We start from the raw sequence: 576,716 nt of genomic DNA on the forward strand, positions 1-576,716 counted from the left end.
TCATGAACTGCATAAAAGGCCAAAAAGATATGACACCAAAAGATGAGTCCCCCAGGTCTGAAGGTATTCAATACGTTACTTGGGAAGAGCAGAGGAGAATTACCAATAGACCCAGAATGAATGAAGCAGCTAGGCCAAAGCAGATACAACGCTCAGTTTTGGATGTGTCTGGTAATGAAAGTAAAATCTGATGCTACAAAGAACAGTATTGTATAGGATCCTAGAATGTTAGGTCCATGAATCAAGGAAAATTGGATGTGGTCAAGCAGGAGATGGTAAAAATAAACACTGACATCTTAGGAATCAATGGACGGGAACGGGCAAATTTAATTCAGAAAACCATTATATCTACTACTGTGGGCAAGAATCCCATAGAGGAAATGGACTGGGCCTCATAATCAACAAGAGTCCAAAATACAGTACTTGGGTACAACCTCAAAAATGACAGAATGATCTCAGTTGGTCTCCAAGGAAGGACATTTAAGATCACAGAATCCAAGTGTATGCCCCTACCACCAATGCTGAAGAAGGTGAAGTTGATCAGTTCTCTGAAGACATAAAAGATCTCCTAGAACACCTAAAAAAGGTGTTCTATTCATTATCAGGGATTTACATTTTATAAATACACTTGAGGAGACATGCACACAATTACATAAAATAAATTAGAGCTATTGGTTCTGAATCTTTGATGTCTTTGAAAGTGTTTATCAATTGAGTTGAGTGACTTCACTTTCACTTTCATGCATTGGAGAAGGAAATGGCAACCCACTCCAGTGTTCTTGCCTGGAGAATCCCAAGGACGCAGGATCCTGGTGGGCTGCCATCTATGGGGTCGCACAGAGTTGGACACGACTGCAGTGACTTAGCAGCAGCAGATTTCAGAAACTTAACTAATCAAACATTAATATGATTCTTGTAAACTTTTTTGTTGAAAATACAAAGAAATGATAAAGGAGAGTATGTCCATTGCATGAAGTCTGGAGTATGATGGAAACTTACAAGAGCAAGCCTTAACTCTTTACAATCTCCATTTGAAAAGCTAGGATCTTTAATAAACAAAGGTGACCATGTTCATTTTCCAAAGCAACTACAAGCAAAGGAAAACTAAGATTGGAGTTTCCAGATTTACCATAATGGTTTATGCACATTTCTCAGCTAATCACACCAAACTCTTACTAAAGATAAACTATACAAGCTTCATAGCAGAGGAATCTTGCAGAAAGCACCAGAACCAGTGAACCTCAGGTGTAATGGGACAAATGATAATCACAGGACTGAAAGACTCAAGACACATAATCACTGATGTAGTATTCTGGGTGGAAATACATAAGAAAACCATAATCTGAAACTACCATGGAAAAAATGTCATTTAATGCAAATTTCAATCCACATATACTTCCCATATTCTCTGACTTGAATACTGTATTTAAATAGTCTTTCTTATCAATATACAGATCAAATCCCTCCTAATTACTTTTCTTCCCCAGAACTTTGATTTAAATGGACCACTAATACCATCCCAATTAAAACTGTTTTCTTAACCCTGTTGTGATAAGTTGATGTTACATTCAGGTGTAGAGTAATCATTCCACTTTCCCCTTCACTAGCATCTCAACATCTGAAATTATCACATAGGGAATTTTGGATATTAATGCCTTCTCGTGTTGCTCTTTCACAAAAGGGACAATTTTAATAACTGAAGGTCATTAATTCATGCTGAGAGTCTTCCACGCTTTGTGGGGAGCCTGGATGCAGACAATGAGCAAAGACTCTGGAACACTGGGGAGAAGTAAAGAGCTGACTTTGACTATCTACGGGGAGAAGTAAAGAGCTGACTTTGACTATCTACAAAGAAAAAAAAAAGAAGTGGAAAACAGCCTCACTAGACAGGAACATTAGAAGTAGAAAATGAAAGGCTTACAGGTTCTCAATCCATGACATTTCAGGAGGAAAAGCAGACAGAGCCTCTGACCCAGGACAGAACATTTACCCGAGAAGCTGCCGTTTTCTCCTTTTCTTCCCGCTCTGCGTTGTTTTCTCATCGATGTCATGCTGAGAACCACATTAGTATCTTGAGAATGACTTCAATGGCATCTGCACAGCTTCTGCATCTGTTCCCACCGCACCCACAGGCAAAAGAACGCAGAAATGCCGACTTTTTGAAAAAAGAGAGATTCAGGAACAATGAGCTCCTGCATGGAGCTCATTTCTGGAGGTTTTTTTCTCACAGAAAAAACTGTGAGGTTTTTCTTTCCTGTCTGCACGTGCTCTCCCCTCACACAGATGCCCCCAGACTCTGCTACAGCGTAGAGTAAGGGGGCTACACCGCACTGCCCATCTCATCCCATGTAGAGCAGCCACCAATGCCTCCGCAGACGGAAAAGGATTGAAGACTGGAAGCAATGCTCACCCATGTACCCCATAGCCCTTGTGCTTAAACTGAGCCTAACTTAGAATCACCTGGTGTTGAAACAATGCAGATGTTCCCACCACGATCAATACACACTGGGAAGGGCACAGGTGTTATTGCTAAACCCTCATCATGGAATACTAATGGGAAACTGTGTGGGAACCACACAGCAAACATTTCTTCCAAAGTTTTAAAGTGCACACAAATTTGGGGGGAATGAGGGCCCCAGTCTAACTATGATTCTCCTGTGGAGTTCATGAAATGGCATATTTAACAAGTTTTTTGTTGGTGCTGATGTGACTCCCTCAGACCTGTATTCAGTAGCACTGAGCTAGAGCTATCAGGCATAGCACACCTGAGACCACTGAGTAGCATGAAGTTTCAGGCTAAGAACTTCCAGAAGTGCAGGTTCCCTGAGCCTGATTCCTAGGGGCTGAGCCCCTCCTGGAATAAGTGTGGCCTTGCTGGTGCCTGGAAGGGATGCTCCCAGGTTGGTGGAAATCACATGATGGGTTTAGGGTATGTGAGGGGTTGCCTGTAGAAATCTATTCAAAGGCACTCTTAGTCCTTACATCCTTTAGCCCCCTGTCCTCTCAGGGCCCACTTGACCCAAAGGACTACTGGGGAGTGAGGCATGACTACTTGTCCTCAGGTGAGCTGAGATTCCATAACCCCAAAGATCCAGAGCATGAGTTGTTTGCATCACAGATTTATTTGAAGATAAACCAAAGGCATTAATGGGGAATTAACATTTTGTGCTGGGAATGGTCAGAAGTCTTTGAAAATGATGCCATGAATGAATATTTGATGATTCACAAAGGAAATTGTGATCTATGTTAATAAAGCACATTACAGCTGAACCAACAGGTCAGAACTTTTTGTTTATTGTGTGTCTATGTGTTTGTGTTATAAATTGTGGTGCCACAGTTTGTTCTCCCCACCCCGCTTAAGTATTTATACGTCCTCACATCTTTAACATGCATTCTTAAGGTAAAAATTGAGAAAAGCATATCCACTTTTTCAAATATTCTTTGAGAATCTAGTGTCTTTTATATTTTTATTTCAATTTTTAATGAAATTTTAAAGGTTACTTTCCATTTACAATTATCATAAAATATTGGCTATTTTCCTCATGTTGTACAATATATCCTTGAGCCTATATGACACCCAATGGTTTGTGCCTCCCACTCCCCAGCCCCTATCTTGCCTCTCCCACCTCCCCACTGGTAACCACTCATGTGTTCCCTGTGTCTGTCAGTTTGTTTCTTTTTTGTCATATTCACTCATTTCTTATATTTTTTAGAGTCCACATATAAGTGATATCATACAGTATTTGCCTTTCAATGTGTGACATTTCATTTTGCATAATGCCTTCCAAATATATCCATGTTGGTGCAAATGGCAAATTTGCAAACGGTAGTATATATGCATTGTATATATGTACTACATCTTCCTTATCCGTTTATCGGTTATGGACATTTAGGTTGCTCCTGTATTTTGACAACTGTAAACAATGTTGCTATGAACATTAGGGTGCATGTATCTTTTTGAATCTTTTAGTATATTCCAATAAGTGTTTCATGCTCCACATACTAGTGTATTTAAAATTTTAAGTGATTTTTAAAAACAGCCTTTTTTTTTTTTTTTTTGCTGAGAAGCTTGTGGGATTTTAGTTCCCCACAACCAGGGATTGAACCCAGGTCATGGCAGTGAAAGCACCGAATCCTAACCACTGGACTGCCAGGGAACTCCCAGACAGATTAGACTTTAAAATAAGGACGGTTAAAAGAGAAAAAGAAGGTCAATACACCATGATCAAGGGAGTAATCTAAGAAGAACTAACAAACTTAAGTATTTATGCACCCAGCAAGGAGCACCTAAATACATAAACAAATATAACTGACTTAAAGGGAGACATTGACAGTAACAGTAAAAGCAAGGAAATTTAAAACCCCACTTAAGACAATGGACAGGTCATCCAGACAGAAAATCAATAAGGAAACACTGATCTTAAATGACACATTAAACCAGATGGATACATATATAAATATATATATACACATACATAGCACATCCATCCAAAAGTAACAGAATACACTTCCTTTTCAGGGGCATACAGAACTTTCTCCAGAATAGGTCACATGCAGGGCCTCAAAACGACAATCAGCGAATTTAAAATTGAAATTACATAAAGCATTTTTTTTCCAAACACAATGCTATGAAATGCACAACGCAAGAAAATAACTGCAAAAAACACAAAAGCGTGGAAGTTAAAAAATATGCTACTAAACAGCCAATGGATCACTGAAGAAATCAAAGAGGAAATAAAAAAAAAAACCTAGAAACAAATGAAAACAAAAAAACAGTCCAAATCTATGGGACACAGCAAAAGCGATTCTAAAAGCAAAGTTTACAGTAATATCTTCCCGACCCAGGGATTGAACCTGCACTGCCTGCATCTCCTGCATTACAGGCAGATTCTTTATCCACTGAGCCACCTGGAAGCCCAGGCTCATAGAAAACAAGAAATATTTTAAATGTACAACCAAAGCTTACACCCAAAGGAATGAGAAGTCATTGGAATGAGAGGAGGAAAAAAGGACAAAGAGAATGAGGATATGAATGATCAAAGGTTTGGAAGCAATAGAAGGAGAGGAAGGCTGGGTTGAGACGTCTGGAATCCAGGGGCTAGAGGGCCCATGAGGATGGACATCCAAAATGCACAGGATGGAAGTGAGAAGTGGAAGACCAATAAAGTCTAGAAGGGGAAGGATTAGTTCTGGAGATATCCAGAGGTCACAGGGGCAGGGATATTGAGGTCACAAAGAGCAATAGAGAAGGATGGAGTACAGGGATGGAGGAGGGGTGACTCTAGATGCAGCGGGTGGACTGAGGGTCACTAATTTTTCCTCCTACTCACTAATTCCATGACTTGCATTCAAATCATAAGCTAATTGTCAATAGTTTCTGATTTGAAACTTTGAGGTAATAACCTCACTTACATAAAATACTTGTGATGACCCCTTCAACTGAACACACAGTAAAGGTTTAGAGAAACAAACGAGTAAACAATGACACAATCATTCTTCTCTCCTTCAGGGCCACTGGGTGCAAGGTGTGATCGTGGAAACCACTGGACTGAAATGGATTCTGCCTAGCACCTGAATAGTCCTAAAGTAGATTCTCCCAGGGAAGCTGCAAATAAGAACCTATGCCTCATGACACCCTGATTTCTGACCTTGTAAGACCCTAACCAGAAAGCCTGGCCAAGGCCACTGGCTTTCTAACTTATGAACTGTAGAATGTTTTTTAAACTGCTAAATGTGAGGTCATACATTATGGCAGTGACAAAAAAAAACCAAAACACTATGAAGTATAGGAACAAATTTGATTATAAAATATGAGATTTTAAAATATTTAAACAATAAATCCAAGTAAAGGGAATTCCTTGCTGGTTAAGTGGTTAGGACTCTGCTGTCTCAATGCCAAGGGCCTGAGTTTGATTTCTGATCAGGTAACTAAGATCCAGCAAGCTGCACGAGCAAAAGAGAAAGTATAATATCTAACCTATGGTGTTTCCAATGTTGAAGTAATTAAACAGAGAGACCATTAGGCTGAGGTGACTCTCTTTCTTAAGCAAACAAAACTTAATGCAGAGTCAAGACATTTTAAATCTGAGAAGATAAATTAAAAATAACCAATCACACACAGCCAACTAGGTTTTCCAAGACCAAGGTGACTGGTTAAGATACAGTCAAATATTATCCTTGCTTTGATTTGGTGTCTTTTCTACAAAAACCTTTCCCTAGTTCCTGTGGATAAAGCACTCATAAACATCTTTGCTTTGAGGCTGTTAGAAAGGAATACAGGTAGGCTCAAATTAGCTCTTTAAAATTTTAATATGCATAAATTAATATTTTAACACACAGTGCCATATTTCATTTTGAACACTCGCCTCATCTAGTCCCTCAAGACCCCATTCAGCTGCAGCTTCTCCCCACATCTCCCTGCCCCTGTTCACTCATGCCAACAATACACCAGCATAGCTATATCCTCAGTTGACCAGACATCACCCTTGATGGTAACACCAATACTGCCCACACTATCAGAGTCTCCCACCACCTGCTGAGCAATGCACGGAGAAATTCTAGAACACACAAGCCCCTCCCAGGGCCCAAACATCCAGTCATATGCTCCTCCCTTCACCATCCTGGCACTCAAGATCACCAGTCTTGAATCCCATTTTAATGAAGCCCACACACCTGAATTCACAGTTCAAGCAAGTTGGTACCACAATCTGTAGCACAGACCAGTTTTCCTTCTCACCTGTGTTATTATTCCTAGGGGTTTTGACAATTTCTCCATTTTTTTGCCTTTTCTTTAGCCCAGAGCTTCACAGAGGCACACACAAGGATTGCAGGTGAAATTCATGAGGACTTGAATCTAGTACCACTAACAATGCATACAGTGCATACCACTAACAATGCATATGAACCTAACAGAAGCAGAGGATATTAAGAAGAGGTGGCAAGAATACACAGAAGAACTGTACAAAAAAGATCTTCACGACCCAGATAATCATGATGGTGTGATCACCAACCTAGAGTCAGACATCCTGGAATATGAAGTCAAGTGGGCCTTAGGAAGCATCCCTATGAACAAAGCTAGTGGAGGTGATGGAATTCCAGCTGAGCTATTTCAAATCCTAAAAGATGATGCTGTGAAAGTGCTGCATGCAATATGCCAGCAAATTTGGAAAACTCAGCAGTGGCCACAGGACAGGAAAAGGTCAGTTTCATTCCAATCCCAAAGAAAGGCAATGCCAAAGAATGCTCAAACTACCACACAATTGCGCTCATCTCACACATTAGTAAAGTAATGCTCAAAATTCTCCAAGCCAGGCTTCAGCAATACATGAACCATGAATTTCCAGATGTTCAAGCTGGATTTCAAAAAGGCAGAAGAACCAGAGATCAAATTGCCAACATCTGCTGGATCATGGAAAAAGCAAAAGAATTCCAGAAAAACATCTATTTCTATTTTATTGACTATGCCGAAGCCTTTGACTGTGTGGATCACAGTAAACTGTGGAAAATTCTGAAAGAGATGGGAATACCAGACCACCTGACCTGCCTCTTGAGACACTTATATGCAGGTCAGGAAGCAACAGTTAGCACTGGACATGTGCCGGGGTCCTGCCCCGGCTGATCCAGGGTATTCGAAGCGGGGACGGCGTCAGCGAGGGCCAGGATACAATAGCTTCAATTAGATATTAATTAAAGATATAAAGAGTAATAGAATAAGGATAGCTCAGTAGGAAAATTCAGTGGAGAAAAGAGGCTGAGTAGCTTGGTTTACGCGGGAGACCAATAAAACTTCAAGACAAGAAGTTTGCACCACTTACGTAGGCCGCAGGTGTCCTTCCGTTCTCCCGAAGGAGAGGAGACACTGAGGCCTCCCCGGTCGGATCTTAGAAGCCCAGGCATAATTAGTAAGCATGGTGGGTTCCGCGCTCCAGATGGAGACTCAACCAGAGTGAGAGAGAGAGCGACATGGGGAGACCAGTATTTCGAGAAACTGATCCCAATTCTTTATTTTCCAGAGTCTGTTTTTATACACTGAGATGTTATACAAAAGTCACGTGGGGACAGCAGTCCTGACTTTTATCAAAGTCAGGTGCTTCACACAAATGTATACAGAGGTCTTAGGGGTGTTACATCATCTTCTGGCCAGGGGGGGCCTGCTGACAATTTATGACCCTCTCCTTGTGACAACGGTCAGTCAACCAGGTCACTTATTTCTCCAGGGGTGATTATTCTTAAAACAGACACCACCCAAATAAAGTTACATTCCTATAGGGTGACGGTGTAGTGGGTTTTAGTTAAGGAAAGAATTTACTTAGCCTAAGGTCTAACGTGATTAATATCAAAGGTTAATACTTATTTCTTCTATATATTCATTAATGTGTGTAAGGGCAGGGGATGTGGAGACTTAGCAACAAACATTGGCTCAACAAATGAAAAACCCTTCACCAATACAATTTCTAATCAGCCCATTATACTTATACTAATAGTTTTCTAACTTTTCTAAGGAACCTGTTTTTAGAAGGTTTAAAGCATCTCGTGCCTCTCACGGTTGGGAGGCTGTGAGCAATCACATGTGGCCAGACAAGCCTGTCAGGCAGGCTAGAGAAACTTCAGAGGAGTTTGTAGGTTAAAACACTCTTATCACGCCCAGGAATTATTATTAACTGGAGCTCTAGGTTAACTCCTTCTCTGAAAGAGGTGGTGGGGGACAGACCCCCGTAAAGTCAGAGATGTAGGTGAGAGCACAAAGTAGTAAAGTAGGCAGGCTCTGGTTATGGGGGTAGATGCTCGAGGAGTTCCAGGGGGACTCCTGAGGCTCGATCCCGCCTTTGCGTATGTCGAGCCTCCTTCCTCATGACCTTTGCCATGGGCAGAGTACCTCACTCTGGCCCCCAACAGACATGGAACAACAGACTGGTTCCAAATAGGAAAAGGAGTACGTCAAGGCTGTATATTGTCACCCTGCTTATTTAACTTCTATGCAGAGTACATCATGAGAAACACTGGGCTGGAAGAAGCACAAGCTGGAATCAAGATTGCCAGGAGAAATATCAGTAACCTCAGATATGCAGATGACACCACCCTTACAGTAGAAAGTGAAGAAGAACTAAAGAGCCTCTTGATGAAAGTGAAAGAGGAGAGTGAAAAAGTTGGCTTAATGCTCAACATTCAGAAAACTAAGATCATGGCATCCAGTCCCATCACTTCATGGCAAATAGATGGGGAAACAGTGAAAACAGTAGCTGACTTTATTTTTGGGGGCTCCAAAATCACTGCAGATGGTGACTGCAGCCATGAAATTCAAAGACGCTTACTCCTTGGAAGGAAAGTTATGACCAACCTAGAGAGCATATTAAAAAGCAGAGACATTACTTTGTCATTAAAGGTCCATCTAGTCAATGCTATGGTTTTTCCAGTAGTCATGTATGGATGCGAGAGTTGGACTGTGAAGAAAGCTGAGTGCCAAAGAATTGATGCTTTTGAACTGTGGTGTTGGAGAAGACTCTTGAGAGTCCCTTGGACTGCAAGGAGATCCAACCAGTCCATCCTAAATGAGATCAGTCCTGGGTGTTCATTGGAAGGACTGACGTTGAAGCTGGAACTCCAATACTTTGACCACCTGATGCGAAGGGCTGACTCATCTGAAAAGACCCTGATGCTGGGAAAAATTGAGGGCAGGAGGAGAAGAGGGCAACAGAGGATGAGATGGTTGGATGGCATCACCGACTCAATGGACATGAGTTTAGGTAAACTCCAGGAGTTGGTGATGGACAGGGAGGCCTGGCGTGCTGCGAGTCAGGGGGTCCCAAAGAGTCGGACACGACTAAGTGACTGAACTGAACAAGGCATACAAGCCAAGAACAGACTGGAATCAGGGACTAGCCATCCAGAATCACCCTGAATAACATAAATTCATAAGGCACTGGGCAATCTCACCTCTCACGCAGTCCATCAGATGCCACAGATTCCTGTTTCATACTTCAGGGTTAACATTGCAGGCACAGCTCTGCTGCTCTAGAATTTCCACCCAGAATATAGTCCCTCTTATAAAATCAGACTTGCAGAGTCTAACTGGAAATGTCAATTCAGATTATTTTTAAAATGACCACTTACACAACCAAAAAAGAAGTCTTACCACGGGTCTACTCCCATTTCTTGGTCATTGTTCTCAGAGTAGCTCAGAGACCAGAGTTCCTGCAAACGCTGCCACTGTTGTGAATGGATCTGGCATTCACAATTTCTGATGCTCTGACTCAGGAAAAGGAGAGCAAAGGATATGAAGTTTATGGGTGGATTTTATCTTTACCATTGGTGATAAGCAAAGAGAAGAGACAAAGATAATCTCTATTCCCAGGAAGGTAAGCCAGACATCTAAATCCCCCTGGGAAAGATAAACATAAAAACACCCAATTCCCAACATAGAATACCCAGCAGATTAGGACAATCAACTCTGAGGATCTTAGCACAGTGTCCTGCATGCAGTGATCCTCACCTACCTGTGAGCCTCAAGAAACATTCCTTTCATGAATGATTAAATGTTTCCCCATAATGGTTTTGCTCAGACCTCACTGTTTTCTCTAGTCCCCACTCAATTCAAAAGTGATGAGCCAAGAATATCATCTTTTCAGAAGTTGTTAGTGATCTTCACTGGGAACAAGCAGTATTTGTGTTCAGATAGGATGGTTGTTTGTAAGGCACTCAGACACTGTTCTTGATTTCCCTAGATTAATGCTGGCAGGAAATGAGGTCTGGGGGAAGCAACTTCAGTGGCTGCTCCAAGTGTAAATTAAGACCTTCATTCCAGACTTGGAGAGTCACAACACCTGAGTGCGAGACCCCCTATCAGTTTTTAATGGGATTCATAAGTGATTTATACAGACATGAAATTCTGGTGAGCAAGGTTCACCAAAGTCACTTTCAGCCTTGACTGCCCATTGGGAACATTTGTGTATTTTTTAGAACTATCATACCCTGTGTCCCTCCCCTACATACTCTGTCAGTTAGTCTTTGGCAGGGCCCAGGATCAGTGATATCTTAACAAAGTGGCCCAGGGTATCCTATTGTGAGGCCAGGGTTCCCAGGCTTCCCAGGTTCATTTCTGGACCTAATACAGGGTCTCTTCCATAGGGAAGCCTGCTTTACATAGACTTGAATGGGGAACAGTCTGTCTCACGTTCTAGTGTTGTAATAGAATGTAAGTGCCTCGAGGAGACAAACGCCTCCAAAGATAAGGGAGGAGAAACCTAACATAAACTTCATAAAAGAACTTTGTATATACACGGAGTTTTTCAGGCCCCCAAAAGCAATAGAAAAAGAGTCAGAACATGCAGGCCCACATGAGCCATGGGGAAGCCTTTGGCTCTCATTCTGATGGCCATAGATGATCGCTGGAGCAAAAGGAGAATTCCCCTTAGATAACTTAGGAGCGTGATATGAGTGGAGCAGGAAATGTGCCTCTGTGGACAGCAACAGACATAACTCTAGGCTTCTTAATTTTATTTCCACTGAATCAGAACTTCCCTAACATTTTATATCCTAGCCCTCCTTCACCTTTAGACATCACCCCTGTGCTATCTGCTTTATTCATTCCCACCTATCTTGGTGAATGACTGTTGTCTCCCTTTCTTCACCTCCAAGGGCTCTTTTCTTTGCCTAAAAAAAAGTGACTGGGTTCAGCTTAGAAAGAGCAAAATCTGCTTATTAAAAACAAAAAGGAACATGTTACTTAACCTAGGGATTCAACACTAGCTTTCCAGTTGAGGAATCTGGCAGAACCCTTGAATCAGGTGAACACAATTAACATTAGCTGTAATGGGACAGATCGATCTCTGCTGACCAATGTGCACATCATCATTGCTGGGATAGTTTTGCAAAAAAAAAAAAGCCAACCAAAAAATATTCATCTAATCATGAGAACAGGGTTAAACATATTTAAACCACGTATAACTATCATGTCCTGTAGTCTTGTGTATTTTAAACAGGAAGTCTTTCCTTGATGCGATTGGGAGCTCTCTCTCTTTTTCAGAACTTTGGGTTATTCTATCCATATAGCAATCAGCTCTCAGAGAAGGCAATGGCAACCCACTCCAGTACTCTTGCCTGGAAAATCCCATGGACAGAGGAGCCTGGTGGGCTGCTGTCTATGGGGTCGCACAGAGTCGGACACGACTGAAGCAGCTTAGCAGCAGCAGCAGCAATCAGCTCTATTGGTTCATTTTCATTATCCTTGTCTATGTAGACTGATACTGCACCCAGACAGGACCTAAATATTGCATATTCTCCTTCTTCATTGCTATCCCAGGACCCAACCTCACATTCAGTGGGAATCTTGTGTTATCAACATATCCCAAAATCAATAAGACAAAAAGGGAACATTTTCAACATTTGCACATCAGTAATTCACGGTGGGAATTCTTTATGCTGTAAAGCAGTGGTCCTCAACCTTTTTGGTACAAGGGACCAGTTTCATGGGAAAATTTTTCCATGGACCAAGTCGGAGGGGAATGGTTTTGGGATAATTCAAGCATATTACTTTTATTATGCACTTTATTATTATTACATTAGCTCCACCTCAGATCATCAGGTATTAGATCCTGGAGGTTGGGGACCCCTGCTGAAAAGGAAGCCTGGTTGGAGAAATTGGACAGAAAGCAATGGGATATAAAAGAGGAATATCCTAAAGATCTAACTTTGGCTACCATTAGGAGAAAAGCAAAAGCATTAAAAACAAATGTGTTAGGGAGGCCCACCAGAGGTATAGAAGTAAAAGTGAGTAAGTTCTAAACACATGGGATTTCAGCAAGAAAAAAGGACACAGCCGCTGATCCAGATCACAAATTTTACCTGAGAACCTGCCATTTCTTCCTCTTCCTCCTCCATTTCTAGGTTTCTTTCTCAGGTGATAGTATGAAGGGAAATCACACCTGTACATCTTTGAAGGCATCAGCACAGAACTTTCACCTGCTACCTGCACGCTCAGGGGCAGGAGGCCCTTAAAATGCAGAAAGTCCACACTCCCCTATCCTTTGTCGCCTGACAGATTCAGAAAAAAATAAGCTCCCACCTGGAGGCCAAAACATGATATTCTCCTTTTCCGTTTTCATATACCCTTCTATCTCCCGGTTAGCCGCTAACGCAGAGACAGCAATGGGGCATGTGGTTTGCATTGACCTGACCCACCCACACAGACTCTATTACCTTTCCTCAAACCAAAAGCTGGACTCAAGTCTCATACCACAAAAATATCTGCCAGCCCTCTTGCATAACCCTGTATTCACTTTGGAATTGCCAAAAGAATGTAATTAAAACAAATTTATTTGTAATCTCTATAAATTATGTTGTTTACCTGCAACTATGTTACACTTGAATCCAATCCAATACTGTGTGTCAACTATACTTCATTTTTCAAAAATGCACCCTTCCAGACCAACAGAATCTGTAAAGGAGGTCACAGGTGATAGCAGTCATTAAAACTTGCCATGCCATCTTTATTGTAAGCCTTGAGTGAAAAGCATCTTGCCTCTCAAACTTTAATAGGCATACAAAGCATTCCAGTACCCAAGGAAGAAACCATGAGTCTGCAGGTTGGAATGGGGCCCACAAATTGGCATCTTTATCAAGTTTCTTCCTGTGTCTATACTGCTCCCCAGACCCTTTTTTTTTTTTTTTTTTTTGCAGCACTAGAGAAAGAAGGCACACCTCAGCTCAGCCCCTTACACCTTATCTCAAAACAACTACTTTGGTTCCACTAAAGACCACCATTGAGGTCTTGAAGAATCACATGTTTGGCTGGCACTTTAAAGTTTACAGAAGGCTAATAAAGGCTGTAACATCTGAGTAAGTCTCTTTGGAAAACAACATACTGGAGAAGACTCTTGAGAGTCCCTTGGACTGCAAGGAGCTCAAACCAATCCATCCTAAAGAAAATCAACCCCAAATATTCATTGGAAGGACTGATGCTGAAACTGAAGCTCCAACACTTTGGTCATCTGATGCGAAGACCCGACTTGTTGGAAAAGACCCTGATGCTGGGAAAGATTGAAGGCAGGAGGAGCAGGGGACAACAGAGGATGAGATGGTTGGATGGCATCACTGAATCAATGGACACATGAATTTGAGCAAGTTCCGGGAGTTGGTGATGGACAGGGAAGCCTGGTGTGCTGCAATCCATGGGGTTGCAAAGAATCAGACACAACTGAGTGACGGAACAATAGTATAATATATTATATTACAATGTTATAATTCTATTATTTATATAATATTCTATGTATTAAATTACATTATATATAATTGTATAATTTAATATTGTAATGTAATATATATTAATATAATATAGTCATTAGTGCAATGACTACTTACATCTACTATGTGATTACAAGTGTTTACAAGTAGGTTACAGTGCATTGTTTTGAAACTTCACAGCTGTTATTGAAGTTAATCTTCACAATGCCCTGGGATTTGGGCACTAGGGGTTTCATAATAACCAAGAGGGTGTAGATACCGGGACTCACCTTTCTCTTCTTCTGTTTCTCTGTCATTGATTTTTTTTTTTTTTTTTACTGTTTGTATACAAGAGAAGCTACCCATAGACAGCTGGACGAATATGGAAAGTAAAAGACTATCTTAGAAGTTCAGAGAGTTGTTTCTAAAAGTTAATTGCTTTGTGTTTACTTTTACTTTTTCTAATAGGGTACATAAAGATTTGGTGCTTCCCAGGTGGCTCGGTCGGTAAAGAATCTATCTGCCTGCAATGCAGGAGACCCGAGTTCGATCCCTGAGTGGGGAAGATACCCTGGAAAAGGGAATGGCAACCCACTCCAGTATTCTTGCCTGGGAAATCTTATGGATAGAGGGGCCTGACAGGCGGCAGTCCACAGGATCACAAAGAGTCAGACGTGACTTAGCGAGTAAACAACAACATAAAGATTTAAGTTTATAAGTAAAAGTCAACTAGTTTCCCTAACTGGATGTATTTTTTTAAACTCCCATAAGCTATACAGGGTAATTTTTATTTCTCTCCATTGTCACTAAAATTTAATGTTATCAGTTTTTGTTTTACTTTTTATTTAAGCATCTAGAAATTTGAGGTGCCATCCTATTATGGTTTCCCTGGTGTCTAGCATAAATAAATAAATGTGATGTATAAGAATAAATCGGAGAAGGCAATGGCACCCCACTCCAGTACTCTTGCCTGGAAAATCCCATGGATGGAGGAGCCTGGTGGGCTGCAGTCCATGGGGCCGCAAAGAGTCATACACGACTGAGCGACTTCACTTTCACTTTTCACTTTCATGCATTGGAGAAGGAAATGGCAACTCACTCAAGTGTTCTTGCCTGGAGAATCCCAGGGACGGGGGAGCCTGGTGGGCTGCTGTCTACGGGGTCGCACAGAGTCGGACACGACTGAAGTGACTTAGCATAGCACAGCAAGAATAAATATTCTTCAGCCTTAAAAAAAAAAAAAGGAGGAGTGGGAAGTGAGAGGAAGGTTCAAGAGAAAGGGAACATATGTTTACTTATGATTGATGCATGTTGATGTATGGCAAAAATCAACAATATTGTAAAGCAATCGTCCTTCAAGTAAAAATAAATAATTTTTTTAAAAAAAGAAAAAACAAAACAACAAAAAAGGACATTATTCCATTTGGGACAATATGAGTGAACTGGAAAGGCATACTAACTGGAAAAAGTCAACACCAAAAGGAAAATAGTATATTATCTCAATTATGTGTGAAAAGTGAAAGTGCAATTCACTCAATTGTGTCCAGCTTTTTGTGACCCCAGGGAATTCCCCAGGCTAGATTACTAGAGTGGGTAGCCTTAATCTTTCTCCAGGGGATCTTCCCAACCCGAGGATTGAACCCAGGTCTCCTGCATTGCAGGTGGATTCTTTACCAGCTGAGTCACCAGGGAAGCCCAAGAATACTGGAGTGGGTAGCCCATCCCTTCTCCAGGGGATCGTCCTGACCCAGGAATCAAACCTGGGTCTCCTGCATTGCAGGCAGATTCTTTACCAGCTGAGCTACCAGGGAAGCTCACACAATTATGTGTGAAATCTACTAAAGACCAACTCCCAAAACACAAGAAAGTATTCATAGATAGGAACTTGCCTGGGAAATGGGAGATGCTGGACACAAGTTACAAAAATTAGGTTATGCAGAATGAATGAACTCTGGAGATTTAAGTACAACCTGCTGAAACAGTAAATTATACAAGTATTGTATTTGAGTGTTGCTACAATCCACCAGGCAGGGGTGTGGGGACAGGAGGAAGAGGCTCAGATGGAAAAGGAAGAAGGAAGTTTGGGGAGAACTCTCCAGAGAAAGAAAGGGCAAAGAGAAGCACAGCCCGCCTGCCTAAATACCAAGGCTTTTACAAGCTCCACATTCACAAATCCCAGCCCGTTTGTTTTTCAGACACCAACACTCACTTAGGCAAGCCAGAGTCAAGCCAGGTATTTGTGGGTCCCGAATCCTGCCTCTAGAGAAACAAAGGACATCAGTCCGCAGTCCGCCAGCCTCTCAGGCAACTGGGCAACCCAATTACGTAGGAAGTGTCCCCATCACATGCCGAAGGCAGATTTCTGCCCGCTCTGTGAGGCGAGGCAATTTGAGCCAGAGTTAGTGGCTCAGGATAACCAACCCTCCTCTTTGGGCCCTTCCTTGGGTTTTGGCAACCCCATCTCAGAGCCTGGAGGTGTTAACAGGGAGCCTCAGGTAAGCTCCGCCAGTGCTCTGCTGCCCTCTAGCGGCTTCCGGCTCTAACGTCAACTCTCATCCCTTCCTCCACCCTCCCTCCCTTTCCCCAGCCTGGCAGCTGCGCTGGTCCATCCTCAATACACCTTGAGTTTTTTTGTTTTTGTTTTTTTTTAATTCAGGAATATTGGACTTGACCAAAGCCCACTTGACAAAGACTATATCTAATCATAGACAGAAAAAGTAAATGACAAGAGGGAAAATGTTCTTTTATGGTGGTTAAAGAGATGAAAGTGTTAGTCCTTCAGTTGTGTCAACTCTTAGTGACCCCATGGACTGTATCCGCCAGGCTCCTCCGTCCAGTGGGATTCTCCAGGCAAGAATAATAGAGTGTTTAGCCATTCCCTTTTCCAGGAGATCTTCCTGACCCAGGGATAGAACCCAGGTCTCCTGCATTACAGGCAGATGTTTTACCATCTGAGCCACCAGCTCATCTCTTGAACATGGGCTGAGTATAATTACTCCTAGGGTTAGTTCTACCCTCACTTTGGTGGCAAGGCACCTGTCTACGTCTTCACACTTTCTTAATGTGTCAAAAAGAAAGATTTATAATAGGATAGGTTTGCATTTGAATTCCAGCTTTCCCTCTTCTGGCTGTTGTGATCTTCAAGGAGTTCTCCTCTTAAGCATTGTTTTTGCAAAATGGAGATAATAAAATCCACTTTGCATAACTTTTAGAGGAAGATCCCCTGAAGGAGGGCTTGGCAACCCACTCCAGTATTCTTGCCTGGAGAATTCCATGGACAGAGGCGCCTGGAGGGCTATAGCCCAGAGTGTTGCAGAGTCAGTCACAACTTAGCGTATGCACATTATTTTTAGGCTCCTCCCATGACCTCTTTAAGTCATCTTATGAAGGCTTTACAACTGTTCATATCCTTACCCAAGTACGTGGGAAGATTGCATTTTCCCCTCCCCTAAAGGTACTTCGGGGCTTCCCAGGTGGCTCAGTGGAAAGAATACACCTGTTAATGCAGAAGACATGGGTTTGACCCCAGGATCAGGAAGATCCCCTAGAGAAGGAATGGCAACCCACTCCAGAGGGGCTTGGTGGGCTACAGTCCATGGGGTCAAAAAAGAGTCTGACACAACTTAGCAACTAAACAACAACCATGTTACTCTACATGTTAGCAATCACAGATCCTGTTTATTCTACTATCTAAACTTAAAACAACAACAACAACAACAACCATTTTCCTTTCAATTCCCAGTGGACCTCCTAGTCAACCAGTGTCATCTGCACCCCTGTGACATTGTACCAGGTGGTCTCCTTATACAAACTCGGCCCTTCCCGGATTCTATTTTCTGCAGCATAGCCGTAATTCCCCCACTTGGAACCATTCCCCGTTGCCCTTCCAGCCTTAACATCACGCAGGACCCCGGGCTAATCTCAGTCTGCTCTCCTCTCTCTCTCACCCTCATGTTCTCTGCTGCAGCCCCTCTGACTTTTATTTCCTTCATAATATAGTACTTCTTTTGTGTCCCTTCTTCCCACTAGCTCTTTGGTGGCAGGACACATATGTGATTTACTCTCATGTGCTCAGGGCCTAGAACAGCACTTGGAATAGAGCAAGTTGCTGATGAATGGAAGCTCCTATGTCCAGGACCTCTTACTAGGTAAAGAGATGAACACACACTTAGCACAGAAGAATTATCATCTTACCAGACAGAAACCCAGAAAGAAAATGATGATGGTTTTAAGAAGCTCACTGCATCTTACATGTATTTTTATGTTGCTGTTTTTAAAAGGCCTTGCAGTTTACAAGATTTAAAGAATATTGGTAATATTGCAAGTATAGTACCAGGATTCTATCATTTCAATTATCACTTTGATGATTCCACCCATAAAGACTTACTAAATGTTTATTTTTTGAAGCTCAATCAATTGTAGAGTTATCTGGTGGAATACTTATATTTCAAATAAGTATTTTAGAGAAATTATTGATAATGAGACCAATAGAGGTTTTTTGGAAACTAAATGAAGAAAGGGTTAAGGTATACTCTTAGCACAATATCATGAACTTCTGCACACTGCTAGGCCCTATTGTATTAATAAGAATTTAAGATTCATCAGTAAACAAAATTAATTTAAAAATTTCTCTGATATGTGGAAGTTTATAGTCTTTGAGGAAGGTTGGAGAGGGAGGAAGACAATAGAAAAATGAAAATAACAAGCAAGTACAATTATATACTATGTATGAGCTACGGGTATAGACAAGGTAAGGGACAGAATGAGTTGAAAGTTTAAATAAGATAGACTTGGCAGACCTCAGTGAGAATGTGCCATTTGAATCAAGACTAAATGGAGGTGAGAGAGTTAGCCTTGAGACCATCTAGGCAATGCAAAGGCTTTAAAGCATGCTGCTGCTGCTAAGTCACTTCAGTCGTGTCTGACTTTGTGCGACCACATAGACGGCAACCTACCAGGCTCCCCCATCCCTGGGATTCTCCAGGCAAGAACACTGGAGTGGGTTGCCATTTCCTTCTCCAATGCATGAAAGTGAAAAGTGAAAGTGAAGTCTCTCAGTCGTGTCTAACCCTCAGCGACCCCATGGACTGCAGCCCACCAGGCTCCTCTGTCCATGGGATTTTCCAGGCAAGAGTACTGGAGTGGGGTGCCATTGCCTTCTCGGAGCACCTGGCATATTCAAAGCACAGGTAGGTCAGTGTGGTAGAGTAAACATCCAAAGTAATTTTTTTAAACAATCCAAAGTAATTTTTTTAAACAAGTCTGTGCAATATGTTTTAAGGTGTTTTTATTGTCTTTTTGTTTGTTTTTTGTAAACCCCACCTCAAAGATGATCCCCTTAGAAAGACCTTATGTTACTTGGAACCTACAGGAAATTGAATGGTGTTGCACTGAATCAACTCTGCATGCTTTATAAGGAGTTTTCTTAGAACAAATGATGCCTCTACTAGCACTAGAGTTGAGCATCTCAGAGCCACTTCGTCTGTAAAGCAGACTTGGCTATTCCCTATCTTTGCTCCAGTCCTATAGTTGTGTGTCTATTTCCCAGATAGACAGCAAGCTCCTTGACAGCAAGGACACATTTCTTTCTTCTCTAGGTCCCCAGTGCCCAGCACAGGGCCTTGTTCTGGTCCTGCTGCTGCTGCTGCTAAGTCACTTCAGTCATGTTCGACTGTGCGACCCCGTAGATGGCAGCCCACCAGGCCTTGGTCCCTGGGATTCTCCAGGAAAGAACACTGGAGTGGGTTGCCATTTCCTTCTCCAATGCATGAAAGTGAAAAGTGAAAGTGAAGTTGCTCAGTCATGTCCAACTCTTAGCGACCCCATGGACAGCAGCCTACCAGGCTCCTCCATCCATGGGATTTCCAGGCAAGAGTACTGGAGTGGAGTGCCATTGCCTTCTCCGCTTGTTCTGGTGATGATGGTTGAATTGATATTATCTTTGGACACTACCTGGAAGTCATTTCTATCTCCTGGACAAAAGTTCCTGTGTGCATATATGTCACCTGCTAGCAATCTTGTTAAAATGAAGATTCTGATTTAGGTCTTGAGCTGGATTGAGGTCCTGCATTTCTAACAGGCTCCCAGACAGTGCTAATGATGCAGGTGAGGTGGAGGGGTGGAGGGGTGAGGGGGTAGGGACCACACGGAGTAGGAAGATTGTAACTGACCATTGCCCTCAGGGCACTCACAATCCCTACAACATACTTGCCTCCCTAACTGGGCTCCATTGGGCAGATGCCTCGCATGTTTTCTCTTTGTTCCTGCCATAGTGCCCAATATCGTGACCAGCTTATGTCCTTGCTTTTTTGATTTTGAGTGAACAGACTATGATTTGACTACAAAAGATAAATAAAATTTTAAAGCTTACTAACAGCATCATGGTGTAAACCAGAGCACTCTGAACTGGGAGTGCAGGAGCAGAAGGAATACCTCATCCTGCATTTATTTAAAAAGCAATGAAAACAAAGCTCAAAGATGGCTTATGGGCAAAAGATGACCTATTGAGTTCTGGGAGATCCATTCAAACTCTCCCTCACTATTAGTGGTTAAAGTCACAAATTTAAGAGGTTTTGGGGTCAAGGAGGGAATTTAAATATGAGAACCATTCCCCCACCCTCTTGTGAAACAGGAGAGTTAGGTGTGGTCTCTGAAGACCTAGGGAGTGAATGTCCTAAGTCTTCTCTCCAACCTTTATCTCAGTCTGTTCCTCTCTCTCCTCTTTTCACTCAGTGTCCATTTATTTCTGTATCCAGTTAAACAAATGAGCACATGTATACTCTGGGCTAAGACTGTTCCAGGCAGCAGAGTTGCCAGAATGCCTAAGATCCCTGTACCCCTTTGGTTTTCAGGTTTTGCGAGACATTCGGTTCTAACTCCCTATCCTGAACTGGCTTAAGTCTTTGTCTCCTTTTCCCTGCCATGAGTGATATTATGGCTGAATCATGCCCTGTAAAAAGATATATTGGGAATTCCCTGGCAGTCCAGTGGTTAGGACTCTGCACTGTCACTGTTGAGGCTGCGGGTTCAGTCCTTGGTGTGGGAACTAAGACCTACAAATCGTGCAGCAGGACCCAGTAATTAATTAATTAATTTGGAAAGATATATTGAAGTCCTACTCCCTGGTACCTGTGAATAAGAACTTATTTGTAAATTGTCAATTGTGGATGTAATGAAATTAAAATGAGGTCATTAGAACAGGTCCAAATCTGATTAGTATCTTTAGAAGAAGAGACAAAGACATGGGAGAATGCCCAAGGGGAGGCCTGGGCACCCACCTGTGGTTCTTAGTTGTGTATATGCATTGTGTGCACAAAGTTGCACACAATGTGTCCACAGTTGTGTATACACATTGGGTACCCAAAGTTTCTTTGTGGACACTGCATATACACTGTTGTATATATGATTGTGTACCCAAAGTACCTCTGTGGGCACATATTACATATACAATTGTTATTATGTACACAGGAACTTTGTGTACCCATATTCTATATACGGTTGCATACATACTCGCTGTCCCTGTTGCGGGGGAGGTGCTGGCACTGATTCAATCAGTGTCTTGGGTAACATGACTCCTATTGTTAAATCAGTCCCCATAAATCAGGTGATTCCCAGTAATTCAATCAGCCCCTTTTATCACAAGGGGTACAGCCAGGGAGGGGTACCATACTCCTTAGAGACATGTGTGTCCATTGTGTGCGAGCATACATTTGTGCTCAGTCAACTGAGAGTGTGTTGCAGACATCTTACCTCTTTACCTCTTTAAAAAAAATGTTAAGGCATTCTCTTGTGGTTGTGTCGGACTAAGTTGTGCCTGACCCTTGCGACCCCATGGACTATATATAGCCTGCCATGCTCCCCTGTCCACGGAATTTTCCAGGCCAGAATACGGGAGTGGGCTGCCATTCCCTTCTCCAGGGGAATCTTCCTGACCCAGGGATCAAACCAATGTCTTCTGAATTGAAAGCAGATTCTTTACCAACCGAGCCACCAGGCTTTCTCTTATATGACTACAATTCAATGATCAAATCAAGAAATTGACACCATTCTATCATCTAAACTACAATGGAACAGCAATTACAATAATGACTGGGCTGCCGTGGTGATTTAGGGAGAATGACAACGCCTATTTGGGATGAGGGACTGATCCCCCACCCTGGGGGACTGGCTAGCTTAAGAACTCTAATTGTCAACCTCTTCCCTGATGCAGCAACAGAGGAAAAAGAAGGTGGCAGCAGACTATGAAGCATCTGCTAGAAAACCAAACACACCCCACACCACTAGGTGCTTAACTGTAAAGCATTTAATGAAAAACTGATTGAACTTAATTTCAAGAGTCTTCAATTTGGGAGTATCAGAAACACATTCTCTGGGGTTTTTAGTAAAAATGTGTTGTCATTGGTGAATATGATACATCCTTGCTGGATTTTAACTTTCAGTCACAATACATTGTGTATTGTCTCTGGAAAGGATAATGCAAGTACATGATGACAGGATAAGACGATTTTTTAAAATTCTCTTATCCCCAAACCCCAACATTTCTTCACAGCTTTATTGAGAATTATTTATACACCATTAACTTCAGTCATTTAAAGTGTATGACTCAATGGTTTTTAGTGAATTTACAGAATTGTGCAAGTATCACTATAATTTTAGAACAAGTTCATTACCCCAAAAGGAAACCTCGTACCTGTTAGCAGTCTTTTCCCAGCCTAACCCTGCTGCTGCTGCTGCTGCTGCGTCGCTTCAGTCGTGTCCGACTCTGTGCGACCCCGTAGACAGCAGCCCACCAGGCTTCCCCATCCCTGGGATTCTCCAGGCAAGAACACTGGAGTGGGTTGCCATTTCCTTCTCCAATGCATGAAAGTGAAAAGTGAAAGTGAAGTTGCTCAGTCGTGTCCGACCCTCAGTGACCCCATGGACTGCAGCCTTCCAGGCTTCTCCATCCATGGGATTTTCCAGGCAAGAGTACTGGAGTGAGATGCCATTGCCTTATCCGAACCTGACCCTAGACAACCATTAATCTACTTTCTGTCTTATGGATTTGCCTATTCTGCACATTTTATATAAATGGAACTATACTATTTGTGGGTTTTGTGACTGGTTTCTTTCACTTATCCCAATACTTTTAAGTTCATCGATGTTGTAGCACAATGTCCAACCTTGTGATTTTTGGATGCCATCTGCATGTCCCACGTAGTATACATCATTTACTGATTTTCATCCCCCTCTCTTCACATAAAATACCAAATCCATTCTTTTATTTCTATCTCACTGTCTTCTTTGTAACTTCTAATGAATATACCAGTGTCGAATCTCATGGCATCCCCCTGCAATGGTAAATTCCACTTCTACATTTCAGACAATCCCACCAGTTCCTGTAATCCACTCACACCATCATTAAAAATGAAGCTGCTTACAAAAGCTGAGCCAATAACAACAATCACTTTATTACTCAACCCTTCCCTCCTACAACCAAATGAAGGTTTTATTCTCAGGAAACAGTGACGCCACCTCAAGGACTGACTAGCCACACCAGTGACATCCTCATCTGGGCTTCTCCCAGGAGAGATGGTAGTCACTGCCTTGTTCCTCAACTAAGGGCCATTATGACAAATCCAAAAAAGAAAAAGAAAAATGCTGTCTTTCTTGTGCTTATTTATAAACAAATGGGTCTTTTATTTTTTGGTGGGTTTTTTTTTTAGGGAAAATTTTAAATATATTCAAAAGCAGAGAGAGACTGTTATAATGCAGTCCCATTGCCTAGTTTCAGTGATGATCAACCCCTGACTAATCTTGTTCCATCTGACCTTCATCTCCAGTCCACACCTCGTTTACCTGAGGCTTCTCCCTAAAACTCTTTCCAAATATTTACTTGGACACTCCTCTCCTGTTGTCCTATAGAGCTGGTTATTTTAACTTTATTTGCAGTAGACGTTTGGGGAGCACAGAGCACATTACTCTGTGTCCAGCACTGGGTCCTGAGGACACAAAGATGAATAGGACATTGTCTGGGCGGTTTACACACCAGGAACATGAAACACAAATATTCCATTTGATTATAATAGGAGGCTGGGGGATGGGCAAAGTTGGTTCCTGACACAGCTTCACACGGGCGACAGTGGGGTTTGTAAATAAAATCATTACTAGCAATCACATGCCAGAGTGGGGGTAACATTTCCAATAAAGTTGCTGGCATGGAAGTGCTTACATGGTATTATTTTTAAAAGGTTGCTGCTGCTGCTGCTGCTAAATCGCTTCAGTCGTGTCCGACTCTGCGCGACCCCATAGACAGCAGCCCACTAGGCTCCTCTGTCCCTGGGATTCTCCAGGCAAGAATACTGAAGTGGGTTGCCATTTCCTTCTCCAATGCATGAAAATGAAAAGTGAAAGTGAAGTCACTCAGTCGTGCCCGACTCTTAGCGACCCCATGGACTTCAGCCTACCAGGCTCCTCCGTCCATGGGATTTTCCAGGTAAGAGTACTGGAGTGGGGTGCCATTGCCTTCTCCGTTTAAAAGGTTAGAGGGGGTTAAATGAGCTGCTACAATAAGGTGGGAGTTGGTTAAAATGTGAAAGCAGAGCCATTTCTCTCATTGATCAGGCATATTGGGCACGATTTACAGCCTGGAAAATCACTGGACAGTAAAGCCACTGTGATAGCCCCCTGGTGTTCCACATTGTCCCGATCCCCCACTGAAGCCTCAAGATGTGGAGCCTGAGATCAGCTGGAACGTGCAAAGAGAAAGGGTTGGGGAAAAGCAAATATAAATTAGGAGACCCAGGTCTCCTGCCATCTGAGCCACCAGGGAAGCCCAAACAGAACCACCTGGAGATGCCGGGGATCGAACCCGGGGCCTCATACATGCGAAGCATGCGCTCTACCACTGAGCTACATCCCCTGGTAATATAAATTGACATCTCCACAAATGAGTACCAACTTCACAGGTATGAGTCTAAGTTAAAATGTATATAAAATAGAAATACATATATAACCAACCATAAATGGGAAGAACCTGGGGTGTCTGTGGAAAACCATGAAGAAACTTCACTTGCCCAGGGGCTAATACAAGCCACCTGGTCCAGGGCCGCTGTGTCAAGGAGAGCTGTTTGGAGAGGCAAATTCCAGGCGTCAGAACTGAATCATCATTTCCTGAACAAATTGTCTCCACAGTGAATGATATGGATCTTCCCCTACTTAGTTACTCATAAAGCACTAAGATGTGCTCATGCCTGCAGGTCACTCGGAGGGCCAGAGCTTTATCAGCCGGCAGGAACCAGGAGGCTCCCACTTTCTGTACATTTTGAATGAGCAAGAGGCAGGCAGATGAAGAAAAAGGTCTTGGGTGAGGGCATAAATATAAGCCAAAGCATTGAGGCATGAAGCAACATGACCTAGTCATGAAGTATTTTAGCATCAGTGGAGGTTGAGGGCCAGACAAGAGGAGTGGAAAGAAGAGGCAGGTGAGAAAGGCAGGGCCAGGTCTTCCCTTGTCTTGTCAAAGAATAGGGGCTCGGGTGAAGGATTAGAAACAAAGGAACTTACACAATCAGACTTGTATATTGGATTGAGCTCTGTGGAAGGTGAACTAGAGCAGAGCATCCAGGTGGGAATGTGTTGTACAGTGTAAGGCTGAAGGGAGGCGTCCCTCAGCCAGTTCAGAACAGTAACAGGGTTGTTAGGGGCTGAATTGTGCCCCCCTCCCAAATTTCTTAGGTTGAAGTCCTGACCCTCAGGATCTTAGAATGTGATTGCATATGGAAATGGGTCTTTCAGGAGGTAATTAAGTTAAAATGAGGTCATTAGGGTGGCCCCTAATCATCTTTGGGCTTCCCAGGTGCCTGCAACGCAGGAGACACAGGTTTGATCCCTGGGTCGGGAAGATCCCCTGGAGGAGGGCCTGGCATTCCAGTATTCTTGCCTGGAGAATCCCATGGCCAGAGGAGCCTGGCAGGCTACAGTCCATAGAGTCACAAAGAGTCTGACATGGCTGAAGTCACTTACTTAGCACACACACATTCACTAATCCAATATACCTGATGTCCTTAAAAGAAGAGATTAGGACACAAACAGACAGAGGGAAGACCAAGTGGAGAAACAGAAAGAAGATAGTGGGCCACAAGCCAAGGAGAAGAAACTAACCCTGCTGACACATTGATCTCAGACATCTAGCCTCTAGAACTGTGAGAAATAGATTTCTGGTGTCTAAGCCAAGCAGTCTGTGGAACTTTGCTATGGCAACTCTAGGACAGTAATACAAAGGGGTAATAAGAGGTGGACGATGGTCAGAAAACTCAGCAAGACTTGTTGATGACAAGTGGAGACAGAGAAGGAAGAGGCTAGAAGACCTGCTAGATTTCTCATATGATGAGACTTGTGGGGACAGTTCAGTTCAGTCGCTCAGTCGTGTCTGACTCTTTGCAACCCCATGGACTGCATCACGCCAGGCTTCCCTGTCCATCACCAACTCCTGGAACCTACTCAAGCTCATGTCCATCACGTCGGTGATGCCATCCAACCATCTCATCCTCCTCTTTCATCCCCTTTAGTGGGGACAAGGGCACTCAAATGTAGCAGAGATCCTGAAGAAGGAGCCATTCAGGCTGAGTTACATCTGAGAGCCCATGAGTGGAAAATGCACAGTTGAACATTGAATATTGAGTCAGAAACATTTCACAGAGTGGGAACCATGATTCTTGACCCATTTCTGAGACTGATATCTTGTGTGCTCTCGGAGCTTGTTTCTCAACCTTTAAAGAAAAAAAAAAATAAAGAAAAGATGGGATAGTAATGCTTTCCCTTCTACCTCGAAAAGTTGTTGAGTTCAAATTAAAGGAACATCAAAGGATGACTTAGAAACTTTACTGAGTTCACTTAGTAAAGTTTACTGAGTTTCCTAAGAGCAATTTGCCTCAAAATGACAAAGTGTTTTGTAGGCATGAATTATTTATCAAATCCTGGATCTGGTGGTAAACTGTCCAGATCCTTCGTTTTGCTCTGTTTATCACCAAAGGCTATAACCACATGATGGCAATTTGTGTTTCTAAAAACTTAATCATACTGATATATAATGCTATCTAGTGATAAGGGCTGATGTAACAATTACATGCATTTCTGCAAGATTTTAATAATAGAAGTATTATAAATCAGAAATAAGTTGTTTCATTTGAAACGTTTAGTGAGTCAGAAAGAAATCAGAGAAGTAATGAGCTATAACTTCTTAGATGTTATTGCTTTGATTGTTAAAATCATGAGCTAATGGTTTTGGCATCAATATCATGTGATATTATCACAAAAGCATAGATTGTAATAATCGTAATCAAAGCAAACAATGGTGTGAAATAATTTTTAAACTATTTGAGGCTAAGAACCTAAACACTAAAAATGAAGTGGTATGACTATTTTTCACCATTAGAGGGAAGCAATCCACTGCAATAAATAAATTTCACTCGAGCTTCCCGGGTGCCTCAGATGGTAAAGAATCTGCCTGCAATTCTGGAGACCTGGGTTCGATCCCTGGGTTGGGAAGATCCCCTGAAGGAGGAAATGGCAACCCACTCTAATATTTTTGCCCGGAGAATTCCATAGACAGGGGAGCATGGGGGGCTACAGTCCATGGGGTCGCAAAGAGTTGGACGCTACTGAGTGACTAACATACTTGGGGTGTTACTGCTGATTGGGCAGGGAGCCTTAAATGATTCTTCTAACATAGATTCTAACATGCTAGATTACAATTTCAAATTCCAATCAAAGAAGGAAAGCCCTTTTTATGTTTTATATAACGTTGTTGGCTATAAAGATAATATGCATCATTCCTCCAGAGGCTGTTGCAGAACCCCAAAGAACAGAAACTGGTAGAATTTCAGAGGTCTTCCATCTTACCAGAAATCTATAAAGTAATAGGTGTGAAAGTTTTCTTTTCTAGCCCTCTGGGAGAACAGACAGTCCTAAAAATAAAAATACTTGGTTAACTGATAACTCACTAAGTATGAAATAGTATATAAGTAGGGCAACCCTCATAAGTAACTCCATTAAATTTTTTAATCCATAAAAAATTCAGTCTTTTTAAAAATTATAATTGTACTAATACATGGCAAGAAAATTTGGAAAACATAAAACTATGGGAAAGAAGATGATTAACTATTACATTATTGATCTTTTTATTTATTTTCTTAAATGGTTACTTTCCTAAGTGACTATATTTAATTAAGACAGTACCTTAAATCTTTTTTAGAGTAAGGAAAAGAGGATAATTAATGGATGGATAAGTTAGGTATATAGATGGACAAGAAACCATCTCAATAGTTTCCAAAGCTGGCTGATAGTCAAAATCACCACATCAAAATTTATTGATGGAGAAAGAGAAGAAGAAGATGGATTCCTGAGTGTGTGTATGTGTGTGTCTGTGTGTGTGCACACATGTGCACGTTTGTTCTTAGTTTCCTAGCTGATAGTTTAGAATCAACTTGTGGAGCCCACAGAAAACATAGTGTCTAAATGGTAAAGAACTTTAATCCAAATTGCGGAAACCAAATTGGAATTAAACTGCTTTTCAAAAAAATCATTTTGCAATTGGGAAAATTGTGAATGGTATACAGTTGACACATTGACAACTTTAATAATACACTTAGGTCTGTGATATTTTATTAGAGAAAAAAGTTTATTTGAAACTACTTAACTACTGGGAACAATTTGTCTCTGGAAGTATATAAAGATGAACAGGCTGTTGAACAAAGAAATGAGAGTTCTTATTCACTAAAGACCCTCACAATAAAAACAAACAAAAAAATGCACCTCACAGCATTTCTCAGGCCTGTCACTTATATTACAAAGGAAGATTATTCTCCAAGGAGATAAAATTGAAACTTTAAAAACATTTTTTTTAAAGAGCAATGAATCAAAGAATTGGCTCTTTGAAAAGACTGACAAAACTGACAAATCTTTAGCCAGACTCACTGAGGAAAGAGAAGGGCCACTATGATATTGTCTGTCAATTATAATTGTTTTAAAAAATGGACAATAAAGAAAAGCAACTACTGTGGGATTCAGACACCACTGAGCCATTGAAGATTTAAAAGATGTTTAAAGGTAGTTATGGTTGTTATCAACAGTTCAGGAGATGTATGGGGGCAGACAGGCCAGAATTCCAAATTTATTCTCCCAGAGAAAGAACTATCTGGTTGGAGAGATTCATAGTTGAGACCTGGATTAAGTATGAAAGGGAGAGGATCTTTATCATTCACAAGCAGGCGACACAGCATTCACGTCAGGAACTTCTGAGAACAAAGTCCAATACTGCGTTGCCAGTATGGAGTCTTCACCTGCCTCTACCAGTAGCAAAGGTCAGATATATCCAGGGACCAGAGAGTCTAGAAAAGTCTTTCTGGAGGCCAAAAAGAAATCAGGGCTTCTTAAACAAGCAATGCTGTTATCAATGTTATCCATGGACCAGCATCATCAGCATCACTAAGAACATGTTAGAAACGCAGAATTTGGGGTCTCACCCAAGAACCATTGAATCACATACTGCATTTTAAGTTTACGTTCCCAGCCCCAGTAATTCTATGTATTTGAAGTTAGGTCTTCTAGAGCCCCTAACCCATAGTTAGACGAGTGAGTGGTGAATGAACGGAAAAAAGCATTACCAAGGTGAAGTGAAGTGAGTCTTTCAGTCGTGTCCGACTCTTTGCAACCCCATGGACTATACAGTCCATGGAATTCTCCAGGACAGAATACTGGAGTGGGTAGCCTTTCCCTTCTCCAGGGGATCTTCCCAACCCAGGATCGAATCCAGGTCTCCCTCATTGCAGGCAGATTCTTTACTAACTGAGGTATCAGGGAAGCCCACGACCAAGACAGACTTGTTAACTAGTAAGTTTAGAAGGACCTTCAGCCTGGGGCTTCAGATGTAAGCACAGAGATATCTGAATCTATAGATTTATCAAACATTGCCAAAAGATAAGAGTACTCAGATCTTAAATAGTGCTTGAGTTATAGAAACAGTTATATTTTTATTCTTTGTTTGAATTGATAACGATTAAATAAATCTTTTTTTTTTTTAGTAACTCACTTCTCAGAGAAAAAGGTAAAATACTCACTCAGCTCCAAGAAAATCATGACTACAAGTGCAGGACTCACAGTGTTCTGGGCATTCCTCCACCCTCTTCACACATCCTTTCTTCCTTGAATTTATTTATTTATTTTTAAATTTTATTTTATTTTTAAACTTTACATAATTGTATTAGTTTTGCCAAATATCAAAATGAATCCGCCACAGGTATACATGTGTTCCCCATCCTGAACCCTCCTCCCTCCTCCCTCCCCATACCATCCCTCTGGGTCGTCCCAGTGCACCAGCCCCAAGCATCCAGTATTGTGCATCGAACCTGGACTGGCATCTCGTTTCATACATGATATTTTACATGTTTCAATGCCATTCTCCCAGATCTTCCCACCCTCTCCCTCTCCCACAGAGTCCATAAGACTGTTCTATACTGCTGTCTCGTACACAGGATTATTGTTACCCTCTTTCTAAATTCCATATATATGCGTTAGTATACTGTATTGGTGTTTTTCCTTCTGGCTTACTTCACTCTGTATAATAGGCTCCAGTTTCATCCACCTCATTAGAACTGATTCAAATGTATTCTTTTTAATGGCTGAGTAATACTCCATTGTGTATATGTACCACAGCTTTCTTATCCATTCATCTGCTGATGGACATCTAGGTTGCTTCCATGTCCTGGCTATTATAAACAGTGCTGCGATGAACATTGGGGTACACGTGTCTCTTTCCCTTCTGGTTTCCTCAGTGTGTATGCCCAGCAGTGGGATTGCTGGATCATAGGGCAGTTCTATTTCCAGTTTTTTAAGGAATCTCCACACTGTTCTCCATAGTGGCTGTACTAGTTTGCATTCCCACCAACAGTGTAAGAGGGTTCCCTTTTCTCCACACCCTCTACAGCATTTATTATTTGTAGACTTTTGCATTGCAGCCATTCTGACTGGTGTGAAATGGTACCTCATAGTGGTTTTGATTTGCATTTCTCTGATAATGAGTGATGTTGAGCATCTTTTCATGTGTTTGTTAGCCATCTGTATGTCTTCTTTGGAGAAATGTCTATTTAGTTCTTTGGCCCATTTTTTGATTGGATCATTTATTTTTCTGGAGTTGAGCTGTAGGAGCTGCTTGTATATTTTTGAGATTAGTTGTTTGTCAGTTGCTTCATTTGCTATTATTTTCTCCCATTCTGAAGGCTGTCTTTTCACCTTGCTAATAGTTTCCTTTGATGTGCAGAAGCTTTTAAGGTTAATTAGGTCCCATTTGTTTATTTTTGCTTTTATTTCCAATATTCTGGGAGGTGGGTCACAGAGGATCCTGCTGTGATGTATGTCAGAGAGTGTTTTGGGCCATAAATCTAGCCTTGGTAAATTCAAAAAAATAGAAATCATTCCAAGCATCTTTTCTGACCACAATGCAATAAGATTAGATCTCAATTACAGGAGAAAAACTATTAAAAATTCCAACATATGGAGGCTGAACAACACGCTGCTGAATAACCAACAAATCACAGAAGAAATCAAAAAAGAAATCAAAATTTGCATAGAAACAAATGAAAATGAAAACACAACAACCCAAAACCTGTGGGACACGGTAAAAGCAGTCCTAAGGGGAAAGTTCATAGCAATACAGGCACACCTCAAGAAACAAGAAAAAAGTCAAATAAATAACCTAACTCTACACCTAAAGCAACTAGAAAAGGAAGAAATGAAGAACCCCAGGGTTAGTAGAAGGAAAGAAGTCTTAAAAATTAGAGCAGAAATAAATGCAAAAGAAACAAAACAGACCATAGCAAAAATCAACAAAACCAAAAGCTGGTTCTTTGAAAGGATAAATAAAATTGACAAACCATTAGCCAGACTCATCAGGAAACAAAGGGAGAAAAATCAAATCAATAAAATTAGAAACGAAAATGGAGAGATCACAACAGACAACACAGAAATACAAAGGATCATAAGAGACTACTATCAACAATTATATGCCAATAAAATGGACAACGTGGAAGAAATGGACAAATTCTTAGAAAAGTACAACTTTCCAAAACTCGACCAGGAAGAAATAGAAAATCTTAACAGACCCATCACAAGCACGGAAATTGAAACTGTAATCAAAAATCTTCCAACAAACAAAAGCCCCGTCCAGATGGCTTCACAGCTGAATTCTACCAAAAATTTAGAGAAGAGCTAACACCTATCCTGCTCAAACTCTTCCAGAAAATTGCAGAGGAAGGTAAACTTCCAAACTCATTCTATGAGGCCACCATCACCCTAATACCAAAACCTGACAAAGATCCCACAAAAAAAGAAAATTACAGGCCAATATCACTGATGAACATAGATGCAAAAATCCTTAACAAAATTCTAGCAATCAGAATCCAACAACACATTAAAAAGATCATACACCATGACCAAGTGGGCTTTATCCCAGGGATGCAAGGATTCTTCAATATCTGCAAATTAATCAATGTAATACACCACATTAACAAATTGAAAAATAAAAGCCATATGATCATCTCAATAGATGCAGAGAAAGCCTTTGACAAAATTCAACATCCATTTATGATATGAACTCTCCAGAAAGCAGGAATAGAAGGAATATACCTCAACATAATAAAAGCTATATATGACAAACCCACAGCAAACATTATCCTCAATGGTGAAAAATTGAAAGCATTTCCTCTAAAGTCAGGAACAAGACAAGGGTGCCCACTTTCACCATTACTATTCAACATAGTTTTGGAAGTTTTGGCCACAGCAATCAGAGCAGAAAAAGAAATAAAAGGAATCCAAATTGGAAAAGAAGAAGTAAAACTCTCACTATTTGCAGATGACATGATCCTCTACATAGAAAACCCTAAAGACTCCACCAGAAAATTACTAGAACTAATCAATGACTATAGTAAAGTTGCAGGATATAAAATCAACACACAGAAATCCCTTGCATTCCTATACACTAATAATGAGAAAACAGAAAGAGAAATTAAGGAAACAATTCCATTCACCATTGCAATGGAAAGAATAAAATACTTAGGAATATATCTACCCAAAGAAACTAAAGACCTATACATAGAAAACTATAAAACACTGATGAAAGAAATCAAAGAGGACACTAATAGATGGAGAAATATACCATGTTCATGGATTGGAAGAATCAATATAGTGAAAATGAGTATACTACCCAAAGCAATTTATAGATTCAATGCAATCCCTATCAAGCTACCAACAGTATTCTTCACAGAGCTAGAACAAATAATTTCACAATTTGTATGGAAATACAAAAAACCTCGAATAGCCAAAGCAATCTTGAGAAAGAAGAATGGAACTGGAGGAATCAACCTACCTGACTTCAGGCTCTACTACAAAGCCACAATTATCAAGACAGTATGGTACTGGCACAAAGACAGAAATATAGATCAATGGAACAAAATAGAAAGCCCAGAGATAAATCCACGCACATATGGACACCTTATCTTTGACAAAGGAGGCAAGAATATACAATGGATTAAAGACAATCTCTTTAACAAGTGGTGCTGGGAAATCTGGTCAACCACTTGTAAAAGAATGAAACTAGAACACTTTCTAACACCATACACAAGAATAAACTCAAAATGGATTAAAGATCTAAACGTAAGACCAGAAACTATAAAAGTCCTAGAGGAGAACATAGGCAAAACACTCTTCCTTGAATTTAATCCTTACCTGGATTCAACCAGCCTCCATTTTCATAACTTGTATTTTGCTGTATCCTACTCAAGCTGTTGGGTGTTAATTTTCTAATTTTAGAACCAGATTCTATGGGACTCAGTGAAATACATTTTGATAGTTCTCAAATTTTAGACTCACTTAGAAAGCTTTTTTTAGAAACGTAAACTTTTGATATTCCCAGAGGCTCTGAATCTGAGGGTCTGGGATGGGACTTGGAAATCTATGTTTTTAACAAGTACCCCAGGTGAATTTTCCAAACATGAACCACAATCACACTTTGAGAATGGTGGGCCTGGTTGTTAATGAATATTTCATATTCATACTGGGACAGACTGGGGCCTGGGACCCTTTGCTGCAATGCTTGCACCTGGACAAATCTCTCCTCCAGCAACAAAATACAAAGAAACTATAAGGACTAAAATAATTGTGTGCCTAAACAGTTGGGGCAAATTATGGACAGAAAGATACAAATGACCAAAACACCCAACCACCACTTCTGAAGAGCCAGGAGCAAAATCAGGGTACTGTACATGCTCCCTGCACACAACATCACCTAAGGGGTGGCAAACCACTTAAGCCATCCCTCTGGCCCAACTCCTGGACATATGCCTATTCTCACCCCATATAAAGAACAAGCTGGCCCCCACCATGGCGCCCAGGGAATGAGCATGTCCCTTTTTCCTTCTTTTTGCTCCCTCCTGGGGCAGCAGGGCCTCCCATAAAACCTTGACTGAATTTCTTTTCTGGCCTCTAGTCAATTTCTTTAAGTGAAAGTGTTACTCAGTCTTATGTAACTCTGTGTGACCCCATGGACTATAGCCCGCCAGGCTCCTCTGTCCATGGCATTCTATTGATTGAGGAAGGCCAAGAACCCTGGTCAGTATCGAGACCATCCTCCAAGGAGTGATGATGGGTTAATTAGAACAGTTCCAGAGATGTGCTGGCTTTATAAGCCCTTCTGATGCCAATGAAACCCAGATGAGCTAGGGCACAACTTTGAGAAAATTGCCTAGTGAATCAGAGCCAACAAAGATGTTTCTCTGGCAGGAGGTGTCTTGAGATTTACTCCCTACCACCCAGAGAGTAGAACAGTGACTCACAGTACCATCCATTTGGAAATGATAAAATTGAAGAAAGCATTTTATTTAAGACAGAGAAACATCGATACAAATGTAAACTCTTAACATGGAAAGGTTAGGCCTGAAATGTAAGAGATTTTATATTTTCCAGTAATTATGTATGAATTTGTAAGCAAACTGTCCTAATACTGGTAGAAGCAGTGAGTTGCACAATTATGCAGTTAATGCTGTGATTTTATTTAAGGATGTTATAAAGCTGTCACAGTTATTAGGTGAAGGAGAACACAACCAAGATCATTGCAGGTGCTTGGTGGTTAAGCCAGAATGCCTCCCACTTACTGTGGAAGGGCTGGGTGACATTCAATGGCATTACACCTCACTTGCGTGCACATGCACACATACACTGCTGCTGTGTAATAAGAAATGTGATGGCTCAGCATGTCAGGTACATCAATGACACTCACTCTAATAATGAAAGCACATTAAATTCTAAATTCTCTGCACCTTTATTTGAAAACACAGAGGACACATGATAATCGTTAACTTCAGCTGGGCTCTTTTAATGTGCAAAACTTTTCTCAAAGTGCTTTATCTATATTGATTAATTTAACTCTCAAAACAACTGTAGATGGGTATACTCTTACTCCCATTTAGTGAGGAAATGGAAGGCAGAAAAGCATTGAATGACATGTGTGAAGTCACACCAGGAAGTAGTTACAGGCAGTCTGGTTCTAGAGTCGTTTTCATTTTGCACTGTCTACAATTGGTTTATAAAACAGTATTTATCTAGATACAAATTCTTTGCTGATTACATCCATCAGTTCAGTTCAGTTCAGTTCAGTCGCTCAGTCGTGTCCGATTCTTTGCGACCCCATGAATTGCAGCATGCCAGGCCTCCCTGTCCATCACCAACTCCCGGAGTTCACTCAAACTCACATCCATTGAGTCAGTGATGCCATCCAGCCATCTCATCCTCTGTCATCCCCTTCTCCTCCTGCCCCCAATCCCTCCCAGCATCAGAGTCTTTTCCAATGAGTCAACTCTTCACATGAGGTGGCCAAAGTACTGGAGTTTCAGCTTTAGCAATCAGTCCTTCCAAAGAAATCCGAGGGCTGATCTCCTTCAGAATGGACTGGTTGGATCTCCTTGCAATCCAAGGGACTCTCAAGAGTCTTCTCCAACACCACAGTTCAAAAGCATCAATTCTTCGGCACTCAGCTTTCTTCACAGTCCAATTCTCACATCCACACATGACCACTGGAAAAACCATAGCCTTGACTAGACGGACCTTTGTTGGCAAAGTAATGTCTCTGCTTTTCAATTTGCTATCTAGGTTGGTCATAACTTTTCTTCCAAGGAGTAAGCATCTTTTAATTTCATGGCTGCAGTTACCATCTGCAGTGATTTTGGAGCCCAGAAAAATAAAGTCTGACACTGTTTCCACTGTTTCCCCATCTATTTCCCATGAAGTGATGGGACCAGATGCCATGATCTTCGTTTTCTGAATGTTGAGCTTTAAGCCAACTTTTTCACTCTCCTCTTTCATTTTCATCAAGAGGCTTTTTAGTTCCTCTTCACTTTCTGCCATAAGGGTGGTATCATCTGCATATCTGAGGTTATTGATATTTCTCCCAGCAATCTTGATTCCAGCTTGTGCTTCTTACAGCCCAGCGTTTCTCATGATGTACTCTGCATAGAAGTTAAATAAGCAGGGTGACAATATACAGCCTTGACGTACTCCTTTTCCTGTTTGGAACCAGCCTTTTCCTATGCTATGGTTTCCCTTTTCATTCTCTCAATGTTCTTTTGTTGAACAGGATTTCTTAATTTTACTGTAATTGAATTCATCAACCATTTCCTTTATTGTTAGAGCTCTTTGTACTCTAAGGATAATCTTTGCCTACCATCAAATTCATGAAATAGTCTCCTATGTTATCTCCTACAAGTTCTATTGTTTTACCTTTCAAATTTACTTAGAAAAGATTTTTGTGTTTGACATAAGGTATATGTCAAAACTTTTTCCCATACAGATATCCAGTTTATTAAAATCAAGACTTTGTTTATTAAAAAGACTATACTGTCTCCATTGTTTCACAGTTTTACTTTTATAATAAATCAAGTGCTCATCTAAGAATGTTAACTCATTTTAAAATATCAGTTTGGCATAATTAGTGCATAAGCTAAATTATACTGGAATACTGTTTACATGTTAGAAGACTTTACTAAAACTCTGATCATGATATTCTGATCCCACAAATATTTAAATTTGGATGTATCCCTTTAATAGAGAGGGTGAAACTCCGTGTATTGTGTGGGATACATGCAATGTCCCATCGTAGCTATATTCTATTCCAGACTTTTCCAAATTGGTATGAAGAGAGTTGTTCTTTGGGGGTCGGGGTGGACAAAATGAGAGGAGGGTTTAGAAATATATGTGGAAAGAAAATCCTTTACCACATAAATTCATCTGTTCACGCCACAGAGTGTGACTGGTCTCTTTTCTACCCTAGGATTTTTCTAAACGTTCAATGTGCTAATAACTAGGGTGTGACACATTAGTAAGCATTTCCCAAACTTGTGTGACCACAAAGCCCTTTGATGTCAAAGCACTTCACTCTCAGCCCAGCCTTCATTCACTGTTTAGCCAAGAGAAGAGAAATCATTAAGTTCCAGCCATCAAACCCATAAAGCCACCTGCATCCGACCTCATGCCTTCTTCAGGTAACTAGGTCACACCCTCCAGTGGAAGGAGCATCTCTTTACCTTGCTCCATTTTCACTTGCTTCCTCTGGACTCGGCTCTGTCCTCTGCATCCTTCCCCTTCCTGGTGGCTGGTTCCTCCCAGAGAAAACCTAAACAGACTTTACACTGCCCCACCCTTTAAAAAAAGACCATGAGGAATTTAAAACAGTACAGCTTCTCTGGAAAATAGCTTGACATTTCTTAAAATACAAAATATACATGTATCATTGTTGTTGTTAATCACTAAGTCGTGTCTCTTTGTGACTCCATGGACTACAGCACATCAGGCATCCTGTCCCTCACTATCTCCCAGAATTTGCTCAGCCTCATGTCCACTGAGTCAATGATGCCATCCAACTATTTCATCCCCCTTCTCCTCCTGTCCTCAATCTTTCCCAGCATCAGGGTCTTTTCCAATGAGTTGGCTCATCCCTTCAGGTGGCCAAAGTATTGGAACTTCAGCTTCAGCATTAGTCCTTCCAATGAATATTCAGGGTTGATTTCCTTTAGGATTGGCTGGTTTGATCTTGCAGTCCACAGGACTTCCAAGAGTCTTCTCCAGCACAACAATTCAAAAGCATCAATTCTTTGGCACTCAGCCTTCTTTATGGTCCAACTCTCACACTCATACACGACTGCTAGAAAAACCATAGTTTTGACTATATGGACCTTTGTTAACAAAGTGATGTCTCTGCTTTTTAACATACTGTCTAGGTTTGTCATAGCTTTTCTTTCAAAGAGAAAGCATCTTTTAATTTCATGTATCATATACTGTGTCATATAACCCAGCAATCATATTCCTGGGGATTTATTCCAGAGAAATGAAACTTATGTTCACATAAAAACCCATACAGAAAAGTTCATAGCAGTTTTATTTGGAACAGACAAAAACTGGAAACAATGAAAATATCCTTCAACAGGTGAATGGCTGAAAACTCCCATGGTACATCCATACCATGGAGTACTTACTATTCAGTAACAAAAAGGAATGAACTATTGGTAAGCAAACTGTGGATGAATCTCAATAGAATAGGATAAGCAAGAGAAAACAATCTTAAAAAGTCAAGTATTAATACTACATGATTTCATTTATATAATGTTCTAGAAATGAAAAAATTTCACAGATGGAGAACAAAGTCATGCTTGTTAAGAACTAGGGATGTGGGAAGGGTGGCACGAGGGATATCTTTGTGGTTCAGAAATAGTTTTGTATCCTGAGTGCAGTAGTGGTTACACAAATATGCATGTGATAAAAGTAGCATAGACTTATATGCACAATATACCAATGTCATCTCCCTTGTTTTGATATTGTACTATAGTTACCTAGCTGGAGAAGTAAAACCATTGGTGAAACTGGGTGAAGGGGTAAATGGAACCTCTCTGTACTTTCCTTCCAATCTTCCATGAATCAATATTTTTTTCAAAAGAAAAAAATCAGTGTAAACAAATAAAAAACATATGAGCTTCCCTAAACCCCATGTTCCCCTTCAAGTTCAACAATATCTTTCTCCACTTCTTTACAGACAGATTTATTGAAGATATTTTCTTTAACTTATATTCTCCATATCTACCTTTTTTTGCACCATTACTTGATTCACTAATTTATTCATCAAATATTTAAGTGTGTATTATGTTGTATGTACTGTTCTAAGTTCTTGGGACATGTGAATGAACAAAATCTCTTCCCTCATCTAGCTTATGTTTGAGGGAAGGTGGGGGAGACAGACACTAAATAAAGTGAGTAAAACCGTACGTTCAATCGTGATAAATGTTAGAAGAAAAACAAAGTTGGGAAGAGGGATAGTGCTTGAGTGGAAATAAATGTAATTTAAATAGAGTGTTGAGTAAGGCCTCAAAAAAGGCAACATTTGAGCAAAGACCTGAAGGAAGCAAGGGAGTGAGTTTGGAAGAAGTCTGGGAGCATCATTTCTGGAAAAGCAAACAACTAATGCAAAGGCTATCCTGAACAGCAAGAGTGATCCTGGATTTATCAAGAAAGAGCAAGGAGGTGAGTCTGATAGAGTAGAGAAAGTTGAAGGAGATGAGGCCCAGGAGAAAACTGGCTGGAAGTGGAGAGACCAACCACTTGTCCAACACTGTCGTCTGTAAGGTAAGAGATTGTGAAGACCTTGGTGAGTTTTGAACAGTCTGCTATGATCTAACCTACACTTTCACAGCAACTGCTGAGGATGGAAGAATTGTGAAACTGCTCTGGCCAGGGTAAATATCACCTCCACTTTGCATGATCCACTGGGCTCTTCTCAGTCCTTATTCTTACTGAGTGACCTTTTAGCAGCATTTGACCTGCTGACCACTCTCATCATCTAATCAGTATCTTTATCTCCTTCCTCTCAGGCTACTCCTTCTCGGTCTCTTTTCCTTTACCTGTCTCATAAGCACTGGATTTTTCTCAGGATTGTATATGTGGACTGAGGAGTAATAAATTATTCAGTCTGTGATACAGTTACATTGAGAACCATCCTCTTAATTCTTAATTGACAGAGCAACCATAAGACCACATTACACAGAAATGAAGAGACTATAATCTGAAGTCTTAAATAATATCTCAATAGATCTTTACATATTATATTCATCCTCCTCCACATAAATGCATATTCTCCAACTGAGCAGAAAACTGGATTTTCCCCACTGCTGGGCATATATCCAGAGAAAAACATGATCCGAAAGGATATGTGCACACTAATGTTCATCGCAGCATTGTTTACAGCAGCCAAGACATGAAGCAACCTAAATCTCCATGGACAGAGGAATGGCTAAAGAAGATGTGGTGGTAAATATATACAATGGAATATTACTCAACCATTAAAAAGAATGAAATAATGCCATTTGTAGCAACATGGATAGACCTAGAGAGTGTTATATTGAGTGAAATAAGTCAGACAGAGGAGGAGAAATAATCCTATGACATCCCTTATATGTGGAATCTAAAAGGAAATGATACAGATGAACTCACTTGTAAAAACAGAAAAATACTCACAGACTTTGAGAACTACATTATGATTGCTGGGGGGAAGGGATAGTTGGGGAGTTTGGGATGGACATATACACACTGCTATATTTAAAATGGATAATCAACAAGGACCTATTGTACAGCACATGGAACTTTGCTCAATGTTATGTGCCAGCCTGGATGGGAACAGGGTTTGGGGGAGAATGGATTCATGTATATGTATGGCTGAGTCCCTTCACTGTTTACCTGAAATTATCACAACATTGTTAATCGACTATATCCCAATACAAGATAAAAAGTTAAAAGAAGAAAACTGGATTTTCTCTTTAAAGGGGTTGAGTCAGAGATGCTCCAGATTTGGGGGTCACAAGTCCAACTGGGGGAAGGAGGCACCTAAATAAAAATAAATGCAGTCAAAATCTGTGAATTGAATTATATTTGTCAAGACATTCCTCCTTCTGACTTGCTTCCAAAAAACTAGCAGTCAGGCTATTGAAGGACAGACAATGCAATTGCATTGATTTCAACAGCATTAACAAGTATATAAGCTCTCAGCCCTAACTGCTTCTTTGGGTCTTCATTTTTCTTGTGAAGGCTTCCATCACATGTAAAAATTGAAGAATCCTTTTTGGGAAGAAAAGATCCAAGAGGAAAAGCTTATAGATTTTGACATTTGGGGATGTCACAATGAGATGCTACCTAATCACCCTAAAGTGATGGCTGCAAATTGCCAAGGTCTTTTCATGAAGTTGCATTTAGACTTTCAGTTCAGTTCAGTTCAGTTCAGTCGCTCAGTCATGTTCGACTCTTTGCGACCCCATGAATCACAGCACGCCAGGCCTCCCTGTCCATCACCAACTCCCGGAGTTCACCCAGACTCACATCCATCGAGTCAGTGATGCCATCCAGTATTCTGTTTCAAATATTATTAGACAGCCAAAGATCACCATGCTCTTGAGGAAGTGCACCAACATTAAAGTCAAAGACCAAAACAAAGAAGAAATAGGAACTCAGAGGAAATAGAGACAATTCAGAGAGCAGAAGCAAACGATTGAACCCAGGTCTCCCACATTGCAGGCAGATTCTTTACCAGCTGAGCCACATGGAAGCTGAAGAATACTGGAGTGAGTAGTCTATCCCTTCTCCAGGGAATTTTCCTAACTCAGGAATTGAACCAGGGTCTACTGCATTGTAGGCAGATTCTTTACCAACTGAGCTATCAGGGAAGCCCTCAGATAAAGTGTAGTTAATGTTTAAAGAAAATATTAGTAAATACTGCAAGAGTGAGAAACGATAGAGCTCTTGAATATTTAAAACCAAATATTAAAATATTTGAGAGAAGAAATTCATAGAACAAAAAGACAAGGAGATGGGAAATAAGATCAGTGTTAAAAATCTATATTAAGCATAGATTCAGCCTCTCTGCTCATAAAAGATTCTTAATATGTAGTAGCTATTATCATCTTATTCAGAAAATAACTTTGTCAGTGACCTTTCCCTGTGAGATTCCTTCCAACTTAAATGTGTCTTATAGGATTATTAAAACATAAGTTTCACATATATGATTTTAGGGCACTTAACTTAGATTTGTACATGACAATGAATTTACTCAACACATATAATACACAATGCAATTGCATTGATTTCAACAACATAAACAAACATATAAGCTCTCAGCCCTAACTACTTCTTTGGGTCTTCATTTTTCTTGTGAAGGCTCCATCACATGTAAATAACGACAAAATAAAATTTGTATGCTTTCCTCCTGTTAGTCATGTCAGCTTGTTTTAGGTCTGGCCAGAGACCCTAAGGGCTTCCCTTGTGGTGTAGTGGTAAAGAATCCGCCTGCCTTGCAGAGTATGTGGGTTCAATCCCTGGTCTAGGAAGATCCTCTAAACAAGGAAATGGCAACCCACTCCAATATTCTTGCCTGAAGAAACCCATGGAGACTGGCGTGCCACAGTCCATTGGGTCCCGAAGAGTTGGACATGACTTAGTGACCGAACAACAGAACATAGATCCTAAAAAAATAGAGGAAAAAATTTATCTTCTCTATAGTGTTAAAGAGCATAGACCAAGGGAACCTGATCTAAGTAGAGGCATCAAGAAAGACTGTCTTTTGGGACTTGGCTAATGGTCCAGTGGTTAGGACTCCATGCTTCCACTGCAGGGGGCATGGATTCCATTCCTGGTCAGGGAACTAAGATCTTATATGCCTCATTGCAAAAAAAAAGTCTTCTCGAGAAATGCAAGTCTGAACTGGGATCTGAGGGATAGCAATTACTATGTGGGCAGATGTTATGTAAACAATGTCCAGGCTCCCTTTCTTTGTTAGTTTTAGAACTCGGATCTTATCCTAGGTAGCAGCCCTTCTTATAGATAGGCACGGCCACTGGAATTAAGCAAAAGTTGTTGAGTGGAGCTTCCCAAGCATTCTTTAAAAGGAATGACTCAGCTGGAAGTGGGTGGTTTGCCCTTTGTCTTTACCCTTCCTCTTAACTGGAAGGGAGAGGTGATAGCTTACATTTCAGCAGCAGATGACCCCGAGGATGAAAACTCTGCACTATATGTTGGAAAACGCAATCTCAGATATGCAGTTTTTCCAAGCTTCACCAGGTAAGAATGAGCCATGCTCTTACAACACTTCCCTAGAGAGACAAAGATTCCACATGGGTGTGCTGAACTTATTACCATATGTGGAAATATTTTTCTGTCTCAGGCTCAGCATGTGCTCCTTTGTTTTGCTGAAGCATGTGTAACAATGGTCCTCGGACATGTTTCCTGCTTTCAGTACTTCAGACTCCACTCTGGAAGGGAGGTGCTGAATGACTGTTACTCATGAATGTTGAGATGGTGAATCTCTTCTTGCCTCTCCCTAAACACTTCCTATGTATTCCTCTGTCTAGGGTTCAATGGCAGCCCACTCCAGTACTCTTGCCTGGAAAATCCCATGGACGGAGGAGCCTGGTGGGCAGCAGTCCATGGAGTCGATAAGAGTCCGACATGACTGAGAGACTTCACTTTCACTTTTCACTTTCATGCATTGGAGAAGGAAATGGCAACTCACTCCAGTGTTCTTGCCTGGAGAATCCCAGGGATGGTGAAGCCTGGTAGGCTGCCGTCTATGGGGTCGCAGAGTCGGACACGACTGAAGCGACTTAGCAGCAGCAGGGTTCTTGCACCTCCTGACGTATAGTGTCTTCCACAGGCTCTGTCCTTTCTCTCTGCTTGTTTCCCTCTGTAATGGCTTCTTTAGGGAAACCTCCAGACTCCTGCTGTGGGAGTCTGAATTGTCATCTCAAGATCCCACTGGACTTTCTTTCATCTACTTTCTTCTCCCGTGTCCCCTTGTTACTTGACAGTCAGCATTTATAATTAAACTCCCCATCACTTTCACAGCCTCTTTCTTCCTAAGCAAGTGGGAAGTGTGAGGGCCCCAAACAGGCTAGTGGTGTATATTCTGCCACTTTCACAAGCTGTATCTAGCTGATTCTGTGATCCATTTCCAAATGGCTTCTGGCAAGTTCCATCAAAAATTCATGACTCTGGCCAATTTACCTGCTGTTAAAAGATAATTTTCAAAAATAGTTAAAATCGTGACTTATACAGATATAAAAAATGAATACATGTTAAAGATTTTAATTTATGGAGGAAACAATTGGTATAACTGGTTCAAGTGAAAATTCTGAGGACAGACACATTTACAGATCAGGAATATTGAAATGAATGTGCAAATGGAGACAAGACTGGTTTCCACACCACCCCTCCCCCAACACCCCCCCCCCCGCCCCCGCAACTTCTACTAGACAAGACATAATCTCCATATCTACCGACAAGGCGCATATTGCAATGCATAACAATTCACAGAGCTGTGAAAAAACTTTGCAGAATCTTAATCAGATAATCCACAGGAATCTTCTTAAATCTCAATAGACAGTACATAGTTTTTCACCAAAGCACAATTTCCACACTGCTTGGTCTTTCTCCACTCTTGACTCTAATCTCTATCAACTGTATTAATTCATAACTTCCCCTTGCTCCAGCTTCTACAAAGAACATTGAGTCCATGTTGACTCCCACATCAATAATAAACTCTTTTAGCCTTTCAAGAGCCTCTTTAATCCAGCATCACTCTCTTTTATAATCTTTTATTCTAGACAACCTTGACTCGGATAAAGGAATGGCTCCCCACTCCAGTACTTTTGCCTGGAAAATCCCATGGACGGAGAAGCCTGGTAGGCTGCAATCCATGGGGTTGCTAAGAGTCGGACACGACTGAGCGACTTCACTTTCACTTTTCACTTTCATGCATTGGAGAAGGAAATGGCAACCCACTCCAGTGTTCTTGCCTGGAGAATCCCAGGCACTGGGGAGCCTGGTGGGCTGCAGTCTATGGGGTCGCACGGTCGGACACGACTGACACAACTTAGCAGCAGCAGCAGGCAAGCTTGATCCCTACACTCTAAGCCAAGCCAATGACCTCCCACACATTCCTTCATATCCTAATGTCCTCCTCAATCATCTATATCCTTCTCATTCTACTGGCTCCTTTCAAGCACTTTCTGTTTTTGCATTTATTATTTGAAGGCCATAAATGGGACTTGTTCTGTTCTTTAATAAACAATGCTGCACGCAGTAGACCTTGATCACACATTCACTCAAATATTTTATAAACACCTTATATATGTGGCGACCACAGTCTGAATTCTAGATCTAGGCACTTGAAGTTCACAGATGAAAGCCATGGCTCCCAAGATGCCTAGGGGAAACAGACAAGGAGAATACAGGTGATCAATACTCTGAGACAGGCTGTTTTGGAAGCAAAGGGAGAGCACATAACCCAAGTGTGGAACATCAGAGAAGGTTTCCTGGAAGTCATGGCACCAAACCAAAGTCTTGGTCAAGCAAAGGACAGAAGGAAGTATATGTGCTTATAAACTGTATGGAAAAAGTGTCTATTTGTATCTCTTTACAGTCATGATATATTTTGCCTCTACTAGGTAATAGTCTTTCAGGCTAGGGACTCTTACATTCTGTTGTACCCCATGGTTTCTAAAAGAAAAACATGTAAACACCTTGTGAACTTAGGGTTTAATGGATGACTAAATCTTGCGTCCCAAAGTGGCCAATAATACTGTTCAGTAACGACAAAAATTACTTGAGGCCTGTGACATTTGTTCTCCCTCATTCTATCAGGCATGTGAAAATGCAAACAGTTCGGTAAGAACCAAGCAAAGAGGAAAGTAAGTGAGGCCATGCCAGGAAACAAATCCTCTCTGGTAGGAACAGCAAACAAAATGAAGAGGACAAAATTTGCTGAAAGGGGATAGACACAAATGTAACTTACGGCTCTGCAGCAACCTCTGAAGCTCACAGAGCCCTCCTCTCCACTCACACAGAAGGCTGCTACTGCTGCTAAGTCACTTCAGTCGTGTCCGACTCTGTGTGACCCCATAGACATCAGCCCACCAGGCTCCCCAGTCCCTGGGATTCTCCAGGCAAGAACACTAGAGTGGGTTGCCATTTCCTTCTCCAATGCATGAAAGTGAAAAGTGAAAGTGAAGTCACTTCAGTCGTGTCTGACTCTTAGCGACCCCATGGACTGCAGCCCACCAGGCTCCTCCGTCCATGGGATTTTCCAGGCAAGAGTATTGGAGTGGGGTGCCATTGTCTTTAGGAGCAGGTTTTAGCAAATTTCTGGCTGTGGAAACTGCAGCTTAAGTTCACTGGAACAAGAAAACAGCTATAAGGTGAATACAAAATGTCTCTTTTAAATGAACATAGGTGAATTTTGCTGAGTTTACCGAGTTTGTGATGCAACTCTTTATCTAAAGGAAGTGAAAGTCAAAGGGAACCTACTATGCCCAACTTGTCCAACCTTTTCAAAAATAGACAGTCAAATCTCTGTTGTGTCCGGCCCTTGTACAGTGAAATAGACATTCTCTCCGTCCCGGCACTGAGGCCAGGACTTTAATCACTTCTAGTTCGTGGACCTCGCCCACCTTGTGCCAGAGGTAAAAGGATCCAGCTAAAATTGGGTTCAGACACTGGTGTTAACAGTAAGGATATTTTTTGTATCCCTCTTTGAGCTTCGTCGTGTTCTCCTAGTTCCATTCAACCATATTTTACTCATACAATTAAAAATGTAAGACTTCTTTTTAAAAAATATGTATTAAAATACTGAGCGCTTTTCGCAAAGCTTCTTTTTTCAAAAAACAATATTTGGGCTAACTGCCTACAATGTTGAACCCTTGGACCAGATGGAAGTTCAGAAAAAAGTTCAAAAAAAGCAAAATTATAAAAATTACTCAGTAGGAAGGCCCTCACTACGCAGTTTCAATTCTGTTTTAAAGCTACGTGCAACCTTTCTCCTCGGTGCCCCGCCTCCACCCCGCGCCCCTTGGTGTACAGCACAACCGCGACTCCGCCCCTCTCTTGCGCGCTCCCCCAAGAGCCCCGCCTCTTCGCCTCAGTCCGAAAGGGCAGGACCCTAAGCGCCTGCTACCGTCTCGCTTCTATCTCAGCACCACCCAGTCGACCCGGCCCGCCCCGCCCCTTGGACGCACGCGTACTCGTCCGCTAGCGCGTTGGCCCTCACCCGACAACCCCGCCCACTGACGCCCTCCCGCCGCGCCCCTGGCGTACGCACGCCACGCCCCTTGGCACCTGCCCCACCCCTAGGCGCGCGCAGGCCGTCCCCCAAAGCCGGGCTTCTAGGAGCGCGCCCGCCTTCCCGTCGCCACGTGCTCGGTGGAGGGCGGTACGGGGGGCCGAGCCGAAAAGATGTTCTTGCTGCCTCTTCCGGCTGCCGCGCGAGTCGCCGTCCGACATCTGAGCGTGAAGCGTTTGTGGGCACCCGGTCCAGCCGCTGCAGACATGACGAAGGTGAGAGGCAGCGGCTCGCCCCGGGGCCGCCGCGAGAGTCGTGCCCACGGGCGACGGGGACTTGGGGGCGGGGCGAGGCCGCGGTGTCCCGGGCTTCTGAGCCAAGTCGCAGACATCGACTAAAGAGAAAATACCTTGCTTTTGCCGAGCTCGGCTTTGGCAGCCGGCTGCGCGAGGCTGCAGACCCCCCAGTATTCTACTAGGCTAGTGCGGGGGATGCGCTCTTCCTTCTTTTGCTTGAAAGTGCTAGGATCCGAACTCTGAGCACGAGAGATTGATAGCCATAGATAGATAGCTACCGTTACCTGAGCTCCAACTCTGTACCGTGCCCTTATTTTGCGATTTTGTTCAGTCCTCCCAGTAACTCGCGGAATGACGGCGCCAGGATTGTTCCCACCTCAGCTAGGAGGATGCCCAAGTATTGGTGAGGTGAAATGCCCTAGAGTCAGATAGTCACTGGCCTCGGGTTCCATACCAGGACCTCTCTCCTCTGCTGAAGGTGAAGATCAGGAAAACACAGGTCCTCCGGGAGTAAACTACGTGGAAGGGTTTCTAGAGAAAAATAACATTTCTCTAGGGAAAAGGGCTTTGCAGGGAGATCTGTCTGTTCGTGAGATTAAGAGAAGTGTCCTGCAGAAGAAACCCCATTGTGAAGGTCACTAAAATTTGGTCGTAGGGGGATCTGGAAAGGGGAAACGGCTCCGTGGGAGGAGCACACGCGTGGGAGTCAGGCTTGAGAGCCAGCAGGACTGTCCCTGGCTAGAAGTATTCTGGATGGGGCTTGAGTTCAGGGTGGCTGAGGGACCAGAGGTCTGTCCCCAGTTCTTTTCAGTACTATGGAAATACATCCTGCTCAGGTAACCTGTGTGTTCTGTCTGATCAGTTCCCTACTTGGTTCCCTGGAACCCCAGGCAGTTGGCAGCCTTAGGAAAGTTAGAACCTGGGAAGGTTACCAACACAGAGGAAGCCTTTTTTTTTTTTTTTTAAATAAGACAAGACATGATTTTGTCTAAGTACCAGTGTGATTTTGTAGAAAGCACAGAGGACAGTGAGGGAAGGCATCTGGATTCTTGGCCAGTTCTGTTGCCCCCAGGCTAGTGTATCAGACCAGATTTCGGTTTCCTTATCTGTCAAGTGGGAAGACTACATGTTCTTTCCACCTTACAAAGGTGCCCTAAGTCAGAGCACATTTTTAAAGTCATAAATTGCTGTGCAGAGGTAGACAGTGATTCCTAGGTTTAGTTCCTTGTTTCAGGTGTTTGGAGTCTGGGGCTCAAGGAGATGAAGGATAAGCCACTAAGTGCTGAGAGAATGTTGTATGTCCCTGACCCTCCCAGTGAAGGTGCATCCTTTTCCTCTCTTCCAGCCTATGAGTTGGCCAGAGAACTTGTTAGTATCAGCAAGTGCAGCCCTTGGCTTTATCGAGATAGTATCCCAGAATATTGCACATTTTTGCATTTGAAGGTTGTAAAGGAGGGAAAACTTACTTCTACTCACCTAGATTCTAGGGCTGAGACTAAGAATGAAATGGACCTAAAACAGATTATATTAACAAGAGAAAGGCATACAAGTTTTACTTCATATTTTTATGTGTCCAGTCTTCAAAAGGGAGAAGACCGGAAGAAGCCTATAGGCCCCAAAGCTTATATACCTTTATAAACAGAGAATGAGAAATTGTGGGAATGTGATTAGGCAAAGGAGCCTAGGGGCAGTCAGTTGAGAGACAGGGACTAGGAAATATGTGGGGGAAACTAAGGGAGGATGAGGGTTATTTTAGTAGGTTTTTTGTACAGGTCCCTTTTGGTATTGACTCCCAAATCTTATCATCAGTCCCTGATGATAAGAATGTTCTCTTGCTGGTACAAGGCAAGAAACTTTCTCATGGGAAATTTTATGACCAGCTTTTGGATGGAAAGGGGGAGAGATCAGAGAGCTGTTTCTGCAGAAAGTGAAGGAAAAGCCCTCTGTGTTGTGAAAGCTCTTGAGAGGGACCATTAAGACCAGGACAGGTAGTAATTTGGCTCTTGTGTTAGCAGGAGTTTGAAACACATAGGCAGGATATGAGTGTAGTTGACTGCTCAGCACCTGCTGCTTTTTTGGCCTTGTTCTTTTGTCCTTGAGGGGGACATGGTTTGGTTGAAATGATTAGCTTTTTCTGGAGTTTGGGATCCCTTGAGTCCCTGTCTGGGATCTACTCTACTCGTGTACACCTTTTTTCTCTTTTTCTCAGGGCCTTGTTTTAGGAATCTATAGCAAAGAAAAAGAAGAAGATGAGCCTCAGTTTACAAGTGCAGGAGAGAATTTTAATAAATTGGTGTCTGGAAAGCTGAGAGAAATTTTGAACATGTACGTATTCATCTTTGGATTTCAATTTTTTTAATGCCTGAAAGTGAAAGAGAATGTCTTTTGTGTTCTGGTGGAGGAAAATGCACAGAAATACACTGGCCAGGATATTCTTGGTGAAAGTGAAAGTAAGTGTCTGTTGATTGTATATTGGTACTTTGTGGTTCACAGTTCTGGGAAATCAGGCTACTTCAACCCAATCACCAGGGTATTGTGAGAGGCTGACCCAGAAGGATCTGGAAAGTACCAGATTTCCTCAGCCTACCCTCCTGGCTTCAGTTCTTTTCTCCCCACCCCACCTCCCACCTGCTTCCTTCCAATGTCTCTACCTCTTTAACTCCTCTTCACTTGGGGGGAATAGCCTGTTCTGGGCTAGATCAGATAGCCTCAGGAGGCTGCATCATAAGCTTTGAATTTCAAGGGCTTCTCAGATGTTAAAGGACACGTGAATCGCTTGGGGGTGTAGTTAGAATGCACATTCCAGTTCTGTAAATCTGGTGTGGGCCTGAGATTCTAACTACTCTTGGATTAGTCAGGGAATGGGGAAGGTAGGAAAAGGTTTGCATTTCAACTCCTTCTCAGCTATGGGCCGCAATTTAACAGAAACAGTTGTCAACGTAGGCCACTGCAACTGCATATTATTTGAATTAGAGATAACCTATTAGTATCTGATAGATGTAGCCTAATAATTAGAATAATTGTCTAACTATTGGATGACAGAATTTGCATCCCCTGTCAATTACCAATCCTTTACCCTTCGACAGCTCCCTGAAGTGCTTTGATTAATTCATTAATCCAAAAGCTAACCTGTTGGAGTACAGAACAGCCTGGCCTTCCTGACTGCATGGTACCAGTGCATCCAGTTCTCAGGCTATAATTGTGTATTGCCAGCTGCTTTGTTTGGAAATTGCCTGGTATCCCATCTGTAGATAAATCACAAAAATCCTCCAAGCTAAACACAGTGCAGTCAAGTCAGCCACTTAGGTTGGTGTCTTACATCTTTTATTAGATTTAAGATTGAGGTCAGCCTCCATCCAGTGCTCAGTCTTCTCTGCATTACCCACCCATGGCACTGCTTTCTATCATTGTTTTAAAATAAGGGCATTTAATCTGGAAGTTTTTGAGCTAGAATTACTGCATCTGAGAAATCTGAGAGATTTCTGAGAGAGTTCTGCTTTTGATAACATAAGTAGCAAATTTGCAGAAGCATCAGACCACTGTAATAATACAGTTGGTTTATGTCACTTCACAAGGGGACAGAGCAAACTATATTTTTTAACACAGCTATTTTTTGTTTCAGATCTGGACCACCCCTGAAGGCAGGCAAAACCCGAACCTTTTATGGTCTACATGAGGTATGAGATGAAGATAAGGTTTATTTGGCAGACCCTCAGTGAACACCTATATGTGCCTAGTACTTTGGCTGTACCATTATACAGAAAATTGTGTGTTGGATTATGAATGAGTTTTATCTCAGTATTAAGCCACAAGCATTGGTTAAATTGTCAAGAGGCAAACTGCTGTCGAAAAGTACTGCATCTCATATTCCTCAGTCTGTAGGCTTTCTTGGTTCAGTAGCCCTGTCTTACAGAAGCAGACATTTGCAGGATCGTCGTCACTCAGCCTTTCCAACACACAGTTATAAAACTTTACCAAGATGTCAGGGCTTAAAAAAATTAAAACAACCAAATTTCTTGGGGAGTTTTGTCCTGTGCGGAGGTTAAGGTGGTTGTGTGAAAGGTCATATACCATTTCATGCTAGAAATGGATGCTTTAAAGATCAAAGTGGCTGACTTTGTATTTTTTGAAACAGGACTTCCCTAGCGTGGTGGTGGTTGGCCTTGGCAAAAAGACGGCTGGAATTGATGAACAGGAGAACTGGCATGAAGGCAAAGAAAACATCAGAGCTGCTGTTGCAGGTTCTTTAACTTTTAAAGTTTACTCTTGTTAAAGATTCCTAAGGGTCACTCTGTAAGATTATCAATCTCAGCTCTTTTTGTCCTCTTACCATCATTATCCTTCCCACATTCATACAAATAACTCTCAACAAATACTCAGTTTTCCTTAGCCAGTATGCTTGGCCTTACTTTAGATATAGAAGGTTAGGTTATGGAATTTCATTTTTATATTTCTTTAGCTTGTGTCTAGGGTTTCAGTACCATTTGTTCCCTCTTGCAGTGTTGGCCTTAGAACTCTTTTTTAGCCAGAAAGTCCTGGTGGGTAGATTGTTTTTTTCTTTTTTTGTAATGTATCCGTGGTGTTGCCCCACTTTTAAATCACATGGAGTCGTAACTATTTACACATCAGAGAAAATGGCTGCAAAGTACAAAGTGCTTATTTATGACTAGTTACAGAGGTGTGTGCCTGTCCCAGTTTGCCACATGGACAGTTTGAAGAGTTGGAGTAGGTGCCTTTGGGTCCTGTCAGGGCTGAGTGGCAGGATGAGGCCTTCATCGAGGAGACTGTGGTTAAAGAAGCTTAGAACACCATCGCTGAGGCAGGAATCATTAGCTGGATTGTGCTGTGACCCCACGTATATCATATGTGCTTGTTAAATTTACTTTCAAAGTTCATGTTGGGTGATTATTTCATAACTTTTATTTGGGGCATTTTGCTGACTCGGTCTTAATAAACGCTGTGTTAATAATGGACTTTGCTCAGTTCCTTGGATATAATTGCAGTGTCATCACTGCTTTCTCATTTTTAATACGGCAAGCTTCTAGTGACTGGGACGCTTCCTCAGAGAACCCTAGTGTTTCAGAAGTGGTATTAGTAATAGCGTTCACTTCCTTGTGAGTGAGACCAGTCATTTAATCCATCATTCTTTCCTCCCACTACCACGTGAGGTGAAGTGAAAGTGAAGTCGCTCCGTCGTGTCCGACTCTTTGCGACCCCATGGCCTGTAGCCTACCAGGCTCCTCTGTCCATGGGATTTTCCAGGCAATAGTCCTGGAGTGGATTGCCATTTCCTTCTCCAGGGGATCTTCCCAACCCAGGGATCGAACCTGGGTCTCCCGCATTGTAGACAGGCGCTTTACCGTCTGAGCCACCAGGGTAGACCAATCATTTAATCCATCATTCTTTCCCCCCACTACCATGTGAGGTAGACCAATCATTTATCCATCATTCTGTCCTCCCACTACTATGTGAGGTGTGTGCATGTCCTCACTGTATGGAAAGGGAAGAAGTGAAAGCTCAGAAAGATCAGTGTCAGGGCCGGGATTTGAACCCCAATCTTGATGTTTTCTCAGGACCCCACCCTAAGTCTCTGCCTTCTGCCCTCTGAGGGTCCCTGACTGACTCTGGTTTTCTGGTTCCTCTGCCCTGTGAAGCGGGGTGCAGACAGATTCAGGATCTGGAGATCCCGTCGGTGGAGGTGGACCCCTGCGGAGATGCCCAGGCGGCTGCGGAAGGAGCGGTGCTCGGGCTCTATGAGTATGATGACCTGAAGGAGAAAAGGAAGGTGGTGGTGTCAGCCAAGCTCCATGGAAGGTGATGGCACGAAACGAGGACCAGGTCCATTCCCTGGGTGCTGATGGCATGGCCTCCTGGACATGAGCTGCCTGCCTTTCAGCGGCCGGCACTGCCTCGTGGCTTGTCTGTGGCTCTCTCATGGCCCTAGTCAGTTTAGGAGTATGATGACTCTGCCTCTTTTCTGCTCCTGGCTGCTCCTGTGTGTGTTTCCCTCCGACTCTCTAGATCCCTTCTCCATGCTTGCTGGTTCCTAGGAAACTATTCCTGGTTGGCCTCCTGAGGAGGGATAGAACAAGACGACAGAAGGGTCCCAGAAGGTTTTAATGCAGATCATTTCCATCTACCTAGCACCTGTGGGCTCTGTGCTAAAGGCCAGAAATAAGCAGATGCCGGGATCCGGTCCCTGCCCTCCTAGTCTAGTGGGAGACTCAGCTTTGGGCACATTTTTTGAGCACCACTTATACTCCAGCCCTGTTCTGGGTTCAGGAGCAGACAGTGTGAGACCCTCAGGAGACGTGGCGGGGGACAACCGGGGTCTTGTTGGCACCTGTGATATAGTGAGTGAAAATGAGGGCCCTGCGACCCGTCAGCCTGGCTTTGAAGCCAGCTCTCACTTTCTGGTTGGGTGACCAAAATGAAGTGACAGAAATCATTTTCCTCTTTGGTTGAGTAGAGTTGTGAATCAGATCTCATGTGACTTTTATGATCAAAAGGCAAAACCCATCAAGTGTGTGGCACATGGTGAACTCTGTAAGCAATGAGTGTTGTTTTGTCCATCCCCACACCACGTGTGTTAATTCTTGTGGTGCACAAGAATAGCCAGGGTCCTGGAAAGTTGGCCCACGTCCTTTGTTTTGTGAAGCCAACCCTGATTTCCAGCAGGTCGGAGTTCAGGGTCCCAAGCCAGGCAGGGAGAAGGCAGGAAGCTGGCAATTCTCTGGCAGGACTGACCAGGGGGAGCTCATTCTGCAGTCCCTCAGGCCATTCTGTGAACACATCTGCTGTCAGATTGGGGAGCAGATTTAGGGCTTCAGAAGTCCATCAGGCCAACCCCTTTTTTCATACAGAAGGGGATTCTAGGTCTTCTCTCACTCAGCTCAGTGGGGGTCATGTTTTCTGCTTTTATTTTTGTTTTTGGCCATGCCATGAAGCATGCCAGGCCTTAGTTCCCTGACCAGGGATCAAACCCGCACCCCCTGCAGTGGAGACTCATGGTCTCAACCCCTGGACCCACCAGGGAAGTCTCTCCAGCTCTTTATAAACCATAACAGCTGCCTCCCTGGTTCAGATTACAAAGAATATATTTGGGCCCCCTCTATCCATCACTTTTCGTTTGTCTTCAGTAAGAGCCCTCCTTGCAGGCTGTGGTCAGTGTTCTGAGAGGCTGTCTGACGGTGACCTTGTGTTTTCTTCTGCCAGTGAGGACCAGGAGGCCTGGCAGAGAGGCGTCCTCTTTGCTTCTGGGCAGAACCTGGCACGCCGCTTGATGGAGACACCTGCCAACGAGATGACGCCAACCAAATTTGCCGAAATTGTTGAGGAGAATCTCAAAAGTGCTAGTATTAAAACAGACGTCTTCATCAGGTAATTCAGGATTATACCATAGACTCATATGATGCTAGAGCCAGATGGAGCTTCAGAGATCCTAAAATTCAGCTCTCTCACCATTCAGAGAATTAACTTGAGACCAGAGAGGTAAAGGGACCCTCTGGCAGCCACACACAAGAAGGGGTAAGGGTTCTTCAGTTTGAGATTTATTTCTGTCATATCTTGCCTGCTTTTGGCAGTGTTGTGACGTCACACTACATTTTGTATGTGTTTTGTAGCAGTTTTATTGAAATATAATTCATATGCAGTTCACTCATGTAAAATATACAATTCCGTAATCTCTAGTATATTTACAGAGTTGTGCTGCCGTCACCACAGTCAATTTTAGAACATTTTCATTACCCTGAAAAAAGAATCTTGTACCCACTCCTCATTTCCCTTTTCCTCAGCCATCAGTTCATAGACTTTTGGGGTGTTTATACTTTTTGGATGGACTTCCCTGGTGGCCCAGATGGTAAAGAATCTGCCTGCAATGCAGGAGACCTGGGTTTGATCTCCCTGGGTTGGGAAGATCCCCTGGGGGAGGACCTGGCAACCCACTCCAGTATTTTTGCCTGGAGAATCCCCATGGACAGAGGAGCCTGGCGGGCTGCAGTCCATGGGGTTGCAAAAGAGTTGAGTGACTAAGCATAGCACATACTTTTTGGACTGCAAATAATGCTGCTGTGAGCATTTGTGTACAAGGTTTTGTGTGGACATATGTTTTCATATCTATTGGGCATGTACCTAGGAATTGAACTATTGGATCGAATTGTAACTCTATTACCTTTTTGAGGAGTGTACATATTGTGTTTAGTTTTGGTGAATTCTTTCTGTCTTTTCTCTTTTTCGACATAAGTGAATAACATAGCATACCCTCCTAGCATGGAATGAGAATCTGCCTGGTAGATTCCCTTAGCTAGATCAGATACCAGAGCTGGTGTTGCCTGGCTGTCCTGAGGTTTGTTGTCAGCAGCCTTGCTGTTGAACCTAAAAGGCTGCACCTCTAGGCTTTCTGCCATCCTTGGGAACTCCCCCTAATCTTAAGCAAACCAAGTCTAAGTATTTGGGGATTTATAATGAAAGCAACTTGACAGATATTTGCTTCACCTAAAGAATCGTTTACTATCAAAGTTGCTAATCAAGGGTGTTTACATTTAAAAGGATTCTTCACTATTTAATTGTGATTAGAATTCATGTTTTTTTCAGGGAAACTTCTGTGATCTAGATAAAGAAAATGTGCCGTCTATAGAAAATGCAGTATTGGAGCTTGATAAAATTTCTGGGATGGTTGCTGTGTATTTTGTGGCAATGTTTAGTCTCTAAAAAGGTGTCTTGGTGAAGACTGTTCCTTGTTTTATTTAAGGAGACACCAGAGCTACGTTTTGCCAGCAGACCGTGGCCGTGTGGCCACATGTCTTCAGTAACAGCACCTCCTGTATGTCTGGAACTTGGCATACAAAGATGGGGGTGGTTCTTGTCCTCAGACAACTGAGGGCTTTGCAGGAAGGAATGGGAAGGGAAATGGTATAGGGGGTGCTGCAAGAGCAGAGAGCTGGGGAGAATTGTGGAAGAGTTGAAAAGGTTTGCCAACAAAAATGGTGCCTGAGCAGTTCAGGGAGGTGAACAGACGAGAGAGCAGGGCAGAAGCACCTATGCAGTGGCCTTGGGAAACCACAGGGCTTGAGGTGGAGCAAAGGAAACTCAGCCAGAGATGGGGCAGGTCAGGTGGGGAGAATGTAACCTATTAAATTGAGGCAGCTGCATCAAACTCACTCTAGCGTTAGGTGGGTATAAATCAAAGAGGTACAGACTGTACTTCCAGAAGGGCAGGACTTTAGTAAAACATCAAGTACTAGGTTTGTGATTAAAAATGCCCACATTATACAGCCTCGCTTCTTTTGAAGTGAGTTTCTTTTAATTGTCATACCTTCCATTTTTATATTCTTTTCCCTCTGAAGTTGGGTGGCCATCTCTCTATGATGAAGTTCTAGTTTAATAGTTTCAACAATTTCATTCACCTGCTTAGTTCCTCTGGCTAGGCAGGTGCCAGAGGAGCATTCCTCGAATGACGTTGTTTCTGGTCTGTCTGTAGGAGGGTAGAAGTCTTCCCTTGGCCTAATTACTGTGGCCAGAAATCAATACAAAGCCCTTTTGTGCCCCTAGCCTTTGACTATACAGTGTTACCTGACATCATATTACATACCATACGTGAATTCTTCTATAATTCTACAAGTAATCTTTTGATGGAGATGTCTTTTCTACAGCTAATCTTTTGAAGGAGGTGTCATTAATCTTATTTTGTAGATGAGGAAACAGATTCAGAATCAAGTGACTGACCCAGGAATATACAGAAAGCAGATAGGAGGTGATAATTGAAGCATTAACATGTATATATTTTCAGAACTTAATGTGTATGTATTTTAAGAGCTTGTGTGTTACACTGTTTTTTACACACAGATGAGTTTATTCTAAGTTATTGAAACAGAGCAATGTGTATTTACATTTTTCATTTCTTGCCTTGTAGACCCAAGTCTTGGATTGAGGAACAGGAAATGGGATCATTTCTAAGTGTGGCCAAAGGGTCCGAAGAGCCTCCAGTCTTCCTGGAAATTCACTACAAAGGCAGTCCCAATGCAAGTGAACCTCCCTTGGTGTTTGTTGGGAAGGGGATTACCTTTGACAGGTACTTATTTATTGTATCCATGCTTTGTATTTTGGTGAATGCTTTGTATGTAGTTGTATTATTTGGTGTGTGATTTGCTTCAGAAGTATGGTGTTTGGTCAGATCTTATGTGTTACTTTAAATGTATTAGGTCACCACTTATAAAATGCACACTGTGTGTCAGAGGCTGTATTAGGGCATTTTACATATATTAGCCCTGATCTTACCCCAGGAGCTAGGCGTTGTGGACGTTCTGCAGGTGAGGCAATCATGACTTAGGTTAAATGATTTTTTGAAAGCTCCATAACTAATACTGCCATACATTTTGATTCTTTTATGGGGATGTTAAAATTTCCAACTGGATAAGGTGAGGCAGCTGTGTGGATCATGCTGTCTTCCCTTTGCTTACTTCAGCTCACATTTTTTGCTGACCAGTCTGGCTTTCATTAATCTCCTTAAACCAGCAGACCCCAACCTTTTTGGCACCAGGGACCGATTGCATGGAAGACACAGACTGGGGGGCTGGGGGGTGGGAGATGGTTTTGGGATGACTCAAGAGCATTACATTTATTGAGTATTTTATTATTACATCAGCTCCACCTTAGCTTATGAAGCATTAGATCCCTGAGGGTGAGGATCCCTGCCTTAAACCATAAGTGTTCCTTAGAAATGGAAGCTCACTCTGGCTATTTCAACCAGGGAGAAACTGAGTTGGAAAAGATGGTCTGAGTCAGTATTTCCCATGGAAAGCATTTGCTACTGAATACTGGTTTCTGGGATGCTAATTAAATGTGAGACTTGAAAAAGATAACTTGATTAAAAGTCTAGGTTAGATAAAACGAATAAGTTTTTTATTTTGTTTCAACTATAGTACTTCTTGGTATAGAACACAGCGTTTTCTAAATCTTTTTTGTTTTTAATTGAAATATAATTAACATCTAAATTTCCTTTTGAAGAGAACTTGTATCTCAGGAAATCATGGTCCATAGAAACTGCTTTAGAAAATGCTGCTAAAGATCTATAAAATGTTGATGTCCCCTAGTACATTTTTGTACCCATTCAAGAACTCCATCTGAAATGTGAATGAATCCTGCCCTTACAAGAGAGTTTCTAGGTACTGTGATGCCTGTGTCCTGGGCAGATCTGACCGCCAGAGTGGTCTTCCGTATACTAGCAGACTGCAGTGCCTCCTGTGTTTTCCTTTCATTGGTTCACTTCCTCTCATTTAAAGCATTGGTCTCCAAATGATCATTATTTGGCCCATCAGTAAAAGATTTGAGCTCATACTATTGAAAAATATGCATATTTATATATATCATGTGCATATACTGTTGTATTAAAGTGTGTTTTATAAAACACTACAGCAGAGAATTCTCTGGTGGTCCAGTGGTTAGAACTCAGTGCTTTCACTGCTGGGACCCAGGTTCAGCCCCTGGTCAGGGAACTAAGATCCCACAAGCCCCATGGCACAGCCAAAAATGAAATAAAAAGAAACATTACAGCAAATAAAAATTAGATAATGAAAGTTGTTCTTAAATGTCTTGCTAATTGTGACAGTTTTATACTATCATCGGGGTAATGTCAATGCAAAACTTTTATGCTCAGGGTGAAGTTGTTTGTTCACTTAAATCTGTATTTCAACTTTTTGTTATGGGGATATTTAGCAAGGGTGCTCAACCTAGTCTTTTTGGTTTAGAGAAGCTTCCTAGAAGAAGTGACATTTTTAGCTTAAGATGTGAAGGATAAGGGAGTTAGTTCTGTGGGGAGTAGGTCAGGGAAAGAGCCAGGTGAAGGCTGCGGATGGGAAGAAAGAGGGGAAATTCCTAGTACTGAAAAAAATGCCAGGGCGGCCACGATAGCACAGGACTGGGGCAGGGGTCAAGGCACAGCTGGAGACGTTGGCAGAAACTGGGTTGTTCTGGATCTGGTTAGATTTTGGACTTTGAACAGTTGAAAGTAACTGAAGGGTGTCTAGCAGAGGGAAAGAATGACATTAGAAATATATATATTTACAGTAAAGTTCACTTATTGAGTGTTCAGTTTTCACCCATTAAGTGTTCAGCATAGTGAGCTTAACAAATGTGTGCACCCCTGCAACAACCACCTCTATCACGAAAATAAAACATTTCTCCAAGGCCCCAAAAACTCCCCTGGGAGTTTTGGAGCGTGCTCTTTTGCGCTCATCCCCTTTCTCACCCCCACCTCAGATGACTGGTCATCTTTCTGTTATTGTAGGTTACTTTTGCCTCTTCTAGAAATTCATTTACAGGGACTCTTTTAATAAAAAGACCAGCCTCTTTCTCAGCATATTATCTTTGAGATTTAACCATGTTGTTGGTCATATTCCATTGTAGGGAAATACCAGCATTTGTTTATCCAATCGTTGTTGAGGGAAATTTGGGTTGTCCCAGTTTTGAGTTATTAATTATAAAAGCCAGCATCATCTGTAAGGCTTTGTGTGGATGTTTGTCTTCCTCTTAGTTAAATACCTAGGAGAGGAGGGCTGAGTTGTATAATAACTACATGTTTAATTTTACAAGAAACTACCAAACTTTTCCAAGGTGATTATACCATTTTGCATTCCTACCACCAGTGTACAAGGTTCTAGTTGTTCCCTGTCCTCCCCAGCATTTCATGGTGTCCGTCTTTCTAGTTCTAGTCACTCAGGGAGTGTATAGTAGTATTTCTTTGAGGTTTACTTTGCATTTCTCTAACTAATGACGTTTAACATTTTTAAAATGTGCTGATTAGCCGTTGGTACATCTTCTTTAGTGAAGTATCTCTTCAAGTCTTTGCCCTTGGCAAAACACTTACAAGAGTGTTTGTCTTACTGAGTTATATGTTTTTTAAAATATATATTCCAGACATATATCCTTTACAGTGGTGTCTTTTGAAGAGCAGTTTTTATTTGCAGTGAGGTATAGTTTGCAACTTTTAATTTTATAGTTTATACTTTTTTTTGCCATATATAAGAAATTATTATCTATGCCAAGTACTTGTGTTCTTCAGTAAGTCTTAAGGTTTTAGGCTTTAAGGCTGTGATCTATTTTGAATTTTTGTATATACTTCTAAAAAGCATTTGAGGTTCTTCTGCTTATCTTTTTTTTCCATCTGTTTGTAAACATTTCTTAGTTGTATGGGTAATAAAGTGAAGGGGTAAGGCTGCTGTAGGACACTTGGATATATAGGAGCTAGGCAAGCATCTGAATCATTGATGGTGGGAGCCTCAACTAGGATGGATGTAGGAGAAAAAAAATGGGTGGATTGGAGGGGAATCTAAAAAGTAAGCAAAGATAACTGGTGGTTATTCAGAACGATAGTCCTGTATGTAAGAGTGGAACTCCCTGAGTGGAAGCAGCCTAAAAATAGATAGAAGGATCAGTGTGCTCCCCTTGCCCTCATGGGGTTATCTCTGGACTTCTTGGACCAGGAATGTACTTTTCTTATTCTGAGCCAATGGATAATCTTTAATTCTAGGTGTATAAATGACAACCATCTAACTATCAAGTACTTTGGAGGTGAGTGAGAATTAGGGCCTGATTTCTAAGGTGAGCAGATGTCAGAGCAAGGAGTTGACTCTCTCTCAGCAGGGCAAGTCAGCAGCAGAATCCAATTAGAGCTCAAAGTCAGAGCCCCTGCCTCCTTGCCCAGCCTGTGAAGCAGGTCGCCCTGGGTTCTTATAAACCAGCAGCAGAGAAGTCCCTTGTTGGTTCCAGAAGTCTGCTGGGGCAGTGGCCTGGGTTTCTTGTGGATTGAAGCCTTTCTCTGCCCCTGTGTTTAGGCACTGTCTTAAGGCTTTGGGCTAGTGTCTTCCTGTGCCTGTGGGTTGTATTTTGCTATCGCAAGATCTGGTGTACCTTGGGTTATTTAGAAACTGGTCAAAACCAGTTTCTCCTGTGTCTTCCTAGGAGTTGAAAGGGGATCCTACCAGTCTTCTGTGAACTTGTCTGTTTTTCCCTAACAGCTTGTGACCTTCAGGTTCAATAAGTTGATCAATTCATATAATTTGCTGTAAAGACAAATCTACATGAGTGTCCAGAGCTCAGACAGGATTTAAGCAGCATTGACTGTATGATGTAGTAATGTTTCCAGTGGCAGTGCTAACATTTCATTCAGCTAGAAATAAAATGAACCAAGATACCCCCCCCAACCCCCCGTATTTCTGGAATTACTTTGTGTCTTTTATAAAAACCATAATATTATCTTTTTAAATGGTGAAATCATTCAGATTCTCAATTTGGAAATTTCTTGGTGCTTGTATGAGGTAGTTCACCCCACAGTTTTTGAGAGTGCTTCTAGCCCCCTCGTTTGCACTTAACATGGTACATTGTCCTTTCCCCCCAGTGGTGGCATCTCCATCAAGGCTGCTGCAAACATGGACCTCATGAGGGCCGACATGGGAGGAGCTGCCACTATCTGTTCAGCCATCGTGTCTGCTGCCAAGCTCGACCTGCCCATCAACATCGTAGGTGTGTGGGCGGCTGTCTTGGAGAGCTTCTAGAATCCAGTCAAGTGGTAGAATGGAGACAACAAACACGGTTTCCTGTAATCTGAAAAGATCAAGTTAAATGGTTTTCATCAGGCAGAAGCTCTGTTTAGCTAAGTGTTGTCTTAACTGGCAGAGTTAAATGTATTCTGCATTATGGGCAGTAACTAGAATTGATTGTTTTACTTCTGCAAAATGTGGTTAGCAGTCAGGGGCACATAATGTCAAGTTTGCAGTTTACTCCAATGGAAAATGCCCGATAAGTAGGGTAGTGATTATCTCATAGGGTTGCAGCCGATTAAACGCCTTGACATGCAGAAAAAGTGCTTGGGACAGAAAAAATCCTCCATTTGCAGCAGTGATTTTTGTAGTTCAGAATGCCAGACACAATGCTGGAGGTTTGTCATGTGTGAGAGGGGGACGTGGAGGTCGGGACTAAGATTGAATTGGCTTGCCCAGTGTCACCTCCATTGCATGAGAAAGTTGGACTGTCATCCAGGTCTGTCTGACAAGTCACAGACATCATGATATGTCACCCCTGCATACTTCTGCTTGTATTTCCTAAGAACAGAGACATTCTGTGTAATGATAATACCATTATCATTCCCAGGGATTGATACAGTAACCAAATTCAAACTGCCCAGTTGTCCAGAAAATGTTAGTTTTATGTGTGTGTTGTATACACAAGCATTTATTTCTTTCTATTTGGTTTTGAAATCTTGGAGCCACTCAAGGATCACCCCTTGCATGTAGTCATCATGTCCCTTTAATTTTCTTTACTCCAAACCTAGTCCCGCCCCACCCCCTTTTTTGCCCCTTTCTTGGAAGTTTTTAAAGGTTCAAGCTTATCTTGTGATATTCTATGATTTGGATTTGTTTGGGTTATTTCTTCGTGATAGAATTAGACTTCTTTGGAAAGAGTGATGTGTGCTTCCTGTCACTGGTGCATGTAATGCCACCTGAGTCATTGGTGATGCTAAACTCAAATATTTAGTCAAGATGATGTCTGTGACTGGCATCTGTTGAGGGTCTGCTGTGACCTTGGTCCCATGGGTGGCATATTTGGACATAGCACACTCCATGTTCCTTCATGTATTCTTTTTTTTTTTTTAAAAAAAACAGGTTTGGCTCCTCTTTGTGAAAATATGCCCAGTGGGAAGGCCAACAAGCCTGGGGATGTTGTTAGAGCCAGGAACGGGAAGACCATACAGGTTTGTAGGTGGATGACACAGCCTCCGAGTTCTGCTGTTCCTTGCCTTGAAGGGGTGCAGAGTGCGGGCCCCATTTAGGGAACGGCAGTACCTTTATTATGAGTAGCTTTTCGTGTAGTCAAAGGTATTTCTTTATGGGAATTTTAAGATTGTTTTCCCTACCTTACTGTTCCCCCTACTTTCTGTATGCTATACACACAGCTTATGAGTTTGCAGCCAGCCCTGCAGAGCAGGCCAAAGCGGGAAAAGTACAGGCTGTTTTCTGGATACACCTTTGATGTGGTAACTTTTTCCATTTAGCAAAGTGTTTGAGAAGAAAACAAGTCCTGCATCGTGAGCACTGCATCTGGGGATGTGGCAGCAGATCCTCTGCTGGGCATATGCATGCATGCACTACTACACATAATGACTAAGCGTATTTAAAAGAAGAAATATATTATATCTAATATAGCTGAAGTTGCTGCAGTTGTAAGAGTTCTCCAGTCTGGAGATCCAGGCTGCTGCTTTAGTGTATCTTTCTTCAACTCTTTCACCTTTTTGTTTTTGAAACTCTTGACATTTTCCCCCTCCTGTTATAAACTTAATGGTAATGTGAACTAGACACTTCTCTTTATTTCAGCCTCCAAAGTCATCAGCATTCGGTCATCAGCTCTGATACAGGGATTATTAAATTATATTTGCTCTTCAGAGTAAATATATTCCTATTTTAATGGTAGTATATTTTTTATAATTGATGACAAACATCACAGCAGCGTTTTTATACTTCTAAACTGAACACTGCTCTGAGTGTCTAGATTTTGTATTCATTGTTTGTATCATCTTATCCTTTTAGTCTTTTGACCTTCCTCTTTGCAGGTGGATAACACCGATGCTGAGGGGAGACTTATCCTGGCCGATGCGCTCTGCTACGCTCACACTTTTAACCCAAAGGTCATCATTAATGCCGCCACCCTGACAGGTCAGACAGTGTGCTTTTCCTGCTTTTGTTTGAAGAAAGTCTCATTTGTTGCCTTCGAGTGCACACATTGTACTTAGGGCATTCATTATTTTGCTGAAATCTGGCGAGCTCCATTTGTATTCAAAGATCTTTCACCAAAAAAATTATTCTGCAGTTGTAAACTGCTTTGAATCTTAGGTTTAGTGGTTTCGAAACATCCCAGGCTATACTTTAAAAAAAAGAAATAACAAGTGGATCAGATCAGCCCATCCACAGTGACAGTAAAAATGATACAAAGCAATGTTTTCTGCCATTTGATACAGCTCAGAAAAGATTAGTGATAAGTTCCCAAATCAGTGGTTGCTTTTATTTATCATGATGGGCTACCCAAGTAGCTCAGTGGTAAAGAATCGCCTGCCAAAGCAGGAGACTCAGGTTCTATCCCTGGGTCAGGAAGATCCCCTGGAGAAGGAAGTGGTAACCCACTCCAGTATTCTTGCCTGGGAAGTGCCATGGACCAAGGAACCTGGCAGGCCACAGTCCATGAGGTGCAAAAGATGTATCTGACGTGCCGGAGTGTTTTCTGAACTTTTGTATTTGAGTTTATACAGAAATAAAAACACTGGGGTGAGGGGTAGGAGTGGCAGGGTCATGTATCAGAGATGGGGCCGTGTAATGTGTTTGTTGTGTGAAGCATGTTGACTTTAAGGCCAACATGGGGGTGGCTCCCAGATGTGCTACTTCCTAGTCCACCAACCTTGGGCTGGTTCCCTGACACCCTCAAACATCAGTACATGGGGACAAGTCTGTTTACCTCTCAGAGTTTTGAAGATTGGAAGGAGTTTCTGAAAAGCCTCTTTTAATACAGTGCTGGCATGCGACAGGCTAGACCATCAGCTCTATGGGGTAGCGATAAATATCTAAAGGGATGACAGTGGTCATTACCTTATTGCAAAAGCTCAATGTTCATAATCTTTCATCCAGCAGTTTACTTTAGGGATTCATTGTGTCTCTAGCTCTTTTAAGATTAAAATTCAGATCATTTTCATCTTTTGATTTTAATTCTTCTGGTCATATGAGCCTTTAACAGAAAATCAGTTCATATTTCTTTTTTATGTGATTCTAACAATAGTCCATAGATTCATCTGCTAAAGACTCCTTTTTTTTTAAGTTGGTGTTATAGTATTTTTATGGTCTTCTGTCTCTGTTCAGTTTAGTAAACACTTTAAGCTGAACAACGGAGGTTTTAGGGCTGGTGTTTGAGGTGCAATGCTGAGGTGGGTGGTAGTACTCCCTTTCTGTAAATGAGGAGTCACAGTGCCTCCCCGCGCCCCCCCCCCCATCCTTTTTTTCCCCAAGCTTGGGGGTATGAGAGGGTGTGAAAGTTGGATCTAGATTACCAAGGGCAGCCTCATAGGTGAGCCTTCAGGTTACCCCGGCCATTGTCCTCACTGAAGGGTCTTGATGATTCGCTTTAGTTCCCCAAATACTGATTGAGTCCCTTTTGAGTTCTAGGAGCTGGTATTTAAAGGAGAGGGTGAGAACGTTTCCAACCAGAGTTCCTAGCAGGAAAAAGAACATAAGCTTTTAGAAGGAGAAGACCTCATTTTAAAATTTGTGCTGCCTCTTAAGAGCATGTGACTTTGATAGTGTCTAAGTGGTCTCATCTGTAAAAGTGGTATAATAGCACCTCATTGGCAGGGGCTGGGGGCGGGGGTTGCCTGTGTACATTAAATGAGATGATACAGGTGGTTGTGCCTGGCTTGGCACACACTGGACTGATGTTATTGACCTTTAAAGAGCGGGCCTGTAGCAGACTGTAGGAGCAGTGGCTGCTCAGTGGGTGCCATTCAGTCATGGTACCTCTCGTTTTCTTAATGCCTGTGCTTAGGATGGAATGAGAGTGGTAACTTCAGCACCTTCCTTGGAGCTTTGATGTTTCTTCCATACTCTGACAAATTCTGGTAACACGGAAGAGTTAGTGTTTAATACAGCTTCAAAAGTGCCTTGTAAAAGAACATGGGAAGTATGCCCCCAACAATGGTACTTCTGAAATTGATGGTGGTACTAGTTCTGTGATTGTGTAGAAAGTAATTGTTTTCTGAGATATGTAATGAAATCATCTCTAGCGCCATGGTCCCTGTTGGATCACATTAAATATTTATGTCTCCCATTTTCTCTTCCTTTAAGAGAGGATATCAGATCACATTCTTGTTTGTGGCCAGTGCTTATCTTCTCTCTGAGAAATTCAAACACTGATGCAAGGTTCTTGTGGAGTTGATAGGAATGTTTTAAGGACAAGTGAATAAATACAGAAAAGGTCACTAACTTGAAAAGTAAAGTATTCATGAGTGTGTATGTGTAACTGAACATGTATCCCACCCAGTCATATAGACAGACCACAGGCAGTGAGTAACCAGCACCCACCATAGTATCTGGGATGTCGTAGGTGTCATGAATAGTTATTGACTCAGTTGGCCCCTGTTTAATTCCTGTGAATGGCTGGGAATATGGAGGTGGGACATACAGAGGTGAGGCCCGCATCCCTTGGACAGTGGCCGTCAGCGGATCATCACACTGACCAGCATAGAGGAGCCAAGTTAAAAGGAGTTCATGAGAGCCTGTGTATCTGGGAATTTGACTGGTACAGGAAGTCAGGCACTGTGAGAAGCGCTGCTTGAGCTGGAGTCTGAAGGAGGAGGCATCACCAGGTGGAGGAAGGAAGGAAGAACATCCTACAGAAGGCACCCCTCAAGGTTGGGGTGTGGGGGCGGTGATGAACAGGACAGAGAGGAACAGAGTGTGGTGGGGTCAAGACACTTGGGACCCACGTCCTGGTAGGCACCAGTCCCCTGCTGGCCTTGGCACGTTGCGGGATTTAGTCTGCAGCCAAGTGCAGCAGGAAGCTATGAGTGGGAACTATGAGATAGTTTGCTCTGCGAAAGGGTCCTTGGCCAACAGTGTCCCAACCACAAGGGAAAGGGACCAAGGAGAGGTTGGCAGGCCAGGTGGGCTGGTGAGCAGTGTGTGGTTATTGACTATAGATGTGTAAGTGTGTGTGTTAAGAATGAGTGTGTTTGACTTCAGTATTACCTGTTGCATCTAGGAGTGCAGGTGAAACCAGTTTGCCCATGATTTGATACTCATTGATGATGGTTAATGGGTCTTTGTATGTCCATTATATTATTCTCTTGGCTTTGTGTATATTTGAAGTTTTTGACAGTACATTTTTTTTTAAAACTATTACCATAGTCCAGTGGTAGATGATGGTGGTAGCCATGGTGAAGGGAAATGGATAGGTTTGAGAGATAATTGGGAGGTAGAGTAACAAAAGCCCAAGGAACAAATGACCCAAACAGAGTTGCCCAAATGTCATGCAGAATCACGGGCTTTTACATATGGGTCACTGTTACGTTTGCAGTAGCATAATGTCTAAAAATACAATGTACATATCTTAATTCAAAAATACTTTATTGCTGAAAAATGCTAATTAACCATCTTTTAAACCGTCTGTGAGTCACAGTGGTAAGGTCAAAGAACACTGATCACAGATCACAGTAACAAATAAATGAAAAAGTTCCAAATATTGCAGGAATTACCAAAATGTGACAGAGACACAAAGTGAACAAATGGTTTAGGAAAATGGCTCTGATAGGCTTACTTGACATAGGATTGCCACAAACCTTCAATGTGTGAAAAATGCAGCATCTTCAAATTACAGTAAAATGGAGTGTAATAAAATGAGGTAGGCCAGTACCTCTACGTAGTGGACTTGTAAAATCATTAAGAATACTTCTAATGAATTTGTTTATAAAAGAAGAATAAACATTTAAAACATAAGAGTAAGAACATGTACTTGGACATGTACAGTGTGGTCTTAGTTATGGGTTTTTGCTTTTAGTTTAGAAGAAATTTGGAAAGAAATATTAAAAATATGTAATGGTTATACCTGGGATGAGATAATTGGTGATATTTGATGTTTGCTTTTTTGCATTTTCCTTAATAATTGAAGGTGAATTCTAACTTGAGAAACTAAAAAGCTAGTAAATATATACAGTAAGGATTTGCCAACATCATCTTTTTTGAAAATGAGGGAGACATTAAAATAGTGTTAAAGGCTAAAGTTTTGGCCTGCATAGCAGTAGAGAAACCCATCTTGCCAGGAGAGACCGGATGCTGACCTGAAGGGCTGTGTCTTGCAGGTGCCATGGACATAGCTTTGGGATCTGGTGCCACTGGGGTCTTTACCAACTCTTCTTGGCTGTGGAACAAACTATTTGAGGTAAGAATAACACAGAAACACCTAAATTATGGAGGTGATTTCATTCCTCTAGCCTTAGAATGCTGTATTTCTTCAACCCCGAGTTACAGGATTTTTATGTTGTAGAATTGTCTTCGAAATGATTCCATCAACTTGATTCAATGTGCTTTTCTATAAATATTTAAAAATGATAAATATGATGCCACATTCCTGCTCAGAATGAAGTGAACATGACTTAAAAATATCCCTGATGTAGAAAAGGGTATGAGGATAGCTTTGTAAAAGAAGGAATGGCCTTTTAATGAACACATGTCATGAGTCAAATAGGAGGGTATGTAAATAGGGCTTGCTCAGGTTCCTTACTGGACAGTGAGGACGACAGTTTCTGCTGCTGTGCTCTGTACCTCCACCCAGCCCTTTCACAGCAGTTTCCCATCACTACCCCCACACTCTTCACTGCCATCAGCTTTCCCCAGTGACACCACTCTGTTAGCCTCCCTTAGCTTGTCCAGAGGCAGTGTGTACCTCTGGCCTCTTGGTGACACCCTGCTCTTGGCTTCTACAGTAGTCTTCTCTTCTGGTTTCCTTTCTTGATGACTTCTGTTTCAGCCTCCTTGGCCAGATTTTTCCTTTGCCTGGCCCTTTGGTTGACTTCCGTTCTGGACCTCACGCTCTTACTCTGCACAGTGTTCATCGGGAATCCCGTCTATTCCCGTGGCTTCAGCTGGCACCTCTCTGGCTGCTGTCTATCCTAAGCCCCAGGCCCTGAGCATCCACTTGGCTATGAAACAACTCCATCTGGCACCTCATTCTTTCAACAAGTAATTAATGGGAGCTTACTGTATACCAGCAGGGACAAATACAAAAGGTTCCTGAATACACTCTTGATGTGGTTTAAGGTCCTAAACTTCTCTTTTAAACTGCTTCCCTTTCACTTCTGTCATCTTGCCATTTGTGAAGCCCCTCTCTATCTTCTCCAGCCTCTGGGAGAAACTCAGCCCTGTTGTCTCCTTCCAGGTAGTATGTGGGGCCTCTCCCCTCCTCTGTACCAGGCACACATTGTCCTTCTGTATCATAAACATTGAAATAACAGTCAGCAGTTTATACAGCCTACACCCTCTCTTCCTGGAGGTAGTCACTTTCAACCCTTGGTGGATTCTTCTGTTAGTTATTCTTCTGGAGTCTCAAAATAACAGCTTACATTGCTGCTTCCTGACTTTTCACTTTTGGCTCTTTCCGTTGACCACAGTTTATCACAACCTTTACCCATTTCTCCTACTAGCCTTTAGGCTCTTTGATGACTCAGATATTAAGTATCTTTAGATCCCCAACCCCTGTTGGTGTTTAGCAGTTCAGCAGATGATGGATGGATGGATGGATGAATGAATGAGTGTGTAAATGACATGAATTAATGAGGTCACTTTATCTTAGTATCTGGCCTTTAGTAGTATAGTTCTAGGCACACCAAGGCCACAAAACATCATGAAGACTAGTTCACCCTAATCAAACCAGCAAAGCCTGTCTGACTACAGGATACCAGCTTATTCATTTAAACTGAGACCCATAATATTAGTTTGATAATTTCAGCAAATGCCCTACAATTTTGTAGGACTGTTCTATAGCATTCCTGGCTTCTTCTATAATTCTTAAGCTTTTTAATTAATTAAAATAATTCTGGAATCTGTTGTATTTGTCATATTTTAGAGTAATAGGTCAGAACCTGCTTCATCTATTCTGCCAACTATCATACCTATTTGTTCTCTAGGCCAGCATTGAAACAGGAGACCGTGTCTGGAGGATGCCTCTCTTTGAACATTACACAAGACAGGTTATAGATTGCCAACTTGCTGATGTTAATAACATTGGAAAATATAGGTATGTAAAATAAACTATAAAAGTACATTTTTACAATCATTATTTGCCAAAATGAGCATTTAAAGTTTTAATCTTTCACAAAGGTTTAGGTATCCAGTTTCTTTTCAATGTAGTGCTCATAAGCACTGATTTCTGTCTTTTATTTTCAAGGTGTTTCCCAACTGGTTCTCAACTGGTTTTTGCATTTTCAAATCTAAAGGTCATTTTAAGCAAATGGTAAGGGAAGGAGATGGACAGTATGGTCATTACCACAAGAAAAAGAATTTATCCTTTATGCTTAAAGCTGTGTCTAAAGATAGGTATCGATTTCTGGGTTAACTTCTTTAAAGGTCTCATTGGCTTGACTTTGCTCTCTAGTCATAGAAGTCACTTAGCAAGAATGGAGGATCTTAATAGAACATTCAGTGTGTATTTAATGGGGTTAGATGTTGATTTTTGTCTTTCTCTTCAGATCTGCAGGAGCGTGTACAGCTGCAGCATTCCTGAAAGAATTTGTGACTCATCCTAAGTGGGCACATTTAGACATAGCAGGTGTGATGACCAACAAAGATGAGGTTCCTTATCTTCGAAAAGGCATGGCTGGGAGGCCCACGAGGACCCTGATTGAATTCCTGTTTCGGTTCAGTCAAGACAGTGCTTAGTTCAGATGCTCTAAAACGCCTTCATTCTGTCTTAAATGGGCAGTGGAATTTCAAAATACTTTTGAATGAATAGATAAAAATCTTTTAAGGGAAACAAAAGATGGTATTTAAAAACAGAACGAAATGAAATTTGTATGCCTTGATTTTTCATTTTATGCAGAGATTTATAAAGGTAAAGCTAGTATCTTACTTGGCAAAGATTTTTAAGATAGTCTATAAAATGATGATTTTTAAAAGCTATCTAATCACTTTTCAGAGTATATGTTTTTAATTGAGAAGCAAAAGTGTATTTCCGATTTGTGATGCTGAGAATATGAACAAACTAAAAGTTGCTGTGCGATTGTCAGAAACAATAAATCCAACTTTTGGTGCTCTCTGGTGTGGCTCTCATATTCACTTTTATTACTATAAAACCCAGTGATGCTATTAATATAATTTGTCTCTTCTGGCTGTGTTACATAAACTAAGTAATTAAATTGGGAAATGATGAAAAATGTATTTTCTCAATGTTAATAACTTTGGGGCACTTAGTGATGAATTTGTGAGGCAGGTACCATTACCCCCACATTACAGAGGAGGAAAATGAGACACAAGAGAGGGTTCGTAACGTGCCAGTGACGTCACCAAGCTAATAAGTGGGACAGCAGAAATTTAAGTCCAGACAGTCTGCCTCCAGAGCTGGCATTCTTAATTGTTTCACTGTAATGCTTGCTTTCACTTCCGGGACTTGAATGGATGTGGAATTTATTTGAAATAATTGAAATAAGAGGGCCATAAAAGAAACTGTCAGTGGGTAGACTACTTCCACCATCTGGAACTTCAACCAATCAAAATTCCATTTGTGCAGATTTAGAAGAAAGCTAATTGGAGTCATTTTGAGAATCTTGAAAGTCCCTTGGACTGCAAGGAGATCCAACCAGTCCATTCTAAAGGAGATCAGTCCTGGGTGTTCACTGGAAGGACTGATGCTGAAGCTGAAACTCCAGTACTTGGCCACCTCATGCGAAGAGCTGACTCATTGGAAAAGACTCTAATGATGGGAGGGATTGGGGACAGGAGGAGAAAGGGATGACAGAGGATGAGATGGCTGGATGGCATCACCGACTCAATGGACATGAGTTTGAGTGAAGTCCGGGAGATGGTGATGGACAGGGAGGCCTGGCGTGCTGCGATTCATAGGGTCGCAAAGAGTCGGACACGACTGAACAACTGAACTGAACTCAGTATTTTAAAAACTTGATATGTAAATAGATGCTGGTTGTTGTTCAGTCAGAATTTGCTCAAATTCATGTCTGTTGAGTCAATGATGCCATCCAACCATCTCATCCTGTTACCCCTCTTCTGTCTTCAATCTTCTCCAACATCAGGGTCTTTTCTAATGAGTTGGCTCATCGCATCAGGTGGCCAAGTATTGGAGCTTCGGCATCAGATCTGCCAGTGAATATTCAGGGTTAATTTCCTTTAGGATTGACTGGTTTGATCTTGCTGTCCAAGGGAGCAACCACAGTTCAAACTCATCAAATCTTGAGTGCTCTGCCTTCTTTATATTATGTAAATGGGTATAATGTGTCTAAACTGGCTTATAGAAAGGGATATGCATAGCCATGTTAATAACATGAATTTAAATTTGATTAAAATTAGGAATAGTGTGTAAACAGGTTTCTCTGGGCATCCATGTCCAGAAGCTACTTGAGCAGGAAAGATGGAAATGATGAAGGGGAACTACTGGCTTGTGAAAGTAAAAACATTTAGATTTCTTCTATGTGATTCAGAAGACCAAGTTGGGATTTGACAGAAGCCTGTCAAAGGCTTTTTATAAATAAAAGAATATAAATTAAAAAATAGAATTTTTGTTAATACAACTTTTTATAAATTAAAAAAAAAAAAAAAAAAGAACTCTTGTTGTTCACTAGTGTGTGGGATACAAACAGAATGACCATATTCCTGGATTCCTGTGCTTACTAGTCTGGCTGAGATGAAATTTAGTTCTCATTGCTGGTGCATCTGGCTACCAAATATTCAGAAAACCTTGGCAGATCCACAAAACTTCAGAGACAGGTGGTGTAATCTGCATCTGAATCACTAAGGACAAGGCATGGCTTGCAGATAGGCGTGGCTTCAGAAAGCAGCAAATCCAAGAGAGAAGTGGTTTAGAACACAATAGTGTTAAAAGATAGCCGAAGTTAAGAAATCTAGACTTCAAGTAGCCCTAATGGCCATTGGAAACCCAAGAGTAAAATGCAAAATGTTTCCATTCTATTTTTGGTTTTATAAAATGGTTACATTTTAAGTTAGAACATTAGTTATCATATAATAGGCTTATTTTTACACCAATATATATTTTTAAAGTCTCCGTTTTAATGCTTATCTTTTAATAGGTAAATATTGACCAATATACCTCATGTAAACAAAAACATCTGGAGTCCTCAAAAATGTTTTAGGATTGTGCCTTGCTATGCCAAGCTGCTTTAGTCTTGTCTGACTCTCTGTCACCCCATGGGCTGTAGCCCGCCAGGCGTGTCTATCCATGGGGATTCTCCAGGCAAGAATACTGGAGTGGGTTGCCATGCTCCAGGGAGTCATCCTCTTACTGAGCTTTAGTTTCCTTCTTGACAATTATCTCTACATGATATCACTCTATATATGTACATGCTTATCCGTCTCTCTCCCACAAAGCAACGGTAAAGTCTCCGAAAGCAGAAAGTTGGGGTGATTACTGTAACCCCCAGATCATTAAATAGAACCTGATTCACAGATGACTCAACAAATGAACTGGATAACCATAAAGTTAAATATAGTGAAAAAGTATTTAGCTTCTGAAAAGATGAATAAGCAAATGTTTTAAAAAAACTAGCATAGTGACTTTATTTAATGTAACCATAAATATCTAAAGCAAATAGCGCCCAGCACATAGACAGGGGGGTCTCAACAATGTTAAGTCGTTTTGTTACCTGTATCTCCCCAGAAGGAATTCAGGGGATATTTTTCCAGTTTATTCCCCCTACATCCCCAGTGACTGGATTAGTAAGTGGCACACAGTGAAACTCTCAATAAATGTCTGCGGGATGAATGCGCACCTCCCTTCTACCAATGGGTAAAACTGAGCCCAGAGAAAGCGCCAGGGCCAAAGCAATTTCAGGAGTTGAGAGCGAAGGCGGGACTGGTACAGGAATACCTGACTCCGCAGGAGGACGCGCTCCGCTGTACTTACTGATTCTCCTCTCCACACAACTATGTTAAATCCTACCCTTCAATTCTCAAGGTTAAAGTAAAAGCCAGGCTGCCTGTGAGGCTGGAAACAAAGCACCAAACGAACGGTTTCCCGGGCATCCAACAGACGCCAACACGCCCAGACACTGTCGCATGACCACTTACGTCACGTGACCAGCGGAACACAGCTCCAGGCACCGCCATTTTAAAAATGGCGGCCCCACTGGGCGGCATGTTCTCTGGACAGCCACCCGGACCTCCACAACCTCCGCCTGGGCTCTTGGGCCAGGCTTCGCTTCTTCAGGCCACGCCAGGCGTTCCGAGAACTTCTAACAGTACCTTGGTGGACGAGTTGGAGTCATCTTTCGAGGTAAGATGAGACGTGGGCGTTTGTGTTCCCAGCCTCCCCGCCCCCGAAAGGCATGCTGCGCGTGCGCAGGTTATCTGTTTCAGCGATATCTCCACCCGCTTACAAATAAGGAAACCGGGTTCAGAGAGCGTAGGTCACTTGCTTTAGTCCGGCCACATCGAGTCGTGGCCGGAATTCTCTAGTAGGCTGCCTGGAGAATCCCATGGACAGAGGAACCTGGCAGGCTACGTGTCCATAGGGTCGCACAGAGTCGGACAGTACTGAAGCGACTTAGCACGCAAGCTCAGGCTGGCGAATATGCGTCATCTTGACGTTTCTGGAGGCACGCAGACTGGAAGTTTGTCTGTACCCAATCGGGGGACACTTCTTGGTTCTCAATAGGTTCTTCCTGTCTCACTCCATCCTTGGTCCCGTCCTTGAGTATCCTTTCCTGAGTTCCTGCGTGTTACGTGCTCATCCTCTCTAGACTGCAGTGTCCATCATTATGTCCTGTGTCCTTTCCATTGGGCTCCACCCTTAAAGGGTCCTGACATAGTGGGTCTCTTCTAGCTGATATGGAGTTATTTAAAAGTTACAGTAGGGGAGGTTGGTACTAAGGACTGAGGGAGGAGGAGGAAAGCTGGGGGGTAAAGAGAGAGAGGCAGAGGTGACCCAGACTTTGAGTTTTGCTGAAACTCATGTTCACTTTGGTTGCATATGACAAGTTTTAAGTCAGAATAGTAATAGACGGTGTGTCATCCAAATATTGCCCCAAATGGTAATTATATAAATATGTAATGTTTCCTCCCTCCCACATCCATATACAACTACAACTTGGATATAGTTGGGGTCATCAGTGCCTCACCAGCCTGGGAGATTTTTCTCTTTCTTTTTTTAAATTGAAGTATAATCAACATATGCTAGTTTCAGATGTACAACACAATTGGATATTTGTATGTATTACAGTGATCACCACAGTAAGTCTAGTTAATATCTGTCACCATACATAGTTACAAAATTTTTTTTTAATTACTCTGTACATCCCATACCCATGATTTGTTTATCTATTTTTAAAGATTTATTTGTTCGTTCATGACTTCACAGGGTCTCCTCAGGTCTTCATTGCTTCGCACAGCCTTTTCCAGTTGTGGGGAGCAGGGGCTGCTCTCTAGTTGGGGTGTGCAAACTTCTCATTGCTGTGGTTTCTCTTACTGTGGAGCACCGGTTCTAGGCCTGCGTGCTTGAGTAGATGGGGTGCATGGGCTCAGTAGTTGTGGCGCACAGGCTTAGGTGTCCCATGGCACTTGGGACCTTCCCAGACCAGAGCTCAGACCCATGTCCCCCAGATTGGCAGGTGAATTCTTTACCACTGAGCCAGGAGGGAAATCCCCATGACTTAAATTTATAACTGGAAGTTCCTGCCTTTTAGCTTTCACCCATTTCACTTATCTCATCACCTGTCTCTGGCAACCACCAATCTGTTCTGTATATCTATGAGCTTGGTTTTATTGGTGGTGGTGGTGGTGGTGGTGGTGGTGGTGTTTTTACGGTCCATATATAAGTGAGATCATACAGTATTTGTTTTTCTCCAGCTGACTTACACCCTCGAGGTCCATCCATGTCACAAATGGCAAGATTGGGTCCTTTTTTATGACTGAATGATATTTCAGTGTGTATGCCATAACTTCTTTGCTCATTCATCCATTGATGGACACTTGGGTCGTTTCTATATGTCTCGGCTATTGTGAATAAATACTGCAATGAACATGGGATACAGATACCTTTTTAAGTTAGTGTTTTTATTTTCATCAGCTAAATATTCGTATGTGTATTATGTTTTATTTATCTATTTATTTATTTATATTTTTTAAAAGGGACAGAGGAAACTAAAATTCCTGAGATGAGTTTTCCTCCCGTCCTCTCTGGTGGCTTTGCTGACTCTGAAGGAGCAGCCCCAGCTTTCTTTGCCAGCTTGTGACTGGCTGGCTTCCTGGATGAGATGTTTTCCAGTAGCCACACGTTTCACAAAGCAGGTGCATGCCTGCTACATCCCAAATCCAGTAGGGGTCACCTTTCAAAGTAATACACAGAATGGGCAGTCTGTTTTTCCAATTTCTTGATTGTTAGAGGATTTTCCCTGGAGAAATCCTTTGATTTTTCTGAAGGGTAACTGCAGGCAGGGGAGAGGCTCTCACATTTGGTTGATGGCCTAAATTTGAACCTAGACTTGCCTGCCTCACACCTGCACCTAGTGTAATATGCTTACTAGCAAACTAGGTCCGTGCTTTCCTGAGGTTTGAGATTTCTCTTCCTCAGCCCCCTATCCCCACCCCAGCTCCCATCTGGTTCTCTTTTTGGCCTTTCTGTACTGTGATGGCCCTTTGTCCATTTCCTGACAGTTACCCTTCCACAGAACTCCTGTGCGCCTAGATCCATGTTTCTTTACTGGGACTTGTTTGTTCATATAACACCACTTTCTCTTAGGCTGTCCAGTCAGTCAGTAACATGTATTTATTGAGCATCCACATTGTGCCAAACAGTAAGACAGGCAAAATTCCCAGCTGCTAGTGAGGCACAGCTAATAATGAACTGAGAGAATGGCACAATATCAGTTAACCAAGTTAAAAACAATAAAGCAGGGCTTGAGGTTGGAGAATGAGCAGGAGGGACACCATTTTGAAAGAGTAGACAGGGATAGCCTCTGAGGAGGTGACAATTGATGTGATTCCTGGATGTGTGATGATACGTGTCATGTAAGCATCAGAGGGACGGGCTACAAATGGGACTGGAGTAGGGATCCAGACCTTTGTGTGGAATGAGATAGCCGGGAAAGGAGCAGCAGTGGGAGAGAGACCAGATAGGGGTGCCTGCAAATACCGGCTTCCTCTGTGGGCCCGATCTCAGTTTACCAAGTTTCTTCATTGATACAGTGTCTTGTCATTTGGTATGCAAACCCAGAAGCTGTCAACTAATTGAAGGGCATCAGGAGAAGTTATTTCTTACTCTAGAGTAAGATTCTTGATGTGTGAATGACATTTTTTTTCTTTTGTGATATTTTGATCACACAGGCTTGCTTTGCTTCTCTGGTGAGTCAAGATTATGTCAATGGTACAGATCAGGAAGAAATTCGAACTGGTAAGAATTCCCTCATTGCTGATTTTACATTTGGTATGTTTCAATCCTGCTGTATCCTGAGAGAACTTTTCCAGGAATAAGATTTGTGTAGTCAATCTATATACTGCTGATTTTTGTTCATGTCACTCATAATGAACCACTTAAAATGAATGAGCTTTTCATGTTGATACCAAGACAGAGAAGGCCAATAGTGTGTACTGCTTTTAAAGAACTGAGTTTTGTGCTTCCCCCTCCTCGTCCCAAGTTCTGTCCCCAGAGAGGTACTTTTGATGTCTTTGTACTGTGTTTTAAATGTTTAATTTCAACTGGAAATCGTGATGTTAACACATTACTGACCAGAGGGTTTTCACAGAAATGAATGTGTGTGGCTGGTGTTTTGTTATGTAAGCGAAGACTGAAACATCTCTGGTCAATAACATTTGGGTAACGAAAGACATTTATATATCCCTGGTCAGTGGGTTGTTAATTGCCGGATCTCTGCATTGTCTTTCTTTGGAAGAACTTTGTACTGTTGGTAGGTAGGTCTCTTATTCACTTGATAAATGCACGGATTATCTGCTATTTAATGTTGGTTACATAGGAGGTTGGTGGTCAATATTATTGCTGTGAGCAAGATTAGAACCCCTGATCCCATCTGATGTTCTGACTGTTCATTTATGAGAGAGATATGTGTGTCTAGTGTTTTTCTTAATTTAATATTTTGGTCTTTTTTTTTTTTTAAGGTGTTGACCAGTGTATCCAGAAATTCCTGGATATTGCAAGACAGACAGAATGTTTTTTCCTACAAAAAAGATTGCAGTTATCTGTCCAGAAACCAGAGCAAGTTATCAAAGAGGTATAAGCTCAGCTTTCTTCCCAAGTTTAAGGAAGAACAAATGTTGTCAAAATTCCATTTACACTTAAACTGAGGTGCTCCATTTGCCAACTAGTTACAGTGGGGCTTCATAGCTTGAGTGTAAAATGTTGGTTGTCAGTGTTCATGACAACCTGGACCTTAGGGGTGGGGGTAGAAAGCAGGGCTTCAAACAGAACAGCCTTTACTTGTTTCATACATTAGTTTCTGTGGAAGATTTTTCTTTAAAAAAAACAGTTCTACTGCTTGAAAATGTTGAGAAGCCATTAATGTAGATGATAAGCTCATGTTGGACAGAAACTAGTCTGTGTCCCTGGTGCCTTATATACAGGAAGGATTCTAGGCAATTTTGTTAAAGGAATCAAAAAGTCAGTGTTCGTTCCAGGCTCCTTGAAACTCAAGACTTCATTTATCTCAGTTGTTTGAAACCAGAATCTTGGAAATATATTGAGGTTGTCATTAATGGCATTTTGTGGGTTGGGCCAGGGTCTGCTCCCTGCAGTGTGGAAGAGAAGAATCTTCTTGCCCCAAACAGCAATTCCTTCAATGGAAAAAACTAAATTAGAATCATTATTTTCTAATAATTTTTAAAGTAACTTCTCCCACAAGCTGAGCAATCAGTCAAAATGTTTTTATTCTTTGATACCAGCTATTAAGAAGGTGAATGGTAAGAAGATGATATTCCTGTAATTCACCATATGAAATCATTTCCTGATTTGAATACCTGAGTGATACGTATGTTCAAGGCCAGGTCTTAATACAGAATTTTAATACTGTTATTCATTAAAAAAAACTCTTAAAAATTAGGGTTTACTACTTCATAATCTGAAATGATAGAATGGTAGCTGTGAATTCTTTTAAAACAGTTAATATGTGTTTCAGATCCTCAAGTGTTTAGATTCTTCTCACAGTAGGCTTTGGATATAGAAATGTTGGGTGCCCAGAGGCCAGGATAAAAAAGAGACTGATTTTTTTTTTGGCTGCCCTTTGGTACTTTGGAATTTTATGACTTGTTGTATTACTTATTAAAAGAACATGAATTAGAAGTAACTCAGTGTTAAGCAGGCATCTTTCGTGGAAAGAGTTGCTTTGGGTTATTCAATTATGCAGCTAAGCAGAGTAATCGGCCTAGTATGGCTTAGTTGATTCTGTTTTGAATTTACTTCTTAGCGCTGTTAACTAATCAGGAATTACATTCATTTTTCATGAGTTTGCTCTGACTTTATTGCTTTGATTGCTTTCATTTGTAGGATGTCTCAGAACTAAGGAATGAATTACAGCGAAAGGATGCTCTGGTCCAGAAGCACTTGACAAAACTAAGACATTGGCAGCAGGTGCTGGAGGACATCAACATGCAGCACAAAAAGCCAGCCGACATCCCCCAGGGCTCCCTGGCCTACCTTGAGCAGGCGTCTGCAAATATCCCTGCACCAATGAAGCAAACCTGAGGAAAGGCACCCGAACACTAGCTGGTGCCGGAGTCAGCCCAAACACTATTTCACTAAACATCTCTTCTTGTAGACTTGACATTTTGGGAGAACTCTTTGCCAGAGAATGAGATGATTTTTGTTTTGTGCTCTCACCTAAAATTTTCCCCCTATTTTTGTAAGTGTTATTTCTTGAGTACTTTATAAAATGCTTATTGCTGTGGTAAACCAAGTATATTGTCTTTAGCAAAGTTTAAGACTGTTAGTGTGATGCTATTTACAGATTTCTTTTATGTTGTTTTTTTTTAATGCTTGCTTTTATATTGTTTTTATTTTTGTATGACTCAATCTCTCTGTATTTCCAGTTTTAGATTAGTTTGTATGATATGATCTGAGCGCATATCAGATGATGAGGATTTTGGTTGTAGGCTTTTGTGATAATTTACTGTTCAATGGCAGTATATAAAAATATGCAACTTTTCTGTTTTTCAAGACTTTGAACTACCTCAAGAAGAGGAGTCTAATGCACAGTGTAAAACTTCCAGAGCCTCACAGTGAGAATATTTTATAAATAGATCAGAAGAGGAAGAGGATTATAATATCGTAGCTTAGTGTAGTGACTGTTACTGTACTGCAGTAACCTAATGCTTTAGAAATCCGGTAGTATCCTTAAATTAATGTTGACTTTTATTTGGGGTAAGTTTATCTTTTGTGTAGTGTTTATTTACCTTTGGGGTGCAGTGGTGGGAGCAGTGATAATGCCAGTGATGTTCACTTCTGCAATAATGAATCAGTTTAACACAGTGGACCTTGCTCTCAACAGAGGCATTGGTGAATATGAACTTGCTGTGATCATCTCTTGAGTTTTAAGTTTTGTGTGTTCTGCTCTTTTGGAGCAGATTTTTTTATTAACAAAGGTTCTTGCTAATGGTGTTGATTCCAAAGGACTAGGACCTTGAAGTGGGAGGTGGGCTGCAGGGTGCATAGGAGACTCGGTGTTGGGAAGATACCTAACCCTCTGTTGGCCACAAAGGCCATCTCAGTTTCTCTGTTGAACTGTTGTTGAGAAATACAAACCAGCATTGTGCCCTGTCTCCTTAGATAAGGCTTTCCTTTCTCTGTTGTTTACAGTCCCTCATTAGATTACACCCCATCACCCACAACCCGTGCAGCACTGTCTTCTGAACAGGCAGTACTTCTGTGACTCAGTGTCTTGGCTGACTTTGTTTTCTCTGGTCTTGAAGGCCCCGCCCCACCCACCTTGACATCCACTCAAGTTTCCGTCTGGCCTGGATGCCACCTGGTCTCCACAGCCTCTGAAGGCCCTCCATCACATCCCCAGGACACAGGACCTCTTGTTTCTTCTGCCAGCGTTGCTTGGTTCTCCCTCTGGGGTTAGTGATCTGTCTCTTTGTTCTCATGAAAAGTAGGCATTATTCCCCTCTGAATACAGAGGGACCATGTGTTATTTTTTATACGTAGTACTTGTTTTCCTGTGCTTTCGTGTATGGTACATAGCCTGAGGCCAATGAATTCCTTCAGTCAGAGTGTATAGGTAAAGCTTTTAAAAGTTGTTTTTAATCACATTATCTGATTTCAAGGTTGTTAACCTGATCACCTTATGCCAGTCAGAAACTCTGATTGGCAGCTTTAGATTTCTTGATTAAAAACCTAACCGATAACATTTTAGACATTCTTTCAGTAATGAAGAGGTTCTTAGTGAAAAGTTCAGAAACTGTTCTATTTGGTGCTTACTAAAAATATTTTGAATTAATGTGTGTACCAGTTATTACGATTTCTTTACTAAATTCAAAAAGTTTTCTGTCAATAACATTTCACTAAATATCTTTTTCATTTTTCGTGATGTATTTTGCTGGTCACCTAACACAGAATACCCTCTAGGATGCCGCCTCCTTCGAGCAGAAAATAATGAGGTATCAGCTGGGATTTCTCTCACCTTCTCTCAAGGGATGACAGACCCACCCACATTTTGAGGGCATCTTTATTCCCTTCCTGTTCTATCTGCTGAAGCATTTACACTGTGTAAGACAAGGCTTTCCTCAAGTGATGTGAGGCCAGGCCAGTTGCCTTCTGCTGGATTTAACCCGTTAGGGGCTCTGGTCTGCAGGTCACTCCCTGCAGCTCAGTGTTCTTGGTCTCCCATCTTCAGCATTCCCTTCGTGATACTTGAGCACCACCCGGTTGCCTGGCCCCTCATTCGGTCTCCAGCTCCTCCACATACTCTCACCTGCTTCACTTTGACACTTGGTCATCTTTTTTTGAACTCATTCTCTTTAACACATCTTAACTTTTCTCTTTCCTCTTCTGCCCAGCCTATAAATGTCGACATTCCTAAGGGTTTGGTCACGGGCCTCTGGAGGCCACGAAGGAGCCCTGCTCAGTTTTCTCAAAGGCCTTGCTCTTCCCGGATATGACAGGCGTGGTGGGGTAGTGGAGCCACGTTATTTCTGCCCAACACAGACTTCTTTAATGGGCAGTCAGTCCTTGCTCTGAAGCTCCTCAGCCTGACCAAGGCTTTTTCTCCTAACTCTCCTGCTATCTAAGCTTCTTGCCCAAATCTTCTTGGCTCTCTCTACAGGTGTCAACTCTGTATCAAAATATGAAGCCTTTTCCTGCCTCCTGCCTCCTCCCCTTAATTCAACACAGATGTTTCTCCTGAGACACGGGGAGACTTGGCCCTGACATCAGACACTGATTCAGCACTGCTGGGCTGTGTTATTCTCCTGTGAGACAGAAGCAGTCTAAGGGAACCAGCCTCCTAGACAAAGCTGCTCTGAGACCATGTTAGAGTAAAACAAACCACTTCACAACTCTGTATAAGCACAGGAAAAAAGAAAGGTCACACTGCCACCCCTCAAATACCAAACATTGTCCTGGCTTAAAAAAAAAGTGACTGCAACTTTATTTTTTAACCATTTGCAGCCATTTATCTCTAGTCGGCCTTCACTGTTGTTGTTCAGTGGCTAAGTCATGTCCAACTCTTTGCGACCCCATGGACTGCAGCATACCAGGCTTGCTTGTTCTTCACTATCTCCTGGAGTTTGCTCAAACTCCTGTCCATTGAGTTGATGATGCCATCCAACCATCTCATCCTCTGTCATCCCTTTCTCTTCCTGCCTTCACTCTTTCCCAGCATCAGGGTCTTTTCCAATGAGTCAGATATTCACATTAGGTGGCCAAAGTATTGGAGTTTCAACTTCAGCATCAGTCCTTCCAATGAATAATCAGGGTTGATTTCCTTTAGGATTGATTGGTTTGATCTCCTTGCTGTCGAGGAGACTCTCAAAAGTCTTCTCCAGCACCAAACTTTGAAAGCATCAATTCTTTAGCACACAGCTCTCTTTATGGTCCAGCTCTCACATCTGTATATGACTACTGGAGTAAGATAAGATCCAGTCATAGAGTTTCCTCTGCTTTCTGACAGCATCCAATTTGGAATGAAGCCCTGCTCTTTTAGAATCTCCTTGAAATTATCCAGTGCCAAAATCTTACAATAGGATCTTTCTGAAACACTTTCTGAGAAGCCCCATGATTCTTCATGATAGACATTCTTCCTCTGTTCCAACAAATAAAAAACCCAACTCATTCAACTATAGCTAGGTTTCTGGTGGTCTTTGCTCCTCCAACTGTCTCAGTGTATGCCTCCTGGAGGGCCTGACTGACATGCTGCTGTGAGCACAGTCTGAGAGAATCGACAGCGGGGGAGGTTGGAGACTGGCTCACTCACTGTCCAACTGGCAGGAAGATCCATCTTGAGTGGGATGTGAGTTCCAGTTACCAGCACAAGAGGGTGGCCTCATTGAGGATTTTACCAGTGCTTCCCTGGGCAAGTTTCCCAGTGGAAGGGAACTTTTGTCAATGCACAGATTCAATGTTGCATATAAGAACGGTGGAATTGGCTGGTTAACACTCCACTGTCTCGACTCAGCAAAGGGACAATGACAGAATAACTATTTAATACTCAAAGGCCTCTATGAGTTCCTGGAGCATCTTTGGTTTTCCCCTGCAGGGGGAGAACAGACAGCTGAGGAGCTAGTTGGAGGCAGCAGATCAAAACCAGCGTTGCACCTTGGGGATGATGGTGGAGATTAGTGCTCTTCTTAGAAACCTGAAGGATGCTAGGAAACTGGTCCCAATCATAGCTCTGTTTACTTTTCCAGACTTGCCCTTGCAGAATCCAGGCAGAGGCTGGAGACCGAGTATGTAGCAAGTAGCCTCAGTTGCACCTGCTGTTGCACTGATACTGGAGCACTAAGGGCTCAGGTGTGCAGTGTGCAGCTGCTGGTTGCACAGCTTCACTCTTCTCTCCCCCAGCTAAGAAGCAGTTGGCAACTGGGAAATGTTCCTTTCCAGGTTTGTTCCAGGAATACATTAATTCCTCCTCTCTGTTATAATATAGCCTAAAGAGATACCCTGTTTTTCCTCCTACGTCAATTCTGAATCAGTTCATTTCTCATGTCTGCTGTTAACCTCCAAGTCATCCCCATTATCTCTAATATTATCTATCAATATTATCTAGGGTACAGAGAGGTAGAATTTCATTCCCTGCTGGTGAAGGTGTAAATTGCTAGAAATTTTTGGTAATTTGGTAGTATTACACAAAAAGCCTAGGCATATCCTTTGATGCTTTATTTCAATACTCAAGGAATATATCCTAAAGAAAAAATGATAGATGCATGCCAAGATGTACTTAGCAAAGATAATTATTTGTGTATAATCTTACAATTTAGCATGATCTTTTAGTCACATGCAACGAGTTAAAACTGATGTGGGGACTCAATAAAATTCTATCTCTGTAGCATGTGTTATGCTGAATTAAATAGCCTCCTTTGTTAGTCATCATGGGAAAATATTTCAACAAAAATAGAACTACCTGTATGTACTCTTTTTAAAACACAAAACACTATTCTATAATGTTCACTTTAAGCATGAAATAAAACTAAAAAATACTTGATACTGAAAAGTAACAGGATATGTTACACGGACGGAAACAAGTATTTGCATTTAAAAAAAGTATGTTATTGGGCTACATGTTTTAATTAGGTAGTGAATTTACTTTCAAATTGTGAATCTGAGTTGTAATTGCATTTCTCTCAAAATGACCCAAGTGCATGAGCAGCTACATTTTATTGGAGATGATCTGACTGAGGTTAATGTGAACTCCCTGTTTCCAAGTTCAGCCTTTGTATAATTTCACCTCTGAAAAATCAATACAAGTCACAACCATTTTTATTGCCCAGTTTAAAGTTTTATTCAAAGAGCAAAGATTTGACAGTGCATGGAATAGACAACTGTTTATAGGCCACCTGCTGGGCCAGCACCAAAGGATTGAGGATATATTTTTCCCACTGAAAGTTGTATTGAGTTTGTTAAATTGCAGTGCTCCATCAGAGGATCAGACAACTCAGCATGGACTGACAGCAAGGTCAGCACTGAACGGCCATTCCCAGTTCCCTTTAATCTACTGAGCATCCATGCGATGGGGAAACAACACACCACGAGGCAAGACTATAGGTTCAGTAAGTCTTTGACTTCAAAGAACAGATAATCTGGAAACTGTCACAATCCAGCTGATGCCACAGTCGTTGAGGTTGAGATGTATGACAGGGTCAGGCTCCGTTATTCACAGAAAAATCCTGGCAAAGCTTAATTACAATTCATGATTAGAATTATTACCCATATTTTGTTTAAACCTCAAAAAGTCCCTTTGAGGTAGGTGTTACACCCTCTGTAATCTTCATATCCTGGACCTAGGAAGTCAAAATATTTGATCCAACTATGCCAATGTCTGCTATAGTCCATTACTAGTAGTTTGGTTTGGTTTTTAAAAACTGGCTTTCCTGGTTATTCTGAGCTTTGTTTTATTCCCCTTCCTATTGAGGTTACGTGTGCATTTTGGAGTTATTTACATAGAAACACTTTAAAGTGAAGATCCTGGGAAAAATGAAACCACTTTCAAAGTAGACCATGGAAATCACAAAGTCTGATATTCCACAAGGTGGTGTGCAATCTTATGGACACTAGAAATATCATGTACAGGTCATCAGTAACATTAATGATATTTCCCTCTGGGTGCTTTCTGACAACACTGGCTTGTTTCATCTTATCACAATGAAACAGTATGAAATGTTAATGTAAGAATTTGTTTTAGCTATATATGTAAATCATATTACAAGCAAGTTATTTGGTTGGTTGGCTTTTTAGTTCATTCCTTCAGTCAGGTGTTTCAAAAGAAATGTTTTTCAAATATCCTCTTTATGCGATCCCAAGGATCAGTTTAGAAGGAAAAATATTTGGTAAACCATTCCTGGTGTGCTGAACCTTGCTTCTGTTGGACTTCTTTGGGTTGGGCTGTATCATCATCTTGTGTCCTAAAAACAAACAAGTTTTCTTAGATGGTTTTGAAAATTATTCAGTAAACAACTTAATATGCCATCATCTTTTCAGGGAAAGATAACTACCACTTTACTCTTAAAAAGATATAGAATGTGATGGGTTGATACTGGTAGCTAGAAACAAGTTGTGAAGGATGAAGATGAGGAGAGAGCATCTAATTCCATTGTGGAAACAATGCTCTCCATTATTTCACTTAAAATGAATGAGGCATATTTTGCAACATTTACTATTTAAAAGAAAAAATATATATATAGGCTGAGCTGGGTCTTGGTTGCTGATGGGGGCCTTCTTTAGTTGTGGCAAGCGGGGCTACTCTGTAGTTGCAGCGTGCGGGCTTCTCACTGCAGTGGCTTCTCTTGTGGTGCTCGGGCTTAGCTGCCTCATGGCATGTGGAATCTTCCCAGACCAGGAACCGAACCCGTGTCTCCTGCACTGGCAGGTGGGCTCAACCTCTGGCTCCCAGAGAAGTCCAAAACATTTACTATTTATTTCAGGCACAAATTAAATAATAAACCCCTTTCAAAAAAAAGTAAAAGAAGAAATGGTTAATGAATATAAAATTACACTTATGGCCTCTTCAAAAGTTACCTAATGTGCTCTGGCCTTTCAGTGAGGCTGTGAAATTAGTCTAATAAACTGAAAAAGAGAGATGATAAGTAAGTACAGTGTGTACCTATCTGAAAAGTCTCTATCTGTACTTGTGAAGCTTCTTATAAAACAGTGGGAACACAGCTTTAGAAAGGTGTGTGATAATGAGATGAACAGTGGCCAGGATCAGGCCGGCTCTGGCTCTGGCAGTCAATAGACCATGTGCTTGGGATTCTAGGCCTCAGTGTCCTCAGCTTCGAAACAAAGGGCTGGACTTGCTCAATGATTGGCAGGGGGTCCTTCCAGCTCCACATTCATTTTTGTTCATAGTCTTGGGCAGGCAGGGCCTTTGGAAAAGGAACATTTCAGAAGAGGCCTCTTCTGAAAAGCAAACTCACAGTCCATAATTCAAGATTTAGCTCTGAACAAAAATTGGGCAAGAAGGAAAATCAATAATAGGGGAAATCACACATTGCTGGAAGAGAAGCATGCTGTAAGGGTTTCTGGAAAACAAAGCAGTATCAGAGAGCACCATACGTGATCAACCAAACCCACAGATTAAGAATAGAATTACAAGATTATATAATGAATCTTGAGAAATAACCTTTTAATAATAGTGGGAAATTGCTGAATAGTTCTATGCCAGGTCTTGTGCTGAGCATGTTCTATGGATTAATTCCTTTAGTTTCACATGAATCTGAAGAGGTAAGTGGTATATTATCTTCATTTTAGAGGTGAGGAAACAGAGATGTCAAGTGAGCTGCCCAAAGCCACACAAGCTAAGAATGAGGAGGACCAGAATTTGAATCCAGACTCAAGGCCAGATGATGACAGCCCATGGTTTGTGTGAACCACTCTGAAGTCATTGGCTAAGTGATTCAGTGTCCCCTGTCTACTCATCCATGGAAAAGAAAAAAAAAAAAAGGCTTTCTGGAATTTGTTATCAGGAATAGTATCTCTTCTAAAGAATGACCTATTTCCCTTCTCATAGATAATCTTTCTTTTTGGCTGAGTTGCAATTTGTCCAAGGCAAGGCTTGTTTTGTTATTCTTTGTATCAGCCCAAATGCTGGGTATTTAACAGGTGCCAGAAAGGAATTCTAATTTCCCTCTTGTCTACAGAAAAATGGAATAATAGCTTTGGCCCTCTGCGTGCATGCTGAGTCACTTCAGTAGTGTCTGACTCTTTGCAACCCATGTATCATAGTCCGCCAGCCTCCTCTGTCCATGGGATTATCCAGGCAAGAATGCTGGAGTGGGTTGCCATGCCCTTCTCCAGGAGATCTTCCCAAACCCAGGGATCAACCCCGCCTCTCTTACGTCTCCTGCATTGGCAGGAAGGTTCTTTGCCACTAGCACCACCTGGGAAGCCCAGCTCTGGCCCCCTACCTTGTGGCAGTTTGCACATCTAGAGATGGCGTGGGTTTGTAGGGCCGGCCACAGCTGGGACCTGGGTCCAAGCTGGGTGACTTAGTTATCGGAGGGGCATTGATCCTGGAGCTCAGGTCACCACTCAGAAAGTTCTTAGCATAGGAAGCGAGGTTTGGCACACTGACCACTCGGCTGGGCACTTCCTCCATCTTCTTTTTCTGTTGGTATTAAAAGAAAGGCCTGTTAGTGCCACCTAAAAGAAGCATTATTGTAAAAGTAGGTAAGCCTGCCATGCCAGAATTATGTGAGCCAGAGACAATACTTTTATTTATATATTGCATGTTGTTGTGCTTTAAAAAAGGCTCACAATCTCTATCCAAAACTTTTGGCAGCAAATGTATGTTTTCATTTAAAGTTTTTAGATTTTAAAAGGCACCCTCAGCAGAAGCTGGCCCACGCTGTCCTCAAATACATTAATATTTCTGGAGTGAACCTTACATTTTGTCACATGAAGAGGGATATATAAAAATAAATGAGCTCACATGAATTCAACTGGAGGTAATGAATTACCAAAAAATAGAAACTTTTTAATGCTTTAGGATTTTGTGATAGCAGATGAGAAATCTGGATGTGACTATTCTCACTGTAATACATTGCAAAAATATAAAAGGAAAAAAAAGGTGAAGTGAAGGATTCTTGCCCTTCTCCTTCCTATCACCAAGATATAGCCACTATTAGTAGTGACACATATATAAAAAGTTTGGAAAATTTAAAAAACTCATAAAAATTATACATAATCTGCCTTGTCAGATATAAACAGTTTGCTAGTAATTTGTACTATCTCCTGAGGGTCTTATTTTCAATGAATATTTCTCTAAATGAATGCTAGACTGTTGATAAATAAGCTACCATTATCTTTGGGGAAAATTAAGCCAGCAGAATTCTGTGATGCATTGGAACCAGTAGGACCAATTACCTTCATGGAAGGGGTCAAATACCCTGGGTGAGGATTGAAAGAGAAGGATCGATTCCGATGGGACATTGCGCTGGGGAACGCTGCATAGTGAAATCTTCTCTCCTCCTGGAAAAACAATACGACTGAGTCTAAATGAGCCTAACTACACAGCACGCTGAGTTTGATTTGAAGGAAGATGGCTGTGTGGGGGCAGATTACAGAGAGGAAGAAAGATCAGGGAAAAGGGGAAGTCAGTGGGAATCAAATTACAATCCACTGAGGCTTTGAGGAAGCACCTTTATTTCTGGGGCCTTTGTATCCCCAGCCCCTCTTGGAAAGGGCAAGCTTATTTGGAATGCCTTAGGGAAATCAGAGATCCAGGTACTCTTAGCATCTGAGAAAAGTCTACTGCAGAAAGTTATTAGCTAAGGCAAAATTAAAAAACACCCAGGTACAATTGTTCTATGGGTCTTCTTGGCGGCTCAGTGGTAAAGAATCTGCCTACCAATGCCAAAGATGTGGATTCAATCCCTAAGTCAGGAAGATCTCAGAAGGAAATGCAACCGACTCCATTATTCTTGCGTGGGAAATTCCATGGACAGAGGAGCCTGGTGGCCTACAGTCCATGGGGTTAGACAGTCTAAAAGAGTTGGACATGACTTTGACTAAACAATAACACAATCGCTATATGGTCAATCTTTTATCTGTGTCATTTTCCACGGTTTTTCTTTCCAGATGTCTTGTTTTTAAAATAAGGTCCAGTTGTAAAATTTCATCTGTAAAAACATTGATAAATATTTCTAAGAGATAAGGACTCTTTACAAAACATAACCATGATGCTTCTGTCACACTTAACAAACAATTCCTTATTGTGTGTTAGTCGCTTAGTCAAGTCTGACTCTTTGCGACTCATGGACTGTAGCCTGACAGGCTCTATTGTCCCTGGAATTCTCCAGGCAAGAATGCTGGAATGGGTTGCCATTTCCTTCTCCAATTCCTTATTAGTATCATCTAATTTTCAGTTAGTGGGTTAAGTTTTCCTCATCATCTTGACATGAAGCAGTGTGCCTGGGGAGCAGGAGGGTGCAAGGATGGGTGTGAGTTACAAGTGTGTGTGTGTGTTGTGGGAGGATGTGTAGCTGTGTAAGCCACTATAAGACCATTGATTTTACTCTGAGAAGGACAAGGAGCCATAGGTAGTACTGAACAGAGCTGTGCTGTGATCTGTCTTACATTTTACTAAAATTACCCTGGTTGCTGTGAGGTCAGCAGAGTAGGGTGAGGCTGGAGTGAGTGGGGAGTCCAAAGGACTCTCACTGTAAGAGGCAGTGGGGCCTGGACCAAGGTGGCAAAGGGAGAGACACAGGGAAGTGGCTAGACTTCTCATGTGGCTAACTAGCTGACCCATGTGGGCCACGCCGACAGAAGCAAGTGTATCAGCCAATGTCCCCAGAGCTAAATGTAAACCACTGGGAGCTGGCTTATAGAGAACTTTCAACCAAAGCGTGGAGCACAGGAAGGCTGGACAAATCCTAAAGTAATGGTCAAAGTGAGGAGACAAGGATGTGAGGTCCAAGTCATTCTAGATTTTCCCAAATTCTATAGGTTAGCAAAACCAATACCAACAAACAGGCAGATGGTGTAGGACTTGGGAGCAGAGTGATTATTTTTGCTTTCTACTTTCCTGTGTTAATTTTTTCTAGTGAGCATGTGTTATTTTATATAACAGGGAAACAATAACCGAGGACCTTTTGTAAGGTGGTTTTAGGTTATCAGGAATACAGTTTTAGGCCCCCAGGGAAGTGCCAGGCTAAAGTGAACGCCCCTGAAGCCTCACCGTGAGCTGCTTGATGATCTCCTCCCTCTCCTTCAAGCGGGTCTGCAGACGGCCTATGAGCTGAACGTCCTCCGGCCTGGATGCCCCCTTCCCTGGCTTCTCTCCGGAATCTTTCAGTCTGTTTCAAGCAGGCATGCAGTTAGCCCCTGTGCCGCAATGACTCAACTGCGAGGAGGGAGATGTGGACATGATGGGGATGCTGCCATGTGCTTGGCCTGGCTGGCTACTCTCTGTTCACCAAAGGGGAAACTGAGGCCCAGGGTCAGCCAGTGAGTTGGTTGCAGAGCTCCAGGTGGATGGAGCCCAGGACCCCAACTCCCAGTCTGACATGTGTCATTCCTGGGCTGTAGGGCCCAGGAATCAAAGATCTGTGCACATAGATGTCACATTCACTGGGGCTTCAAGAACCAGGGAAGTTTGGGGAAAGTGGCCTTGGCTGGCAAATGTCCCCACTGCTGCTAACGACAGCAGATTGTGCTAATACAGATGTGGTTCTATCGCCATCTCCTGGCAGCCAGAGAGCACGGCATGAGCTGGTTCTGCAAAATAGCGGGGTAGCAGGTACCCACAGCCCTTTCAGTGTGAAGCTGGAGAGAAATAACCTGTGGACGGTGGTGGAGGGAGGGGGGCTGCAGGTGATCCACTGACTAGTTGATAAGAGGCCAGGGCTTGGGGTGAGAGGACCCGGGCTCTTAACCCAGTTCTGTTTTTTTTTTAGGTATGGAATGGGTATTTTGCCCATAACCCTCAGTTCCTTCTTTAAAATGGGCATGAAACTGGGTGGTTGTGAGGATTCAATGAGATAATGTATGCCTGGCACATGGGTAAGAACCCATTAGATGGTAGATGGTAAAACCTACTCCAGATTTTGGATGATTTGCTTTATATTGGAGACAGTTGGGGACAGTTTTTAAAAGCACAAGTTAAGGGTAAGACAGGTGACATGTAAAGTTACTTAGTGCTGCTTGACCTGGTCACCTTGTCACTAACCCTGATCCCCCAGTCTCTTCTCAGCAGTCAGAAATGACCCTGTTAAAAGGTGAATCAGAAGCTCTTGCTTCTGAAGCAAGGGCTTCCCCATGCACTCCACACAAATACACCCAAACCCGTTCTCAGTGGAGCATCTTCTTTATCCCTCCCAGTTATTCTGCCAACCTTAGTTCCTACCATCACTCTCCCATTCATTCCACTTAAGCCTTCTGGCTGTTTGGTCTTGGAGGCAGGCTCCAGGGCCTTTGCACTTGCTGTTCTGTCTGATTGGAAGCTCTTGGTCCAAATATCGCTCTCATTTCCATGCCTCCTTATGCTTAAATGTCACCTCCTTGCCCACCCTTGGCACTCCAGATATTGATCCTGTTTTCCTTATAGCATTTTCACTGTTATGAAGTTTAATATTTGTTTGTTTACTCTTTGTCAGAATCTCCATCTAGAATTTGTGAGTGCTATGAGAGCACAGTTTTTGTTTTATTCCCACTGTAACTCCAGAACCTAAAACAGTGCAAGGCACACAGAAGGCCCTTAACAATTATTTGTTGAATGAATAGATGAATGCTTGCAAGAAGGGCTCTTGGTTTCTTAATCTGTCCATGGGAATAAGCTTCTACCTTTAAGAACTTCTGTGAGAGCAAAAGAGACACAGATGTAAAGAACAGACTTTTGGACTTTGTGGGAGAAGGCCAGGGTGGGATGATTTGAGAGAATAGCACTGAAACATGTATATAACCATATGTGAAATAGATCATTAGCCCAGGTTCAATGCATGCGACAGGGTGTTCAGGGCTGGTGCACTGGGATGACCCTGAGGGATGGGATGGGGAGGGAGGTTGGAGGGGTTTCAGGATAGGGAACACATGTACACCCATGGCTGATTCATGTCAATGTATGGCAAAACCACCACAATGCTGTAATTAGCCTCCAATTAAAATTAATTAAAAAAAAAAAACTGCTGTGAGGATTAAATGAGATGATGCATATTAGAGGGAAAATGCTCATAAAAAAAGCAGCCTTGATCCTTCTGATTTCTTCCAAGCGTGAGGGTTAAACCATGCTCATTCCTCACAGATTAACAGTGCCCTGCATGAGACAGGAATGTTGTCTCTCATAAAAGGACGGGTGACCAACCTTCCCAGTTTGCCTGGAACTGAGGCGCTTCTGGAACTCAGGACTTCTAGTTATAAAACTAGGAGAGTCCCAGGGACACTGGGATGAGTTGGTCCCCCTAGCAAAATGGTACATCTACAAGTCCCTCCCAGCCTGGGGCCAAAGCCTCACTTACTCGGTTTCCAGGGCAGCCAGCCGGGCCTGGAGCCGGGCTTGAGCACTGCTGAAATCAGCCACCATGGCCTGCATCTCCTTCCGGTGTTCCTGGCGCAGGATCTCCACCTCCCGGGCCCGCTGGGCTTGCTGATCCTCCTCCAGCAGCCTGGAGGGGTGGGGGTGTGGGGTGGGAGGAGAAGCACAGCTGGGCTTGCTCAGGCATCTAGCAACTGAACTTCTAGGGTACTGGAGTTTCTCCCCACTCTGCTGGGTGGCCTGCAGAATCTGAGGTCAGGACATGGTGGGAAGGAGACCTGGGTTCTCTGAGTTGTGGGGACCAGAATAAACCCATCTTGCAGGACACCTTCTCAGCACCTTCCACCCCAGCATTCCATGAAGGACCTGAGCACAAAGGGCAGTCTTCAAGGGGAAAGGTGGGAGGACAGCTCAGGAAAGGAGTCCCAGAAAACACTGGGGAGCAGGTGGGGAGGCCTGGAGGCTGAGATTCTTAATCAGAATTGCCGACTGTTGGGACTCTGAGAGCTGGGAGACCTGCAGTCCAGTCTGGAAAGGCAGGGTCTGAGAGTGGCTAAGAGAACAGCATTTAGGCTACCAGTGTCCATCCATGACCTCCCCCATCACTTCCTAGTTGTGCGACCTTGGGCAAGCTAGGCTTGGCTCAGTTTCTCCGTGTGACTGACAATAGGGGCTACCTTGTAGGGTTATTGCAAGGATGAAACATGTTAATCCATGTCCAGGACAGCCCGTTGCACAAAGTATATATTTGACCATCAGCTATTAATATCACTTTTCTTAACCTTGGGGTGGGGCACTAAGGGATCCACAGACCAGCCTGAGGGCCTGACACCTTCCAAAAGTACATGCATATTTTTGTGTGAGGATACCCTTCTCCAGGAGAGGGACTGTTGCTTTCCTCATTTGGAGGAAGCTGTAACCGGAAATAATTAGGAACCCCTACTCTGGTCCAGTGTCCTTATTCCAGTGTTAAAAGGTGAGTCCCTAATTGAATTTAAGGTGCTCCATCTTGGCAAGTGGGTTCATGGCTATTCTCAGGCCTACTTTCACTTGATCTTTATGCTGGAAACTGGGACATTCAAACGGAGAAGGCAATGGTACCCCACTCCGGCAGTCTTGCCTGGAAAATCCCATGCACAGAGGAGCCTGGTAGGCTGCAGTCCATGGGGTCGCTAAGAGTTGGCATGACTGAGCAGCTTCACTTTCAGTTTTCACTTTCATGCATTGAAGAAGGAAATGGCAACCCACTCCAGTGTTCTTGCCTGGAGAATCCCAGGAACAGGGAAGCCTGGTGGGCTGCCATCTATGGGGTCGCACAGAATCGGACACGACTGAAGCGACTTAGCAGCAGCAGCAGCAGGGACATTCAAACACTGGGGTGAAATGGATAAGTGCCTTCAAAGATACAAATTACCAAAGCTTGCTCAGGAAGAAACAGATAACCTGAAAAGTCCTATATCCATTAACAAAATTAAAGTTGTAGTTATAAACTTTCCATCAAGGTGAAAAAAGGCTGTGAATTCAGGATGGAAAAAGGGCTATCCAAGCTAGATAAGAAAATCATAGTTATCACTACAATTTACCAAGTACCAGGGTCAGTCCGTGGTAAGCATCTTCCAATATGTTTCACTGCATCTACAATAGCCCCAAGAGAGGTAGTGTTTCCTAGTTTACAGGTAGGAGAGGTTAGCAGACTTGCCCAAGGTCACACAGCTATTAACAGGAGCACACAGCACTGTTTTTTAAACTATGCCACTGCACCATCTCCCTAAGGCTGGTTTTAAGAATACTTTCGGTATTAAGTTTGATTCCATAAATTTCCTGATCTGTAGGGAAATAGGGTAAACCCAGCATCGACCCCTCCCTCTACTTCAGGGCTTATCCTCTGCAGCAGTTTTGAGATCTAGAATTCCTAGACCACTGATACCTTCCATGGGTCAAAGGAGTAACACCAGTGAAGTCCTGGCTACTAGGGAGTCTTTTCTTTGGGAAGATGCCGATGGTGTAACCTAATCTTAAACCCCAGAGGCTCACTAAGGGGCAGAGTTGGGGGAGAGGGAGGGAGGGAAGCTGGGAGCCTCAGACCGACCTGCTCTGGTCGCGGAGCTGCAGCGCCTCCTGCTGGTGCTGTTCCACCTCGGCCTGCAGCCGCTTCACTGCCTCCTTGAGCTGCGAGTTCTCCTCCCAGAGGCTGCATCCCTCGCTGGGCTGGAGCTCCGCTGCGCTCTTGCTTTTGGGGGAGCCCGCCTGGCCCGGGCCGCCCTCCTTCTGGGGAGAAAGCAGCCAGAAGAACCGTTTGCAGGAGACTCAATGGCAGACAAGGGCCATAGATGTACCGCCGCAAAGACCCAGCTTAGAGCCCAAATTCCGCACTTGATTCAGGAGCTAATGTCTAGTCTCTTGAAGTTTTCAGCTTTGAGAGTTGGCCAAATTTGGCTCTAGAAAAGTCGAATGATTCTGGTGAGCCAAGAATGTGGCTTAAATCAAAACAAGCCCAACACTCCACCTCTGTGGAGTCTATGTGTGTGTGGGGGTGGGGGGAATGTCTCGTGTCTCTTCTTGTAAGGACATTAATTCACTAGTTATCCCCCAAAGTTTCATTTCCAAATTCCATCATATTGGTGATTAGGGTTTTAACATGTAAATCTGGGGCAACACCACAGAGGGCAGAGGAAGGGGAGAGTGAATATTTGCTGAAAGATAACGATCTATCACACCTCCTCCCAAGATTCTGGAAGAATGAGTCTGGATAGATCTCAGCCCTGTGTCTTCTGAGAAAAGCTTCCCAGGTGATTCTGAGGCCACCGCAGTTATAATCCACTGCCCCACACTTTGCCCTCACCCGTCTCTTTACCTAGAGTGCCCTCCACACCCAATCATTCCTGCCTTGGTGATACTTTCTCATCTCCTTGGGGGAGAGGCAAGGAGATGTCTTTTCTCTGAGAGCCAGATCCCATCTGTGTAGAGGTTACACAGAAGTACACTGATTTGCTGAAGTGCTGTTTTTTTCTATCAGACCAGCAGGTGGAGAAAAGGAAGGAGCCATCTCCACTTGAATCTTCCCAATTCTATACCACCTAGCACAGTGTCTGGAATTCAGTAGGTGCCAAATGAATGCCTGCTGTGAAATGATGCTTGAAATGCCAAGGTCCAGACAGAAATATAAAGATTTATGTGCAACATTAAATGGGGGCACAGTTAATCTCCGATTGGTGAATGTAGCAGTTTTCAAGGCCACGCAAACGTGCCTGAAGGTTTGTGCGCCTGTTCCTTCCACACGAAGACTGAACAGCATTGCAGAGGGGGCATGCGTGGCCCAGGCCCCATACTTCTTGCTTCCAGCCCTGGGGCGCACATGGTGTGGGACACTCATGGGCACCACCTGGCACTCACATCTGCGTGACCCAGAAGTGCTGAGTTAAGGTTCTGTGGGGCCACCCTTGACTAGAGGGAGAGAGAAGCTGACGGGTAAGTCCATCCCTCTCTGTCCTTGGCTGGGACAGATTTGAGAATTATTTCATGGGGCTCTCAGAAGATCCCAGTGGATGGAACACCACTTACCTGCAGTGGTATCCATCAGTGCATCCTTATATTCTGCCTGCCCCCTCACTGCTGCCCCTTCATTCCTGCTGCCTGGAGTTATTCCTTCTTATGAATACATTTCTTCTCTGTGTGGGAGATCATCCAGAGTCTGCTGTTTCTCCATGAGTGTTCAGGGCTTCCCTCCAGTGAGATGTAGGTGAGGCCGGCAAATTGATGACCAGGTACTGTCTCTCCACCCAGCCTGAGTCTCTATCTATAGCCCTCAGGTGAGCCTGTCACTCATTGCAGTGGGCCTATCACTGAACCCTCCAGCCACCAGCTGTCACCATCCCACACTTCCCCTGTCCCCTACCATAGGTCCAGGTGGCTCCCACCAATCTAGAACATTTAATGGATCATGTTCTGTTTTTCCTCTGCTAGACTTTACCACGGAGAAGGCGATGGCACCCCACTCTAGTACTCTTGCCTGGAAAACCCCATGGATGGAGGAGCCTGGTTGGCTGCAGTCCATGGGGTTGCGAAGAGTCGGACACGACTGAGCGACTTCACTTTCACTTTTCATTTTCCTGCATTGGAGAAGGAGATGGCAACCCACAGCAGTGTTCTTGCCTGGAGAATCCCAGGGACGGGGGAGCCTGTTGGGCTGCTGTCTATGGGGTCGCACAGAGTCGGACACGACTGAAGTGATTTAGCAGCAGCAGCAGACTTTACCAACTTAGCTGAACTCACTGTGATATATCAGTTGTTAATAATTCTCATTCAACACAGAAATTGTGTTCAGATTCTCAGTACCAGCAAAATCTGGAATGAATGATCCCCATGTTCCTCTGATCTTCAGCAGGGCTGGGACACCAACTAGTCATGGCCATTTGCGTGCTCTGGTGGAGACTCTTCTGTGTGCAGAGCTGTGTGCCAAGTGCTGGGGCTGGGGTGGACTGAGATGGACAGACATGGCTTGTTCTAAAAGGACTCGTAGTCCGGTCGAGGAAACAAGGATATCCATGTAGCGATGGGTCCCTAATGGGACAGGCAGTAGATGCGGGTGCCAGCTGAGCTGCAGTAACAGGAAGTGCTCCAGGCACTCAGAGGGTGGAGAGAAGTCATGGGTGTGGATGGGAGACCCCCAGCCTGGAAGGATCAGCTGGGCACTGAAAAGGGAGGAAGGGTCCCAGGCAGGGGGGAGGGCACATGCAAAGGCACTGAGGCAGGAGGCAGAGGCCACGTTTAGAGTAGAGAGGGAAATGCAGCAAGTGGCTGAAGGCTTTTCAACATCAGACTGGGCACTGGGAGCTTATTCTGATAGCAGCAGGGAGCCACTGAAGGCTTTAGACAGAGGTGCCTTAGATGGATACCTGAGGCCCAATGTGGTGGGCTAGGGAGAGATGTCTGGGTTGTTAGGGGGTCCCTGTGCTACCTAGCAAGGTAGGAATTATGGATAGGCAAGAAGGAAAATGATGGGCCAAGTCTGACCAGAAAGTTCAGAGCTTTAGTGACAGAAAGACATCCCCCATTCATGGGAACAAGGGACATCTAGGCAGGAGTCTGTTTGGTGAGGTGTTCTGAGAAATTTTGTGCAGGTCCATGGAGTGACCCAGATGGGCTGTCTGTAGCGCCTGTCTGTCACCAACACCCTGAGATGCTATTTCATCTGAATTTAAAATAACAGGCTGTACTTAAAACTTGTTTTTCCTTTCCAGAGATGAGAACCTGCAGGCTCATGAAGTATCCCCCAGGCCTGTGGAAGGAGAGGGGGTGAAAGAGCACTTGGAACCTCTCCCTGATGCTGCTCCAAGAAGGGTGTGGGCAGGGCAGGGGTGCTGACCTCTGAAGTCCCAGCATGGTCCTCGCTGTCCCCTGGACACTGGGTGATGGCCTGGCGTCTGCCCATGCTGTCCAGGGCCCTCAGCTCAGTCTGCAGCACCTCCAGGTCCTTCTGGTGCTCAGAGCAGGCAGCCCGCTGCTCTGCCAGCTCCTGTCTCAGGGACTCTGCAAAAGGAAGAGCAGTGGAAGGTCAGGGGCATGCTGAGGCCAAAGTCTGGGGTGGGTTAGGGTGGGGAGCAGCTGTAGGTGTTGGTTCACGTTCCCCAAACTTACCTGTTTCAAGAGAACAGCAACAGTAATACCATTTATAGAGTACTAAATGTGTTAAGCCCTTAAAAAGTGTTTTCAGTGAAACCCTACAACCATCCTATCCAGTATTATCCCTCCCACTTTATGATGAAGGAACAGAACCTCAGAAAGGCTAAGCAGCCCAGAGCTATACTGCTAATAAGTCATAGTGTCAGAATTCAACACTTTCCGTGGTTCTTCTTCCCTCAGAATCACCTGCTTAACCATTGCTAGTTGGTTAGGATCGGGGTTGGGACAGCCTGAATCCAGAGCTGAACCCTGAGGCAACACTTGGCCTCAGCACCAAGACAGAAAATTAAGAACAGGGAATTAGCATATGACCCAGTGGCCTCTTCTTGAAGTACAGGTCTCAAATTGGAAATGTTGACATATATTTATGCTAATTCTCAAGGAGACAAACAATCACAGGTTCTCCTTCTCATGGATGTAAGTTCCTAGCTGGATTGTGGACAGCAGGGAGGGGATGGCATATCATCCCAACAGAGTCATTATGAAAACCAGAATCATCCAGGAGAAACGTACATGCCCTCCTTAACTCAGGGACCAGTACAACCAGGAAGTACAATTTCTCCTCTGAGGATTGTGGGTGATTTCTGATAGTGTGACACTTCCCAGCATGATCAAAAGGCAAATAAAATAATCATTTCGAAAAGAACATTTTCTGATGGAGTAGACAGTATTCAGTGAGTTATTAATTTTTAAAGAGAATATGATTTTCAAGTGCTAGTAAATTTGATACTTTATTTTCCATTATGGACTTTTGAGACTTTATATTTTAGTTACTGCAAATTACTTTTGAAACATTGTTCCAATAATCCCAGACACCATAAGATACATAGTACAGGACTCAGTATAGAGCAAGTGCTCAACATATATTTGTAAAATAAATAAAAGATGTTTAGAGTGAAAATTAATGATATTATGAAAGTGTCCCAGTTGTAAAAGATTTCCCACAAGTTTACTATGCTTCCCTGAAAGGACAGTATTTAAACACATATAAAAGTTTAATTATTCTGATGCTATTCTGTTGAAAAATTTATTTCATCATCTTCCTTCTCCTCTAGGATTTTAATAGTGATTTCTACAGCTTAAACACAACCCAATTTTTGAAATCCTTCATCATAAAAATATGTGTAATAAAACCCTTTAGCAAAGCATGAACTACAGAGGGTTCATTCATTACCTGCCCCTCTTTTCTCATATTTCCTCACCATCCATTCATTTACCCATCTACACCCCCATCCCTCCACCTGCCAATCCACCTATTCAACCAGCACATCTAGGTACCCACCGCAGTGCGTCAGGCAGCCCGGTGGACACTCACCCTTCCCGCTCCTCACACAGTGACCTATACTGCATGTCAGGTGTGTCTCACACAGATGATGGAAGGGGAGTAACTTGGACCAGGAAGTCCTAGTATCACCTGGTGGTGGTCTGTGCTCCCCCCACCCAGTGCCACCCACAAAGCCCACGATTTGCTATCATCATTACAGAGTCCACAAAGCCCTTTCTTCCTGGGACTTGTGCTGAGCATGCCAGTCTGTCCCCAGGGTCTCTCTAGAATCTTTCATCCAGGTAAGGACCAGGCTGCTGTGGGGTCAGAGAGGCCAGGGACGGGGCAGCAAAGATGATTGCTGTGGACTCATCAGGGTTGTCCAGCCTGATCTCAGTCTGGGGCGTCTGGTTCCTGAGAAGTGTGGTACAACCTGGGTTTTATCTTGTATAATGTGTCTTCTTAAGATGCACAAACTTTGGCATTTCCCACGTGGCCACCTCCATTCCAGGGTAGCTGCTAACTGGGAAATCTGTGGGACTCTTTCTCTCCTTCATCTGGAAACATGACAGGCTGATGTGCTGACATGCAGTGAGCATGTCATATTGTCTAATGAAATCAAGCAGCAAGTAGATCTTATTCACTTATGGAGGTAAAGAAAATACTCTTCCTAAAACTCTCTTAAGGAGAGCGCTGTCAGGGTTTGAAGAAATTTTTTAAAAGGTCTATATGGTCTTTAATGCTAGACATGAAATAAGGAGAACATTTGTCTTGCTCTTAAGAGTGAGAAAGAAGATGAGAGTAAAGGAGAAAGTGAGGGATAGAGATGATCTACAAAAACAGACAGAGCCCCTTACAGTCAGCCATGCAAAGGTGGAATATTCAGCAGTAATGACAGTGAACATTTATACAGCATTTACCAGGCGCTATTCTAAGCACTTCCCATGTATATACTCATGTAATTGTAATAGCCCAATGAAGGCGATACTATTATTCCCATTTTACAGACGAGCAACTGAGTCACAGAGCACTTAAGCAACTTGCCTGAGGTCACACAGCTAGTGCACATTGAACAGTCAGGCTTCAAGCCCATGCAGTTTGACTCTGGAGATCTATATTGCCTCTGGAAACTTCCAGAATGCTTTGTGTGACAAGTTTTTGCTGTGAAAACTGAAGAGGAACTGAGCTTCCTGCTGAGAATGTGAAGGCAGGGAAAAAAGCAGAGGCACACCCAGAATCCTGGGGGCTTAAGTCCCCAGCTTTACAGAAATCTTTTGAAATGAGAGTTTGAGGCCATCTCATAGCACCCCACTCCAGCACTCTTGCCTGGAAAATCCCATGGATGGAGGAGCCTGGTAGGCTGCAGTCCATGGGGTCGCTAAGACACGACTGGGCGACTTCACTTTCACTTTTCACTTTGATGCATTGGAGGAGGAAATGGCAACCCACTCCAGTGTTCTTCCCTGGAGAATCCCAGGGACAGGGGAGCCTGCTGGGCTGCCGTCTATGGGTCGCACAGAGTCGGACATGACTGAAGTGACTTAGCAGCAGCAGCATGAAACTCTCACAAAGGCTGAGATCTGGCTAATGCTCAGTAATGATGACGAAGATAATGATGATAATATTATCTGCACTAACTCATTTATATGAGTTAGTGGGCTCATTTATATGCTAAGCATTTTATATTTAATATCTCATCAAATCCATACAACACTTCTATGATGGACAGACAAGTGCAACTTAACTTCATAGAAAAGGAAAACAAGGCTGTGTGTGACCTGATGCACATCTCGCAGCTGGTTGGTGGCAGAGCCAGGAGAGTCACCCTGGTCCTTACCACCCCCCACCCTGCTGCCCCAACCCCTGATGGGTGCACCGCTGATGCATACCTAACAGCAGTGCCTGCTGAGCCTGGATCCTCTCCAACTCCCCTTGGAGCTCTTGCCGGGCCTTTTCCTCCAAGGCCTGCATCTCTAGCCGGTGCGCCTGGTGCTGGATCTGGAGGCTGTGGCTGGATTCCTTCTTCAGGCGTTCTTCTGTGGCCTGTGGGCACAAGTGGGAGGACGGAGGCATGAAAGTGCACAGAGGGGGAGACCTGTCCCCTTTGCCTAATTCTTCCTCGTTGTCGGGGGCATCCCTGAGCACTTGCTACTCCCCAATGGAGGGCTTATCAGGCTACAGTGACTGCTCCCCTACTCATCTGGAATGACAGTAAGGACCTGGCCACAGCAGCCATTTTGTGCTGTGTGAAACTAGCTGGTTCACAGCTGACTGGACCAGAGTGGACAGCTGTTCAAAACTGGAACAATCACTGGGGATTTGGTGTTAGGAGGTGGGGGAAAGAGACAGACACTAACTAGGAAAAGCAAGAAAACAGGTTCTTCTCTAGGGCCTTTAGAAGGGACACAGCCCTGTCAGCACCTTGATTTTAGGACTTCTGACTTCCAGCACTGTCAGATAATAAATCTGTGTTGTGCTCAGCCACCAAGTTTGTGGTAATTTTGCTACAGCAGCAACAAAAAACTAATAGTTTCTATTACTTTTGCAACAAAGAGTTCCAGTTAACACATCCCACTTTTCAGGTGAGGAAACTGAGGCTGAGAGAGATGAATTAGCTTTCCCAAGGTCACACAGAAAAGATACAGGATTAGGAGGAAACAAGCTCAGAAAAATAAAGTGCCCTAACTGAAAACCAGTAATGGTGGGTGCAGGATTGTAACCCATGGGTGATGGTATCCAGGGCCCAAGCCCTTCCTGCTCCCTCAAGCAACCTCCAGGAACAGTGAGAAATGGGACTGCATCAAATGCACGGGGCTCCCATCAGGAAAGAGCAGACGCGGCAGCTAGTAGAAGGCAGCAGCATCTTTGCTTCGCTGCTCCCCAGCGAATGGGGAGAAACAGTCTTATTCCTATCATGGGAAACTCAGTCATCCCCTGGTGAGTTTATCTAGACAGAAAAGTCTTGTACTTTTCAAACTCTCTGATACTTTCCCCTTCTTGTACTTGCTGCAAGGCTCAGAGCACTCCAACTGGTGACATTTTAATCCCAAGGAAATGTGAATGGAGAGATTGAAGCAAAGGTTTGCAAAAAATGGAGCCCATCTCTTTTTAGGTTAGCCTTGCCTGCCTTCTGGCTCAGAAGTCCTTGGCAGTGAGGATCATGCAAGGTTTACTGGCCAGATTTTATATCAAGCCAGACATTCATCCCTGGCAAATTGCTCCAACTTTTTGTTTGCCCTGGGGCTTCTCTGGTGGTTCAGACAGTAAAGAATCTGCCTGCAATGCAGGATTCCCAGGTTCAATCCCTGTGTCAGGAAGATCCCCTGGAGAAGGGAATGGCACCCATTCCAGTATTCTTGCCTGGAGAATCCCATGGACAGAGGAGCCTGGGGGGCTACAGTCTATGGGCTGTAGTTAGTATTGTATTGTATTGTGTTAGTCATGTATTGCTTTAAGCAATTCTGGTGAGTTCTCTTTTGATGTTCTCAATGGTTCTGTACGGTACATGTGACTAGCCTCACTTTATGAATAGGGAACAATGAAGCACAAGGAAGCCTAAGCTCCCTTTTCTTGTGGGTGGCAGACCCAGAATTTGAACCCAGGCATCTCACTCCCAGTGACTATCCTGTATTAGGAATGATCATATGTCTACCATCTCCAGTGAGAATTTCAAACACTTTGGTCTCATTCTGGAACCACCCCAAGTAGACTGGAGCCAGTAATGAAGACTCCATGAATCTGGTTCCATGGCTGCTAGGGACTGGGGCTTAGAACCGTGGGTCATCCCAATGGACAGAGCACACTCCCCCCTCTCCCACCACAGGCCTCTACGCTTCCTCTGCCTCCTGCAAGGGATTGAGGCCTTTGGCCTGGAGGGGTAAAGCTCAAGCCAACACAAAGGCCAGCATGACCCAGCATGACCCAGCAGTGAATAATGTGGGGAACTTGGCAGCCTTAGCTCTTGCAGACTGAAAGCAAAGCTGGAGAAAGATTTAAGAGAATAAAAGAAGAAAAGGAATTCACAAATTCTGACACCTACTAAGTGTCAAGCAGTCCATATGCATTATCTCATTCTTTTCTCTCTCATTTTTCTAAAAGCTTCTTTTATATTTTTATCTGGGCAATGCATGAACACAGTATAAAGAGCCAAATACCGCTTTTAAAAATGAAAACTAGCACCTCCCAGCCCTCTTTCTTCTTCTCTCTGCATCCTGTCTATTGGAGGTAGCCATTGGAACTCTTAGTTCTTTCTTCTGATATTTACCACCAATAACAAGACAGTATCTCCATTCTGCTTTAACTTGATTATTTTAGAAATTACAAATTGTCTTTCTATTATGGTAGATGAGGATTTTGGTCTCATATATTCTTTCTCTTCCATTCCTCAAATATTGTTATATTTCTTTTTTAAATACAGTGAAATATATTCAATGTTTCCTTCTTGTGAGTAAATGCCATTTACTGCTGAGCTAAATAAATTATAATTATTAAAATCTACCCTGGATTTCCTGGTGGTCCAGTAGTTGGGAATCCACCTGCCAATGCAGGGGATGTGGGCTCAATCCCTGGTCCGGGATGATTCCACATGCCTCCGGGCAACTAATCACGTGTACCACAGCTACTGAAGCCTGTGTGCTCTAGAGCCTGTGCTTGGCCACAAGAGAAGCCACCGCAATGACAAGTCTGTGCACCGCAACTAGAGAGCAGCCCCCACTGCAACCAGAGAAGGCCCACGTGCACCAAATAAGACCCAGCACAGCCAAAAATAAAGAAATAAATAAAAAGTCTACCTTATACAAAGTTTTGTTTTTCCTTGCATTAATAACTACTGTATTTTATTATTATTATTTTTTGGATTTTTGGCCAAGTCTTCCTACAACCTCTAAAAGCTTTGTAAAATACGTTCACTACAATTTTTCACATGGCCAAATTGATCAGAGAAGCCATCAAGCCTATTTTTCCATGGAGGCATCTCTTCTGGAGCCCTCCGTCCTCATGCTCCAGTCTAGACTCCAGTCTAGGCTCTGTTAGTGGCACAGCTGGGCTCCTGAAACCTTTCTCCTGTGCCAGATTCCCTGTATGCTAGATCTCTTTTATTCCCTCTTTTTTGGTATGTTCCTTTGTTTTGGTGGGATATTCCTCAAGGAACTTCCTGAGGAAAAGTGTATGGAAGATGCAAAAAGAACTCTGAAGGGTGTTCTGAGGCTGAGTGAGACCATCCAAGAAAGGGAAAGCTTGGAATGGGGAGCCCTTCCCCAGCCTGGGATCCAGACCTTGCTGGAGAAGGTTGATGGTAGTTCACTGATGGAGATGGCCAGGTTGCCCAGGCCAGAGTCAAGCAGGAGCAACCCTCCACCTGTGCAGGTGAACCAAGGTGGGCAGGTGCCCAGAGGGAATGGGGGCACCAGGGCAGGTGTGAGGGCTGCCGGAGCAGACAGTGTTTGCTTTGTGAGGGTTGCAAGAAACAAACCTCTGAGGTACAGGTGACAGCAGGCAATGGACAGGAACTCAGAGAGAGGCAGGGTCAGCAAGTGTGAGGATGGAGTCTGTGGTGTCCACATCACAAGGCCACAGGAAGGTAGTCACTGGGTCTGGGCCAGGGCTGTGAGATTATTGTGAGGTCACTGGGGCAGAGTATCATCAACGTACCCACACACCCAGGACACTTTTCAGGTGTGCAGTGGAAGCCAGAAACAGCAGACATGCACCTTCCAGAACCAGGGAGGGAAGCCTCCTTCCTCCTGCAAGGTGCCTCCAGCACCCTCTACTGACAAAGCTTAACACTGTGCTCTGTAAAGGAGCAGAAATGCTTAAATACAGATCATTATCACAAGTAGGTACTGAAGAACTAAGAGGCATAAACTGATAATAGGAGGTAATTTTCCTAATATTTTATGTGTCTAATATTTTTATTCAGTTATCACCCTTATTCATGGTTTTAATTGAATTTCTCAGAATTGCATCATTATCTTCTAGCTTCCCTATTGCTGCTGAGATGTTTGATGACATTTGAATTCAAGTACTTTGAGTCTGGTATCTATTTTTCCCTTTGGGGGCTCTTAGTATTTGTTTTGCAGGATATTGCCCAAGTCATGAAAGAGAAGTTGGTCTTACGATATAAAAGTCATGTGCAGATGACCAGAAGTTCAACAGACCTGAGTCTGTCTGAATCCTTGTCTTGCCTCTTACTAGCTGTGTGATCCTAAGCAAGTTGCCAAACCTCTCTGAGCCTCTTTCCTCATCCAGAAAAAGGGAATGTGATAATAATGACCTTGTAAGATGAATATGGGGACTGGAGATATTGTACGACAGGCTCCTCCCAAAATGCTGAGCAGGTGCTCGCACAGCAAGAGCTCAGTAGTAGGTAGTGGACATCATCGTTAACACCTTTACCTTGACTTCCTGGTTTTTAGCCTTCTCAAGCATGCAGAGAGCTCGCTTGTGGGCAGCCTCAAGCTGGGCTTTCGCTGCCTGATTCTGCTGGATGGTCTCCTGAAGCTCATGCCGCAGCTGCTCCCGCTCGTGGTCCGAAAGCTGCTTGAGCTCCCGCAGGTCCTCCCTGTAGTTTGTGGCACACTGCTCCAGGGCCTGCTGCATCTGTGAGACCTGCCCACCAGGGCATCCAACCTCAGGCTGGGACCCTCACCCTGCCTGGGATTTTCTTTAAACATCAAAGCTTTCTGAACGTCTCCACAGCCCACGTGAGCCTCCCTTACCCATGAGAATGCTGAGGCGGGTAGAAGCGGCAAGCTTGAAGGACCCGGGGACAGCTGGCCCTCCTAGGGGCTCCTCAGCTAGAGCCATGGATACCAGGGATGGAGAAGAAGGGCTGGGATGTTTGCCATCCAAGAGAAATCAAGAGGGGACCAGAAAACACTCCAGAGATCTGTACAGCAGCCTCCCTTGCGTGCCCCACGTGCCCAAATCTCCCTTTCTTATAGAAGCTTTCCCTGACAATCCTATTTGGTATTATACCCACCCCTCATCACCAGACAGCCACTCAATCTTCTTTATCCTGCTCAGTTTTTTCGTTTTGCTAAAGCCCTTAACATCTTCTAATATTGTAAGTGCTTATTTTTTATGTCTAGTGTTTATTGTCAGTGTCCACCTCCTCTGCTAAAATACAAGCCCTGTAATCCAGGACTTTTGTCTGGTTTGCTCACTGATAATATACAAGCACCTAGAAGAGTTCCTGGCTCATAGCAGGTGTTAAATGAATAAATGAACAGAACCAAGAAGCCCACCTTGCCCTGGACCTGGACTGCCCTCCCCGGCTTGGACAAGAATCGAGCCCCTCATGCATTTCCAAGGTTGTCTGCAAGAATAAGGGAGAGGCAGGGTCTCACTCAGCATGAGGTGCATCCCCACCAAGGCCATCCTTCTACCTGGGCTTGCAATCTGGCCTTCTGGCTCTGCCACTCCTCCTGCAGACGCTGGATTTCTGGTGCCTTCTCCTTTGGCAAAGAGCCCAATGGAGGCTGCAGGTCACCTCCCTCCTTGATGGGTGCTTCGATCCTTTGAAGATATGGAGGTCAAAATCACAAAAGATGCCAGCTTGGAAATGACATGGTCACCCTGCTAACATCCCAGCCACTTGGGCTGGGAGGAGGGAGCTCTGATGGCACTAATGGAATGAGAGACATCTCTCCTAGATTTGAAAAAGCTATTTGACATACAATTCTAAGTGCTGTTGTACTTGGGAGACTGTCAATATTCAGCTGGAATCACTAGGTATCTGTTTCAGTGGGTATTTAATAAATGATCAATTATCAGAATGACTGAGAGCTTAGAGTTACTTATATGGCGTCCCTGGAAGCTTCAAAAGAAGAGGTCTCTGTAGTCTAATTTCACAACTTTTCATGAATGTGGAAAAAAATAACAAAAAATGATGTTCTACTTGAATACAGTACTTTACACTTTTCAAAGCACACATAGCTTTAACTGGCTTTTCCCAAGTACACACAGGAGGATTATAAATAGCCTTTCTGTGTATGTAGCAGAGACAAGACAATGCTGGTTTAAAGCTGCAGTAGTTTCTGCATTCTAGAAGAGATGCTGACAAATATTTTTGGAGGAGACTTTTCTATACTCAGTTCTGAGCTTTTAAACCAGCTGAGAAATTAAAATGTGATGGGCTGATTGTAAAGTTAAGTATTTATCCTGTTTAACAGTGTAAAAGGATGCCGCACTGTGGGCATCTCTGCAGAGACTGCTGGGAGGTCAATGACATTTTGCTTCCTCTGGCAAACACATCAGGCCAGAAGACCACAGGTTAGGGAGTTAGGGCCCTGGACTGTGAAGAAAGACCATGATAAGAAGGACTCTGACTTGGCAGAGGCGAAAAGGCCTAGCAACATAGACAGAAGGGACCCCTGAAAGGAAGGTCAGGATGTTAAGAGCAGTGTAGCAAAGTTGTTAAGACCATGGACACTAGAGCCAGATTGCCCAGATTCAAATTCTAGCTCTACTACTGGTAAATGGTTATGTTACTTTGTCTGAGCTCTTTAAACTGTTTCCTCTTCCAAAACATGGGGTTAATATTAGTACCTTTCACATGGATTGTTATAAAGATTAATAGAGTAAATATCTTAAAAAATGCTTAACTCTATGTCTGGCACATTGTATTAATTGTATATTAATACAAATAAAAAATTAGTCAAGTACTTAATAAAGTGAAAGGTTTCTTTCTTTGCATCTTAATTCTCTTAGGTTATCTTCAAACTTCTGGAAGCTATGCTAAATATAACTGTGTTCAGAGCAGTTTATTCCTATAAACAGGGCTATTGGGATTTTACATGGGATTGAACTGAATCTATAGCTCAATTCAGAGTAAATTATGTTCTTAACAACACTGAGTATTCAATTATGATCATTCTGTCTGTAAATAAAGACATTTTTACTCTTCCTTTCTAATTTGTAGCTCTTTTTCTTGCTTTACAGGGCTGACTAGTACCTTCAGGACAATGATAGGTAGTGAGAGCAGAATTTTTGCTTTATTCTGAGTTTTTGGAGGAACGTGTCCAATATTTTACCATTAAGCATGTTTATCATACATGATCTTTTTCAGGCTGAAGAAATTCTATTCATGGATTGAAGAGTTTTTATCATCAAAGGATGTTAACTTCTGTCTAATGCTTTTGTGCATCTACTGATATGATTATTTATTTTTCCCTTTATTTTTTTAATATGATGAATTACATGATTGCCATTCAAATGTTCAATCAACCACACATTCCTGGGATAAACTCTACTTGGTCATGATGTATTATTCTTTTTATATACTGCTTCATATTTTCAAACATTTTATTGAGGATTTTGCATTCATGAAGAATATTAGTTTATCTATATTGACAAATGTTTTAAGTGCCTTGAAAAAAATTTATTCTGTAGTTTTTCAGCATATTGTCTACAGATATAAAATAGATTAAGTTAGTTAATAGTGTAGTTCAAATCTTCTATGTCCTTACTGATATTAGTCTAGTCATTCAATCAAATATTCAAAAATAGGTGTCAGAATCTCAGATATGATTGCAAATTTCTTCCTTTAGTTCTCATAGTATTTGCTTCATTATTTAAAGCTCTGTTATTAGGTAATACACATTTAGGATTGTAATGTCTTCCAGAAGAATTGACCACTTTACTGTTGTGAAACATCCCTTTTTAATCACTGGTAATACTTCTTGTTCTGAAGTCTACATTGATATGAATATAGCCACATTGGCTTCCTTACATTTTGTATTTGCATGGTATATCTATTTTTATCCCTTTACCTTCCAACTTATCTGTGCCTGTATAAGGTGTGTCATACAAAATACCACCAACTGAAGGGCTTAAAAAGCAGAAATTAATTTTCTCATAATTCTGAAAGCTAGAAGTCCATGATCATGGAGTCAGCAGGTTTGGTTTCTTCTAAGGCTTCTCTTCTGAAGCTTGTAGATAGCCAACTTCCATCATCCTGTGTCCTCATGTGATTGCCCCTTTGTCTGCTTTACGAGTGCACTAATCTCTTCTTACAAGGAAATATTGGGTGAGGGCCACCCTCATAACCCCATTTAAATCAATCATCTATTTAAAGCTTTATCTCTGAATGCATTCATATTGGGGATTAGGGCCTTAACATATGAATTTGAGGGGGGCATGGGGCAGCACAATTCATCCCATAACAGTGTCTTTATACTTAAATCTCTCTCTTGCAGATAGCACGTAGTAAATGTCCCACGTGCTAGGATATTTTGATCCTCTCTGGCAATCTCTTTCTTTTAAATGATGTCTCTGTTTCATTTACATGATCAGTATTGAAATGATTGGGTTTGAATCCACATCTTATTTGTTTTTCTAATTGCCCAATTCCTTTTCTTATCGTTCTTCTGTTCTTTTTCTATCTACCTACCTGACATTTTATGATTCCATTTTAGTTCTTTTGTTGGATTTTTTAAGCTTGTCTTTGTATTAATGTTTAATGTTCCTCTGTGGATTACAACTTGTATCCTTAACTTATCACAACCTACTTAGAGTTAACATCGTACCTCTTCATATAAAATATGAGTCCCTTACAATACTATAATTCCATTAATCCCCATTCTTTGTGCTCGTGGTCATATATTATTCAACTATATGCAATGTGAACTTCATAATATACTGCTTAATTATTAAGTAGTTATATGTCTTTTAAAGAAATTAAAGAGAAAGAAAAGCAGTAGTTTTTTATATTTACCTATACATTTACCATTTCTGATGCTCTTCATTTTCTCCTGTAGATCCAACTTTAAATTTGCTGTAATTTCCTTTCAGCTTTAATAAATTCCACTGCTGTTTCTCATACTGCAGCTTAACTGGTGAAAAGTCCTCTTACCTTTTATATACCTGAAAATGTTCTATTTCATTCTCATTTTTGAAGGATATTTTCACTGGATTTAAAATTAGGATTTTACAGGTTTTTTTTTTTTTTTCCATTTATAACCTTAATGATATTTTAACTTCATTTTCTGGCTTTCATCACAATGAGCCTAGAAGGTTGATGAGAAGTCAGTTGTCATTAGTATTCATGAAAAGCCAACTGTCTCTTGTATGTAATTTGTCTTTTTAAAACCTGACTGCTTGTAAGATCTGGGGGGATATATTTTGTTTTCAGCAGATTTTCTATGATGTATCTAGGCATTGTTATCTTCAGATTTATTCTGTGGGGAGTTCACCGAGCTTCTTGAATATGTAAATTGGCGTCCCACATCAAATTGGGGGAATTTTTGGTCATTCTTTCCAAATATTTTTTCCTGGTCCATTTTCTTTCCCTTTTTACTTGTGGGCTCCAAATACATGCATGAAGACTATTTGATATTGTCCCACAAGTCACTAAGAATCTCTTCATTAAAAAAAAAATTTCCCCCCTCATTCTTTGGATAAGAGGGTTTCTACTGATCTATCTTTGAGCAATAAACTTTTCTTCTGTGATTTTAATTTGCTGTTAAGTACATCTAATGAGGTTTTCATTGTGGATATTGTACTTTACAGCTTTAGAATTTCCATTGCTTCAAGGTTTTCATTTCTCTGCAGAAATTCCCTATTTGTTCACTCATTATAACAATCCTTTCCCTGAACATAGCTCATATAATTGCTTTCAAGTTTTTGTCTGCTAATTCCAATATCTAGGTCATTTTAGGCTTTATTAGCTGATTTTTTTCTTGATTATAAGTCATATATACTGTTCTGATTCCTCGCATGTCTTATAATGTTTTCATCAAATGCTCAACACTGTAGATAATATAATACTTAATATAATAATACCAGGAGTCTGTATTATGAATTCCTTTCAAAAGTGTTTAGATTTGTTATGACAGCCAGTTAAATTACTCAAGGCTCTTTCTTATCTTTTTATGCCCGGATTTGTCTTTTTTTAGAGCATGTATAGTTCAACATTGTCCTTTGTTCTAGGGTGTGGCCTTTATCACAGGGTGTGTTTCTTACTCCTAATGTGTTGTTTCTGAGGTCTCAACTTTTTTTCATTGTGGCTGATCTTGGAATCCAATGTCTCCTAGAATCCCATCTCTAGTACCTTCATTTTCCTCAGCACCATGGCAGCAGCATATTCCTAGGCCTCATGAGTCTCACTCAAGCTCCTGGCAAGGACCTACGGAAAATTCTTATAGATTTCTGTCCCCTATACCCTCACTTAGTATCTTCTCTTCTGGTACCCTACCTTACAAATTCCAGCTGCTCTAGCAGCCCTGAGCCCTGATGTCTGCTTCCTCAGCTCAACTTACCTCCACTTCTCTGTACTGTGGTTGGCACTGTCCCCAGACAGAGGCAGGAGAAAATGTGGAGTGATTATGGGATTCAGTTCATGTTTCTCTTCTAAAGAACATGGTCCTTCTCTGCATATTGTCCTGTTCCTAAAAGAGTTGTTATTTATTTTGCTCACTTTTAAAGTTGTCTACAGAAAGAGGGCAAGTCTAGTACCAGTTACCCTGCCACAGCTTTGAAAAACAGGAAAACTGTGGAACTTCATATGGCATAAGAACAGCAGCCCTAAGTTGAGATGTAGTTAAAAACATTAGTTCTGGAGCCAGAGAGGCTATTATCTGGATCCTACCATCTACTGGCAGAATAAGTAGAAAGACAAGTCACTTAACCTCTCTGTTCTTCAGTTTCCTTCATCTTTAAAATGAAGTACTTCAATAATGGTATCTACCTAATGAAAATTAAATGGGTTAATCCAGCATTCAGTAAATATTTACTATTATTATATTTACCACATCATCATTCCTGGGAACACCACTAATGAGAATTTCCCTCTCTTACTCTATTCTCTTGTGTCAAATTCCTCGTATCCTAAAAAGCTGATCCTATCCTACCATCTCTCACAAGCAAGTCATAGCAGACTCTTCTGACTTCCCCTGCTCCCACTGAAGTTGATTCTGACCTGCTGCTGCTGCTGTTTAATCGCTTCAGTCATGTCCAACTTTGTGTGACCCTATGGAATGTAGCCCGCCAGGCTCCTTTGTCCATGGGATTCTCTAAGCAGGAATACTAGAGTGGGTTGCCATGCCCTCCTCCAGGGTTTTCCTGACCCAGGGATTGAACCCAGGTCTCCTGCACTGCAGGCAGATTCTTTACTGCTGAGCCACCAGGAAAGCCCATCCAACCTGCTACCCCCACCTTAAATCAACAGCCAATGGAAAACCCACTATGCCAAAAGTTCTCTGACAAGCAGCCTTCAAGGGGTTAACTACTGAATATGCAACCTCACCCCTAAAGAACCAATGTGTCTGTTCTGTTCTGCAGCCTCTGACCGTAGATCTTTCTATACTTCTCAGTTCTTACACTCTAACTAAAACCCCCATGAAAGAAGCCTACAGACCCCACACCTCCTCATTTTCTTCTGTAGTTGAGTAACCTCCTTACCAACAAAGCTACACAGGAGAAAAGACAAGGTTGCTGTGATCACCTACTGTTGGTCTGCCCAGCATCCTCTCCTTGGGGCAGCCTCTTCTCTTTCCATAGTGATCCTGTTTAGTCCACAAGGTTCAGATGCAGCTAACTCTGCCCTCATCCTTAACTGGCCCATGGGAAGGGCATTTGACACATACCTGGTCCATCAGAGCCAGACATCTCCTTGGCCAGAATGACTGGCTCCGGGATGGACAAATGACCCAAGCTGGGCCCCTTAGAAACTTCTTGAAATCCCTGCCAGTATTTTCACAGTAAAGATTATTTCTTTCCCTTTGTTAGTTTTGAACAGAATAAGATTTGTAGCTTCCAGGGGTAAGTGACAGCACCTGCATTTAGTCTGGAGGCCCGACTCCAGAGTCTGTGCTCTTTAACTGCTATGGTTACACATCTCATAGATTCCAAGACAGAATCTGGAGGGAGCTGGGCAGGTATTATTAGCTAGAGAGTTCACAGGACTATAGGGTACCTAACATTGCCATTGATATGATTTAGGGGTGTAGGCTTTGCTTCCTCAATTCTAGCTTATAAATGTTTCTGTCCCCTCAAAATTCCTATTTTGAAGCCTACTGCCCAATCTAATGGTATTAAGAAATGAGGCCTTTGGAAGGTGATTAAGTCATGAAGGTGAGACCCTCATGAATGGGATTAATGCCTTTATAAAAGAGGCCCTTGCCCGTCCACCTTGTGAAGACAGAATGAAACGCCTTCTATAAGCCAGAAAGTGAGTCCTCATCAGACACAGAAACTGCCATCACCTTGACCTTGGACTTTATAGCCCCCATAACTGTGAGAAATAAATTTATGGTGTTCATAAGCCACCCAGTCTATGGGATTTTGCTAAGCAGTCCAAATAGACTATGACAACTAATCTCCCACGTGGTGAGATTAGTGTCTTTATAAGAAAAGACAAAAGAGAGACCTCCTCCCACATCATCTGCTGCTTCTCTCTTCTCCATGAGAGGACATGAGAAGATGGCCATGTGCAAGCCAGGAAGAAAGCTCTCACCAGGACTATTTGAAGAGCTACCAGATGGTAGCATGGACTCCATGTCATCTGTCAGGACCCCACACAGCTGTTCATTAGTGTGGGGAAGTGAAGTATAACTGTGGTAGCCTCAGAATCACCTGGGAAGCTTTCTCAAAAGACACAGGGTTGGGATATACCCAGACCTACTGTATCAGAAACTTGTGAGGTGGTGTGACAGATCTTTATTGCTCAGCAGATACCAACTGCCTTATTGATGCTGTGGATTGAATTGTGTCTCCCCAAATTCACATGTTGAAACCTCAATCACCAATATGATGGTATTTGGAAATGAGGCCACTGGAGGTAATTAGGTCATGAGAGAGTAGCCCTCATGATGAGATTAGTGCCTTTGTAAGAAAGATACAAGAGAGACCTCCTCCCACACTGTCTGCTGCCTCTGTCTTCTCCTGAGAGGACACAAGAAGATGGCCATGTGCAGACCAGGAAGAGTCCTCACCAAGAACTGAATGGGCCAGCACCTTGATCCCCAGCATCCAGGGCTGTGGGAATAACCTTCTGTTGTATGGTATTTTGTTATAGCAGCTGAAACTAAGACCTGTGGAGAGCATATTATCTTCTGCTCAGAGAATTAGTTTTTGGTCACGTGACTTGCTTTGACCAATGGAATGTGGATAAAAATGAGACCGTGCAGTCCTGAGTGTAGGCTTTAAGAGGCACTGCATGTTTTCATCAGCTTTTTTGAGCTTTTTCCCTTTACCATGACAACAACATGCCCTGGATAGAGGCTAATGCATCAGTCTTGGTCCCAGAATGGGATGGCATCTGAACAGACTTAAACTCTATCCGTGGTTGGGGCAGAGCAATAACATCAGACTCTTAGTCAGGAGCCAAGGTCATATAAAACCAGAAGAGCTTGGCAGAGCCAAGAATAAAGATAGCTGACTGACGAGCTAAAATCGTTGATATTTTGGGAATGTTTGTTAGAGCAGCAAAAGCTAATATAGGTGATAAAGGAGGGAGAGTTCCTCTCTGTGACAAAGCTCCCTCATGTCCCTCACTTAGTAAAAGAACACTTGGAAGAACAGGAGGCAGAGGTTTGGGCCAGTCCAGGTCTGTCTGAATTTGGGGCAGTTTATTAACCTTTTTGAGTGTTAGGTTCTTAATCTATAAAATGGTCTCTCTGAGTTGGTATGACAATTAAATAATTCAGGTAAAGTCCTTAGATGTGCTGGAGGCACACAAGACATTTCTGTTCCCTCCCTAAGTTTCATGCATGGGGCAGTGACAAATATGTGAGGACAGAATGAACGAATGAATCCTTCAAGTGTGAGTTCTCATTCACTGGGGCCCTCGGAAGCCTGCCTGTCCTCCTGTACCTTTCCTCTTCGTCGCTGCTGGTTCCTTCTTCAGCCGCTAACTTATCTTGATATTCCTCTCCTCTGGTCAGAGTCTGAGAAGGTTCATTCAGTCTCAAGCATGGATCCTAAGGGAAAAACAGTTGTAAGATGAGACTAAAGTAAAGTTCCTGGAGCCAACCTGTGGTTTACCAAACCAGAGAGCAGAGGAGAAAGAGCCTCCGGCAATCCCCACAGCTCTCAGGCCTGTGATGATTCAGTGCTGAGCCCACTGCCTGGCTCAGGAGCAGTGTCAGCCCTGATGCCTGTATCCTGCTTTTCAGTCTAGCAAGCATGTCATGCAGCTGATGAAAGTCAAGCACAGAGAGAGAAACTAAAGCACGTAGCTTGTCCAGGGTTTCTATCAGAGAGGAATGGAAATGAAATGCAACCCTGGGGCTGCTGTGGAGATCAGAGAACAGTGCCAGCAACAGCCACTGGTCTATAAGGGTGAGCAACTGCTATTATTATTATACTCATATTACAGGTGGCAGTCTGCTACATCCTATAATGCAGGATGAGAAAACATGGAACTTGATCAGAAGCCTTGAGAAGTGGGGTATGGTGGGAGGACAATACGGAAATCATGAGTTAATAATGAGGCTTCGGAATTTTCTATCAATAGAATTTGTTCATGTTATCATTTCCTCTTTCAGCAGAGATAGAAAAATGAAGACTTTCTTATTTTGATTCTTCTACTTGTTACAGTAACCACTGTCCACAGAAAACTGTAAGACAGGCTAGAATAGATCTCTTAGTTCAGAAATCTCATTAAATAAGAATAAATTGCTACCTGGGCTTTCTGCTAATTATGTGTCTCTGCCAGTCTTGTGTTTTTCTGGCCCTGAGCTTCATCAGCTGTAAAACAAAGTGGCTGGTTACATCTCTGGTTTTCAAACCAGACTCCAGGGACCATGAGAGATGCCCTTGGTGATAAGAGAGGCAAAGCTGAGACTGGAAGATGGGGCCTTGGGCTCCCCTCCCTCCCCGACACAGAATGAAACTGCTCTGGTTGCCTTCTATGTACTCTAATGTCTATGAAAGGCCACCAACGTCAAGGCCAATGAGGACCTCCATGTTGCCAAATCCCAATGGTCACTCCATGGGCTTCAGTTAATCGAACTTTCCTGCAGAACTGGAATATCTGTTCCTTCCCTCCTCCACGCAGCCCCCTTTCCTGGGTTTCCTCCTCTCTCTCAGCTACTCCTTCTCTGTCTCCTCTGCTAAAGCCTCCTCCTTTCCTGCCCTAAACCTCAGTCCTTGGACTTCTCTTTTCTGTCTTACTCCCTAGTGTCTCATCTAGTTCCATGGATACTAATGACAAAGTTTATCTCCATTTCCAAGTTTCCCCCTAAACTCTGGACTTGTATATCCAACTGCCCTCCAGACATCATTCAGATGCTTAATAAACTTCTTAAACTGTAACATGTCCATAATTGAACTCTTGGTCTTACCTCCTCCAAGCAACAAGCATGTACTTTCCTCAGGGCCTTTGCACTGGCTATTCTTGCCACCTGCAATGCTCTACCCTATGATATTTACACGTCTAGCTTCCTCACTTCACTCACCACAACCAAGAGACCTTCCGTCATCTAAAACTTGGGCTCTGGCAGCAAATTGCCTATGTTTAAATCCCACTTCTTATTTAAGATGTAACAATCCTAATGATAACAGTAATCACAATAAATAAGAATTGACTCAGTTCAACATGAATATCTCTACCCTATTAAATTGAGTCTTTGTGACCCCATGTTCTATACAATTGATGGAATTCGCTAGGCCAGAATACTGGAGTAGGGAGCCTTTCCCTTCTCCAGGGGATCTTCCCAAGCCAGGAATTGAACTCAGGTCTTCCATATTGCAGGCAGATTCTTTATCAGCTGAGCCACAAGGGAAGCCCAAGAATTCTAGAGTGGGTGGCCTATCCTTTCTCCAGTGGATCTTCCTGGCCCAGGAATCAAACCCAGGTCTCCTGCATGCAGCCTGATTCTTTACCAACTGAGCTATCAGGAAAGCCTAGTAAAATGAATCACTACTACAAAACTCTAATAATGAACCTATAGGGACCTAGCAACAGAGCCTGAAAACATAAGGCAAAATGTTCAGAAATGTAGGGAAGAACGGGCAAATTTATAATGGGAGATTTTAATACACACTTCTCAGAGACTCATATATCAGGTACTCAAAATAAGCTAGGAAATGGAAGGTTTGAACAAGATTAATAAGCTGAAACTAGTAGCTAAAAAAGAACAATAATCAATGTTAATGTTTATATAATGCTTAGTGTGCACCCTCAACTCTATGAGGTGAGAATCATACCATTTTAAAGGTGATGAACCTTGCCCAACGTCATACAGTGAACACCAGAACTAGAGTTTAAATATATAAGCTTTAACCATGGGGGTCACAAAGACTCAGACATGACTTAGTGACTGAACAACAACAACAAACCTTTAACAATCAAACAGAATATATATTTTTTGGCTATCACATAGGAAATATTTTTTTTAAAACTGACTCCACAGCAGGCTACAGAGCAAATTTCAGCATAGCTAGAATGTTGACATTTTATAGACCTCATTATCTAATGACAATGCAAAAAATTTAGAAAACAGTAAAGAAAGTAGGTTTAAAAAGTGAGATAAACTTCAAAACTCTGGGATACAGCTAAAGACATACACTGAGAGGGAAATTTATAGCCTTAAGTGTATTTATTATAGAACATTTAAGAAGTTAGAAAAAGGATAACATAATAAACCCAAAGTAAGTAGAAGGAAAGAAGTATGAAAGAAAAATTAATGGCATAGAAAACCACAGATCTGACCGGCACATCTGAAAGCCGGCTTTTTGAAAAGACACATCAGACTACTGCTAAGACTGATCAAGGAAAAAGGGAGAAGGAACTTAAAGCAACATGAATAATGGACAAAGATCTCATGACAGTTATGAAGATGAAAAAGAATTTCAAATGCACTCTGAGCCACTGTGAAGGCTGTGAAAGAGAATGTGCAGGATGTAATTTCTGGGCTACCTTATCGACCACTGATTTATTTAAAGGCATCCTGGGCAGGAGTCCAGAAATAAGAGAGGACAGAAAATGCTTAAAAAAGGCTGACGATGCACTCAGATGATCACAGCAGCTCCCCACAGTGGAGCACCCATCCATTTCTATGCAGTAACTCATGGACGCTGGCAACTCAGGGAGGTGGGCATGAAGACAACCCTGTCCTTGTGCTGCAGAGGGGGATCCAAGGTCAGAAAAGTCCAGACTTCCATGTGACTGCCCTGGCACTCTGTTGTGTTAGCATGATCACCAGCTGCCAGTATCAGGGCCTAACTGGGTGAGTTCAAACTGTGATACGAACATATTGCTGAAAAGTATCTGCAAATCAGACACTTAAAATCAACCTGATAGATGAAGGCTGCTTCCCAAATCAACGGGGAGAAATACTCAGTAATTTTTCTGTTTCTGTTCACTTGCTTCCAGCTCCCTGGAAACCAAAGACAAGGATATCCTTCCCCCCAAAAGGAGATGAGTCCTCTCGCTCCCTGCAAATATGGCAACCCACTCCAGTGTTCTTGCCTGGAGAATCCCAGGGACGGGGGAGCCTGGTGGGCTGCCGTCTATGGGGTCGCACAGAGTCGGACACGACTGAAGCGACTTAGCAGCCGTAGCAGCAGCAGTGTTCCTTTAAATCATCCTCTGGCCAAGGCTAATTTTTGAAGGTGTTCCTAATCCAGCTTGAAACAGTACCCTCAGCTCCATTCATTCAGTTGGCATGTCATGGATCAGTTAATATACAAGGAGGTGCAAACATCTGCCACATGTGGGTATGTTAGGTGCTGGAAAGACAGAGATTAATAAGAGATATAATTCTTGATTTCAACAAACTAATGGTTCAGCAGAGGGGACCAATAGACCACATAAATGGCAAGCATTCACCTCCTTCACCACCCCACCTTCTGTACCTGGTATTTTGGGTCAAAGTGTATCATTCCAAAGGAAGTGGGGTGCCATCTGAATATTTCTCAAATGAACCTGACCGTGGAAATGAACAGTAGGCTGAAAGAGCACTTTCAAGCTCACCAATACTCATTTCTCTGAATTTCAAATAGGGCAGACTCTCCAGCATCCCTTTTCTGGTTTTCTGCTTGGGATCCCAGTGAGCGCCTCCCAGGACCAACACTGAGCCACTCTGGGTGTATCCTGAGTTAATCGCCCCTAATACACGCTCTTGCGTTCCCCATCAGGCATTTCTCAGGTTCTGTCCAGGACTCTCTCCATCACTAAAGTATGCACAGAAAATAAATAGCTCTGCTTCTCCCCTAACCATCCACTGCAAAAGCCTCCTCCCAACTCCTCCCAAGCAAATGGCTGGTTATTTTAAACCCACAGTCACATTAGGTCTTCATCTTTCATCTTCTAGGCAGTGAACCTCATCTGGGTTGTTTCTATTTTAAAGGAACACCCACGCCCAGGAAATCTTCAGGAAGGAAATAGTGAAAGTCTTTCTCAAGTTCATTTGACAATTTTTCAAAGGCAGCATTATGTGCATCTTAAAAATAGAACACCTAATGCAATGGGGTTTTGCTGAAATGATTACAAGGGACTGTAATAGGTACTACAAAGTCACCTTACATTATAGACTCTTTTAACAGTTTTGAAAAGTGACTTCATGTGCTTTCTTCCGTTTATTACAAGTCTCTGGGGTGGAGGACAGGAATCATGTCTGCCACTTTCCTAATGAAAAGCAGTACAGAACTGTAATTTGGACACTGGTGTTCCTCTTTGGGCCTCAGTTTCCCTATCTGTAAAGTGAAGATAATAATACTTGCCTCATAGGGTTGTTGTTTGGGACTGTGTACAGCACTATGTTCTTGGTACTTGATCTGTTTGCCACTAGCAACAGTGAGGAAACTGATCCCAGAGAGGTAATTATGTAATATTTACTTTGCTCTCTGAAGACCACCCTTACTCATCCAGCCCTGGGCCTCTCTTAACAACAGCACTCAGAAATAGTTGTTGAGGCGAAATGACTTGAATAATAATGACCACCAGTGACTTTCCTGTTTCTTCTGGAGAAGGTGCAGGCAAGGATCTATGAAAACTTCACCGCTTCTCTGTCCCCGGCTCATCCAGACACCAGAAACTTCCACAAAAAAAGTTTCTGTGAAAATTACCAAGAGTCACATGACTTTCTGGAAACTAATGAAGAACATTGTGAACCTAAGATAATCAAGGAGGCCAGACATGAGAGGCCAGGATAAAAGGCTCAATGGAGTCTCAGCTGTCTATGGTGGGGACAGAGTCACACCCAGGGTTGGCAGCCCTCCCTCTGTGTATTCTGGGAATGGAGTGAAAAGTCTGCTCTCAGTCCGCCTTATTATTTATCTCTCTCTTGACTCACTGAAATGCTCTGTCAGAACAGCTAAGAACAATCTTTGCTGTGTCCCGTGTGGGTGCAGGGTTCGCTGCACTGTAGTGCACTGCTCAAGCACCATCCACACAAGCCTGGACCTTGTACCTCTAGGGCCTTGGCAAAGCTTTGACTCGCTTTGTTGGCATAGATTTTGCTGGACAAAAATATCTGAACTAAATATAAATTTTCTCTGATATAGCTTGACCAGGTTCAGAAAGTTGTGTAACCTGTTGTGTCAGTAAGGTTGTGCGGAAACAGACACTTGCACGTGCTGCCGTGAGGGTGCACTGACAACCTTGATGGAGTGCAATGCAGCAAGTCTATCAAAGTTCAAGCTTCTCATAGCACTGGACCTAGCAAATCCTTCAATGGTAAGAGTTAGCACCTACTGAGCACTTACATGTACTGTTTCTGTCATTTTTCACAGATGACTGTGGAATGAATGAATAACACACATGTTGAGTTGATCAAGCAGAACTGATACTCATGAAGGTTCTTCCTTCTTTACTTCTGTCTAGAACTGAGCTCTTGGAGGGATTGTTGTCTAGACCCAGAAGGGTCAGATGAGAGCCGAGTTTCATGATGAACCAACCCAAGGTTTTCAATGTGCACTTGTATTTAAACTTCTGTGTGTATAGTTGCTCAGTCATGTCTGATTCTTTGCGACCCCATGGACTGTAGCCCTTAAACTTCTCTAGGACTTGCCTTTTTAGCTACAGCGGTGGTTCTCAATTGGATGATTATGGTCCTAAGGAAACATTTATCAATGTCTGGAGAAGTTTTTGGTTGAGACATTTTGATTGCAAAGGGAGTGCTACTGGCATTTGGTGGGTAGAGGCCAAGGATGCTACCAAACATCCTACAATGCACAGGACAGTCCCACAACAAAATATTACCCAGTCCGAAAGTCAAGTGCCAAGGCTGAGAGATCTTGAGATGCAGTGAAAGCTCTGGCTCTTGTACGTCAGTCTTGGAACATACCTAAAATGTGTGTGTGTGTGTGTGTGTATTCCCTCCTGAAAATACAGCCTGCTGTGTAATGTTCTGGAGCTTCATTATTATTTATTTCTAGCTTATCAACCTTCCTTTAATTTGAATCTCATCACTCAAAATCCCAGCCAACTCTGTCCCATCTCCCTATCACAGTCACTTTGAGGATCTGAGAAATTCTCCAGTATTTGAGGAAGAACCTTTCTGGGAAATCCCACAGGGTACTGGTGAAAATTCAGCTGTCCCTAGGGCCAGGAGTTCTTCTTGTTGAATGCTAGCTCATGAGGTTGATTCTTGAGAAACTTACAGAGAATGAAAATACCTGCATGTTCTGCAAGTAGACATTTTCAGAAAGGATGGGATGGCCTCAGTCAGGAAGGGCCAGCCCTGCTGATAAACGTACCTGTGTTCCTTTATTTCTCCTCCAAGCTTATGCAGGGGCAATGGGGGCTGCTCAAGTATTTCCCCCACATCTGGGTGTCAGAGGAGGAAATGTGGGGGGTCCTGGCCACTCTCCTTAATGCCAAGACATATAACTATAGCCTATTTTATCTGGAAGGCATTCTGGACATGTGTTGATACTCTTACAGGAAGAGTGGGGGATCAGAGCCACAGACCTAGCTCCATCCTGTCTCGGCCGCTTATCTGCCTGTGACCATGAGTGAGTCACCTAACTTCTCTGTCCTTCATTTCCCTCTTTTGTAAAATGGTTACATTACAGGGTTACACAAATTGCAATGAGGTCATGAATGGAGACAGTGCTGTATAACTGACCAATATTGTTATTCAAATCCATAGCCACTAGATTTTTGACTCATTTCTATCCTGGTGAATATGTGATTAAGGTTAAGTATGGGTTATCCCAGTAGGGCTTTTGTTTGCAAAACAGGACTGGAATCAACAAAGAGAATTTACAGTTTCTGAAGACACGCAGGCACAGGGTAATGGGTGGATTAATCAATTAGGTCAAAGCAGTGAGATTCAAACTCACCTACATAGTGTTTTCCCACCTGGAGTCTGAAGTGGGCTGAAAATTTGAGGCAGCAATAAAATATATGAAATTTAGGCAATGGATTTTTTATGGTGCCAGGTGTAAAGATTAAGAGGCAAGCTGAAATAGGAACCAAGAGGGTCCTTCAGGTCAGGGTACTCAAACATGAACTTCACAGGAAGTATTTATGTTTCTGACGTTATGCAAGGAATGTTAACTGAGTGCCTATATTTTAGGTTAAATTGTGCCCCCAAGAAGAGACATTGAAGTCCTAACTCCAGCACTTAGAGAAGTGACTTTACTTGCAACCTGGGCTTTTGCAGATGTAATTAGTTAAAATAAGGTCATATTGGATTAGGGTAAGCCCTAAATCCAATGACTAGCGTCTCTATAAGAAGGCCATATGAGGACCCAGAGACACACCGTGAAGAAGGCCGTGTGATGACAGAGGCAGAGACTGGAGTGATGTGGTGACAAGCCAAGGAATGCCAAGGAGTGCCAAGGAATGCCAAGGAGTGCCAAGGCCAACAACCACCAGAAGCTGGAGAGAGGCATGGAACAGACTCTACGCAGAGCCACCTGAAGGAGCCAACCTGCTCACACTGTGATTTTGGACTTTCAGTCTTCAAAACTGTGAGACAATACATTTTTGTGGTTTAAGCCCCAAGGGTGTGGTAATTCATTATGGCAACCCTGGGGAAAGAACACAGCCTAGCATGAGCTTGACAGAGACAAACAGAAACTAGATTCTATCCGAAGCACTATCCCTTACAAAAGGGCAGCATCATGTGGGAGGGCTACCGTGAGAGTAACGGATATCACAGATATGGATGTGGATGCGGAGGGATGCAAGGGGGCATTGTGATTACTGTTAGGATTCATGCTCCAGGCAGAACCAAAGACCCCACTCTCGTCCAGTGCCCCTTTGTCTGCCAGCCAGGCTGCTCCCAGAGAGGGAGGGAAGATTTATCTGACAAGCCTTGTTCTTTTTCAAACCATGCAGATAATTACTCAGAACTCTATTTTCTTCATGGTTGTTGCAAATTGATTTTGTAATGATTTTTTTTCCCCAGGCATTTTGGCAGCTCTGAGAGGGGAAATAAAAGGGCCCATTAATGCCAGCATGTGTCACTGGGGACACCAAAGTGCTGAAAAGGAGAAGAAAAATATCCTTAATTAAAGAAGAAAAAGCTAGAGGTTACCTGGGTCTCTAAAATGTTGCAGTGCTGGTAGTCCAATTCCTGGGGCTTTTCATCGCCTCTTGGGGGACATGCCTTATTCTGTTGGATAAATTCTTCCAGCCTTAAAACCTAAAATAGAAGAATAGAAATATTCAGCGATGAAGCAGTCTTACCACCTGGCTGTGGTCATTAATCTGGGAGCCTGTTCCTTTGAGTCAATCACTTCTGAGGACAGTGTCTCACTAGACAAATCCCAGACATGCTTCTTGAGGGGCCATTTCTAGTGAGCTAGTTGCTTAGTTCCTCCAGAAGTCAATGAACCTGGCATGTTTACAATATCCAACACTTCCATTTAAATTACTCAAGTCCATATAACTATATCAAAGCTATAGCATGGTTTCCACTGGTTTTCATACCATTCCTGGAAGGCCACCCTATTTCTTTTTTACAAAGTTAGTTGGTAAAGAAAAGGAACAATGTTTAAGAATTATACAGATAATGAGAGAAGGGTGGCTACAGGATGCTATTACATTGTAAGACCTTAATTATGATGTTATTATTAACTAACTAAACATAGAGTATGAATTAAACAGATTGGTTTCCCAGCTCTATACTTTGAGAAGAACAAGGCTAATAACCATAAAGGAAACTCAGATGTTGCTGAAACTACTGCTCCTCAGGTACCATGCTAGGTGTAAGGTGGGGAGGAGAAGAAACAGCCTGAGAGCAGGATGGTAAGGTAAAATATCGTCCCTGCCTTCAAGGAGCTGTCATCTCATGGAGCAGACAGATGCACATTTAGAATCACAACAACACTCAATAGACATATGTAAAATATAAAAAGACCATCATTAATGATGTGTTTGCTCTGTGTCAGGCACAGACCTAAGCATTTTACAGTATTAACTCTTAATTCTCCTAACAATCACTATGAGGTAGGTAGAACTTACAGCAAAAAACTGCCCAGGAGTTCTGGCACAGTGTTAATAGCACTGAAGGATGAATAGAGTCCAGTGGCAAGTTCTTCTCCCCAGTAATACTGTCCACAGTGCTTTTAAACTTTGAACTTGGTCCCTGGGTGGTTTGGACAGATGGGCCTAAGAAGCAAACCCCATAGTTCAGCTGGTTCACATCCATTTCATATCCCACTCTTCTGGCTGGCCTCCAGCATGGAGGCCTGATGGCTAAATCCTTGGTTTCCCAGGCTAGCCAGTTGGCACAGATGTTACCAGCGGGAGTAGGAGTCAGCTAGGGGCTTCCTATACCCTTTTGTTTTCCTAATGAAGTAGGCAGGCCTGGTCACCCCTTCCCCTACTCATTTCCTGTTTTAAATTTGGACATGACAACTGGTTAGTGACAGTCATTCTCACAACCAAGGGGAATCTGAGCCAACTTCTCCTACATGCAGTATCAGGGACCTGTGATACATTTAGGGATCATGAACATGTTTTCATTCAAAATTCAAAGGAAAAAACGCAGCCTTGCTGTATTCACCTTTATGGCAATGCGGTTACAAATTAAAATTTTAAATTCTTTTTGATGAAGAAAAGAGTCCACAAAGGCAGAAGTATCTACTGCCCAGAAAACTGCCGGGAGGTGGGGAGATGGCGGGACCAAGAGCTTTGCAGATTTTCCAGATCTGATATTATTTAGTCACAGAATCAACGCCAGCAGCCTCCTGCCTCCTTCTTTTACGTATGACATTAAGTGTCTCTTTGTTAAGCCTCTATAAATCAGGCTCTCTGTTACTTGCAGCTGAATTTATGCCCCTGAGATCATCTTCCTGTCAGGCTAAACTCTTTTTCTTCCTTGCAAGGATGCTAAATGTAAGAAAGTCAGGGCAACTGCCTGAAATTCCTGGCACCTTGGTTAATCAAAAACTCCTGGAGTCCAGAACCATCACTCCCAAGCACAGTGTTTATTCAGGACTTACTTCTAGCAATGAATTCTGGAGCTTCACACTTAGGGCTGCTTTCTCTTCTTCTAGCTGCTTTATTTCATTTTCTGATTTCTTCTTCACTTCTTCCAATTGTGCTTCTACTTCCTAAATGATAAATAGAAGAGTTAACCACACAATCCATAAAAACATGAACAGTACACACCCTGCCTTATTCCCAAAGGGGTTCAAAGAAGCTCATAAGAGTCATAAACTCCATAAAAAATTATAAATGAGAAAGTTTAAAAAAAAAACAGGTGCTAAACTGACACCACAAAGGCTAATATATATTGGGGGAGGGCAGGGTAAATCCCTGGCTTTAAGTTTTGTAGTGTCAAATAAGAAAAGAGAATGCTCATTATTGACACAATTCTCACAGTTCCATGAATCAAAAAGCCAAATACATCCTCAGATGCAAAGAAATATCAAAAGCACAATGAAATTTCCTCTTTGGTCTTCTCAACAGCAACCTTACGTTAGTCAAAACGATGGGATTCACAAAGTACTTTTTCCACAGTCCCTCCCCACAGCCTCACAGTCTTAGTGCAAAGTAGATCCAGATAAAAGAACATTCTGGAGCTCATGTGAGTGGTGCAGCTGCAGTTTAGCTCTGTGACCTTGAGCAAATTTCCTAACCTCTCTGTGACTCATTGCATTACTTATTAATACAAGCTTAGCATAGTTCTAGTTACATATTAATAGTAAGAGATAAATGAATTAAAAGTAGGGCAATTCTTATAGATTCCTACCCTTTTTGATCTAGCTTAATGTCTGGTGAAATTTTGCAAGTGTCTAGAGTGAAGAGGAACTAAAAAGCCTCTTGATGAAAGTGAAAGAGGAGAGTGAAAAAGTTGGCTTAAAGCTCAACATTCAGAAAACAAAGATCATGGAATCTGGTCCCATCACTTCATGGGAAATAGATGGGGAAACAGTGGAAACAGTGTCACACTTTATCTTTTTGGGCTCCAAAATCACTGCAGATGGTGACTGCAGCCATGAAATTAAAAGATGCTTACTCCTTGGAAGAAAAGTTATGACCAACCTAGATAGCACATTCAAAAGCAGAGACATTACTTTGCCAACAAAGGTCCATCTCGTCAAGGCTATGGTTTTTCCAGTGGTCATGTATGGACGTGAGAGTTGAACTGTGAAGCAAGCTGGGCGCTGAAGAATTGATGCTTTTGAACTGTGGTGTTGGAGAAGACTCCTGAGAGTCCCTTGGACTGCAAGGAGATCCAACCAGTCCATTCTAAAGGAGATCAGCCCTGGGTGTTCTTTGGAAGGAATGATGCTAAAGCTGAAACTCCAGTACTTTGGCCACCTCATGCGAAGAGTTGACTCATTGGAAAAGACTCTGATGCTGGGAGGGATTGGGGGCAGGAGGAAAAGGGGATGACAGAGGATGAGATGGCTGGATGGCATCACCGACTCGATGGATGTGAGTTTGAGTGAACTCCGGGAGATGGTGATGGACAGGGAGGCCTGGCGTGCTGTGATTCATGGGGTCGCAAAGAGTCGGACACGACTGAGTGACTGAACTGAGAGCAGTGGATGAAATATTCTTTTCCTCTTAGCTGAACTTTCAGTTCAGTTGGTTCAGTCGCTCAGTCATGTCCGACTCTTTGTTACCCCATGGACTGCGGCATGCCAGGCTTCCCCGTCCATCACCAACTACTGGAGCCTGCTCAAACTCGTGTCTATTTAGTCAGTGATGCCATCCAACCATCTCATCGTCTGTCATCACCTCTCCTCCTGCCTTCAATCTTTCCCAGCATCAGGGTCTCTTCTAATGAGTCGGCTCTTCACATCAGGTTGCCAAAGTATTGAGTTTCAGCTTCAACATCAGTCCTTCCAATGAATATTCAGGATTTCATTTAGGATTGACTGGCTTGGTCTCCTTGTAGTCCAAGGGACTCTCAAGAGTCTTCTCCACCACCACAGTTCAAAAGCATCAATTTTTCAGTGCTCAGCTTTCTTTAAAGCCCAACTCTCACATCCATACATGATTACTGGAAAAACCATAGCTTTGACTAGATGGACCTTTGTCGGCAAAATAATGTCTCTGCTTTTTAATATTCTGTCTAGGTTGGTCATAGCTTTTCTTCCAAGAAGCAAGTGTCTTTTAATTTCATGGCTACAGTCACCATCTGCAGTGATTTTGGAGCCCAGGGAAATAAAGTCTGTCACTGTTTCCATTGTTTCCCCATCTGTTTGCCATGAATTGATGGGACTGGATGCCATGATCTTAGTTTTTTGAATGTTGAGTTTTAAGTCAGCCTTTTCACTCTCCTCTTTCATTTTCATCAAGAGGCTCTTTATTTCCTTTTTGCTTTCTGCCATAAGAGTGGAATCATCTGCATATCTGAGGCTATTGATATTTCTCCCAGCAATCTTGATTCCAAGCTTGAGCTTCATTCAGTCTGGCATTCACATGATGTACTCTGATATAAGTTAAATAAGTAGGGTGGCAACATACAGCCTTGACATACTCCTTTCCCAATTTGGAACAAGTCCGTTGTTCCATGTCCAGTTCTAACTGTTGCTTCTTGACCTGCATACAGATTTCTCAAGAGGCAGGTAACATGGTCTTGTATTCACATCTCTTGAAGAACTTACCACAGTTTTTTGTGATCCACACAGTCAAAGGCTTTGGTGTAGTCAATAAAGCAGAAGTAGATGTTTTTCTGGAACTCTCTTGCTTTTTCTATGATCCAATGGATATTGGCAATTTGATCTCTGGTTCCTCTGCCTTTTCTAAATCTAGCTTGAACATCTGGAAGTTCTTGATTCATGTGCTATTAAAGCCTAACTTGGACAAGTTTGCGTATTACACTGCTACTGTGTGAGATGAGTGCAATTGTGCAGTAGTTTGAACATTCTTTAGCATTGCCTTTCTTTGGGATTGGAATGAAAACTGACTTTTTCCCATCCCGTGGCCACTGCTGAGTTTTCCAAATTTGCTAGCATATTGAGTGTAGCACATTAACAACATCATCTTTTAGGATTTGAAATAGCTCAACTGGAATTCTATCACCTCTACTAGCTTTGTTTGCTTCCTAAGATGCTTCCTAAGGCCCACTTGATTTCACATTCCAGGATGTCTGGCTCTAGGTGAGTGATACACAGAAAAACTATACAAAAAGATCTTAATGACCCAGATAAGCACAATGGTGTGATCACTTACCTAGAGCCAGACAGCTGAACTTTAGGTAGACATTAAGTCATTTATTCATTCACCAAATATTTATTGAGACGTACCATGTGTTTCCCCACTCCAGTACTCTTGCCTGGAAATTCCCATGGACGGAGGAGCCTGGTAGGCTGCAGTCCATGGGGTCGCTAAGAGTCGGACATGACTGAGCGACGTCCCTTTCACTTTTCACTTTCATGCATTGGAGAAGGAAATGGCAACCCACTCCAGTGTTCTTGCCTGGAGAATCCCAGGGACGGGGAAGCCTGGTGGGCTGCCGTCTATGGGGTCGCACAGAGTCGGACACGACTGGAGTGACTTAGCAGCAGCAGCACCATGTGTTTGGCGCTATTCCTGAAGCTAGGAATAAAATGACACTATGCCTACTCACCAGGAGCTCACAACTGTGTGGAAAAGACAGGCAGCAAAGTCAACAGCTATAATGCAGTAGATGTCATGTTGGATGGTGACAATTGATTATAGACCTTTATGCTCTAACTGTGAGTAGACGGACATATTAGCAACTGACATCTACTGAGTGTGCACCATTTTCTGAGCGCTTTTCACAGATCATCTCGTTGATCCTTATGAAATCCATATGAGCTAGGTAGTATTGTTAAAGTTCATTATACAAATAAAGAAATGAAGCTTCAAGAAGTCAAAATGACTTGCCCAGGGTCATGCAGCCAGTATGTGGAAGAGTCAAGATCTGAACTCAGGAAAGGATGATTGCTTGGCTGTGCTTCTTCCCTGCCTGTGCGGGTTCAGTTATATGTGAACATTTTTCAGTGGTAAATACTACAGCACTATATAGTCCGTGGTCAGAGGATGTGGAGGAACTGGAGACACAAACAACCTACTATAAATTATACTTGGATTAACTCTCACATTGTTCAAGGATCAACTACAGAATGAATGGACATTATGGCTGGTTGAGCATGAATAATGAGACAGAAGTCATGGATTTCTAAATTTCTGACTCCTGGATTTCTAACCTGAGCATCTAAAAAGATGCTGCTACTGCTCATCTACATGACATATTTACACTTCCTATGGGACCAATCACAGGCCAGTCTAGTAGCCCTGGGGTTGCACTTAGCATTGTCTTTGGGGTCAGTCATATAAGAGAGAAAAAGAAGGATGTGATTAGATTGTAAGGGTCAAATGATGCAGACACTTAGCCATGTACACGGAGAAGGCAATAGCACCCCACTCCAGTACTCTTGCCTGGAAAATCCCATGGACGGAGGAGCCTGGTAGGCTGCAGTCCGTGGGGTCGCTAAGAGTCGACAAGACTGAGTGACTTCACTTTCACTTTTCACTTTTATGCATTGGAGAAGGAAATGGCAACCCACTCCAGTGTTCTTGCCTGGAGAATCCCAGGGGCAGGAGAGCCTGATGGGCTGCGGTCTATGGGGTCACACAGAGTCGGACACGACTGAAGTGACTTAGCAGCAGCCATGTACAGGGTCTTCAGTAAACCCATCATCTCCTTTTGCAGGGCTTGCTGTTTCAGAAAGTTCATTTTCTAAAGACAATAGATAAATTATTTTTTTGTTTGAAACAAGTTGAGATAACTTAAACAACCATCAGAAATAAGGCCATCCTCTCAGCAAAAATTCTGATTTTTGACTTCATTATTTAGCCCTCATTCACAGAGTCTTTTATTGAACAAAAGTTTTGTTTAATGTGTTTATTGGTGCAGACACTTGCTAACTCTGCCAAAGCATGTTTGCAGTAACAGCACAGTGAAATCCCCTGAGAGAAAGACTCTTAGTGTAAAGCAGTGGCTATTTCTAATTTTATACAGCCTAATTTTCTGGGGTACATATAATCAATCAGAGCTTTAGCTGTTGCCTTGACAAATGGACCTAAAGGGAAAAAAATTTCCCCACAGATGGAAATAAATGATATCTGCAGTAATTTTTGGCATTAGCAAGCCACATTTTAGGTGCAGAATATATGTGGTTTATTGTCAGAAAACAAAGAGCTCTGAGTCACATGGAAAACACAGATTAAAAGGAAGCATGATCATGTCCAGCTCATTCCAAAGTGACCTTAAGGAGTTTAACAGGAATCATTAACAGTTTCTTCCTAACTCAAGTAAAGAGAAAAAACAGCTACAAAGACAAGAACATAAGGGAAAAGAAGATAGTTGCTTTCAAACATATAAATTGTTGCATCCCACCCCAGCAAGAAGACTCCATGAGCTATTAACTTATAGGATTCACAGAATACTTCATAAGCTCTATTCTCATTTAACTCTCAAAATACTCAGGGAAAATGGCTTTATTGCATCCATTTCACACAGCAGATCCAGAGGCTGATAAGAGGCAAAAGCAGGACTTCCACCATTTTTCTGCTTTCTTGTCTAGATTGTCCACAGTTACTAGCAATTTAAGAAAAGACACATAAAGGAGCCACTGTGATGGGAAAAACAAATACGCAACCACAGAAAATCACCAAGCAGAGATTTCAGTTCACATTTTAAAGGAAAACATGTTACCTTTTTTCAAGAAGAAAAATTACTATTTGGTATGTATTTATAGTAAAGTTCAGCTGAAAGAGTAAACCAGTACAAAGCCTGAAATGTCACTCAGAGTGGGGAGGCAGAAGAGATGATCTTATAATTTCCAAACTGTATAAAAACGATAACTCACAGGACAATATTGTAATAAACTATACTTCAATTAAAAATATGAATACAGAAGAAACTATAACCCGTAGATTCAAGATTCCAATGAACCTCAAACAGAAAAACACAAAGAATATCATATCATGACATACTATAATCATCGTAGAAACCAGTGATAGAGAAAATAAATGTTATAAGTGGTCACAAAACAAAAGACACACTATGCACTGTGGAAAACAGGTAAGAGTGGCTACCAGCTTTTCATTTGATGAAAATACAAACCAAAAAACACGAAACTGTTAACCTAGAATTCTATATCCAGCAAAATAACCTTCAAAAATGAAGTCAGGAAAATAAGATGGTGGAGGAGTAGGTGGACGTGGAGTACATCTCTCTCCATGGATACATCAGGAATATACCTTCAGACACAGAAGTGCGTGCAGAACACCAGCTGAGAGCAGACAGAAGGACCTGACCAGCAGAAAAGAATATATAGAACCACACAAAACTCAGTAGGATGAAGGAAATAGGGGGAAAAACAGGAGTGTTAGTAGAACTGGACCTGCCCTCGGTGGGTGGGGGAACTGAAGTAGGGCTCTGATCCCCACATCAGGGCAATTGTCTGAATCAGAGGAGAACCATTTAAGGCTGAGAGTGAAATAGCTGATCTGTGGCAGCCTAAATGGAGTGAGAGTCAGACAGTCCTTGCCGCAGCCATACATACCCAGGACAGGGACGCAGGTCCCCTGGAAGGCGCAGCAGCTTGGAGCTGGAGTTTAGGGATTGTGGAGCAATCTCAAAGCGAGGGCTGCTGTTGACTGCAGAGAGACAGATCAAGGGGATGTGAGGGAGGAGATTGTGGTGTGAAATGCCTGTGGAGGAAAGCCTGGCGGCCATGGAAGCAAGGTGGTACTGCTGAGTCATGTGTAGGGGGTGGAGCCATCACCACAGCCTCTCTCTCCCCACGTGCCAGCATTGGTATCTGAACAACAGAGAGGCTGGCCCATCAAACACCTGATGCACTGAACTACAGAGTAGGACCCCTTCAAGTGCCTGCAGCACCGCACTGATCTATAGAGTATGACCCCAGCCAGGGGAGCCCCTCTATGTGCTTGACACATAGAACAACAGAGGACTCCAGGCAAGGGATCGCTCTAAGTGCCTGAATGGACAGAGCTATGGAGAAAGACTGGCCAAAGAGGCCTTCTGATCACCAGCTACAAGATGCTCAAAAAAAGCCTCTGATAGGGCCATAACTCCTGCAGCAGAGGCAGTCAGTGTCGCTGCGCACTTGGCACCACCAGGGTCCCTGCAAGTCAAGCAACTGTGCCACCTTCACACACAACTCTCACTGAGCAGAGCTGCCATAGGCAAAAAAAAGTCTTGCATCTGTGCACACAGGGTCGCTTCAGTTGTGTCCAGACTCTTTGCAACCCTGTAGACTGTGGCCTGCCAGGCTTCTCTGTCAGTGAAGGGAGTTTTCCAGGCAAGAATACTGGAGTGTATTGGCCAATACCAGTTGCCATGCCCTTCTAGAGTGCTATATTTCCTGCTGCCCTAGCCGCCAATTCCCCTGAGTACCTGGTGCTGCCAGAACCCCTGTGACCCAAGCAGCTGCACCACCTCCACACCTGTCCCTCACAGGGGCAAACCCAAGTCCTTCGGGTCAGCCTGAGGAGCAAATCCCAGTGTACGATCCATATGTAGAGGTGGAAATAAAACCACAATTGCAACCCAAGGGCAGTGTGGCTAAGGAAGAAGACCCCAAACCTTCCCACCAGTTGTACAAGCTTCAGATTAAATCCACATGATCAATTAGGCAGACTCTGTGTCTATGGAATATATAAAAGATCATTGAGAGCTCCCACGAAAGAAAATGCAATAGTTCTGATAGCTGTGGACACTGGAGGCAAGAACACACAGGAATAGGACCAGATTAGAATCTGAGCTGCCCCCACAGCAGGTCCAGAGATCAGCACAGTGTTGGAGGGCATCCTAGGGAGGTGAGGTGGACTGTGACCCCAGTGAGGGAAAAGACTGACAGCAGTGACTCAAGAAAAACATTTATTATTCTTATGTTTTGACTTGTTCTGTAGATTCTTTTGGATTTTTTTTTCCTCCCCCCACCGCCCCCGCCTCTGTTTTAGTTGTCTGTTTTTTTTTTTTTTTGCACTATGCAATCTAATTAAGCTTTTGAGCTTTTTTTTTTCTCAGTCACATTATTTATTGTTGTTATAAACCTCTACCCCTACTTTGGGCTTTTGCAGTTCTGTGGAGTCCCCCCCACACTTTTTCTTTCCTCTTTTTTATAATTTTAATTTTTTAAACATATTATATTTTTTCTACATTTATTCCTTTGTTTGCCTTTCCCCTTGCAGTTAAACTTTAATGTATACAAATTTTCTTCATCTACTTCTATTTAACTTTGCATATCTATTCTTTCTTTCTTTTCTTTCCTCTCTACATATTTGTTAGTTTTGTTTTCATTGCTTCATTCCCCACTTGGCACCTTGCTTTACTTTTGTTTTCTAGTTTGTGCTTTAGTTAATTTTGTTCTTAACTGGTAAATATAATTTTTTATTTCCTTTGTTTGCTGGGTCAATCTACTGTACTTTATTTTTGTTGGACTGTGTTGACTTTGCTCATCAGTGTGTATATATATGTGTGTGTGTGTGTGTGTGTATTCCCTTATTTTTAATTATTATTTGCCTGATTTTGTAATTGCCATTTGTCTGGGGTTCATCTTTGGTTTCTCGTTTTTGGATATTTGTTTTAATCTCACTTAATGCCATAACAAACCACTTGTGGAATCTTTGTTCTCAACCAGAGATCAAGCCCTGAGCCTTTGGAGTGGGAGCACTGACTCCAAGACCCTAGACTACCAGAGAAATAAGTCAGAAAGAGAAAGATAAATATCGTATTCTAATACATATATACAGAATCTAGAGAAATGGTACTGAAGAATTTATTTACAGGGTAGCAATGCAGAGACAGACATAGAGAATAGACTTATGGACATGGGGAGAGGTAAGGAGAGGATGAGATGTATGGAAAGAGTAACATGGAAACTTACACTACCATATGTAAAATAGATAGCCAATGGGAATTTGTTGTATGGCTCAGGAAACTCAAACAGGTGCTCTGTATCAATCTAGAAGGGTGGGATGGGGAAGGAGATGGGAGGGAGGTTCAAAAGGGAGGGGATATATGTATATCTATGGCTGATTCATGTAGAGGGAGATATCTGGTATGGTTCTAAATATTTGGAAGTTAAGTAACCTATTTTTAAATAACAAAGAGTATTTTGGGAGTTGGTAGAAATTAAAAAGTTGAGAAAATTTTGAGAAAATCATTCACATTCATATTTATTATTGAAATTAGAAAGCAGAGGCCTAGAATGGTTTGAGTTAACTTATTCAAGATTTGACAATGAGGCTCTTTCCCCAGGCACAGCACTTCTTACACACTGACTTGACTGATGTTTGAGTGCATATCTTGTTTCTCCTACTAGATGGTGAGCTCTTCGAAGGCATGGCTGATTCCTATATCCCTGCACTGCTCAAGACACCAACTATGCATTCAATGAATGATAAATAAACCATAAAGGGATGCTGGCAGGGTAAAGACCTAAAGGCTTACTACATAGACAGCAAAGGTTATGCTTCCGTGATTCACATCCAATTCATGTGATATTCAAGTGACTTTATTTCTCAGGTTCTTCATCTGTGAAATGGGAAAGCAACCCCTGCCTACAGAGCTGAGGTAAGGGATAAATCATGGACTGGAGAGCTGTCTTTCCTTTTAGCTGCACAGCATCTGATCCTTCTCGGAATGTTTGAGAAATTCTCCATCTGATACATCAGAGCCGTCCTTCCACCACAGAACCAGAAAATGTCAGACTTACCTTCCCAGACCCCCTTCTAAAGAGGACTGAGGGCATGTGACCATCAGACACACTCACCCCAGATTTCAAATTGGAAGCCATCAATGTGTACAAGCTGGAGTCAATGAAACAAAAAGGATCTGGCAACTGCATTTCCCAGGGGCAGCAGGGCCAGCCATTCTATAGCAGCTCCAACTGACAGACATTTCTGGGATGATGGAAATATTCAAAAATACAGTGCAGGTTATGTGTAGAAGTCCTTAAGCACTGTGCTATCCATTCCAGGAGCCATTAGCCACATATGGCAATTAAGCACTTGGAGTATGGCTAGCTCACCTGAGGAACTGAATTTAAAATATTATTTAGTTGTGATTAATTTAAATGTAAATAACCACAAGGGGCTACCAAGTTGGACAGTGCAGTTCTATAGGCAACGTCCAGGGCCCGTTGTTGGTGGTTGTCAGCGGTGTACATGGCAGGCCTGGCCTCAGAGGTGGTGGCAGGCGTGTCCTCATCACTGACTGAGTAGCTGCCAAGCCCGGTTCCCTGGTTTTCCAGAAAGCTTCTCATTGCCCTTTACTACATTCCTTTCTTGCCTAAAGCGCCCAGAGTGGGTTTGTGATGCCTGACACCCAGAATCAAAAGTGACACAAATGAGGTGTAGAATGCAGCAGTGTCTAGCACAGTTCAGTAGGGACTCAATAAACCTTTCCACGGTCTTCTAAGAATGTGTGGGCAAATGCTAATTATAGGACATGTACTCTGCTCTGTCTATGAAGATTAAGTAATAATATCCTTGAAAGGGAAGGCAGATAGGCCCTCTGGGTCAACTCCAGCCCTTCTCCTGTAGCATCTTTTTCAGGTTAAGGTAGCATTCAGGAGACATAACACACTTGTACTCAAGGGCCCAAAGAAGCAGTGCCCTCTTAACTCTACAGGGGAAACAGGTATCTATTTTTAGTCCATGAATACCTGATTTGGGGCCTCTTCAAGGTTTTACCTTCCTCTAGTCTGCATGGCCTAATTTATATAATTTATGTCCTCAGTTTGTAGAAATGATCATAATTAAAAAAAAAAAAAAAACAGGAGGAAATGCAATTTATTTCTACATGATTCATTTCCCAAATGGATCCATGCCCCTGATTAGAGCTGAAATGGAATTTCTACACTCAGAGTCAGGCTTGGCTGACAGGTTACCAGGGCAACTTGTAGCTCCAGGAGAGTAACCGTCCCTCCCACTGACTGTGGCTCAGGATAGAAAGAAGGTTCAGCTATATGAGGGCTGGATTTGTGCAACCAGTTACTGCTCATCGGGAGGAAGGTGCTTTCAATACAGCTGCTTCCCACCCTGTGCAGGAAATCATGGGCTCTGGAGTCAGGCTGTTGGGTTTTAATATGGCTACACCACTCACTGTCTGTGTGAGCAGATATATAACATCTTTGAGCCTCAGTTTTCTCATCTCTGAAATGGCAATATGAACACTCATTTTGTAACCCTGTTGGGAGGATTAAATGTGTTCATAAGAATAAGTGCTTTATAAAGTATAGTGGGCACTAATATTATCACACATGACATCATCTAATGCACATGGTAACTAATCAAAACCACTGTTTATCAAACTTTGAGTACATGTTTATGCACTGAGCTAATAGTTTATATACAAAACCATATTTAATGCATATAACAAGCCCCCAAAGTAATTATCTTTATTTTTAGAAAGGTTAAGTGACCAGTTCATGGTCATAAAGCTAATCAAAGAGTCAGGACTTGGACCCAATACTAGGCTTTCATGAGTCCATTTATTTGTCCAACACATATTTATTGAGTATCTACTACTTTTCACCACCACACACTGCATTCCTCAGTGATATATGATTCTCTTTCACTGGAAACTCAGAGCTGATAATGCAAGTTCTTAGATTAGAAAGAAGCCTTCTTATAATAATTAAAGCACCACCTATGCTTACAATAATGCTGATTTACTTCACTCTTCTCCTAAAACATTCAAATACATATGTTACTTGCTTTCCTCAGCAAACACGAGGGATGAGGCTTTGCGTTCCTTCTCAGCAGAAAGCACCTCCTTTAGTGGGAATTTGGAGCAGTACCAGGCTGAGAAACTTCTCTCCCACTGCCGACCCACTGATTAATCAATTACCTGCATTCATCTAGTGCCTATTACACCCCAGGAACTATGATCTGCTTTGTTTTTTCACATGGATTACTTCACGTAATCCTTGCAGCTACTCTGTTAGGTGCTATTATCAACATCTGTTCTATAAATGAGGAACCTGGGGCCCACAGAGATTTTCTGTGAGGCACTCAACTGTCCACAGCTGGAGGGTGGCAGAGCTGGGATTTGAATCCAGGCAGTCTGCCAGGTCCATGTGTTCGCTTCATTTTATTTCTCTCTGCTTTTGCAGAATAGAGGATTTGAATTTCCCTAAGTTAAGCACTCATATGACACAATTCCGCCCCATGCTAATGACTCTAAGCCCTACTGTCTCATGGTCCTGGAGTGCCCTGTCTCCTCCAGAAGACATTGAACTTCCTTTGGTCAGAGAACTAGCTGAAATCTGTACACAATAGGAGTTCAATAAATGTTTGAGGAAGGAAAGAAGAAACAAACAGGAAAGGAAGGAGGTAGAGGCAAGGAAGAACAAAAGGAACGGTATCTCTGGAATGGAGTCTCACCTTCTGCAGCCTCTTCCTTTCAGCTTCCACCGATGAGCGAACTGACTTGATTTCCACCGTGTGCTTCTTCACCAAGTCTTCTAGGCGCTTCATCAGCTGGTCTTTGAGATGTTTCTTCTCCTCTTCTGTCTGATGTTTGATTTTGCGAAGGTCTTCTTCATATTTTTGCTTCATATATTCCGTCTCAATGCATGCTTCTTTCTTAGTCTATGAAAAGAAAAAGGGCTTGTAAAACTACCAGGGTGGAGAGAACAGGAAATCACCATTTCTCTTTTGTGCAACTTCTACAATGTTGATTACTGATTTTAAAGCATGTATCACAAGGTACAGTAAAATTTATAAGATGATATGTTTGATATTTGTAAGAAACTCCATTTTTATCCACCATCGGAAAAGGACTTTTTGGAGTAATGCATATATTGTCATAGGATCAGGTATTCCAGCCCACACTATAGCGCTTTCTAAAAAAAAAAAAAAAAAGCTTTGTTTTGACTGGGAACATATAGCAGGAATCTTAAGCAAGTTTCCAGTTTCCCAGGAGCTGGTGATAAGGAGTTAGAAGAATTCCTCTACATTCTCAGTCTCCTGGTTCAAATGACATGCAGTTGGCAGGCCATTGGCTCGAACTTCACACCTACACATTCACCCTTGAAACTATGGGACCTGTTGCTTCCAAGTAGACCTATCATGGTTCGGGGCTGGCCTCCCTCTGAAGCTTGTTCCAGCAGAGCCCCCTGTGACTGCTGCATCCCCAGGGCTGGGTCAGACACTACCTGTGTATCTGTGCCTCCTTTTGTGCAGGGACATTCCTTGGCAAAGTTCTGGTCCTGCTGAGGATGGAGACTGCAGGCTTCCAAATTATTCTCTTTCCTTAGGACTTCATTCTCTGAAACTCTTTCTGTCTTCATGTCACCTGTAAGCACAAGTTTCAACATCACTGGGAATGCCCTTGGCCTGGGCCTTGTGCCGGAGGCCTGCATGTTACCATTCTGCTATTCAACTCCCCTATGTAATCCCTGCTCCATGGCCTTCTGGCCTCAAGTATGGTCAAGATGGTGATTGTCACCTTTGCCCAAGCAGCATCTTGAGTTCACATAGTTGCCCTGCCCTCCCTTCTAAAACTAGTCATCTTTTACATAGGTTAAAAAATTGAGGATGTTCCTGAACATATATACATTCAAAGGATTTAAATTTAAAGAGATTTCAAGTATAAGACAAAAATTAAATATGACTAGAATTGCTCTGGAGAAGGCAATGGCACCCCACTCCAGTACTTTTGCCTGGAAAATACCATGGACAGAGGAGCCTGGTAGGCTGCAGTCCATGGGGTCGCTAGAGTCGGACACGACTGAGTGACTTCACTTTCACTTTTCACCTTCATGCATTGGAGAAGGAAATGGCAACCCACTCCAGTGTTCTTGCCTGGAGAATCCCAGGAATAGGGGAGCCTGGGCTGCCATTTATGGGGTCGCACAGAGTCGGACACGACTGAAGTGACTTAGCAGCAGCAGCAGAATTGCTCAGTTTCTTCCCATATTCCCCAAGGTACTTATGCCTTACTTCTAAGACCACCATACCCACTGGTTCCAACTCACACTTTCCAGCCCAAAGTGATTTCTTCTTTCCCAGACATCTTGTTCCTCTGCTGCCTGGGATGCACTCATGATATGAAAGCATGTAAAGTAACAGTCCCATAATCTCCCTGGAGGCAGAGCCTATGTTTTGTGCCCTTGTTATATATCCCAGTGTCAAACTGATCACACTATATTCAAGAACGTTCTGATGAGGGAGCTCAGTGGAAAGCACTTTTTTGTTGCTGTTCAGTTGCTAAGCCATGTCCAACTCTTTGTGACTCCATGGACTGCAGCACATCAGGCTTCCCTGTCCTCCACTATCTCCCTGAGTTTGCTCAAGTTGATGTCCAATGAGTCAGTGATGTTATCCAACCTTATCTCAAAGAAAGCACTTTGGAGTCAGATAACCTATGTATTTTACACTATCACCAGCCAGCTGGCTGGCCTTAAGCTAGCCACATAACTTTTCTCTGGTTCATTTCTTCATCTGTGACATGGAATACTGACAATACCTAACTCACAAAACTATTGGGAACATCCAATATCATCACTGTGTGAAAGACGTTAGAGTATAAAGCATTGACTAAGTCTAGGGAAAAGCCAGAGCTGAGAAGTTCAGGCACTATGGTGGATTGGATGGAGAACTATCTGGGAGCCAGAGATCCTTCTGCATCATGCCTTTTAGATATCTGACCTGTGGCAGCTGTGGGTGTTGGCTTGCTTATGTCCTGCATGATGGGACTTACCACCAGGCAGGTCAGATCAAAGAGCCCTGCCCTCCATTCTGCTCCCTTAACAGTCTCAAGGCTGCAAGCAGTGCCAAGCCAACCTGGTGGCCAACTTTTGCTTTGTCAGGAAATCAGTTGGGGCATCTCACCGGTTTTCTGTGTCACATGACACTCCTGCAACATCAGCTTATCTTTGGCAATGGCCAGCTTCTCCCCAAGTTTTTTTGCCGTGCTTTTCAACTCTGAATTCTCCTGTCGAGCCTCCTTGAGCTGCACATCCAGGTCCTAAACAAAGAGACAGGGTGTCATTTCACTGGTTCTGTGCAGACACATCCTATGTACATCAGCTCTGAAAAGTGGGTAAATGCACAGCATGTGCCATTAATCTCTGGAATTCAGCGGCTCAGTGTTCATCAAATCCTGATTCATCCTCTGATTGGCTGTGTGATGTTCAGCAAGTTATTTAATCTTTCTGTGCTGTGCTAAGTCGCTTCAGTCATGTCTGACTCTTTGTGACTATAGATTGTAACCCGCCAGACTCTTCTGTCTTTGGGATTCTCCAGGCAAGAATACTGGAGTGGGTTGCCATGCTCTCCTCCAGGGGATCTTCTGGACCCAGGGATTGAACATGTGTCTCGTATATCTGCTACATTAGCGGGTGGGTTCTTTACCACTAGCCTGGGAAACCTCAGCCTTTCTGTAGTGAGGATTAAATGAGATAAAATGGGACAGAAAACAATGCTCAGGAAATATGAAAGATACTAGCTGCTGTTACTTTTAGAGATGGGCTTCCCATAACTAACTTGTCACTGGTCCAATTTTCCACAAATATAAAGCCTCAAGGATGTTAGGACAGGCAAGTTGTTATGGAGTGAGTAGGGGCTTTGGAATTAGGCTGAACTGAGTTCAAACACTTTTCAGCTGTGTGCCCAGCTACACTCCTCCTTAAGCTTCTCAATTTCAGTTTTACATTTTCATCTGTAAATTGTAAGTCTCTCCATTCTCAAAGGACAGGGATCAAGTCCAGCCTACCATGTGTCTCCTGAACACAGCCCTGGCCTGGCACATAGTAGGTGTTCAATAAATATTTCCTTAATAAATGTGGTTAAACTCAATGAAGGTAATAATGCTCACTTTGGCAGAAGTCACAGTGCCTGATGAGTGGTAGGTGTTCATATTACCGGCCATGGTTATTCTCACACTTGGGAGGTAGGAAGAGCCCCTGCTTTACCTGAATGCGGTCCTTCAGCTTTTGGGCATACTTCTTGAGGTCACTAATCTTGCGGCCTCTGTGCTCCAGATCCCCTTCCAGCTTCCGGACCTGGGCCTGCAGGGCTGCCTCCTGGGCCTGGAAGTTCTTCCGGAGGTCGGTCTCCTTCTCCTGCCACTGCCACAGGGCCTCACTCACAGACTGCTGCATCGCCTGCCGGACCGCCTCGTTTTCCCTCTCGTACGTGGCCTGTAGCTCCTCGGCCTTCCGCGCGTAGTCCTTGCTCAGCTGCTGGTTCTCCGCTCGCAGCCGCTCCACTTCCAGCAGGACCTCCCGCATCTCGGGGCCGCAGCCCGGCTCGGCCTTGGGCTCGGGACCCTCCTTGGTGAGCCGGTCCCACCGGGGCGCCTCGTGGCCACTCAGGTGCCGGAGCCTCTTCTCATAGTCGGCCTTGAGCTCCAGCATCTCCTTGGAGAGGGTGAGCACCCGCTCAGCGTGCTCGGCCTCCACCCTCAGCTCCCTCTCCTGGGTCTCCAGCCTGCAAGAGGCCGACTGGGCCAGTGCCTCCTGTGTCAGCTGCTTCTGCAGCTCCAGGGCACTCTCCAGTGCCTGGATGCGCTGCCGCAGGGCCTCCTCTTCGCCCACGCGGCCCTGCGCCTGCAGGAGCCTGGCCTCGGTCTCGGCCACCGCCTGCTGCAGCTCCTCCTGGTGGGCCTCGCGCAGTGCCTCCATGCCCGCCTCGGTCTCGTCCTGGCGGGTGTTCAGGGCGTAGATCACCTGCGGGAAAAGTCACAGAGCTGGGTTAGCCGGAGGGGTGTGGGTGTGCATGAAGGGCCACAGTGACCACAGAGGGCCTTGACCCTGGCAGTGACTCAGGCTGATCCCCAGGAGCTGCACCTGAGAACAGGATTTGACTGGAAGTGATTTATTAGAAATTGTCCCAAGGAGAAACCAATAAGGAGTTCCTTAGGGGCCTCTGGGGAGTGCCATGGGAATCAAGCAAAGGGTCTGAAACACTTAGGGACACAGAACGCACCCCTGAAAACCAAACCAAAACAAAATACAACAAAACACTAGAAAACAGAATTCAGCAATGTATAAAAAGGATTATATACCATGACCAAGTGGGATTTATCCCAGAAGTGCAAAATTGATTTAACATCTGAAAATCAGTTAATGTGAGATATCACATGAATAGCATAAAGGGTGAAACCCACAAGATTGTCTCAACAGACAGAAGAAAACCATTTGACAAAATCCAATCCCTCCTCTTGACAAAAACACTGACTGAACAAGAAAAAGAAGGGAACTCCCTCATCCCAATAAAGGGCATCTATGAAAAACCCACAGCTAACATCGTATTCCCTGGTGAAAAACTGTTCTCTGTAACTTCAGGAACAAGACAGAAACAGGGCTAGGTGCCGAATACACATTTAGGATCTCAGAAAATCCTCATGGCAACCCTGCAAAGTTGGTATCTTTGTCCTCATTCTAAGAATGAACCATTGAGGTTCAGAGAAATTAAGCAACTTTTGCAAGGTCACAAGGGATAAGAAGATTTGACTAACTCGTGCTCACAGCACGGTACTGCACTGCATCTCACTATTCTGCTTGAGCTTTCATTCATTTACCCAATATCTCAGATGTGCCATTTTCTGTGCTGAGTACTGGAAATACATGCTGATCAATAAGTCAACTGAAGCTGTGATCTCAAAATTATATTTCAGTGGGAGAGTCAGATAAGATTATGGTGGGTTTTAGTGCACTAAGTGCTATGAAAGTGATCAGCACTAGTTACTAGCGAAGCACAGAGGAATGGTGTAGTAGAAGACTTTCCAGAAAAGGGGAACCTTGCCTCCTCATCCTTGGGGGTGACCAGTTCCCGTTAACATGTCAACCTCTGTATAGGCATGAACAACTGACTTCTTCATGTTGCCTCAGAGCATTTGGTATGAAGTTGAGCACAGGGTAGGTTCATAATAAGTATCTATTATGGTACTGTTGCCAGTCATCAAAGACTCATGCTTTCTCTTTCCACAGAGTTGATGCAGAGAAATAGCCACCAAGCCAAGATCCATTTCCTAGTCCCCGTGCATCTGTACGGGACCACATGACTAGTGATTACAAGTGGAATGTGTCCTGAGGTGGATGTATGTCATCTCAGGTCCAGTGTTGGGGTTAGGGTTAAGAGGAGGGTTAACCAGGAGGCATGTCCTTTCCACAGTCCCTTTTTCCATCTGCCAACTTATTGTGGAGTGCAAGATGGAAAGTGCCTGGGTCCTCAGTGACTGAGTAGAAGGCCACCTGCTCACCAGGAGCGCTGGTATTGATTTCTGCACTAACAAGAAATAAACTATCTAAAGCCTTGACGTTTATTTGTTACAGCAGCTATCATCACTGTGGAAGAACTCACAGGACTCAGCATATAGTCATACTTATGGCTATGATTAATTATAGAGAAAGGATACAAAGCAAAATCAGCAAGTAGAAAACAAGCTTGGCAGTGGTGGGGGTGGTGGGGAGTCTTGAGAAAAACAAGATGAAAGCTTGTAAGAATCCTTCCCAAATGGAGTCACACAGGATTTACTTAATTTCCCTGGCAAGGAGTTGTGACAACACATGTGAAATAGTGCCTACCAAGAGCTTACTGAAGACTTAGCAAGGTTTTTATTCAGGGCTAGTCAGGTAGACAGGCTTCTCTGGTAGCTCAGCTGGTAAAGAATCCACCTGCAATGCAGGAGACCCCAGTTTGATTACTGGGTGGGGAAGATCCACTGGAGAAGGGATAGGCTACCCACTCCAGTATTCTTGGGCTTCCCTGGTGGCTCAGATGGTAAGAATCTGCCTGCAGTGCAGGAGACATGGGTTTGATCCCTGGGTTGGGGAGATCCACTGGAGGAGGGCATGGCAACCCACTCCAGTATTCTTGCCTGAAGAATCCCCATGGACAGAGGAGACTGGCGGGCTACAATCCATGGGGTTGCAGAGCTGGACACGACTGAGTGACCAAGCACAGCACAGTCAGGTTGATAACTTCTCTTGGGCATTACCAAAATTTCAGACTCCCAGAAGGAAAGTAAGTGCTCACATAAGTCATATTGTTTGCAGACAGTTAAGGCCTGCTGAGATATTCTTATCAGTGTGGGTGGTGGAAACCCTCTGGAAATCCAAGTTCCCAGATGGCAGCCAAGAGCAACTTTGCAAAAAGGCCAGCTAAGGAGAAGCAATCTCAGATGCGCTATGTTAACTTTTCTGCACACCTGATACTCCAACTGATTAAAAAAAAAAAAAGACTGATTTTTCTCTTCAATGGAGTCAAGCTGTGCCAGGTCAAATCTTAACATAAATTGGGTTTTCTCATGTAAAGAACAAAGCATCCTTGAAAAGGTTATTCCATGAAATAGGGCATTGTGACTACACTGAGGAATAGGATTCCAAAGAGATTTGCAGAAGCAGATGCCCTGAATGGGAATACACGTGAAACAGACAAGCACAACAAGTAAAAGACTAGACTTTGGAGTATGCGCTGCCTGAATGTAGATCCTATTTGCCATTGTGTGGATGCCATACAACATATAGATCCAGAAGCTGCTCTCTGTGTGAGCTTGGGTATGCTATATAATCTCGCTGGCTTCCATTTCCTCATTTGTACAATGGGGAGAATGAAGTTCCTGCTTTATGAGTTTCAGTCAGTCGGTCAGTTGCTCAGCCACTCAGTCATGTCCGACTTTTTGTGACACCATGGACTGTAGCCCGCCAAGCTCCTCTGTTCATGGAATTTCCCAAGCAAGAATACTGGAGTGGTTGCTATGTCCTGCTCTAGGGGATCTTCTCGACCCATGGATCAAACCCGTGTCTCCTGAATCTCCTGCATTGGCAAGTGGGTTCATTACCACTGTACCACCTGGGAAACCCCTTAATGAGGTTACTGAAGGATTAAATGAGGCAGTGCTCTACTGCACGTTGCATAGTGCCTGGCCCACAAAAAGAACCTATGGGACCTGGCTGTTCTTATCATGGTTGCCCACAGGACACTTTTAGCCTGACGGGGATTTCTGGGGCAGTGGCACTTCTCTTAAGGAAGGCAGTAGAGTAGAACTGGTGGAGGAGGGGTCCTCTGGAGTGAAAGAGACCTAGATTTAACTACCTAGGAGCAGAGGTTACTGGTGGGTCCTGTATCTGTTTTTCTCCTTCGTCCTTAGAAATAGAAACCTTACCTTTCCTATGGGCACAGTGCCACATTTCTCAGCCTCCCTTGTAACTCAGAGCAGCTAAGTGACCAAGCTTTGTCCAGTTGAATATAAACAGAGGTGTCATTATTTCTTCTGGGGTGAACCTCCTATTACCAAGCAGTCATTTCAGATGCTGAAGGGGACACCACAGGCTAAGGTTGGCAAGACAATAAGAGGAGCCAGGGTCTCTAACACAGTGGAAAGCCATGCCAGCCCTGCAGTGATTCCACATGGATTGCACTGGGTTTTCTGTCGTTCACAAACTAATTCTATTTGGTAGACATACTTCTCAACTCTTTTTAAGATTGCTTATGTTATTTCACTTCTTGAAGCCTCAGTTTCTTACCTGTAAGAGAGAGATAACCCAGACCCAGTTTTTTTTTTTTTTTTTTGAAGATCAAGTAGTATTACATCTAAAAATGTGTTGGCACAAAATAGGTACTTATTAAATGTTTCTTCTTCTTCTTCTTTCTCACACTATGTCCTCAAAAAGAAACATTCCTTGTTTTTGGAAACATAATCTGGCCCACCCTCCCACCCCACCCCACCCTCAGCACCTGAAATTGTTGAGTAGATTTTGAATATACCCACCCTTCTGCTCCTGGTGCCTCACAGGCCACTTGGCAACACTTCCTCTGCCACCTGCTCACTTTTGTTCACTCACCACCTTCTTACTCAACTGAAACTTCAAGTAGCTGGCCCAAGTCTCATTTGTGAATCCTTCTCAGGAGGAAGTCAACTTCAGAATCCATCAAGGGACATGAATAATTCAGCAGTCAAGAGCAATACTGAGCAAGTTGCAATGTCTTCCCAAGGGTTTTAGAAATCCACTGCTAATGGTTTGATTTCAGAGACAATGTTTGCAGTGGACCTGTTAAGGTCTTAAAGGTTGAAAATTCCATGGACAGAGGAGCCTGGTGGGTTACTGTTCATGGGGTCACAAAGAGTCAGACATAACTGAGCAACTGAGCATGCACACATGCACGCACTGTAGGTTTAACAAAGCTATAATTAATGAATTCTGAGCATCAGATCCTATGGAAAGTCTCCATTGAGTCTGGCAGCAGGAGTCTGAAGTAAAATGGAAAAGGAAAACAGGAAATAATACTTATCAAGTGCCCTCAGAATATAACCTTCTCTGGGTCAGGTAATAGATACATTATTTGTCAATAAATTTAACAGTTTTACAAAGTGGACATTCTCATACTTCTTATTTTACAGATGAGGAAACTGACATTGGGCGGGGTTAATTTAACATCTAGGGTTTATAAAGCATGGTGCTTAAAAGGAGGCTTTGGATTCTGCTGGACCTGTAGCTCTACCTCTCTCTAACTCTGTAACCTTGAGGGCATTATTGAACTTCTCTGATTCTCTGTCACTTGGGAGAGAAATGCCTATTTCATAGACTTATTTGGAGATTAAAATGACACACTGAACCTAATACCCTTAGCAGCATTCCTAGCACAAAGTAAACATCAAGAAATTCTGTCATTATTTTTACTATTATTGCGAAGTGTACTCGCTCAGTCATGTCCGACTTTTTGCAAACCCGTGAACTGTAGCTCGCCAGGTACTTCTGTCCTTGAAATTCTCCAGGCAAGAATACTGGAGTGGATTGTCATTCCCTTCTCCAGAGGATCTTCCCAACCCAGGGATCAAACCCAGGTCTCCTACATTGCAGGCAGATTCTTTACTGTCTGAGCCACTGGGGAACCCCATTATTATTGCCAAGACAATGCTAAAAATAAATAATAAAATAAATAAAATAATGCTTAAAAGTACAGATGCTAGGATTGAAACCCAAATCCTTTTGGATCCCCAAATTAAAAGAAACAGAAAAATAAGTTTGTTTATAAAAAAACTGGTGATATTCTTTCATTAAGTATTTTTACAGCATTTACTACATGCTCAGCATGGTGCTTCTCATCTGATTGGCAAGTTCTTCCTCATCTCCCATCCTTCAAATAAAAGGGCCCCAGAACTTAGGCCTCAGACTTTCTCTCCTCTACAAACATTTTCTTGAGATCTCATTCAATCTCATGATTTTATGTACGCTCTTTTGGTTAGTGACTGTCAAATTTATATGTCTAGGCTGGACCTGTCACCTGAATGTCAGATTTATGTCCTGTTGCTTATCAATATCCCCATTACCTAATATGTACCTCAAATTTAATTCTGGAGATTTTTCCTTCAAAACTTGCTCTTTGTACATTAATCCCCATCTTGCTCCATGGCAACCCCTTCTTTCAGCTGCTTAGGTCAAAGTTTGGAGTCTATTAATAAACATGTGAAAGGAAGCTGAACATTACTAATTATTTGGAAAATACAAATCAAAACTGCAATGAAACACCACTTCATGCCCATTAGGATGATCATCATCAAAAAACAAAAAATAAGTGATGAGGATGTGGAGAAATTGCAGCTGTATTGTGAGTGGGAACATAAAATAGTGCAACTGCTATGGAAAATGGTGTGGTGGTTCCTCAAAAAATTAAACAGAATTACCATGTGATCCAGCTATTCCATTTTAGAATTTCAATTTCAAAATAATTGAAAACGGGAACTTGAATAGATACTTGTACACCCACGTTCACAGCATTATTAACACTAGCCAGAATGTGGAAACAACCCAAGTGCCCGTTGATAGGTAAATGGATAAACAAAATGTGATATATACCTGCAATGATATATTACTCAGCTTTAAGAAGAGAAAGATTCTGACACATGCAACCACATGGATGAACCTTAAAGATATTAAGCTAAGTCAGATAAGCCAGTCACAAATGGACAGATATGGTATATGATTCCACTTATATGAGGCACCTAGAGTAGTAAAATTCACAGAGATAGAAAGCGGAAGGCTGTTTGCCAGGGGCTGCAAGAAGAGGGTACTAGGGAGCTAGTGTTTAATGAGTACAGAGTTTTCATTTGGGAAGATGAAAAAGTTCTCGAGACAGACGGTGGTGATGGCTGCACAACAAGGTGAATGTATTTAACATCACTGAACTTTACACTTAAAAATGACAAGTTCTATGTTATTTATATTTTACCAGAATAAAAAGTTTACAGCTATCTGTGTCCCAAATCTGTCTCTGACATTCCAAAGCCATTCCAACATCTAATCCTGAATCTTGCCATTTCTCACCATCCCATCCTACCCTTAATTTGAGTCATGAATACATCTCACCTGAACCATTACAATGACCTCGACCCTTGTTTCTACTTTGCCATCTAAGGTCTGTTAAAAGTCAGTCAAATCATGTCTCCCCACTGTTCCAAACCTTCTGATGATTAACCACTCAGGACAAGTCAGAGCCTTACAACAGCCAAAAGGAAGGTTACGTGTTCTGGCTTCTCACGACCTTTCTGAGCTCACGTCATCCTCTTCTCTTTCTCACTCCCTTCACTACAACCACATGGACATCCTTGCCATGCCTCAATCATGCAATCACACTCACTCACTGTATCTCCGTGGATATTGTTGCTTCTTCTGGGACAACTGTTCTCCTTTGGGTTTCTGCTCATTTGCCACCTCATCAGTGAGACCTGCTTTGATTACTCCCCAAATCAGTGCTCTCCCCATACCTCATCCTGCTTTATTTTTCTTCATGTCACCTTTATCTGACATATCATATATTTTACATGTTTTTTTTAAATTTGCTTATTGGTCTTCCTCTTGAGAATAAGTGTTATGTGCAGGTATGTTCTTTTGTCTGTTGTGTCCTCTACTAGATCCCAGAATAGTGCCTGACATGTGGAAAGGTCTCTGTAACTATTTGTTGAATGAATGAAATATTTCTTTATCCTAGCACAGAGGTATCAGATGCAGAGGATTCTTGAGTTGGGTTTGAAAATATGAGCAAGTATCAGCCAAGTGAAGAGAAAGAGGAAGAACATACAGGTGGGGGGAGTGTCAGGACCAAGAAGTAGCACAAAGACATGAAATCGGGGGGACTGGGAGGAGGTATGCAGTGGGAGTCCTCCTGGCCAGAGCCTGGTGAGGGACATTGGCAGGAAAGGGGGAACACCATGACCCAGTGCTAGACAGGTGGGCAGAGGTCAGACACTCAAGAGTCCACCATCCTGTTTACATAGCAAGCAGCATGTAGTACATAGAATACATAGCATGTAGTCTGCATGTGGTCATGAGACTCCCATACCTTGCCCAGAGATGTGGCAGGTCTGGGGCAGGGAGAAGCCAGGACCTGCCTTTTTAACATCTGGTTGCTCAGGGCCTTGGGCTCTAAAAGCAAATGGGTGCACACTTGAAGGAACTGTGGCTTCTGTGCCATGTAGGAAGCTTTTCTTACAAGATTCTGCCTTTCTGAAACTACAGGGAATAAAACTCTCTGTAATGGTTAATTTTACATGTCAGCCTGACTGGGCCACGAGGGGCTGAGATATCTGGTTAAATATTATTCTGGGTGTGTCTGTTTCTAGATGAGGTTAACATTTGAATCTGTCGACTGAGTAAGGCAGACTGCCCTCCCCAGTGTGGGTGGGCCTTCTTCAGTATCCAGTGGAGGCCTGGATAGAACAAAGGCTGGGTTAGGGAAAATTCACTCTCTGACAGCTTGAGATGGAATGCAAGTCTTCTCTTGTCCTCAGATTAGGATTTACACCATTGGTTTCCCTGGTTCTCAGGCCTTTAGATTCGGACTGGATTTGCACCACCAGCACCCAAGGATCTCCAATTTGCAGATGGTATATTTGGGACTTTTAAGTTTCCAAAATCATGTGAGACAATTTCTCATAAGAAGTCTCTTTCTCTCTATATATCCTATTGGTCTTGTCCCTCTGGAGAAGCTTGACTAAGACATTCCCTATTTCATACGTTTGGGGACCACTGCCTTGGCTTCAGTTTGGAGTCCAGATGTGATTGGGGGCAGGGAGAACAGGGGAATGAGTTGGGGTAAAGGCTGGAATTAGAGCAGGGGAAAGGGGTGTGGATCAAGAGCTGCCAATGAGGAACAGTGGCAGGGCCATTGACTCACTAGGTGTGGGATGGGAGAGAGGAAAAAGTCCAGAGGATTCTCCAGCTGGCATGACTAGGGGTGTGTCCACGCCATTCCACCTCAGAAGCACAGCATGCCAGAACATGGATAGGGCAAGGGTCATTGACTCATGTCCCTGCACACAAAGGAGCCCCAACTTCCCTGACACAAAGTCAGAAAGAGGATTAGCTAAATCTTAAGAAGGAAGTCCTGCATGTGGGTGCTGAAACTCCTGAGAAGAGCAGAGGTCATGTGGTTGATGTTCCTTCCTTTATGGAAATGGATTAAAACAGGTCCTAAACAAGGCTGGGCACCTGCAGGCAAATGGACTTGGAATGTATTTCTAGATGGAGTCCAAAACACTGATTAAAATCTCACCATTACTGATCAGAGAGCTGTAGGCAATTGGCTGCACATGGCATTGAGCTGTGAGGCATAAGCTTCTGAATAATGGAAGCTCAACTGTCTCCCAAGCCAATTTAGACTGAGACTTAGCTGATAGGTAAGGACAGTCTCTCCAGGATGCTCTTACTGAGAGACTCTCCCTTAATGAGAGCTCCTGCTCTTACTGACGGAGGCCAACACTCACAGATATAAGTCTGTCTGCCTTCCAGGGAGTTTCACCACCTGCATAAGCTGAGGGACCTGCATAAGAAAAGAATTTAAAAAAAGAGTGGATATATGTATAACCAATTCATTTTGCTGTATACCTGAAACTAATACAATACTGCGAATCAACTACAATAAAATTTTTTTTAAAAGAAAAGCTTAAAACAAACAATCAAACAAAAAGATGAGGGACCTGGAAAGGATCCATATTTTGAAGCTTGAATGACTGTTTACAGTTTCTTAGAATGCAAAGACTAGGGTTAGTGCCCTTGGTTATTCAACCTAGTCAATAGTTATGCATATGTATTGCAATACTTCTTTTGGGAACAAAATCAATACAAAAAAGTATTTAAAAATCAATACAAAGAAATCTTAATATCTCTCACATGAAATATTTTTAACAGAGAGGTAATCCAAATAAGAGCATCAAAATCTATAACCACAGAAAGAAACAAAATCATGTGAACTTTACAGCAGAAAGAGCAGCTCTTCAAGTTTGCCTGCTTTAGATTACATATTATAAATGTAAATTTATAACAACTTATAAATTATTACAATATTTATAAACTCTGAACGCAGGTTTTCTGTGCGCATCTATATGGACACACATATCCATTTGTTCCATACAAACGATACCACACTGAGTGCTAATGTTAGTTTACACAGCACTTTACAGTTCACAAAGCATCTTTACAAGGTAAATCCCACAGAATGAAAAATAAATATATTGAACGTGCATTCTAAAGGGGATTCTTATTTTCTCCACTGTTCTCTCTGTGTGTATGGGATAATCTCTTTAAACATTTTCCAATCCATTTATTGTACCATCTACATAATCCTCAGACAAACAATATGTTTCAAGTGACATAGTCTTGTCCAAATACCACATCAAAACCCACAGATTCATTTACTACATGTGGGTCAGCTTTGCAAATTGTCCTTGCAGTCATGGCTGAATTTCTGTGTTCTGGCAGCACGTGGCATTGAGTACAGCAATGGGGAGTTTTATTCTCAATTTATGGGTGATGGGTGCATGCTGCACAAGTGTTTGCACACCAGAAACAGAAGGGCCACCTTGGGTCAAGTTCCTGCTAGTTTATTTCAACAATCTTTCACAGAGGACCCACTGTGTGCCTGCTGGTTGCCTGGTCCAGTGTTTGGCATCAAACACAATGTTGAGTAAGTAACCAGAGCATCTTTTGTCTCCGACTGGTACTATGGAGAGTATTTTCGGGAGAACAGAGCCCTTGCCAGCCTCCCATGTCAGGGACCCCCCAATGTCAGGACTACATTACTCTAAATTAAAATAAAAAGGATGTAAAAGTGAGGATGCAACATGGTTCCAAAATCAAACACACACATCAACAAAGAAAAAGATCAAGAATGTATTAAAAACATGACCAAGGTTATCTCTGAATGGTAATAGTGAAGGGTATCCACTTTTCTCCTTTATTAGAAGGAAACAAGAGTACAGTGTGTGTGGATAGACACACAGGTAGACTCAGACAGAAAGAGTTGTGCCCTTGTGGTAGTTTGAGTGACTTTTTAAAAAACTTTTTATTTTATATTGGGATATCAGATCAGATCAGATCAGTCGCTCAGTCGTGTCCGACTCTTTGTGACCCCATGAATCGCAGCACGCCAGGCCTCCCTGTCCATCACCAACTCCCGGAGTTCACTCAAACTCACGTCCATAGAGTCAGTGATGCCATCCAGCCATCTCATCCTCTGTCGTCCCCTTCTCCTCTTGCCCCCAATCCCTCCCAGCATCAGAGTCTTTTCCAATGAGTCAACTCTTTGCATGAGGTGGCCAAAGTACTGGAGTTTCAGCTTTAGCATCATTACTTCCAAAGAAATCTCAGGGCTGATCTCCTTCAGAATGGACTGGTTGGATCTCCCTGCAGTCCAAAGGACTCTCAAGAGTCTTCTCCAATACCACAGTTCAAAAGCATCAATTCTTTGGCACTCAGCCTTCTTCACAGTCCAACTCTCACATCCATACATGACCACAGGAAAAACCATAGCCTTGACTGGATGAACCTTTGTTGGCAAAGTAATGTCTCTGCTTTTGAATATGCTATCTAGGTTGGTCATAACTTTCCTTCCAAGGAGTAAGCATCTTTTAATTTCATGGCTGCAGTCACCATCTGCAGTGATTTTGGAGCCCAGAAAAATAAAGTCTGACACTGTTTCCACTGTTTCCCCATCTATTTCCCATGAAGTGATGGATTTGGATGCCATGATCTTCGTTTTCTGAATGTTGAGCTTTAAGCCAACTTTTTCACTCTCCACTTTCACTTTCATCAAGAGGCTTTTGAGTTCCTCTTCACTTTCTGCCATAAGGGTGGTGTCATCTGCATATCTGAGGTTATTGATATTTCTCCTGGCAATCTTGATTCCAGCTTGTGTTTCTTCCAGTCCAGCGTTTCTCATGATGTACTCTGCATATAAGTTAAATAAACAGGGTGACAATATACAGCCTTGACGAACTCCTTTTCCTATTTGGAACCAGTCTGTTGTTCTATGTCCAGTTCTAACTACTAATAAGGACTCTTCTAGATACAAAAACAGAAACCCAGATCCATTAGACTTGGAAAAAGGCAATTTATTGGCTCAGGTTCCTGAAAAACCCAGAGCTAGTGCTAGCTTCAGGTACAGATAGCTCCAGGCTCTTAAATAATGTCATTGAGGCTATCTTTTTCCATCTCACAGTTTTGCTTTTCTCTGAGTTGGCTTTATTCTTGCCAGGTTCTTGGCAAAGTAGCTACAGGTAGCATCAAGATTACATTTTGCCAGCTTAGGACACTCCCAGAAAGAGAGTCCTCTTTATCAACAGTTCCAACAAGAGTCTCAAGTTGACTCTATTCACCTGGGCAGGGTCATGGGTCTAACACTGATTCCTGTGGGCAAAAGAATAGAATACACTAACTGACTAATTTCAGGTCATATGGGATCCAAGAGAATGGTGCTTATCTGCTTTAACCACATGGATGAGGACTGAAGTACGGTACATGGTCAGCATCTCAAGGAAAATGGAACTATGTTACCAAAAAGAATGGATGCTGTGTCAGCAAGACCAGATGTCCACTACAGCTGATATTTCTGACTCTTCCGAGGAAACTCAATATGGTTCACTGAGCATCAACTTCGGAACTGGAAAAGAAGGAACAAAATATTAGGACTTGGTCCCTAATCTCACAGAAGAGACAAGAGGCAGGTACACACACACTGGTGTATGAAGAACATCTGGATGGAAAGATGGTGCAGAACAAAGACTCTGAGGGACCTTGGAGGAAGCACAGGGCCTTCTGCCAATAGATCTGAGTCCCAAGGCCGAGTTCTGTTCCTCTCAAGCAGTGTGACATTAGGTAAGTCCTCTAATCTCTCTGAGGAAACTGTTTCTTCTCTTAGTAAATGAAATAGACAAATTAAACTGATATTTCCCAGAGGGAATGGACATGAACAAGGGAGTCCAAGGTTGAATAAACTTGAAGTGTGTGTGGCTCTGGTATACGTTTAGCTGTCTTTACCCCAGCAATTGGTCATCAAGTTTTTTAAAAATTATAATTCCAACTGATGTGCCTCATTATATATTTTGGGATATGCTGGACCAGGAGGTTTTTTATAAAAATTTTACTTATAAATACAAATAAATAAATAAATTATTGGCTGCGTTGAGTCTTAGTTGTGGCACTCAGAATCTTTGTTGTGGTGGGTGGTCTCAGGAGTTGCAGCGCATGGGCTCAGTTGCCCTGCAGCATGTGGGATCTTCCCAGACCAGAGATGGAACCCATATTCCCTGCACTGGCAGGTAGATTCTCAACCACTGGGCTACCAGTGAAGTCCCTGGGCCAGGAGTTCTTTAGGTTTTGACACTGTGAGTTTAGTGTCAAAAGTACAGGAGAATAAATGCTTGGAGGGCTCAGGGTTTGCAGCTCCTTTTATCTCACAGTCAGTGCACACAGGTTTTGCTGGGTAGGAGGACAGGGGACAGTGAGGAAGAATTCTGGGGAGAGAGTTTGGGCCAGATGTGTAGGCATAGGGGGCGAATGCTGTCCTGGACAGCTAGGGGGGAAATGCTGACTTATGACTGGAAAGCATCTCAGCATTCTAGTATAATTATTTCTAGGTGGTGGAACCATAGGGGATTTTAATTATTAAAACTTTTGCTTATTTTCATTTCCTAATTTCCTACAAAGTTTGTATTATTTGGTTAATTAAAATGATCAAAGAAAAGGAGCATCAAAAAATTGATGCTTTTGAATTGTGGTACTGGAGAAGACTCTTGACAGTCCCTTGGACATCAAGGAGATCAAATCAGTCAATCCCAGGAAATCAGTCCCAAATGTTCATTGAAAGGACTGATGCTGAAGCTGAAGCTCCAATACTTTGGCCACCTGATGTGAAGAACCAACTCATTGGAAAAGACCCCAATGCTGGGAAAGATTGAAGGTGGGAGGATAAGGGGACAACAGAGGATGAGATAGTTGGATGGCATTACCGACTCAATGGACATGAGTTTGAGCAAGCTCTGGGAGTTGGTGATGGACAGGGAAGCCTGGCATGCTGCAGTCCATGAGGTTGCAAAGAGTCAGATACGACTGAGAGACTGAACTGAACTGAAAAGGAAAATTTTAAAATATTTTTTTTAATTCCCAAACTATATGAACCAATTAACCACATGGCTTTTCTACATTCAATATCATACTTGATTAAGAAGAAAAGATTTTCACATGAACGGTAGTGTTTAAAGCTTCTTCCTTAGATCCTTGTCATTGGCATTTTTTAATAATCCAAAAAACACATGTAAGGATGACGAGAAAAAGAAACCACCCTCAACTCAACCTCTCATTTATCTCACTTCAGGTGCTCTGGGTCCTGAGAGGATGCTGAACATGCAAAACCATGGGTTCAGCAAACACCATGCTCACCCTGCAGCTGACACTACAAGCAGACTAAATGCAAAGGCAGCAGGTGTCTGGGACACACACTCATGCATGGTACTAAATTCATCCTGTGTCAAACAGATATATAGAGTCCTAGAGTGCTCAGTTCAGGTTGGGTGACTGTTCTGACTGGGTTTCCAAAGTCTAGGATGTTGAGAGAGCCAGTTTTAAAAGCATATAAATACATGATGTTGGTGAAGAGCAGTAAGGATGATCCAGATAATACTGATAATTTTAATAGGAATGAATATTTTTTGAAGGTTTACAAGATGCCAACACTGAGGTCATGGCTTTCTATACCTTCCTCTCATCTGATCCTCACAATAATCCCAGCAGGTAAGTTTCAATGTTGCCTGACTATACATATTGTCAAACGAAGGCATGGAATATTAGGTAACATTCTTGAGGTTCTGGGGTTGAAGAACAACCAAACCAACATTGATTCTGTTCCATTCTTATTCTAGAGCCTATGTTCTCAACCACTGTGTAAGCCATTTAAAGAAAATCATAGTGCCAACTAAGTAAAAGGGAACCATAGTTCTGTGATTGATAAGGTGCAGGCTAAGTTGCTACAAAAGACTCCCCAAAACACAGAAGATTAAATAAAGTGGAAATTTATTTTTCTCTTTCTCAAAACAGTCCCTAGGCCAGTGGTGGTTAGAACTGGGGGGAAGGTTCTGGTTTATTACCTCTCAACTCTGCCATCCCCAACCTGCATCAACCAGTAGCTTCCATTATCTGGGCTCAATTTGGGGCCCAGATAGAAGAGGTCCAGGGTGAGCAAACTGTGCTTAGGTTGGGGATAAACTGGAAGATGTATATACCATTTCTCTCAGGACCCATAGGCCTACTCTTTATCTCAGAGCCACAAGGAAGGTAGGGAGATGAAGTCTCTGGCTGGGCTGCCATGCGCTTAGCTAAAGCATAGCTGGTTGTCTTACTAACAGGAAAAAAGAGAGACAGGCTGTTTCCCCTGTGTTAGTACCTTAGAAAGTTAAAGTCCGATCTTGCCTTTTACCAAATCTACACCGGCTGTGTTATACATACAAATGAGGAGGCCAAGGCTCAAAGATTTTAAGCAGTTTTCCCAATATCCTTCATCCCATTAGGGCAGAATGGAAACTAGGGCTTGTGTCCTGATTTTCAGTCCAATGCTCTTTTCTCTAAATTGAGTCTTCCCTCAGTTTAAATTGAAAAGGTTACTGTTGAATTTTTAAGTGGTGCAAGATAAATACAATGACCTTTAAAAATGATACCAGATTGTGACACTACTCACATGTTGAACAGAGATTCAAAGGAATCAATAAAATGTCAAAAAGCAAGATGAGTATATTCACAGAATTTTAAGACTGTAAACAAAATACCACCAAGACCATCTTTCTCATTTTATAAATAAGACAACATTGGCCCCAGGAGTCTGCTGATTTCTACATGGTCACACAGTTTGTGTAGAAGAGTCACAAGTGGGCTTTAATCTCTTGATTTTCAGTGTTCCTTTCACTGAATCTCAAAGTCCCTCATGAGAAAGATAATGGGTCTCAGAAGACCCTAAATTTGGAGCCCATGAGACTCCCAGGAAACCCCACTTCTGTCTCCTCAGGTGTTACCTACAGACTCTGTTACTCTCTGATCTAGCTCACATTCAGCTTCAGTTCAACAACTTCCATTTACAGAAGCCCTTCCCTTCATCAGGCATCATGAAGGAGCAGAGCGACCACACTGAAGTCATGAAGACCACACATGAAGGAGCAGAGCGACACACTGAAGCGACCACACTGAAGTTTCCTGCCCCAGGAAACTCACAATTTAGCAACAAGTACATAAAAAAACAACCATGAAGTGATGAAAAATGACATTATGACAGGATATGACTACTTTACTTTTCCAGAAAAATGTAATATCTGACCTACAATCTGTGAAAGACTCTCACCCCTGACCAAAAGTGGTGAGAAGGTATCCTTGGCTGGCTGTTGATAGAACCCCATTCTTCTGACCAAGTGATTAGGACAGGCTGGTCACAGGATCCAAGCCAGGCCAAGCAGGGTGCTTCCAAGGGTTTTATTCAATTGGGGTAGGAAAGAATCTCTCTTGCCTGTTGGGTCTGAGGGTTGGAAGGATGTTAATTCAGAGTGACCTACGCCTTTGTTTTCCATCACATGGAAAAAGCCAGTTAAGTACTGGAAAAGAATGATTCAGTCACAGAGACAAATGCAGAGATATGAGTAGGAGAATGAGTTAAATGTACCCGTCTAGCAACAACAAATATCTAGGTCCTTGTATTGTAATCATCATCATCAACATCCTTAGAATTAACATTTTAAGTGCTTACTCCATGCCAGGAATGGTGCCTATATAAAATGTGGGCACTTGATAACCTCTTTGAATAATGATAATAATAGTAACATTAATAAGGCTATAAAGGCAGTATTATTCTCCTTTTACAGAAAAGTAAACTGAGAAACAAAGAGGTCAAGTAATTTGTCCCACAGTTAGTGGGCCATGAACCCAAATTTGTTTGACTCAATCCTAGTTCTTTCCACAGCAACATATAGCCCTGAGCCTGAAAAGCACCGTGCTCTGAATGAAGGCAGGGAGCCTGAATTTCCCATGCAGAACTAGTATTCAAGTACTCACACCATTTGGCCCCAGGCTGGACTGACTCTGGGGATGGCTTCTTGACTCCTGGTGGGTCTCTCCCCAAATTGACATCCCTTCCTTGATACCTTGGGTGGAAGTCCTCCCCTCCAGACAGAGAAATCTCAAATTCTCTCCACCAGCACCCCAGGGTGAATATCAGATTCTGTCTCCACAGTCCCCACCTCTGTTCAGAGTAGAAGACCACCATTTCTGACACCAACACATTTCCACAGTGTTCATAAATCTGACAGGTTGTCCTCACTGAGATCTCATTATGTGCCAGGCACCCTTCAAGGTTCCTGGGATGTATCAGGGGATATGACATATAGAGATTGCTGCCTTCTTGGAGTTGGATTCTAGTAGCAGGGCAAGGGAGGAGGGGGCAGAGAGATCAACAATAAACAATAGATATAATAAATGAGTTCATTATGGTTAGTTAGAAGGTTGTAAGTACAACGGAAAATGAAAAAGCAGACCAGGAAAGGGAGATGAGGAGTATAGGGACAGAGGGTACCATTGTTTGAAATAAGACAGTTCAGGATGGCCTAATTGAGAAGGTGGCATTTGAGCAAAGACAAAAAGGAGGTGGGAGGTTAGCCAGGCAGACATCTGGGTGAAGGGTTCTAGACCAAAGCGAGGGTCCTGAGGCCAGTGGGGTTGAGTGGAGTGAGCAAGGGGCAGTAACAGAAGTTAGTCTGGGGAGGCCTGGGTTGCAGAGTCAAGGACTTTGGCTTTTACCCAGGGATGAGAGCCACTGGTAGGTGTGAGCAGGAAAGAAGCCTGACTTAAAGAGGATCATTCTGGCTTCTGGGTTGTGAATCAGCTGTGAGAGGACCAGGGTGACAGCAGGGAGACAATTAGGAGGTAATCATCTTGGGGAAGGTAATGCAGGCATCTCAACATGGTGTGTCCCACAGCGAACTCATCCCCTTCCCCTTGCTACCTCCCATCCAGACCTCCCCTGGATGCCACAATGCAGTCCTCTTCAGTTGGGAACCCAGAAGTCCTCTTTGGCCCTTTTCTCTTCCTCCAGGACATGAAGACTGAACAGCCCGATCTCCAGGAAGTCTTCATGTCCATCCCTCCTTGTGCTGGGCTTCCTACTCTCAGCCGCCAGGTCCTCATTATCCCAGCTCTGTCTCCCTGCTGCCCAGCTCCCTGCCCTCCAGGAGTCAATAAACTGAATACAGCTTCTTCCCACACTGCCCGATGGGACTCCTCATAGCCCCCTGGATAAAATGATGCTCCTTGGCATGACATTCAAGGCTCAGAACAATCCAGTATCAAATCCTGCCACCACCCCTGAGGACCACAAGCTCCAGTGACAACTGGGTTACACACTGTTCCCTGCACAAGCCACACACTTGCAAAACTTTCTGGTTTTGTTCAAGCTCCTCTATCTGGCTGGCACGCCTTTCCTGCCATGCTCTCCCTGGTGAAATTCTCCTCAACACGAAGCTCTAGATCCAATGTCATCTGCCTTCCAAGAGCTCCTCCAGGGCCACTGCGGGGAATTCATTCATTCAAGAAATATGTACTGAGTCCCGAGGCACTAAGGTGATGCTGTGAGTTATCCTCGCCTAATAGTTCTCTTGAATGAAATGTTCCCTTGGTATCTCTAATTTTCTTGAAGAGATCTCTAGTCTTTCCCATTCTGTTGTTTTCCTCTATTTCTTTGCATTGATCACTGAGGAAGGCTTTCTTATCTCTCCTTGCTATTCTTTGGAACTCTGCATTCAGATGTTTATATCTTTCCTTTTCTCCTTTGTTTTTTGCTCCTCTTCTTTTCACAGCTATTTGTAAGGCCTCCCCAGACAGACATTTTGCTTTTTTGCATTTCTTTTCCATGGGGATGGTCTTGATCCCTGTCTCCTATACAATGTCACGAACCTCCGTCCATAGTTCATCAGGCACTCTACCTATCAGATCTAGTCCCTTAAATCTATTTCTTACTTCCACTGTATAATCATAAGGGATTTGATTTAGGTCATACCTGAATGGTCTAGTGGTTTTCCCTACTTTCTTCAATTTAAGTCTGAATTTGGCAATAAGGAACTCCTGATCTGAGCCACAGTCAGCTCCCGGTCTTGTTTTTGTTGACTGTATAGAGTTTCTCCATCTTTGGCTGCAAAGAATATAATCAATCTGATTTCGGTGTTGACTATCTGGTGATGTCCATGTGTAGAGTCTTCTCTTGTGTTGTTGGAAGAGGGTGTTTGCTATGACCAGTGCATTCTCTTGGCAAAACTCTATTAGCCTTTGCCCTGCTTCATTCTGTATTCCAAGGCCAAATTTGCCTGTTACTCCAGGTGTTTCTTGACTTCCTACTTTTGCATTGCAGTCCCCTATAATGAAATGGACATCTTTTTGGGGTGTTATCTAAAAGGTCTTGTAGGTCTTCATAGAACCGTTCAACTTCAGCTTCTTCAGCATTACTGGTAGGGGCATGGACTTGGATTACTGTGATATTGAATGGTTTGCCTTGGAAACGAACAGAGATCATTCTGTCATTTTTGAAATTGCATCCAAGTACTGCATTTCGGACTCTTTTGTTGACCATGATGGCTACTCCATTTCTTCTAAGGGATTCCTGCCTGCAGTAGTAGATATAATGGTCATCTGAGTTAAATTCACCCATTCCGGTCCATTTTAGTTCACTGATTCCTAGAATGCCAAGAAATATCAATAACCTCAGATATGCAGATGACACCACCCTTATGGAAGAAAGTGAAAAGGAACTAAAAAGCCTCTTGATAAAAGTGAAAGTGGAGAATGCAAAAGTTCGCTTAAAGCTCAACATTCAGAAAACGAAGATCATGGCATCTGGTCCCATCACTTCATGGGAAATAGATGGGGAAACAGTGGAAACAGTGACAGACTTCATTTTTTGGGGCTCCAAAATCACTGCAGATGGTGATTGCAGCCATGAAATTAAAAGACGCTTACTCCTTGGAAGAAAAGTTATGACCAACCTAGACAGCATATTGAAAAGCAGAGACATTACTTTGCTAACAAAGGTCCGTCTAGTCAAGGCTATGGTTTTTCCAGTAGTCATGTATGGATGTGAGAGTTGGACTGTGAAGAAAGCTGAGTGCCAAAAAATTGATGCTTTTGAACTGTGGTATTGGAGAAGACTCTTGAGAGTCCCGTGGACTGCAAGGAGATTCAACCAGTCCACTCTAAAGGAGATCAGCCCTGGGTATTCTTTGGAAGGAATGATGCTGAGGCTGAAACTCCAGTACTTTGGCCACCTCATGCGAAGAGTTGACCTATTGGAAAAGACCCTGATGCTGGGAGGGATTGGGGGCAGGAGTAAGAGGGGATGACAGAGGATGAGATGGCTGGATGGCATCACCGACTCGATGGATGTGAGTTTGAGTGAACTCCGGGAGATGGTGATGGACAGGGAGGCCTGGCGTGCTGCGATTCATGGGGTCGCAAAGAGTTGGACAGGACTGAGAGACTGAACTGAACTGAACTGAATAGTTCTCTTCCGGTATGAAGAGAGAAAAGAGATACAGATTTTAAAATTTACAGTCCTTTCTTTTCCTTCCTTCTCTGTTCCCCCATAGGATCTGTCCATGTGGATGGGGAGTCCCTTAGCATCGAGCCCTTTCTTATAGAGCACAGGAGTTAAGTATGTGGACACCAGGGCCGAACTACCTAAGTTCATGGCCTGGATCCACTACCTAAGAGCTGTGTGACTTTGGGGAAGTTACTCAACCTTAGCATTCCACACTACGTTCTGTATCAGAGACCACTATTTGTACTAGGAAATGCAGTCTCCTGCATGTAGTCTTTCAGCCACTGCTAGGCCATATAAGAATGGGCCTATTGGCCTGGAACCCTCCCTTACCTAGAGATAAGGAATCCACACAGCCTGCATGGGCTTATCAGCTTGTGCAGGAATATCTTGGCCTGTCTCAGGCTCAGCGTGTACTCCTTTGTTCTGGGGAGGTATGTAGGTCAATGGCCCTGAGGCATGAGCCCGGATTTCAGTATTTCAGACTCCTGAAGCATGTAGGAGGGGTCCTTCTGCTACAGCACAATCACCCTGGGTCGTTGCATGGGCATCTGCCAGCAGAGGAACTAGTATGAACCGCTGGCACTGATCTTTCTCTTTCTTCTCAATGTGAGTAAAGGGTTGATTCATTCGATGCTTGACAATGTTGTGTTTTCCTTGGCAACTCAGACACCAAGATGCTATGGGAAGAAGCATTTGGACTTCTACTTCCTGTGGGTGGCACAGGGATGATCTCTGCTATTCCTCCATGTAGTAATAATCGGGGTCCTCCCTGAGCATTGATAACCAGAGCATGGTGTCCTGCTTGACAATTTGTTGATCCCAAGAATCTCAATTTTTAGCTGATATCCTGCTAATTTACTCTATTTTCCAAACCCTTGTGCAGTTGTTTGTGGCCACATGGCTAAGTGGTACTTAATGAAATGTTAGAAATAGTATTACGTAGGTTTCCAGAAAGCCTCCTTAAATGTGAGGGGCTGCACATATCTTTGTCCTTCTCCTCCCAGCAGCGTGGAAAAGGATTGTCATGGCTGGAGCTCCAGCAGTCATCTTGGACCAGAAGTTGATGTTGAGGAAAAAACTTTGCAGCTGGCAAGGCAGAGTGGAAAGATACAAAAGCCTGACTTGAGACAGCATGACTCTTCCATCCCAACCTGTGACTTTGTCCCTCTGGTTCTTTTCTATGTAAGGGAGGGAAAACTTCTCATTTGTTTGGATTTTTCTGTTATATATGTAGCTGAACCTAATGCTAACTAATTAAAAGTCTGTCTCCCACAAGCCACAACTAGAGACTGTCGGCTGCAATGAAAGATCCTTCACAAGGCAACGAGGATTCCACATGCCACGGCTAGCTGAGATCCAAGGTAGCCAAATAAATAAATTAACTAATAAATAACCCATTTATCTATAACCTCAGATATGCAGATGACACCATCCTTATGGCAGAAAGTGAAGAGGAACTAAAGAGCCTCTTGATGAAAGTAAAACAGGAGAGTGAAAAAGTTGGCTTAAAGCTCAACATGCAGAAAACGAAGATCATGGCATCCGGTCCCATCACTTCATGGGAAATAGATGGGGAAACAGTGGAAACAGTGTCAGACTTTATTTTTCTGGGCTCCAAAATCACTGCAGATGGTGACTGCAGCCATGAAATTAAAAGACGCTTACTCCTTGGAAGAAAAGTTATGACCAACCTAGATAGCATATTCAAAAGCAGAGACATTACTTTGCCAACAAAGGTTCGTCTAGTCAAGGCTATGGTTTTTCCTGTGGTCATGTATGGATGTGAGAGTTGGACTGTGAAGAAAGCTGAGCGCTGAAGAATTGATGCTTTTGAACTGTGGTGTTGGAGAAGACTCTTGAGAGTCCCATGGACTGCAAGGAGATCCAACCAGTCCATTCTGAAGGAGATCAGCCCTCGGATTTCTTTGGAAGGAATGATGCTAAAGCTGAAACTCCAGTACTTTGGCCACCTCATGCAAAGAGTTGACTCATTGGAAAAGACTCTGATGCTGGGAGGGATTGGGGGCAGGAGGAAAAGGGGACGACAGAGGATGAGATGGCTGGATGGCATCACAGACTCAATGGACATGAGTTTGAGTGAACTCCGGGAGTTGGTGATGGACAGGGAGGCCTGGCGTGCTGCAATTCACAGGGTTGCAAAGAGTCAGACACGACTGAGCGACTGAACTGAACTGAACCCATTTATCTTGCTCACTTTTGTATTTCCTGTACCTTGAATTATGTCTTGCACAAAGTCTGTGTCCATGAGAAAGGTCTGCTGCTGCTAAGTCGCTTCAGTCGTGTCCGACTCTGTGCGGCCCCATAGATGGCAGCCCACCAGGCCCCGCCGTCCCTGGGATTCTCCAGGCAAGAACACTGGAGTGGGTTGCCATTTCCTCCTCCAATGCATGAAAGTGAAAAGTGAAAGTGAAGTCGCTCAGTCGTGTCCGACTCTTAGCAACCCCATGGACCAGGCTCCTCCATCCATGGGATTTTCCAGGCAAGAGTACTGGAGTGGGAAAGGTCTGATGAATCATAAACAAATGGGTTTGTATTAAATGGCTCACATCACAAACACAATACAAAAAGAAACATTATGTATACATACATAAAATATATGTAGCTATTTATAGTTCAGGGCATATTTTGGGAGTAGCTAGGAATTTTTCACTGTAGCTTTTAAGACCCAGTTGTGCTGTTGTTTATACCCCTCACTTCTTGAAATAACACAAACAATTTTGCTTTTGGGAGAGTTCTGATGTCAGGTTGGCCTCATTGTTCAGGTGACAATAAACAGACAAGGAACAGTGGCAGCTGCCCAGCTGGAAGTTGGCTGGGAGCAATGAGTTTTTTCATGATTATATTTATTTAATATTTATAAATGATAACTGTCACCAGGAGCCAGGCTCCCAGGTGCTTTGTATCATAAAGCCTCATGGGGGGTTTATGTTTTATATCATGTATTTCTTTTTCCATCACAGCGGTCTTCACTGTCTGCTCTCCATGAAAGTAAACTGCAAAGCCATATGGTCCATTGTGTTGGATTTTTGTAGCTAAAGGGAACAAATGGCCAGTTCACTATTTTCCTTAAACAATATATCCTCCACAAATTTCTTCCTATTTTTAAAACTGAAGTATAGTTGATTTATAATATCGTGTTAGTTTCAGGCATATAGTAAAATGATTTGGTTATATATCTATATTCTTTTAAAAATTATTTTCCATTACAGTTTTTTGGGCTTCCCTCATAGCTCAGTTGGTAAAGAATCTGCCTGCAATGCAGGAGACCCTTGTTCAATTTCTGGGTTGGGAAGATCCACTGGAGAAGGGATAGGCTACCCACTCCAGTATTCTTGGGCTTCCCTTGTGGCTTAGCTGGTAAAGAATCCGCCCGCAATGATGGAGACCTGGGTTCAATCCCTGGGTTGGGAAAATCCCCTGGAGAAGGGAAAGGCTACCCACTCCAGTATTCTGGCCTGGAAAATTCCATGGACTGTGCAGTCCATGGGGTTGCAAAGAGTCGGACACGACTGAGCAACTTTCACTTTCAAAGTTTTATTACAAGATATTGAATATAACTGTGCTATACAGTAAGTCCTCATTGGTTATTTATGGTAGTATGCATCTGTTAATCTCATACTCCCAAATTATCCCCTTCAGTAGCCATAAGTTTGTTTTCTATGTCTATGAGTCTGTTTTTGTTTTGTAAGTCCATCTGTATTTTAGATTTCACATACCATATGGATATCATTTATGATCATATAAGTGATATCACATGGTGTGTTTCTCTGTCTGACTGACTTCACCTTCATCTCTAGGCCATCCACGTTGCTGCAAATGGCATTATTTCATTTTTTTTTATGGCTGGGTATATGTACCACATCTTCTTTATCCATTCTTCTGTTGATGGATATTTAGGTTCCTTCCATGTCTTGGCTACTGTAAATAGTGCTGCTATGAACACTGCATGCATCTATTCAAATTGGAGTTTTTGTCTTTTCTGGATACATGTTTAGGTGTGGGATTGCTGGATCACATTACCTACCACCAATTTCTTTTAAAGAGAAAGAAATCACCCTTACAAAGCAAAATATATCTCTCCTTATGCACACGTCCCCTTTTTGGTCATGGTTTTCATTATGGGGGATACAGAATGCTCAAAACAAATCTAAATCCTTGTGTGCTTGAAGCTGACATTCAAGTAAGAGAGTCAGACAACAAACATGTGAAATAAGTGGAATAAACAATCTGGTAGGAAGTAATAAATGCAAAGAAAAAGTATAAAGCAAGGAAGGAACACTTGAGGGGTGGAGTTAAAATTTTACACACAGCAGGGAAGGAAGGCTTCACTGAGGAAGTAACATTTGAGTAGAGAGCAGATGGACACAGGAGAGAAACGAATGAAGGGCGTTGGGGAAGAGCACACCTGGCAGAGGTGTAGCAGCAGAGTCCCAGAGGCACAAGGATGTGGTCGGGCTGATGCAGTAGCACAGAGGCCAGTGTGCCTGGGGCAGAGCGAGCAGCGAGGGCAAAGAGTGGGCAGGAGAGGCGAAGGGCTGGGTTGTGGAGGTCCCATGGCTTCTTGAAGAACTCTGGGTTTTACCCCATGTGAGACGGGAAGCCTCGGAGAGCTCAGAGTGTGATCTGATCCACATTTTATAAAGATCACTCTGGCTGCTGTTGAGAATGGTGGAAGCAGGAGATTCATTAGGACACATGTCTCTTCCAGGTCCCACCAGTCTTTTTCCCCATCTTCATTCCCCCGGTAATCTTCCTCCCTTGCCCACTTCAGAACCAAGAGCCATTTCGTACTCCCTTTGTCCCTATCAAAATGTATTTTTGGATTCTTCCATCACACTAGTCAACAGCAGCTGCCATTATTAAGCAGATTCATACCCAAGAAAAGCAGAGTGAAGAACAACAGTTTGTAGAGGTTCCACAGAGTGAAGGGGGTCTATGTTCTCCCCACTCTTCAGTCAGGACTTCTTCAACTGTAAGCAAAATGAATTCAAGTGTGCTCATCTTCTATTGTTGATAAAGAAATGACCACAAGTTGATAAAGAAATTACCACAAACAGACAAGTATGATGTGGCTAGGTTCTTGCTCAAGGGCTCAATGAAACTGAGGTGTTACCTGCTGAGTTCTCATCTGGAGCCTCTGGGGAGAAATTTGTCTCTCATCTAATTCAGGCTGCTGGCATAATTCACCTCCTTATGGCTATACAACTGTTATCTGGAATTGCTCTCAGGTCCTAGAGGCCACCTGCATTCTTTAGTACATGGTACCTCCATCTCCCTCACTGAGTTTTTCTCATACTTCAAATCTCTCTGCTTTCTCCAACTGTAATCTCTAGACTGGGCTTTCAGGGTTCATGTGATTAGGTCAGATTCACCTATTCTGTCTATCTTAAGGTCAATTTACTTGAACCTTAGTTACAACTGCAAAACCCCTTCCAGAGAAACCTAGATTGGTGTTTGATTGACTAAGACAAGATGTGTATATACCAGGGGCTGAGAATTTGGGGCCATGTTAGAATCTGCCTAGTAGAGTCAGGTAAAAGGAAGCAAGCACACTGACTCACATGTCTGGGAAGGGCCTCCCAGAATACAGGGAAGAGGGAAGAGCTGGGTCAGGCCTCAATGTGCCCATGACTCACATACATTCTCTTTCTACTCACCTCTCATCCCTGCTCACTTCTGCCTATCTGCATTCCCCAGAGGTCCTCTCCCCAAAGAACAAGAAAGACCATCATCAGTTTCCCTATTTCCTGCAATCAGAGTTTTGTTACTCCAGCAGAAAGAGAATTTCTTTCTCCCAAAGTTTGAATATCAATCCTAAGGATTCCAGCCACCTAGGTCATGTGCTCCTGGCTGGGATGGGAAGTAGAGCACCAAGACTGAGAGCCCTCTGAGAACCATGTGGAGAGTGGGAGGGGTTCTCCAAATGGGGGAAATGGAAAGCTTGCTGTATAGACAGACAGACCAACTGTGACCCTAGTCAGCTGTCTCACTCTTTCCCCCAAAGACCTTCAATCCCCTCTGCATCCCTCCCTTTCCTTTTCTTACTTAACCAGCCTTGCCTTCTTTACCTCTCATGAGATCTAGTTCTAGAATTCACAAGATTAAGTTCAAACCTACATGGGACTTCTCTGGTTAAGACTCTGGGCTTCCAATGCAGGGAGCCCAGGTTCAATCCCTGGTCAGAGAACTAGATCCCACATGCCACAACTAAAGATTGAACATCCCGAGTGCCACAACTGAGATCCAGAGCAGCCAAATAAATAAATACAAATAAATTAAAAAAAATTTTTTTAAATATTGATTCAAGCCTATAATAGTTGGGGGTGTGGGATATAGTTAGACATTAAAGTAATAATACTTTGTAGAATAAAAGAATCCTGGACTAAAATTTAGTCCTTACTCTACACTAACTCAGACAGCCATTTTGCTTTTTTGCATTTGTTTTTCTTGGGGACGGTCTTGATCCCTGTCTCCTCTACAATGTCACGAACCTCCATCCATAGTTCATCAGGTACTCTGTCTATCAGATCTAGTCCCTTAAATCTATTTGTCACTTCCACTGTATAATCATAAGGAATTTGATTTCGGTTATACCTGAATCATAGGCCTTACAAATAGCTGTGAAAAGAAGAGAAGCAAAAAGGAAAGATATGCCCATTTGAATGCAGAGTTCCAAAGAAGAGCAAGGAGAGATAAGGAAGCCTTCCTCAGCAATCAGTGCAAAGAAATAGAGGAAAATAATAGAATAGGAAAGACTAGAGATCTCTTCAAGAAAATTAGAGATACCAAGGGTACATTTCATGTAAAGATGGGCTCAATAAAGGACAGAAATGGTATGGACCTAACAGAAGCAGAAGATATTAAGAAGAGGTGGCAAGAATACACAGAAGAACTGTATAAAAAAGATCTTCATGACTCAGATAATCATGATGATGTGATCACTCATCTAGAGCCAGACATCCCGGAATGTGAAGTCAAGTGGGCCTTAGGAAGCATCCCTATGAACAAAGCTGGTGGAGGTGATGGAATTCCAGTTGAGCTATTTCAAATCCTGAAAGATGATGTTGTGAAAGTGCTTCACACAATATGTCAGCAAATTTGGAAAACTCAGCAGTGGCCACAGGACTGGAAAAGGTCAGTTTTCATTCCCACCCCAAAGAAAGGCATGCCAAAGAATGTTCAAACTACTGCACAATTGCACTCATCTCACATGCTAGTAAAGTAATGCTCAAAATTCTCCAAGCCAGGCTTCAGCAATACGTGAACCATGAACTTCCAGATGTTCAAGTTGGTTTTAGAAAAGGCAAAGGAACCAGAGATCAAATTGCCAACATCCACTGGATCATTGAAAAAGCAAGAGAGTTCCAGAAGAACATCTATTTCTGCTTTATTGACTATGCCAAAGCCTTTGACTGTGTGGATCACAATAAACTGTGGAAAATTCTGAAAGAGATGGGAATACCAGGCCACCTGACCTGCCTCTTGAGACACCTGTATGCAGGTCAGGAAGCAACGGTTAGAAATGGACATGGAACAAGACTGGTTCCAAACTGGGAAAGGAGTATGTCAAGGCTATATATTGTCACCCTGCTTATTTAACTTATATGCAGAGTACATCATGAGAAACGCCGGGCTGGAGGAAGCACAATCTGGAATCAAGATTGCTGGGAGAAATATCAGTAACTTCAGATATGCAGTTGACATCACCCTTATGGCAGAAAGAGAAGAAAAACTAAAGAGCCTCTTGATGAAAGTGAAAGAGGAGCGTGAAAAAGTTGGCTTAAAGCTCAACATTCAGAAAACGAAGATCAATGGCATGCGGTCCCATTGCTTCATGCCAAATTGATGGGGAAACAGTGGAAACAGTGCAGATAGTGATTGCAGTCATGAAATTAAAAGACGCTTGCTCCTGGGAAAGAAAGTTAAGACCAACCTAGACAGTATATTCAAAAGCAGAGACATTACTTTGCCAATAAAGGTCCATATAGTCAAGGCTATGGTTTTTCCAGTAGTTATGTATGGATGTGAGAGTTGGACTATAAAGAAAGCTGAGCACAGAAAAATGGATGCTTTTGAACTGTGGTGTTGGAGAAGACTCTTGAGAGTCCCTTGGACTGCAAGGAGATCCAACCAGTTCTGGGTGTTCATTGGAAGGACTGATGTTGAAACTGAAACTCCAGTACTATGGCCACCTAATGCAAAGAGCTGACTCATTGGAAAAGACCGTGATGCTGGGAAAGATTGAGGGCAGGAGGAGAAGGGGACTACAGAGGATGAGATGGTTGGATGGCATCACCGACTCGATGGACATGGGTCTGGGTGAACTCCGGGAGTTGGTGATTGACAGGGAGTCCTGGCATACTGTGGTCCATGGGATCGCAAAGCACTGGACACGACTGAGCAACTGAACTGAACTATACTAACTGTGATATGGAGCACGTGGCAGGGGTCCACTGTCCAGTTCTCTCTTTCCAAGAACTTGATGTGTGGAGTATAGTCAGCCGGTACCTTTAGATTCACTGTGACAGTCCCACCAAGGCAATGATTCCTTTCCACCCCCCACCCTCACAAAGCTGCTTCTACCCAACAGCTAAGTCCAGAGGGCTTGGCTATTTCTAACCAACCCAAGACTCCTCTAATGTGCCCTCTCTGCTCAGCAGCCCCTCATCAGCCTGGCCAAGACCCTTTCTTAGCTGGACTGCAGTCTGTGGATTTTTCCACCCAATCTTTCCTTCCCTCTCACCTCTTATAGGTGTCAGGGCTGCACCACAGTCAGTAGGTGCTCCCTGTCTAGTCCTGTTCCTCTCCCATTCTTCAGACACTTCTCCCAATAAATCTCCTCCATGTCAAAATTTGTCTTGGTGTTCATTATTTGGAAGATACAATATAACATCAAGGGAATTGGACTGGATTTCTTCCAGCTCTAAAACTCTATCTGCTTGGGGGATACTACAAGCTTATACCTGTTTCACGAGAGAAGAGAAAATTGGCTGAGCATTTAGGTCTCTAATCCACAACTATTTGGAGCCTATGTTCATTGCTTCTTTTGATTTTTATGCACCCTCCCCCCCACCCCACCCCCGCTTTTGGTAATGTCTTATCAAGTAAATATTTCTGAGCAAAGTTTCAGATGGCTATAAACATTTCAGAGACTGGCTGAAAGCTGGCCTGAAGCATTATTTTACCTTAGCCAATGGTTCTTATACTTCAGTGTGCAGAAAAGTCCCCTGGGGGTATGTTATAAAAGGCAGCTTCCTGGACCCAACCCAAAGACAGCTTCACTCAAGAGGAGGGTAGGAGGCCCTGGGAATCTGCTTTTGCATTAAACTCCCTTATGACTGATGCTGTTAGTTTACAGAGTAATTGAGAAATGAGAACTCATGATGAAGAAAATCTACATTCTTTCTTAAGTTTTACAATGATTATTTACTAAGAACCTATAGGGTGCTGTGAGAAGCTATACAGAGTCATTAGTTCTGCATGCATGGTGGGGGCTGGGGTGGGCCAAGACGATTTCTCAAAAGTGGTAATTTTCTGCAGCAGGCCATAAAAAGTAAGAAAGAATTTGTCCCCCAGCCAGTAACATGGTGAAGACACTCAGTATATGTAGATCACATTAGACTGGGGAACTGAGGAGTCCTGGAGTTGATTGGCAATGGAAGAGAAGACCAAGGGAAGGAATGTGGACTTTCTAGATTATCTCAGTTACCACCTTGGACTTCACTTTCAACACCTGTGATATCAACAGAGAACATCACTACAGAAATTTAGGGAATAGCCCTCTTATCTTGAGAAAACACAAGGTCAACAGAAAGTTGAAAGTCAGAAGTAGTAAATGCTACTTGCTTTTTCTTTCGTAGCATAATAGGGGCCTGAATTTAGAATGGCACTAGATTGGAAACTCTCTGTGATGCCTTGGGATCTCTGCTCTGGCTCCCAGAGGTGCCTGCTGTATTCTGAGGCTTCTCACAGCCCCAGGAATGAGCATCTAATTGGTTCGGGAATCCCCTATTGTCTCTCAGGGTTAGCCAGATACAAAGGACCCATCTATCAGTGAGGGCATTTGAGCCCCTTGATCCCAGTTCAGAAGTGAGGATCAAGATCCTCTGATCCACTGATGGTCCCTAACGTTGATCCATAGTTGTCCTTCAATTTGACATATGGTTTTGCCCCTTGTGCTTCAATCCCCTGTAAAATTTTTTTAAATGATTTTCTTTCTTGTTATCAAAGCAATATAGGATCAAGGTAAAAATAAATCAAAAGAACCATTATTATTTAAAATTACTCCCAATTAAAAGACTCTTTTCAAAAAAAGAGTACATATATCTTATAATTTTAGAGGTTTAAGGGTGCTCTGAAGTACATCTATAAATTTCTTACTGCCAATGTACCTTATTCAGGAAAAGTTTTGAAATGAGGAAAAAGGAAGACAGAAGGTATCAGGAAAAAAAAAAAAAGAACAGAAACAGATCTAGATATTGAATTGTTGTACAATCTATACATTTAGTATTTGTTGCCTTGAACAAAATAAGTTTAAATAAACATAGTTGCATTACCTTAAGAAAGACAAAGAATAAAAATCACCTGTATCCTCACTGGTTCAAAGAAATAGTTTGGCTAACATTTGGATGCGTTTCCTGTCAGGTTGCCTTTTTAAAAAATATTTTATTTATTTGTCTGTGCCAAGTCTTATTTGTAGCATGCAGGATCTTTAGTTGCAGCTGTGGGATCTAGTTCCCTGACTAGGGACTGAACATGGAGCACACGGAGTCTAAGATACCGGACTACCAGGGAAGTCCCAAGGTTGCCTTTATATGTATATGTTTTAAGATATTTATTTTCATAACTATGATCATGGTATGCAATCAATTTCATTTCCTCAGTTTTGCATTTACCATTATGAGTGATTTTTTTGTTCATATACATCATGCTTAATGTGGACATAAAATTCTACCATGTACCTCTATCATATTTTACTGCTATATACACCTATTATTGGAAATTAAAGTCATTTTCAATGTTTCATTGTAAATAACGGTGCTTAGAATACAGAATTGCATTAAAGTTTTTTTCACACTTTGGATTTTCCCCTTAGGATGAATTCTCTGATGTAGATTTTGAGGATGAAAGAATAAGAAAGCTTTGAAGAGTTATCATCACATTGTCAAATTGCTTTTGAGAACAATGAGAACATTTCATACTGTTACCAGCCTAAACAAATGTCTACATCACCACACCCTCACCATTGTTGTGTGTTTCCTGTTCTTTAAGCTTTACAAGTCTGTTGGCAAAAATTGCTGATTTACTTCCCATGGATGTCTTTTAATCCCATGGCCCTTGATTCCCAGAGATGCCACTAAGATATTACAAATAAGAATTACAGATGTTTAAAAAATTGTGTAAAAATCATTTAACCTTCATAAAAGCAGTTTTATTCTTTCAGTTCATCATGCTTCCTTCTCATATTTTTAATGGAAGATTTCTCAGTCTCGGCACTTTGACACTGCAGCATCCCAGGTGCCAATAGCTCCTCTCTACTCTACTGTGAGAACCAAAAATGGCTTCAGACATCACCAAGTATCTCCCTCCTGACACCCAGCAGCCCCGAGGGATAGGGAGTAGCCTCTGAGAACCCAGTGTCCCCTGGGAAGAAAATAGCCCCTGACTAATGAAAAACACAGAGCTGTAAGTCCAAGTTTCGATAGTCCCTATACAACATCCTTTTCTGCCTCCTTCCTTGTCAACAAAAACCCAATTTCATTCAGCTGTCCTCTCCCATGGGTTCAGGGGGTGAATTATGGCAAATTATGCCTGGTCTAAGTCAGGCCTTATAGTTTTGTCTCATTTATCAATGACTCATTTTGGTTTGGGCATGGAACTTGGTCCTGGCCAAGAGGACCCAAGGAGACATCTGAAGGACTTCTGGAAAAGATTTCCTTACAAATAAAAAGAAGCACAAAGGAGACAATGTCCTTCTTCAGGAGATGTCATGTCTCTGTGTGTTGCCTGGAACAGCCAGTATGGAACTCTAGGGGAGGAAAGCATTGACATGCATAAGATGAAGATGGCAAGCACATGACCTGTGGTGACATCCTTGAGACACTGAATTACCAGCTACGGAGAGGCTCTACCTCCTGACTTCTTGTTATGTGAGATAACACACCTTTAGATGTTGAAGACTGCAGTGTTTTCCACAATTGCATCCAACTGGCTTTCCGGGAGCCCCAGACACAGTCCCAAAGAGATGTAGTGAAATCAGGGAGTCTGGATAGCTGATTTGGACCCTCTAGATCCAGACAAGCAGGTCCAGAAAGGTAGAGGAATAGTGGGATAGAAGCTGTTCCTCAGGGAAGTCAGGAGCTCAGAGAAGCGATGACTTCCAAGGCCACTGTAAAAAGTAACAGTCCTTAATACACAATGACTGGCTCTGTGTTCACTGGGTCAGAGTGGGCAGGACTGAGCCTGGAGGTGTCCAGACGAGTAACTGCAGGAGCTAGGAGAGGCAGGGCCTCTCGGAACTAGTGCCTCTGTACCCTGCTGGGAGGGGAGTACTATAATACAAGAGAAAGAACAAGGGTTTGGGAACTGGAGTTTCAAGAGGGATTTCAAACCCATGTCTGACATGGGTGGATGGGTGAGTAAATGGATAGGAAGGTGGTGGGGAGGGCAGATGGGTGGAGGAAGGGCTGGTCAGAAGCTGCATGGGTGAAGAAGTAATGAAGAGGATGGGTGGGAGGTGGGGTGAGTGAGCGAATGGGACAGGTGAATGGAGGGGCAGTCGTAACTAGATCGATGAATAAACAAATAATAACAACTCTTTGGGTTTTGTTTTGCTCACAGACAGCCACCTTTTAAGGTGGGAAGGAACTTCTGGGGATCTCAGGAGGCCACATTCCCATTTCACTTTGTAAGTGAAAAAGTGAAAGTGTTAGTCCCTCGGTTGTGTCCAACTCTTTGTGACCCCATGAACTGCAGCCTGCCAAGCTCCTCTGTCCATGGAATTCTCCAGGGAAGAATATTGGAGTGGGTAGCCATCTTCAGGGAATCTTCCTGACCCAGCAATCGAACCCAGGTCTCCTTCACTGCAGGTAGATTCTTTACCGTCTGAGCCACCAGGGAAGCCCTTTGTGGGCATCCTCAAGAGGATGCCCAGGTTATCCCAACTGTTTACTATTTAAAACTTGCAAATGTTATAAAAATAAAAAGAAATAAAGACACTTTCTACAAGTCAGGCATGTAAATGAGAATTACAAATGAATTTTCAGGATATAGGGCTACAATCATAAATCTAATATCACTGCAAATAAGCTTTGGCCTATACTGAATCCGAGATAGCTGCACTTATTAAAATTAAAAGAACAGTGAAGATGAAAGCAATGCACGTCTTTTTCACTGGCAGGCGGTGTGATCGACTCCTGAGTTCCTCTCTTAACCTCAGCAATTTGCCCTTGAAAGGAGCAGCTACTACTAATTTGCTTGCAGGCTTTTTAAATTTTCTTGTTCGTCCTTCAGTTAGCAAAACCAAAATATCCTTTCAACGTTGGTAGCTGGGCTTTGGTGCAGTTTCCTCTCACGTCTGTTTGACCCCTATGCTGAGGTTTCGTCCCCCCTACCCAACTGAGGTCCCTCCTGAGCGTTCCACTGCCCCCCTTGCAGGCCTCCAATGCCTCCCCCGTTATGCCACACTCATTAGACTCTGTCTCCTCATTGTTATCAGGGGTTCCTTCAGGAAAAGAATCCGCCTGCAATGCAGGAGACCCCGATTCAATTCCTGAGTTAGAAAGATCCACTGGAGAAGGGAAAAGCTACCCACTCCAGTATTTTGGCCTGGAGAATTCCATGGACTATAAAGTCCATGCGGTCACAAAGAGTCAGGCATGGCTGATCGACTTTCACTTTCAGGTTATTCCTAACCTAGCACAAAAGTCTTAAGAATAAATGAATCAGCTTGAATTTTTTAAGACCAAGTTTTATTAAAACAGGCTTTTAAAACTGCTCTGTATGTATATTTTATTCAAATAAAATGTCTAAAATGTATTTAAATGGAACACAGCATTATTTTTTAAATAAGGCAATTTTCCTGCTTACTAAAATCTGCTCTCTTGTTGTCAAATTCAGAGGTTATTAAACGCTGGGATTGGTTGCCCAAAGAGCTTTCTGGCTGTCACTCCCTGGAGGCCTTTAAAAATTGACTAGGATTAAAATATATGATTCAATAGTTTTCCCAATTATAAAAAATAACCAGCTGAGAAAGGTTAAGGAAGGAAATATTCTATTTACAATAGCAGCAAATATACACAACACACAAGGGAACAAATTGAAGAAATGCATAGAATTTGGATCTAGAAAACTTAAAAGCTGTGAGACATAAGAGTGAAAGAGAAGACCTACTGTGTTTTTGAACAGGAACACTTAATACTATAATACGTAAATTCTCTCTAAACGAATGCATATGCAGTCCTACACAAGCAATCATACACAAATATCAACAGGATTTTAGGTAGAGCCAGACACCCTGATTCTGATATCCACATCAAAAATTTAAAAAGTGAAATCCAGGAACTATTTTGTAAAGTAAGTGTAGCAGGAGTGGACTAGCCCTATCAGTAGTTTTTATAATATAGCCCAAAGCTTATTATAAAATTGTAATTATTAAATAGCTTGGTCCTAAATATGAAATAGATAGATGATTAGAACAGAGGAGAGTCCTGATTGCTAAGTTAATGGTAAAGACAGCATTTCAAGTCCATGGGGAATGGCAGAATTACTCAATAAATGTATAGAGAAATTGGCTAACCATTTGGAAAGAAATAAACTGAATTCCCACTTTACTCTTCATATCAAAACTAAACCCAGATAGAGTAACAATTTAAAATAAAAATAAAACCATAAAAATATTAGAAGAAACCATGGATTACTTTAGTTATATTTATTTCATATATTATATTAATTTATAATTTTGGAGATGGGTAAAAGCCTGTCTGGGCTTCCCAGGTGGTGCTAACCATAAATAACCTGCCTGCCAATGCAGGAGACATAAGAGACATGGGTTCAATCCCTGGGTTGGGAAGATCCCCTAGGGGAGGGCATGGCAATCCACTCCAGTATTCTTGCCTGGAGAATCCCATGGATAGAGGAGCCTGGCAGGCTACAGTCCATAAGGTCACAAAGAGTTGGACACGACTGAGCAGCTAAGCTGTTATTTACCTACACTATTAGTTTCCTATTGTTGCTGTAATAAATTACCACAAGTTTAGTGGCTTAAAACAACACAAATTTATTATCTCACACTCTGGGACTCAAAAGACTTAAAAGCAAGGTGTCAGCAGGACTGCATTCCTTCCTTCCAGAGGCTCCAGTAAAGAATCTGTTTCTTTGCCTTTTCCAGCTTCTAGAGGCCACTATCAGAGAAGGCAATGGCAACCCATTCCAGTACTCTTGTCTGGCAAATCCCATGGATGGAGGAGCCTGGAAGGCTGCAGTACATGGGGTCGCTAGGAGTCGGACACGACTGAGCAACTTCACTTTCACTTTTCACTTTCATTCATTGGAGGAGGAAATGGCAACCCACTCCAGTATTCTTGCCTGGAGAATCCCAGGGATGGGGGAGCCTGGTGGGCTGCCATCTCTGGGGTCGCACAGAGTCGGACACGACTGAAGCAACTTAGCAGCAGCAGCAGCAGCAGGACCACTATGAAGTTTCCATAGTGTATAGCCGCTTCCTCGAGTCCCCTGAATCTCTACTTCTACAACCACATCTCCTACTATGCCTCTGACCCTTCTGCCTCCCTTTAAAGGATTTCTGTGAAGTTTAAAGCACTTTCTATGAAGTTTTCTTACCAAAAAAACTGAACCTGAATCTAATCAGTCTTGTAAATGGAACCACCATTTTAAAGGAAATGTAAGTGACAGAAAAACATGTAAAAAAAGCACCAAGGGTGGAATTGGCAAAATTGAAATTTTTGGAAACTCTAGAATAACCCAGTTTTTTTACAAGGAGGGGAATATGCTTCTGTGTGTGTGTGAAACTATTGATTAAGAGAAACCTAAAAGACTTATCAACTGAGTTGCAAAATATCATTTGAATCTTGATTTGAAAAGAAAATGGTAAGAATTTTATGAGACAACACTATGAAACAATACAACTACTACAAGAAGGATTTACTGTTAATTTTTTCAGTGTGATAATGGTATTGAATATTAAGGATATGCTACAAAAAGGGATACTTATCTTCCAAAGATATACACCTAAATTTTTATGGATGAAATACTTCTGAGATTGCTATAAAATAATATAGAAGCAGGGAGTAGATATGGGTTCAAATGAAGCAAACAGCATAAGTCAGTAATCATTGTTAAAGCTGGGCAACAGGGAAACAGTGTACTGAAATGTTGTAAATATACTTGAAACTTTCATGGTAGAAGTTATATAAAAATGACAATAAATGTCTTGTTGGGGAGCACATGATTGGTATCACCAGAATCACATCAAGAAATTCAGCTGTAAGGGATCCTGAGAAATATAATTCTAAGCTTTTCAGCCTCTGCAGCACTTGGCAGAATCAGGGTTGAAATATGTGGGAGTGAAATGTTCAACACTGTTCACCCTCAAATCTGTAACTCAAATCCTGACTCTCTCCTATAGGACCATAAAAAATATCCAACTGCCTCCTTGGCACCTGACTTGGATGTCTCACAGGACCTCCAACTCTACACCAAAGCCAAAGCTAAAGATAACCCTCTCCTGCTACTTACCAGCTGTGTGACCTCAGAGAAGCCCCTTAGCTTCCCACCTCTCCAGTGTGTGAACTGAGAAAATCAACTAAATCACCTCCAGGTCATCAACAGCTCCGGGAATGGATAGGACTAAAACCTACCCGCTTTAGACAGTACTAATTTAACTCTATGCTATATTTAAATAACAAGTCATCTTAAAAGGGACTTAGCCTATATGTTTTTAGAAGCAGCACTATCTCATGATAAATTTAGCATCAATTTATCCATCAGTAATCATTTACTCAATATCAGTGACTGCAGTATATTTAGCTGAAATTTCAAACAGCCCATAACAGCTTTCAGTATGGGCGCATGCGTCCTAGAACCGACCCAGCCAGAAAGCTGCCTCTCTGTAGCCAAGGAGCTGTCTGTTGTTGTGAAGATAATTTTGATGGCTGGGTTTCCTTCTTTTTTTTTTTTTTCTGTATCTGTTTCAGAAATGTGACAGGTGCAATTTTTTCCAAGGCAAGAGGAAGAGATGGCTTTGACCTCTGGTGCCTGTTGAAGCATCTGCAGGAGGGTGAGTTGTCATTTTTATTGCATAAGTGAGGGTGTTGCCACAGTGAAGCGAAGGGGGTGATAAATAAGATTCTTGGAGGCTGTTAAATGGCACTTAGTGGGAGGAGGCCTGAGTGACAGCTGCGAATGGCGCAGGGATCACAACAACATGCTTCTCTTCCTGTGTCTCCCTACGCTGCACGCTGGTGCTGCTGCTGGACTTCATTTTCTGTCCACTGGAATGACTTGCCTGATTTAAGGGAGTAAAATGTCAAGTAAGCTCAATACAAATAGGAATAAAAGATAATTTGAAAAATGTGGAGAGAAAGTGGTTCAGCCTCTTTTGGTCAGTTCAGAACTACTCCCAAGTGTAACAATAATGCATTTTAAGCTCAGCTTTGTTGTTATCGTGTAGCTAAGTAGTGTTAGACTCTTTTGTGACCCCTGTGGACTGTAGCCTGCCAAGTTTCTCTATCCATGGGATTTCCCAGGCAAGAACACTGGAGTGGGTTGCCATTTCCTTCTCCAGGGGATCTTCCTGACCCACGGATTGAACCCGCATCTCCTGCATTGGCAGGTGGATTTTTTACCACTGAGCCACCAGGGAAGCCCTGAAATCAGTTTATCTATGTTTAAAAATGAAACTCTCAATATTAAGTAGTAATACAAGTTCCAGAAGAACATACTATTTATATAAAAATAAAAAAAAACAAATATTATTTATTAGTGTGTAGAGAAATGTAGCAAACACTGAAGAGAAGCAAGAAAATGACAAATAAAAAATTTTGATCAGGGGTTACCTCTGGGGAGGAGGGGAAGAAATACAATTAGGGAGGGACACACAGTTATTTATAATGTCTTGATGCTTTAGCTGAATAGTAAATACATGTTCTCATTTTATCCTTATTTTTTGAACTTTGCATATAGGGACCATGTATTTTTTTTATGTGTGAAATATTTCATGAAACTGCCAAGGTTCCACACCAAGCTCTGTTTTCAAAAATGCTGCTATGAAACTGGTCAATGCTGTTGTAGTATAGAGAGGAGACTTTTAGACACATTGGGAATGTGGGAAAGAATTAATGGATTTTGTTGAATTCTAGTGCCTTCTGGGGTGAATATACTTTAAGTGTGCAGATGACACAAACTTCTGCAGCAGTATGAACTGTACATACCACAACCACCACAGATCTGGAGCTGATTTACAGAGCAAACTTCTGAAGCTGTGACTAAACTCAGTTTATCTTTCCTCAGAGGCAATATAAGCCTGGGCACTATCAGCTTGGGCATCCTATCCTATCCTTTTTTTACTGAAGTATAGTTGATTTACAGTATTACATTAGTTTCAGGTGTACAAATAGTATATTTAAATAGATTACACTCCATTTAAAGTTATTATAAGATATTGACTATATTCCCTGTGCTGAACAATATATCCTTGTAATTTATTTATTTTATATATAGTAGTTCGTGTCTCTCAGTCTCCTATCCCTATCTTGCCCCTCCTCCCTTTCCTCTCCCCACTGGCAATACTAGTTTGTTCTCTATATCTGTGAGTCAGATTCTGTTTTGTTATATTCATTTATTTGTTTTATTTCTTAGATTTCACATATGTATTAAGATAAAGCCTTTTTCTCTGTCTTATTTCACTAAGCATAATACCGCCTAGGTCCATCTATATTGTTGCAAATGGCAGAATTTCATTTTTTATGGTTGAGTAAAATTCCCGTTGTGTGTGTATGTATATATATTTATATATATATATACACACATACACACATACCTCTTTATCCATTCATCTGTTGATAGACACTTAGGTTGCTTCCATTCTATCCTGTCCCTGAGATTCAAAGGAAATGAGACTTGAACCTCCAGTAAACATACAGTGGGAATCTCAGCATCATCCACCTTTTGGGTTTCCAGGGAGCTGGCTTCTGTTTCTCCTAGACCCCTCTAGCTCCACATTCCTGCTTCCACAGGACTCATTCCCTTAAGGGATCAGCTCAAGGCCCTGATGTGCTTTTCTGCCTCTGGAGACATTGCCAAGTGGTGAACAATGCTGGATCAACTTAACTTTCCCAAGGACCATCTCTACAGGGGTTGGGGCAGCAGACCAGCTGCAATGTTGGGAAGGGTGTCACACTGCAGAGTATCATAGCTCAGCAAGTAGCTCAAAGATGGATACCAGGCATCCAGGTTCTTAAGTCAAGGAAGTTTTCAGCCATTCACTGTTGTGTTTTATATCTATTTGCTATGTATTTTAGTTGTCATCTCTACACAGCTGGGCTTCCCTGGTGGCTGGGACAGTAAAGAATCTGCCTGCAATGCAGGACACCTGAGTTAGACCCGTGGGTCGGGAAGATCCCCTGGAGAGAGCAATGGCTACCCACTCCAGTATTCTTGCCTGAAGAATTCCATAGACAGAGGAGCCTGGAGGGCTGAAGTCCATGGGGTCACAAACAGTCAGACACAACTGAGTGATTAACACTTTCACTTCATTTAGGTCGTACTGCTTTCAATATTTGTCAGGTGAGGAATCAAAGTAATTTGTTAGGTAACTTTCTAAGGCTCTAGACCGTCTGTGATTGACCCATGATATGAATCTAGGCCTGGCTAACTGCATAGCTAGGGCTCTTTCCCTATATCAGACTGTGACCTATAAACATCTCAGAATATCATGACATGCATGGTTTATAAAGAATTCACATACAAATTCTAAGGTGCCTCTCTCCCCAAGGAGGACACATGGAGAAGGCAACCAGAAGCAGCCAGGAAGAGGCATGAAAAGCCAACATGAAAACAGATACCCATCTAGGACCCACAGGGAAAGAGAGGACAGAATTTGGTAATGGTGGTTATCCAGGATCCCTTTCGCAACTAAGGAAACCTTGACTGTACCCCTGATGTGCCCCAGAGATACAAGGAATGTATCTCCTTGTATTTTACTTTTTCTTTGCAGCAATCCTGAGGCAGGTAGATGAGGTGGGCACTATGCCTTTCAGATCAGGATAGGGAGTCCTGGGGAAATTTCAAGGGAGTGGTCTAAGCAGTGGTGAGGATGGAACCAGAACAAAGTCTCCTGATACTGTTACAGACTGAATTAGGTTCCCTTCAAAATTCCTGTGTTGAAGCCCTAAACCCCAGTGTGACTGTTTGGAAAGAGGGCCATTTAGGAGGTAATTAAGGTTAAATTAGGTCATAAGGGCGGTGTCTTAATCTGACAGGACTTGTGTCTTATACAAACAGGAAGAGACACCAGAGATGTCTTTCTTTCCATGTGTGTACAGAGGAAAGTCCATGTGGGGACAGAATAAGAGGGTGCTGTCTACAAGCTAGGAAGAGATCCCTCATAAAAACCTCACACTAACAGCACCCTGATCTTGAACTCTGAGCCTCCAGAACTGTGAGAAGATAAATTTATGATGTTCAAGCCACAGCATCTGTGGCATTTTGTTATGTCAGCCCAAGCTGACTAATACAGAAGTCAACACATGACTGTCAGAACCCAACCCTGGCCCATCATTCTAATGACCCTCAGGCCATCAAAGAGCACTTATAATGACTTTTTTTAGATCACAACCCACCTTCTGTCTTTGCACCAACCACCAGTTAACGTTCCTATTTGAGGGCCTCATCTCCCAGATGAAATACCACCTTCACCTGTGTCTTCTGGTACACTCAGAAGGATTTCTCAGACTCTCTTTTATGGACTAGCAATCCCTAAGGCTCCGTTTTTGACAGCACTTTCTTGCTCTGCAAATTCTCCCTGGAAAGTTGCCAAGAGACCTATTTCCATGAGGATCTTGGACAGTCTCCTCCACACCAATGAATAAGTACCCAGTCTAGAATCAACCTTTACTAAATATTTGCTAAATGAATGAGTAAATAAATAAATAAACAGACTATCCTCTAAGAGTTGATAATTTCTAAAACTGAATCACTAGTCGAGATATCTTTTCTGAATTCCAGCCCTACAGTCTCAGTCAGGGACTGCCCACAATAATGCTGCATAACAAACTACCACCCAAACTCAATGACTTACACCAAGAAGCATTTGTTCTCATGTAGGGAAACTGTGGTCAGGCATGGCTGAGTGCATCTACCCTGCGTTTCAGGTCCTGTATGGTCTGGGCTTGGCTTGAGTTGGGAGCTGGATTAAGGTCTGCTCACTAGCACTAGGCTGTAGGGGCAGAGACCAGTCAGCCCATGCTTTTCGCATGGTGATCACCAAACTGCACAAACACAGTTAAAGCCTCTGCCTGTGTATACACTTTAACATTCCGTGTGTGTATGTGTGTTAGTCACTCAATCACGTTCGACTCTTTGCGACCCCATGGGCTGTGGCCTGCCAGGCTCCTCTCTCCATGGAATTCTCCAGGCAAGAATGCTGGAGTGGGTTGCTGTTTCCTTCTCCACTAACATTCCACAGACCAAAGCAAATCTAAGAAGTGCATCATCAATGGGAAGAGGACAGAATCCCTGCTCACAGGATACAGGAGGGCATTAGGGATAAGTGAATATTTACTGAACAATAATGTAAAATCCAATCTAGCACAACTAGACCTCAATTGTAGTGCAAGACCTCTCCTCCTTGAATGTCTTACAAGCTCCTTAAATTCTCTGTGTCATTTGCCAAGAATCTAGCCCTTTGCCAATTTCTTCCTTCTGGAGAATTGAGTCTTCATGTCTATCACCAACTAGTTGGGAATCCTGCTGAATTTGGACAGAACATCCAATTCTTTCTGACAGCTCTCTTGAATTCTGAATCATTCACTTTCTGGAACCCCTCATTGCCCTGGCCCACACAGCTGACCAGCTCTCCCACTGCAGTCATGTGCCTGATTCACACCTGTGTTTTCTAAGCTTTCTGGATTTTATGTCCCCAGATACTCTCAATAGGATGCTTATTTCCCAACTCCCACTGGCTCAGTGCTAGTCAACCTCAGCTACCAAGAGCCCACCCAGCCCTGTGTATCAGTTTGCCAGGAGGAGACTGGACACTGGACGGTCCTTTCAAGCACTCACCCTTACACTTTCTGAAGCAAGCTTCTTTTATCAGCTCTTCTCTGGGGACAGCACCACATGGACTTGGCTAGAAGCTACCTCCTGTGGAATTGACATTCGGACCCAACAAAGGGGAAAAAGGTCAGTGAAAGAGTTACTGATTAACTTTTGCTTTTCTGGTTCATTCAGGATGCGTGCATGGATGCGCGCGCACACACACACACACACACACACACACACCCTGTACTCAGTTCTAATCTCCTTGCTCATGTTTATTTAGGCTGTTGCCAGATAATTTGATAGGCTTCTTCAGGACAAATAGGCCCTGCCCTAGGGGCCTGAGGACAGGAATAGCAAGTCTGGACAGACGCACTTGGCAGCGTGAAGAGGAAAAGCTGTGCAGGATGAATGTCACAGTATTGCTGGCTCTTGCTTGCTGTATTAATTTCTCCCTTAAAAGAAAACTGACCCATTTTTTCCAGCCCACAGCCCTAATGGACTCGTATTCAGAAGCCATCCTTCCCCCACATAAAGAGCTGTATTGTACTTAATGATAAGCCTTTTAGTGGAATTTGCTATTTCTGGATCTTTCTCTGGGAAGTTCCCATTAATGAGCCTGCAAGTGCAGGGAAAAGCAGATGTTTGGGGGCGGATATGCTTCAAGGGCAGACCACCCTGGAAAGAAAATGGACAAAAACTAGTAACAGGTTCTTTTTCATGTCCTTGAAACTGGTTTGATTTACCCAAAACTATGATTTAAATAAACTTTGTCTTCAAAATATAAAGCTATCACTCCTCATGCTACCCACCCCCCATATCCTATCTGCATAAATCCTTACTCTACCCACAAATGCTTCTGTAATTCTAATCATAACAAAATCATCAGCAGACCGCAAAGCTAGACCAAGACACGTGGATAACCTAGCAGGTTAACATCTGTCACTCCTTCAAACTTATAATTGGTCAATGCCTATTTAAGAGACTGAATGAAACATGAGGAGAAAGACGGAGCAGCACTGCTGAGGGAAGATTAATCTTTCTTTTACTGTCTGGAGCAATTCAGCTCTGGCCCCAAATCTGTAAAACCAAAGCCTTGACATCAACCAGTGGTGCCCTCCTTCACAAAGCAGTTTATTGTTCATTCATTAATTTCACAACCCCTTCCAAGTCACCCTGCAACTGGAAACAGCCAGTGAGGATTGTGCAATACCTCCCTTAAGGGTGGGGGTGGGGGCGGGGCGTTCTACCATTTTGGCATCCTTCTGCATTTCCTGTGATGTGCTGGCACCCAGTGATGCATTTGCATCATTTATGGATGAAAGTTTTACTGGCACACCCGCCCCTTAGTATGTCTCCTACTGGCACCCCCTCTGTCTTGGCATTAATGGAGGTGATAAGATATATTTAAAAGGTATAAGGCGAGGTCCTTGTCATCAAGGGTTTAACAGTTCAAAGTAACTCAACTCATATTATTAATATTGAGAGCAGGGCACTATGCTAGAAGCTGCTAGAAGTTCAAATGGGGGGGAGGTAAAAGAGAGAGCCCTGAGAATCCTAAAGGCCATCTCAAACTGGAGTCTGCAGCATCACCTAAACTTGGTTAAAAATGCAAATTCTTGGGCCTCAGCCATGATCATCCGAACAAGATGTGCTGCAGGTAGGTCTAGCCATTTGTGTTTAATACTAACATTTGAACAGTATTGGCCTAAAGACCTCCTAGAGAAGTAGAAGAAATAAGAATCTCTCATTCAATCTTCTGCTACCAGACAGAGCAAGTTCAGGACTGGGCAACGGACATGGACCTATTATATAGACCAAAGGCCAAGGGCCTACTGTGGTGATATCAGAGTCAGGTTAAAGTCATAGTCACCAGTGGAGTTTTCAAAATGCATATTGCCTGAACCTCACCCAAAAGTTTTAATTCATTGGTCTAATTTTTTGTTCAAAATGCTGCCTGGTTGATTCTGACAATTATCAGAGGCAAGAACCTCATTAAGGGTCTGAGAAGGAAGAAGCCTTTGATGATGAAGAGGATATTGTGAAAGTTAGCCAGTGGCCTCACCTTCCATGGCTGCTATAACAAATTACTACAAACTCATAGCTTAAAACAACAGAACTTTATCAAAGGTGAAAAGCTTTTAGTTTTTTGTCTATGATCAGGAACAAGACAAGGAGGCCCACTCTTGCCACTTTTATTCAACACAATATTGGAAGTCCTAGTCATCTGCAATTAGGCAAATCAAAAAGGGAGAAAAACTATCATTATTTGCAGATGACTTGCTACTATATGTAGAAAAGCCTAAAGACTCCACCAAAGCCCATTAGAACTAATAAATGAATTCAGTATAGTCAGAGGATGCAAAAACAATATATAGAAATCTGTGGCCTTTCTGTACACTAATAACAAACTAACAAGAAGAGAAATAATGAAAACAATCCCATTCATAATTGCACCATAAAGAACAAAATACCTAAGGATAAATTTATCCATGGAGGTGAAAGATTTGTACACTGCAACCTGTAAGACACTGATGAAAGATACTGAAGAACAACACATAAATAAATGGAAAAATATTGCATTTTCATGTTTTGGAAGAATTAACATTGTTAAAATGTCCATAGTATCCAAAATAAACTATAGAGTCAATACAATCCCTGTCAAAATTTCAATGGCATATTGCATGGAACTATAAAAAATAATTCTAAAAATTGTAGGAAACAAAAGATTCCAAAGAGCAAAACAATCTTGCAAAATAAGAACACAGCTGGAGATATCACACTCCCTGATTTCAAACTATACTACGAAGCTATAGTTATCAAAACATATGGTACTGGCACAAATCAGTGGAACCACAGATCAATGGAACAGAATTGAGAGCCCATAAATAAACCTGCACATAAATGGACAATTAATTCATGACAAAGGAGCAAGGAACACAGTTTTATTTATTTTTAAACATTTATTTATATGGCTGCACTGTGCAGCATGCTGGATCCTAGTTTCCTGACCAAAGATCAAACCTGTGTTCCCTGCATTAGGAGTGTGGTATCTTTATCACTGGAAGTGATTAAGCAAAGTCCTGACACACAGTTGAGAAATGACAGTCTCTTCAATAAATGGTATTGGGAAAACTGGACAGCCACGTGCAAAAGATTGAAATTAGACACTATCTTATAACAGACATAAATATTAAGTCAAAACAGATAAAGTCATGAATGTAGGGCCTGAAATCATAAAATTCCTAGAAGAAAACATGGGTGGTAACCTTAATGACATGGACCTTAGTGGTATTTTTGTGGATGTGACTCTAAAGGCAAGGGAAACAAAAGCAAAAGTAAGCAAATGGAACTACAACAAGCTAAAAAGACTCTGTATAGCAAAGGAACCATCATCAAAGTGGAAAGGCAACCTACTGAATGGGAGAAGATAATTTCAAATCATACATCTGATAAGGGATTAATATACAAAATATGTAACATCTCACACAACTCAACAATAAAAAGGCAAACAATCTGGTTTAAAAAATGAGCAGAGGCACTGAATAGATATTTTTCCAAAGAAGATATACAGGTGGCCAATAGGTACATAGGATGTTCAACATCACTAATAGGGAAATGCAAATAAAAATCACAGTGAGATATCATCTTACACCTACTAGAATGGATATTACTAAAAAGGCCAGGCAAGAGTACTGGAGTGGGTTGCCATTGCCTTCTCTGACTAAAAAGGCAAGAAATAAATACTGTTGAGGATGTGGAGGAAAGGGAACCCACCACTGTTGGTAGAACTGTAAACTGGTGTAGCTGCTGCATAAAACAGTATGAGATGCCACAAGAAATTGAGAATAGAACTACCATATGACTCAGATATTCCACTTCTGGGTTTTTATCTGAAGAGTAAGAAAACATAAATCTGAAAAGATATATGCATCCCTATGTTCACTGCAGCATTGTTTACAACAGCCAAGATATAGAAACAGTCTAAGTGTCCATAAATGAATGAACAAAGATGCACAGAGTAGAATACTACTTCCCAATGAGAAAGAATGAAATTCTTCCAGCTGGAACAACATAAATGGACCTTAGCAGAGACATTACTTTGATGACAAAGGTCCATATGGTCAAAGCTATGGGTTTTCCACTCGTCATGTATGGATGTGAGAATTGGATTATAAAGAAGGCTGAGCACCAAAGAATTGATGATTTTGAACTGTGGTGATGGAGAAGACTCTTGAGAGGCCCTTGGACTGCATGGAGATCAAACCAGTCAGTCCTAAAGGAAATCAGTCCTGAATATTCATTGGAAGGACTGATGTTGAAGCTGAAGCTCCAATACTTTGGCCACCTCATGCGAAGAGATGACTCATTAGAAAAAACCCTGATGCTGGGAAAGATTGAAGGCAGGAAGAGAAGGAGGTGACAGAGAACAAGATGGTTGGATGGCATCACTGACTTAATGGACATGAGTCTGAGCAAGCTCCAGGAGATGGTAAAGGTGTGCAGTCCACTGGGTTGCAAAGAGTTGGACATGACTGAGTGACTGAACAATAACAACAAATGGACCTTGAAGGTATTATGCTAAATGAAATAAGGTGGAGAAAGGCAAATACTGTATGATTTCACTTACATGTGGAATCTAAAACAAAACAAGTGAACAAACAAAATAAAACCAAACCAAACTCATAGGCACAGAGGATGGATTAGTAGTTACCAGGGGGGAAAGGGGCTGGAGAGGGTGGGTGAGACGGGTGAATGCCGTCTATTACCACACACCAAATGTATGGTGATAGATGGCAACTACACTTGTGGTCACTTGGTAGTGCACACAGATGTTGAATTATAATGCTGTACACCTGAAATCTATAAAAAAAAAATAAACAGAGCTTTTTCTTTCACAGTATGTCAGAAGTCAAAATCAAGGTGACTGCAAGGCCATACTCCCTGCTGTCTCTTCTAGCTTTTGGTGGCTCAGGTGTTCCTCGGCCCATGGCTGCATAACTCCAAACCCTTCCTTCATCTTCATGTGGCCTTCCTCTCTTCTGCATCTTCTTCTCTTCTGTCTCAAACCCTGCTCTTCCTTTCTCCTCAAGGGACACTTGTCATTGGATTTAGGGCCCATCCCGATAATCTAAGATGATCTCATCTCAATACACTTAATCTGCAGAGATCCTTTTTCCAAATAAAGTATTATAGCATCACAGGTTCCAGGGATCTGACACCTATTGGAAGGCTATTTTGGGTCTACCATGGCTTATAAAGAGAAGACAGCAACTGCCAAGTGTACAATTACACAAAGCTGTAAAAGACTGAATAATCTCTTGGACTTGGATTTTTAACAAAACAAGAGCATGAAGTTTAAGGGGGTAAAGCTATAATGCTAGCTGGTCAGGATTCAGCAGCTTTTCAGGAAAATTTTCTCTGCCACCCTGCCTCACAAGACTTGGAACAACATTATTCCTGATGAAGACATCAAAGACTCACAAGAAGGTCTTTCTGCTTCATGTTCTGATGGTTCCACAACTAAGAGAAAGGCTTCCAGTGCGATCAGGGTCAGACCAGGGAGAACTGCTGGTGTGGTTATTGGTGCCACTGGCCTGTGAGCTGTGAAAGAGCTGCTTGTTTCTCTAATACCTCGAGGAACCTGGGAGCCTTTTCCAGGTGTATCCTCTTACCCTGGAGGCTCAGAATATAGTGAGTAACTTCAAATAGGCCCATTAAAGTTATAATGTGAGCTGACAGCCTGGGCCTGTTATTACGCCACTATGGTTTGAAAGTAATTATGCCATTGTCTCTGTAACTATGAGAGTTGCTCACTTGAAACTGTTCCAGTGTTCAGATTATAGAAGACAGTTGTAGTAAATGCCTTTTTAAATGGCAAGCTTTGTAGTCAACAAGTTAGGACCTCAATATATCTTGTTTATTAGGTTGTTTTTAACTAATTGATAAATATTCTCCAGCTCTCTTTCTTCCAATTTTCCTAATATTTTTTATGGGAATCTACCTGTAACAAACATGAGCTCTGCTCATGGAAATCTATCTCAAGGAAATAATCTAGTAAAAATGCAGGGATAGAATCTCAAGAATATCCATCACATCACAATGATTTTAACAATGAGAAACCAGAATCAACCAAAATATCCATGAATTATGGTCCCTATGTACCTCAGGAAACTTTTCTTGATCCCTCAGATTGTTCAGTGTTTTCATACTTCTTGCTTGGTAGCATATCAAAACCGTATTTCAATTTTTTAATAAAAACAGGCTGTTTTAACGAGTCTCCATTCAATCAACAGGTGGATAACTTAACACTCTTCATTCTTCCTCTGGAAAGCCACCAGACTTCTGCTCTCACAGTCACCTGTTTATGCCAGTTGTATTTGCTATTGTAATTATGTGATTTAACACTGCACTAAGCCAGTTATATATGAATACAAAGAGTAAGTTGTTGTTCTGATGAAAACTGGGCTGAATAATTTGAAAAGATAAAGCATTTATTGATAAAGGCGCGTTGCTAGAGGAAAAATATGGTATTCAATTAGGTATGATGAAGAAGTGAAAAGTTTTAAAGGTTTAAAAGGATTCTGAACCCATATTGTTTAACAAGTGTTTTAGATTCTCCTTCTCCACCTTAAAGATACCAAAATGATTTAAAAAAAAATCAAAAAAACAAAAACCTGATGCATTATGGTCAGGCCAGGACAGTGCCTGTTTATGCCTTTAATTTCAGTGCCCTATCTGATTAGTGGCCCTTTCATTCTCAGAAATGTCCCAGTTTGTATGACAAATTAAAATGTCACTCTAACTATTGTAAACTATGGGTATAGTTTATATAAGACAAGTAAGGTGAAATGCCAGTCAGCAGGCCATCCCAAAGAACTGAAACTGAGTCTCACATGAAATAATTAGTGAATGAATATCCATCTATGTGTTTTAAATTAAGGGTCCTCAAACTTTTTTCTGTAAAGGACCAGGTAGTAATTATTTTAGGCTTTAGCAAGTCTCTGTCCTAGTGATTCGAATCTGCCATTTCAGCACAAAAGCTACCCTAGACCATCTCTAAATGAATGTGCATCACTATGTTCCAATAAAACTTTATTTTGGACATTAAATTTGAATTTCATATACTTTTCATGTGTCACCAAATATTGTTCTTATTTTGTATTTTTTCCAAGTTTTTAAAAATGTAAAAACTATCCTTGACTCACAAGCCATACAAAAATGGGCAGCAGGCTGATCTGGCCTACAACATAGTTTGCTGACCCCTGTTTTAAGTTTAAAAAAATGTTATGTATGTGCTAGGCTGTTCACATGACATTGAATATGAGGGCTTCTATTGTATTTGAGGGTTTCTTTCTACTTGTTTTGCCTGTAAGTTCCATGAGATAAGGGATTTTACCTGGCACTTTTAAAAACACTCAGTAAAAGTATCTCAAATCAAAGAAGTTAAATTATACAACATTTATACAATGGAATATTTTTAACACAACCATTAAAATTATGTTGGCGAGTTCTAGATTTACTTCTAAAGAGGGAAAACCCCAGGTAACACAATAATTATGAATGATATATTTTTAAAAGTGGCATGTCTATATATGTATGGGAAATCATAGAGTAGGCTATACAAAATGATATTAGTTATTATATCACTGCAGTTACTATAGATTGGGGATACTTTAAAATCTTTTTCTTCTTGTTTCTCTGTGATTTTTATTTTTCTCAAATGGATATTCTATGTATGATTGGTCACTGAGGTTTCTTTTTATATTTTGCCCCATAATTCTGGTGTCCTGAAGGAATATGGATCTGATCAAATGGAGAGCTTGGTCTAATCCTGTGTCTATGGTGAGGGGCTGCTGCTGCTGCTGCTGCTGCTAAGTCGCTCCAGTCGTGTCCGACTCTGTGCGACCCCATAGACGGCAGCCCACCAGGCTCTGCCATCCCTGGGGTTCTCCAGATAAGAACACTGGAGTGGGTTGCCATTTCCTTCTCCAATGCATGAAAGTGAAAAGTGAAAGTGAAGTCACTCAGTCATGTCCGACCCTTAGCGACCCCATGGACTGCAGCCTACCAGGCTTATCCGTCCATGGGAGTTTCCAGGCAAGAGTACTGGAGTGGGTTGCTGTTGCCTTCTCTGATGGTGAGGGGCTGCTGCTGCTGCTGCTGCTAAGTCGCTTCAGTCGTATCCGACTCTGTGCGACCCCATAGACCGCAGCCCACAAGGCTCCCTGTCCCTGGGATTCTCCAGGCAAGAACTCTGGAGTGGGTTGCCATCTCCTTCTCCAATGCATGAAAGTGAAAAGTGAAAGTGAAGTTGCTCAGTCGTGTCCGACTCCTAGCGACCCCATGGACTGCAGCCTACCAGGCCCCTCCGTCCATGGGATTTTCCAGACAAGAGTACTGGAGTGGGGTGCCATTGCCTTCTCCGGGTGAGGGGCTAGGAGTGACTAAGTCAGAAGTTGACCTGGGAGGGGATGGGGAAAGTCTATTTATTTATCAGATATGCCAGTTTATTGCCTTTATGAAACTTGAAATTAGATGCTAGTAACTCCTGAGTTCTGTCCTTGAAAAAGAAACCTCCCCACTGTCCCATGAGATGGCTGTTTGCAGGCTATGGTTGAAATGTGATATTTTTCCCTAAGAGCTGTGGAAGGTCCAGGAAGAGTTTTGTTCATTTAGCCCACCAACAAACACTTGATGAGCAACAATCACTAACCAGGTGCTGTTCCAGGCACTGAGGTAGAGAGGAGAGAACGGGATGGACAGAAATTCCTGCCTTCAAGGGATGACTTCCTTGGCAGGGAAGAGAAGGCAATAAACAGATGAACAGATGGATGGAAAAAATGGAAACAGCAGATGGAGGTGAGGGAATTTCATGGTATAGGTGAGCAGGGAGGCCCTCCCTTAAGAGACATATGAGCCTAGCCAGGAGCAGGCGGAAGAAGCCACAAGGACAAAGGCTCCAAGTGGCACTAGCGTCTGAAGGCTTTGAAAGAAGGCCAGTGTGATGGAGGAGATGACGCCGAGAAGTGGATAGCAGACACCTCAGGTGACCATACTGAAGAATTTACTTAGGTGAACAAACTATTCCAAGTGAAATGAGAAGACATTTGTGGGTTCTCAATGGAAGAATGTCATGCTCTGGTTTATACTGTATGATTATTGCTGCTGTGAGGGGGGCGAGGGTATACCATAAGGAGCCCCAGAAGGGTTGAGGGAAGGAGGTGAAGGTGACTCAGACTAGGGTGGAGGAAAAAATGCAGATGATCTTTTATATTTATGAGGTAAAGTCATCAGGACTTGCTTCAGAACTGGATTCAAAAGGGAGAAAATTCAGTTTGTTTTTGTTGGTTTTAATGTTCACAGCTTAATTGAGATATAATTATTGAGACCATACAATCCACCCATTTAAACTGTATAATTCAATGGCTTTTAGCACATGTGCAGAATTGTGTACTATCACCACAGTCAACCTAAGAATATTCTCATTGCACCAAAATGAAACCTTGCAGCCCTCAGTCACTGCCCCTGACTGTACTTTGTACCATATTTTATTCATACTATTTTCCAGTTGATAGACATTTAGTTTATTTCCGTTTTTGGCTACTACAAATAATGTTGCTTTGAATGTTATGTATAAGTTAGTTTCTCTTGGGTATATACATAGATGTAGAATTGCTGGTTCATTATGATAAATCTCTTAATTATTTGAGGAACTGCCTGATTGTTTTCCAAAGCGGTTGCAACGTTCTACAGCAATGTAGGAGGGTGTTATTCAGTTTTAGCATCTCACTCTTGCTGCTGTGTGGAGAAAGAATTGGAGCAAGGTTTTGGGTGGGAAGTGCAGAGATCCGAATGTTATGCAAAAGTGGAGGCATCTTAGTAGGGTTCAAAGACATCCAATTTAAAGTGTCCTTCATCCTATTTTCTGGCAAAAAGATTTCTGTGAGATAGCTGTCTGTACACCATGAATCACTTCATTAAATTAAAAGATTCCAACAGAGAGGGCTTGTTAATACAGATCTGCAGTTTTCAAATCTAAAATCCTAAATCAAACTGGTATGGAACTGTTTAAACATCTGTCCCTACACAAGCTCCTGCAGGCAGGAGGGTATTTGGAGAGAAGCTAAGGGAGTCAGCAGTGCAACAAAATTTCCACAGCTTCAAGCCACAAAAACCCAGGGCTCAAGTGGCAACCTGTTGCCGAGGACTCGTGTGGCAGCAGGCATCACTCTTACTGCTGGGGCCACTGCCCTGGCCTCTCAGTCCAGGAAAGGGCTGGCTTTGTTCCTAGTTGCTGGTTTTGACAACTGAGCAGTGGTCCTGTCCCTCTGCAATTCTTCTAGCTCAGGGAGGGAAGAAACCAACATCTATCAGGCTTATGATAGTTCCGCCTCCGGGGTGAGATGCTCTCCTTACATTCCTTAAGTTAGTGAACCCTCACAACAAATCACCAAGGAAGAAAGGACTACTTTTCTCATTTACAGATAGGTTGGCCCCTTTGGGTGTGAAAGTCAGAAAAGGTATCTCTGAAGAGAGAGCATTTTAGCTGGTAACAGCTACAAAAGGTGATCATTCTAAGAGTAAACCCCTAATTGTTAGCTCTCCAGGTGTCGTCATTTTTATTCACATTTAATTTTTATTTATATTTGTTATATAAATAAGAGTAAGAAGCACCCCTCTAGAAATAAATCCAACTTAAATTCATTTAAAAGATAATCTGGAGTAGAAATTATAATCCTTTTTCCTTAATATTTCTGACTTTTTACTCAGGGACTGTTGTCCGTAACAGTATCTCCCTACCCCATCCCTAAACAATCCACTATTTTCCCCCAACATCCAATATGACTGTCTCTGCTCATGTGTCTCCACAGACTTCAGTAAGGTTCTGGGATGTGGGGAGACACAGTTCCCTTGGTTTGGTCATGCTACTGTGCTGGGAGTGCTGACTCCGACCTCCAGACCTTCCCACAGCAGGAAGGAAGGATCTACGGATAAGAACTACACTGCCACTCAAAGGGCCCCGCTCTCAAGTTAGGATGCTTTCTTGAATGACAGAATTCATTGTTACTATAACACTTCACCACAGTCCTCAAAACTGAACTCATCCTAAGATCTATGTGGCAGGTCTTTAGGAAAACCCAATAAACAAAATCATTCTTCCCCAGTGAACTAACTAAAGTATAAGACCAAGGCATAAGGCTGTTTTGAGATCAAAATATACTGTGTGTATGCTCACTCATGTCTGACTCTTTGTGACCCCAGGGACAGTAGCTTGCCAGGCTCTTTTGTCCAGGGGATTTCTCAGGCAAGAATACTGGAGTGGGTTGCCATTTCCTCCTCCAGGGGATTTTCCTGACCCAGGGATCAAATGTGTGTCTCCTGCATCTCTTGCATTGGCAAGTGGATTCCTTACCACTGAGCCACCTGGGAAGAGTAATATTAGAAAATGTGGCTTATATCCATGGGAAAGCTAGATTGCCGATATTTACCCATCTATTCACAAGCTGAGCCAGGGTAGTTCCTCCCCCTCCCAGAACTGTACCTATTCTTGTAGATAGACGGAGACTGACCATGCTCATCTCCTTGCCATGCAGAAATGCTGTGCTCCCGGAGGATGAGTAAGCATGTCAAGGGCTTTACAAAGAATGCAAACACTAGGGAATCATAAGGCATCACTAATGTCCAGAAGTTGCAGCCACTTGATTTCACCGTAGCCCCTATAGGGTCTTCTGAGACCTGGGAAGACATCATTTTGGAAGGATGACTGACAGGTTCTCTTGGGGTTATTTTACTCCTTATACTTTTAGCTTGGCAGCTTCTGGCACTAAGAGGACTGCTTATTGCCTCCTGGATACTTTTCTTCTCATAACTCCCAATGAGAGGTGGTCTCGTGGGTGCATGGAGTCATGTTTATGGGCTGGGTTCCTAAGATTCAGCCTTCAGTTTGAGGGATGATTGATGGAGAGGGAGCATGTGCTTTCCCACTCATTTTTGTGTTCTAATACAAAAGGATATTTGTTAAACTTGTTTTGGGGGCAAGACACTCCATCCCACCTTGAAAGTGGGAATTGGAAAATCTCTGGGTATGAGGGATGCCAACACTTCTGGATAAGAGGATGTGGAGAAAGTTACAAAAGGAAAAATCAGCTGCAGATTTTTGAGCGGGTGAAAAGCAGAGACTGGCTGAATGGACAGGGCTAGGCAAACCTGCCTGATGCTTTCAATACCAAAGTATCCCACAGGCTATAATAGGAAATGGACGTGAAACCTCCTGCTCTCCCAATTAACTCCTCTGTGTCTGCTCTACTATTTAAATCTTTGGCTATTCTGAACCAGTGATTCTCAACCCTGTGTGAATGTTACAGGTCTTGACGGGCTTTAGAAAACAGCAATGCCTGTCACCTCTCCTTACTTTCTAAGATGGGATCTGGGATCCTGTATGCTTTTTGTTTGTTTTAAACTTTTATTTAGAAAGAATTTCAAACTTAGGGAAAAACTGCCAGAAAAAGAACAGTTCAAAGAACGTCGCACCTACCCTTTACTCAGATTCTCTTATTCTTAACCATCTGTCCCGTTTGTTCTATTACTTGTTCTCTTACTATTTTCTCTATCTTATTTATAAAATAAAGTAATGAAGATGTGTGTGTAGGAATGTAATGTTTGTAGCAGCATTATTCATAGTAGACCCAGAGTGGAAACAATCCAAATGCCTATTAATTGGTGAATATGATCATTAGTATCCATACAATGGGATACTAGTGCGTAATAAAAGGGAATGAATAAATGACATACGATGCTACACCAATTGATGAACCTCAAAACACGATGCTAAGATTTAGCATCTAAGTGAAAAAACCAGGTGGAAATACATGTTGCATTGTTTCACTGACATGAAAAGTCTGACAAAGACAAATTTATAGAGACAGAAAGGAGATTAATGGTTGCTTGGCGTGGGGGTGGGAACAGGGATTGACTACAGATGGATACAAACGACAATGATAGAAATGTTCTAAAACTAGATTACAGTTATGGTGCAACAACTCTGTAAGTTTACTAAAATATATTGAATTGTATGCTTAGATGAATTTTATGATATGTAAATTATACTTCAATAAAGCTATACAAATTAAGCAGTTACCAAAATCAGACAGAAAGGAAGCAAGAACAGGAATCTTAGAAATGAAAATATAATTATACAACTTAATAGATGGGAAAAACTCTGGACTGGACAAACTATTTAGTGGATTGGCAAACAAGAAAACATGATTAAGGAATTCACCAGGATTCAGAGACAAAAAAAATTTTAATGACATTTCAGAATATGGAGAGGCTTCCTTAATTCACCTAATAGCAGTTCCAGAAAAGTGAAAGGAGGTAATGGCAGAAAAACAATATTTGAACAGAAAATCATTGATAATTTTCCAGAATTAAAGAGAGCATATGAGTCTTCAATAGAAAGTACACTCAATACCAATTAGAGAGTTATAATGAAACAGCTAAACAGCAAAATAAACACATGCAAATGCCATCAAGAAAAAAGGCAGATTAGCTACAAATAAATGAAAATTTGATGGGCAGTGAGAATACCAGATCACCTGACCTGCCTCTTGAGAAACCTATATGCAGGTCAGGAAGCAACAGTTAGAACTGGACATGGAACAACAGACTGGTTCCAAATAGGAAAAGGAGTACGTCAAGGCTATATATTGTCACCCTGCTTATTTAACTTATATGCAGAGTACATCATGAGAAACGCTGGACTGGAAGAAGCACAAGCTGGAATCAAGATTGCCAGGAGAAATATCAATAACCTCAGATATGCAGATGACGCCACCCTTATGGCAGAAAGTGAAGAGGAACTCAAAAGCCTCTTGATGAAAGTGAAAGAGGAGAGTGAAAAAGTTGGCTTAAAGCTCAACATTCAGAAAACGAAGATCATGGCATCTGGTCCCATCACTTCATGAGAAATAGATGGGGAAACAGTGGAAACAGTGTCACACTTTATCTTTTTGGGCTCCAAAATCACTGCAGATGGTGACTGCAGCCATGAAATTAAAAGATGCTTACTCCTTGGAAGAAAAGTTATGACCAACCTAGATAGTATATTGAAAAGCAGAGACATTACTTTGCCAACAAAGGTTCATCTAGTCAAAGCTATGGTTTTTCCAGTGGTCATGTATGGATGTGAGAGTTGGACTGTGAAGAAAGCTGAGTGCCAAAGAATTGATGCTTTTGAACTGTGGTGTTGGAGAAGACTCTTGAGAGTCCCTTGGACTGCAAGGAGATCCAACCAGTCCATTCTGAAGATCAGCCCTGGGATTTCTTTGGAAGGAATGATGCTAAAGCTGAAACTCCAGTACTTTGGCCACCTCATGCGAAGAGTTGACTCATTGGAAAAGACTCTGATGCTGGGAGGGATTGGGGGCAGGAGGAGAAGGGGACGACAGAGGATGAGATGGCTGGATGGCATCACTGACTTGATGGACGTGAGTCTGAGTGAACTCCGGGAGTTGGTGATGGACAGGGAGGCCTGGCGTGCTGCAATTCATGGGGTCACAAAGAGTCGGACACGACTGAGCGACTGAACTGAACTGAGGATTTTTATCACCAGCAATTAGTACCTATGGTAAGAGAACACTACCAACACTGTGCCTTGGAAAAATAAGTGTTCAGAAGATTTTTATGGGAAAATAAACAATTGGGAGGACAAAATGAAGACATTTTCAAATGCACAAAAGATTTCTTCGCCCACTAGGACTCCTTCAGAAACAACTATTAACAGATGAACTTCAGACAGAAGAAAACTGAACCAAAAAAGAAGGCCATGGATTCAAGAAAAAAAGGGGGGAGGGGTTAGAAGAATCAGCAAAATATCAGTAAATTTAACTAACTATAAAAATTTGAATTAAAAATGTAAAAGGTAAAAAATCTAGACAACAATGACAAGACAGGAAAGGGAAGGGCTATTAAATGGGCGAAGTATGCAAAGCTCTCTTTTAGGAAGAAAGAATTACATGATAATTTTATTCAGTTCAGCTCAGTCACTCAGTCATGTCCGACTCCTTGCGACCCCGTGGACTGCAGCACCCCAGGCCTCCCTGTCCATCACCAACTCCTGGAGTTTACCCAAACTCATGTCCATTGAGTCGGTGATGCCATCCAACCATCTCATCCTCTGTTGTCCCCTTCTCCTACCCTCAATCTTTCCCAGCATCAGGGTCTTTTCAAATGAGTCAGATCCTTGCATCAGGTGGCCAAAGTATTGGAATTTCAGCTTCAACATCAGTCCATCCAAAGAACACTTAGCACTGATCTCCTTTATGATGGACTGGTTGGATCTCCTTGCAGCCCGAGGGACTCTCAAGAGTCTTCTCCAACACCACAGTTCAGTTCAAAAGCATCAATTCTTCAGTGCTCAGTTTTCTTTATAGTCCATCTCTCACATCCATATATGACTACTGGAAAATCCATAACCTTGACGAGATGCACCTTTGTTGGCAAAGTAATGTCTCTGCTTTTTAACATGCTATCTAGGTTGGTCATATTAGAAAAACTATAGTTAAATATGTATGTGGAAAACTAAACATAATGTTGATAAGTATAGGAATAATGCCTAAAGCCCTCAAACCAACAGTGGAAAATGAGGGAATATAAATCATCTAACTAATCCCATAGAAAGCAGAGATGGAGAAAAAGGATGGTAAATGAAAAGCACAAAATATGATGGAAAAATAAGCCCCAATATATTAGTAATCACAGTAAATGCACATGGATTAAATTCACCTATCAGCAATACAACAAAATAAAATTTATAGAAAGATTAAATATAAAGAGATGGAAAATACGATGTACAAACAACCAGAAGAAAGGTAGCATATCAATATCCATATTGAAAGGGTCTAATTTAAACAACTAGCATGGAAAATGATAAAGCAAGCATGACATAATAAAAATCAACTGTGATTTCAACTTTGAATTTCTATATTCAAAGCAGAATATACTTTGAGAAACACTGCCTACTATGCTATAGGATCATGGATGCTTTCTTCACAGTGCTTGGCAAATAATAATCATGCCAAAATATTAATGGGTGGAGTGACTACCATTACCACGTTATATTCAAATGATCTTTTTATACATTTGTCACACCACAAGGGCAGGGGCCCTATCTTTTTCAGTTGTATGCCATTAATATTGACACAGTGCCTGGCACATAGCTGTTGTTTCTCAGTCACTAAGTTGTGTCCAACTCTTTGGACACATCAGACTCTACAGCACATCAGACTCCTCTGTCCTCCACTATCTCCTGGACTTTGCTCAAATTCATGTTCATTGAGTCAGTGATGCTATCTATCTCATCCTCTGCTGCCCCTCTCTCCTTTTGCCCTCAATCTTTACCAGCATTAGGGTCTTTTCCAGTGAGTTGGCCCTTTGCATCAGGTGGCCAGAGTATTTGAGCTTCAGCATCAGTCCTTGCAATGAATATTCAGGGTTGATTTCCTTTAGTATTGACTGGTTTGATTTCCTTGCCGTCCAAGGGACTCTGAAGAATCTGCTCCAGCACCACAATTCAAAAGCATCAATTTTTCAGTGCTCAGCCTTCTTAATGGTCCAACTCAGTAGGCACTCCATAAATTCAAACTGAGTTCAAGGTTCATCTCTTCCATAAAACCTCTCCTAACTGTTCTTGCCTATAATGACTTAACCTTTGTTTCTACCTCTAGAGCACTCACAACTTGAAATATCCAATTTAGCAACTGATTACAGAGTAGTGTCTTTTCGTTTTTCCTCCAAAATTGTTTCTCTAAAAATATTTTAGTTTCTTTGAAGACAGATAAGATGCTTTATTCTGTGCCTAACACCTCAAATCAATACTTTTTGGGTCGATGTTACTATTTGGATGACTGCAAATTAGATCAGTGGTGCCAAGCAGCATGTGACAAGGCCTCCAAGGAGTATCACCATTTCCCCTTTTCCACCCTTGACTCAAGAGATCACTGTTTGGATACAGGCTCATTTGCAAAAAATGTGGAGAAGTTAAGGGAAGGGCCAGAGAAGGCAGCTAGTGCCCAATTTCAGACCTCCGTGCTCTCTTCCTTCTGGTGAGATAGGGAGGAAAATGCCTGTGATGCCATAAAAAAAGTGGGTGTTGGAAGCGGGAGGGAGACAGTTGGGGAAGAGAGCATGTCCCATACACAGAATCTGGACCCAATGTTTTACTAGCAAGCATGTTATCAGGAATAATTACAAGATCAAAAGGAAACTTCAAGGCAAATAGCTCAATTTAGGCACTGGGGGACCTTGTATAAAAAACAGAGGGATGTTTTCCATCTACATGCCAGGCACAGGAGGGGTGCCTGTCACAAGCAACTCCTAATTGCGAAGCTGCAGGGGGCTAACAAAGGACAGGGTGACATCTTTTGCTGGTCTTCATAAGGAAGGCAGCAGGGTCCCTAGAGGTTCAATCAGGGCCCTGGGATGAGGTAGGAGAATGGGCTGGCTGACCTCCCAAGGTCTTTTGTAATCCCGTAATTAAATGGTGAATCGTTCATTTCCTCATTTACGCTCTGCACACGTCTGCAGCCAGTTTGATAGTAAGTCCCCTGGGCAGCCTTCCAGGTTTAGCGCGGTGCCACGCAAGCTGCTGGCACTCAACAAATGAGTCGAATATTTGCTGAATGAAGGAATAAATGAATCAAATATTTAAATAGCCCACATGACCTCCTCCCCGCCGGTAAAGTACTGTGATGAATGAAATCACAACATTTCAGGCACGATCATTTGAGCAGAGCCTGCAAAGAAACACACATACACACCCCAGCACTGATTCAACTCGATTCACAATCCCACCCTGGGAGCACTGACCACCTGCTCGGAGTGCAAGCTGTAGGAGTTTTTTGGCAAGGATCCTTCCTCTCAACTGCTCTAGGACGGTGCCTCCAGAAGGTCACCAAGATTTAAGGCCGCTTCCCTTCCGCATGGCCTCCGAGACAAAGTTTCAGCTGGGATTTTGCATGGGCCTCCCTTGGGTGCGTCCGCACTCCCTTCCCTGCCCCCGGCGCCCCCGGCGCCCCGGGCGCGTATCTCGCCAGCTCGCAGCGCCTCATCTTACCTTGGTGAGCTGGGCGATCTTCTTGCACATTTTCACGTGCATCTCAGGATCACAGTCCATTCTCCAGCCGGCGCCACCGCGGGCATCGGCTTTGGAGCCCGGGCAATTGCCGGGAGCGTGAATTTTGCTGTTCAGGGCAGAAGCCATCGCTGAAACGCGACCGGCACTCAAAAGGCTTTTGCTGGCTCGGGTTCTCGCAGCCCACGATGTGCACGTGCTTGTGCGCGCGGGCGTGTGAGCTTGTGGGTTTTCTCCGGAGAGGTGGCACTGCAGTCCCGCCGCCTGCACCGCCACCTGGCTCTTGCTCCCCCTGGGTGTCCTCCTCCCCGCTGTTCGCGCGTCCACCCTGTCTGCCCCCGCGCTCTCGCTCGCTCGCTGGCTCTCCGGGCACCCGCACCCTGAGGAGAGGCGCCGAGGACCCGCACGTGCGGCTCGTGATTCGCTAGCCGCTCCCGGGCCGGTGCGGGTCTAGCCTGCAATAAGCTTTCGAGATGAGGAGTTGCTGGCCTCTAAGAGGTTTTCGTTGGCCGGGCGCCGCGCTCTGGGACACGTGGGTGCAGCCAGGCTCCGGACTCAGTGGCAACGGCCCCCGCCCGTGGTAGGCATCCCAGGCCAAACAAGAAGAGCCGGCTTCAGCCTCGGGCACCTGGGGGCGTTTGATCTGGGGAGGGGACTCTGGCGAAGTGCTGTGGGCGAACGGGTGGCGAGGGACGGGGCACATTGACGGGTGCCCTCAGCCAGCTACTCCGGAGCCTCCGATCTCGGCGCTGAGGGCGGAGGTTGGGAGGTGGGGGGTGGGCGGGGGCAGGATGCCGAAAGGGGCGGGGTGGGGAAAGCAAATTGGGGCGACGCGAGGAGATGGCGGGGACCCGGGTAAACGATTTGGGCCCCTGTCTAGGCTGAGGGTGGGAGCCTCCCTTCTCCCATTTTAAGGAGGAGCGAGGATGTTGCGGGAGAATTGCCGGAGATTTACCAAAGGGAAGAAGCCAAGGGGCTGCAGAGAAGCTGGTGACGGAAATCTGGACAAGAAATCTGGGTATGTAGCAAGGGACTCTGTGGTGTAGGGGGGTAGAGGAAAAGTCAAAGACAGGGGTAGACAGGATGATAGCAGGTGTGGGAAAGGAAGCAAAGAGGAATGGAGTAGTAATTGGGTAACAGATGGAGCTGAAAGTCTAAATAAACAGTTCCTAGGGAAAGTGAAATGATTCATCCACACACGTGGCCACCCTCCTCCCGGAACCAGAATCCTGTCGTCTTTCGCTTACCATACAAGTGTGTTGTATCAGCAACCGAATATCATAAGCCACAAAGCCACTGACGATGTAATTTTCCACAGAGGTAAACAACTTTTGATAAAGTTCTGATCAAAAAGGCTATTTAGACCACCCCCTCCCCAATTCAAATAGAAAACAGAATGCCTGAAAATCAGAATCTCTGCCAGGAAGCTAATGTAGACTCTTAGTCCTATCTTAAATACCAGAGTCAAAAATCTCTGGAGATGAGGGTCCAGAGCCCACATTTTAAGTGACCTTCCTACCTAATTCCATATTGAGAGTATTTTCTGCAGGGTTTTAATACATGCTGAAATTTACAGGAATTCAACCACTTTGTTATTTCTAAGACACAACTTAATTCTAAGTTCCTTACTCTCACCCTATTACTTTACAGTAGGCATGGCCAACCTGGGTTTTGGTTCCTAGTTTACCATCTAGGTTCCCTCTGCAGGACAACCACCCCTTCCCCAATTCAGTTAGAAAACAGAATGCCTGAATCAGAATCTCTACCTGGAGGCTGATGTAGACTCTTAGATTACAGAGTCAGTATCTCTGAAGATGAGGCTTCAGAATCCACATTTTAAGTGAGCTTCCTACCTAATTCCATATTTAGAGTATTTTCTGCAGGGTTTTAATACATACTAAAATTTACAGGAATTCAACCACTTTGTAAACTAGAGGAAAAATACCCATTTTGATCAGAACTTTATCAAAAGTTATTTACTTCTGTGGAAAATTACATCATCAATGGTTTTGTGGCTCATGGTAGTTGGTTGTTGATACAACACACTGGTAGGGTTTCCCAGGTGGCTCAGTGGTAAAAAATCCACCTGCCAATGCAGGACATGCAAGAGACACAGGTTCAATCCCTGGGTCGGGATGATCCCCTGAAATAGGAAATGGCAACCCACTCCAGTATTCTTACCTGGAGAATGCTATAGACAGAGAAGCCTGGTGGGCTACAGTCCATGGCATCACAAAGAGTCAGACACAACTGTGCAAATGAGCGTGCACACACAACACACTTGTAACTGCCACATTCATGATGAATTAGCCAATATGTGCAAGCATCTGAGTACTACATTATGTCATAAAGTTCATCAAGCCAGAGCATTTCTATATTGAAATACATATTATTTAATTATTTTGCTTTCCTTTTACTATACTGATAATATTTAAAATGTGTTTACTAACTTGAAAAATTGTCTATGACTTTCAAGATAATAACATGAATGTTACAGAAAAGATAATACTGGGTGTGAAGAGGATTGAGAAACACTGCTCCCAATGATCTTATACAGACTACAGTTTAGTAATACTCCTTTCTAATTCCAAGTTTTAGTTATTTAATAATGATCTTATTAAGTCTGGGGTATATTATACTTTCAACTTTATAGTGGGAGACAGTGGGGAAAGCAGATTCCCTTATCAGGCTTTGTTGGATTGCAATTAAGGTACCATGAGCTCGTCTGTCTTGGAAAGAGTCCTTTGCAGTTTGTGGAGGTTTTCTAGCACCGTGACTAGTAGGTCTTTTCACACTATCAGGAATCACATAGAGGGCAGAAGAGGATTAAGTGCTTTGTCTAATACAAGGCATTTATTAGTCCACTAATGTGATCTTGGCATTGCACTCTGCTCTTTGCACATGTTTTCACCCCTACTAAGGCACTTATTATCTGCATTCTACAGTCTAGAAAATTGAAGCTAAGGGAGGCTAAGTACCCAACTGTATACAGCTAGTAAATGGATCTGGGCTTCCCTGGTGGCTCAGACAGTCAAGACTCTGTCTGCAATGCAGGAAACCGGGTTTGATCCCTGGGTTGGGAAGATCCCCTGGAGAAGGAAATGGCAATCCACTCCAGTATTCTTGCCTGGAAAATCTCGTGGACAGAGGAGCATGGCAGGCCCCAGTCCATGGGGTCGCAAAGAGTCAGACCCCAGTGAATATTCCCCCCTAGAAACACAGATAAAGAACATAGCTCTTAGCAAGCCGTTAACCAGGCATACTTGCTTCTGCACATTTCTAACAGAGCAAGCACGTATTGACTCTAGGAATCCCCCATCCTGCTGAGCCCCTCTTTCAACTTCAACTGCGGTTCTTATAACTGCATGTTCAGAAGTCAAGATTGCTTCAGCAGACAGGACAAGACTGCATAACCCAGGATTCAGGTGGTGTGGTCCTCCTACCTCCCTGGCACTGTATTCTAAATGTCTTAATCTTCACTAATTTACTTCTGTTTAAAAGTGGTTCAATAAATTATGGGATTTGAGCATCTTAATTTGAGTTGTAAGGATTTCCTGTCCATGACATGTAGGATAGAGTACCTGAATGGTAATTTAGTGTCTGAATAGAGTGCCAAAATGGTAATTTGGAGGTTACCATTGCATCAGGAAAACTTTCTAAACGACATTATACATGGATCTTTGCACAGATGTGCAAGTACTTCCATAGGAGTAATTCCTGGGAAAACCTGACTTTAAAGAGTAAGCAAATTTTAAGTCTTGATATATTTTCTTATACTGTTCTTCAGAATAGTTATTCCAAATTACACTCACTAATAGTGTACAACAATGTGTGTTTCCCATACTCGTACCAACAGTGTTGCTAGTGATCTTGAAATATCTTCTGATTTAAAAGGTGAAGTGTGTCTCCCCTCACCATTTGTTTGATTACTTGTATTTTACTAGTAAAATAAAATCAAAATTAGGGTTGGTGAAACATTTCTACAAATTGATTGGTTGTTGGAATTTAACATTATTATTTTTTGAATTAAACTTTTTGTGCACTTGCTTTTGCCTGGCTTTCTTCCACATGTTGAAGTAACTTTCTAGACCAAGATGGAATTGCTACTTTGCAGGGTACCACATAAGCAAACCAAAACTTAGATAACTTCTGTGTCTCTGTAATGCTCTGCATGACCAGAAACATAGTATATGTATCTCTGGGCCATCTGAGCCACCAAGGAAGCCTGCTCTCCACTTAATGGAAACAAACAAAAAAAATTTTTTTAACTGAATTAATTGTTGGTAATAGGGATGACCTATGGTTGAATTTTTCAACCTAACCAAATCATTTTTCAATTTCCCATTCTGGAATTGACCACTGTCTTTGTTTTGTTTTTTGTTTATTCTGTAAGGTCATCTTTGGTGTCTCTGCAATACAAATCAAAGTATCACCTAGAATATGCACATGGGATTTAGAACTTTTCAAATTTTGGTAAACATAAAAGTCATCTTGATCTTGATAAAAATGAATAATTCTGACTCCCTACGTTAGAAATTTTCATTCAGGTTTCAGTAAGGCATCTTAAACAATCATTTCAGTGATGCTGGTATGGATGGTACCGGGCCCCACTTGAAGAATTGCTTTAATGTCCTAAACAAGTCTTAATAGTTCCATTTATGTCATCTTGCTTTACAATGTCCTCCGCATCCTTTCTCCTATTCACATTCTATTAGCCTTCAAGTCTCAGCTCAGGCTGAGCTCTGAGGGAGTTCTGACCAGGTGAGTCAGGTCAGAGATGCTCTCTCAGAGCTCTCATGGCAGTCAGTGCACAGCAAATGTCTCTAAAGTTTGATTCCACAGCCTATCAGTAGAAACTTTTTGAGCATCCATTCCTAATAATGTATTTCTTAACCTATGATTCAGTATTGTTCTGTACTAATATTTTATATATGCTATTAAAATACACACAAAAGAGACTGCTAATGGATGAATTAAAGAAAATATGACAAATTATTATTAGACAAAAATTTTGGTATATTTTATTAATATATTATAATATTACAGTATTTTAGATGAAGCAATTGAATTGAATATGCTTCAACATTTTACAAAATTTTGATTTTATTATTTTGTTTAGTTGCTAAATTGTGTTCGAATCTTTTTTGACCCCAGGGACTGTAGCCTAGTAGGATACTCCGTCCATGGGATTTCCCAGGCAAGAATACTGGAGTGGTTGCCATTTCCTTCTCCATTATCATTTTAGGCTATTGTAATTCTGATGTAATTCTAAGTTCAGTTTCAACATTGATTTTAATAGCTGCTATAACTGAAAACATGTGAAACTTCACAGGTTCAATGGAAGGATATCATTAAAGGTATTTACTAAATTATGGTTATCAATTTTTCAATCCCACATACCGATATTCATAAAGGATTTTGCTGAAATTCTGTTGAAATTTAGTAAAGTTATTTATTCCCTGATCAATTATCACAAGCTAATCATAAAATTTTGCATTTATTAAAAATGTATTTTAAAATAGGTAATGTATCCATATGGTACCATATTCAAGAGTGAAAGATGAAAAGCCTTACTTCCACCTCTGTTTCTAGTGACTGGTTCCACTCCTGGAGAAGCAACAAATTCTATTCCTATATGAGCATAAAAAGCATGTATATATTTGAATTCCTGACACCTTTTACACTTACTATCATATTGAATGAGGAATTCCTACATCATATCCCTTCTACATTCCTTAGTCTTATTTTATCAGAATTTGAATAGTATTCACTTAATATAATAACTATATAAATATGGTGCATGGACTAAAGTGTGCTCAAACTTATTCCTACTTTTCTTATACAATCATTCTTTTTTGTCTTCATATTTTTCCTTTTTTATTCACGAACTTAGGATAGATTTAAGTTTGTATTGGTCTCAATATTTAGCCAAATTTGCTCTTCGGCATTTGCCTTGCCCTTTGGGAGACAGAATAGCTGACAACTTCTTTCAATATGATTTTTGGCAACTCTGAAATTATACTAGATCAATGATAATGGTTCTTTTTCCAGATGAACATCAACCTATTCAGATTAACAACATCTGTATTATTAATAAGGCAAGTGTATTAGTTATGGTAATGTTAATTGCTAAAATAAACACACCCCACATCTCAGAAGCTTAACCCAGTAAAGTTTATTTTTGGCTCACATGAAAGTCTGAGTTACTTGTCTTTGGACCCTTTTCCTATCTAAAGTGAATCAGAGGTTGGCTCTGTTTGTGTTCCAAGATCCTCCAGAACCCAGGACCACATAGTCATCTGCCTCTAGCCAGTAAAACGCAAAAAGAACAGAGAGGGTATATCAACTACTAAAATACCTTTGGATCCTAGAATTGACATGCCAACTCTGCTGTCATTCTATTGGCAAAAGCTAATTATAGGCAAGAACTGAATAAGATATAAAGGGGGCTGGAAATACAACTTCTGGCTGGGTAGCAATTTTTCATAAGAACTCTACACTGTGAAAAGTGATGTGATGTGAAAAGTGATACAACATGATGGACACAGAATCATCTATTACAAATAATTCAGACTTACTGTTAATATCTGAATATTCACTTTCTAGTACAAGTAAACATTTAGGATATAAGTTGAAGTGAAAAACCACACTTGAATGTAAGCTGCATGAAGGCAGAAATTCTTGATTGCTAAAACCAGTGATTAAAGTAATTCTTGGCCCTCTGTAGGTGCTCAAAAAATATTTGCTGAAGGACCAACTGAATGAATGTATTTTATGTTCTGAAATTCTATTAATCTGCTAAGATATTAATGTGTATATATTGCAAAAGTAAAGTTATGAAAGTAAGTGATTTGAAAACTATTAACTTTACATACAGAAACAGATATTGAGAACTTTCTGGTAGTTGAATAATAGGGAAACAGATGAACATGAATATTAGACTAGATAACGTCTAGAAGATTACCTTAAATGTATAAAACGCATGTGTGCTATGCTGTGCTTAGTTGCTCAGTCATGTTCGACTCTTTGTGACCCCATGGACTGTAGCCTGCTGGACTCTCTGTCCATGGGGATTCTCCAGGCAAGAACACTGAAGTGGGTTGCCATGCCCTCTTCCAGGGGATCTTCCCAACCCAGGGATTGAACCCAGGTCTCCTGCATAAGACATTTAAAAACATTTAAATGACAGTACATGGCAGAATGGGCTTCCTAGGTGGCACTAGTGGTACAGAACCTGTCTGCTGACATAAGAGACAAGGTTTCAATCCCTGGGTGGGGAAGATCCCTGGAGGAGGGCATGCAACCCAGTCCAGTACTCTTGCCTGGAGAATCCCATGGACAGAAGAGCCTGGTGGGCTACAGTTCATAGGGTCGCAAAGAGTTGGACATGGATGAAGCAACTTAGCATGCATATACACACAGGGTAGAATAATAGACTCAACTGTTTGTAATTCCAATAGCTGTAGAACTGGTATACTAAAATTCACAATTTTAAACAAAGAAGCGTTATTAGATTTTAGTGATTTATACCATTTTAGATAATTAATTTTCAAGAAAAAGTCCAGTTTTGGAATTCTTCAGTCTTTTGAGGATAACTGAAAAACAGAATGTCAACTCTCCTACCTCAAATTTCATGAAAAGGACAAATTCCAAAGATATATAAACTACATCTGTGATAAATGACCATAATCTGGATTTCTGCTTGCTAAGTTGCTTCAGTCATGTCTGAGTCTTTGCGACCCTATGGACTGTAGCCTGCCAGGCTCCTCTGTCCATGCGACTCTCCAGGCAAGAATGCTGCTGCAGTGGGTTGCCACGCCCTCCTCCAGGGGATCTTCTCAACCCAGGGATGGAACTCACTTCTCTTATGTCACCTGCATTGCACATTGGCGAGCAGGTTCCTTACCAGTAGCGCCACCTGGGAAATAATCTGGATTAAAAAAATTTAAAGAATGTGAAAAAAGGAAGAAAGTAATAGAGAAAAATAAGATACTTAAAATATTATTCCAAGTAATTAAATTTCAAAATAGTAATAGGAATATTTTAATAAAGACAATTCCTTTCTACCTCAGCTCATATGAAGAACTAACTTGAGATGGATCACAGACTTAGTGAAAGCTAAAACTGTAAGTCTTCAAAAAAAAAAAAAACCACAGAATAGCTTCAGAACATTCAGATTGGCAAAGGTTTGTTAAAGGCACTCACAATAATAGAAAAACAACCTGATAACTGGATTTTATAAAAATTAAAAATGTCCATTCATAATATACCACTAAGAAAGTAAAAAGAAAAGGCATAGACTGGCAAAAGATGTCTGTAAGACACACACACACATATATATCTGACAGACAAACCTTTATACAAAGGTTTGTATATATAAATATATACAAAATATATAAAGAACATATCCCTAATAAGAAGATAATTGCAGTATAATTTAGAAATGGGCAAAGACTTGAATACGTACTTTCAAAAGAGGTATCTGAATGGCTGATAAGCATATGAAAAGGTACTCAATACTGCAAATGGAGAAGGCAATGGCACCCCACTCCAGTACTCTTGCCTGGAAAACCCCATGGGCGGAGGAGCCTGGTGGGCTGCAGTCCATGGGGTCGCACAGAGTCGGACACGACTGAAACGACTTAGCAGCAGCAGCAGCAGCAATACTGCAAATCATGGAAATGTAAATTAAAGTCACAATGAGATACTACTATACAATACCAGAATTGGTAAAATTAAGGATCAGGTCAGATCAGTCGCTCAGTCGTGTCCAACTCTTTGCGACCCCATGAATCGCAGCATGACAGGCCTCCCTGTCCATCACCAACTCCTGGAGTTCACTCAGACTCACGTCCATCGAGTCAGTGATGCCATCCAGCCATCTCATCCTCTGTCGTCCCCTTCTCCTCTTGCCCCCAATCCCTCCCAGCATCAGAGTCTTTTCCAATGAGTCAACTCTTTGCATGAGGTGGCCAAAGTACTGGAGTTTCAGCTTTAGCATCATTCCTTCCAAAGAAATCCCAGGGCTGATCTCCTTGCAGTCCAAGGGACTCTCAAGAGTCTTCTCCAACACCACAGTTCAAAAGCATCAATTCTTCGGTGCTCAGCCTTCTTCACAGTCCAGACAATAATAAATGTTTGTAAGGATGTAAAAGTAATTGGAACTTTCATATATTGCTAATGAGAGCATAAAATGATACAATCACTTTGGAAAGTATTTGACAGTTTTACTCTATGACACAGCAGTTTGACTCCTAGGACCCAAGAGGAATGGGTGTGCATATACTCATAAAAAACACAGAAATATATTTATTTCAGCTTTATCTGTAATAGCCACAAATGGGAAAGTACTCAAATCTCACCTAACAGATAATTGCATATGAATACAATGGGACAGTCTACAACAATTAAAAAAAAATGAACAGTGGATACATGCAAACACCTGGATGAATGGCTGATATTACACTGATGAAAGCATATAAGTGTAAAACAGCACATACTGGATGAGTCTATTTGCATGAGTTGAGAAAAAGCAAAACAAACTGATCTTTAGAAGACCTTCTGGGGCAGGTATAGATAGGGAAAAGGACACTAGGTAATCAGAAATTTTTTGGACTTTAATCTGAGTGTACACATCTTAATATGAGAGTATACACTATGTGAAAAATCAAGTACACTTGTGATTATTGCACTTCATGTCCTTCCCTGTACTTATGATTATCCCTTACTTAAAAAATAGAAAAGGCACATGAACAAATTGTCCTGGCGTGGTTTACTCAATAGATTTGATGACAGAGAAAAAACACATCACCACAGATAATCATTTGCAATTAGATCAAAATTTATTCTTAGTTATATAATACTAATGTAAACAAAGTACAGGAAAAAACCTCAATCATAATACACAGAAAAAAATCTAAAGCATTACATGGGAATAACTATATCTTGATAGCAAAAATAGTACAGAAGATGAAAAATAGTATGTAATTTCAAAATATTTTTAAAGAAGTAAATTATTCCTTATGCTTTTGAGTCTACAGAGGCTAAAATTTAAACAAAAATTTTGTTGAAATTATTGCTATATATTATGCATTATTTCTTTAAATAAAATAATTTGAGATTTGTCTAAGCGAGGGGCGTAGTTCCTTTCACAAGACAAGTTATTGAAAACAATTTTTCTTTCTGGAAAAATCTTCTGCAGGGCACATCTTTTTGAAGGTGAGCACCTATTGCAGTTGTGGAGTATGATGCCTGAAGGAGCAATCTAATCACTGACAATGCTACAATTCTCCTGTGTCTTTAATGTCAAACGTCTAAAATCTGACTATCAACACTGTAATGATTACATTTTGAGAAATAAAGCTTCAATTTATTTTTTTGATACAGAAACACTTATTCAAAAATGTGTATTTGGTGTACTTCTAATTGCCTCAGATCAGATCAGATCAGTCGCTCAATCATGTCCGACTCCTAATTGCCTCCTTTTATCATTATTCTCACTACCCTTGTGCTTATCTTTTTATACTTTCTCTTGTCTTAACCTCTGTTGCACTTCTTTTTATACTTTCCATGTACTCAAACACTTTGTTCCAAGTTTCCTAGGGACCTACTTCCTCAAACCCCCACCCTACTTACTTGACACAGTAGTCATCGTGGGACTTTCATTGCATTCCTTTGTCAGATCTTATATTTTCAGAATCCCATGCTTTCTTACTTAGATTACTCCTTTGTTTTGATGAAGCACATCCTCCAGTAGCCTCCTAAGAAAGGGTACATGGTAAGATACAATTTTGAGACCATGCCAGTCTAACATTTATTTTAGCCCCATACTTGATTGGACTGTCTATAATTCTAGACAGAATACTAGATTGGAAATAATTTTTTCTCTTCGATTTGAAGACCCTGCATTTATAGTCTTCTAGCATCTTCTAGTGTTGCTATCAAAAAGTCAAAACGCCATTCTGAAAACATCCTTTTATGTAACTCTTGTTATCCCCCTGTGGAAACTTCAAGGATCTTAACAACTGGCATCCTGAACTATCATCATATGACTTTGCATGTGTGTGTGGGTGATTCATTGTACCATGCGCTCAGTGGATCGTTTTATTAGTAAGAGCCCCATGTCCTACATGTTGGGGAGATATTCTTTTTTATTATCACCTCTTTTCTCTGTTCTCTCCTTTTTGAGATCTTATTAATCAGATGTTGTGCCCCATTCTGATCTAATTTTTTGGTTCTTTGCTATTTTTACCTCTGCTTTTTTGTACTATTTTCTGAAATTTCTTCAACTTATCCCCCAACACATTTCATATTTAATTTTGGCTCTCCTATTTTTCTAATACTTTTTTCTGATTGTTCATCTTTTATAGCACTGTGTTAATTTTCATGGATGCAATATATGCTGTTTCTGAGATTATAGCATCTTGGGGACTTTATGTTTTCTGCTTTCTTTTCTTTTCCAGGTACTTTTGTTTTGGTCTTCATCTTTCATTGTTGAAATTATTTCTGTATATATAGTGATTCTTGGCTATCAGCTTAGCATTCTTTCTTTTTTATATACTGGAAAAATTTTATTTTTAGTTGAACAACACTGACCACATTTTCTTTTCCTGAGTATTGCTTTGTCCACTATGGTTTAGTGCCTCCACACAAAAGTTTTAAGTTCAGCTTGAACTTCTTCCCCTTATTTTTGGTTTGTTTTGATTATCTTATATACTTACTAGAAGTTAACCAAATATATATTAATACCAGTAGCTTAGCATTATTTCAAGGGACTGAAAGTCATGTATGAATGAGTAGGGTTGTGAACTCTGAGCTTCACTGTAACAAATAATCAACTGGCAAGCTGTTTTTTAAAATTGTTCATCTCTCCAGAAGGGCTGGGATGCCGTGTGTATAAGCCCAGCTGCCACATTCTGTAGTAAGGTGGTGAAAGAGCACTGAAGGCTTATAATGTTCAGAACGCTGATCTCTCAATCATCCTGTTTTCAGTGTGATACCTCACTACCACCACCATTCTCCCCCCAGATCCCAGCTCTAATCTGTTTGGTTTAATTTCTCCAGAGAATAAGTCTTCAGCCTTCTGCTAGAAAAAGAGAAAGCTGCTTGGCTACAAAGGGAGAACAAAAATAGACTTTCAAATAATCCCCTTGTTTTCAACTTTGGTCCTCAACCTCACCTTTCAGGGCACCTAGTGACTCCAAATCCTTGACTCTTTTCGGGGTTCTGGAAGAAAAAGATAGGTGTTCCATATTTGTGGATCTTTTCTGAGATGAGGAGTTGCTGTGAGAATTGTGCTACCCATCAAGTGTTTAAAAAAAAAAGTAGTGCACTTAATCTTTCCCTTCATGGTAAAAGAGAATGAGAAAGTAATTGTTAAGTCACACAAACAAAAAACAACAGATAACCCCTAAACTACCGATTATCTAGACATTATTTCGAACATTTGTACATCTGGAAATGTTTTAATGGCTATGTGAGAATTTTAGCCAAAGACAATGTGTCTTCTATTAAAAACTCTCATATCTGCAACTAGGCTTCCTCTTTTATCTCTTAACAATAAACTTTGGGTCAACTATGTGTTAGCCTCCCTCTTCCCTTATCAAGTATTAGCAGGTAAAAAAACAGTACATAATGGAAAGAACCAGTGTGTTTCCTGGGAACAAATACATGACTACAATCCAAACTTAACCAGTGTTACTAACACATTTATAGGGTTGCCAGATAAAATATGGGATGCCACATAAATGTGAATTTCAGATAACTAATTTTTTTTCTAAAATAAGTATGACCCCTATTTCTTTTTTCTGAAATTCAAATTTATTTTGGCATCCTGTATTTTTATTTGCTAAGGCTGGAAATCCAAGATATTTAAAGAAAGAATATAAGTAGAAAATGACCACCATAGAAAAGCTGGATATAAAGAAGGAAACTGGGGATCTGGACCAAAACTATTCAAGCCACTGGGAAAAATCTACATTAGTGGGACTTCCCTGCTGGTCCAGTGGTTAAGAATCTGCCTTGCAATGCAGGGAACAAAGGTTCGACCCCTGGTGTGGGAAGTAAGATCCCACATGCCATGGAGAAACTAAGCCTGTGCACTGTTATTACTGAGCCTGCATGCCACAAGAAAAGATCCCACATGACACACTAAATATCCTGAATGCAGCAACTAAGACCCGATGCGGGCAAATAATATTTTAAAAATCTACATTACTACCAAGCTGGTAGCCATGGGCAACCCCATACATACCCACTTTGCAATATAGACTGCCTTGGCTGTGACAAAAATTAATGCTTTCAATTACTATAGGAACTCGGATTATCTAGGTAGCATGGTTAGGCCCTTAATCGTGTCACTAGAGCTCTCCTTCTATCAAGCCAGTCTGGTTCCTCAGGGTATCATCACAAAGCCAATTAAGTCTTTTCTGATGGAAGATGGCCATACTCTTGGACTGTTTCAATTATTTGTGTATCTCTCAAATGAAATTCCCCCAATCAGACCACTGCCTAGATGATACACAGCAAGACATTAGCTGATGTCCTGGTGTCAGGTCTCATAAGCTGACACCATGGTGGAAGAGTAGCATGAAACGTGGGTTTAGTAGTTAACCCAAATATAATAGCTTCCCCTAACTAAAATGTTATCAGCTCTTTAATTTATAAGCTGCAACTCATTTTAAGATGCCATCTGGTTTCTGTTGATACCTAATTTGATACCACACCAGCTCAGTTTCTGTGTATACTAGGAACTCAGTTAACAACCTTGTTAGGCTGACTGGGATCCTATCTCCTTGATGAATACTGGTTATGTCCTACTCTAGGAAACAGAGCATAACTTTTCAAATATTTTCAAGAATTTTCATATCATGTTTCAGGTGCATGTATTTTTTCCCAAATAAACTTCCTGAATTCCAGACAACTTACTGCTTTATGCTCCAACACTAAGCTGTTGTTAACATTTTATTTTTCTTGAGAGTTTGAATTGTTTATTGTATAATTTTATACACACTGTGTTTTAAGTGCATTATTAAATATTTAAACATTTTGTATGGGATTGGACAAGTCATTTAATTTTTCTCATCTTCAGATTTCTCATCTCTGGAAATTATCTCAAAGTATCTTTCCATAGTGTCATTTCAATGGGTGCTATAGGATTTAAAAAGAAGAAAATAAACATTTTATTAACATTCAAAATCATAGTTATGAATTTGGTAAATATTGCCTGGCTGTTGAAGGTCACTTCCAAGTTTTTGAGCTGGTGTTGATGAGAAGTTAGCAATGATCAACCACAGGCAGAAGCTGCAGGGGATGTGGGGAGAGGTTCTTCACAGTGGTCTATGCTCAACATGTAGAAAAAAAAAAGGCGAAAGCCAGTCTTTAGGTTTTAGAGGAGGTAGAGGACTGGTTTTATCAATGCCCTTCTGCCTCAATTCTGATGCTCATCGCTGTAGCCCTGTTCTGATTCAACCTAAGCCCTGAACATGGTTGATGAGATAGGGTAAGGTATCATTTTTGTATTTATGCATAATATTAAGGGGTTTTTACTTTAGTGACGATATGAGTAGAAAGGGAGAATTTTTATACTATGCCACAAAATAGTTCATTTTTGAATATTTTAGAATAATTAACAAAATTCTCTTGGAACTAAATGGATTATTTCATGTCATGTGTGGGCTGGAAAAAAGTGATTAAGTTCAGAATTGACATTTAAAATGAAATGTTTATTTCTAGTCCATCTGAAAGTGGGTCTTCACTGGCAATGTTAACATTTTAAACTGACTCCACAGTTTAGAAGCAACAAATGTAGTACTGTCTGCCTGCTACACTGTTATTTTAAATTATCATTATTATTTTTTATCTGGGACACACCCTGAAGCTTGTGGGATCTCAGTTCTCCAGGGATTGAGCCTGGGTCACAGCAGTGAAAGCACCAAATCCTAACCACCAGACTACCAGGGAACTCTACTATTATTTTTAAATCAAGTCTTCCTTTTCCATACCTTATTGAAAATTCAGGGCTGGTCATAGCTCTTACAGCCAAGAAGAGCTGGGAAGATCACATCACTGTGACATTCCTTCCTTAGTCTTACTTACAAAAATTTTATAGAACATAATCCCACTGCTGCCACCAATAGAAACAGATTAGAAGACTGTATACAAAGATCAGACTCAAACATGTAGCCATTAACTACACTTGTTTCAAAACTGGCAAAGACACACCCACCATACTTTCCTTTAGTAACAGCCAAGTAGACACAATACCTGGTGGTTGGTGTCAGTTAGTGTAGCTCCTTCAATTCCCCTCCGTACAATGGATACTGCTCATTTGTAGACTTATATTAAGGCAGCGGCTTGTACAGAGTTGTCTCATGAAGTCTGAGAAGTCCAGACTTTTTGGGCCTTTACATATATACCTCAGTCATATGAGCAAAACACTTCGGGTTTTGATTTTTGTGTGCCACTGTCTTGTGAATTCAGTATATACAATTTAAATCTGTGTATAAGATACCTATTCATTTTATGTATTCCCTTATCTGACTACCTCTTGTGGGGTTTAATTGTTGGGGTGTGCTCTCCATGTGAATTTCCACTATGCTTAGATGGCTGTCTCATTTTCAAATAATTACTAGCCAGTGTAAGGAGTAAGCTTATTTACTGTGAGCCTGATTCTGCTGCTGCTGCTAAGTCGCTTCAGTCGTGTCCGACTCTGTGCGACCCCATAAACGGCAGCCCAGGCTCCCCCATTCCTGGGATTCTCCAGGCAAGAACACTGGAGTGGGTTGCCATTTCCTTCTCCCATGCATGAAAGTGAAAATTGAAAGTGAAGTCGCTCAGTCGTGTCCGACTCTTAGCGACCCCATGGACTGCAGCCTACCAGGCTCCTCCATCCATGGGATTTTCCAGGCAAGAGTACTGGAGTGGGGTGGAGCCTGACTCTAGCTCACAGTAAATAAGCACTAATAGCCAAAAGCCTTGGGGTAATTCACACTGGTTCAATACATTTTGAAACTAACTTCTTATGTATCTTAATTTTGTACTCCCAGTAGTATCTTGAATTATAGTAGTCACTCCATAATGTTATTAGATGGACAACTATATCTCTATTTAAAACTAATGGGCTGCTCCAAAAGATGCTGAGGTTCTCTAACAATGGAGGCAAAAGAATATCATTTGTTAGGGATGTAAGATAATTTACATTATCAGTAAGCAAACAACCCAACTGACTAGAACTAAAGTCCTAATTGCTTTAGGAATCTACTCTAGTATCAAAACACTATTTTCATCATAGAGAAGAAACTTTTAGATGGATAGTTGTGATAGGAGTCCCAACAAGATAATTCCCTAAAGGTGACTTAACATCTACCCTCTTCCTGCCATGTCTAGATTTCTTCCTTCTGTTAGGAAGCTGACTGGCTTAAAAAACATGATTATGGTCTTCTGGGCTCAAGTTTCCTGGACTGCTTCAACAAAAAGAGACTATTTGCACCAAGAAAGAATAATACCTTTAAGTAACACTGATGTCTGTTGGTTTAGAAATCCCTTTTCCCACCTCTTTGATAAATATTTCGATAAATAGAGAATAAACTCATCCTTCTTAATCCTAATTATGGTGACTTAATTTAACCAAGGCCCATGGAGAGAGAGAGTGTGAAAGTAGTTAACTGACCCCTAGCCCCACCCACACTCATGACACACAAAAAGAAGTAAAGTCTTAAGGCTTATTCGGGTACCTATCATTTTGTGCAACCTGAAACTACTTAATATATACAAACAAATGGGTTCAAACCTAGGTTTGGACTGAATATCTAACACTTTCTTCAATTATATTTCTTTCCTAGGACAGCCAAGTCATCTCCTATGAGATCCACTGTATCTCTATGGACTCTCTTTAGCACTTAGTGAATGTTGAATATGCCTTAAGCAAAGTAGAATCTATTTCATTTTGTTAGGAACAAATAACCATACTCTGTTCAGCATGTACAAAGCTATTGCTTTATTCAGCTGGGAAGCCGGGAAAAGGCTTCCTTTTGGAATGAACAGCAAAGATGTGCTCATGTGTTCAAGGCACTTTTATACACACGCATGCACACACACAGAAAAAGGAACATATGACGGTTACATAAACATCAACATTTTAATTTTCAGATCTCCCTACTTCTTCCCACCTCCCCCTTTGAAAAAAAGAAACATGTTTTTGTAACATTAAAAAAAAAACCAATTTCATAGAATATCTACATAGGAGCAGTTACTGTTACATTCAGTTATACTAACATATGGTTTCAATTCAGTAATTTTCCATTAACAAATATTTTTTTCTACCCACTATAATTCCCTCCTTTTCCTTAAGATGAAACAACTAACGCTCAGTAGAAATTTCTCATTAGGTTAGAAACATTCTTCTTTCTCAAAGTTGCTATACATTTATAGAACTTGTGATTCCATTAATGCTTCCATTTTTTGATGCCACATTGTATACAGCACTTAATTATGGAGAACAGGAAAAAGCAAAACTAAAATAAGGAAGGCTATATATATATATATACCTTTAACAATCTATTTTCTGATTCCCTTTAGATGCCCAGCCAACCAGGATCACATACAGATTTCCTCTTAATTATAGGTGTGTGAAAAGACTCACTGGCCTCATACATTTTATGTATGTTGATTTCTATGTTTTGACACAGCAAGACTCATTTGCAAGGCTATGAATGCTTTCTATTCAACCAGAAAAAAATATAAAGTTAGACACAGAAACACTTCAGATTGTATTAGGCTGAGATTTTATGCAGTCAAGTTCTTTAAAGTTAGAAGGGTTCCTAAAAAGTTTGCAATAGATGTGGAAAGTGCATGAATACTGCTCCAGGAAACATATAGATAAAATACTTTCATCCACTAGCATAAATGCTTTTCTTTCCTATTGGTCTTTTGGAATGTGTTTAATTTGCTACCAACTAAAGTCTAGATACCAGGATGCAGGAAATATATTCCCTACAGAGCAAGTGTCTGTTTAAACTCCATGTATGATCTTATAAGGCTTCTCACATGATGCAGTGGTAAAGAATCCGCCTGCCAATGCAGGAGACGAAAGAGATGCAGGTTCATCTCTGGGTCAGAAAGATTCCCTGGAGTAGGAAATGGCAACCCACTCCAGTATTCTTGCCTGGAAAATCCCATGGATATAAGAACCTTGCAGGCTATAGTCCATGGGGTTGCAGAGTCAAACAAGACTGAGCACACACACACATGATCTTACAAGCCAGTTCATCTAGAGACAGCCTGGCGGGAGCCTATAAAATGTGTATGCTGTAACTGCAGGTCCAATAATACATCTGAAGTAGTGTAGGCTACTACTACATTGGTGGGTTACAGTCCACGGGGTTGCAGTTGGACAACTAAGTGACTACACACTGCTGCACTGCACTCCCTCCCCTCAAATAGGAACCCCTAAAGGGTGCCCTATGCAGGGCTATCAATATAAAACTGGGAGGTAAATCCATAGTCCTACCATTTTCTTTTGTCCAGTTATTCTATTTAATTCAAGAACCTCTCTGAAAATGAGTATTAGAGAAAAGTAGAAGGCAACGGCACCCCACTCCAGTACTCTTGCCTGGAAAATCCCATGGACAAAGGAGCCTGGTAGGCTGCAGTCCATGGGGTCGCTAAGAGTCGGACACGACTGAGCGACTTCACTTTCACTTTTCACTTTCATGCATTGGAGAAGGAGATGGCAACCCACTCCAGTGTTCTTGCCTGGAGAATCCCAGGGACGGGGGAGCCTGGTGGGCTGCCGTCTATGGGGTCACACAGAGTCGGACACGACTGAAGCGACTTAGCTTAGAGAAAAGTATGCTCAGAAAGGTGTTATTAGCAGTAGCTAATTTACCAGTTTCCACAATGGCTATTCTGAAGGTTGGGTAACCAATGGGATAGTGGCCTACTTTTCCTTCCCATTAATAATTAGGTATCTAGTTAAGTCCATTAGACAAGCAGAGTAAATTGTGGGGAGAACTGAGTGTGGAGAATAGTCAACTTATTTTTTTTTGTAAAAAGGTCCCTTTTAACCAATTCTCTATTGAAGTTCTCATCTCATCCACAGGGTCTTTCAAAGGGAATGCTTGCACTGCACATCTTCTGTAGTTGAGTTACAGGACTCTTGGGGTATGTATTTAGTACTGGATGGTACTTTGGCTTCTGAAGACAGGGCATAGTTTGTCTGAGAAGACATTTGTTTCTCAACTGTGGGCTGTGTAACTGTGTTCCTTTCTCATCTGGGAACATGAGAGGAGAATGAATGGTGGGTGGGTTTTTTATAGTGATGCAGTTAGGAGTTTGTTAACTGCCTTTTGGAAGTCAGTGTAGGAATAAGTAGTGTTGATGGGTTCAGTGCGGGTTGTTTCCTTAACTGTTTTAGTTAACCAGCCACAGCAACAACCAGAAACACAGGAATTAGGAATCTGTTTTAGGTATTCAGGTATGGGGGTGGCTCTACTCAATGTTCGACTTAACTGTTTGGTGGCAAACTGCAGCGCTCCATTTAGAGTGGCATGGTCTCTAGAAAGCCGGCTGGGACTTATAAGGGGCTTTTGAAAAGGTGGTACTCCACAAGAAGCCAGAGGAGGCCATTCAGGAATTGGTTCCAGTTTGGGTACACAATGGGAGCAATGAGAGAGTCTCAGACCTATCTCTCGAAGTATATGGACTGGTGTGCTAGCATCCAGGAGTTTAGCATGATATAACCAGGAATTAGGATTTAAAGGTTTCCAAGTTGTAGAATATTTTAAAAGGCACTTAACCTGCCAGGCAAGACTCTCAAGAGGTGTTAGATTGGGCACCACAGGGTCCTCTTCTTCAGAGGAATCCCACTCTTCCCCAGAACTCTCATTTAGGTAGTTAGTGTTTTCTTCTTCCTCACTTTCTGATTCTGATAAGGGATCAGGAGAGGGATTTCTAGGACCCATTAAAATAGACCAACAGTATAGGAAAAAAGGTACCAGAAAAAGGTAACAATCTAAGCCAGCAAAACACTGACACTGGCAAATAAAGCAAAAGATGAGAAATTGTTTCAATAAGATTCACTTGTTTCTCAGTCTGTTATACACACATAGTATGCCTCTGGCTTGCGACACTGTACAGTTCTTCAAGATTATGTTGTATATTCTTCACTTACAAAGAAGACAGTTCAGTTCTCAGCACCAGTTCAGTGTGTAAAAGTTAGTCACTTACCAGTGGCACAGGTCAGAGTCTCTCCTTCAAATCCTGGCTACTGAAGAAAAGAAGAGGTCATCCTATAGACAAGCTGATTTGCTTAGCATGGTCTCAACTGGTTGCGATTTCATGAAGAGACACTTTGTGTACTCTTTTTTGTTGGCAGAGATATTGTATCTATTTGGTAATGAAAAGAAACTCAGTGATTGCCTTCTTTGTCTGCTGGTGCAGTAACTTTTGTGCAGGGGGATGGTGGGATGAGTTGCCAAGGATCTGTCTGGTGTGCAATGATCCGATGTTTTCCATAGATGGTGCAAATGCCCTTGGAAACTGGCGACTTAGTTGCTGGACCATCTGCAAAGGTAGCCTTAACCTGTGAATGAGAAGACTCCAGAAATGATATTAAAGCTTGAAAGCACTGGGTAACATTATTATCCATCTAACTTCATAGAGTATCCAAGCACACTGATGCTAAGCAAGAAGCCTTACTGGCTTTCCCATCTTCAGCACATAAACTTAGGCAGATTCTCCAACTGGGACTGGCTCCTACCATGACAAAACTGGGAAGGAGAGCCTGGGGCCACTTTAATCCTTTGTTGGTACATGCCTGGACTAGTTTGTTTTTTACTATGCAGTTCTAGATGGAAAAGCCTGGTAGGCTACAGTCCATGGGGTCGCAAAGAGTCTGGACACGACTGAGCGACTTCACCTATTCACCTAGACCAGATAATTATCCACCAAAGCAGATTGCTTATGCTCCAAACTCCAAATAGGGAGCTGTAAAAGGTACCTTTTTATCTTTAGAGGTGCTTCTTGGCATTAGTTTTAGGAAATCTGTCCCCATTGTAGTTTCTAGATGTTAGAACTCTTGCTGGGACTCAGAGAGGTTGTGGTCCTATGACTACTCTACAGATCATGGCAGGTATAAATTTTAATAATAGCAGGAATTACAATGACTATAAACAGCTTAAATTCATAATTAAAAGACAGACACTCAGAATGAATTAACAAAACAAAATAAGATTCAGTAACATACTTTAAAGCAAAAAGACCCAAAAAGGTCAAAACCAGAAATATGAAAAAAGATGTTATCAGGTAACTGTGGACCAGAATAAAGCTCAGATAGCAATCTTAATACCCAATAAAAAATATTTCAAACCAGAAAATATAAGGAACAAAGATGGATGTTATAATACAGGTAAAAGTGAAAGAATAAAAGTGATATACTCATAATAAATGTCTACGAACCTAAAAGCACATCCTTAAAGTTTCTCAGGTAATGACTAATAGAACTGAGGGGGGAATATAAACAGAGATATAAGCATTCTGAAACAGTTAAAAATATTAATATGCTCTAGGAACTATAAAACACAAACACAGAAATATTTCATGCATTAAATTATAAAGCATAACTAGATTCCAAAGGGTCAATTTCATTTAGATTAAATTTTCTGACCATAGTGCAATAAAAGTAGCTGTTAAAAGTAATTATTGGTTAGGAAACTAAATAACTCATGGATTAGTAAAATGGATATCATAAAATATATTAAATATAAGATTGAATGGTAATATAACCATACAAGGCAAAATTTGTGGGTCATGGCCGAACCAGTACCTATAAGAAATTCATAGCTTTGAATATACTTGTGAGGAAATAAGGAAGTTTAAATATCCACAAGTTAGGCATTCAAGATAACAGAAAAAAGCAACAGCAAAATAAGCAGAAAAGAAATAATAAAGGCAGAAATTAAATAGTGTATAACAGAAAAATAGATTAATAAAACTGAAAGACAGTTTTCTGAAACTATGAATAAGAAAAACAAAACTGGTGAGATTTATCAAGAAAGAGATTTAAAAATATTCCAAAAAAGATTAAAAGTAAAAACATAATATATGCTAACATGTGAAAACCTAGATAAACTGGCTAAATTCTAGAAGAATATAAAATACTAAAATTCATACAAGAAATAGATAACTTGAATAAAACAGACCAGTATTAAAGAAAGTGAAAAGGTAATAACTGCCTATTAAAAACACCACTCTCATAAGAGAGTTCCATTAAACTTCCAGGAAAATTAATACATATTTTATATTAACTGTTCCAGAAAAAAGCGAAAAAGCATAAAACTGATTAGTTTCTTTCATGAGGATAATACATAATTAAATCTAGAGATGAAGCATTTAAGAAAGATACAGGCTCATTTTACTTGCAAAAATTTCAGATACTACCTAACGAAATGTAATAGTGTAATAAAGAAAAAAAGAATGTCATAATCATATAGAGCTTGAAAGCAAGAACATCTCAGTTTCATAAATTTATAAATATAAATCACTATAGTAATAAAACAGAAAAAATGAGATAATTTTATCAATTGTGGAAATTTAACTCTTCTTAGTTTTTGATCAATGCCTATTTATGACTTAAAAAAACAAAACACTTATACCAGATTGGAAGAGAAAGCTACTTTCTCATCATGGTAAAACTTATCTACCAAAAACTTTCAGCAAATATTATCCTAAATGAGAAATTTAGATATATTCTCTTTAAAAATGAATCACATAAGGGTGATCCTGATGACTGATACTGTGTAACAAAGTACCAAAGTCCTGCTGCTACTGCTAAGTCGCTTCAGTTGCGTCCGACTCTGTGCGACCCCAGAGACAGCAGCCCACCGGTCCCTGTGATTCTCCAGGCAAGAACACTGGAGTGGGTTGCCATTTCCTTCTCCAATGCATGAAAGTGAAAAGTGAAAGTGAAGTCGCTCAGTCGTGTCCGACTCTTAGCGACCCCATGGACTGCAGCCTACCAGGCTCCTTTGTCCATGGGATTTTCCAGGCAGGAAGTCCTAGTCAACATTATTATTATTTTTTAAAAAGGGTGAGAATTGTAAAGAGATAAAACTACTATTTTACAGATGATATGGTCATCCAAATTAAAAAAAAAAAACCCTAAGATATAAACTATTAGAGCTACGAAAAAAGCTCAAGGTACCTGAATCTCTTTTCTAATTCACAGATTAACCTATGAATATTCATTAATTTGTTTATATAGCACTTACTCTTTGCCAAATACTATTCTAGGAATTTGGAGAAGGCAATGGCACCCCACTCCAGTACTCTTGCCTGGAAAATCCCATGGACGGAGGAGCCTGGTAGGCTGTAGTCTATGGGGTCGCTAGGAGTCGGACACGACTGAACAACTTCACTTTGACTTTTCACTTTCATGCATTGGAGAAGGAAATGGCAACCCATTCCAGTGTTCTTGCCTGGAGAATCCCAGGGATGGGGGAGCCTGGTGGGCTGCCGTCTCTGGGGTTTCACAGAGTCGGACATGACTGAAGCGACTTAGCAGCAGCAGCAGCATTCTAGGAATTGCACAAATACTACTCATTGAAATTCTAACAATCCTGTAAGATAGGTACTTTTATTGTCCCCATTTTATACATGAGGTTTAAGCTACTTGTCCAGGGTCCTATATCTACAAAATGATAGGATTTGACCACACGCACTCTTAACTTCTATACCAGCAATACGGACCATAAAATACATTACATAAACACTTTCACAATAAAGAAAAAAAAAACCTCAGACCAAACCTATGAAGAATTTAAGAACTAATCAATAATATGCAAGACCTCTACAAAGAAGACTGTAAAATTCTAATCAAGGACACAGATAATTTAAAATAAACAGACATTCCATGCTCTTGGATGGAACAAATGAATACTATAAAGATAACTTTTTTCCAAATTAATTCATGCAATCCTCATACGTTAAGAATAAAATTCCATATATAGCTACACCAACTATTTAAACAGAAGAGTAAAGGAGGTTCTTGGTCTACAGGATATTAACACATATTAGAGAAGCTACAGAAATTAAAATAAGGTAGAGTTAGTATAAGAACAGGGCTTCTCTGGTGGAGTATAAGAACAAATAGTCCAACGGAACAAAGCTCAGAAATAGAGCCACATAAAATTTTAGGATATAATATAAAGTTAGCACATAAATCAAGGGGGGATGAATCCATCTAGCACATAATATTGGTAAATCTGGCTCATATGAAGAAAAATAAAAGTTACTTATATAATGCCACATACAAAAGAGGACTCATGAGAGATCAAAGATCTAAGTGAGAAGTATAAGACTATATATTCACTAGAATATAATGCAGGAGAATATCTGTGATTTAGGAGCAGAGGACTTCTTAAAAAACAAAACCATAAAGCACAAGACAAACTATGATGAGTTTAATCACATCAAAATTAATCCTTTTTGGACTGAAGTAAAGACATCAAGAAAGAAGTTAATTACAAATCAACAACAAAGGTAGCAATCTCAATAAAGAAATGGGCAAAGGACAAAAATACCCAGTTTACAAAAGAAAAAATCCACAGGCCATTAACTCTATGTGAGTAAAGAGATATCACATTATTCTATTATTTTGGTAAAAATTAGGAAGATAGATAAGGCCAGGTGTTAGTGAGGGGACTGAAGGAATTCCTTTAGAAACCAGCACTATTGGTGGGATTATAGACTGGACTGAAGACTCTTGAGAGTCCCTTGGACTGCAAGGAGATCCAACCAGTCCATTCTGAAGGAGATCAGCCCTGGGATTTCTTTGGAGGGAATGATGCTGAAGCTGAAACTCCAGTACTTTGGCCACCTCATGCGAAGAGTTGACTCATTGGAAAAGACTCTGATGCTGGGAGGGATTGGGGGCAGGAGGAGAAGGGGACGACAGAGGATGAGATGGCTGGATGGCATCACTGACTTGATGGACGTGAGTCTGAGTGAACTCCGGGAGTTGGTGATGGACAGGGAGGCCTGGCGTGCTTCGATTCATAGGGTTGCAAAGAGTCGGACGTGACTGAGCAACTGAACTGAACTGAACCTTTCTGAAGAGCAATCTGGCAGCACTACTTAGCTAGACTATCTGCACATCTCAGGATCCAGCAATTCTACTCTTGGGTTTATATAACAAAGAAAATCTCCAGAAAACCAACATATATTCTGAAGCTTCACCTTTGATGGTAAAGAATTAGAAGCATTCTAAGTTTCCATCCCTAGAGGAATGGCTAGGTAACATGTGATGAAAGCACATTAGAAGTATACATAGCAACACAGATGCACTAAAAGCATAGGTTAAATTGCAGAGTTGGCCATGACTTAGCAACTGAACAACAAATGAAATAAGCAAAGCCAAAGTATCAACATCCCACTTATGCCATTCTGTAAGAATGATTTTCAAAATGAAAGTCTGTAACATCTCTAGGGTCAAATACATAGAGGTGGTAAGGGCTGGCTTCGTGTCAGTAATGTTCATCTAAAGAACATTTCTCTGGGACTTCCTGGTAGTTCAGTGGTAAAGATGCCATGCTCCCAATGCAGGGGACACAGGTTAGATATCTGCTCTGGGAACTAAGATTCCACATGCTGTGCAGCATGGCCAAATAAAATAAGAGAATATTTCTTAGGCTTCTACTCATTCTTTTATCTAATTTAGTTCTCAGCAGTGGCACACATTAGGGGCTTAGCAAGTTTTTAAAAAAAAATTAATGAGAGAATGGTAGAGCCTGTTATAACTACACAAGCATGTTTTACTTTTATTTTAGGAAGACAAAAATATGAAAATTTTAATATACATGTATGAGAAAGATATATAGACATATGAAATAATATTTAAAAACAGGATCAACAAAGATACTATTAAAGCCATACAAAGGGAATTGCTTGTAACTTAAACTTCATTTTTAAGAATACTTTAAAAAGTTTATATTACCTACTTCAATCTGAAAACAAAAAAATTATAAATGTATTGTAAGTATTTTATTGAGATAGGTTTTAGCTTTTAATTCTTCTGTCCTCATAGTTTTACTATTTTCACTCAACCAGATTCCATCTGCAAGACTATTAATTGGCTATACTTTATTGTGCTATTCAAAGCATTCTTTAAAAGGCTCATTCTACTGTAGCAGAAATAAGACAAAGTTTCTTTGAAGGCATCTATAAATTCTAGAGTGAGCCCATCCTGTTAACCTCTTACATTCCACAGGCACTAGAGTGTGTTAGTTGCTCAATCATGTCCGACTCTCTGCAACTCACATGGACTGTAGCCTGCCAGGCTCCTCTGTCCATGGGATTTTCCAGGCAAGAATACTGGAGTGGGTTGCCATTTACTTCTCCAGGGGATCTTCCCAACTCAGGGATCAAACCCAGGTCTCCTGTATTGCAGGCAGATTCTTTACTGTCTCAGCCATTGCAGAAGCAGTTATAGGCATATCAAAACTGAATTACTGGGAAATCCCATGGACAGAGAGCCAGGCAGGCTACACTCCATGGAGTCGCAGAGTTGGACATGACTTAGCAACAACATGTATATGTATATGATGATAAAGTAACTGAACAAAAAACATAAAAACTGAATTAATCACTCTATATACTCCCATGTAAAATTTACCTTGAAAGAATGGTTTTTCTGTAATTTCAGAAATAGCCTTACTATACAAATTCTTTAGTTTGCTTAGTTTAATTGCTACAATTTCTTTTCCCCAATAGCATTAAAAGTCAAGACACAAATAAGCGAAAGGCAGTGAGTTTAACATAGCATCTTTTTAAAAATAAAGCCAGTTTTATTGAGGTATGACTGACAAATTTTATACATTTAACATGTACATGCTATCCTGAGATATGTATTCACCGTGAAATGATTACCACAATCAAGCTAATGAACATATTCATCACCTCACAGGTTTGTTTTATTTTTGCATGTGATGTGATGAGAACACTTAGGATCTACTCTCAGTAAATTTCAAGTATACATAATTAACTATCATCACCACAACGTACATTAGGTCCCAGAGTTTGTATGCTTTGGCATCTTCCTATTTCCTTTACCTGCTGCTGCTGCTGCTAAGTCGCTTCAGTCGTGTCCGACTCTGTGCGACCCCATAGACGGCAGCCCACCAGGCTCCTGTGTCCCTGGGATTCTCCAGGCAAGAACACTGGAGTGGGTTGCCATTTCCTTCTCCAAAGCATGAAAGTGAAAAGTGAAAGTGAAGTCGCTCAGTGGTGTCCGACTCTTAGCGACCCCATGGACTACAGCCTACCAGGCTCCTCCATCCATGGGATTTTCTAGGCAAGAGTACTGGAGTGGGGTGCCATTGCCTTTACCCGCTAGCCACTGATAACTCCCTTTCTACTCTGTTACTGTGAGTTCAACTTTTTGAGATTTCACATGTAAATAGGATCATACAGGATTTGTCTGTTTGGTTTATTTCATATGGCAGAATGTCCTCCAGGTTGACCCGTTGCTGTAAATTGTAGAATTTCTTTTTTTTTAAAGATTGAATCATGTCTGTATATAAATGTTACATCTTCTTTATCCATTCACTCATTGATGGACTTATTTCCACATCTTGGCTACTGTGAATAATGCTGCAATAAACATGGGAATGCAGATACATCTTTGAAATAGTAATTTTATTTCCTTTGAATATATACCAAGAAGGGGGATTCCTGGATCATATGACAGTTCTATTTTTACTTTTTTGAGGGATTTTCATATTGCTGCCCACCAACATGTATCAGTGTCCCTTTTTCTGTACATCCTCATCAACACTTGTTATCTTTAGACTTTTTAATAGTCATTCTGACAGATGTGAAGTGATACGTTACTGTGGTTTTTATTTTCATTTCCCTGATGATTCATGATGTTGACCACCTTTTCATATAGTGGTTGGCCATTTGCATGTGTTCTTTGGAAAATTTGTCTATTCAGGTCCTTTGCTCATTTTTAATTAGGTTATTATTATTAACTCACTATTGAATTGTATGAGTCTTATACGTTTTTTCTATTAACTCCTTATGGGATATATGGTTTGCAACTATCTTCTACCATTCCAAAACTGACATTTTTGTAATCCAGTATCTTTTTAAAAAAAGTTTTCAGATTATGTTAAAAAAAATACTGAACAAATACATATTATTAAACCTCACCTCCACAGAGCTAATCAAGATAGTTAGGCTGACCTCTGGTGGCCAATGCCTCACCCTTCAGTAACTGACAAAATGGTACGAATCTGTGATGAGATAATCCAATAAAATATGGTAAAGGAAATAACAGAACTGCAGTTAAAAAAGCAACAAAGGTAGCAGACACCCAAAGCATAAGGAAGCCTGAGCAATAAAAGGCTCCAAAGTAAGAAAAATGCTTCCAAATATTAGTTTGTTCAAACTTTTAGTTCACCAATTGATTTTAGATGAAAAACAAATGGTAAGTTCAGTGGTTCCCAAAGTAAGAATAGTTCTACACTAATACTGCAGCCACTAGCTCCATTTAGCATTTGAAATGTGGCTAGTGTAAAATAATTCTCAATTTATGTTGAACACATGTTGAAATGCTATTTTGGATATACTTGGTTAAAAAAAATAGCGCTCTTTCTACGTTTCTTTCACCACAACTATCTAGATATTCTACATTTTAATCTACAGTGAGATTATAATTATCAAGCATATTCCATGTACTCTTAAACCTCTATGATTTTCCTCAGCTGATTAACCTAAAGTACCCACACATCTTGCCTTTTCAGAAATTAGACATTTTGATAATTTTGAAATTATGGGGACTCCAACTGCTACCATATTTATTATTTTAACTAGCATTTGAATACCTACAATATTTCAGGAATTAGGACTATGAAGCAAGGGAATGGATGAACAAATTATGGCATACTCAAACAATAGACTATTAGAGAAACCTATCTGTACCTCAGTTTCCTCTTCTTAAAAAGCAGAAAGTAGTTTCAAGGGTTGTATCTGAGGATTAAATGAAGTAAAGTGCTTAAAACAGTGTCTTGGCATAAAAGGTAATGAAATAAAATACAATTTCATGGCAAGAAAAGAAAAATTAAAACGTAAAAATTTTCTCCATTTGGGCCTCTTTCCTCCCCTTTAGTGTGTGTTGTGTAGCTGCACTAATCAGACCTCCTAGGAGATAACCTTCCTTCTCAATCTTGTAAGGGGTCTCCTATGACCTACTACTCTCTTCACACCCATAGATCTGGATTGTGTAAACTGTCAATAATGTGCTGACAGTCACCCTTCGTCTCCAAAACATATATAATCGTGTTTAAGACCTCTATAGGGCAGAACAGTCCTCAGAGCTTCTTGAAAGACTATCTCATGGGTTATAATCCTCAGGTTGGCTTGAGTAAAATTTTCCTTTTCCTTCCTAGATGAATCACTGATTACTTTTTCCTAGACAAAGGGTCCATAAGGTGTTCAGTTACTGTTATGAAAGTATCAATATGAATAAACTTCAAAAATAACAGTTATGGGAAAAAGCAGGTCCAATATGATTATTCATATAACGTTAGAACATGAAAACAATACAGTATACTTATTCATAGATTTATTCATGTCATTAACACACAAAAGTTAACAGTAAATTAAGAAAATCTCCCCCCCCCTCCCCCGCCAAAAAAAAGAAGTTAAGTCCATTACTGCTGGGGAGGGAAGATAGTTCGATAGGAAAAAGGCGTACATGAAGCACTGTAATCTAATTCTTTAGTTGGCTGTAGTATGGAGACGTTGATTTCTACCTGAAATAACTCCATTAAAAAAAATTCGGAAGGCAATTTATCTTAATCTCTATACCCTTTTCCAATCTGTTTTCCTTTGTTGAAAACATTGCTCTTAGGTACCTTTGTGGGGCTTCCCTGGTGGCTCAGTGGCTCCCTCCTGCCAAAGCAGGAGATGCGGGATAGATCCCAGGGTGGGGAAGATCCCGTGGAGGAGGAAATGGCAAACCACTCCAGTATTCTTGCCTGGGAAATCCCACGGACAGAGCAGCCTGACGGGCTACAGTCCCTGGGATCGCAGAGTTGGACACGACTTGGAGACTAATCAACATGCACGTTTGTAAACCAGGCCTTCAAAGCCTGTACATCTACATCAAGCTGTATCTAAATTAACTCGTGCCTCTCTTCCCCAACTGCCTCCCACATTTGCAGACTCTCCACCAGCAATTTCACTGTGGGGAGAGGTTTAAGTAATTAGATGTGGGCATTGACCAGAAGGACAACCGCTCAGAATTAAAAAGCGGCTCGCCTACATTAGACGACCTCGGAACATCTCCCTTCTCAGTAGAAGCCGGTGCGCTGCGCAGCACTCCCAGGCGCCCCAGCCTTCCCTCCTCCACGCATCTCCAAACGAACTCCTCCCCTTTAGGGGGAGCAGGGATCCTTCCCCTAGACAGAGTCCCTGTTCTCACCCATGGAGGATTCTTTCTTCTTCCTCGCCTCACCCCCAGCCGCAAGACCCGATTAGGCCTAGCGCCACCAGCTCGGCTCCAATAGTCGAATCTCCACAGGGTTCGCACTCCCAGCGGATACCTCTTCCGGGGTAGCCAATGACCTTTTCTCTAGAAACGCCAAGCCCCCCTATTAAAACGGCTTAAAAGACCCTCAGCGCATGCGCCCAAGCCGCGATGTTGAAGGCGGTGGATTCATCTCTTCCAGCTCTCGCCGCTCTACGCACTCGCGGTAGTCTCGCGGTATTTCCTTCTCCCGCGGGAGTTGTTTGAACGCTTTGGCGGTAACCACGCCCTCGACTGTCTGCCTCCCAGTGGAGCTGCGGACGGTGGTCCGTCTGGCCAGTTGTAGGCGAACGTGAACAGGCTTTGTCTCGGCCGGGTACTGGCGCCATGGGGAAGGAGAAGAGACTGCTGCTGATTAAGGAGGCCTTCCAGCTGGCGCAGCAGCCTCACCAGAACCAGGCGAAGCTGGTGGTGGCGCTGAACCGCACCTACGGCTCGGTAAGCGCGGCCGCCCGCGGTCCGGAGCCCCCGCCTCTCCCCTCCCCGGCCTCTCTCCCAGGGGCTTCCCGCTACCCTCCCGACAAATCTCGTCACGACTCTAGGCTCTTCAACCTTTCAGACCCGGTTCGAAGAGGCCTACGGCGTGGACCGTTAATTCTCTGGCGGCGAATCTAAGAGAAATGTTTTCGCGCACCGGGGCGACCTAGTGTAGGGCTGCATCCTGGGTCCTGAACGCGGTGGCTCAACGGTTGTTGTCCTTCTGGTCACCGCCCACATCTAATTACTTAAACCTCGCGCCACAATGAAATTGCATCAAATCACCAATTAGCAAATTAATTGTTAGCACCAGACTCTTCCTAGTCACGTAAATACTGTTTGCTTCCTTTTGAATGAAGCCTTGAGACGAATAGGACAATGGATTTCTGGAAAATAAATTATCTTGAGGTGCTAGAAAAATTATGTCAGTATAATAGGGCTTGAGGATATGAGACAGGATGTGAAAGTTGTTATCGGAAAGGGATTGCTGTGTAATATTAAGGGTAATGGGCTTCCCCTGTGGCTCAGCGGTAAAGAATCCGCCTGCAGTTCAGGAGCCTCAGGAGACGCGGGTTCGATCCCTGAGTCGGGAAGATCCCCTGGAGGAGGGCATGGCATTCTTGGCCTGGAGAATTCCATGGACAGCGGAACTTGGCAGGCTACAGTCCATAGGGTCGCAAAGAGTCAGACGCAACTGCAGCGACTACTCGCCCACGCACATTAAAGGTAATTTGGTAAAATGCAGACGCTGTTATTGATTTTGGATTGTTCATAAAGAAGCAGATTTTTACTAAACTGGTACCAAGGCATCATATGGAGAATTAAAGAGTGTTGAAAAAAATATCGGAAGAATTCTTTTCACTGTGAAAATTCACGTTTGTTTTCTTCCTGGGAGAAGTACATTTCTCTAGAGAGAGATTTGTGCAGATTTATTTCGATGGTTTGGATAAGTGAGAGTTTACTAAATAATGATTTTAGTTTGTGGTAGGGCTGTTGTTTTCAGCGTTTTAGAGTAATGTTGAGAAAAAAGGATTTAATCCATGCAGTTTCTTTTCTCTTTCAGGTGGATGACAAAACAGATTTTCATGAGGAGTTTGTTCATTACCTTAAATATGCTATGGTGGTCTATAAACGAGAACCAGCTGTGGAAAGAGTAATAGAATTTGCCGCAAAGTTTGTTACTTCATTTCACCAATCAGATATGGAAAATGATGAAGAGGAGGAGGAGGATGGTGGCATTTTAAATTATTTGCTTACTTTTCTATTAAAGGTATAGGAAAACTAGAATTTCAGGAGAATAGTATAGAAAATTTTGCTATTTTAAAAGGGCCATAGGAGTTTGTGCATCTTAGGGAATGAAATATCTGATAATTGAGAAATGTAAAGGAAATATTAGAGCTGTCGTTAAGATTAAAATGTGGACTTTTAAAAATAGCTCTGCATTAAATTTTTAATGACCATTCTAAGCCAATTCTTATAAACATTTGTTTTAAATGGGTTCTCTATTTTAGAAGTGAGAGTTCCTACAAAGAGGAATGAATATGCTTTTGTAATTTAGTGAATGCTTTAGACTATGTATATTTTGAGTCTTTGTGGTATGGAATGTGTATTTAGTATGCCTATGGATCAAGGTTTTTTTGCAAGTTAATAATGGTATGTGACTTGGAATAAATTTTGATTTGTTTCTGTTTTAGTCTCATGAAGCAAACAGCAATGCAGTTAGATTTAGAGCGTGCCAGCTCATAAACAAGCTCTTGGGAAATATGCCAGAAAATGCCCAAATTGATGATGATTTGTTTGATAAAATTAATGAAGCCATGCTTATTAGATTGAAAGATAAAGTTCCAAATGTAAGGATACAGGCAGTTCTTGCTCTTTCACGCCTTCAGGATCCCAAAGATGATGAATGCCCAGTGGTTAATGGTATGTATAGCTCCCTAAATCCTTTTTCAGTTTCGTTGATTTTGTTAAATTCTCAGCAGATGAATTTTCTTATTATGACGTATTATGGAAGAGTATAGTTCATATATATGTACACATATATAATATGATTTTGAAACATATATTAAGAAACATCTTAAACTCAAGTAGCCACCATCCAACTTAAAAAAAAAAGAAAAAATATCATCAGTACCTTTGAAGCTTATCTTAGGTCCACTCCAGTTCTGTCACTCTCCCTCTGAATTAATGATTATTTTGAATTTTTGTTTAATTATTCTCTTGCCTTTTGTTTGTTTGAACAGTTATACACGTGTGTGTGTTCTCAGTCACTCAGTAGTGTCTGACTCTTTGAGACCCCATGGACTGTAGCCCACCAGGCTCCTCTGTCCATGGGATTTTTCAGGCAGGAATTCTGGAGTGGGTTGTCATTTCCTCCTCCAGGGGATCTCCTGACCCAGGGATCATCTCCTGACCCAGGGATCATCTCCTGTGTTGGCAGACAGATTCTTTACTACCACCTGGGAAGCCCAACCACATGTATATACCTCTAAATAATGTGAAGTTTTTCTATCATTTTGTATGTTTTATGAATCATACTATATATTTCTGTGCTCTCAACATTATTTCTAACATTCATCCATGTTGATATATTTATTTGCTGACTTATAACATTCTGCTGTATGAGTATAAGACAATTGTTTCTGATATTGATGGACCTTTTAGTTGTTTGCATTTTTTTCCCCTGTTAAAATACAGTGTTGTTGCTATGAACTTTTTTATACATGGGTTCTGGTGCACAATTTTTCTGGGATGTATACCTAAGGGTTGACTTGTTGGTATATGTCATGAGCTTTATTGGATAAGGTGCAGGTATTCTACAAAACAGTTTATCAGTTTATATTTCCAATAACTATAAAAGTGTTCATTGAGCCCTATCCTTTCCAATGTTTGGTATTGTCATATTTTTAAATTTCTGTTTATCTGATTATATGTATCATGTCGTTGTTATGCATCTTTTCAATATTTAGCAACCAATTTTATTTCTTCTGTGTAATGCCTGTTAATGTGTTCTGCTCATTTTTCTATTGACTTATCTTATTAATTGGAGTTCTTTATATATTCTGAAGGGAAACCATTGGGTTATATGGATTGTAGATCTTCCTACTTTAGATGGATTATTTCACCACTTCACTATGTCTTTTGTTGGAAAAATTCCTAATGTCAAAATTACCAATCTCTTATGGTTTGTACTTTATTTTATTTAAGAAATCTTTCTTTACCTTGGCTTGTAAAGAGAGTCGTATTCCACTTTTTTATGTATGACTAGGCTTCTTTTGGGAACTCTTCTGATTTGTTTTTCTCTTTGTCTCTGTTACTATCTTTATAATTTTAATAACTCGTGGTAGTTGCTATTTTTTGGTATTAAATGAAGGACATAATAATGTGTAAAATATGTATGTTTAATAGTTAACATATACTTGATGATAAAGCTGAGGAAAATCTAGAGGTAAGTATTTAAATACAGGAAATGAATTTTGTTCAGCAAAACTAGAAGTTCTCTCTTTTTAGGTTTATTAAAAATTAAAACAATGACCTATTTATAAAAGCCATATTAGTTTAAAATAAACTGCCTTCCAGCTTAGACTTTTTTCTAAATCTTGAGTAGCAAAGACATAATCTGAATGATGGATTTTTCATGGTTTTTAGGATTATTTGTTTTCGGTTTTAGCCTTTATGCCCAGTGTATTGACTGCTTTCTCATTCTGTCCTTTTCAAGGGATGTTGGCAGAAAAGAATCTTCAGCTAAAATTAAATGTGTAAGACTAAAATATAGTATTTTTATCATTATAAAGATTATGAAATACGGGCTATCTTATGACTATGGCTAAGTAAATGTTTTGTTGCTGTACTAAAATTATTACTCTATTTTTAGCATATGCTACTTTGATTGAAAATGATTCAAATCCAGAAGTTAGGCGGGCAGTGTTATCATGTATTGCGCCATCAGCAAAGACTTTGCCAAAAATTGTTGGGCGCACCAAGGATGTGAAAGAAACTGTCAGAAAGCTGGCTTATCAGGTAAATAAGTCCAGTGTCTTGTGTAGACCTGTTCTTAAAAAGACAAGAAGCCATAATCTTAAAATACCTTTGAAAAATATTTGGCATGTAACAATTTCTTCAATTGAGATTTTTATGGACAGAGTATAAATAATTTAGGTAGAATCCTATCGCATTATTGTGTGGCCGGGTATTAATTTTTTTGGAGATTGTAGATAATTTTCTTAGGTGAAGGAGATATTACTAGTTATAAAATGCATAAATTATATTGAGTTTAATGGCCATTTTTTACTGTCTCTTAAAGGTTTTAGCTGAAAAGGTTCACATGAGAGCTCTGTCCATTGCTCAGAGAGTAATGCTCCTTCAACAAGGTCTCAATGACCGATCAGGTAATTTAAACATCTTTATACATAAAACTTTAGTAGATTTTGAGGTCAAACTAAAAGGTTTAGGAAAGAGTGTCCTATTAATAAATTAGATCAGGTAAATCTATCATTTCCACAGCCTGTCAAAGTTTATCTAGGTGTATTGTATAGAAGACATTTTTCAAGATCTTGGTTCTTAGAAGTAGCTCAGTTTGTTTTTTTCTGTGTTTGGTGTATGGAGAAACTAGAGTTTAAGGCTGTAAAAATAACCTACGTCAGCAGTAGGGCAGAATCTCTTTTTCAGCCCTCTCTCTTAAAAAAAAAATGCTATCTTATCCCTTTTGTGTATATCCTGCTATGAATGTGTTCTGTACATCTAAAACAAGTAGAAATGGTCAGACCAATGTAATTTCCCTGTTTCCCACCTTTTCTCTTTTACAATTGGAGAACTGACTTACCGCAGTGATACGAGGAATGATATATTTTAAATTTCCAAACCCCATGAGAAGTCTCCAATGGCTTATTTTTGCCACAGCAAGAAAACCTGAGTTTGAAGGACTAATAACTAGGATGACTTTAAAAACTAAGAATAAGGTTTTTCAGTGATATTGCCTGTATGATTCACTACTGCAAATATCAGTTGTATAATACATGAAGTCAGGCAACAAGTGAAATAATAGGTATTATATATAGTCTAACATCTGAAGCCCAATGAACTCAATGAAAGAAGGAATGCACAAATATTAGGCTGTGGTAGTGGTTATATATTTGGTTCTGATCTTTTCCATTTTCACTTGAAAATGAGGATCATAGTGACTTGTGATATCATTCTTTTAATTTTTTCTTTAGTACGCTTTGTTTTGTCTCTGTCTGGTTTCACTTTTGTAGTAAATATCGACTTAAATGTTAACATTGATCTGATAAAAATTAATTAAAGCACAAAAAATATAGGAGATGGAAGCTAGAGGGGAACTTGGTTCACCTATGTTTCCAATGACTTAACAGATGCTGTGAAACAAGCAATGCAGAAGCATCTTCTCCAAGGCTGGTTACGTTTTACTGAAGGAAATATATTAGAGTTGCTTCATCGATTGGATGTGGAAAATTCTTCTGAAGTAGCAGTCTCTGTTCTCAATGCCTTGTTTTCCATGACTCCTCTTAATGAACTGGCAGAAATCTGTAAAAATAATGACGGCAGGTATATAAAGTTCTCATTATTTGAAATATGATAATTGATGAACTTCTGTACTTAAAAGTAGTCCCTTTTACCATTACTTAAGATTGTATCGGCATCTTTTACTGAGACCTCTTAGGTTTTCTTTGCTCTGGTGAATGTCTTTTTTCCCTTTTTTTCCTCATTATATAAGAACTCACCACTTAGACTACTTTCCATTTTTTGTTTTGTTTTATTACTTTTATGTTTGCATTAGGCCTACCATGAAAAGTCCAACAGCATGCATCCCTATTATGTTTGCTTATTTGAGTCTTTCTTTTTCCTTTTTGTCTAACTATCTTCATTCTTTTTTGTGTGGATAAATTAATGACTTTGCAATTAAAGAGGTGGTGGTTATAAATCAAAGCTGCTTATTCCCAGTTTTCTACTCGGTTCAAATTTTTTTTGTGTTCAAATATTCACTGGATATTAAGATATCTTATTCTTTGCTTTTTAAATGAAGGAAATTGATTCCAGCAGATACATTAACTCCTGAATTTGCTTTGTATTGGCGTGTCCTTTGTGAACATTTGAAATCAAAAGGAGAAGAAGGTGAAGAATTTTTAGAGCAGATTTTGCCAGAGCCTGTAGTATATGCAGAGTATTTACTGAGGTAAAAGTTTTCCTTCGGTTTGGACTGTGCTTGTGTTGTACTTGTGTTGTTGTGTGTTAACTTTCCAGCCCCCTCCCTCAGAGCCATGCTTGATTAAGAATAAGTTAAAATCCAGTTTTTTTGACAGACAAGGAAAAATAGGTATGCACACTGAAACTCTAGAGAATATCCTGTGCTGCTCAGTATACTAAAAGACCAAAGTCAGTATGTTTTGGGACATTTTCTTAAAATTGTTCAGACGTGATGATGAACACTTTTTGTAAGGTTGACAATGGTGTACTCCCTTTTGAAATTTGTTGGCAAACCTTTTCTAACTGCCAGGTAGTAAATATATTTAGTAAATATTTCTGTGGGCCAGACTGTCTCTCTCACAGTGACTCAATTTGCTGTGACTCTGCAAAAGCAGCCACAAAATATGTTATGAATAGATCTGGCTGTTTTCTGATAAAACTTTCATTAACTTTTATGGACACTAAAATTTGAATTTCATGTAATTTTCACATGTACATATTTTTACTTATGTATTTATATGTATGTCATATAAAGATGTAAAAATCTTAGCTTTCACGCTGTACAAAAACAAGAAACAGGCTGGATATGGTGCATGGGCAAGCAATAGTTTTCCAATTGACTGGGTGGATCCCTGTGGCCTGTTTTAGTATTTATTAAAATTGTCACTGTTTGGCTTTTTGTTTGTTAGAAAGTTTTTTCAAAATATCTTTTATTTATTTGAATTATCCTGATTTCTACTTAGATCACTTTACAATTATACAAGTAAACTTGTATAAGTAAAACATGAATGCATTGTCAAAAATTCAAATACAGAAGTACATAGAATAAATATGTTTCCTCTTATCTCCTAATTCCTCAATCTCCATAGAGTTGATATCTAAACAGTTTGGGGCATACAATTCCAAACCCTCTTTCTCTGCATTTAGAGACACACATTAAATGCATAATTTTAACACTATAACACAGACTATACGTATCTTTGCTTTTTTTTCAACTACTGATACATGAGATCATTATATATTGGTAGATGCAAATCTATCACAGTTTTAACAGCATGTCACTTCATAGTATGGTGGTAATATTTAATTTGCTCTTCTCTTGATGGTTGATGGACATTTAGGATGTTCTCAGTTTTCACTGATAAAGGTGTCTTAAACTTTCTTTACATTTTTACGTTTGTTTGGGATTTTGTAGAGTTGATTCCAAGAGGTGGAATTGCTGGGCCAAAGGTTATATATATATATTTTTTTAATGAATATTGGTGTGTAGATTTTTTAACTTCATGATTTTGGTTCCCTTTTTTTTTTTTTTTTTTTTTTACTGCACCTTGTGGGGATCTGGTTGGATCCACTCCAACCAGGGAGTGGACCTGTGCCCCCTTCAGTGGAAGCAGAGAGTCTTAACCACTGGACCACCAGGAAGTCCTGGTTTTGATGCATTTTTTAAAAAAGCTTTTCATACAGTATGAATTATGGGTGTGAATTCTTTTTTGGGGGGAATATAGAATTATGCTTTTGCTTATGAAAGTGAAAGTGTTAGTCATTCAGTCCTATCTGACTCTTTACAACCCCATGAACTGGAACCCACCAGGCTCCTCTGTCCATGGAATTCTCTAGGCCAGAATACTGGAGTAGGTAGCCATTCCCTTCTCCAGGGGATCTTCTAGACCCAGGGATCGAACCCAGGTCTTCCACATTGCAGGCAGATTCTTTACCATTTGAGCCACCAGGAAAGCTTTTGCTTATAGTGGCTCCACATAGAAGTTAGAGAGCAAAGCTAAGAATGTGTTTGAATTTTGTATGCAAAACATTGAACTTAAAAATATCTTAAATATGAGCCAATATGAAGACTTAGAGCTTGAACTCACAGTAACATGAGAAACGTGGGAATCTGCTTAGAGTTTTAATGGTAATTACTTCAGGCTTTAATTGGAATATTCATTATAATGCAGTTTGGGCCATGTTGAAATGTTCCAAAAAGAAATGATTTTTTTTTTAACTTTTTATTTTGTATTGGGATATGGATGGTGAAGGACAGGGCAAGCCTGGTGTGCTGCAGTCCATGGGGTTGCAAAGAGTCGGACACAACTGAACAACCGAACAACAACAAACAGCCGATTAATTATGTTGTGATAGCTCAGGTGAACAGCAAAGGGCCAAAAGGAGTGTTTTTAATGCAGTGTTAAATAACACATGTTTACATAAAAGTAATAAATGCTCATAGATTGAGAAAATACAAGAAAGTATGAGGATATGTTAAATATTTAAATAACAGAGAAAACATCTCAAAGACTGCTTCACAGATTAATTCTTGTGAAGAGTTCAGTTCTTCTGACTTTGAGAGATCAGTGATTTTTATATATCCTTTGTCGCTTTGTAAGTTTTTAATTAATTTACTTGAATCAACTTGTTTTTTTCACTTATGAAAAGATTTAAAGATTATATTTAATTATTGAAATAATACTTAAACAGGATGATTTTCTTTTTGGAGCAATGTCATTAGATAGGAATAGTTTTCTCAGGAACAGAAGCAAAATGAAATGGAAAAGTTGTTTCTTGATCTCAAATTTTCAGGCATTTTGTAACATTTTCTAACAGGAAAAGTCAGTGACTCTGAATGCTAATAGGAAACAATTTCCTGTTAATTGAGGTGTTCACATAAAGAGAGATTGGGGCTGTTAAATGAGGCTTATTAAATTTGAGTAAGGAAAAGGGACACATACAGTTTTTAGAAAGCTTAAATATAAATTCTTAGTTTTAGAAAAGACTTTCTTGAGTGGTCTCTTCATTACAATGATTACTTGTAAAAATGATTGAGAATAGATGATTTCATGGTAATTAAAAGCGCTGGGTCCATTTTAAGTTCTATTTATGCAGTTTAGGATTTGTAATTACTAATGAAATAACTACTCTAAATTTATTTTTGAAGATACCCAAAATCTTAATGCTATGATGAAAAAGTAAGGAGGGGTCCAAAGTTGAGTGAAGGTTTTTCAGCAACTCTACTGATTTATAGATTTTTATAATTATCAGTTTTGTAGCTGTTGCTTAGTTTCCTGCCAGATTCCAAAAGGTGGCTGATAGGTTTGAAGTTCCTAATATCATTGCTGTGGATTGATGAGCTTTTATTTACTCTTGGCTATAATTTTATGAGTCATTTCATTTATTTGTCATACAGAATTCTGCAGTATCTGTAACTTGATTTTTGTTGACAGTTTAAAATGACACATTTTTCATCTACATTGTTGTTGTTCAGTTGTTTCTGACTCTTTGTGGCCTAATGAGCTGCAGCCCACCAGGCTTCCCGTCCTTCACCATCTTCTGGCACTTGCTCAAACTCAGGTCCACAGAGTCCGTGACGCCATCCAACTATTGTCTTCTTTCGTCCCCTTCTCCTGCCTTCAGTCTTTCCCAGCATCAGGGTCTTTTCTAATGAGTCATTTCATAAATTCCAACCTAATGGCACCTAGTTGTGTAAGTTTAAACTCATAATCTATTTAAACTCTTTCTTTATTTTGCTTTTAAATAGCTTTTTTTGTCCCACAGGAAAAAAAGAACTTCTGGTAAGCTCTTGAATGTTACCTAGGTGCGGGTTGTAAATGACTAATTTAGGCAGTGATAGTAAAAAATTAAAGGGATTCATTCCCTGGTGGCTCAGTGGTTAAGAATCTGCCTGCTAATGCAGAAGCCGCAGGAGATGCACATTTAATCCCTGGGTCAGGAAGTCCCTGGAGGAGGAAATGGCAACCCACTACTCCAGTATTCTTGCTGGGATAATCCCGTATACAGAGGAACCTGGCAGGCTACAGTCCATAGGGTCACAAAGAGTCAGAGACCACTGAGCAACTGAGCACGCACACGCGCGCGCGCGCGCACACACACACACACACACACACACACACACACAAAAAAAAAGTAAAAGTGTGGTTGACAGTGCTTGCTTGGTAGCAATGATACTAGAATAAGAACAGTATAGTGGTTAATAGGACCCTAAGCAAGGACTGTAGCCCACCAGGCTCCTCTGTCCATGGAATTCTCCAGTCAAGAATACTGGAATGGATAGCCATTTCCCTCTCTAGGGGATATTCCTGACCCAGGGATCCAACCCAGGTCTCCTGCATTATAGGCAGATTCTTTACCATCTGAACCACCAGGAAGGCCCTCAGGCAAGGTAATACAAATTCATGAAGTTTTTTTCCAGTTTTTTTAAAAGGTCATTGTGTTCATGGGTAACAACATAATTTTTATTTATACTATTATTCTTTTAAACAAAATAATGATTAAGGATGATGAGGGAAGACAGGCTCTTTCTGAATAATTGTATTTTTGAAGAAGAGATTTAGAACTTTCTAATTGAGAATACTAGTGACATTGAAATCATTAGTTATATTAAGAGATATAAATATGTACCTTTTGAAAATTTCCCATAGGAAATGTATTTTTAATGAAAATATATTTCCAGGGTCTTTTGAATCAAGCCAGTAAGTTCATGAAAGTTCATGACAATAACACAGAATTTAGTTTCTAAATCACATTAGTATCACATGGTATAAAATGTCCATATATAGATCTTGGGACTGATAAGGGTATAAAATGATCCTTTTCTCACTTAATGGGGAGCTGTTAAATGTTTTGTAACAAATTCTACATTTTATTGTGCTTGTTTTAGTTATATTCAAAGCATTCCAGTTGTTACTGAAGAACAGAGAGGTGATTTTTCCTATATTGGCAATTTGATGACAAAAGAATTCATAGGTCAACAATTAATTCTAATTATCAAGTCTTTGGATACCAATGAAGAAGGAGGAAGGTACATTTAAATGTTAACTCTTGTTCTAATTTGCTCTCCTAATAGTCTTTGTTAAAATACAGTCATATTACCATATGATTAAATGTATTTAACCTAGGTCTCTAAAATATTATATGAAGTTTTTTCTTTCCTCTTGTATATATAATACATATATGGAGTATATAAACGAAAATATGTACTGTCTCTGTTTCTCTTCTCTGTTATATGTATATGGAAATAAGAGTTTCTAATTCAGTTTCATCAGAATAAACAATAAAGTTGCAGGTTTTTGCTTAAAATTTTCTGTTAGTATTATTAGTCCTCTTTATAATAAATATGGTATAAATTATTTGAATCACATGGTATTTTGTCATTTCATCATGTTGATTTATGAAAGATTATTAGGGTCATTTATAAATTTTTTTTTTCAGAATGTGAATTTTGGCTTAAAGTCTATACATATATTTTTGTACCTAAAGATAAATATAAAAAAGAATTAAGACAAGTTAAGTCTGCAGAATAGGTTGAAATATAATGTGTTTCTCTTTTTGTATTGAAATTAAAATAATTCTTCTTGAATTTAGGAAACGACTACTGGGTATCTTACAGGAGATTCTTACTCTACCTACCACCCCAATATCCCTAATTTCTTTTCTTGTTGAGAGACTGCTCCACATCATTATAGATGATAATAAAAGAATACAAATTGTAAGTAATTTTCTTCATTGGTGATAGAAATAAAAGATTTTGGTCAATAGCATTGAGTGTTAATTGTGTTTTCAGTGCTTTTGGCTTTATTTGTCTTTAATTGCTTTTGTTTTAGTTTTGTCTCTGTGAAGCTTTTGAACTTCTTAAAACCCAGTCCCTTTCACACACACGTTTTAAAAAATATTTCTTTTCTTCTCTTACTGTGCCTGTCATTGTGTTGATTCAGTTTGAAATGGAGCAGTTTAGGGAAGGCGTGGCATAGGCATTGGTTGCTAGGTTTGAGAGCCAGCTGAATTTATACATTTGTTGTTGTTCAGTTGCCAAGTTGTTTCCGACTCTTAGTGAACCCATGGACTGCATGCAGCACACCAGGCTTCCCTGTCCCTCACCATCTCCCAGAGTTTGCCCAAATTCATGTCCATTGAATCGGTGATGCATCCAACCATCTCATCCTCTGTCGCCCTCTTCTGTCTTCTATCTTTCCCAGCATCAGCGTCTTTTCCAGTGAGTTGGCTGTTCACATCAGGTGGCCAAAGTTTTGGAGTTTCTGCTTCAGTATCGGTCCTTCCAAAGAGTATTCAGGGTTGATTTCCTTTAAGATGGACTGGTTTGATTTTGATTTCCAAGGACTCTCAAGAGTCTTCTCCAGCACCACAGTTTGAAAGCATCAATTCTTCGGCTCTCTGGCATCTTTATTGTCCAGCTCTTACATCCGCACATGACTACTGGAAAAACCATAGCTTCAGCTATATGGACCTTTGTTGGCAAAGTGATGTCTTTGCTTTTTAATAAACTGTCTAGGTTTGTCAAGGCTTTCCCACCAAGTAGTTGTCTTCTAATTTCATGTCTATAGTCATCATCCCCTGTGATTTTAGAGACCAAGAAAAGGAAATCTGTCACTGCTTCCACCTTTTCCCCTTCTATTAGCCATGAAGTGATGGAACCAGGTGCCATGATCTTATTTTTCTTAATATTGAGTTTTAAGCCAGTTTTTTACTCTCCTCCTTCACCCTCATTAAGAGGCTCTTTAGTTCCTCTTCACTTTGGGTTCATTTCCCATTTTATGCTTGGTAAATAAGTATCTTTATTTTTGGTAAAGTGCTTGATAAATAAGTATCTTAAAAATAAGTATATTTTTTTAGATAAAATATTTTATTTTTTAAAATTTATATTACTATTTTCAAGTACTGTTATTTTTCTCTGGGGTATTCTAAAAAACAGACTTGTATCATTGATTTTCATAAAATTGTAAATCACAAGTTATTCAAAGGTTGTCTTTTCCAGCCCTTCCTTATACAGATAATATATAAATTCCTTCTACAACATTGCCAATTAGTGGTTATACAGCACCTGTTTAATGTACCTTCATTAGGGATGCAACTTTTTCCTGAATCTGCCAACTCCGGTGCCTAGTGTCTCTGAAAGGAAAGTGTTTAGTTTGCTGTCATTCTGCCTCGTGCACCCAAAGGAAGAATTAACGAGTATTCTTATTTTTGTATTCCACTCCCATTGTAGCTTAACAAGAGAGGGAGTTGAGGATTAGAGGCAGAAAATTTTAATTTTATGGTACCTAAGATTACAGGCTTTTTTCATTTTTTTTTCTGTTTCTAAGCATTGTATGAAAGAGAATTTATCTTCAGTGTCTATATGCCTATTTACCTTCCCATATTAAGAGTTTTTTAGTCAGATGTATTGTTTGGTCATTTTTTTCTAAAATTGTGTAGGAAATAGAATGTGTGCCATTTTTGCTTATATGTTTTGCTCTATTTTTCAAAAGATTGTGGATACTGTTTGGAGTTTTGTGTAACAGTTGAATGTCATTTTCTGTTGTATAACATATATTAAAACATTTATTCTGAATTATAATTTATCAGGTTACAGAAATTATCTCAGAGATTCGGGCACCCATTGTTACTGTTGCTGTTAATAATGATCCAGCTGATGCAAGAAAGAAAGAGCTTAAGGTAACTCTTCTAAATCAAAGAAATACTTGACTAGAATGTATGTGTGCAAGTCTTTTATTTCTTGTACATTTTCAAAATTTCTCTCACAAAGTTAAATTATAGATTAACTATTAAACTATGAGTATCAAGATGTTATCAGATTATGTGAGTTGAAAGATTTTCCAGTCTGTTTCAGGAAGACTACAACTTTTTCTGTATGTGCCCGACTGATTAAACTTGTAGATGGTTGAGATGTTAATAATGCTGTTTAGTTTGCTACAGATTTTGTATTAATTGTTTTTGTTTGGTGTTTATACAATTTATATCTTTTCTTAGATGGCCGAAATAAAAGTTAAACTTATTGAGGCAAAAGACTCTTTGGAAAATTGCATTACCTTACAGGATTTTCATCGAGCATCAGAATTAAAAGAAGAAATAAAAGCATTAGAGGATGCCAAAATAAACCTTTTGAAAGAGACAGAGCAACATGAAATGAAAGAAGTCCACATAGAGAAGGTATAGATAACTTTTTTACAGTAAATTTCAGCTGCTATTAATTATCATAATTAAACCTTGTTTGCTTAATTTAGCTGCCAGAATATATTCCCTTTGGAAGGATTTTTAACAGTACCATGAAATAATATGAAAATTATATTTTTCTGCCAGTTCCTTTCTGTTTTGGACTTCAAAAAGCTTTAATGAACTTTAATTATTATAGCTAGGACTTTATTTGATTTGCTCCCTTGTCATGCTAATCCCTAGGATCTAAAGTCTTTCTTGCTTGCCAAGGAAAATTGCCTTCCAGTGGTTTCCTTCACTTTCTTTTTTGTTTTAGTTTGTCTTGAATGATTTAGAAAAGGAAAATGCATGTTTCCCTTATTTGTGGAAGACTCATGATCTTTCCACTGCTAGGAGAAGAATGTCTATAGTAACAATACTGTTACACATATTATTTTAATTACTCTTTGGTTTTAGAAAAAGCTAAGTAACTTTGTTATTTTAAATGAGATACTATATAAACTAGGTAACTAATAAAAACCTGCTGTATAGCATGGGCAACTCTTCTCAGTACTCTGTAATGGCCTCTGATTATTCTCATGAAGAGAAAGCTGGATAGAGAAGAGTTCTGTACAGGGGAGTTTTGTGAGTTATGTCATTGAGTTCTGTAGCCATAGACTTCCCTGCTCTAACACCCCACCTTCCCAATGGATATGCCTGAATTTTATTTTCATGGTTAATAGTTATTTCTTTTGTTTGACAAATTCAATGGGCTTTTAAATTTGAGGAGAAAATTTAAAGCAAAAATTGAAAATGGAAACTGAGAAAAGATATAAACTGCAGATCTGAATTAGAGAAATTTTAACTAAGGTGATCTGTCATGATTAATATTATCTGTTTAACTTTACTTGCTTTGACCATTTCTGTGTTCATTTGTCCTATTTAAGGGTTATGAATCTGCTACAGTATAATCACAGTATAGTGTAATAAATGCTATAGCCAGGTAAGGGTAGGAGAGGCATCTAAACCACATAGTGTGGTGTTGACTTCTCCAGAAGAATAAATGTTTAAACTTGAGATTTGAAAAATAATTTTTAAGCTAGTAGTTACAGGATTCTTTTGTATGTGTGTGTTGTGGGGGCGGGGATTTTCCTGAGTGTGAATTCATTTGATTCTCACTATGACCTAGTGGAATTAGTACAATTATCCTCATTTTATAGAAGGCAAGTAACTTGCCTGAGGTTATATAGATAGTAAATGGTGGAGGCAGGATTCAGACCCAGGCATGTGGCTTTCGTTGTGCTTTTACTGAACTCTATCATCTCTCTGCAATGAGTTAGAGGAATGTTATAGGCAGATGGAGTGACATATGTGAAGGCCCAGAAGTTAAAGAGTACCTGTTATGTTAAAAAAACTTAAGGTCCATGTGACTATAGAATTGACGGGAAGAGGTAAGAGATAAACCTGGGGGAAAAATTAAGGGCCAATTCATGTAAGGCCTTGTATAAGCGATCTTTTAAAAATTGTGCCTTACCCAAAGATCATGTTGTTGTTCAACTGCTAAATTGTATCCAACTCTTTGCAACCCCATGGACTGCATGCGGCATGCCAGGCTTCCCTGTCCTTCACTATCTCCTGGAGTTTCCTCAAACTCAGTCCATTGAGTTGGTGATGCCATCCAACCATCTCATCCTCTGTCATCCCCTTCTCTTCCTGCCTTCAATCTTTCCCAGCATGAGTCTTTTCCAGTGAGTCAGCTTTTCACATCAGATGGCCAAATATTGGATCTTTAGCTTCAGCATCAGTCCTTCCAAAGAATATTCAGGGTTGATTTCCTTTATGATTGACTGGTTTGATCTCCTTGCAGTCCAAAGGACTCTCAAGAGTAGTCTCCAGCACCACAGTTTGAAAGCATCAATTCTTCAGTGCTCTGCCTTCTTTATGTTCCAACTCTCACATCCATACATGACTATTGGAAAAACCATAGCTCTGACTAGGTGGACCTTTATTGGCAAAGTGACGTTTGCTTTTTAATACACTGTCTAGGTTGGTCATAGCTTTTCATGAAATTAAAAGAAAGTGTCTTTTAATTTAATTTCATGACTGCAGTCACTATTCGCAGTGATTTTGGAGTCCAAGAAAATAGAAGTCTGTCACTGTTTCCATTTTTCCCTCATCTGTTTGCCATGAAGCAATGAGATGGGATGTCATGATCTTTGTTTTTTGAATATTGAGTTTTAAGCCAGCTTTTTCATTCTCCTCTTTCACCTTCATTAAGAGGCTTTTGAGTTCCTCTTCGCTTTCTGCCATTAGGGTGGTATCATGTGTATATCTGAGGTTGTTGATATTTCTCCTGGCAGTCTTGATTCCAGCTTCTGCTTCATCTGGCCCAGCATTTCAAAATATGTACTCTGCAATAGAAGTTAAATAAGCAGGGTGACAATATACAGCTTTGATGTACTCCTTTCCCAATTTTGAATCAGTTCATTGTTCCATGTCTGGTTGTAACTGTTGCTTCATGACCTTCATACAGGTTTCTCAGGAGGTAGGTAAGGTGGTCTGGTAGTCCCATCTCTAAGAATTTTCCAGACTTTGTTATACTTCACACAGTCAAAGGCTTTAGCGTAGTCAAATAAGCAGAAGTAGATGTTTTTCCGGAATTCTCTTGCTTTTTCTGTGATCCAGTGGATATTGGCCATTTGATCTCTGATTCTTCTGCCTTTTCTACATCCAGCTTGTACATCTGGAAGTTCTTGGTTCATGTACTGTTGAAGGTTATCTTGAAGGATTTTGAACATTACCTTGCTACCTTATGAAATGAGCACAATTGTGTGGTAGTTTGAGCATTCTTTGGCAATGCCCTTTTTTGGGATTGGAATGAAAACTGACCTTTTCTAGTTTTGTGGCCACTGCTGAGTTTTCCAGATTTGCTGACATTGGTGCAGCACTTTAACAGTGTGTCGTCTTTTAGGATTTTAAATAGCTCAGCTGAAATTCCATCACGTCCACTAGCTTTCCTCATAGTAATGCTTCCTAAGGCCCACTTGACTTCACACTCCAGGATGTTTGGCTCTAGGTGAGTGACCACACCACTGTGGTTATCCCAGTCATTAAGACCTTTTTTGTATAGTTCTGTTTATTCTTGCCACCTCTTCTTAATCTCTTCTGCTTCTGTTATGTCTTTGCCATTTCTGTCCTTTATTGTACCCATCCTTACATGAAATGTTCCTGGGTATCTCCAGTTTTCTTGAAGAGATTGCTAGTGTTTTCCGTCCTTTTGTTCTGTTCCTTTGCATTGTTCTCTGAACAAGGTTCTTTTATTTCTCCTTGCTATTCTTTGGAACTCTGCATTCAGTTGGGTATGTCTTTCCCTTTCTTTGCCTTTCACTTCTCTCTTCTTTTCTCAGCTATTTGTAAGGCTGCCTCAGACAACCGTTTTGCCTTGTTGCATTTCTTTTTCTTTGGGATGGTTTTTGTCACTGCCTTCTGTACAGTGTTACAAACCTCCACCTATAGTTCTGTAGACACTCTGTATCAGATCTAATCCCTTGAATCTACTTGTCACTTCCACTGTATAATCATAAGAAATTTGATTTAGGTCATACCTGAATGGCCTAGTGGTTTCCCTTACTTTCTTTAATTTAAGTTTGAATTTTGTAATAAGGATCTCATTATCTGAGCTACAGTCAGCTCCCCCGGTCTTGTTTTTGCTGACTGTGTAGAGCTTCTCCATCTTCAGCTGCAAAGAATATTAATCAATCTGATTTTGGTATCAACCATCTGATGATGTCTATATGTAGAGTTGTCTCTTGTGTTTTTGAAAGAGGGTGTTTGCTATGATAGTGCTTTCTCTTGGAAAAACTCTCTTAGCTGTTTCCCTGCTTCATTTTCTAGTCAAAGACCAAACTTGCCTGTTACTCCAGGTACGTCTTGACTTCCTACTTTTGCATTCCAATCCCCTATGAAGAAAAGGACATCTTTTTTTGAGTTCGTTCTAGAACGTCTTGTAGGTCTTCATAGAACCATTCGACTTCAGCTTCTTCAGAGTTAGTGGTTAGGGCATATAGACTTGGATTACTGTGATTTTGAATGGTTTTCGTTGGAAACAAACCAAGATCATTCTGTCATTTTTGAGATTGCACCCAAGTACTGCGTTTCAGATTCTTTTGTTGACTATGAGGGCTTCTCTGTTTCTTCTAAGGGAGTCTTGTCCACAGTAGTGGATACAATGGTCATCTGAATTAAATTCACCCATTCCTGTCCATTTTAGCTCAGTGATTCTTAAAATGTCGATGTTTACTCTTGGCATCTGTTTGACCACATTGACCTTTTAAAGATCATGGTGTAGAACTAAAAATGAGATTTATGTCTTACGAAGATCACTGTTACTCAGGAAATTCATTTCATGCAGACATACTAGTTTGAAGACTTAGAGTAATGTAGTATTGAGATGATTGTGGTCTGAACATGATGATGGGGGATATGGAAAGAAGTCATGGATTTGAAACATATTTTGAAATTAGTAACAGGGAGAGCAGTGAGTCAGGAGTGTATCCTAGGTCTTTTGGTTTGGATGGCTGGGTAGATGGCAGCAGTTTATGGATGTTGCTCGGGAGGAGGGATGTAGGTAATAATTAGTTCCCTTTTGGCCATTTTGAGTTTAAAAAGCCTGTTGGACGTACAAGAGGAAATGTCTTATGGCAGTTTTCTATATGAAAATGAAACTTTAGAAAATAGTTGAACTAGCTCATAAATGGTAAATCATGTGAATGGTTAAAGTTGTTCAGGGAATGTGTATAGAGACATGTCTTAGACAAAAAAACTCTAAGAAAGTAAATATTTGAGAGGTGGGCAGACTATATTCTTACTAACACAGAATATCTTGTGTTTTGTTTTAGAATGATGCTGAAACCCTACAGAAGTGTCTTATTTTATGCTATGAACTATTGAAGCAGATGTCCACTTCAACAGGTATAGGTGCAACCATGGATGGCATCATTGAATCTTTGGTATGTTGAAAGAAATAATGTAGTGGCTGCTTCATATTGTGAGAATTAAATTAAGATAATGCATGTAAAAGACCTGGTATGTAAGTTATAATTCTTTTAGAAAGTTTGAAAAAATTATACTGGCAAGAGATGCAGAATATCTTCATTTTTTGAATAGTAAGGAATACTGAGATACAATAGTAATATTTAAAGTACCAGAATCTTACCGTGTAGAAAGACTGAGAAAGTTACATTGTAAGCCTTGTGAAAGGAATTTGTTTATTACTGCATATTTAAGAGACTTCTTACTAAAGAAACCCTTCATAGGTAATCTCCATTTTACTCAGGAGAGGGATATAAATTCTGCAAGCCTTAGAACAACATTGTCTGATAGAAATATAATGCAAACCACCTGTTAACTTTAAATTTTCTAGTAGCTGCATTTAAAAATTAAAAAGAAACGTGAAATTAATTTTAATATATTTAACTCAATATACCCCAAATATTATAATTTCATCAGTTAGTCGATATAAAAATTATGTTCTTTTCTTCATACTAAGTCTTAAAGCACATCTCAATCTGGACAAATCAAATTTCAAATATTCAGTAGCCACGTGGTTAATGGTGATGGTATTAGACATGCAGCTTTAGAGTATTTTTTTAATATTGCTGCTTATCCATAGCAAATTTTAAATGTATCCAAGCTCTTCCAGGATTTTCCCCAAGGTTTTTTCACTTGGGATTAGTGAAAAACAGCCAACAATTGTGATCTAAAATCTAGTTCCTTGGATTGTCATGAGTTTGTCAATATAGTAAAGAGATCTGATTATTATTTACAACAGTCCAGAGTTGATTAAAACTAGATCTATTAAATCTCCAGAATTTAGTTTTAATTTTAAGGAAGAAGATGTCTCTAGTGAAAAGTGATATTTTAAAATTCTGCTGTGTGCTTTATGTTTGGTTCTGTTGCAGGAGAATGATAAATTATGGTATAATTAACTACACAATTGAAACAATAGTTACAAAGACATATATATGTGTGGGAAAACACATACAATATTGAGAAAATAAAGAATACAAAATTGAATGGTCATAATGATTTTAAATATATAAAAGTAATCTGTCTAAAGATTGGAAGAGTAAGGTATTTAGATATAGGAGTAATAATATTTTAATGGAATTACTGTGCTTTAAAAATGAAAGTGAGTGAATATTAATTTTATAATAAATATAAATAATATTGTTTATTATAGTGTATTATGTACTATACATTCAGTATTGGGGATAGAGTATACATGATTTACAAAACACATGTAGACTGCCCTTGGTAGATCTTTTGGTCAAGTGAGAGGGGACATGAATCAAATAAACAAGTGAAAGCTTATGCCATTGATAATTGCTATGAAGAAAAGCTTTATGGTCATATGTTAACTTAAGATAATGAGTTTCATCTGTTCATGGAGGGTGACCTTGAGGTGATATTTGAGTGGGCACATTAAGTATGTGAAAAAGGAAGGGAAGAATGGTAGATTTACTCTTGTGAATACTGTAGCCACCAGCAACATGTGGATATTAAAAACCTGTGACTGTTAAAAACTATTCTAAATATATATATATTTATAAATGTAAAAATACATTGGGTTTCAAAGACTTAGTACAAGCAACATAAGTTATCTCACTTTTATAAAATATTTTTGAAACCACAGCTAAAAATATTATCTTGATTTTAAAATATTGGTTACATGTGTTGATAATAGTTTATTTATTTTGGAATAAAATGTAATGTGGCTATTAGAAAATTTAAAATGACATATGTAACTTGCATTATGTCCCTAGTGGATAGCACCAATTGGGAGACATTGAAATCAGATCAATTGAATAAACAAGAGCAAGGGATAGTGTGTTATGAGATGATACTGGGAAAGACTACACAATATGGACTACACAAAGAGACACAATATGTCTCTTTGAGCACTAGGAAGCCATTGAATCAGTTTTGTCAGGTGGAGGGAATATAAGGACTATATTTTGCTCTGACTGTATTCTTATGTTTTAGCAATTTACTATTTACTTTTTTGAGTTAATAGACTATATATGGAAATGTAGATCTATGAGGAAAAAGTAGATGTATGAGGTCTTACAGAAATTTTCATTTTGACCACCTTTTTAATATACTGTTTTAAATTTTTTCCTCTAGTCAAAATTATTTTAATTTCTAATTCATTTTAGATTCTTCCTGGAATAATAAATGTTCATCCTGTAGTAAGAAATTTGGCTGTACTGTGTTTGGGATGCTGTGGACTGCAGAATCAGGATTTTGCAAGTAAACACTTTGTATTACTCTTGCAGGTAAGATTTATCACGTGATTAAAATCTTGATTATACTTACTGAAATAAATACTCAATATGTCTGAATGTGCTAGTATTATAAGTTTAATCTATTCCAGGGCTTATTGATGTTGATGATGATGGATGACTTTTAGGAACTCAGTTTTTAATCTTTTGATTTTTCTGTTATTAAAAATCTTTTGTAGAGGATGAAATGTCAATTATTTAAGGTTATTTTAAAATTAATCATACAGCAAATTATATTGAGTGCATATAATATGCCCTGCATTATTCTAACTTAGGAAAAAATAAAATAGGTAATGAAAAACACAAGATAAAAGTTTCAGAGGAAATACACAGTGGAAAATAAACAGTAAATAGTATGTCAGATGGAAAAAAAGCAGAGGAAGGAAATCAAGACTGGGAATAGGGAGTGGGAGTAGTTTGATCCAGAAAGACATCACTAATAAGTCGAAATTTGGGCCATTACCAGAGAGGAGTGAGAATGAACTGTGTAGATCTGGGTTAAGAAGTTTCCAAAGAGAGGGAAGAGCAGTGCGGGGGCCCTGCAGTACGACTTTGCTTTACATGTTCAAGGACCAGGACCTCATATGGCTAGGGCAGACTGAGCAAAGGGAAGAATAGTAGAAGAAAGAGTTTGTAGGTAGCTGACATCCATGTCTTTAGGGATGTCTAGCAATGGCACCCCACTCCAGTACCCTTGCCTGGAAAATCCCATGGACGGAGGAGCCTGGTAGGCTGCAGTCCATGGGGTCGCTAGGAGTCGGACACGACTGAGCGACTTCCCTTTCACTTTTCACTTTCCTGCATTGGAGAGGGAAATGGCAACCCACTCCAGTGTTCTTGCCTGGAGAATCCCAGGGACGGGGGAGCCTGGTGGGCTGCCATCTATGGGTCGCACAGAGTCGGACACGACTGACGTGACTTAGCAGCAGGAGCAGCAGTCTGTAAAAATGTAGCTTCACAGTGAATGAGATGGGAAGGAATTAGAAGATTTTGAGTAGAGGATTTTTATGCTCTGACTGGGTGTAGTGATAGTTAGACCATGGATTGGCAAACCTTTTCTATAAAGGTCTAGAGAGTAAATATTGTAGACTTGTAAATATTGTAGACTTTGCAGGGCGTATGGTCTGTCTGAACTCTTGCCCTGCTGTGGTGGTTGAAAACATCCACAGGTGAGATATATTATTAGGTGTAGTTGTAGATCAATAAAACTTACATTTATAGAATCCAAAATTTAAATTTCATATAATTTTAGCACATAATGAGATACTAGTTTTTAACCATTTAAAAATGTACGGTTTTATTCTTAACTTAGACTCTGTTTAAAAACAGGCAGCAAACTGGATTTGGTCCATGAGTCATAGTTTGCAGATCCCTAGTAGTAATTACAGGGATACAAGTATGGAAGCAGGGGTACTCATAAGGTATTGTAATAATCTAGGAAAGAGATATTGATGACCTGGACCAGTGTTATGATTTTTGGGGTCATGGGAAGTGATGGTAGTTTGAGTTTGAAGGACAATGTCTGTAGAATTTGCTGATGAATCTGATGTGGCATGTGAGAAAAAGAAGTGGAAGGAAACAGGAATTTGGCCAGAATAGGTGGAGAGATGGAGTTACCCTTTCCTGTGATAAGGAAAACAGAATAACAGATTTTATGGCAGGTAAATGAGATAAGGAGTTCAATTTTAGACATGGTAAGTTTGAAATTGGAGGTACAGTTCGCTTTAGTTCAGTCGCTCAGTTGTGTCCGACTCTTTGCGACCCCATGAATCACAGCACTCCAGACCTTCCTGTCCATCACATACAAGTGGGTGTATATTGGATAGACATTTGTATGTGGGTTTGGAGCTAGAAGACAGGCCCAGACTGAGCACATGGATCTGGGAGTCTTTATTCTATAATAACTTTATTCTTTATTCTTTATTCTCTGATGCCTAGAGTTTGGATGTTACCTGACAAATGCATGTAGTTTGAGAAGAGATTTCAACTTTATAGTTCTCTAGGGCTCAGACAACATTTAAGGTAAGGGAGATGAGGAGCTAGTTAAGACCAAGGTGAAGTAGATAGTTAGGGAAAAGTGTGATGTCCTAGAAAGCAAGTGAAGATGATATTTTAATGAGGCCAAGATGACCCAACTGTCTAATGCTTGTGACAGGTTGGTACGACTTCATGGTTGAGCATTTTTGGCAAGTAAGGCAGTGTTTGGTGACTTTCATGAAAGTAGTTTATGTGAAGGTCAAAGTCTATTGGAGTGATCCAAAGAGAGAATTATTGAGTGGAGGGTTTTTGTCTCCAATCCTTCTCAGAAGGATTGGAGATAGCCAGTGTAGACTATTCTTTCAAGATTTTACTTTGTTAGGAGTAACAGAGAAATGGAGGGGTAACAAGAGAGGATATGGGGTAAAAAATGTTTTTTTGGTTTGAATTTTTTTTAAGATGGAGAAAATTAAAGCCTGTTTTGTACCCTAATGAGAATGACCCATGTGAAATGAAAACAGTGAAAATATAGGGAAGAGAGGGTGCTCAGCTGCTTGAGTGCTATTGAGTAGACAAGAGGGGATTAAGTCTAGTGTATCAGTGGAATGCATTTGACTTTTTAGCTCCTTTGGACATCTGTTTTTAACATTTGGGCCTAGCTTTACTTGGAAAATATACTTCCCTCCATCTCTTGTCAAATGTAGTGGGATAAAAAAGCTGCAAGGAAATTTTGATCTTGGGGGAAATTCAACTATTGATTGGGTTGAGTCTTAAATAAAATAATCTTCCTAAAACTGATAATCCTTGTTGTCACATGTTATTTTCAAGTTAACACGAAAAGTGCTCCCATTTACCTGTTGGCAAGCAATATGTACAAAAATACCTTGCAGCTTTTTTATTCCACTACATTTGACAACACCAAGTGCTACATGAATCACACTGTCCTTTTGTGACAATGTGGGGAGATGGAGGGAAGTGTATTTTCCAAGTAAAGCTAGGCCCAAATGAAACTTCCTTTAATGTTGCATATGATATTGCCAAGAAAAAGAAAGCATATACAGTTAGGGAGGACGTGGGTAAGTCGTGTGTTCTGGAAATGGTCAAACTGTTTGTGACTTGTATCAAAGGAAAAAAATTTGAAACCATACTTTTTTTTAAAAGATAGTTCTCAGGAATTTCAGTGTTTGGTTATATTTTCCTTTTTTGGAATACTTTGGATCTAATCAGTTCATTTAATGTGCAAGGATTAAATTCCTAATGTTGCTTTGTTTATATTTATCATCCCATGCTCGTTATCAGAGTAAAATTTCTATTATGTGAGATTCTTTTGGAAACTTGGAATGTCATGTATTATCTTTAAAATGGTGTACAGTTTTTTTCAAACTGGGAGAAAGATTTTGTACTTTGTCCAGATGAATCATTTATAGCACTTAGCCATATATCTGGTTTTGCTCCAAGATGTAAAATAAATCTCCCATTACTATTTAAATCAGCAGGTATTGACATCAGTGATTCTACTAGTAATTCTAAAAGGAGTCCCATCTACTATTGTGAATTTTATTGGCTTTATAAATGCCCAGGAAATAAAATCCTACATTTTCAAAGAGATTTTGTTGAGAAATTAAATGAGTAAGTTCTCAACTTCAATTTCCTGGCTTTGTAAAGGAAGGGTAGTTAAGTGTAGATTGACCCCTGCTAAGTGTTGATTGAAGCTGCTAAGTCGCTTCAGTCGTGTCTGACTCTGTGTGACCCCATAGACGGCAGCCCACCAGGCTCCCCGACCCCTGGGATTTTCCAGGCAAGAACACTGGAGTGGGTTGCCATTTCCTTCTCCAATGCAGGAAAGTGAAAAGTGAAAGTGAAGTTGCTCAGTCATGTCCGATTCTTCATGACACCGTGGACTGCAGCCTACCAGGCTCCTCTGCCCATGGGATTTTCCAGAGTACTGGAGTGGGGTGCCATTGCCTTCTCCAAGATTGACCCCTAGTCATTACTTTTTTTTTTAAGTGGAAGAAAAATCTTATTTGATAGTGAATGGTTCATTTATGTCTAGCTTACTAAGTACCATGCTTTCTGACTCTAAAAATGAGGTAAAACATTCATCAAGATGCCCTATATACCATTATGAGTACTTCTGAAAATTTACAAGTTGTTTTCAAATTGGAATGCTGATAGAGATTAAAGTTAGACAATTATATAAAATTTCTAGTACTGCAGCAAAAAAAAAATAGCCTAGAACTCTTTCCAAAGGTATAGTCATGCACTTGACTTTTAAATTTGAAATGTGAATTTTGATCTTTTTAATTTTTGTTGATATAACATCAATAATATGGAGAAGGAAATGGCAACCCAGCTCTAGTATTCTTGCCTGGAGAATACCATGGACAGAGGACCCTAAGGGGCTACAGTCCATGGGGTCACAAGGAGTAGGGCACAATTGAGTGACTAACAGTGTGACAACAACATGAATAATAAGTGTTTTGGTCATTTTAGAAGAAATGTAATATGAATTTAATGCTTAAGAGTGTCCTGGAGCACTAGGAAGTTATTTAATACTAAACTTAGCCCCCATTTGACAGAGCTATAGGAGCGCTGTTTACTCCTGTATAATTTTCTGTAGTGAAAAGAATTGCCAAAATCAAGTTCCTGTGAAAAATAAATGAATGTTCCCTATCCAAGACCATTTCATAATTTTACCTTAATATCAAATCAAAATAGTTAATAGTAGCCTTGTCGTGGAATTAAAATTGACCTTTTTTTTTTAACTTTTAACTTTGATCTCTGAACTTTTTTCAGGGACTGGCTATTAATGTTTGTCTGAAAAATAACAGTATAATTTTTTGTACATTAAAAATGTGAGTGATATCAGATACAAATGCAGTAAAATATATTGTATATGAAATTTTGCCTATGTTTTGAATGTTATTCTGGGGTGGACTTTTATTAGATCTTCAAAGGGATTTGCGATCAAAAGAATTTAACCACAGCAGATTCAGTTGTTTATAAAGGTATTTTCAGAGCTATCATTGGAAGATTTTAGATTAAGGGAAAAGAGCTGTATTTTGGTAAAGTAAGAAATCTTTTTTTTTTTTTAAATCAAGTTTGACTAGCAGAAACTGATTTAAGAAATATATCCACACTTGTTAGAAAGGCAGAAGAGGGAAATTACTTAATTTTAAACTCTTTCTTTAAAAAATATCCAATTTTGAGAGCTATTGCTAGCCAGTAAAGGACTGAAAAGGGCAAGGAAAGCCAAGATGCTGTTGAGAGAGTAGTGTGTTTAAAATTTGTAGAGAATGGTCATGACAGTACATTTTTAGAAATAAGCATTTGGATTTGGCAAATTTGCAAGTCTTGCCATAAGAAAATGTAATAGATTTATCTTGAAATCAAGTTTTGTAATTTTGAGCCATTTTTCTCCATTCATTTGACAAACCTGCTGGTGATTTTTTTCTTTTTCATTCTATGGGCTAAGCTGTATAGCTTATCAATCAATCAAGCATATCAATGACCAAAATTTAAGTACATTAGAGAACATACTAATAGTAAATTTCTTCATAGTAGAAACATTCAACTCTTTTTTTTATGGCTTTTTTTAAATTTAGTTTATAGGAATTCAGTTTTCTTAACTTAGGGTACTCATACAAACTGCTGGGTTTTGTGATTTATTTCCTTTTATAAAGGAGTCCAATTCAATGAAAACTGAATTGATGATTAATGAAATATGAATTTATTGCACTAATAAGAAAAAAATTTGTCTTTAATGAAGCTTGATAGCTTAGAGGAATACTGATATTCTAGTAAATGCTTTTCATTAGTTAGGATGTAATATTTTTGTCTTTATAGATGGCCCTAAACAATTGCAATATAATAGAACAGTTTTTCTAGATCTTGAAAATAATAAAATCATAGTTGAACATATACTCATTGAACATATACTCATACACATTTTTATATATAAAAGGAACAAATAATATAGTTCTGACTCCAGTCAGGAAATTTTTACTGACTGATGAACTTTTTCTGAAAGAAATGTAACTCTTTAAGTGTCATGGTATAAATAACAATAACTTTAGAATAAATTTTAATTAAGTTTTTAAAAATATTATATGTAGACTTGACACTGTTGTTGAAATTAGAGTAAGATATATGTTAATTTTATGTTGTGTAAACAGAATGAAAGTGTACCTAATTTACTTTTGGTGGGGGATGTTGTTTCAATTTAGGTTTTGCAAATTGATGATGTGACAATAAAAATAAGTGCTTTAAAGGCAATCTTTGACCAACTGATGACATTTGGATTTGAACCATTTAAAACTAAAAAAATCAAAGCTACTCAAAAGGAAGGTGCAGAAATAAACTCCAGTGAAGAGCAAGAGTCAAAAGAATCCGAAGAAGAGACAGCTATAGCCAAGAATGTTCTGAAACTACTTTCCGATTTCTTAGATAGCGAGGTAAGAAATAATCATGGCCCTATTAGTGTGCAAGGTCATTTTTAGCATATATATGTTTATGCTCTTTTTAGTTTTTTAAGCTGAAGTTTAAACTTGGCCAGCATTTAAAAAATTTTTGCCTTTTGAATATCATAATTAAATTCTTTCACTTGTAATATACCTAATTTCCCACTATCAAATTACATGTTTAGAGAATTGAAGTGTAAACAAAAATGAAATGACTATTGGGAGGTTGTTGTTTTTCATCTTTTTTCTCTGTCTTATGATCTATGACTTACAACTTTCTTCCCCAGGAGTTTTTTTTTTTTCCTATTTTGGCATGGGGATTTTAGTTCTTGACCAGGGATTGAACTCCACCCCCTGCATTGAAAGCACAGAGTCTTAACCACTGGACTGCCAGGGAAGTCCTCCCAAAGAGTCTTAAGAAATAATTTAAAATAATCTTATATTGAATGGGTACAAGTTCTAAGATACGGTATGGGCTTAGATCTCTTTCCTTAAGGTACTCATTAACTACATTTTTAAAGCATCTATAAACATTTAAATTATAAATTTTTTAATTTTTATTGAGATGAAATTGACATAACATAGAGTAACAATTTTAGAGTGAACAATTCACTGACATTTAGTGTAGTGCAACCACTGCCTCTACTTTTTAAAACATTTTTATATCCCAAAGGATTAAGTAGTTGCTCCCAGTGTCTCCTCCTACCAGCCTGCAACAACCATCAATTTGCATTTTGTCTCTATGGATATAACTCTTCTGGGTATTTCCTATAAATGGAATCATAAAATATGTGACTTCCTGTCTGCTTTCTTTAACTTAGCTTTTTTTCAAGATTTATCTGTGTTATGACTTGTGTCACAAGCCTTCTTATGGCAGAATAATATTCTCTTCTATGTATATACCACAGTTTGTTTAGCCATTCATCCACTGAAGGATATTTGGACTGTTTCCACCTTTGGGTGTTGTGAATAGTACTGCTATGAAGATATGTATGGCTGAGTAGCTATTTTTAATTCTTTTGAGTATATTTCTAGAAGTAGGGTTACCAGGTCATATATTAATTCTTCTTTGCTGTTTTAGGATTTTGCTTCTGCTCCTCATCCCAACTAATTGCTTAATATATCCTCAACCTTTCTTTCTCTTTAAAGTTAGAACATTTAAGTTCTCTCAGCAAATTTTAGTAATACTATAGTGTTATCATTTGCCACCATATTTTACATTTGGTCTCGAGAACTTATTCATCTTTTTTTTAAAGGTATAATAGAACTTCTTGTAGCTGAAAATACACCCTTTTACCAACCTCTCTATATTTGCCCCCACCCACCAATCTGTGGTAACTATTATTCATTCTACTATTTCTCTGAGTTTAACTTTTTGAAAGATTTCTACATAAAAGTGATACCAAAAAAGTATTTGTCGGGCTGTTTCACTTAGTATATTGTCCTCGGGGTCTAGTCCTCTTGTTGCAAATGGCAGGATTTCCTTCCTTTTTTATGGCTGAATAATATCTCACATCTTCTCTGTTCATTCACTAATGGACACACAGGTTGTTTCCATATCTTAGCTCTTGTAAATAATGCTACAGTGAACATGGGAGTGCAGGTATGTCTTCAAGATTCTCTTTTCATTTCCTTTCGATGTATACCTAAAAATGGGACTGCTGAATCATATAGTATTTGTGTTTTTACTGTTTTGAAGAATTTCATTCTACTTTGCATAATGACTACACCAGTTTACATTCCCACCAAGACTGCACTTTGGTTCTTTTTTCTTCACATCTTTGCCAAATGTCTTTTTGATAAAACCATTTTAACAGTGTGAGGTGATATCTCATTGTGGTGTGTGTTTTTTTCCCTTAAATTCTTTTTAGGTTTTTGCATTTTGGTTTTTATTCATTTTTGAGTTAATCTTTTGAATATGGTGCAAGGTATGATCAGTTGTCCTGTGGCCACTGCTGAATTTTCCAAATTTGCTGGCATATTGAGTGTAGCACTTTCACAGCATCATCTTTCAGGATTTGAAATAGCTCAACTGGAATTCCATCACCTCCACTAGCTTTGTTCGTAGTGATGCTTTCTAAGGCCCACTTGACTTCACATTCGAGGATGTCTGGCTCTAGGTCAGTGATCACACCATCGTGATTATCTGGGTCGTGAAGATCTTTTTTGTACAGTGTTGTGTATTCTTGCCGCCTCTTCTTAATATCTTCTGCTTCTGTTAGGTCCATACCATTTCTGTCCTTTATCGAGCCCATCTTTGCATGAAATATTCCTTTGGTATCTCTTATTTTCTTGAAGAGATCTCTAGTCTTTCCCATTCTGTTGTTTTCCTCTATTTCTTTGCATTGATCGCTGAGGAAGGCTTTCTTATCTCTTCTTGCTATTCTTTGGAACTCTGCATTCAGATGCTTATATCTTTCCTTTTCTCCTTTGCTTTTCGCTTCTCTTCTTTTCATAACTATTTGTAAGGCCTTCCCAGACAGCCATCACCTGACCTGCCTCTTGAGAAATCTGTATGCAGGTCAGGAAGCAACAGTTAGAACTGGACATGGAACAACAGACTGGTTCCAAATAGGAAAAGGAGTACATCAAGGCTGTATATTGTCACCCTGCTTATTTAACTTATATGCAGAGTACATCATGAGAAATGTTGGACTGGAAGAAGCACAAGCTGGAATCAAGATTGCCGGGAGAAATATCAATAACCTCATATATGCAGAGGACACCACCCTTATGGCAGAAAGTGAAAAGGAACTAAAAAGCCTCTTGATGAAAGTGAAAGTGGAGAGTGAAAAAGTTGGCTTAAAGCTCAACATTCAGAAAACAAAGATCATGGCATCCAGTCCCACCACTTCATGGTAAATAGATAAGGAAACAGTGGAAACAGTGTCAGACTTTATTTTTTTGGGCTCCAAAATCACTGCAGATGGTGACTGCAGCCATGAAATTAAAAGATGATTACTCCTTGGAAGGAAAGTTATGACCAACCTAGACAGCATATTCAAAAGCAGAGACATTACTTTGTCAACAAAGGTCCGTCTAGTCAAGGCTATGGTTTTTCCTGTGGTCATGTATGGATGTGAGAGTTGGACTGTGAAGAAGGCTGAGCACCGAAGAATTGATGCTTTTGAACTGTGGTGTTGGAGAAGACTCTTGAGAGTCCCTTGGACTGCAAGGAGATGCAACCAGTCCATTCTGAAGGAGATCAGGCCTGGGATTTCTTTGGAAGGAATGCTAAAGCTGAAACTCCAGTACTTTGGCCACCTCATGTGAAGAGTTGACTCATTAGAAAAGACTCTGATGCTGGGAGGGATTGGGGGCAGGAGGAGAAGGGGACGACAGAGGATGAGATGGCTGGATGGCATCACTGACTTGATGGACGTGAGTCTGAGTGAACTCCGGGAGTTGGTGATGGACAGGGAGGCCTGGTGTGCTGCGATTCATGGGGTCGCAAAGAGTCGGACACGACTGAGCGACTGAACTGAACTGATGATCAGTTGTTGTTGCTGGTTTTTTTTTTTTTTTTTGCATGAAAGTATTCAGGTTTCTTCTAGCACCATACAGCATGTGGGATCTTAGTTCCCCTGACCAGGGATCAAATCCATGCCCCTGCGTTGGAAGGTGGAGTCTTAACCACTGGATCACCAGGGAAGTCCCTCATTTTACTTTTGTTTTGTGTTTTCCTGGTGAGTAGTGATATTGAGCACCTTTTCATGTGCCTGTCAGCCATTTTTATATCTTTTTTCACAAAAAATGTTTATCAGTACCTCTGCTCATTTTTTTAAAAATTTATTTTTAATTGAAGGATAATTGCTTTACAGTATTGCATTGGTTTCTGCCAAACATGGACATGAATCTGCCAGATATACCCATGTCCCATCCCACTTGAATTTCCCTCCCACCTCTCTCCCTGTCCCACCCCTCTAGATTGTTGCTGAACCCTGATTTGAGTTCCCTGAGTCATACAGCAAATGCCCATTGACTATCTATTTTACATATGATAATGTATGTTTCCATGTTACTCTCACCATACCTCCTACCCTCCCCTTCTCCCCACCTAGCCGTGTCCATAAGTCTGTTCTTAATGTCTCTGTCTCCACTGCTGCTCTGCAAATAGGTTCATCAATGCCATCTTTCTAGATTCCATATATATGCATTAGTATATGATGATTGTTTTTCTCTTTTTGACTTACTTCACTCTGTATAATAGGCTGTAGCTTCATCCACCTCATTAGGACTGACTCAAGAATGTTCCTTTTTATGGCTGAGTAGTATTCCATTATATTTTTATATATATATAGATAGATAGAGAGCACGCATGCGTGTGCGTGTGAGAGCACAGATTCTTTATCCATTCATCTGTCGATGGATATCTAGGTTTCTTCCATGTCCTAGCTATTGTAAATAAAGCTGCAGTAAACTTTGGGTTACATGTGTATTTTTCACTTCTGGTTTCCTCAGGGTTCTGCCTAGTAGTGGGATTGCTGAGTTATATGGTGATTTTATTCCTAGTGTTTTAAGGAGTCTCCATAATTTTCTCCATAGTGACTGTATGAATTGATATTCCCACCAACAGTGCAAGGGGGTTCCCTTTTCTCCACACCCTCTCTAGCATTTATTGTTTGTAGATTTTTTGATGATGTCCATTCTGACCACTATGAGGTAATATCTCATTGTAGTTCTGATTCGCATTTCTCTAATAACGAATGATGTTAAACATCTTTTCATGTATTTGTTAGACCTCTGCATATCTTCTTTGGAGAAATGTCTGTTTAGGTCTTTTGCCCATTTTTTGATTGATTGTTTTGGTTATTGATTTGTATGAGCTGCTTGTATATTTCTGAGATTAATCCTTTGTCAGTTCTTTGATTTACTGTTGTTTATTCCCATTCGCGGGTTGTCTTTTCACTTTGTTTATGTTTATAGTTTCCTTTGCTGTGCAAAAGTTTTTAAATTTAATTAGGTCCTATGTGTTTATTTTTTTTAATTTCCATTACTCTAGTTGGTGGGTCATAGAGGATCTTGCTGTGATTTATGTCATAGAGTGTTCTGCCTGAGTTTTCCTTTAGGAGTTTTATAGTTTGTGGTCTTACATTTAGGTCTTTAATCCATTTTGAGTCTTATCTTTGTGTATGGTCTTAGGAACTGTTCTAATTTCATTTTTTTAAAAGTAGTTGTCCAGTTTTCCCAGCATCACTTACTAAAGAGATTCTCTTTGCCCCATTGTATATTCTTTCCTCCTTTGTCAAAAATAAGGAATCCATAGGTGCATGGGATTACCTCTGGGCTCTCCGTCTTGTTCCATTTGTCTGCATTTCTTTTTTTTGTGCCAGTATGGCCTTGATGACTATAGCTTTGTAGTATAATCTGAAGTCAGGAAGGTTGAATCAACGCCCCCTGCAGTAGAAGGTGGAGTCTTAACAACTGGACTTAACTGCCTGGAAGGTGGACCACCAGGGAACAACAATTAATCAAATTTTGGTTTTGCTATTGAGTTGTAGTAGAGTTCTTTATATATAATTTTGGATATTAATCCTTTATCAGATATATAATTTGCAAATATTTTCTCCCATTCCATAGGCTGTCTTTTAATTTTATTGATGATTTCCTTTGCTGTGGAGATGATTTTTAGTTTGATATAGTCCCATTTGTTTATTTTTGCTTTTGTTGCCTTTATTAAGGAGCTTACTACCCTCTGTTTTTTCTGTAGTAATTTCATGGTTTCATATGGTAATTTCTTTAATTTTTTGAGGACCTGCCAAACTGTTTTTCATAGCAGCTGAACTACTTTACATTCCCAGTGTACCAACAATGAACAGGGATTTCATCCTTATCAACACTTGTTATTTTAAACAATTTTATTGTTTGTTATTAAAATTAATACGAGAAAATTGTTATTGAAATTTTTAGCCATTTTAGTAGATTGGATTGGCACCTCACTGTAGTTTTGAATTAAATTACCCTAATGACTAGTGACAGAGAAGGCAATGGCACCCCACTCCAGTACTTCTGCCTGGAAAATCCCATGGACGGAGGAGCCTGGTGGGCTGAAGTCCATGGGGTCGCTAAGAGTCGGACACGACTGAGCGACTTCACTTTCACTTTCACTTTTCACTTTCCTGCATTGGAGAAGGAAATGGCAACCCACTCCAGTGTTCTTGCCTGGAGAATCCCAGGGACGGGGGAGCCTGGTGGGCTGCCGTCTATGGGGTCGCACAGAGTCGGACACGACTGAAGTGACTTAGCAGCAGCAGCAATGACTAGTGATGAGTATCTCCCTGTGCCTTTTGGCTATTTGTATTCCTTGTTTAGAGAAATATCTTTTCAAATCCTTTTCTCATTTTTAAATTGGGCTTTTTACTTTTTTAATAATGTTCTTAGATTTTTATGAAGTTTTAGGTTTCCATGAAGACTAATTTATCTTCTGTTGCTTGTGCTTTTGGTGTTTTGTCTAAGACTGCACTGTCTAATCAGAAGTCATGAAAGTTTATCCTTTTATTTTCTTCAAAAAGTTTTACTCCTTTAGCTTTTGATTTAGATGTATTGGTGCATTTTCAGCTAGTATCTCAGTAAATGGTGTGAGGTAGAAGTCCAGTTTCATTTGTTTAACTGGACATCCAGTTGTCTCAGCACCATTAGTTGAAGAGATTATTCTTTTCCTCCTGAATTGTTTTAGCATCATTGTGGAGGATCAGAAAAGTCAATTGATCATCAGTATGTGGGTTTATTTCTGGATTCTCAATTCTTTTTCATTGTCTGTCTATCCTGAGCCAGTACCAAACTCTCTTTATTCATGTAACTTCATAGTAAGTTTTGAAACCAGGGAGTTGAGTTTTCCAACTTCAGCTCATTATTTTCAGTATTGTTTTGGCTATTTGAAGTACCTTGAAGTTCTTATGAATTTGAGGATTGACTTTTCCATTTCCGCAAAAAAGTCTGTTGGAATTTTGATAGTGATTGCATTGAATATATGTAGATTGCATTGAGGCAGTATTGCTATCTTAATGTTTTCCAATCCACTAACTCAAATGTCTTTACTTGTATTTAGGTCGTCTTTGATTTCTTTCAAAAATGTTATGTAGGTGTCTGGGTCCATGTTTTTTACTTCCTTGGTTAAATTTATTCCTATATATTTTATTTTGGATGCTATTGTAAATGGAATTATTTTCTTAATTTCTTTTTTGGATTGTTCATTCATGTTCATAGAAACTCAGCTGTATTTTTGTGTGTGGATTGATTTAATTTTGTATCATGCAACTTTGCTGCATTCATTTGCTAACTCTTTTAGTTTCTCTGTGTGTTTATTCTTTGGCATTTTCTCTCTAAGATCAAGTTATCTGTTAAGAGACAGTTTTAATTCTTCCTTTTCAATTTGAATATCTTTTATTTCTTTTTCTGGTATAATTGTTCTGGCTAGAACTTGCTGTACAGTCTTGAATAGCAGTGGTTAAAAAAGGCATCCTTGTCCTGTTTCTGATCTTAGGGGGAAAGTTTTCAGTCTTTGTTGACTATAATGTGGAATCTTCATAAATGCCCTTTATCGTTTTGAAGAAATTCTATTTTTCTCTGAGGTTTTTTCCCCCTAATCATAAAAGCATGTCTAATTTTGTCAAATGGTTTTTCTGTATGAGTTTAAAAGATCATGTGATTTTTTTTTTTTTTAATTTCTATGGTACATTATAATGCTTCATTTTCTTATATTGAACCACCGTTGCATTCTTTGGATAAATCTCACTGAGTTATGTTGTATAATCTTTTTAATATGTTGTTTGGTTTGATTTGCTAGTAATTTGGTAAGGATTTTTTACATTGGTATTCATAAGGGAAATTAATCTATAGTTTCCTTGCATTGTCTTTGTCTGCCTTTGGTGTCAGGGTAATACTGACCTCATAAATTGAGATAGGAATTGTTTTCTCCTGTTTTTTAGGAAGACTTTGAGAAAGATTGCTGTCAGTTCTTTAAATATTTGGTAGAATTTACACGTCTAGTCTTAGACTTTTCTTTTGGAGAAGTTTCTGATTTACTCATTCAAGCTATGTATTTTTTATTGGTGTATTCAGATTTTCTATTTAAGGCCCTTTTGGCAATTTGTGTGTTTCTAGGATGTGGTTCATTTCATCTAGGTTGTTTAATTTGTTGATATTCAGTTCTTAGTATTATGTTTATAATCCTACTTTTTATTTTTGTAAGGCCAGTTGTAATGTTCCTGCTTTCATTTCTGATTTTAGTTATTTGTGTCTTTTTTTTTTTGTCAATGTAACTAAAGGTTTTTCAGGTGTGTTGCTCTTTTCAAAGAAACAACTTCCAGTTTCATTGAGTTTGTTTTTCCCTCTAATTTTCTGTCTCTTTTTTTAGTTCTCTAAGATGTAAAGTTAGCTTATTGGTTTTAGATTTTTTTTTTTAACGTAGACATTTACTGCTATAAATTTTCCTCTGAAACTTTGGTGCGTATCAAAAGTTTTTGTGTTTTTTATTTTTATTTATCTAATTAAGCAGTTTCTAATTTTCATTTTGATGACTACTTTGACCTGTTGGTGTGTAAGAAGAGTATATTGTTTAATTTACATACTTGTGAATTTTACAGTTTTCTTTTGTTACGCTTTTCAAGTGTTTTCCATTGTAGTTGGAGAAGATACTTTGTATGTCATTCTTTATGAATTTACTGAGACTTGTTTTGGGTCTAATACAGGCTCTATTCTTGAGAATGTTCCACGTGCTCTTGAGAAGACTGTGTAGTCCACTGTTGTTGGGAGTGTTTTGTATGTTTGGTAGATTTATGGTGTTAAGTCCTCTACTTCCTTATTGGTCTGTCCAGCTGTTCTATTCATTATGGAAAGCGGCATATTAACATCTTCAGTTATTATTTTCGAGCTGTCTTCTACTTACAGTTCCATCAATGTATTCCAGATATTTTGGGGCTCCGTTTGTTTTATGTTTATAAGTATCTTTTTGATGAGTTGACCTTTTTAAAATTAATATTTAATGTCTTTCCTACTGTAACAATTTTTGACATCACATTTTGACTATAAATTGGTGGAAATAAGTCCTTATTAGTATTTTCTTAAGTTTTTAGTTACTAGCCAAGTAATAAGACTGACTTCTTATTGGGAATTATCCAGTGCTGTGGGTTTGCTGACATTGCGTAGATGGAAAACTATTGAACAGGAAAATTGACTGTAGATGAATGAGTTTTTTTTGTTTTTTTTGTTTTAATACTGCAGGTTCATTAATCTCTTTCTGGCTTCACTGGATTCTGTGACTTTGATTTTATTTTTGTCATAACCACTAAAAAATTTTGACTTTCTTAATTGTCCTCTGGGCCATATACAAGTTTTCTTTACATGCTTTAAAGACCTGCAGTCCTGTCCCAATTCAAATTCCTATGTTAGAAATTTTAAAAAGATGAAAGACATGCAGCCTTTGGAATTGGAGACTTAGAGACTTGTGTTCTGGTAACATCTTTGAATCTTCAATAAGGTATTTATTGTCTCTGGCCTGTTTCTTTATCTTTGAAATGGGAAAAATGATGTTTATTCAGGCTGGTTCTTTAATTTAGTCAACTATGGTCTTGAGAGTACAGTGCTGGGTGGAACAAAATCTCTGCCCTCATGGTTGTTTTGAGCCCTAAATGAGTTTGTGTGTGTAAAGAACCTGTCAGTACTCTGGCATTTCTTTTTCTTTTTATATTTTATATTTTTATATTTTTCTTTTTATTTTTGAGTTTTGAAAATATTTCTGAAATAGTTTTTGTATTTCCTCATTCCACTGGATTTCCCTTCTGCCCCCTCTAGTTTAGACTTGTCTTTCATTCCCAGATTATGGCCTGTCAGCATTGTTGCTGTTGTTCAGTCGCTCTGTCGTGTCTTGACTTTTTGTGACCCTGTGGACTGCAGCACACCAGGCTTCCCTGTCCATCACCAACTCTTGGAGCTTGCTCAAGCTCATGTCCATTGAATCAGTGATGCCATCCAACCATCTCATCCTCTGTCATCCCCTTCTCCTGCCTTCAATCTTTCCCAGCATCAGGGTCTTTTTCAGTGAATCAGGTCTTTGCATCAGTTGGGCAAACTATTCAGGATTGAATTCCTTTTGGATTGACTGGTTTGATCTCCTTGCTATCCAAGGGACTCTCAAGCGTCTTCTCTAACACCACAGCTCAAAAGCGTCAATTCTTCAGTGCTCAGCTTTCTTTATGGTCCTACTCTTAAATCCACATGACTGCTGGAAAAACCATAGCTTTGACTATATGGACCTTTGTTGGCAAAGAAATGTGTCTGCTTTTTAATATGCTGTCTAGGTTGGTCATAGCTTTTCTTCCAAGGAGCAATTGTCTTTAATATCATGGCTGTAGTCACATCTGCAGTGATTTTGAAGCCCAAGAAGATAAAGTCTGTCACTGTTCCCATCGTTTCCCCATCTATTTGCCATGAAGTGTTGGGACTGGAGGCCATGATCTTCATTTTTTGAATGTTGAGTTTTAAGTCAGCTTTTTCACTGTCCTCTTTTTATCAAGCGGCTCTTTAGTTCCTCTGTTTTTTTTTTTGCCATAAAGGTGGTGTCATCTGCATATCTGAGGTTATTGATATTTCTCCCGGCAGTCTTGATCCCAGCTTGTGCTTCATCCAGCCCGACATATCGGATGATGTAGTCTGCATATACATCACAGAATCTAGTTAAATAATCTATGACCTGTCAACCTAATTTTCCTGAAATCTCATTTGTCTAAGTACTCTTTCAAAAATCTTCAACGATATCCTACCTCATTGAGGGTGAATTTCTTTACCTAACTTTCAAGGTCTCTCTAACCTGATTGCTAAGAAAACTTACTTTCTATTTGTAATAAAAATAATCACTGACATTTGTTAAGGGTTTACTATGTGGATGGCACTTCTAAGAGTTTTACATATATTCTTTGTCTTTTGTGATAAGTACTTCTGTTATCCCATTTTTTATATATGAAAAAAGTGAGTCACAAAGAAGTTAAGTAATACGCATAAGATCAGATCATGCAGCTAGGAAGTATCAGAGGCTTGAATTTAATTCAGGCTTAATAGCCAGTATTTTAAACTACTACTCTTTTATACCTGTATCTCTGTTTGAATACCACTACCTCTTTTTCATTTTTTTATCTAGTTTTGTTTTGGTTACCCTTTTTTAGGAATGCCTTTTTCTTCTTGTACACCTTCTATTCACATTTTACATGTTATTCACACATAATGCCACTCCTGCCTGTGGAACTTTCATTTATAGACACCTTCTCTGATGGTAGAGACTGTTACTGAAAGTTTTCTATATTTTAGCACCATGGTAAGTGTTTAATACATATGGTTTTGGTTTCTGGTTTCACAATATTACCTTTTGGTTCTTTTTGTTCTTCTGAAGAATTGAAAGGGAATTTATAGCTAGACTAATAGTTTGTCACATAGCCTTAACCTAAAAAGAAGAAATAAAATCCTCTTATGTGCCTTTAAATAATCATAATAACATGAATGCTTTTGGATAAATTTATATAAAAGTACTGTAGGATGGGCTACAATGTAAGGCCTAAAAGGGAAGTATTAATACAAATAAAAATTTTCTTTTAATGAAAGTCATTTTTAATAGGTGTCTGAACTCAGAACAGGAGCTGCAGAAGGACTAGCCAAGCTGATGTTCTCTGGACTTTTGGTCAGCAGCAGGATTCTTTCTCATCTTGTCTTGTTATGGTACAACCCTGTGACTGAAGAGGACATTCGACTTCGACATTGCCTCGGCGTGTTCTTCCCCATGTTTGCTTATGCAAGCAGGTATTTAGTCATATTGATAAACCAAAGTCTAGCTTGAAATTGAATCCAGGCTCCTCATGAGTCATAGTTATAGTATTTTGCTGTTAGTTTTCTTTTTCTTCAGTGGTAAATGAGAAGAATTTACCTAGATTCTATCTACCTGAATTATTTGGCTCTTTCCTAGATAAACATGTAGTATGTCTTGATAGGGTGAATTTTGCATATAATGTTTTTAAAGAATCATATGCTTTTTCTTTGGTAACATACCTTGAATTGTTTTTCAATAGGACTAACCAGGAATGTTTTGAAGAAGCCTTTCTTCCAACTCTGCAAACACTGGCCAATGCCCCTGCGTCATCTCCTCTAGCTGAAATAGATATAACTAATGTTGCTGAGTTACTTGTAGATTTGACAAGACCAAGTGGGTTAAATCCTCAGGCCAAGAATCCCCCAGATTATCAGGTGGGTGAGTATATTAGCCTATGGATGGTAAGGGTAGTAACTAGCATGCAGGTCACTGCTTTGGTAAAATAATCCTTCTGATAGTTTCTTTAAAATAGAGAGGCTGCATATTGATCTTAAAATTTCTGGCGTAAGTGGTAGTACATAACACTAAGAAAAGAAAAATGTCTTTTGCAACTGTGTCGGGGGACCTAGAGAGTGTTTTGTCTGAAATAATTTGAAATAATTCAGACAAAAGACAAATACTCTGTTAATTACTTATTTGTGGAATCTAAAAAATAAAAAGAATGAATATGACAAACGGATATAAAGTAGAGACTAGTGGTTATCAGAGAAGAGAGGGGAGGGATAAGACAGAGATAAGGGATTAAGAGACACAGACTACTATTTATAAAATAAACTACAAGGATATACTGTACAGCAGGGAAATGTAGCCATTACTTTAAAATAATTTGAAATGGAGTATGTTCCATAAAAATACTGAATAACTGTCATGCACCTAAAACTAATATAATGTTGTAAATTAACTACATTTTAATTTAAAAAGGCCTTTTGGGAAATGGGGAGATATCATATAAAAATAAAAATGCTAACATTTTTGATACTGAACGAAAATTACCAAAAATTCTTCATTTTTACCATCCCCTCCCCACCTCGTGCTGGCTGTTACTCATTTTGAATAATGACCTGTTATGTAGGGCTCATTGAGTGCTCAATTATTGATATACCTGCTATGTTTCTGATACAAGGAAGGGGAATTCAAAGGATGAAACTCACCTGAAGCTTAGTTTTGTTTTTAATTTAGAGAAGATACAGTTAGTGCATACTCTCGCACAAATTAAATGTAAGCTGGTTTTTAACCCTTTAATATCATTTAATCAAACATTCACCATATTGAAAATTAATGTGTTATGAATTATTTCAGATGTCAGTATATTAAGTTGAAGGTATTGGTCTTTTGTTTTAATTGATATTTTAGTTTTTGATATTTAGTGACTGAATACCTTATTTGAGTTACTAAGTTACATGTTATTAGAAAGAAGATTACAAAAATTAAGACAAAATATAGTAAGGGTCAGTGATATAGCTAAGTGCTTTAGCATTTTAGAAGATGGCAAGTTTCATGTGCTTTGGATGGTAAGTTAGGCATTACTAGTTTTAAATCTCGCTGAGTAAAATTTACTTAGGCCTTGTTTGGATTTGAGGAGTGGTTTGGATACAGAAAAAGACCCAGTGCAGGTGATCAAATGTAGCTAGTTTTATAAGTCATGTTGGGGAACTGTGGAAAAATCTTTACAGCTAAGGGTCCTGAATAGGCCTGTTAGGGCAGAACATTAGGATAGGGAATTTGGAGTTGACTATTTGCAGGGAGTATAATGAAAGGCTTAATGGGATAATAGTCATTATTGGGAAGATTAATTTGATTGTCAGTTTCATTAGGTGTGGTGAGTTGGTAAGAGGAATAGAGAATATTAATAAAGAGAGCAGTTAAAAAATTGGTTTTAGGAAATAAATGCTTGTAGAAAGAGAATAGAAAGTAGTAGTAAAAAGTAGTAGAAATTGACATAGAAAAAAAGTTGCTGTACAGAAGCCTAGCAGAAAGAGCTTTGAGGCGGGGGAATTGGAAGAATCCAAGATAACTCTGAGGTCCTAGGTGTGGATGACAGAAGACCTCAAGAACCTGTTGACATTAGGGTGTACTCTTATGAGCAGCATCTTGGAGGAATGAAGGAAATAGATTGGGTAGAGGAAAATTGAACTGTCATGCAGTCTTAAGGTCTCAGCTGATCTCACAGGAAGTTCCAGAATTAGGAGTGTTCTTTGCTTTGTCCAGAATTGAGATAAGGCTGGGCTGTTGTACCTGTACATCTACCAGTTACTGAATGTGGATTAACCCTTGGGGAGGAAGTGTGACCTTAAGCTTGGTTCAGTCTACATGTGGGAACTTTTAGCCTCTAAAACTCAAGGTAGCCTGGAGCGTGAATGGTTCAGTACACATTGTACCACAGCATCTACTATAAGAAGGGGAGCTTACATGAGGAGGGTTATGTTAATTTTGTTTTAGACATTTGGAAATGATATGTAGGACTGTATTACAAAGTTACCATTTCAATTTACCAGTATTTTTCTCTTGATTTGCCAGGCCTTAACAGTTCATGACAATCTGGCTATGAAAATTTGCAATGAGATCCTAACATGTCCACATTCACCAGAAGTTCGGGTCTATACGAAAGCTTTGAGTTCTTTAGAACTCAGCAGCGATCTTGCTAAAGATCTTCTGGTTGTGCTGAATGAGATTCTGGAGGTAAGTAGTTTCTAGTCACTCTTAATGTGTATATGTTTTTTTTTATCAAAGTAGAATTTACATTCTATTAAATTTATACATACATTAGTATTTGGTGCTCATTTCTTGAAGTAAATATTTCCTTCATAAATTTCATAGAATTTTTAGAATGCTTTATTAATTTTATCATTATATAGTTTTTTAAAAGGTTAGAAAATGCTGCATTAAAAAATATGCTGCATAAAAAATGCATAAAATTTTTTTTTTTTTACAGCAAGTAAAAGATAGAACATGTCTAAGAGCTCTTGAGAAAATCAAGATTCAGATAGAAAAAGGAATTAAAGAACATAGTGACCAAGCTGTAGCAGCACAGGATGACATCACAACTATGACTGTTCTTCAGAGTGAAGATGGTAACGATATAGTAACCTGAGTATTTATAAGATTCTCCTCCTCTAACATATAAGTGATAGATGTCAGAAATGGAAGAGTTTTTCTAATTAAATTCACTTGGGAAAGTGTATGAATATTACTGATAAGTGTTTATTGTACTTGTATAGATTTTTTATGTACATTTCTCACCATAATACCATGCCTACTATGTTCCTAAGAGTTTTGTTTGCTTATTTTCCAGTGTTCACACTTGGAACATTTACTTATGGTACATTTTCAGTAGCTGCTTTTGGGACTGATTGTCACTGACTTGGTCATATTTTATGAGGCTATTTTTAATAATTATATTATTTCCTTTAATAGAAAAGAATAAAGATGTATACATAACTCCTGTCAAGGAAGTAAAAGCAACTCGAACGAAATCCACTCAGCAAAAGACCAACAGAGGTAATAACATGGATTGTACAACTTTATAACTTTTCAGTTTTGTTATCGAATGAAATACTTTGTTTCCTTGGGTAAGTGTAAAGATTTTTCAGTGTCTTGCTGCTGCTTCTGCTAAGTCGCTTCAGTCGTGTCCGACTCTGTGTGACCCAATAGACGGCAGCCCACCAGGCCCTGCCGACCCTGGGATTCTCCAGGCAAGAACACTGGAGTGGGTTGCCATTTCCTTCTCCAATGCATGAAAGTGAAAAGTGAAAGTGAAGTCACTCAGTCGTGTCTGACTCTTCGCAACCCCATGGACTGCAGCCTACCAGGCTCCTCCGTCCATGGGATTTTCCAGGCAAGAGTACTAGAGTGGGTTGCCATTGCATATCCTTAAGTTTCTTTTTGATTTGTTTCAGCTTATATTAGGTTTTACTTTGTTTCTAAAAAAGGTAATAACTGTTGCTTCAAGTGCTTTTGATTGAAAGAAGTATGATGCAAAAGATCTGTTGAAAAGGACTGTTTGAGTTAAACTAAGATTTATCAGTTGTTTGCTCTCTGTCCTTTATATGATTAAGCATTTTTGTCCCTTTTATCTTCCTAGTATTTTTCTGGGCTTCTATTTTCCTTTTATTTCATGTTTTCCCAATGTAATTTATTTTCCAAGGGATATCCAACAATAAGGGATTTGTTGGAATAAAGTAAATGTTGACTATTTAGGGGTCACTTAGAAAAAAAATCTGAAAATCAAGGTCTTTTTAATCTTTTATTATTTTCTTATTACAAAAGCAATGCATGCTTGTTACAGAAGAATCAGAAAACACATCCAAGCAAACTAAAGAATGCTAATAATTCCATTCATGAGTCAACCATTAAAAAAATTTTTTTTGAAGCCCTTTTCTATTAAGATTTAATTATTTCTAAATGGAATCTGGCCATGATATGGTTTTGAAGCCAGTTATTTGAATGCTGATTGCTAGATATTGTTCCATATCAGTCCCATATTGTTGGATGTTTTCTTGGGGATAACTGCGTTAGAAGTTTACAAGCAAATATGTAATGTTGGAAGAAAACAAAAGTCTCAATTGAATAAGTATGGTATATAAATTTCAACCAAATGACCATACTGAATAATTTGGCTTTGATCAGACTGCTTTTAGTCAGATATACTACACGAATTCCACCTCTTTTTTTAATAGCTCAAATTTCATTTGTATATGATATTTTATTATCATAAATGAGGATCATCACAGGCCACTTAACTTTGTAAATTTCTATCAGGTAGAATTTTTGTAACCCCCTCCAGCATATAAAGGCCTTAATTTTATTCTGAAATGTTTTAGGGCACACATTTGAATTGCCCTTGTAATTTGAATATTTTGAATATTTTCTTGTAAAATTTTAATATTTTACAAGAAACCATATCTTACTGATTGAAGTTCTATTTCTTTAGGACCTGTTTTATGGGCTTAATCTGTATTTCTAACCTTATCATTAGGTCTACATATGCCTTGTGCCATAAGGGGTACACTCTTTATGTAGCATTTTTCACATGCTTCGTTTCCCCAAATGAATTTAACAGAATTTCCCTCCGTATAACTCAGTTTCCATCTTTTCCCTTGCCTATTGTCAGAGCTTACATAAGAAATTAGTAAAATTTTAATCTTACTTGGGTTCCATTTCTCTATGGTATTGGTACTTTGTATCAAGGTGTCTGGGGACCAGGAGGGAAGGGTGGTGAAGAGGGGAAAATAAAGGGTGGGTAGTTGAGAAAATAGCTTTAAAATGAGCAATTGATAATGAGTTATATACTGTCTTTAAGGACGGAGAAAAGTGGTAGCTTCAGCTAGAACGAACAGAAGACGTCAGACTGTTGAAGCTGAGGCTAACTCTGAAAGGTATGCCATGTACATCTAGAATATGTAAAGAAGCCTATCTTCATTTTTTTAAAAATTATCTAGAAGTTAAAAAAATTGTAGTTTGCTTATACTGTGAATATATAACAAGATAATCTGAAAATGTATATTTTTAGATTATCCAGGAGTATTTGACTTCCTCTGGTTTGTGTGCTTTTCCTATTGGTTGACATGACTTTTAGTACTATGTAATTATTTTTATGTTCAAATTATATTTCCATCTGTTCATCTAATTAAAAGATCACGTATGTATGACATCTCTGAATTTGAATTGGCAAACTACTGAGATTTAGATTTGGGTTCTCTACATTTATAATGATAGAATAATTCTGCCTGTAATTTGGATGGTGTTAGTGGTATAATTTATTTTTGATTTCTGCCAATAAGCCACTGTTGGAAGCTGAATGTTTACAGCTGTCTTGTGTTCATTCATTCATTCATAGGTAAAATGTATATATTTTCAGTATATAATTTTAAAGGTATATATATTTTCAGTATAAAATTTTTAAATTGAAAAAGTATCTTTTGGGGATACTTGCTGTTTAGTGTTTTAGGAATTTATTTGCCTAAATAAATACAACTTATTTTTTTCACTACTTGAGTATCCCATAAAATTCTTGGGCAGTTGCTATGGTTCCTGTTTAATTATAGGCTTCATTATAGAAATTTAAGTTTTTGTTTTTTGCTTTATTCTGTATAATACCAGGTCAGTGTTTCTTGGTTTTGAGATTTTAGTTTTAAGCTCAATGGAATCAGGATATCAATCACACACTGATAGAATGACAGAAACAAAATTTTATTTATAAACAAACTTGTTTTAAAGCTTATATTTAAATTGGTGTATTTCAACATCTGTTTAGTGATCATGAAGTTCCAGAATCAGAAATGAAGATGAGATTACCAAGACGAGCCAAAACAGCAGCACTAGAAAAAAGTAAACTTAACCTTGCACAATTTCTCAATGAAGATAAAAGTTAGGAGAAGAAATGATGGAGGTGGAGTCCTTTGAAAAATGGCCTTTAAAATTATGTTCAGTTCTTTGCTTTAATAAAGTTACCCTTGTATGAAAATTAAAGTCTGATTCTTGCAGAAATTTCTGGTGTGCGATTCCACATTGTTTTATCCTGTATTGAATCTATAAGTGTGCTTACTGCTCCATCTGCTATCAATCAATCATGGATTTAATAAGAATCTAAGGTGGGCCTGGGAACCTGCCTTTTAACAGGTCTCCCAGGTGATCCTTATGAATTTTCATGTTTAAAATCATGGCATATGGGCAACATCTAAGTGTAATTAGCGGCTGCTTGCTTTGAGAAACGACTTAGCTGTGGCATATCCAACATAGATAATAACACCTCAGAACACATTTTTAAAATGACATCTTAAGGACAAATAAATACCACAAACTAGCCAGAAACAAGCTTATTTCCAGGGAAGACTAGTATGATGAACCAGAGTCCCCAGCATCCAAGTTCAAAAGTTATCATTTTTTGATCCTTACACTTTAAAATATTTTGATAATGCTACTTGTATAGGTGATTTTTTTCCCCAAAGTGTTTGCATATGAGAGCCCAAGTTTGCTTATGTTGATGGTTCCTTGGTTAGGGAGATGTTCACATATATGTATTAATGATGGGGTTTTCTGTGTTTGGGATATAACAAAATATTTATTGTGAGTGATTAAAAAATACTAGTAGGAAAAGAATGTGACAGGAAGTTCACTACATACTAATTTATGAGCACTATTTCTTCAACTGTAAATTTATTTTCTGAATAAAATTGGCACTTGCCTGACTTAAGAAACTTACTCTGTCAAATCAGTCCTCTTTCCTTGTGTTAATACCCAACAAAACGTCTTTTACCCTCTGATAATCTAATTATTCAGAACAGAAATAACCTAACATTGGATCTATTTTAATAATTGTGCTTTTTTTAAGGTTTATTTCTGAGAGGCCATTTCTTTAAGGTGATGTTCTCTGATGGAGCTGAAGTTAAGACTGCTGTGCTTTTCTGGGCCAGATTGCTATGTTACATATGTATATATGCTTTATACAACTGAGAAATATAAAAGGAGCCCAGAAGTTACAAAGAATGCTTATTAAGCTAAAAGGAGAATGAAGATATGGTGGTGATACAAAACAGTGAAAAACAGGTGATTGTTTTTCATTCTGTTGGCTGTCTTTTCCTGTGCTTCAAATTCTTTATGTAAGCCTTTTTGATAAATCCCTGTCATTTAAAAAATTATTTGGGGGGTGGGGTAGGTTGGGATAAATAAGGTCTTAAAAGGTATGCTATAAGTAAAAGTCTTTTTATAATCTCAATAAACTAAATCCCTTTTAATCCATAGCTATCCAAAGGGAAGCAGCCATATTCTTACATACTTACATGGACCACCATACCACAGCTTGCTTTCTCTGGCATGGAAAAATAACTTTAAGCACCAAACTTTGAGTATTCTTACTATTCAAGTTTTAGACACAATCACATAAGCCAATGGTGAAGCTATGCTTTGCACTACTAAAGGAATATTATCCTCATTTTAGGACATCCCTTTACACTTTAAAATAAATGGCTAGAATACAATAAAATCAATAGATGTAAATCCATTTACCATTTTTCATTCAAAACTGATAACTTAAAAAAATCAAACAGTATTCTTATCTGCAAGAGGCACAGATATGCTGAAGAGTAAACATGCAGTTGTGCCATTGCTCTTAAAGCCCACAGACTTCATAGGTTTAAAAGTACAGAGAAATAACTGATCAGATTCTCCCTATGAATGAAACACTTGATGATAAACTATGATCAATTTTCTATACATATATAACTTTGAAAGAGATACTTCTAAGAGATACCTTTGCCTTTTACCAATTTGCTTCGAGGTAGTTGGTATCCACCTGTTAGACAACTGTTCATGGGTCAGGTCATCAGAAGTCTTTACAGCACTAGCCTTCTAAATTTCACAATGCATTATATATTAAGACTTTGTGTACAGAAATAAAACGGGACAATTATATATTTAGGGTGTAAAAAATTCACAAAATGCCATTAAAAAGAGAAACATCAAAATCCATTTGTACTGCAAAATTCCACAATGGTCTGGCATAAAACATGTAAAAAATACAAAAAATATAATCAAAATGATTAATGATTTTATAGACAAATCACAAGACCGGAAGTATTTCAAAATCAATAAATGCTATTGGCAGAAAGAACGTTGATGTACAAAATAAGGATAGTGCAAGAAGAACTGCAATCTATTTCTCTTCACTTTTGAGATTTTGGTTATGAACTGTACAGCTTGCTAGAGATGCTGCTGTCAACTTCAGATTCCATTCAATGGGATGATTAAGGCACATCTTAATGGGGCTCAGAGGGCAACTTGCTGTATTCCCATCAGACAAATTCAGTTTCTCATCAGTTTTCACTTGTAGCATGCTGGAAAAGAAAAGTGTAAAGCACTTTAGTTTTGCTTTCATTTCAAAGAAATGATCAACCTTAGAAAACTCAGTGGTTTTACTGTTTGGACCCCTAAACAGCATTTTTTTTTTTTTTTAAAGCTCCTGCTGCCTTAATGAACTGAATGCAACAACATAAGTAATTGAGAGCTGACTCAGATTCCCCTGAACAAAAAATAGCATATATGGATTTCATCAGTATCCCTCAGGATATTTGACCTACTGAGCTTGGCATTCAACCCTTTTAACGTTTCCTTTAACCTATCAAGGATCGCAGACACTTTGACACAAGAAGGAATTAACCTCTGTTGAATGCCTACCATATTCTAGGCACATTCACATGCATTATCCCACATTTCATTAACAACCAAGCAAGGCTGGTATAGTGTAAGCCCATAAGAGACGATAAAAGTGAGTCACAGAGTTACAGTACAAATAAAATTGAGTTGCAGGGCTGGAGCTGAAATACAGTCCTTGCTCTTTATGCCTGTCTACTAGCTCTCTGATGAGAATCTTCTCTAAAATCACAGACTTAACAGTCCAAAGGTAGCTAGCCACTCCACACGTGACGCACATGTAATCCCAAGTCTTAAGTAATAATGAAAGTCAATTCACATCTTCAGATGTGAGTCCTTATGTTTAGAAACAGCTTGATACACATTAGCTCATTTGACACGACTGATGAGTTCGACTGATGAGTTCAATTGGGCTACATCATTCCTAAGCTTTCTCTGCTACTGCTGCTAAGTCACTTCAGTTGTGTCCGACTCTGTGTGACCCCATAGATGGCAGCCCACCAGGCTCCCCTGTCCCTGGGATTCTCCAGGCAAGAACACTGGAGTGGGGTGCCATTTCCTTCTCCAATGCATGAAAGTGAAAAGTGAAAGTGAAGTCGCTCAGTCGTGTCCAACTCTTCGCGACCCCATGGACTGCAGCCTACCAGGCTCCTTCATCCATGGGATTTTCCAGGCAAGAGTACTGGAGTGGGGTGCCATTGCCTTCTCCGAAGCTTTCTCTAACTGCACGTCAATGATTCTGCCCATTAGTAAAGAGGAAGCTGAGCTGTGTAGTGTAGTGGCTTATTAGAATTGGTAAATGGCAGCAGCATACAGACTTCAGTAGCAATTTCCTGAACCCTCCTTGCAACTTCAAACAACTGACTCATTTGTCATTCCATAAACCAGAAACTTAACCTGTTAAATGGTATTTTAACAACTATCATATTTTCACTGAGTTTTCCCCACATTGTTCGTTTCACTGAATGACATTTCAATTTTTATAAATAGATATGAAACAATGACAGCCTAAAAGACTACCAATCAAAAACAGTAAATCACTTAAAAAAAGCCATATGATTAATGACAGTAATGTTTTTCCTTCCTCCAAGGACTGCCAGTCTTCATATTTATTTGTATTTTCAAAACAAAGTTTGATGTATGCCCCTTTGAGAAACTAAAGGAAGCTATACAAACCCAATCATATTAATTGAGGTACCTTGGTAGGTATGTATATCAGGTATCAAACTCCCAAATAAGAAAACAATGGCATGGATCAACAAATCGTGGTCATAAAAATTTTTCTTTTTTTTTTGCTATTTAACAAAGTATTAATCACAGAGTAATAATAACTATTGTTCTTTTCAATACTTAAGGACAATTTTTTAAAGTTACTTTTTTAGAGAGTAAACTCCAAATTTGGGAACACAAACTCTAGAGGTGCACAAAACTATACAAATGCATGGGAAAAAAAATCAGTCAAGAAAAAGAACTCAATGTTAGTACCCATATACAGATTGACATGTTTAATCAATACATACCTACCAAAAAAGTAACGTTCAAAATTTGGGCACCTGTGATCTACACAATACTAAGAATAGAACACAGCCCTTACTAAGGCTTCGAGTACCATCTAGGTTCCTTATCTGATATAGACATGGCCTTACTTTGGATAAGTACCTCTCTTCTAGCTTCCTCCCCCTTTCACCAAAGTGTGTAGTGTTAAACTAAACCTTTACATTTGTCTATAGCTCCATATAGTTTTTAAAGCATGTTGATTGACTCTCATTAGATCATCAGAAACAGGCCCGAATAAAGGCAAAGGTTGCCTGCAATGATTATGTAGACAGCTCAGCCTATTTTCAATACTTCAGTAATTTCACTCACCCTAAGACAGAGCCTCTCTCCACCATCTGCATAATGGTTTACAGAAAATGTGCATTTGGAAAGTATAAAAGGAAAAAATAATTTTTTAAGTCATGGGAATCCAAATAGTTATTATTTGTGTTTAATGATTAATGATTACAGATAATTCTAAAATATTTTTTTCATATATACAACTCTAATAATTTAAACTTGTTTTACTTATTACTGGAGGTATGTGATGGTTCATTTCTGTCATATAGACAATAAACTAAGCCAGTCACATTGCAGAAAACATTTTAGCGTAATCAAGACAAGTCTAAAAATATGACTTATATTTTATATATATATATATATATATATTTATATATATAAAAGCAGTTGCTAGATGCCAGGCATTATGCTACAAGTCTTTCTTACACTGACCTCATTCGGTTCTAACAATCATCCACTGAGGCTTAAAGAAGTAAAATGACTGACCCAAGGTCACAAAACTGAGCGAGTCTTCAGGGCCTGTGATCTGTTTATGCTATCCTGCATGCTGACTCTTGGGTTGTGATTCTGTCATGATTCTCCCTTCATGTTACTACCTACTTATCTATTTCTTTAGAATACTTAATTTCCACGTCAGGTCTATAGCCATAACCTTATCCAAGAGACCTATACGTTTACAGCATGAATTTTCTTTAAAGAGGGAGCTGCTAGTCGTATCTTAGTTTCTCAGTGGGAGAATAAAATGTCAGGGCACAGACTGACATGAGAGCCACCATGAGTGTTCTCTAGGTTAAGAGTTTCAGGGAACACAATTTACCTTTTCAAAAGAAGAAAGAAGTCTAGCTATATGCATGGATAGGCAACTCTGACATAGGATTTGGAATTTGAATAGTTACTATAATGTCCCGGAAACCATCAAATTTGAACTTATTTAATGCCAGTGGGTTACTGGTTTATTTTCCTCTGAAATTGTGTCTTCCATTGTTAATTCAGTAAAAAAAAAAATTCACTGACAGTTGTTACAGCTCAGCACTATCTTTGAGTCTGGTATCTCCACAAATCTGTCCAAAAAACATGAAAGGGCTGTCAATGTGCAAAACTAGAGCAGAGAACCTTCATGAAGTAGACAAGTGTATTCCTATGTTTTTGAGTAGTAAGTTATAAAAATGAAGTCACTGGTCTACTGGAATCTAAATTTGATGGTTCTTAGGTTCTAGGAGGCCAATATAGGACCTTGCCACAGAGAGAACTGTTTCAGTTCTACATAGGCCTGGCATTGTTCACCATCCAGGTCTGCTGGTATAAAGTTAAATCCTTAACAATATCTACCTGTTAGGAATATAAAAGTGTGTGCTGGTATCTGTTTTAAAGGGTTTTGCAGCTTGGTAAGGAGGTGGTAGGTGGGGGGGCGGGGGGGGGTGGGGAGGAGGGAGTATTCATAAATAACCAGAATTAAAAGGAGTAAAAGTAAAAGGAGTAACTAAGGACAAAGGGATTACAGAGAAGGAAGAGTAATCCTAGAAATGGATTAACATTTGAAGTAGATCTTTAGGGATGAGAATTTTAGGAAATTGGGACAGAAGGATATTTTAGATCCTGAGTTCTGATCCTAAATCAAATCACTTACCTGCTGAGTGTACACTCCTTAGCCTCCAAGTTTCAATTTAACTGGATAGTGAAGATAGAATACCACGTCTTAAGCGTAATATGATTGTTAAATGAGTTGATGTAAATAAAGCACCTGGTATAGGGAATGCATGTAATATGCCCGACTGGACACATAGTAAGGGGTCAATAAATGTGAATATTAGTACTAATAACAAAAATCAAAATAAAAAATTACATGTGTGGGGATAAACTATGGCAGATACATGTATAATCTGTTTTTACAATTTTTACTGTATTAGTTTCCCCAGTGATTCAGCAGTAAAGAATCTGCCTGCAATTCAGGAGACTTGGGTTCGATCCCTGGGTCAGGAAGACGCCCCTGGAGAGGGAAATGACAACCCACTTCAGTATTCTTTCCTGGAAAATTCCATGGACAGAGGAGCCTGATGGGCTACAGTCCATGGGGTCGCAAAAGACTCAGACATGACTTAGCGACTAAACAAGTAATTTGTATACAACAGGTTAATTTTGAATCTCTGGGCTTAAAGAGGATAAAATGTAAAAAAGCCATAGAATGTAGCCAGGTAAACATGGTGCACTAGTGAACCATGAGGCTTAATATGACCAAATAAATCCTTTCTCTTGTTGGAAACTCTCTGAGTGTTAGGTTGTACAGCTGTTGTATCTGTTTGTTTTTAAAAGATGTAATTTATCTGAAGAGTAAAATTTCCTTTTGGTAAGATAGTGATGAATTTAAAAGCTTTGGCAGATTGTTAAATTGGGAAATTTTAAGTCAGCCATTTTTCTGGATTTGCTCTTGGTTATTTGATATGGTTATCTGGAGGAGCAGAAGAACCAGGTGTTTAGGAGCAAGACCTTGAAAGCCAATAGTCTTAGAATAGAATCCTAGAGTTGCAACTTACTGCTACCAATTTTAGAAAAATTACATTTTCAATAAAAGATCAACACATGATACACGCAGTATGTGCTTACTTAGCACTACCACAATTAGTAAAGAGCAAATCGAAATAATCAAAAATCGAAGACATTTAGAATTTAATCATTTCACTAAGAAGTGAGATATCTACCTAAATTTTTAGCTAAATGGAATGAAGGAAACTGTAGTCAGATCAAAGGTACAAAACAAATTCTCTTCAGGATTCAATGAACAGTTTGCATTGCTATGTGATTTAGAAGTGATTCTCAGTCTTGTAGGGATCCCTGAATTTCTTAGTGAACTTGCATATTAGTACAACTGTGCCTAAAGCAGTATATTCAATAGGCATACATGATTCACATACCTTTATAAATAAACTAGAACATTTCAGTACTAAATTAATATGAAAGTCAAAGCAATTAGGAAGCTGTTTATCTAAAATAATGCCAATTAACTGTAGAAGATCATAGAACCTGGCATGATGTAAATGTTTTTTGACCCTGTTCCCATAGGCCTTCTCAGGAACTTATCAATGATCATCATCAATGGTTCCAACCCTTTTTCTTAAATATACCATCTGTGGCAGATTAACTAATGACTTCTGTTCTTCATCCATCACTGTATTCACTCTGCCTTATCTATTCGACCATGCCCTCCCATCCTGACTCACCTATGTGATGTGCACTGGCTTAATGGGATAATAGCAAACATACTATTTATAAACAGCAAACATGATGCTAGCTGAAGTTGAGAAACTAGACATTTACGTTCACTTTTACACTTCTGCTTCTGCCCTAAGAACATGCCTGGCTGGCTTGCTGGATGGCTATGAGAGACACAAGGAGCAGGGCTAAGCTGTTCCACTCGATTGCCAGCTAACCACAACACACTGGAGGGAGCCCAGCCAATATCCAAAGAACCTCCAGTCATACTTGCCAATCACTGACACATGAGTGAAATACTTAATTACTTTGAGCTAATGAGTTTTGGTGTGGTTTGTAAAATGTAGCCTTGTTGTGGCAATAGATAAATAATAGACCATCTCTTCTCTTTTGGATTCTCACTATCAGGTTTAAACAAGTGTAAGGTCTCTCATTCTTTAAAAAAAAAAAAAAACACCATGGTTTCACTCAATCTTTCGACCAACCTAGACCGCATATTAAAAAGCAGAGACATTACTTTGCCAACATAGTCAAAGCTATGGTTTTTCCATTAGTCATATATGGGTGTGAGAGTTGGACTATAAAGAAAGCTGAGTGCCGAAGAACTGATGCTCTTGAACTGCGGTGTTGGAGAAGACTCTAGAGAGTCCCTTGGACTGCAAGGAGATCCAACTAGTCCATCCTAAAGAAAATAAGTCCTGAATATTCACTGGAAGGACTGATGCTGAAGTTGAAACTCCAATACTTTGGCCACCTGCAAAGAACTGACTCATTTGAAAAGGCCCTGATGCTGGGAAAGATTGAAGGTGGGAGGAGAAGGGGATGACAGAGGATGAGATGGCTGGATGGCATCACTGACTCAATGGACATGCTGCTGCTGCTAAGTCGCTTCAGTCATGTCCAACTTTGTGCGACCCCTTGGACTGCAGCCCACCAGGCTCCTCCATCCATGGGATTTTCCAGGCAAGAGTACTGGAGTGGGGTGACGCTGCCTTCTCCCCAATGGACATGAGTTTGAGTAAACTCCGGGAGTTGGTGATGGACAGGGAGGCCTGGTGTGCTGTAGTCCACGGGGTTGCAAAGAGTTGGACACGACTGAGTGACTGAATTGAACTGAATATTTTTAGTCATATTACTTTAATAAGCTGTCCTATACTTGTTATCACCATTTTCTATACCTCTTATTCTTTAACCTTCTCTAACCTAGCTTCCAGGGCTTTTACTCCAGGAAACCAGCACTGAACTAAAGTCACCAATGTAATAAGTCTAACAAAGGATCTTTAGCTTTTGACCTTTTGGCTTTGTAACAACATTCAACACTTTTGGCTGTTTCTTCTGCTAGAGACTGGATTGTGACCCCCTCCCTTCCCACCACCCCTCCAATCCCCCATCCTCAGATTTATATATTAAGAGATATAGGGAGTTTAGGAGTAATTAAGGTAAAATGAAGTCATAGGGTAGGGCCATAATCCAATAATCCCTTAGAAGAAATGGAGTAGGCCTCATAGTCAACAAGAGTCCTAAATGCAGTACTTGGGTGCAATCTCAAAAAAACCCAGAATGACCTCTGTTCATTTACAAGGCAAACCATTCAAGTAACAGTAATCCAAGTCTATGCCCCAACATTAATGCCAAAGAAGCTGAAGTTGAATGGTTCTATGAGGACCTACAAGACTTTTTAGAATGAACACCAAAAAATGATGTCCTTTTCATCATAGGGGACTAGAATGCAAAATTAGGAAGCCAAGACATACCTGGAGTAACAGACAAATTTGGCTTTGGACTAGAAAATGAAGCAGGGCAAAGGCTAAGAGACTTTCTCCAAGAGAACGCCTTGGTTATACCAAGCACCTCTTCCAAAACCACAAAAGATGACTCTACACATGGACATCACTGGATGGTCAATACTGAAATCAGATTGATTATATTATTTGCAGCTGAAGATGGAGAAGCTCTATACAGTGTGCAAAAACAAGACCGGGGGAGCTGACTGTGGCTCAGATAATGAACTCCTTATTGCCAAATTCAGACTTAAATTGAAGAAAGTAGGGAAAACCACTAGACCATTCAGGTATGACCTAAATCAAATCCCTTATGATTATACAGTAGAAGTGACAAATAGATTCGAGGGATTAGGCCTGACAGACAGAATGCCTGAAGAACTATGGATGGAGGTTCGTGACACTGTAGAGGAGGTGGTGATCAAAACCATTCCAAAGAAAAAGAAATGCAACAGTGCAAAATGGTTGTCTGAGGAGGACTTACAAATAGCTGAGAAAAGAAGTGAAAGGCAAAGGAGAGAAAGAAAGATATATCCATCTGAATGCAGAGTTCCAAAGATAAGAAAGGAGAGATAAGAAAGCCTTTCTAAGTAAACAATGCAAAGAAATAGAGGAAAACAATAGAATGGGAAAGATTAGAGATCTCTTCAAGAAAATCAGATAGCAAAGGAACATTTCATGCAAAGATGGGCACAATAAAGGACAGAAATGGTATGGACTTAACAAAAGCAGAAGATATTAAGAAGGGGTGGCAACAATATACAGAAGAACTATACAAAAAAGATCTGCTAAGTCACTTCAGTCGTGTCCGACTCTGTGCAACCCCATAGATGATCCAGATAATCACGATGGTGTGATCACTCACCTGGAGCCAAACATCCTCGAGTGCAAAGTCAAGTGGGCCTTAGGAAGCATCACTATGAACAAAGCTAGTGGAGGTGATGGAATTCCAGCTGAGTTATATCAAATCCTAAAAGATGATTCTGTGAAAGTGCTGCATTCAATATGCCAGCGAATTTGGAAAACACAGCAGTGGCCACAGGACTGGAAAAGGTTTTCATTCCAATCCCAAAGAAGGGCAATGCCAAAGAATGTTCAAACTACCGCAAAATTGCACTCATTTCACTTGCTAGTAAAGTAATGCTCAAAATTCTCCAAGCGAGGCTTCAACAATACGTGAACCGTGAATTTCCAGATGTTCAAGCTGGATTTAGAAAAGGCAGAGGAACCAGAGATCAAATTGCCAACATCCACTGGATCAAAAAAGCAAGAGAATTCCAGAAAAAATCTGCTTCACTGACTACGCTAAAATTTTTGACTGTGTGAATCACAACAAACTGTGGAAAATTCTTTAAGAGATGGAATACCAGACCACCTCACCTGCCTCTTGAGAAACCTGTATGCAGGTCAAGAAGCAACAGTTACCACCAGACATGGAACAATGGACTGGTTCCAAATTGGGAAAGGAGTACGTCAAGGCTGTATATTGTCACCCTGTTTATTTAACTTCTATGCAGAGTACATCATGTGAAATGCCAGGCTGGATGAGGCACAAGCTGGAATCAAGATTGCCAGGAGACGTTATCAATAACCTCAGGTATGTAGATGACACTACCCTTATGGCAGAAAGTGAAGAGGAACTAAAGAGTCTCTTGATGAAAGTGGAAGAGGAAAGTGAAAAAGCTGGCTTAAAACTCAACGTTGAAAAAACAAAGATCATGGCATCCTGTCCCATCACTTTATGGCAAATAGATGGGGAAACAATGACAGACTATTTTCTAGGGCTCCAAATTCACTGCAGATGGTGATGCAGCCACGAAGTTAAAAGATGCCTGCTCCTGGGAAGAAAAGCTATGGCCAACCTAGAGAGCATATTTAAAAGCAGAGACATTACTTTGCAGACAAACATTTGTCTAGTCAAAGCTATGGTTTTTCCAGTAGTCATGTATGGCTGTGAGAGTTGGATCATAAAGAAGGCTGAGTGCTGAAGTACTGATGCTTTTGAACTGTAGTGTTGGAGAAGACTCTAGAGAGTCCCTTGGACCACAAGAAGATCAAACCAGTCAATCCTAAAGGAAATCAATCCTGAATATTCATTGGAAGGACTGATGCTGAAGCTGAAGCTCCAATACTTTGGCCACCTTATGCAAAGAGCCAACACAGTAGAAAAGACCCTGATGCTGGGAAAGACTGAAGGCAGGAACAGAAGGGGATGACAGAAGACAAGATGGTTGGATGGCATTACTGACTCGATGGACATGGGTTTAAGCAAGCTCTGGGAGATGGTGAAGAACAGGGAAGCCTGGTGTGCTGCACTCTATGGGGTTTGCAAAGAGTCAGACATGACTGAACAACAACAATAATAATCCAATAGGACTAACGTTAAGAACGTATACTTATACTCTATAAGTAGAGGAGACACCAGAGAATGGGAGAGTGTCCTGCAAGCCAGGAAGAGAGCTCTCACCAGAAACAGAACCCTCCAGATCTTAGACTTTCCAGTCCCCAGAACTGTGAGACAATAAATCTCTACTGTTTAAGTCATGCAGTCCATGTTATTTTGTTATGGCAGCCTGAGCAGAGTAACATACTCTCTTTTTTGAAACTCAGTACTGGTTTTCCTCTGCCTCTTCCTGTCAATTCAAGTCATCCCACTCCACCTGGCTAATGCATGTTGCTAGTTCTCAAGTTTGAGTCCCAGGCTTTCTTTCCTTTTTATACTGTCAGCTCTCATCCATACTCAGTTTCAGTTATCAATGATATTCTAGCTATCTCAATTTTCCTGAGTACTCAACCTAAAGCAGCTTTACCAAAAATATCCTTGTATCACCTAATTTTATAACACAGATTTTATCACTGCCTTATGCTTTCTATTTTTCCCCCTCCCAATAAAACACAAGCTTGAAGAAAGTATAAATCCCTGTTGGTCTTGCTCAGTACATTATTTTCATCACCTAGCATATTGCAGCTGGATAAATATTTGTTAAAAAATGAATCTGGGATATTTTTTTCTGACCATAATGAGGTAACAAGATGAATCTGCCCTCTTACTTTATAAACAGCACACTAAATACATGAAATGTTTCTAAGATAAAGGATGACAGAAGTACAGATGACAGTGATTCCTGAAAAAAAGGAAATAAAAGGTGGTAAGTCCTAAAACTTGCTATGGTTTACTGCTTAGAGAGTTTCCAGACTGCAATAAAGGAGGAACCCAGAGCTTGGGAATCTTCCTGAAAAGGGAAGACAGAGTTTAGATGTACAGGAGTCCACAGTGACTAGAATATGTGGAGTACAGGAAAGACAGGGGCAGAGAGAGCTGGCTCCAGAGCTCCCTCCAAGTCTACAGATCAATACTGATCACACATAAATGTTTCCCAAGGCTGTGAAAAAGACCACTGAGAAGGACCAGATGGAAAATACCTACAGGCCATACAGGACTGGATATGACTGGTGTTGCCACCGAAAAATGGAACGTCCTCCTAGAACCTGGGTAAGTAGAGTCCCCAGATAGGTACTGGTGTGGCCTGACTAGTGGGGTAAAATCAGCCCCTGAAAGGACATAAACATGGCTTCTGAGAACCTACGTGGTCTACCCTTGACTTACTCTTCCATGTTCACCACATGTGACATCACGCTCCTCCTCCTCTGACTCAAGACACACCAGTCACGTCTTATCTAACTCCACAAGGGATACCAAGCCTCATGTTTTTTTCAGTCACTTCTTTCTTCCTGGAAAGTCATTCCTCCCCTCTCCATTCTCTGCTGCTTGGCCTAGTTGATGCCTACTCATTCTTCACAGCTCAGTTCAATGGACATTTCCTCAGAGACGTCTTCCTTTACTTTGCTGACTTGATAAGATCTCCCTATAAGGAATTCTCATAGTACCATCTACAAATTAAGAACTTGTAAGATTTGTATAACTTTTCTCAAATGTCTGCCTCTCCAAACAAAGCTGATCATGAATGGAGTGACATCTGGTTTTGTCCCCCATCATATTCCATATGACTACCATATTGCCTGGAACACAGGAGACAAAATTTTTTGAAAGAATAAATTAATGGGGTCTATAGATACTGGCTTCTAAAATCTATTATTCTATACATTTATATAACACATAAAGAAGCAAACAAATGAATTTTCCAGGTTTCCTAGAAATGGAATTGGAGGGGAAAAAAATGAAGCCAAGGTCTTGCTTAAAATTAACAAAAACAAGGAGGAAAAAACATGGCAGGAGGAAATAATTCAGATACCTGCTCTGCCTTTTTTGTTGTTCGTAATTAAACAATAGGTGAATTCAGTAGGCTGTTTATTATGATAATCACAGAATACTCAGCTCACTATAGGAAAAATGAGGAGAAAAATATGGTAGCCATGAGGGCTGAACTAAAAAATTTGAATTACTAAATGAATAGAGAGGATAAAAGGGGAGAAGAGAACATCTGAGGCAGGAATTTAAGGTATGAAGCACTGAAATAAATCTCTTAACAGGTGGTAGCAGCTGGTTAAGGAAGAGAAGGGTGACCCTTGAACCACTTACCTCAGATAGACAAAGCAGGTCTGGAGGCTGCAGGGAGAGAATAAAGATTTACAAAACAGAACAAAACTGGCATTGATGGCTCCCCCAGCACCACTCTGCTGGATACAGACAGGTCTTGTCCCAGGGAGATAAAACAAAATAAAATAACTACAAGTCAGAAATGTACTGGATTGTGTGGCAAGAGGGAGTGGACAACAGGAAGGGAGTGGATAGGTTTTGGGAATGAACTGGATATAATAATCTTAATTTACTAAAAGCAAAAAAAAAAGACAATAAATTTTTTTTCTAGTCACATCATATCAAAATTCTACCAATAAAAATGGGTCAGCAAACTTTTTCTGCAAAGGGTCACGATATTTTAGTCTTTGTGGGTTTAGGATCTCTGTTGCAACTACAAAATTCAGCTTTTGCAGCATAAAACAGCAATAGACAAAACACAGAAGTGAATGATCATGGCAATGTTCCAATAAAACTACTTAAAAGGCAGGCTGGGGGCCAGACACCTCAGTTTGGAAAGTTAATCTTGTTTGAAAATAGTGCTGTATTTCATATCCATTAATAGGGTGAATCAACCAAATTATCTTTCTTCAAGTTTTAGTAATTATGTTGTTAAACTGAAAAAACAACTTGAAATATTTTTTGCTAAGTTTCCTGAGTTACTTTGTAACTCTAGTGTCTAACAATGCCCAGTAGATCAAAAGAAAAATATACAATATTTGTTGAATAAATGGAATAGTTTTCCATGAAAGATATGGGGCAATTAGTAAAGCAGAATATTCTGTAATGGTTGACAAAGCAATGAGATATAAGATATGTGAGAGAAATTCTAGGAAAAAAAAGATAAGGAATTACCAAAGTAGCTGTTTCATAATGCAATATTACTATATTAAAACTCTTTAAAACCTAAGTCTTCTTCTCTTTAGTCAGTTTCTATGAAAATTACAATAATGGGGAAAATATCTAATTATAAACAGAATGTATTAAAGCCTTTTTTATTTCCTTAGAATGCTTTAAATTACTGGGTCACAGTTTTAATATTTTTACTGATGGCACTGGCAAGTAACAAGACGATAATACAAAGCTCATGTAAAAAAGAACAGGTCGATATATTTATTATTTTTTACATTAAAATATGTCTTTTTTATCCAGTTTTGACCAAATTAATTAAGAGTGTGGTTTAATTAAGACTCAAGGAGACTCTGATCTCGTATGTTTTCCTAAACTCGTAAGGTATTTTCTTATGATTTTTAATACAGAGAGGAAAGCCACCTGAACTGACTGCTACTTCCTTTCTTGATTCATTATGAAATGAAATCTATACAAAAATGAAACTTATAAAACAGACTTATCAAAATGTGATTATTTTGGCCTGAATGTTATTTACTAGAGTCATCTTTTCATGGTGAATCTTAGTAAAGCACTTACAATTTAATTCTGATTAACAATTTATGTACAAAAGCAAGTCTAGTATATAAATTAACTTATATATTTATAGTCACTGCATTCTTTCTGGTAACATCACAGTAAGTACAGAGAAAGCCTAGCAGGAAACTATGTAGAGTGGTGTTTCCAAAACTATGTTCTGGGGCTTCCCAGGTGGCGCTCGTGGCGCCTGCCAATGCAGGAGACACTGGTTTGATCCCTGGGTCAGGAAACTCCCCTGGAGAAGGAAATGGCAATCCATCCCAGTATCCATGCCTGGACAGACGAACGATGGGGTTGCAAAGACTGAAGCAACTTAGCATGCAAACTATGTTCTATGGGACATAAAGTTTGGAGAACGTGTTTTAACATACTAATGGGGCACTATGATTCGGTAAGCACGAGAAAGAGAAATGAGCATTTCGCAATGTTACTGGACTACAGAACACTGTGCACACAGAACATCTTGGTGGACCAGTTTTTCCTGGAATATAACTTTGGAATGCTTGTGTAGCAAACCAGATTAAAGTGACTGAATCATTTGGAAACACTTTTCTATCAAAATGAAATTTAGAAAATCATCTACTCTGCAGCTGATGCTGCTAAGTCACTTCAGTCATGTCCGTCCCTGGGATTCTCCGGGCAAGAACACTGGAGTGGGTTGCCATTTCCTTCTCCAAAGTGTGAAAGTGAAAAGTGAAAGTGAAGTCACTCAGTCAAGTCTGACTCTTCGCGACCCCTTGGACTGCAGCCTACCAGGCTCCTCTGAACACGGGATTTTCCAGGCAAGAGTACTGGAGTGGGTTGCCACTGCCTTCTCCATCATCTACTCTAGTGCTTCATAATTTCCATTAGGTAATATGATGCTGAATGTTACATGAAGTAACTCTAAATTTTACTTTTAACTGTTAAAGGATATTCTGTGCTGAGGTTGCCTCAACCGTACAAATTTAAAACAGTATCTTGAATTAGGACTCAGAAAAATATGATAAAACGTTCATTAGCAGGACCAGAGAAGGACGCATGGTTAGTTTCAGTTTTAGGTAATTAAAAGAGTGTATCATTAATTTCAAATCACCCATCAGTGACATATCTCAGAGAAAACCAGAATTCTGAGTGGAAATATATATATATATATATAGAGAGAGAGAGAGAGAGAGAGAGAGAGAGAGACAGAGTTTTTTTTTTTTTTTTGAGGACAGAAGACAAAACCGGAGAAACTGACAAACTGAACTTTTTTCAGTCATCTCAGAATCCAATTGAAAGTGTAAACCTGAGTTGAATTTTTATAGAAAAATTTAACATTTTAGGAAAAATAATATGAGGATAGTAGCTTTAAGTACATAGTAGGTTATTCTGGCCTGAAACTTCAGAGGTGTCCAAAGTCCATTTATTATATCCAGCTGTATATCAATTAGGAAAAGGCACACATTTGCTTTAGGAACTCAAACAACACTGACATTAAAGAGGTCTATGTTATTATTTTCAATAGTCACACATAATTTTAGACCATTATCACCACAAAAATTGTCTCTTACAGCTGGTCCTTCACACACCCCATTCTGCCCTCTCTTCTAATCTATATTGTGTGCAGCTATTAGAAAAAGACTTCTTAGAAGTAGTTTGACCATGTAATTTATCACAATTCAAAGAATAAATTCTTAGTTTGATCTCTTTTCCTTCTGTTACACCCACTTGGTGAACACAGTTACTATTAAGTAAAATGGCCCATCTTTCTCCCAAGCTTTACATTCTGGTAACTGAGATAAAATCACAAGCTGTTCAATCCTATTACTTATTGAGATGTATTTCAAACATTATCCAGAGCTCAATACTCACCATAAAACTCTTAGATTACCTCTTGATTCACAGAAAATAGTCTACTATCCTAAACATTCTCCCCATAAATTATAAACTGATTTATATCCTCCTAAAAATCATTCCCACTATTCTCATGTTTTCGGCTTCCCAGGTGGCAGTAATGGTAAAAGAACCTGCCTGCAATGCAGGAGAGGTAATTACTGAGGCTTTTATCCCTGGGTGGGGAAGATCCGTTGGAGGATGGCATGGCAACCCACTCCAGTATTCTCGCCTGGAGAATTTCATGGACAGAGGAGACTGGCGGGCTGTGGTCCATAGTGTCGCAGAGTTGGACATGGCTGAAGCAACTTAGCACGCACACATGCATTCTCATGTCTTAGGCGAGAAAAGACTCTTGGGGCCAACACCAATCTCTCTAACGATTCTCATGATACCCCACTATCAAGTCAGGGGCTTCACTCCATTTCCCCTATTTGCCATCTCATTTTTCTACTTTAGTCTTTCATTTTCCAGTGGTTTCTTCCCATTGGCATCTAAACATCCTTCAACTGGGCTTCCTCTCACTACTTCCCTATTTTCTCACCAATCTGCAATTTACATTTTTCTGTGCTAATTTTCTTCATTTCTTTTTCCTGAATTTACTCAATCATAAGAGTTCTGACTCTAAAATAACCTCTTGTGCTACACAGAAGATGTCAAGACCTAACTGACCTCTTATTAACACTTTACACTGTTGTTTTTTTCCTTTCTTAAAACGTATTTCCTGTCACCATCCTCTGCTGGCTTTCCTCTTATCTCCTGGCTACTTTCACTAGTCTCCTTTTGTACACTTTTCTTTTCTCCGTATCTTTGGGGCTCTGAGACGCTATGTTCTTCACATTTTACACTGAACAGTCTCTTCCACTCTCATGGCTTCAATTATTTGCTGGCCCCCAAATCTTTATCTCTAGCTGAGACCTCTCTCCTGAGCAAAAACTCTTAACTAGTTGCATCCTAAGTATCTTTTCTTGGATACCCCACTAGATATCTCAAACTTTATATGTTTAAAACTGAACACCTAGAGTGAATATTACAATCACCTACCCAGATGTCCAAGCCAAAAACCTGATGTTAAACTTTATTCTTCTATTCTCTAAGACTGATTCTACTTCATGGATGTCTCTCAGATATATCCATTCTTCCCCAATACTGACACTATCAGGGCTCCAGATTTTTTTTTTTTTTTCATTAACTGATGCTGACCTCACAATTTGTGCTATGCCTCCATCAGCAGCTTTATCTTTTGCCATTTTTTCAACTACCCTACTGCCCCTTCCTAAATTCCTATTTTATGTCTTAGCTATATGAACTAGATTAATCAGTGTTCCAGACAACCCTGCTCTCTTCAGTCAACCACATTTTCCCCATGCAATTTGCTTCTGCCTGAAGTACTCTCTGTACTTCTAATACTTTGTCATTCTTCAAATTCCAGCTTAGAAGCAAGAATCCTTGCATAATTCTCTGACCCTGGGTTCAACTTCCCTATGTGCCCCTATAGTGCATCTCTCTCTCCCATCATAGCACTCATCTTTCCATGAATTGCCTATTCACTATCTTGCATAAGATGGTAAGCTCCTCAAGAGTACAAAACATGACTTTTACCATTCTATCCCCTTAAAACATATAATATCACACTTAAAACATAAAATACACTCTATATTTTGAATAAATAAGCAATATAGATCTTATTTTCTTACTTAGATGGAAAAAAGCTTTTTGAATCTTCTATCGTGCCTAAGAGCATATTGTAGGCATTCATTAAGTATTTGTTAAAACAAGAATTCAATAGAATTGCACTTCTTCTTCCTTTCCATGTTTACAGTAGATATAAGCAGTACAAATGTCATCAAGTGTAAGTTTTAAAATTTCTGTGTACTAAACTGTATCTATACGGTTAATCTTGAAAAGTTTAAAAACAAGACATTTTCAAGTAAAAGCAAAACTCTTCATCAACAGAAATATTCCATTAATTCATTATTACATTGTCAAATGAATTTTCCTAGAAAAGTCCTATTGTTAAAAGTCTCAAACTTCCAGTCACTATGTATTCAATGAAGAAGAAAAACACACATAAAATAATGAATTTTAGTGTCACTTTCAAAGAGGCAAAAAGAAGTATGGAGTATCAAGAATAATGAAAAAAAAAAAAAACACAACACCTTAAGAAACATTTAAAAATCAGATAATATAACAAATATTGCTATAAATACAACTTTATAAAAATAATGTCCTTGTTGATTGAGTGGGGGAAAAAAGAATGTTAAAACAAAGAAGGAAAGTTATCAGTAAAAGATAAATAAAACTTTGAGCAGAACAGGAACTATTACTATGAATTTTTAAAATGAGAAAAGGTGAAAAACAACTCCTAATATGATACTAAAGTTTTTTTAAATGTTACAAAAGGATTTGAAATTAATTTGAAAAAGTAACAATTAGGCATCTTCCATCTTATTTTTCTAGGGTGATATATTTAGTGAGATGAAGAATCATATTAAAATACATTTACATTTATACCTTAGAAAGATACAATGGTTAAGCTGGAAGTAACAAAATACAGTTCTGTTGAGAAATGACAATACAAACTATCTTTAGTATGAAATGAGGATGGTGTAAAGAATTAAAAATGAAACATTACACTTTATTCTCCATTCATGGCAATCTTTTAAAAATATGTGAACTTATTTTTAGGTGAATTATAAGCTCTTTTGAAAAAAATAACTATTAGACTTCGTCCCTCTTTTTTCCTGACATACTATTTGTTGTGTTATTTTTAGTTATCCTTAGGCCAAGGAACAAAGGGCGTTACTTTTAGGTTTGATACATTTTTAATAATGGAGACTCTAATTTGACCATCTTTAACATTTTAATGATTTATGTTAGTTAAAAATTTTAATCACTGCACGTGAGATATACAGAAATAGGTTATTATAAAAGTTATTCAGTTAAGTAATTGAATTTTGGGGTTCATAATAATCTTCTAACCTATTAAAACTTGAGTTTAATTACTGTTTTTAATGTTCCAATTTAAGACCTGAAAGTGTTTTTTTTAGCTTTTAAAAAAGTTTTTTAAAAACATAAGAAAAAATTAAGCCACTAATACCTCTCGGGCCACACAAAAGACTCCCCTAAAATATACAATGTAACAATGCAACCATATGATAAAATATCCTTAAATATCCAAATGTAACCCAGTAACCCTGCATTTCTTCACTCTTTCATGTCACAGAAGAAATCAACAAACACTAACACACTCTTACATACCCTAAATTGTCTAGCACCTATCAAGAAGCAGAATTGGAACTGGTTACGATGGCAACTAGTGTTTACATCCCATTTTTGCTAGGTTCAAGGGGTAACGGTCTCCCTGAGGCACCAATGTCAGGTTGGTATAACTGAGTAAAGCTCATAATTACTTGCTAAAGTAATTTCAGTTTGCATTCTAAATTTACCATTACCTTAAAATTACCTGTATATGATTTTCTCCTTTGGTAGGTGAGGTATTATCTCTATAAAGAAATCCTCATCTTTATATCTATGGAATCAATGTCAGATATGAAAAAACTATTTAATAAGTTGCTGACATATTGGAAAAAAAAATCTTGACACTTTTAAATAGACTCTAAAAGTGGTTCCCAAAGCAGTATCAAAGGGCCTAACAACTTAATGGTGAATGTGAGATTGATACCCTAGGATTATTATATATGTTATGGTCTTCATCAAGTCAACCATGAGATAGTTTTTACTTTCCAGATGGTCTCAAAGTTACTAATTTATCATTAGATAATAAATATATATTAGCTTGTAGTGTAGTAGTAAATTTTTAGATAGCTACTTGGGCATATTTATTTGTCAAACTGTTCTCTATATTTTATATTAGATCAGATGCAAAACAAGAGAGTATTTACATTAATATTTTAGAAGCTTTCTATGTCTCAAATATACTTTTCTTGAAATCCTGGACACATTTAGATGTGGGGAAGTTCACTGGGACATTTAGCAGCACCTAATTTCATGAGTTTCATACTAGGTGCCAAGAAATTAGATTGTCCAAATATTTTAGAAATAAAACTAAATCAACTGTTCCTCTTCTATCCATCATCTGATATTCCACTCAAGGCACCTACAATGAAACTAAAATTAAGTAGAGAAAAACTTACCTAGTTGGTATTTTGAAAAATAGTTTGCCATTTGTCCACTGTTGCAAGACTGTCGTTTATGTCTTTTTGTTGACATTTCTGTGGTCTTCCATGGTGGTCTTTTTCTTTTGTTCAATTTGCTAAGAACTTCACAATTATCAGAAGGATTCTTGTCATAGTTAACACATTTATTTAATTTACTATTTTCAAGTTGGGCAGGAAATTTATCACTTGAAGGACTATTTGCTTTAGCATTTTCTATTTCTTTAGATTGCTTTTTAAAAGAATTTTGCCTAGCAGACTGGGATCTTAAGGTAAAGCGCTTTGATTCTTCTATGTGAGTTTGATGATTACTTCCACAGTTAACAGATTCAGGAGAGTAAATGATGGTATTTAACTTAAAAGTATTTCTGTGTTCGAGATAGTTGATCTTCCTCAAAAATATTCTACAGTCTTTTAAGGTTTTTGATCTCCAATTATTTGAACATACATTTCCTAGTCTTGGTCCCTTTTCAAAATCTTTTTGGCTGCAGTTTGTTCCATTCTCCTTTGCTTCTGAGTTAAATTTATTCTCTAAACTAGCATGTGTTTTGAAATCAGACATGGCCAACCTCTGTTGCAAAAAGTTATCCCTGATCTCAGGTGGGAAAATAAACTGATTATCTACTGTGTTTTTTCCTTGGAGTGGGACATCAGCATTTGTTACTCCCTCAGTCTTACTCAAAAGTTGGTTCTGGCAAAAAAATCTTAAGTTCCTCCTCTTAGATATCCAAGCACCTGTCCCATGGCTGTGCAGCTTTCCCTGTCTTCTCCACCTTTCATGATGCAACCTCTTAAACTCAGTTCTTTTTAATCTAGTTAGTGTTAAATTACTTTTCACATTTAAGAGTGGGGAGCTAACCATTTTATGCAGTATATGCAACTTCCCTGCTGACTTTGAAGGCGAAGATAGTGCAAATTTTTTAAAGTGCTTTCTGAAAGGGCTGGTATTAAAATCAGAATATTTGGTCCCTAATTTAATTCCTCTGGTGTTTATTACTTCCAAAGGGTTTCGTGCATTTGCTTTTCTAACTAGTGAAAGAGACTGTGTTTCTGTTGTTTGCATAAACCAGGTACAGAGTTCATTCAAATCATACTTTTTCTGAAAAAGCATTTTTACGGGTGAAACCTCAAGTTCTAAAAGACAGGTCTCCAAAGGGCTTGCTATTTTGAAGTTATCATTTTCAATGTGGTCTCTTTTTTTATGAACACAATTTTCAGCTTCATCTCCACTCACAGGCACCCAAGCATTTGTTATTTGTTCAAATCTATTGTTTAATTCCTCTAATAAGGAATCGTTTGAAGTAGAAGCAGCCCACCACCTGAGCAAAGGGTTTGATGAAATTATAGGGTCCAAGGATACTTCAGAATTGGGTATTAATTTATCTTCCAAATGCTTTTTTGCATTCCTTGAATTTCTAGCTCCTGGCGGACCTTTGGAAGCTATTTTAATCCTTGACTGCTTATGTTTGTCCTCCTGACTTTTACCTTTCTGCAAATGGAGCTTATATGACTTATGGAGCAGGGAATTTCTATAAATAAGTGAACTAGAAGATGCTAATGAATGTAAGAAATGCAGAGATGGTTTTCGATCCCTAATGGAATGTCTCAAAGGTACAGCAGCAACCATACTTTCTGACTCATTCTTGAGTTTGTCAGCTTCAGTGTGCCTTGTATCCATGGTGTACTGGTGATTTTCTTCAGGCAGATTTTTCTGGAATATATTCTCTTGTTCTAAAGGAGGTAAGCAGCTGCTAATACTCACTTCTCTCTCCTGAGGTGAAATTCTATTGATAGTCACAGATATGCCAGAGATTTTCACTTTTGCAGGTCTACCAGGCTTCCTAATTATTGCCAAAGGCTTGTGATTTGGTCGAATAATGTTCTTGGACGGTTGAGGTATCACAGGCTTGTTCTTGAAAGGTCTAACATATTCAAAGCCAGACCCCAAGATTTCACTTTCAGTAGTCAAACTTGAAATAGCACTTATTCTTTCACCCAAGTCAGTGTCATATTCTCTAATATTTCTGAGACTATTATATTCTGTTGGAAAATCAGTAACATTTTTTAAAGACATACCGTTGCTTTTGTTTATACTTCCTTCAGAAACATGCCTTTTAGTTCTTCTTGACCTTCCATAAATAACAGTTACTGTAATACTCTTCTGATATATACCTTCTTTTACTTCTGATATGAGAGACTCTGGGCTTTTCTTTTCAGCACTAATGGGCTCATTTTGGCAAATGGCAATGTCTGTTTGGTCAGTTTTAGGTTTCGGTGGTCTTCCAATTGGTCGCTTTATCTGTTTCACAACCTGGGGACCTATTTTTTTAGGTCTACCTGGTTTTCTTTTAAAAGATGAATCAATCGTACTGCTTGAATACTCTTTAGGTAACTCTTGTGGCTTATCATTCTTCATATCATCTGTAAACACTGCAGAGGATTCTGCCATTTCTTTTGCACAATTAAATTTGTTTAGTTCTTTTTGCAAAGTGTCACTATCATTAAGATTAGAACTATAATTTGCAGAGTTAGCATTTGGGATAGTCTCATTTGTTTCTTTTCTATTTTCAGTTACTTGATGAGTTGGTTGCTTTTCAGAAGAAAAATCATGATTTGATTCGGAATTATTGACTGAAGTTAAGGTATATTTGACTCCTTCACTGCTTTTAACCTCAGATAAAAACATGAGTTTGATAGGACTAGAATAGGTGGCAAAAGAAGAGCTTTCAATGGCTTCATATTTTGTTGGTACATTTTCAACACTGGAAATCAAGCTACTTGTGTTTAAAACAGATGACTTTTTCTGGTTTAGTCGTTTGCTATTCAAATCTATTGTAGGTATATGATTGGTTTTAATATTGGTGGATGCTACTATGGATTTTGATAAACTTTTCTCTTTACATGTCATTCTACTTACAGTCAGAGTCATATTTCTACCAGCAGGTTGATCTTTACCATCAACTTCTATCAATTTCTTGGATGCTTTATACCCTTCTGATAATGACTGATTATTCCAAGACTTTTTGGCCATATTTATTGTGTCTTCCAAACGTTCCACAACAACTTGTAAATTAGAATTCATTGCAATTTTGTTTAAATCTATACTATGTGAGCTTTCAACCTGAATATTTTTTACTTCATCTTTTCCTTTGGTAGAGTCAGAAACTTTTTTGGCCTTAGGGGATTTTTTGAAAACATAATTATTTGTTACATATATAGAATACCACCCTGGTGGTACAATATTTCGTTTGGTTCTGCTCAAAAGTCCAGGGATATCACTTTTCAAAGGAGTTTGAGTATTCTCTAATTTTGGATTCTCTTTATGATTTTGCAAAAACTTTTTCCTAGCCACAGATTTCTCCTGTGATCTCCTTATGCTCATTTTCTCAGGAGAAGCTGTTTTAAAGCTTTCTGAAAATGCATCAAAAGCCAAGTTAGTTTCTAAATTACTTAGAGGTAGTTGCAATGACTGTAATCCATAATCTGGTAAAAATGATGTTTCCACATGATTATTATCTTGCAGGCTTTTAGAATTCTGTAAAGAAGGTCCTTGGCAATGATAGAATTGCTCTTTGTCTGCTGAAAAGAGTTCATCATTGTGCAAAAACTTCCTTGGATTTTTTTCGGTGTATTTTTTTCTCATAAAGTTTTCATCAAGACTAGCAAGTTCTCTTTTTATCTGTAATGACTGCCTTCTGAATATGGGTGAGTCAGGAGAGCTGTGCATTGCAAATAAGGTTTCTTGACGCTTTCGAAATCTTGTCTGAATAATTTTATTTTCTATCTTTTTATCATGTTGACTCAGTAATTCCATAAAACTGTAATCACTGGCCTTTGCATTATGCAAAAGAGAGGTTATTAAATCTCTCAATTTTAAATCATTATCTGTACTGCAATCACTGCTAGATAATTGTATAAGGTTTGTCATATCTATTGTTTCTATTGATTTTAATTTTTCATTAATACGATCCATTAAATCTTGAAAAATTATAGTAGTTTCACCCTTTTCATGATTTGTAGTACAATTATTGCTGTCTTCTAAGAGCAAAGAATCAGAGTTACCGGATTTTTTAGTTTTAGGCATTTTACCTTCATGATCATCTTCATCATTGCTTATTTCTGCTGGTGTCAGAGATGGAGGCTGGTTAATGTTTGTTTCAAGTCTATTATTTTCTAAGGCTGAACACTCCGAGATGACATCTTTCAATTTTTCAAATCCTTCAGCCTGCACAGGTGATAATGGTGGGGGTGAGGGACTTCGAGATCTACAAACATCTTGAAGATTTACTGAAACATCACCTATTTCCCTTGATGAATGAGGACTCTGAAAGCCTGATTCTGTGGAATCAATGTCTGCTAACAGTCCAGAACAGCACCTGTGAGAATTGTAACTGTTTGCAATTCCTCTATTCACTACCTTCTTAATATGCTCAATAGTTACAGTTTGACAAGATAAACAATGTAAATCTTTAATACAGACTGGCAGAGGCACAAAACCAGGGCTTTGTCTTTCATTGTGTAAATACCCTCTTTCTGCCAGCCTATATTCACAACTACAGAACAGACCATCTAAATCATCTTCAATAAGGGGATTCTGAGACTCTGAAGACACAGTATAGGATGAATTACAACAGCAAAGAGAAGCAGCATTCTGCTCTTGGACTAGAAATTTCAACATAGCCAAAACTTGTTCCTGGTGATGTATGCACAAAGATTCCAAAACTTTGCTTAATGCTGATTTTCCTTTTTCCATTTTAGTAGCTTCCTCTGATTTTGCATCAACAGTTGAACTAAAAATAAAAATCAAACAAAAAATGAATTACAGCAAAAATACTAATATCATAAGGAATTTTAACAGAGCTTGAAATAGATATTTTGATATCGCTGGACTTCTAATTCCTATGGAGAGCTGTGAAAGTGATATCTTGATTATTGTTTACCAAAAATATAATGAAGCACTTATGATAATTCCCTATGACAAAATATGAGTCAAAGCAAAACCCTATGTTTTGTGTAATATAAAGGCTGCTACTGATAGATATGGTTATATTTACAGATTGCTAATGTTTAGTGCTTTGGCTATATTAAGAATATTTAACGGAAAGTGCTTCAGAAGGAGTTAAAATTTTTATAAAGTAGACATTTTATAAGTTATTTGGTAGTTATCAGTCCATATTAGTACAAATAAGATAAATAAGATATAGGGAAAATCTTTCTTATCTTTATTTAAAATAAAGATAATACCTTTATTTAAAAAAGATAAAATATTTTTCAGGTAGTGAAAATAAAATTATTAATAAAACGTTTTATATAGTCAAAAGGAAAGTTAAGGGATTTAGATTTCATATAAATAACAGGCGTTTTAACCTAGTAATAAAATAAAAATTTAAGCTATTTAAAAATGTAATCTATTTTTAATTTATTTTAAATACTTAATTAATTACATCAAAACTAAAGGCATTACTTACCTAATTATTTAATTTCAAATGCTGGAAAATATCCCACTGCAGAAACTAACATAAATCTAATGGAAACTAAAACCCAGGATTACTTAGCAACCAATGTATAAGTCTATATAAAAAAAAAAACTTTCTAATCCAATACCAGCAGCAAGAAGAATAAAATATATTAAAAGAATTCTGTTTCAGAAAAGTATCTATTTAAATTAAACATATCACCAAACTCTGTACATGAAAACAGCCTCCCACTTGTGATTTCTTATATTTGTTGTTGTTAGTTACTGGTTTGTATAAATTTTATTTAGGGTTGGAACTGAAATATGCTGACTATGAACAGTGATAGAAGACTGTATTTTGTTTTAATAAAGGGTTACTATGTTCACCAATATTAAAAATTAAATAATTTTTAAAATGAAAGTGAAACTGATTTTAAAAAGTTCCTCCCTAAAACCGGTTTAAACTGTTTCACAGATAAGTAGGCAATATGTTATCTACATTTTATAAAATTTCTGTTGAGTAGCAAAAACATCAACACAACTGTTTCAGATTAGATAAAAATTTTTCTAGAAAAAAGATAATTTTACTAGATTCAATCAATGTTTCGCTAGTAAAACTAGCATGGGTTTAACATAAAGAAGTTATCAAACGGAGAGAAGAGATTAAATTACAATAAAAATTTTTAAGTCTACTGTCATCTAGACAGATGGAAGACAGGACATGACCTCGGTATCCCTTCCCTTTGGAAAATAATTTTTTGTAAATTTTTTCATGGTTAGAGTATAAAATGATTGAACTGACTCCAAAGATTCACTACTGTATAACTCAGAAAACATATATAGAGAATAAAGGCACAAGTAAATGTTAACTATCAATAAGAGGGTATAAGTGGTATTATATTCTTTCCCAGCAAATTAACAACTATAATTTTCACATAAGCAAAAGAAAACCCCAAAAGGTCCGACAGATCCATTTCCAACATGTTTGTTTAAAAGTTATATTATGGCCTATTAAACGTATATGTGACTAAAGAGAGATTTTACATGTTTCTCATAAAAATACCTGCCTAAAACTGGTTTAACCTGTTTCACAGATAAATAGGAAATGTTGTATCTACATTTTATAAAACTCTGTTGAGTAGCAGCAAAAACACCAAAGCAAATTTTGCAAATTAACATTACTATACTCTTGTAACAGTTCCTGAAATGCTCAAATGATTTTTTCCGTTTACGTAGTCTAGAGCAGAACTAATCAAAATTAATGATTAGTGTTATTTTAAAAATCATTGAAAAATTTTAATAGCTCTTTTGACATTCCAAGAAGTCTATTCTTTAAGAATTTCTTATTCAGTTGATTATTTTTAATAGTGGAACTTCGAAAATCTCAACAATATCATAGGGGCCAATAATTTTGATCTAATGTCATATGAAGAACATCTTTAAAAAGTTACTAGATATTCAGATATTAGGATTTTATACATCTCTCTCAGATATTAGATGACTAAGTTCTCAAATTAGAAAATTCTATAATATGCTTATTTGGCTTTAATTATTTTCATTTCTGTATTTTTTGTATGTTAGAATCTCAAAGAAAAACCAAATGTATGAGTAAATAGTTGAATACACATAAGCCTCCAATCTAGAATTTACTCTCACTTAACTACATAAGATTCTAAAATTGTTATGTTTCACAGCTCCATTGCTTTTCGTGCTAAAATTTTTTCTAATCTTTGTTTGATTTATAAACAAACACATCCTGCTTATTTTTTGGTAAGTTTCTATCCATTTTTCCCATTATAAGCTTTGTTGCTGAGAGTTGTCTTTAGAAAAAGTCAATTTCTATTATTAATATTAATAAAACTGCTTCCTAGAGTGAATCAAATAAGTCAGTGTAGTCAAGTTTTTTCTTTTCTTTTCTTTTTTTCTTTTACTGAATGAATGAGTAAATCAATCACACACCAACAGTGTTGTAAATTTAAGTGCAAAAGCATTGAAGTGCTTTACTACAAATTACAACCTAGAAACACGTTAACTGAACAATTAAAATTCATACAATCAGATTTAGATATATAACAACACAAAGTAGAAACAGAATTACAGTACATTTACAACACAAGACAGATACATGAATTCATTAGAAAATATTGTAATAAATAATTCATGAATTATAGTGCAATTGATTTATGCATAAATATAACTAATTGCCTAACAATCAGTTTATATTAACAAAATCTGTCAAAATCAAGGCAGCCACAGAGTTTTACTAAATTACTGCGACAATGAAAATACTGTAATTAAAGAACAAATACAAGTATTTGTACTGTAAACAACTAAAAAAATCAGTCTCACTAAAGTTAGTATACAATTTAATATAAAATTGTCATTAGCTACCAGAAATGGTTTAAACAACTTTACTGAGCAGTAGTTTTCTAAAAACAGAGGCACTGTTTTTTTCTTTTCCTTCTTTTTTTTTAATATAAAATACTTGAGGAACATTCAAATAAGTAGAAAGCACATAAGGATTGCTTTCACCTTCACTAAAAGTCTGCTGAAACTGGATTTTTCAGAAAATTGTCAATTAACAAGTAGCAACTGGTAACTAAATTTATAAAGTACTTTGAAAGTTAAACAAAAAGAACACCTTAATAGAATCACTGGGGAGAAGAGGAACCCATAAATTTCCCTGCCTTTCCTAGTTTGTATAATCAAAAGTTAACTCAATAATTAGAAACATTTTGTTTCTTTTAAAAGTTATGGGTTGATCATTACCTATAAACTATCAAAAAATATTTAATTTACTATTTCTGACCAAAAATAAATAATACGAGTACTAAAATGCTGCAAATTAACTATAATATTACCTATAAAACTACTGATCACTGTGAAGTCAATAGCAAAATGATCCCTGATTTTATGAATCCTGTAAAGTTTTTGGTCAGGTCATCTTTTAAATGATATAAAAGTGTTCTGTAAGTATCCCTTTACTATAAACTTCTCAATCAATTTATTAATGTAAATATAGTGTGAGGAATAAAAAAGCTCAATACAATATAAATATTATGTAATGCATTCAAACCCCCCAATTTTTGCAGGTAAAGTTCTGTATAAAGAGGTCAATAAAATTGTGTTGAAACATTTACTTTAACTTCATTTTTCAATGGGGGGGCGGAGGGGAAATATATTAAATAATCCAAGTTCTGGCCCTCACAAAATATGGCTTAATTCTTTAAAAAGAAAGATGACTCTGACATCTGCTGTTTTGCAATCTATTATGTATAATTTCTTGGGGGAAAAAAAAGAGCAAGAGGATTCATATCCTAGTATGCAAGTAACTTTAATAGCTGAAGAGGGTTCAGTATAGATCTGAGAGACCAAATAACAACTTGGTTGTGTAGTTTCCTACTCTTCAGTTTCTTTAAACATATGTAAGCAGTTTTTAAATGTAATAGCTGAAAATCTCTTTAGTATTATATGTATATATGATTATTAGATACACACAAACACAAGTGTAAAAACACATGTATTTGACAAGGTGCACTTATTTTTTAAATTCAGCTTTAAGTATTCCTTTTGGACTTAGGAAAACTGGCTTAGAAAAAATGATCAGAACCTGAATTTTAACAGAGAAAAGGGGCACTCGAAGAATTTTGTATTTATGAAGCAAATCCCCATTCTTTCTATGGAGGCACATGCTTTATAACATTTTACCACTAAAACTGCGTACTCCATAAATCCAACATGGATACTCTGAAACACATTTTAAAACTGCCATACAAAATTACTGGTCTTTCTCATGAGTCTAGTAAAAGTTAAAATGCACTGCCCAGCTTCTAACTACCTAATTAGTAGAGAGTTTACATTACTGAAAGTTCAAAACAGCTTCAGTGTTAAATATTTGTAAATCTATTCAAGACCCTGAACAAACTGCAAATTTGGTTATTAGCAAAATGATAATGTATCGCCCACCAAAATGAAATGTGTAATTCATTTTGATAAACTGAAAATGTTTTGAAATGTCACAGCAGCAAATATATTAAGTTACACTGAGGTTTTTCAATAGTAGGAGTGTGTCACAATCCTTAAAATTTAAAGTAGTCATAACATCAACTAACCAGCACATTTAAACCAAAATTATCATTCTCAAGCTTTTTCTGTGCACATTATAAACATGCTCTAAGCTGCATTCCAACTTTCTTTTCTAACCTTACACATTAGCTTATTTTTCAAATGAAAAACAAAATTAAATTATTTTAATAATTAAATTTAAATTACTTTTTGTTCTTAGTATTCCATCTTACATTAAAGGATTCTATAGCTGCTGGGGTTAACTATGTGTCAGTTTTTTTTTTAAAGTATATACCTTATAAACCCCAACTTCCTGCTAAATCAACTATTAAATGATAAATATTAAATTTCATTATACATACCATTTAAGGTTTTCTATTTCTGATGGATGCACTTGAGTGCATTTCATATTTCATAGAATGCACTGTAGTGTACTAATACTGTATATATTAATTTTTATTAGTGTGGAGATAGCTGTCTGTTTAAACTTTGACTGGTTGTTTCATATACTTACAATAAATGTAAGTATGTTATGCAAAAATGCTTACAAACTAGTAATATCATATTTCCATTAAAAGATGGTTCAACTGAATGGCTGGAGTGGTCTTTCACCAATAAAAATATTTCACTTGACAGTTACTTGTTTTCCCACAATGCTTTATGCTATTGACTACTAAAGAAAACCTGAATCTTTTTCACCTATTTATACAAGGATTAAATACAAACTATCAGAATTAAGTAAGCAACTATATAATTCTGTCCACAGTGAAAACCCTGAATAAAACTTTTTTTCAAAAGGCATGTAAGTGGTTTTTGAACTGTAAAATTTCATGTCTCCTGTCAGAGTGAGCATCTGTAATTCCCACATGTGTGTATATAGACACACAAAAACACACCTGTGCACATACACACGCAAACACACATACACGCACTCACGCACATACAAACGTTTTCCTAACAAGTAATCTACACAGGCTTGCTGCTGTTTTTGCAGCTGCCAGTCCCTGAATCTGTCATATTATATAACCCAGTGTCTGGTAATCGGAGTTTCTTCTTCGGAGGAGTCTTCAGTGTTCCAGATCTTTCTTTTACCTTGTATTCTAAAGTGCTGTGAGGTACCCCATAAATTCCTTGTGCTTTGGAAACACTCATTTTTCCGCTCATTACCATCGCAATAGCCTCTTCCATTATTTCATGATCATATTGCCGATAACGGCCACGTTTTTTCCTGGGCTGCTTATTATCTTTTCGATCCAATCCATCTTCAGTATTTTCAGAGGTTCCATCAACTGTTCCATTTTTAGAATTAAGACACAAAGGAGAGAGGTCCCCATGTAGAAAATAAGAGTCAACACTTGAGTGAGTTACAGGCCCAGAACATTCTATTTTGTTCTGTTTAGGGAGTATATTTTTCAGTTTTTGGAGGGCTGATCCTTCAAGGACTGGAGAGGTTTTGGAAACTTGATACATAACATCCAGCAGACCAGGACCATCAGGTTGTGGTTTTGAAATAGAACTTACTCGTAGCTGAGGAATTTTTAACTGTACAGTAGGATGTGTTTCATATTGTAGGCTTTCATTTTTTTCTTTAAATTGAGTAACCATTTTCTGTAGAGTTAACTGATGGAGGTAACTGGAAGCTGTTGGGAATTTTAATTCTGAGGTTTCAAGTAGATTGAGTTTACTTTTTTCTGTGCGCTCTGCTTGAGCTCTTGCCCACAAGGCTACTTTTTGCAGCACTGCACAAGTTTCTTTACTGTCTTTATATGAGTAACTATCATTGAAATCTCGAGTTTTGTTTTTAAAAGATGCAGGCTTCCCTGCTGGTAAGGCTTCTAAGTGGAGAAGTAAAGTTTTTTGAGGTATGCCATAAAGTATGCCTGCTTTATTTATGTCCAGTGCTCCAGACTGAATGTCTTTCAAAGCTTTTGAGAGCAAACCATCTGCAAACTCAGCACTTCTTTCCACATAGTCCTCTCTGTTTCTGTGTAGTCTCCTGGATGGATGGAATGAAACGATGGTAAACTGATGCATGAGAGACTCTCACACAGCTATGGAAGGGGAGGGTCCACTCCTTTATTATACTCCTTGCTTAGGTAACATCACTTTTTAAGTCTGTGAGACGTAGTAGTTACTCCTTATCAAAGCAAACGCTACAGTCCTGGTAGGACAATGTGTCAATCATACGGTGGCCTCAACGGGCAGACCTTCCAAGAACATAAAATCCTAACTCAGTATTTGTAAAAATATTCTCATGATGTTGCTATTCCTCTGACAGATGCTTGTAGAGCAACACATAATTTTTTTACAATTAGAGTTCCATTATATAAAATACCCAAATCCTAAAGGAGTTTTTGTTAGTAGAAACGTGACGTTACCGCTAAACAAGTAATAAAAGAGTCAACCCCTTTAAAGGAAATTTGTAGCAGTAAGAATATTTCCAAACACAAACACCCCATATCTTTCTCTAGATAAAAACTTAAAATTTGAAACAAGTAGATATATTATATTGGGTAAAATACTTTTAGATTTTATACATGTTATTTCTATTTTGAATGTATCGTTATAACTTTCAAAGTTTAACAGAAAGTTCTTTATACCTCATCACTCAAAAAGCTATTACAGCCTTAGTTGAAACAAATTATACTCTGTATCTGAGATTTAAATGTTACTAAAAAGCTTCTTATGCAAATTGTTAATGGAAGATGCAAAAGTTACCCCCCTAAAATTCCAAAAATCCAACAGAACTTCACTATTAATGATTTAATTAATTAAACAGCTTTCAAAACATGAAAGGACTTTCTGTGGTGATTACTAGATATATTAAGTCTGCCACCACACCTAAAACACAATGAAAAAACTCTAAGCACTGTAAATTAGTTATAAGAATTAGTAAGTATAGTACTTTTAAAACTAGTTGATTGTTTAAAAAATTAAATAGTGAAATTACATATTTTTCTTAAAACTGCCTCCTAAATACTGAATTTAAAATTCTCTACTCGTCCTGCTTCTTAGTTTGTATTCCATGATTAAGTTGGTAGTTCATTTTAGTAACATGAACTAAAGTTTGGTGATTGTTCTGATAACTTTTCTTTAACAGAAAGAATAAAAAAGAAAGAGAAAGGACAAATGAAAGGTATGAAAGACACACATTTATGAGTGACAAAAATTCTGGAAGAAAACTATATATGTCAGTCTATTCAGAGTAGTATGAAGAATTCTCTGCTTAATTTTATATTAATACTAAATTATATTTCCTAGATATTGCTTACCCAGCCACTGAATTTTCAGAAGAAGGATCACATATGGATGACTCTTCAGATTTTATGCTGGTTTTCTTTGTAGAGAGATCTAACACTCCATCCCCTATAATTTTTGCAAGAGAAAAAACTTTATATTTGTGACAGATAGGTAATCCTTATATCATAACATTTCATATTTTGATGATCCACTAACTAATGACCTAAAAATTAATACTGGTATTTGATATGTGGCCACTACCAACTCATCTTATGATTTTTAGCAACAGAACATGACTGGGAAGGCACTACATAGGAAAAAAGAACAGAGGAAGAGCTGGCATTGCCATGATATGAAGAAATTAGATAAAAATTGTTCAAAATCCACCCTTGTTCACCTTTCTCTTCTGTAGTGAAGAATCACTCGATTGCTTATGCAATAAAAAACACGACTGTTTTCTATTCAAGGCTGCCCAGATGATGCTTTGGGTAAGTGGGAATAATGTATGTTTAACTAAACCAAGAGCATAGAAAATAGGATGAATAAGAGAATGATAATTAGCATTTACTAGGACTATTCATATGTGGAAAACATACTTTAGGTAATCTATGACTCTACGCTCAACCAATGTTATTTTTCAGAGCTCACAGTATAAAATTTTACTGTTTTAAATAACTGAAATGTACAACAGTTGAATCACTGACTATGTAACATATTGTGGTTATTCTGTGATTAGATGATGACACAATAAAATAACATTTTAGGAAAAAGTAGCTTGTTAGAAAACAACTGCCTATGTATTTCTTACTCAAGTGTAGTTATTATTATTATAATACTGAATTTACATAGACAAAACTTCAAGTGACTCAGATATGTTGTTAATCTGATAAATTTCAAAATCAAGAATAAAAATAAACTGAATTTAAAATACAGCAATACATATGGTGAATGTGTTGCTGCTGCTGCTGCTGCTGCTGCTAAGTTGCTTCAGTCGTGTCCGACTCTGCGTGACCCCATAGACGGCAGCCCACCAGGCTCCCCCGTCCCTGGGATTCTCCAGGCAAGAACACTGGAGTGGGTTGCCATTTCCTTCTCCAATGCATGAAAGAGAAAAGTGAAAGTGAAGTCGCTCAGTCGTGTCCGACCCTTAGCGACCCCATGGACTGCAGCCCACCAGGCTCCTCCGTCCATGGGATTTTCCAGGCAAGAGTACTGGAATGGGGTGCCATTGCCTTCTCCGGAATGTGTTTCTACTGATACCTAAAAAATTGAAAAAGCTGTAAAAAATCATTTTAAGAAAAATCCATGTTTTAAAAATTATACCAAAAAATTCATCTAGGTTTAAAAATAATTCAGTTATGTGCAAAGCACTGCTGGAATTTGGAAAGCAGTAATTAAAAATGCATAAAGTACCTCCTCATGGTTCTTAACAATCTAGTTAGATAATTCATACACCACCACCACCATAACCATATTTCAGGCTGATGATATGTGCTATTTAGGAATAAAGCAGAGTGAGCTGATAAAAGTAATGAAAGTAGGCCTAAGGCAGCTGCTGTTTTATTGAGTATTATCAATTCAGGCCTCTTTTGACTTGAACACAATCCTGAACAAAGTGAAAGTAACAACCAAGCAGATTATCTGGGGGAAAGCTTATAGAAGGATCAGTTTGTGCAAAGGCTATGATATGGAATCATATCTGGAATATGAGGAATAGCAAAGAGGCCAGGGTGACTGCAATGGAATAAGCCAGAGTGAGAGAGCTAAGATCAGAAACCAGGCAGATCATACAGGGCTTTGTAGACAATGGCAAGAAATTTGAATTTTATTTTGAAAGACACAATAAACCACTGGAGGATTCTAAACATAAGACTGACAATTTTAATTTTTTTAAAGGATTAATCTGCTGTGGGGGGAACAGAGAAACCTGTTGGGAAATTGATATGCTATTTCTCACCTTTAGGCTTTCACACTTTCAATTAAGTTTCCTCTGCCTAGAAGTCTCCTAATCCTCTCCTCCTATCCTCACATTCATCCTGTGCGTGTGGGTTAAGCTGCTTTAGCCGTGTCCAACTCTGTGCGACCCTATAGACTGCAGCCCACCAGGTTCTTCTGTCTGTGGGATTCTCCAGGCAAGAGTTCTGGAGTTGGGTTGCCATTTCCTTCTCCGGGAAGGATAAAACCAGATCTTCCTAACCCAGGATCAAACCAGGTCTCTTACATTGGCAGGCAGTTTTTTTTTTTTTTTTTTTTTTTAATCACTAGTGTCACCTGGGAAGCACCAAATCTTACTCATCATTCAAGACACAACTTGAACTTTGTTGTCATTGTAGGTTCCTATACTTGCAACACTTACCTATATTATTTAGCAGTTAGAAGGCCATAATTTAATTGCTTATTTACTTACTAGTGTTAGCCACCAGACAATATGTTGCATGAAGGCAGAAAATATGTCTATTTACTGATGTAGCCCCATTCCCTACAACAGTGGCTGATACACAGTAAGTGTTCAGTTAGGTATTTGCTGAAAATAATTTAGAAGTAGAAATTCAGTTATTGCTAGAGGTTACAAAGCCTAGATTGAAAGGATAAAAAGACTGGGCAGACAAGTATATGGTACTGCTAAGTCACTTCAGTCGTGTCCGACTGTGTGCGACCCCATAGATGGCAGCCCACCAGGCTCCCCGACCCTGGGATTCTCCAGGCAAGAACACTGGAGTGGGTTGCCATTTCCTTCTCCAATGCATGAAAGTGAAAAGTGAAAATGAAGTCACTCAGTCGTGTCCAACCCTCAGCAACCCCATGGACTGCAGCCTACCAGGCTCCTCCATCCATGGGATTTTCCAGGCAAGAGTACTAGAGTGGGGTGCCACTGCCTTCTCCAAGTATATGGTACATACTACCTTAAAAGTTATTAAATGAAGTATCTTTTGATCTCTTTACCTAATAAACGCCCCAGTTTATCCATTCAGCTCAATCTTACTCTTAGTCAACAACTCATCTCAATGCTCACACTCACTGAGCAATTAAGCCATGTGCAATTCATCAAAAATGCTATGTGGTGTCACGTCTCTAAAACATCCAGTGCATGGTTCCCCCTGCCTAGAATGCTCTTTCCACTTTTCTTTATAGATTCAGACCCACCCCTGCCCCACCCAAGTAGAAGCTTAATGTCACCCTTGTCAACAGCATCCTATAAAACTTAATGACACACTCACGAAATTTTTGAGTTACGGACCTTTTTTTCCCAAAAGACTGAATTACTCAAGGTCAGGAATCCTGACATATTTCATAAACAAAAATACATTTATGTAGGTTATAGCATATAAAACAGTCTTCATAAGTGTTATCCCTTGTCAATGTTCCAGAATACATTAATGAATTTCTCCAATTTTAAGTTCTACACTTTTGATATGATTAAGGTTAATTATTCCACTAACTATAAATAAGAAAAAGAGGTGCTGAGAACTCTTCCTCTTCTCTCCTTTACATTAACTTTGCTAACTAGGCTGTAGCTCCCTGTAACTGAAACTGTTAGCCACTCAGTCATGTCTGACTCTTTGCAACCCCATGGACTATATAGCCCATCAGGCTCCTCCGTCCATAGGATTTTTCCAGGCAAGAATACTGGAGTGGGCAGTCATTTCCCTCTCTGGGGGTATCTTTCTGACCCAGGGATTGAACCGGTGTCTCTTGCACTGCAGGCTGAATCTTAACTGCCTGAGTCATAGGTAGCTCCCAAGCTAGGGCAAAAAGGTATTGTTCTTTTTTTTTTTTTTTTTTTATTCTTCCAATTTTATTTTTAAACTTTACATAATTGTATTAGTTTTGCCAAATATCAAAATGAATCCGCCACAGGTATACATGTGTTCCCCATCCCGAACCCTCCTCCCTCCTCCCTCCCCATACCATCCCTCTGGGCCGTCCCAGTGCACCAGCCCCAAGCATCCAGCATCATGCATCGAACCTGGACTGGCAACTCGTTTCCTACATGATATTTTACATGTTTCATTGCCATTCTCCCAAATCTTCCCACCCTCTCCCTCTCCCACAGAGTCCATAAGACTGTTCTATACATCAGTGTCTCTTTTGCTGTCTCGTACACCGGGTTATTGTTACCATCTTTCTAAATTCCATATATATGCGTTAGTATACTGTATTTATGTTTTTCCTTCTGGCTTACTTCACTCTGTATAATAGGCTCCAGTTTCATCCACCTCATTAGAACTGATTCAAATGTATTCTTTTTAATGGCTGAGTAATACTCCATTGTGTATATGTACCACAGCTTATTGTTCTTTTTGGACTGCTCCTTGACTGCTGGATTGGTAGCTGATTTCAGTCTTGAGGAGGAACTAAATTTAAGATCTGTTTCATCTTTAAGAGAAACTATTCAAATCAGGACTATATATCTGATTCACTTTCTTTAGGAACTCTAAACAGTGATGCAGATAAGAAATGCTTTTTTTCCCATAACCCCTTCTCTGTAACTAGGCTTCCCATGTTACTTATAAAAAAGATCTCACTTTTTATTAGCAATTTGTCACCTAAAGTTATTTTGCTGGTATCAATTCCTTTTTCCGTCATGAAGGCTGCAGATCAAGAGCTAGAAAAACGTTAAATATCCCAAGGATTGTTTGAAAAACAAAAAGAGAGGAGGAAAAATAGCTTGGGAATCACGACTGAGGAAAAAAAAAAAAAAATCAGGAATGGCAAAAAGACCATTTTCTTGCTCCTGTTGCTGATTTACATTTACAGTATCACTCCTTCATAATGGAGATGTCACGTCATAACTAGATTGTTTTGTGCGTACACATTCAAAGTACTAATAATTAACTTGATGGATAAAACCTGAACATCTATTATGCTAAATGCTGCAGGGCAATATAAAGTTAAGTAGAGGACAGAAAGAGACTGAAATTTATTTAACCATTCACCTTTTGGTAGGTTCTTAGGTTGCTTCAGTTTATTCACTGTTACAAACAATTCTGAAGTGAAAATACTACTAAATGTTTTCTAGTATTCATGTGAAGAATTTTTCTGAGACGCACACCTAGGAATGCCAGTGCTGGACGGTATACATTTTGAACTTCTGTAGATATTACTAAAACTTTTTTCCACAACCTTGACAACACCTGGTGTTGAGATTTTTAATTTTTGCTAATCTGATAAGTAAGAAGAGCAAGTTGCAGGAGTAAATTAATGAGTACATTTGATATATGCTTTTATATGGATATCTAGAGCACACAGAACCGTTTTGCTTACAGATGCACAAATACATATTATCAGAGGTTGCTTTCAAGGATAAACAAAAGGATGAACAGTTCCTTAAGAGGAAACATACTAGAAGTAAATATGATCAAGTAACACATTTATTAGTTCTGAGTGACAGGAACATGATTATTACACTGCATTTTACTCTATGTATGAAAATTTTCCAAATAATAAACAAATTATTTCCATTTACTGGTTGTAGTCTGAGCATTAACACAATTATTTCTCATCAAACATTAATGCTAAAGATACAGAATTAGAGAGAGGCTGGTGTAATCTATCAACAAGGTCAGGTAATTGTTAAATACATGACACTACCAGATAACTTTAAAACTAATACAATTATGTAAAGTTTAAAAATAAAATAAAATTTAAAAAAATTGGCGTTTGAAAAATTGAAACCATGAACAAATTAAGCAACTTCTTGAGTATTAACATTTTATTGGGTTAATTTTTTTGGAATTCACATTCCAAAACCAAGGTTTGGATTTCTGTTTACAAACTGTTCTCAGTTCTGTATTCTCCTGCAAATACCTGACAAAGAATCTGTAAAAAGAAGATAAATGCGATCCACATAATACAGATCTTTCACTCCTCCAAGGGCACCATTCTTTCTCATCCCTTAGCTGCCCTCTGTCCATTCGTCTAAGTACACTCTATGCTCTATTGGCCAGGCTACATATCACTTCAGCATCATCCCCTCAAAGAAGATTTTCCTAATTTACCCCCAGCCTTCTTTCATATTCCCATAGTACTCTTTGTATGCTTCTATTTGTATTTATGCATTTATGACATGTTATTACAATTTGCCAGGTTTAGCACTTGAACTTCAATAGTACTGTGGGGAATTAGTAACTATTTTTAGGATCTACTTACAATTTATATCTAATTAAGTATACTTATTTGGCTGATTTTCTCACTAGACTTACTTCTAAGCAAGGCCTGAAATGAGTACCTCAGTAAACACCAATTCACTGACTCAGCAATGGCTTGCCCAGTTCTGTCACATCAATCCTGCATACAGCAGACCCTGACTGACAAAATTATCATGAAATCAAAGAACTTTGTTCAGCCAGTTGAAAATGACAGCACAGTGAAGAAGTTGATATCTTATATGGGAGAGAAGTTAGTTTTACACAGAAACTCCATTCAGTTAGAGGTTCAGAATGATTTTTAATAATCCATTTCTGTATTCGTTAGGTTCTAATAATAACAGATTTCCTTCAGAAATCTTAAGACTGCTGATCATTAACCACTTAATATGAATATTAAGTATGTTAAAAATGTATTTATCAACTCCTCACAATACTATTGATCTCCAGTTGCCATACTGAGAATGAACATGAGTTTAAAAGACCTTCAATAATACATTATGTATCATCATCAATATTAAAGATGTAAGTATGAATAAAATTTAGTATATGAAGGCAAGTGAATTTTAATGACAAACTATCATGTACATTTTATGCTGTTTGGACAAGGAAAAAATATTCCAAATTAAATTTCATAACAACACTAATCACCAGCACAAAACTTTCTTTCAAATCAATGCTATTTAACATTTTATGATGTTTGATGCAAATCTATGCTAATAGTTTTAATAAATATCTGAACACTATTTCTACTTTATGTCTTTGATCATTTCTTATCTCTCCTTAAATAGGTCATCCTTTTGGCCGCTTGATGTACTGTTCTAGTCAGCCTTCAGATCTTTCTTGTTTTTCTCTACTGTACTCTCTAGAAGATTCCCCTGATTTCAAATATAAATATTTATATTTAACTGGTTTCTAGAAAATAGAACTTATAAAAATCTACATATATAAAACTATAATATTTTTTGAGTGTTACTCTAAGAGCATTATATGTCTTAACCCCTCTTAGGGCTCACACGTCCCAATATAAAAATAAGTTTTTTTAATTTGCAATTTTTAATGATAAAACTGAAAGTGAAATACAGGTTAATTATCTTGCTCTTGGTCACACAGTTACACTTACTGTCATTCAAACTCAGGCAGTTATTCCAGACTCTGATTACTCTATTAAACTACAATATCTAACCTGTGTAATGTTTCAAAAAGTCAGGTTACAATGGTAATGATGTAATAAATTTGCTACCATCACATATAACCAGTTCAGAAACACAACAATTTTGGAAATAATCTAGTAATATGCTATCAAAAATCTTAAAAATGTTCACACTCCTCTAAACATCTATCTTAAGAAAATAGCATTTAACAAGAAAATGCTTTTATGTACAAAGGTATACCAAAATCTCAAATATATGTAAGCACAAACATATATAAATATTTGCACTATATATATATAAATATTCACACTTAATATAATTTTGCTAATTTTCTCCTTTCCCCAAGTTTGCCATAATGAGCATATATATTAATGAAGAAACCCTACAAACTTATCAATAAAATACCAAACTATAAAAGCAATCACTTGAGTTTATCCAAATTTTATTTTAAAATTGTTTTTGTTACTTGTTTAACCATTGAGTTAGAGTCATAGGGGAAATAATCAATATAGCATTAGAGCAGGATATCAATTAAACTTTAATATTGGTTTTTCCATCCTTCATTTGCCTTCTTCTGCACATCAAACACACTTTTTAAAAGGGAAGAGTTACTGCTTTCTCGATGTGTTTCATTTAGTGCCTACATAGCTGAAATCTCATAGAATTCATTCACCTACTATTTACTAATAATGACAAGGGACAAAATAAATCATAAAAAAGTGCTTGTAATAAATTTAGGATATAAAAAGTACTACTACTAACCATAATTAGGAAATATTACTGGTAAAATTAAACAACATTTCAGCACTTCCACCCTAAGCCATTTTAGAATTTCATTGTAGTTCTTTTTTCTTTCTTCACTTATTCCTTTAAGCACCAAATCAAAGCCAAAAGGCTTCAAAGTCAACATCTTGAAAAATATTTTGTAAAACATTCTTTGTTTATACCAAGTATTACAGTGTGTACTCTGTAAGTTTAACCTTCAACCAAACTTTAAAAATGTGGGATGTATGCTTAGTACAACAATATTATAATGGAAAACTTTAGATTTGCTAGTCCTTATCATGTTCATCCAAAGGTGATCTACGAGTTTTAAAAATATTTTTACTGAAATATTACATTCACAACAAGAATGAATGTAAGTACACAGTCTAATGAATTTTTAACATTTCGCTGTAAATAGCAACTAGATCACCACTGTCAACCTGAAGCCCTCCCCACTGTATCTCCTCTGGTCACCTACCTCTACTATCTTGACTTCTAACAGCTTTATGCATGCTCTTTGAAGTAGCAATTTCACTTCTAGGAGTATGTCCTAAGCAAAAATTAAGATTCAGTGCACAATTTTAGCTTGAGCATGTATATCTGAAGATAAGTATAATGTAATCCTTCCACGAAACAGAATACTATTCAGCTAAAATATATTGATGTTTTAAAATATTTTAAAAATACAAGTTACAGAGGATATATAATCAATGATTTGTGGGAATAAGCTCTGGGAGGAGAGAGTGAGAGTAAGAGTGTGTAAATGTATTTTTTTCCAGAAAATGATTTGGAAGGATTGAAAATCACAGCAGTTAACTCTGGGTGGATGAATAAAAGATCAATGCATAGCTTTACAATTCATTCATTTTATTAATATTTATTGAACAGTTATAATACGCCAGTCAGTTTTCTAAATGGCACAAAGGAAACAGTAGGGAGTAAAATAGAAAATGTTTCTGCTCTCACAGAATTTACATTCTAGTAGAGCAGACAAAGAAAAGATAAATCAATAAAATAATATTGCAATTATCTTCCAATTAATTAAAAAAATAATTTCACAAGATGATAAGACCTATAACGAAAATAAAACACAGTAATAGGAAAGAACAACAATAATGGCAGGTGGGAAGAGGTTACCATGTTGGAATAAATGATTAGGCAAAGTCTAGAGAAGAAGATTTGCTCTTTTTCAAAAAAGAAATTTCACTGATACACTTTAACCATGCAAAATATAGAATGATTCCTTCTATCCACTCTTTAGTTTATACAATTACCTAGGTTTTTGCTATGCTTGCTCTATTTATACTATCTACTTAAGTATTTTAAAGTTAATTCCAGTTGTCACATCATTTTTATATTCTTAAGCATCTTTAAACATATGAACATTTTCGTACATAACAATTCCTTACTATCACCTATACTTAGTTAGTACTGAATATGCTCTAGGCAATCCAAAGTGTCTTTTTACAATCGGTATGTTCAAAGTAGGAGTTATGTTATGCTTGACGCTATGTCTTTTAAAATTTATGGCAGCCCTTTCCCTCATTTTTAAAAATAATGATACTGACTTTTAGAAGCCAGGTTATCAGTTCTACTAGAGAATATCTTACATTACAGTTGTTCTTTCTCCTTTTCTATATTGTCAATTGTTTTCACTTTATTTCCTAATAATTCTGACAAACTTGAAGTTAATTCTAAAGCAAATGGTTCTCAAACTTTTGGATCTCACAATCTCTTTAGTGTTAAAAATCACTGTGGATCTCAAAGAACCTTTGTTTCAGTTAAGAAACTTTATTTCTTAACATTTATATGTTAAACTGAGATGTTTTAAAATATTTGTAATTGATAACCATAAATGCTAATATTTATAACATTTTAATGAAAAAACATTTTTAGATATAAAGTGAGAAGTTTAAAAAAATAATTTTGTAAATCTTTTAAATGGCTAGCTTCATAGAATACAGTTGGATTCTGTGTTTCTATATTCAATGTGTTCAGAAATCATACATCAATCAGCCTCTGACTGACTCTACTACCTACTCTATTATTATTACTTTTGACCTGCTGTATTCTGGAGTTTCATTGAGAACCACTGACCTAAAAAATTTCTTAGAGTCATGTTTGACGCTTCTGTCAAGAATACTTCACAAGTGATGTACCGAGTGTATTTCCAATGATGCTTAAGTGATCAGTGTATTCTGATGACAACAGCTTGACCCCTCCACTGTAAAGTTCCCCAAATAATCTTTCCTCTAATAGTTTTATCTTCTGATGATACTTCTGATTCAGTTTTCTTATTAGGAGTTGTAAAATAATGATATTTTAAGTTTATCATGTCTTCATATTTATTAACTGAAATTCTTAAGAATTCTTCTCAAAAGAAGGCAATTTGGTTATCCTAAAATACAGTTTGTAAAAGAAAAGCAAAACAAATGCTAAACTCTTTCCTGTAACTGCTCATTTTCAAATAAGCTGGTATGCTATGCTCCTCTGTGTAGACTAATGACTTTGAGGAATCATTATCAAGATCAAATGGATTTTAAAACATTCAACATGTTTCAGCTGAAAATGTTTTTCCTTTTGAGGCTTAAATGTTCTCATATTTGGCCAATGGGGAACCTTTAGCATTGCCTCCTGAATTTGGTTGACAAATTGGTCTTTGGTACATTCTTGCTTGTTGGCACAAGATGTTCCAGGATCATCTTATACATTTTCTGATCCAGACCTGGATTCCAAGGAGTTCTACCTTCCTTTAAAGGAAAATAATGTTTAGAGACCACAATCTAGGCCCAAGTTCAGTGTCACTGAACTGTCATGCAATTATTTCAGTACTGAAATATTCATAAATATACATTAAAAAGTACAGATTTTTGAAATGAAAAAAAAAAAATCATGAGTTTGCAATGACATTTCCAATCTCTGTGTGTGTATTAGTCACTCAGTCGTGTCTCATTCCATGTGACCCTGTGAACTGTGTAGCCCACCAGGCTGCTCTGTCCATGGAATTCTCCAGGAAAGAATATTGGAATGGGTTGTCATGTCCTTCTCCAGGTGATCTTCCCGACCCAAGAATTGAACCTGGGTCTCCTGCATTGCAGGTGGACTCTTTACTGTCTAAACTACCAGGTAAGCCTTTTTCAGTATCAGATCAGATCAGTCGCTCAGTCATGTCCGACTCTTTGCGACCCCATGAATTGCAGCATGCCAGGCCTTCCTGTCCATCACCAACTCCCGGAGTTCACTCAGACTCACGTCCATCGAGTCAGTGATGCCATCCAGCCATCTCATCCTCTGTCTTCCCTGTATGCAATTTACAGGGTTTTTAATTCTTTGATTTTTAAATTTGTTTGTTTCTACTCTTACTCTGAAAATCTTGGCTTCCTAAAATAATAACATAGTTATATATTTGATTTATCCTACAGATCCAAAATAACACACAATGGCAATATTATTACTAACATTACTAAAAGAAGTTTAGGATTTCTTTGAAGTACTCATTTATGTTTAAAATATATTCCACCAAAAACGTACAGTCAAAATATTGGGTAAAGTCACCTGACATAATCCTTTTCTCAGTGTTAATACATTACTGTTAAAAACATGATGCAATTATGCTCATTTGTTACTTTCTTTTCCATATTTTAGGGATTGCTTTAATTTTTTAAAATTAAAAATCTTTGGGATTTGTTGAGCATTATATAAAGCTATATAAAGGTCCATCCACAACACTTCTATTCAGCCCTCTCCGTCTCATTTACTTCATTCCCTTATAGGTTTTATCTTTCCTGCTTTGTTTATACAAAACAATATATATATATGTACATAAAATATATATATACACACACACAGTTCTGTATCTTGCTCTTACCTCCTAACAATAAAATCTGAAAATGTCACTATAAAGGGATCTTTCTCACACCCTTTTCCAAATACTCAAGTTTTCCACTGTATGGATGTACAATAATTTAGTTATCCATTTGGGTTACTTCTAATTCCTTGCTATTATAAATAATATACCCCTGATGAATTAACTTTGAATACGTATCATTGATATTTGTATAATTATAAGCTCAATTCTTTGAAATGAGATTGCTGGGTCAAAGAGTTAAATGCATTGCCAATTCCCCTCCATAAGGATTCAACTAGTTTGTATTCCCTTAGGAATGCATGAGAGTGCCTGTTTCTTACAGCCTCATGAGAAAGATTATGTTGTTCAACTTGAATTCTTATTAGTCCGACAGGTGTGAACCATATAATGACTGTATTTCCTATGAGTCTATAAGTGTGTTTTCCTATGTTTAAACACTTTTAAACCTGTTTTGATGACTTTACAGAGAAATTAAAAGTTTATTTTAAAAAAAACAAAAAAAGCTTCTTACATGAACTGATAGTAAAACAATGCTAATTTACCTATTAGGTGGTTTTTCTTTCAGTACTCAATTTTTTGAAACTGTTAATGCATTGATTAGTAGCCCTTTATTTTATAATATAAATTATAAATATTTTTTCACAGACTACTGTTTCTCTTTGGATTTTTCTAATAGTGCTTTCTTCTTTATCACTCAAAGTTATTTTTACACACTGGAATTTACCACTTTCTTATTGTTAAGGTGACGTTCTAATTGAGATATAAACGATGAAGGGGACAAGCCAGAGAAACAAGAAGATTTAAAGGCAGAATAATCCAGGAAAAGCAACTGGCAAAAGTGAAGGTTCAGAAGTGAAATGAGCTTAGCATGTGTCAGAAATACACAGATAGTGTGAAGTGCACATACTAAGCCAGGAAGAGAGGAAAAGGAATCAGAGGAGTAGACAGGGACAAGATCTTATCAAAACCATGCAAACCATGAGAAGAAAACAAATTTTATTCTTCCAGTAATAGAAAGGAAGATTTAATTCTGGTAATAACAGAAAGATTTAAATATAGAAGTAATACCAGCTTTACTTTATTCAAGTGGATATTTTGAACCCCATTTGGCACACAGATAACTTAAGAATTATGTTAAGGTACATATTATGAAAGCTGTATTTGGAGGGAAAATACATGAAAAAATTATAAAGGAAAAAAAACTCAATGAACTGTCACTTGGAAACCACGTGGTAATACAGTGACCAACTTTATACCAAACTTAAAAAATATTCAGGAAAAATTTAACAGCTATTGAAAAACTGACTTCTTTTTCTTTCTTTTTATACTTCATAGTCAAGTGATGGTTACATGGTAACATTTGTTTATGGAAGTTCTAAATTTAAAGTGCATGGTTTTATGTGATATTCTTTACAAAATAGAAAAAAAGAAAAATCCAGTTTAAATATATTGTTGTTGTTTTTCAGTCACCCAGTCATCTCTGACTCTGCGACCCCATGGACTGCAGCACGCCAGGCCTCCCTGTCCTCACCATCTCTAGATGTCCTCACCATCTCAAGACTAGCCTTGACTAGTGTCCTGATTTTTAAGTGACTAAGATAATCTTCATACAGTTCCTGAAACATACCTGATTTATTCCTGCCTTCTTTGATTTCTGATATTTTTGTCTCTGTTTTTGATACTTCTGTCTGGAATGACCTGCCCTCAGATCTTCATGTGGAGGATGACTTCTAATTATTCAATTCTCTGTTCAAACTCACTTCTTCAGGGAGGCTTTCCTGACGACCTTACCTAAAATAATCCTCTCAATTCACTCTTGATATCTTGCTTATTGATTCTTTTTGTAAAATTAGGGGCACACTGACAGGCATATTTCAAAAAAGCAACAAATAACTTCTGTAAATGAATAAATAATAACAAATTAGAAACTCAAGACAAAGGTTTAAACAGTGATTAGAACAGCTAAAGAGAGAATCAGTGAATCTAGGGACAGTTCTAAATTAACTAATCTAACACAAGAGACAAAGAGGTGGAAGATACGAAAGAGAAGAGATAAGAAGGATAGAATGAGAGGATATCCAAAATATGCCTCAAAAATTTTTGACAAGAGATAAAGTGAGAAATGTAATATATTGAAAAAGATAATGGCTGGAAAACCACAATTGATAAAAGAAATTTGTCCTCAGTTTTAGAAATGATGACTTCCAAGCAGAATGAATAAAAGAAATCTATACCCAAACATATCCAGGACAACCTGCAAAACAGCATAAACAAAACAGAAGGTGAGAGATAGGTGCTAAAAGTAGATACAGTGTATGAAGATTACCTACAATGAAAAGACTATTTGTTGTGAAATTATACAAAAATAGAAGCCAAGACACAAATGTAGTAGCTGTGCTAAGAAAAGAGTAATTGTCAGCATAGACTTGTGTACCCAGAAGAAGAAAATCTCTTTTAAGAACAAGGTTATTAAAAAAAAAAAAAAAAGACACTAAAAAAAGAGAAAAACCTAAGAGTTTACTACCAGTGCTACTGCTACTGCTCAGTCACTTCAGTCGTGTCCGACTGTGCGATCCCATAGATGGCAGCCCACCAGGCTCTGCCGTCCCTGGGATTCTCCAGGCAAGAACACTGGAGTGGGTTGCCATTTCCTTCTCCAGTGCATGAAAGTGAAAAGTAAAAGTGAAGTCGCTCAGTCATGTCTGACTCTTCGCGACCCCATGGACTGAAGCCTACCAGGCTCCTCCGTCTATGGGATTTTCCAGGCAAGAGTACTGCCAGTAAACCTTTATTAAAAGACTCTCTGATTCCAGAAGAAAATTCAAGCTACAAGAATGAATAATGAGCAAAGGAAAAAGATAATCATGTTTGTAAATCTAAACAAAAATTGATTATATAAAAACAAATAGTTAAAATGTTTTCATTGGGATGTCTTTAAAAGAGAACTAAAGAACTGATGAAATGGCTATTGTGTCAGGACGGGTAACAAGTTAAAATATTCCTTAAATAAACTGTTGAGTTAACTAAGCATTAAAAAATTTCTAGGAAGATCCCTTGGAGAAGGAAATGGCTACCCACTCCAATATTCTTGCCTGGAGAATTTCATGCATAGAGGAGCCTGCCGGCAGGCTACACTCCATGGGACTGGAGAGTCGGACATGACTGAGCAAGTAACACAACAACAAGGGCAACCACTAACAGAACAGCAGTAGAGTATGCTACTTCAAAATCAGCAAACGGAGAAGAGTCACATGAGAGAAAAAAATACAACCTAAAAGAAAATAACAAAGGAACAAAAAAAACTTAAATAGGACAAACAGAAAGTACAAAATAAGATGGTGCTATTTTGTGCTAGACAAGTTAATTTGGTTGATGAGACTATAGAATACAGGATGCTATGGGAAAATATAATAAGATCAGTTCAGTTCAGTTCAGTTGCTCAGTTGTGTCCGCCTCTTTGCGACCCCATGAATCGCAGCACACCAATCCTCCCTGTCCATCACCAACTCCCGGAGTTCACTCAAACTCATGTCCATTAAGTCGGTGATGCCATCCAGCCATCTCATCCTCTGTCGTCTCCTCCTTCTGCCCTCAATCCCTCCCAGCATTAGAGTCTTTTCCAATGAGTCAACTCTTCGCATGAGGTGGCCAAAGTATTGGAGTTTCAGCTTCAGCATCACTCCTTCCAATGAACACCCAGGACTGATCTTTCGAATGAAATGGTTGGATCTCCTTGTAATCCAAGCGACTCTCAAGAGTCTTCTCCAACACCACAGTTCAAAAGCATCAATTACCCAACCTCAATTTTGGTGATAATTAATAAGAATGCATGTGTATGTCTGTGTGCATCCAATTTAGGAGGAATAGAGGAAGTTTTTCTTACAGAAGTGATGTTTAAAAGGAGACCTGAAGAAAAACCAAGTAAGGTTTATTTAGAAAAAATTGGTGGAAGTAGGGAGTGGCTTCTACTGAGAGGCAAGGGTATGTACAAATGTTTTGAGGTTAGAGTATGTGACATTCAAGAAAACAGAGAATTTCAATATGAAGACTAAAGAAAGGTGCAAGGTGAGAGTGAACAGGTAGGCAGGGTCTGGATCTTGGTGAGTTTAGGATTTTAGACCTAAGGACAATTCAAAGCCATTAAAGAGTTTTAAACAAATGAGTGGTATGACTTGATTCAGAATTTTTAAATATCACCTGTTTCCTATATCCCTAGAGTCAGAGAAGGTGAGATCAGAAGGGATATAGATCATTTAGATATGTTTTATTCTTCAGGTTTACTAAAATATGGTATCTTCTCAAGCATGGAACATAACATTTTCTTCCATGTCTTTAGCCTTGGAAAACAAAAGTTTATTACAGAAAAACAAGATGGATATTTTATTGCATTCATTAGTACATACAGAAATATCTTCTGAATGGAACTTAAAAACTATTCAGTATTTTCCTAACAGAGTAACAACAGACTTCATTTATAAACAGAGTAATTTAAAATATAGTATCATAAAAAGATACATTGCCCTTTTAATTATAATTTAACATCTCATTTGACAATGTCACCTACCTTAATCTCAGCCAAGAAACCAGATTAGAGGAGGTGGCAGCACCAACAAAGGACACTTAATGATAATTAAACATATCACTGAAATTTATATATCTCATTCAATGCAATCTCTCAAATGTTCACTTGAAGCCTAGTTTATATTCTCATTTATAATTTATTACAAAAATATTATTTAACTAGGAGATATTTCCAAAGGTTAGCCTACTAACAACAATGCGAAATAACTTCTTTAAATTTTTTTTAACTTAATCTGTTGGCAGTTAGCTGTAGGGAAAATAATTTGAAAAATGTCCAGTCATTATAGGTTACTGCAATAATTAATGTTCATCATGACACTAAGTTCCATATGTTGTTTAAAGATACTGCAGGATAATTTCCATCCAATAAGTTTAAAGTAAGAAATTTCACTGTTAAAATATCATAAATCCAATGAACAAGGAACAATTCTTAGTTTATCTGTCAATAGTATTTGAAAATAGTGAAGATTTTTAGTCTGGTAAATTCAGTACGTCATTTACACACACTGGGGATGCAGAAGCGAATAGACAGATTCCTGCTCCTGAAGTCGGGAGATATACACAGAAATAATTGCAATGAAGTGAGAAATTTACTATATTGAAAATTCTACCAGAATATTCACTCAAGCCTCAAGGTAGAAAACAACACCAACAAGGGCAACAAAGCACTGCTGGTTCATCTCTGCCCACATTGGATCTTGTTTTGTATACACATAGAACTGGTAAATTCTTCAAGGTTGTCACGATAATGATAAAGGTTCCTAAGTTTCAAATTTCTTCCTGTACTTTGGGATTCAAAGAAGCGTTTACTTTGGGTCCAGATTAGAATAGAAAAAAAAATTTTTTTGGTTATGCTAATGTTATTTCTCATCCGTTTTTAAATTTACTGCTCCAGGAAAAAAAAAAAATCCCTAACTTACTTTGTCCCAGTTTCTGAGGCTCAAAGTATTTATAAAAATCTGTAGAAATGAAAATGCACAAAAAAAATCTCTAATATTTGAATACTTGGTTAGAAAGTACATGGAAGAGGTAAATAGGAATGTTTCTTTCATGGTAACAATATTTTAAGTCAGTCTAGGGTTTTTCAAAGAGAAGACAAGGAAAATGAAAAGTACGAAAACTGATTTATGAAGAACAATTAGAGAACCTATAAAGATTTGCTTGAGAGGTTTAGACAGACAAAATAGTTTCAACAAATATTTGCAGCACTAATAAAAAGTAAAAGGAATAAATTCTATCATATTGCTGCAGATGGAAAAGAAAACCCAACATCCTAAAGGTTAGCATAGAAAAGAGAAGTCTTGGAGATACAATGATTTCTACAAGTATTTATAGAACTATTGAGCAAAATGCTATTGCAGATGGAAAAAAATGCGAAATGAAGGGTGGATATTTCAAAGATACGAGCTTAACTGTTGGAGCTGTCAAATATTTTTTGCAAGTACTTATTGTCAGTCAGAGACTGAATTACCATTGAAAGATGAGCAGTATATTCTTTTGTGCATCTTTTACTATATTTGGCTATTCTGTTATCTTCTGATAACCACTTTGTCTATTTTTCTATGGTGTCATGTTTTCCTCATTGGCTATAGGTTTGTTTAATTGAATGGTTGTTAGTCACATCAGTTGTAAATACTATCCCCAAATTTGAGATGTGAATTTTCACTATTCATAACGACTTTTACTGGAGAAGGCAATGGCAACCAACTCCAGTACTCTAGCCTGGAAAATCCCATGGACGGAGGAGCCTGGTGGGCTGCAGTCCATGGGGTTGCTAAGGGTCAGACTGAGCGACTTCACTTTCACTTTTCACTTTCGTGCATTGGAGTGATCTTGCCTGGAGAATCCCAGGGACGGGGGAGCCTGGTGGGCTGCCGTCTATGGGGCCGCACAGAGTCAGACACAACTGAAGCGACTTAGCAGTAGCAACAGCATAATGACTTTTATAATACTTAAGTTTTACATTTTAGTGCAGTCAAATTTACACAATTATTTTATGGATTGTTATTTCTGCATCTTAGGAAATTCTTCCTTAAGTTCATTAAGATATAATCTTTTATCTTTTCTTTTAGTTTTGCTTTTAACATTTAGCCCTTTAACCCAAATGAAATTACTTTTGTGAGTGATATAAGGTAGGGATCCATTTCCCCCCCCCTCCATGCACATAACCAATTGCCTTGGAACTGTTTAATGACATCTCTTGCTCTTGTACCAAGATTCCACTAATGTTTGGAGAATTTCTGGGCTTGCTAATTGGTCCCAGTGATTTGTATAAGGGCTACAGGACCCTGTTTGAATTATTTTGCTAAGTCTTGATATGTTTTAGAGAAGTCCCTTACCACATTGTCTTGGTAATTCTTGGCTCTTTTAAGTTTTACACATAAATTTTATGATTGGAAAGTCATTTTCCACAATAAACCCTATCAGAATTTTAAATTTAAATTTTAAAAAAATTAAAAAAATTTTTTTTAATTTATTTATTTTTGGCTGTGCTGGGTCTTTGCTGCTTCATGTTGGCTTTTCTCTAGTTGCAGCAAGTGGGAGCTATCTTCATTGCAGTGAGCAGGCTTCTCATTGTGGTGGCTTCTCTTGTTGTAGAGCACAGCTCTAGGGCACATGGGCTTCAGTAGTTGTGGCGAATGGGCTCAACAGTTGTGGTCCCAGGCTCTAGACCACAGACTCAATAGTTGTAGCACATGGGCTTAGTTGCTCCTCAGCATGTGGGATCTTCCCAGACCAGGAACTGAACTTGCATCTCTAGCACTGGCAGGTGGATTTTTTTACCACTGAGCCACCAGGGAAGACCTGAAGCTCAATTTTTAAGTATATTAAAGATGAACCGCTATCTTTTAGAGTCTTCCCATTCATTTACAATAGAATTACTTATTTTGGGAGTCTTCTTTTATATCCTTCAATAAAATTTTATAATGTTCTCTGTAAGTTCATAGTTTATTAGTTTCATTCTTAGGTGTTTTAATGTTTTTCCTGCTTTTGTTGCTACTGTAGAAGAGATTTTTTAAAAGCTGGATTTTCTAATTGGATATTATAATACATACTAATCTTGTGAATAGTACATTTTCTAAACTTTTTCACCAGTTTGAAAACTTTACATAGATATTCTTCCATATTTTCTATATATACAATTATACTGTTTATAAGCAACCACAATTCTGCTCATTCTTTTCTTATAACCTATTACTTATTATTGCTTATTTTTTTTTCTCTTCACATTACATGAGTCAAGACCACTCATAAAATGTTGAAAATTGGTAATAGTATGCATTTTTGTCATGTCTGTTACTTTAAATCATTTCATTATGACGTCCCTGGCAGGAGATGTGCTCATCTATTCTTGGTGGTATAAGCAATTTTTATAATAAATGTCAGATTTTGTAAATATCTTTTTTATTTATTAGGATGATATAGTTTTCTCTTTATTTTTTTGTAATGTGGAAAACAAAAAATGTTTCAAATGCAGAATTATTTGTGCTTCCCTAGTCATTATTTATAATGTTTTTATACTTCACTATGTTCAATTTGCTTGCCTGGAAAATCCCATGGATGGAGGAGCCTGGTGGGCTGCAGTCCATGGGGTCGCCAGGAGTCGGACACGACTGAGCGACTTCACTTTGACTTTTCACTTTCATGCATTGGAGAAGGAAATGGCAACCCACTCCAGTGTTCTTGCCTGAAGAATCTCAGGGACGGCGGAGCCTGGTGGGCTGCCGTCTATGGGGTTGCACAGAGTTGGACACGACTGAAGCAACTTAGCAGCAGCAGCTTATTCAATTTGCTAATGTTTAGAATTTTTGCACCTACATTTGTAAATAAGACTAGTTGGCATTTTTTCTTTCTTTTGTTATCTGTACCTCATTTTGATATCAAGATGACAGTAATATTTCTCTTTTCTTTTTTTTTAAATAGTCTTTAAAAGATAAGAATTATCTATTGCTTTAAGTTACCTGTAACACCATTTTAGATAGTAATTTTACAGATGTATAGCTCAGACAATCCACAAATTATCCACATTATTTATGGCCACATTATTATTGGAATTACAGATTACAGTGTCTAATTTGAATAAAATAACTGACAAAATGAGCAAATGACAAATGTGTATTGTTGCAAAATTACAGAGTAAGAATAACGTAAAAAAAGTAAGTACTAGCAAAAAATAGACAAACAAAGGCAGAACTAATCCTGCTACTACTAATATGACCATTTTATTAACTATATCATAAGGTATGGACAGTGAAGTCAGTCCAAACATTTTTTTAGGTCTTAAGAAACCACATGAAGTAAGGATTTATACCTTGTATTATTACTAATGAAACACTTGAAAGTCTACACTGTGTGACACTGAGGGTGAACTTGCCATGATTAGGAAGACATTTGAAAATGGTTTACAATATCTTTATTTCAACCTTAAAAAAATATTAATTTATGAAAATATCAGTACATATAAAGTACTGGTGTGTATACATATACACACACGTGCATGCACACACAAATGCATCAGAGGTTATGTGCTCTATTAAAAAAAATTGGTATGCAAGTAGGCAAAGTTAGAGCTTACCAATTTCTACCACAGCAGAATAGTTTTATAAAAGAGGATCTAATTTTACTACTCTCTGCTTAAAGAAATATAGCAGCTTTTCATGGTTGTAAGAAAAGTCAAAATCCTTAATATTTCCTATATGTTTTTCTCATAATCTTATATATTTTTAGTCTCACCTGCTACTATTCTCTCCCTTGCTCTCTACTCTATAAGACACATTAAACTATATGGTTTTGTCCTCAAGTAATAACACTGAAATCTCATATCACAAATCATCCTTCAAAATTATAATCAAGAAGACTATTTACACATTTATATCCATCATTAATCCTTTCAACCTCAGAATGTTCAAATAATTAGAATATCAAAAAAGTTCACATTAATGTAGTAACTAATTATTTTCTATATACACTTGGACATGCCTTATCACTTGAATTCACAGAATCACAGAATATAAGAACTAGAAATTTACTTTTAAAATGTCATCTATTCCAACCAATCAGGTGATGCTTCTGAATGCCTCTAATGATAAGGCAAGCAGGGAATCATTTTTCTCGTTCCTCTTTAAAAAAAAAGTCTGATCCTTAGAAATTTTCTTTCTTATATGGTTCTAAAATCTATTTCCACCTGATCTCTAGGGTAGTGATCCTAATTCTACTCATTGGGTCATTCAGAGAAAGTTCAGTCTTACATAGTGGAATAATGATATAAATTTTAGAGACTTCAAAGGCTTCTTTTCTGTGGTAGTATGGAACAAGAAATAGAGTATGGAGGGAAACGTATCTTTTATGAGGTGGTTATTTTATATTTAACTTTCATATTGCCCCAATGAGTTTGTTATATTATTGCCAAGTAACAAGTGAGGAAATTAAAACTGACAGAAAGTTAACACTTCGTGTAATTTAAGTAGCAGAGCAGGGATTTCAACCACAAGTCTGTCACAGATACCAAAGCCTATGTTTAAGTCTGTTTATAACACTGAACTGCTTCCCACAAAGGAGAAAGATTTAAGAGAAGGTGAAACATCGAAATGTAACAAAATAAGAGGCGATACTAAAATTCCCATACTTTCTAACTTTCAAAATTCAATGTATTGATACATTTTGCCCTTAAGCCTTCTATTAAAATCATCTTCAACATTTCTTTCTCTGTCTTATAACCAACCTGTCTTATTATCTCAAATTTTTCATATCTTTCTACATAAACAAACTCATAAAACCTAAAATTAAGGAAGCAAAAAGAAAAATATTTCCATATTTCAGCCTCTCTCAATTTTATAAAACCTAAAATTAAGGAAGCAAAAAGAAAAATATTTCCATATTTCAGCCTCTCTCAATTTTAATCTGTTTTACACACTGAAAAGATGATCGTCTTTAAATACTGAGTAATGCACTCTTCTCTAGAGCCTCAAACATCACATTGCCTTCTGCAATCAAACTTAATGCTAACATTTTTCTGGTTTCAAGGCCTGACAACACTATCCCTAATTTGTATTAACAGAAGCTATTTGTTCTCTCTTCTCTAGGCAAACACTTATTTGGCATCCTCCATTGAGTGACTGAACTGAACTGAACAAGCACTTTAAGGCTCTTCCTTCTTTTCCTCTGAGAATCACAATTCTTCCTTTAAATAATGATCAGATAAGATCAGCACAGTTTCGTCATTCATGCTTTTGAAAAATGTGTCTCTCTATATAATTATTTACATTATGTTTATCAAGGTATTAACTTTTCTCTTTCCCTAGTGACATCATAAACAACTGACTATTATCCATCAGTTTTAAATTTTTGACCCAAGTGTGAAAAACTGAAGAACAAAAGTGCTTAATGAATGTTCTCAGCTGTACATTATAAAAATTCATTTTTATCATATACATCTTTTTATTTGTATACTTTCCTTTTAGGTTGCTTGTTAGGATTCTCTCACCATACACTTTATTATGAAAAGAGGGTAGAGAAACTTTCACTTCTCCTTTTATAAACAAAGTCAAATGTAATACAAAAGTTTTAATTTAGCACTTCTCTCTAGTCCATGTTACAGACTAATTTCAAGTAATATTACTTTTAAATTTCTCTGTGAATATATGGTTATATATATATATATATATACTTAAGAATATTAAAATCATACATCACATACACACACACAAATCTTACCTTGCTGAGTATTTTGTTCTTGCATTCGATTCACAGTGAGGTCTAAGGGGCCTTCCTGTTCTTCCTGAAGGGAGTTTTCTGCTTGATTCATTTGGATACTTTTACATATCAGACTTGGTCCAATTGAACCATTTCTATTCTCTTGAATTTTACCACTTTTTGAAATATACTCAATTGCAAACTGACGTATCATCTTTTTCATTAATTCCTGAGCAACTAGGGGAATGTTAGGATCACAGTTCTGAGGAAGATCTAGGGAAGAAATAAATACAGTAAGAATTAAAAAGAGAATACAAAATACCAATGTTTAAATTTATCTTAACTACAAATTAATGATTTCAGAAGTTTCAGAGTAAGTCCATAATTGCGAATGGTTTCTGTAACTTAGCAACAAAAACCTTGTAGATTTAATTAGTATTACGAGAATATATTAACCCCAAACTTGGCTATTTAATTATTTCTTCAAAATAAACATTTTTGGTCCCAAATTAAAATATAAAGAACTAGACATAAAAGGAGACAGCTTATTTCCAGTTTTAATTCAAATGAATTGTAAAAGATATTAAAACTTAGTATGTGAACATAAATTGTATATATAAGTAATCAAGCAATTTTTAATAGAGTAGGTACATACATTAACTATTAAAGAAAACGTCTAAACTCTGTTAACTGTTTATTACCATTAATCCTGTTAAATATGTAGAGCCTGAATGTCATCAAGGATTTTTTCTTTCTCAACTTTTCATATCAAGACATTTCAGTCATAAAGAAAAAATTAACACTAAAATGACACAGAGAGCCTCAACCAATATTCAAGAATTGTCAGTATGCTGCCATATTCACATTCTTTTTACTTTCTGGTTTGTAGAACTACTGAAAAGTAAATTGCAAAATTATGGCATTTCACTCCTAAATATTTCAGCACTCATCTACTAAGATTCCCCTATAGAAACAGTAATACCATTATTGAGAGTCTTAATCAGTCCTTGATCCCAAAACATGTTGGTCAGCTATAACCAAAATAAAGGTAAGTAGTCATATACATTTCTGCTTGAAACCTGGACAAGAGGTAAAAACAACTAAATTATTTTATAGTAAGAAGTATGGAATAAATAAATTTATAAACACAGTATATAATAAGTAAAAAAGAGTACTGATATTGGGTGGTAGTGGTGGTTTTTCCAAAGACACACTACTGGTTTCACCCCAATCCTTTTATTTACCCTGCTCCTTCAGAGGTAGAATGACTGGTGAAATGGGAAGGATGACTAAGCTTATCTGGTTAGGCTCTGTACTTCCTCTTCGGAAGTGGGCCTACTTCTAGAGATATTAATTTTCTGCTCATTACCACCTCAACTCTTACCCAGACAAATCAGTGTTGTGTGAACAGACCTGCCTTGATCCCAAGCTGTCTGAGATTGAAGGCTTATGTCGTCTTAGTTGGAGTGCCTAAGAGAACTGAAGGCAAATCCTCCAACCAGCAACTATTTTTATAAAGGTGAGGAAAGGCAACAAACTACCTCCACCATGATCACCATCATATCTGATGAGCAAAATGCGATCTAAACTGACATCAATCTGTTTATGGTCTTGCAGAAGTATCAATATATTTGATCACAGGGTGCTTTTTTGGATCTGCTAGAGATGTTGGACACGACTGAAGCAACTTAGCAGCAGCAGCAGAGATGTTGCACAATAAACATCTCCTTAATATTAGCTCTTTCAAAACAATCTTGAATTCTGAAAAAACCATCTGAGGCGGGATTATGGGCTTATAAAAAAAGTAATATTTAATTCTCATATTTATTCTTTGTTTAGAACCGAGTAGGAAGAGAGGCACTAGTTGTTCTAGGGTACTAAAAAGAAAGACTTGCCTATACACTTGACCCTTAAACAACATGAGTTTGAACTGTAGAATAGACATGAATTTTTTTCCAATAAATATACACTAGAGTACTACACAATCCATAGTTGGTTCAATCTGTAGATGTGGAACCCCAAATACGAAGGGCCCACTATAAAGTTAAGAGTTTTGACCATGCAGAGGGTCAAATGCTCTGAACTCCCATTTTGTTCAAGGGTCAGTTGTATATATTATATCTCCATGGCATATTTATTTTAAAACTGGAGGTTTGTACCTCTTAATTTCCCCCTCTTCACTTATTCATCCCCCAACACCCCTCTCTCCTCTGGCAACCACTTGTTTGTTCTCTGTAACTATGAATCTGTTTCACTTTGTTTTGTTTCTTAGGTTCCACATGTAAGTGAGAATATGTAATACAAGGTATATGGCCCATGGTATTGAAATAACTTTGTATGGGGACAGACTGTTACTAAATTTATTGTGGTGATCATTTCATCATGTATGTCAGATCATCCCATAGTATACCTGAAACTAAAATAATATTGTACATCAACTAAATTTTAATGAAAAAAGACTGACAGATTGAAATCTTAGCCATCTTTATAAATTTAGGTTAGTTAAACACCCCTCCATATTTTAGTTTCTCTGTTCATAAAATGGAAATAACAGAACTTTGGAAATCATAATAGGGCTTGCTCACAGGATATTTTAAGATTGTATGAGATTGTAGATAAAAGACTGAGTTCTTATACTTGGCATTTTAATAACTGACATTAACTACACTGTTATCTTAGATTGTAGTGAACATAACAAGAGAAACAGGAAGATTCAGGCTGAGCAGTTATATATTATTTAAATCATAAAATGTCAACTAAGTAGAAATATTAACTAGGTTAATACGTACATTATTAATTAGCTTGGAAAATACAAAGGACATAATTTCTAAGCCCATGTGATATATTCTTATCCAGAAGACAGTATTAGCATATGTAACCTAACTAAAGTGATTAATATCAAAGCAAGAGATTTCTGTTACACAGAAGGATTCCTAATTAATACTATTTCTTGATGACTTCCTTCAGGAATCCTTGAAGGTGTTCCGCAAACTGTTTCTCCGTGATTTTTCAAACCTAATCTTGCTTTGCATTATGTATTAAAAGGAGATACTGGATTTACTTCTATGTATTTCGGTTACCTGACCTGTAATTTACTGGCTAATGCCACTTTATAAATTCAAAATGATTAAATTTATAAAAAAGGGACAGAAATATGATCACATTCATATCATATGACTAGAGCTACACTTTAGAGTTGAGTTTGCTAAGTCGCCTCAGTCGTGTCCGACTCTGTGCGACCCCATAGACGGCAGCCCATCAGGCTCCCCTGTCCCTGTGATTCTCCAGGCAAGAACACTGGAGTGGGTTGCCATTTCCTTCTCCAATGCATGAAAGTGAAAAGTCAAAGTGAAGTCGCTCAGTCGTGTCCGACTCTTAGCGACCTCATGGACTGCAGCCTACCAGGCTCCTCTGTCCACAGGATTTTCCAGGCAAGAGTTGAGTTTAGAGCTCGGTTATTCATCTACTCAGTTTTTGCTTGTTTATATTAGGAATACATCTGTGTGTAAAACCAAAAGACTTGGCAAACAGCAAAAAAACAAATACGATTTAAAAAGCTAAAGAGATAAAGAAAATGCTGCTCAGCTGCTAATTAGTTAGTGAGCCTTCTAGATTTCTTGCACAAGTGGTCACAATTACAAAAAAATGAATTAACTAAAGATCTTGGTCAGGGATATACACTCAAATGGTTTCAAAAGTTAGGCAACTAAGAAACACTGGGCTGGAAGAGAAAATATGTTGCCACATGGAAATGGTATGCCCCTAAGAAGACAGAAATAATTTATTTTTGCCCCATCTCTTTATTTTTCAAATTTAACAAATTCAAGAATTTAGCAAGTTCTTTGTGGTGGCCAGTTTCAAGATGGTTCTTAATGATTCCCACTTTACCTCCTAGTCTCCAATGTTGCATAGTCCCTTTCACATTGCATGAAGGGTGAAATGTGAGATTAAAATAACATACTGCAAAAGTGTACGTCACTTCCAAGATCAGGTTATAAGAGAATATGGCGTCTATCCCGGATACTCTGAACACTGATGTTCACTATCACCCCCTTCTATTCTGCCCTCTTGCTCTCTCATCACTCACTCTGGAGAAAGTTGTGGCACTGAGGAGGCTCACAAGGAGAGGAACTGAAGTATCCTGCAAAAAGCAGAATGACCGAACATGGAAAAAGATGCTCAACACCAATCAACTCCCAAATGACTGAAAAGGAAAACAATATACCAAAAGGTATGTGATGAAGCTAAAACAGTGATTAGAGAGCAACTTATGGCAATAAACACAGATATTAAAAAATTCAACTCAACCTAGCCGTCCTTAAGAGAAAATGATTTGAAAATTAAACCCAAAGCAAGAATAAAGGAAGAAATAAATAAAAAGTTAGAGCAGAAAATATTAAATAGGAGAAGGGAAAGGCAAGACAAGGTAAGATAAAGAGAAGATCAATAAAACCAAAAATTTATTCTTTGAAAAGATTTTAAAAAATTGACCAAGAAAAAAAGTAAAGATTTAAATTTGTAAAATTACAAATGAAGGAAGAGATATCAACATTAACATTAAAGAAACACAAAAAAGTAATAAAGAAATACTACAGAAAAAAAGCTACACATCAACAAATTAGATATCCTATATGAAAAGGCCAAATTCCTAGAAAGACAAAAACTATCAAACTCACTCAAGAAGTAATAAAAACCTTGAACAGACATACAAGTAAAGAGACTGAATTAGTAGCCAAAACTCTTGTCACAAAGAAAAGCCCAGGAACAGATAGATTTACTGGTGAATTTTATTAGACATTTAAAGAAGAATTAAAACTAATCCTTCACAAACTCCAAAAAAAGAGATGAGGAAGGAACACTTTCCAACCCATCCTATGAGGGCAGTGTTAGCCTGATAGCAAAACCAGACAAAGAAACCACATAAAAAGAAAACTACCAAATCAAATGAAAACTATCCATTATGAATAGACAAAAAATCCAGTTGACCCTGAAGCAACATGGTTTTGAGCTATGTTGTTGTTGGGGCTTTCCTCGTAGCTCAGCTGGTAAAGAATCCGTATACGTGGATTTTTTTTCAACAGCAGATACTACAGTACTATACAATTTGTGGTTGGTTGAATCTTAGTAGATGTGGAACTACAAATTCAGAGGGCTGACAGTAAGTTATACATGAATTTTTGGTTGTACAAAGGGTCAGACTCTATCTACCACATGTTTGAGGGTCAACTCTCCTATCAAACAGAAACTAGCAAGACACAATAAAAAGGATTATACATCAACACCAAGTGGGATTTATCCCCAAGATGCAAGGTTAGTTTAACATATAAAAATCAGTCAAGCAATGTAATATAACATATTAAGAAAGGACAAAAGCCACATAATAATCTCCACAGATGTAGAAAAGCACTTTATAACCTTTCCATGATAAAAACACTGAACAAACTAGGAACAGAAGGAAATTACCTCAATCTAAGAAAGGGCATCTATGAAAAATCTACAGATAACATCATACTTAATGGCGAAAGAGTGAAAGTTTCCCCAAAAATACCAGAACAGGAAAAGGACATATGCTCTCACCATTTCTATTCAACATGTACTGGAGGTTCTAGTCAGTGCAATTAGGCAAGAAAAGGAGGTAAAGGCCATATGGATTGAAAAATTAGAAGTAAAACTCTCTTTATAGATAATGCAATGTTGTATATAGGAATTTCTACAGAATCCACACACACAAAATTTTAGAACTAGTTAAGTTCAGCAAGGTCACAGGGTGCCATGTCAATATACAAAAATCGATTTTACTTCTATACAATGGCACTAAGCAATTCCAAAATGAAATAATTAGGAAAATAATTCCATTTACAACATATTAGAAAGAAGAAAAATAAGTCTGACAAAAGCATAAAGAGAACCTAAATAAACAGAAATACGTCCTGTGTTCATGAACTGAAAGATTTAATACTGTTAACATGATAATATTCCCCAAATTGATCAACAAATTTAACACAATCTCTATCAGAGCCCTAGCTGGCATTTTTGTAGAAACTGACAAGCTGATTCTAAAATGCATATTGAAATGAAAGGAATCCAGAATAGCCAAAACAACCTTGAAAAAGAAATAAATTGGATGACTAGCAATTCCTATATCAAAACTTATTAAAAAGTGTAATAACCAAGCCTAGGTGTTAATGCCATAAGGATAGACATATAGATCAACAGAGCAGAACTGAGCCCCAAGATAAATCCTTAATTTATTAAAAAAAATTTTTTTCCCTCCCTTCATTCCTTCCTCCCAGGCTTGCCTTCTTCGAAGCTATTTTCCTAAAAGAACCGAACGAGATCTACAACAATAATTCATTAAACAAAACCCCTGAGAACTTATTATATGCCAGGAACTAAGGTATTTTCCAGGAATTCAAAATGAACAAAATAGACAATAGTCTCAGCGCTCACGCGAAGAACACATATCTTAATCTATTTTTGTTAAGAGTACCAAGAAAATTCAAGGAAGAAAATAATTGTGTTTTCAATAAGTTTTGCTTAGGACAACTGGATATTTATATGCAAAATAATGAAGCTGGACCTCTACCTCATACCATATAGAATAATTAACCCCAAAACGGGTTAATTATCTAAACATAGGACCTAAAACTATAAAAATCTGAAAGAAAACATAAGTATAAATTTACTTATAAACATAAGTATAAAGACCTTAGATCAAATCAGTGATTCCTTAGATCTGACACTAAAACACAAGGAATGAAACAGATATAAACAACTTGATTAAAATTTAAAATGTTTGTACTTCAAAGGAAATTATCAATAAGTGAATACAGTCCACAGAACAGGAGTAAATATTTACAAATCACATGTCTGTTAAGGGTCTACTCTCCAAGTACATAAAGAACTTTTATAACCCAACAATAAAGAAATAAATGCCCAATTAAGGAGAAAATGATTTGAGCAGGCATTTCTCCAAATAAGATATTACTAATGACCAGTAAGCACACGACAAGATGCATTTCCCTAAAGCGCATAAGTCTTTAAAGAAATGCAAATCAAAACCAGAATGAGATATTACTTCACACCTAGAAGGAGAATTATAATAAGTGCAGATAACAAGAGCAACTGAGGATGTGAAGAAATTCGAGTCCTCATACACCACATGTGGGAATGCAAAATGGTGCAGTCTTTTGGAAAATACACTTTGATAACACAATGGTGGTGGTGGTTTAGTCACTAAGTTGTGTTGTGATCCTGTGGACTATAGCCCACCAGGTCCTCTGTCCAAGGGATTTTCCAGGCAAGAATACTGGAGTGGGTTGCCATTTCCTTCTCCTGGATTCCTGGAGAGCTGACTTCTCCTGGTCAGGAAAGGGATCTTCCTGACCCAGGGTTCGAACCCAGGTCTTCTGCGTTTCAGGCAGATTCTTAACCAACTGAGCTACGAGGGAAGCCCTTGATAACACATTAAAAAATGTAAACAAAGTATTATCATATGACCCAGCAAATTCCACCCCCAAGTATATAACCAAGAAAACGGAAAACACATTCAGTCAAAAATGTGTATGAATGTTCACAGCAGCATTATTCATAACCACCACAAAGTAGAAACAACCCAAATGAACATCAACTGGTGAGTATATAAATGTAGTATATTTATACAATAGAGTATTATTCATTCATAAAAGGAAACAAAGAACTGATATGTACCAGAATAATGAACCTCAAAAGCATGCTAAATGAAGGATGCGCATAGTACAACTGCATTTATATGAAATGTTTAAAACAGGCAAATCTAGAGAGATTTGTTAGTGATTGCCAGAGCCTGGAGAAGAGTAGAATGATGAGGAATGAGTGCTAATCTAAAAATGGGTTTTTTAAGGATGAAGACTATATCCTACAGATAGTGGTAATGGTCACAAAACTTTGTGAATGAGTATATTAAAAACCACTGAATTTTACACTTTAAAAAGTAAATTTTATAGAATGCAAATTATATCTGAATTAAAAAAAAAAGAAAAATAGGAAAAAAGGGTAAATTAGAGTGGAACTTCGAGCCTAAAGGGCAGATTCACGAGCCATAAAGAATTATTTCTTAAGATCTAATCAAATAACTTCCAACATTTGCCCAGCTGGATTTCAGAATTGCTATGGAACAGTGATCCCTGTGTGCACCCAATTTCCCCATTTCAAACAGGTTTGTTTACAGAGGTTATCCTATGCCTGTCCTAACACTGTATGTTGGGTGTGTATGGCCAAGTAATTTGTCTTTTCACTTTTAAAGGGCTACAGATCAAGAGAAACTATACCAAAGGAACTACACCCAAGGAACTTCATTTGTATCTAAACTAAATTAGATAACAAGAGCATGATTTTTGAGATGATACTATAGTAAGACTTCTGGAAGTCTTGGTCACGGGTGAGTATATTTTACATATGGGAGACACGTGAATCACCAGAACCAACTGATTCCAGCTTCCTTGTATTCACTCCTTTGTTAAGTATTCTTCTACACTGATAGAAGAATATTTATATAACATATAATGAATATGTTATATTCATATATATAATATATATATTCATATATAACATACATATATTCATATATATATGTTACATTCATATATATATATATATAAAGAATAATATATAATGCTATTATTTACCGAGACAGAGAGCTGCTCTTAGGATCAATCTAAGAATATCTCTGTAGGTTGTCTCAATTATGAGATTGTCAATGTGGAAAATGTTGGTCACTAATTCAACAAAAATTTTAAAGGCCAGGATGATGGTTTCTGTTATCTTCTCTTTCTCCATCTCCATTTCCCTTCTATGTTTGACATGTATTAACAACAATTAACAGTGATATAGCACTTTATATAACATGAAGAGCTCTAACATACATTGACATCACTTAATGACAAATATCATATTAGATCAGAAAATGATATAATAAAAGGTAAGAAGGGAGGGGAAGTCTTACAGCACTACTGACGGTGTACAGTTCTTGCCCTTGCCTTTTATTCTTCCACAGTTATTTTAAAAAATTTCAATCTTTAGAAAAGTTGAATGAAGAATACAATGTACTTCCACAAAATTTCACCTCTATAGATTCAACTACTGACATTTTGTTTCATTTGATTTACATATAAACTCACACACACGTTATTTATGGGTGAAGGATTTGAAACCTGTAGATACCATGAAGCTTTAACTCTAATTGAGTAATAAACAACAACATTATGAAACATAACTATAATGCCATTATCCCTTTCAAAAAAGTTAACACAAACAATATTGTCCCCAACTCTCCCCCTTATCTCCTTTACACCTTTTCTTCCCCAACCTCAGGCTGCAATCTAAGGTTCCATACTGTATTTGACTGTCATGTCTCCCTAGTTTTTTTCCTGTTTGTTTTTCTTTTTAAAAAAAGAAGAAAAAAAAAAAACAACCTTAAGATGCTATTTATCTTGTAATATTGTCCTAAAGTTTGGATTAGCGCCATTAAGATTTCAGTTCAGGTTAATCATTTTTGACAGGAAGAGTACACAGATGGTATGCCTCCTTAATGTATTATACCAGTTCATCCCAGCATTAGTAATGTTGATCATTAGCTTTAAGGTGGTTATCCAACAAATATTTCCATTGTAGAGTTATATTTTCTCCTTTGTAATTAGTAATCCATGGAGTAATATTTTAATGTATTGATAATTATCCTCTTCCCCAACAATCTTGTATTTGCTTAATGGTTTTTGTATCAATTGGTAATCTCTGCCAGAAGCAACTGGTATACTAGTGGTTACAAACCAGTAATTTTTTAAAGTCCACTACACTGAAACAATACTCACAGAAAACTAGTCAATCTAATCACACTAGGACCACAGCCTTGTCTAACTCAATGAAACTAAGCCATGCCTGTGGGGCAACCCAAGATGGGCGGGTCATGGTGGAAAGATCTGACAGAATGTGATCCACTGGAGAAGGGAATGGCAAACCACTTCAGCATTCTTGCCTTGAGAACCCCATGAACAGTATGAAAAGGCAAAATGATAGGATACTCAAAGAGAAAACTCCCCAGGTCAGTAGGTGCCCAATATGCTACTGGAGATCAGTGGAGAAATAACTCCAGAAAGAATGAAGGGATGGAGCCAAAGCAAAAACAATACCCGGCTGTGGCTTTTGAACTGTGGTGTTGGAGAAGACTCTTGAGAGTCCCTTGGACTGCAAGGAGATCCAACCAATCCATTCTGAAGGAGATCAGCCCTGCGATTTCTTTGGAAGGAATGATGCTAAAGCTGAAACTCCAGTACTTTGGCCACCTCATGCGAAGAGTTGACTCATTGGAAAAGACTCTGATGCTGGGAGGGATTGGGGGCAAGAGGAGAAGGGGACGACAGAGGATGAGATGGCTGGATGGCATCACTGACTCGATGGACGTGAGTCTGAGTGAACTCCGGGAGTTGGTGATGGACAGGGAGGCCTGGCGTGCTGCGATTCATGGGGTCGCAAAGAGTCGGACACGACTGAGTGACTGATCTGATCTGATCTGATTCATTCTCTATTTTTCTGTAGCATTCTTTAAAAAAATAAAGAAAAAAGGAAAAAAAGAAATGCCTTCTCTTCTGTGACCCCCACATCTTTTTTGGTTTTGTTTCTTTTTATCACAATGAAAAAGAAACATAGATTGTTTCTTATTATCTAATATGTTGTCTAGGACTTCATTACTCACTTTAATGCACAAATGATTCCAAATCTGGCCAGTGGAAAGCCCTTCATATTGGTCCTTATATACTTTCGATGTATCTTGAGGACTTCCTTTTTTTTAGCATATAAAAATGTTCCTTGTCCGCTTTCTATTTTTCCTGTCCCTGACTTGGAATCAACCAAATGTCCTATTTTTGCTATTTGTGGTAAAAGTGAAAGTCGTTTAGTTGTGCCTGACTCTTTGAGACTATACAGTCCATGGAATTCTCCAGGCCAGAATACTGGAGTGGGTAGCCCTTCCCTTCTCCAGGGGATCTTCCCAACCCAGGGATCAAACCCAGATCTCCCACATTGCAGGTGGATTCTTTACCAGCTAAACCACAAGGGAAGTCCAAGAATATTGGACTGGGTAGCCTGTTTCTTCTCCAGTGGATCTTCCTGACCCAGGACCAAACCGGGGTCTCCTGTCTTGCAGGTGGATTCTTAGCCAACTGAGCTAGCAAGGAAGCCTACTTGTGGTAGGGACTGGCATAAGTGTGGTGACTGCTACTGTAGTGTCACTGCTTCTAGAATTTTATAGTAGGCAAAGTTAATAAGTGCTAAAAAATATATATATATATATTTAAATCATTAGTTCATATTGTTACCTCTTTAACCATGGAGTTCTTCTCTTTCCCCATTCCATATTTTTATTCCCTTAACAGTAAAAACTCACAAAATTACCACACCAATACAATGACTGTAATATGTTTATCCTTAAAATATATACCATGGAGAACAGAGTACTGTATTTGTAATCTGAGTTAATTTTTCCTGTATTATCAATATGAAATAGTTAGGTTCATTTGCTTTTTTGTTTTACCCAATCACATCCTTGTTGATTTTATTTTTAAAAAATGTACAAAAGTAACATGTCTCAAAACTCAAAAATATACAAGTCTCAAAAAAGGTTCACTTATTTTCCACCACTCCCAAAGTAACCAAATTTCTTCAGTTTCTAGTTTATCCTTTTGTGTTTCTTGTATAAAAATAAGAAAATGCTCATATATTCTTTCCTCTTCTGTCTAAAAGATTATTAATCAGTTCAGTTTAGTTCACTTGGTCAGTCGTGTCTGACTCTCTGCAACCCCATGGACTGCAGCATGCCAGGCGCCCCTGTCCATTATCAACTCCCAGAGCCTGGTCAAACCCATGTCCATCAAGTCAGTGAAGCCATCCAACCATCTCATTCTGTCATCCCCTTCTCCTCCAGCCTTCAATCTTGCCCAGCATCTGGGTCTTTTTCAAGGAGTCAATTCTTCGCATCAGCTGGCCAAAGGATTGGAGTTTCAGCTTCAGCATCAGTTCTTCCAATGAATATTCAGGACTGACTTCCTTCAGGATGGACTGGTTGGATCTCCTTGCAGTCCAAGGGACTCTCAAGAGTCTTCTCCAACACCACAGTTCAAAAGCATCAATTCTTCAGCGCCCAGCCTTCTTAATGGTCCAACTGTCACATCCATACATGACTACTGGAAAAACCATAGCTTTGACTAGATGTGCTTTGTCGGCAAGGTAATCTCTCTGTTTTTTAATATGTTGTCTAGGTTGGTCATAGCTTTTCTTCCAAGGAGCAAATGTCTTTTAATTTCAAGGCTGCAGTCACCATCTGCACTGATTTTGGAGCCCCTCAAAATAAAGTCTGCTACTGTTTCCATTGTTTGCCCATCTATTTGCCATGAAATGAGAGGACTGGATGCCATGATCTTAGTTTTTTGAATGTTGAGTTTTTTGGTGGTTTTTTTTTTTTAATTGAAGGATAATTGCTTTACAGAATTTTTCTGTTTTCTGTCAAAGCTCAACATGAATCAGCCATAGGTATACATATATTCCCTCTCTTTTGAACCTCCCTCCCTGAACGCGGAGTTTAAGCCAGCTTTTTCACTCTCCTTTCACTTCCATCAAGAAGCTCCTCAGTTCCTCTTTGCTTTCTGCCATAAGGGCAGTGTCATCTGCATATCTGAGGTTATTGATATTTCTCCCGGCAATCTTGATTCCAGCTTGTGCTTCATCCAGCTTGGCATTTCACATGATGTACTCTGTATTAATAATAGACCATATTTGCCCTTTTTCCTCCTGTTTTTTAACTTAAAAATACATACCAAGTTAATTCTTATCAGCTCATAGTCTTAAAACCTTTTACTGAAGTATAATTCATACACAATATTAAGTAAGTTTCAGGTGTGCAAAAAAGTGATTCACAATTTTTAAAAATTATATTCCATTTATAGTTATTGGCATATTCCCTGAATTGTACCATACGTCCGTGTAGCTTTTTTATTTTCCACAATACTTTATGTAAAAACTATTTTAAACTATTTTCCACAATAGTTTGTACTTCTAAATCTATCTTGCTCCTCCCCTTCTCTCTCCCCACCGATAATCACTAGTTTTGTCTCTGTGAGTCCATTTCTTTTGTTATATTCAGTAGTTTCATATTTTTAAGAAGCCACATTTAAATGATATGCACTATTTGTCTTTCTCTAACTTACTTTATAAGCATAATACCCTCTAAGGTTCATCCATGTTGCTGCATTTTTCATTCTTTTTTATGGCTTAGTATTCTGTTGCATATATATGCCATATCTTCTTTATCCATTCATCTGTTGATGAACATTTAGGTCACTTTATTTTACTCTACTACTGCTGCTGCTCAGCAGCTTCACTTGCATCCAACTCTTTGTGACCCTATGGACTGTAGCCCACCAGGTTCCCTGTCTATGGGATTCCCCAGGCAAGAATACTAAAATGGAGTGCCATGCCCTCCTCCAGGGTATCTTCCCAACCCAAGGACTGAACCCACATCTCTAAGTCTCCTGCATTGGCAGCCAGGTTCTTTACCACTAGTGCCACCGGGGAAGCCCATTCTATTCTACAGCTCCATGGTAATCCATTGTTTCTACCACATGATCAACCTGTTTCTAGAGTGAGTGAGTGAGTGAAAGTTGTTCAGTCATGTCTGACTCTTTGCAACCCCATGGACTATACAATTCATGGAATTCTCCAGTCCAGAATACTGGAGTGGGTAACCTTTCCCTTCTCCAGGGGATCTTCCCCACCCAGGACTGAACTATGAGGGAAGCCCTGTTTCTGAGGTATACACATGTGATTTCTAATGTGCTGTTCTAAACAATGCTGCAATAAATGATTCTGTGCATTTCTATTTTCATTATGTTAAACAAGTACCATTGGGAAAATTATAAGTGGGATTACTGAATCAAAGGGTAAATTCATATGTACTTTTAATAGATATGCCTAATACCTCTTTGTGGGGACTAAATCGTTTTGTACTTGCCACTGCAACTAATAAGTGACTGTTTCCTCATAGGTTCCTTAACAGAGTGCTCTCAGGCTTTTGAATTTTTGCTAATCTCACAAGAGAAATAGTAACTCAGTATCATTTTAACTTGCAGTTCTAATACAAATTTAAGGGCCATTTAAATGTCTTATAACACTCTGCTCATGCCTTTTGTCTATTTTTCTATTAAATCAACTTAGGTTGATCTACAATGTTGTGTTGGTTTCAGGTGTATAGCAAAATAAATCAGTTACACATATTTATACATCCACTCTTTTTTTTTAAAGATTCTTTTCCCATATAGGCCATTACAGAGTACTGAGTAGAGTTCCCTATGCTATACAACAGGTTCTTATTAAGTTATCTATTATATCTATATGTATAGCAGTGTGTATGACAAAGTGAAAGTGACAGTCAGTCCTGTCCAACTCTTTGCAACCCCATGAACTGCAGCCTGCCAGACTCCTCTCTCCATGGAATTCTCTAGGCAAGAATACTAGAGTGGGTAGTCATTTCCTTTTCCGGGGGATCTTCTTGACCCAGGGATTGGACCTGGGTCTCTGTGCTGCAGGCAGATTCTCTACCATCTGAGCCACCAGGGGAAGTCCAGCAGTGTATATGTCAGTCCTAATCTCCCAATTTATCCCTCCCTGTCCCTTATCCCCTGGTAACCGTAAGTTTGTTTCTACATCTGTGACTCTACTTCTGTTTTGTAAATAAATTCATTTGTACCCTTTAAATTTAGATTTCACATATAAACAATATTATATATTTGTCTTTCTTTGTCTTCAATCAGTATGACAATCTGCAGGTCCTGCTAATGGCATTATTCCATTCTTTTTTATTGCTGAATAGTATTTCATTGTATATATGTACTACATCTTTATCGGATTCTCTGGTGGATCAGGTGATAAAGAGTCTGCCTGTAATGCAGGAGACCCAGGTTCAATTCCTGGTTGGGAAGATCCCCTGGAGAAGGGAATGGCAACCCACTCCAGTATTCTTGCCTGGAGAATTCCATGGGCAGAGGAATCTGGCAGGCTACAGACCATGGGGTCGCCAACAGTTGGACATGACTGAGTGACTAACACTTTCACTTCAACTAAATCTTTATCCATCCCTTTGCTGATGTACACTTAGGTTGCTTCCATATCCTGGCTATTGTAAACAGTGCTGCAATGAACATGAGTGTGGTGCATGGATCTTTTTGAATTATAGTTTTCTCCAGGTATATGCCCAGGAGAAATTCCTGGGTGGAATTCTTGTGTCATATGCTAGTTCTATTTTTAGTTTTTTAAGGAACCTCCAAACTGTTCTCCATAGTGGCTGTGCCAATTTACATCCCCAACAGCAGTTGTATGAGGGTTCCCTTGGGACCTTAAATTTTTATGGTCTGAAAAATTTCATGAAACATAGAGATTAGCTGATCTTAGAAAATATGGTAAAATATAACTTTTAAATTTTCTGGGTTAGTGCTTTTGTTGAAGGTTCTTGATATTTATTCCTATTTCTTTAAAAAAAAAGAAAAAAAAAAAAAAAGGCCTGTTTAAGTCGTCTAATTTTTCAGAGACAATGTTGGTAAACTGGATTTCCTATTCATTATCCATCTCACCTAAGTTATACAGAACAGAATCTACGACTTTTAAAACTTTCTGCTTAAATGATTATTTCTCCCTTGTCATGTCTTCTGTATCTCTCCTTTCCCTCTCTGTACTAACCTCTCTCCTGTTACTACCCTGCCAAAATTTACCAAATTTTCTAAGATCAGCTAAACTCTATGTTCCATAACTAGTACTTTTCTATTCTGTGGCCTTTTCTAAAGAACAAATTTTTTTTCTATTTATTTTTTAGTCAATGTTTTTCTGTCCCCTACCTTAATAATTTTTGCTTTCATCTCTATAATGTCCTCCCTTGATCATTATTCTGATTTACTTTGTGATTTTTCTTTTGGGGTGGGGGGATGCACCACGCAGCTTGCGGGATCTTAGTTCCCTGCAGTGGAAGCATGGAGCCCTAACCACTGGACTGCCAAGGAATTCCCACTTTGTGATTTTTTCCTTGCTTTTCTGATGGGAATTCATTCTTTCATCTTTACTGATAAAAATATTAAAGGCCAAATGTTTTTAAAGTCACTATTTTAATTATATCCCCTAGATTCCTACATGTAGCTTTTTCATCATCAGTGTATTTTAAAGAGATCCTGTACTTTTTTTCTTCCTTCTCACATTAAAGTTTTTGTTTTTTAAAAAATAATTTTATTTATTTATGTTTGGCTGTGCTGGGTCTTTGTTGCTGTGCAGGCTTTTCTCTAGTTGAGGTGAGTGGGCTTCTCACTGTGGTGGCTTCTCTTGTTACAGAGCATGGGCTTTAGGACACTCAGGCTTCAGTTGTTGTGGCATACAAGCTCAGCAGTTGTGGCTCGCAGGCTCCAGAGCACAGGCTCAATAGTTGTGGCACACGGGCCTAGCTACTCCATGGCATGTTGGATCCTCCTAGAATAGGGATCGAATCTGTGTCTCCTGCATGTGTCTCCTGCATTGTCAGGTGGATTCTTTGCCTTGAAAAAATCAAAGTCTTAGTCATTCAGTCCTGACTCTTTGCAATCCAATGGACTGTAGCCCACCAGGTTCCTCTGTCCATGGAATTCTCCAAGCAAGAATACTGGAGTGGGTAGCCATTCCCTTCTCCAGGAGGTCTTGCTGACCCAGAGACTGAACCCAGGTCTCCAGCACTGCAGGCAGATTCTTACTGTTTGAGCTACCAGGGATGCCCCTTCTTTATCCTAAGCTCCTTAAAACAATATTTACATTGTAGGTGAACATGACTGGTTTTTGCTGCTATTATTCATTTCTGTCTTTACTGTATTGTGATGAAAAATTAATTTTGTAATGTTTCTACTTTATGAACTCACTCAGAATCTCTTTATGACACAGTATATAAATTTTCTGTGAATGTTCCAGATAAACTTAAGAAGAAACAGTATTATCTGAGAACAGAGTTCAAATTATATTCATAAACTATTGTTTATTATTTACTATTATTTAATATATAACTATTATTTACTATTATTTTAGGTCTTTTTACATCCTTACTTATTTTAGATCCACTTTACCAATTAAAAGTGACATGTTAATACTCTTTGAGTGTTTGTCCTTTACCCTGAATACTCTCAAGTTTCTGCTTTATGAAGGTGGTTGCTGTATTATTTGGTACATAGACATTAATAAATGCTATGTCAACATTATGAGTTAAGGCCCTTAACCAAGCCTTTTGTCCTCAAGACAATCAATGTAATTTGGTATGCAAGAGAAATATTTGAGTACCTCATCTTTAATTGTACAGAATTATTTTTTAAAAGTCTAACCCAAGGGTTAAATTTTCATAAATTAAAACAATTTTATTCCTTCATCAAGAGCATTCTTAATAGCCACCCCCCCTCCTTTTTTAAACACAATGTGTGTGATGTTGAAGAACACAAGGACTACTAGGTATAGTTCATTGTCCCTGGCTTGATTTATGCTAGGGTACCAGTAATTTTCCCCAACATTGCTTTTGTACCATTAGTGTAAATGTCAACACAGCAAAAGTGGCAAATAACATCTTAGAATTTTTTTTTTTAAGTTTTGACCTTGCAGATTCCATGAATGAGTCTTAGAGACCCAAGAGTCCCATGTATCACACTTGGAGAACCACCAAACCTAATATATTTTTATCCCATAAAAACAGTATTTTTAGTTTAGTCGCTAAGTCATGTCTGACACTCTGCAACCCTAAGGACTGTAGCCTGCCAAGCTCCTCTGTCCATGGGATTTCCCAGGCAGTAATACTGGAGTGGGTTGCCATTTGCTGGAAGGCAATATAGAAGAATCGCTGGAAGTACATCACTTACTAGTAAGATATACCTGGAATCAAATTCCAGCTCTGCTGAACACAGGCTATATAGCATTGTGTAAGTTACTTTGTAAACCGTAATTTCTTTCTCTGTAAAATGATTCTACACATACTCTCTAAAGGAGCTGCTTCCAGGATTAAATGAACTAAAACATAGACAGCACTCACCCAATGCCTATTACATAATCCTCAAAGAGTAACAGCCTAATTATGTAATTTTTATATAATGTAGCTATTTGCTACAATCCCTATCAGGAGAAAAATATCAAAGACAATAATCTGAGAAATCTTATTTGACAAAATCTCTAAAACTGAGCAATATCCTTGAAACACAAATTCCTAGAATTTTAGAATGTGTAATTTCAGATACCAGCATATTGTTACATTTTAATTTTAGTAGTCACTTTTTTACAAAACAGACCTTTTAACTTTGTCTATCTTCTCTATTTTATCTTTGCATTTTGTTTTACAAGTTTCATTCAATATTCTTTGTTTGCCTTTCTCCTACTTATTTAGGAGAAGGCAATGTGGGGAAGGCAATGGCACCCCACTCCAGTACTCTTGCCTGGAAAATCCCATGGACGGAGGAGCCTGGTAGGCTGCGGTCCATGGGGTCGCTAAGAGTCGGACACGACTGAGTGACTTCGCTTTCACTTTTCACTTTCATGCACTGGAGAAGGAAATGGCAACCCACTCCAGTGTTCTTGCCTGGAGAATCCCAGGGACGGGGGAGCCTGGTGGGCTTCTGTCTGTGGGATCGCACAGAGTTGGACACGACTGAAGCGACTTAATAGCAACAGCAGCGGCAGGAAAAAAAAAAACCTCCTTCAGTTAGATGCTTCGCTCACTTATTAAAATTCCAATCCTTTTCTTAAGTAAAATAAAAATTTAAAGCTATAAATTACCTTCTACTAAATCCTATAAGCCCTATAAGTTTTCAAATGTATTTTTAATACCATTTAGTGCCAAATATGGAGAAGGCTATGGCACCCCACTCCAGTACTCTTGACTGGAAAATCCCATGGACGGAGGAGCCTGGTGGGCTGCAGTCCCTGGGGTCACTAAGGGTCGGACATGACTGAGCGACTTCACTTTCACTTTTCACTTTCATGCATTGGAGAAGGAAATGGCAACCCACTCCAGTGTTCTTGCCTGGAGAATCCCAAGGATGGGGGGAGCCTGGTGGGCTGCCGTCTATGGGGTAGCATAGAGTCAGACACGACTGAAGCGACTTAGCAGCAGTAGCAGCAGCAGTGCCAAATATATTCTGAAAATCATTAGGATTTCTTCTTTATCCCATAAATTTCTTAGAAATTTTGAAAATTTCCATACACATAAACTTCTTCATTTAAAACATTTTTTGTTATTGATTACTATCTTAACTGAACTGTATCAAAAAATATTGTCTGTATGATACCATTTTTTACTTGCTGATAATGGTACAGAATGCAGACAGTTTTTAAGTATACTTAAAAACATGTTTACAACATTTATAAATTTGTAATGGTTGGGTTCAGATTTCTAAGTATGTCCTTTATCTCAAACTTATTAACTATGTTGTTCAAATCTTCTTCCTTCTCATTAACTTTAGGTCTGTTTAACTTAACTAAGATCTTAAACTCTCTATGGTATTCTCCTTGTCCTTTTGATAATTCTGTATCATATTTTCAGGTTATTTGAAGACATAATATCTAAAAAATTCCCTAACCTGGGAAAGGTCCAAGAAGTAGAAGAGAGACCCATATAAGATCAACCCAAAGAGGACCACACCAAGACACACTGTAATTAAAATGGAAAAAATCAGAAATAAATAGAGAATATTAAAAGCAACAAGGGAAAAGCAACAAATTGCGTTCAAGGGAACACCCATTCAGCAACCAGCTGACTTTTCAGCACAAATTCTGCTGGCTAGAAGACAATGGCATGATATAACTGTGAGTAATGAAAGGGAAAAACCTAGAGCCAAGAGTACTCTACCCACCAAGGCTTTCATTCAGATTTGATGGAAAGATAAAAAATTTTGCGGACAAGCAAAAGCTGAGATCAGCTTCATCAAACCAGTGTTATAAGAAATGTTTAAGGTACTTCTCTAAGTAAAAAAGAAGAGGCCACAACTGGAAACATGAAAACTATAAAAGAAAATCTCACTGGTAAAGGCAAATATAAAGAAATTAATACATACAAAGGTAGAAGGAAGGTTAAAAGATAAAAGTAGTCAAATCATCTTTATCCCTAATAAGTAATTAAGGTACACAAAACAAAATGATGTAAAATATCATTCAAAAACAGTAACTGTAGGGGGAGGGGAGCAAAAAGGCTGGGGTATTAAAAATGAATTTGAAATTAAGAGATCAGCAAGTTAAAATAACTAGGCATACATACACATACCTCATGATAACCACATATCAAAGGATACATAAACAAAAAGAGAAAATAATCCAAACATAAAGACAGTCATCACATCACAAAGAGAAACAAAGAAGTAACAGTAAAGAACTATAAAAACAACTCCAAACAACTAACAAAATGGCAATAAATACATTTCTATCAACAATTAGTTGATACACACTGAGTCAAAGTGAGAGGATGAAAAAGGTACTTCATGCAAATAGAAACCAAAGGAAAGCTGGAGTAGCAATACTTATATCAGACAAAATAAATTTTAAAACAAAGACTGTAGCAAGAGACAAAGAAGGACATCACACAATAATCAAGGGATCAATCCAAGAATAATATATAATATTATAAATATATATGTATCCAACATAGAAGCCATCTATATACATAAAATATTAAGTCACACACAAAGGGAGAAATTGACAGTAACAAATATGTACAAGAACTATATAAAGAAAACCACAAAACTGATGAAAGAAATCAAACAACTGAATAAATGGAGAGAGATCCCATGTCCACAGACAAAAACTCAATATTGTTAAGTTGTCAGTTCTTTCCAAGTTTATAGATTCAATGTAATCCTAATCAAAATCCCACAATATCTCATGGGTATCGATAAACTGATTCTTAAGTTTATATAGAAAGTAAAGGACACCGATTAGCCAATTCAGTAGTAAAAAAAAAAAAAAAAATTGGAGAACTGATACTACCAACCTCAAGAATTACTATAAAGCTACAATAACAAGACAGTTTGATAATGAACACAAATAGACAGATCAGTCGAACAGAATAGATCGCCCAGAAATAGGCCCATACAAACAAAAGTCAACTCATCTTTGATAATGAAACAAAAGTAATCAAATGCAGAAAGAACTGTCTTCAAAAAATGACAGCAGAACAACTGAACAACTACATGCAGAGAAAGAATCTAGAAACAGACCTTTCATTTTTCACAAAAATGAACTCAAAATAGGTCATTTAATTTCACATTTCTCTTACTTTAAAAAACTATTCAGTAGATGGCACCAGACACCCTCTAGAATAAGGAATTACAGAGGTACTACTCATAATGCTTAGTTCTGATGTTAATACATGCTTTGAGATTCCATTTATTTATTAATGAATATTATGACTTATGCTTTTGAAAAACATGTTGCTGCTGCTGCTGCTAAGTCGCTTTAGTCATGTCCGACTCTGTGCGACCCCATAGACGGCAGCCCATCAGGCTCCCCCATCCCTGGGATTCTCCAGGCAAGAACACGGGAGTGGGTTGCCATTGCCTTCTCCAATGCATGAAAGTGAAAAGTCAAAGTGAAGTCGCTCAGTCGTGTCCGACTCTTAGTGGCCCCATGGACTGCAGCCCACCAGGGTCCTCTGTCCATGGGATTTTCCAGTCAAGAGTACTGGAGTGGAGTGCCATTGCCTTCTCCAGAAAAACATGTTACAGACAACTAAATTTAGACGCAAATCATATTATTCCATAAGTAGGTAAGTAATCATGAAAATCCAGGGATGCAGATCTGACAAATTAAGGAACAATAGTAGTCCTACACTACAGGCAGATTTTTAAAAGTGCTATATTAAGCCATTTAAAAACCAAATTCAAATTCACATTTTGACAACTACATAGCACATCCATTTGACACTTCTTGACTACTAAGAGCAAGTGTCTCATTGGGAAACTGTTTTTCTCTGTAGACAAAGCTGTCACTAAACATCCATCAAGGCACTTAAAAATTCATTTTCTCCTCAACCTGGGACAGAAAAAAACTATTCTATTACGTCTTCCTAAAATGCAGAGGATGAAAACATGTTAACTACCTACCAAGGAACTACTGCTGTCCACCCCTCTGGGATTCAACCTGACATACTCAAATTGCAGTTTTACAGAGAACAAATGATGTAGCCCTAACTTCTAAAAAATAATCTCTTCCCTTATCTTCTTAATTTATATCACATTAAAGTGATCCTATACAGGTGCTAGGGAATTATGTATTTTACCTATTGCTGCTTAGTGGCTCAGTCATGTCCGACTCTTTGTGACCTCATGGACTGTAGCCCACCAGGATCCTTTGTCCTTGGGGATTCTCCAGGCAAGAATACTGGAGTGGATTGCCATGCCCTCCTCCAGGAGATCTTCCTAATCCAGGGATCCAAACCAGGTCTCCCACACTGCAGACGGATTCTTTACCGTCTGAGCCACCAGGGACGCCCTATTAATAGAGACCAAATACCATATACTGCTGCTTTGGTGGAGACAGGACAGAAGGAGTAGAATAAAGGAGAAAATCAAAGAGGTATCTGAAAAGTGAAATGTGTTATTTTTCCAAATTAAGAACTCAATGCTTGGAAAACAAATTATCAACTAGGCAGCATGTGGCTGAAATAGTAATAAAAACAAATAAATTAACTTTTAATTATCATTAAAGAGTTCTGCACAATAGAGAATTGTTATTTAACATTTATTTCCAATTAAAAAAATCTACTCAGTGTCCTGAACAAATTAATTAAAATTTTAGAACGTAACTGTAGTTGCAGAACAACAGAAATGGAATGAAATTAAGTCTAGATATACACACACACACACACACACCCCCACACACATACACATACACAGAGTAAATGAAAACCAATCTTGGAAGTGAATCCCCTGAAAGTCCATTATATACTACTAGGTAATATAAAAGCATGGCCACTGATTGATCTCTGATTTGTCCATAAAATATATGTGTTAATCTTCTGGGCATTGAACAATATATAGCATAGTGATTTCCAATCTTTCATATTGTAATTACCTATTTATTTAAAAGATATGCAAATAAGAGGTAAGGTGCTCTGCCAAATTTTATGAAGAAAAAGTAGTATCAATTTGAAACTATTACAAAGGAATTTTTTCTTTAGTTTACAGTCTGATTTCAAGTAAATATATGACTTTTCTGATTTTTTAAAATGTCAAAAACAGCTTTTGTATATTTTGCCAACTTTCAGGACTATTAGACTTCAGGATCTGTTAACACAAGATGAGACAAAATCTAATCCAACTGCATAATTTTACAGAGAAGAGAGCAAATTTTTTACATTATTTTTAATCATTTCATAATCCATTATATAAATTTTGTAATAGTTCATAATTTATATATAGGGTTAAGAATTTATAAAATGACACATTCTGTATGCCTTTTAATCCCTCTGAACAATTTAAGAGTATTCATCCTCCTTTTACGCTGGGTATCCAATTCCTTGCACCTATTCTTTAGTACCAAACAGAGTGTTCTGGGATAACATTCTAACCATTTTAAAGTTTCCAGAGAAATTTTGCCAACACTCTATTACAACTTTTCATCACAGGCTGTTAACGTTGCCACTGTTAGACATATTTCAACAAAACAAGTTCTTGCATCCATACTATAAAAACAACTGGAAAAAAACATTTTAGAAGAGGGGTCTGTTAATAAATGTTCTGCAATCACTGAACTATTAACATATTATTAGGAAAGATAATTCCTTAATATAAAGAGTAGTATTAACATATGTAACTTTCTAAAACATTTGTAAGAAAAGAATGTAAGAAGAACATGGGATAACTGAACTGCTCAATTTTTTAAAAAAACACCTGATTTTCATTAATAATTTAATCCTTACTTTACTGAAAATCTATCACAAGAGGCAATAAATGGAATTACATTACAGACTTAAATTTCTCCTTTTCTTCATCACTCTCCAGTTATCACACTTACCAAGTATGACACCTAGAATATTAGTAGAAAAACAGCAGCATATACACTCACCTCCCCAACTGTACCCAAGAGGTACAGTTAAAAACTATATAAGAAGAAAATCCCTAAGTCATTATAATAATTATTAATTGATAAAACTAGTCACATTTTTTTAAAATAAAAAGAGGAACTTAAGAGTGAAAAAGTAGAACAAAGTCAAAGTCCAGTTCAGTTCAGTCAGTCAGTTGTGTCCAACTTTTGTGACCCCATGGACTGCAGCACGCCAGGCTTCCCTGTCCAGCACCAATTCCTGGAGCCTGCTCAAACTCATGTCCATCGAGTCAGTGATGCCATCCAACCATCTCCTCCTCTGTGGTCCCCTTCTCCTTCTGCCTTCAATTTTTCCCAGCATCTGGGTCTTTTCTAATGAGTCAGTTCTTCACATCAGGTGGCAAAGTACTGGAGTTTCAGCATCAGTCTTTCCAATGACTGTTCGGGACTGATTGCCTTTAGGATTGACTGGTTGGATCTCCTTGCAGTTCAAGGGACTCTCAAGAGTCTTCTCCAACACCACAGTTCAAAAGCATTAATTCTTCTGCACTCAACTTTCTTTATAGTCCAACTTTCACATCCATACATGACCACTGGAAAAACCACAGCCTTGACTAGGCGGACCTTTGTTAGCAAAGTAATGTGTCTGCTTTTTAATATGCTGTCTAGGTTGGTCATAGCTTTTGTTCCAAGGAGCAAGTACCTTAATTTCATGGCTGCAGTCACCATCTGCAGTAATTTTGAAGTCCCCCAAAATAAAGTCTGTGACTGTTTCCATTGTTTCCCCATCTATTTGCCGTGAAGTGATGGGACCCGATGCCATAATGTTCGTTTTTTGAATGAGTTTTAAGCCAGTTTTTTACTCTTTCATCAAGATGCTCTTTAGTTCCTCTTCGCTTTCTGCAATAAGGGTGGTGTCATCTGCATATCTGAGGTAATTGATATTTCTCCCAGTAATCTTGATTCCAGCTTATGCTTCCATCCAGCCCGGCATTTCTCATGATGTACTCTGCATATAAGTTAAATAAGCAGGTTGACAATATACAGCCTTGACTTACCCCTTGCTCAATTTGGAACCAGTTTGTTGTTCCATGCCTGGTTCTAACTGTTGCTTCTTGATCTGCATACAGATTTCTCAAGAGGTCTAGTATTCCTATCTCTTGAGGAATTTCCCACAGTTTATTGTGATCTACACAGTAAAGGCTTTGGCATAATTAATAAAGCGCAAGTAGATGTTTCTCTGGAACTCTCTTGCTTTTTCGATGATCCAACGGATATTGGCAATTTGTTCTCTAGTTCCTCTGCCTTTTCTAAAACCAGCTTGAACATCTGGAAGTTCACAGTTCATGTACTGTTGGAAGCCTGGCTTGGAGAACTCTGAGCAGTACTTTGCTAGCGTGTGTAATAAGTGCAATTTTGCGGTAGTATGAATATTCTTCAGCATTGACATTCTTTGAGAGTGGAATGAAACTGACCTTTTCCAGTCCTGTGGCCACTGCTGAGTTTTCCAAATTTGCTGGCATATTGAGTGCAGCACTTTCACAGCATCATCTTTTAGGATCTGAAATACCTCCACTAGAATTCCATCACCTCCACTAGCTTTGTTCATAGTGATGCTTCCTAAGGCCCACTTCACATTCCAGGATGTCTGGCTCTAGGTGAGTGATCACACCATTGTGATTATCTGGGTCATGAAGACTTTTTTTGTAGTTGTTCTGTTTATTCTTGCCAACTCTTCTGAATCCGGTCTAGTTTAATATCCAACATAGAAGCAGACAGGAGAGTCATTTGACCTGGGCCTCACATTTGCAAATTTCCTATGTATTTATGATTTTAGTATCATCTTCAAATGAGTTATATATTCATATGTGACAGAATTAAAAAAAATAAAAGTCCTATAACTTCAAATTTCCATTGCTCTACTAGACTTCCTGGATATCACAAATTAATACCTTTTGTATATCTACTAATGACCTCGTGAATACAATTTTATTTCATTTTGTAAATGCATTCAGAGCTTAATTTGTTATACAAAACATTTAAAGTATATAACACTTTGTAAAGCACACTTTAAAAATGTAAATTGCCAATCTTAAGTTTTCAGAGATCCTCTTTTATTATTCATAGTTTTCTTAGTCTTAATGTAGTTTCACCTATGTGTCTAGTTAATTTAGCCATCACATGGAGAATGGGCTTTCCATGTGGTGCTAGTGGTAAAGAACCCGCCTGGCAATGCAGGAGACATAAGAGACACAGGTTCAATCCTTGGGTCAGGAAGATCCCCTGGAGAAGGAATGGCAACCCACTCCAGTATTTTTGCTGGAGAATCGCATGGATGGATGAACCTGGCAGGCTGCAGTCCATAGGATCACAAAGAATTGGACACGACTGAAGCAACTTAGCATACACACATGGAGGATATCAAAACTATGTCATCTTCCTCACATGGCTGAACAAATTAGGAGGCATAAAGGCACTCCAACAAGGTGACAATCCTATTAAACAAACACAAAACATTACTAATGATCTTATAAAAGACTTGTATATAGAATTTACAAAGAACACATACAAATCAGCAGTAGAAAGCAAACAACCCAACTAAAAAACAGGCAAAAATTGAACAGATCTCTAAAAAAGATCTACCAATTGCCTATAAGAACTTGAAAAAGCACTCAACATTATTAATCATTAGGAAAATGCAATTTAAAGCAAAATGAGATACCATTTCACGCCTACTAGATTAACTAGTAACAAAGACAAGTAACAGTAAGTTGCTGACAGAGATGTGGAGTAACTAGAACTCTCATGCATTTCCAATGAGTTTGCAAAAGGACAAATTTGGGAGACTGATTTGTCACTTTCTAATATATTTTAAATAAATATTGATGCTATGACCCAACAATTTTACTCTTACAGATTTTCCCAAGAGAAATGAAACAGATGTCCAAAAAGTATAAGAATGTTCACAACAGCCTTATTAATAATTCCTAGTGATTTATTAATAACTGCTTTCAGAGGAGGTCATAAGAAAGAACAAAGAATCAAAAATGATTCTTGTATTTTAATTCAGAGTGAGTGGGAAGGTTTAAATGGCACTAATTAATGAAGCACATAAGAAAATGAGCAAACTTACAAAGGAAAATAAGTTTATATCTACTAAACTTATAATACCTCCCATAATAAACATGTGGAGATGTCTAGAAAACAGCATGAAACTTGGAGGCTGTGGCTTACATAAACAGAAGTTAAGAGTTGAAGCCAAGAGAGTGGGTGAGTTATTTTGGGGGAGGGGGAGGTCGAGGAAATACATGTATATACATAAATACACATATGTATGCATATATGAATTCTAAGGACGTAGTCCTTAAGGTATAACCTTCTGGGGGCTTTAAGAAGATCAAATAGTAAAGAGGTAGACAGAATTCTTAACTCTTTTTATGCAAGAACGCCTTTGGCAATGTGGTGAAGACTATGGTTTCCTTCTCAGAATCATGTCTTTTAAAACATTTTTTGGATTTTTTTTATTATGATCATTTTTTCCCCTCACTTAATCACAGAATCATATTTTAAAAGCACAAATCTGTAGGATTACAAAAGAAACCAACTATACTAAATACAATTTAGAAAATTTTTAAGTTGAGATACAGTAATATATTTACCCCTTCTTAATGCATTAAAATAGGCTTCCCTGGTGGCTCAATGGTAAAGAATCCTCCTGCCAATGCAGGAGACACAAGTTCAATCCCTGGGTCAGGAAGATCCTCTGAAGAAGGAAATGGCAACTCCAATATTCTTGCCTGCAAAATCCCATGGACCGAGGAGCCTGGTAGGCTATAGTCCATGCAGTCTCAAAAGAGTTGAATATGAATGACTTAGTGACTGGACAGCAACAATGCATTAAAATATAAGATCTGGTAGTTAAGTCTAATATTTACCATAATTTCAAAGTAGCAAGAATATAAACAATAATTTATGTGATATGATTTTTATTCCTAGAACAGATATTATTACTACTACTGTTGTTTGTTACCAACATCTATCTTTGAAGGAAATGCTAAATTTCAGCTATGCTGTGCTATGCTTGGTCACTCAACTCTCTGCGACCCCATGGACTTTATACCACCAGGCTCCATTGTCCATAGGGATTCTCCAGGCAAGAATACTGGAGTGGGTTGTAATACCCTCTGCCAGGGGATCATCCCAACCCAGGGAATGAACCCAGGTCTCCTGCATTGTGGGCAGATTCTTTACCACCTGAGTCACCAGGGAAGCCCTAAACTTTAGGAGGGGTTAGTGAAAATAAAGATGTCATTTTCCCCCCCTTTTCAAGTTCATGAATCCATGAAGTCCTATCCATGAACTTCTTGGGGAAATCCCTGGTTAAGAATCCATAAACTAGAAAGTAAAATTAAAGAGACATAAAAGCTTGATAAAAGTTTTCCAGTATCAGGGAAATTACAGCAGCAAAACAGTATATGCTAGTTTTAAACTGCAATGATAAAATACCATATCCTTTGCTTCATTTCTTACCACTGAGAGTGGATCAAGAGAGAAAGACTAAAGAACAGCATGTTAAGCAAAGTAAGGTAGAATAGATTCAGAGGTTTCTGAATATTTTCAGAGAATTAAAAGAAATTATAACTGTACTTAAACTTTAATTTTTAAAAATGTATCCCAACAGGAATCAGTTGATAACCACAGATTGCCAATACAATGTTCATTCTATCTTTCACATTCCATTCCCAACCTGCTTCATCCAGATTCTACTTCTTAAACCATCTACTGATATATTCTGCAATGCAAGCCAGGGTCAGAACACATGAACAATAATGGTACAAGGCTTTTAGTCAGCCTAACTGCTACCCTAGAGAGAGCATTATATTGACATGAAGGGTAAACCATTTTCCTCTTAGACGGATGCAGTCAGGCTACCCTAGATACATTATCTTAATGCTTATATCTCTACACAATAGTCTGTGTTGCGGTGAAAATTTGAAATTATTTAGAACGCTTAGTAATTTCTATGACAGACTTTTTTTCTTCCTCAACAGCTATAGCACTTGCTATTAAGTACTATTAATCTCTGACTCAACAAAGTATTGATAATTGTTCAGATAATATCTTATTCCTATCACAGGCACTTTCAACAGAGTTTAGAAGTTACTGTCTGGAGGCTATTCAGTTCAGTTCAGTGGCTCAGTCGTGTCTGACCTTTTGCAACACCATGAATCGCAGCACGCCAGGCCTCCCTGTCCATCACCAACTCCCGGAGTTCACTCAGACTCACATCCATCGAGTCAGTGACGCCATCCAGCCATCTCATCCTCTGTTGTCCCCTTCTCCTCCTGCCCCCAATCCCTCCCACCATCAGAGTCTTTTCCAATGAGTCAACTTTTCGCATGAGGAGGCCAAAGTACTGGAGTTTCAGCTTTACTGTAGAAGAATTATGGCTAGTGCTCCACAAGTGTTTGTAGAACATATCCAGTTGTAGAAAATACCCACTATAACCAATGTGGCATTCAGAAAGATACAAAAATCTTCAAAGAAGCTTTTAGGTCTGCTAAAGTTAAGGCATTCCTGGGAACAAACAGAAACGAAAGTCTTGAAAATCAGATTCCCTACCAAAGAAACTCTAATACTTGAACAACATAGTGAAGTCCAAATAAGGCTGTAAAAATTCTATTCTAAATGAGTTAAGTTTGATACGGGTTACTGTAGGATTTAAATGTATTCTTTTCTGGACATGACAAGATAATAAAGTAGGATACAGTGGAGACAGAATAAAACAGTTCATATGCTCTTGATTCTCTTCTCCACTTTAACCTCCTATACTCTACTCATGAATGTTGAAATTGAAGGCCAAATAAGCCTCAAGATATTCTTCCAAGAAATATACAATCTTTACATTGTATCCTTCCATACTGGATCACTAACTTCTAGAGAACAGAAAATATTCTTTCTCTGTGTCTCTTTTATTAACCTTAACTAGTATTATATCCACTGTATTCTACTATATAACATGCCACTGTACTCCCTGAGACTAAGAACTGTATCTTATTCATTTACCTATTCAAGGATCTACAATGGTACCACAACAATGTAACTCAATAAATTTCATAAATAAATGATTTCCACATTTCAAGCTAATATTTTTTGTTATAATTTTTTACAGGGCACAGAAAAACAAGAAAGAGAAAACATTTGTTTATTCTTTTACACGTAACACAAAGGTTTCTAAACAGTCACTGAAAGGAAATAATAAAGTGACTTTTTCCCCCCTAGAAGTCTTATGAGTTAGCTGGTTCAAAGACAGGCAAGAATGTAGATTTAGACATTGCTTATGTTGTTTTCATTCTGGTTTACTATGTCACTACTGAACATGCACTGCAAAGGATAAATATAAAATCAAGGATCAGGTAAGTGGACACGGGATGGGCTTCCTGAAGCTTCTCTTTTTTCCACAGATTTGATGGTCTCAACTTCCCGCATAAAATGGGAATCCACCAGGCCAGAGGAACATTCAGAATACATAACCATAGCACTTCTGCCTTTTTCAATGTTTTTGGAGGGGTGGGGGTGGGTGGGTGGGTAAGGAAGATAGAAACATGTTATCATGGAATTCATGCTATTATCATAAGAGGAAACTCTCGCTGTACCCCAGTTGTACTTCCAAGTTTCGTTTCTTAAAGACTAAATGAGGCATTAGTAAAAGTCATGGCCTATCATAGCTTAATGTAGACATTTAATCCCTTTGCCCCTCCTTACTCTTCCTGCTCCTCCTATTTTTTGCCTCTTTAAAGCCATAGTCTGACCACAATATCTGTGAATCTCTTAGCGTCATTAAAGCGAAAGTCCAACTCTCCTGTGACTACAATTTTACCTATGAGACTTTTTAGCAATTAAATGTTCTTTGTTACGTTCAGCTCACCACTTTCGGACTTTGGAAGAATCAGTTAATCTCTAAAATATACCATTAGAGCAGAGTTGTTCACATTTTGTTGGATATTCACTCATCAATCAACTAAACTGAGAATGCACCTTAAAATATGTATATTATTTATAAATTACATCGTCACATTATTACGTGCCAAACATCTCAAAGCACAGAATATACTTAGAGGAGGGTTCATCGTTGACAGAATCTTTAAATGCCAACTTATCTATTTTACAGAGTTAATTCAGATAAAATTACACAGTAGAATATGTACATCCATTTAACTGGGCCATACAAACTACAATATATCACAACACTCAGAATGAAAAACCAAAGAATAAGGGTTCCATTATCAATCTCTCCTTGTCTGAAGGACTGAGCTCTCACTCTTCTCCCAAAACACTAGGTCTCCTTTATATGGCAAGGGACTTCTGATACAAAGCTCAAATAAGAGTGTGACTGTTAGTCCATCCATCAAAAATTAGTAAAGGTTATTTATTTTTATTATGCTTTAAAAATATTTTAAACTTTAAAAATAGTTTTAGACTACAAAAAAGCTTCAAAAGCAGTACAAAATGCCCTGTAAATTCTTTTCCCAGCTTTTTCTTAATGTTAACATCCTATATAACCAATTATCAAAACACAGAAGTTAGTATCAGTACAATATTATTAACTGTAGATTTTATTTGGAATTCATCAGTTTTTCCATTAGAGTCCCCTTTCTATTCCAAAATCCAATCCAGGATCCCACAATGCATTTAATTATTCTGTTAGCTTCAGTTGAGTTCATTTCAGTCGCTCAGTCATGTCCAACTCTTTGCGACCCCATGAATCACAGCATGCCAGGCCTCCCTGTCCATCACCAACTCCCAGAGTTCACCCAGACTCACGTCCATAGAGACAGTGATGCCATCCAGCCATCTCATCTTCTGTCATCCCCTTCTCCTCCTGCCCCCAATCCCTCCCAGCATCAGAGTCTTTTCCAACGAGTCAACTCTTTGCATGAGGTGGCCAAAGTACTGGAGTTTCAGCTTTAGCATCATTCCTTCCAAAGAAATCCCAGGGCTGATCTCCTTCAGAATGGACTGGTTGGATCTCCTTGCAGTCCAAGGGACTCTCAAGAGTCTTCTCCAACACCACAGTTCAAAAGCATCAATTCTTCGGCACTCAGCCTTCTTTACAGTTCAACTCTCACATCCATACATGACCACTGGAAAAACCATAGCCTTGACTAGATGGACCTTTGTTGGCAGAGAAATGTCTCTGCTTTTGAATATGCTATCTAGGTTGGTCATAACTTTCCTTCCAAGGAGTAAGCGTCTTTTAATTTCATGGCTGCAGTCACCATCTGCAGTGATTTTGGAGCCCAAAAAAATAAAGTCTGACACTATTTCCACTGTTTCCCCACCTATTTCCCATGAAGTGACGGGACCAGATGCCATGATCTTTGTTTTCTGAATGTTGAGCTTTAAGCCAACTTTTTCACTCTCCACTTTCACTTTCAGCCTTAGTCTCCTCTAATCAGTGAAAGTTTTGCACTTTCTTTGTCTTTCATGATATTACACATTTTGGATGAGTACTGATCAGTTATTTGGGAGAATGGTCCTCAACATAGCTGATGCTTTCTCACGTTCAGTTCAGTTATGCATCTTTGGCAAGAATACTACAAAAAGGATGTGAATTTCTCAGTGCATCGTATCAGTGCACCACTAAGACTGGATGTTTTTTAAGACTGGTGATGCTACCCTGGAAATCTGCTGGGTTTCTGTATTGCAATGCTTCTCCTTCTCTCTTCATAATTAATACACTGGGGGAGATACTGTTAGAATGATATTCTGTTTCTCATCAAAATTTTGCCCACTCATTTTAGCACTCATTGCTGGATGCAATGATTGTCACTGTGGTGTTCTAAGGATGATTTTAATTTCCTGCATTCCTTACATTTTAAAATTGGAATTCTTTTGTAAGCTAGAGCTGTCCCTTCTTCATTTATATCAATGTGAAACAATGAATACTGATTTTACTCTATGGATTATACCCTTTTTTTTTTTCTCAAGTTGTTCCAGTTTTGACCATTAGCAGCTCTTTCAGGTTGGCTGGCACCTGTGTCCCACCAACTTACCTTTTATCGTGACTTCCTTACTTTCTGGCTTCTTGGGTGGCTCAGATGGTAAAGAATCTGCCTGCAATGCAGGAGACCCAAGTTCAATCCCTGGGTCGAGATGATCCCCTGGAGAAGGAAAAGGATACTCACTCCAGTATTCTGGCCTGGAGAATCCCTGGACAGAGGAGCCTGATAGGCTACAGTTCATGGTGTCACAAAGAGTCAGACATGACTGAGTGACTGAACACACTTTTGATTTCTGGTACCACACTTCAGTTCATTCAGTCACTCAGTTGTGTCCAACTCTTTGCGACTCCATGGACTGTTACATGCCAGGCCTCCCTGTCCATCACCAACTCCTGGAGTTTACTCAAACTCACGTCCATTGAGTCAGTGATGCCATCCAACCATCTCATCCTTTGTCATCCCCTCCTACTCCTGCCTTCAATCTTTCCCAGTATCAGGGTCTTTTCAAATGAGTCAGCTTTGCATCAGGTGGCCAAAGTACTGGAGTTTCAGCTTCAACATCAGTCCTTCCAATGAACTCCCAGGACTGATCTCCTTTAGGATGGACTGGTTGGATCTCCATGCAGTCCAAGGGACTCTCAAGAGTCTTCTCCAACACCACAGTTCAAACGCATCAATTCTTCAGTGCTCAGCTTTCTTTATAGTTCAACTCTCAAATCCATACGTGACTAATGGATAAACCATAGCCTTGACTAGATAGACCTTTGTTGGCAAAGTAATGTCTCTGCTTTTGAATATGCTGTCTAGGTTGGTCATAACTTTTCTTCCAAGTAGTAACCATCTTTTAATTTCATGGCTGCAGTCACCATAAACAGTGATTTTGGAGCCCCCCAAAATAAAGTCTGCCACTGTTTCCACTGTTTCCCCATCTATCTGTCATGAAGTGATGGGACTGGATGCCATGATCTTAGTTTTCTGAATGTTGAGCTTTAAGCCAACTTCTTTACTCTCCTCTTTCACTTTCATCAAGAGGCTCTTTAGTTCTTGAGTGATCTGCATATCTGAGGTTAACTGATATTTCTCCTGGCAATCTTGATTCCAGCTTGTGCTTCATCCAGTCCAGCATTTCTCATGATGTACTCTGCATAGAAGTTAAATAAGCAGGGTGACAATATACAGTCTTGACATACTCCTTTTCCTATTTGGAACCAGTCTGTTGTTCCATGTCCAGTTCTAACTGTTGCTTCCTGACCTGCATAGAGATTTCTCAAGAGGCAGGTCAGGTGGTCTGGTATTCCCATCTCTTTCAGAATTTTCCACAGTTTATTGTGATCCACACAGTCAAAGATTTGGCATAGTCAAGAAAGCAGAAATAGATGTTTTTTCTGGAACTCTCTTGCTTTTTCTATGATCCAGCGGATGCTGGCAATCTGACCTCTGGTTCCTCTGCCTTTTCTAAAACCACCTTGAACATCTAGAAGTTCACGGTTCACGTATTGCTGAAGCCTGGCTTGGAGAATTTTGAGCATTGCTTTGCTAGCGTGTAAAATGAGTGCGATTGTGCAGTAGTTTGAGCATTCTTTGGCATGCCTTTTTTGGGACTGGAATGAAAACTGACCTTTTCCAGTCCTGTGGCCACTGCTGAGTTTTCCAAATTTGCTGGCATATTGAGTGCAGCACTTTCATAGCATCATCTTTTAGGATCTGAAATAGCTCAACCAGAATTCCATCACCTCCACTCGACTTTACATTCCAGGATGTCTGGAATTCTGGTACCACAAGATGCTCCAAATTCATTTTATATTTTCCCAACCCCAGCCATGGAAGCAACCACTTCTCCACGGAGCCTTGGTTCTCTTGACTGAAAAAGTCTTATTTTATTAAGGACTTATATCAATGTAAATAGAATTCCTGCACTTCAGGAGATCATCTTACTTAATCCCCGACTACATGCACAGATGATTTTGGACAGCACCATTTTACAGCACTGCTCCAATATGGTTTTTTTGTTGTTCTAACAAAATATTCAACAACAATAAAGGAATGCTCTCTACTAATAGTCTAAAACATTTCCAGGTTTAACAAGGATTGAGTCAAAGAAATGGATGCAACCGCAAAAATCACAGACTTGTTATAGTTTTATTTCTATAACCTTCCAGACACATATAAGGCCTGGAACCCTGGAACTTCAGTCACTCCAATAAACGACAATGCCAGAGGTACATAAACATACTCTAATCTAGGTAGGCACTGACCATTACTCCACCAAAGAGTGTTTCTTTTACAAATAAACCTCAGCAACAACAACCACTACTGCCAGAATAATAAGTATGCTTTTTAGAAAAACAAACATAAAGTAAAAAAATAACCAGCATTTAATATAGGCTCACAGATGGTTTTGTAGAATTTGAGTATTTTAAATTGAAAAGTGAAATATGTACAAAGTAAATCAGGAGCCACTAGGCCATAACATGCCCAAATAATACCAGAAGTTCAAATAATACTAGACTATTAGAGCATATGATCAGACTCACAAGCATATATGGCTAGTATCATTGTTCCAATTGTTCATCAGAAACACTGGTAGCCTAACTTAGTATGTATGTTTAAGACAGGAGCAACCCTATGAGGGTCCACTTTAACATGTTGCTGGCTTAAATATAAATTTTCTTAAATACACATAAAAGTATTTTAACATTTCTAGCTACTATAATGTATACTCTTGATTGCGTAAGCTAAGTCGTTTTAGTCGTGTCTGACTCTTTGCCACCCTAAGGACTGTAGCCCACCAGGCTCCTCTGTCCATGGGATTCTCCAGCAAGAACACTCGAGTGAGTTGCCATGCCCATATGAATCTAAAGAAGTAAAAAGTAAGCTAAAATAATAAGTAGTTCCCAAATAATTTATATTTTTCTCTAGAAAATGTGACCTATCATTACACAAAATACAAGATTTTCACTGTTATTAGTTAATATTTTAAAATCCGCTTTGGTCCTCTAACCAATCAGAACATGGATGGAATAAGAAAAATGGCTAACAAGAATAACCAACTTTTCAAACTATCCAGACTGAAATTTTACTTCAAAGTGTCTCAAATGATTATTAAGACTGGTTGGTATATATGCCTGTAAAATAATTTCTCTCAAACATTCTTTTAACTTTGTTTCATTTCCTTAATGCTACATAAGCTAACAAAATATATCAACACATTTTAGCAAAAACTTTCCATTTTATCAAATAAGAAATTGAAGCACAAAAGTGACTTTTTTTGTATAAAATAAACATTATAATTTGTATTTTATTTACCTAACCATTTTACTCCCCTAAAGTATCCAAAGAATACTACATTTACTGCTGACAGTTCTTAAGTATTGCTGCTAAGTCACTTCAGTTGTGTCTGACTGTGTGACCCCATAGACGGCAGCCCACCAGGCTCCCCTGTCCCTAGGATTCTCCAGGCAAGAACGCTGGAGTGGGTTGCCATTTCCTTCTCCAATGCATGAAAGTGAAAAGTGAAAATGAAGTCGCTCAGTCGTGTCCGACCCTCAGCGACCCCATGGACTGCAGCCTACCAGGCTCCTCCATCCATGGGATTCTCCAGGCAGGAGTACTGGAGTGGGGTGCCATTGCGTTTAAGTATTATCACTCACTTTTGAGACTGTTATAATTGATACCTGGAGAAGGAAATGGCAACCCCCTCGGGTGTTCTTGCCTGGAGAATCCCAGGGACAGGGGAGCCTGGTGGGCTGCCATCTCTGGGGTCGCACAGAGTCGGACACGACTGAAGCGACTTAGCAGCAGCAGCATGATTGATACCTTATACTTTGATGTTAAGTTATTAATTCATGGGCTCCTAAGGGCAATTTTCTTCATGATTACAAAACTTGAGAACTAAATCCTTTGTGATCTTCCTTTTTTGACTTAGTGTAATTCCAAGTAATTGATGATACTGATAATAAATAATACTGAATAGCAGCATTAGTTTTAGATTATTGAGTCCTTACATTAATTTTTTCCTCCCACTCTTCCCCAAATTTGTTGCGGTATAACTGGTATACAAGAAAAACTACACATAATTAATGTCTAAAATTTGGTGAGTTTGGATGCCTTATCTCTTCAAGTCATCACAATAATCTTCTTAAGAATGCCAAAATTATTCCCATTATATAGAAATGGAGGCTTCCCTGGTGGCTCAGCTGGTAAACAATCTGCCTGCAAGGTGGGAGACCTGGGTTCAATCCTGGGTTGGGAAAATACTCTGGAGAAGGGAACAGCGACCCACTCCAGTATTCTGGCCTGGAGAATTGAATGGACTCTAGAGTCCATGGGGTTGCAAAGAGTCTGATGCAATTGAGAAATTTTCACTAGAGAAATGGAAACTAGTCTTAAAGAGGTTAAAAAGTTTGCCTAAGGTCACACAAGGCTGAAAAAGTAGTAGAACCAACTCTAGAATCCAGGTCTAACCCCAAATTTGACCTCAACTACTGTGCCATAGTATGATTAGAGAAAGTCATTTAGATGCCAGTCCCTCCTTTTCTTATACACTCAAACAAACAAAAATAGTGCAATCTGCCATAGGGCTACTCTTCCCTGGATGGCTATTATAAACATGGCACTAAGCTGGATGTTTCATTTACATGATATTAATTTGCACAATCCTAAAGGCAATCAACCCTGAACATTCATTGGAAGGACTAATGCTGAAGCTGAAGCTCCAATTCTTTGGCCACCTGACATGAAGAGCCAACTCGATGGAAAAGACCCTGATGCTGGCAAAGACTGAGGGCAAGAAGGGGGTGACAGAGAATGAGATGGTTGGATGGCATCACCGACTCAACTGACATGAGTTTGAGCAAACTCTGGGAGATAGTGAAGGACAGGGAAGCCTGGTATGCTGCACTCCATGAAGCCACAAAGAATTGGACATGACTTAGCGAATGAACAACAACAAATCTGCACAATGATGTAGTATCACCAAGTTATGTAATTGGCCTAATATCACAGTTATTTGATAAAAAAGAAACAAAACAAACAGGAAGCAACCCATCTAGATTTGATTCCATAGTACATGTTCTTTTTTCTACAAGAAGCTACTACTGAACACACACCATACCTACCAATGCTAAAACACTAAACTAGTATCTTTAATAAAACTATTTTTTAGTGGGTGAGGGCAGACAACAGAATATAAGGATCCACAATTATTATGCCTCTTGTGCACATGAGGAAACTAAGCCACATAAAATGATAAGTAGTTTACCAGAACTATATAGTGAATAAACGGTAGGGCAAGACTTTAGTCCATGTTTGATGGTAAAACTTATGTTTTGCCCTTTCCACTGATGATAGAAACATTTTAAAGACTTCATTCAAAACACTTAAGGGAGAACACACATACACACACACACACACGCACACGAATCTATATACAGAAAAGGCAGGGGATGATTGCTATGAAGTAATAGATCAGAGATCAGATCAGATCAGTCGCTCAGTCATGTCTGACTCTTTGTGACCCCATGAATCGCAGCATGCCGGGCCTCCCTGTCCATCACCAACTCCCAGAGTTCACCCAGACTCACGTCCATAGAGACAGTGATGCCATCCAGCCATCTCATCCTCTGTCGTCCCCTTCTCCTCCTGCCCCCAATCCCTCCCAGCATCAGAGTCTTTTCCAATGAGTCAACTCTTTGCATGAGGTGGCCAAAGTACTGGAGTTTCAGCTTTAGCATCATTCCTTCCAAAGAAATCCCAGGGCTGATCTTCTTCAAAATGGACTGGTTGGATCTCCTTGCAGTCCAAGGGACTCTCAAGAGTCTTCTCCAACACCACAGTTCAAAAGCATCAACTCTTCAGCACTCAGCCTTCTTTACAGTTCAACTCTCACATCCATACATGACCACAGGAAAAACCATAGCCTTGACTAGATGGACCTTTGTTGGCAAAGTAATGACTCTGCTTTTGAATATGCTATCTAGGTTGGTCATAATTTTCCTTCCAAGGAGTAAGCATCTTTTAATTTCATGGCTGTAGTCACCATTTGCAGTGATTTTGGAGCCCCCCAAAATAAAGTCTGACACTGTTTCCACTGTTTCCCCATCTATTTCCCATGAAGTGATGGGACCGGATGCCATGATCTTCGTTTTCTAAATGCTGAGCTTTAAAGCAACTTTTTCACTCTCCACTTTCACTTTCATCAAGAGGTTTTTTAGTTCCTCTTCACTTTCTGCCATAAAGGTGGTGTCATCTGCATATCTGAGGTTATTGATGTTTCTCCCGGCAATCTTGATTCCAGCTTGTGCTTCTTCCAGTCCAGCGTTTCTCATGATGTACTCTGCATATAAGTTAAATAAACAGGGTGACAATACACAGCCTTGACGTACTCCTTTTCCTATTTGGAACCAGTCTGTTGTTCCATGTCCAGTTCTAACTGTTGCTTCCTGACCTGCATACAAATTTCTCAAGAGGCAGATCAGGTGGTCTGGTATTCCCATCTCTTTCAGAATTTTCCACAGTTTATTGTGATCCACACAGTCAAAGGCTTTGGCAAAGTCAATAAAGCAGAAATAGATGTTTTTCTGGAACTCTCTTGCTTTTTCCATGATCCAGTGGATGTTGGCAATTTGATCTCTGGTTCCTCTGCCTTTTCTAAAACCAGCTTGAACATCAGGAAGTTCACGGTTCACATATTGCTGAAGTCTGGCTTGGAGAATTTTGAGCATTACTTTACTAGCATGTGAGATGAGTGCAATTGTGCGGTAGTTTGAGCATTCTTTGGCATTGCCTTTCTTTGGGATTGGAATGAAAACTGACCTTTTCCAGTCCTGTGGCCACTGCTGACTTTCCAAATTTGCTGGCATATTGAGTGCAGCACTTTCACAGCATCATCTGTCAGGATTTGGAATAGCTCAACTGGAATTCCATCACCTCCACTAGCTTTGTTCGTAGTGAGGCTTTCTCAGGCCCACTTGAGTTCACATTCCAGGGTGTCTGGCTCTAGATCAGTGATCACACCATCGTGATTATCTGGGTTGTGAAGATCTTTTTGTACAGTTCTTCTGTGTATTCTTGCCATCTCTTCTTAATATCTTCTGCTTCTGTTAGGTCCATACCATTTCTGTCCTTTATCGAGCCCATCTTTGCATGAAATGTTCCTTTGGTATCTCTGATTTTCTTGAAGAGACCTCTAGTCTTTCCCATTCTGTTGTTGTTCTCTATTTCTTTGCATTGATTGCTGAAGAAGGCTTTCTTATCTCTTCTTGCTATTCTTCGGAACTCTGCATTCAGATGTTTATATCTTTCCTTTTCTCCTTTGCTTTTCGCTTCTCTTCTTTTCACAGCTATTTGTAAGGCCTCCCCAGACAGCCATTTTGCTTTTTTGCATTTCTTTTCCATGGGGATGGTCTTGATCCCTGTCTCCTGTACAATGTCACGAACCTCATTCCATAGTTCATCAGGTACTCTATCTATCAGATCTAGGCCCTTAAATCTATTTCTCACTTCCACTGTGTAATCATAAGGGATTTGATTTAGGTCATACCTGAATGGTCTAGTGGTTTTCCCTACTTTCTTCAATTTAAGTCTGAATTTGGCAATAAGGGGTTCTTGGTCTGAGCCACAGTCAGCTCCTGGTCTTGTTTTTGCTGACTGTATAGAGCTTCTCCATCTTTGGCTGCAAAGAATATAATCAATCCGACTTCGGTGTTGACCATCTGGTGATGTCCATGTATAGAGTCTTCTCTTGTGTTGTTGGAAGAGGGTGTTTGTTATGACCAGTGCATTTTCTTGGCAAAACTCTATTAGTCTTTGCCCTGCTTCATTCCGTATTCCAAGGCCAAGTTTGCCTGTTACTCCAGGTGTTTCTTGACTTCCTACTTTTGCATTCCAGTCCCCTATAATGAAAAGGACATCTTTATTGGGTGTTAGTTCTAAAAGGTCTTGTAGGTCTTCATAGAATTGTTCAACTTCAGCTTCTTCAGCATTACTGGTTGGGGCATAGACTTGGATTACTGGTGGCTGCAAGCGGCGCGCTAAGCACAGCACAGAGGAGCTACCCCACGTCCGAGGTCAGGGGCAGAAGCCGGGAGAACCCCATGCCCGAAGGGCGGCGGCCAAGAGGCATTACCCCACGTCCGAGGTCAGGGGCAGCAAGGAGAGGAGTTACCCCACGTCTGAGGTCAGGGGCGGCAGGAGGGAGGAGCCACCCCATGCCCCTAAGCCCGAGGCCAGGCACGGCGGGCGGGAGGAACTACTCCGCACCCGCATGTCGGAGGCCAGGGGCTGCGGCCAGGAGGAGCAACCCCATGCCGGAGGCCAAGGGCAGTGGCCGGCAGGACCAACCCCACGTCCAAGGAGCTGTGGCTGCGTAAGCGCAGGAGGGCCTAGAGGAGCTATCCCACATTGAAGGTCAGGAAGGGCGGGGTGAGGAGATACCCCTTGTCCAAGGTAAGGAGCATTGGCTATGCTTTGCTGGAACAGCCTTGAAGAGATACCCCACATCCAAGGTAAGAGAAACCCAAGTAAGATGGTAGGTGTTGCAAGAGGGCATCAGAGGGCAAACACACTGAAACCATACTCACAGAAAACTAGTCAATCTAATCACACTAGGACCACAGCCTTGTCTAACTCAATGAAACTAAGCCATGCCCATGGGGCAACCCAAGATGGGCGGGTCTTGGTGGAGAGATCTGACAGAATGTGGTCCACTGGAGAAGGGAATGGCAAACCACTTCAGTATTCTTGCCTTGAGAACCCCATGAACAGTATGAAAAGGCAAAATGATAGGATACTGAAAGAGGAACTCCCTAGGTCAGTAGGTGCCCAATATGCTACTCGAGATCAGTGGAGAAATAACTCCAGAAAGAATGAAGGGATGGAGCCAAAGCAAAAAGAATACCCAGCTGTGGATGTGACTGGTGATAGAAGCAAGGTCCGATGCTGTAAAGAACAATATTGCATAGGAACCTGGAATGTCAGGTCCATGAATCAAGGCAAATTGGAAGTGGTCAAACAAGAGATGGCAAGAGTGAATGTCGACATTCTAGGAATCAGAGAACTGAAATGGACTGGAATGGGTGAATTTAACTCAGATGACCATTATATCTACTACTGTGGGCAGGAATCCCTCAGAAGAAATGGAGTGGCCATCATGGTCAAGAAAAGAGTCTGAAATGCAGTACTTGGATGCAATCTCAAAAACGACAGAATGATCTCTGTTCATTTCCAAGGCAAACCATTCAATGCAGTAATAACAAATCAGTAAGTTTTAATCAATAGAACAGTCTGAGCAAACTGTCAATATAATGTACAACTGCTCCTGCTGCTAAGTCGCTTCAGTCGTGTCCGACTCTGTGTGAACCCATAGACAGCAGCCCATTAGGCTCCCCTATCCCTGGGATTCTCCAGGGAAGAACACTGTAGTGGGTTGCCATTTCCTTCTCCAATGCATGAAAGTGAAAAGTGAAAGTGAAGTATTTTAGTCATGCCCTACTCTTAGCGACCCCATGGACTGGAGCCTACCAGGGTCCTCTGTCCATGGGATTTTCCAGGCAAGAGTACTGGAGTGGGGTGCCATTGCCTTCTCCGAATGTACAACTAGCCAATAGCAAATAGTAAACTGTAACTGACAGTTCACACTTATAATTAAAAATGATGAAATAGTAATTTATAAAACTAATTCATTACATTTCACAAGTAAAGGATTTGATCAAACCCTCTGCTAGTCCTAGACTCCTTATATCTCAGTAAGACATATTCAGAAAGAATTAATCAGCCACTGAAGTGCCGAGAATAAGTAATTAGTAAAAGAGCATTATAACTATATCATATTAAATGAGATAGAGAGGAAAGCTCATGTTAGAGGATATTCACGAAGTGCTATTTCTACAAAAATTGCATCAAAAAAAGACCTTTATGTCAGAGTAAAAAACTGAAAATATCAGACTCCAAATTATGCCAAGATGGAACTTGAACCTTTTATAAGACAGTTAAGGTGATAGATTGATTCACTGTCTGCCTGATAACTCAGGTGATTTTTTACATTATATTTTATCATCCATAAAAGTACAGTGTATGAAAAAAATTATCTAACAACAACAACAACAAGTCCAGCTGACTAACATACCCTTCCTCTTCCTTCTTATTTCAACTCAGGACATATGAACTATTTCAGTCGTTAGCTAAATTACCTTGGCTATTAAGTTTTCATTTTTTCCTTAAAAGGTCCTGATCTTGAGATTCTAATACCACCCAATTCAACTCAACGTGCTGTCTAACATTTGGAGGCAGACCATAACCAGGTTTAATTAAGTCTTACAGCTAAAATAACAAGAGGAAACACAGTTCTAAGAATTGTGGATTAGAGTTTTAGATGTATTATTTACAAGGACAATGAAAACGTTCTACATATATGTGTTAAAGTATATCTTAAAAAGAAAATAAGCAAAAGAATTATCATAGTAGTTTTTACTCTAAAGTCATCTAACCATCTGCTGTTTTTAGGTATATAATAATAGAGATAAGCACTGCTTTAAAAGCATATTTAATAAACAGTGTGGTTTAATTAAAAAAATTTTAAATAACATGAAGAAGCTGAAACTTAAAGAGACAAAATTTAAAAAGAAAAAAAAAAACCAGAGAAAATCAGATCTCTAAGCAATGTAGATTTTCCAAGAAGTTAAAAAACAAACAAACAAAAAACCCCCTTATTTTCACAGCATTGGACAAACACACACAACCTGTGACAAGTGGATTGAATAAAACCTGTAAACATCAGTTCTCATAAAAAACAAACAAACAAACAAGAAACCCTCTCATTCTAGAAACATATTATTTCATAGAGCAAAATTTTAAGACACCTGAATATATAACAACTGAAAGGAGGAAACTGCTTTTGCATAATCTTTTGAGCAGGCTTCTCCTGTATTTGCTTGGTCACTTGCCAATACTCCTGAACCATACTGCTGTATGGTATCCTAAAATCCGTTTGGCAGCTGAGCCATGTTATTCCACCACATACATGTATGTATGTTCAGGAAAATTCACCTTTAAATGATTTTTCATCATTTTATCCCTAAAATGCATATTTACATAAATTGAGCAGCAAATACCTATTACATGTTGAGGAGGATCTTCTATATTTATGATTTATGTCTTTGACCATAACTCTGTTTAAGAAACTAAGAAATGTTTATAATGAATTGGAAAGAAAAAAATTATTAAAATATTCTTTGCCTTCAAGAAGTTCAAAATCTACTAAATAGTATTAGGGGGATATGACAGAATAATATTTAAAATTGACAAAGAAGGTAGAAATAATTTTATAGAATCAAAATTATCTTTTAAAGTCTCTTAAATACACCCATACAGCATATATATCACTTAAGGTCTACCATCTCATACATTATTATGTATCATGAAACACACATCTTTTAAATATGAGAAAGCATATGCAAGCACACTCTACTTACAGAGATGCTTTAAAGTACACGAGGTGTGTGGAAACTAAGACCTATTAAAAGAACAGTAAATTTACTTACCTCCCATTAAAAGTGTTTTGATAAAAAGATACTCTCAGCCAATCAGGCTTGGGGAAAAGTATCTCAATAAACAATGACTGGAGTATGAACAATCCTAGCATATTTTCTGTTAACTTCCAGGTGTTAAAAGAAATGTTGACTGTAAAGCAAAATGTCTTACAACTTGTTAAGGAGACTAGATTTAATGAAGTGGACCATGAAAACGATAACTGTTAACATTAATTATGATTGAGAAAATCTTTCAACTTGATGCTCATCATTATTCAGGCAAAGATAAAGGAGTCACAAATACTTGACACCAAATCTTCAAAAGAAATTTCAGATCATGCAGATAAAATTTTGGCTGATACAAGTGAGTTTGATAATGATGAGAAGACTCCACACATTAACGGGTGACCAAGGGCTGAAAAACTACAAATGAATTGAACAGTTCATCCATTTTTAGTTTCTTAAAAATTCCACTGCCTTTCCTCTGACTTCAGCTGACGGTTCAGAGCTAGTTCCATGGATTCAGACATTCATCTGTTCATTACTTCCCCAGCTCACTCTGGCTTAATATTACTCATCACCAAACAGCAACAAAAACTAAGCCTTCATCTCTTTTATTACCATCACACTTCATGTAAGCAACTCTTTATTAAACATTTTGTAAAATGGCTTTTTGATTATTTTACTAAGTATTATTGATAATCACTATCTTATATTATTTAATACATGTTAAATAATATATGTTCCTTGGTCAAGTTACTTATTTTTTTGTATATAAGTAAAGGAACAGTAGAATCAAATAATCTCTAAATCCTGTATCTGCTTTAAAATGCTGTTATTTTAGCTTGGTCTTAAAAGGAAAATAAGTAGTCTGTAAAACTGAGGAATGGGCGTGGCAATCACCTCCCACATGCCTGACACATAATTTTTCAAAATCAATATTATCTTTTAACTCTTGAAATGTATTTCCCCCAGGTTTTCTGTAGTTTGATACCCTTTTTTTTTTTTAAATGGTTGCGCAAATGTTACTTGAATACCACCTGTGCCCTGGTATTGCCTATGCTCCTCTTCCTCCTTTGTCTCCAACACTTAAATATATATTTATATCTAGCATGTGTGTAAAGCAGGTGACTGTGTGTGTATGTATGCATGTGCATACATGTACACTGAACCACAAACAGAATTTACTTATTTACTGCTTGCTTCCCCTTACTATCACACAAAAGTTCATGCAGACAGAGATGTTTTTGTCTTTTTTTTTTTCACTAATATGGTACCCAGCATATAGAAGGAACTTTCCTGAATGAATTAACTTCTCTAATCATGGATGGGAAATATGTTTTATAAAGGCCAACTTGCTAGTCTTGCTTTGGGGGGAAGTCACACTCAAGGAAAGAAAGAACTAAATTATTAGCATTTTATGAAAGAACACATGGGTGATGATATATCTGGTAAATTTACGAGTTACTCAAGAAAATCAGAAAAATATTCTAAGAAGATTTTTAAATGATATTAATAAGTTAATACAAAAAAGCTAAACAGTACATAGTAATTATAATAACTGTTACTTTTTCCAGTTCAGAACTCTGATTATTTTGAATAGCATATATAGATTACTACATTTATTTATACACTGGCCAATTCCATTATCTGCCATACTAGAGACAAAGTACAGGGAAGAAATATTACCCAGGGACAGATGGTGATACAAAAAAAAAAAGGGCCCCAAATAGAATTATACTCTTCTGAGAATTAAGTCTTCCCTCTCACCTAACAGACTACATTTTTTAAACTTAATTAGAATGTGCAAAGAAATAATTTAGACAGAACTTCTTATATAAAGAGAAATGGAAGAACTACTGCTTCCTCAAAATTTAAATTATGTCCTTAAAAGGTTATCAGGGTTGTGTAAAACCACTGAAAAGAATAATTCCATGACCAAACATTTCTGAAAGAAATTTGGAATCACTTTTATTTTCATTATTTAGGCTGATTCCTAGAACACTTTCTTATCACATACAAGGACTCATTAAAGACTTTGCTAAAAGATCTAGTATACTATAAGTCATGCTTTAAAAAAAAAACATGATCTTTTAAATCATGATTTTAAAGCATTACTGCTGAGCTTTAAAATATTCCTTTTCTATATGCACTCAATTAAGTTATTGAGTTTTGACTGTATCAGATACAATTCTAAGTGCTAGGGATATAGCATAATAAAAATCCCGTCTTACTGTTCTTGTACTGTAGAAGTAGCAGAGACAACAAACACATTAAAAGAGGAGTCAGTTAGAAAAACAAACAAAAAGCAGAATGATAGGAAAGACTGAAAGAATTATCATAAACAGGGTGGTTGGAGCAACAAGTGATCAGGGCCAGGGGTAATGTTTGCTAATACAACGGAGTGCAATGTTCAGGTGCAAACAAGGATTTTAGACAGAGGTAATAGCAACAGCAAGTGAGAAGACCCTGAGACGGCAATAAGGTTAGCACATCAGAGGCTGAGCAAAAAGCCAGAGTCTGCAAAAGAATGAGCAATAAGAGATTTGGCTGAAAAGGAGGCTAAACTAGGCCATGTAGATCAAACCTCTGATAGATTTTACTCTAAGTGACATGCAAAGCCAATGGAAACTTTTGGGCAGAGGAATAATGTACTGGTTTGGGCTTCAGAAATATCATTTTGTGTAGAAAAATGAACTGGTTGGAAAGAGAAAAGTAGAAAGAGAAACAGTTCGGAGGCTCTTTAACACATATTGACAAGGGGATTTCTGCAGAAACTAATGCTTGTGGTGTTAATATGTCTCTGGTCAATATTAAGTAGTACATGCCAGAGATGAAGTCTCTTGGATTAGAGTGGCAGCAACGGAAACAGTGAGACACGGTCAGATTTAGAATAGATTTTGAAGGTAGAACAACAAATGGGAGTTGATGATAGGTTGCATGTGTGTATAGAGGATACTGAGCAATCAAGAAAAGTTTCTTGTTTTGGGGACTAGCAACCAACTAGGGTCAAGAGTGATACTTTTCACTAAGACAGGAAAGGTTGGGACAGAAGTTTGGGAAAGTAAAATCAAGAATTCTGTTTTAGAGAGGTCATGTGAAGTGCCTATTAGATATTCTAATGAAGAATACCAAGTAGACAGATATAACAGAGAAAAGCTAGAGAAAAGATTAGGATTAGATATAATCCTACAATATTCAGATGTCACCAACACATACTACTGGATGAAATGAAGCTATCAAGTAAGAGAAGCCATTTGAGAAGAAAAGACACTGCGGACTAACTCTTGGGCTCTTCAATATTTAAAGGTAAAGAAAACAAAAACCAGCAAGAAGCATGTGAAAGAAGTAATTTGCAAGACAAGGGGGGAAAAATGAAAAGAATATAACATCCTAGAAACCAGGATTAAGGAAGTGATCAACCCTATCACTGATGAATGGTGAAAATCTGAATAAGGTGAGAATTGATTAACTTTCCTCTAAAGAGTACAAAATGGAATTACCAATGAAAATGATAAAACAGTTTCAGTACGGTAGTAGAAAAGAAAGTCTAATCAGGATGAGTTGAAAAGAAAAGGAGAACAGAGTGAAGATGGTTAAAAGCACAGAAAATAAGTACCTACTATGTGTCAGATGCTAGAGATATCCCAGTAGGAAAAAATACAAAAATCCAATTCTTCATGGTGTTTATATACTAGTAGATGGAAAAAGACAGTGAATAATACATTTAAAAAAATAAGCAAATTATATAATGTTAGAAGGTAACTGCTACAAAAAGGAGTGGTGGTTTTTAGTTGTGAAGAATTTAAGGAGAGGGATATAAAATAATTACCTAGGTGTTTAACTTTAGTCAAGTTCAGCTGTTCCAGGGCAAGTGTATAATATATGGGGTATAGGGTCAAAATCCAGATGAGGTTCTGACATACAAATATGAGAAAGGAAAAGAGAAGCAAGGAAGTTAAGATTTTATAGAAAGATGATTACAGCAATCAAGCACAGTATCTGAAATGAGTAAGGAGAAAAGTCAAATCATGAGACGAATAGTGAGAAGTGGTAATGGTCAATAGATTGGGGGTTGCAAGGTTAAAAAAATATTGGGATGACTATTAAAATAAAATGGTAGTCAGAAATAGGGATGGTTGAAATTATATCTGGGAGGTGGCAAAGGTCTAGGGATGATCATCAGAAAGGTGGCTGGAGTGGAATGGAGGAAAAGATCATTAGAAATGGAGAGGTCAAGTAACTGAGAAGCCAGAATGTTGCATGAATCAGCTGCATAGTATTTGAAGTCACCAAGAACTAAGACGGGAGGAAGAAAGTAAAAAAAGTTAGTAGAGGTGTGTAACATGATGATGTGGATGGAACAGGTAGATGTCAGGTGCTTCAGACAAGCTCAGGGTTTTGAGTGAGGACAGTAAATAAATGACTGGAAAGCAGCTATAAAGATCTCAGAACTTGTCAATTTTATCACTCCTATATTACATAAAGCAAGCAATTAAAAACATTTAGCAAGAGAAAGGGCTACAAAAGCATCTTTTATGAATATACGGGTTTCACCTAAAGCAATAAAGTAAAGGGAACATTAAGAGAAAAGACTGTGCATAGAAACGAATGAAAATGAAAACACAACAACCCAAAACCTGTGGGACACTGTAAAAGCAGTCCTAAGGGGAAAGTTCATAGCAATACAGGCATACCTCAAGAAACAAGAAAAAAGTCAAATAAATAACCTAACTCTACACCTAAAGCAACTAGAAAAGGAAGAAATGAAGAACCCCAGGGTTAGTAGAAGGAAAGAAATCTTAAAAATTAGGGCAGGATCCAGCAATCCCACTGCTGGGCATACACACTGAGGAAACCAGAAGGGAAAGAGACACGTGTACCCCAATGTTCATCACAGCACTGTTTATAATAGCCAGGACATGGAAGCAACCTAGATGTCCATCAGCAGATGAATGGATAAGAAAGCTGTGGTACATATACACAGTGGAGTATTACTCAGCCATTAAAAAGAATTCATTTGAATCAGTTCTAATGAGGTGGATGAAACTGGAGCCTATTATACAGAGTGAAGTAAGCCAGAAGGAAAAACACCAATACAGTATACTAACGCATATATATGGAATTTAGAAAGATGGTAACAATGACCCTGTATACAAGACAGCAAAAGAGACACTGATGTATGGAACAGTCTTATGGACTCTGTGGGAGAGGGAGAGGGTGGGAAGATTTGGGAGAATGGCATTGAAACATGTAAAATATCATGTATGGAACGAGATGCCAGTCCGGGTTTGATGCACGATACTGGATGCATGGGGCTAGTGCACTGGGATGACCCAGAGGGATGGTATGGGGAGGGAGGAGGGAGGAGGGTTCAGGATGGGGAGCACATGTATACCTGTGATGGATTCATTTTGATATTTGGCAAAACTAATACAATTATATAAAGTTTAAAAATAAAATAAAATTAAAAAAATTAAAAAAGGAAGAATAAACATGATTAAGATAAAAAAAAAAAAAAAAAAATAAAATTAGGCAGAAATAAATGCAAAAGAAACAAAAGAGACCATAGCAAAAATCAACAAAGCCAAAAGCTGGTTCTTTGAAAGGATAAATAAAATTGACAAACCATTAGCCAGACTCATCAAGAAACAAAGGGAGAAAAATCAAATCAATAAAATTAGAAATGAAAATGGAGAGATCACAACAGACAACACAGAAATACAAAGGATCGTAAGAGACTACTATCAACAATTATATGCCAATAAAATGGACAACGTGGAAGAAATGGACAAATTCTTAGAAAAGTACAACTTTCCAAAACTCGACCAGGAAGAAATAGAAAATCTTAACAGACCCATCACAAGCACAGAAATTGAAACTGTAATCAAAAATCTTCCAGCCAACAAAAGCCCAGGTCCAGACGGCTTCACAGCTGAATTCTACCAAAAAATTTAGAGAAGAGCTAACACCTATCCTGCTCAAACTCTTCCAGAAAATTGCAGAGGAAGGTAAACTTCCAAACTCATTCTATGAGGCCACCATCACCCTAATACCAAAACCTGACAAAGATCCCACAAAAAAAGAAAACTACAGGCCAATATCACTGATGAACATAGATGCAAAAATCCTTAACAAAATTCTAGCAATCAGAATCCAACAACACATTAAAAAGATCATACACCATGACCAAGTGGGCTTTATCGCAGGTGTAATACACCACATTAACAAATTGAAAAATAAAAGCCGTATGATCATCTCAATAGATACAGAGAAAGCCTTTGACCAAATTCAACATCCATTTATGATAAAAACTCTCCAGAAAGCAGGACCAGAAGGAACATACCTCAACATAATAAAAGCTATATGTGACAAACACACAGCAAACATTATCCTCAATGGTGAAAAATTGAAAGCATTTCCTCTAAAGTCAGGAACAAGACAAGGGTGCTCACTTTCACCATTACTATTCAACATAGTTTTGGAAGTTTTGGCCACAGCAATCAGAGCAGAAAAATAAATAAAAGGAATCCAAATTGGAAAAGAAGAAGTAAAACTCTATTTGCAGATGACATGATCCTCTACATAGAAAACCCTAAAGACTCCACCAGAAAATTACTAGAACTAATCAATGATTATGGTAAAGTTGCAGGATATAAAATCAACACACAGAAATCCCTTGCATTCCTATACACTAATAATGAGAAAACAGAAAGAGAAATTAAGGAAACAATTCCATTCACCATTGCAATGGAAAGAATAAAATACTTAGGAATATATCTACCTAGAGAAACTAAAGACCTATACATAGAAAACTATAAAACACTGGTGAAAGAAATCAAAGAGGACACTAATAGATGGAGAAATATACCATGTTCATGGATTGGAAGAATCAATATAGTGAAAATGAGTATACTACCCAAAGCAATTTATAGATTCAATGCAATCCCTATCAAGCTACCAACGGTATTCTTCACAGAGCTAGAACAAATAATTTCACAATTTGTATGGAAATACAAAAAACCTCAAATAGCCAAAGCTATCTTGAGAAAGAAGAATGGAACTGGAGGAATCAACCTACCTGACTTCAGGCTCTACTACAAAGCCACAGTTATCAAGACAGTATGGTACTGGCACAAAGACAGAAATATAGATCAATGGGACAAAATAGAAAGCCCAGAGATAAATCCATGCACCTGTGGACACCTTATCTTTGACAAAGAAGGCAGAATATACAATGGATTATAGACAATCTCCTTAACAAGTGGTGCTGGGAAATCTGGTCAACAACTTGTAAAAGAATGAAACTAGAACACTTTCTAACACCATACACAAAAATAAACTCAAAATGGATTAAAGATCTCAACGTAAGACCAGAAACTATAAAACTCCTAGAGGAGAACATAGGCAAAACACTCTCCGACATACATCACAGCAGGATCCTCTATGACCCACCTCCCAGAATATTGGAAATAAAAGCAAAAATAAACAAATGGGACCTAATTAAACTTAAAAGCTTCTGCACAACAAAGGAAACTATTAGCAAGGTGAAAAGGCAGCCTTCAGAATGGGAGAAAATAATAGCAAATGAAGCAACTGACAAAACAACTAATCTCAAAAATATACAAGCAACTCCTACAGCTCAACTCCAGAAAAATAAATGACCCAATCAAAAAATGGGCCAAAGAACTAAATAGACATTTCCCAAAGAAGACATACAGATGGCTAACAAACACATGAAAAGATGCTCAACATCACTCATTATCAGAGAAATGCAAATCAAAACCACTATGAGGTACCATTTCACACCAGTCAGAATGGCTGTGATCCAAAAGTCTACAAGCAATAAATGCTGGAGAGGGTGTGGAGAAAAGGGAACCCTCTTACACTGTTGGTGGGAGTACAGCCACTATGGAGAACAGTGTGGAGATTCCTTAAAAAACTGGAAATAGAACTGCCTTATGATCCAGCAATCCCACTGCTGGGCATACACACTGAGGAAACCAGAATTGAAAGAGACACGTGTACCCCAATGTTCATCGCAGCACTGTTTATAATAGCCAGGACATGGAAGCAACCTAGATGTCCATCAGCAGATGAATGGATAAGAAAGCTGTGGTACATATACACAATGGAGTATTACTCAGCCATTAAAAAGAATACATTTGAATCAGTTCTAATTAGGTGGATGAAACTGGAGCCTATTATACAAAGTGAAGTAAGCCAGAAAGAAAAACACCAATACAGTATACTAACGCATATATATGGAATTTAGAAAGATGGTAACAATGACCCTGTATACAAGACAGCAAAAGAGACACTGATGTATAGAACAGTCTTTTGGACTCTGTGGGAGAAGGAAAAGGTGGGATGATTTGGGAGAATGGCATTAAAATATGTATAATATCATATATGAAATGAGTCGCCAGTCCAGGTTCGATGCACGATACTGGATGCTTGGGGCTGGTACACTGGGACAACCCAGAGGGATGGTATGGGGAGGGAAGAGGGAGGAGGGTTCAGGATGGGGAACACATGTATACCTGTGGTGAATTCATTTTGATATTTGGCAAAACTAATACAATTTGTAAAGTTTAAAAATAAAATAAAATTTTAAAAAAAAGAGAAAAGACTGAGGATATAGGGGATTGTTGATGAAAGATCACAAGTTTCAGAAGACACAGTGGAAAAAAATATGGGTGCTTATAAAGGCGTAACTGATTAGGTCAAATTAGAGATTAAAGAAGACAAAAGGAGAGAAAAGAATCCAGGTAATGGTAAATGAATAATCCAACAGTCTGTCTTTAATTCCTACTATGGAGGGTGTTACAGGCAGAAAGGTGACTTTAACAGAAATGCCTAATATCTTAAATCCAGTTATAACTTTAAATGTGTTCTCAGAATTTCATTCATATCATCTATGTATATGGCCCAAAAAAATCTTTTCATCAACACCTCTGGATTATGACTCATAATAGTATGTGGATTATTTTACCACACTAACATACAGTTCAGAGAAGGCAATGGCAACCCACTCCACTACTCTTGCCTGGAAAATCCCATGGGTGTAGGAGTCTGGTTGCAGTCCATGGGGTTGCTAGGAGTCAGACATGAATGAAGTGACTTGGCAGCAGCAGCAGCAACATACAGTTCCCTGAGAGTTCCAAAAAGGCAACCCACATATAAAGAGAAAGCCAAGGGGCCTTCCCTGGTGGCTCAGATGGTAAAGAATCTAACTGCACTGTGGGAGAACTGGGTTCAATCCCGGGGTCAGGAAGATTCCCCTGGAGAAGGGGATGGTTACCCCCTCCAGTATTCTTGCCTGGAGAATTCCATGGACAGAGGAGTCTGGCGGGCTAGAGTCTATGGGGTTGCAAAGAATATAACATTTTAAATTCACTTTTTCAGTGTATGATCACATGGTATCAGAAAGGTGCATTTGTATAAGAAATACTTAGGGTATGAATGAATCAGGTCAAATTTACATAGCCATTCAAAGATACCTGCATTTAAGAGAAAAGCAATCTAAAAGATTTAATACTCCTGTTTCTAAGAAGTCAAATGTTTTAGTATCAGACATAATCCAATTAATTAATGAGAAGTATTAATATTTATTTCATGCAATATTATAAAGCTTAAAAATTAAAAGTTTAAAGGGAAAAAGATTTGTGTTCAGAAAAGGCATGAAAAACTTTATATAAAACCTGGCTATCAATTAATTTCAGGGGAAAAGATTGGTTAATAGCAGCTTTCAACTATATATCAAGAAGGGCTTCGAAAAGAAATGGCCAGAATAATAGTTAAATGAATGTTAAATATGTGTTGTGGCGGGGTGGGAGTGGGGGTAGGGGGGGTGGAGGATAAAGTAGGAAAAACATCATATTTTGATGAAGGAAGGCTTTATTATATACTTAGCAGTATGATTCATTCAGCTACAGTGTGCATACTATCTGTCCTATTTAGTTAAGTATGCTTCTTTAACTGAAAAATGAAAGAGATATCTTCTTGAATTGTAAGCTAGTGATTTATACTGCTTCAGGTGATCAGAGAATATGAAGCCTAAAGTCAAAATAATTTAGTTTACATCCTATGAGGATAGCCTCAGAAAAGGCATTTTATATTTATATGCCTATGTTTATCCACATTTCAAAACAAAATAAACATATTCATGCTAAACATATAGTAATAAATTTAAGTACAAAGTAGAAGATAAACTATATATACATGCACAACAATTTTGTTCTTCAAATGGAATAAGTATAATACCATAAGTATGTGGAAAAACTGGAACATATCTTAGTGTATCTTAGTGCTCATTTATCCATTCAAGAAATATTTATTGAAGATACAAGATGCGACAAGTACTATTCCATATACTGAGGATTCTGCAATTAACAAAACAAAGTCCCTGCTATCATGGAGGCTTCATTCTACTCTAGCACTCCATGTAAATGTGCAGGTTAACGTCTACAAGGAACTCAATTCTGAAACATTTCTAAAGAATATACAAAATTAGTTAAAAATTCACTTCTACACTAAAATATCCCCTCTCACTGACTATACTTATTCAACCCACAAAGAGTATTTTTGACTAGCTTCTAATATAAGGGATTGTCCAAACTGTATTTAGATTAAGTAATAAGCTTTTCCAGTAATTAAATAGTGTAAGGGAACTAATCACTAAAGCTGTTCATAGTTCATATGAAGGAAAGATGGAATGCTCTGAATTTCTGATAGGTCCTCTCTAGCGTTCCCAATTCAATTAAAATAATCCTAATTCTAGGCTGCTAAGTAGTAGAAAACAGGAAGATTTTTCTACTTAATACTTAGAATCTAAGTGTTCTTCACATAAAACATCTTTGACCTTTTAAAAATTTCTTCCCAGGGTTCAACTGTTCACAACACAAAACTTAACTTCTCTGAGCTTCATTATCTTTATCTGTTAAAATGATAACAAAAGTGTCTATCTCTCAACAATGTTTTGGGATTAAATGGGCTTAGTGTTCAATCATAATTGGTGACATCAACCATAATAATTATCCCAAGTGTGAGTTCTCAATAAAAGTAACATATCATCGAAGCCCATAAAACTATAGTTAGGAAAGATAATAAACAAGCTATAATAAGAATATTAAAAGATTTCTCTGTGTTTTGGCAAGATGATCACATGCTTATGTTCCTCAAACTAAGCAACAGATTCAAAGTATCAGTAATACTAATGTTACTAATATCCAGAATTCCTAAAAATGACTGACTTTGTGAAATGTTCAGGAATCAAATAAAAACTTCACCAACCAACTAGAGGCTTCTATTAGCATTTTATTTGCTTCCAAAGACTCGGAAGTATTTCCTATCTTTAAAAACACATTTTTTTTTTTGCCTTTTGTTTCAAAGTTAAAGAACTTACTAAAGAAATAAATGCATAAAGGAATTAAGACCATTTAAAAGATACTGTTACTATCTTCTAGCCACATCCTAGTCAGACCATATTGGAAATCTCAAAAACTATTTCATTCATAGAAATTAAAAACAAACAACAGAAACAATGCCAAGTAAACAAGTAGAAAAGTCCTTATGTTTAATTAAGGTGATGATGGACCACAAATAAAGAAATTAACAAAGACAAAAATACTAAAGACCTAAAGTAAGGCAAAAATACTACTAATAAGAACCTTTTATTTAAAAACTCTGTGATCCTTCAAAGATCTCGAAGAAAAACAAAAAAATCCCCAAATGGAGAGGTCACTAAATATCCATGAACACTCACCCAACCACTGGTAGGAGACCTCTTGAAGACCCAGATGCTTGAATCAGCTGAAATAGTACCAATTTTTTACTGATTACTCTTAATAGGGCAATGGAGCACAGGTTAACTCCATACTATCAAATATTAAAAGTTACTATTATTAATTTCTACCTACTACCATTACAAATTACTCAAAAGAGAAGGAGACTGAGTAATGAGTTCTAAGATGAGTGAAACTTACTGCATGCATGTGTGTAAATGCATACATTTCCTCCAGCTCTCTTTGTGATGTAAACCTGAGAATGTAATTCTTCTCGTTAAGTGTAAATATACAGGCAGAATAAAATTTTCTAAATTAATACAAAATCCTTAAAGCATGTAAAATATTTTTATATTGGTTTATGTAGAAAAATTTTTTTAATTTGTTTTTTAAAGACAATGACAATTTCTCAATATGAGTTACTTTAATTACACACAGGGAAAGATTTTCAGTCCTTTACACTTAAAAATATATATAGTTCTTAACTTTAGGCCTTTTAATATGCTAATTATTCTTCTAATCAGAGGATTTTCATATTTCAACACATAAAAGAACTCATAACACTAAGACTGAACAAAAGCCTCCTTTCTCAAAGGTAAGGACAATATTCAACATTACAGATTAAAACTTGAAAGTTACCTATTTAACAGAAAATATCTGATGTTACCTAATTCAAAGTATCAAAAGCACTCTCAGTACTTAGATGAACATACAGTACCATTTTCTTCATCTCTGGAAGTTGGGAGGTATGATGAGCTTCCCACTACCACCCTGCATTCCCCCTAAACCATCACTTACTCCCAAGGTCTACGTGGTAAAAATTAATACATTCTACTATTGCAGAAATGGCCAAGAAAAAAAATGGAAGGGTCTATATTCCTCTAGTTTTCTCAAGTAGCTTAAGATATAAAAACAAATTCTGCCTGATACATATGTATCAAGCAAGGAAACACATGAAACAACCCTCATTTGGATTAAATGTTTAGATAGACAGGCAGCAAAGAAGAACAGTGACATTGTAACAGCACATTCAAGCTATCAAAGAAACACTGAAATCTCAAGCCAGCAAATATACTACCAACCTGGCTGATAAATGATTTTTAACTGTTACATTTCTATAAACAGTTTTGCAATATATTATATCTATCACTTATTGAACACAAAAGAACTTTTGCAGTCTTGAGAAAAGCAACAAAATAAGGAAGACCAAAAGCATACAAAATTTTCTTCTGCCTACAGTAATTAACAAAATAAAGTCAAGGAGAGATTTGAGAATGGTGAAAAGGAAAGCCTAGCAGAAGACTAGCCCTGTGACTGCAAATCCTAATGCCCTAAAAATATGGAGAAAAACTAAGGACAAAGAAGGAAATAATCAAGAATGGAGTAGAGACTGACATATTAAAAACTCGTATGTGAGAAAAATTCATACATTTTAGGTTTGTACTACAAATTTTAAATGACAAAGTATATCAATATTACCTTTCTTTCGAAAGAGTGCATTTAGGTAATTTTCTGCTTGGCATTCAATCTTTTCAGTGTTGGACTGGCCCTGAGATGATAGTTCCTCTGTTGGTGTTGACTGTGAAGAATCAAGAGATGGTATACAATCCTAAAAGTAGAAGAAAACATCATAAAAAAATTACTTTTTATTTAAACATGGGACTTCATTAAAATGACAAAAAGAAATTCTCTAAATGTTCATTTGTTCTGTCTTTTAAATATATGAAATTATATACAGAACATAAAATTTGGGGAAGAAGTCAGGAAAAAAGAAATTTATCTTTGATAGAGGGCCAAACTAGCCTTATTTCTTAGCAAAACTACTGTCAAAAAAGAGGAAGGGGGAGAAAAGATAAAATATATTGTTAAATAAATTCACTATATAGCATGCCAGTAATGAGAGTTTTAAGAACAAAGCAGATGTTTACCCACTAACATGACCAAAATGGGTGCAAGTTCTCCAAGTTCCCATTTCTTCTCTGCCATTCTCACAACAGTATTAAAAGAATTAGGACTTCCTACCATACAAGAAGATTCTACTTGTCTAGTTTATGCCCTGTTTACAGTAAAAACTGATAATTATTTCACAGGAGATAATTACGATATCCAAAAGACTTCATGAAAAAGTAAAAATCTAAAAAGTAGTACATTATCTTCCAACCACTGATTCCTAAGAAATCAGACTGTAAGGTAGTCTCAGATCAAACTAGGCTCACCTTTGTTGACCTAAATACAAAACAGAACTGAACTGAACTTTACGAGTCAGGAGTTTTAAGAAACAAATGTGAAATAAGCAAAAAAGATGAGTGTATTGGGATTTTCACCTGCAAGTTAAGCTAAATGTTAGACATCTAACATGAGACTTCAAAATATTCTTCTCATTATCAAAATCAAGTATTTAAATTTCACTGTAAGTCCCAAATTCTCAGAACAAATTAAGTTTAAAAAATTTGTGTTACAACTGTGCAATTAGTTTAGAAATAATTTGATAGCACTAAAACTTACACTGACTGCTTCTCTTTGTAGGTTACAAAATGAACATTTTTCATCCATAGACCAGTCAGTCAGCTCTTCTGGTTCACAGTCTTCAAAAGAGGGAAAAATATTGATTAAATACACTAACTTTATATAAAAACAAATAAAATTACCACTCTCCACAGCAATGGGTCATATAAAAAAGCTAACTACTAAAAGTAAGGGGGAAAGGCCTAAAAAAAAACTAAACCCGTGACATTTAAAAAGAAATATGGAGAGTAATTTTGCACTATTATTGGACAAAGTAGCAAGAACAATGAGCTGGCTATAAATTCATTATCCAACAATAGAGTTTTAACACATTATTCGACCAGGGTATTTCTGCAGAAACTAACACCTGTAGCATTAACATGTCACTGGTTAATAATGTGTTAAGTATCATTTAACCTTCTGAAATACTCGATTTATTATTGTCTACTAATTTTTATTTTCACTATGAAAGAAATCAGAACAGACAGGGAGATAGGGGATAAGGGAATAAATTTGGCACAAATGACAATATAAAACAGAGAAATGGAATAAAGCACCAGAAAAACCTACAAATTTGAGAACATGGAATGCTGTCCAAGAAAATTTAATAGAAATCCACTACTAAAAAGTCAGATCAGATTTTTTTATTACATTGCTAAAGGATTTGTTGTAAAAGTTAGGGTAAAAAACAAGTAAACAAGTTACATTATTCATTACGAAACATGGATTTTTTTCATAAGAATGTTCCTTATAATCCAACTACTGGAATATATTAGAGAGTTCGTGGAAAACATTTTCAAATGAAGGAATTTTATGAAGAAATTATAACTTTGCCATCCTAACTGTACTTGGTATAGACAGAGATTTTCAAACTTACTCCTTGCAACAGAAACTCCCTCCAATTTCTTTTCCCAAATAAGTTAATACACAGAACCTCAAATACAGAAACCATCATCATCTGAGGCAGCTACATTAGAACTAATTTGAAAAGCACTGGTGTACCACAGTAATTTCTTATACCTTTGAAATGTTTAATGAAATTAAATACTTGTTTTCTGCTAAACAACAAAGGAAATAAACTCATCTTTCTGGAATGATAATGAATAAATACTAGATAGGTTCAGCCTCTTGCATTAATTCAGATACACAGGTCAGAATAGAAGATATATAATTTGTTGGAATATAAAGAGTACATTGATAGATTCCTTTCATTTCTGGCAGTGGTCCAGAAATATTCCCATTATTTATTTAAACTTGGAAAGAATAGGGAATGGGAACGTAAGATCCAGTATGAAATAATGGAAAGATGACTGGATTTGAAGTCTCCAAAAATCTGGAATGGAACCTACTAGTTATAGCCTTGCCAAGCCAGGCTTTTAATTTCCATATCTGTAAAATAAGGATTCTGTCACCTAACTTATTTGTGATCAAATTTTTAAAATATTAAAATATTTTATAAACTACAAAACATCATGCAAAGGCTAATTATTAGTCAGGCAGAATCACTAGTCATTGTTTTTTAAATTCTGTACTATGACACATGTATTTAATAAAGTTAGTTTGCAGAAGACAGATAACTTTAATTGAATATCTGCTTAAGAAAACTGATCAATTTGTGTAAACAATCTGACAAATCAAAAGGTTTACATAATCTATACAATTAAAAACCCAGAACTGTAGTTATGCAGGTTCATAATTTTTTCCAACTTTTTACCCAGTCATTATATCAGAATCACAGACTCACACTCTTGAAGTAAGACTATGCAGTGTCTCTTACAGAGAGTGAGGCACAGCTTTCCGACCAATGAAATGAATATATAAGAAGTGACAGTATACCACTCTAAACAGAGGCTTTAAAAGACATGGCAAATTCCCCATGGCAATTATCTTGAACTTTCACCATCCAACATCAGAAGAACTTGCCCCATAAAGCCATTATCCATTCAGTCTGGAACGTGGAGTCATGAGGAGATGTAAACCCCATCCACAGCCTAGACTCCAATGAATAGTCACCCATAAGCATGAAATAGATTCTGAAGCTGTTTGTTATGCAGCATTACTGTACTAAAACTTGACTCATATGCCAAGCATAATTTTGATAGATCAAGGAAATCTTATTGCTTTTAAAAATTATGGCCTCAAGAACCGGAAATATGAAAGGACTCCAGCACTGGGATTTTTTTTTTTTTTAATATTTATTTGGCTGTGCCAGTCTTAGTTGCAGTATTCAGAATCTTTGGTTGCAGCATTTGGCATGTGAGATCTAGTTCCCTGATCAGGGATAGAACCTGGGCCCCTTGCATTGGGAGCACAAAGTCTTAGCCACTGGACACCACAGAAGTCCCAATTAGGATTTTTGAAAAACAGCTAGTAGGTCTGGAAAAGGTATTTTTGAAAAATCATTGAAAGTTTTCATAAAGCTTAAGTGAAAAATACGTTGACTCAAAGGACAACAACTTTGGGTTAATTCAGACAATTATCAGTTGTAAAATAAAATTGGGCGTGCTGAGATAATCCTTATTTATTTTAGTCACTTTAGGTGAAGTTCTTCAAGGAAATTTAATTAAAATAAATGCCTAAATAGTTAAATAAATGGCACTGAATATTCAATGATTACATAAATGCCATTAAATGTTACTATGTTTGGAAATCTATGAATTTACTTGAAAATATTTACTCTTTATATAGCAACTTTTAATTTTCAATCCAAATAAATGCTGGTGGTATACATTTTTTATATATAGGAAAAGCGATTTTGAAAAATCACCTGGAGGCCAGACTTCTCCCTCTGTCCAGGTTGTCCTTTCAGGTCATAAAAATTAAATAAGCACTACAACAAAACACATTCATTTTATCTCTCAAACAAAATTTGACAATAAATCAGATAGTCATCTCTAAAATAAGTTGTCTCTCATTTTGAAATTTTAATACATGAAGTTATAAGCTCAAAAAGGTCAAATTATGTACCTTATACAACTAGCCTTATTAATAAAGGCAATGTCATATATGAAAACTGATAGTAAATGAATGATCAAAATCAACCTTTCCACCATGTATGCATATTCTTGTGGTCAAAGTCTGGTTCCAATCATTTACCTAGTCTATCTGGGAAGGTAACAGACTTTGAAATTAGAGAGCCTTGTACTGAATCATGGTCTTTCCACATACCAGATGTGGTCCTGGGCAAATTACCTTCTCTGAACATCAATTTCCTCATCTGTAAAATGAGGGTAATAATGGCATCTTAAGGCTGAAGTAAAAATTAAATAAGAACATTTGCAAAACACATTAAGTCCAGAAAATGTTACTTTCATTTTAACTAATCACACTTCTTTTGAATGTTTTTATTATCTTCAGTACCCTCTAACCACAAAAAATAAATGTGCAGTTCCTAAAGACAAAGCTCAATGAAAAATGATTAAAGAGAAAACTGAAACTAGATTTTTCATTAAGATCACAAGATAGTGATTATAACTTTGTTAATTTTGATAAAAGATACTGAACAGTAGGCAATATAATTAAAAGATAATCTTTAATTATGAACTATATATTAACTAAACTGAAATTACAAAGAGAAAAACTATGATCTCATCATCTAGAGAATAATGATTAACATTTTGCAATATATCCTTCCAGTTTATATTCTATGCCTTTTAAAAAATTAGGATCAGTTGATTTTTTAAAAAAATCAATACAATGATAAACCTCTAGCCAAGTTAAATGAGGAAAAAAGAAAAAAACAACAGAAATGAAAGAGGGGCCATCACTATTGATCCTATGAACATTAAAAGGATAACAAAGAATATTATGGAAAACATTATTTTCCCACCAAATTGGGTAAAATGGACAAATTTCTTGAAAGACACAATCTATCAAATCTCACAAAAAAATACAAAACCTCAAAAGGCACTTATCAATTAAAGGAACTAAATCAATAATTAATAGCCTCCCCAAACAGAAAGCACCAGCCCAAATGGTTTCTCCATAATCTGTTCCATGAAACAGAAGCAGAGGAAGTATTTCCTCATTCTTGACTTCAAAAACCTGTCTGGATACCTCACTCAAGAAGATATGCAGATAGCAAAAAAGTATAGGAAATGCCATTAGAGAAACATAAATTACATCAAGATACCACTACACACCTATTAAAATAGTTAGGTACAAAACACTGACAACACGAAATGCTGGTCAGCATGTAGAGCAAAAGGAACCTAAATTCACTGCTGGTGGGAACAAAAAACAGTACAGCCATTCTTGAAGATAGCCTGACATACTCTGTCCAAAGGATCTAGTAATCATGCTCCTAGGTATTTATCCAAATGAGTTGAAAATGTATGTCCACACAAAAACTTGCACACACATGTTCAGAGCAGGCTTAATCATGATTGCCAAACCTAGGAAGTGATAAGGAAGTCTTTCAAATAGGTGAATGGATAAGCAAACTGTGGCACATCTGGAAAAGACAGTTTTATTATTTTGTTCTACTTTATTGTACTTCACAGATCCTACACTTTTTTTTTTTTTTTTTAAACAAACTGAAGGTCTGTGGCAACACTGTGCTGAGCAAGTCAATCAGTGCCATTTTTTTCCAAGAGCATTTATTCACTTTGAGTCTTTGTGTCACACATTTTTGTAATTCTCACATTTCAAACTTTTTCATTATTATATTTACTATGGTCACCTGTGATCAGTGATCTTTTAACTATTATAATTGCTTTGGGGTGCCAAGAACTGAGCTGATATAAAATGGCAAATTTAATCAATCAATGTTCTATGTGTGTTCTTTATTTTATTGAAGTGTAATTAACTTACAATGTTCTGTTAATTTCTGTTGTACAACAAAGTTATTCAGTTATATATATACACATATTGTTTATATTCTTTACCATTATGATTTAATCACAAGACATTTTATATATTGTGCTATACAATAGGATCTTACTGTTTATCCATTCTATACACAGCAGTTTGTATCTGCTAACCTCAAGCTCCCAATCTATCCCTCCCCACCCACTTCCTCTTGGCAACCACAAGTCTGTTCCCTATGTCTGTGAGTCTGTTTCTGTTTCATATATGAGTTCATTTGTATCATATTTGAGATTCCACATATAAATGATATCACGTTATATTTGTTTTTCTGATTTATGTAAGTATTTGTATTTCTGTTTATTTCACTTATGATAATCTCTAAGCACATCCATGTTGTTGCAATGGCATTATTTCATTCTTTTTATGACTTAAGTACTACTCCATTGTGTATATATACCACATCTTCTTTATGCATTCATCTGTCAATGGACACTTAGGTTGCTTCTGTGTTTTGGCTATTGTGAATAGTGCGGCTATGAAGACACTGTTGCGTGTATCCTTTTGAATTATAGTTTTGTCTAAATGTTATGCTCAGGAGTAAGATACAGGCTCATGTGGTAACTTCATTTTTATTTTTTTGAGGAATCTCCATACTGTTCTCCGTAGTGGTTGTATCGGCTTACATTCCCACCAACAGTGGAACAAGGTTCTCTTTTCTCCACTCCCTCTCCAGCATTTGTTATTTGCAGACTTGCATCTTCTCACGTGTCTTTTGGCCATCTGCATGTCTTCTTTGTAGAAATGTCTCTTTAGGTCTACTACCCATTTTTCAATTGGGTTATCTGGTTTGTTGTTGTTGTTGAGTCGTATGAGATGTGTGTATATTTTGGAGATTAAGCCCTTGTTGGTCACATAATTTGCAAATATTTTCTCCCACTCTGTAGGGTGTCTTTTCGTTTTGCTTATGGTTTCTTTGTTGTACAAAAGTTTTTAAGTTTGATTAAGCCCCATTTGTTTATTTTTGCTTTTATTTCTATTGCCTTGGGAGACTGGCCTAAGAAAACAGTATGATTTATGTCAGAGAATGTTTTGTGTATGTTCTTTTCTAGGAGTTTTATGGTATTATTTCTCATATTTAAGTATTTAAGCCAAGTTGACTTTATTTTTGTGTATGGTGTGAGGATATGTTCTAACGTCACTGATTTACATGCAGCTGTCCAACTTTCCCAATACCACTTGCAGAAGAGACTGTCTTTTTTTCCACTGTATATTCTTCATGTGTGTGTTCTGACTATACCACCAAATAGCCTGTCCCCAATCTGTCTCCCTCTCATTGGGCCTTATTCCCTGAAACACAACAATACTGAAATCAGGCCAGTTAATAACCCTACAATGACCTCTAAAAGTTCAAGTGAAACGAGGATTTTAAGTCTTTAAAGTCTCTCGCTTTAAAATCAAGAGCTAGAAATGATTAAGCTTAGTGAGGAAAGCATAAAGTTGAGATAGCTGAAGGCTAGGCCACGTATGCCAAACAGCCAATTTGTGAATGCAAAGAAAAAGTTCTTAATGGAAAATAAAAGTAAACACATAAATGATAAGAAACCAGAACAGTCTTATTTCTGATATAAAGAAAATTCTAGTGGTCTGGATAGCCTGCCACAATATTCCCTTAGAGAAGTAAAGTCGCTCCGTCATGTCCGATTCTTTGTGACCCCTTGGACTGTATAGTCCATGGAATCCTCCAGGCCAGAATACTGGAGTGGGTAGCCTTTCCCTTCTCCTTCTCAACCCAGGGATCGAACCCAGGTCTCCCACATTGCAGGCAGATTCTTTACCAGCTCAGCAACAAGGGAAGCCCAAGAATACTAGAGTGGGTATTCTTAAACCAAAACCAAAGACATTCCCTTAAGCCAAAGCCTAATCCAGAGCAAGGCCCTAATTCCCTTCAATTCAATGAAGATGAGAGAGGTGAAGAAGACACAGAAGTCTGAAGCAGCAGAGATTGGTTCATGACGTTTAAGGAAGGCAGACATCTGCATAACATCAGAGTACAAGGTGAAGCAACAGCGCTGATGTAGAAGCTACAGCAAGCTTACCAGAAAATCTACCTAAGACACAGTAAACAATAGATTTTAAATATAGATGAAACAGCCTCATATTGGAAGAAGATGCCATCTAGGACTTTCATAGCTAAAGAGGGAAGTCAATGCATGACCTCAAAGCTTCAAAGGACAGACTGACTCTTGTTAGGGGCAACTGATGCTGATAACCTGAAGCTAAAGCCAATGCTCATTTACCATCCCCAAAATACTAAGTACCCTAAACCCAAACTGTGCTCTATAAATGGGACAACAAAGCTTGGATGACAGCACATCTGTTGACAACATGCTTTACTGGATTTAAGCTCACTGTTGAGATCTACTACTCAGAATAAAAAAAAATTCCTTTCAAACCGTAAACGTGACTGCTCATTGATAATGTGTCTGATCATGCAAGAGCTCCGATGGAGGTATACAATGAGAGTTATGTTGTTCTCATCTGCTAATACAATAACCATTCTGCAGCCCATGGATCAGGAATCATTTCCACTTTCAATTCTTATTATTTAAGAAAAACGTTTCATAAAGTTATAGTTGCCATAGACAGTGATTCCTCTGATGGATCTGGGCAAAGTAAACTGAAAATTTTTTAAAAGGATTCACCATTTGCCATGAAAAACATCAATGATTCAAGGGGAGAGGTCAAAATATCAATATTAACAGGAGTTTTGAAGCAGCTGATTCCAACCCTCATGGATGACTTTGAAGGGTTCCAGACTTCAGTGGAGAAAGTAGCTGCAGATGTGGTGGAAACAGCAAGAGAACTGGAATTAGAAGTGAAATGTGAAAATGTGACTGAGTCATTACAAACTCATGATAAAACTTCTTTAGCATAAGAAGAAGGTGCTTCTCATGAATAAGCAAAGAAAGTGGTTTCTGAGATGGCATTTACTAGTGAAGATGCTCAGAAGATTGTTGAAATGACAACAAAGGATTTAGAATATCATATAAACTTAGCTGATAAAGCAATGGCAGGTTTTGAGAGGACTGACTCCAATTTTGAAAGAAGTTCTATTGTGAGTAATAGGCTATCAAATAGCAATGAATGATACAAATTGTGAAAGGAAGAGACAATCAATGTGGCAGACTTCATTGTTATTTTATTTTAAGAAATCACCACAGCAACCACCACCTTGATCAGTCAGCAGCCATAAACATCCATGCAAGATCCTCTACCAGCAAAACAATTATGACTTGCAAAAAGTTCAAGAGATGGTTAGCACATTTTAGCAATAAAGTATTTTTTAACAAAGTCACACTGTCTTTTTAGACATAATGTTATTGCACCCAGTAGACTACGGTATAGTGTAAACACAACTGTAAAAAACAAAAAGTTTACATGCACTGGGAAACCAAAATTTCATGAGACTCACTCTATTGTTACTCTTCTTTATTGCAGTGGTCTGGAACTGAACTAGCAATACCTCTGAGGTATGCCTGTACAGTTGGATAAGTCTTTGTGAACACACTGAGAAAAGCTACTATAGCTTATATAACTAACTATAAAATAGTATTAGGTTCTCTGGTTTAATATAAATAATCATCAATTCATATTACAAAACTATTCATTTTTTATTTAATACTAGGTTATGAGTTCCTAGTAGGCAGAGATCCTATGTATTCATTTTTCTTTCCTCACTGCTCATCCCAGTTTCTAACACAAAATAAGCATTCAAAATATGTTACCCAATAAATCTAAAAGGTAGTTTTGTTTGCTCAATCATCATAGTGCTAACAGTTAGGGGGAGAAAAGGATACTAAGCCAAAAATATTAAATGCTGGTCAATGTTATAAGTCATGGATTAGCAAACCTTTACTATAAACAGCCAGAGAATATATTTTAGGTTGTGGAGGTCATAGAGTTGAACCATTCAACTACTGTTGAAGTACAAAAGTAGCCACAGACAATATGTCAACAAATGAGAGGGGGTGTTCCCAATAAAACTGTACTAACTGGACATTCAATTTGAACTTCATATAGCTTCCACATGTCACAAAATATTAAATCTTCTTTTGATTTTTTTCAACTATTTAGAAACATAAAAACCATTCTTAGCTCACAGGCCATTCAAAAACAATAAGCTGGATCCAGCCAACATGCAATCACTTTCATACCTCGGATATAACTTCTCTTTGAAATGTGGGCACAGCTAGAGAAAAACCAAAGGGATCTATCAGCCACTTTACACATGCCCACTGTACTCTCCTCATATATTAGTAAATATCCATAGTCAGGGCAAGTAAATCAGACGATCTTAAATCAATATGAAAGAAACTAGTTTCCTGGTAAGACATGAGAAAGGACTGACTAAGGCAGAAAATAAGGGTAAATTTCTGCTTAGAAGTCATGTGACAGCAGAACAAGTGAGTTTTGGGTTGGCAGAAAAGAGGCATAGAGTATAGGGAACTTCTCAAGGGGTACAAAAAAATTCACAATATTCAAAGTTTCTTTGGAGACTTGACTCCAAAAAATAGTAACAGTTATATTTTCCTCAGAAGGACAAAAAGTTGTGAGAAGAGATCAAAGAAGACAAAGTTAGAACCTCTGTTTCCAACAAATTAAAAATTAGAACACGCAAAAGTTTCTTTCAAAACCATTCAATTTGGAGGCAACTCTGAACAGATTTCAAGAAATAAAATATGAACTCCTCAATATACAAATATATAGGATAAAAACCTTTACATTAAAAACATACTGTATACCAGAGTTGACTTTTAAGGTAGCAGTATGAAATTTAGAACATATTTTTCCACAAAATAGTAGCAAATTGGCAATGCAGTCTATTTAACTTAAATGTATTACAAACTAAAAATACTATGCATTTAATTTTATAACAAAAAATAATTTAGAGTAATATATAAGGATCCCATGCTAACCAATTAATCTGATACCTGTGTTTTGGACAATGAATAACAAAAGTTCAGATTTCCAATGATTTAGATAAAAACATACACTCATCTAATGTGTCTCTTGAATACAGATTTGTATAACGAGAAATATCTACACTTGGTAATCCTAACATCTAAATATTAAGCCATTTTAAACAATGATAAGAACAAAGAAAGCAAACATTTAAGAAGAGGATAAGAAAAAAACTGGAGACGTCTATAGTGGATAGCTTCCACAAACCTTTTCAAAGGCTCTTCTACACTTTGATAGCACTGTTGTAACTTTCCTTCAAGATATAATACGGCTGTCTTTCTTTACCCTTGCACACATATAAATTTATTACTATAATTAGTATCATCCCTCTTAAGTCTGCAACTTTGATTAGAAGCCTTTTTTTTTTTTTTAAGAATTCAAAAATGCAAAGAAAAGAAGGAAGATTTTTACCTAAGAAACCTAGAAGAAGGCAACATCAGTATGTGCCTGTGTTTGAGAAAGACTGAGTTCCACAGCTTAGTTAATTTTATAAATCCTGCCATCAAAAAAAGCACAAAAGAGGATATAAAGTACAAGATCTACCAGAATTAAAAGAAAAAATGGGATGGTATAATTCTCCGAATTAATTATCACAGATATACGATGTAATATTTTTCTGCCATTAATGATGACACAGAACTTCATGTATCTAAATGATATACTAGTGAGCAAAGTCAGTAAGCACAAAAACCTATACACACTGTACACACAGTATGAACTACTTTAATAGAGGAATAATTACTTCCAAACATATTTAAAATTTATATACAAATGTTAAAGGTTATCTATGGGGTTGTGGAACTAAGAGTATATTTAAGATTTATTTGTATTTTCTAATTTCTAAAAATGAACATGGGTTACTTGTATACTAAGGAAATACTAGTCTAAAACAAAATACAAGACTTTATTTCATTAGGACATTCTGCCCTTTATACACTAAACAACTAATTTCTGAAGGAACATAAATATATACCTATGTAATTATATAAAGATAAATTAAAATTGGGAAGCAAGACGCTTAAAAGTTACAAGCTGCATCTTGGGTTATCAGTAGGCAATTAAGTATAATGCTGTTTCTGATCTGAACAAGGACAGCAGGTTTAAAAAGAAAGGTTGAAGAAATACCAAACATATGTTAAATATTTGCTTTTTAAGATTTTTTTCCTTTTTTCATTTATATGCTCAGAAAAATAAGTGAAAATAAAACCAGTTTTGCTTATAAATAATACATCAGGTAAAAATATTTAATGCAGTATTAAACTATGATAAATGAAATAAGAAATGAATAAAGATAGAAAAAGATTTTAGCCATAAGAATGATAAAACACTAGAACAACAACAACAACAAAAAAACACTAGAACAGGCAGTTTTCAGTCTTCATCCTAAAAGTCATGTTCTGCATGGGTATCATTCATCTGACTGAACATGGTGGTTGGCACAAATGGTCTTTGATACAGATTTCAGCTCTATGGTTCATAATTCAATTATTCTGCTCAGCATAAAAAAATGAGAGAGAGAGAGAGACAGAGGATGAGTGGAAACTTTTGATTGCTCCTAACATCACTATCTCTCCCTCAACTCAAAAGATTTATTTGCACAAAATACCTTGGGTCTTTGTAGAATGGGAAGTACCAGGAGAACACAAGGTAACAGAGTTAGCATATAAAACTGAACAGGTAAGAGATTCAGAAAGAATTATATCAAAACCGAACAAGAAAATCTACACTAACATTGCCCATTTTGTGAATGAGCTATACTATAAAATTTCAAGGTCTACAAAAATGTCCTCTCATAATGCTCTGTTTCCAGGCAAGAAATAAAAAAACTAAACTATATCACAGCAATTATAGCATAGATCAAAATTTTCTACCAGGATTTCTGCTAAAGTGTTTGGAAGAGAAGGCTATAATAAACAACAAACAGTATTAAAACTCTGAACACACAGCAGGATATCTCAGAGTAACAATCTGAGTTCCAGGCTGCCTATATCATAAGTAATAAGAGATATTCATCTAATTCAACCCCTTTGAGTTCTCTTTAAGAATAAGTCAGGGAACATAATGTTTAAAATAACAAAAGTTAAATTTTATCATTAAGCTAAAAACCAAGCTTTGTTTTCTATTTTGTACTAAAATAGTGTACTAAAGTTACAATATTAATAACATTATGTAATAACAGAAATAATATTTGGCTCATTTATTTTAAAGTATTTTCTAATTAAACAAGATCACAAATTCATTTTAATATAAAGCTAGTATAAAAAAACTATTTTTCACTTGTAAAATGAACTGAAGATTAAAATTTTAAAATAAAATTTAAGAAGTATTACCTTCAAATAAACTGAGGTCTCTTCGTAGCCGTGGTCCATAAAGCCCTTCTAAAATACTCTCAAAACCTGTGTTATTAAAGAGAGAAAAGTATATTAGCTACTAAAAAAGCTTATCCATACACTCTACGTGAGAGTGAATGTGTGTGTGTGTGTGTGAACGCGCACACGCTCAGTTGCATCTGATTCTGTGACTCCATTGGACAGTAGCCCACCAGACTCCTCTCTCCATGGAATTTTCCAGGCAAGAATACTACAGTGAGTTGCCATTTCCTACTCTAGGGCGATTTTTCCAACCTAGGGATCAAACCCATGTCTCTTGTGTCTCCTGCAATGGCAGGTGGATTCTTTACCACTGTGCCACCTGGGAAGCCACACTCTACATGAATCCGATAATTTTAACATACTATGAGGTGTCATTTTCCCTTTAGATGAATTAACCTGAACTGGGAATATGTAAAACAGTAAAAAGTCACACAATCACTACCAGGAATTATGACTGTAAAAATATGTATGTATATAAATATTCAAATGTAAATATTCACTTCTAAAACAAGTAAACTTCTTTGTCATTTTGAAACATTCCCAGGTTAAAATAATGGGCAGGTTTGTTTTGCAATGACTTTGTAGAGAGGAAAAGAATAATTGGAAAATACATGAATCACAATCCTGTTTATACTGGTTACGAAAAAAAGTTAACTTTTTAAAAAGTAGCATCTTTAACTTCAATTTTATAAGTGAGTAAATGAGTGTCAATAGGGAGAAATTCTTGCAATTTCTTACAATTTAAACCTACTTACACAAAATAAAACAATTCTGCCTTGTTTTAAGGGAAAAGTTTAAACGTACAATTTAAATTCTTACAATTTAAACCTACTTGCAAAAATTAAAAAACAATCTTGCCTCGTTTTAAGGAAAAAATTACTGAAAATCTTATTAACAAAACTCTAGTTCATGAATTCATAGAGTATACTACTTTCTGAATATACTAAGATTTTATAATTTTCTTTTTGAAGTCTGTATCATATTCAGTATTAAGAAGGTTACTGACAAACTATAAGACATCCAGAGGAAAATGGGCAGGATGGCAAAATAACTGGGAAAACAAGAAAAGTAACTACTTTAAGGATGTTTAAATTATGAAGGAAAAAAACTAAACACAGTATGATAGACCTGAAAAATGAACTATAAAGTAGATTTTCTATGTAGTTATTTTTAAACTATAAAACAGTAGAAATATTTCTATAGGAATGTTTCATAAATCATAAAATGTTTTTAAAAAACAAAAACCTCTATAATCAAGATGCATGTTAAAATCAATGATGTCAGTCAAAAAGTGACAACATTGTTTAATTTAGTAGACTATGAAGAAACAATGCATCTTAGAACTAATGTCTTAAATTTTACCAAATAAGGTAGGTAGCTACCATGATACTTGGTAAATACGTACTTTAATAAAAATTTCTGTGAAATGATTCAGAGCTAGTTCCCACAGTGGAAAGTTCAGGTAGAAAAGTGAATGAACTCCCAAGAATGCTTTCAAGAATGCTTACAGAAAAGACTTACTATTAGACAAAGATTCAGATGAAACAACCCCCAAATCTCTATTAACAAGATATTCATTTTCTGTGATCAATTTACTCCAAAACTAATACTGCAAACAACTACTTTAGGATACTATTCTGTGGTATTTTGGACAAACTGTATAGGCCCTCCCTAGATAAGCATACTGAATTTAAACAATGACTATTTCCTAGATTTAAGTCTGAAAAGAAAGCAAACAGGGACTTACATTCCTGTTCTACTAGGTTTCCCAACTCTTCAAAAGATAAGACCAAGGTCTTATACATATAGCCTGCTAAGATTTATTCATATTGCATAGGATTGGTGCTAAATTAAACGATACCTTTAGTTAAAAAGTTTTGTTTTTTGTGTGCTTATAGAAACACAATTGATGTTTGTATATTGACTGCATCTGAAGACATTGCTGAACTCTAATTATAATAATTTATCTGGAAATGCTCTTCAGTTCAGCTCAGTCGCTCAGCCGTGTCCGACTCTTTGCGACCCCATTGACTGCAGCATGCCAGGCTTCCCTGTCCATCACCAACTCCCAGAGTTTACTCAAACTCATGTCCATTGAGTCAGTGATACCATCCAGTCATCTCATCCTCTGCCATCCCCTTCTTCTCCTGCCTTCAACCCTTCCCAGCATCAGGGTCTTTTCCAATGAGTCAGTTCTTCACATCAGGTGGCCAAAGTATTGGAGTTTCAACTTCAACATCAGTCCTTCCAATGAATATTCAGGGCTGATTAGGATTGACTGGTTTGAGCTCCTCGCAGTCCAAGGGACTCTCAAGAGTCTCCTCCAACACCACAGTTCAAAAGCATCAATTCTTCGGTACTCAGCTTTCTTTATAGTCCAACTCTTCCATTCATACATGACTACTGCTCTACATACACAAATATATCATCTATAGATAATAGTGAGTTCAGTTCAGTCGCTCAGTCGTGTCCGACTCTTTGCGACCCCATGAATTGCAGCACGCCAGGCCTCCCTGTCCATCACCAACTCCCGGAGTTCACTCAGACTCATGTCCATCGAGTCAGTGATGCCATCCAGCCATCTCATCCTCTGTCGTCCCCTTCTCCTCTTGCCCCCAATCCCTCCCAGCATCAGAGTCTTTTCCAATGAGTCAACTCTTCGCATGAGGTGCTCAAAGTACTGGAGTTTCAGCTTTAGCATCATTCCTTCCAAAGAAATCCCAGGGCTGATCTCCTTCAGAATGGACTGGTTGGATCTCCTTGCAGTCCAAGGGACTCTCAAGAGTCTTCTCCAACACCACAGTTCAAAAGCATCAATTCTTCGGTGCTCAGCCTTCTTCACAGTCCAACTCTCACATCCATATATGACCACTGGAAAAACCGTAGCCTTGACTAGATGGACCTTTGTTGGCAAAGTAATGTCTCTGCTTTTCAATATGCTATCTAGGTTGGTCATAACCTTTCTTCCAAGGAGCAAGCATCTTTTAGATAGATAATGGTAGGTTTTGGTTTTTTTTTCTTTTTTAATCCTTATAGATTTTTTTTTTCTGGCTCTTGCTTCACTGTCTTATCTAGGACCTCAATATGATGTTGAAAATTGGTGGTGGCAGTGAGCATTGTTGACTTACACCCGATCCAAATGGGAAAGCATTCCAAGTTTTATTATTAATAAGTATGTTTGTTGTTTTAATAGAAATACTGCTTATCACACTAAGGAAGTTCATTCCATGTCTAGCTTGCTAGGAGGGTTTTCCTGCCATGCAAAGATACTGAATTTTATCAAATCAATCAATCAGTTTATATTTGATTTAAAATATTGTATTCCAGGTATATAACACAGTAATTCAATATTTTTATAGGCTACACTCCATATAAAGCTATTATAAAATACTGACTATATTCCTTGTGCTGTAGATTACAATCCTATAACTTATTTATTTCATACCTAGTAGTCTGTACCTCTCAATCCCTTTCACATACTTTGCCCATTCTTTCACTCCTCTTCCCTCTGGTAACTACTAGTTTGTTCTTTCTGTAAGTCTGTTTCTGTTTTGCTATATTTGTCAGTGATCAATTAAATTAGTTTTAGTTTTTAGATTTCATTTATAAGTGAAAAGATACAGTATTTGTCTTGCTCTGTCTGATTCATTTCACAAACCACAATACCTTCTAAGTCCATCCACCTTGTCACAAATGACAAAATTTCTTTCTTTCTCATTTTTTACAGGTGAGTACCAAATTTGACTTTACCTATAGATGGTAAAGAATCTGCCTACAATGCAGGAGACCAGGGTTTGATCCCTGGGTCAGGAAGACCCCCTAGAGAAGGGAATGGCAACCCACCCCAGTATTCTTGCCTGAAGAATTTGATGAACAGAGGAGCCTGGCAGGCTACAGTCCATAGGGTTGCAAAGAGCTGGACATGACTGAGAAACTAACACTTTCACTTTCCAAATTAAATTCTTAAAATCTATGACTTTCCTGGTGGCTCAGACAGTAAAGAATTTACCTGCAATGCATGAGATCTGGGTTTGATTCCTGGGTCAGGAAGATCCCCTGGAGAAGCGAATAGCAACTCATTCCAGTATTCTTGCCTGAAGAATTTCATGGACAAAGGAGCCTTGTAGACCACAGTCCATGGGGTCGCAAAGAGTTGGACATGACTGAGTAAATAACACTTTCACTTTTCACCAAATTTATTTTGAATTTATTGAAATAACCATGTCATTCTTTCTTAAATCTCTTAATATAGTGATACAGTGAATTACATTGAATAAAACTCCCATTCTTGGGAAAATCCAACATTATCATGAGATATATTTGCTGGTTTCTTGATTAGCCTTTTCAAATTTTGGCATCTATGGTCACTAATGAGCCTGGTATGTAAATTTCTTTTGTACTTGATCAAGAATTTATATGAATGTTATGCTACTCTCATAAAATGAGTGGCAATGTCCTTTCTTTTCCTCTTCTCTGAGAAAATATTAAGAAATACAGGATGCCTTGCTTGAGCATTTAATATGCCAGGAATGTCAGCTGGGAATAAAGTCTTTCTGAAGCACTCACCACTGATCAAATTTATTTCACTGTTAAAGCAGGGGTCCCCAACCCTTGGACAATGGACCTCTACCAGTTCATGGCCTGTTAGGAACCAGGCCACACAGCAGGAGGTGAGTGGCCGGGTGGGTGAGTGAGCAAAGCTTCATCTGTATTTATAGCTGTTACCCATCACTCACTCACATTATCAACCGAGCTCAGGAAAACAAGCTCAGGGCTCCCACTGATTCTGCATTATGGTGAGTTGTATAATTATTTCATTAGATAGCACAATGCAACAATAACAGAAAAAAAGTGCACAATAAATGTAATTCACTTAATCATTCTGAAACCATTCACTCCACCCCAGCCCCATCCATAGAAAAATTGTCTTCCGTGAAATGGGTCCCAGGTGCCAGAAAGGTTGGGGACAGGCTATGATAAAGGACTATTCACAAATTCTGTTTCTTACATTAATCATAGTTTTCTGGGAACTTGCCCATTTCAACTATATTTTCCAATTTATTTGCATAAGATATTGCCTTGTATGTTTCTATCTTAATGTCAACAGTATTGGCAGTCATGTCCTTTTTGCTTCTCATTCCACATATTGATTACTTATTTTTCTTTTTCTTCAGCTGAGCTTATTAAGTTTCTCTTTTTTTAATATTTAGAAAGAATTCTTTTTTGATTCCTTGATCCTCTCTATTGCATGTTTGTTTTCTTACCCATTAATTCCTGTTTCTGTTTTTATTTCCACCTCCCCTTTATTTTGCTCTTATTTTTTCTTCTTGAAATGGATTTTAGCTAACTTTCAGCCTTTTTCTCTAACATATGCATTTAAAGTTGTTGATTTTCATCTAATAAGCTGCATTCCACAACTTTTAGTATGTCATATTTTCTTATCATTCAATCTAAATATTTCCTAATTTCCATTATCTTCTTTTTAGATTTCAAACATACAGTGTACCCTTTTCATAAATATCTAACTTAATTATACTGTAGTAAAGGAAAATGTCCAACATGATTTCAATCCTTTGAAATTTTCTGAGATTGTTTTTATGGTCAACACATAATTTTTGAAAATTCTCTACATATGCTTGAAAAGAATGTGTACTCTAAAACTGTTGGATGCAACATTGTGCTTTTTAATCAACCTTATACAGTTTTGGGTTTTCATGCCTGTTTTTTTCTATCAATTGTTGAGAAAAGTAAGTACAATCTTCTATGAAATTGTGGCTTTGTCTATTGCTTTTGTATTTCTTCAAAATTCAGCTTTACAAGTTTTTGACGCCATGTTATAAAGTCCTTATAATTTTATAATTGTTATATCATCCTGGTGAACAGAACTTTATATAATTATGAAGCAAACCTTTTTATTTCTAGTAATGATTTTTGCATTTGTCTCCCTAATGTGTTTTTCAATTATTTCTTTACAACCTTTCTGTATCATTAAATAACATGTAATTTCTATTTTAAAAAAAATACTATGACATTTTGCCAAAATTCAGTAATTTAAAAAGAGTTTATATTTAAGTTTAAATTCCTTATCTGTTTTTGTTCTATTGTATCAAGCTTCTATTTTTCACCTCTCTTGCAAACTTTGGAATTTACTGAATATTTATCACTTAATTTTCTTTTTCCTCTATCAGTATGAAAATTATGCCTTCTATTTTCATACTTTTTGATGTTATCCCAGAAATTAGGATATAGGTCTAACATTAATCAGATCCTTACTCATCCTTCCATGATTAGACCTCCTTCCAATTTATGCTATTGTTCTATATATTTCACTAAACATTATGTTCTTTTATGTTTGCACACACATTTACCACTGTCTCTGCTCTTCATTATGTATCATATCTCAGAGTATTGATCTAGGAATATTTTCCCTCTGCCTTAAGTATCTCCTTTACTGAATTCCTGTTGTTAACACCTTTCCTAAGACTCCCATCAAAAGTATCTAAGTTGTTCTCACAATATACTTCAATATACTTGCATGCTGCTATCTCTCCCTCCTATATTTTACTTTTCTTTCTCTTTTCTTAACTGCATTTGGTTAATTTCTTCTACTATATATATATTCCACTTCACAAATTCCATCTATTGCGCAATCAACTGACAAACACATCCTCTTTTTTAGTCGTTTTATAAAGATAAAATTGTCATACAATACTATGCACCAATTTTAAAAAATAAAGTTCAGTAAGTGTTGATAAATGCATACTCTCATTTAACTAAAAACATAATCAAGCATAGAATATTTCTATCAACTCAAATAGTATCTTTGCGCCATCTGATTAAATTTTCTGGAACAACCCAAAGCCCTATTTTCTGTCATTATACATTAGACCTGTCTTTTCTATACCTGCATATAAATGGAATCAGAGCATATATTGTTTTGAGTCTAGCTTCTTTTGTTCAGCAACCTGTTAATGAGATTTATCCACACTGTTGCATGGATTAACAGTACTTTTACTTTCTATGGATATAGGACAACTTATTTATTAAGTCTCATGTTGATGGACATTTGAGTGTTTGAAAGTGTTTGTGAATAAACATTATCATTTCTCTTGAATAAAATGTTATTTCTGGGCTGAGTGGTAAGATTTTTTTGATTGTTAATACTTTAAGGAACTGAACAGCTGTTTTGCAAAACAGCTGTATTCTTTGACATTCCCACCACAGTAATATGTGAGAGAGTCAGTTGCACCACATCCTTATCAACATTTAGCACTGTCAATCTTTCTAACTTTAGCCACTCTAATAAATATGTATGGGCGTATAATTGTGGTAGTAATTTGCAATTTCTTAATGAATAATGATTTTAAGCATTCTTTCTATAGAAATATCGTTATTTTGTTATGGCAACAGAGTTATACTTGCTTCATAAAGCAAACTGGGAAATGAACCATCCTTTTCTATTTTCTGAGTTTGTATGGAGTAGTATCTATTCACTAACTGGAAACCAGACCTGGAGTTTCTTTTCAGCAAAGTTTTACATTATGAATGCTGCTTTTTAATTCAACAGAAACCTATTCAAGTTATATATTTCTTAATTGACCAGTTTTGGCTGTTTGTATCTTATAATTTATTCATCTAAAATTGTGCAAAAGATTTTCATACTACCCTTTTAGTGTCTGTACAATCTGCAGTGATATCCCTCTTTCATTTTCTGTATCAGTTTAGTTACCTGCTCTACTTTTTTATTGATCACTCTGGCCAAAATTTTAGCAATTTTACTGATTTTTTTCAAAATACCACTTGTGGTTTCAATAATTTTATTGTCCATCTTTTTCTATGTTGTTTTATTCTACCCTATCTTTATTATAGTCTTCCCTATAATTACTTTTTGCTTTATTATCTTTGCACTTATCTTTCTAGGTTATTAAGGTAAAAGCTTAGAATACTGATAAGTGACTTTTGTCCTTTTCTAATAAAAGCATCTGAAACTATACAATTCTCCTTACTCACTACTTTAGATAAATCTCATAAACTCTGATAAATTATCTTTTCATTTTCATTCAGTTAAAAATGTTTGTAATTTCGCTTATGGTGCCTTATGTGCCCAGGTTATATCATGTACTGTTTAATTTCTAAATATTTGGGAATTTTCCAGAAATCTGTTACTGAATCCCAATTGAATTCCTTGTGTTCATAAAACATGCTTTGTTAGGTTACAATCATTTTAAATTTATTGACACTTGATTTCCAGGTAGTATATGATATACTATGTTGGTGAATATTCCATGAACACTTGAAAAGAATGTGTATTTGCAGTTGTTAGGGGGCATGTACTATAAATGTCCTTTAGGCCCAGCTGACAAAATGTTCTTTAAGTCTTCTATATTTCTATTGGTTTTCTAATCTTTCTCCTCTAAGTTCTATCAGTTTTTGTGTCATATATTTTGAATCTCTGATATTAGATGCATATTTTTTTAACCTTATGTCTCCTTTGTGAATTGATTTCATTATTATAATAAAATGGTCCTCTTTATCCTTGTTCTAAAGTCCTGTAAGAGCTTTTGCGCACCAAAGAAAACCATAAAGCAGACTAAAAGACAACCCTCAAAATGGGAGAAAATATTCGCAAAGCAACTGACAAAGGATTAATCTCCAAAGTATACCAGCAGCTCATGCAACTCAATATAAAAAAGAAAAACAACCAATCAAAAAATGGGTAGAAGACCTAAATAGACATTTCTTCAAAGCAGACATATAGATGGTCAACAAACACATGAAACAATGCTCAACATAGCTCATTATTAGAGAAATACAAACCAAACTACCATCGGGTATCATCTCAGTGTCTGTGATGTTCATTTATGTTGTAGCACATATTATTACTTCACCCTACATTTGTACATCCATGTGATAGCTGATGGACTGTTTTCACTTTTTTGGCTTATTGTCAATAATGCTGCTATGTATATTTGTGGACATATATTTTCATTTCTATTGGGTAGGTACACACAGAAATGAAATTTCTAGGCTATATGGTATTTTTATGTTTAACATTTTAGGAAACCACCAAACTGTTTTGCAATGTGCCTAGACCATTTTATACTCCCACTAGTAATTTCTTCAGTCTTACCACTTGTTTTTTCAATTATAGCCATTTTGGTGAGTATGAAGTAGTATCTCATTTTCCTAGTGACTAATGATATTGAACATCTTATTATGTGTTTATTGGAGTAGGAAATGGCAACCCACTCCAGTATTTTTGCCTGGAAAATTCCATGGACAGAGGAGCCTGGTGGGCTACAGTCCACAGGGTCACAAAGAGGGAGACACGACTGAGCATGCACACTGTATTACTGGTAATTCACATATGTTCTTCAGTAAAATGTCTATGCAAATCCTTTGCTTATTTTTCTTTTTTAAGTATTTATTTGGTTGCAGATTCTAGTACCCAGACCAAGGATCGAATCCATGTCCCCTGCATTTGAAGTATAGAGTCTCAACCACCAGACCAGAGAAGTACCTGCTTATTTTTTAGTTGGGGTCATTTGCCTTTTCATTATTGAGCTACGAAAGCTCATATGGATATAGGGTCCTTATCAGATATATGATCTATCTGCAAATATTTTCTACAAGTCAGTGGGTTGTCTTTTCACTTTCATAATGATGTCTTCTGAAGCACAAAGTTTTGTAACTTTTTTTAGTTACAATTTGTCAATCTTTTTTGTGTGTATCTGTTTTTAGGCTCCCCATTATTTGTCTACTCCTAAGTGAATACCACAATGTGTTAAGGATTACTATTTGATGATTTAAAAAATATTCTTAGTATCACTCAATGACTTTCTTAACAAAGGTTCAACATATCATTTATTGGAGCTACTCTTGCTTATAGTTTCTATGATCAACTAAAAATGTCAACTCAAAAGAAAAAAATTTTTTTTTGGTATATGGATGTAGCCAAATTATATCCAGTAAACTTATTATACTCTTCTGATTGTTTTAATAATATACCTGTGGATTCTCTTATATTATTATATACAAATGCCTATGGAAAACTACAACTGTAAGTCCTTTCAAATCACTGTGCTTCCCTGCTCTTTAATTTTATTTTGCCTAAGGCCTCCACTTAATAATAAACAGAACTGGAAACACCCTACATACACAAGAAGAAAGATGAGAATTACAGCATGCTTCACATCCAAAACTGCAACACAGAAGACAATGGAATGACACCTTGAAAGTGCTGAAACTATCAACCCAGAATTTTGTACGTAACAAAAATATCCTTCAAAAATAAAGGTGAAATAAAAACATTTCAGACTGACAAAAACTGAGAGATTACCAGAAGACCTGCACTACAAGAAACGTGAAAGAAAATTCTTCAGGCAGAATATATTACAACCCAGACATTTGGATCTACAGAAAGAAATGAAGATTCCTCCAAAAGGATAAAGATGAAAAGAAATGTAAAAGAAAATTTCCCATTTGAGGGGACCAAATCAAACTTGAAAGCTTTTGCATAGCAAACCACAAACAAAATGCAAAGACAATCTACAGAGTGAAAGAAAATATTTGCAAATGATGTGACTGACAAGGGCTTAATTTCCAAAATATGAAAACAAATCATACAACTTAACAAAAAAACTAAAACCCTATCAAAAAATGACCAGGAGACCTAAACTGACAATTCTTCAAAGAAGACATACAAATGGCCAACACAACCTGGAAAGCTGTGTATGCTGCATCTTGGCAGGTGCTTTAGCACCTTCAAAAGTCAGTTTTTCTAGGTTGATTCAGTGAGGTTCATAAATGTATTGTTTGGTTTATAGTTCCAAGTCAACTGATTTTCCTGATTAGTGGTAAGATAGAACAATACTAAAAAGAAACTTTGCTAAGAAAGAGATTTAGTAAAGGAACTAATATTTCCATAATCCAAACTCTTAACTACTTACATTTCTGGGAGGAAAAAACAAAAACTAAGTGGCCATTTTAATTACTTAGACCATGTTTCCCCTGTGGGGCTAAACCTTATATGGTTTTCTGTCAGAATTTCTCCTCTTTTTCAATACATAAACATCATTTTTCATCCTATAATACAGGTTGCCTTCACAAATGCATATTAGCTGAAAGAATTTCAGTTAAAAAAAACACACACACACATGGAAAACCGTATGGAGGTTCCTTAAAAAACAAGTAGAGCAACCATATGATCCAGCAATCCTACTCCTGGACATATATCTGGGTAAGATGAGAACTCAGTTTGAAAAGATATATGCACCCCGATGTTCATAGCAGTACTATTTAAGACATCCAAGACAAGGCAAGCAACTTATGTGCCTATCAACAGATGAATGGGTAAAGATGTGGTACACACACACAGGAATAAAGAATAAAATACTGCCATTTGCAGTACATGGATGGACCTCGAGACAATCATAAGCAAGTCAGATGTGAAAGATAAATATCACATGGTGTCATTTAAGTATGAAATCTTTAAAATAATACAAATAAGTTTATTTACAAAACAGAAACAGACTCAAAGACATAGAAAACAAATTTATGGTAAGGGGAAAGGAGGAGGGATATATTAGGAGTATGAGATAAAGAGAAACACACTACTATGTATAAAATAAACAACGAGGATTTACTGTATAGTACAGGGAACCATATTCAATATCTTGGAATACTCTATAATGGAAAAGAATCTGAATATATACATAAACACACACACACATCTGAATCACTTTGCTGTACACCTGAAATTAGCACAATAATGCAAATCAACTATACTTTAATCTTTAAAAACACAGTTTCCCAGTTTTAATTGCCCTAAAAGATAACTGACCAAAGTAAAAATAGTAGCAATACTGGTTAACAGCGTATGTGAGATTTTTGCAAGTAACATATTTGATAAAGAATTTATATATAGAAAATATAAAGAACTCTTGAAAAAAATCCCTCAAATATTTTTAAAAAGAAAATATAAAGAACTCTTGAAAAAAACCCTCAAATTTTTTTAAAAGACATATCACCAAAGAAGACAAAGGGATGGAAAATTAGCATATGAAAAGTACTTACATTTATCATTGATATGCAAATTAAAAACCCAACAAAACGTCACTACATACCTACTAGAATGTAGGTATCATGTGGCTAATATCACATGCTAGTAAAGATGCACAGCAACTGGATTTCTCATAAACTACAGGATAGAATGCTAAGTGGCACAACTACTTTGGAAAACAATTTGACAGTTTCTAGTGGTGTTGGCAATGGCACCCCACTCCAGTACTCTTGCCTGGAAAATCCCATAGACAGAGGAGCCTGGTAGGCCGCAGTCCATGGGGTCGCTAAGAGTCAGACACGACTGAGCGACTTCATTTCACTTTTTACTTTCATGCATTGGAGAAGGAAATGGCAACCCACTCCAGTGTCCTTGCCTGGAGAATCCCAGGGATGGGAGAGCCTGGTGGGCTGCCATCTATGGGGTCGCACAGAGTCGGACACGACTGAAGTGACTTAGCAGTAGCAGTGGTGTTGGAGAAGACTCTTAAGAGTCCCTTGGATTGCAAGGAGATCCATCCAGTCCATTCTAAAGGAGATCAGTCCTGGGTGTTCTTTGGAAGGAATGATGCTGAAGCTGAAACTCCAGTACTTTGGCCACCTCATGCGAAGAGTTGACTCATTGGAAAAGACTCTGATGCTGGGAGGGATTGGAGGCAGGAGGAGAAGGGGACGACAGAGGATGAGATGGCTGGATGGCATCACCAACTCGATGGACATGAGTTTGAGTGAACTCCGGGAGTTGGTGATGGACAGGGAGGCCTGGCGTGCTGCGATTCATGGGGCCGCAGAGTTGGACACGACTGAGCGACTGAACTGAACTGAATAAGCTAAACACACACTACCACATGATCCAACAATCTTACTGCTAGATATTTAACCAACAGACATGAAAACTATCTTCATACAAAAACCTGTACACAAGTTTTGTAGAGTTTCATTCACAGCTACCCAGTGTCCTTCCACTGCTGAATGGATAAACTGATATAAGAGAACACTATGAAGCAAAAGGAATAAACTATTGATACATGCAACAACATGAATATATCTCAAATGCATATCATTATGTGAAGGAAGCTAGAATCAAAAGTACATGCTGTATGATTCCATTTATATAACACACTGGAAATAGCAAAACTATAGGGTCAAAATCAGATCAATGGTTCCTAGTGCCTGGGAGTGGGTAAGGAGATGACTATCAGAGGGAAGAAAATAACTTTTGAATATGGTGGAACTGTTGTATATACTGAATGCCTAGGAGTTGGTTAGCCAACTCTTAGTGTGTCAGAACTATACTCTGTAAATCATACCTTAATAAACCTGGCCAATGGGACTTCCTTGGCAGCCCAATGGTTAGGACTCTGCACTTTCACTGCAGGAGGCATGGGTTCAATTCCCTATCAAAGAATTAATATTCTGCAAACCACATGGCACAGTAGTAAAGAATGTTCTTGCCAATGCAGAAGACGCTGGAGACTCGGGTTCAATCCCTGGGTCAGAAAGATCCCCTAAGGAGGAAATGGGAATCCACTCCAGTATTCCTGCCTGGAAAACCCCATGGACAGAAGAGCCTGGTGGGCTACAGTCCATGAGGTCCCAGAGTCAGACATGACTGAGTGAGCATATATGCAAGCTGTCTGGGGCAGCCAAAAAAGAAACCTCACCAAAAAATTTTAAATATGCCATAGATGATTTCTGAAGCAGAGAAAGGTGGGAATCATTATTAAGAACTAGATGAACTGTGAGGTTAACACAGCTTGATAGGTTATCTTCATCAAAAATAAAGTCAACATGAATGATGTTAGGGTTTAGAGCAAATACAGAAGACTGAAAGTCAGATGTCACAGTAATCAGTGGATGTAGAAAGATAACAGCTTTCTGCATGCTGGTAGAATACTAAATTTGATACATGAAATTCAAAAATAAAAACCCTTTTGAACAGAAATAGAACAAAGATTTGAAAGCAAAAGTATGATACAAATACATACAGAAAAAACTATTTTCAAAAAAAAAAGGTTTTGAGACTAAAAGTATGAGAAGTCAAATATTAATATAAGTAAGGATAATGTGGTATTTTTGGATGAATGAGATTTTATAGGAGAGTTCATCACATGATCTCAATCCCTTCCCTGATAGGTGAAATCACCATCTATCCATCCATCTATCTATCTATCTATCTATCTATTTATATATATTCAATCCTCATCTTCTATTCTGGTCAGGTGTTCTTACCCTGTCTCAGCACTATTTCACAAACAATGTTCAGTCCTTTTTCTTTTCCTCTAAAGACCTCTACTTTTCATTTTTCATTCCTTCTTTTGTCTACTAAAGCCTAGGTCATCTAAGAAAGTATCCCTAATCAAACCATTCCTCATTAATTATCTGTTCATCTTTAAATGTCTGTTTTACTTATTTGTGCCACACAATTTAAAGACCTAAGTTTTATCAATGAAGCCTTTCCAAACTCAAGTGTAACTAAACTGAGTTCAGGTAACTGGGGTTCGGATAGTTTGATCTTTTAAATTTGAATATCTGAATTCAGAAATATCTTAAGAAATCCATTGTCTCCATAAGCCATATAGTGGCATTCTAATATTTGGCATGCAAACTTATTCCATGATGGTCTCATATTTCTGAATAGATGAACAAAACCTCAAGTAAACAGAAACCAAAACAAAAAACCCATCTCTCTTTAGAAGATACTCTGGTTTGGAAAATACAGTCACCAAATCTATTACAAATAAGTAAGAAGAATTAGTATTTTGTCCCAGTCCTACAACAAAAGACAAGCTCTGGGCAAAAATTTGAAGTCTCCCCACAAAAGGTCACATTTTCCTTTCCTATATTCTCTTTGACTCACTAATACCATTTCTGAAGGTCTAAAACTATGCTTAAACTAATCCTTCCTCATCCTGGTCAAATAGAGTTATACCTGAACTAATGATTACAGAAGGAGCATACTAAGTGACAGTGAGTAGTAGTGGGTAACTAAAGTGGAGTGGTGATAAAACTTGCTGATAAGTAACAATATTGTAAACTTGAGTGAGGGTAGGTACCCATTCTGATGCTCTTTGCATTCCTGACTCTGCTTATCCTAATGCTAATTATTAAAGTTGACCTGATAGCTAAAATTTAATACTGTATTTCTATAATGAAATATATCTGATACAATACTTTTCTATTTGTAAATATATCTTCAAATTCTTGAGTTGCTAGATTCAATTCTATGTTTTAAAGATCTAATTAAATGTATGTAATTCTCATTCAAGTAGAGAAAACTCTGACCTATGTAACATGGCAACTGACTATCTTTTCCTAAGGTCACAATTATTTAATGAAGTGCATCTTCAGTAAGTACTGGGATGATAAATCTATTTAAGTGTATCTTTACTTCCACAGTGGCTCAGACAGCAAAGCGTCTGCCTACAACGTGGGAGACCTGGGTTCGATCCCTGGGTCAGGAAAACCCTCTGGAGAAGGCAATGGCAACCCACTCCAGTACTCTTGCCTGGAAAATCCCATGGATGGAGGAGCATAGTAGGCTATAGTCCATGGGGTTGCAAAGAGTCAGACACGACTGAGTGACTTCACTCACTCTCTTCCATGGGCTTCCCTGGTGGCTCAGAGGTTAAAGGGTCTGCCTCCAATGCAGGACACCTGGGTTCGATCCCTGGGTTGGGAAGATCCCCTGGAGAAGGAAATGGTAACCCACTCCAGTATCCCATGGACAGAGAAGCCTGGTAGGCTACAGTCCATGGGGTTGCAAAGAGTCCGACACGACTGAATGACTCCATTTTCTTTTCTTTCTTTCTTTACTTCCATGGTGGTAAATCCATGTACTACATTCAGTATAAAACTGTACTGAGTAAAACTATAGTTTATACAAAATTTCAATACTTGGTATATGCTAGAATCCTGCTTTCAAATACTGACTCCTGAATTCAAAAGTAATGAACATTAAAGCAAAAGGCAAGAATTCAGACTTTGGAGGTGAAAAAGACAGGGAAAGGTGGTGTCAGAGAAGGTTTTCCAGAAATGAGGACATCCAAATTGAGTCTTAATAGAAGAATGGGAATTAGCTGGGCAAAACAAGGAAAGGCATATTATACCTTTAGCAAAGGAGAGCAGCATGCATAGATAGGGAAAAGAAAGCTTAATACTGTATGCTTGAATACAGCACTACCCAACAAAACTTTGTATAATGACCGAAAATGTTCTGTGTTGGTGCTATCCAAATAGGTGATGAAAAACTGATTTTTAAATTTTATTAAGTTTCAATTAATTCAAACAGCATGTCTAGAAGTAAAAAAGGTATGATAAAAATAAGAATGTGATTTGTAAGAAGGGTAATAGAAAAGCCTGGAGAGATGCACATGACATGGATACTGAAGGGCCTACCACATTCTGCCAAGTAGTTAGTTTTTATCCTGAAAGCCAAATGAGCCACGGCAGGCATTTAAGTAGTCAAGGGACAGGATTAGCTTTGCATCCAGAAAAGATCACTCAAGCAGCAAGTGGCACACAGACTAACATGAGGAAAAATGAATAAGGTTTAGAATGGTCAGAAAACCAGCAAAAATACAGCAGAGAAAACGAGAATGTAAGTTTAGGGAGAAGTATATCTAAGGAAAAAAAAAAAAAAAAAAGAATGCCTTTGAGTCATATAATACAATTAAATGGAAAAAATAATTAAATGGTGACAGAATTTCATCATTTTAAGGTGAGATTTCTGGCTTGAGAAATTGAGTGAACAAATATTCACTGAGATGGAAAATCCATGAAGTGTTTTTTTTATTTTTCAATTTTGCCTTATATGATTGGTAACTATACAAGGAGTTCACTTTTGTATATTCTAACTTGGATATGTGGGCATAAATTAAAACAAAAACATCTGGAGGTAGAAACTCAGTACACAGATGGAAGATGGAGTTTCATTTTCTAATTAATTGAAACCACTTTTCATCAAGTATCAGAATCAAAATGTTTTAAAATTACAATTTAAAAGTTTTTCTATTGTAGTTGCTAATATTATAATGATATTATTGTTTTTACTACAAATGTTCAGTATTTCAGTACATAATTGAAGAAAAGTTAGTGTGTCATCTGGTACCATGCTACCCACAAGCCCCCCTCCAAGCCTGCCAACACTCAAACCCTAAAAAAAGCCATACTGTATCCCAACTCAGGAATTCAGCCTACAACACATTCCAACCCCCCATTCTTGCCTTCAAAGTATGTCTAGATAACGCCTACATATTCTTAAAATCTTGGTTAAAAAAAAAAAAAAATCACTGAAACCCTAAAACTCCTAGAAGAAAACACAGCGGAAAAGCTCCTTGACATTGGTGTTGGCAGCAATTTTTTTTAGATATAATACCAAAAGCACAGGAAAACAAATGTAAAAATAAACAAGTGGGACTTCATCAAACCTTGCTCTGCACAGCAATGAAAATCAACAATGACCAAGCAATCTATAAAAATATTCACAAACAACATACCTGAGAAGAGGTTAATATCCAAAATACAGAACTCACATAATTCAATTGCAAAAAACAATCTGATTAAAAAGTGGACAGAAGAACTGAACAAACATTTCTCCAAAGATATACACAAATGACTACATGACCATGAAAGGTACTAAGTATCAATAATCATCAGGGAAATGTAAATCAAAACCACAATGAGATATCACCACACATGTGTTAGAATGTGCTAAGCCACTTCAGTCATGTCTGACTCTGTGCGACACCATGGACTGTAGCCCACCAGGCTCCTCTGTCCATGGGATTCTCCAGGAAAAAATACTGGAGTGGGCTGCCATGATCTCCTCCAGGGGATCTTCCCAACCCAGAGATCGAAGCCATGTCTCTCATGTCTCCTGCATTGGCAGGCAGGTTCTTTAGCACTAGCACCACCTGAGAAGCCTCCTGTTAGGATGGCTGTCATCAAAGAGACAAAATATAAGTGTTGTGGAGGGTGTGGAGAAAAGGGAACCCTTGTGTACTATTGGTGGGAATGTAAACTGGTGCATCCACTATGGAAAACAGGATGGAGGGGCCTCAAAAAATTAAAACAGAACATATGATCCAGCAGTTCCCCTTCTGGGTATATATCGAAAGGAAACAAAAATCACTCTCTCAAGAAAATATGTGAATCTGTGTGTTCATTGCAGCATTGCTTACAGCGGCCAAATGTACTAAGGAAACAATCTATGTGTCCATCAGTAGATGAACAGATAAAGAAGATGTGACATGACATGGATCAACAATGGAATATTATTCAGTCATGAAAAGAAGGAAATTCTGCAATGACATGGATGAATCTAAGGACACTGTGCTAAGTAAAATTAGCTAGACAAAAACAAACTGGATGATCTCCCTTATATGTGGAATTTGGGAAAAAAAAAGAAAATCAAACTCAGAGAAAGAGAGGGTGGAACAGTGGTTACCAGGGACGGGAGTGTTAAGTAGAGATGGAGCACTGTTAATCAAAGAGTATACACATTCCATTGTAAGATGAATAAGCCCTGGGGATCTAATGTATACAGCATCATGACTATGAAAGAAAGAAAGTGAAGTCGCTCAGTCGTTTCTGACTCTTTGTGACCTTGTGGACTGTAGCCTACCAGGCTCCTCCGTCCATGGGATTCTCCAGGCAAGAATACTGGGGTGGGTTGCCATATCCTTCACCAGGGGATCTTCCAGACCCAGGGATTGAACCCGGGTCTCCCGCATCGCAGGTAGATGCTGTAACCTCTGAGCCACCAGGAAAGCCCCAGTAATATTGTGTTGCATACTTGAAATTTGCTAAGAAAGAAGATTTGGGAGAATGACATTGAAACATGTAAAATATCATGTAAGAAACGAGCTGCCAGTCCAGGTTCGATGCACGATACTGGATGCTTGGGGCTAGTGCACTGGGACGACCCAGAGGGGTGGTATGGGGAGGGAGGAGGGAGGAGGGTTCAGGATGGGGAACACATGTATACCTGTGGCGGATTCATTTTGATATTTGGCAAAACTAATACAATTATGTAAAGTTTAAAAATAAAATAAAATTAAAAAAAAAAACAAAACTACATTTATACCAAAGGCGGGGGGGGGGAGTAGATTTTAAGCTTTCTCATCATACACACCAAAAAAGTTAACTATGTAAGATAACAGATGTGTTAATTAACCTGATTGCTGTAATCACTACACAAAGTATACATATGTCCAATCATCACACTGTATACTTCAAATATACACATTTGTCAATTATACCACAATAAAGCTGGGGGAAATGGGGGAGAATCACTGCCTCAGATTTAAAGTTCATATAATCTACTCTGACTTTAGCTTAGACCAGACCCATTGTTACATGCTTTATATTATATAGTACTTTCCTTGGAGCACTATCACAATTCTCATTAATCATGTATAATTTTTAATGTAGCTTCCCAACTAATCAATTATTCATTTAACAAATATTTGCATGTCTACCAGGTGTTCTACAAGGTGACATCAGTGAGTAAAAAGAGATAAGAATTCTGCTCTAAGCTCAAACCTGTGGAAGAAGACTGACGGGAAAAGAAAGAAAGAAAAAAAAAAAACACACACACACAAATAAATCTTGATATTTTTATTTGATAAATGCCACAAAATTGTATAAGCTCCAAAAAGGAAGGGACCATGTCATTTTGCTTGCTGTAACAGCGCTAGAATCTGGCCCATATAAGGCATTCATATATTTGTTGAATACATGTTTGAGAGAAAAATTACACTCTGAGAACAAAGGCATTTATTCTCAAACAATTTTTAAAACACAGCCCAATCTATAAGTTAAAAACGTAATAATAATTATCTTTGTCCTATTAAGTATCTTTCTGGAATTCACAACCATTTATTTACATCTATCTTGTTCTAAGAGGAACCCTTATTATGTCTTGCTTAACTTAGTGCTTTTTCTATTTCTTGGACTCTAGGACACTTTAGCTTCAAAGAATCTGCCTGCAATGCAGGAGACCTGGGTTCCATCCCTGGGTCAGGAAGATCTCCTGGAGGAAGCAATGGCTCCCAGTATTCTTGTCTAGAGAATTCCATGGACAGAGGAGCATGGCGGACTACAGTCTATGGTGTTGCAAAGAGTCAGGCGTGACTAACACTTTCACTTCTTTCTGAAGCACTTTATTACTATTCTGTTCTTTCTGAAACATTTTCTTCTCCGACTTAAGGACTATGGTAACTCAATGTGGTAACTCAAGTACTAAAAGTTCAGGATGGGGAACATGTGTATACCTGTGGCGGATTCATGTTGATATATGGCAAAACCAATACAAGATTGTAAAGTTAAAAAAATAAAATAAAAAAAGTTTCTCCATTACAAGGTCCTAAAATCTCCCTAATCCCCAAACATGCAAATAAATGGAACTACTGGTATCTACTGGTTTTAAGGATGCTGCTAAACACCCTACAATACACAGGACACCTCCACACAGTAAAGAACTGTCCAGTCCAAAAATAGTGCCAAGGCTGATTTGAAACTCAGCATTAAGGGAACTAGGTTCAACATGTCTGAACAGACACTAGAAGAGAAAAATCTGGCTGAGTGAAAGTTGTTCACTCGTGTCCGACTCTTTGCAACCCCACGGACTGCAGCCTGCCAGGCTCCTCTGTCCATGAAATTCTCCAGGCAAGAACACTGGAGTGGGTAGCTGTTCCCTTCTCCAAGGGATCTTACAAGTCCAGGGATGGAACCCAGGTCTCCCGCATTGCAAACAAATTCTTTACTGGCTGAGCCACCACTAGAAGAGAAAAACTCAAAGAACGTCTTAATTATTCTCTAATTTACGCAACAAATGGAAAAAAACCAGTCAAACGGAATTACTGAAGAATCAGTTCAGTTCAGTTCAGTCGCGTCCGACACTTTGCGACCCCATGAATCGCAGCACGCCAGGCCTCCCTGTCCATCACCAACTCCCGGAGTTCACTCAAACTCAAGTCCATTGAGTCAGTGATGCCATCCAGCCATCTCATCCTCTGTCGTCCCCTTCTCCTCCTGCCCCCAATCCCTCCCAGCATCAGAGTCTTTTCCAGTGAGTCAACTCTTCGCATGAGGTAGCCAAAGTACTGGAGTTTCAGCTTTAGCATCATTCCTTCCAAAGAAATCCCAGGGCTGATCTCCTTCAGGATGGACTGGTTGGATCTCCCTGCAGTCCATGGGACTCTCAAGAGTCTTCTCCAACACCACAGTTCAAAAGCATCAATTCTTCGGCACTCAGCTTTCTTCACAGTCCAACTCTCACATCCATACATGACCACTGGAAAAACCATAGCCTTAACTAGGCGGACCTTTGTTGGCAAAGTAATGTCTCTGCTTTTGAATATGCTATCTAGGTTGGTAGAACTTGGAACTTTCCTTCCAAGGAGTAAGCGTCTTTTAATTTCATGGCTGCAGTCACCATCTGCAGTGATTTTGGAGCCCAAAAAAATAATGTCTGACACTGTTTCTACTCTTTCCCCATCTATTTCCCATGAAGTGATGGGACCAGATGCCATGATCTTCGTTTTCTGAATGTTGAGCTTTAAGCCAACTTTTTCACTCTCCACTTTCACTTTCATCAAGAGGCTTTTTAGTTCCTCTTCACTTTCTGCCATAAGGGTGGTGTCATCTGCATATCTGAGGTTATTGATATTTCTCCCGGCAATCTTGATTCCAGCTTGTGCTTCTTCCAGTCCAGCATTTCTCATGATGTACTCTGCATATAAGTTAAATAAACAGGGTGACAATATACAGCCTTGACGTACTCCTTTTCCTATTTGGAACCAGTCTGTTGTTCTATGTCCAGTTCTAACTACTAATAAGGACTCTTCTAGATACAAAAACAGAAACCCAGATCCATTAGACTTGGAAAAAGGCAATTTATTGGCTCAGGTTCCTGAAAAACCCAGAGCTAGTGCTAGCTTCAGGTACAGATAGCTCCAGGCTCTTAAATAATGTCATTGAGGCTATCTTTTTCCATCTCACAGTTTTGCTTTTCTCTGAGTTGGCTTTATTCTTGCCAGGTTCTTGGCAAAGTAGCTACAGGTAGCATCAAGATTACATTTTGCCAGCTTAGGACACTCCCAGAAAGAGAGTCCTCTTTATCAACAGTTCCAACAAGAGTCTCAAGTTGACTCTATTCACCTGGGCAGGGTCATGGGTCTAACACTGATTCCTGTGGGCAAAAGAATAGAATACACTAACTGACTAATTTCAGGTCATATGGGATCCAAGAGAATGGTGCTTATCTGCTTTAACCACATGGATGAGGACTGAAGTACGGTACATGGTCAGCATCTCAAGGAAAATGGAACTATGTTACCAAAAAGAATGGATGCTTTGAGAGATCAGGAAACAGAACATAAAAGTAAAACATAAATAAACACAAGTTGGAAAAAAAAAAAAAAAAAAGCATTTCAGAAAGATAAGCAGAAGCTCAGATTTGTAAATAACTAATAGATTAGTTGCTTCTTATAAGTGGCATATTAATTATAATGGAGTTGTATGAAATGAGGTTGGCTAATCGGCAGGGGCATATCAGGCAAGGCCAATAATTTATCCTAGAATAGTTAGAATTTGTACGCACTAGAGACCCATTGAAACATTTTAAGCAGAATTGGTATAGTTGTCTATTCTTTTAAATGGTGAAAGTTGATTAGAACAGTGACTTCTTGTGTCCATTATAAGAACCTTGGTAATCAGAGATACTCCAGTAAACTTCACATTTTCTGTACTGCCAAGAGTAATGTTCGGTAGGGATGAATCTATAACACATTTACTGTTTGAAACCATAAAACTTTTTTCAATTTATAAACTATATCATGTTCCTTTTGCCTTCTGAGAATTTGTTTTGAATTTGAGTGAAATAAGATGGTAGAAGGCACTTTATCTTTAAACTTGGGGGGTTAGGTGTTAATGGCATGGTGGTTAAAGAAAAAGATAAAAATGTTAATTTCTGAAGCAACAAATTCAAGATGAAAAAGGCTAAAAATGAAAAAGAAAACACTCTTACAAATTAAGGAAATAACTTTCAAGTATAAATTAAGTACAAGATAAGTAACTTGCAAAAGTAACCAGCTTTTAAGGCACAAGAAACTCAAAAGCAAAATATACTATGAACTCTGGCTTATTTCAATGACTTAACTCTACCTGAATTCGGTGACTTAATTATGTAAAAAAAAAAAAGTTGGAAAAATTCACTCTCTACAATTATTTACGTACTTACTGGGTGCCAAGAAAGCAGGGAGAAAACTTGTTTTTTCCTTTACGCATAGACACACACACACAATCACTTTTTACTTGTTGGAAAAGACAGCATACATGTTTATAAGACAGACAGAGAGTGATTATCAATGCATACAAAACGGTTCCAAATACAAACTTGCAAAGAATAAGAAACGTTTCCTGGAAAAAATGAAATATAATTAGCTAAAATGTAACAAAAATAATCCAGGAGTAGAATCAAAGTTAAAAATGCAGAATGTTTAAGAATGTCAACCATATGGTTTATAATAATGTAAACTGGAAACAGTCCAAAATTCTTCAATGATATTCATGATAGATGAATGTTATCACAGATTTACACATTAGAATATTATAGAGCAAAGAAAATGAATATATCTATAGGAGGCCATAAGAATGAATCTGACAACCATAGTAAGTTAAAGAAGCTATACACAAAGAATAAATGCTATATAATTCCATTTAAGCAAGTGAAAGTGAAAGTCACTGAGTAGTGTCCAACTCTTTGTGATCCACATGGACTATACAGTCAATGGAATTCTCCAGGCCAGAATACTGGAATAGGTAGCCTTTCCCTTCTCCAGGGGATCTTCCCAACCCAGAGATTGAACCCAGGTCTCCCGCATTGCAGGCAGAGTTTCCCAAAATAGGCAAATATAATTTATGGCGTTAAGAAGTCAGAATACTATTCATGTTTGGGGGTGGAGAGATTAATGATTGGGAGGGATTATCAGGCGACTTCCGGGGTGTTTATTTCTTAATCTGGTGGTGGTTACAAGAGTACATTCACTTTGTTCATTGAAGTGTAAATTTATAATCCATATACTTTTCTCTATATGGTTATACTTTCAAAAGTTTACAAAAAGAAAAAACAGCAGTTATTGGTAATCCAGGAGGAAAAATGCTAAAGCCTGAAGGCACAGTGCTTGATCCAAAGAGGGTTCAGCATTGCCCTTCTGGAAAGTTCCAAGTATGAAACTTATATTCAGGATTACTGTAGGATTAAAGGACAGAATATGTGTAAAGCATGTATCTGGCACAACTATTTATAGATGTTTAATAAATGTTAACTATTACTATACTATTGTAACTGTGCTACTGATGCAGTTCCTTGACTGTAATAATAAAAGTGTAATGACAAAAAGGCTAAAGAAAAGAGATAGCAGGTTATCCTAAGGTGGTGGGGAACCAATGAGGAATTTTACACAGAGGGTAAAATGATCACATTTGAGTTTAGGAAAACTGTCTAAGGAAAGATGTGAAGCTTAAAATGGGATGTTAAGAAAAGGCTATCAACAAATCATACAGAGAGGTCCAGTAAACAGAAAGGAAGAGAAAAACACTGACTTGACCAACCTAGATGGCATATTCAAAAGCAGAGACATTACTTTGCCAACAAAGGTCTGTCTAGTCAAGCCTATGGTTTTTCCAGTGGTCATGTATGTGAAGAAAGCTGAGTGCCAAAGAATTGATGCTTTTGAACTGCAGTGTTGGAGAAGACTCTTGAGAGTCCCTTGGACTGCAAGGAGATCCAACCAATCCATTCTAAAGGAGATCAGTCCTGGGATTTCTTTGGAAGGAATGATGCTGAAGCTGAAACTCCTGTACTTTGGCCACCTCATGTGAAGAGCTGACTCGTTGGAAAAGACTCTGATGCTGGGAGGGATTGGGGGCAGGAGGAAAAGGGGATGACAGAGGATGAGATGGCTGGATGGCAACCGACTCGATGGACGTGAGTTTGAGTGAACTCCGGGAGTTGGTGATGGACAGGGAGGCCTGGCAAGTTGCAATTCATGGGGTCGCAAAGAGTCGGACACGACTGAGTGACTGAACTGACTAAAAATCGATACACACAAGCTATTTTGAAAAGAATAGCTTATAACTTTATAAGGGTTACAAAATTAGTGACACCTAGAATAAAAGACACCCTAAATTCATAATTTACTACAAAAATCTCAATTTAATGTTTTTCATATAACTCTAACTTTAAGCACGGGGCTTCCCTGGTGACTCAGTGATAAAGAATTTGTCTGACAGTGCAGGAGAGGAGGAGACCCCTTCGGATTCCATCCCTGGGTCAGGAAGATCCCCTGGAGTAGGAAATGGCAACCTGCTCCAGTATTCTTGCCTGGAAGATTCCATGGACAGAGAATCCTGGAGGGCTACCGTCTACAGGGTCACAAAAAGTCAGACACAACTGAGCAACTGTGCACACACAGCGCAACTTCAAGCAGACAAATCTCAACAGGACATTCTCTTCAACTATTCATTAAAATTAAACTAAAAATAATTTTTTAAAAGTCTCTTGGAATCATCACAATTGTTATTACTAATGACAAATCATTAATATATGTGGATAGATACTTATACATCTATGCCTCTGTAGCTCCCTGGTAGTTCAGACGGTAAAGAATCTGCCTGCAATGCAGGGGACCTGGGTTTGATCCCTGGGTAGGGAAAATTCCCTGGAGAAAGAAATGGCAACCCAGTCCAGTATTCTTGCCTGGAGGATTTCATGGACAGAGGAGCCTGGCAGGCTACAGTCAATGGGGTAGCAAAGAACAGGACACAACTGAGCGACTAACACTTCATGCCTCTATATATCCCTACTTGTACATATCTACTAAAATTCAGATTTTCCAAGTCATAAAATTAATTTGATATGGATCTGAATAAACACTTGAGACCAAATTTTAAGTATCAAATTATCATGAGTGTTAACAAATTTGCAACACTAATGTAAAAACACTTTTAGTAAGTTACTGTTATTTCAGCAAAAACCAAATAAGATGAATGCTTTGATATTCTTTGACACATTAGCTATATCTCTGTTAATTCAGTGGTTCTACAAGATGAAAAACAATGAACTTGCTCATCAACATATGCAATATATCTGTTAATAAGCAGAACCTTCTTTGATTTGCTTGATGAATATAAAATGTCAGATAGGTCCAAGACATAAGCACCAATGCTTTATGGTTTTACAGTCATTTAAAAGTAAACAAAAAGATAGGAGGGGATGGAAGAGGAAGAGGAGAGGAGACGAGAGGGAAGAGAAGAAATGAGTAAATTTCCGGGATCTAGAACTCACCTTTTCTGGCTCATAACAAAATCAAAAGGAATCAAATATAGTTTATATTAATCCTAAAAGCAAGCAGTAAGATATCATAAATGTCATGACATTTTTCACAACTCTGGCATTTAAATCCACTTTGTTCACATTAGAACATGGAATGGACTGATTGCTGCATTCACATAACCAACATACAAAATGTTTTGTCCTAATGAAAATTTTAACAATACTATTGTTAAAGCTGGGTCACAGAAATATGGGGATTCATTATGCTTTCTTTTCTATATATTTAAAATTTCCCATAATGATTCTTATAAATCATACTGAAGATTTCAAATATTCTCCTGGGAAAGCTACTTTTATTTCCCCAAGGAGTAATCAGTGTTTGCAGAGGTTTGGTATAAAACAGAGATCTGCAACAGTGCTGCTGTGCTGTGCTTAGTCACTCAGTCATGTTCAATTCTTTTCGACCCCATGGACTGTAGCCCACCAGGCACCTCTGTCCATGGGGATTCTCCAGGCAAGAATACTAGAGTGGGTTGCCATGCCCTCCTCCAGGGGATCTTCCCAACCCAGGGATCGAACCCAGGTCTCCCACACTGCAGAAGGATTCTTCACCATCTGAGCCACCAGGGAAGCTCAAGAATACTGGAGTGGGTAGCCCATCCCTTCTCCAGGGGATCTTTCCAATCCAGGAATTGAACTGTGGTCTCCTGCATTGCTGGTGGATTCTTTACCAGGGGAGCTACCAGGGAAGCCCGGATGGAAGGTGGAAAAGTGGCATTCCTGTGAACTTCACCACTTAAAAGCTAACTAACAAAAATGTCAACTAACACCCAATTAAACATCAGAATAAGGACTAAATCCTTGGGGAGAAAAACATTCACAATCCAGCTTCAAGTCAATTTTTATACTCTTATGGTTTCTGCCAAACTGGAACTTTGGGGCATGCTATAATTTTCAAAAAAACACAATATAGGACTTCCCTGGTGGTCCAGTGGCCAAGACTCTGTGGTCCCAATGTAGGGGGACCAGGTTCGATCCCTGGTCAGGGAGCTGGATCCCACATGCTGCAACTAAGAGTTTCCATGCTGCAACTAAAGATCCCACATACTGTAACTAAGAGCTGGCACAACCAAATAAGTAAATATTTTAAAAACAAAACAAAATATATCAAAATTCTACAGAAGCAAACCTTTTGCTTTTGTCTCTGGACCAAAAGGAAGGCATCATTGGGTTGAAAATAGAGCAAATATTTCATCAGATTGTTGTTTGTAGGGTAGAAGGTTAAACTAAAAAGAATCAGAACAGAAGAGGGGAAACTAAGGCTTTGTGCAGTAGTCCAGGCAAACAAAAGCAAGGATGACTTAGACTGGAATGGAAAAAGAAGGAAAAGAATGGACTTAAGATATATTTGGAAGCATAATAAATAATAACTGGGTACAGGAGTGGAGATGCAGAGTAAGTGAAAGATGACTTTCTGACTTGTGAAACTAGGTACAATCAGAAAAAAACCCAAAGGAACAGCTTTGGTATTTGGTAGAGGGAGAAGGCAATGGTGACCCATTCCAGTACTCTTGCCTGGAAAATCCCATGGACGGAGGAGCCTGGTGGGCTGCAGTCCATGGGGTCGCTAAGAGTCAGACATGACTGAGCGACTTCACTTTCATGCATTGGAGAAGGAAACGGCAACCCACTTCAGTGTTCTTGCCTGGAGAATCCCAGGGACGGGGGAGCCTGGTGGGCTGCCATCTAAATGGACACGACTGATGAGACTTAGCAGCAGCAGCAGAGGGAGATCAAAAGTTCAGTTTTAGACTAGTCTTATTTATGATACCTGAAAGACATACAAGTGGAGAAAGAAATCAAATATTGAAACAGGCGAGTAACTGGGAAGAGAGAAAGTGAGGGTCACAAGAAAATGTTTAGGATTTTGTTTAAAGAAGTAATCATTATATATTTCAGCTATGGAAGTCTAAAACCTACAGTGAACCATGTTACATTTACTCTACTATATTTGACACAATTGGTGAAAACTGACTTGAGGTAGTCTTTCCAAATTACTTGTATTTATTATAAAGATACGTGCCTAACAAAAAATAAAATAAAACATAAAATTAGTAAGTCTATCTAGGTTAAGTCTATTCCTTATTTTTCTGACACATAATAAGGGATAAAGTTGCAGGGTGGGGGGTTGGGGAACGACAAAACACCACACCCAATAATAATCAAGGTCCAAAGCCACCCCTGGACCTACAAATGTTAAGAACACAAGAATGCAGAGGTGCCACATCATTCCTGCAGCAAAAGTTCTGAGCTAAGAAAGATCAGAATTTATACTCTACTATATTCCGTTGTATGACTGGTTTCTTTAGAGTTCTTGTTGTACATACTTTTGCAACAACTGGCTTAAGGCAAACTAGCACATCCTAATGGTTGATCCTAGAAACTGATACACCTATATACTGACTCTACTATCACAAATATGAAAACTGCTCTATGTTCCATCTGGATAATGTTCTCACGATCCAATTAAACCTCTTAAATACAAGCCTGGAAATGATTCCTTAATCTTCCTCCTTTTTCTATATGCCCACAGCTCATCTATGACGAAAATCTACTGATTTTAATGCTTCATATCTTTTGAATTCTTCTTCCTCCTCTGTTTCTACCACTACTCTTATTTCAGACCCTCATAATTTCTTGGTTGGGCTATCCTGACATTTCCCTGATTGATCTGCCTGTCCTGTTCTTCTACTGGCAGCTGTGCTGTGCTGAATCGCTCAGTTGTGTCCAACTCTTTGCGACCCCATGGACTGTAGCCCATCAAGCTCCTCTGTCCATGGGATTCTCCAGGCAAGAATACTAGAGTGGGTTGCCATGCCCTCCTCCAGGGGATCTTCCCAACCCAGGGATCGAACCCAGGTGTCCCTCATGGCAGGCAGATTCGTTATCATCTGAGCCATCAAAACCACAAATTAAACTACATCACTCCCATGCTTTAAAATCTTGCAATGGTTTTCTACTACCTATGAGTTACTGAACTTCTTTATCTGTAAAGTGTGGATGATAAAAATAGTTCCTACTTATGTTGTGAAAATCAAATGAATTGTAGTATAATTAAGCATTTAATGCCTAATGAACAGTAAAATAATATAATTTAAAATAACAATAATTACTGTCATATACTGCTTTGGTTTTTCTCCATGATTTAGCTTCTAGTTCCCTTCTCAAGTCCCACAATCATTCCTGGACACATACAAAGAAATTTAATCACTCTTCTCTATACCACAAAGGGACAAGAATGTCTAAACCCAGAGTATTTCTCCCTACTTCTGAATTCAAAGTTTTGAAATAAAGAACACAGTTCTAGTATTAATGTTTTAAATGCATCAGGAAGCAGGAAGGATTAGATTTGCTAATTTTAAAACCAGGTTTTACCAGAAGAGTAATATAGACTTAAAAGTAAATTCTACCTTCATTATTTTCTAGATGAAAAGTCTTAGACAAGTTTCAAACACTAAAAGTGATTTATTCAAGAGAATGTAGTATTTAGATGAATAGCATTGTTTTTAAGTATTTATTTTTATTTGTAACAATTAAATGTTTGACTTATGGTAAAAACTGTTACTTTTCCAACTATTTGAGAGTAAATGTCCCACATGATAACCCATCACTCTTGAATTCTTTAATAACTATTTCCTAGGAAGGCATTCTCGTACAAATATAGCCATTTGTTATAAAATCAGGAAATTAACAATGAAGCATCATGCTCATTGCTACTGAGGTGTCACTGCTCCTAGGCCCCTTCTTAGAGAACAATTTAGGGCATAAGTACATACTTCTATATTCTATATCTATATAGAATAAAAACCATGAATTCACACCAACATCTCTTTTCCAATTCAATAATATGGAAAGCATTCTAGTATTTTCCAACTTCCGTAACAGTAACTCTGTTCTCAGACACTGATATGCCTGGCTCTCATTATCCTTAATGTTACTTACTGGACCAGTCTCCCATTGTGGCTGCTTCTCCATCCCCACATGGATGCTCTCTTCACCCCTTTTTGCCACAACACCCGCACGCCTTCTCCATGAGTAAAACCTCTCCACCTTGCTCAGGCTGCTATTCCTCATGCCTGGCACTCCTAAAAGAATATCCTCATCTTGCTTAGCTACTAACATCCCTTACACAACTGACCCTCCACTAGGATGTCTTCCTCTCCCCACCCTCAGGCTCTGATCTTGCACTGGGATGCCTGCAAACACGGACTCCCATCTCACCCAACTTGAGGCATGATACACCCATACTAGGCTACCCTCCTACACAGATGCCTGTCTGCTGCCCCCACTGGCCCCCATCACCTCCAAGTAGATGCCCTCCTCATCCTCTTACCCTGTACCAGGCTACTCTCCTTTACAAATACCAATTTGACCCTGCTTAGCTCCAAAACCTTACACTGGTGTGCCCTCCTAAGCAGATTGCTCCTCATGCCTCCAGTTCCATTATCGCACATGGGGACCCTTCTTATCCCTGCCAGGTTCTGACATCCCACCTTTCAAGAGGACATGCCACTGCCCCTGCCCCAGACATACCTTTGTTTGGTTCCACCTGATGATTTCAGTACTAAAATGTTCAGAAAAGGAAGAAGAAAGGAACAAGGAAGAATAACTGATGACATTTTAGAAACAAAAAGTGACACCAGTAAATAAACTGCATACTACTAAGTCGATTCAGTTGTGTCCGATTCTGTGCGACCCCATGGACTGCAGCCTACCAGGCTTCTCTGTCCATGGGATTCTCCAGGCAAGAACACTGGAGTGGGTTGCCATTTCCTTCTCCAATGCATGAAAGTGGAAAGTGAAAGTGAAGTCGCTCAGTTGTGTCCGACTCTTATCGACCCCATGGACTGCAGCCTACCAGGCTTCTCCGTCCCTGGGATTCTCCAGGCAAGAACACTGGGATTTTTTCCAACAAAAGTGGAAAGTGAAAGTGAAGTCGCTCAGTACTGACTCCATGGACTTTATGGACTGCAGCCTACCAGGCTCCTTGGTCTATGGGATTTTTCGGGCAACAGTACTGGAGTGGGGTGCCATTGCTTTCTCCCAAATAAACTGCATAAGCACCCCTAATTCAAGCTAAATAAAAGGATAATCTATTTGTCAAAGTATCCACATTTTCTTAAAGAAACAATGGTCTATTCCTTTACATTAATTCTTTCTAAATTTGAAAAGTCAATGGAAAATTGATAAATAAGACAGTATCATCTTTTTCTAGCCAAACATGCATTCTATTTAAATATCTTACATAGAAGCTTGTAGCAAAAGCTAGTTCATTAAAAAAAATAAAACTCTACCAACTTTATTTTGAGAGTTTTAAAAAATTGAGAATTTCAAACACTAGAATTAAGTATTTAAAAAAAATACTTTGAATATATAAGTTTCATGTATTTTCAGTATAATGACAATTGTACTGTTTTCAGTACACTTATGCCCAGATATAACTCTGCAAAACCAGCCTCAATAGTTACTGGAGTAATACCCTTTCCTTGCTCCCTGCTTCTATGAGGAAGGATGCGTCATCTGCACAATCTCAGACTCTTTACTCCTAGGGAAATATAGTGACTATTCTTATTCTCATTGGTGATTTTGTAAAGAATAACTGAGTAGACCCTTGGATGTAGCTATTGAGAGAACACACATGCAAAGAGCTCATATTCTATCTGCATCCCTGGTATGCCTAGGACTCAGTAGATAAATAGGCATATTTATGTGTTTGCTGCTCAGTTGTGTCTGACTCTGCAAATCTGTGGGCTGTCCATGGAATTCTCCAGGCAAGAATACTGCAGTGGGTTGCCACTCCCTTCTCCAGGGGATCTTCCTGACCCAGGAATCAAACCAGGGTTGCCTGCACTGCAGGCAGATTCTTAGCCGTCTGAGTTACAAGGAAAGCCCTATGCCAGAACCCAAATTTTCCTACTAAGTTATCTCTCTTATCTGCCTTCTATCATTAATAAAAGTGATATTCTGCTTCCATCTTTCTCCTTGTTTTAATTTTCAAGTTGTTAAGAACCCAGGCAAAAAAAGGGTGCTATTTGAGAGTATTTCAGCAATCCAGTATCTTCATTAATTTATTGAAATGGAAATTGCTCATTTTCCCAGCTTTGACTCAAATGGGCTGCTTCAATTTGAGCTTCTTAAAACTATTACAAACAAAAAACCCTCAAACCTGAACCAACAGATGTCCAAAGTGAAAATAAGTTGATTTATATGATCATGCTTATTACCCATTCAAAAAAAAAAAACCTCAAACGCTCATAATTTCCTTATAGACACCATAATTTATACTTTCAATCCTATTTCCTACTTCTATCCTGTATTCCAATGACACTAGAATGCTGAATATTTTCAGAATATATACTATTTAGATTTCTATATCTTTGCTTATACTATCCCTCAACCTGTTCCTTCCACCCGACTTTCCAGCTGGATCATTTAACTTAAGGATCAGTAAACTATAGCCAGTATGTAAAATCTGCCTACTTTTCTAGATAATTTTGTTTTTGGACCACACTATGCTCATTTATTTACACACTGCTTTTGCACTAGAATAGATATCCATGTCTAAGGTAAGAGAAACCCCAGTAAGACAGTAGGTGCTGAGAGAGCATCAGAGGGCAGAGAGACTGAAACCACAATCACAGAAAACTAACCAATCTAATCACATGGACCACAGCCTTGTCTAACTCAATGAAACTAAGCCATGCCTGTGGGGCCACCCAAGACGGATGGGTCATGGTGGAGAGGTCTGACAGAATGTGGTCCACTGGAGAAGGGAATGGCAAACCACTTCAGTATTCTTGCCTTGAGAACCCCATGAACAGTATGAAAAGGCAAAAATATAGGACACTGAAAGACGAACTCCCCAAGTCGGTAGGTGCCCAATATGCTACTGGAGATCAGTAGAGAAATAAGAATGAAAAGACGGAGCTAAAGCAAAAACAACACCCAGTCGTGGATGTGCCTGGTGATAAAAAAAGGTCCAATGCTGTAAAGCACAATACTGCATAAGAACCTGGAATGTTAGTCCATGAATCAAGGCAAATTGGAAGTGGTCAACCAGGAGATGGCAGGAGTGAACATCAACATTTCAGAAATCAGCAAAGTAAAATGGACTGGAATGGGTGAATTTAACTCAGATGACCACTATATCTACTACTGTGGGCAAGAATCCCTTAGAAGAAAAGGAGTAGCCATCGTAATCAACGAAAGAGTCTGAAATGCAGTACTTGCATGCAATCTCAAAAACGAAAAGAATGATCTCTGTCCGTTTACAAAGCAAACCATTCAATATCACTGTAATCCAAGTCTATGCCCCAACCAGTAACGCTGAAGAAGCTGAAGTTGAACAGTTCTATAAAGACTTACAAGATGTTTTAGAACTAACATCCAAAACAGATGTCCTTTTCATTATAGCGGACTGGAATGCAAAGTAGGAAGTCAAGAAACACATGGAGTAACAGGCAAATTTGACCTTTGAGTACAGAGTGAAGCCAGGCAAAGGCTAATACAGTTTTGCCAAGAGATCGCGCTGGTCATAGCAAACACCCGCTTCCAACAACACAAGAGAAGATTCTACACATGGACATCACCAGATGGCCAACTCCGAAATTAGATTGACTATATTCTTTGCAGCCAAAGATGGAGAAGCTCTATACAGTCAGCAAAAACAAGACCAGGAGCTGACTGTGGCTCAGATCATGAACTCCTTATTGCCAAATTCAGACTTAAATTGAAGAAAGCAGGGAAAATCACTAGACCATTCAGGTATGACCTAAATCAAATACCTTAGGATTATACAGTGGAAGTGAGCAATAGATTTAAGGGACTAGATCTGATAGAGTGCTTGATGAAACATGGACGGGGGTTCGTGACATTGTACAGAAGATAGGGATCAAGACCATCCCCAAGAAAAAGATATGCAAAAATGCAAAATGTTTGCCTGAGGAGGCCTTACAAATAGCTGTGAAAAGAAGAGAAACAAAAAGCAAAGGAGAAAAGGAAAGCTATACCCATTTGAATGTAGAGTTCCAAAGAATAGCAAGGAGAGATAAGAAAGCCTTCCTCAGTGATCAGTGCGAAGAAATAGAGGAAAACAACAGAATGGGAAGACTAGAGATCTCTTCAAGAAAATTAGAGATAACAAGGGAACATTTCATGCAAAGACGGGCTCAATAAAGGACAGAAATGGTAAGGACCTAACAGAAGCAGAAGATATTAAGAAGGGGTGGCAAGAATACACAGAAGAACTGTACAAAAAGGATCTTCACAACCCAGATAATCATGATGGTGTGATCACTCACCTACAGCCAGACATCCTGGAGTCCAAAGTCAAGTGGGCCTCAGGAAGCTTCACCACGAACAAAGCTAGTGGAGGTGATGGAATTCCAGTTGAGCTATTTCAAATCCTGAACGATGATGCTGTGAAAGTGCTGCACTCAATATGCCAGCAAATTTGGAAAACTCAGCAGTGGCCACAGGACTGGAAAAGGTCAGTTTTCATTCCAATCCCAAAGAAAGACAATGCCAAACAGTGCTGAAACTACTGCACAATAGCACTGATCTCACACGCTAGTAAAGTAATGCTCAAAATTCTCCAAGCCAGGCTTCAGCAATACATCAACCATGAATTTCCAGATGTTCAAGCTGGTTTTAGAAAAGGCAGAGGAACCAGAGATCAAATTGCCAACATATGCTGGATCATCGAAAAAGCCAGAGAGTTCCAGAAAAACATCTATTTCTGCTTTCTTGACTATGACAAAGCCTTTGACTGTGTGTATCACAATAAACTGTGGAAAATCCTGAAACAGATGGGAATACCAGACCACCTGACCTGCCTCTTGAGAAATCTGTATGCAGGTCAGGAAGCAACAGTTAGAACTGGACATGGAACAACAGACTGGTTCCAAATAGGAAAAGGAGTACGTCAAGGCTGTATTTTGTCACCCTGCTTATTTAACTTAGATGCAGAGTACATTATGAGAAATGCTGGGCTGGAAGAAGCACAAGCTGGAATCAAGATTGGTGGGAGAAATATCAATAACCTCAGATATGCAAATGACACCACCCTTATGGCAGAAAGTGAAGAACTAAAGAGCCTCTTGATCAAAGTGAAAGCGGAGAGTGAAAAAGTTGGCTTAAAGCTCAGCATTGAGAAAACTAAGATCATGGCATACAGTCCCATCACTTCATGGCAAATAGATAGGGAAACAGTGTCAGACTTTTTATTTTTTTGGGCTCCAAAATCACTGCAGATGGTGACTGCAGCCATGAAATTAAAAGACTCTTGCTCCTTGGAAGGAAAGTTATGACCAACCTGGACAGCATATTAAAAAGCAGAGACATTACTCTGTCAACAAAGGTCTGTCTAGTCAAGGTTATGGTTTTTCCAGTAGTCATGTACGGATGTGAGAGTTGGACTATAAGCTTTTGAACTGTGGTGTTGGAGAAGACTCTTGAGAGTCCCTTGGACTGCAAGGAGATCCAACCAGTTTATCCTAAAGATCAGTCCTGAGTGTTCATTTGAAGGACTGATGTTGAAGCTGAAACTCCAATACTTTGGCCACCTTATATGAACAGCTGACTCATTTGAAATGACCCTGATGCTGGGAAAGATTGAAGGCAGGAGGAGAAGGGGACACAGAGGAAGAGATGTTTGGATGTCATCACCGACTCAATGGACATGAGTATGAGTAAACTCCAGGAGTTGGTGGACAGGGAGGCCTGGAGTGCTGCAGTCCATGGGGTTGCAAAGAGTCAGACTGTACTGAGCGACTGAACTGAACGGAACTTTGCACTAGAACAGAAGAGTTGAGTAGTTGCAATAAAGACCATATGGCTCACCAGGACTAAATGTTTACATCTAGCCCTTTACAAAAAAAGTCTGTAACCCTTACTTTCAGTCAATCCTTTTAACTATAGTCATTTCAGATTCTTCAAATCAAATTAATTGCTCTGTCTTTCCATTATATTATGCCAACTCTAATACTTTACATCCCTCATAACTGTGAATCTTTAAAAGCAAATGTAGTAATTAGTCTTTTTACCCAACTCACAATTCCCACCTCTCCCAATACTTTAGGGGGAAGTATTCTTGAAGGAGCTTTTGCCCTTTTTTCTACACCTTATTCATCCTACCAAAGCAAAGAAAAATGACTAGTATTGGCAGCATCCTGATAGTTGTTCCTAGCAGAATGGATTAATGTTTTAAAGGTCATTTTTCATGCATGTCCAAGCCTACCACTCATCCTGCCCAGATGGTCCAATGTATCAATAACAAACCATAGGTAACAGGTAGTAAAGCTTCCTTGTTTATTAGAAGAGGCCTGCAGCTCCAGCTGCTTTGTCTTTGATAGGTTGGCAAGTTCAATTCAGAGTTGTACTGTCTTTATTTTGGCCTCAGTTACAAGCCAGGTTCTTTAATACAACCTTACTGTCTAAAAAGCTAACATTTTGATTCTTTATTTTTCAGTCTATTTCCAATTCAGAACCTAGTTTAGAAAGAATCATAGAATTACACTCCAATTAACTGACACACAGTAGGACTCAAGATATTCAATGACTGACAACAGTAAACTAACTGGGAAAAAAATCTTTCTTTTAAAATGCGTAACACACTAATACTACATATATTAAGTTGATGAACTTACTTAGGAAAATATATTTCGAAGGAAAAACAAGAGTTCACATTCAATGATTCAAACCAAGTCTATTTATTTAATTATTTCTCAATATTTTGTAGCTATCAAGTCTCAGCTTAAATTAACATATAAAGCAATCATGGATATTATCAATTCAGAAAAGTATTCTCCAACTTATTTTCTATCTATGAAACAAACATCCCTTAAGCCCAGTTCAGATCAGTAGCTCAGTCGTGTCTGACTTTTTGCAACCCCATGGAATGCAACACGCCATGTTTCCCTGTCCATCAGCAACTCCCTTCCAATTATTGCTCCATTCATTATGTTCTCCCTCAAAATGTACCTTCTCAAATGTTTTCTCCTCTTACATTAATCTTATATACATTCTAACCTATTACAATACAGCTTCCATTCCCACCATTCTGCTTAAATTTATCCAGTCAAGGTCACCAAGTACTTCCATGCTGCCAAAAACAATGTACACTTCCCTGTTTAATGGTATTTGACATCTCATCAACATATAACAATCTCTCCTTATTGTAACACTCTTCTCTCCTCTTAGATTTGGTAATGCCATCTCTCCTGGTTTTTGTACTCAGCCAACAGTTTTACTTTACAGTGTAAAAGTCCAGTGGTCTTACTTTGAGACTCCTCTTCCACCATCCAAAGAGTGTTAAGATTCTTTAAGATGTGGTACCAAGTACTCTACTCCCCTCTAGTAATACTATCTCTTGCCCTTAGGTGGTCTCATTCATTTCCACAGATTTACATGTCATCTTTATGCTGATAATTCCTTAATTTATATGTTAGTCCAGAAACCACTACTACATAAGTATTACAGCAGTAATAGTAATTACTTTTCATAAAAACCAAAAATAGAGAACCTTTAAGGACAGATACTATCCTAGTTTCACAGATTTCTATCTGTGAAAAGTAAAATGACTTGTGCCTAAGGTTATAACTTGTTCAGTCACTTAGTTGCATCCAACTCTTTGCGACGCCATGACTGCAGTATGCCAGGCTTCCCTGTCCTTCACTATCTCCCGGACTTTGCTCAAACTCATGTCCATTTAGCTGATGATGCAACAACCATCTCATCCTCTGTCGCCCTCTTCTTCTCCTGCCCTCAATCGTCCCCAGTGAATTGGCTCTTCCCATCGGGTGGCCAAAATATTGGAGCTTTAGCTACAGTTCAGTTCAGTTCAGTTCAGTCGCTCAGTCATGGTCAACTCTTTGCAACCCCATGAACCGCAGCACACCAGACTTCCCTGTCCATCACCAACTCCCAGAGTTTACCCAAACATGTCCATTGAGTCAGTGATGCCATCCAATCATCTCATCCTCTATTGTCCTTTTCTCCTCCTGCCCTCAATCTTTCCCAGCATCAGGGTCTTTTCAAATGAGTCAGCTCTTCGCAACAGGTGGCCAAAGTATTGGAGTTTCAGCTTCAACATCAGTCCTTTGAATGAACACTCAGGACTGATCTCCTTTAGGATGGACTGGTTGGATCTCCTTGCAGTCCAAGGGACTCTCAAGAGTCTTCTCCAACACCACGGTTCAAAAGCATCAATTATTCAGTGCTCAGCTTTCTTTATAGTCCAACTCTCACATCTATTCATGACCACTGGAAAAACCATAGCCTTGACTGGACGGACCTTTGCTAACAAAGTAATGTCTCTCTTTTTTACAATGCTGTCCAGGTTGGTCACAACTTTCCTTCCAAGGAGCAAGTATCTTTTAATCTCATGGCTACAGTCACCATCTGCAGTGATTTTGGAGCCCCCAAAAATAAAGTCAGTCACTGTTTCCCCATTTATTTCCCAAGAAGTGATGGGACCAGATGCCATGATCTTAGTTTTCTGAATGTTGAGCTTTAAGCCAACTTTTTCACTCCCCTCTTTCACTTTCATCAAGAGGCTTTTTAGTTCCTCTTCACCTTCTGCCGTAAGGGTGGTGTCATCTGCATATCTGAGGTTATTGATATTTCTCCCGGCAATCTTGATTCCAGCTTCTGCTTCTTTCAGCCCCGCATTTCTCATGATGTACTCTGCATCTAAGTTAAATAAGCAGGGTGACAAAATACAGCCTTGACGTACTCCTTTTCCTATCTGGGACCAGTGGTAGAGGCTAATAAGGAACTGTGTTTTTTCAATTCTTAATCCTTTTTACCATTTGCAGACTTAGCTCTTTGTCCCTAAACTGTTTCCTAGTTTACTATTTAAATATGAAGACTACTGGACAAAGTTATTTTCCTACATACACACCTTACATACAGCCATCAGAAATGAACTAATCAGTTTGAAATTAACAGAGAAAGATCTCAAACTTGTTTTTCAATAAATGCTTTAGAAAAGACTCTAAGATACAACTGAATTTTAAAGGTGACTGAGGATGCAGGGTGGCTGTTATGATTAATAATATACTCAAGAATTTGGGGCAACATGTACAAACCAGAAGTAAAAATCAATGTAAGTGGCTGGGCTGTCTAAAGAAGAAGTGAGCCAAACAGGAAAGAAGTCTGATGGACTATGATCAACTAACTTGTATTTGATGAAAAAAGACACATGGGAGATACCACTGCTTTTTAAACTACAAAAATCAAAGTAGTTATTCCAAATAATGATTTAATATAGGCTGTAAGCTACGGTGAAGGACAGTAAATCAGCTATGCAGCTACTGGCATAAACTAGACTCTCATCTGAACCTGCCCAAGTGTTTGACTTCATCAGAAAAAACAAAATTCAAAAGGATATTGTAAAGAAAATAGCAATAACTTAGTAATAGATTAAGGTAAAGAACAAAGAAAAACAAAGAAGCAAATATAAGCAGAATAGGACTGTTGCCAACGAGTGGGAAAACTATTAAGAAGATATAGAAAAGTAAGTTGTAAGTTGTTTTCTAGAAAACGTAAGAAGTCTCAAAACAAATTTTTATTTAGCTTTAAGAGCAAAGCAGCATTCTTCAAATACAAATATGGCATTATTTTGTTACCTTAATTAGTTTCCTAATGGCAGTAGTAGGTTGGTCTGGGCCTATTCACATTGTCTTTCCTATATTCTGTGGTGAATAAAACACACAAAAACACACACACAAAGAAGGAATATTAGCCAAAGGAAAAAGGAACTCTAAACCTTAATAACACATAATTGGAAAAACTGGAATAACCAAAAAGAAAGAAAAATTGTATATCCAAAAATTTACATGCCTTTGATGCTCCTGCCAAGACTGCATTGTCGTAGAAAAAATAAAGACCAGGATTGAAAGATAAGTCAGAGGAGCATGGAGAATACATAATAGCTACTTATGGTGACATAATAGGAACTTACCACAGTACCCACCCAAACAGGGAGAGGGGTACACACATGTAGCCAGCTAAGGGAAGTAGCATGGACAGGAAGAGACAGCATGCCCACAGAGAAAGGAGGGTATGTATGGTATGCTCACACTGACACACAGCCTGTTTCTAACATCTGCAAATACATAAAATTCATATATTGTTTGAACCCAAGGATGGCAGAACTTCCAGGTATACAATTGAAGAGTATACAGAATTTCAAATTTTACATGCAAAATTCACAGTAAGCCTATTTTACAGAGAAATTTGGATATGTGTCTTCACCACCCAACTACTCATGATCATCACAGATTCCACTTGCCTGATATATATTAGATAGTGGTATAATTCACATCTTTTTTAATGAATAAAATAAATGCTATTTGAAACAATAGTTTTAGGGTCTAAGTTTTTGGGTAGTTGACCCATTCATACCAGTTCTCATCAAATCCATATTTCTACATAAATCTTCTCTTCTGGGATTTACACAGCAATAGTGACAAGATGAAGCAGACGTTAGTGGAAAAACAAAGGAGTAGGAGAAAAAGAAGCACCCAGAAAGAACTTTCAAGCTGATTATGTAGAACTCTATTTCCCTGGACTATCCCATCTTTGAGGCTTCCCTGACGGCTCAGACGGTAAAGCGTCTGCCCGCAACGTGGGAGACCCGGGTTCGATTCCTGGGTCAGGAAGATCCCCTGGAGAAGGAAATAGCAATCCACTCCAGCACTCTTGCCCGAAAATCCCATGGACGGAGGAGCCTGATAGGCTACTAGAGTCCTTGGGGGTCGCAAAGAGTCGGACACGTTAAGTGTTACAGCTCTATGAAGTGCTCTGTAATCTCTTCAGAGGTTAAAAGTAGAGGAAGATAATATCTTCTGACCCTGATTATGGTTGGGAGCAGGTAGTTTGGAAGAAAGTTTACTCTGCAAACACTTGCTGAGTGCAGAGCTCAAAGACAGTGACATGGTTAACAGGAAGAGTACAAAGAGTAGGTAACAACAAAGAGTTCAATATGATCTAGTACGGTAGTAGGCTTTTTTAAATGAATTTTAACTAATTTCTTGTATTCAGTTACTACGAAGCCAAAATATCCCTTAGAATGTAGAATGGCATGAAACGTCTTTTGCTCTCCTTACATATAAAAAGCAAAGACCAAGCCAAGTGACTATACTGTGATTCTTAAACTCCATGACTATGGCTCAAGAATATCCTGGAATATAGATCTTTTAAGCCCTTACTATCTTCTTCTTTAACATGACTCAGGATCTTTTCATTGTTCATTGGCATTCCCGCCAGAAAGAATCCATTGGCAAAAACCTAAAGCTCAAAACTGCTAATAACCTGTATAATTCAATAACAATAATAGGCAGTTTAAGGCATGCTTTCTATGGCAGACATATTAACAGATATCAACACAATTAATTTTCAAACAACTTTTATTATCTTCAATTTATAGGTAAGGGACTGACGTACAGAGAGATTAAGTAACTTGTAGGTGGTAACTGGTAGGTGGTTAACAGAATTCAAACACAAGATAGTCTAGTTCCAAGATCTATATTCCCATTTGCTATATTACAGTATTCAAACAAAAGACATGGGGAATAAAAGATTTGGGGAAAGCTATCAGTTTGGTTAGTATCACTTATTCAACAGAAGTGAATAAGTGTGGTATTCAGGTAATCAAGACTTTGCTGGAGTCACTCATTATAAAACTGTGCTGTTCAATGTGGTAGCCATTTGCTGCAAGAGGCTACTAAGCATCTGAAATGTAGCCAGTCCAACTTGAGATATAATAACTGATTTCAAAGACTTAATATTTTAAAAAGAATGTAAACTAATTCAACAGTTTTATATGGGTTAATTTTAAATATTTTTAATATACTGGGCTAAATCAAACATGCCTTTTAAATGTGGCTGCTAGAAAACTATTTCTACTGGGACAATGATGCTATGTTGGAAATATGCTGGAGTTTATAGACTAATTCTAATCAAATCTTCATTGTTTTACTGTTGTAACCTTAAGGAAATCAATTACACTGATGATTAACTTCTGTATCATGAAACAGGGCTTAACAACAGTCCTGACACCTCCTGTTCACATTTTCGTATCTAAATCTATTTTCCACTAAAAAGAATCTAAGACTCCTTGGAAAAACGGCTGATGTCAGGGCTGGGACAGGTAAAATCCAAGATAAACCTGGAATATTTTGCTTGGGAAGAAAGAAGTGCTCAAAAATAATCATTGGGTAGGGAGGGATGGGGGAAACACATGGTTTGTCAAAAAACACCGGAACCAGCTTGATGAGGCTCCCACTGGCCAAACCTAGGACAACCTGGAAATCAAAATAATGACAGCAATGGATTTAACCACTGAATAAAGTTAAGAATCAATGAGTTCATTCTAATAAAAATAACAAAATAAAGGAAGAGAGGAAAGACTGCTTTATGACAGAGTATCAACTACTAGCCACAGAACAAAAAGTCATGAATGGATGTTAAAACTTGTGGGTCAGTTTTATGAGACTATGTAAATATCCTATTCTTCAAAGTATTGTCCCATCAATTACATATTAATTACAAAAGGACAAACAGTAACTTTTAGGGAGAAATACAGAGAATACCACATAAACCAAACTTTCAAAGGTACCATCACCAACGTTGGGACAAACCAACATCATGAACCTTAATATACAAGGTATTAAGAAGGACAGAAGATATTCCTGCCAAAAATGCATAACCAATCTAATCATGAGGAAACAACAGACAAATTCAAATTGAGGGACATTCGACAAAATAACTGTCCTGTACTTTTCAAAAATGTCAAGGTCAAGAAATACAGGAAAGGCTGAGGAAATGTTCCAGATTTAAAGAGACTAAAGAAATATGACAACCAAATGCAATGTATGATCCTCGCTGGGGGGAAAAGCTATAAAATAAAATTGATAAAACGAACATGAATTATGAATTCAGTAATATTAAAGTATGTCAATGTTATATTACCTGGTTTTAATAACTATACTATGGTTAGGCAAGACAATGTCCTTGGTTTTAGGAAGTATAACTGAAGAATTTAGGGATAAAGAGGCATCATGTCTCCAAATCACCCTTTGAATGGTCCAGAAAAAAAAAGATATAGATAAATACAGGGCAAGAATGATAAAGCAAATACTTCAAAATGTAATACATTTGCTGAATGTGGGGAAGGATATAGAGGAGTCCCTTGTACTATTCTTCCAACTTTTCTTGTAAATTTGAGATTATATCAAAATTAAAAGTTAAAACAAAAAACTTGCATTTCCCAGATCAAATATCCTAATAGACTATACAAGTCCTGATAAAGTTTAAAAATATATTAATGCGTTTCTTTTATCCTAGACTTTGCTTTAAATTTTATGACTTATCAGATACTAATTATGTATTTCATACAATCCAGGTCTATATCTATTATCACTCAATATCATGCTGAGTGAAGTGAAGTGATGTCACTCAGTCGTGTCCAACTCTTTGGATCCCGCAGACTGTAACCTACCAGGCTCCACCGTCCATGGGATTCTCCAGGCAAGAATACTGGAGTGGGTTGCCATTTCCTTCTCCAGGGGATCTTCCCGACCCAGGGATCAAATACTACTAATTATATCCAACAAGCACTCAAATATTTGTTAGATGAACCTTCTCGAAAGTTAGCACAGTACAGGATTGCAGGAAAAAAAAATCAAATTGTAAAAAGCACCACATTGTAAATAATGATATTGTGACACAGAGCTTACAGAACAACTCCTCAATTCTAAAAAAAGAAATACTAGGATTAAATCACAGAGTAGCCATAAATCTAACATAAAGAGATGAGCTCCACAAATAGAGAAAGGTAAATGATATTTTCCATATCAAGAATTAAACATCTTAGCTAACTACAAGCAGTTGTGACAAGTAAAATGGACTTTTTGCCCATAAAATTAAAACATTAATATGTTATTTAAAAAATGAAAAAAGATTAAAGATTTAGGCTAAGAACTGAGATTTTAAAATTTCACTATTAATTCAATACTAATTTGCTGTATAGCCTTGAAACACTGCTTACAATTTTCATACCTCATTTAAAAAAAAGACTTGTAGATCATTTTCTTCCCCAAAGGCAGACAAAATATTTTATAAAATGTCAATAAGAGCACTAAATATTCAATATGGAAGTACACATATTCACACACATACACACAGGCACAGTAAAAAGAATACAGTTTCTTTGCAAACATGTTTACAAATAGCAAAACGCAACTTAAAAGTTACACAAATACATTCAATCTCAATTCATACTATGAATAGGTGCTTCACACAGAGACTACTGAAAAAATCCAATCAACCAGTGTTTACCCTGCTTAAGAGTTTTATTGTTTATAAGTAGGAGGTGGATCTTCCTAGGTCTCCTGAGTAGGACTGGGATGTGGGAAGTAATAATCAAATATAGTTAGGGCTTGGGGGGGGGGGGAATTCCTTTCAAAGATCGTACAAGTGAATATAGTGACTACATATTAAACACACACCATTAACTCAATTTTCAACGTCTTCTAATGCTACTAGAGTATCCAAGTAGGTAAGACAGAAAGATATCCTGTTTCCCTTTTCCATCAAATCCAATTAATTTTGCGTTTAACAAAAATTCGACTATTTTTCAAAAACATATTTTTGTGAGACAAAGTGATTACTTAATGCAACTAAACAAGCAAGATGAGAAAAAACAAAAAGCCAAAGTATTCTAAAATATAAAAATTGTCCAAAGACTTCGTCAAATAACTGTGTGCCTCGGCAAAACTTAACACAGTATCTCGAGCCAGTATTACAATGCTATCATCCTGCCTGACTCTAACTGAACAACTCAATAGTTTTCAAACAGGTTGTCAGTGAAAGAGATCTTTACATAAGCAATTATAAAAACAGGGTCCATTTTGTATTCGGGAGGCATTAGCAACACTTGGCTTAAAATTTTACATAAAAATACGATGAGGTTCTTTTTCACATTTTTTAAAGCAAAATCACTTATGACTACTTGACTAAAGCTATTTCCCAGAACGTTTCCTTAGATAACAACAAAACATATAAAGGGTAAAACTGTGACTTGCTTAAACATAAACGTCCCTAATCAGAGCAACCTTCCTTCTCCTATGGTTTCCTATACCCACCGTACTCGGCAGTGCACATTTCTGAGTTAAGTTGTACTAGTTTCTTACCACGATCTCCTTTCCACTACAGAAAAAAAGAAAGATCTTCAAGCGCTAACTAAATAAATCTGAGGGGAGTGGGGGGAGGGAAAGGGGTGCGAGGTGGCGCAAGAACAGATGGAAACAAGGTAGTTGTTTTCTTAGGGCACTAAGGTTTCTTACCCAACTCCCAAAGCCAAGGTTTAATCGCCAGTTTATCAAGCTGCTTGCCACTATCCACTCCTTAGACAATGCAACCTTCCCTTCACCTCTTCTCATACTCTCCTACCCATCAACCCCCGCCAAAACAAACACAACACACCCCATCCCACAACCCGCGTTATCCCCTCGGTGCCCACTCAACCAACCTGCTGAATAACAGCTCCACGTACACGTCTCACTCAGACAAAAAAGCCACGGCGGCAAGGCGGCGAGATCCCACCACCTCACGCCACCCCCGAGGAACCCGCAGAATGACAGTCTGGAGCCCAGAAGTTTGAAGCAAAAAGATTCCCACCCAACCAAAAGGGAAGACGAAATTGCAGAAGGGGATGCGAGGTGGGGAGAGCGATGTGCATGTCTGTGCGAGGAAGGGTCCATCACATGACAGTAAAAGAGGACCCGAGTCATCGGGGCGTCCGTGAGGAGAAGGGGGCGGGGGGGGGGTTGCCGTCGCCATGGCAACACCCCCTCTCAGTCCAGACTTCCAAAGACGGAGGAAGAACTTCAAATCCCAACCGTCAGCGCTCGAGCGGCTCCTTCTTAAAGGGGTACACACCGCGCCGCCACCGCCGAGCACGAGAGGGCAGAGTTGGGCGCCCCCGCCCCTCGGGCGACGCCCCCGCCGCCCCTCGCCCCCAGCGGGCCCACCCTAGGCACCAGCCCCGCGAGCGCCCGAGAGTCGCTCAGGTCCTCGTCCCCGGAGCCCGGCCGCGTCCACCCGCCCGCCCGGCCCACGGCGGCAGAAGGGGGTGTGTGTGCGCCCGGCGGGGGCGCGGACCTGCCCGCCTTCCTCCCGACGGCTCTGCCCGCCGGCTCCCCTCCGCCCGGGCGCCGACCCGCCGGCCCGCTTCCTCCCTATTGACAGGGCTGACGGTGAGCTGCGAGGGGCGCCGACGAGTTTCGGGGAGAGCGCAAGCGAGCCGTTTCCTCGGGGGCTCGGCGAGCGGGTCCGAACTAACAGTTCCAGGGGAGCCCAAGAGCTAAGGTGGAGAATGAGCGCGGACCGCGCCGGGCGAGGAACCCCCAGACAAAAGGCGAGCGCCGGAGCCGCCGCGCCGCCGCCGCTCCCATCTCGCTCCCCCATTGAACTGACCCGAAAGGAAGATTCAACTAAACCGCTCAGCCACAAACTCCTCGGGCTGCGGCACTCGTCGCCGCGCGGAGCCGGGGCTCCGGCCCGTGTCTCTCTTACCTACACAGTGCATGAGGCGGTGGCGCCAAGAGTCGAGTTCCCGCCGGAATCCTCTCCTCTCCGCCGCGCACCGAGGGCTCCGGCACTGAGCAGCGGCGGCGGCGGCGGCGGCAGCAGCGGCGGCGGCAGCGGCCATTCTCTCTCTTCCCTTGTCCATCTGCGTCCCGCGTCACGCGCCCTCATTTACATACGAGCGGCGCAGGCACGAGGCAGGGGCGCGAGCCCTCGGCGCGAGCCCCGGAGCGCGCGCCCCCCGGAGGGGGGTTGATTGACACGTGTCACACTACCTTCCCTCTGCCCTTCCCTCCCCCTCCCATCGCTCCCTCTGGGAGAGGCGGGGAGGGAGCCTGAGGAGAAGGAAGCAACCTGCCGCTTCCGCTGACCCCGCCTCCCCATCTACTCCCCTCTCTCCCCTCCCCCCGGAGTTTACTCAAGCAAGCCATACTGCTCCCGCCGCCCGCGAAAACCCTGAGCAGCAGCGAGAGGCTCGGAGCTTGGCCAGGAACCGGCGCGCTAATGGAGCGGACTAGCAATGCCTTCCTTCTGCCTTCGCACCGCGACTCCGGACGCCCGGAGACTTCACTTCCCAGGCCCCTTTGCGCTGGGATTCCTAAGCGGAGATTGCCGTTTCGGCGCGATGCATGCCGGTGCTTGGAGTCCAGTAGAGATGGGCACTTTTCGGTCTTTGCACACTTGGGATAGCTGCCGGGCCTTAGATTTCTCAGTTCTGCGCTGCTTATGGGTTTAGCGCCCAGAACAATGCGCTGCGAGTGTTGCAGGGTCTGACCCAACCGCCTTAACTTCCTTAGGATCGGTGATAGAAGGGCAGTGGAAGCCGCTAGAGTTGTGGGTCCCTTGAAGGTTCGGGCTGCTTTAAGTTTATGCTCTAAGTGCTGGAAACTTTTGGGGTCACTGTCATCTCGCCACTGTAGGGAAAGAACAAGCCGGTGATTCAGCTGCATCCGAGATCTGCCAAATGTCCAAAGACAGAGCCCACAGTGACTTCAGTTTCCAGGGCGATGACATCTCAGAAAGCGAGAATATTTGTAAAATTAGGGAAAAGAAGTGGGACTTCACCGGAAATCGTTTACGGGGCCAAGGATTAGATGTGGCTGGGTAAAAACTCTAAAAGGAGAAACTTATGCTCGGCAAAATGTAAGCTCCTGGACAGCAACCCATTGAGTCTTGCGTTCCGTGTCATCTTTCACTTGCCTAATCCTGGTACAGTGCGCGGTACGGATTTAGCACTTAAACGTTTGGAATAAATTCTGCGCTGCTCTAGAGAAAGTATTTCTTCACACACAGAGAAAGCTTTTAATTAAATATGAACTCCAATGACAGTTTTTACTTTTGCACCACAGTGATTGTGCATGTGTTTCTGTATATGTGCAAGGTGCTGAACCGAAACCAAGACCCCCAAGTTTGCTGAGAAGTACTGTGTATTCCTGGGAATTTATGCATAAGTCTGTGGAAAACACGTTTTAATTCTTATTGGAAACGCCTGTGAATTCTGAATTCGGTTCCACCCTCCCTTATTTTGTGGGTTATCCTTCCTTATCTACCTCTCTTCCCACCCTTGCCCCCAGGAGAAAGTAGTCCTGCTCATCACTTCTTCCTCAGTAGTGAAAGACGCAGTTTTAAATTTTCAAAAATTAAAAAAAAAAAAAAGTGAAATTCAAAATCTCATAATCATCTTTTTTAGAATGAACACAATTGAAGAAGCAAGTGAAATCATGAATGAAGATGTTTTGGAGTCATCAGTGGATGGTTTCAGTTATGGATTCTACTGGAACTGTAATCGCCAAAATTATCAACCTCTGTAGCTTTCCTGGTCTCTTTCACAGTACTCTACATTGGTTAGGATAGCCTAGGTTACTAAGGCTTCCCTGGTGGCTCAGCGGTAAAGAATCTGCGTGCAATGCAGGAGACCCAGGTTCAATCCCTCCTGAGTCAGGAAGATCCTGTGGAGGAGGGCATGGCAACCCACTCTAATACTCTTGCCTAGAGAATCCCAAGGGCAGAGGAGCCTGGTAAGGCTGCAGTCCTTAGGGTCTCACAGAGTCAGACAAGACTGAAGCGACTAAGCAGTAGCAGCAAGTTACTGATGCAGTAACAAAGGATCCAGAAGTTTTAGTGGCTTAAAAATAACAACAAAACAGTTATTTCCTGTTCATTTGTATGTTCATTTCTGGTAGAAGGAAGGGAGGGGTGGGAGAACTTCACTCCGTGAGATTGTCACCAAGCAACCAGTTGGCTTAAGGAGGCTCCAACCAATCTCTGGAGCTTCCCCATTTGCATGATAGGCTCAAGGAAGATGAATGTCAAACAGGCTCTTTCTAAAAGTGATCGAAGTAAATTTCACTCATATTTCATTGACAAAAGCAGATTATGTGGGCATGCTACCTTGAAGGAAGCAGGAAAGTGTAATTCTATCATTTGCCCAGAAGGAAAATTAACCAAAATTTACTAGTGAACAGTACCAATGATTACTGCAATCCATCCTTCTAATCACCAGTTTACATATCACTCTCCTTATGCTGCAAAATATATTCATTCCTATCACAAGTGAAACTCCAAAAATTCTATTCAGTACTGGCATTAATCTCAAAATCCAGCATCTCTGGGTGATGCTTGGTAGTTCCTGTATTAGAACAGGAAAAAAAAAATGTCTCTTGTTATAGAGACCTGAAATGACAAAGTATCTATCTTCTCTGCTTACACACACACACACACACACACACACACACACATGCACACACGTGCACTTAACATACAGTGGTGGGACAGGAACAGAATAACTGTTTAAAAAGGGGACAAATGGGTGGCATGCATGAATAGTATTAGCAAAATATTTTACCACAGCTAACATGGATTGCCTACTTCCCAGCCTCTAACAACAGTTTCCTCACCACTACTCACTGAGCTTTTAAGTCATAGAATATATTTTAGATTTTCTATCATAACTGTACTTCCTTCTGGGCACCAAATTCTATGTTAATCAGATGGGCTGGGTAATGCTCCAATAATAGAAACCCAAAATCTCAGAGGTTTAATATAAAAATTTATTTCTTACTTAAACTATATGTTCTCCAAAACTTGGTATTGGGGAGGGTAGGGGGAACTGTTCTGTGTCCACCCAGGGACCCATGTTTATGGGACGCCCCCCAATCTGAAAGTTCCTAAGTCAGCATAACAAGAGAAAAAAGATAACCAAAGCAGAGTCCAGCTCTGAAAGACTTCTGCCAGAAGTAAAATATTTCATTGGGTGAAGCAAATCGTGTGGCTATGCCTAACTTCAGAGGAGTTGATATATCAGATAGGGCATAACAAACCACCTCAAAACTTAAAAGTTTGTAACATCAACTTTGTTTAGTTCATGATTCTGTGGAATAGCAATTTTCATTAGGCTCAGCCAAACAATTCTGCTTGCCCAGCCTGGGCTCACTCAGGTGTTTGTGAAAAGCTACCTGTTAACAATGCAGCTCTGTTTCTGAGGGTGAACTGTCAGCTGGGACAACAGAGCAATCAGTTCAGGTATCCCTCATCGTCAGGAGGCTAGCCTTGGCTTGTTCTCTTGGTGGTAGTCACAGGGTTCTAAGAGCAGCAAGAGAGCAAGCCTCAATGCACAAGCACTTTTTAAGTTTCACTTTGGGTCACATTTGCTCCAGGCCTACTGGCTAAAGCAAATCATATGGCCAAGCCCAGTGTCAAAATGGGCACATAGATCCTACCTCTTAACAGGAAGACATGTTGTAAAAGGGCATGGAAAGAGGGAAGGAAACAATTTGTGTCCACTTTTCAGTCTACTGCCTGAGGGAATATGCAATGCTACCATGTTCCTCCAAAGTAGGGGAAATAAGTATTAATGAACAGAACTAATGAATATCATATCTGTAGAACTTCTGGGAGAAGAGGAAGATAATGGCCATATATAATGAAATACACAAATTGAGTTAACTTTTGTTGTTGTTTACTTGTTAAGTAGTGTCCAACTATTTTATGACCCCATGGACTAGAAATCAGCTTGACTTTGAAGAGCAAAGATTTTTCCATGGCAAGTATCACAGAGTATGTTATAACAATCCAATAACTTGATTTTTGTGTGAGTTCAATGAACATAATGATAGAAGTCTAATTGATTCGCTTTTGTACTTTCAGCATCTAGTGCTGTTCCAGGCACTTAGTTGATGCCCATTGTTTATTGATTGATTGGGTAATTGTTAGGGATATCTGTCAGAGAAGGCAATGGCACCCCACTCCAGTACTCTTGCCTGGAAAATCCCATGGACAGAGGAGCCTGGTAGGCTGCCGTCCATGAGGTTGCAAAGAGTTGGACTCGACTGAGCGACTTCGCTTTCACTTTTCACTTTCATGCATTGGAGAAGGAAATGGCAACCCACTCCAGTGTTCTTGCCTGGAGAATCCCAGGGACAGAGGAGCCTGGTTGGAGGCTGTCTATGGAGTCGCACAGAATCGGACACATCTGAAGTGATTTAACAGCAGCAGCAGCAGCAACAGCAGCAGGTATATCTATAGAGCCAAGGATAGAGAAGGAATCATATCCAAGATTGTCTCCTACTCTGAAAATCTGGCTACTCACAAAGGATTTTTTTAATATAGCAATATTATATTAATATAATATTATAACTTTATTAATGTTATTTTAATTAACAAAATGTTAATGGTCTTTGGCAAGATTTTTTGTTCTGCTGTCTATTTCCAGTATATATTATATCATTGTTTATTGCTGTGTAACAAACCAATCTATAACTTAGTAGCTAAAAAGAACAACCATTTGTTATCACTCAAAATGTCTACATTAATCTGTAATGGGTGGTTCTGCTTATCTGGTGAGCACTGCTGGTTTTGACTGGGATTGCTAATGCTAGAAGCTGCTTGATCTACAGTGGCCTCTCTCTGGTCTGAAGTTTGGCTCCCCATTTGCTGCAGTAAAAAGAATGACTGAGCCAAGCATCTCATTATTGAGAGACTAGCTAGAGCTCCAATACTTTGGCCACCTGATGCAAAAACTGTCTCATTGGAAAAGACCCTGATGCTGGGAAAGATTGAAGGCAGGAGGAGAAGGGGACGACAGAGGATGAGATGGTTGGATGGCATCACTGACTCTATGGACATGAGTTTGAGTAAACTCCAGGAGTTGGCTATGGACAGGGAAGCCTGGTATGCTATAGTCCATGGGGTCACAAAGAGTTGGACACAACTGAGAGATTGAACTGAATTGAGCTAAAGCTTATTTATTTAGTTGCAGTATATAAAGCACAATAAGAGGGTAAGCAGTGTAAGTGCTTTTCAAGTCTTCGCTTGCATCATATTTGCTTGCTATTCTCTTATTAAACAAGGCAAATCATATGACCAAGCTCAATGTCTGAGAGCAAGAGAACTAACAAATGGCATGGATTCGGAAAAGATCAACAAATTACTTCAATCAAACCACGATAAATATCTATCCAAGCTCACTATTATCCACCTAAAACTTATAAACAATTTATACAGTATCAAGTATACATATGAACTGCTAGAAAAATTGCATTTCTTGATTTATGTGATCATTTGCTGGTCAATTCTTAAGCTGGGGTACATTTTAGAATATGACATACAAATACATTGGAGTAATTTGAAATACCCATGTTTCTATAGAAGAGAAATATGAAATTACAGAGGTACATGACAAGAGATGTTTTTTGAGATACTAACCAAATAGGAAAAGGAGTACGTCAAGGCTGTATATTGTCACCCTGCTTATTTAACTTATATGCAGAGTACATCATGAGAAACGCTGGACTGGAAGAAGCACAAGCTGGAATCAAGATTGCCTGGAGAAATATCAATAACCTCAGATATGCAGATGACACCACCCTTATGGCAGAAAGTGAAGAGGAACTCAAAAGCCTCTTGATGAAAGTGAAAGAGGAGAGTGAAAAAGTTGGCTTAAAGCTCAACATTCAGAAAATGAAGATCATGGCATCTGGTCCCATCACTTCATGGGAAATAGATGGGGAAACAGTGGAAACAGTGTCACACTTTATATTTTTGGGCTCCAAAATCACTGCAGATGGTGATTGCAGCCATGAAATTAAAAGACGTTTACTTCTTGGAAGGAAAAGTATGTCCAACCTAGATAGCATATTCAAAAGCAGAGACATTACTTTGCCAACAAAGGTCCATCTAGTCAAGGCTATGGTTTTTCCTGTGGTCATGTATGGATGTGAGAGTTGGACTGTGAAGAAGACTGAATGCCGAAGAATAGATGCTTTTGAACTGTGGTGTTGGAGAAGACTCTTGAGAGTCCCTTGGACTGCAGGGAGATCCAACCAGTCCATTCTGAAGGAGATCAGCCCTGGGATTTCTTTGGAAGGAATGATGCTAAAGCTGAAACTCCAGTACTTTGGCCACCTCATGTGAAGAGTTGACTCATTGGAAAAGACTGATGCTGGGAGGGATTGGGGGCAAGAGCAGAAGGGGACGACAGAGGATGAGATGGCTGGATGGCATCACTGACTCTATGGACGTGAGTCTGAGTGAACTCCGGGAGTTGGTGATGGACAGGGAGGCCTGGTGTGCTGCGATTCACAGGGTTGCAAAGAGTCAGACATGTGAGTGACTGAACTGAACTGAACCAAAATGAAAGCTATTCTTTTATTATGCAACAAAAATAAACAACCCAGTATACAAATACGAGTATAAAATGCCTATTTAATTATGAATTATCAACATGAAATATAAAATAACATACATTTTATAATTTAATAAAATATAAACATTTTTGTGTGAATTAGATTTTGAAAGTATAAGGCATAGCTATTAGATGCCTTAATTAACTATAAAATTACTCATAATTCTGAGAAGCCATTTTTTTAAGTAAACTTTATTAACTGCTTTAAAAATATCATGCTGCTGCTAAGTCGCCTCAGTCATGTCCAACTCTATGCGACCCCATACACAGCAGCCCACCAGGCTCCGCCATCCCTGGGATTCTCCAGGCAAGAACACTGGAGTGGGTTGCCATTTCCTTCTCCAGTGCATGAAAGTGAAAAGTGAAAGTGAAGTCGCTCAGTCATGTCTGACTCCTAGCAACCCCATGGACTGCAGCCCACCAGGCTCCTCCATCCATGGGATTCTCCAGGCAAGAACACTGGAGTGGGTTGCCATTGCCTTCTCCAAAAATATCATACTTTACTATATACTTCATTTAGTTCTGAGCTATAATGCATTGATCAGAAAGATAAAAATCAAAGACAATTTTGATCAATGAATTATCAGGACATGGAACACAGCCCATTACAAAATATTTCTAATCAGCCACACAACCATATTATGCTAAGTGTTATGCAAGCATCTTATATTCATCCAGGTTTATGAGCCAAAGATTTTCAGTATTTTTTTTTATTCCGGGAGTTTGGACTCTAAGGACACTTGCTTCAGATACACATGCTGATGCATTTAATTTCAATACTGTAGTTAAATAATTAAATAGATGACCAGTTTTATCTTCTTGATGTATTTCCAAATATTTTCAACATCTTTTTTGTACATTTTGTAGGGAATAATGATAAGATTTCAAAGGATGGACTAAAAATTGAAGAAGCAGAAATATAATGATCATGGATTTCCTTTCTTATAGTACAATGTCTATTTCCTATTCCAAAAATCAGCGTACATTAAAATGGGCATAATAGTTGATTCAGTATTGTCACTCATCTCAGGGGCATGTCTCAGATTTTTGTTCTCAATGTTCTCTGTTCAACCATTTTTAAAAGATTGCTGTTATACCCTGTAACCTCTTCATATTAAATCTCTTATAGTTAGATACAAGCTTTGCTGTATTAGGAGGATTTCAGGCCCTAAACTGGAAGGATAACCAATACTAAAATTAGGGTGAGCACGTTTTCTTTTCTTGTTCTCTCTTTTTTTCCTTTTTACAAAATCACACACTTTTAAGCTTGGCATCTGAATTGAATAAATTTACCATCTATTTTCTCTTACATCCAGATAGATGTTAATAGGATCTGCTCTATCACTACTTTTTTTGTGTGCACTTGAGATTACTTCCCCAGCCTAACTCATTATTATCACTTTCATTTTCAGCCTTTTATTAAAATTTCAATGTATTATAGCTTAATGATGGCAATTTCATCCAATTTAATCCAATTGCATAGTTCAGTATCAAAGTCAAATAAAAATGTCATCTATAGCACCTAGACTATTACAGTTTAGAAAGAGTATGGGTTGTATAGGTCAATCCCTTACTTTTTCAGATGGGCATATTAAGACCCAGAGAGAATAAGCAATTTATGTAGGTTACACAGCTTATAAGCAGTAGTATACAAGCTAAAGATCAGATTTCCTGTTTCCTAGTCTTGACTTTCTTTAGTTTAATAATAGCCATGATTTGTTGAGCATGTATCAGTTCAGTTCATTCAGTTCAGTTGCTCAGTCTTGTCCAACTCTTTGCAACCCCATGGACTGCAGCACACCAGGCCTCCCTGTCCATCACCAACTCCCGGAGTTTACTCAAACTCATGTCCATTGAGTCAGTGATGCCATCCAACCATCTTATCCTCTATCATCCCCTTCTCCTCCTGCCTTCAATCTTTTTCAGCATCAGGGGCTTTTCGAATGAGTCAGCTGTTTGCATCAGGGGGCCAAAGTATCAGAGTTTCAGCTTCAGCATCAGTCCTTCCAATGAATATTCAGGACTGATTTCCTTTAGTATGGACTGGTTGGAATTCCTTGCAGTCCAAGGAAATCTCAAGAGTCTTCTCCAATACCACAGTTCAAAAGCATCAATTCTTTGGCACTCAGCTTTCTTTGTAGTCCAACTCTCACATCCATACATGACCACTGGAAAAACCATAGCCTTGACTAGGCAGACCTTTATTAGCAAAGTAATGTCTCTGTTTTTTAATATGCTGTCTAGGTTGGTCATAACTTTCCTCCCAAGGAGCAAGCATCTTTTAATTTCATGGCTGCAGTCACTGTCTGCAGTGATGTTGGAGCCCCAAAAAATAAAGTCAGCCACTGTTTCCATTGTTTCCCCATCTATTTGCCATGAAGTGATGGGACTGGATGCCATGATCTTAGTTTTCTGAATGTTTAACTTTAAGCCATTTTTTCAGTCTCCTTTTTCACTTTCATCAAGAGGCTCTTTAGTCCTTCACTTTCTGCCATAAGGGTGTATGTCATGTATATACATGATTAATCCATTTAATCTTTCCCATAACCCTAGGCAATAAGTTCTGTTAGTAATATATGTATATCGCAAGAAGGAATTATAAATATGTCCAGAGAAGTTAACTTGTTCAACATCACTCCACTAGTTACTGATGTTACTGGAATCTGAGTCTCTTTTTCAAAATTTAATGACTGCTTTACACTAGGAAGCAGAAAAGAAGGTGAAAATGTTGCTTTGTAAAAAAAAAAAGTCAGAAATTGAGGAGCCTGGGCTTTATATGATTTTCATGAGGGGCTCCTGATTATTTGAGGGAAGATAGGGATACAAACACAAAAGCATGGTCCCCAGTATTTAATATATCATTCAGCCAAACTGGGTTTTTTGCGGCCCACCTTCTAATGTTTCCTTGCTGTCTACTCTCATGGAACTCGTCTAATACTCCTTTCTGTGCTCTTAAGACACATTATTTACATGTTTTCTCATGAGTTTTTGTCATATTCTTTCATATAATTATTTGTGAGGTATCTTATCACCACTCTATCACCTTGTTGATTGTGAAGTTAAAGCCTGGGTATTCATCATTTCTTTATATCTGTAGTCAACACTTCAGTTCAGTTCAGTTCAGTAGCTCAGTCATGTCTGACTCTTTGCAACCCCATGAATTGCAGCATGCCAGGCCTCCAGGTCCATCACCAACTCCCGGAGTTCACTCAAACTCACGTCCATCGAATAGGTGATGCCATCCAGCCATCTCATCCTCTGTCATCCCCTTTTCCTCCTGTTCCCAATCCCTCCCAGCATCAGAGTCTTTTCCAATGAGTGAGCTCTTCGCATGAGGTGGCCAAAGTACTGGAGTTTCAGCTTTAGCATCATTCCTTCCAAAGAAATCCCAGGGCTGATCTCCTTCAGAATGGACTGGTTGGATCTCCTTGCAGTCCAAGGGACTCTCAAGAGTCTTCTCCAACACCACAGTTCAAAAGCATCAATTCCTTGGCGCTCAGCTTTCTTCATAGTCCAACTCTCACATCCATACATGACCATTGGAAAAACCACAGCCTTGACTAGATGGACATTTGTTGGCAAACTAATGTCTCTGTTTTTGAATATGCTATCTAGGTTGGTCATAACTTTCCTTCCAAGGAGTAATTTAATGGCTTTTAATTTCATGGCTGCAATCACCATCTGATTTTAGAGCCCCAAAATATAAAGTGTGACACTGGTTCTACTGTTTCTCCATCTATTTCCCATGAAGTGATGGGACCAGATGCCATGATCTTCATTTTCTGAATGTTGAGCTTTAAGCCAACTTTTTCACTCTCCTCTTTCACTTTCATCAAGAGGCTTTTGAGTTCCTCTTCACTTTCTGCCATAAGGGTGGTGTCATCTGCATATCTGAGGTTATCGATATTTCTCCCAGCAATCTTGATTCCAGCCTGTACTTCTTCCAGTCCAGCATTTCTCATGATGTACTCTGCATATAAGTTAAATAAGCAAGGTGACAATATACAGCCTTGACATACTCCTTTTCCTATTTGGAACCAGTTTGTTGTTCCATGTCCAGTTCTAACTGTTGCTTCCTGACCTGCATATAGGTTTCTCAAGAGGCAGATCAGGTAGTCTGGTATTCCCATCTCTTTCAGAATTTTCCACAGTTTATTGTGATCCACACAGTCAAAGGCTTTGGCATAGTCAATAAAGCAGAAATAGATGTTTTTCTGGAACTGTCTTGCTTTTTCCATGATCCAGAGGATGTTGGCAATTTGATCTCTGGTTCTTCTTCCTTTTCTGAAACCAGCTTGAACATCAGGAAGTTCACGGTTCACATATTGCTGAAGCCTGGCTTGGAGAATTTTGAGCATTACTTTACTAGCGTGTGAGATGAGTTCAATTGTGCAGTAGTTTGAGCATTCTTTGTCATTGCCTTTCTTTGGGATTGGAATGAAAACTGACATTTTCCAGTCCTGTGGCCACTGCTGAGTTTTCCAAATTTGCTGGCATATTGAGTGCAGCACTTTCACAGCATCATCTTTCAGGATTTGGAATAGCTCAGCTGGAATTCCATCCCCTCCACTAGCTTTGTTCGTAGTGATGCTTTCTAAGGCCCACTTGACTTCACATTCGAGGATGTCTGGCTCTAGGTCAGTGATCACACCATCGTGATTATCTGGGTCGTGAAAATCTTTTTTGTACAGTTCTTCTGTGTATTCTTGCCATCTTTTCTTAATATCTTCTGCTTCTCTTAGGTGCATACCATTTCTGTCCTTTATCGAGCCCATCTTTGCATGAAATGTTCCTTTGGTATCTCTGATTTTCTTGAAGAGATCTCTAGTCTTTCCCATTCTGTTGTTTTCCTCTATTTCTTTGCATTGATCGCTGAAGAAGGCTTTCTTATCTCTTCTTGCTATTTTTTGGAACTCTGCATTCAGATGTTTATATCTTTCCTTTTCTCCTTTGCTTTTCGCTTCTCTTCTTTTCACAGCTATTTGTAAGGCCTCCCCAGACAGCCATTTTGCTTTTTTGCATTTCTTTTCCATGGGGATGGTCTTGATCCCTGTCTCCTGTACAATGTCACGAACCTCATTCCATAGTTCATCAGGCACTCTATCTATCAGATCTAGTTCCTTAAATCTATTTCTCATTTCCACTGTATAATCATAAGGGATTTGATTTAGGTCATACCTGAATGGTCTAGTGGTTTTCGCTGCTTTCTTCAACTTAAGTCTGAATTTGACAATAAGGAGTTCATGATCTGAGCTACAGTCAGCTCCTGGTCTTGTTTTTGTTGACTGTATGGAGCTTCTCCATCATTGGCTGCAAAGAATATAATCAATCTGATTTCGGTGTTGACCATCTGGTGATGTCCATGTGTAGAGTCTAGTTGATACCAAAGGAACTTTTGTTAATTTGAAGTAAAAAGGTAACAAATGGAGATTTTTAAAAGAAAACGTGAAAGATATAGGGCTTCTTTCACCCCAACCCCCACTAGTGTTCTCAAGACCTACTCGTAAATCCAAACTCATTTCTCATCCTTGATGTCAAGACAGTGACAAAAGGAAGTGGCATGTTTGCATTTTACAGAGGTTATATTTCAAACCAAGAAATAGTCATTTGGCCTTTCAGTCTGTTGAAATTCCTCATACAAAATAAACCACAATGTCTTGTATGAATAAAGCAAATCTCTTTACCTACTAAAATGACTTGGGGAACGGAAATAGGAACAATTTATGAATTTGAAATTTCTTTTCCATGCTGTTGACAATAGCTAGTATTTGGTCCTCTGTTTCAACATATAGAAAATATTTATGTGTTTTAATACAAAATAGTACAAAATACTAACATTTCATGGCAAACAGGCTCAGCAATAAAGCTCTGAAGTAAAATCTAGTGGATTGAATGTTTATTTTAAAATATTGCTATAAAAAATATTTAACCAGTGAAATATGGTAGTGGTGCATATTAACACCACCTAGAGAATACATGTAAAATACAGAAAAGATAAAAGCAATTAAATTTTACTAGTATTTACCCATATAAAGAAGAGATATGAATTAAAATAAACTTGACAAAAACTTTAGTACCTTTTAACTTAGTAGTCAATATCTCAAAGTTATATAACATTTGATGATGTAAACTATAATAAGATTTAAATTATAATGAACAATCACTAATGCAAAGTAGAAGATAAAGAATAGTGTATTATTCTATTGTAGATTTTCAAATTTAATAGGTGAAATCTTATTTCACCTATTAAATCTAATCTTATTAATATGGTCTAAAGTCATTAAGCTCATAAGCTCTAAACCAGAAACTTGAAAGAAAAAGAAATCTAAATATATAACTCAGCAACTCTTTTCAATATCGTTGGTCTCCCTGAATCTCTGTTTCTCCATTGTTCTCAGGAAATAAAAAAATCCTAAGACAGAAGGTAGAAATGAAAAGTTTAAAGGGTGTGTACAAAGAGCTGAGAATCACCTCCTCCTCCAGACTCCTTCTCAACCATGTATGTACAGCCAGGCCTTTTTATCCTGACTTCTACAAGAGACTGGATATTCACTCTTTGGAGAAATTGAACTGGAGAGATGATGAATTTGAGGACACCAAGTATTGCATGGGGAGGCACTAAAGTTGCAGACTGAACACAGATTATTAAGTAAAAGTTTGGTAAATTTCCCCCAACTTGCTCCTGGAACACACATAACCAGAGTTATATCTCATTACATTCTTCCAATTCAACAGGAAATTGGAGATCTTTCTCAAGAGAACTCATAAGTCTCACAGAAAAGACTTACAGAGTTAATCATTCAGTCATGTCTGACTCTTTGCAATCCCATAGACTATAGCCTGCCAGGCTCCTCTGTCCATGGGATTTCCCAGGCAAGAATACTGAAGTGGGTTGCAATTCCCTTCTCCAGGGTATCTTCCTGACCCGTGGATTGAACCTGGGTCTCCTTCATTGCAGGCAGATTCTTTACCATTTGAGCTACAAGGAAGACCTATAGATGCTATAGAAAAGACTTATAGATGCTGATATTTGAATATCTCGTTAATGAAAATCTGGTCTTCTGCTTGATCACACTTCAGTAAAGCCCACAAGTCATAAGGTCCACCATTTACACAGAGCATCCAAACAATGTTTAAGGGTTTCACTCATAAATGTGCATTGGCTGCTAACAGTCCTTAGACATATGAGTAAAATGTCCAATTTGAAAGACAGAAACAAAACAAACAGATAAATGTAATCCAAATTAAAACAGAGACAATGCAGGGAATACAAGAAAGCTTCCAAGTAATTATAATTAGAATCTTCAGGGAGATAAAAGAAGATCAGATCAGATCAGACGCTCAGTCGTATCCGACTCTTTGCGACCCCATGAATCGCAGCACACCAGGCCTCCCTGTCCATCACCAACTCCTTGAGTTCACTGAGACTCACGTCCATCGAGTCAGTGATGCCATCCAGCCATCTCATCCTCTGTCGTCCCCTTCTCCTCTTGCCCCCAATCCCTCCCAGCATCAGAGTCTTTTCGGTGGCCAAAGTACTGGAGTTTCAGCTTTAGCATCATTCCTTCCAACGAAATCCCAGGGCTGATCTCCTTCAGAATGGACTGGTTGGATCTCCCTGCAGTCCAAGGGACTCTCAAGAGTCTTCTCCAACACCACAGTTCAAAAGCATCTATTCTTCGGCATTCAGTCTTCTTCACAGTCCAACTCTCACATCCATACATGACCACAGGAAAAACCATAGCCTTGACTAGACGAACCTCTGTTGGCATAATGTCTCTGCTTTTGAATATGCTATCTAGGTTGGTCATAACTTTCCTTCCAAGGAGTAAGCATCTTTTAATTTCATGGCTGCAGTCACCATCTGCAGTGATTTTGGAGCCCAGAAAAATAAAGTCTGACACTGTTTCCACTGTTTCCCCATCTATTTCCCATGAAGTGATGAGACTAGATGCCATGATCTTCATTTTCTGAATGTTGGGCTTTAAGCCACCTTTTTCACTCTCCACTTTCACTTTTATCAAGAGGCTTTTTAGTTCCTCTTCACTTTCTGCCATAAGGATAGTGTCATCTGCATATCTGAGGTTATTGATATTACTTCCAGCAATTTTGATTCCAGCTTGTGCTTCTTCCAGTCCAGCATTTCTCATGATGTACTCTGCATAAAAGTTAAATAAACAGGGTGACAATATACAGCCTTGACGTACTCCTTTTCCTATTTGGAACCAGTTTGTTGTTCCATGTCCAGTTCTAACTGTTGCTTCCTGACCTGCATACAAATTTCTCAAGAGGCAGATCAGGTGGTCTGGTATTCCCATCTCTTTCAGAATTTTCCACAGTTTATTGTGATCCACACAGTCAAAGGCTTTGGCATAGTCAATAAAGCAGAAATAGATGTTTTTCTGGAACTGTCTTGCTTTTTCCATGATCCAGAGGATGTTGGCAATTTGATCTCTGGTTCTTCTTCCTTTTCTGAAACCAGCTTGAACATCAGGAAGTTCACGGTTCACATATTGCTGAAGCCTGGCTTGGAGAATTTTGAGCATTACTTTACTAGCGTGTGAGATGAGTTCAATTGTGCAGTAGTTTGAGCATTCTTTGTCATTGCCTTTCTTTGGGATTGGAATGAAAACTGACATTTTCCAGTCCTGTGGCCACTGCTGAGTTTTCCAAATTTGCTGGCATATTGAGTGCAGCACTTTCACAGCATCATCTTTCAGGATTTGGAATAGCTCAGCTGGAATTCCATCCCCTCCTCTAGCTTTTTGTTCGTAGTGATGCTTTCTAAGGCCCACTTGACTTCACATTCGAGGATGTCTGGCTCTAGGTCAGTGATCACACCATCGTGATTATCTGGGTCGTGAAAATCTTTTTTGTACAGTTCTTCTGTGTATTCTTGCCATCTTTTCTTAATATCTTCTGCTTCTCTTAGGTGCATACCATTTCTGTCCTTTATCGAGCCCATCTTTGCATGAAATGTTCCTTTGGTATCTCTGATTTTCTTGAAGAGATCTCTAGTCTTTCCCATTCTGTTGTTTTCCTCTATTTCTTTGCATTGATCGCTGAAGAAGGCTTTCTTATCTCTTCTTGCTATTTTTTGGAACTCTGCATTCAGATGTTTATATCTTTCCTTTTCTCCTTTGCTTTTCGCTTCTCTTCTTTTCACAGCTATTTGTAAGGCCTCCCCAGACAGCCATTTTGCTTTTTTGCATTTCTTTTCCATGGGGATGGTCTTGATCCCTGTCTCCTGTACAATGTCACGAACCTCATTCCATAGTTCATCAGGCACTCTATCTATCAGATCTAGTCCCTTAAATCTATTTCGCATTTCCACTGTATAATCATAAGGGATTTGATTTAGGTCATACCTGAATGGTCTAGTGGTTTTCCCTACTTTCTTCAATTTAAGTCTGAGTTTGGCAATAAGGGATTCATGGTCTGAGCCACAGTCAGCTCCTGGTCTTGTTTTTGCTGACTGTATGGAGCTTCTCCATCTTTGGCTGCAAAGAATATAATCAATCCAACTTCAGTGTTAACCATCTGGTGATGTCCATGTATAGAGTGTTCTCTTGTGTTGCTGGAAGATACTGCATCATTAAAACAAAATACTTTGAAACAAGATGCTGTGAGAGAAGAGAACAACAAAGAATCAAGAAAGATCTCTTGGAAATTAAAAATATTTTTGATGAAATTAAGACAAAATTCCATAGAAATGTTGAGAGATTAAGACAGAAAATTTCTTCGAAGTAGCATCAAAAAACCAAAACGATGTAGAGACAGACAACAGAAGATGTGAAAATTTCAAGATCAATCTGGGGAGTCCAATATCTGACCAACCTGAGTTCCAAAAAGAGATTATAGACAAACTGAGGGGAAAGTATTTTCAAAGAAATAATATAAGTTCCCAGAACCGGGGGAAATGAACCTCTAGATTAAGTGGCTTCACTCCAAGTCATACAATCATGAAATTTCACAATCCCAGGAATAATGAGACAATTCTAAAAACTTCTAGACAGAAAAGGTAGACCATGTATACAGTGAATAGAGTCAGAATAGTATTAGATTTCTCAGCAGAGGACAATGGAAAACATCTTCAGAATTAAAATTAAAATGATTTCCAATCTATCAGTCAGTTATGGGATCAGAGTATATCTATTCAGGCTTGCAAAGTCTCAAAACATTTACTTCCCATGTATTTTTTTCCCACATGCTACTGGAGGATGTGCTTTTATTATAACTAAGGATGTAAGTAATCAGGGAAACCGGGAATCCACCATAAAAGAGATCAAAGGCATTCCTAAGATGAGGAAGGAGAGGACAGTTATAAAAGAGATTTAGCAGAAGATTACAAAAGCAAGTCCAAATGCAAGTAGGATGGTGAAAGAATCCAAGAAAGAATTTCTTGGGACAAAATGAAACAGAAATCATATACAGGTTTGACTTGTATTTTCCTCTATTTCTTTGCATTAATCACTGGGGAAGGCTTTCTTATCTCTTCTTGATATTCTTTGGAACTCTGCATTCAGATGGGTAATAGAATGGGAAAGACTAGAGATCTCTTCAAGAAAATTAGAGATACCAAGGGAACAATTCATGCAACAATGGGCACAATAAAGGACAGAAACAGTATGGATCTAAGAGAATCAGAAGATATTTTAAAAAGGTGGCAGAATACACAGAAGAACTATACAAAAAAACGTCTTCATGACCCAGATAACCACGATGGTTTGATCACTCACCTGGAGCCAGACATCCCGGAGTCCAAAGTCATGTGGGCCTTAGGAAGCATCACACGAACAAAGTTAGTCTAGGTGATGGAATTCTAGCTGAGCTATTTCAAGTCCTAAAAGATGGTGCTGTGAAAATGCTGCACTCAATATGCCAACAAATTTGGAAAACTCAGCAGTGGCCACAGGACTGGAAAAGGTCCATTTTCATTCCAATCCCAAAGAAGGGCAATGCCAAAGAATACTCAAACTACTGCACAATTGCACTCATCTCACATGCAGGCAAAGTAATGCTCAAAATTCTCCAAGTGAGGCTTCAACAGTACACGCACTAAGAAATTCCAGATGTTCAAGCTGGATTTAGAAGAGGCAGAGGAACCAGAGATCAAATTGCTGACATTTGTTGCATCATAGAAAAAGCAAGAGAGTTCCAGAAAAACATCTACTTCTGCTTTATTGGCTACACCAAAGCCTTTAACTGTGTGAGTCACAACAAACTGTGGAAAATTCTTAGAGATGGGAATACCAGAACACCTTACCTGCTCCTGAGAAATCTGTATACAGTTCTAGAAGTAACAGTTAGAACTGGACATGGAACAACAGACTGGTTCCAAATTGGGAAAGGAATACGTCAAGGCTGAATAATTTCACCCTGCTTATTTAACTTCTATGCAGAGTACATATCATACAAAATGCTGGGCTGGATGAAGCACAAGCTGAAATCAAGATTGCCAGGATAAATATCAATAACCTCAGATATGCAGATGACACCATCCTTATGGCAGAAAGTGAAGAAGAACTAAAGAGCCTCTTGATGAAAGTGAAAGAAGAGAGTCAAAAAGTTGGCTTAAAGCTCAACATTCAGAAAACTAAGATCATGGCATCCAGTCCCATCCTTCATGGCAAATAGATGGGGAAACAATGGAAACAGTGACAGACTTTATTTTGGGGGGCTCTAAAATCCCTGCAGATGGTGACTGTAGACATGAAATTAAAAAAAGCTTGCTCCTTGGAAGAAAAGCTATAACCAACCTAGACAGCATATTAAAAAGCAGAGATTATTTTACCAACAAAAGTCTGTCTAGTCAAAGCTATGGTTTTTCCAGTGGTCATGTATGGATGTGCAAGTTGGACCATAAAGAAAGCTGGGCACTGAAGGACTGATGCTTTTGAACTGTGGTGTTGGAGAAGACTCTTAAGAATCCCTTGGGCTGGAAGGAGATCCAACCAGTCCATACTAAAGAAAATCAGTACCGAATATTCACTGGAAGGACTGATTTTGAAGCTGAAATTCCAAGACTTTGGCCACCTGATGCGAAGAACTGACTCATTTGAAAAGACCCTGATGCTGGGAAAGATTGAAGGCAGGAAGAGAAGGGGACAACAGAGGATAAGATGGTTGGATGGTATCACCGACTCTATGGACATGAGTTTGAGTATGCTCCAGGAGTTGGTGATGGACGGGGAAGTCAGGCGTGCTGCAATCCATGGGGTCCCAAAGATTTGGACATGACTGAGCAACTGAACTGAACTGAACTTGATCTGTGCAAAACTGAAAATTTAAAGAATGTTGGGGAGAGCAAAAAGAACTAGTAATAGGTACATAGATAACCTAGAAAATGAATAATCCTTCAATGTACGTGACTTTGAGTTTTTATCTTTGCTCCTCCAGTATCTATGATAGTGCCTGGCATGGAAGAGAATCTCAGTGAGTGCTTACTGTATGAATAAATGGAAGGGTAAATGAATGGATGAATTAATAATGTCATAATAATAATAATGACTTTGTGCCTTCCTCCACCTGACAGTTTCTTGAACATAGACAAAACTCTGTGAATGTTTATTGAATTTTGTGATTGCATATTGTTTACTTAATCATTTGTTAATCCCTTTTTATTAGTCAGATTTCTTAGTTTTGAAAAACAGAAATTAAATTTAAATTTGTTTGAAGTAAGGAATTTATTAAGATTCTGAAAAATTCCAGGTGGTAACCTTTAGTCATTGAACGAATCCAGGTACTCAAAAGTAATCTGTTTCTCTGTCTCCTACCATTGCTTTCTTCTTGGTTGCTTCTAAGAGGTTGATTCTTAGGTCAGATCTCCACAAGTGCTTGGCCAAAGTAACCACTAGTAGTTATAGAATTAATCCTTTATTTTAAATTAAATTTATTTATTTTTTAGTTGAAGGGTAATTGCTTTATTTAGAATTTTGTTGGTTTCTGCCAAACATCAACATGAATTAGGGATAGGTATACATATGTCCCATCTCCTTCCCCATCCCACCCCTCTAGGTTGTTACGAGCCCCTTCCCAAGATTAACAACACCTCTTTTTTTATTATCTGCTCCAACATATACAGCTTATTAAAAGTTGATCAACTTTTATCGACTTCTTGAGCTAATTATTTTGGCCAGGGGAATAGAATATTCTGATTAGGTAGGCCTGGGTCACATGACCAACCCTAGAACCATGGGTCAGCCTCATCCAAACAAAGATGGACTCAAAATCAGAGAGTTCCTCAAAGGGCACTATTACCAGAAAAAGGAAATGTAGATATCTAGACAGGCAAAACCAAATAGCACTTTATTGAAAAAATTCACTTAGTTTACCCTGACCTCTACTAGAGACATGCATATTCCTCCAAATAAGTCTTTCAAAACAGAAAATAGCATTTGAGATTTCTTGTTAAATATGACTTCATATATCTTCTTATAGCTCATCTCCAGTCTTTCTAACTTCTCAACATGTAGATGGTAGACCAGCTTTGTTCAATAGAAGTATAATGTGAGACATAAATGTAAGCCACATTTCCAATTTTAAATTTTCTGGTAGTCATAATTAAAAAGTAAAAGTGAAATTCATTTTTAAAATATATTTTATTTAATCCAATACTGCTTCAACATATAATCAATATAAAAGTTTCGATGAACTATTTTATATTATTTTTTCTATATTCTTTGAAATTCCATGTGTATTTTACACTTGCAGCACATTTCAATTCAGATTAGCCACATATGGATGAAGACTACCATATTGGACAAAGCATTTATGGACAGTGAAAGCTTTTATATTCTATTAAGTGAAGGCTTTATCCTTACCCACCTCCCAACTAATTTCCTCTCTTAAAAAACTTCTATTTCCATTCTAATCATCTTTCTCCCTCCAATCAAATAGGACAATGTTAACTAATTCACAGTCTTATGATTTTGAAAAAGGAATAAAAAGAAGTGTTCATATATTTTATACTTTTCAGGAATGAGAGCTGAAATAAAATGGCAAATCACTCTGGTGCTTTTATTCAGCATGAGTTAAAGCAATGTGAAACAGATGATCACATCTTGATGACAATTATGGTACTACTCGGCAGGAAAAAATGAAGGAATTTGGCCTGGTACTATTAAATAGCTGCCCAGATAAGTTCTACAAGGAATAGAAAGAGTGAGAAGAATCAAATTACCCACACACAGCTAATGAAATAATTGCATCATGTTGTTGGGGGAATCTCAACTGCTAAGGTAGAATATCTGTTAGTGCACCTTTATTCCTTAAAGAAGTCTGCTTTGCTCATGCTTTTGAGGATAAATCTTCATATGTACTTTTTTGTGTGTTTAAAAAGTAGGCTCTTTTTCTATTATGAATCGCTTGATCCGAGGGTTTATTTTGGCACCTTGAGGATTATGTAAAACTTATTGCTGAAGCAGCATTTTCTTTTAAAGAGTTGGTGTTTAAGGACTCTTTAAGAAAGATGAAAAATAAAATAAAAAGCCCTCCAAAATGTCAACTACTTTGGGATAGATTTTGTATTATTTTCTCAATTCAAACAAAACTGCAGTATATATAAACATGTGACAGAATTTTATTCTGCAAATTTAGTATGATTATAATTTATATGCTGCTATAAAATACTGTTCATTTTCACAGAAATATCTTAAACACTTTGTGTTTGTATATGAGTTAATTTTAAAATGTCATTACTTAAGATATACACTTTATCATAAAAATCTTTTAGCCAGAAAACAATACTCTGCACATAAAAATTCAATAAACACTTTGGCATTTAGTGTTTTTCAAGTGTAACACTGGACGTGAAGGGTAAGTTTCACAAAATTTACTCTGTTGATCATGACATATGCCTTTAGTGCTTTTTACACAGTTTGTAGACCTTCCTTTAAGAAATTAGATCTTAATTTTCCCCTAAGGACCATGTCCTCTCCTGTTCTCTGTTTACCTGCTTCCTATGGAACTGACTCCATCTCATGGATGGAGGAGCCTGGTAGGCTGCAGTCCATGGGGTCTCTAAGAGTTGGACACAACTGAGCGACTTCACTTTCACTTTTCACTTTCACTCATTGGAGAAGGAAATGGCAACCCACTCCAGTGTTCTTGCTTGGAGAATCCCAGGGACGGGGGAGCCTGATGGGCTGCCATCTATGGGGTCACACAGAGTCGGACACGACTGAAGCGACTTAGCAGCAGCAGCAGCAGCAGCCTGACTGCAGACTTGAGCAGGTGAGTCAGGACTGGCCAGTCAGAACATTGGATTCCTTAGTATAGTGACTGGCACAAGAATGGACACATAAGTAGTCAGTGCTAACGAGACACAGCGAAATTTGGGAGAGATCTTTGCTCTTTTCCACTAAATGTGCCGCGACCATTTGCAACTAAGTACATGGTGTTTGAGAATGAAACCACTGCCAAGGCATGGAGCTCACAAAAGGAGAGAGGAAAACCAAGTCTTACAATGAGCTTTGTCTAAAGCCAGTAACCTTGGACAAAAAGAAGCAAAGTAGAGAATAAGACCAATGAGAGCAGTGATTTGGAGGGGAGGGGAGATGTCAGATTTTAGAAGAACAGCAAGCCTTCCAGCCAGATAATACAAGATTAAAGGCAGCAACAGCAGGATAAAAGGAGAAAAACCTCAGTTAGTGAAGGCAGTGGCACCCCACTCCAGTACTCTTGCCTGGAAAATCCCATGGATGGAGAAGCCTGGTAGACTGTGGTCCATAGGGTCACTAAGAGTCGGACACGACTGAGCAACTTCACTTTCACTTTTCACTTTCATGCATTGGAGAAGGAAATGGCAACCCACTCCAGTGTCCTTGCCTGGAGAATCCCAGGGACAGAGGAGCCTAATGGGCTGCCGTCTATAGGGTTGCACAGAGTCGGACACGACTAAAGTGACTTAGCAGCAGTTTTGAGAAAATATAAAATGACAATAATAGAGTGATCAGAGAAAAGACTAGAGAAAGAGACAAGGAACTAATCAAAGATCTTGTCCATTACACAGAAGATGGTAGGATCACTAACATATTTTAAGCAAAGGAGTGACATGGTCATATTGGTTTTGTAAAAATCATTTACAGAGTGCTTTATTTAAGCAAGCACTCAATGAATTAGAACAAAAGCTGCAATAAGAAATTGAATATGTGAGGACACATTTTAATAAGTATTAGATTGTGACCTTGGGCTTCCCAGGTAGTGCTTGTGCTAAAGAACCTGCCTGCCAATGCAGGAGACATAAGAGACACAGGTTCGTCCGTGGGTAGGGAAGATCCCCTGGAGGAGGTCATGGCAACCCACTTCAGTATTCTTGCCTGGAGAATCCCATGGACAGAGGAGCCTGGTGGGCTACAGTTCATAGGGTTGCAAAGAATTGGACATGACTGAAGCAACTTAGCACACATATGCATGGATTATGAATTCATGGAAGACAGTCATTTGCATCATATCAAGTTCAATCTCTGATCTACTGTATTGAACTGTACAAAATTGCTGATATTTGAGTGTGTCTGACCTATAAAATTTTACATATGGTTCAATCCACTAGAAGTATATTCTTATATGACAATAGCAACAAGAACACTTTTAGAATTTTTTCCCATCTAGTTTCCTTGATTTAGAATCAGTTTTTTTAAGGTGGTGTAATCATGTTTTTATTTGAGACAGAACCCTCTAGAGGCATTGCAGGATGGGTTGGAGGATACTAAAGGCAAGGAAAACATTTAGAAGACTTTACCATAGTCCATTCAAGAGTTAATAACATTTGGAAATAGAGGAGTGGTGGAGAGAAGGCAAAGAAGAAATGAAATATTAGTTCATGAATTCATTAATTTTATTAGAGTTAAAATTTTAAATCAAACTAATGTGTACACATGATTTAAGAATAAACTAGCACTGAGTGATTTTTAATGAAAACACATGTCTACCTTGCCCTTCCTCAATCCAGTCCTGTTCTCCACAGCTAACTATTTTAACTTCTTAATTGTTTATGTGGAAATTTATTCTTCTGGTTGCTCAGAACCTCTGTATTCAGTTATACAACTGTGGCAGCCCTAAAATAGCTCCATATCTTGAATAGTATGTGTTTACAACTAGTTCTTGACTTCAATTTTTGACCTTATCAACCTATTTTCCTTTTTCCTACCTTTCAATATAGTTGAATCACTATTTGAATATATTTTAATGACAGTTTTAGTATTTTAATAGGTGTATTTAGCCCTTTGCATTAAAAAAATTAATTTTGTTTCTTTTTGGCTGTACTGGGTCTTCATTGTTGTGTGAGCTTTCTCTTGTTATGGCAAGTGGGGGCTATTCTTTCTTGCGGTGAGCAGGCTTCTCACTGTGGCAGCTTCTCTTGTGGAGCACATACTCTAGGCACATGGGCTTCGGTAGCTGCAGTATGCGGGGCTCAGTAGTAGTGGCACACAGCTTTAGTTACTCTGAGGCATGTGGGATCTCCAGACCAGGGATCGAACCCACATCCCTTGCACTGACAGTCAGATTTTATGCACAGGACCACCAGAGAAGTCTTGAATACACATTTTTTTTTAAAATTTTATTTAACTTTACAATATTGTATTGGTTTTGCCATATATCAAAATGAATCTGCCACAGGTATACATGTGTTCCCCATCCTGAACCCTCTTCCTTCCTCCCTCCCCATACCATCCCTCTGGGTTGTCCCAGTGCACCAGCCCCAAGCATCCAGTATCGTGCATCGAACCTGGACTGGTGACTCATTTCATATATGATATTATACATATTTTAATGCCATTCTCCCAAATCATCCCACCTTTTCCCTCTCCCACAGAGTCCAAAAGACTGTTCTATACATCAGTGTCTCTTTTGCTGTCTTGTATACAGGGTCATTGTTACCATCTTTCTAAATTCCATATATATGCGTTAGTATACTGTATTGGTATTTTTCTTTCTGGCTTACTTCACTCTGTATAATAGGCTCCAGTTTCATCCACCTCACTAGAACTGATTCAAATGTATTCTTTTTAATGGCTGAGTAATACTCCATTGTGTATATGTACCACAGCTTTCTTATCCATTCATCTGCTGATGGACATCTAGGTTGCTTCCATGTCCTGGCTATTATAAACAGTGCTGCAATGAACATTGGGGTACACGTGTCTCTTTCAATTCTGGTTTCCTCAGTGTGTATGCCCAGCAGTGGGATTGCTGGATCATAAGGCAGTTCTATTTCCAGTTTTTTAAGGAATCTCCACACTGTTCTCCATAGTGGCTGTACTAGTTTGCATTCCCACCAACAGTGTAAGAGTGTTCCCTTTTCTCCACACCCTCTCTAGCATTTATTTTTTCTAGACTTTTGGATCACAGCCATTCTGACTGGTGTGAAATGGTACCTCATAGTGGTTTTGATTTGCATTTCTCTGATAATGAGTGATGTTGAGCATCTTTTCATCAAGACAGTATGGTACTGGCGCAAAGACAGAAATATAGATCAATGGAACAAAATAGAAAGCCCAGAGATAAACCCACGCACATATGGACACCTTATCTTTGACAAAGGAGGCAAGAATATACAATGGATTAAAGACAATCTCTTTAACAAGTGGTGCTGGGAAATCTGGTCAACCACTTGTAAAAGAATGAAACTAGAGCACTTTCTAACACCATACACAAAAATAAACTCAAAATGGATTAAAGATCTCAACGTAAGACCAGAAACTATAAAACTCCTAGAGGAGAACATAGGCAAAACACTCTCCGACATACATCACAGCAGGATCCTCTATGACCCACCTCCCAGAATACTGGAAATAAAAGCAAAAATAAACAAATGGGACCTAATTAAACTTAAAAGATTCTGCACAACAAAGGAAACTATAAGCAAGGTGAAAAGACAGCCTTCAGAATGGGAGAAAATAATAGCAAATGAAGCAACTGACAAACAACTAATCTCAAAAATATACAAGCAACTCCTATAGCTCAATTCCAGAAAAATAAATGACCCAATCAAAAAATGGGCCAAAGAACTAAACAGACATTTCTCCAAAGAAGACATACAGATGGCTAACAAACGCATGAAAAGATGAATACACATTTTTAAACATGTGGGTGCTTGCTATGTGCTTGGATATGTTGTCTGAAAATTCATATATTAAAACCCTACCCACACTACTTCAGACAGTGACAGCATTTGGAGATAGGACCCTAAAAAAAGGTGATTAAGTTAAAATGAGACCATAAGGTCAGGCACTAATTCATTCTGACTGGTATACTTATAAGAAGAGGAAATTTGGACACAAAAAGACACCAGGAATGTGTGCACAGAGAAATGATAATGTGAGGACACGAGAAGGCAGCCATTTGTAAGCCACCTTGATCTCAGACTTCCAACCTCCAGAAATATAAGAAAATAAATGTATTGCTAAGCCACACAGTCTGTTGTATTTTTCTAGGGCAGCCATAGCAAACTAATAATGAATAAAATAAAAATTTTAAATTATATTTAAAATATAAATAAAATAAAATAAAATAAAAATATATTTTTATTGCTTGTTTCATCAACAGTAGCCAGTGTATTTGATTCTCCACTTTTCCAGATGAAGGTTTTTAGCACCCTTACCTTTCCATTTGCTCTCTTTCCCTTTCAGTTTTCACTTTTCATCATCTGCATTTTCGCATCAAGTTTGATCATATTTACAATCTACTCTGCAACCATATATAGGTGTTATATGCTTTGTCTCTGGGTTGATCCTAAAAATTGATCATCAGTAAATGTCTTCCCAGGTGGCTCAGTGGTAAAGAATCCGCCTGCCAATGCAGGAGATGAAAAAGACCCAGGTTTGATCCTAGGATAATGAAGGTTGCCTGGATGGCAACCCATTCCAATATTCTTGCCTGAAAAATCACATGGACTGAAGAGCCTAGTGGGCTACGGTCCACGGGATCACAGAGTTGGACATGACTGAGCTGGTTTGCATGCAAATGTTGTCTACATGCTATGACTATATTTCCTCAACAACCAAGCAATTTAATTTTCATTTTCTGAAGTTTTTTTAGTCTCCCCCCTCAGTTTGATGAGTCTGTGGACTACCTGGGTTTGGGTAGGTTTAGGTCCAGGTTGTGGGTCAGATTTTTATCAGATCAGATCAGATCAGATCAGTGGCTCAGTCATGTCCTACTCTTTCCGACCTCATGAATCACAGCACACCAGGCCTCCCTGTCCATCACCAACACCCGGAGTTCACTCAGACTCACGTCCATCGAGTCAGTGATGCCATCCAGCCATCTCATCCTCTGTCGTCCCCTTCTCCTCTTGCCCCCAATCCTTCCCAGCATCAGAGTCTTTTCCAATGAGTCAACTCTTCACATGAGGTGGCCAAAGTACTGGAGTTTCAGCTTTAGCATCATTCCTTCCAAAGAAATCCCAGGACTGATCTCCTTCAGAATGGACTGGTTGGATCTCCTTGCAGTCCAAGGGACTCTCAAGAGTCTTCTCCAACACCACAGTTCAAAAGCATCAATTCTTCGGTGCTCAGCCTTCTTCACAGTCCAACTCTCACATCCATACATGACCACTGGAAAAACCATAGCCTTGACTAGACAGACCTTTGTTGCCAAAGTAATGTCTCTGCTTTTGAATATGCTATCTAGGTTGGTCATAACTTTCCTTCCAAGGAGTAAGCGTCTTTTAATTTCATGGCTACAGTCACCATCTGTAGTGATTTTGGAGCCCAGAAAAATAAAGTCTGACACTGTTTCCACTGTTTCCCCATCTGTTTGCCATGAAGTGATGGGACCGGATGCCATGATCTTTTTTTTCTGAATGTTGAGCTTTAAGCCAACTTTTTCACTCTCCTCTTTCACTTTCATCAAGAGGCTTTTGAGTTCCTCTTCACTTTCTGCCATAAGGGTGGTGTCATCTGCATATCTGAGGTGATTGATATTTCTCCCGGCAATCTTGATTCCAGCTTGTGTTTCTTCCAGACCAGTGTTTCTCATGATGTACTCTGCATATAAGTTAAATAAACAGGGTGACAATATGCAGCCTTGACGAACTCCTTTTCCTATTTGGAACCAGATTTTTATGCACATGCCTTATTCTGGGATCTGGCTACTCAGGGCATGCTCTTATCATAAGATGACAGTTAGGCATGAGGGCAAGAAAGACAACACGAAACATTTAAAGTCCTTCTTCATATCACATTAGCTGCCATTCCACTGGTTAAATGGAGTCACATAGTTAAGTCCAATGTCAATGGAAGGCATGTATATTTTGCACAAGATGAACCATGACAAGACTGGGGAAGGGGGTGAATGAATTGTAAGCCGTCATAGTATCTACCACAGGTTCCAATGGCTACTGAAAACCACTGTTATTTTCTCTAAATTATTTGCTTTTGTTTGTTTTTCAGGCATATACCTGACTTTTGTTAAGATCACATACATTTAAGAAAAAAGTCCATATAATAGAATAGTAGAGCGATAGTATTTAGCAGGACCTTATACAAAGCAAACACTCAGTAAATATTTGATAGACTAAGTAAATGAATGTGTGAATAAAAAGAAACTAGTTTTTCAAAATGGATTATTTAAATCAGAAAGTTTCAAAAATGTTTATTTTTCTTCCAGATAATTGAGACCGTTTCAGAGTTATACATGAAAATGTACTTTATCTGTTCTGGGTTTGTTCTCCTGTTAACCGAAGTGGTTCAGTGACTATATTTAATTTTCATCCTTAAAATACATACAAGGCTAATTTAAAATTTTTGTTGCATTAAAAATATCTACCCTGAAGGATAATTTACTTGAAAAATTTAGGATTTCATAGTGTAGCTGCTTTAGAATTTAAATGGAAAATATTTCATATTGTTAAGTTTCTAAAAAATTTTTATTAACTACCTCACTTTAAAAGTAAATGAATTGGCCTGAAATATATGAAAAAATTCAGCCACAAAGGTGACTTTTTCCTGTTTTGTGGGACTACATTTAGCTTCAATTTAAGTCTGGATTTGCAAACATTCATGAATTAGACAGTATTCTCACAATGATTTTCTTCTCTAAAAAGTTTTAAAATAATTATCATTAACTAGTAAGTTTTTTTATTTATTTTTTTATTTATTTATTTTTAATTTCATTTTATTTTTAAACTTTACAATATTGTATTAGTTTTGCCAAATATCGAAATGACTCCGCCAACAGGTATACCTGTGTTCCCCATCCTGAACCCTCCTCCCTCCTCCCTCCCCATACCCTCCCTCTGGGTCATCCCAGTGCACCAGCCCCAAGCATCCAGTATCGTGCATCGAACCTGGACTGGCGACTCGTTTCATACATGATATTATACATGTTTCAATGTCGTTCTCTCAAATCTCCCCACCCTCTCCCTCTCCCACAGAGTCCATAAGACTGATCTGTACATCAGTGTCTCTTTTGCTGTCTCGTACACAGGGTTATTGTTACCATCTTTCTAAATCAAGCTCTTTTGCAAAGATAAAAAATAAAAAACTATTTGGATCAATACCATGGATTTTATTCATGAAATGAGGTCAATTGAATGGCTTCTCTGGTAAACCTAGGTCTGATTTCTTTTGAAAGTAGAGAATCTGGTAATTTAGTAATCTCTGTAATGTTAATGGAATGCAAGTTTGTATTTGTGGTAGCATATATATTCTAAAGTGCACAGTTTGACTTTACCATATTGTTTATTTACTAAAAACTTTGCTCTGCCTGCAGATGAGAGACTGTTATTGGAGACTATTAATGAGATCTATACTCACATCTTGGTCTGAATATACCTTGTTGTCCCCTTGACCATTAATATCTTTGTATTTCAACCAGGTGTTTTTCCTCCCAGAGTGCCTATGATAGAGATGTAGAAAGACCATACAGATGTGTGAAGAAAGTTTTTGTTGTCATGGAATGTTTCAGGTTTAGGAAGCTTCTACTCTTGAGAGTTTAAATCTCAGGAACAAGCTTGCTATTTATAGCTTGCAAGTCATGTAGTGATAGCTATTAGTGTCTAATCTCTGAATTTATTTTGAAAAGGCAAGTTTCAAAATAAATAGGAATAGGTAGCAAGGAAACTTTGCATGAAGTCAAATTTCTAAGCTTAAAATAATGTTTCCACAATCTATGATTTTTTTGTGCAAGTTTAGGTGCCAAGTCATCTATTGCTGGTTGTGTAAAGAGGATCTCCTTAAATTCACTATAGCTTCTACCTTGGTCCAATAGGCTTCTATACAGCTAGGGTTCAAAAAGAATGAAACAGGGGGTAAAAAATCTGCTAAGTCCTCAGTAAGCAGGGTATTTATTTTGTGTGTGTGTGTGTGTTGGGGTGTGTGTGTCTATATTTAATCAGCCTAACAAAGTGAAAAGATATAGGGATGCATATCAGTTTTCTAGGGCTGTTGTAAAAAACGCCACAAACTGGGTGGCTTAAAAGAAACTAAGTGTATCATCACACAGTTCTGGAGGCCAAGAGTCAGAAATCAAGGTGTTGCTAAGGCTACTTTTCTCTGAAACCAGTAAGAGAATTCTCCTTTGCCTCTTCCTAGCTTCTGATGATTTGTTGGAAATCTTTGGAGGTTCTTGCTTGCAGCTGCATCGCTCCAATCTCTGCCATTATTGTCACTTGATGTTCTCCCTGTGTGTCTCTGTCTTCACATGTCTGCCTTATAAGGACAACAGTCATTCTGGATTATAGGCCCACCCTACTGCAGTATGACTTCACTTTAACTCGACTATTCACATCTGCAATGACCCTAGTTCCAAATACGGTCACATTCTGGAGTAGCTTGGGGTTAGGACTTCAACATATTTTTTTGTTTGTTTGTTTTTGTGGAGGGCATAAATCAACCCATCACAGAATATAAAGCAGAGAGAGAACTCAGACTCCGAAGCGAATAGTCAGAAAGGGACCTCTGTTAGCCTGTAATGGAGACTATGAGAATTAGGAAAAATGGTCCCTCAGGGTGGATGCAGTCACCACGCCAGGGCTCACAGCTGGAGAGAGAGCACAAGCTGGATTTCAGCCCCCCTTATCCCCTCAGCATAGTGTCTTTGTATAGAGCACCAACAGCCCAAACTAACATGATCCTGAGACTGGAAGCAGATGATGATAATGTGTTGATAGTAAGAATGTTGATAAGAACAAGTTGATGAAAATGGAATATTTTGATGGAGATGGAACAAAGTAGGGAGGGTGGATGGCATTCAATGTCCGACCTCACCAGTGTTTATGGAATATCTACTTCATGCTAGGTGCTCTGGTGGTGTCTGATATGTAGCACAGAACAGAATGGAGGAGTACTCTTCTCTGCCCTTAAGAACTTACATTATCTATCTAGTGTAGGCAAATAATGAATAAGCAAACAGCAAGCACATTATCATAAATCATGGAAAGTGTTCTGAAAGAAATAAAGAGCATATAATGAGAGAAGAAAATGAGGAATAGGGTAGATAACCTTTTTCAGATAGAGTGATCAGAAAACAACACCTTAAAAAGATATTTAGATACAGACCTAACGGATAAGACTTAAGGTTTGACATTGGTTAAAGCTGTATCTAGTGGGATGGGAGATAAGATACCTAACCTAAAGATTCTTGGTCTTACTGATTTTAGATCTTGGTATCTTTCTCAATTTAGCCTTTTTACTTCTCTTTTCTATTATTGATAGAATTCATTATTTTGTTGAGAGATTTTAGTACTCTCCCATTGGAAATAATTTTGTAAATACAACTCAATTTTATCAGTTGTTCAAAATTTGCAGCAATTGTGAAATGTATGTGTTATTATCCAAGATTTTATTTCCTCACAGAACTGGAGCCATCCAGGTTTCCTATGAGGCCCAACAATTCTCCCAGAACTGGGATCAGCTGCCAAAATCTCTGAAAGCAAAACTGAAGATGGATTTGTGCTTGAAATGTTCACACAGAGTTCCCTACATCTTGGGCATCCAGACAGGTCCAGTCATTCTAGGAAGGATACTGGGTACTGAAACAGTTTAAATGAAATTTGCATTTTCTGATCACCATTTCCTTCCAGTTCTGTATCATTACATGTGAGGTTTAAAATGCAACAAGGAAAATAGACTTCTTATAAAATAGGTTAAACTAGTCACAAGCTTTACATATTTATTTAGATTTTTTTCTGTGCTCAAAAAAATTGGATCTGAAGTATCAGCAATACAAAAATAAAGAATTAAACATAAACTTTGGTCATTTATGGCCAAAAGGAATTTCATGGCTGAGAAATGCATAGGGTACTCTAGGTGGGTCCATCTCTAGGTGGGTACTCTAGCTGTATGAGCTTCACTTGGTGCCCCTTCCCCAGAGACCTGGAACTCACCGAGTACTATGTCATCCCAATCACTCTCCTGTTTCCTTTCCTTCACAGCACTTATCAATAGCTAAAGTCACTACGTTAATTATTTGCTTATTGCCTGATTTCATACAGTAAAACTCCAGCTAGATCTTCTCTTCTTCATAGCTGTATCCATAGCACTTAAAACATAACATACAGTAAATACATAGTAAATATTTGAGAGTGTGTAGGAATGAATGAAATTCAGGTATAGAGAAACATTTCTACTGACAAAAGCACTAAAAACTTATTTACTCAAAAGTGGTCAAAATGTTTTTAACGTTAAATGCTTCTTCTATGAAAGCTATTACATTATGTATGTAATTTATATTTAACTAATTCATTTAAAACATTGTTGTGTATGAATTCACACAACTAAGCCTTTTTGAAAAGACCCTGATTCTGGAAAAGACTGAGGGCAGGAGGAGAAGGAGATGACAGAGGATGAGATAGTTGGATGGCATCACCGACTCAATGGACATGGGTTTGGGTGGACTCCGAGAGTTGGTGATGGACAGGGAGGCGTGCTGTGGTTAATGGGGTCACAAAGAATTGGACACGACTGAGCAACTGAACTGAACTGAACTGAGACCATTAAGGATACTATACCTCTAGTTCTCTTGAGTTCAAGCTATTATTTATAGGTTGTTTATTCATGAAGGTAGAAATTCCTTCTAATATTCAGTTGGCACTCCTCTGTAGTATGTATTACGTTGCTTTGCATATTGCACATAATAAGAACAGTAGTAATAGTAGCTAATATTTGTTGAACACTTACTACATGACACCGTTTTATGTGTTTTATGGATGTCTTATGTGTATCTCATTGTAACCCTGTAACTTTCGCAGTTACACAGTTAATAAGTGACAGAGCCAGAATTTGAACCAAGGAAATCTAATTCCTGAACCTATCATCTTAGCCTCAATCACATTCTAACGCTGCAGGAAAAATTTGTTACTGTAAAACAATTAAGCCAATTATTTAAAACATGAATTTTCAGTGAGTGTTCTTCACATTTTTAAGCTGTGTGTCTTTGAAAGACTTTTGGTTGTTAAAATTTTTTTTTAAAGATTAAGATATGTCATCAAACGAAAGATAATGATCCAGGTTCAGAAGGCAATTCTAGAGTAATGTTTCAAACATGCCTTGCATTTCAAAGAATAATTAGAAAGGGATATAGTAACTTTTCTTAATTGGAATTTCTTTATTTGCAAGTAGCAGAAGCCCACACAAAACAGCTTAACATAAGGGGCAACTTACCTGAAGAAAGGATATCTTGGAGAAATCCAAATACAAGAAATAGTACCATGTTTTATAAAGCTGAAAGTGGGATTTGACAAGTTATCAAAATCTACTTTTCCTTTATCTCTTTCTCCCTCTAAAGCCACATGGTCCATTAAAATTTGCATATCTGTATAATTAATTATCACTCCTCCTCCCTCTTTAGTTTTTCCAATTTTCTGTGCACATGGCGACAGGGAGGAAGGCAGAAGATGACTGATCCCTTATACACAAGCTTAGCATTTGCGTAAGGTTATTGTATCTCAAGTTCTCATTTACAAATTCCCAGTAGAGAGAGCTCGGTAGTCCAAGTTGTCTCAGTGCCTATTTGACTGTGGTTGGGCAACAGAACTGACCCAATACAAAGGCTTAAGACCTTGGGCGAAGTGACATGGGCTTGGGAGAAGTCCTCAGAGAAAGTGTTAGTCGCTTAGTCGTGTCTGACTCTGTGACCCCATGGACTGTAGCCCACCAGCTTCCTCTGTCCATGGGATTCTCCAGGCAAAAATACTGGAATGGGTTGCCATTTCCTTCTCCAGGGGATCTTCCTGTGCCCAGGGATGAAACCCAGATCTCCCACATTGCAGGCAGATTCTTTACCATTTGATCTACCTGGGGAATTCTCAGATAAGGGAAGCAGAAACTGGGAATATGTCCCAGAGGTGTTTTCTATAAGTTGCAAGGTTACAACCTCGAGGGAGATAGTCCACTTATTTAAAGTATGGTGGTGGTTTAGTTGCTAAGTCGTGTCTGACTCTGTGACCCCATGGACTGTAGGCCACCAGGCTCCTCTGTCCATGGGATTTTCCAGGCAAGAATACTGGAGTGGATTGCCATTTCCTACTCCAGGGGATCTTCCCAACCCAGGAATCGAACCCAGGTCTCCTGCATTGTGGGCAGATTCTTTACCGACTGACTATGAAGGAAGTCCATATATTTAAAGTATAAGTTCTTGAATGTTTGCTTTAGAAAGTAAGTTTAATTTCTTTACAGTCACCTGAACTTTACAATTTGCAAAATTTTAATGGATGGAATGGAAAATGGTGGAAGGACTACTTCAGTGTGGAATGCCAGGAAAGACCTTTCTGATGATAAAATATTTAAGCTGAAACCAAAATAATAGTTTGTTTAAGTATTAAACTGACACTTTGACTTTTTGTCAGATCCTGTTTAAGATGATTTACAAATATTAACAGTTTTTGTATTAACTGACTTTTACCACCAATGGTAAGAGTTCAGATTAATACAAATGTCAGTTGTTCTCAAATACAGTTCCAATAAAATTTCCAGTTTTGTCAGATTTAAGTCTCAAAGTCTATAAAATATTTAACTATGATAAAATTTCCAAAGGAATTATTTGTTTCACTTTATTTTTAACTTTTAAAAATTTGGGGTAACATGCAATATAAAACCAGACCAAAATATGGAGAAGAACAGTAATGGGGGAAAACTTGTCATGTAAAGTATTAAAATACTTTATAAATATTATAATTAAAGATTATTGGATGGAAATACTATCAGAATAGATGAACTAATCACTATTAAAAATATAGATAACCTGAAAACAGGATCTTGGCTAATATATAGTACAAACATTTTTAATATGATAAAGGTGGCATAAAAGAATTAACTGGCAATGGGAGAAATTATGAACTCAAGCTTGATAATTGGCTAACAATGGTGAGTATAATTCTTAAATGACCCTCAAGATGTATGGCTCCTGGTGCAGACATATATACTCCTAGCTATTTAGACAAGTACTAATCTAGGTATTTCTGTGAAGGAATTTTGCAGATGTAATTAAGGTCCCAGACCACTTGTCCTTAAAAATACAGAGAAGATCCAGATGGATCCTCTTATCAGATGAACTCTTAAAAAGGATAAGCTCTTTCTGGAAGGAGATGTGGAGTGTGAGAAGGATTCCATATGAGACAGAGTCTCCTTTACTGACTGAATATGTGGGAAGTCTCTGGAAGAGCTTAGTCACCCTGACAGTTAATGTGCACCTCAGTTCCGCAGTCACAAGGGCTACAGTTCAGCCAATAATTGGAATGAACTTGGAAGCAGATTCTTCCCCATACTTTCCCGAAAGAGAGAGCTCAGCCAATACCTTGATTTCAGCTCCATGAGCCCCTGAGCAGAGCACTCAGTCATGTCATAATTGAACTTCTGGCCTACAGGACTACGAGCTAATAAAGTGACATTGTTTTTTAGGCTGCTAAGTTTGTTGTAAAGTGTTATACATCAATAGAAAACTCATTATTTACCTTATTGGGGTGAGGTAAATAAACATAGAGAATCACCTCTTCATAATACGTCACAATAAACCCTGTAAGTATTACTGCTTTCAGTAGAAAGGAATGAAACAATGAAACATAAAACAAACCTATATCATAGTGTGACTTGTTCCTTAATTTTTAATTATGTAATACTAGGTGCAGAAAAGGATACATGCACTATATGTATGAGATTTGATGCATAATTGGAGAACGAACATCTTTGAGCCCACCATTCAATTTAAGAAATAGAATACTACCAATGCTGATGAAGCTATCAGTGTTATGTTAGGATCCTTCCCTTCTTTTTCTGGGTCTCCCCTTCTCTATTCCAATCAGATAAACTCTATCTTGAAATTAATATTTATTCTTCCTTTGCTTGTGTTCAAATTAGTAATAAATTCAATATATGTATGTATCCTTAGACAATGTATTATCCAGTTTTGTTTGCTTATGAGCTTTATAAAATACCATACTCAATGTAGTCCTCTGTGGCCTGTATTTTTTCAGCTCGTGGTTATATTATTAACATTTATTCCTATTGTTGCATATGGTTTTGGTTCATTCAGTAATAACCCAATGTATCAACATATTATAATTTATCCAACCTCCTATTATTGGACATTTTGGTTATATTCATTATTTTTGCTATTAGAATCATGACTATCCTTTAGCATATTTCTTGGTTTCTGTGGGATGTATAGGAGTTAAATTGTTGGACTGTAAGTGTGTACATTTTCAACTTTAGAAGATAGTGCCAACTTCTTTTCTAAAGTAATTGTATCAAGCTATAATCTTACTAGCAGTGGTCTTGTCAATATTTATTATTGTTATATTTCCTAATCTCTGCCAATCTAGTGGCTATTTCACGTGCCTAGTTTACATTTCTATGTTATTAATGGAACTGAGGGCATTTTCATGTTTATTGGGCTGTTTGCTTTCTTTTTAATGCAATTATTGTCCACATCTTTTGGGCATTTTCCTACTGAGTTATTTGACTTTTTATTATTGATTCACAGAAGTTCTTAGTGTATTCTGGAAACTAATTCTTTGTCACTCATTTGTGTTGCAGTTTTTCTTAATAGTTTCTGGCTTGTCTTTTCAATTTCATTATGGTGTCTTTTGATGAAAAGAAGTCTTTGATCTTATTATAGTAGAATTTATGTCTTTTCTGTAATAGATCTCATCTAAGAAATACTTTGCTATCCCAAGGCCATAGGATACTGTTTTAGATTTTGTTCTGAAAACTTTACAGTTTTACCATCACATTTTGTTTTGTAATCCATTAGAATTTAATTTTTATGTATGACATGCATTGTGATTTCAATTTACTTTTATTTTTTTTCCATGTGGATAGTCGGTTGTTTCGGCATCATTTAAATAAGTTGTTTTTCTCCTAGTTACCCACAGAGTTGTCTCTGCTAGGGATCAAGATGTTGTAATATGTAACTCTCTTTTTTTGGCACTGTAATTGGTCAATTTCTTTATCTCTGTGTTTAGAAGATGCTATATTAATTAAAATAAAAATATCAGACTTATTAAGTCTGATATCTGATAGGGCCATTTCCTACATTTTATTTTATTTTCCAGGCAGTTTAGATCTTTGTCCATGCAAAGTTTAAAACCAGTTTGTTGTCCTAGAAGAAATCTGTTGGGATTTAGGGAAAAAAAACTTTTTGTCACAAAAATTTCAAGTGTATATAAAAATAAGGAGAATGGTATAATGATTCATTATTTCATGTAAGAAAATTATTTTTGTAAGGTGTGGAAAATTCTGAAAGAGATGGGAATATCAGACCACCTGATCTGCCTCTTGAGAAATTTGTATGCAGGTCAGGAAGCAACAGTTAGAACTGGACATGGAACAACAGACTGGTTCCAAATAGGAAAAGGAGTACGTCAAGGCTGTATATTGTCACCCTGCTTATTTAACTTCTATGCAGAGTACATCATGAGAAACGCTGGACTGGAAGAAACACAAGCTGGAATCAAGATTGCTGGGAGAAATATCAATAACCTCAGATATGCAGAGGACACCACCCTTATGGCAGAAAGAGGAACTAAAAAGCCTCTTAATGAAAGTGAAAGAGGAGAGTGAAAAAGTTGGCTTAAAGCTCAACATTCAGAAAACGAAGATCATGGCATCTGGTCCCATCACTTTATGGGAAATAGATGAGGAAACAGTGGAAACAGTGTCAGACTTTATTTTTTTGGGCTCTAAAATCACTGCAGATGGTGACTGTAGCCATGAAATTAAAAGATGCTTACTCCTTGGAAGGAAAGTTATGACCAACCTAGATAGCATATTCAAAAGCAGAGACATTACTTTGCCAACAAAGGTTCGTCTAGTCAAGGCTATGGTTTTTCCTGTGGTCATGTATGGATGTGAGAGTTGGACTGTGAAGAAGGCTGAGTGCCGAAGAATTGATGCTTTTGAACTGTGGTGCTGGAGAAGACTCTTGAGAGTCCCTTGGACTGCAAGGAGATCCAACCAGTCCATTCTGAAGGAGATCAGCCCTGGGATTTCTTTGGCCACCTCATGCGAAGAGTTGACTCATTGGAAAAGACTCTGATGCTGGGAGGGATTAGGGGCAGGAGGAGAAGGGGACGACAGAGGATGAGATGGCTGGATGGCATCACTGACTCGATGGACGTGAGTCTGAGTGAGCTCCGGGAGTTGGTGATGGACAGGGAGGCCTGGTGTGCTGCGACTCATGGGGTCGCAAAGAGTCGGACACGACTGAGCGACTGAACTGAACTGAACTGATGGCACTTAATCCAGAAAGATGGTGTATTAAATTACTAGGGCTGCTGAAACAAAGTACTACAAACTTGGGTGGCATAAACAACAGAAATAAATTGCCTCGAAGATCTGGAGGCTAGGTGTCTGAGATCAAGGTGTTTGTAGGGTTGTCCTTCTGAAGGAAGTTGGTTCCATGCCTTTCTCCTAGCTTCTGTTTGCTGGCAATATTTTGCACTCATGTGGATGGTGTTCTCCCTGTGTCCTCATGTCATCTATCCATGTCTTTCTTCACATGATATTCTTTTCTTAAGGACAATATTAGAGGCCTACCCTACTCCAGTATAACCTCATCTTATCTAATGACATCACAATGACCCTATTTCCAAATAAGGTCACATTCTGAAGTCCTAGGTGGGAGACTGGCTGGGGCTTCAATGTGTGAATTTTGAGGGTGACATAATTCAACCTAAAACGAATAGCTTGAAACCACAATGTGAAAGGTCTTAGAGAGCATTTGAAAAGGCTTCACATTCGTCCTGTGGGAAGCTTTTGAAGTTTATGAACAGAGCAGTACTATGATTACAGAGATATTTCTGAAAAACTGATTTGACTGCAGTGTTTTAACAGAGTTATGGTTGAAAAGTAACTTAAGCTCAAAAAATCATTTTATGGGTGGGACACTGTATGGGAACTCACAGATGGGAAACCTAGAGAATTAGACTTGAAAAAACATAGGACCAAGTTTACTTCAAGGGTCAGCTTAGAAGGAACTGTTCTATGGCACTGTCATGATGCCTTGACTGAAATAAATTAGATCTGACCATTTTCAGTCTTTGTATTATATCAGGCCAATATTTGTATTCATGGTCTACCTAGGGTCACAGATCTGCTATTAGGAGTTGTAGGTCAAGTCACCTTGCTTAACAGTCCCAGATACAATGAAAGAGAGGTGATTATCCAAAAGAAAACTGGAGCACTGCTGCTAAAGAACAAATGTCCACAGCAAATATGTAAGGGAAGAAGCTAGAGGCAGGGATCCAATGAGATCATTTCAAAAGCACCATATGAGGTGATGAAATAATGGACTGGGGTGAAAGAGTACTATGAAGAAAGTTTGATGTTACCCCCAAATTGATTGATGATCAGGTTGGGTTTGCTCATAATGATCTGAAGGTGATGACAAAAGCAGTGTGATCAGGAGGGAAAGCTGGTTTTATAGGAAGGTATAGAAACACTTAGACTTTTTTCATTGCCCAGTATCTAAACATTCTTCATATTTGGGAAGGATTGCAAAATAAGAAGGCAGAGTCCTACCTTCTATCATGGGAACCAAAAGTTTATATGCAGGAGCAGATAATCTCCCTCCAAGCTTCTTCATACAGTAACTTAAGTGTAGGAACGTCGCCTAGGCTGGAAACATCAGATACACCCATCTGGAGGTTAAAGTTCTTGAGGGAGTAATGAAATGAGGCAGTGGATGGCCAGGGATTTTTTTTTTTTTCTTGTGGCAGAGTTATGAGTCCAGTAGCACAAGATAATTGTTAAGTGGTGATGATATAAGGGCAGTATCCTCAGCAGACTGCATATATGGTGGGGTGTAGCTGTGTCTTGGTTTCTGCTTATTTTTGAGGCCGGTTCTCCAGCCCTTCCATCAATCTTGTGAGACAGTCTTTACAGACTACCAAAACAATTCATTTTCTACTTAAGTGGAGAGTTTGTTCCTTTTGTTTGGAAAGATGGATGATGATGTACAGAGGCCACAGCAGGGATGACAATGACTGGCATTTTAGTCATGATGAGTGAAAACAAATAGTGTGACAATCACACAAATGCTTGGACTCAGCTGGATAAGGGCAAGGAGTGTGTGCAAGGAGTCAATAGTGGAGGTAGAGTTGGTTGTTATCTACCCAGATGTAGTCAAGGCAGTTATGACAATGGATGGATTTGTTGGGGAGAGAAAGTATGAAGAGAGAAAAGAATGTCCAGGGCAAATCTTTGGACTATACAACAGTGAGAGAATACGAGAAGAAAGAAATAAATGACAGCAATCAGAGAGGTGGATGGAAGGACAACGCAGTTCAATCATACAGGTCAAGGAAGGAGAGAAGTTCAAGGGGAAGTTATCAACATTTTTGAAAGAATAAAATTCATTTAAAATATTTTTTCAGAAAGTTTTAAAAAAATATGAAACTGAGACTTTTGAATTCAAAATTCTTCGGGAATTCTTATTTCTTTCTATGCTCATAGAACTAGATCAATTAATATCTAAGATTTCTTTTTGCTCTTAATCTTTAAGAATGTTAAAGATTTATTGACATTGGGATAAAGAGTTGTATTTTTATCTCAAAAATCTGATAAAGATGGTAAACTAGTATTTACACAGTTTGAGGAAAACAAACCATTAGCGAATCCAGAACTAGCCCATCTCCTACTGTTCAATTTTCCCATAAGGATAAGACACTAAGCAAATTAAAAAAATTCTAAGTTCTCTACTTCTTTCTTGAACTCCACTCTCTAATGGGAATTATTCAGACCACTGGATAAGAGTATGAGTGTTTTTAGGGCTAGTCAAGATTCTAGAGAATTAAAACAAAGTATTCTCTAACCCTTAGAGCAAAATAGGTTTTCTTTGGTTTGATTTACTGTGCCCAAAAACTATTCCTACAATTTCTTTGAGAAAAGGACTCTTTGTTCAGATGTATTTTGGGTAACTCTGGGTGAAACAAAACTGAAAAAGATGTTTTAAATGGTAATTCTTCTCAGAGTAGTGTTGGAAATGCATTTAATTTTTTGATTGACAAATACTTGTTCAACACCTTCCAGGGCCAGACACTGTAAGCACTGGGGGCGTAGTAGAAGCCTGCCTTTAGTAAAGGAAGGGCTGGTGAGAATTTCCTGTCATTCTGCAAGCAAATGTATGGTATGCAGTTTCTCTTTTACTTTTTTTAACCAGGGGAATCTTTTCTTCTTTTCTTATTTTTGGTGGAGAATCTTGGGACTGTCTTTCTGAGGAACGTGCTTTGAGAAAATGTAGGGCTGCATTTACTATTAGATTGCCTTGATATGACTTTTCCCTAAGAGGTCCAGAAGCTGGAGAACAAGGCCAGGAGGGGCAAGCAATGAAGTAGACCTAACTGAAGACTTTACACACTTAGATTCCCTAAGTCACCCAACCACTGAGGTCAGCCCTGGGAACATGGGGACAAGATGGGACTCAAGAATTTTGAAGTAGTGAAGTTTTTCAATGGTTTACTATCAAGAGGGATGCTGATTGACAACATTTATTTTGGAATTTTTCAAAATATCAATTTGAATTCTAATCAGAGGGTATATTATCTTCTTTCCTGCCTAGTGGTGGGGAGATGCCTCCAAGAGGTTACCTGTGCTCAGAGAATTAAAGAGCTCTGGATACCTTTTCTTTGTGGAAAGGAACCAAGGAGGTAAAGGTTTGAGGTGGTGAGAGCAAAGGCGATGAGTGGCTAAGAACATGAATCAGGAACACAACTTGGGGACCTCAAGTCATTTCTAATCAGTACTATAAACTAGTCACATTGCAAAAGTGTTGAGGGTTCCATGGACAGCAGATCTTACATTTATATATACGATTTTACATATAAATATGTAAGACCTGCTGTCCACGGAACTCTCAACATTGTTTTACAAAATAACTAGTTTATAGCACTGAGATGATATCTGGAAAGGAGAAGGCTTTCACTGTTAGAAAGACCTGGATTTGAAACTGAGCTTCTTCATTTCTTATTAGGTGCCTGTGACATAATTATTATGCTCCAAATTATGTGCAAAGGCTCTGTGAAGGTAACAAAGATGAAACAAACAGGAACTTTATCCTCAAAGACCTTATGATTTGAATGGGAGATAAGGAATGTACTTTACCCGTGACATAAGGTAGGAAACGAATAAGGATCGTGAGAGGCTATACAGAACTATTCACCCCTATATTTTCAGTTTACAATTTCCTTCCTTGGAAATAATAAGGGGCTCTCATTTGCATCTGTGAGTCACTATGAGGACTGTATCATAGTGAATCTAATTTTTAAGAAAGAATACTTTGTTGCCAGACACATAAAAATCACACGTATTTCTACTTGGCCTGTTTCTAGCAAGTTTTGTTTTTATTTGTTAAAATTAGGCATTAAACAGATAATGCTATTTCTACTCATAAACAATTTGAATAAATTGTATAGTAGTTTCTAAGCATCAACCTCTTTACCTCTATTTTCTCATGTGTTCCTTATAACAATTAGATGTGGTATGAAAGATACTAGCATTTCTTTTTCTAAGTTAAAAGTTAAAAATTTTTTTCAAACTTTTAATTTTATATTGGAGTATAGCAAATTAACAGTGTTGTGATAGTTTCAGGTGGACAGCAAAGGGGCTCATCCATACACGTACATGTAATCATTCTTCCCTACACTCTGCTCCTATCCAGGCTGCCACATAACATTAAGCAGTGGTCCCTGGTACTAGGACTTCCTTTCGTCAGATGAGGAAACTGAGGTTCAAGATCATTCAGTGATTTACCCAAGTCTAGCAAGTGAGGTAGAGTTGGAAATAAAACCACAGTTAACTGGTTCCAATTTCTACATTCTTTCTTGCAGACTGTGGTTTCCCAGCCTTCAGGCTTCAAAGTCTTAGACAAGCTTCAAATTTATCCAAAAGATTAATGAATTCAAATATATACCAAAAATTAACTATAGTCTAAAGACTATATTCTCTACGTAATTAAAATGATCAGTTCAGTTCAGTTCAGTTGCTCAGTCATGTCTGACACTTTGCGATCCCATAGACTGCAGCACGCCAGGCTTCCCTGTCCATCACCAACTCGCAAAGATGATAAGATGATAGTATGACAAATATACTTAAGTATGACAAATATACTTAGTATTAAGATGAAAGTATGACAAACAATGTAATTTCAGTTACGAATGTAATTAATTCATACTTTTTTGTTGTTATGCATTTTCTTCTACTATCACAATGTGTGCATTTATTATTATTACTAATAACATGGAAAAGGAATCCCTGATGCCTACTCCTCTAGAAGGAAAATTATCAATTATTTAAATAAAATGCAAGTCAAGCAATTGAAAACAACATTGCAGAGAAAGCTTTTTCTTCCTTTCCTCTTCTTCCTTCCTTTTCTTTTTTTGAAAAAAAAAAAAAAAAAATTCCTACTGGTCAATGCTTTGGAAGCCTGTGGTTTCTTTGTAGTCCAAAGTGCTATTTTTAGTCTGTACCCAAAGGCTTGGAATTCTCATATTGACCCAGATGGTCAAATATTCCTCTTGACCAAACTATTGATGAGACAGGATACAGAAGCCTGTTTCTAACTTTAGTTTAGCAATTCCTCTTAAAATCTCATGAGATATTCTTAAAATAGTTATAATTAGGTGGCCCAGGAAACAAAAAAAAAATTATCTTCTGATTTTATATCATATTATAAACAAAATAAAAAACTGGTTCGGCTATTGTTATATGAAATGATAAAATCTTTCCAATTAAGTCCTCAATTAAAAGAAGGAGCTTTTAAATTGGAATTTAAAAAAAAAAGTGTTTTCTTAGACCTGGAAAAGGACAAAGGCAGACCACAGAAAAAAAAATTGCCTGAGGGAATAATGAAATAGGAAAGAATCATGTCAGCTCGCTCTTTCAATCCCCCTCTCCATATGTCCCTCATTGCTAGAACACTTTTGATGGTGAAAGGAAATGATATTAATAATCATGAGGTTAAGTACTGGACACTCTGCCCCTAGCAAACTGGGAATCAGGGTCTGTTTGCTTATCACAATGGAGCCAAACAGGTAGGAGTCAGCTTTAGTAAAGTATGTTTTGAAACATTTGGAAAATTTTTAAATTTCCACTCTCTCACACTTGATCTTCGACTCCCTGTTCAACAAAGTGGTATGCAAACTTAGTTGCTTTATTATTCAGAGAAAGCAAGAATAAATTTCTCTTCAAAGTATATTCGAGTGATACTCCCATTAATCTTGTATTTTAGTTCTTTCATAAATCTTAGTACTACTAAGTGGTTGATAGAAACAAGTCTTGCCAAATATGCAAATAGAGAGTAATTTCAATATTTCTACTTAAAAATGAATGTGTTCTATTTTTTAAGGACGTAAAAGAGAAATTCAATCCAAAAAGATGTTTTTTTCCTAAGAATTAATATGAATATAAAATTTCAAAGTTTTTAACATATTTTCCCATTTTGTCCTCATTCAGTTCACCATTTCTTGTATTCTACTTTTTGTTCCATTAATTTGATTTGTTTTTGCGTTGCCACTTCCTACCGATTAATTGGCTAATTTATTTTAGAAAAGATGATACTAGTTGACTATTTTAAAGGTTAAAAAGCAGATTTCTCCCCCTCCTAACGTGGATGATGTGCTTAGACTCTTGCAGAAATTCTGAAAGAAAGTATTTCCAAGAAATTCAAGAAAATAATTCATGATTATTTAAAAAACACACACAATGTGCTTTAATACCCAGAAAAGATGACTGATGTAGTCATATAAATATTCTTATCATCTTTTCAGGAATTTAAGGAGACTAGTACTAGAAGGTTATGTTTAGAACCTTTTTGATATTACAAGGAGAGGGAAGGCAGCTCATAAATTTTAAAGAATATGGTTGGAATTTTTTTCAGGCTTTAGATGGTTTAAGTTGTTTTTATTTATGCAAAATTACATATTTTTAAAAATTTTGGGCTCTACTTGCAATTTTTTAGCCAACTCCCATTATTCATGGTGATTATTTCTATCACATCACTGTGATAGAAATACTGAATTAATGAATTAGTGCTGAATATTGAATCTCCACTCTCAGGGAAAATATAGAGTTAAGTTCCTGTGAATCTCTGGTCACAACATTTTTATCAACTGATCAGTATGCAATCTTGTTTTTATTCATGTTTCTATTTAAATACACCTTATTTAATATATGCTGTTGATTCATTGAACTCATGTCCAGTGGTACTATAACTCATGGCTGAACCAAGTTTATCTAACACATGTATTTTCTCCACAAGGCCTTCTTGTGCCTAGACAGCACTACTCCATTATGCTTGGGGATCACTTTAAATAGCAAAATCTCCTTTGCAAAAAAGGGCAGAAAAATGAGAAAAATGTGATACTAAATAGATCATGAAACGTTGACACTTGTTTACAGTATGCGAGCTGACATAAGAAGGCAGAGCTTCTCCTTGTTTGACCTCAGTAGGAACGTGCACGCAGGGCAATTCAATCTTTTCCAATCTGTGTAAGCCTACAAAAGAGCAATGAGTAAGGGTTAGTAAGGAGGCAAATACAGGACACACGAATGATGAGAATGTACTGTATACTGTTCACCCTTATGTCACAGCTAACTACAATGCTGCCTGGCATGAGGAGCTCAATATATATGGTGAACAACTGGTTTCCCTTAATTTTTAAATGAATCCCAGTTGTCTTACCTTGATTTGTGGTATACTAGTTTTGTACAGGTAAACATTTTAGAGTAATATGATTGCTTGCTTGAATAGACTCATAATTGTTTCCCTCTGGAACTTGGAAAATATTACTCTATTATCTCTGACATCTAAAATTGATAAAAATTGTGATGCCAATCTAAATCTCAGTCCTCTGTAGTGTACCTGTTAATTCCTCCCCTCTGTGCCTTCCTTGAAAGCTTTTAGAATGTTTTTCTTTTCCTTGGAAAAATGAAAATTCATATGCATTTGGACTTTTTAAATGGAAACATTTCTATCTTTCTACAGTTCTGGGAAATTTTCTTTATTGGTTATTTCATTGGTTCTGTCTTCCTCCAGTCTCTCTATTACTACAGAAATCTTACTGAATTCTAAATATCTGAATCTAGATGACATCTTTTTTTAAGTTGCTTTTACACGTTTAACACACTGTCCTTTCATACTGTGTCCTGGAAGCATAGGCTGGCTTAGATTTCTAACTCAAATATTTATCTGCAGTCATGTCCATTATACAATTCAATCCATGTGTTGAATTTTAGAGAAAAACTTACAAATATATGCATTTTGAGTTAATTTTTATACATAGTATGAGGGATAGGGTACAAACTCATTCTTTTGCATGTGGGTATCAAGTTGTTCAAGTAACAAACAAGCAATCCATTTGTTAAAGGATTATTGGATTCTCTTGCCTTATTGAAAATCAGTTTACTATAAATGCAAGGGTTTCTTTCTGGACTGTCAGTTTTATTCCACTGATCTATATGTCTAGTTTTATGTCAATATCACACTGCCTTGATTATTGTAGCTTTATATTAAAATTTTAAATCAGCAAGATCTCCAACTTTGTTCTTTTTCAAGATTGATTTGACTTTTCTGGGTCCCTTGCATTTCCCTATGAATTTAGAAACAACTTGTCAATTTCTGCAAAAATGGCTGGTGGGATTTTGATAGAAATTGTATTGAATCTGTAGATCAACGTAAGGTGTATTGCAATGTTAGCAATACCGAGGCTTTCAGGTCCATGAATCTGGGATGTCTTTCCGTTTGTTTAGATCTTCTTTAATTGCTTTCAATGATACTTTATGGTCTTAAGTATATAAATTTTACATTATTTTTGTTAAATTTAAGTATTCTACTTGTTTGAATTCTTTTATAAATGGGATTATTTTCTTAATTTCATTTTTGAATTGTTCATTGCTGATTGTGGTTTAGTTGCTAAGTTGTGTCTGACCCTTTTGTGACCCCATGGACTATACCCCACCAGGCTCCTCTCTCCATGGGATTTTCCATGTATTCCAAGAATACTGGAGTGGGTTGTCATTTCCTTCTCCAGGGGATCTTCCCAACCGAGGGGCTGAACCTGAGTCTCTTGTGTCTCCTGCATTTCACACGGGTTAGAATATAAGTGAATTTTATACACTCATCTTGTGTCTTGGCAACCTTGCTGAATTTGCTTATTAGTTCTAATAGCTTGTGTGTATGCACGTGTATTCCTTAGGACTTTCTATACTTGAGACCATGTCATGCACAAATAGAGATAAGTTCACTTCTTTTTTTCCAAACTGGGTATCTTTTATTTATTTTTATTTTCCCATTTCATCTTTCTTTTCTTCTTTATCCCCACCTTCTCATCTTCCTTTTCCTCTCTACTTCTTATATATTTCTTCTGTAATTTCTAGAGATTGCAGCAGACAGGAGAAGAAATTGGCCTGGTCCCCTATTTTAATTCAAGTCTGAGAACTATGTACAATAGTGAAATGTAAGAAATGACTAAAATGAGAATTGTTAATTAATCTGTAGTACACCAACATAATGATACATCATACAACCATTAAATATATATGCTTAAAGAATGCTGAAGTCTATGCAAAGCACGTGCGATACATTAAGTATAAAAGGCAAGATTTAAGACTGTATTTATGGTATGATCATAAAATGTACAAAAGAAAGCATTACTAAATTATTCGGAAAAAACTTGATGGATATGCCAAAATATTTATTTATCAAATATTAGTCATGTAATTTAAAAATACTTGTCCTATTATTTGAAGGTTAGTGGCTAGTGGTTAAGCCAGTGGCTGTAACTTCTTACATGCTATGGTCCCTAGGTAATCTGTTACTACATTTCAGACTATTTTCTTCCTTGCTCTCTCAGCTACAGCCAAACTGGCCTCTTTTTTTGTTCTTTGAGCACATCAAACTTCAGGGCCTTTTTTTTTTTTTTCTCTCTTTTATATTTATGGAACATTATCTTACCAAATATTCCCATGGCTTTATCCATGATTTCATTCAGGCTTCTGATCTAATTTTACTTTATCAGCCTATCCTGTAAAAAATAGCAACCCTCTCTGGTCCTTTATACTGCTTTTTCTTTGTGAATCATTACTACCTTAAGGTATTCATTCATTTCTTTCTCCGTGACAGTATGAATACCATGAAAGCAGAAACTTTGTCTATTCACTGCTCTATCTTCAGAACCTAGAACAGTGTTTGGCAAATAGTGGTTACCTAATAAGTGTTTGTTAAATAAATAACTTTGTGAATGCATATCTGACATAAAACAGGCAATCTGTCATTTTATTCTGTGTTTAACTTGACAAAACATATCTGAACCCTAAATTCCTACTGAAGTTTGAGGAGTTAATATGAAGTATGGAAATAATAATGCTTCAAAGTGTAGATGTTTAAACTTGGTTTTTGCAAATCATATTTTGTCTAAGAACTGCTGGCAGTGGATGAAGCTCTCATTCTATTACAGGATTGACTTTTTTATTTGCCAGGAACATTAAATAAGATAAATGAGTATATAATCATTTGTTGAGTGCCCACTGTATCGTGTTTTATAATCCTAGTTAATCATTGCTACATGTTAAACAGAGATTACTATCCTCAATTTTCAAAGGAGGAAGCTGAGGCCAAAGATAAATCATTTGACCAAAGGTACAAAGAAATAAGTCACAGTCTGAATTCAAACCCAAGTCTTCAAACTTTAAGTGCAGTGCTTTTTCCATAGATTGATTAATTAATTTAAAAATGTTTATTGAGTAGTTGCTATGTGTCAGGTTCTTTTTTTTTTTTTTTGCAGTAGGGTATACAATGTTGAATAAAAGAAAAAAAAAGTCATGCTTTGTCATATTCTAGGGGTGGTGCAAGAGAGAAAAATAACAACAAAGTGACAAATAAAAAGTATAGTAGATGCCTGATTAGATGGTGACTGGTACTAAGGAGAAAATGAAGCAGAGAAGGAGATATGGCATTCTGGAAGAGATGTTGACAGTTAATATCTTAAATAAGGTGCTTAGGGAAGATTAACTGAGAAAGTGACATGCAGTCTATAATATTCTGGGGGAAGAGCATCCTCAGGAGGGGGAAGAAGAGTAAAGGCTCTGAGGCACCTGTGTTCTTGTGTAAATGAGGAAAAGGAAGAAGCTGGTGTGATCGGCGTGGAGTGGCCATGGTGGAGAGTGGTAGAAGATCAATGTCAGATAGGCAAAGGGGAGAGAATTCAATAGTTGGGATTTTGTAGGACTTTGGTTTTTACTGTGAAGGAAACAAGGAAATCCTGGACAATTTTGAGCAGTGAAGTGAGGTGATAATTTATGTTTTAAAATAATCTTGTGATTTATGTTTATTGAGCAGATTTGGCTTGGAAGACCAAAAGTTTAGTTTTCTCTATCTGAAGTTTGAGATGCCTGACACATCGAGTAGAAATATTGAGCAGGCAATCGAATATAGAGTTTGGAATTCAAAGGAGAGGTCTGGGGTGATGATATAAATTTGGAAATTGTCAGCACATTGATCATATTTAAAGTAATACATCTGCATGAAAGGACCTAGGGAGTGAGGGAAGATAAGGGACACATCCAAAGACTGAAATCTGGGGCTCCAACACTAGGAACCAGTAAAGGAGACTGAGAAGGAGAAACCTGTGAGGTAGAAAGACACCCAGGAGAATGAGGTTGTCCTAGAAGCCAAGAGAAGCAAGTGCTGAAAGGAGGAGGGAATACTCAAGTGTGTAAAATGGTTCAGAGCTGGGGTGTGCAAAAGGGAGAGAAGAGAGAAATATATCTGTGGCTATGTCCTTTTGTTTCAACTAAGAAAGTTTTCTTCCTCCCCAAATCCTCTGTAAGTCCAGCCATGTGGTGATGTAAGGCAATGGACTGGGTTGGGCGCCATGGTTGACTTGTTTTTGGTGTGTGTAATCCCCCTGTCCCTCTTCTGCCCAGATTACTGATGATCCTGGCGAGGAACATTTCCATGGGGATGTGTGCATTTGCTATGTCTGGCTTGTAGACAAGTAAATACAAACGCTGCTTTATCAATTTACAGTACAATTGCTCTGTGGCCAAAAGCAGAATTGGAAGTCTGCCTCCAACTGCCTTCAGGATAGAGGCCAAACTCCTTAGCATGCCATATCAGCCATCATCAGATGTCTTTATTCCTTGCCATCCTCCTACTCTCCATTTCCTCCATCTTACCCCATCCTCTCCCCCAACCACACAGCACCTATGCTCCATTCACACTGGACTTCAGCTCTCTTCTAGACACACTATGCTCTTCTGTGCCTCTGCATTGACACATGCTGTTCCTCATGCTTGTAATGCCCTTTGCCATTTTTGTGCTCAGGAAGGCACTGCTGGTGCTTGGAAGCTCAATTCATGTGGAATTTCCACTGTGAAGTCTTCTTGATCCCTAGGCTGGGATACTTAAGCTTCTTACTTATCTCACTATCCCTTACTTTGCCTGGCACATAGTAGGTACTTACTGATAATACTGGTGGCTCCATGGTAAAGAATCCGCCTGTCAATGCAGGAGACACAGGTTTTGTCCCTAGGTTGGAAAGATTCCCTGGAGAAGGAAACAGCAACCCACTCCAATAGTCTTGCTTGGGAAATACTATGGAGAGAGGAACCTGGCTGGCTACAGTCCGTGGGGCTGCAAAGAAGTCAGACATGACTTAGCGACTAAACAACAAACAGCAAAATGATAATAATAGCTACTTTTAAAACTCTAAAGAAAAACACCAATACAGTATAGTAACACATATATATGGAATTTAGAAAGATGGTAACAATAACCCTGTGTACGAGACAGCAAAAGAGACACCGATGTATAGATCAGTCTTATGGACTCTGTGGGAGAGGGAGAGGGTGGGGAGATTTGGGAGAATAGCATTGAAACATGTGTAATATCAGGTATGAAACGAGTCGCCAGTCCAGGTTCGATGCACGATACTGGATGCTTGGGGCTGGTGAACTGGGACGAGCCAGAGGAAGGGTAGGGGAGGGAGGAGGGAGGTGGGTTCAGGATGGGGAACGCGGGTATACCTGTGGCGGATTCATTTCGATATTTGGCAAAACTAATGCAATATTGTAAAGTTTAAAAAAAAAAAACAAAAAACTCAATCGGATGCTTGTCTTTGTGCTAAGTGTTTTTTAATGTATTTTCTCATTTCATCCTCATGACAACTTTCTGAAGTAAGGTTTATTATTTTCCCATGCCAAAGATGAAGAAACTGAGGTTCACAGTGGTTATGAATCTTCCACTAGATTTCAAATAGGTTATATAATCTAGATTTCAAATCCAGTTAATTTTGGGGCTTGAGTACTTAATTTCTGTTTTGCACACTTAAAGGAGAAAGGAAGGCAGGTTTAGGAATAGAAGTTTTTTTTCCTAAGGTTCCAAACTCTCCTATTTTCAACTTTCATTAATTTCTGAATGATTGTGCCTTACATACCATTTTTCTAAACAGTTATGTGGCATCCTTTCCCCTTTCACCTGTATTGGAGTAGTCCTGTTTGTTCACCCAGGAAATGTTCAGTATGATCTTACACTGGGCACACCCAGACACACAGCTATAGCCAGGCCCAAGTCCAGGCAAAAGCTTCGAGTAGTCAGGTGTGGTGGGGCAGGAGACAGGGGGAATCAGTGAGGAAGCAGGGCTACTACATTGTACAAGTCCTGGAAGAATTAATCTCATTGTGATCTCATGTGAATTGTGCGCTGAGGGCAGATGGTAGAGAGAGATGGGTGAGCGTGGTGGTCAGTTCTATGTGTCCACTTGGTCAGGCTGTAATCCCCCAGTTAATCAATCAAATGTTTATTGCTGTTAAGGCAATTTATAGATCTGTTTAACATCTACAATCACTAGTAAGAGGAGATTATCCTGAAATCTGGTCTCTAAGTAAAAGGAGATTACCCTGAAAAATCTGGGTGGGCCAGATCCAATCAGTTGAAAGGCTTTGAGAAGAGAATTGAAGTCTCCCTGAGGAAGAAGAAAGTCCACCTGTGGACTGCAGTGTCAGCTCCTGTGGGAGAGTTTCCAGCCTGCCCTTCCTGGCAGCCTGCCCTTAGGATTTCAGACCTGTCTAGCCACCTCCTACAATTGTGTAAGCCAATTCCTTGCAGTCAATCTCTGTCTCTCTCTTTCTTTTTATCTATATATATAAATATAGATATGTCTATATATATAGATATATGTAAATATATAATTATATATAAATGAATAATAATTATCATTTCATTATTTTATATAATATAATAATTATTATATTATTATATTGATATATCGAAGAAGGCAATGGCAACCCACTCCAGTACTCTTGCCTGGAAAATCCCATGGGCAGAGGAGCCTGGTAGGCTGCAGTCCATGGGGTTGCTAAGAGTTGGACACGACTGAGCTACTTCACTTTCACTTTTCACTTTCATGCATTGGAGAAGGAAATGGCAACCCACTCCAGTGTTCTTGCCTGGAGAATCCCAGGGACAGGGGAGCCTGGTGGGCTGCTGTCTCTGGGGTCGCACAGAGTTGGACACGACTGAAGCAACTTAGCATAACATAGCATTGATATATAAAATAAATACAATAATACAATATATAAAGATAATCAGTTCAGTTCAGCCGCCCAGTCATGTCTGACTCTTTGCGACCCCATGAATCGCAGCATGCCAGGCCTCCCTGTCCATCACCAACTCCCGGAGTTCACTCAGACTAACGTCCATTGAGTCGGTGATGCCATCCAGCCATCTCATCCTCTGTCGTCCCCTTCTCCTCCTGCCCCCAATCCCTCCCAGCATCAGAGTCTTTTCCAATGAGTCAACTCTTCGCATGAGGTGGCCAAAGTACTGGAGTTTCAGCTTTAGCATCATTCCTTCCAAAGAAATCCCAGGGCTGATCTCCTTCAGAATGGACTGGTTGGATCTCCTTGCAGGCCAAGGGGCTCTCAAGAGTCTTCTCCAACACCACAGTTCAAAAGCATCAATTCTTCGGAGCTATGCATATATATAAATATATATATATCAATGTAGATACTGATATATCTAGCCTCTTTCACTTTCATCAAGAGGCTCTTTAGTACTTCTTCACTTTCTGCCATAAGGGTGGTGTCATCTGCATATCTGAGGTTATTGATATTTCTCCTGGCAATCTTGATTCCAGCTTGTGCTTCTTCCAGCCCAGCGTTTCTCATGATGTATTCTGCATATAAGTTAAATAAGCAGGGTGACAATATACAGCCTTGATGTACTCCTTTCCCAATGGAACCAGTCTGTTGTTGCATGTCCAGTTCTAATTGTTGCTTCCTGACCTGCATATAGGTTTCTCAAGAGGCAGGTCAGGTGGTCTGGTATTCCCATCTCTTTCAGAATTTTCCACAGTTGATTGTGATCCACACAGTCAAAGGCTTTGGCATAGTCAATAAAGCAGAAATAGATGTTTTTCTGGAACTCTCTTGCTTTTTCCATGATCCAGTGGATGTTGGCAATTTGATCTCTGGTTCCTCTGTCGTTTCGAAAACCAGCTTGAACATCTGGAAGTTCATGGTTCACGTATAGCTGAAGCCTGGCTTGGAGAATTTTGAGCATTACTTTACTAGCATGTGAGATGAGTGCAATTGTGTGGTAGTTTGAGCATTCTATGGCATTGCCTTTCTTTGGGATTGGAATGAAAACTGACTTTTTCCAGTCCTGTAGCCACTGCTGAGTTTTCCAAATTTGCTGTCATATTGAGTGCACCACTTTCACAGCATCATCTTTTAGGATTTGAAATAGCTCAACTGGAATTCCATCACCTCCACTAGCTTTGTTCATAGTGATGCTTCCTGAGGCCCACTTGACTATGGACTCCCGGATGTCTGGCTCTAGGTGAGTGATCACATCGTCATGATTACCTGGGTCGTGAAGATCTTTTTTGTACAGTTCTTCTGTGTATTCTTGCCACCTCTTCTTCATATCTTCTGCTTCTGTTAGGTCCATAGCATTTCTGTCCTTTATTGAGCCCATCTTTGCATGAAATGTTCCCTTGGTCTGTAATTTTCTTGAAGAGATCTCTAGTCTTTCCCATTCTATTGTTTTCCTCTATTTCTTTGCACTGATCACTGAAGAAGGCTTTCTTATCTCTCCTTGCTATTCTTTGGAATTCCACGTTCAAATGGGTATATCTTTCCTTTTATCCTTTGTTTTTCGCTTCTCTTCATTTCACAGCTATTTGTAAGGCCTCCCCAGACAGACATTTTGCTTTTTTGCATTTCTTTTCCATGGGGATGGTCTTGATCCCTGTCTCCTGTACAGTGTCACGAACCTCAGTCCATAGTTCATCAGGAACTCTATCTATTAGATCTAGGCCCTTAAATCTATTTCTCACTTCCACTGTATAATCATAAGGGATTTGATTTAGGTCATACCTGAATGGTCTAGTGGTTTTCACTATGTTCTTCAATTTAAGTCTGAATTTGGCAATAAGGAGTTCATGACCTGAGTCACAGTCAGTTCCTAGTCTTGTTTTTTCTGACTGTATAGAGCTTCTCCATCTTTGGCTGCCAATATAATCAATCTGATTTCGGTGTTGACCATCTGGTGAATGTGTACAGTTTTCTCTTGTGTTGTTGGAAGAGGGTGTTTGCTATGACCAGTGCGTTCTCTTAGCAAAACTCTATTAGCCTTTGCCATGCTTCATTCTGTACTCCAAGGCCAAATTTGCCTGTTACTTCAGGAGTTTCTTGACTTCCTACTTTTGCATTCCAGTCCCCTATAATGAAAAGGACATCTTTTTTGGGTGTTAGTTCTAAAAGGTCTTTAGGTCTTCCTAGAATGACAGAAAGTGAAGAAGAACTAAAGAGCCTCTTGATGAAAGTGAAAGAAGAGAGTGAAAAAGTTGGCTTAAAGCTCAACATTCAGAAAACTAAGATCATGTCCTCCGGTCCCGTCACTTCATGGCAAATTTGCAGCCATGAAATTAAAAAACGCTTACTCCTCTGATGGAAAGTTATGACCAACCTAGACAGCATATTAAAAAGCAGAGACATTACTTTGTCAACAAAGGTCCATCTAGTCAAGGCTATGGTTTTTCCAGTAGTCCTGTATGGATGTGAGAGGTGGACTATAAAGAAAGCTGAGCACTGAAGAATTGATGCTTTTGAATTGTGGTATTGGAAAAGACTCTTGAGAGTCCCTTGGATTGCAAGGAGATCCATCCATTCCATCCTAAAGGAGATCAGTCCTGGGTGTTCATTGGAAGGACTGATGTTGAAGCTGAAACTCCAATACTTTGGCCATCTGATGTGAAGAGCTGACTCATTTGAAAAGACCCTGATGCTGGGAAAGATTGAGGGCAGGAGGAGAAGGGAACAACAGAGGATGAGATGGTTGGATGGCATCACTGACTCAATGGACATGGGTTTGGATAAACTCTGGGAGTTGGTGATGGACAGGGAGGCCTGGTGTGCTGCGGTTCATGGGGTTGCAAAAACTCAACACTGAACGACTGAACTGTAAATCTAGCCTAGCCACCTCCTACAATTGTGTAAGCCAATTCCTTTCAGTCAATCTCTGTCTCTCTTTCTTTTTATCTATATATATCAATATAGATATATCTCTATATATGTATATGCTGCTGCTACTGCTGCTAAGTTGCTGCTGTCATGTCCGACTTGGTGCGACCCCATGGATGGCAGCTCACCAGGCTCCTCTGTCCACAGGATTCTCTAGGCAAGAGTACTGAAGTGGGTTGCCATTTCCTTCTCCAATATATATATATATATATATATAATTATATATACATAAATAATAATTATTTTATACAATACATATATATATATATCCTTTCGGTTCCATTTTGCTTGTGCAACCTTGACTGATAACACTGAGAATCAGAAAGATGTCTTTAAGAGGAGTTAGAAAAAGTAAGAAAAGAATACAATAATATTATAATAATATGAAGAATGGTCAACGAGTGGAATTGGAGGATTAATTGTCATCCTTTAAGACTCCTTAGATGCTTCCTCATACACTCTGCCATCTTTACCTCCTAGCCTGCATAGTTTTTTCTTTTCTGTCTTGTCTATTGCCTTCTGTTATGGATTGCAACTACATACTGACATGTTTGTGATTACCCCATTCTCCTTCTCCATTTCTTGGTATGTGAGTTGTGAGACAGGGTAAAATTCATCTCTTCATCCCTGGCAGACAGCTTATTTCCTGACTCATATTAGGGGCTGAATAAACATTTGTTGGTAAATCAATGAGAGTCCGCAGCTTTAGGGGCTCAATGATGCCCTACTCGGCCATTCTATGGATCAGGGAGGGCTTTCTGGAGGAAACAGCCTCTGCGAACTATCAGAACGAAAACTCCAGCCAGTTTTTCTGGGTCTGATTTCCTCTATCCATTTATTGGTGCCTTCAGGAGCATGCAGTTTGCTGGGCCCTCTTCTCTGTAACGTGGTCCCATCAACATACTTCTGTGTCTCTAAGAAATGGAAGTCAGTGCGTTTTACTTGATACTGCTTCCCTGAAAGATCCACTGGCCACTTCACATACACTGGCACCTCTCACAGGGTATTTTGATATTTTGAGGGGCTGGTGGATATTTCCATCTTCAGACACCTTCCTTGGGCTCTTTTCATTCTTCTCCTTGTTACCACCAGAATCTGGACCATTTCCAAACATGTATGTGCTAGATAGTGTCCTCTCTTTGCAATACTAGAAGCGATGTTTTTCCCTGCAAGAAAAAGAGAGCAGGGTTTCTTCTGGAGGGGGAGTACTCACTCTAGGGATGCTCTGAAGGGGTCTGGGTGGTGACTTTCTCCTGCAGATGGATTTCCCCCTCTGGCAGTCCAGAAGTGTGACTCACCTTCTGGAAACTTCAGGGAAAGGAAGATGTGCAACACTTTCTTCCTTCCTTCTCTCAAGAATCTGTATCTTCTAAACTTTTTTTTTTTGGTGTGTGCTTCTCATCTCTTCTTTATGGAAACAGGAAATTCATGCTTATTTATTGAATAAAAATTGTTGAAAAAACTGAAATTGTTAATAAAGATGAAAATGTAATTGAAGAAATGGCTAATTCTAAGACTGGGGTAGGAAATAATACAAGACGAGCCTGGCATATCTTGTAGAATGTCTAAATAAGGAAGGTATAAACAAACAAACTAAAAAATAAAACTTCATTGATTTATGTTACGTCAAAGGGGCATGAGAGTCAATTGAAAGCGATGCCAATAGGCAAAGCTGGACAAATTTGAGCAACAAAATAAGCAAAGTAGCACTGGATTATAACCCAAAGTGTAAATAAATATTCGTGTGTCCACAGTGATAGAGATATATGATTGAATAAATAGATAAATGGGGGAGAAGAGACAAATCTCCCATACAGAGGATGTCCAAATAAGTTGTGTAGGTACTCCATCCTAAAGGAGGGGGCATAACTCCTCCCTTCTTAAGTGTGGACTGTATACATTGGATTCCTTGAAAAATGTATACAGTATAGAAAGGGGGATAAAGAGTAACTTTATAGTAGGTAAACCTGAAAAACACTATTTTAGCCAGGGGACCAAGATCAACTTTAACAATAATTAGTCATGCTGATTGTATGTCATGCTGATTGCATGACCCATCCATCCTGGGTGGCCCTACACAGCATGGCTCATAGTTTCATTGAGTTAGACAAGGCTGTGGTCCACGTGATCAGATTGGTTAGTTTTCTCTGAGTGTGGTTCTCATTCTGTCTGCCCTCTGATGGAAAAGGATAAGAGGCTTTTGGAAGCTTCCTGATGGGAGAGACTGACTGAGGGGGAAACTGGGTCTTGTTCTAATGGGCAGGGCCATGATCAATAAACATTTAATCCAATTTTCTGTTGATGGGTGGGGCTGTGTTCCCTCCCTGTTATTTGAGCTGAGGCCAAACTATGGGGGAGGTAATGAAGATAATGGTGATTTCCTTCAAAAGGTCCCATGCACTCAGTGCCCCGCACCCTACAGCAGGCCACTGCTGACCCATGCCTCTGCCAGAGACTCCTAGACACACACGGGCAAGTCTGGCTCAGTCTCTTGTGGGGTCACTGCTCCTTTCTCCTGGGTCCTGGTACACACAAGGTTTAGTTAGTGCCCTCAAAGAGCCTGTCTCCCAGTCCTGTGTAAGTTCTGGCTGCTCTATGGTGGGGTTAATGGCGGCCTCCTCCAAGAGGTCTTATTCCATACCCAGGTCTACTACACCCAGAGCCCCTGCCCCTGCAGCAGTCCACTGCAGACCCATGCCCTGCAGGAGGCACTCAAACACAGTTCTGTCTCAGTCTCTGTGGGGTCTCTGGGTCCTGGTGTACCCAAGGTTTGTTTGAGCCATCTGAGCATTTCTGATGGGTATGGGGTTTGATTCTAAATGAAATTTTGCCTCTCCTACCCTTTGCAGCCAAAGATGGAGAAGCTCTATATATTCAACAAAAACAAGACCAGGAGCTGACTGTGGCTCAGATCATGAACTCCTTATTGCCAAATTCAGACTTAAATTGAAGAAAGTAAGGAAAACCACTAGACCATTCAGGTATGACCTAAATCAAATCCCTTATGATTATACAGTGGAAGTGAGAAATAGATTTAAGGGACTAGATCTGATAGATAGAGTGCCTGATGAACTATGGACTGAGGTCCGTGACATTGTATAGGAGACAGGGATCAAGACCATCCCCATGGAAAAGAAATGCAAAAAAGCAAAATGGCTGTCTGAGGAGGCCTTACAAATAGCTGAGAAAAGAAGAGAAGTGAAAAGCAAAGGAGAAAAGGAAAAATATAAGCATCTGAATGCAGAGTTCCAAAGAATAGCAAGAAGAGATAAGAAAGCCTTCCTCAGCAATCAATGCAAAGAAATAGAGGAAAAAAATAGAATGGGAAAGACTAGAGATCGCTTCAAGAAAATTAGAGATACCAAGGGAACATTTCATGCAAAGATGGGCTCGATAAAGGACAGAAATGGTATGGACCTAAAAGAAGCAGAAGATATTAAGAAGAGGTGGCAAGAATACAGAGAAGAACTGTACAAAAAAGATCTTCATGACCAAGATAATCACGATGGTGTGATCACTGACCAAGAGCCAGACATCCTGGAATGTGAAGTCAAGTGGGCCTTAGGAAGCATCACTATGAACAAAGCTAGTGGAGGTGATGGAATTCCAGTTGAGCTATTTCAAATCCTGAAAGATGATGCTGTGAAAGTGCTGCACTCAATATGCCAGCAAATTCGGAAAACTCAGCAGTGGCCACAGGACTGGAAAACGTCAGTTTTCTTTCCAATCCCAAAGAAAGGCAATGCCAAAGAATGCTCAAACTACCACACAATTGCACGCATCTCACATGGTAGTAAAGTAACACTCAAAATTCTCCAAGCCAGGCTTCAGCAATACGTGAACCATGAACTTCCAGGTGTTCAAGCTGGTTTTAGAAAAGGCAGAGGAACCAGAGATCAAATTGCCAACATCTGCTGGATCATGGAAAAAGCAAGAGAGTTCCAGAAAAACATCTATTTCTGCTTTATTGACTATGCCAAAGCCTTTGACTGTGTGGATCACAATCAACTGTGGAAAATTCTGAAAGAGATGGGAATATCAGACCACCTGACCTGCCTCTTGAGAAACCTATATGCAGGTCAGGAAGCAACAGTTAGACCTGGACATGGAACAACAGACTGGTTCCAAATAGGAAAAGGAGTGTGTCAAGGCTGTATATTATCACCCTGCTTATTTAACTTCTATGCAGAGTACATCATGAGAAACGCTGGGCTGGATGAATCATAGGCTGGAATCAAGATTGCCGGGAGAAATATCAATAACCTCAGATATGCAGATGACACTACCCTTATGGCAGAAAGTGAAGAAGAACTAAAAAGCCTCTTGATGAAAGTGAAAGTGGAGAGTGAAAAAGTTGGCTTAAAGCTCAACATTCAGAAAACGAAGATCATGGCATCTGGTCCAATCACTTCATGGGAAATAGATGGGGAAACAGTGGAAACAGTGTCAGACTTTTTTAGGGGGGGGGCTCCAAAATCACTGCAGATGGTGATTGCAGCCATGAAATTAAAAGATGCTTAGTCCTTGGAAGAAAAGTTATGACCAACCTAGATAGCATATTCAAAAGCAGAGACATTACTTTGGCGACAAAGGTCCGTCTAGTCAAGGCTATGGTTTTTCCAGTGGTCATGTATGATGTGAGAGTTGGGCTGTGAAGAAAGCTGAGCGCCGAAGAATTGATGCTTTTGAACTGTGGTGTTGGAGAAGACTCTTGAGAGTCCCTTGGCCTGCAAGGAGATCCAACCAGTCCATTCTGAAGGAGATCAGCCCTGGGATTTCGTTGGAAGGAATGATGCTAAAGCTGAAACTCCAGTACTTTGGCTACCTCATGCGAAGAGTTGACTCGTGGAAAAGAGTCTGATGTTGGGAGCGAATGGGGGCAGGAGAAGGGGACGACAGAGGATGAGATGGCTGGATGGCATCACTGGCTCAATGGACGTGTGAGTCTGAGTGAACTCCAGGAGTTGGTGATGGACAGGGAGGCCTGGCGTGCTGGGATTCATGGGGTCGCAAAGAGTCGGATACGACTGAGTGACTGAACTGAAATGAACTGACCATCTTCATGGGCTTCTCCTTTGCCTCTGGAGGTAGGGTATCTCCTTATAGCCTCCCCAGCACCACGCAGCTGCTGCTCCAGCTGCACACAGGCTTCAACAGCATGTGAACCGTGAACTTTCTGATGTTCAAGCTGGATTTATTAAAGGGAGAGGAACCAGAGCAAATTGCCAACATAAACTGGATCATCAAAAAAGTAAGAGAATTCCAGAAAACATCTTTTTCTGCTTTATTGACCATGCCAAAGCCTTTGACTGTGTGGATCACAGCAAACTGTGGAAAATTCTGAAAGAGATGGGAATACCAGACCACCTGACCTGCCCCTTGAGAAATCTGTATGCAGGTCAAGAAGCAGCAGTTAGAACTTGACATGGAACAACAGACCGGTTCCAATCTGGGAAAGGATTACATCAAGGCTGTATATTGTCACCCTGCTTATATAACTTATATGCAGAGTACATCATGAGAAATGATAGATTGGATAAAGCACAAGCTGGAATCAAGATTGCAGGGAGAAATATCAATAACCTGAAATATGCAGATGGCACCACACTTACGGCAGAAAGTGAAGAAGAACTAAAAAGCCTCTTGACAAAAGTGAAAGAGGAGAGTGAAAAAGTTGACTTAAAACTCAACATTCAGAAAACTAAGATCATGGCATCTGGTCCCATCACTTCATGGCAAAAGATGGGGAAACTATGGAAACAGTGAGAGACTTTATTTTTTGGGGCTCCAAAATCACTGCAGATGGTGACTGCAGCCATGAAATTAAAAGAAGCTTGCTCCTTGTAAGAAAAGGTATGACCAACCTAGACAGCATATTAAAAAGCAGAGACATTACTTTTCCAACAATGGTCCATCTAGTCAAAGCTATGGCTTTTCCAGTAGTCATGTATGGATGTGAGAGTTGGACTATAAAGGAAGCTGAGTGACAAAGAATTCATGCTTTTGAACTGTGGTGTTGGAGAAGACTGTTGAGAGTCCCTTGGACTACAAGGATATCCAACCAGTCTATCCTAAAGGAAATCAGTCCTGAACATTCACTGGAAGGACCGTTGCTGAAGCTGAAACTCCAGTACTTTGGCCACCTGATGTGAAGGGCTGACTCAACGGAAAAGACCCTGATGCTGGGAAAGATTGAATGTGGGATGGGAGTAGAAGGGGACAACAGAGGATGAGATGATTGGATGGCATCACTGACTCAGTGGACATGTTTGGGTACATTCCGGGAGTTGGTGATGGACAGGGAGGCCTGGCGTGCTGCAGTCCATGGGGTCTAAAAGAGTCAGACATGACTGAGTGACTGAACTGAACAGAACTGATTGTATGTACCTCTGATAAGATTGTAATAAAGTGGCCCTTTACCTCTGTGATTTTTCTCTCCCAAACACATAACCCCTAACTAGACAAGAGAAAAACAGACAAATTCCAATAGAGGGCATCTTACAACACACCTGAGCAGCACACCTTAAAACTGTTAATGTCTTTAAAACAAGGAAAATCGATAACTAATAAAGCCTACTGTGTAGCATAGGGAATCCTACTCAATACTCTATAATGACCTAAATGGGAAAAGAATCTCAAAAGAGTGATATATATATATATATATATATATATATATATATAACTGATTCACTTTGCTGTACAGCAGAAACTAACACAACATTGTAATTCAACTATACTCCAATAAGATATTTAAAAAAGAAACAAAAATAAGGAAAGTCAGAGAATCTGTCACAGCCAAGAAGAGTCTAAGGAGATATGATGACTAAATGCAATAGATGTGGTATCCCTGTGGGATTCTCTAACAGAAAAAGGACATTAGATAAAAGCTAAGGAAATATGAATAAACTATGGACTTTATTTGGGCTTCCCTGGTGACTCAGTGGTAAAGAATATACCTGCCAATGCAGGAGATCCAGGAGACATGGGTTTGATCCCTAGGTCAGGAAGATCTACTAGAGGAAGAAATGGCAGCCCACTCCAATATTCTTGGCTGGGAAACCCCATGGACAAGGGAGCCTGGCAGGTTACAGTCCAGGGGACCACAAAGAGTCAGACATGACTTAGGAAGTAAATAATGACAACAAATGGACTTTATTTAATAATAATGTACCAATAAGGCAATGGCACCCCACTCCAGTTCTCTTGCCTGGAAAATCCCATGGGCGGAGGAGCCTGGTAGGCTGCAGTCCATGGGGTCGCTAAGAGTCGGACACGACTGAGCGACTTCACTTTCACTTTTTACTTTCATGCATTGGAGAAGGAAATGGCAACCCACTCCAGTGTTCTTGCCTGGAGAATCCCAGGGACGGGGGAGCCTGGTGGGCTGCCATCTATGGGGTCACACAGAGTTGGACACGACTGAAGTGACTTAGCATTGGCTCATTAACTATAACAAATGTACCATTCTATGTAAGATGTTAATAATAGGGTATACTTCCTGAGGGGAGGGTATATGGTAACACTGTGTACTATTTGCTTTATTTTGCTACAAATCTAAAACCTTTCTAAGAAAAATTGTTAAAAAACACTTAGGATAAAAAAAGGAAAAAGACATAAGGGCCTGCTCTGGTGGTATAGGGCTGTAGAGTTAAGTACATGCACACACCCACATACACAGATCGACACCTTATAACAATCTGTTAAAGGCTAAGATATTACATAGTAATTATGAGATGTCACCTACCTCTTACCTGACAGACCTTCCTATTAAGTCATTGGCTACTGGAGCTTGGTTATTGATTCTCATGCCTATGGTCTCTTGGAGAGAGAGGGAGAAGGAGAGGAAAGGAGATCCTCGGTACTGTGCCTACTTGGAATGCTTTCCTATGTCTTTGAAATCTTCCTATTGTTTAAGGTTCTACTTATTATCATTGAGATAGTATGAAGAAAGAGTGATGGAGAGAGTAATTACTCACAGGCTGAAGGCTCAGGGCCTCCTAACCCTTAATCTTCAAATTCATAATCACTGTGGATGGAAGGTAGATACTCTGTTGAAGGAGGGTATTATTCCACATGAAGTTTAATATGCTGTCTTGACATATTCTATTCAGTTTATCTAGCAATGGTTCTAAACTCGAAGAATCTTGAGTTACTGAAAACAACAGAAGTTTGAAAAAATGGTGAAAAAAAAAATGGAGACATTTTGGGACTTTAGGTTCAGAGTCAGCTGTGCCTAAATTGAGAATTAAGAGAAACTGAAGGGCTATTGTAGAATACACTAGAAAACAAGTAAATAGTTTATATGGACACATGTTTTCCAAGCCAAAATCAAGGCACGAGGCTGGTGAGCATGAGAGAGTTTAAGGAACAAAGGGATGAACATTTTCACCTGAGGCTGCCTTGGGAAATCTGGGACAGAGTCAACGAATGAAGGAAGTAGGAAAAAGCAAAGACAGATGAATTAAGTAAAGGGGAAATAAGCTGTTAATCTTACAAGTCCTGCTTATCTTTTGTGATTGATATACATAATTTCCAAACCAATATGCTTTGTTCTTTTCAAGCTAAATGAACCCCTATTTTATTGTGTGGAAAAATGCCTAGCTACAAGTAGTATTTCCCAGCCTCCCTTTCAGCTGTGTGTTGCCACGTGACACAATTCTGGACAGTCAGATGTAAGCAGAAGTTCCTGGGAGAGGCTTCTAAAAAGAATTAGCTGTTCTTTGTCCTTCCGTTTTCAACTTCAACAGGAACACAACATTTGATATGAAGGAACAGTCTTTGCACGAGGAGGCAGCACAAGAAGGGAAGACACCTGCAAAGGAATAATAAACAGTGAAAATTAGAAAGTATCTAGATCCTTGAGGACATCAGAGTGTTATACCATTCTTGGAAGGCCAAACTCTGGACTCATTTTCTATGACAAAAATGAAGCCCCTGAATTATTTAGGTTTCTGTTTTTACATTTTGTTTCCAGTTGATCCTGACTTTAACACACACCTCTTAAGAAGAGCATCTTTTGCATATTACCAAAATTTTCCTATGCAATGACTGAGAGCAGGAAGTGTCAGAACTAACAGGATCTCTGCTACAGTCCGTTAAGAATAGAAATCTTTCTGAATTGACCTCAAATGAAGTTTGCTATCATTTTGGTTTATTTCTTAACTGCAAAATAATAGCCCTGTGGCTAAGAGACAGCATGGTGGACTTATGTGAAACAACCATTTAGTTGCCATCAGCTTGTGTAATCTCAGGCAACTGTCAGACTTTTTGTACCTCAGTTTCTTCATAAAATGGATGAGGTTAACAATACCTAGCTCATAAGAGTGTTCTGAAAATTGAATGAAATACGTTGTATATAAAATTTAGCATGGTTCTGGGCTCATAGCCAAGCAGTAAATGGTGGTTATCATGTCAAATGCATTTTTTAAAAAAGCTTTGCAAATTATAAAATTATACAAATACAGTATTCTGATTATAACTGGACCTGTTATTAAGCTATTATTGCCTTTCAGCTCCAAACCATTGTTTCTAGATTCAGAGCAGTAGTCCTGGGGCTGGGACTCTGCAAACCACATCCAGCTTTGCCCTGAGTTTCCTGTTCCTCTTCGATCAGGGAGTATTAGAAGGAGATAGCAAGGCTGGAGGAGAAAGCCATGCTCCTTCTTGATTGCTTCCAGATCTCTTCCTATACCTGTGAGCTGTGCTCTACCAGTCCTTTTCTACCTAATACAGCAGTTCCTTCCCTAAGTCAGAACTGAATCCAGTTTTCAGTTACTCTGATGCTTTCAAATATTGTGGATTTCAGAGTCACCAGCACTAGTCACACCTTCCTTATGTCTATGTATTTATGTATGAAGGCATTTATTTATTTTTCATATTTCTCCATCAGATTTTTTTAAAGAGTAGATTTTGTCCAGAAAAACATGGGGAATGGAAAAAAAATACAAATGGAAGCTGTTTTGCTATTTGTTTTATAATGCAAGAAACGTCAGAGTTCAAAACAACACAATAAAAGTTCAAAGAATGAGGTGTTCCCTTAGGCGAGGCTGAAGATTTCAGCCTCTGGTATTTGGAATTTAGGCTGAAGTCCTTGTTTTTGGCTGGATCACTGGGTGCATGGCACACTCCATTTTTCCAAACCAGATCTGAACAGAAGAATAGCCATCTGACTCAGGTAGAAGGAGATCAAGTATTCACTTACAGACATCACATAAGTACCAAGTTCCTTCCACGATGCTGTGCCAAGTGGGCTTGTACTTGTCAAATACCCTTCCCAGTGTTATATTTCTCCAAGGACTGAATAGCCTACTCCACCAAGCCCTTTTGCATCTCCTCCAATATATTTGCATTTTTGATTGAGGCCATTCAGGTACACAAGGTTACCTCTCATGCAGAGGCTGCCCCACCCTGCAGAGTCCTTCCTCCAGGATTCTAAATTTCAATAATTTCAACCTCTTTGTTCCTCAGCCATAGGGGTGTTAGTGGTTTCCTGAAGTTGCTACCTCTGTGCAGGAGCCAGCCCATATTGGCTTGCAGAGTCTGTTGTTGAATTTTCAGGAGTTTTGCAAGTGAGATGTTAAATTGTTGGTAGCTGGAAATCTGCCACCATGGGAGTATTTACACCATGGAAATTGGCAAATGCTACAAATGAGATCTCCCCAACCAGACATCTAGTTGTAAACACTTAGCAGCCCACTACTAACTAGAGTTCTCCTTTCACTCCTTCAGTTACCTAGGCAATTACTTTGTATATGGTTGGTGGTTCAGATAATAAAGAATGTGCCTGTAATGCAGGAGACCTGGGTTTGATTGCTGGGTTGGGAAAACCTCCTGAGAAGGGAATGACTATCCACTCCAGTATTCTTGCCTGGAGAATTCTATGGTAGAGGAACCTGGCAGGCTATATATAGTCCATGCAGTAGAAAAGAATCAGACATGACTGAGTGACTTTCACTACTTTTCAAGAATACTTTACATTGACTTCTCTCTGTTCAATTAACTAGTGTGGTTTCTTTATTCTAGAAGGACCCTGAATGATATGTTACCTTGTAGAGTTGTGCCTCTATCAATCCTAGTTGTCCTCCAGAAAAACTGGTAACTGTGTGCAGCTTTATTTTGACAAATATCTTCTGTAAAAAGTGCCTAACACCTAGGATTTTATAAATAACATGAGTTGTGTTACTAACATTAGTTAACATCAATAACATGAGTTAATGTTGGTTCAGAGGCTCCAGTAGTCATGTGGAAGGCTATCCTTGTGTATCTTAGGATACAGTTTGTAATTTTTTTTCTGTATAGAAGGGAAAGAGATATAGCTAATAACCACACTTTTTTTGTTTTCTCTTGAGCAAAGAGGATAGCATGTTTTTTGAAAAAACAAAACAAAACAAAACAATCCTGTTTTCAATATGTTAGGCTAAAAGAAACAACATTTCCTATTCTGGCACTTGTGTAGATTGGGTTAGGTTTCTAAAAACAAGCTATATTCAATATCTCTGATTCCTTAAGATGAATCCTCTGGCTCTTGATAACTATATACTTACGATTACGGTTTTCAAGTTCCATTTTAACTGCCTAATTTTGCTTATTAGATTTGGAGCAACCTTCCACTGGTGCTGCAAAGCTTTGATCTTTCTCAACATGTGTATGAGACGCCACAAAGTTATATTCTGAAAAAAGATACCAACATTCCAGCATAATCATCAAAATAACTTGTAAGAAAAAGCAAACTTTTCACACAAATCCTATATTTAAAGATGCCTTCCTTCCAATAACATTTGTTAAGCGACCATCTGTTTGCCTTTGATTATCATCTGGACCACTAATAAGCGAGTTTAATCTGAGCAGTGTTATTTGCATGCTATTTCTAAATTTAGTGCCTTTCAAAGAAGTCAGCAAGGCTGGCCTCCAGGAAATATTGCCTTTGATGTAACATCTGGTTTTCAGGGAATTTCTGTGTAGTGCCCAATCAGAGGGCGGACTAAAGGGCAGAGAAACCAAGTGACTTGCCCAGAGTCATGTAAGTAGTTACTGACTTAACCTGGATTACCTGCAGTTTCTATTTGTTGCTTAAAGTCCTAGCCTGCTTATTTCCATTCTGTAAGTTGTATAGAGACTGTACACATAGATATAGTCATTCCCCTCCCTTCATGAATAGATGTGTGTGGATCTTTATGACTAATTACAGATTTATTTGCATCTTTCTTTTTGATGTTTCCTCCCTGTAACTTGAGAAGAAAGGAAAATTTCCTGTTATCCTCTGCTTTGTTAAAAAAATGATTTGAAGTAACAGTGAGTTGTTATTGATTGCAAAATCTTCTTTAGAAGTGAACTGATATTTTTCCTTGCAAGGAAAATGGAGAGTTAAATTGTATGGACAACTCACTTGATTTGAGGGCAACTGGAAGGCATCATCACTGGCATCATCAATGTTCAACCTTTCCCCCTTGTCTTGGCTTCTCCATTTTTCCCTCCTTTCTCCTTCCCTGGGCTGGAGATCACAAAGCTGTCAACACCTCAAATGCAAGATTATAATGAAAGTTCAAGGTTACGATGCTTTATTATAAAAGCAATTCTTTTTGTTACTTTACTGAGTCAATACATTTTATAATCATTATATGATTTTAATAGCCTTTGATCAATTATAAAAATATATTCAATCTAATTAGTTCTTTTAGCTTTAAAGGTATTTTCACACTTAAGATTTATTTTTAATCTTCTTAGGTTTCTGTTATAAAACAATTTGCATTTTATGTATCTTAGAATTGTTTTTTCATCACCTAAAGATCATTCTAGTTTTTGTACAGGGAAGCATAACTTAATATCTTATAAATTAAAAAATTAAAATTTTAATTTGACAAATTGGGGTTTAAGTCTCAGCTCTACCAGCTACATGACCTTGGGCAAATCACTAGATCTTTCTAAACTTCAATGTCATTTAAAATATCTATCTCATAACACTGAAAGAATGAAATGAGATTATATGTAAAGCTGTTAGCACAGTGCTCTGATACACATTAAAAGGTCAGGAAATAGTCCTCAATTTTCTTTCTTTTTTTTCCTTACAAAGTGCATTAGTGTCCTGTGCTTGTTCTTGCCTGACTATTAAGAGATTTTATGAAAATCACAATCACATGTGATTGGGAGTGAGTGGGATCTTGGAAACTTGAGAAACTGTGATTAGAAGATTAAATGAAATTAAGTACTAGAGACTTCTGTGTTTGGCTGGAGATCCATTTCTTTTGCTTTGGGTGATGCTGCCCTCATTCCATTTAAGGGAGTTCCTTTTGCTCTCTTCTGAGTAATCTTCAGAGTACAGTCAGGCAAGTGACAGGCCTTCCTTTAGCCAAGGGCTGAGCATGAGATTCAAACCATTGCAATTCTGCCACCTCTTTTTTTTAGGACTTTGAATCCTGGTGAAAGAACACAAATGCAGGAAAATTGTTAAATCACTTGGGGCCCTGAAGTGACTATCAGAGGTCAGAGTATGCTGAGTGGCTAAGAGCAGAGACTAAGCCAGATAGCCTGAGTTCAGACCCCTTACTAGTTAAATGACCGTAACTAGGACAAGTTACTTAACCTCTTTAGGCCAGGTTTCCTTATTTCTACAATGGAGTCATTAATAGTACCTAACTCATAGGGTTATTATGAGAATTAAATAAGTTAGAATATCTAAAGGGTTTAGGATGTGCCTGATACATCTTAAATACAGTATATATTATAATTGCAATTGCTAACACTGGGAGTATTATTATTCTGTTCTTGCCTTGAGACATCCAGACCTACCTTACTTCCTGTTCTTCCCTGGTCCTGGTTCTCCAGCCTTCCCATTGATTCTGAGAGAGCTTCCCAAAATTCTTTTTATGAACTTCTTTACTGCCTATGGTAGCCAGAGTTGGTTTCTTCCTTGCAACCATATGATATTAACCAATAAGAATGGTCTTGAGAAACGATGACATCCCATCCCCTATTTTTATTGATTTTTAATATAGATTAGAAAACTAAGCAAAATCCCTTCGGTGAGCTCACTCAGCATGTAAATGGAAGTATTTGGATTAATGTCGGATTATCCTGATGATTGGTGCTATTCAGTTCCTAAGTTGTGTTAGATTCTTTGCAACCCTGTGGACTGTAGCCCACGAGACTCCTCTGCCCATGGGATTTCCCAGGGAAGACTAGTGGAGTGGGTTGGCATATCCTTCTCCAGGGGATCTTCCTTACTCAGGGATTGAACCCATGTCTGCTGCTTTGCAGGCATATTCTTTACTGCTGAGACACTTGGGAAGCCCATCCTGATGACTACTCATGGACTTTCTCTAGTGGACCAAGATTATATTTAATATGTCCTTACTCTTTCTTTTTTTTATAACAACCCCTCCCCAGATTCTTGTTACTGAAACTTGCCTAATTTGTTTTACACATTATTTTTGCTTTCATTTCATCACCTCTGTCATTTAATTAGTTTTTACTCTCCACTTTGACACAGACCAAGGCATATATAACTTGGATTTCACTGATATTTCAGGACTCTATTAGGACTCAAAGGATACTTGGTCATTGTACTCCTCTCTACTAGTCTTATTCCTATCTTTTTGTTTTGAAAAACTTTATTTGTTGACTTATTCATTGGTTGTTTCATTTATTCGTATATTCTTTTACTCAGTATACATTTATTGAGCATCTATAATTTGCTACAAACTGTTCTAGATCCTGAGGATATGGCAATGAACAAGGTGATTGTCATTCACTGTGAGGAATTTATCCCCAGTGGATTTATGGGTATATAAATATAATAGTATGTTACACAGTGATTAAAAACTATCAAGGGTAAGGGAATGGAGAGGGGAGGTTCTTATTTCATATAGGGTATTAAGGAAGGAACATTTGAACTCAGAATTGAATTAAGTGAAGATGAGAGTCCTGTGAATATCTGTGGGAGGAACATTCACTGAGATGGACATATGTTTGGAATGTTTGAGGAGTAACAAAGAGGCCAATATGGCTACAGGAGAGCAAATAAAAAGAATGGTAAGATCTGAGGGGTAGCAGGGGCAGCTTATGTAGAGCTTTGAATTCATAGCAAGAACTCTGGAGTTTTTTCTAAGCGTGGAGGGAACAGTGATATCATAGAAACCATTTACAATATGCATGCGATCAGACTGTTAGCATCTCTTCCCAACCTTGTGTTTGGTGATGTCACACAGGTTATTAAACATTGACAAGTGTAAAACTGGATGAGAGCTTTCTGACTGTTAAAAGAGGAGGGTGTGGCACAATCCCATTTATCTTTTAGAAGGATGACTCAGGCTGCTCTGTGGAGAGCAATGTGTTTGAGGACAGGAGTGGCAGTAAGGAGACCAGTTAGGAGTTTACTGCCACAGCCCTGGCAGTGCTGATGCTGGCTGAGAGTTTGGGAGAAGTGGTATGTTATGCAGGAAATTTCAGAATATAGGATATATTTAGGACAGTAGATGCTTAAGAATTAAATAAAGGGTGTGAGGGAAAGTGAGGATTCAAGAGTGACTCCGAATTTGTGTTCTGAGCACCTGGCTTAATGAAGGTACTGATTACTGAGATGGGGAAGACTTGGGAAACAGCAGATTAGAGTAGGAAATTATACCCAAATTTGCAGTTTTAATCTGTTTCCAGAGTAGAGAAACCTGAGGGACAAAGAACAATAACTACTGGGAAGGATAAGCATTGTTAAAAGGCCATACAAAGAGGTGGTTGAATCTAGAAGTTGTCAGTTGTCCAGCTTATTTTTGGGAATAAAGAATTGCAATTGAAATCCTTGAGGGCAGGTATTAGCCTATTAGACAAAGAGTTGGTCACTTTGTTCTCAAGTATAAATAGGTTTCTACCTAATATTAAAAATATACCTCTTGTATAAAGACCTGAGCAAACATATATACAGAAAAACATTTAATTAATGATTACCTTTATAAACCACAGTCAGGTTCTCTTAGTGCCTAAAGGAATGACTAATTATAAAGTTTTTATTGAACAATTCACTCTTGGCTCTTTTGGGCCACACTCTTACAGTGGTGAAAATTTCCTGGAATAATCATTAAGAAAATGGGTGCTGGAACTCAAATGCCTGGGTTCACGTCTCAGCTTTGTTCATTTCCAACTTTGACTTTGAATAAACTGATGAAAGAGTCTCTATCTGCAACTTTCAGATTTCTTGACAGAGGGGAAATTCCCATGGCCTACCATATGTTAATTTTTAAAACTTCTCTTCAAAGGTGACAAATGTGACTTTTGCCTACATTCTGCTGGCCAAAGGCAGTTATATGGTCAAGCCTGACCTCAGTAGGCTAGGCATATTTAATCTTCTTACAGGAATTTCAGTTTCCTCCAGAGACTAACAGCAAATACTTCAAACAGGGAATGATACAGACTACTTGAGGGTAGTATAAGCACAGGGTAATATAACACATGGATCTCATCTTTAGTATCTAATGACTTACGCTTTTAAATCTCTGGTTACATGTTTATTATTACTGATGGCATCAAGATTCTTTTCACAAATAAAAAATTCTCATTAACACCTAGAAGGAAAAGACCAGAGAATCATATTCCCGGCAGCTAATTAGAAGAGAATGACTTTCCAATTTTAGGACTTAATACTGTGCTATGATGGTCAATGTCTTTGGGGAGGCCTGTGTTTCTGTGGGTTTAGTGCCTGGATTTTAGAATGGCTAGTTATTTGCTTAAATGTCTTCCCTGGTGGACCCACAGGTGTGGTGCAGCAGCTCTACCACTTATCCCATCCCCTGCTGCTGCTGCTGCTAAGTCGCTTCAGTCGTGTCCGACTCTTAGCGACCCCATGGACTGCAGCCTACCAGGCTCCTCCGTCCATGGGATTTTCCAGGCAAGAGTACTGGAGTGTGGTGTCGTTGCCTTCTCCGATCCCATCCCCTAGGTCTCATCATTTTTCTGTGAAACAAGGTGGACCAGCTGTCATCCTCTAAACTCACAGTCATGTTTTGAAGATTAATGAGTTAAAGGTTGTAAAATGCCTTCAGCTACTGAAAGGTGATAAACAGAAGGCATAATTACTGGTATTTCCCCATCTTTATTTAGACTTGAAAGGCCTTTCTTGTCACCATTGAGATTTGGACATAATTCAGCTGCTGTGGTGAATTTGATTTGTTTTACTTCCTTTGTGTTTGACATTTTCCTACTCTCATCTCATCACAGTGACTTTAAAGAAAGAATGTCAACCTTAACCTTTTATGTCTCTATCTGTTGAGATTTTTGAATTGTCTTATTGTTATTTTGTGTATTTTATTCTATCATTTACAAGACTGTGCTCTCAGACCTATGCTATTAGTTAGGTAACACAGAGGCATGAAGGGCAAACTGTAGTCACATGTTTATTGTATATAGTGCCTGATAAGTTCATAGGGTGGCTCAATGATTAACCAACAATATTCACAAACACAGGCTTCCAGTGAGTGAGCTCTCAATCTGAGAGTCTCATTATTAATTCAAGATATAATTCAAAACAAATGTTTATTATTAATACAGTGAACACATTACCATATAGGTACTCTCCATCCCTGGCTTTGAGCAGATATCACAGAGAGAGAGAGAGAGAGAGAGTTAAGAGAAATATTCTGTGTTGAGGTTGTCATTGCAGGGGTGTCATTTAAGTTTGAACTATTGTGTCCACTGTGACTTTGCCTGCGGGATACAGAAATTAACTGTGATGCTTCTTTAACCAGGCAAATACGGCTTCTCTCAAGAACATGCATATATATGGCTTCTATTTTCACTTTTTTTTTGTTTATTGCTAATGTAAGGGAATCCCAAAGAAAGGCAGTGCCAAAGATTGCTCAAACTACCACACAATTGCACTCATCTCACATGCTAGTAAAGTAATGCTCAAAATTCTCCAAGCCAGGCTTCAGCAATATGTGAACCATGAACTTGCAGATGTTCAAGCTGGTTTTAGAAAAGGCAGAGGAACCAGAGATCAAATGGCCAACATCCACTGAATCATGGAAAAAGCAAGAGAGTTCCAGAAAAACATCTATTTCTGCTTTACTGACTATGCCAAAGCCTTTGAATGTGTGGATCACAATCAACTGTGAAAAATTCTGAAACAGATGGGAATACCAAACCACCTGACCTGTTTCTTGAGAAACCTATATGCAGGTCAGGAAGCAACAGTTAGAACTGGACATGGAACAACAGACTGGTTCCAAATAGGAAAAGGAGTGTGTCAAGGCTGTATATTGTCACCCTGCTTATTTAACTTATATGCAGAGTACATCATGAAAAACGCTGGGCTGGAAGAAGCACAAGCTGGAATCAAGATTGCCGGGAGAAATATCAATAACCTCAGATATGCAGATAACACCACCCTTATGGCAGAAAGTGAAGAGGAACTAAAAAGCCTCTTGATGAAAGTGAAAGTGGAGAGTGAAAAAGGTGGCTTAAAGCTCAACATTCAGAAAACGAAGATCATGGCATCTGGTCCCATCACTTCATGAGAAATAGATGGGGAAACAGTGGAAACAGTGTCAGACTTTATTTTTTTGGGCTCCAAAATCACTGCAGATGGTGATTGCAGCCATGAAATTAAAAGACACTTACTCCTTGGAAGCAAAGTTATGACCAACCTAGATAGCATATAGAAAAGCAGAGACATTACTTTGCCAACAAAGATTCGTCTAGTCAAGGCTATGGTTTTTCCAGTGGTCATGTATGGATGTGAGAGTTGGGCTGTGAAGAAAGCTGAGTGCCGAAGAATTGATGCTTTTGAACTGTGGTGTTGGAGAAGACTCTTGAGAGTTCCTTGGACTGCAAGGAGATCCAACCAGTCCATTCTGAAGGAGATCAGTCCTGGGTGTTCATTGGAAGGACTGATGCTGAGGCTGAAACTCCAATACTTTGGCCACCTCATGCAAAGAGTTGACTCATTGGAAAAGACCCTGATGTTGGGAGGGATTAGGGGCAGGAGGAGAAGGGGACGACAAAGGATGAGATGGCTGGATGGCATCACCAACTCGAAGCACATGAGTTTGGGTGAACTCCAGGAGCTGGTGATGGACAGGGAAGTCTGGTTTGCTGTAATTCATGGGGTTGGAGAGAGTCAGACACGACTGAGTGACTGAACTGAACTGAATGTAAGGGAAGACTTCTCTGTGGGTTCATGTCTCACCTTTAAAACTTCTTTCTACAAAACTGACTTGCATTAGACTAATTCCAATCATAAGTTATTTGACTTACCTTTAGCACTAATGGAAACAGGATGGTATAGTAGATAATACAATTAAAGAGCTAGTTTATGTAAAATGCTTTTATAGTAAAGCCCAAGAGTTACAGATAAAATATGAATCAGAAGTGTTCAAGTTCTGGCTTGTTCCTGGATCCAGTCAACAGACATGTATAAAGTGCTTTTCAGAAGTCAGACATTATGATTGATTCTGGTTGCATCCTGCTCCTTGTTCAGAGTTCTCCCTTTGGCAAATCACTGGGGCTTTGAAACCTCAGTTTCTGTCTGTAAAATGGTAATAGCACACTTTATCTTGTTAAGAGGACCTATTTAATTTTCTTTTGGTTGCAAGTTCCGGACTCCCCTTATTCTTATGACTTTAACCCAGCCAGCCATTTACTAACTCAATGCTAATAGGAAGAGGCCTCAAAATTAGATCCTTGAAATCTTTTGCTGCTTATTTGCTTTGATCCTTGGCTCAAATTGTTCTCCTGCATTTACTGTGGTCCTGATCTTTGTGTATCATTTAATGCTGTTGGTTGTAAGTAACATACTTGGCCTGGGTTTAAGATTTGGCCTCTCGGGTTGACACTTGGTTTTTGCTGTCCATCACTTCTGATAACCCTGGTGTACTATGGAGGCTGATCAAATCTTGTCTGGTCCTGATATTTAATCTTGCAGTTGAGCAAGATTAAAGTTGATGTGATCAGCAGATCCTGCTGATCTTTTGCCTTGGTTTGGCCTACTCTGGTCGACTTTAAGGAGAAACGTCATAGATATGGTCTCAGCCTCATTGAGAGAGGACCAGCAATTGTCAGTGTGTTCATCAGATTTCTGTTTGAATGGGGTTTAGTCAGAACCCAGGTCTAGTGGAAGAACTGCAGTCCTATTTAGAACTTGTGGCAGAACCAGTTGTATGTTTACTCCCAAAGTGTTAAGAAAATGCCATGTTAAGAAAAAGCCCCAGTGATTTGCCAAAGGGAGAACTCTGAACAAGGAGCAGGATGCAACCAGAATCAATCATAATGTCTGACTTCTGAATGGCACTTATCAAAGTTCAGGGCTTGGTGGGCTTATCAAAGTTTGAGGCTTATCTTCGTATGCTGGATACAAAACTCATAGGACTAATCTACTTCTCTGAGCTGGCATCTTAGTGGGGATAGATCAAAAAGTAAGTGACTCTTAGACCACAGGTTGGCATGTTCAAGTTCACTGCAGAAAGGGAGGAAAGGTAAGTATTAACATTTTATAAACTATACAAGTGTGGGTCATCATTATCAACACTATGTGGCAAATGCAGGCACTCAACAGGTATTTGCTAAATAATATCCACTGCTTTTATTGCTTAGGTTTTTTGTTTTGTTTTTTAATTGATCAATTGGTTAGTGGCTTTTATGTTTATTACAAAAAGTTCTTGTGTCTACTATACAGTCTTATCTTATTTCAAAGCCTCATTTTTTCTCTCCGGAGAGTTCTGGCGAAGTTGCCTAGTGCTGGTGGGGTGGTAGTTAGTACCTTGAAAGGGCTAGTTCATGTAAAGCCTTAGGAACAGGGAGGCTCAAGAAGTTCCATCTAAATTTTTTTGATTGAGGTATGCTGCTAAGTTGCTAAGTCGTGTCCAACTCTGTGTGACCCCATAGACGGCAGCCCACCAGGTATAAGTTACCCTTAAAATTTGAATCAGGAAGTTGAGGGTTTAAGCTTTGGCTCATTTCTATTGATCAACGTTTCTATATCCAATCAACAAATATTTATAAAGTGCTTATTACTATCTACCATACCACCCAGTACTACCTAGATTCCTTGATTCATAGAAGTTTATTCACCATGTTGTGATTGGGTATAGGAGTGGAAGAAACCATGGATTCTTTTCATCAATCATCTTTATATGATGTGTACAAATAATAGACTGATCATTATTTGGACTGGGTTAGGACTTCCTGGGAGAAAGTAATTTTCTATATGTTAATTTCTACTTCAAAAGCATTTTTTGAGAGTTAGAGATTAAATGTGTAGGTGTAACTCTGTTTCCTAAGGCTGACTAACTGCTTTGGTTCCTTGGCTGGAAGATTTGTTTAAAAGCTGGACAATATTAATGACAATGTGTATCATTTATCATTACTCTAGCTTTGATTAAGCAAGTATTCTAAGATGCTCAATGTGTTATTCTATTTATGCTTCTATTAATAAAATCCTCTGTGATTGATCTTGGGCATGTTAACTGCATTCTCTGAATCATAATTTCTTTACCTATGCTATATAAATGGTTTTACTTAACTTTCAGAATTGTTATGAGGACTAAATGAAACCATGCAGTCCCTGGACAGGTATTTACTGAGTGCCTCCTATGTGTCAGGCTCCCAAGCATACAATAATGAAGCAAATTTGACATTGTCCCTGCCCTGATGAAGATAACAGTCTAGAGAGGGAAACAGACATTAAACAATATAGATTGTTATTTAATTCCAGTTGTGATCAGTCCTACCAAGGACCAGGGTACTAAGAGAGAGTATTTTATTGAAACTGACCAAGAATCTAGAGTCAGGGAAGAAAGTTTCTCTTGGGAAGATGTGGAACACTTGAGAATGAGTAAGCGTGAGATGTGGGGAGACCCATGCAAGAACATTTCAGGGTGAGGAAGTAACCTACAGTGGGAGGAGAGTTTGGTACGTTAAGGCTGTGGTGGGATTTTAGTAGGCAAGAATGAAAGGGATGCCTGTGGGCCTGGGGGATTGTTAGGGATCTGATGGTGAAGGGCTCTGTAGGCTATGGTGAAGAATTCTGAATTTATCATAAAGGTTATAGAAACCATTGAAACGTTTAAAGTAGATTTGAATTATATTTACTTTTTATTTGACTCTGATAGCATTGTGGAGAAAAGTGTAGAAGGGGTCCAGAGTGGATGCAGAGAAACCATTAGGAGGTTACAGTAGTTGTCCAAGCAAGAAATGCTGTTGCTTTGGGCCTAGGGAAGTGTCCATGGAGATGGGGAGAGGGGATGCCCTGAGTATGGTAGGATAGGGAGAGAGAGGTTAAGGATAGTGCATAAGTTTTCTGGTACAGGCCACTGAGTGAAAGGTGTTAGTGATGTCTTTATTGAGAGAAGAGACATTGGAGGAGGAACAGTTTTGGAGGAAAAGTAGAAAGAGAATGGGCTTCTCAGATAGCTCAGTGTGTAAAGAATCCACCTGCAATGCAGGAGACAGAGGAGAAGAGAGTTATATCCGGGGTCAGGAAGATCCCCTGGAGGAGGGCATGGCAACCCACCACAGTGTTCTTGCCTAGAGAATCCCATGGACAGAGGAGCCTGGTGGGCTACAGTCCCCTGGGTCTCAAAGAGCTGGACATGGCTAAAGTGACTGAGCATGCATGCAGGTAGACAGAGAATACTAAAGTTCATTTCATGTTAAGTTGAAGGTGGTACACAGATAATATATAAAAATTTAGAGCCCAGAAGAGAGGTCTGAGTGGAGAGTAGATTTTTTAAAATTAAAGTATAGTTGATTTGCAATGTTGTGTTTGTTTCAAGTATAAGAATAGATTTTGGTGTAGGTGGGTGGTAATTAAAGTCATGGAAAGGACAAGGTGGCTTAAGAAAAGCATGTGGAGTAAGAAAAGAAACCCAGGGCCTAGGCTGTAAAGGCCTAGGATTAGGTTGTAAGGAATATATTTAAAGGTTGTGTAGAGAAGGAGGGACAGACGAAGGAGGATGGGCTAGAATGGGAAAAAAGACAACAGGGAAATCAAGAGTGTGCAGACCAAAGTGAAGGCAATTGTTAAGGAAAAAATGCAAAAATGGGCCATCGATATTTTTGGAGTGCTTGAAAATGTTTTAAAACTGGACTGTTGCAGTGATTGCATAATTCTGTAAATTTACCAAAAAGAATTGAATTTTGCACTTAAAATGGATGAATTTTATGATAAGTAAATTATACCTCAAAATACTTTGGCCTCCTGATGCGAAAGATTGAGGGCAGGAGGAGAAGGGGATGACAGAGGATCAGATGGCTGGATGGCATCACCGACTCAATGGACATGGGTTTGGGTGAACTCTGGGAGTTGGTGATGGACAGGAAGGCCTGGCGTTCTGCAGTTAATGGGGACGCAAAGAGTCAGACACGACTGAGCGACTGAACTGAACTGAACTGAACTGATGCTGTGAAGAAAAAAGCAGAAAGAAGGCATATAACCATGTTGATAGTCAAAGAGGGATTGAGACAGATGAAGACTGAGAAGTATCTTTTTTGTTTTTAATAAAAGGAAGCCTTCATTAGAAAGATAGAAGAAAGATGGAAGGATGTTTGGAAGAAGTTGAGAACTGAATGGATGGTAAGTAGTGGAGTTCGTGAGTGCTGACAACCTTGTAGATACTAAAGTCCTTTGAAAACTGTAAATCGCATTATGTCATATTGAGATTTTTTTTTCTAAAATGTAGCTCTTTCCCTGTAACAGTGATTTCTAAAGTGGAGTGCAAGAGGAAATATTAGAACTTGCGGATATTAATTTCATCTAATAATAAGAGAAATGAGCTTTACCAAGTTTTAACATGCTGATTGACAGAAGTGTCTTCCTTGGTCCACATGGACTTTTTCATGAACAAGATGTGTGGTGTTGGGAGAAAATGTGAGGGCTTCACAAGCAGATACAGGGCAGCGGTACTGCCCTTGGTACCACCTTGTTTACTTCCAGTGAAATAGGCTATATTCCAGTTCATGTCTGGGTAAGACGTTTTACACTGTCAGGCTGAAATGAAGCAATCTTCCAAAAAATGGACACATGCTACATTTGATACATGTAGCTACATTTGTAGCATTTGATATATGCTACAAAAAACGGACACATTTCTTAAAAACATTCCTATAAGTAAACCTCATTATCAAAGAGAATTTTAATAATTTATAAAGAACAAGAGTACTTTCCCTTCCTTTCTACTGTAAGTTGTCACTTTGAAATAACAAAACAATGATTTAACCCCCACCAGAACTGGGCCAAAAGGCTTGAAACAGTTACAGTGAATTGAAATATGAATCTCATCCATTGTTGTTACTAAACTTTGTCCTGTTTATTTTCTATTGTGTGTATTGTGCCTTTGCAAGCTTGTATTTTCCAGCTGTAAAAACAGCTATAAATCCATTAAATCCAAATATTGAAATAAACTGAATTTAGAGGCAACTTTTAAACTGCTATGTCACAGAGTGTAAAGCCAACGTTTTTAGAAAAACCAGGCATAATCAATGCAGAGCTTGCATCAAAATTATTATTTATTTCTTTGTGGTAACTAAAAACATACTTAGCATTTATTTATGCTGCTCCTCCTATACTACAGCTTTCCATCTTGGTCAGTCCAGGCAGAGATTGTGAAGAAGGTAAAGTCTCTTTTTAATATTATCTTTCCCAGTTCCCATCAGTGCTCTTTTCCACTAATCTTACTCCATTACTTATGCACCTCCTAACCCATCCCTGAGGTTGTTCTGTTTATTTCACTGCATAGCTATTGTTGCTGTAGGTAACACCAGTGATTGTCAGGCACCCCTAAAGTAAGCATTCTCTTACCTTACCTTGGAGAGTTTAAATTGAGAGTATGTCAATCTTAAAAACTCAGCTATTTTAATAGGCATACAATGGTATATTACTCAGCCTTAAAAAGGAAAAGAAAAATTTGATACATGCTATAACATGGATAAGCCTTTAAAAATGCTAAGTGAAATGAGCCAAACATAAAAGGACAAACATTACATGATTTCATTTATATGAAATATTTGTGAGAATTAGATTCGTAGAGAAAGTGGAGTGGGGTTATCAGGCACTGGTGGAGGGAGATGGGAAATGGGCAGTTACTGTTTCATAGGTTTGGGATGATGAAAAAGTTCTAGAAATGGATAGTGGTGATAGTTGCACAACATTGTGAATGTACTTAATTCCATGGTGTGTGTTAGTGATTCAGCCGTGTCCAACTCTTTGTGACCCCGTTAACTGTAACCTCCCAGGCTCCTTTGTCCATAGAATTCTCCAGGAAAGAATACTAGAGTGCTAGCCATTCCCTCCAGGGGATCTTCCCAACCCAGGGATTGATCCAAGTCTCCTGCATTGCAAGTGGATTCTTAACCTTCTGAACCACCAAGGAAGCCATGTGAATATATGCTTTGAAATAGTTAGCATGGCAAATTTTATGCCCTTTTTTTTTTTTTTTTTAGCTATGCCTCATGACATGTGGGATCTTAGTTCTGTGACCAGGGATCAAATGTGCACCCTGTGCCTTGGGGACATGGAGTCTTAACTCTGGACCACCAAGGAAGTCCCTTTTTAATGTCTATTTTACCAAATTAAAAAAGGTGATAGTGGCTTGAACTAGGAGACAGAGGAAGAGGTGGTAGGAAGCGTTGGAGTTTGAATTTTAGCCAATAGGATTCTTTGGTGTTTTGCATTTTAATATGTGAGAGCAAGAAAAGAATCAGGGATAATACTGGCATAATACAGGGATAATAAGTTTGTGAACCTAAGCAGCTGAAAGCATGGAGTTGCCTTTCCCTGAGATTGGGGAGACTATGGGCAGAGAAGGTAAGGGAATGAAGAAGATTTCAGATGTGCTAATTCTGAGATGTTTGAAAGACATCCAAGTGAAGATGGTGAGTTATCCCTGTGCTAATCACTGGTCAACCCAGCTAGGCTTTCCCTTCGGAAATACGTTAGGACCTTGTCACATTGAGTACAGCATAGGGTCTGTTATTTAAAATATATCAATTATCTAACAATGGACTACTAGGACTTCCCTGGTAGCTTAGTGATAAAGAATCCATCTGCCAATCCACCAGATTCAGGTTTGATCCCTGGGTCAGGAAGATCCCCTGGAGAAGGAAATGGCAACCCACTCCAGTATTCTTGCCTGGGAAATTCCATGGACAGAGGAACTTGGTGGGCTATAGTGCAATAATGCTCAGTCATAAAAAAGAATGAAAATATGCTATTTGTGTTAACATGCACAGACTTGGAGGGCATTACACTAAGTACAATAAGTCAGATAGAAAAAGATAAATATCGTATAATGTCACTTATGTGTGGAATTTAATAAATGCAACAAATTAGTGAGCATAACAGAAAAAGAGCTCACAAGGCATAACAAGGCAGACTCATAGATATAGAGAATAACCTAGTAATTATGGGTGGGCTGAGGGGAGAGGCAACATAGGCGTAGGGGAGTGTGAGGCACAAACCATTGGGTGTAAGATGGACTCCAGAATGCATTGTACAGCATGGGATACATAGCCAACATTTTGTAATAACTGCAAATGGGGTGTTACCTTTAAAAATTTTATAAAAATTTGGAAAATAAATTATCTAAATTATCTGTAAGATTTTATTTGAATATATCATATGAAGCAAATAAATAAACAGATTGATGGATAGATAAATAAATACCTGAAAAAAATAAAGCAAGCCAGCTTTCCAGAACAGTTGAAAAAGAGATGTGGTGTTCTGGTGATTATCCTTAATGCAGAATTTGTGGCTGTGTAATCTGGGGCTAATTGCACTGTTGAAATCAGTACATTTTGTTCATTATCTTTTATCACGAGGTGGCTTTAATTCACTTGGTGCTTCAGATAAAGTTTAATGGAAGAATCTCAGAGTCACCTTGATCTTCCTTACCTGCCAAATTAGGCTAATATATAGCTCAAATCTAACCTGAGCTCAAAGTTGTTAAATACTTTAATTTTCATCTGTGTTTTGTGTTGGAAAATAATTTTAATATTAAAGGACAGCTGTAGACTGCTAATGACTTGAATACAGTTTGACTGTTTTCATGAAGTGCTCTGTGGGATGTCAGAATATTTAATTCAGGATGTTAAAAACATCCCAAAATGTCACAATAATTATATCACAGCAGGCAATTAAAACACTGGAAAATGCCAACTGACTAAGAGTGTTCCTTGTTATTTAGGAAACTATTAAGAACCTGACATATAAAGTAAAAAATGCTGGTTATAACTTTTTATTTCAATAGACAATTTCATCATCATATATGAAATTGACACTTGATATAGTCAGGGTCAGGTTAAAAATGCAACCCAAGGTAGAGCTAGGGAAGAAATCGCTACTTGATCTTTAACTTTATATTATCTATATTCACACATTATAAAATAAACGTTGCTTGGTTTTACATATCATACCATATGTGCTGCAACACCCTCCAAACAATGGTTGTGTTAATTAAATCATATGTTGGCAGCCTTAATTGATCTGATTTTGCCATCCTAAATTATGGGCAATAGAATTATTTCCTTGTTTTTCAAATTGTACTTTTGTAAATCCTAATGGATTAACAATGTAATGTTAAAGACTAGGGGCAGTGTTTGCTTAATCCCCCAGGATTAGAGTGTCATTCTCAGTGGGGTGTTAAGCACCGACTACTATGAGCTAGAAGGGAATATGCTCAGGCAGGGTGAGGTACAGAAAACAAAGAGCATTCAAGTCCTTAAGTGAACAGTTTGCCCACGCAACCTTAACATTGACAGTGTTTATGAACAAAGAACCCACAGTTAACCCAAAGCTGCATTTTGGAGAGCTATGTTCAAATTTAAAATGGGTCACCTGAAGGGGTTATATGTTATCTTTAATCAACACACGTATGAAGGACTTGTTAAGATATGCAGTTGGCAAGGTAGCATTCATAAAGAGCAGGCCTTATTGCAACCAGCATTTATTTTTGATTTGGGGAAATGTTATGGAAAACAATTGTCCTACCTTCAAGATATGTATATAATTAAACAAGGTAATGTCATAAAGCATCTAATATGATGCCCAGTAGAGAACAGTTGTTTAAAACATTTTAGTCCCTCTTTCCTTTGTGAAAACAGACATTAACATGAAGAAATATGGTGTACAGGTGAAATCTGGGCAGAGCATAAAATAGACTGGATAGAAGAGGAAGACAAAACCTTGGAATAATGTCCAAGCTCAGAGGCAGATTTCAGTGTTTATACAATTTGGGGGCCCTCTTTAGGGAAAACAACACAAGATTATCAATACAAAAATTAGGAACAAAGTGAATGTTTGAGAATGAGCAAAGCATACATTAAAATTTGACAAACGCCACAAATATTCTAAAATTGAATAAAATAATATTTTATTTTTATTAATTATCTGACTAGTATACCACTGGAATACTTCCTTAATTTTTTAGATGCATGTGTTTTGATCATGTTTTCACATGACAGTGGTTTTATAAAATCTTCTAAAATCTAAACAGAGTAGGTTGATAATTCAATCTTTTCTTTAAAATGGTAACCAAAATTTGATGTTTTCAAATTGATTTTTGATTATTTATTTTTTTAGAAGTTTTCTTTTTAGAAAAACTTTACAACTCGTTATTGATATGCCTTGTAACTGTTTAAGTTTATTGTCAAATTTGGGGAATCATCTATCAAAATTCTTCTAAATATGAGTTGTAAGATTTTAGAATGTTTCAAATTTTCTTGTTCAGTGACTAATCTTCAGGACCAGTAAAGCTCATGATACACATTAAGCAACTGGTTGTTGATGGCCCCTCTGCAGTGGCATATTAAGAGTTAAGTGTCATCTTTGTTGACTCAAGTATTTTATTTCAAATTAGCAAGAATTTTAAATCCTTTCCCAATGTGTTCATATGACTCACTTCTCTGCATTAATTGGATTATCAAAACATCCAGGAGTCTAGTTATTACTTTTATTCCAAAGTTATTACTTCCTCCTCTTAATTAATCATTTGGTATGATCTGAGAGCTTATTGTAAAAATTTGCTTTTCAATTTTAGAGCAATTCTTATTGATTTCATTTCTAATTTCTATTGCATCTATTTCATATTTCATTGTTTTAACCTGTAGTTTATCAGCTATTTTGTAAAAAAATTGAAAGTAATAAAAGAAGATACCTGTCATAGACACTCGTGTTAGAAGTCTTTAATTCCCAACTTGTTTTATGGATATGTCTTCCAAATGGCAATAAATGCTGTGCATTTGAATTTTATCAAATATGCCATTCTCATCAAAAAAAAGAAAAAAAGGAAAAAAGCCTTTCTTAACACTGAAATGGCTTTCAGTAAGTTCCCCATATCTGGAAATGATTGTGAATAGTAAACCCAAACTAATATCTAGTCAACCGTACTTTCCATAATTGGGTTCCCCCAAGTGCCATAGCCACTTCGATGCCAACTGACACCACAGGATGTTTAATGAAATAGACAGCTGTCTCTGCCAATTTCAGTGAAAAGTACCTTTCTTTTGCAAATTTTCAAAGACTGTGACTACGTGAACTGCTTGCCAAGGCCTTTCATGGGAGTGGAGCACTTTATTAGCTTTAAGGTAATTCTGCCTTTGTCCAAATGTCTTAATATAGCTATTTATGATTTAGCTTCTGCAAACGTGTCCAATTCATTCTCTCACCACTTTCGCCCTTGCTTTCTCTGCCTGAGCCTTATTCAGCTTCTTTCAGTTCCTTAACTCTCACTGTGTGTGTGTGTTAGTCACTCAGTCGTGTCCAAGTCTTTTCAAACCCATGGACTGTAGCCCACCAGGCTCCTCAGTCCATGGGATTTCCCAGGCAAGAACACTGGAGTGGGTTGCCATTTCCTTCTCCACTGGACCAAGATTCTGGTGTTTAAGTCCCAGGCCATCATCTGCATGACTATGGGCATGCTTTGTAATATTGCCTCAGTTTCCTTACCTGTGATATAAGGATAGCAGTAGGACCTACCTTAAATGACTTCTGAAGTTAATTTTATTCATTTATTACTTATTTTTGGCTCTGCTGAGTCTTTGTTGTTGAGTGTGGGTTTTCTCTAGTTGCGGCAAATGGGGGTTACTCTCTAGTTGCAGAGCATGGGCTTCTCATTGTGTTGGCTTTTCTTGTAGAGCACAGGCTCTAGGGCACGTGGGCTCAGTAGTTGCGACTCCAGGGCTCTAGAGCACAGGCTCAGTAGTTGTGGCACATGGATTTAGTTGATCCATGGCATGTGGGATCTTCCTGGATAAGGTATCAAACCATGTCTCCTGCATTGGCAAGTGAATTCTTTACCACTGAGCCACCAGGGAAGACCCAATTTCTGAAAATTTAATAGTTCAAAACACGTGCAATGTTTAGAACAGTGTCTGATACATAATAAGCCCCTAATAAAGGTTAGTTGCTATTGAAATTTGTAGTTTAATCCCAGTCAAAAAGTTTACTTATTTTAGACTAATCACCCTTCAGCTTTCTCAACGACATGATGTTTATAAGACATGAGGTCAGTTTTGAGCTAGTCAACGTACCTCATGTATGTAAAATCCTCATTTTACAGAGGAGGACTTTAGTGCACAAAAGTCAGCTAGGCAGTGTCAGGATTAGAACGCAGAAGCTGCCAGATCAAGCTGATGATAGTGGTGAGTTTAGAACCAGAAGCTTGGTGATGCATGGCTTAAAGATACATGGAGGTAAAGGTAGTTGAGCTGCTTTCTGAAGGTGGTGGTTGTGTTTTGCTGCTGCAGGAGCCATGCCCATTTCAAGGGTTCTATACTACTCATTACAGTTACTGTTCTTGGTATTAAGGCTCTGGAAGAGCCACAAAACAGGTCACAATAGACTTCTGACTTGTAATCCAGTCCTTACTGGCTTTATTTGAATAACAGAGAGGCTGGTGCAATGGATGGAAAGCCTGCAAGATGATTCTGGATTTGGGCTCCCGGGCTCCAGGTCCAAAAGCTGCATTAATATACCTTCCTTAAGTGTTGCTTCACTTTATTTCTACATGCTGAGGCCATCCTAAAAGGAAAAGGCAATTTCTCTGTGGAGTTTTGAACAGAGGTATAAAGAATTCCAGGGGACTGAGTATCTCAGACTTTAGAGCTGTTTGCTTAGAGGGACATGATACATACAGAGTTAGAAAGTAGCAATTTTTTCCCCCTAAATCTCTGTTAGGTTCAGTTCAGTTCAGTTCAGTCGCTCAGTCATGTCCAACTCTTCGTGACCCCATGAATCGCAGCACACCAGGCCTCCCTGTCCATCACCAACTCCTGGAGTTCACCCAGACTCACGTCCATCGAGTCAGTGATTCCATCCAGCCATCTCATCTTCTGTCATCCCCTTCTCCTGCCCCCAATCCCTCCCAGCATCAGAGTCTTTTCCAATGAGTCAACTCTTCGCATGAGGTGGCCAAAGTACTGGAGTTTCAGCTTCAGCATCATTCCCTCCAAAGAAATCCCAGGGCTGATCTTCAGAATGGACTGGTTGGATCTCCTTGCAGTCCAAGGGACTCTCAAGAGTCTTCTCCAACACCACACTTCAAAAGCATCAATTCTTCGGCGCTCAGCTTTCTTCACAGTCCAACTCTCACATCCTTACATGACCACAGGAGAAACCATAGCCTTGACTAGATGGACCTTTGTTGGCAAAGTAATGTCTCTGCTTTTCAATACGCTATCTAGGTTGGTCATAACTTTCCTTCCAAGGAGTAAACATCTTTTAATTTCATGGCTACAGTCACCATCTGCAGTGATTTTGGAGCCCCCCAAAATAAAGTCTGACACTGTTTCCACTGTTTCCCCATCTATTTCCCATGAAGTGATGGGACCAGATGCCATGATCTTTGTTTTCTGAATGTTGAGCTTTAAGCCAACCCTTTCATTCTCCTCTTTCACTTTCACCAAGAGGCTTTTGAGTTCCTCTTCACTTTCTGCCATAAGGGTGGTGTCATCTGCATATCTGAGGTTATTGATATTTCTCCTGGCAATCTTGATTCCAGCTTGTGTTTCTTCCAGTCCAGCGTTTCTCATGATATACTCTGCATATAAGTTAAATAAGCAGGGTGACAATATACAGCCTTGACGTACTCCTTTTCCTATTTGGAACCAGTCTGTTAGGTTACTAGCTTTAAAATGCATCCTAATGTTCTGTGACTATTTCACATATCCTGTACGATGTTGCTCAACCAGAATTATTTGTAAATAATTCTGCTAGGAAGACTATTTATCACTTCACTCAAAGTAAGTAACAAGTAAGTAAGTACAAGCATAGATTTGGCACAATGTATTCTGCTATTTTTCTTTACTGATAACTTTAAAGGGCCACCTTTAACTCAGGTCTCTGAAAGACAAAAGATTGGTTGAGAAATGGACAGTAAGGAATAGTCTATGCTTATTGTACTAGCTCATAAATATACACAGAAAACTGCAAATAGTACAAAGATAAGATAGATATAGATAGATAGGTAGACTGATCGGTTAGAGCATATGGGTCTGGGGCTGGTTTTGACTTATTTCAGAGTACTTGCAGCAGGCACTGCCTTTGTTAGAAGGGATAACACAGTGTCTTTTACTTCATTCCAACTCTGCTCATTGAAGTCAAGTATATTTTAAAAAATAACAAATGCTTACTATCTGATGGAAGCTGTGCTATGCTAATTATTGTGTAGGTAAGGATAACTAAGGTGCGGTTCTCATCTCCAAGCAGCTTTCTTTAGAAAGGGTTGCTGGCAGTCCTGTGACCTCACCCAGACAGGAATTCTTTCTTTGAGTTATTTTGTGTGTGTTGTGTTATTCTGTTTGGAACTCTTCTTTCATTTCCATGTTGGTTTCTCCACTAGACTGATTGCCTTTGGTATCAGAACATTTTTCCTCAGTATAGAGCAACGCTGGTTGGTTAGAGTTCAATTTTTCATTATCAATTAGTATTCAACTACTACATATTTATTGGATTAGCTATTTTTGTTCTGACTTGCTATTGTACAAATCTAAGCAAGGCCAGAAATGACAGAGAGAAGAGATGCTCTGAATAATGCCTTTTGCTTACAATTGCTAAAGTGGGAATAGGATTATAGTCCACTCTGGTTTGGAGCAGGAAAAAAAACCCCAAAACTCAAGACTGGCCTAGATGACTACTCCCTGTCACTCTGAAGTCCTTTCCCTTGGGAATGTTTCCTGACTCCTACAAAAACTTCCATTCCTTCTAAAATAGACAACATTTAGAATTAAGAGCTGTACCTTGTGCAATGCAGTTAGGCTTTTCCTGTTTAAAATCTCAGGTATTCTCTACATGAGTATACCTAAGTGAAAGTGTGTGAAGGCTGACTTATGACTATAAAGATTAGGAAATTAATTTGATTTGTTTACAATATAGAGTATCTTTGCAAAATACTATAGGGCTGTGTGTGTACACATGTTCAGATTTAAATCTTATGTTTTTCTTTTATGTTAATACTTTTTATCATATATAGGAAGAGATTTTATATCTTTTTCTCCTGATCTTCAAATATACTCAGTGATGTAGCTGAAGTGTGTGAGATGACTACTGAATTACAGATTAGGAAACTAAAACTTAAGTAATTGACTTTCCCTAGGTAGCATGAAGTAAGGAGCAGAAATAGGATTAATTAGGTGTTTACCTCTCTAGAATCCCTTCCCCTGCCTTTCAGCAATAATTTTCAGGTTTCACTGGGGAGCCATACATTCCCCATCTTCTGTCTGTGTGAACCAGGTTGGACTCCAGTTTCAGGGCTGTATCTTTTCCCGAAGAATGGCATTTCTGTGGTCTGGCTCCAGGAACTAGATTAATTCAGAGGAGGCAAGTGACAGAACTGGGTTCAGGAGGAATCCTAGACTTTGGGGAGAGCTGTGGGAAATGGATCTTCTTTTCCTCTTGGCTTGGTGTTGGGAGAGGGTGGAGCTGGAGTCACTTATTACTACACGGAGTCTTGGATGAACGCCAGCAGAGCAGAAGGCAATGATAGATAGAGAGGAAAAAGCAGCTATGTGCTGGTCACATCACTGTCGTAGGTAAGCACCTACATTGGGCCGCACCTCAGAATCTGCCTCACCTTTGGACTTCTAGTTCAATCAAAAACCTTCGAGCTGGTTTGGGTTGGGTGTGTAGTCCTAACTGATGTAACTCTGTAGGCCAGTAAGCCACAGTTCCCGTTTTCAAGGATCACAGTTTCCCGATGTAGAAAATGAAGGTGTTTTTCTAGCTTGTTATGGCTCTGAATAATGATTCCATCTTGATTCTCTAAGGGTCATCTCAACAGCATGCTGAGAGCGACGCATGTTCTTTGCTGTCTGACAATTTGAGTTTGCTCCTGGATGTGATATTTCTTTCCCTTTGGCAAATAATTGATTATCCTAAGACTAATAAAGTCTAGGAAAGATTTCTGTAACTAAAGATTTTGATTCAGAAATGGCTCAGATGTTATGCTTTAAAATATTAATAAAAACATTGAAGAACTCAGTCAAATTTGACACTAAACTGTATTCGGTCTGACAGAAATGTATGTGCTAAATCCACGTGTTATTTGGGTATTAGTGTTCTTAGTATATAAACAGAGCAAATTCCTTCCACAATGTTAAATATAGTCCCAAACTTTAGTCATGAATATCGTAGTGCTTTATTGTTACAGTGTTAAACAAAAGCAATATACATTTAAAAATTATTCCAGTTATTGTGCAGAGAAGGAAATAAAAACATGTTTTTCATCTATTAGATGTATAGGAGATAGATCAGTTATTACAGTCAAAATGTGCATCATTCACTAAACTGAAAAATGTTGGGGGAAGAGTCACTTTTAACACTACCTCTCTATTCACTGAAGAAAACTAACCCTTGAAAATTGTCAAAATTGCCCGGTGACAATGTTAAATGTAGGATAGGAGCAAATTGTCAGTTGCCTTATGGCCATATATATATTTTGCATGGCCATATTTGTTGCAAATACAGTTTTACTGTTTTGAATAAAATGGCATGAATGGCCTATTTAAATCCTCATGACAAATTAAATGTTTGAAGGTTCCCAGAAAGTGATTACTTAAGGTTCCCTGAATGCACCAGGGGTTTTTGTATTTTCATGCTGTTGTATATGCAAGTCCCCCAGACTGAAATGCCATTTCTTTCCTTCTCCACTGAAAGTGTTCCTGTATGCCTTTCAAGACAGTTCAAATACTGTTTTTCCTGGGCTTCTCCTCTACGCATTTGATTGCTCTGTACCTTGGTCCATGATTCCAAAACTACCTTATTTATGCTTTTTAAATTGTAGAATCAGTTAAAATCTATTAGACTATTTCTCTGCCACTGGACTTTGAGCACCTTGGATTCAAAGACTTGTGTGACCTTGCAAGTGTCCAATACATATTTGCCAAATGAGTAAAAAGACATTAGTGGTCCCCATTCGAGTAAAATCTTCTGTCATGTGATGGCTATTCATTTTGAATACCTGATAAGGGCCAGGCAACTTATATACATTGTAATTTATTGTAGTTTAACCCTGCAAAGGGTGTATTGTTCTGTCCCCATTTTATAGATGAGAAAACTGAGGCTCAGAGAGGTTGAGAGGATGGCTCAAGATATCACCAGTAAGTAGTGTAGGGATTTACAGCTTGTGCCCTTTACTCCACATAATATCTCCAACTTTGTTTGAAATAGTTATTTAAAAATTTTTCTAAAATGCTTCCTTTTAAACATTCTCTGAATATTCCCTCGAGGGCTCTGTTTCCTGCTAGATTCGTGCTACCTGCTTCCGTCTGCAAAATCAAATAAACCACTTTATGCAGCTCCTTCCTCAGGAAATCTGGAAAACGGAGCTGTTCTTTCTAGGAACACTAACAATTCATCTCCATTTACTGGCCTGGCTTATGATTTTCAGTTTAACCCACTGTGGCTCCTGTTCCCTGGGCTGGTATTGTTGGCATGATTAGTCTGAAAAAGTTGTTATTTTCAGCAAACAGAATCAGGAAACGGAAGCAGATTTTAGGAAAGAAGTTATTTCAGTAACTGAAGCCAAACAAACATTTTGATTAAAATGATCTAATTCCATTTCTTTGCTTTGCTCTGCCAGTATAGATCTGGTCCACACCTGTTATACTCTGAAGTTCACTTTACCCCAGTGATTGCCAAAAGCTAGTTTGTGAATTTGACCTGCTTAAGGTTGTGATGAGGTTTATTTACATCAGCCTGAAGAGAAATCAGAAACAAAGAGATGCCATTGCATGTGCCTCTGAATATATATATGTACACGTGCACAAGACACATACATACACTCAATCACTGTTTCCTTTTTTGGTAATGATTGTTTCTTCATTCTGAGGTTATTTCTTTCTACTGATTTCTAGAATTAAATGTCCTTTCTCTTGAGAACCTAGGATATGAATAGGGAATAGATGACTTTCTTAGTGCTTCAAACTTCAAGATAAAATAAAAATGGATTAAAGGGTCCTATTTCCCTTGATTTTTAAACTAATATTATAGGACCATGAAATTTCAGTCTTAGAACCAGGTCTCACTTCTTTGTCTTCTTTCGGCCATAAATAACAAATCTGCTCCCCAAAATGAAAGGCTACTGCTTTCAAAATGGTTTCCTCCTCTGGACTCTGGTCCTACCTGTTGTCTTTACCCTTCCTTTGCAGATTATGATGCCTTGCATTGTAAGTATAGATTTATATCCTAGCTAGTAAAATAGATTGTAACCACACCCAGGAAGTGTCACTTTCTTTCCATGTATTGCCATAATCTACACATAACAGATGTCCAGATGTCTTAAAGTAAGTTTAATGTCAGAACCTTGGGGGAAGCTGCTGGAAATTAATAAGATAATATTGATGATAGGTTATAGTTAGCACTTATTAAGTGCTTTCTATAGATTAGGCACTGTTGTAAGTATTCCAAGTGTGCACTTGGTTTAATCCTCCCAAAAGCCAAAAGAGTTAGGTTTATTATCATTGCTTTCATTTTAAAGGAAATGGAGATGACAAAAGGTTATTATTATCATTAAGTCATCTGCTTAGAGTCATACAGCTTTTACTTAGGAGTGGTAGGTTTTGAACCCAGATGGGTTTAGCTTGAGAGCTCAACATTCCTAGCCACCACACCATGCTGCCTTCTACAAGAATCATCCTGGTGGCTGCATTTAGAGATGAATGACAGCAACAGCAGCAGCAATTTACAACAAAGAGAACAACTGGATGATCTCAGGGCTGCGAGTGTGCTAAGGGATTTATCTATAGTATTTTGTGCTCATAACAAGCGTATGCTATCTAGGCTCCTGTTATCCCATTTTACAAATGAGGAAGCTGAGACACAGAGGTCTTGAGTGACTTGGCCAAAACTAGAAAGTGGCAGAAACCGCGACAACTAAGCATAGGTTTGTCTGACTCTAAACACCATGGGCTATGGTGGTGCACTTGAAGAGCTTCAGATTTGGGGCAGGAAGATTTCATCTCCAGCCTCTTCAGTAGCTGGCCATGGCCATGACCTTGGGCTCTCTGAGACTATTCTATCATCTAGACGGAGGAGGATATGTATTGTATAAGATGCTTAAGAAAGAGTAATGTGCTGCTTAAATGTGATTTATTTACATAAGTGGCAGATGCTTGTTACATTTCCTGGAGATGTAACATTTGGAAATTCAGAAAGCTCACTGCCTTTTCTCTTTCTTTCACTTGCTAACTCCCCATACTAGCAGGTACCTCAGAAAACTTTGGGCCCTTGTTGCTGAGTAGCTCTAGGAAATGTATTTGGCGTTGCTGATTTCCTCTAGCCACAGAAAGAAAATCAAGGCTGATGAACATCATGCTCATTAGGCAGACGTTTAGTTTTACCCAGCCACAGATATTAGGAAAAGATATTTATAGTTGACCTTTCAAGATTAATAATTCCTGTGAAAGAGAAACTGTGGTATTCCCCACAAATGAAAAAAGAAAATCCTGAGTGTTGAAGGAAGTAATTATTTTACTGCTTGTAGTGTAGTTTGTTACATTTATTAAAAATTTAATAAAACACATATGCATATCTATCACACTTAAAAGACAGTAATAATGTAAAGTCAGTCCAGTTTCCTTCTTTAAAATTGGATGTGTGACATTCTTAAGACTCTTAATTATTTTGATATTTTCTTAAAAATATGTGCACTAATCTTGTAATTTGGGAAACTAAAATTCTGTAACAATTAGTTAATAAGAAACTCAAGAATGGATCTTTCAGGCACATTAAAAATCAAATGCTAAAGCATGCATGATTTTAAATGTTAGGAAATAGAAAAATTACTAGGAGTTAGCATGTTCCTTTTTCTTAACTTTTGATCTTCCCTTATTCTTTCTTCTGACTCCACATTAGATTGACAACTGATTTCATGTTTAGGCATCATGTGTCTGGTGAAGGTTTCCCCGTTTTATCTTACTGTTTGGAAAAGGCAAGAAGTAGGAGAATTCATTTTGTCACCAAATACATGTGTTCTTGTTGAGGCAACTTCAGTTGAAAATCCTTATACCATAGGTAATTAAATGCTCTGTGCTTTGAATATTAAATATGCTCTTCGCTGGGTGAAAAAAACCCTTCAATCTTCCTAAACGGGAGTGACTTGAGTTTTGGAGATAGGGAGGGGCAAGGTGGAAGCTCCCAGAATGCAGTGTAAGTTAACATTGTGGGAATATTTACTTTAGTGAATACTTGATGCTTCCGGTTTGTTGTTTTTAGTGAGAGTAAAAAATTGTTAAAGTTAATCTGAAAAATATTTAAAAATAATTTTATAGACATAAAAGCATTTCCTGAATAGTAACACCTCATCTTTTCTTTTTGAAGTTGTACACTCTAAGAGGATTTCAAAAAGATTTTTATAAAATAGTGACCATTGCCACATCAAATAACAGCCATGTTTTTCTTAAGCATTTTCCTTTGAAGTCTTTGTTCACATATTATAAGAACTTTCAATTTTAGATTATTTAAAAAATTTGAAATGATATTGCATTTATTCCATTATTATCATTATTAAAGTCTACATAGTACCTTGATTTGGTTAGTCACTACTTATTTAACCATTTCCTTATTTTTTTATAATTAGGTTTTTGTTCATTCATTTTACTTTCCGAGAAATAACAACTACACATTTAGGTTTTCTTAATGTTTTGTTCCATTATCCCTATTATTTCCTTTGTATTTAGGTATCCTGTTTGTTGCTTTAAAAAATATGGTCTTGATAATCACCAATCATAATACAATAAGCCAAAATATGCCTACAGGATTTTTTCCTATAGTGAGCTATTTCTTTAGGACAAATTTTCTTTTCTCTGCTTGAGCAACTTTTTGGCCATATTGTATGAAGTTTTATTAATTATTTATAACCCAGCTTAAATATCTTTTTACTGAGGTTTTCATTCATATTCTGTGGCAGTGTCTGTCACTTTGTCCTTTATACATCAGTTCTTTGTAGCAGAGACTACCTTGTAGTACAATTATGTGTAATTAAAACAATTTACTGCCCGTTATACACTGTGCATTTGTTGAAGACAAGCCCCTGAGTGTATTTTGTACATCATCTCAAATTCATAGAACAGTTTTAGACAAATTCAGTGTTGATTAAATACATGATTAAATTAAATAAAAGAGCTTGCCAGGGCCTAGACAAGTGGAAGAAGAAATAAAACTCTGTATTAGAAGAGTCAGGGAGAAGAGGGACTACTGAGGGCTGGAGGAGGAGAAGGCAGGAAGCCTACTTCTACTGAGCATTGTTATACCAGGCACTGTGCCAGGCGCTTTACATACCTCATGCCATCGAACCCTGAGAACAATGCTGAAGCAGGTTCTGTTGCTCTCATATTGCGGATACAAAAATGAATGTTGAGAGGGGAGGTGTCAAGATGATGGAATAGGAGGATGCAGAATTCCTTTCTCCTCACAAGCACATCAGAATACATCTACAAATGGGACAGTTCTCACAGAGCACCTGCTGAACATTCGTGGAAGACTTCAGACAACTTAAAGGACAAGAAAAATTCCCTTGCAATCAGGTAGGGTAAAAGAAAGAAAAATAAAGGAAGAAAAAAGGAGTCAAAAAAGGGACCAGAAACTCTGGTGGGAAGTTGAAGGTGAGGAGAGGTTTCTGTACTCAGAAAACCACCCCTTCACAGTGGGAAAATCAGCTAGGACAGAAATGAACCTTTAGGAGATCAAAGGAGAATGTTGTGGGCAGTTTGTGGAAGGCAGGGCAAAGCAAGAACTATACCCTTGGTCTGTACTGAAGCCCTGTACACCCCAGCTTGAGTGTGTCTCCTGTTTTGGAGTAGAATAAAAATCATGTGGTCACCTCAACAGATGCAGAATAAACTTTTGACAAAATTCAATACCCATTATGATAAAAACTCTCAAGAAAGTGAGCATAGAAGGAACCTACCTCAACTTAATAAAGACCATATATGACAAATCCACAGCAAACATCATGGTCAGTGGTAAAATGCTGAAAGCATTTCCTCTAAGATCAGGAACAAGACAAGGGTGTGCACTCTTACCACTATTATTCAACATGGTTTTCAAAGTCCTAGCCATGTCAATCAGAGAAGAAAAAGAAACAAAGGGAATCCAAATTAGAAAAGGAGAAGTAAAACTGTCACGTCGCAGATGACATGATACCATACATAGAAATCCTAACAATACCACTAGAAAACTACTAGAGCTAATCAATGAGTTTAGTAAAGTCACAGGATACAAAATTAACACACAGAAATCTCTTGTATTCTTATATACTAACAACAAAAGATAAGAAAGAGAAATTAAGGAAACAATCCCATTTACTATTGCAACAAAAAGTATAAAATATCTAGGGATAAGCCTATCTAAGTAGGCAAAAGACCTGTATGCAGAAAACTCTAAGATATTGATGAAATAAATCCATGATGACAAATAGATGGAGAGAGATACCAGGTTCTAGGATTGGAAGAATCAATATTGTGAAAATGACTTTACTACCCAAAGAAATTTATGGATTCAAAACAAGCCCTATCAAATTACCAATGGCATTTTTCACAGAATTAGAACAAAACGTTTTACAATTTGTATGGAAACACAAAAGATTCCGAATAGCCAAAGCAATCTTGGGAAAGAAAAATGGAGCTGGAGAAATCAGGCTCCTGACTTCAGACTATACTACAAAGCTACAGATTCAACAGTATGGCTCTGGCACAAAAACAGAAATCTAGATCAATGGAACAGAATAGAAAGCTCAGAGAGAAACACACCCACCTATGGTCACCTACTTTGTGACAAAGGAGGCAAGAGTATACAATGAAGAAAAGACATTCTATTCAATAAGTGGTGCTGGGAAAACTGGACAGCTACATGTAAAAGAATGAAACTAGACCACTGTCTAACACCATACAGGATAATAAACTCAAAATGGATTAAAGACCTAAATGTAAGGCCGGATGCTATAAAACTCCTAGAGGAAAACATAGGTAGAATGCTCTTTGACATAGATCACAGCAAGATCTTTTTTGACCCCTACCAGAGTAATGAAAATAAGAACAGAAATAAACAAATGGGACATAATTAAACTTAAGTGCTTTTGCACAGGAAATGAAACCATAAACAAGATGAAAAGATTACCCTCAGAATGGGAGAAAATATTTGTAAATGAAGTAACTGACAAAGGATCACTCTCCAAAATATACAAATAGCTCATGCATTGCAATAAAAAACAAAAGAAAACAAAACACAACCCAATAAAAAAAATAGGTGGAAGACTCTTCTTCTCTGAAGAAATAGACATTTCTTCAGAGAAGATATACAGATGGTCAACAAACACATGAAAAGATGCTGCTGCTAAGTCACTTCAGTCGTGTCCGACTCTGTGCAACCCCAGAGACGGCAGCCCACTAGGCTCTCCTGTCCCTGGGATTCTCCAGGCAAGAACACTGGAGTGGGTTGCCATTTCCTTCTCCAATGCATGAAAGTGAAAAGTGAAAGTGAAGTCGCTCCGTCGTGTCCGACCCTTAGCGACCCCATGGACTGCAGCCTACCAGGCTCCTCCATCCATGGGATTTTCCAGGCAAGAGTACTGGAGTGGGGTGCCATCGCCTTCTCCGGAAAAGATGCTGGAGACCAGTAATTATTAGAAGAATGCAAATCAAAACTACAATGAGTTATCACCTCACAGTGGTCAGAATTGCCATCATCAAAAAATCTACAAACAATAAATGATGGAGAAGGTGTGGAGAAAAGGGAACCCTCTTTCCCTGTTGGTGGGAATGTAAATTGATATAGCCCTATGGAGAACAGTATGGAGGTTCCATAAAAAGCTAAAAATTGAACTACCATAAAACTCAGCAATCCCACTATTGTGCATGTACCCAAAGAAAACTGTAATTCAAAAAGATACATGCACCCCAATGTTCATTGCAGCACTATTTACAATAGCCAAGATGTGGAAGCAACCTGAATGTCTATCAATAGAGAAATGAATAAAGAAGATGTGGTACATATATACCACAGAATATTACTCAGCTGTAAAAAGTAACACAGTTGTGTCTTTGGCAGAGACATGGATGGACCTAGAGACTATCATACAGAATGAAGTAGAGAAAAACAAATATAATATATTACTGTATATATGTGGAATCTACAAAGAGGGTATAGATGATATTTTTTGCAAAGCAGAAATAGAGACATATACTAGGGAACAAAAATATGGAGACCATGGGGGAAAGGTGGTGGGCGGGCTGATTTGAGAGATTGAGATTGGCATATGTACACTACCATGTAGAAAACAGATAATTAAGGAGAACATACTATAGAGCATAGGGAACTCAGTGTTCTGTGGTGACCTAAATGGGAAGGAAACCCAAAAGAGAGGGGATACATGTATACACATGGCTGATTCACTTTGCAGTACAGCAGAAACTGACACAACAGTGTAAAGCAATTATACTCCAATTTAAAAAAAATCATTGCAGCACTATTGACAATAGCCAAGACATAGAGGCGACCTATGGAGAAGGCAATGGCAACCCACTCCAGCACTCTTGCCTGGAAAATCCCATGGATGGAGGAGCCTGTTAGGCTGCAGTCCATGGGGTCGCTAAGGGTCGGACAGGACTGAGAGACTTCACTTTCACACATTGGAGAAGGAAATGGCAACCCACTCCAGTGTTCTTGCCTGGAGAATCTCAGCGATGGAGGAGCCTAGTGGGCTGCCGTCTCTGGGATCGCACAGAGTTGGACACGACTGAAGCAACTTAGCAGCAGCAGCAGAGGCAACCTAAATGTCCATCATCAGATGAATGGATATCAACCTGGATGGACCTAAAGATGATCATACTAAGTGAAGTAAATCAGACAAAGACAAATATCACTTATATGTGAAATCTAAAAAATGATACAAATGAACTTCTTTACAAAATAGAAAAAGACACAAATTTGCACACAGATTTATGGTTACCAAAGGGGAAAGATAGGGGGGATAAATTAGGAGCTTGGGATTAATGTATACTCACTATACATTCACTATATAAAATAGATAAAATAATCAACAAGGATGTACTGTATAGCACTGATAACTCTACTCAATACTCTGTAATTACCTATATGGGAAAAGAATCTGAAAAAGAATGTATATATATATATGTGTGTGTGTGTGTGTGTGTGTGTGTGAAAGTGAAAGTGAAGTCGCTCAGTCGTGTCCAATTCTTTGGGACCCCAGGGACTGTAGCCTACCAGGCTCCTCCCTCCATGGGATTCTCCAGGCAAGAGTACTGGAGTGGGTTGCCATTTCCTTCTCCAGGGGATCTTCCTGATCCAGGGATCGAACCTGGGTCTCCTGCATTCCAGGCAGACGCTTTAACCTCTGAGCCACCAGGGAAGCCCGTATGTATGTGTGTGTGTATGTGTGTTAATTGGCTTCAGTCATGTCCAACTCTTCATGACCCTATGGGGTATAGTCTGCCAGGCTCCTCTGTCCATGGTATTTTCCAGACAAGAATACTGGAGTGGGTTGCCATGCCCTCCTCCAGGGGATCTTCCCAACTCAGGGATCGAACCTGCGTTTTTTCCATCTCCTGCTTTGTCAGGCAGGTTGTTACCATTAGTGCCACCTGGGAAGCTTTCACAACAAGCAGGATGCAGAAAATGCTTTCCAACAGTTCACTGAATCCTGAAGCATGGATTTTTATGCTACAGGAATAAACAAACTTATTTCTTGTTGGCCAAATTGTTGATTGTAATGGTTTCTATTTTGATTAATAAAGATGTGTTTGAGCCTAGTTATTAATATAATGATTAAAATTCATGGTCTGAGACCACAGTTATGTTTGTACTAACCTAATAGTTAGAATGAATATAGAATGTTAATAATTACTCAGTGAATGTTAATATTTTTCTTAAATTTAATTTTTATTTAAATTAGATATGTAGATGACATCAGATATACAGATGACACCACCCTTATGGTAGAAAGTGAAGAGGAGCTAAAGAGCCTCTGGATGAATGTGAAAAAGGAAAGTGAAAAAGTTGGCTTAAAACTCAACATTCAAAAAATGAAGATCATGACATCTGGTCTCATGACTTCATGGCAAATAGATGGGAAAAAAATGAAACCATGACAGACTTTATTTGCTTGGGCTCCAAAATCACTGTGGATGGTGACTGTAGCCATGAAATTAAAAGACATTTGCTCCTGGGAAGAAAAGCTATGACAAACCTAGACAACATATTAAAAAGCAGAAACATTACTTTGCTGTTGAAGGTCCATATAGTCAAAGCTTTTTTTTTTTTTTCCAGTATTCATGTATGGATGTGAGACTTGGACCATAAAGAAGGCTGAGCGCCAAAGAATTGATGCTTTTGAACTGTGGTGTTGGAGAAGACTCTTGAGAGTCCCTTGGACAGCAAGGAGATCAAACCAGTCCATCCTAAAAGAACTCAACCCTGGATATTCATTGGAAGGACTGATGCTGAAGCTGAAGCTCCAATACTTTGGCCACCTGATGTGAAGGGCTGACTCAACGGAAAAGACCCTGATGCTGGTATAGACTGAAGGCAGGAGGAGAAGGGGACGACAGAGGATGAGCTGGTTGGATGGCATCACTGATTCAATGGACATGAGTTTGAGCAAGCTCTGGGAAATGGTGATGGATAGGGAAGCCTGGCATGCTGCAGTCCATGGGGTTGCAAAGAGTTGGACATGACTGAACAACAATTTTTATTTTACCTTGGAATGTAGTTGATTTGCAATATTGTGTTAGTTTCAGTTGTACAGGAAAATGATTCAGTTACATATATATATATATTCAGTGTTTTATATATATATATATACACTCATATTAGTTTCAGGTGTGCAGCAAAGTGATTGTTTCATATATATATATATTCATATATAACTGAGTATAATTTTTCTGGTAGCTCAGATAGTAAAGAATCTGACCACAATATGGGAGACCTGGGTTCGATTCCTGGGTTGGGAAGATCTCCTGGAGAAAGAAGTGGCAATCAGCTCCAGTATTCTTACCTGGAGAATGCCATGGGCAGAGGAGTCTGGTGGGCTACAGTTCATGGGGTCACAAAGAATTGGACATGACTGAGCGACTAACACTTTCACTTTTATATATATATATATGAAACTGAATCACTTTGCTGTACACCTGAAACTAACACAATATTGTAAATCAGCTATATTCCAAGATAAAATAAAAATTAAATTTAAGAAAAAATATAATATTCATTGAATAATTACTAACATTTACTCTGGAGCTGGAGGAGAGGCAGAAGGGGCATTTCACTGAAGTTCAAAAGAAGAGATGGACGGGCAGATTCTGTGGAGGCTCACGCACAGAGAGGCGTGATCAGCTAGTGTTACAGGAGATGGTGAAGACCCAGCTGGCTAACCTGGAGAGCTCGAACAGGCTTGGGAGGTGGGTAATCTGCTGCTTTAAGATCGTTAAGCCTTTAAAGTTGCTGACAGAGTAGAAGGGGTTAAGGTTCTTGTGAAGGGCGTGTCTGTGTAAATAATGGTTATCACTAGGCAGCCGGGGCAACTCCTGATACCCAAGGCAGGTCATATTCTCACTACTGCTCTGTTACCAGATGATTAAGGCTGAGCCCCTAGGAATTAATTTACATTGCCCAGAGCCTTTGGGAATGCTCAGTTGAGAGTTTTAATAAAACAAAAGAGATAGTTGAACAAAGAAAAATAGTTCAAGATAGAAAGAAGGCTCTGATACTTGAAGGATTATATGAAAAAATAAAATGCATTATTTAAAAGGGAAAAGATGATTAGCAAAAGTTGGTATTTAATTTTCTTTGTCTCTTTTCCATAGGGCACTTGTAAAATGAAATACATTATTTAGGCACGAGTGGTGTCTTAGTCTGTTTAGGCTACTATAACTGAAATATCATAGATGGGTGTCTTTTAAACAAGTTTCTTTCTCACGGTTCTGAAGGCTGGAAGTCCAGGATTATTGCACTGGCAGATCTATATCTGATGAGGCCTACTTCCTGGTTCAGAGACAGTCACCTTCTGATTGTATCCTCACGTGACAGAAGGGGCGTGAAAACTCTCTGGTGCCTCTTTCATAAGGGCACTAATCCTGATCATGAGGTCTCTGTCCTCATGACCTCTTCACTTTCCACAAGCCCTTCCTTCAAATACCAACACTTTGGGATATTAATTTTGAAGGAAAAACATATTTGCCTATAGCAGGTGGTTATGGGCACTTTGTGCTTTGTAGTTGTGTCTTGGGTCCTTCCCACCACCACCATCACCGAGTCAACATGTTGTGCGCCTCCTGACATACAACACTGGATGCTTTGGGCACAGTAGTAGGTATAAGGCCTACTTCCTACTCTCGAAGAGGAACTGGGATGTGTAGGGAGGACAGCAAGGGAACTAGCATTTACTGAGCACTTTCTCTGTGCCATCCACTTATATCAAGTATATACCATGAGGAGAGACTGAAAAATATTTCTATCTTGACAGCTGGCATTGCCAAAAAAGTTATTTTAGGAAGAGAAGAGTTATTTAGAAAACTTTGTTAGACTACTGTGATGGTGGAAAGTGAGGACTGGTGACCCAGTATGAAGACCATGCTGTAAGGAGATGGCAAAAGTGAAAATTAAACATTTTAAGAGGAGGTAAACAGTGAAAGTCAGGTATGGTGCCCCACATTTACTACTTCTGGAATGAAATACAGATGAGCTTGATTGGCTTAATTCATCCCCCATGATTATATATACTTGTACTCAAACTTCCTAAGCAAGGAAAAGGGATTCTGAGTTCTAGCTTTAGAGATAAGAGTCATAATTTAAGGCGTTCTTTAAACATGTAAAAGTTGTTCTGAAGCTGTTGGGAGAGCCAAAATATTATAGGCCCACTATAAATAAAGATTCTCTTTTAAATATATTTCCATCTCTCCTTTCTTAATTACAGAGACCTGTGAAAAATAGTGCCAAGGGTTACCATGTACAGAAATATTAGCTGTTCAGTGCATAACTCCCAAGGGTGAGCCATTCATGTAGACTCAGATGTGAATTGTTCCTCTAGAGTCATGCAAGTTGGAAGCCCTAAAAGTGCCCCTTGCATTTGCAATACTACTTAAGAAGAAAAAGCATTATAGAATGCCTACTGTAATTAAGTTACAATCTTGCTGCAGGTCAGTGGAATGGTCCAGAGCAAGGACTTTGAAACCTTAGTTTTGAATTTCACACCTTTCACTTATCAGTTGTGAGGCCATGGACAAATTATCTAAAGTCTCAGAATCTTCCTTTCTTTGTCAGTAAAATGAAGGTGCCAATATTTACCTCATCAATATTTTCTTGGGCTCTAAAATCACTGCAGATGGTGACTGCAGCCATGAAATTAAAAGATGCTTGTTCCTTGGAAAAAAAGCTATGACAAACCCAGACAGCATATTAAAAAGCAGAGACATTACTTTTCTGACAAAGGTCCACCAGGTCAAAGCTATGATTTTTCCAGTATTCATGTATGGATGTGAGACTTGGACCATAAAGAAGGCTGAGTGATAAAAAATTGATGCTTTTGAACCGTGGTGTTGGGGAAGACTCTTGAGAGTCCCTTGGATTGCAAGGAGATCAAACCAGTCAATCCTAAAGGAAATAAGTTCTGAATATTCATTGGAAGGACTGATGCTGAAGCTGAAGCTCTAATACTTTGGCCACCTGATGCAAAGAACCAACTCATTGGAAAAGATTCTGATGATGGGAAAGACTGAAGGCAGAAGAAGGGGACGACAGAGGATGAGATGGTTGGATGGCATCACTGACTCGATGGACATGAGTTTGAGCAAGCTCTGGGATTTGGTGATGGACAGGAAGCCTGGTGTGCTGCAGTCCATGGGGCTGCCAAAAGTCGGACATGACTGAGCTACTGAACTGAACTGACTAATTGTTATGTATGTCTAATCCGGGTTGGGGCTTCCCTGTTACCTCAGACAGTAAAGAATCCACCTGCAAAGCAGGAGACCTGAGTTCGATTCCTGGATTGGGAAGATCTCTTGGAGAAGGGAATGGCTACCCACTCCAGTATTCTTGCTTGGAGAATCCCATGGACAGAAGAGCCTGGTGGGCTACAGTCCATGTCATGTCAAAGAGTCAGACACAATTGAGCAACTAAGCATGAATCCAGAGGAAGCATGTGGAAAATGGTAGCTGTAATTACGATTTATAAGCATTAGCTCACTTAATTTCCATTGAAGTCTTATAATTTAGTTCTAATTCATGGGGAAAATGAGGTTTAGAGAACATAAGACTTATGCAAGATAATATATCTGTTTAGGGTGACAGAGCATGGATTCATGCTCATATTTGGGAACCTGTGGTTATTCTACACTGACAACTTGATTTTTACCTATTTCCAAGGATAAATCTTCAATATAAACTCCTTTTCCTCTGAGCCTGTCTTGCCATGTCCAACATAAATATTAATGCAGCTACCATCTGTCATCATGCAAAAGCACTTGGTCAAATCTATTTTAGCAAATGAAGTAAAATTGCCTTTTGTTTGGTTTAGTGTATGTGTGCATATTATGCTTACTTGTGACTATCCAGTCCGCTTTTGAAATGAAGTCTTGGTTACCTAGGGAACTGGAATATAGTTCTGGTAAATGTTTTTCTTTTTAATGAGACACAAGTTCAAAGTGGTTAGAATTGTTGGCTGAATTTCAATTGGTAACCTCTGTATTGACTGGAAAGTAACATAACTTTAGTTTTTTACATAAAAATAAAATTAAAGGTGGGAAAAAATTAAAGGAGTTGATGAGAGTTGGTAAAAAATAAGAATCTTTAAGTTGCAGACAATTTACTTGCAGTTCAAAGCTAGCTAATTAATATCTTTATTTCAGACTGTATAATTTGCACACATTTTTTTCCACTTTGGGACAAGTTTTATATATTTTAAATAGGAATAAATTTCACATGCCATGTTAATAGGAGATTTGCAGGCATTCATGGTTTTAAGTTCTTTCCTGGAATGGTAGTATATAATGTCTGTGGGATCTGCCTCTTGATAGACTTATTTTTTTTTTTAAAGAAACCTGAGCACTGAAGAATTGATGCTTTTGAACTATGGTGCTGGAGAAGACTCTTGAGAATCCCTTGGACTGCAAGGAGATCCAACCATTCCATCCTAAAGGAGATCAGTCATGGGTGTTCATTGGAAGGAGTGATGCTGAGGCTGAAACTCCAATACTTTGGTCACCTCATGTGAAGAGTTGACTCATTGGAAAAGACCCTGATGCTGGGAGGGATTGGGGGCAGGAGGAGAAGGGGACGACAGAGGATGCGATGGCTGGATGGCATCACTGACTTGATGGACGTGAGTTTGAGTGAACTCCGGGAGTGGGTGATGGACAGGGAGGCCTGGTGTGCTGTGATTCATGGGGTTGCAGAGTCGGACACGACTGAGCAACTGAACTGAACTGAATTTAGTTCACAAAACTCTTACAGTGCATCAACTTTCATTATAGAAATAAGTGATTTAAAAATGAAATAAAAATTACCTAGTGTCCCTTTCTCTGACCCAGGAACTATAACTTGTAAACACAAGGCCATGACAGAGAGATCCAACCTAAAGTCATAGGATTTGGGGAACTAAAGGCATAAGTCAAAGCAATGTTTGCTGAGTAAATCTGAGGCTCCTCTGCCAAGGAGAATACCACAAGTGCCAGCCTGGAAGTCTGGAGGGATGGAAATATAAGGACTCAGAAGGAAAAGTTTGGAGCCAGGTAAAGACTCAAAAGTTATGAACATGAACTGCAATTGAATGAGGGGAAAGTCGGATGATGGTATTTGTGTTTTACTTTAATGGTATTCAGTTCAGTTCAGTCGCTCAGTCGTGTCCGACTCTTTGCAACCCCATGAACTGCAGTATGCCAGGCCTCCCTGTCCATCACCAACTCCCTGGAGTCCACCCAAACCCATGTCCATTGAGTCGGTGATGCCATCCAACCATCTTATCCTCTGTTGTTTAATGGTGACCCGTGATCAAATCTTAGATTGGTCAGCTTATGTTAAGAAGCCAGAGTTGGGGCAAACATGTTCTCACTGAGTGTGTATTTTAATTTTTCCATGTTTTCTTTTCATCTTTTAGATTAATCAGAATTAAGTTTGGCCATGAGGGATTGTCTGCAGTCTGGTTTCCTAAAAGCAGAGCCTGAGAATATGGAGCCAAGGGGAGGTATGTACAACAGTCCAGGGCTGAGGTTGAAATTGAGATCCAAGCGTGTAACTACAAAAGCGTTAATTTAATGGTCTGGGCAGAGAGATAATCCGTTATGTGGTAGGAATCAGAGACTCCCCAACAGAGCAAGCAGTATGGGAAAAAGAGGCAGGGTTTTGCCCTGAGGTTCTGAATGTAACCACAGAGACATTTCCTAAAGTGCTTGTTGCTGGTCTGTTAGAACTAGAAAGGACATTCTTACAGGCACTCATTCATTTAGACTAATAGGAACTTGAAGGATGGATATGATCTGATGGAAGGATATAAGGGAGGGTATTTCAGTGAAAGTGTGCTCAAGATGAGTCAATATGGGAGGAGTGGTTGAAATTTTCCATAAATCCTGTGAATCCATTCCCCTCTGCTGTGTGACACCAACATCAAGCCATTTAAGACTTACTTCTAGGATACATCCAGGTTCTTTCAGTTGAGCCCTTACCTTAGGAAATACTGGGATAATAAAGCAAGCTGTTGGTGATGCTATGAGTTAGTTGGGTACTCATTGTTCTGAAGAGCCTCCTTTACACTCGTAATAATATTCTATGACTGGATGGAAGACATTCCTATAAAGACATTCAGATGGAAAAGATGAAGAACTTTCCAGGAAGTTCACTGAAAGGCAAAATATTTTCAGCCTGAAGTAGGCAGTGGCAGCTCACCACCTGAGAAAATGCAGAAGAGAGACAAACTGTGCAATGGCCAGCAATTAGAGGAGAAGGGCAAGGTGACCTTCTAAGAACTAGTCATCAGAGCAGGAAAGTCTGAGTAATGCAATAAAGAGGCACAATATAACCATAATGGGGTTGTGTGAGTATGGCACTACACATAGGAGAGGACTGAGGGGAAGAGGACAGAAAAGAGATGGAGCAATCAGACACTGACCAGACACGCCCAGAGGGAGCACGTGGACCAGCCCTGGTGGGAGGGGGAGTTGGTTGTCAAAACTAAGGACACAGCTGGTTTCTGCCTATATGATAAGGATTTTATCTTGTTTGAGGTTAACAAAATCATTTAGTATGTATTCAATATAACATGCTGCTCTCAAGCATGTTTCTGTTTTAAAAATTACTAGCTACCATAGTGGAGAAGGCAATGGCACCCCACTCCAGTACTCTTGCCTGGAAAATCCCATGGATGGAGGAGCCTGGAAGGCTGCAGTCCATGGGGTCGCTGAGGGTCGGACACGACTGAGTGACTTCACTTTCACTTTTCACTTTCATGCATTGGAGAAGGAAATGGCAACCCACTCCAGTGTTCTTGCCTGGAGAATCCCAGGGACAGGGGAGCCTGGTGGGCTGGTGTCTATGGGGTCGCACAGAGTCGGACACGACTGAAGTGTGACTTAGCATAGCATAGCTACCGTAGAGAATGGCAATAGGCTGGTGAAATACTTAACTTTGGGTGAATTTTACCAGCCACCTGTATCCCCAAATTTGTGCTCAGACTGGACAGTTTCTCCTAATTCAAGCCTACCTATATCCTTATTTTCTGATAGGAACAAAAAGGTTTGGGCACTTACTTGTATATTTGAAATAAAGGATCTTAGATGTAAAGCTGTTATGTACAAGTGTGGACAAGCTGCCTGCTCTCAGAAACACTTCCTTTCCCAAGCGCATAAAGGTGTAAATTCAATGACAAATTTCTACAAATAAATCACTTCATATACACTTGCTGATCTATGAATTACAATGCTTTCAGGAACAAAAAGAAATGGACTGAAATGTTTATATGGACATGTAAATTCTTCAAATTTTAAAAATACAACCAAGGACATTTAAATATTCTTAGAGGCCCCTTTTCAAGAGAACTGACTTAAGATTTTTTTCTGTTCTCAACTACCTGTATTTAATTGTTATGAGAAGAACTAGAAAAATCGATGTGTTTGTCCCTCACAATAGGTATGAAGGCTAATGCTCTGCTGGAGGGCAGGACACTTTTAAATCTCTTCTGAGTGAATTGCTAGTACATTATAAATCTCCTGGAAGTGCTGAATTATTAGCTTTTAAAGAACAGGCATGCATGGCGGTCAAGTAAATTGTTTATAATATATATTAATAGTTACATATGATGCTATTTGATAATCTAAATAGGATGGCATAGAAGCATAAAATGCATCTTTGAATAAGATTCTACGGAGAGAAAACCTTGACATTACTGGCTTTAACATTTGTGTTTTCTTTTTCACTATTCCTGACCAACCCTGAAAATCCATGGACTGTAATCCTTTGTCATTCAACTAAGGCATACATAGCATGGAGTTTATTTTAGTCACAAAATTTATGTTTATGACCTTGTAAGTTCTTTTGTTTCTGTCCCTATAAAATCCTTATAGATCAGTTAAAAGTTTTCACTAACAATTACTGAATTTTTATAGGAGAAATTGTATATTGTAATGACATGTTAAAACACTTCTCATGTTTGTTAATGGTCTGTCATGTGAATAAAGGTAGTGTTAGAAACATGTTTCCATGTATAATAGGAATTCTGAGAAGGAACAGAACCTGATAACTATGAAATGTTAGCGCATACATATGGGAGATCCAGGAAGGATAATAAAGAGGTTATGTACAGCTATAGCATTCTTTACTATTTCTTCTGTGTTTAATTCCTAGAGAAGAAAAAATTTTTCAAGGATATAGGAAGGCCAAAACTGTAGATCAAGTTTAAAGAGCTAGGCAAGAATTGAGGGCAGTTGGCAGCTCATAGAGTAAGAGCATGGAGGGTAAGGACTTAAGAATGGGCAGAAGTTCGCAGCAGCAAATGCAAGTAGTGTAAAAGGTGGAAGACTGCAGGTTGATCATATTGCCTGGAATCAAAATCTCTAGCTTTCTTAATAGGTATTTGTCTCATCTCTTTTTTTGAATACTGCCTCAGAGAAGGGCCACTGTATTTCAGGGTTGTTCTAATTTTCTGAAAGTTATCTACTGTACATCAAATACAGTTATTGGTGCTGGGTATACAGTGTTAAGAAAGACAAGGTCTGAAAACCTGGAACTTACATTTTAGTGAGGGCGGACAAAAACATGCTAGTAAATAGTGAACACAAACAAAAAATCAAAGTGACAATTATTGCGCAGAGAATTAAATTGGGTGATATCATATGGTGTGACTGCGAGGCCAAAGGAGACTCCCCTGACAAGGTAGCTAGCAAACTATGCAAAGACTGGAGGGGTTGGGGCTGGCAGAGGAGTACTTAACTCTAGGGAACAGCTTGCAAGAGACAAAAGGTTCTCAAGAACTTCAGTGTGTGTTAGAGGAGCTTAAGCAAGGCTTTTGTGATAAAGTGCAGTGTATGAGGAAGAGAGTAGCCCAAGATGTGGGTGGAAAGGAAAGCAAGGGCAGATCATCTAGGGCTTTGTGAGCTAGGAAAGAAGTTGGTTTTTATTTTAATTTTGATTAGAAAGTCGTTAGAAGTTTTAAATAAGAGAAAGGGACTGTGTTATGGAAATGAAAATCAGCACTCTGGCTGCTGGGTTGAGAATGGATGGTGGAGAGGTCACAGTGGAAGAAACGTGACACCACGGGGTTATAGTGATAGTTCTAACGAAAGGGGATGGTGGCTTGGACTGAGATGGTAGTGATGGGGAGGGAAAGACCTGAACATATTAGAGATACGTTTTGGAGAACTTGATGGATAGATTGGATACTGAATGTAAGGACAGAGAGTCATGGAACACGTTTAAATCTATGACGTGCAGGATGACTGGTGTTTCTGTTCCTTAAAGGGGCACATGTATTTTCATTTCTTCCCTGTATTAAGATACTGCAAGCAAAATAGTTTACAAATGTATTTGACATAGGCAAAGGCTAATAAGAAAGGAAGATGTTTACCATTATAGAGTTTATCCTATTTTTGCTAGAGTTCAAAAACATACACCTATTCTAAATTTATGAAATTAAAATTTTGAATGCATTTTAGAATCCAAAGTAGCTGTTAGTGACAAGATGTTTATCGAATGCATAAGCATTTTCTTGATATGGTGAGACTTCGTGTGTGTGTGCGTGTGTGTGTGTGTTTAGTCGCTTAGTTGTGTCAGACTCTTTACAACCCCATGGACTGTAACCTGCCAGGCTCCTCTGTCCATGGAATTCTCCAGGCAAGAATACTGGAGTGGGTAGCTCTTCCCTTCTCCAGGGGATCTTCCCAACCCAAGGATAGAATCCAGGCATCCGGCATTGTGGGCAGATTCTTTACCATCTGAGCTACCAGGGAAGCCCATGAATACTGGAGTGGGTAGCCTATCTGTTCTCCAGGGGATCTTCCTGATCCAGTAATCGAACCAGGTCTCCTGCATTGCAGGTGGATTTTTTTACCAGCTGAGCTACCAGGGAAACCTTGTGAGACTTCATAGGCAGTATTTAACAAAGAAAATAATTACACATATTAAGTTATAAAATAATGTGAAAGATTATGAAAAAAATAGATGGTAAAAGAAAAATATCTTGGGAAAATGCTTTGATAGATAAAACTGATAAAAGATCAATATCCTTATTTTCTATTGATACTTGTTCAGTCAATAAATCGTGTCTGACTCTTTGCTATCCCATGGACTCACACTAGGCTTCTCTGTCCTCCGCTGTCTCCCAGAGTTTGCTCACATTCACATGTATTGAGTCCATGATGTTACTTACTTACAAGTCAAGTAAATTGACTTCCTTACAAGTCAATTAAGTGATCCAAGTTAATTAAAAACCCCTGGCGCGTCTCCTTGGGCGCATGAGCGCCCAAACGGCATACAGGTAAAACGCCGCACCACAGCCGTTTCAGTCTTATTTTCTGTTCAAACAAGGCTTTTCAACCCTTGTGACCGTGTAAGGGGTTGGTGATGATGTTGCTGGTGTTTTCTCTGGCCAGTGCTAGGGCTCGTGGGAGCAGCCGCCCCAGAAAGGAACCATGATTTTAACAGCACAATTTTTGAATGAATTAACGGGCCTGACAGAAAACTCTCCCCAGCAAGAAGCACAGCATCCAGCGCTGGGACCACAAAAGGGTTTGTAAATAATTTTGTTGTTGTTTAGTCGCTAAGTTGTGTCTACCTCTTTGTGACCGCTTTGTGATTATTGTCCTGTGGAATTGTTCTTGTAAAAACCAAAGAAACCCTGACAAACTCTCCATTAGGAATATGAACACGCACCGTGAAAGGGCAGTTCTTTATTGCCGGGTAGTGTTTCACATCTTGAATATACTAGAATTTATTTCCCCATTGATGATGCTTTTGTTGTTTTTGATTATCATGAATAATGTTATGAACATTTTTGTGCAAGACTTCTTGTGGTCATGGTTTTCATTTCTCTTGGGTAAAATTCTTAGGAATTGAATTGCTGGGTCATGGTGTAAGTGTATGTTTAATGTGACAAGCTGCTAAACAGTTTTATAAAGTGATTGTAAGGTGGCTCAGACGGTAGAGAATCTGACTGCATTGCAGCAAACCCAGGTTCAATCCCTTGGTCAGAAAGATCCCTTGGAGAAGAAAATGGCTACCCACTCCAGTATTCTTGCCTGGAGAATTACACGGACAGAGGAGCCTGGCGGTCTACAGTCCATGGGGGTTGCAAAGAGTCGGACATGGCTGAGCAACTAACACACACACACACACACAAAGTGATTGTACAATTTTATACTTTCACCAGCATGTATACTGTCTTAACGTATGTTGCTACGTTTCTTTGCTAACATTTGGCGTTATCATTTTTAAAATTTAAGTTATTCCATTAGGTGTGAAGTGGCAGCTAACTGTAGTTATATTTTTCATTTCTCTGCTGACTAGTGATGCTGAGCACTTTTTCATGCGCTAATTGGCCATTCACACATCTTCTTTAGTGAAGTATCTATTCAGGACTTTTGCCCAAGGTTGTAGAGATACTCTCCTGAATGAATTTTCTTCTGGTAAGCCTTGCGGTTTTAGTATACCTTATTTTGTTGCATTTCAATTTGTTGTGACTTGCAGATTTTGCTTTTTTTAAAACTGAAGACTTGTGGCAACATTTATTTGATTAAGGCTATTAGCATCGTTTTTCCAACAGCATTTGCTCATTTCATTTCAGTGTCACATTTTGGCAGTTCTCACAATATTTCAAACTTTTTCATTATTGTATTTGTTATAGTGATCTGTGATCAGTGATCTTCAATGTGACTGTTATGATCATTTTGAGGCAGCATAAACTGCACCCATATGAGATGGCAAACTTAATCGTTAAATGTTGTGTGTGTTCTGTTAGCTCCACTGATTGGCCATTCCCTTGTCTCTGCACTTCTCCTTGGGCATCTCCTGTGGTGACCTGGAACCATATCTGCAATATGGCTGAGGTGTGTCTATATACACTTAGGTTTATGATCTGTTTCAAATTAATTTTTGTGTATGGTATGAGATAGAGGTTAAAGTTCATATTTTCCACAGGTTTTTTTTTTTTTTTTCTAGTTTCAGTTTGATTTATTGAGTTTTCTTTCCCCATTGTTGTTTTAGTATCTTTGTTGAAATTCAGTTAAATGTGCATGTACAATTTTTTTTCCTGAACTCTACATCATGTTACATTGATCTCTTCACCCATTCCTATACTAAAGCTACAGTCCTGATTACTCCAACTTTATAATGTCTTGAAATCCATTTCATGAATGGTTCACAGTTTCTTCTGTAAAATTTTGTTGACTGTTTTAGATCTTTTGAATTTCTGTTTAAATTTCAGAATCAGCTTTTCAGTTGCTTCCTGAAAGCCTAGAGATATATTTGCATGCAGCACAAAAACACTTAAGACACAAGTCTAGGGATATTCATTGCTGTTTAGTTTGATTTAGCAACTGATTGTAAACATCCTAAATGTTGACCAGTGAAGAAATAGAACAATATGCCATGTCACACCCACACAATGGAGTTTTATCCACCTATTAAAGAATAATAAAGTAGATATGTAAGTGCTAATATGAGCAGTCTACAAATGTGTTGGTAAGTGAAAAAAATCAGTATGTGGAGCAGTGTATAGAGTATATTCCCATTTGTTTTAGAAATAAGGATATAGAGATAATATATACTTTTTATTTATGTGTGAAATTAACTGGTTCATTTAACTGAAAAGTATAGTTCAGTTCAGTTCAGTTCAGTCGCTCAGTCGTGTCCGACTCTTTGTGACCCCATGAATCGCAGCACGTCAGGCCTCCCTGTCCATCATCATCTCCCGGAGTTCACTCAAACTCACGTCCATCGAGTTGATGATGCCATCCAGCCATCTCATCCTCTGTCGTCCCCTCTTCCTCCTGCCCCCAATCCCTCCCAGCATCAGAGTCTTTTCCAATGAGTCAACTCTTCGCATGGGGTGGCCAAAGTACTGGAGTTTCAGCTTTAGCATCATTCCTTCCAAAGAACACCCAGGGCTGATCTCCTTTAGAATGAACTGGTTGGATCTCCTTGTAGTCCAAGGGACTCTCAAGAGTCTTCAGTTGTCTTCAAATAAGACTGGATCCAGGAGCTCACAGGCCATTCTAGATACAGCCTCTTGCTCTGTAGCTTGGCTCCACTTTTCTCTCTTTGGCTTCCTTGTCAGGCATCTTGTATGCCATTGGCAGTTCCAGGCTTCCATGGTTCTCACAGAAGTGCATAGGAGACATTATCCATCTCAGTGTTCCTTTATTAAGTCTAGTAGATATGGTCTGGTGTGAGTTATATGCCTATTCTGTGGCTCCATCACTGTGAATGGAGGAATGAACCACTTTGGCCAAGTAGATCATGTGTTCATGCTCCTGACTATCGAATAGAAAAAATCTCCTTGGGGAAGAAGCAGTTCAATGTAAGGGCTAATGTGCAACTTAAACCACATATGCCTGTTCAGTTCAGTTAGTCACTCAGACATGTCCAACTCTTTGCGACCCCATGGACCATAGCATGCCAGCCCTCCCTGTCCGTCACCAACTCCTGGAGTCTACTCAAACTATGTCCATTGAGTCAGTAATGACATCCAACCATCTCATCCTCTGTCATCCCCTTTGCCTCCTGCCTTCAATCTTTCCTAGCCTCAGGGTCTTTTCAAATGAGTCAGTGTTCACATCAGGTGGCCAAAGTATTGGAGTTTCAGCTTCACCATCAGTCCTTCCAATGAACACTCAGGATTGATATCATTTAGGATGAACTGGTTGGATCTCCTTGCAGTCCAAGGGACTCTCAACAGTCTTCTCCAACACCACAGCTCAAAAGCATCAATTCTTTGGTTCTCAGCTTTCCTTATAGTCCAACTCTCACATCCATACATGACCACTGGAAAAACCATAGCCTTGACTAGACAGACCTTTGTTGGAAATGTCTTTGTTTTTTAATATGCTGTCTAGGTTGGTCATAACTTTCCTTCCAAGGAGTAAGCATCTTTTAATTTCATGGCTACAGTCACCATCTGCAGTGATTTTGGAGCTCCAAAAAATAAGGTCTGACACTGTTTCCCCATCTATTTGCCATGAATTGATGGGACCAGATGCCATGATCTTTGTTTTCTGAATGTTGAGCTTTAAGCCAATCCTTTCACTCTCCTCTTTCACTTTCATCAGAGGCTTTTGAGTTCCTCTTCACTTTCTGCCATAAGGGTGGTGTCATCTGCATATCTGAGGTTATTGATATTTCTCTCGGCAATCTTGATTCCAGCCTATGATTCATCCAGCCCAGGGTTTCTTATGATGTACTCTGCCTATAAGTTAAATAAGCAGGGTGACAATATACAGCCTTGACGAACTCCTTTTCCTATTTGGAACCAGTCTGTTCCATGTCCAGTTCTAACTGTTGCTTCCTGACCTGCATACAGATTTTTCAGGAGGCAGGTCAGGTGGTCTGGTATTCCCATCTCTTTCAGAATTTTCCACAGTTTATTGTGATCCACACAGTCAAAGGCTTTGGCATAGTCAATAAAGCAGAAATAGATGTTTTTCTGGAACTCTCTTGCTTTTTCAATGATCCAGCAGATGTTGGCAATTTGATCTTTGGTTCCTCTGCCTTTTCTAAAACTAGCTTGAACATCTAGAAGTTCATGGTTCACGTATTGCTGAAGCCTGGCTTGGAGACTTTTGAGCATTACTTTACTAGCGTGTGAGATGAGTGCAATTGTGCAGTAGTATGAGCATTCTTTGGCATTGCCTTTCTTTGGGATTGGAATGAAAACTGACCTTTTCCAGTCCTGTGGCCACTGCTGAGTTTTCCAAATTTGCTGGCATATTGAGTGCAGCACTTTCACAGCATCATCTTTCAGGATTTGAAATAGCTCAACTGATATTCCATCACCTCCACTAACTTTGTTCGTAGTGATGCTTCCTAAGGCCCACTTGACTTCAAATTCCAGGATGTCTGGCTCTAGGTGAGTGATCACTCTATCATGATTATCTGTGTCATGAAGATCTTTTTGGTAGGTTTTCTGTGTATTCTTGCCACCTCTTAATATCTTCTGCTTCTGTTAGGTTCATACTATTTCTGTCCTTTATTGAGCCCATCTTTGCATGAAATGTTTGTATAGTGACCTTAATAGCAGATTTTCAGCTCATGCATAGTATGGTGATTTTTCTATAAAAAGTTGCTAAAATTGTGCTCCTGTATCTCAAGAAATTCTTTCATGCTCTGCTTCTCACTCTCCAGTTTGGACACTCTCACCCTTTTCTTGTTTCCATGGTTTCTGACTTGTGGGCTCTTTTCTGTTACTGTCATTTAGCCTGCCCCATTTAGACTGATAACTTGCTTGTGATATCTGCCAGAGATTGCTTTTGGTGTCCATCTTTGACCTTCACCCTCAGATCACGAATGTTGGTTTAATGCACTGCAACCTCTGGGAAAACCTTTGCTCCCTATAATTAGTCTTAGTTCAGTCTGTGGGCTCCCACATGTCTGGGAAAGGGGACCAGACTAAATTATCTGCACTGTTATTCTGGTTGTTTTTATTAGTCCTTAATGGATTCGTTGATATTACTACATTTCTATCTTATGTATCTATTTAATGGATTTGCAAAAGGACTACTTTCATGCCTATACTTCCTTCCCAGGTACTCTTGATTCATAAAGGTTGCTTGAGTGCAAACAAGCTGGATAACAGTACCTGATCTCCTGCTTGATTCTAATTAGGAATCAAGTAATACTGATGTGTGATCATAGATTATAAACAAATTATTCTGTAAGCTTTTGCTATTTTATAGTCAAAATAAATCTGTAAAATAGTTTCTTTGTTGTAGAATAGTTTATTAATCTGGAATTGGTTTGGATTAAAACTATTCTAACGTGATTGTTACTGTCTAGGGAAGAGGGTAAGATAGTGAGATAAGGATGAGTGAGTAAGTAAAAGTTGCTCAGTCATGTCTGACTCTCTGCAACCTCATGAACTGTACCCTGTCAGGCCCCTCCATCCGTGGAATTCTCTAGGCCAGAATACTGAAGTGGGTAGCCATTCCCTTCTCCAGAGGATCTTCCCAATCCAGGGCTCAAACCCAGGTCTCCCACATTGCAGGCTGATTCTTTACTGTCTGAGCCACCAGGGAAGCCCCAAAATACTGGAGTGGGTAGTCTATCCCTTCTCCAGGGGGGTCTTCCAGACCCAGGAATCGAACTGCGGTCACCTGCATTGTAGGTGGATTTTTCACCAGCTGAGCTACCACAATAAGTTGATATAAAAATAAGTTTAAGGATGATATAATAGTAGGAAATGAGAAGGATAAAATTGAACACACTGTTGAATTTTGAAAACATGTTAAATGACTTGAGCCATTACTCAGATTAAGAAAGTCAGGTAGGCATAGGCAGCTCAGAAAGGAAAAGCTTCTTATTATGGAGATGCATCTACTTAAATAATGCTAATTTTTAAATAAGTTAGGGTGCAGAGGAAGGGACTGCCTTGATTTTAGCTTTACAGATAAATTATCAGATATAATAGTTGATTAGCTTGACACTTATTCACTCTTTCTTAATCAATCAGGTTGCCATACTTTTTAGTCATATTTATGTTTAAATTTTAAATGGAAATAACGTAGTCATACAACTGAGCCATGTAAATGTCCAGGATCTGCAAGTATCCTCCTCCCCTCCCATCTTTCAGACTCAGGCATGACACCCTCTTGCTTTACCTGGTTCTTTAATATTTGAATTAATGTACTCAGGCTATCCTTTTTAAAAAAACTTTTAATTTTGTATCAGGGTATAGTCGATAAACAATGTTGTGATAGCTTCAGGTGAAGAGTGAAGGGACTCAGCCATACATATACATGCATCCTTTCTCCCCCAAACCCCACTCCCATCCAGGCTGCCCATGACATTGATCAGAGTTCCATATGTTATACAGTAAGTCCCTGTTGGTTATCCATTTAAAATACAGCAGTGTGTACATGCCCATTCCAAATGCCCTAACTATCCTTTCCCCCATCCTTCCTCCTAGCAACTATAAGCTCCTTCTAGAAGTCTGTGAGTCTGTTTCTGTTTTGTAAGTAAATTCATTTGTATTAATTCTTTTTAGATTCCACATATAAGGGATGTTATATGATATTTCTTCTTCTCTGTCTGAATTACTTCATTCAGTATAACACTAAGTTCATCTATGTTGCTTCAAATGTCATTATTTCCTTCTTTTCTATGGCTGAGTACTATTCCATTGTGTGTGTGTGTGTATATATATATATATATACACACACCACATCTTCTTTACTCAGGCTATCCTTTTTTGATATGTTGTTTAGTCTTCCTACCATATGAGGCTGCTCCCATTGGGCCATTTGAAATGTGTGTTATTCATCTAATTTTATTTATTGCAAAAAAAAGAGAAAATAAATAGAAGTATAAACAATGATATAAAGACCAACTGTAATCCAACTATGTAAAATAATTACCAATGTCAAATAATTACTAATAGTTTTTACTGTGTTTCATCAAACTGAAGACACTATTGGCTAGAACTTCTACTATTTTACCACTATGAAAGGAGAAATGCAGTCAGGCTATGATATACTACTTTCTTTTCTATTAAAAAGTTTACGCTAATTGGAAAAGTTCTTTTTGACTTGTTTAAATATAAATATATTATGGATGGCTTTAGAACACATGTCAAAAAGAAAATATAAGAAAAACAATTTGGTTAAAGGAGCCCTAAAACCTCTTCACATTCAAAGTCCAAAAGTTCCATGTCATTTTTTGATTTGGAGGTGTTTATATCTGTTTTTCCTAATGGTTTCATTCTTTGTGCTATCAAAAGGATTGATGATATGGTTTTCTTAAAAGAGAGTTCCAGAATTGTCTCCAAGATTTGCATTTAAGCTCACCCATTTTCCCTTTTTTCCTTTAAGCATTGAAACTATGAGTCACCAGTTTTGGGTGGGCACATGGTGGCCCACTTAGAGACGTTTCTGAGTGTCCCTGGTAGTATAGGGCTATGGTCTGAATGCTTGTGTCCCTCCAAAATTCACGTTGAAATCCTAACCCCTAAAAGTAATGGTTATCAGAAAGTGAGGCCTTTGGTAGGTGATTAGATCATGAGAGTGGAACTCGCTTAAATGGAATAAAAGTGAAAAGTGTTAGTTGCTCAGTTGTGAGCAGCTCTTTGCAACCCCATGGACTGTAGCCCACCAGGCTCCTCTGTCTATGGAATTCTCCAGGCAAGAATACTGGAGTGGATTGCCATTCCCTTCTCCAGGGGATTTTCCCAACCCAGGGATCAAACCCAGGTTTCCTGCATTGCAAGTGAATTCTTTTCCATTCGAGCCACCAGGAATGGGATTAGTGCCCTTATAAAAGAGATCCTCACAGAGCTTGCTAACCCTTCTACCATGTGAGGATACAAGCAGAATTCTCAGCAAACAGGAAGAAGAGCTCCATTCAACCATATGGGTGCCACCATCTTAGACTTTCAGCATCCAGAACTGTGATAAATGAATTTCTAATGTTTGTAAGTCACCTACTCGTGGTATTTTGTTATAGCATCCTGAGCTACTAAGAAAGTTGTTATGACCATGTTCTTACTAGCAAGATAGGAGAAGAGGTGTGTGCAGGTTCTAGTTCAGATCCTTAAAGGAAGCTGCTTATCTTCCCCTTTTTCTTTCACTCCTTGCAATGAAAAGCAGACATGGGGTTAGTGAGCCAGCTTTAATCCTGCAGAAAAAGACACTCCAGGGGTTGTGGAATGACTAGACAAAAAGATCTGGATCTTCATATTACTGTGTAGAGCAGAGCTGCCTACCTGCCAAGAGTGAACAGCAGGTCTCATAGAAGGAAAAAGTAAAACTTCCATCTTGTTTAAACAACTGCTATTGTCAAGGCAGCCAAATTAATATTCATGTTGTATGTA

General features: G+C 39.0%; 6 protein-coding genes and 2 non-coding genes across 19 annotated transcripts; 3 read left to right on the forward strand and 5 right to left on the reverse strand.

The window, feature by feature from the left end:
- Positions 1-25,045: 25,045 nt before the first annotated feature.
- Positions 25,046-25,117, reverse strand: TRNAA-CGC (transfer RNA alanine (anticodon CGC)). Its single transcript has one exon. It is a non-coding gene; the product is annotated as a tRNA-Ala (tRNA).
- A 22,351-nt stretch (positions 25,118-47,468) lies between these two features.
- Positions 47,469-71,512, forward strand: LAP3 (leucine aminopeptidase 3). Its single transcript, XM_005887019.2, has 13 exons — positions 47,469-47,658; positions 49,889-50,004; positions 51,302-51,356; positions 51,815-51,920; positions 53,334-53,493; positions 54,895-55,059; positions 57,590-57,748; positions 62,072-62,196; positions 63,336-63,424; positions 64,280-64,382; positions 68,564-68,643; positions 70,388-70,497; positions 70,949-71,512. The coding sequence occupies exons 1-13, from the start codon at positions 47,557-47,559 to the stop codon at positions 71,136-71,138; spliced, it is 1,560 nt and encodes a 519-aa protein (XP_005887081.1). The 5' UTR covers positions 47,469-47,556; the 3' UTR covers positions 71,139-71,512.
- A 3,025-nt stretch (positions 71,513-74,537) lies between these two features.
- Positions 74,538-84,931, forward strand: MED28 (mediator complex subunit 28). The gene is made up of 4 exons (XM_005887018.3): positions 74,538-74,718; positions 77,766-77,832; positions 78,555-78,667; positions 79,936-84,931. The coding sequence occupies exons 1-4, from the start codon at positions 74,560-74,562 to the stop codon at positions 80,131-80,133; spliced, it is 537 nt and encodes a 178-aa protein (XP_005887080.1). The 5' UTR covers positions 74,538-74,559; the 3' UTR covers positions 80,134-84,931.
- Positions 84,932-85,478: 547 nt separating this feature from the next.
- Positions 85,479-204,494, reverse strand: FAM184B (family with sequence similarity 184 member B). 4 transcript variants are annotated; one of them, XM_070372179.1, is made up of 18 exons: positions 204,134-204,494; positions 142,800-143,555; positions 141,718-141,853; positions 140,040-140,179; positions 139,267-139,473; positions 126,861-126,971; positions 124,949-125,056; positions 116,328-116,434; positions 107,903-108,032; positions 106,911-107,123; positions 102,407-102,560; positions 98,937-99,100; positions 95,661-95,836; positions 93,555-93,701; positions 91,280-91,397; positions 89,464-89,568; positions 88,506-88,705; positions 85,479-86,504 (listed from the first exon to the last, which is right to left on the reverse strand). In XM_070372179.1, the coding sequence occupies exons 1-18, from the start codon at positions 204,278-204,280 to the stop codon at positions 86,411-86,413; spliced, it is 3,213 nt and encodes a 1,070-aa protein (XP_070228280.1). In that variant the 5' UTR covers positions 204,281-204,494; the 3' UTR covers positions 85,479-86,410. The 4 variants fall into 4 exon arrangements, with proteins under 4 accessions (XP_070228280.1, XP_070228279.1, XP_070228281.1 ...); XM_070372178.1 differs by having other exon boundaries at positions 95,661-95,839; XM_070372180.1 differs by lacking the exon at positions 106,911-107,123 and having other exon boundaries at positions 95,661-95,839.
- A 16,674-nt stretch (positions 204,495-221,168) lies between these two features.
- Positions 221,169-234,842, reverse strand: DCAF16 (DDB1 and CUL4 associated factor 16). Of its 3 annotated transcripts, none has more exons than XM_070372185.1 (2): positions 234,633-234,842; positions 221,169-224,732 (listed from the first exon to the last, which is right to left on the reverse strand). In XM_070372185.1, exon 2 carries the CDS (start codon positions 224,110-224,112, stop codon positions 223,462-223,464), a length of 651 nt encoding a protein of 216 aa, XP_070228286.1. In that variant the 5' UTR covers positions 224,113-224,732; positions 234,633-234,842; the 3' UTR covers positions 221,169-223,461. The 3 variants fall into 3 exon arrangements, with proteins under 3 accessions (XP_070228286.1, XP_070228287.1, XP_070228288.1); XM_070372186.1 differs by having other exon boundaries at positions 221,169-224,747; XM_070372187.1 differs by lacking the exon at positions 234,633-234,842 and adding an exon at positions 234,064-234,622.
- A 101-nt stretch (positions 234,843-234,943) lies between these two features.
- NCAPG (non-SMC condensin I complex subunit G) lies at positions 234,944-283,591 on the forward strand. 3 transcript variants are annotated; one of them, XM_070372183.1, is made up of 22 exons: positions 235,058-235,175; positions 235,743-235,940; positions 236,278-236,484; positions 236,909-237,137; positions 239,089-239,234; positions 239,518-239,602; positions 240,584-240,776; positions 241,255-241,404; positions 246,085-246,225; positions 246,789-246,912; positions 248,787-248,876; positions 249,192-249,371; positions 254,252-254,362; positions 256,571-256,690; positions 262,900-263,127; positions 274,739-274,920; positions 275,187-275,361; positions 277,505-277,666; positions 277,920-278,058; positions 278,402-278,485; positions 280,287-280,362; positions 281,241-283,588. In XM_070372183.1, the coding sequence occupies exons 3-22, from the start codon at positions 236,332-236,334 to the stop codon at positions 281,356-281,358; spliced, it is 2,886 nt and encodes a 961-aa protein (XP_070228284.1). In that variant the 5' UTR covers positions 235,058-235,175; positions 235,743-235,940; positions 236,278-236,331; the 3' UTR covers positions 281,359-283,588. The 3 variants fall into 3 exon arrangements, with proteins under 3 accessions (XP_070228285.1, XP_070228283.1, XP_070228284.1); XM_070372182.1 differs by lacking the exon at positions 235,743-235,940 and having other exon boundaries at positions 234,945-235,175; XM_070372184.1 differs by lacking the exons at positions 235,743-235,940; positions 236,278-236,484 and having other exon boundaries at positions 234,944-235,175; positions 281,241-283,591.
- Positions 283,592-283,637: 46 nt separating this feature from the next.
- LCORL (ligand dependent nuclear receptor corepressor like) lies at positions 283,638-457,384 on the reverse strand. Of its 5 annotated transcripts, XM_070372174.1 has the most exons (10): positions 457,087-457,384; positions 410,004-410,069; positions 397,843-397,922; positions 396,817-396,946; positions 372,078-372,185; positions 338,947-339,198; positions 315,751-315,844; positions 302,938-307,748; positions 295,499-295,525; positions 283,693-283,818 (listed from the first exon to the last, which is right to left on the reverse strand). In XM_070372174.1, exons 1-9 carry the CDS (start codon positions 457,241-457,243, stop codon positions 295,500-295,502), a joined length of 5,724 nt encoding a protein of 1,907 aa, XP_070228275.1. In that variant the 5' UTR covers positions 457,244-457,384; the 3' UTR covers positions 283,693-283,818; position 295,499. The 5 variants fall into 5 exon arrangements, with proteins under 5 accessions (XP_070228277.1, XP_070228275.1, XP_070228276.1 ...); XM_070372175.1 differs by lacking the exon at positions 372,078-372,185; XM_070372176.1 differs by lacking the exons at positions 295,499-295,525; positions 302,938-307,748; positions 372,078-372,185 and having other exon boundaries at positions 283,638-283,818.
- A 99,117-nt stretch (positions 457,385-556,501) lies between these two features.
- On the reverse strand, positions 556,502-556,574 carry TRNAS-GGA (transfer RNA serine (anticodon GGA)). The gene has a single exon. It is a non-coding gene; the product is annotated as a tRNA-Ser (tRNA).
- Between the last annotated feature and the right edge of the window lie 20,142 nt (positions 556,575-576,716).

The sequence above is a fragment of the Bos mutus genome, chromosome 6 (genome assembly GCF_027580195.1).
Source record: "Bos mutus isolate GX-2022 chromosome 6, NWIPB_WYAK_1.1, whole genome shotgun sequence".
NCBI lineage: Eukaryota > Metazoa > Chordata > Mammalia > Artiodactyla > Bovidae > Bos > Bos mutus.

Bases quoted from the DNA above. Each gene is read 5' to 3' on its own strand.
- DCAF16 (XM_070372185.1), bottom strand. From the start codon at position 224,112: ATGGGTCCTAGAAATCCCTCTCCTGATCCCTTATCAGAATCAGAAAGT.
- LAP3 (XM_005887019.2), top strand. From the start codon at position 47,557: ATGTTCTTGCTGCCTCTTCCGGCTGCCGCGCGAGTCGCCGTCCGACAT. The intron at 47,659-49,888 runs GTGAGAGGCAGC...TCTTTTTCTCAG, and splicing joins CCGCTGCAGACATGACGAAG to GGCCTTGTTTTAGGAATCTA. The intron at 50,005-51,301 runs GTACGTATTCAT...TTTTTGTTTCAG, and splicing joins CTGAGAGAAATTTTGAACAT to ATCTGGACCACCCCTGAAGG.
- MED28 (XM_005887018.3), top strand. From the start codon at position 74,560: ATGGCGGCCCCACTGGGCGGCATGTTCTCTGGACAGCCACCCGGACCT. The intron at 77,833-78,554 runs GTAAGAATTCCC...TTTTTTTTTAAG, and splicing joins TCAGGAAGAAATTCGAACTG to GTGTTGACCAGTGTATCCAG. The intron at 78,668-79,935 runs GTATAAGCTCAG...TTTCATTTGTAG, and splicing joins CAGAGCAAGTTATCAAAGAG to GATGTCTCAGAACTAAGGAA.
- FAM184B (XM_070372178.1), bottom strand. From the start codon at position 204,280: ATGGCTTCTGCCCTGAACAGCAAAATTCACGCTCCCGGCAATTGCCCG. The intron at 125,057-126,860 runs GTAAGTCCTGAA...CTTCTATTTTAG, and splicing joins TCCAGAATTCATTGCTAGAA to GTTTTAAGGCTGGAAGAATT. The intron at 88,706-89,463 runs GTAATTGGTCCT...TAATACCAACAG, and splicing joins ATTTGACCCCTTCCATGAAG to AAAAAGAAGATGGAGGAAGT.
- NCAPG (XM_070372182.1), top strand. From the start codon at position 235,065: ATGGGGAAGGAGAAGAGACTGCTGCTGATTAAGGAGGCCTTCCAGCTG. The intron at 236,485-236,908 runs GTATAGGAAAAC...TTTCTGTTTTAG, and splicing joins TGCTTACTTTTCTATTAAAG to TCTCATGAAGCAAACAGCAA. The intron at 275,362-277,504 runs GTGGGTGAGTAT...TTGATTTGCCAG, and splicing joins AGAATCCCCCAGATTATCAG to GCCTTAACAGTTCATGACAA.
- LCORL (XM_070372174.1), bottom strand. From the start codon at position 457,243: ATGGACAAGGGAAGAGAGAGAATGGCCGCTGCCGCCGCCGCTGCTGCC. The intron at 396,947-397,842 runs GTAAGTTTTAGT...TTCTACTTTTAG, and splicing joins TACAAAGAGAAGCAGTCAGT to GATTGTATACCATCTCTTGA. The intron at 295,526-302,937 runs GTAAGTTTTTCT...CTCTCCCTGCAG, and splicing joins TTTTTCAAAATACCAACTAG to CCTCCAGACCTGCTTTGTCT.